We start from the raw sequence: 471,386 nt of genomic DNA, 5'->3' as shown, positions 1-471,386 counted from the left end.
TTGAGGCCCCAGTCCAGTCCACCATGGTTTCCACTCTGCTGGGCCACCTTGTGGCCAATATTAACTACTGCCTGCAGGGTCTACCTATCAGGGTTGATCCAGACCCATGCCTCCTGGCCTGCTAAACCCTGAAATCATTTCAGGCTCTCCTGGTGTCCCTGGAGTGATGAGAGTATCTGGAATTCTTCAAGAAATTCAGAAAAGGGGTGTGAAGAGTAGTAGTCAAGTTCACCTGTGGCCCCACCACATTTAGATCATTTTTTGCAGTCTTTTTTCTGTGCGTAGAGGAGGGGGTCATATATTCAGTGTCACAACTTTTTCCTTCAATAGTCTATAATGAAATTGTTCCACATAGATACTCCTGAGGGAAAAATGTGATCTTGGTTTTTTTGTTGAGTGTTTGGTGTCCTGTGCTGTAGTCTATTAAATCCTCTTTGCAGGATGTTGAAGGTGTTTTCAAACTTTGATCCATGATTCTTGTGCTGAATATGTGTGTGATTTCCTGGTTATTTCTTTAAATTGCTGGGTTATAGAATATGAATATTAACCTTTTTCAAAAATTTTTTATCTATAGGAAAAGTTGTGAAAATAATACAATAAATTCTCATGTATCGTTACCCCATATTCACCAGTTTTATGCCTGCTATGTATTGCTCCCTCCCTCTTTTAAGTAGGTTGCAGACATCACGACTCCTTACCCCTCAGTTTGTCGCCAAGTATATAACAAAGTCAGTGTGTAGTAAGGAATTTGGCCTGACCCAAAGGAAGCCCCGGCCTTTGTCCCCTTTGTATTTGTTTAGATACAGTATGCTGGTAAACTTGACAAATGAGATAGATAAATTTCTTGAAAGACACAAGTTACCAAAACAGACATGAAAAGAAATAGAAAGTTTGACTATCCCCGTATCTGTTTAAGAAATTGAATTACTGTTCTTCCCACACAGAAAATTCTAGGCTCAGATGTCTTCATTAGTGAATTCTATCAAACATTTTAGTATAAAATTATACCATCTTACGTAACATTTTAGAAAACAGGAAGAAACCCTATTAACAAAATATTAACAATTTGAATCCAGCAATGTATAAAAAGGAATTTTTATACAGTTGATTTTCAAATATACAAACCTTATTTGATGACAAAGTGAGGTTTTCTCAGGAATGCAAGGTAAGTATAATATTTGAAAATCAATTAGTATTATTTACCATAGTAACAAAATTGAAGGAAAAAACATTTAAAAAGTTCAGTAAAAGCATTTTGCAAGGTTCATCATAAAAGCTCTCAGCAAATGAATAGAAGGGAACTTTTTCAATGTAATAAAGGAAACTTATAGAATACCTACTGGTAACATCATATTTAAGGATATAATATTGAACACTCCCCCACCCCACCCCAAGACCTGCACCAAGATGAGGATGTATGCTTTTACTACTATTCATACTTGTATTTGAGGTTTTAGTTGGTGAAATAGATTGGAAAGGATGCGGTACAACTGTCTAGTCACAGATTAGCACATACAAAAAAAAAAAAATTCCTAAGGGCCAAAAAAAAAAAAAAAGCTGCTACTACTAATTTAAAAGGTTGCAGGAGATAAATCAACATTAAATCAATTGCGTATCAGGGCACCGGGGTGGTTCAGTCGGTTAAGTGTCTGACTCTTGATCTCAGCACAGTTCATCATCATTGAATAGTTTATGAGTTCAAGCCCCACATTGGGCTCTGCGTTGGTGGCACAGTGGACCATGCTTGGGATTCTCTCTCCTCTCTGCCCCTCCCCAGCTTGTGTGCTTGCTCTCTCTCAAATAAACTTAAAAATTTTTTTTTGAAAAAAATCATTAGGAGTAAATTTATTCATTTATTTTTAAGAAAGTTTTTTTTTTTTTTAATTGTTTAACGTTTATTACTTCTTAGAGACAGAGCATGAGTGGGTGAGGGGCAGAGAGAGAAAAAGGGAGACACAGAATAGGAAGCAGGCTCTAGGCTCTGAGCTGTCAGCACAGAGCCTGATTCAGGGCTTGAACTCGCAAACTGGTGACCTGAGCCGAAGTTGGACACTTAACCAACTGAACCACCCAGATGCCCAGGGGTAAATTTTTTTAAATATGAAAACCTGTACACTGAAAACTTCGAAACATTACTGCAAGAAATGTTTAAAAGACTTAAAGAATATATGTGTCACATCCAAGGATTGGAAGACAGTATATATATTTTTAAGTTTGTTTATTTTGAAAGAGGGAGAGAGAGAATCCCAAGTAGGCTCCATGCTGTCAGCTCAGAGCCCAACATGGGGCTCAATACCATGAACCAAAATCAAGAATCAAACACTTAATCAACTGAGCCATCCAGGAGCCCCTGGATGGGCTCTCTCATTTTGAGAGAGAGAGCACAGCCAGGGAGAAGCAGAGGGAAAGGTAAAGAAAGAATCCCAAGCATGGTCCATGCTGTCCTGTGGAGCCTAATGCTGGGCTCAAACTCACTAACCCAAGATCATCACCTGAGCTGAAACCAAGAGTTGGACACTTAACTGAGTCACCCAGGTGCCCCCAGTAAGACTGCTTTGTTTTGTTTTGTGTATTTTTGAGACAGAGAGTGTGTGAGCAGGGGAGGGTAGAGAGAGAGGGAGACACAGAATACAAAACAAAATCCTCAGGCTCCAGGCTCTGAGCTGTCAGCACAGAGCCCAACGCAGGGCTCAAACTCAATGGACCACAAGACCATGACCTGAGCTGAAGTCAGACACTTAGCCAACTGAGCCACCCAGATACCCCTCTAAGACAGTATTTTTAAGGTATCTGTTCTCCCCCATTGATTCTAAGCAATGCTTACCAAAATCCCAGCAGGCTTTTTGGGCAGATATTTATGAATTGATTTTGAAGTTTACATGGACATAGCAAAGAATCTTGAATAGCTAAAATAATTCTGGAAAAGAAGAACAAAGCTTTTCTCTCTGATAGCAAATCTTACATAAAACTATAGTAATCAAGATAGTGTGGTATTTGGCTAAGGATAGACCTAGATATCAATGGAGGAGAATAGAGAGTGTACAAGCAGATCCCCAGGTTGATTTCAAATGATTTGACAAAAATGCCATGGAAATTCAATGGGAGAAAAACTGTCTTTTCAATAATGGTTGAACAATTAGATATCTTTATGGGGGAAAAATTGAACCTCAAATCTTACCCCACAGTATATACAAAATTAACTCGGGGCGCCTGGGTGGCGCAGTTGGTTGGGCGTCCGACTTCAGCCAGGTCACGATCTCGCGGTCCGTGAGTTCGAGCCCCGCGTCAGGCTCTGGGCTGATGGCTCAGAGCCTGGAGCCTGTTTCCAATTCTGTGTCTCCCTCTCTCTCTGCCCCTCCCCCATTCATGCTCTGTCTCTCTCTGTCCCAAAAATAAATAAAAAACGTTGAAAAAAAAATTTAAAAAAAATTAACTCAAAAAAGATTTAACAAAAACTAAAAATATAAAACTTCTATGGGGCAACATAGAAGAAAATATTTTTGAAGTTTGGTAGACAAAACTTTCTTAGAGTGCAAAAGGCACTAACCATCAAAGAAAAAATGGACAAATCGAAGCTTTTCAAGTTTGAAAACGTCTTCTGTTTAAAAGATACACATAAAGAAAATAAAAAGCTACTGACTGGGAGGAAGTATTTGCAACACTTGAAGTCAGACAAAGTACTTATATATAAGAATACATAAGAAGAGCGCCTGGCTGGCTCAGTCAGTGGAGCCTATGACTCTTGATATCCAGGTTGTGAGTTCAAGACCCACACGGGGTGTACTGATTACCTAAAAATAGAATCTTAAAAAAAAAAAGACTACATAAGAAACTGTTAAAATCAGAAGATAAAATTCTGGTAAAAGAGTCAAATAGATTCTTCACTAAAGGAGATGTAGTCAATGGTCAATTTGTACATGAAAAGACACCCAACACCATTAGTCCTCAGGGAAATGCAAATTAATACTGATAGGCGAAGCAAAACTACAGAGAGAAGATCAGTGAGTGCCTGAAGGCTGTAATTAGGAGGTAAGATCAAAGGACATAAAACTTTTAAGAGAAATGGAAATGTTCTATATCAATAAAAAGCTGGAAGACCTATTTTTGAAACAACCAAAATGAGATACAATTCCATGCAGACTAAAAGAACTAAAATGAGAAATACTGACAATACCAAGTGAGGGCTTCTAGTGTGTTCGTTTCGTTGTTTGCTTTTGGTGTGTGTGTGTGTGTGTGTGTGTGTGTGTGTGTTTAGAGAGAGCACAAGTGGGAGAGAAGAGCAGAGGGAGAATCTTAAGCAGCCTCCATACTCAGTGCAGAGCCTGCCGTGGGCTCAATCCCACGACCCTGGAATCACGACCTAAGCCAAAATCAAGAGTCAGATGCTCAACCGACTGAGCCACCCAGATGCCCCTCTACTGCATATTTTTAAAAAGCAACAAAATATTTATTTTCCTGCTATGGAGTAGATGCACTTGTTCTTGTAGCAAAAGGTCTTATTTTGGAGAATATTTTGGAGCAGCTTTTGACAAATGTAAGGTATGGTGAGTTAGAGTTGATAATGGAAATATTTTATTAAAGTTAACATTAGAAACCAAGTGTTAATAGTTCCACTTGATGAAATGGCTGATAGGAAGAGATTTTAGGGACAACTTGAAATTCTGTAAGTAGTACTCAAAATGGTTTGTAAGGCAAGTGTGTTACAATTACTCTAAATACCCTATAGGAGATTATTAGCCAAAGAAATCCTGCTGTGAAGTCTTTTTTGTAAAGGGAATGATATGTTTCAATACTTAGAATAATCACTTTCAGTCTATTTTACAAGTTTAAAATTTTATTTTTTTTATCACAGAAGGCTATATCTGTATGTGCTAGAAGTCATTTAGCAAGTACTTAACAAATACTATTTATTTATTTTTAACGTTTATTTATTTTTGAGAAAGAGAAGGAGCAGAGGAGGGCAGAGAGGGAGATGGACAGAGAATCCGGAGCGAACTCCACACTGACAGCAGTGAACCTGATATGCGGCTTGATCTCATGAACCATGAGATCATGACCTGAGCTGAAGTCAGACGCTCAAACAATGGAGCCACCCAGGTGCCCCAAGGCTGTTAAAATCGAGCTTTCTGGGCTCAGACCTTGTTTGCAGCAACATGGCTAAACCCACCAAGAAGGTCAGAATTGTCCGTAAATACAGGACCCATTACGGTGCCTCCCTCAGGAAAATGGTGAAGAAGATGGAAAAAAGCCAGCACACCAAGTACATTTGCTTCTTCTGTAGCAAAACCAAGATGAAAAGGTGAGCTGTGGGGATCTGGCATTGTGGTTCCTGCATGAAAACCATAGCTGGTAGTTCCTGGACCTACATCGTCATTTCTGCCATCATCAGCTCTTTCCCTGGCTCTCAGTAGTGAACAAAATCTGTCTTCATCACTTTAAAGCCCGGCTTCATTTATCTTTGACAGCCTTATGGTATGGACTTCGATCTTCAGCCAATCATGGGAATCTAAATTCAGATACATTATTTCTATGCAGTTTATACACCAACTCAGTAGCATAACGATTGATGGTTGCCAGTCCTGAGAAAACGTAGGGCAGTTTGGCTAGTGGCCTAGGAAGTGTGTGGCTCAAGAATGCAATTTTATGCTCAGACTTAACTCCCTGGTATTATGACTCCCCATATCATTTGAGGACTCTCTTTGTTCTTGGATGATCATTCTTAAACGTATTTGACTATGAGTGACCATTCACAACACTAAAAATCATTCTTGAGATACCATATGCACATGGATTATTTGTTTTAAAAAGTTACAACTCATCTTTGAAATTTTAATAGGAAATAGAGATTTTAAAATCTAGTCTAAGATAAAATATGTGGGAGTTTCAAGACATACATACCATTGATTGAGGAAGATTCAGTAGACCAGAGGTTGGAAACTGGCCTGTCACCTGTTTTGTCAATGAAGTTTTGTGAACCACAGTCATGCCCGAGATTTACACTGATATTTATTTACATTATGCCCATTTATTTATGATGACTTTCAGGTTATGATGGCAGAGCCTAGCAGTTGTGACAGAAACCCTATGGTCTGCAGAGCCTAGATACCACGTGGCTTTTTACAGAAAAAGTTAGCCAGCCCCTGCGATAGACCAGTCATCATAGAGATGCCAGTTGCTAAGTGCCGTGTATACACGAGGTGCCAAATGTGTGTGTTCATCATCAGGTGGTCTTTCCTGTCGTATTCTTCTGGATTAAATGAGGTAGCACCACAGCATCAGGCACACAGGTATGTTTATTGAGCTTTATTGTTTATTGAGTTTACTATTCTCAGGTGTGGCACACTTATTTTTAAAGGCAAATTATGACAAAGTGAGAGGAATGACCAAAAAGTATAATATTTTAAAAGGAAATTTCAATTAAATGTTAGCAGTGCTAACATCTGTTAATTCAAAACATTACTATCTGTGGAAGATGTTTTGGGAAGCACTGCCCTAGGTCCTTGCTACTCAAAGTATGGGCGTCACCTGGGAACTTGCTAAAAATGTAAGGATCTTGGGCCCTACCCCAGAATACTTTTATTAACAATAATTAATAACTATTAGTCTGCATTTTAAAAAGAAGCCCAGGGGATGGGGTGCCTGGGTGACTCAGTCTGCTGAGCGTCCGACTTTCAGCTAAGGTCACGATCTCACCACTTGTGGGTTCGGGCCCCGCGTCGGGCTCTGTGCTGACAGCTCAGAGCCTGAAGCCTGTTTCGGGTTCTCTGTCTCCCTCACTCTCTGCCCCTCCCCCGCTTGCACTCTGTGACTCTCTCTCTTGAAAATAAATAAAAACATTAAAAAAATTTTTTTAAAACGAACAAGAAACCCAGGTGAGTCATCTGTACAATGAAGTTGGAGGAGAACTACCAGGTTTGTGTCATCCATGAAAACTCTCCCACTGAGGCGAAAAACACAAGGAAGACTTAATTTTCATAAAACTATTTTTTTAATATCCTATTTTGGTTTTTTTAGCTTTTTTATTGAATTGCGTAAAAATGGTATATAGCTCAATGAATTATCACAAAGTGAACACACCTAGGTAATGACAACGCAGGGCAAGAAATATATCATCCTTTCTTTCCCCTTTGCAGTCACTCTCTCTGTCTCTCTCTCTGTCTCTCTCTCTCTCTCTCTCTATTACCTAGAGTAGCAACCATTTTTGTCTTCTTATGGCCTAGATTAGTTTTGCCTCATTTGGGCTTAATGTAAACAAAAAAATTTTTAAATACGCGTCTGATTTTGTACAACATTGCATTGGTCACATTTACACATCTATTGTGTGTAGCCATAGTTTTTCCACTTTTGTTGTTATATAGTATTCCATCGTATGACTATATCATAATTTACTTACCCATTCTACTGAAGGACATTTAGGTTTCCAGTTTAGGGTTACTTATAAATAACAGTGCTATAAACATTTTTTTTGAGAGAGAGAGAGAAAGTGCACGCACATGCAAGCAAGCCAGCAGGGGAGGGGCAGAGAGAGAGGGGGAGAAAGAGAATCCCAAGCAGTCCACGCCCATCGTGGAGGCTGACCAGGGCTCATCCTGTGAGATCATGATCGGAGCTGAAATCACGAGTCGGACACTTAACAGACTGAGCCACCCAGGAGCCCCTGCTATAAACACTCTTCAACATGTCTTTGGGTACACAGGGGTGCATTTCTGTGGGTGTCTCTAGGAGTGAAATTGCTACGTTGTGTACGCATATTCGACGTTAAGAGACACTGCCAAACCATTTTCCAAAGTGGTTGCACCAATATACACTCTTACCAGCCGGGTGTGAGAGTTGCAGCTCTTTGCCATCGCTTGGTATCGTCAGTCTTTCCAATTTGGGCCATTGTGTTGGGTGTGGAAGGTGTGCCCACTGCGGCTTGAGTTTTTATTTCTTTGAATATTAATGAGGTTGAGTCTTTTCATATGTTTACTATTTCAAGAATCCCTTTTGTGAAGTCTCTTGCCAATTTATTATCACGTTGTCAGTCTTTTTCTTCGTGAGTTACAGGAGTTGTATATATTCTGGTTATGAGCTCTTTTGTCTGTTAGATGCCTTGCAAGTATGATTTCTTACCTGTGGCTTCCCTTTCACTCTTTTCATAGTATTTCTATTTCTAATTGTTTTCAGTCAGAGTCAGAACCACCAGTCAACCACTGCCAGGAGCAAACTGTTTAGGTTTATTTATTTATTTTTAGTAATCTCTACACCCGATGTAGGGCTTGAACTCAGGACCCCGAGATCAAGAGCCGCATGCTCTTCCAAATCAGCCAGCCAGATGGCTCAGAACTTGATCTTTTTAATAACTGAATTTTTTATCAGTAATGCATGTAGCATGATGAAGGCTGAGCTGCTATCCATGGGAATTAGTTTGAGAAGCTTTTTAAAAAGATAGCAAGCTGAAAAGGAAGATGATTCTGGTAATGTAAGATTGAAGCAAGAAGATGAAAGGGGGGGCGCCTGGGTGGCTTGATTTCAGCTTGGGTCATGATCTTGTGGTTTGTGAGTTCAAGCCCCAAGTCGGGCTCCACACTAACAGTGTGGATGGAGCCTGCTTGGGATTCTCTCTTTCTCTCCTTCTCTCTCTGCCCCTCCCTCATCCCAATCTCTCTCTCTCTGTCTCAAAAATAAGTAAACATTAAAAAAAAAAAAGAAAGGAAAAGCAGGGTCTGAGGGGGCAACTACGATATTCTAGGACTTTGTGTTCTTAGGGGAGTATTATCACTCACGGGAAGAAAAAAATGCTCATTTAAATTTTTATTTTATTTTATTTTAGAGAGAGAGGGAGAGCAAGCCAGCAAGTGTGAATGGGGGAGAGGGGCAAAGAGAGAGAAAAGAGAGAATCTCCACACTGAGTTTGGAGCCTGACATGGGGGCTTGATCCCACAACCCTGGGATCATGACCTGAGCTGAAATCAAGAGTCGGACCTCAACCAACTGAGCCACCCAGGTGCCCAAGGAAAAAAAATACTCATTTTAACAAGTTCTTGAGAGAATTAAATGAGAAAATATGTAAGAAAGTTTTCAGCAAATACCTAACATCAAAATCAGATTGAAACTACCAGGGACCAATCTGACTTTGTGTGTGTGCACATGTGTCTTTTCTCAGCACATTCAGCCTCTTACACAGAGTAACGCAGGAAGTAATTTAGACTTCTTATATTCTTGGCAACACTTGCCACTTTCCCCTCTGGAAGGTGGGAAAAGGTCTCCGGAAGAGTACAGAATAGATTACTCTTTTTCCTTTATGGAAATTTTATAGGAGGAATGTCCAGTATTTACCAATTTACAGCTTCTCTTCCTCCGTGGTTCTTAACTTTAGTTGCACATTAAAAGTACCTACATATCTTTTTCTTTTTTTTTTTTTTTTTAGATTTTACTTTTAGGTGATCTTTATACTCAACATGGGGCTTGAACTCATGACCCCAAGATCAAGAGTCACATGCTCTACCAACTGAGCCAGCCAGACACCCCACCTACATACCTTTAAGAAATACTGAAGGGGCACCTGGGTCCGACTCTTGATTTCAGCTCAGGTCATGATCCCAGGGTCATGGGCTCAAGCCCCATGACAGCCTCTGCGCTGAGCATGGAGCCTGCTTGAGATTTTCTCTTTCTTTCTCTCTTTCTCCCTCTCCTTCTGCCCTTCTCCCCCACTCAGACTAGTTAGCTCTCTCTCTCTCTCTCTAAAATTTAAAAAAAAAAAAAATTCTGAAGCCTGGTCCTTTCCCAGACCGGACTGAATTGGTCTGGGGAGGAGGCTGGTATTCTGATTGTTTATAAGCCCCACTGGTGATCCTGAAGTGCAGCAGGCTTGAGAACCATGGCTGACGTTGCAAAGATGGGTTTGTCCGCCAGATGGAGACAAAGCACTTCTCTGTGCAAAAGGCTCCACACATATAAAACCCATTCTCTGACTTCACACCTGTACCAGCTCCAATTTATGTAATGTACCAAGCAGGGCAAACATGTGGGAAGATAGGTAAAATTATCCATGGTACCGTTGCTTGCCAACCAAAGATATTCTTGCCACCACTGGGGAAAATTCCAGGAACCAATTTAAAAAATAACATGTGGCTAAAAATATATTCTATTCCCCCAATTACCTGAGCTAGCATCTAGAAATATTTTCTATCCTTTCTGAGTTCATTTTAATAAAATAGACCATATGAGCCGACACCAAGGCTGAAAATAAAAAAGGATAGGAATACAATAATAGAGTGGAAATTTTTGAAATATAACCACCCCCAAAATTACACAAATAGAAATTGACATCCGTATGAGTAAATTAGCTTAAGGTATGCTCACAGGATTTTAAGAAATATGTAGATATAATAATGTAACTTACATTTATTCCTAAGTCTGAAATACTTGATTGGCAAGTCTTGCTTTCATTTCTCCCATCTCTAAGCTCTATCATAGAAGCTTTAAAAGCTACAGGCTTGTTTGGTGTCCTCTTGTAGCTGCAGATGGTCAGTGAGATGTAGGTAAAAACCATTGAGGAGCGCTTCCCTTCCAGAATAAAACGACAAAGACATAATTCAAGAAATTTCTTTTCTCCCTTATTCCTCCTTGTTCCTGCCCCCATCTTCTTGGGGATACAAAACTTGTAGGTGAAACAATTATCACTGTCCGTGAGATGACAAGTATGAAGACAAAGCCAAGATAACTACAGAAGACAGGCAGGAGGAGCCTGGATCCTTCCTTGATGAACATTATCTGAGCCAAAATGCATAATTGAATGTATTACCTGACTATAGAATAAATGTTTTCAACAGAATGATGCTAGAAAGTCTAGGAAATCCCCCCTCCCCACTTGGCATAGCCTGAGATTTCTTCAGGGTACCACAAGGTCAAAGCACACAGAACCCTGCTGTGACTGAACACACAATCAACAGAATAGAAAAAAATAAACCAAAGAGTAACAGGCAACAGGTGTTTATATCAACATAGGCCTAAGTTGGTCTTAAGGATAGATGACTAACAACAGTATCTAGTTGGGAAAAGAACTGGGAAGGAGTAAGATTTCTACATTTGATTGAGCAGAATGACATTTTGCTATTTGATGGCCAGGATATTCAGGACAATTATTCTTCAGCCCAGAACGGGAGGATTTCATGGAGGAGAATTTCACAGAATTCAGGGGCTGTTTAGAGAACCCTCAGGCAAAATAGGGGGAAAGACATTATAGGCATATAATTTTGCCTTGGGAAGGTCATTAAGGCACAGGTGGGCCCTCCCTGGGGCACAACCTTGAAATGTGTCCCTGAGCTGTGTCATATGCCGGCTCTGTGAGCAGCCCAGGGGGCAGTGACAGTGTATGTCTAGAAGACAAAGGTAATTGACTAGGAAGGAGGAGGAAGTAAATCCCTTTAAATGTGTAACAGTCATGAGGGTTGGTCCCTGAGGCTCTTCTCACTTTCACACTTTATTACTTGCTAGAAACTCACATCTTTATATCCAAACCTATTCTGACCCCAAGATTCAAACTCATTTCCTGCTGCCTCTGATTATCCACACCAGGATCATTTCAGACTGGCCGTGTCCAGAAGGGAACTCATTCAATTGGTGTCTTTTTTCCTGTATGCTCCCATTCTCATTATATATAGATAGATAGATACTATCTATCTATCTATTTACCACTATTTAATTACTACTTACTGTGTGCTGACTCTGTGCCACCCCCACAGCCAGTGCTGGTGATGCCAGGGCCTGCAGACCTCATGTGGTTCTGCCCCTACATTTTCAGTCCAAGAGGTAGGCTGCTACTGAACAAGTAAGCACACAATATTGACATATTTCAATCTGTGATGACAAAGGAAGGCGCACAGGATGCAGTCTGAGATTAGGGGAACTTTATGTCTCTTTCGGCAAAAATTTCACTCACCTGGTCACCCAAGCTAGAAAACCAGGCTTCATTCTTACCCTTCCCTCTTACCATTCATACACAACCAACCACATCTCTCCTATTTGATCTTGTAAATATTTCTCAAACCCCAAACCTCTTTCCCTTCCTGATTACCCTCGGCAAGACTGTCTCTGTCTTCTGTATGGACCATGCACTGCTGATGCCAGACTTTGTACACTTTTCCCCTTGCCCTGCACTCCACCCCCATCCCTTCCCAGACTGCTCCAGACAGCGTTATCCAAAACCTGCATCTGACCGTGCTGCGTTTCTGCCTAAAGCTTTTCTAGAGGTTTCCTATTTTATGTCAAAAATCAACCTACTTTTTAAAAATTAATAGATTTTATTTTGGGGGGAGTAGTTTTAGGTTCATAGAAAAATTGGGCAGGAAGTACAGATTCCAGAATATTCCATTCTCCCCCATCCCACCCCCAACGTGATTTAGTTTATTATTAACTTCTCACATTAGTGTGGACATTTGTTATAACTGATGAATCAGTATTGATTCATTATTATTAATTAAAGTCCAAAGTTAACATTAAGGCTCACTCGTTTGTGTTGGATATCCTTTGTACAAAGAGTTTTTGTACAAACACGTGTCCATCATTACAGAACCAAACAGAACAGTTTCACTACCCTAAAAATCCCGTGTTCTACCTATTCATCTACCCCTCCCCCAGAACCTCTGTCAACCACTGATCATTTTCTATCTCTAAAGTTTTGCCTTTTCCAGAGTGTCATAGTTAGGATAACTATGTAGTCTTAGTCTACTACACAGTATGTAGTCTTCAGAATGGCTTCTTTCACCTAACAATATACATGTACGTTTCTTCCAAGTTTTTTTTTGGCTCAATTTCTTTTTGGTTCATTTCTTTTTATTGCTGAATAATACTCCATTATTGGATGTACCACAGTTTATCCATTCACCTGTTAAAGGACATCTTGGCTGCTTCTAACTTTGGGAAATTACGAGTAAGACTGCTGTAAACATGCATGTGCAGCTCTTTGTGTGGAATGAGTTTTCATCTGGGGAACTACCAAAGAGCATGACTGCAGAATCATACAGTAAAACTATGTTTAGCGTTGTAAGCAACTATCGATCTAGCTTCCAAAGTGGCCTTCCTCTTTCACTCTTCCCACCAGCAATAATAGAGCTCTCGTGGCTCTATTTTCAGGCCAGCATTTGGTGTTCTCAGTGTTTGGATTGTAGCCATCCTAATAGATGTATAGCAGTATCTCATTGTTTTAGTTTGCAGTTTCCTGATGACATTTGATGCTGAGCACATTTTGATCTGCTATTTGCCTTTTTTTGGTAAGGTATCTGCTCAAATGTTTTGTCCACTTTCTTTTCTATTTTTAATGTTTATTTTTGAGAGAGGGGACAGAGTGCAAGCCGGGGAGGAGCAGAGAGAGAGGGAGACACAGAATCTGAAGCAGGCTCCAGGCTCTGAGCTGTCAGCACAGAGCCCGATGTAGGGCTGGAAGCCATGAACTGTGAGATCATGAGCTGAGCCGAAGTCTGATGCTCAACTGACTGAGCCACCCAAGCGCCCCAAGGATTGCTTGTTTTCTTATTACTGAGTTTTAAGAGTGGTTTGTACATTTTGGTTATAAATCCTTTAGCAGATATGTGTTTTGCCAGATATTTGCCAGATATTATTACCAGATATTTTCTCCCTGCCTGTACGTCGTCATTTCATTCTCTTAATGGTTTCTTTCACAGAACAGACATTTTTAATTTTAATGCAGTCCAACTTATCAATTTTTTCTTTCATGAATCTTGCTTTGGGTTTTGTATCTAAAAAACTTATTGGGGTGCCTGGGTGGCTCAGTTGGTTGAGCGTCCAACTTTGGCTCAGGTCATGATCTCGCGGTCTGTGAGTTCAAGCCCCACATTGGGCTCTGTGCTGACAGCTCAGAGCCTGGAGCCTGCTTCAGATTCTGTGTCTCCCTCTCTCTCTGCCCCTCCCCTACTCATGCTCTGTCTCTCTGTCTGTCAAAAATAAATAAAACATTCAAAAAAATTAAAAATAAAATAAAAAATAAAAAACTTATTGCCAGCCAAGGTCACCTCAATTTTCTCTTATACTATCATCTAGAAATTTCTTTTTTTTTTCAACGTTTTTTTTTTTAATTTATTTTTTGGGACAGAGAGAGACAGAGCATGAATGGGGGAGGGGCAGAGAGAGAGGGAGACACAGAATCGGAAACTGGCTCCAGGCTCTGAGCCATCAGCCCAGAGCCCGACGCGGGGCTCGAACTCACGGACCGCGAGATCGTGACCTGGCTGAAGTCGGACGCTTAACCGACTGCGCCACCCAGGTGCCCCTAGAAATTTCTATATTTTACAGTTAGAAGTATGGTTCATTTTTAAATTTACTTATTTTTTAGTAATCTCACCAACATTGGGATCAAACTCATTACTCTGAGATAAAGAGCCACATGCTTTTTTGACTGAGCTAGCCAGGTGCCCAGTATGGTTCATTTTTAGCTAAATTTTGTCAAAAGTCTAAGGTTTGTGTCTAGATTCAGATTTTTTGGCATGTGAATGTTCAGTTGTTCCAGGACCATTTGTTGAAAAGACTATCCTTCTCCATTGTATTGCCTTTGCCCCTCTGTCAAATATTAGTTGACTATATTGGTGTGGCTCTGTTTCTGGGCTCTCTATTCTGCTGCATTCATCTATTTGTCTATTCTTTCACCAATACCACACTGTCTTGATTACTGTAGCTTTGTAACCTCTTGAAATCAGTAGTGTCAATCTTCCAACTTTATTCTTTAATATTGTTGGGGGGGTGCACCTTAGTGGCTCAGTCAGTTAAGCGCCTGACTTTGGCTCAGGTCATGATCTCAGAGTTCATGAGTTCGAGCCCCACGTCAGGCTCTGTGTTGACAGCTCAGGGCCTGGAGCCTGCTTCAGATTCTGTGTCTTTCTCTATGCTCCTTCTCGGCTCTCTCTCTCTCTCTCAAAAATAAATAAAATGTTAAAAAGAAATTTAAAAAAATTTTTTTGGATTCTGGATCTTTTACCTTTTTGTATAACCTTTAGAATCAGTTTGTTGTTATTCACAAAGTAACTTGTTAGGATTTTGATTGGGATTGTGATGGATCTATAGGTGAAATTGAGAAGAAGTGATATCTTAACAATATAAGTCTTCTTATCCATGAATATGGATTATCTTTCTGCTTATTTAGAACTTCTTTGATTTCTTTCATCAAAATGTACTGAACACTTCACCCAACAATAGCAGAATATACATTCATCTTAAGTACAAATAGAACGTTCTTCAGAATAGATCATATGATAGTTCACAGATCAAATACCAATAGATTTTAAAAGACTGACATCATACAGAGTATCTTTTCTGATCACAAGGGAATAAAACTAAAAATCACTAACAGAAGAAGAAAGTGGAAAACTCTCAAAGGTTGAGGAAGAAATCACACTGGGAAATTAGGAAATATTATGAGACAAATGAAAATACAATATACCAAAAATTACGAGATACACCACAACAATGCTAAGGGGGAAAATGATAGCTATAAATACACATATTTACAAAGAAGAAAGACTCAAATCAATCACCTAACTATACACCTTAAAAAATTAGAAAAAGAAGAGCAAATTAAGCCCAAAGATAACAGAAGGAAAGAAATAATAAAGATAAGAGAGGAGATAAATAAAATGAGAATAGAAAAACCATGGGGCGGGGGGTGGAGAGAAAGAAATGGAGAAAATTAACAAATCCAAAATTTGGTCCTTTAAAAAGATCAACAGAATTTGTGGGCATAGAGTTGTTCATAACATTCCTCTGTTATCCTTTTAATGTCTGTGGGGTCAGTAGCAATGGCCTCTTTTTCCTTTCTATTAGTAATTTGTGTCCTCTCTCTCTTTTTCTTGGAAAGGAGCCAGTAGCTTGGCTAGGTTTATTGATTTTACTGATCTTTTCAAAGAACCAGCTTTTGGTTTTCTTGATTTTCTCTATTAATTTCCTGTCTTCAATTTCATTGATTTCTGCTCCAATTTTGTTTCTGCTTCAATTTTTAAAAATTTATTTTCTTCCATTTACTTTGGATTTAATTTGCACTTCTTTTCTAGCTTATTAAGGTGGGACTTAGATGATAGATTTTAGATCTTTCTTCCTTTCTAATATATGCATTCAGTGCTATAAATGTCCCTCTAAGCACTGCTTTTGCTGCATCCCACAGATGTTAGTAAGTTGTATTTTAATTTTCATTGAGTTCAAAAAATTTTTTTAATTTCTTTTAAGACTTCTTTGACCCGTGTGTTGTTTACCCTTCTACTATTTAGGGATTTTCCAGCTAGCTCTCTGTTATTAGTTTCCAGTTTAATTCCATTGTGTTCTGAGAGCATGCTTTGTTTGATTTTTATTCTTTCAAATTTGTTAACATGTGTTTTATGCCCAAGAATATGGTCTATCTTGGTGACTGTTCCACATGAGCTTGAGAAAAATGTTATTCTTGCCCTGGTTGAAGTAGTCTATAAATGTCAATAGACCCCATTGATTGATGGTGCTGTTCAGTTCGTTCAACTATAGGCTTACTGCTTTTCTGCCTGCTGGATCTGTCCATTTCTGACAGAGGGGTGATGGAGTCTCCAACTTTAACAGTGGATTGGTTTATTTCTCCTTGCATCTCTACCAAATCTTGGCTCAGCTCTTTTGATGCTCTGTTGTTAGGTTCAACCACAGTAAAGGTTGTTATGTCTTCGTGGTGAATTGACCCCCTTTTCATTATGCAATGCCTCTCTTTATCCCTGGTAATTTTCCTTGCACTATCTCGGTCCCGGAAGCCTTGCACTTGGCCACTGCAAAGTCTGGCCGCGGAAGGCTCTTCATCCCTTTTCAAAGGAATGGATTGTCCCTCTTTGTCTGAGGTTGTTTTCGATGACCTGCTGTCATCCACAGAGGAACAGCCAGGAACCAGTCATGAAATGTCAAGTGTCAGTGTCAGAATTCCAGGCCTTAATCGCATCCACATCCACTCCCAAGAGGGGTCTTTCCCCTTGGCTTACACTCTCCACGTTCTGCAACCACCGCTTGCAGTTCGGCCCGGGGTCTTTTTACCTTCAGTGGGCAACTTGCAAATGAATTTTTCGTTGTGCAAGGTGTCTCCTGGCGCTTCAACGCCTTCTGCAACTCCGCCAAACTCCGCGGCCCCGAGTTCCCAGTCCGAGAGCTGAAGCTGCCGCCAAGAGGACATCTTCATCTGGGCGTGAGGCGGGCGGGCCTCGCGCCCCTAGCGGCGGTTAAGGATATTGATACGTTATGAAACCGCCACTGAGAAAGCCAGTCACCCTGTGGATGTCCACCAGAAACAATTCAATTATCGCAGAAGGACTGGATCTTATTTTGGGTACCTACCTGGCAATCTGTTTAACATTGGAGAAAGAGGTTGAATTTTTTTAATATACTCTTTACCAAAAAAGTGAGAATAACTAATTTCTAGCAATGAGGCTGCAAGTCCAGACTTGTGGGTGGCATTTTGACGTGATTTACTGAGGCACTGAGGTTTTAAGGTGCTGGGACGTGGGCTTAGACTTTGGAGCCAGACAGATGGGTTTGAATTCTGGTCAGACATTTATTATTTGTACTACCTTAATGCCAATTTCTTTATCTTTAAAGGATGGCTCAATTATGTCTATGCAAAGAGCAGATCAATCTTGGTGAATAATAGTGGACTATTATCAAATTAATCAGATGGCCACCCCAATTTAGCTGCTGCTTCAGATGTCTTTTCACTGTTGAAGCAAACTGACACATTATTTGGTGCCTGGTAATATCTAAGTTGGAAATAATTTACCTCCTGAATGTTTGCTTATATATATAAATAATACATGTCATTGTAAAGAATTCAAAACATAAATAGAATCAGAAAGAAGAAAGTAAAGGTAGCCTGAAAACTAGATCGTAAATTACCCACCAGTATTCGGGGAGCCTAGTGGACAAGAGGGCCAGGGGGTCTCACTGTCTGGTGTGCAGATGCTCACTTGTTGCTGTTTTCAGCTCAGCTTGCTGAGTGCATGGAAAGCCTTGGGCCCTGAAGTCCAGAGTTTCATTTGTTTGATGAACATCTCCAGAGAGTAAACCTCCAATCTTCTGCCAGTGGGGAGTGAATATAGGCCTCTAACCACTCTGTATTCATACTTCCAGGGACTCCCCTGATTTTTTGCCCACCTGTTCTCTCCCACCACCTCCACCCTACCCCCACCCCATCCAGGCTCCCTGGTGCCTCCAGTTCCGAGCTTGAGAGGGGTCGGCCGCTGCTGTCTTGGGCTTTGGTTTCCTCACGTTTGCTAAAAAGTCACTACTCCTACCTCTTGCTTCCAAAATGTTATTGCTGTTGTCTCCTTGCCACTTCTATTTACCCTTGTGGTTTGACCTTTTAATCTAAGTCATAGGCGGGAGTAGAGGTAAATGTTCATGTCCATTTTTTGATGATTAGAGGGAAGTGTTTCAAAATTCGTACGTTTTACTTCATTATTTAAGTGTAATCCAGTGCCCTAGATCCCTTAGAGCAGAGTAACCATTTTACTGTGTGTGTGTATTGAGGATAAGAAGGCATCAGTGCTAGACTTGGATGCTTAGCGGAACCTTAATTTTATACTATTGCTTAATGACAGTTTTAATCTCCCTTACTCCTTTCCCCTCATATTTTATACATAGTTAAGTTTTGAAATCTATTCTTTCACATATTGACATAAAATCTATATCAAAGTTTTTTTTCTTTCCAGAAACAAATAGAACCTGCTTTGCCTCGAATGTAAAATTTTTTCAACATACAGTAAGACCTCTTTGTTAAACATGTGTTTGTCCTACTTACATTAAGAAAAACTAAACCTTAGGGCTCAGTCAGTTAAGTGTCAGACTAACCAGCTCTTGGTTTTGGCTCAGGTCATGATCTCATGGTTCGTGAGTTCAAGCCCCACATCAGGCTCCATATTGGTGGCACAGGGCCTGCTTGGGATTCCCTCTCTCTCCTTTTCTCTGCCCCTCCCCTGCTTGCTCTTTGATCTCTCTCAAAATAAAAAAAGAAAAACTAAACCTTAAAAGCTAAGAAAAAAATTGTAAAGAAAATAAAATTTACCAAAGCTCTCACAGATGGAGAGTTATAAAAATAAATCTATAATCATTTCCATTTTTATTCCCCATTTCCTTCTGATAGAATGTAAAAGTGCTTATGTCCGTTTATGTCTGTAGTCCAAACAAATAGAACCAACCAATGTTAAGTGCCAATTTAATTCAAATATAGTTGTTTGTTTATTCCAGATTCTCTTAGGTACAAATAATAGAAATGTCCCTCAAACTAACTGGTATTTAAAAAGTAATTTGTGGGGCGCCTGGGTGGCGCAGTCGGTTAAGCGTCCGACTTCAGCCAGGTCACGATCTCGCGGTCCGTGAGTTCGAGCCCCGCGTCGGGCTCTGGGCTGATGGCTCGGAGCCTGGAGCCTGTTTCCGATTCTGTGTCTCCCTCTCTCTCTGCCCCTCCCCCGTTCATGCTCTGTGTCTCTCTGTCCGAAAAATAAATAAACGTTGAAAAAAAAAAATAAAAAAAAAAAAAAGTAATTTGTGGGGAGCCTGTGTGGCTCAGTTGGTTGAGCTGCCAATTTTGGCTCAGGTCATGATCTCACCACGGCTTGTGAGTTCAAGCCCCGCGTCAGGATCTGTGCTGACAGCTCAGAGCCTGGAGCCTCTTCAGATTCTGTGTCTTTCTCTCTCTCTCTCTCTCTCTCTCTGTCTCTCTCAGCCCCACCCCCACTCACACTCTGTCTCTCAAAAATAAATAAACATTAAAAAAATTTTTTTTTAAAAAAGGTAATTTGCTGGAATACCTGGGAATTCCAAGGGTTTACTCAGCTCTAGTAAGAGCTGGGTCAAGGGGGATGTCAAATGATATTGTCAGGATTTGAGTGTTTATTCTATCACAAATATGGTTTTATAAAATTTTTATATGCTTTTGACAATATTCAAACAAATATCTAAACAAGTGTTTTCATTTAAGGTGGTTCCCTCAGGAGAGTAATTTTTCTCTTGAATTTTCCTTCTGGTAGTGTGCATTAGAGCCACAGAAGGAAATCAGTCTGGTAATCTCCTAATCATAGGACATTTGCTGGGCCCCATCCAATACACTTTTTCTTATGGACAATTGTGTGTATATTGTTTTAAGGCTGCTTAGCATCCGCTGGCCCTTGTATGTCATTGTTGAAAATGACAAATGCTTCCTTCCCTAGGTTCCCTTGCAGCTACAGCATGGTCAGGTGACTTGCATTGACTTGGAAGCAGGAGCCAGGGACTCAAAGAGGTAGGGACTGGGAGCCTCCACTTGGACTGGGTTCCTAGGGCAGTCGTGGCCGTGGGGCCCGGGTGGGATGCAGGGTACAGTGCTGGGGGGGGTGGATGGTACAAGCTGTAGAGTCTTTGCCTCGCTGGTGGTGATAGGGATGTCCACACCTGATGAGTTGTGCCATGCGGTAGTGGGCATTGATTCGGTGTTTCGTAGAACCTGACTCTCTATGCACACCGGCGATTTGGTGATCCGTTCAGTATCATGGTCATAAACCCCTTTTCTGCCGAAATCAATCTGAGTTGGTTTCTGTTGCTTACAGCTGAGACCATGAACCGACGGGCCTCCTCTTCCTCTGTGATGTGTCTCCTTTAGCTCTATACTTCACAGTTTGCATCTTAGATGGCTTCTTTTGGCCTCTGCTACTTGGCCCTTCTGATATTAGCTAGAAGAGGGGGTCTGGGAGAAGAGATAGGAGAGGATGGAAGGCCATACTGGGCCTGGGAGGCAGAGGGCCCTGCAGGAGGCCCCTGGGACATCAAGCCCCGAGGGCTAATTCAGCAGGTACAAGCTGCCAGTCACAGGGCCATGTTCCTCTTCACCTTTGGTTCCATGACCCTGGTCCAATCCATCATCTCCACTCACCTGGATCATGGCAATATTTCCTGGTACTTCCCCACTTCTGCCCTGGTCCCCTAAACACTTTAGCAGACACAGGGATCGCACTGAAACATCAGTCAGCTTATGTCAATTCTCTGTGAAAACTCTAGTGTCTCCCGATTCCTCTCAGATTAAAAGTCTTACAGAGTCCCTTCCCCCACCCAAATATTCTTTTACTTTCTGTTCAATCCTCAGGAGAAACTAAGTGCTGGAGGGATGCTGGGTGGGGTGGGGCCCTGGCTGGGGTGCCCCAGGAGCCAGGCCATGCCCTCCTGGACCTGTTGGAGCATCGGGGAAGCTCCACAGAGCAGGAATAGGCAGGGTGGGGAAGGGGAGCCCTAGATCTGAGCCTTATTTCTCAAGGACAGAAACAGCCGAGAAATAACTTGAGGGATGCAGCAGCCACCAGCCGGCGGCCATAACCATCCATTCCGACACCAGGAGCGAGGCTAGCAGACCGGGGGCCTCGGTGGCCGCTGGCCTACGGCCTCTAGCGCACACAGTGGAGCCTTGCCTTTGCACCGGGAGGCCCCCCACTGTCCCGGCTGCTGGAGTCGCCGCCACACGCAGGGAGGGTGGCGACGGGGCCGCCCAGCTGGGCTCCCGCAGCCTCGTGAGCTCTCACTGGCGCCGTGTCTGTCCCCCCGCAGGGTCGGCTGCCCTCCGCGCAAGGCGGCGGAGACGACGCGGCGGAGGAGCAGTGCCCCCAGACTGCGGTGTGGCCGTCCCCTCCCGTCCCGGCGGCCGCCTCCCGAAGCGGCTCGGCTCGGGAGCCCCGCGGAGCTGTCACTTCCGTCACCTCCGTCCTGCACCTGCAGCGCTGGGAGCGCCGCGCGGTCGCCGGCGGGTCTTTCCCTCGGTGTCACCGGCTCCGCGACCGCGCCGGGAGCGAGGTGTCTTCCCTCTGTCTTTGCTTTCAGGTTCTTTTAGGTTCTAACCGGCCACCCTTGGACAAAGGTTCCTCCTAGAGATTTGAACTGAAACTTCCCAAAGATGCCCCCAGTGGCCCCCTGCGGGCAGCGGCCCTCTCGGGGAGAGGCCAGGGTCTCACTTAGGGCAGAGGCTCTGGGTCTAGCACCTGCTGGGCTGCCCAGCATGGGGCCTTCCCTATGGACACCGGGTCTCCACCATCCCTGCGACAGTGTGGGTAGAGGGGAGGCCACCAGGACCTGCTGGGGGGCCGTGCTGGACAGTGGCTCCTCGCGGGGACTCGGCAAGGGCGCAGCCCAGAGGCCTGCCTGGGCCTGGGGTTCCTGCAGGGGCCCTGAGGGATGGTGGCGGTGGCAGAAGCGGAAATCCTCCGCCCGGGACCCCGGCTGGCTTAGGTTGTCTTGGCCGTTCTGCATGGAGGCCTGGCCCAGGCCGCTCTCTCCCAAAGTGAGGAATTCCTGCTCTGATTCCTGTTGGTGGAGAGGTTGGTGACAGGGCAGGGGGGACAGGGTGGTCTTCCCCTCAGGCGGGTTGGCAGAGACCCCTGTGCGTCCCTCGGAGGCAGGGACAGGAGCCGCTGTTGGTTAGATCAGCTGAAGGCTCAGGCTTCAGGGCGGGAGGTCGCCCTCGGGTCTCTCACCCCCCAGGAGCAGGTAGGTGGCCATGGCCTCATCGCACTTCCGGCCTGTGAGTGAGTCCCGGGTCTCTCCTTCCGGGGGTAACCCACGGGCACCCCGAATTCAGCCACCCAGGTCCTTGTAGTCACAGAAGGGCTCCACCTGGGCCTTCAGGCCCTCAGATTCATGACCCACAGTAACCCACGGAGTCTTCCTAGTATCCCCCACCTGCCCCTCTTACTGGGTGGGAAAGGGCAACTTCTCCAGCAGATTTCCACCTTCCACGGGCTAGAATGGAAGGTGCTCTGTTCTGCTCAGCACCGGCTGGCATAGCTCCTTGGAGCTCTGTCCCTCAAGAGGCAGGAATGTGTTGACCCGTGTGTGTTGAAGGACTCCCTGGACGAGCGGGGGGCGGCACACGGGGGGCTGCCACAGAAGGCATCCGGCTTGTTGAAAAAGGTGAGCTTGTTGCTAAAGCCTTCAGCCTCTTCTCTCTCCTACTGCCGTGGGCCACCGGGTGCTCGAACACCTCTCCTCCACCAGTGCCGCTCCTCACGGGGCCGGCAGTTTCCGCAGCCCCGGTCTCTTTAAGTGTTTCGCCGTGTGGAGGTGATCTGCCCTTCACGATTCCTGCTTTGCGGGGTAGTCTCTGGAGGCTGGCGGAGTTCTGTGGAGTCTCAGCAGTGATGTTCACGGCCATCGTTTTCCCGGTCAGGACGTGCTGGGCCAGCCTCACCACAGCCCCGTTACCCTGGCCAATGGCTTGAGGACACCATTGTCTGAGTCTCTCCTCGGCAGAGGTGACTGAGAGGGGGCCCCGCAGCATGTTGGGCTTAATGCTGCACTTGGAGTCAAGGTGTCCTAAGGTCGGCTCACATTTGGAAAAGCTGGTGACAAGTTTGGTCCAGATCACCTCAAAAGAAAACCAGTTCGAAGTTCTCCTGAGGAACTAATCTTGGTAATGCAGTCAGAATACGATGACAGGCAAAAATAAAGAAAAGAAAATATCAACAAACTAAAAAAAAAAAAAAAAAAAAAAAAAAAATGAGTAAAAAGAATTTTAAAATAACAGTAAAAAGAAAAGGAAAAAAAGAATGGGGCAGGGGGGAGGAGCCCCCAACAACCAAAATAGACCAAAATGCCAAAGAGAAAAGAAACTAACTTTGGTCGAAGTCCTTGACGTCACTGAAAAAACAGCTTACTGAGCTGGTAGCAATAACCTAGGCCCAACTAGGGATTTATTTGGTTATTGGAATTCCAAAAACAATAGCTCCATATGAGATCATAGGAAGAAACAGACCTGTCAACAAGGTTGGGTGGGGATCATCCACGATGACCTCACTTTTTGGTCCCAAGTGAGACCTTTGACTCTTTTAAAATTATTGAGGACCCCAAAGAGCTTTGTTTATATGGGTTATGGCTATTGATATTTATCTTACTAGAAATTAAAACCTGTGGGATGTTCAGTGCCTTTTTATTTCTAGATTGAAAAGCTACTAATTTTGGCTTTTAAAGAGCTTACAATGTCTACATTTAAAATATTCAATCCCTTTTTCTTTAAATGATTTCAAAATGGTACCACAACTTAACTGGTGTCATGATCCTGTATAAAAATGTTCTGTTGGATAAGATACAATAAGGTATCTGTAATGCTGAGGGGAAGATAGCTGACATCGTGTATTTCTTTTATAGTTTTGCCCCATTTCTTGGGAGTAGATTCTCACCCAGGAGCTGGAAAACTCACCTTGTCAGTTTCAGTGTCTTTAACCTTAGAGGTTGCAGCTGTGAGCTGAGAAAGTACATCTTCTACTCTTTCTTTTCCAGGCAACAATACCCATACTCTGTATTGCTTTTATTCAGCATGGGATGGGGGATAGGGGCATCTGCATGGTGAACATGTCATTGCTTACCTTTGAGAAGGGAACTAAGATGCGTGATTTTTTTTTTAAATGTTTTATTGTAGCGTAATATACAGAAAAGTGCACACATCATCAGTGTGACACTTGGTACGTGTTCACAAATTGAACACATGTACTTAACTAGCATCCAGATCAGGAAACAGGACATTATCAGCTCTTCCCACTCTTCCATCCTCCTTTCCAACGACTTTCACAGTGGTAACCAACAATCTGTCCTCTACAGGCACAGATTAGTTTTGTTTGTTTTTGAGCTTTACATAAATGGAGTCACAGGATTTTTTGTGTCTGCTTCCTTTGCTCACTATTTTTGTGAGATTCATCTGTATGGATTACTTTGTTATTTTAAATGCTGTATAGTATGCTATACTATATGCCATTGTTTTTGCTGTTACTGAGCCCTTGGGTACTTCTCAGTTTTGGGATGTTAAGAATAGTGCTGTCCTGAACATTCTTGTTCCAGTCTTTGGTGAACATTTACATGGTTTTCCGTTGGATATATACCTAGAAATGGAATTGATTGCTTAAAAGGTATGCATGTTTTGAGTTTTAGTAGACACTGTGCCAACTTACTCAACCACCAGCAATATATGAGAGTTCTTACCTCTCTAATAACTAGTATTGTTTGTCTTCTAATTTTAACCTTTCTATGGGTGTGTGATAGCGTAGCATTGTGGTTTTAATTTGCATTTCCCCGATGATTAAGGAAGTAGAAAACCTTTCATATGCTTCTTGACCATTTCCTTTTCTGCAAAGTGCTTGTTCAAGGCTTCTGCCCATTTTTCTGTTGGGTTGCCTGCATTTTTCTTATTGGTGTATAAGTATTCTTATATAGTTTAGGCATAGATTCTTTGTTGGATATGGCCTTGTAAGTAGCTCCCTTCCTCCCCATTCATCCCTGTTACTCTCTGATGGCCATCTCCTGCTATTTTACCCATTGATCATCCTTTTCCAGCCATTGGCTTCTCATTCCTTGGGAACTTGCCCTGCCCCAGGCACACTCCCATCTCAGCTTTACACTAGTTCCCATCTCTGCCTGGAATATTCTTTCCCAGAGATTCACATAGGTCTCTTCCCCATCTTCTTCAAGTCTTTGCTCCACTGTCCCTTTCTTGTTGAAGCCTTCCCTGATCTACCTATTAGGTCTCACAATACTCTTCATACATCTATCTGCCACCCTTATCCATCACTTAAAAAAAAAAAAAAAACAGGGGCGCCTGGGTGGCGCAGTCGGTTAAGCATCCGACTTCAGCCAGGTCACGATCTCGCGGTCCGTGAGTTTGAGCCCCGCGTCAGGCTCTGGGCTGATGGCTCGGAGCCTGGAGCCTGTTTCCGATTCTGTGTCTCCCTCTCTCTCTGCCCCTCCCCCGTTCATGCTCTGTCTCTCTCTGTCCCAAAAATAAATAAACGTTGGAAAAAAAAAAAACCAAAAAAAAAAAAACAAAAAAACTTTGTACCAACAAAATTTTCAAACATGTATAAAATTAGAATAGTATAAAGACCTTTCCTCATGTATCTATTATCCAGATCAACAATTAGCATCATTTTGCAATCTTATTTCATCCATAACTATTTCAGTCTATATCTTTAACAGATAAGTACTTTTTTGAGGGAACACAATCATCACACCATTATCAAATCTAACAAAATTAATAGTATCATATAATGTTAAGCAACATTCAAATTTCCCAGTTGTCTCAGAAAGGTTATAATTGATATGTTTGAATAAAGGTCCACTCAGTCGGTTAAGCGGCTGACTTCGGCTCAGGTCATGATCTCGCGGTCCGTGAGTTCGAGCCCTGCGTCAGGCTCTGTGCTGACAGCTCAGAGCCTTGAGCCTGTTTCAGATTCTGTGTCTCTCTCTCTCTGACCCTCCCCCATTCATGTTCTCTGTCTCAAAAATAAATAAAGGTTAAAAAAATTTTTTGAATAAAGGTCCAAAGTACACACATGGCTTTAAATTGCTTCCATGGCAATATCACCGTCCAAAATGCTATATATTTTACATATTTTTTGCTTATTGCCTATCTCTCCCAAATGAACACCAACTCCAAGTGAGGAGGATTTGGGTTTTGTTCTTTGCTAATTCTTCAGCACCTAGTGGTCTTGAATAAATGTTTGTAGAATGAATGAACACAGTTGGCAACATGGACCTAACAGCCTAAAGAGTATGCGTGTTAATCTGTTGCTTTCCAGCTCTAAAACTTTGGACAACTTCGTGAGCTTCAATTTTCTTATCTGTAAAATGGGCCAAATGCTGACTCTGCAGAACTATTATGGCAATTAGACAAAGTATGTGTACAGTGCCTGGCATCCAGTATACTCTGTTATGTTCATTGTAACTGCCTTTTTAAGGCATAAGCAGATGAAAGTTGTGTATAAGGAATTTAAGGAATTAGGCCTTGCCCAAAGAGGTCTGGCTTTTGTCCCTGGTTCCTGGGAGGTAACCTGTAAACCCTTAGAATTTCCCAAGTGTCTGTTATTCATGGTAGGCCCCTTAGCTCATCCCTGATAGTTTATGCTAAGGTGTCTCATGGTAGGCTGCTTAGGCCATATGATATGAACCTGACCTCCAGGGAGTGGAGCAGGGCTAGAGACTGAGCTCGAATCTCATGGGCAGTTAGTCACTCATATAAGGCCCCAATAAAACCTATAGACACTGAAGCTTGGGTGAGCTTCTCTGGTTGAACACAATATCAATGTTAACACCAGGAGGGTAATGCATTCTGAGGACGATGGAAGCTTCACATTCAGAACCCTCTCAGACTCTATGTGTCTCTTCTTTTGGATGATTTTGATCTGTATCCTTTCCCTGAAATAAACTAACTACGAGTATAATAGCTTTCAATGAGTTCTGTGATTTCTTCTAGCAAATTGTTCAACCTGAGGGTGTTTTTGGAAACCTGAACTTGTAGTTGGTGTCAAGGCAAGCAGGACACCTAGGTTCTAGTCCAGGCCCACTAACTGGCTGTGTGAACTAGGACAAACCATTTGGCCCCAATGGCCTCAATTTGCTCAAATGTTAAATGAGGAGGATAAACCAAATGATCTCTTGGTTCCTTGTTAAATGAGGTTCTTTTCTTCTCAGTGAGTATATGTCTCTGTCTCTCACATGGAAACACACACACACACACACACACACACACACACCCCTGTGTGCAGAAGCTAGTCACTGTTGGGTGAAGGCAATAAAAGTCCCTCTTCCTGGAGCAGTTGAGTTGAGCTGACCTGATGAATTAATGAATTGACTTGATGAATTAATGAATTGACTCTTTCCTGTTCCTGGAGAGAGTCAGCTGTCTTTGCTTCCTGGGTTGACAAATGTATGCAGATGCTGGGACCACAGGGCCATTGTGACTAATGAAGTGCACTCTGCTTTCTTCACATGCCTCCTGAGGCCCTGCACAGAGATTTGCATCACACCAACCCTCCTGACCCCACCTCCTCATCTATCTCATCTTTTCCCTGCTAGTCTCCCGCTCCTCATCTTCCACATCTCACTTAATGCCTTGAGGGAAGAGGGGCACCTAGGGTTTCCCTGGGAACCCCAGCTACTCCAGAGCCAGGCTTTAAGTCTTGCGTATTATAACACCTGCTACCCATCCTTGAGTACTTGCTATTAGCCAGGCGGAGCCTTTTCATAATTCACGCATTTCATCTTTTTAGCCCCGAGGGAGAGAGATTATTATCCTCATTTTACAGATGAGGAACCTGAGGCCAAAGTGGTTCAACAAGTAGCCCAAACACACTCAAAGAAGTAAATGTGAATTCAAACCTGGTGGATCCCAAAGTCTTATTCATTCTGTTGTTCTTTGGGCCTCTTTGACAGTGGGGTGGCAGACTTGAAATTGGGGCTGGTATGGTATGGGAGGTTGATTCCCGTCCCAATTTTTTCACCTCTCTGTATCCACATCTTTGGTAGTATCCTTCCATAATGGCCTCACAAGTTGCTTCAGCCAACAGATGGTGGCAGAAATGCCAGGTATAAGCCTAGGTCTCCAGGGCCCTTACATACTTATGTTCTCTCTTTCTTGGGTCTCTCTTACCACCTACCAGAGAATAATGGAGCACATGAGGGGCAGCCCAGTCGTCTCAGGCTTGTGGGCCATCTAAACCAGCCTGCAGACCTGCCTAAACGCAGGAGAAAACTCAACCACAATCAGCAGATCTCACAGCTGATAACAGTTGCAGAAATGATCCCAGTCAAGACCATATGTACCACCCAAAGACCTGTAGACTTACTTGTGGGCAATCATAAATTCTTATTGTTTAAAGCCGTTGGGTTTGGGGTGATTGGTTATGTTGCAATAACTAATTGAAATATGAAGAAAACCTAGTTACAAAATTCAATTTTTTTAGAGCAGATAGAACTTCTAAAGTCCTTAGTTCCTCTGATTTCTTCTCTGGGCCCTTAACATTCCCCTTCCCTGTGTTTCTTTATACCATGTCTCCAACTCCAAAGTAACCCAGCCCCTGGCTGGCCATTGAGATGAATGTTCCAGTCTTTCTGTACCCTACTTGTTAGCCTGCATGTCCTTCCTGCTCCACAGTAGGTCACCCTCCTCTCAGAAGCCCACGGTATTTCCTTCTTTTTAAGGCTGGATAATAGTCCGCTGTATATATATACCACATTTTCTTTATTCATCTACCGATGGCCTCCATAACTTGGCTATTGTGAACAGTGCTGCAGTGAATGTGGGAGCACAGATACCTCTCTGAGATTTCACACACAGATGAACCTGTGGACATTATGCTACCTGAAATAAGCCAGTCACAGGACAAATCCTGAATGATTCCATTTATATGAGGTACCTAAAACATAGTCAAACTGATGGAAACAGAGAGTACAATGGTGGTTACCAGAGGCTGAGGGGAGGGGAGAATCAGAAGTTGTCATTCAACAGGTATAAAATTTCACTTATGCAAGATGAATTAGTTCTAGAGATATGCCATACAGCATAGTGCCTGTAGTCACCAATACTGTGTTATCCACTTAAAAACGTGTTAAGAGGGGCGCCTGGGTGGCTCAGTTGGTTGGGTGTCTGACTTAGGCTTGGGTCATGATCTCGCAGTTCATGAGTTCTAGCCGTGCGTCCAGGTCTGTGCTGATAGGTCAGAGCCTGGAGCCTGCTTTGGATTCTCTCTCTCTCTCTCAAAATAAATAAACATTAAAAAAGTTTTTTAATTAAAAAAATGTGCTAAGAAAGTAGATCTCCTCTTAATTGTCCTCGTCACAAAAACAAAACAATAAAACAAAAGGACACGAAGTGATTTCATGTCTTATTACTTTGATTATGGTGATGGTTCTGTGGATGTGTGCCTATGTCCAAACTCATCAAACTGTATATATTAAATATATGCAACTTTTTATATGCCAAATATACCTCAAGGGAGCTATTTAAAAAAAGAGAGAGAGAGAGATTGGGGCGCCTGGTGGCTCAGTCGGTTAAGCGTCTGACTTCTGCTCAGGTCATGATCTCACGGTTTGTGGGTTCGAGGCCCGCATCAGGCTCTGTGCTGACAGCTCGGAGCCTGGAGCCTGCTTCAGATTCTGTGTCTCCCTCGCTTTCTGCCCCTTCCTGGCTTGCGCTCTCTCTCTCTCTCAAGAATAAATAAACATTAAAAAAAAAAAAAAAAAAAAAAAAAGGAAGCAACAGCCCAGGAAACAGGTGAAGCCAGTTCTGTCAGCACGACCCTATGCTGTGGGCTTTCAATAAATTGGCCTGTTGGTTCATAGGAAACTGGTGAAGCTGTTTCTCTTCCTCTCATCTTTAGCGTCGGGGAGGCAAGGGTGGCTGCTGGAGAGGATACCAGAGTTCGAGGAGCAGAAGCCTAGGAAGCAAGGGAAACACCGTCTCCTTCTCGGCCTTCAAGCCTGGGCTTCGGTTCCACATCCTGCCTCTGGAGGCCCTGCTGGAAGTAAGTGCTGCTCTCAGGGCCCTGAAAGTAGCTGGTGGCCTAGGCCTCTGGATCAAATCCCACTTCCTCCCTGTACTTGTAATCCCTCCCATTCTTTCTGGGTCAAGGAACCTCCATTGCCTCAGATGTACCCAGGTACAGGTTCCAGAACTGCCAAACTGTCTTCTTCAGAGACCTTTGAGCTGAAGCAGAAAGTGACGACATCACATTTCAATAGGAGCCCTCTGGTTGTTGGTCTGCAAGGGAGGGAGGGCAAAGCAGGGAGGAGACCACTTAGGAGGTGGAAGATAATGGCGCCTTAGATTTGCCTTGGGCCAGGAAGGGGCCAGCAGTGCAGGGAGGTGTGGCTGGATGGTGGATATGTTTTGGGAGTAGAGCCAGCAGGATTTGCTGATGGATTAGCCCTGGGGAGTAACAGAAGGCTTCAAGATCTGGGGACTGAGCTGACTGGAAAGGCGGAGGTTAACAGAGGTGGAGGAACGGGAAGAGCAGGTTGGGAAGGGTTGGTGGGGAGATAAGGAGCTCCCACGGTTGGCCTGGGAATCCAGAAATCAAAGCCCTGCTACCAGTTCTGCCAGGCACGTGTCACAGCGCTTACTAATGACTTCTATGGACTAGGCCCTCTTATCGGCACTGGAAACACATCCTTCTGTTCTTGTTGCTGCGGCCCCAGAGGGCAGATTCAGCCCTTGCTTTTCAGATGAGAGGAAGTGGGCTCAAAGAGGTTAAGTGATCTGCTGCCTGGGGGGCACATAGCACAAGAGCCAGGGCTCACACCCAGTGCTTCTGACTCCAAAGCCCCTGCTCGGGAGCAGGTGCAAAACTGCAAAACCGCCTCCTGATTCCTACGTTCATGTGACTTGCTGGATCTAATTAAGGGGTCAGTGGGGTAGATCGCCGTGTCCTGACTCTGTAAATGTGCCTGGTGTGGACCTACGCCTCCCCGTCTGAATGAGGACGTTTAGTGCTGACACTTAGTGCTCCGGCTTTGGGAAATAGCTGTGGTGAAAAGCAGGACAAGGAAAATGCCAAGATGACCCACATTCTCAGCTTGAGAATATTGTGATGTATTATGAATGGGTCCTTCTGAAGTCTGGTTTGAACACCTAGTTAAATAATTCATTCTCTGATATGAGGCATTTTGAATGATAGGCTCTAATGGAATAACATTATTTCTTATGAATTGGAACGTTCCATTAAATATGATATTACATTCTTTTCTGCCACCTCTAGCTTTCTCCTTGGGTGGGGGGGGGGGTGGGAATAAAACAATCCTAGGTTTCTCTGGAAAGCAGAGGTTGCCAAGCCCCTCACAGGGGTTTTTTGGTCATTAATTAGCCAATCTTACTGGGAACAGGAGGAGGAACAGAATCTTGTTGCAGGATTTTCACTCCTATATTGAGACCCGACCGTCCGTAGGGAACATGTGTTCAAGATTCTGGTCTCTGGGCTGGGACAGACCTCTGTGTGAATCCTGGATCAATGGCTTACTAGCTAGGGAACCTGTTACAGGGACCTTGAGAAAACAGTTCCCTTGTGAGTTATTTAAAAGTGCATCGTTTACTTTCCAAATCTTGGTGGAATGCCTACATTTTCTGCTGCTTTTGCTTTATAACTCCATTCCATTGTGGCCGACAAACATACTTCCTGTGATTTCAATTCTTCCGTATTTACTGCGACTTGCCTTCTTTATCCTGTTGCTGTTACCCTGCAGGATGCTCTCACTGTGCTTGAGAAGAGTGTATATTCGGCTGTCACTGGGGATTCTGTAATTGTCCAATCAGGTTGGAATGTGTTGTATGCGTATCCTCACTGATGTCCTTTCCGGTTGTTCTATCTCTCATTTCAATTGTCAGCTTTTGTTTCCCCGCATGTTGTGAGTCTTTATTATTAGCTGTGTATACAATTATAATCATTTTATCTTCTTTTTTAAAAAAAAAATTTTTTTAACGTTTATTTATTTTTGAGACAGAGAGAGATAGAGCATGAGCAGGGGAGGGGCAGAGAGAGAGGGAGACACAGAATCTGAAGCAGGCTCCAGGCTCTGAGCTGTCAGCTCAGAGTCCGATGTGGGGCTCGAATCCATGGACCCTGAGATCATGACCTGGGCCAAAGTTGGATGCTTAACCGACTGAGCCACCCAGGTGCCCCAGATCTTGCTTTTTTAATCCAATCTGAGAATTCGTGTCTTTGTTTTTTCTTCAGTTTATTTATTATTTGAGAGAGAGAGAGAGAGAGAGCATGTGCAAGTGGAGGAGGGGCAGAGAGAGACAGGGGGAGAGAGAATCCCAAGCAGGCTCTACACTGGGAGCCTGATGTGGAACTCAGTCTCATGAACCATGAGATCATAACCCAAGCCAAAATCAAGAGTCAGATACTCCACCAACCAACTGAGCCACCCAGGCACCCAGAGAATTCCTGTCTTTTGATTGGGGTATTTAGTCTATTCATATTTAATGTAATTATTAATACAGTTGAATTTTTAATCAGCCACTTTACTATTTGTTTTTTTTTTTTTTGTATGTATGTATATGACTCAGAACATGCGGGGAAACAAAAGCTGACAATTGAAATGAGATATTTTATGTATTATGTATTTATTTTGTATATATTGCTCATTTTCTGACTTTTGTATTAAACGAATATTTTTAGTGTATCATTTTAATTCTTTTGTTGGCTCTTTCTGTTGAATTTTATTTTTACTTTTTTAAATGGTTATTTGTTTTTGGCGGGGGTGGGGAACACAAGTCGGGGAGGGGCAGAGAGAGAGGGAGAGACAGAATCTGAAGCAGGCTCCAGGCTCTGTGCTGACAGCTCAGACCCTGATGCGGGGCTCCAACTCACAAACCGTGAGAACATGACCTGAGCCAAAGTCGTATACTTAACCAACTGAGCCACCCAGCCTCCCTTAAAATATATTTCTTTGGATTATTTTCTCAGTGGTTGCTCTAGGACAGTGGTTCCCAACTAGGGGTGGTTTTCTCTTCCAACCTGGACATCTGGAAATATCTAGAGACATTTTTTTTTTTTTTTTTTTTTTGCCACAGCTGGGGGATAGGGGTATGCCACTAGCAGGAAGAGGTAAGAAATGCTGCTAAATATGCTGCAATGCAAAGGACAGCCTATCACCACAAAGAATTATCTGGGTCAAAATGTCAATAATGCGAACAGTTACAATACACATCTTAATGTATCACATCTGCTTACAATTAATACTGACTTAATTCTGGTAAAATATAGAAATTATATTCCTGTAAAGCTCCATTTCCTCCCCATCCTTTGTGTTATTATTGTCATTTAAAAAAAATTTTTTTAACATTTATTTTTGAGAGACAGAGAGAGGCAGGGGAGGGGCAGAGAGAGAGAGGGAAACACAGAATTCGAAGCAGGCTCCAGGCTCCAAGCTGTCAGCACAGAGCCTGAAGCGGGGCCCAAATTCACAAACCACGAGATCATGACCTGAGCCGAAGTCAGACGCTCAACTGATTGAGCCACCCAGGCGCCCCTTGTTATTGTCATTTTTAATACATCTATATATGTTATGAATCCAACAATACAGTATTTTTGTTTTTATTTTATTTATGCATTTTCAAAAATATTTATTTTTGAGAGAGAGAGTGAAAGGGAGAGAGAGAGAGAGAGCATGGGGGAGGGACAGAGAAGGAAGGGGGACAGAGGACGATGTGAAGCAGGCTCTGTGCTGACAGCTCAGAGCCTGATATAGGGCTTCAACTCACGAACTATGAGATCATGACCTTGAGCCAAAGTTGGATACTTAATCAGCTGAGCCCCTAGGCACCCCTATTTATGTATTTTTAATACAGCTTGTATTTCTTGAATAATTTTGAGGTATAACTTAGGTCCCACAAAGTTTACATGCTTAAAGTGTATCAGTCAATGGTTTTATTACCTAATTATATTTTATAAGAAATTAAGAGGAGAACAGAGAAGGATTTATATTGATATACTCTTTTAAATTTGTCCATATATTTAACATTTAGGGAGCTCTTCATTTCTTCCTGTGGATTCTACTTACTTACCCTGTGTGAATTCCTGTAAGCCTGAAGGATTTCTTTAGTATTTCTTTCTACTAGCAACCAATTCTCTCAGATTTTGTCTTTCTTTTGTCTTCATTTTTACAGACTAATTTTGCTGAATCCCTAATTATTTGTTGACTTCTTTTTTGTACTTTATGCCATTTCACTGCATTTTGGCCTTGCTTCTGATGATGTCAGTCATTAATTGTATTCTGGTTCCTCTGTACATAATGAGTCTTTTTTCTCTTGTTGCTTTCAATATTTTCTCTTTGTTTTGGCTTTGAGCAATTTGCCTATGATGTTTCTAGCTATGGATTTTTTTGTGTTTATTTTGGGGCTTATTGAGATTTTCATAAAATTTGGAACATTTTTGGCCATTATTTCTTCAAGTTTTTTAAAAAAATGTTTTTAATGTTTATTTTTGAGAGAGAAAGAGAGAGCACAAGTAAGGGAGGAGCAGAGAGAGAAGGAGACACAGAATCTGAAGCAGGCTCCAGGCTCTGAGCTGTCAGCACAGAGCCCAACGTGGGGCTCAAACCCACGGCCGTGAGATCATGACCTGAGCCAAAGTCAGACACTTAACCAACTGAGCCACCCAGAAGCCCCTCTTCAAGTAGTTTTTATGTATCTCTTTCCTCTCTCCCTGGGACTCTCATCACATATAAGCTGGTTTGTTTAGTGTTTCCACAGGACTTTGAGGCTCCATTCACATTTCTTCATTCTTCCCTGCCTCCCTCCATCTTTGTTCATCAGATTGGATATTTTTATTGATCTGGTTTTGTTCAGTGATTCTTCCTCCTGCCCTCTCAAATCTGCTATTGAACCTATCTGGTGAACCAAAAGTTTCATTTTGGCTATTTTACTTCTCAACTCTAAAATTTCCATTTGTGGGTGCCTGGGTGGCTCAGTCAGTTGAGCTTCTTTCTGACTTTGACTCAGGTCATGATCTCACAGTCTGTGAGTTCAAGCCCTGCATCAGGCTCTGTGCTGACAGCTCAGAGCCTGGAGCCTGCTTTAGATTCTGTGTTTCCCTCTCTTTCTGACCCTCCCCCATTCATGCTCTGTCTCTCTCTGTCTCAAAAATAAATAAACATTAAAAAAATAAAATAAAATAAAATAAAATAAAATTTCCATTTGTTGGGACACCTGGGTGGCTCAGTCGGTTCAGTGTCTGACTTCAGCTCAGGTCATGATTTTGCAGTTTGTGAGTTCGAGCTCCATGTCAGGATGTGTGCTGACAGCTTAATGCCTGGAGCCTGCTACAGATTTGGTGACTCCCTCTCTCTCTGCCCCTCCCCGGCTCATGCTCTGTCTCTGTCTCTCTCTTTTGTTTTTTTTTTTCAATATATGAAGTTTATTGTCAAATTGGTTTCCATACAATACCCAGTGCTCATCCCAAAAGGTGCCCTCCTCAATATCCATCACCCACCCCCCCCCTCCCTCCCACCCCCCATCAACCCTCTGTTTGTTCTCAGTTTTTTCTTTTTAATTTTTTTTTCAATGTTTATTTATTTTTGGGACAGAGAGAGACAGAGCATGAACGGAGGAGGGCCAGAGAGAGAGGGAGACACAGAATCGGAAACAGGCTCCAGGCTCCGAGCCATCAGCCCAGAGCCTGACGCGGGGCTCGAACTCACGGACCGTGAGATCGTGACCTGAGCTGAAGTCGGACGCTTAACTGACTGCGCCACCCAGGCGCCCCTGTTCTCAGTTTTTAAGAGTCTCTTATGCTTTGGCTCTCTCCCACTCTAACCTCCCTTTTTTTTTTTTTCCTTCCCCTCCCCCATGGGTTTCTGTTAAGTTTCTCAGGATCCACATAAGAGTGAGAACATATGGTATCTGTCTTTCTCTGTATGGCTTATTTCACTTAGCATCACACTCTCCAGCTCCATCCACATTGCTACAAAGGGCCATATTTCATTCTTTCTCATTGCCACGTAGTACTCCATTGTGTATATAAACCACAATTTCTTTATCCATTCATCTGTTGATGGACATTTAGGCTCTTTCCATAATTTGGCTATTGTTGAGAGTGCTGCTATAAACATTGGCGTACAAGTGCCCCTATGCATCAGCACTCCTGTATCCCTTGGGTAAATTCCTAGCAGTGCTATTGCTGGGTCATAAGGTAGGTCTATTTTTAATTTTCTGAGGAACCTCCACACTGTTTTCCAGAGTGGCTACACCAATCTGCATTCCCACCAACAGTGCAAGAGGGTTCCCGTTTCTCCACATCCTCTCCAGCATCTATAGTCTCCTGATTTGTTCATTTTGGCCACTCTGACTGGCGTGAGGTGATACCTGAGTGTGGTTTTGATGTGTATTTCCCTGATGAGGAGCGACGTTGAGCATCTTTTCATGTGCCTGTTGGCCATCCGGATGTCTTCTTTAGAGAAGTGTCTATTCATGTTTTCTGCCCATTTCTTCACTGGGTTATTTGTTTTTCGGGTGTGGAATTTGGTGAGCTCTTTATAGATTTTGGATACTAGCCCTTTGTCCGATATGTCATTTGCAAATATCTTTTCCCATTCCGTTGGTTGCCTTTTAGTTTTGTTGGTTGTTTCCTTTGCTGTGCAGAAGCTTTTTATCTTCATAAGGTCCCAGTAGTTCGTTTTTGCTTTTAATTCCCTTGCCTTTGGGGATGTGTCAAGTAAGAAATTGCTACGGCTGAGGTCAGAGAGGTCTTTTCCTGCTTTCTCCTCTTGGGTTTTGATGGTTTCCTGTCTCACATTCAGGTCCTTTATCCATTTTGAGTTTATTTTTGTGAATGGTGTGGGAAAGTGGTCTAGTTTCAATCTTCTGCATGTTGCTGTCCAGTTCTCCCAGCACCATTTGTTAAAGAGACTGTCTTTTTTCCATTGGATGTTCTTTCCTGCTTTGTCAAAGATTAGTTGACCATACGTTTGTGGGTCTAGTTCTGGGGTTTCTATTCTATTCCATTGGTCTATGTGTCTGTTTTTGTGCCACTCTGTCTCTCAAAAGATAAATAAATGTTAAAAATTTTTTTTTAATTTCCATTAGTTTTGCTTTAATCTAGTTGATATTTTTGATTGATATTCATTATTCACTGAATTATTGTCATTATATTTTCTTTTAATTCTTTAAATGGTTTCCTTTAATACTTTGAGTATATTCAAAATTGTTGCTTTGAACTCTTTATCTGCTAATATCAACATTTGGGCTTATTGAGAGTCAGTTTCTTTTTTTAATATTTATTTTTGAGAGAGACAGAGACTGCATGAGTGGGGGAGGGGCGTAGAGAGACATAGAATACCAAGCAGGCTCCATGCTGCCAGCACAGATCCTGATATGGGACTCAAACTCACAAAACTTTGAGATCATGACCTGAGCTGAAACTGAGAGTCAAATGCTTAACTGACTGAGCCATCCAGATGCTCCTCTTTTTTTTTTTTTAATGTTTATTGTTGAGAGAGACAGAGAGAGCATGAGCAAGTATACCCGACCCAGCGGAGCAGGGACTTGGACCCCTAGGTTAAGAGGCATAGCAGTTTTATAGGGGCCAGTGCCCAATGAGATTATTACACACACAGAAAGTTGCATAGTCCTGTCGGTCCACACGCAGGTGGCCAATTGAATTACAATTTACCCTATAGTAACTGTTTGAAGTAGCCTATCACTCTGGTCAGAATTAGCGCGCGAGTTTGGCGGGCAAAAGGCGGGGTTTACATTCTTTGGCGGTTAGGGGTTCCGTATTGACTAGGGTGGGGGAGTGTCTTAAGCAATAAGTAGGTCATGTGGGGGTTATACATGAGATGGTGGGTGTAGTACAAAATGGAGTTAGTCTTGCTCTGCTTGTCCAGGGGTAGGGGATTTTTGTTAAATTCCTTGAGTCCCACACTTCTATCTCCAAGATTTTAAAGCACAAAAAGATAGACTTTTACATTTTATATTGGTCTTAGTTATCCAAATGTTGCCTAATACTAAAGGTCACATTTCACTTGGTTTTAGTAGTAAAAGTCATTTCCTTTAATGCAGAATTGTTATACATTTAGCAGTTTTTAAAGACTTCGCGTAGCATGAACAGAAAATAGAGAGCGACCTAAAAAGTTTCAAATAGTCATAAATAAATAAACTTTGCTTCTTGCTTTTTCCACCCCCACCTTGGTCTGTATCTCTTCAGTTTCCATGGGAATAATTACATTGGCTTAAATTCTTTCGAGAGATTGGGACAATGAGTAAGAAGTGAGTGTCTTTAAAAGGGCATATCTGGCTCTACTAAGCTTTGGTGAAATGAATCCGGATTTTACAAGACAAATTGGTTTTGGTAGTGTAATGATATGTAATTTTTAAAAAGTTTTTTAATGTTTATTCATTTTTTGAGAGAGAGACAGAGACAGAGAGACAGAGACAGAGTGTGAGTGGGGGAGGGGCAGAGAGAGAGAGGGAGACACAGAATTGGAAGCAGGCTGCAGGCTCCAAGCTGTCAGCACACAGCCGGTGGTGGGACTGGAACTAGAGAACTGTGAGATTATGACCTAAGATGAAATCAGACACTTAACTAACTGAGCCACCCAGGCACCCCAGTTTAATGATATTTTAAAGATTATGCAGGGCGCCTGGGTGGCGCAGTCGGTTAAGCGTCCGACTTCAGCCAGGTCACGATCTCGCGGTCTGTGAGTTCGAGCCCTGCGTCAGGCTCTGGGCTGATGGCTCAGAGCCTGGAGCCTGTTTCCGATTCTGTGTCTCCCTCTCTCTCTGCCCCTCCCCCGTTCATGCTCTGTCTCTCTCTGTCCCAAAAATAAATAAACGTTGAAAAAAAAAATTTAAAAATAATGCATACATAATAATTTTTTAAATCTCAAACAATACCAAAAAAAAAAAAAAAAAAAAAAGAAAGAAAGAAAGAAAAAGGAGTCTTTTTTGAAAGAAAGAGTCTTTCTTTCAACCTTGACCCTCGACTATTGTGTTCCCAGTTCCCAATCCCAGGGGCAACAAAGATTACCAATTGTTTGCATTTTCCTTAGGAAGTATACCAGGTAGATTCAAGAATGTCAGTGAGTATATTCCTTTTTTATACAAAAGGTAATATTTTTTTTGAATTTTGAACATTTTTAAATTTTGAAATAATTTCAAGCTCAAAAATAAAATTGTAGGGGTGACTGGCTTAGTTGGTTGAGCGTCCAACTCTTGATTTTGGCACAGGTCATGATCCCAGGGTTGTGGGATGGGTTCTCTCTCTCTCTCTCTCTCCCTCTCCCTCTTCCCCCTTCCCCTGATCTTTCTCTCTCTCTCTCTCTCTCTCTCTCTCTCTCTCTCTCTCTCTCTCTCTCAAATAAAAATAAATAAATAAAATTGTAGGGGTGCCTGGCTGGCTTAGTTGGTGAAGTGTAAGACTCTTGATTTCCAGGTTGTGAGTTGGATCCCTACGTTGGATTTAGAGATATTTAAAAAAATAAAATAATAGATAAAAACAAAAAAATTATATAAGTAGTACAAGAATTCTTGCACATCCTTTCTACAGCTTACCCATAGGTTCACATCATTTGTAACCACAAAGCAATGATCAAAACCAGGAAATTAGAATTGATACAACACTATTAGTAATCTGACTTTATTCAAGTGTTTCTGATGATCTCTTGAATTATATTATTCTGGCCCAGGATCAAATTCAGGATTATACGTTGCATTTAGTATTCACGTGTCCTAATTTTCTCCAGTCTTGAAGAGTTTCTCAGACTTTTTTGTCTTTCGTGACGTTGACACTTTGAAAAGCACTGTCCAGTGATTCATAAGGTATCTTTCAATTATTATTATTATTATTTTTTTACATGTATTTATTTATTTATTTTTGAGACAGCACAAGCGGGGGATGGGCAGAGAGAGAAGGAGACACAGAATCCGAAGCAGGCTCCAGGCTCTGACCTGTCAGCACAAAGCCCAACGTGGGGCTTGAACCCACAAGCCATGAGATCATGACCTGAGCCAAAGTTGGATGCCCAACCGACTGACCCACCCAGGTGCCCCAGGTTATACATTTTTTTAAAAAGGATAACACAGAAGTTAATTTGTATCTTTCTCATTATATCAAATCAGAATGCCAAAACCTAATATTACTAATGATGTTAACTTTGAACTGTTAGATAAGTGGTATCCGCCATATTTCTCCACTGTAAACTTACTACTTTCCCCTTTGCAAGTAGTAAGTATCTTACGGAGAAATACTTTGAGATTATGTAAATATCATACATTTACCTACAAATTTTAGCATCCATTGATAATCCTTGCTTGCAACAATTATTACTATGGTATTTGCCAAGTGGTGATTTTCTATTTCAATCATCCCTTGAACTTTAAAAAAAAAAAATGTTTTATGTATTTTTGAGACAGCATGAGCAGGGGAGGAGAGAGAGGAGGACAGAGGATCTGAAGCAGACTGCACTGACAGCAGCGAGCCTGATGTGGGGCTCGAACTCAAAAACCACAAGATCATAATGTGAGCCGAAGGTGGATGCTCGACTGACTGAGCCACCCAGGCACCCCATCCCTTGTACATTTTTAAATTGGCATTCTATTATAAGGAAAATTTTTCCCTTTTCCTGCATTTTAAAGTTTATCCAACTACTTTGTTTTAAAGTTTATTTATTTATTTTGAGAGAAAGTGAGAAAGCACACAAGCAGGGGAGGGGCAGAGAAAGGGAGAGAGAATCCCAAGCAGGCTCTGCACTAATAGCGTGGTGCCTGACGTGGGATTCAAATTCACCAATCATGAGATCATGACCTGAACAGAAATCAAAAGTCTGATGCTTAACCGACTGAGCCACCCAAGCACCCCTATCCAACTACTTGTGTCACCAAGGACTTGTACTTATTTTACTGTGAGCAATAATCCATCACCATTATTACTCATTTCATTGCTCAAACTGTACCCAGACTTGGCCATTGTGAGCTCCTTCAGATCATCTCCTGACTCTCATTCTTTGTTCTCTTTTAAGTCCCGATAATTTTGAATAATAATTAGGATATTGTAAATTGACACTTGACAATCTCTAAAGCAATTTCACTATTCTGTCCTCTGATCCTTGTCCGATGAGGTTTATATTACTTTACCACAAGATAGAATTAACTGCTTGTGCCATCCAAACCGCATCAAGGACAGGTCTGCACCCAGCTACCCGCAACCACAGTCCACTGGACCAGGGATGGGTACTTGACTTAAACAGCTGTTTCAAAGACCAGCTAATATTTTATAACTTATTACATCCTTGCCCTGATGGGCACAAAATGATCAATCAAATATCCTCTTCTAAAGTTGATTTAAGAGACTGGAAGTGTTATGGTTAGTTGTCGGGCACTCAAACTGGAAGGTGAGGGGCTCAGAGAGAAAAGAATGGAGGAACACAGGCAGAAGCAGAAACCAGCCAAGAGACACATTCACACTGCCCCCAAGAGAGGCAAACAGAAAAAAAAATGTTCCCATGAAGCCCTGCTTGACCTCACTTCCTGTGCTTAGCTTCTATGTGATCTTTCTGTCTTCCCACTCAGTATCTGCACAAACACATTTTACCTGATGTGGCTTGGGTAAACTTTGATTTCATGTATCCAGAGATTGTGGACTAGAACAAACCCATTCTAAAGTGGAAAGCCAGGCCTTGAGGTATGAAGCACCTTGTTCTGAATTCCACAGCTGGTTGGCTACAGAACTAGAACCTGAGTCCCAGACTACTGCTCTGTTTTCAGCAAATCTCTAAAACAACTTTCAAGGGTGGTATTTTAGAACACTTTCAAAGTTCTGATTGTATTCCTCTAACCTACAAAAGAATGAAGAAACATGAAAGCATTTGGGCCCATGTTCTGGGAATTTTCCTCTGCTAAATCTCATCATAAATGTTCTTTACCCAAAAGATAACCATGGATCATATTAATTATCAAGGTTCAGAGAGAAAAAGTTGTTTTTGAAGATTTGATAGGTTCAAAATATTTCTTTTTTTCTTTTTTTTTTTTTAATTTTTTTTTCAACGTTTATTTATTTTGGGGACAGAGAGAGACAGAGCATGAACAGGGGAGGGGCAGAGAGAGAGGGAGACACAGAATCGGAAACAGGCTCCAGGCTCCGAGCCATCAGCCCAGAGCCTGACGCGGGGCTCGAACTCACGGACTGCAAGATCGTGACCTGGCTGAAGTCGGACGCTTAACCGACTGCGCCACCCAGGCGCCCCAGTTCAAAATATTTCTATGCTAGTGATTGGCAAGAGAAATGTTTTGATTTCTAGTATTGCCAAAGCTTGTCTCCCTAAGTAGGATCAAAGTCGATGGAATTTGCCCCCTGCCAACCAGCCCTGATGCTTGTGTGACAGAAATCTGGGTAGACAGGCTGCAGTGAGGTACATCTTAGAGTCCCAGGGCATGGCATGAGCCCCAATTCACCCTTCCCAACTTCCCCCACAGGATCAAGCAATATCACTAAAAAACAAAACAAAACAAAAAATAGACGCGAGCAGCAAGTCATGGTCCCAAACGGGCTCTGAACCCTTCACAATCATCTCATTCTTACTCCATAAGAAGTAAGAAAAAAAATTCAGATTATGAAAATCTCCTCAAAGTTGGGCTGGAGTAGGCCTAATAAATCAGACCTCCTTAAACCATGGTGGCAGGATAGGGAGATTTTAAGTAGACTGTCTGTTTTGCTCAGAACCCATTTCCCCAACAGCATTATTATAATAACTCCAGAGAGATTAAGCAGTTTGTCCAAGGGACCCAACTAATAAATGGGACTTCTAAAGCCTTAAACATGCTCTTAACAATTACACTGTATTTATTGTACCAGCACTAGCCAAAGCCCTACCAAAACAACCTTCCTTCATTTTAGGGAATAGGGATAAGTGATGTGATGACAGCACATTTGTTTCCAATCCTTTTCCTGTACGTACACATATTTTGTATTTTTATAGATATTATGGTACCTATGTATATGTAGCCTCCTTACTCAACACCATATCAGTGTTTTCTCATAGAAAAGCGTTTCAGACACTATTTCTTTCTTTTTTAAATTTTTAAATGTTTATTTTTGAGAGAGACAGAGTGTGAGCAGGGGAGGGGCAGGGAGAGAGGGAGACACAGAATCCAAAGCAGGCTCCAGGCTCCGAGCTGTCAGCACAAAGCCTGATGTGGGGCTTGAACTCACAGCTGTGAGATCATGACCTCAGCTGAAGTCAGATGCCCAACCGACTGAGCCACCCAGGTGCCTCATTTGTTTTTTTTTTAAGTTTTTTTTTTTAATGTTTGTTTATTTATTTATTTTGAGAGAGAGAGAGAGAGAGAGAGAGAGAGAGAGAGAGAGAGAGGTGCCAGCAGAGGAGGGGCAGAGAGATAGGGAGAGAGAATTCCAAGCAGATTCTGTGCTGCCAATGTAGAGCCCAACATGGGGCTCTATCCCACAAACCTCGAGATCATGACCTGAGCTGAAGTCAAGAGTCAGTCGCTCAACTGACTGAACCACCCAGGTGCCCCCAGACACTATTTCTAATGGCTGTATAATAACATCCCCCTAGAGGATGGTCCCTCTTTCTTGATTGTCAGTCTCTTTTGATGACTTAGAATATTTCTCTCTTAGCACTTGAATACTTTTTTTTACTGTTTTATTTTGAAATATATGGAAAAGTCCAATAACGCCATTGTATAGTTTAACAAACAATCAAAGATGAGCTCACTTATAACAATTTCCCAGGCCAAGAATCAGATAATAAGGCAGCCCCCAGAATCCACTGTGTCTCCCTCTCTACTCCAAACTTTCAGCTACAACATCTTAAAAGATGGGTATAATAATGATGTTCATGATCTAATTACTTTGCACCACATTAGAGGAGCAACCTTTGTCCAAAAAGGGACAAATTGTTTTCCTGGGCTTTGCATATAGCTCAGGGGCATCTGATCCCCCAGAATTTGTTAAAAATTGCACATCCCTTGACAGTCATTCAAACACCATAGCTTTTGTCTTAACACTTTCCGCTTAGACTCACTGGCTTTCAAGTCATTTCTAACGACCATCCTCAGATGCCTAGATCCACTTGTCCTGCAGTCTGATCTTGCATGCCTAAAAATAGCTTTCTTTTATGTTTTACCCTGACATTTCACATCTCCCTAGAGGTCTCTCATCTGGGCCCTTACTCCTTGTTTAATTACCTCTGTCCCAGAACCTCTGCTGGGCAATTCTACCTTCTCCCATAATGCAAACATTAACCCACTTCAACATCCACTAATTGGAATTTTTTTTCCTACCCTAGCCAGACAGGGTACTCTCAAAACCACATGGAAAAGGCACACACACTTTTGTCATGCTTCTCCACTCCTGTATGTACGTTCTACTTAGAGAAATGATGCTCTGGAATTATACCACTGGGGGTTATTGCATCCAGTCCTGAAGACCTTTTGATCTTTTAGTATTTTTTGTTATTGATCTAATATTCCTGGGAGTGTGACTATCATACACAGTCACCACCCTGCAGTACCATAGGAGGAAGCAAATTGAGCTCAGTGTGCTGCTGGAGGGGTCACACTGCCCAAGCTCCTCAGAGAGGACAAACATTGTAAGTGTCAGACAAAAAGCTGCAGTGAAGCCAACCATGGAAATAAAAATATCAGGGACAGAGTAAAAGTAACTATGTTTTTCAGATAGAAAATAAAAACAAAGAACATCTGTTAATACTTCGGTGACATTCAACGTAGGAACTTAGGACATTTCTCCTGGTATATTGATATTGGTCCTGCCTGGTCCCCTGGGCCCACCCATGCTTTTGAGTCTTCTTTGGTCAAGTGATCTTTAGGCCATGGTTGGATGAGGTTTCATCCTTGTTTACTCATTATTTGAAAACAGTGTCCAAATTAGAGTCATTCCTCCCTGGCAACCTCTTAGCTTCTTTCCATTGTTCTCACTCTGGCCCCAGCTCTTCTCCATATTGCCTCTTCTCTTGCTTGGTTCAAAATTTGGAGAAGAGATTTCTCAGGAGAGGATACATAAGAGTCACCAGAGTCCCAAGAAAGGTAGTCAGATTTGGTTGCAAGTGACATTAATCCGACCCAAACAGGTTTAAGCAACAAAGGTATTGTATTGGCTCTCCTATCTGAAAAGTCCAGGGGAATTTCTGACTTCAAACCCACTTGGCTCAGGGGCTCAAACAAGGTCATTTGTGCCTGGCCTCTCTCTATCTCTCAGGTCTGCCAGCCTCTAGGCTGGCTCCATTAAAATGAAGGGCCTTACCTCACACCTTCCAACTCTATCTGTGGCTCACGCTGAGGCACCTCATAGTCAGTAACTGAGGTTGGGAAGTTGATATAATTTAGATGTTCTAGACCTGGGCCAGCCTTGCCCAAACCTGAGAATGGAGAGGAATGACTCTTCTTTTGGTACATTTTACAAAGATCGGGGAATGGAAGCTAACACAAAAAAATCCAACAGATGCCTACTGCATAGGCTTAGCAATAAGCATACTCTAGGAAAGTGATTTCCAAGCTGTAATCCATGGGCCAACTATCAGATTCATCTGGGTTCTTGTTTTGGGTGTGTTTGTTGTTCCTTTGTTTTTAAGGCAGAAGCTGAGTCAGAATATCTGGGGATGGGGCAGTACCTTTATCAAGCTTCCCCCATTGACTTAGATTTGTAGCTAGGTTGTGAATTACTGCTGCAATTCATAAAGTTGCTTCAGGACCAAGGATAGCGGTCTACTTGCCCTACTCCCAACAGACCACCGTGAGTCTGTTATGCTCACCCAGGAGAGGCCTGGGGGGAAAAGGGGATAGGGTTCCAGGATAGGGGGAAAGTCTCCAAAGAGGGCCTCCTCTGTAAAAGCCACTTGCTAAGGCAATGCCAGATGAAGGGATGTAAAGCTGCTCATTCCGGAGCTCAAATCTTTTACTGTTCAGAGCCTTTGTGCTGCAAAGCCTGGTTCTTGCTATGTCCCTTGGCAACTGGATTCAAAGTCTTACAAAACTTTAATCTTCATCATCCCCCAATACAGCAATAAATCTATAGCTGCTCCTTTTGAAAGAGGCACCACTGAGAAAAGGAGAATGCAGCTGCTTGCTTAACAGTCCATCTTTATCCAAAAAGTTGTGTAAGAGTGGGGGAAAGGTTTTAACATTCATTAGTTTAAAAAGATCAAGGGTGGGGCACTTGGGTGGCTCAGTCGGTTGAGCATCTGACTTCAGCTCAGGTCATGATCTCGTGGTTTGTGGGTTTGAGCCCTGCATCAGGTTTTGTGCTGACAGTTGAGAGCCTGGAACCTGTTTCAGATTCTGTATCTCCCTCTCTCTCTGCCCCTCCCCTGCTCACGCTCTGTCTGTCTCCAAAATAAGTAAACATTAAAAAAAATTTTTTTTAATAAAAAAAATAAAAAGATCGAGGGTGTTCTAGCAGAGGCCTCTCTCAGATCTCTCAGATGTCAGAAGCCCCTAAGAAAGCAAAGCTAGAGTAAAAAACCCTGACCTACTGCTGCCAGGAACTGTCTGTTCACAGGTCCTGAGGATGGATAGGAGGTGGCACTTTGGTGGAGACCAGCTTGTGCTGGAATTCCAGGGATGCCTTTTATGGATCTCCTAGAGTCCATTCCTCACTCATCCTGCTCACTGTTAGAAGCACCCCAAGTTTCCTGTTGAGAAATTGCGTCTTCCCCAAGAGGAAGTTGATCAGAGATTGGATGTTTTTTAGGGGCTCTGCCCAGTGCTTCCCAAATTGTGGCATGCACAGATCTGGGCAATCTGTTGAAATGTAGATCCTGATGGAGAAGTCCAGGGTGGGGACTGAGATTCTGCATTTCTAATAAGCTCTCAAGTGATGCTGAAGCTGCTGGCTTATGTATACATTCTAAAGTGCTTGGCAGTCGGGTGATTCCAGATTCTGGAAATCAAATCTGAGTTGAGTGTTGAAAAGCTTGGCAGAGCTAAGGCCAGACCTTCCTGCTCTTAGACTTGGTTCCTGCCTCTGCCCCTTGTCACCCGCAGGATCCTGCCTGCTTCTGGTCCAGGCTGTCCAGCCACCCCTCCCACCCTGTTCCCAACATCCCTGCCTAAAAATTCCCTTCCCTTCAGTCAGCCAGCTTTGGTTTCTGAAGGATGCGAAACAGAAATCGCATATGATGTGGTTTCTGAGCCTCAGTTTCCAAGCTATAAAAGTTTCCCAAGTTATAAGCTTCCCAAGCTTCCTTATAGTTTTCCACACTGTAAAAGAGTCCCCAGTGAGAAGATATTCATAATACTAAAGTGACTAAGAAGCAGGCTAATCTCTATGAGGTCCTAAGTGGAGCCCCCCCCACTCCCACCCTGCAAGGAACCCTCACGGCTCTGCCTCCTCTTCAGGCTCTGCTTAGGGCCAAGAAACACATTAGGATAAAAGAACAAAGGAAGCTATTAAAACCTTCAGTTAAGAGATTGATTTTCCTTTTTTTTTTTTTAATTTTTTTTTCAACGTTTATTTATTTTTGGGACAGAGAGAGACAGAGCATGAATGGGGGAGGGGCAGAGAGAGAGGGAGACACAGAATCGGAAACAGGCTCCAGGCTCTGAGCCATCAGCCCAGAGCCCGACGCGGGGCTCGAACTCCCGGACCGCGAGATCGTGACCTGGCTGAAGTCGGACGCTTAACCGACTGCGCCACCCAGGCGCCCCAAGAGATTGATTTTTCTAATTGCCAGTTAATCTCTTTCCCGGTGGGCCTCAGAAGGCCTATTCACTCTTATTTAAAGCACAAATTGTTTGGATTTTCTCATGTAAATAGGTTAATTTAAAATTCTTCACCTGTGAGGGGTGCCTGGGTGGCTCAGTCGGTGGGGTGTCCAACCTTGGGTCATAATCTCCCGGGTTTGTGGGTTTGAGCCCCGTGTTGGGCTCTGTGCTGACAGCTCAGGACCTGGAGCCTGCTTCAGATTCTGTGTCTTCTTCTCTCTCTGCCCCTCCCCTGCTCATGCTCAGTTTCTATCTCTCAATAATGAATAAATGTTAAAAAAAAATTTTTTTAAATAAAATTCTTCACATGTGAAAAAGCACTTCCATTAACTGACATGTCAGGTAGAGGAAGTGTCTTTTTAAGTGGTAATGATATAAATTTTCTTAAATAATTACTATTTCTGAATTTACCCTGTTTTTGCTTTCTTGAAAAGTGATGATAATTACAATAGGATTATTTATTAATCTTATTGGTAATAAAAATTAGGAGCCAATACTTAATGAGTACTTAGGTGTGCCAAGTAATGAGCTAGCTGTGTTATCTATGTATCCCAGTCTCTCAGCATAGAGCCTGGCCTGGAGTTGGTCCTTAGCCAGGATGAAGGGTGAATGAGTGCCGTATAAAATCTAGCCACAATGTAGACTCTTAGACTTGTGTTCTAATCTTGATGCAACTGTTTACTAGTTTGTTGGCCTTGGCTGAGTTACTACACCTCACTCAGCCCCATTTTCTCACCTATAAAATGGGCATACTCATAATTATATTTAGTTCTCAGGATTTTATAAAGATTTACTAAGGTGACATAGGTGAAATGCTTACTGAAGTGCCTTGCACATGGCAATAAATGATAGGTATACAAATTGTATTTCTCCTTTAAATTTCCAGTTTTAAGATGAAGAATAAAAGACATTTCTTTCCCAACCCTTGTAAATCAATCCAGAACAAAACAAAACAAAACCAATGAAGAACAAAACCACAAAATGCATCTTTGATGAAATTGTAAATCCAACTACTCTGTATGAGTTCTGAGAACAGAAAGCAGATAATGGAGTGGTAACTGATTTAGCAGGGTAGAGGAAAGGTAAAAATACAAGAACTTGACTTGAAGAAGGGAAAACTAATGAGGGAGACCGAGAGACAACACCTCAGAAGACAGGGATGAAAATAAGGTCAACTTGAGACTTTACAAAAACCATTTAGACTAACACCACCTGTAGCAACCAGGCAAATCTCCCTCCTTCACTTTCACAGGATATTAGAGGTGTATTCTTTGGAGGAAATTAACCTGAGAAATTCAGGACTGAAGAACATTAAGCACATGGAAAGCAGCAATGAGTACAGTAGTAAGGGCTAGATGACAAATGGGAAGAGTAAAGGACAGACTGCTGTCACTGGTGAAGGAGAGCCCTAATCTCCCCTACCTGCTCCTGAGAACACCAGTAGCCTGGTGTGTTCAGGCCTGAGTAGATTGGAGGACTGTTTTGGAGAAACACTGAATGGCCTAAGATAAAAGATGTAGAATATTAGATTGGATTGTTGGTCCCAGTTCTTGACTCCTGTGTAAGAAAGTTCATCTCCTTGTTCATGTGGTCTCATGGAAAGTAGAGTGTACTGTCTCAGTCTTCACTTTGAGTTTGGCTGTGTGAATTGCTTGGCACTGTTAGCAGACATGAAATGACCAGAGACTCGAGAGAGGCTCGCATGGTTGGTTTGCTCTCTTGGTCCCCTGCTTTACCATGAGACAAATGCATACCATGGTCTGAGGAGGATGAGAGACATGGAGAGCAGACCTGACTACAACCCGAGGCTTGGAATCAAGCCCAGCACAACCCAGCCTGCAGTTGGAAGACACAAGAAATAAATGCTTGTGTTATATGCCATTGCAATTTTGTGGTTGTTTATAAGGGAAAGAAGCTGATCAATACAGACACTGACTTATGGAAGTCCTCCCCAAAAGCTGGATTCCTACCTTTTCACTACACAGGAAGGGGCACCAATTGACAAGCACCTCCCATCCCCACACTTCCAGTCAGCTTTTCAATGCACTAATTTTACACTTTACTTATCTATTTATTTATTTTAAAGTAAGCTCTATATCCAGTGTGGGGCTTGAACTCATGACCCCAAAATCAATAGTTGCATGCTGTATCTACGGAGCCAGAGAGGTGCCCCTAATGCATTAATTTTAAATATGAAAAGACAGCCAAGGATCACCACCCATTCAAGGAAGAGAACTCAGAGGAAACAAAGCAATGCAGAGAGCAGAAAAAATCATATTTTAATAGCTATAATTAATATACTTGGGGAGATAAATAAGATATTATATCCACAAGCCAAGGGCAAAGACAGGATGTTATTGCTATATGGAAAAAAAGATAGAAATTCCAGGGAATAATAATGAAAGAGTTCTTGGAAACTCAAAATAGGATAATCAAAATGAAAATTGCAGTAAAAATGTTGGAAGTCAAAGCCAAGTAACCCTTTGTTTTTAATTTTTTAGAAAATGTTTATTTTGAGAAGGGAGAGAGGGGCAGAGAGAGAAGGAGCAAGAATCCTGAGCAGGTTCTGCACTGTCAGTGTAGAGCCCAATGTGGGCTCAAACCCACAAACTGCGAGATTATGACTTCAGCTGACATCAAGAGTCAGATGCTTAACCAACTGACCCACCCAGGCACCCCAAAGCCAAGTAACTCTTGATAAATAGTTAGATCGGGAGAAGATAAGAAAATGAGAAGATTGATTCAGGAAATTCAATGTCTGACTAATAGGAATTGCAGAAAAAGTGATCAAACAAAGAGGAAAACATTATCAAGAAATGATTCAAGGGGTGCGGGAGGCTGAGTCAGTTAAATGACCAACTCTTGACTTCAGTTCAGGTCATGATCTTGCAGTCATGAGATCAGCCTCATGTGGGGCTCTGTGCTGGGCATGGAGCCTGCTTAAGATTCTCTCTCTCCCTCTCTGCCTCTGTCCCTCCCCTGCACAGGCTCTTGGAAGGAAGGAAGGGAGGGAGGGACGGAGGGAGGGAGAGTGAGAGGGAGGGAGGGAGGAAGAATGGAAGGGAGGGAGGGAGGAGAAAGAATGGAAGGAAGGATTCAAGATTGAAAAGGCCACCAGGTGTCGATCATATGGTCACAAAACTTCAGAATACCTCAGATAAAAAGACACTTTTCTAAAAGCATCTAGAGAAAACACAGGTCATGGTCAAAGGATCAGGATTTGATGGTATTGGCCTTTTCAACATCAGCATTAGAAGCAAAACACAATGAAGTAATACCTTAAATTTCTGCAGAAAAATGATTTCTGAGCCAGAATTCATTCAATCAGGTGTAAGAGCAAAAACATTTAAAAACATACAAAGTTTAAAAAATTTTCCTTTTACTAGATGTACTCTGCTTTAAAAAAAAAAAATACAAGACATAAAGAAATGAAGATATCACCAAATCAAGGAAATAGGAATCTAGTGCCAGGGCTGCCTAAATGGAGCTTTTGTGTGAACCATAAACAACTCTCCCTTCTGTAAGGATGAGTTAGAAAAAGGGTCCCCTGTAGCCAGTTGCAACTGCTAGGATGCACAGGTTGGTAAGCTAAGGATGAACTAAATTTCTACCTCATTGCCTCCTCAGCTGGGCACAAACTGAGGTAAATTTACCAACATGGAGAGTGAAATCCCAGGATTTCAGTTGTGGCAAGCTAAGATAACAGGCCTTCTAGTTTGGAGCAGGAAGACAAAAGACTCAAGGAGAAAAGTATCTAGGAAAAGAATGGAAATAATATATTTGGAAGAATGGAAAACATTACTGATAGGCATGTGGCAGGTAGTATAGAATTTGAGTAAAATTTTTAATAACTATATACAGGGTCAGGCAAAAAATAAAGTTTTTGCTTACCTCTCAAATAAAAGAGGCAATTATAAACTATAGGAAAAAAATAAAGGGATAACAGAAAAACCAAGGTATGATTCAGTAAATACATTTATGTAGTCATAATGTGATATAACTATATATTGAGGGGATGAAGAGAAGGGGAAAAGAAAGTGTTGGCTTTTTTGAGAGAGCTAATTCCTATACACCAGAGTGAGAAGTCAATAGATAATGGTTAAAAAAAAAAGATAAAACAAGAAATGGCTGTAGATTATTTAGAAATATGGGGGTGCCTGGGTGGCTCAGTTGGTTAAGTGTCTGACTTCAGCTCAGGTCATGATCTCACAGTTCATGAGTTTGAGCCCAGCATCGGGCTCTGTGCTGACATGAAACCTGAAGCCTGCTTTGGAGTGTCTCTCTTTCTCTGCCCCTCCCCAGCGCGCTCTCTCTCTCTCTCTCTCTCAAAAATAAACATTTTTTAAAAATTAAAGAAGAAATATGAGGCTCAGTCAGTTAAGCATCTGACTCTTGATCTCTCAGCTCAGGTCATGATCTCATGGTTCATGAGATCAAGCCGGCTTGGGATTCTCTCTCCCCCTCCCCCTCTCTCCCTCTCTTTTTCTCTCTCAAATAAATAAATAGATAAACATAAAAAATAAATAAATATAGAGGTTGATGCCAGGAGAAGTAGCTGAAAATGTTGAGGATCTACCTTGGGGGAATGAGACTTGGAGATTTGTTTTTTTTTTTTACAGATATAACCATGTGTTACTTTGATAAAAATAAAAACTAATTTTAAAATTGATTTTCAGGAGAAAAATTGATTTCCAGGTCCAGATGTGAAATAACTGCATGTGGTAAGCTATACCTGGAAGTATTTTTATCAAAGTGAGGACCTACAGTTGTCAGGCCAAACTCTGTGCACTTGCTCTCACCAGGACTTTAGGCAAACAACATATTTTTTAAAATTATTTTTAATGTTTATTTATTTTTGAAGGACAGAGGCAGAACCTGAACAGGGGAGGGGCAGAGAGAGAGGGAGACACAGAATCTGAAGAAAGCTCCAGGCTCTGGACTGTCAGCATGGAGCCCGATGCGGGGCTCAAACTCAGAAGCTGTAAGATCATGACCTGAGCCGAAGTCGGATGCCCAACCGACTGAGCCATCCAGGTGCCCCAGAAAAAAAACATGGCACCCCATGCTTTATACCTTCTACTTTTTGACAGCTCAGCACCTCCTGGGACTCTAGAGCACTCCTGTGGGCCACTGGGTGTCTAAATGTCCCTATTAACAATTCCACATGTATACAATATACATGTATCACTGGTCAGAGCCTAGTCCTACTTCTTTAATTAGTTTCTGGGCCTCAAGGAAGCCCATGAAATTCACTTTGACTCATAATCTAGTTGACTACTGGATTAAAAATCACCCTACAGAGTCCTCAGAAGAATCACAAAATATTTGTATTAGGTAAAAATGATAAATGTAGTATTATTGAGTAATGTATGAAGGAAGGAAAACTTTTTAAAAGATAAGTCAGTTTGTTAAGAACTCATTTTGAGGTTAAGATGGTAGATGTTTTTTAAAATTACAGTTAAAACCATTTGGGGGACCTAGAGGGAGTAGTTTGGAGTAGCTTTGAAAAGAAATGATCAAAGAGGGGTGATGAACTGATTAAACAGGGTTTGATCAGAAAGTTTATATTTTTGATTAATTACTATAAAAAGGAGAGAGAGGACCATTAATTCACAAATAATTACACACTGGTGTGAACAACCAACCAAATTAGGGCCAGGAGCTACTGGTGAAAGAAGAGGGTTTGGCAAAGTCTTCAAAGCCTCTTAGAAGTCTTTCAAATAGATAAATTAAATTAATGGCTATATTAACTAGAAGTTAGAGGTTCCTTGTAAATAGACCACAAGCTCCATGAGAGCAAAGGTCATGTCTTGTCTCATTCATTGCTGTAGCATACAGGAAAGCCACATCATTATTTGTGGAATAAACGAAATACAATATTTGCTCTAAATGCTATTTTTTTCTGGGTTAGTAATACAACTACAGGATTTTAATTGTATGTATATCAATGGATTCCTTTTTATATAGAAGTGAAGAAATAGGGTTATAATTTAACTGTCTAAATAATAAAAAAATTGGGGTTTCTTGATTATTCAGCCAAAGCAATCAAATCCTTGCCACTTATTAACCCTCTTTTGTAGCAGTCTGAGGACTGAGGTAGCACATTAGTTGTAACCTTAACAACCTTTGTTAAACATTATATCACTGTAATGATGTACTACCATATACCCACCAGCATGGCTAAAATTAAAGACTGTTGATTGAGGTCAGGATAGGGTTGCCTCTGAGTGGGGGATGTATTAACAGGGAAGAGAGCTTTTTTCTAGGGTGATAGAAATGTTCTGTATGGAATGGATATTGGTCACACAGAGGTTATACATGTATAAAAATCCACTGAGTTGTTAGCTTTAAAAGTTTGCATAATTTATTGTACATACTTATAACTTAAAAAATGGCCTCAAATTCAAAATCATAGATATGTGGTAGATTTCCCAAGGAATGATAGAACAGGCAGAGGGAGGTGAGTAGAGCATTTAATGTATTTAATTTCCATGTTCTCTGTTGCTAAATTGAGAGAATAAAAAGTGTAGAAACTAACAGAAGACAAGTTAGTCTTCTGTTAGTGTAGAAACTAACAGAAGACATCTGGAATTGGTTCATAAATGAGCCATCTAAGCAAAAAACAGTTGAAACTGTACCTCTTCGTCTCTGAAGACTTAAATACTTGTTCTCCTCTGTCCTGGAAGACCAACTAACCGAAAAAATTCCCTAAGAAGGAGGCGGTTTTCAGAATGCCCATTTATTGAGCTGCAGTGAGAAATGAAGTTCCCATATGGACAGACCTGCATACTTGTGGCCTTACAATCAGCACATTCTGGCCTAGTGATCAAGCTACAGGGAAAGACAAACAGATGATTTTATTAATTCACCATGGGTATCATCAAGGCCAGGCTGGGACATCCAAGATGTAGGTAGCATCTTCTTTAGGCTGGTCTCTGCAGGCCTCAGAGAGCTGTATGGTGCACATGTCATCAGAACAAGAAATGCTGGACAGCTCCAAGTGTATTAGCCTCAGGCTGAGGGGCCCTTCTTCACCACAGGGATGCCCTTAACAATGGAACCAGAAATACTTGAAGTCCACCCCTAAGACACCCCACATCAATGACTAATGGCTGTCACTCTGTGTCTCAGTTATTTATTGCTGGGGGGAAAAAGTCCTCTCTTATTTTGTCAGGAATTTTGTGTGTCAGGAATTGAGGGAAGGGCCCAGCCACATGTGTTGTCTCTGATCCACATGGCATTAGCTGGGACAGGTTGGGGCAGGCAGGGCTGGAAGATTGATTTCCAGAATGGCTTCGTAACTCACATGTCTGCCACCTGTGTGCCTCTTGTTCTCTCCCATCCCGTGTAGCATCTCTCCATTTAGCATCTCACCCTCTACAGATTCTCTACACAGGTTGGGATGAATTTGAGGTGTGTGTGTGTGTGTGTGTGTGTGTGTGTGTGTGTGTGTAATAGGAAATATTTAAGTTGGAAATTCAGTGAAGCAATTTGCAGTATGGGCTGGAGATATAAACTTGGGAATTATTATCATATTATAGGTGGCCAATCTTCTAATAGATGGTCAGGAGTTTGGATGTGTTTACTTAAATAGAGAAGCCCTAGGACTCTGCCCTGAGGCTCTTCAACACTTAGAGGCTGGAGAGATAAAGAAGATTCAACAAAGGAGACTGGAAATGAGCAGCCAATGAGGTGGGAGGAGAATCAGGAGTGTGGTACTCCAAAAGGCAAATGAAAAAAGTCTTTCAGGATGAAGCTATAACATTGTCAAATATTTCATGTAAATTAAGTAAGGTGAGGACTAGGAATTGAGCATTGGATTTAGCAATGAGGTAACTAATGACCTTGATTAGGATGGTTTTGGTGAAGTATGGGATGTGGGGTTTAGGTAAAATTGTGATTGAAGTGGGTCCAAGAAAGAAAGGGGCAAATGTCTATCAATGGATGAATGGATAAACAAAATGCAGTATATTCATACAATGGGATATTATTCAGCCATGAAAAGAAAGGAGTACTGAAACATGCTATGACATGGATGAACAATGAAAACAGGCTAAGTGACAGAAGCCAGACACAAAAGGTCACATATTATAAAATTCCATTTAAATGAAACTCAAAAATAGGCAATTCCAGATAGAAGGTAGATTAATGGTTTCCAGGGACCAGAGGAGGAGGAATTTAGAACTGACTATTAGGTACAGGTTTTTGGGGGGTGGATAATAGAAATGTTCTGGAATTAGTGGTAGTGTTTGCAGAACTTCAAGAAAATACTATATGCTTCAGTATAAACCACTGGGCTGTACACATTTAAGTGGCATATTTTGTGTTATAAAAATTGAATCTCAATTAAAAAATTCTAAGGGGTGCCTGGGTGGCTCAGTCGGTTGAGTGACCGACTTCGGCTCAGGTCATGATCTCACGGTTTGTGAGTTCGAGCCCTGCATCGGGCTCTGTGCTGACAGCTCAGAGCCTGGAGCCTGCTTCTGATTCTGTGTGTCCTTCTCTCTCTGTCCCTCCCCACCTTATGCTCATGCTCTGTCTCTCTGTCTCCTTAATAAACATTAAAAAAATTTTTTTCTAGCTTTAAGTACATACTTTTTATTTTTTTTTTCAATATATGAAATTTATTGTCAAATTGGTTTCCATACAACACCCAGTGCTCATCCCAAAAGGTGCCCTCCTCAAAACCCATCACCCACCTTCCCCTCCCTCCCACCCCCATCAACCCTCAGTTTGTTCTCAGTTTTTAAGAGTCTCTTATGCTTTGGCTCTCTCCCACTCTAACCTCTTTTTTTTTTTTTCCTTCCCCTCCCCCATGGGTTTCTGTTAAGTTTCTCAGGACCCACCTAAGAGTGAGAACATATGGTATCTGTCTTTCTCTGTATGGCTTATTTCACTTAGCATTACACTCTCCAGTTCCATCCACGTTGCTACAAAGGGCCATATTTCATTCTTTCTCATTGCCACGTAGTACTCCATTGCGTATATAAACCACAATTTCTTTATCCATTCATCCGTTGATGGACATTTAGGCTCTTTCCATAATTTGGCTATTGTTGAGAGTGCTGCTATAAACATTGGCGTACAAGTGCCCCTATGCATCAGCACTCCTGTATCCCTTGGGTAAATTCCTAGCAGTGCTATTGCTGGGTCATAAGGTAGGTCTATTTTTAATTTTCTGAGGAACCTCCACACTGTTTTCCAGAGTGGCTGCACCAATCTGCATTCTCACCAACAGTGCAAGAGGGTTCCCGTTTCTCCACATCCTCTCCAGCATCTATAGTCTCCTGATTTGTTCATTTTGGCCACTCTGACTGGCGTGGGGTGATATCTGAGTGTGGTTTTGATGTGTATTTCCCTGATGAGGAGCGACGTTGAGCATCTTTTCATGTGCCTGTTGGCCATCCGGATGTCTTCTTTAGAGAAGTGTCTATTCATGTTTTCTGCCCATTTCTTCACTGGGTTATTTGTTTTTCGGGTGTGGAATTTGGTGAGCTCTTTATAGATTTTGGATACTAGCCCTTTGTCCGATATGTCATTTGCAAATATCTTTTCCCATTCCGTTGGTTGCCTTTTAGTTTTGTTGGTTGTTTCCTTTGTTGTGCAGAAGCTTTTTATCTTCATAAGGTCCCAGTAGTTCGTTTTTGCTTTTAATTCCCTTGCCTTTGGGGATGTGTCAAGTAAGAAATTGCTATGGCTGAGGTCAGAGAGGTCTTTTCCTGCTTTCTCCTCTTGGGTTTTGATGGTTTCCTGTCTCACATTTAGGTCCTTTATCCATTTTGAGTTTATTTTTGTGAATGGTGTGGGAAAGTGGTCTAGTTTCAACCTTCTGCATGTTGCTGTCCAGTCCTCCCAGCACCATTTGTTAAAGAGACTGTCTTTTTTCCATTGGATGTTCTTTCCTGCTTTGTCAAAGATTAGTTGACCATACATTTGTGGGTCTAGTTCTGGGGTTTCTATTCTATTCCATTGGTCTATGTGTCTGTTTTTGTGCCAATACCATGCTGTCTTGATGATTACAGCTTTGTAGTAGAGGCTAAAGTCTGGGATTGTGATGCCTCCTGCTTTAGTCTTCTTCTTCAAAATCACTTTGGCTATTCGGGGCCTTTTGTGGTTCCATATGAATTTTAGGATTGCTTGTTCTAGTTTTGAGAAGAATGCTGGTGCAAGTTTATTGGGATTGCATTGAATGTGTAGATAGCTTTGGGTAGTATTGACATTTTGACAATATTTATTCTTCCAATCCATGAGCAGGGAATGTCTTTCCATTTCTTTATATCTTCTTCAATTACCTTCATAAGCTTTCTATAGTTTTCAGCATACAGATCTTTTACATCTTTGGTTAGATTTATTCCTCTTATTAATTTTAAGAGAATTGGGGACACCTGGGTGGCTCAGTCGGTTAGCGTCTGACTTTGGCTCAGGTCATGATCTCACAGTTCATGGGTTTGAGCCCCGTGTTGGACTCTGTGCTGACAGCTCAGAGCCTGGAGCCTACTTCTGATTCTGTCTCCCTCTCTCTCTGCCCCTCTCCTGCTCATGCTCTCTCTCTCTCTCTCAAAAATAAACATTTAAAAAAATTAAGAAAAAAAGAATTGGAGGGTAGAATCAGGGCAAAGTTTGAGTAGCTTTGCCATAAGAAGAGTAGAAAAATGACAGTGTCTAGAAGGGGAGTGGGTCATTTTTTTTTAAAGATGGAAATGTGTGTGTGTGTGTGTGTGTGTGTTTGTGTTTACACATGTGTCCATATGTGTTAATATTTCATTAAAAAGGGAAAATTTTCTTAGATGGCCTTGGATAGGAACACTGTTCAATAAAGAAGAGGAAAGGTAAATTAAACTATATATGGGTGAGTGTAGGTATAGTATAGAGTTATGTGTAGATATGTACTATATATGGATGAGTGTAGATGAATGTAGATATAGACGTCTGCAGTTGTGAAAGATTTGGAGGAGTTAATGGGTTTTCTTCTGACTGCTTCTAATTTCTCAGTGAAGCAGGAGGCAAGAAGAAAGATCATTAGTTGAGAATGAAGATGGTCAAGGAGGTGTTAGAGATTTTAAAGAGAGAGAAGAAAGTGTGAGGAGGTCATCTACTGGATGTGAGATGCTGAATAGACAGGCAATTATAAGATAGTCCCTGTTTCCTTACATCTTAACCCATACTTTTAGATAGCAAGAGTTTTGAATTGACTCATGTTGTGAATTTAAATGGGCTAATACGCATAAAGGATTTTGAATACCACTTGGCACTGAGCAGGTGTTCAATAATTCTTACTATTTGTTAATATGATAGGTGAAACATAGTATCTCATTATAATTTTAATTTGAATATTTACTTTTTATAAGTTTATTTACTTATTTTGAGAGAGACAGACTGTGAGTGGGGGAAGGGCAGAGAGAGAGAGGGAGAGAGGGAGAATCCCAAGCAGCCTCCACAAGATCAGTGCACAGAGCCCAATGCAGGGCTTGCACCCATGAAACCTCAGATCATGATCTGAGCCAAAATCAAGAGTTGGCCACTTAACCGACTGAGCCACCCAGATGCCCTTTAATTCGGATATTTCTTATGATTTAGTCTAAATGTATTTTTATATATTTCAGTGCCGCATTTTTTTGTAAACTAATTACATCCTCTGACTATTTTTAAATATTGGGTTATTAGTCTTTTGTTTATGGATTTAAAAGAGACTTTTATATGTAAAGGAAATTAATTTTGTATGAGTGATTTTTTCCCTTTTTGCATTTAACTTAATGTTACTTTATGCAGTTTTTAATGTAGCTTAGAATTTTTAATCTTTTAATTTTTATTTATTTTATTTATTATTGGTTTTTTTTTTGTTTTTTTTTTTTTTTTTTTTTTTTTTTTTTTCATTTTAGAGAGAGGGAAAGAGAGAGCAGGGGAGGGGCAGAGAGAGAGGGAGACAGATAATCCGAAGCAGGCTCTGCACTGTCAGCACAAAGCCCCGGGTGGGGCTTGAACTCACAAACCATGAGATCATGACTTGAGCCAAGATCAAGAGTCTGATACTTAACCAACTGAGACACCCAGCTGCCCCATTAATCTTTTATTTTTTAATTAATTAATTTATTTATTAAAAAAAATTTTTTTTTCAACGTTTATTTATTTTTGGGACAGAGACAGAGCATGAACGGGGGAGGGGCAGAGAGAGAGGGAGACACAGAATCGGAATCAGGCTCCAGGCTCCGAGCCATCAGCCCAGAGCCCGTCGCAGGGCTCGAACTCACGGACCGCGAGATCGTGACCTGGCTGAAGTCGGACGCTTAACCGACTGCGCCACCCAGGCGCCCCTAATTTATTTTTTTATTGAGTTTTAATTTTAATTCCAGTAGAGGTAACATACAATCTTTTTTTGTTTGTTTTTTGATGTTTTGTTTTGTTTTATTGAAGAATAAGTGACATACAATACTTTATTAGTTGCAGGTGTACAACATAGTGATTCAATTTTTATATATATTATGAAACGGTCACCACAATAATTCTAGTTACCATTCCCTATGCTGTACATTACATCCCCGTGTCTTATTTATTCTATAACTGTTCCTCTTAATCCCCTCACCTATTTCATCCATTCCTCTACCCCTCTGGCACCCATCAGTTTGATTTCTGTATCTATGACTCTGTTTCTGTTTGGTTCATTCATTTGCTCCATTTTTTGGATTCCACATAAAAGTGAAGTCATATGGTATCTGTCTTTCTCTGTCTGACTTTTTTTTTTTTTGTTTGTTTGTTTTTATATTTATTTTTGAGAGAGAAAGCACAAGTAGGGGAGGGACAGAGAGAGAGGGAGACACAGAATCTGAAACAAGCTGAGCCACTCAGGTGCCCCTGACTTATTTCACTAAGCATAAGCACTAAGTATACAGACCCTCTAGGTCTATACATGTTGTTGCAAATGGCAAGATTTCATTCTTTCTTATGCCTGAGTAATATTCCAGTGTGTGTATGTGTGTGTGTGTACAACATTTTCTTTGTCTATTTATTTATGGACACTTAGGTTGCTTCCATATCTTAGCTATTGTAAGTAATGCTGCAATGAAATAGGGTTGCATGTGTCTTTTCTAATTAGTGTTTTCATTTTCTTAGGATAAATAAAGTGGAATTGCTGGATTATATGGTAGTTCTATTTTTAATTAAAAAAATTTTTTTTAATATATGAAATTTATTGTCAAATTGGTTTCCCTATTTTTAATTTTTGAGGAACCTCCATACTGTTTTCCATAGTTGCTTCACCAATATACATTCCCAACAACAGTGCCTGAGGGCTCTCTTTTATTTACATCCTCATCAACACTTGTTATTTCTTGTCTTTTTAACAATCTCCTGGTAAGAATGCAATCATTCTCACCAAATCTGGTTTTGCTGAATTGTCTGTGAATATAGCTTATTTCTAAGTTTATTTTAATTTCAGTATAGTTAACATACAGTGTCATATCAGTTTCAGGTGTGCAGGACAGTGATTCAACGATTCCATACATTACTCAGTGTCAATTGTACTCTTAATCCCCTTCACCTATTTCACCCATCCCTCCACCAACCTTCTCTTTGGTAACCATCAGTTTGTTCTCCATAGCTAAGAGTCTGTTTCTTTGTTTGTCTCTTTTTTTCTTGGTTTGCTTGTTTTGTTTCTTAAATTTCACATATGAATGAAATCATATGGTATTTTTCTTTCTCTGATTGGCTTATTTCACTTAGCATTATACTCTCTAGCTCCATTCATATTGTTGCGTACGACAAGTTTTCATTCCTTTTTATGGCCAAATAATATTCCATTGTATATATATATACCACTTCTTCTTTATCCATTCGTCTAGCAGTGTATACTTAGGCTGCTTCCATAATTCAGCTATTGTAAATAATGCTGGTATAAACATAGGGGTGTGTATGTCTTTTTAAGTTAGCGTTTTCATATTCCTTGGGTAAATATTCAATAGTGGAATTACTGGATCATATGGTAATTCTGTTTTTAAATTTTTTGAGGAATCTCCATACTGTTTTTCACAGTGACTGTAGCACTTTGTATTCCCATCAACAGTGCATGAGTGTTCCTTTTTTCCCATGTGCTTGCCAAGACTTGTTGTCTTTTGTTTTTTATTTTATTATTTTTTAAAGTTTTTATTTAAATTCTAGTTAGCATACAGTACAATATTGGTTTCAGGTGTAGTGTTTTTTATTTTAGCCATTCTGATAGGTGTGATAGCTCATTGTGGTTTTGATTTGCATTTCCCTGCTGATGAGTGATGTTGGCACTTTTTCATGTACCTGTTAGTCATCTATCTGTATGTCATCTTTGGAGTAATGTGCTCATGTCTTCTGCTGATTTTTAAACTGGGTTATTTATTTTTTGGGGTTGAGTTGTGTAAGTTCTTCATAAATTTTGGATACTAATCCTTTATCGGATATATCATTTGCAAATATCTTCTCCCATTCAGTAAGTTGTCTTTTATTTTGTTGATTGTTTCCTTTGCTGTGCAAAGCTTTTTACTTTGATGTAGTTCCAATATTTTATTTTTGCTTTTGTTTCCCTTGCCTCAGAATACATATCTAGAAAAAACTTGCAAAAGTAGATGTCAGAGAATTACTGCCTATGTTCTCTTCTAGGATTTGTATGGTTTTGGGTCTTATATTTAGGTCTTTAATCCATTTTGAGTTTATTTTTGGGTACGGTGTAAGAAAGTGGTCCAGTTTCATTCTTTTGAATGTAGTGTCCTATTTTCCCAACACCATTTGTTGAAGAGACTGTCTTTTTCTCATTGCATATTCTTGTCTCCTTTGTCGAAGATTAACTGATCATATAATTGTGGGTTTATTTCTGGGGTCTCTATTCTGTTCTATTGATCTATGTGTCTATTTGTGTGCCAGTACCATACTGTTTTGAACAGCTTTGTAGTGTATCTTGAAATTTGGGATTGTGTATATCTAGTTTTGTCTTTTTCAAGATTGCTTTGGCTATTTGGGGTCTTTTGTGGTTCCATTCAAATTTTAGGATTATTTGTTCTAGTTCTGAGAAAAATGCTGTTAGTATTTTGATAGGGATCGCATTAAATATGTAGATTGCTTTGGGTTGTATAGACATTTTAATAATATTTGTTCTTCAATTCCATGAGCATGGAATATCTTTCCATTTGTTTGTGTCATCTTCAATTTCTTATATCAGTGTATTATAGTTTTCAGATTACAGGTCTTTAACCTCCTTGGATGAGATTATTACTAGGTATTTTATTATTTTTGGTACAATTGTAAATGGAACTGTTTTCTTAATTTCTCTTTCCATGACTTCATTATTAGTGTATAGAAATGTAATGGATTTCTGAGGCACCTGGGTGGCTCAGTCAATTAAGTGTCTGACCGTTGATCTCAGCTCAGGGTTGTGATCAAGCCCCTCAGTTCAAGCCCCATGTCAGGCTCTGTGCTGGGCATGAAGCCTACTTAAAAAAAATACAATGGATTTCTGTATATTGGTTTTTTTATCCTGTGACCTTCCTGAATCCATTTGTCAGTTCTAGTAGTTTTTTGGTGGAGTTTTTAGAGTTTTCTATCTATAGTATCATGTCATCTGCAAATTGTGAAAGTTTTACTTCTTCCTTAGCAATTTGGATGTTGTTTATTTCTTTTTCTTGTCTGATTGTTGTGGTTAGGACTTCCAGTATTATGTTGAATAAAAGTGTTGAGAAGACATCCTTGTCTTGTTCCTTATCTTAGGGGAAACTCTCAATTTTTCGCCAGTGTGAGTATGATGTTAACTGTGGGTTTTCATATATGGCCTTTATTATGTTGAGGTATGTTCTCTCTAAACCTACTTTGTTGAGGGTTTTAATCATGAATGGTATTTCTTGTCTTTTTGATAATAGCCATTTTCATGGGTGTGAAGTGATATTTCATTGTGATTTTGATTTCCATTTCCCTGAAGGTTAGTGATATTGAGCATCTTTCCATGTGCCTTCTGATTTCCTAAAAAAATTTTATGCTGTGATATTATTAAAAATACAATTTTGGGGATAGCTGGCAAGCTCAGTTGGTGAAGTGTACAATTCTTGATCTCAGAGTTGTGGGTTTGAGTCCCATGTTGGGTATAAAGATTACTTAAAAATCTTTTTGGGGGGCGCCTGGGTGGCTCAGTAGGTTAAGTGTCCGACTTCAACTCGGGTCACGATCTCATGGTCCATGAGTTCGAGCCCCACGTCGGGCTTTGGGCTGATGGCTTAGAGCCTGGAGCCTGCTTCAGATTCTGTGTCTCCCTCTCTCTCTGTCCCTCCCCCATTCATGCTCTGTCTCTCTCTGTCCCAAAAATAAATAAACGTTAATAAATTTAAAAAAAAATCTTTTTGGGGCACCGGGGTGGCCCAGTCGGTTGAGTGTCCAACTTCAGCTCAGGTTACCATGTAGCGTTTGTGGGTTTGAGCCCCACATCAGGCTCTTTCCTTGCTGACAGCTCAGAGTCTGGAGCCTGCTGTAGATTCTGTGTCTCTCTCTCTGACCTTTCCTGCTTGTGCTTTGTCTCTCAAAAAATAAAACGTTAAAAAAATGAAACCTTGGGGCGCCTGGGTGGCGCAGTCGGTTAAGCGTCCGACTTCAGCCAGGTCACGATCTCGCGGTCCGTGAGTTTGAGCCCCGCGTTCAGGCTCTGGGCTGATGGCTCAGAGCCTGGAGCCTGTTTCCGATTCTGTGTCTCCCTCTCTCTCTGCCCCTCCCCCGTTCATGCTCTGTCTCTCTCTGTCCCAAAAATAAATAAACGTTGAAAAAAAAGAATTAAAAAAAAATGAAATCTTAAAAAACAATTCTTGTATGTTTTCATGTAGTATGAAAAAATTTTACATTAGTATATTTTATTTAAGAACAGTTAGATTTACAGAAAAATTGAACATATGGTACAAAACAGTTCTACCCCACCCACCTAGTTTCCCTTATTATTATTATTATTTTTATTTTATTTTTATTTTTTTTTCAACGTTTATTTATTTTTGGGACAGAGAGAGACAGAGCATGAACGGGGGAGGGGCAGAGAGAGAGGGAGACACAGAATCGGAAACAGGCTCCAGGCTCTGAGCCATCAGCCCAGAGCCTGAACGCGGGGCTCAAACTCACGGACCGCGAGATCGTGACCTGGCTGAAGTCGGACGCTTAACCGACTGCGCCACCCAGGCGCCCCTAGTTTCCCTTATTATTAACAGCTTGCATTAGTTTGTTACATTTGTTACAGTGAATTAAGCAATAGTGATACATTATTGTTAACTAAATCTGTAATTTACATTAAGGTTCATTCTTTGTGTTATGCAATTCTACGGATTTGGAGGAATGTATAATATCATGTAGTTACTATTAACAGTGCATATAGAATATTTTCACTGCCTTAAAATACTTGTACTTCACCTGTTTGTTATCCTTACCTGCTACCTCCTGCTACAGCCCCTGGAAACAACTGATTTTTAAATTTTGTCTCCATAGTTTTGTCTTTTCCAGAATGCTGTGTAGTTGAAATCACACAGCTTTTCCAGACTAGTTTTTTACTTCGCAATGTGCATTTAGGGTTCCTCCGTGTCTTTTTTGTGGCTTTATAGCTCATTTCCCTCTCCTTGCTGGATAATAATCCACTGTATGCAGGTACCACAGATTATCCCTTCAACTCGAAGGATATCTTGGCTGTTTCCAGTGTCTGACAAATATGAATAAGCTGCTATAAACACTTGTACGCAGGTTTTTGTGTGGACATGTTTTCAATTCATGTGAGTAAATAGCCATGAGTGTGACTGTTGGATGACGTGAGAAAACGGTTGAGCTTTGTCACAAACTACCTAACCTCCAAAGTAACTATACCATTTTGCATTTCTACCAGAATAAGTGAGAGTTCCTCTTGTTCCACATTTTTACCAGCATTTGATAACTGTCAGTGTTTTGGATTTTAACCATCCTGAAGGTGTGTAGTGATATCTCATTGTTATTTTAATTTGTAATTCCCTGATATATATATATGCCATCTGTATGTTTTCTTTAGTGAGGGGTATGTTCAGATCTTTTGCCCAATTTTAATTGAGTTGTTCTCTTATCATTGAGCTTTAAGAGTTATTTGTGTTTTTTTGATACAAGTCCTTTATCAGATATGAGAAAAAATATTTTCTCCCATTTGCTGTATTTTAATGATTAAATTTTTCATGTTTAAATTTTTGTTCCATCTGGAGTTTATTTTGGTAAAGGGAATTTCCAGATGGCTACCAGTTGTTCCAAGACCATATCCTGATTAATCCGTCTTCATTTTTACTGATTTACATGCTACCTTTTTCATATACAAAATACCCATTTATATTTGGGTCTGTTTTAGGACTTCCGGTCTTTCCAGTGTTTTGTTCATTTATATGACAGAACCTAAGGTTTAAAGGTTCCCTTTTTCATATATTTGAGTATATGATGCTGGAACGTCAATACTACTCTCCTTTTTCAGAATTTTTCTCAAGACACTGTGTCTACGTCCCTTTCTTCCCATCTGTCAAGTTCATATTTATATTCCAGGATCCACCTTTAAGAAGCTCCACTTCCTTGCTATCTCTGTAACTCTTGTCATTACACTTTTTACTCTGTATTGGGATTTATGTTTTCCTTTCTGTCCTCTCTACTAGACTGTGAGTTCTATGAGGGTAGAAGAAATGTAACCCGGGGTAATTAACTTAAAAAACAATATCCAAAACAGGGTTACCTCAGTTGTCTCATTTGTAGTATAAGTTATGATATAAAAACAGTATATTTGGGTTGTTATGAAGATTAAATGAGTTAATACTCATATCTAGATCAGTGCCTGGCATATAGTAAGCAATAAATGTTGGATACTACAATAGTCATCAGTATTATTAATTCTTTATTTTTTAAAATTTATATCCAAGTTAGCATATAGTGCAACAATGATTTCAGGAGTGGATTCCTTAATGCATCTTACCCATTTAGCCCATCCCCCTCCCACAACCCCTCCAGTAATCCTCTGTTCTCCATATTTGAGAGTCTCTTATGTTTTGCCCACCTCCCTGTTTTTATATTATTTTTGCTTCCCTTCCCTTGTGTTCATTTGTTCTGTCTTAAAGTCCTCATCTGAATGAAGTCATATGATATTTGTCTTTCTCTGATTGACTAATTTCGCTTAACATAATACACTCTAGTTCCATCCACATACTTGCATATGGCAAGATTTCATTCATTTTGGTTGCTGAGTAATACTTCATTGTATATACATACCGCATCTTTATCCCTTCATTCATCAATGGACATTTGGGCTTTCCATACTTTGTTTACTGTTGATAGTGCTGCTATAAACATTGGGGTGCATGTGCCCCTTTGAAACAGCATACCTGTATCCTTTGGATAAATACCTAGTAGTGCAATTGCTGGGTCATTGGGTAGTTCTATTTTTAGTTATTTGAGGAAACTCCATACTGTTTTCCAGAGTGGCTGCACCAGTTTGCATTCCCACCAACAATGCAAAAGAGATCCTCTTTCTCTGCATCCTCACCAACATCTGTCATTGCCTGAGTTGTTAATGTTAGCCATTCTGACAGGTGTAAGGTGGTATCTCCTTGTGGTTTTGATTTGTATTTCCCTGACGATGACTGATGTTGAGCATTTTTTCATGTGTCTGTGAGCCATCTGGATGTCTTCTTTGGAGAAGTATCTATTCATGTCTTTTGCCCATTTCTTCACTGGATTATTTGTTTTTTGGGTGTTGAGTTTGATAAGCTCTTTATAGATTTTGGATACCAACCCTTTATCTGATATGTTGTTTGCAAATATCTTCTCCCATTCCATTGGTTGCCTTTTAGTTTTGCTGATTGTTTCCTTTGCTGTGCAGAAACTTTTTATTTTGATTAAGTCCCAATAGTTCATTTTTGCTTTTGTTTCCCTTGCCTCCAGAGACGTGTTGAGTAAGAAGTTGCTGTGGCCAAGGTCAAAGAGGTTTTTGCCTGTTTTCTCCTCGAGGATTTTGACGGCTTCCTGTCTTACATTTAGGTCTTCCATCCATTTTGAGTTTGTTTTTGGTGTATGGTATAAGAAAGTGATCCAGGTTCATTTTTCTGCATGTCACTCTCCAGTTTTCCCAGCACCACTTGCTGAAGAGACTCTCTTTATTCCACTGGGTATTCTTTCCTGCCTTGTCAAAGATTAGTTCGCCATACATTTGTGGGTCCATTTCTGGGTTCTCTATTCTGTTCCATTGATCTGAGTGTCTGTTTTTGTGCCATAGTATTATTAATTCTGAATTTCCTGTGCCTAGATACTAAGTTTTCACGAAATATTGACTCAACGAATGAACGAATACATAAATACAAGAAATGAGTAGTTAAGCCTTTAGGATATGTTAATTCCCTGCTTTAATAAGTTCTGTCCATTTTTATGGGCTGATAACTTTGAGTCAAAACACACTCATTGTGTACATTGCTGGACAAAACTAGTTGCAAAATGTTCTATCAAGAATTAATCTTATGGGATGCAAAATCAGTCCAATAAGCATTTATTGAATACCCAAGGAAGATCCACTTGAGGGAGATGTAAAATTACTTCTCAAAAAACAATCACATCAATCTTTAGAAAGAAGAAACTATTGTCATACAGCTCAAATATTATCTTCAAAGAGAAACAAAGTCCTATTTGATTTTCAGTACTGTCCTCAATGGCAAAATTTAATTCTTAATTACTTCAAACATAATGTAACGACAGGGGTGCCTGGGTAGCTCAGTCAGTTAAGTGCCCAACTTTGGCTCAGGTCATGATCTCAACATTTGTGACTTTGAGCCCTGCATTGGACAGTGCAGAGCCTGTTTGAGATTCTCTCCCTCCCTCCCTGCCCCTTCCCCTTATGTGCTTGCTCTCTCTCAAAATACATAAACTAAAAACAAAACAAAAAAACCCAATGTAGCTACATAGTTAGGAAAAAAAGTATAAAAGGTAACAGTAAAGACTCTCTCTCCACCTCAGCCTGAATCCTCTCAGTTCTCAAATCTTCTATAGACTCGTTTTCTCTCCCTCCCTCCCTGCCCCTTCCCCTTATGTGCTTGCTCTCTCTCAAAATACATAAACTAAAAACAAAACAAAAAAACCCAATGTAGCTACATAGTTAGGAAAAAAAGTATAAAAGGTAACAGTAAAGACTCTCTCTCCACCTCAGCCTGAATCCTCTCAGTTCTCAAATCTTCTATAGACTCGTTTTCTAATGTCCTTCCAAAGATTTTTTTAAAGGAATAAACAAATGTTTATATAATTTTCCCATCCCATTTCCTCCTAGTGGTAATATATTATAAGCACTGTTCTACATCTTTTAAAAAAATATATACATTAGAACTATCTTCATATCAGTAGGTAAACAACTTTCATTCTTTTTTATAGCTCTTTAGTATTCCATTATGGATGTTCCCTAATTTATTCAACTGATTCCATAATGACATTTGATTCCATTCTCGTTACTAAATATGCCACGAACAACAAATAACTTCATAGACATATTGCTGTACTTAAGTGCAAATATATCTTAAGATAAACTCCTGGAATTGGAACCACTGAGTCAATGAATACATATATTTGTAATCTTAACAGATACTAATTGCCTTCCATAACAATTTTTATACCCTAGCCAGAATATATGAAAATGGCTCATTTATCATCCTGGATGTTATGCTGTTAAATCACTTATGGACCTTTCTGTGAATCAAATATATTAAGATTGTTTCCTTGTGGTAGGGGTGGGGCAGAGTGTCAGAGACTGACTAGGAGGGGCACAAAGAGGGGTGTTGGTACATTGCCAACTTACTGTCTCAGTTGCAAATCCACCCTTCTTTGCCCAACTTTGTGGCTCTGAAACTGGATCCTGTAAACATTTTTCCTTTGGAACATTAGGCTTTTTCAACAGAAGGCACAGGAGTGACAGCACAAGGCTATTGTGTCAGGAAGACTCCTTCCTTCTAGATTCCAGCCTCCATTATGACCTTTTAAGCATTGGAGCTCAGCAGCCTGTACCTGTCTAGTTGCGTCCTCCGGCCTCTCCATCCCCACCAACTCAGCTTCTCCACACCAGTTCCCACCTGCCCTCTGGCAAGTTCCTCTGTCACCCCTTGAAACAACTGTGGTAGCCGCACCCTTTTCAAAGTGTCTGAATCTCAGCCTTTTAGGAAAAGAGACATTCTCTAATTTCTGGTTCCCTTATTTTCTACCCTCCTTCAGCTTAGAAGCAGTAGCTGTTTTGCCCCTGCTACTTTTCTTTAAAGTTGTCTTCATTTACTTCGTATCAGCTAACAGTTTCTTATATTACATTTTTCTTGTTCAAATAGCTGATGTGATTTGTCTGACTGTACCCTGGCTGATCATCTTGCAAAAATTCGACTTCTACTTAAAAATTGTGCACTTTTGCAGGTCTTATTTTTGGTATACAATTATCTGAATTGGTAAATACACAGATACATACAAATACACTGATAAATGTGTATTACTGAAGGATCATGAACATATTACCTCTTAGTTCCTGTTATAGATCGTTTCTTGCTAATTTTAAGCTAGAGACAGTCCATATTTAAGCAGGGCACATTTTCTAAGGGTTCAAAGTATTCCATAGTTGTCTTAGATTATACTCTTAAAAATTAAATATCTCAAAGTAGGCTTATTCTCCATTTTACCCCAGGACTTGAGAATGTCTGGAGCATAGAGGAATTCAACAAACACCTGGTTGAGTGTAGTATATATTGCAGACATACGGTAACCTTAGCAGGCTGTTATCAGGAAGAGGCTTAAATCCACACGGGGTTGACCAGAATGACAGCCTAACCTCTGCTGCCTGTCCAAAGCTTCTACAGACATTCAGTTGCAAACCCTCTCTCTCTTCCCTTTGCTCGGAATCTTTGTTCTAGGAAGGCAGCTAAACAAGACATTTTATCACTCTGCCATTTCTAATGGGTGTATGGGGTGGCAGGTCAGAGAAGAGGCAACCCTGAGATCCCAGGAGACCAAAGGAAGGTTATGGGCAAACCAACCTCTACTTAAATTGGCACAGATTGTTTCTCTGTATATCAAACTGCTGTAGAATGTTACTTAATTCTAATAACCAGGGATAGGTTTTATGATCTTAAAGTAACTTGCCACACAAATATCAGAATATGTATCTGGGACTGTCTGTCGTTTCTCTTTTGCTAGTCTCTCAGATGGGGGCAATGAAATAACCTAGGAAAAAAAATCTCCACGGATGGAAGGGCCTTTATTTGATGTACTCATTCTAGAAGATTCTAACCTTCAGAAACTTAAATTCTTAGTATCTCAGAGGAAGCAACTTTTTTAACGTATCCCCAGCCCACTTGAATACACTTTAAGATACCCTGCAGCATGAGACCACCCACAGTTCTTGTGTGGTTGCTTGTCTAATCATAGTGCAAGTGGCTGAGGGGGTATATATTTTAAAAATCAGAATGTAGTTGGAATTTGGGCTAGCTTACTTGCAAAATTAAGACAATTCCTCTTCAGTTTTTAAAAATTCAGATTATTTTTACTAAAAGTCTAACATCTTGGTAACTAGGATTAAAAAAACCAACTATATAGGTGCAGAATTAACATTTTTGGAGTTGTGCAACAGACAAAGTACACCTAGAGAACATAAAAATTCTTTATTTAACCTAATCCAGCCAGTATTGAGATAGTCTGCTATATTAAAAACAAGACGTTTAAAAAAATTACAGCACAGTTAGCAAGGCAGTGACTAATTAAGTCACTAAGTTTAATTTTATATTCTTCACAGTCATTTGATAATCATGTAATGAGGAACAATATTTTCGGCCACTTTGGAGATGTTAACTTCTGCAAAGAAGAGAATTCTACTAGTTGTCACTGAATTTTATAAAAGAGGTTTAAAACATTAAAGTTTATAGAAATAACACAGTAAAGCAATGTGAAATTAAACAGGAAAACACAAAATATATCCACCCATCCCAAAAGTCTGTAACATCCCGTTAATCTGTCCCCTAACACCATTCTCTTACCTCTCCTTTCCCTTTTCATAGAGCACGAACAGACTAACAATTAAGAAACAGCTACTGCTCTGTAGGGGCTATTTCGAGCCTAAAGTGCCTCTATTCCTTTAATTTCTCAGTTAATCCTAGAAATGGTCTTCTGAGATAGAAGTATTACTTGCATTTCAGAGATGAAGAAAACTGTAGCTGAGAGAAAGCCACTTGGCCAAGGTATACATCCAGTTATTAAAAGCAGAATCAGAATTGGAACCCAGGTCCATCTAACTTTAGTCAGCCCATGCTCTTCTATTGTTCATGGTGGTGCAAGCCACCTTTCTGAAGACTGGTACACAGAACTTTCTGAGCGAAGGTTTTTGGGATTTAAAAGTCTTCAATTCCAGGGCTAGAGGCCACTCTGGTCCCCAGGCACTTGCAATTCCCTCCCCATAGCTCTAGAAAACCCTCCCTGCTGCCCCCAAAGGTTAGAGTTGTTTCCTTGGCCCTCAAGAACCCTGATGCCAATAAACGCAAAAGCAGCTACTCCCCCCCCCACCCCATCTTCGGCATGAAAGTAGAACTGGGGAACAGTGTGCTTGTATAATTTTATTAAAGGTTGCCTAAAAGCTGTTCTATATAACAAAATTATGCAGGAAATATCTACTATGTCTTCTTATATTGAAAATTAAAGAAAAGCCAATATATTTTATAATTACAGCAATATAATCTAAGTTATTTTTATATATACTCATAGATTTTATATTTCCCCTTTACAACTGCAGCAGTGTTCTTAATAAGGCTCACTGTCAGTCAAATATTCCCTTCCTCCCAAAATAATTACAACTCTGAATGTTCAACAGCCATTCACATAAACTTTATAAGACAGGATTAAGACATTCATACTATAGAAAGGTACCAGTCTTAAATTACTAAAGTTAACATACATTATTGCAATCTAACATAGCTCAATCTATATTTGCTACACTCCTAAAGAGAAGTGGCCATGTATCAGTAAGGGAAACGTTTATTACTGTCATGCATTATATACTGTGAACAAGAAAATAAATAGGGTTTTTGGAACTATCTTTTAAAAATTTTAGTTAATGAAAATAACTGCAACACCATTCAGATTGAACAACATTAAAAGGGCCACTATTAAAAACGGCTTAAAATAAATAATTGCTTTTTAAAAAATGAACATAAAAACTAGTTAAACAGTGATTAAGGTGCTAGCCTCATCAACACGACAAGCAATTAAAATCTAAAAACATTAGTATTGGATTTAATAAATGGACTTAAGCCAAAAAACAATAACCTCAATATTTACTCAAGACTTCTTGTTTTCATAATGATCTTCTTGCTGACTGATATAAAAACAAAGAGCTCAAGTAAACCTCACCTTTGTTTACTCACTGCTGGTTTTCTATCTGTTGAAACTAGATGGTAAACTGCATAAAAGCAGAAACCAAATCTGTCTTGCTCACCACTGTATCCCACAGCACTTTGTACAATGCCTGGGCAAATAGGAGGTGATCAACAAATACCTGAATAACTGAATCAATGAAAGAGAAGAGTAAAATAACTTTATTGATTTTTTTTTTTTTGCAAACCGTTCTCTGTGCTCAAACTACTATAAACTGGCAGCTCTAATTTCTAGAAATATGGATTTAAAAACTGTACTCCAGTGATTGAAGGACCTGACGACTCTCTCCCTTTCTCTCTTACATGCACGCACGCGCGCGCGCACACACACACACACACACACACACACACACACACACGACTACATGAGTCAAAATTACATTATGAGCTATGAGATGTCGACATTATATAAATAAAATTTAATAGTGAAAAAGTGATTTGGAAGCCCTGTGAATTTTTACCCTACACATTTTGGAGGACGTCACATGGGTTAAGAAAAACACAACAAAATTGCATTTGTTCAGATAATCATTTGAATGTTTACATACATTTTTGGTTTGTTATTTTTTTATAACTAATTTACATTTCCTCATATTAACATATATTCCTGTTTAGCATGTAATCAAATTATGCCAGTGAGAAAAATCCTCATAGTACCTTCATTGAGTTGCTGATTCTAAGAAAACACTGAACATGAACATGTACAAAAGAGGCATTTGAATAAAACAGCATGTGCATTTTTAAATATTTGCACAGTTTGATCTTTACATTTCTGTCTGGAGAAAATATGAACAAAACCCAGGTCTACCATGCTAAGATAATGGTTCAGATGACTGCCATAAAAGAAGTACATACAAAACAATGAAAACAAATCACAACCTTAGGTTCGGTGATTACTGAGAGGATTTCCCCTGCCCTAAGTGCTTTATTCTATTTCTTAAAAATATGAGCAGCAGCTTATCATAAGTCTCCACTACTGTGCATTAATGATGGAATCAACAACACAACAGACTCATAAGGATGATAGGACTGCAGAACAACTAGAAGTCACAGTTTTATGCTTCTTCTTGCTCTGGATAATTTAGAATTTTGCGGTGTGCCTGACGTAAATATTGCTGTTGTTTGAAGTAAACCTTGAATGCTCCTTTTATGGCAACAAAAGCAATTCCACCCTAAAATAAAAATAAAAAGCTTTTTATAATGCAGATTTAGAGAAACATAATAACATAATTTTACTTAGATCAGAAAAGACATAGCCATTGCTGCTAATTCAGATGAACGCAAATGAGACAGTTCTCTTTTCTACTTAGGGGGTAAGACAGGCAGGATCACTACACCCAACAGAGATACCTTCACTGTTTTGTTTTGTTTTTTTTAATATTTATTTATTTTGAGAGCAAGAGAGAAAATCAAGCAGGCTCTGTGCTGCCAGTGCAGAGCCTGATGTGGGCTTGATCCTACGAACCGTGAGATCATGACCTGAGCCAAAATCAAGAGTCGGAGACGCTCAAATGACTGACCCACTCAGGTGCCCCCTTCCCTGTTCTCCTATTGAAGTAATCTTCTCTCCACTTAGCTTGACGTCCATTCTGATACAGCAGGGAGAAGGCTTGGGCACATGTGCAGGCTGCTATCAGAGAAGGGAAGTGGGAGGAATAACAATGATAGCAAACAATACAAGGGCATATTATGTGCTAGCATTTCAAATGAACTATTTAATCCACCACATAACCTTGATGTAGCTACCAATATGATCTTCATTTTACAGGCACAGAGAAGTGAAGAAATTTGATTTAGGTTTCTCAGCAAGGCGGTATCTGATAGGATATGAACCAGGCAGTCTGATCCTAGAGCTGAAGCTATTCACCAAAATCTTGTTGGCAAGGATGGGTGTGATAATTCATGCCTATTCTAGGAGAGACATCACCTGCAGCATAGTTCCGGAAGGCCAGAAGTAATGCAAAGGATCTTCCCCTCTTTCTTGCTATTGGATAACAGTGGGGATCAAATAGAACCTCAAGGCACAGAAGCCACAGAATGAGTATTTATGAAGTCCCACTGTTTTTTTTTTTAAACACAGTTCCTTCTCTTTTGTATAGTCACTTGGAAAAAAAAAAAAAAAGGTAGTATTAAAACCATCTTACCAAGATTGTCCTTTGTAAATTAGAGTTAACACTACTGAACATCAGTTTACCAACTATTGTTGCAATAGTAGGAAAGACAAGGGCTCCACACAAAATTCGGGTAGCAGAGACGTGATCTGCTAAAGGATTAGCCTCAGCTGGAATTCGAGGAACAGGACAACCAATCCCTGTTGGGGGGAAAAAAGAAATGGAGGTATTAGTCCTAATAAATCACAATAGCTAAAATATCTTCACATGTTAAGATTCTTCCACAAGGTTAATCTGGTGTGCTCATTATAACCACAATTCAGGGCCTTACCTGGAAATATACTGTTCAAAATTTGTAGTTTATTTGAGTATTTGCGCCATAGTCTAAGCACGTAGTCTTCCCAGCGAATCATCTTGCCTAATATCAGCATGACAGGAATAGTAGGAAGTCCAATTAAAAGGAATAAAGGATCAGCTCTTTCCATAACATCCAGACCTTCTTTATGGCCTACAACCTGTGAAACAAACAGCATTCACTAGAATCATTTCCTTATCTAATGAAAGGTTGCATGCTTGAGCTGAATTCATTTTAGAGGAAATGGTAAATTTTGAAATAAAAATATAAAAAGTTTTAAAAACAAGTCAGAAAGTTATCAGTCCTGATTTATTTATGTGTCTCTCATTCAAAGGAAAAAAAGCTCCTTCATATTATATTGGAATAAAAGCTTTAAAAAACAGTGGGGTGCCTGGGTGGCTCAGTCGGTTAAGCATCCAACTTCAGCTCAAGTCATGATCTTATGGTTTGAGGGTTTGAGCCCCATGTTGGGCTTCTTGCTGTCAATGTGGAGCCTGTTTTGGATGCTCTGCCTCCTCCCCTGCTCATACTCTCTCTCTCAAAAATAAATATTGAAAAAAAAAATGGTTGAGGGCACATGCACCCCAATGTTCATAGCAGCACTATCAACAATAGCCAAAGTATGGAAAGAGCCCAATGTCCATTGATGGATGAAGGGATAAATATGTGGTATATATATATACTAATGGAGTATTACTCGGCAATCATAAAGAATGAAATCTTGCCATTTGCAACTATGTGGATGGAACTAAAGGGTATTGAAAGACAAGTATCATATGACTTCACTCATGAGGACTTTAAGATACAGATGAACACAAGGGAGGGAGGGAGACAAAACATAAGAGACTCTTAAATATGGAGAACAAACAGAAGGTTACTGGAGGGGTTGTGGGAGGCAGGATGGGCTAAATGGGTAAGGGGCGTTAAGGAATCTACTCCTGAAATCATTGTTGCCCTGCTAATTTGGATGTAAATTTAAAAAAAGGTTGACCCACATTGATTACATTTCAATAGAGGGAAGGGGATTTCTGGTTATTTTATTCCTCTTATTTGATATGGTTAGACTGGGCTATAATTCTAGGTCCTGTTTGTCCTCCAGCAGAGCATCTGTTTTTCTGCTCTTCCTACTAGGGTAAGCATAACCAAGGGGCAGAACCAGCCTTTAGGAGATGGCCCAAAAGCTCACTTTTCTTTGGTTCTTTCACTCTGGTATAGAGAGTGATTTTTCTGGCTGGCTAAATGCTTGTTCTACAGACCAAACTCTGCTAAAATTCAATTCTAAGATCTACATTTGAGTGACTGCAGTTTTTGCTACAGGTTCCAGTCATTTTTCTAATCTAGGAACCCTAGGGTATCCTAACTCTAGGGTAATGAAGCTAAAACAATCCTTTCCCTCTCATCTGGGTCTTAGGGTTATTTCTCCACTGGTTTAGATCCCAGAGGGCAAGAAGGATATGATTATTTTTTAAAAATGTTTGTTTATTTTTGAGAGAGCGAGTGAGCATGAGGGAGGGGCAGAGAGAGAGAGAGAGGGAGAGAGAGAATCCCAAGCAAGCTCTGTGCTATTAGCTCAGAGCCCAGCTCAGGGTTTGAACCTATGAACCGTGAGATCATGACCTGAGCTGAAACCAAGAGTTGGTCACTCAATTACATGAGCCACCCAGGCACCCCAGGATATGATTCTTACTTGTGAATCTCCATACATTCCCCTCCCAGGAAAATTCTTTTTACTCCATCTTGGCCTTATACTTCTCTCAACATCTCCATTTTATTGGTGAGCTTCTTAGTTTTAACTGGAGAACTTCCCTGAAAATTCTCTTTCAAACGTCTCAAATGATCTTCCCTTTAGCCAAAGTCTCAATCGCTTCCAAATTAAACCTATTTCTCTGAAGGATTATTTTTGGCAGTTATGACAGAAGAGGACGATTTCAGAATCTTGGGCTTTTAGCCTACCCAGGTATCACAGTGAGGACAGCTTGCTAGGAAGACACTACTATAAAAACTCCAAATAGTTTTTCTGATCACACTTGAGGAGTAAGCCATGAAGAGAGGACTGGGAAGAAACTGTCTCTTTGAAAGCGAGGAGGTAAAAGGAAGGAAGGATAGGCAAGGAGGGAAGGAAAGAAGGCAGGGAAAACTAAAAGTGCCAGGTACACTCAGGAAACAAGCTCATGAAAAAGTAAATGGGATTTTTTTTTTTTTCAAAAACGAGATGCTCTTCATGTCAACTATCATAGCAAATTTTTTTACTACTACATAGCAAATTTTTCACTACTACAAGGACGTGTGAAATAAGGTCAAGCTGAGAATGGTAAGAACAAATTGAAATTCTAGACAACACATTCAATGCAGGTAAAAATATTTTATACGTACATGGAGAGCACCAAAATGGATGCTTTAAAATCTGAGCTAGGGATATAGTCCAGGTTTGTACTTCATTATCTAACCACAGTGTAATATTAAAGGGCAGGAGGCCAGCCTCTTCTCAGTGGCCAAAAACCAGGTATAGGTATCTAATATTCTTCTGTGTCTCCTTGTAGAAACTTGACACCTTGTATGTGAAGGATGACTGTTCTGAGTTGCCCTAAAGTGAAAGAGTCTGGTTCACAATACAGTTGATCCTTGAACAACATGAGTTTTGTATATAACTGGTCCACTTATATATAACTTTTCTTGATTTGTCCGTGCCCCTAATCCCCATGTTGTTCAAGGGTACACTGTATTTCATAAACCCTAATCCCATACTGGGGACAAATGTGGATTAGCCCAGAGACTGTGTATTTACCTATGCTTTTTGAGGAATATTTCATTTTTATATAATTTTCTTTTTCTTTTTTAATATTTATCTTGGAGAGAGAGAGAGCACAAGTGGGGGAGGTTCAGAAAGAGAGGTAGACACAGAATCTGAAGCAGGCTCCAGACTCTGAGCTGTCAGCACAGAGTCGGACAAGGGGCTTGAACCCACCAGCTGTGAGACCATGACCTGAGCCGAAGTCGGAGGCTAAACCAACTGAGCCACCCAGGTGCCCCTCATTCTATTATTTTCAGTTTAATGATCACATATAAAGTTACAACTAAATGTGATTTAAATATTCTCAAAGTGCTAGCAAATAAATTCAGAAATCTGAAAAATCCCTTTTGTGGGTTATGCTATTCTTTTTAAAATTTGGGGTTTAGAAATATAAAGCAGAGTGAATATTCAGGTAGAGACTACAGTAAGGCACAGTTTATTTCTCATGGGTAGCGGTAAAAACCTTACAACCAGGTATCTCAGAGTGAGGAAACAAAAAAGGAAATAGGGCAAACTGAGCAAAAGGCCCACTGCCCAATTTCTTATACCTAAAGTCGACAGAGATGCTTTATACTCAAGCTGGGCTCACCATGCACGCATACCTGCATGCATTCATTCAACTGAATACTGACTGTGTGCCAGAAATAGGCCTAGGTGTTGCGGATAAAATGGTGAGCTAAACAGATGTCTTTTGGAGAGGAGAGAGACAAATTAAACAAGCATGCAAATATAAATGCTAAAATGGAAACAATAGTATAACTATAGTATACCCCCTGCTACTATAATCAGACTCAAGGGCAGTAAATGAGGACTGAGTAAAGCAATGGGGCTGATTTAACTTTGGTCAAAACAAACCCAGCATACCTTGTGTATCATCAGGAACATTCTGGTTTTATGCTCCAAGATTTCAAAACAGGTTATTTTTAAGACTTCAATTTGGGGGTGAGATTCAGGAACTATAGAATGTCTTCTCTAAGAATTTGTTATCTGTGTATAAAATAAAGACCTAGGAATTGTAGGTTTAAAGAAAGGTTTGTTTCTCTGCTTGAGGCCTAAAAGCTAGTTCTTCATATCCAGGAGTTCACCAATGTTGAAAGGCTAAGAGTTTTAACCTGATCTTTTTTTTTTTTTTTTTAATTTTAGAGAGAAAGAAGAGTGCAAGTGGGGGGAAAGGGCAGAGGAAGAGAGAGACTTTAAAAAAATTTATTTATTTATTTATTTACAGAGAGAAAGAGACATGGGAAGGGCAGAGAGAGAGGGGGGCAGAAAGAAAGGGAGACAGAATCCCAAGCAGGCTCTGCACAGCTCAAACTCACAAACCATAAGTTCATGACCTGAGCTGAAACCAAGAGTCAGCTGCTTAACTGACTGAGCCACCCAGGTGTCTGAGAGAGAGACTCTTAAGCAGGGTCCATACTCAGTGCAGAGCCTAACAAGGGGCTCAATTCTATGGGATCATGACCTGAGCCAAAATCAAGAGTCAGATGCTCAACCGACTGAGCCACCCAGGCACCCCCTAATCTGATCTTTTAAATCACTTCCTTTTAGGACCCTACTTTTATTTTTTAAATTATTATTATTATTTTAAAATCTACCTTTTTTCCTAAGTTCATTCACTTATTTTGAGAGAGAGAGAGACAACAAGCATGGGGGAAGGGGCAGAGAGAGAAGGGAGAGAGAAAATTCTAAGCAGGCTCCTGCACTGTCAGTGCAGAGCCCGATGTGGGGCTCGATCCCACAAATTATGAGATCATGACCCAAGTAGAAACCAAGAGTCGGACGCTTATCTGACTGAAACACCCAAGTGCTCCTATGGCCCTACTTTTAAATGGGAGAATGAACAGTGATGAATTAAGAGGTTTTCTTAGTCAGACTTAAGGATAGTTAAGTGTAGTATATGAGTTAAGAACTGACAATGCTTATGGGGGTTATTTTTACACCAGAGGGAAAAATGGAACGAAAATGGACATGAAGGTGGTTGTTCCAGAGTAAAATGTTCCCACTGCCTGTGGAACAAAGTTTCACTTAAGGAGCCCTAGATTAGGGACAGGGGTCCTAATGCTTCTTCCTTACTGTGTGGTATTGGACACGTAAACTTGCCAAATTTGTAAGCTAGGAATAATTAATAGTATCTAGATCACACGATTGATGCAAGGTTTAAAAACATCAGTGCTGGAAGGTGTTTAGCCCAGTGCTGGGGGAAAAAGTTACCTATCACGTTGTCTTTTCAATAAAAAGATAAGCAGAAGGTCTCAAGTTCCTCACAACTAATTGGGATTGAACTTAAGACTGGCTCGTGGAGAAATAAATGGGAAAAGAATAGTGGTTTGATTCCTTAACCTAATATACTTGTACTTTAGAGTAGTCAGAGAACAAAAGGAAAAGAAAACTGTCAAGGGTTAAAAAGAAAACCCTAAATACTGCTGATGGTATAAGTGGGGCACATTCCCTAACAAATATGCTCAGAAAGGTAAAAGTCTTCCCAATACAATTAAATCATATGATACCTACCTACCTACCGTCTGTAATCTACTATAATCTCTCTCATTCAGGGCTTAAAAAATCTTTCCAAGTGCCACAGTGTATATGAAGATTATTTCTAAGTGGTAACACAAAATATATGTATCATCATAATTTGAGTCTTTTTCTTTACCATCACCATTAACCAACATGTTCATTTTTGTCTCCTTGCTTGTATCTCCTCTACAGATCCAAATTATTGCCTTCAAGAGTCAGCTCCAGACTTACTTTCTATGAAACTTCAAACGATCTTTCATTGTACTGAATTAAAATACTGTTTATGTAGTCTTCTGTACTCTTCATATTTGTTTACATAATGTTATAACTGTTCTCCAGTTGTTCACTTACGTACACCTTGTCTTAGAACTATAGTCCTTGGGCCTGGGAATCATTAACAAATTTCTTTTAAGATTGAGTGACGCTTGGAGTCCCTGGGTAGCTCAGTTGGTTAAGCGTCTATTGGTTTTGGCTCAGGTCATGATTGTACAGTTAGTGGCTTTGAGCCCCACATTGGGCTCCATGCTGGCAGTGTGGAGCCTGCTTTGGATTCTCTCCCTCTCTCTCAAATTAAAAAAAAAAAAGATTGAGTGAGCCTAAAATCTTTCCTCAAAAAGAGCCATCCTATTTCTTGTAGTCAATTAGGTATTAAGAGAAATCACTCAATCTCATGGGGCCTTAGTTTCCTCACCTGCAAAAAATATACATATACATCCGTATTGTACATTCAATAATGTATATATCTGCTCTAAGTTTTTGTGTCTTCGTCAGTACTAGTGAATTACCTAAACCTCCCTGAACTAATGATGTACTCATTAATCAAAACTGGAATTTTATTTTATTTAATTATTGCAGAGAATATAATCAAATAAACCTGCTACTACCTGACAGAACTAGTCATATAAAAAAAACCCCACGATATTTATGAAAGCCCTTTAAATTTTTTTTTTTTTTTTTTCAACGTTTATTTATTTTTGGGACAGAGAGAGACAGAGCATGAACGGGGGAGGGGCAGAGAGAGAGAGGGAGACACAGAATCGGCAACAGGCTCCAGGCTCTGAGCCATCAGCCCAGAGCCCGACGCGGGGCTCGAACTCCCGGACCGCGAGATCGTGACCTGGCTGAAGTCGGACGCTTAACCGACTGCGCCACCCAGGCGCCCCTGGAAGCCCTTTAAGTATTAGTCTCTGTGTATATGCTATAACAGGAATACCTAAGTGTAAGACAGTCTCTACTTTCAAGGAAATTACTTTTTAAAAAATATCTGAGAGAGAGAGCAAGAGAGAGTGTGAGTGGGTGCAAGCAGGGGAGGGAAGGAGAGTGGAGAGAGAGAATCCAGTGCAGAGCCCCACGTGGGGCTTGACCCCACAAACTGTGAGATCAAGACCTGAGCCAAAATCAAGAGTCGGACACTTAACCAACTGAGCCACCCAGCACCCCTCAAGGAAATTACCTTCTAATAGGAAAAGCAAAGGGCTGAATATAGGAAAAATTAAATAACTTCAGTAATCTATATCAATATCACTTGGTCAGCACAAGATCTGCTGCCATTTAAAGAATGACAGTGGCAGGAGTTGTCTGGTTAGTTTCAGGAGGGAAAAGCAGCTGAACTAAGCCTGAAAAGAGTTCAGATTTGGAGAGGTAGAGAATGGAATGGAGAGACAGGTATGAGGCAGGGAGGGTGGCAAAAGTCAAAGGACAGAGGTAAAAAACTAAACAGGAGCAAAAGGATAAGATGCAGGGGACAGCCAATAGGCCTCAAAGTAGAATGAAGTAAGACTATGAAGGATTTGGCATAACAAATCAGGTCAAGGAAATAGAATCTTTTTTAAGTCAGTGGTTCTTAATCTTTATCCATTACACTCATGACAAATGATGGTTTACTATTTGTAATTCATTCTAGTGACTACATCCAGATTTTGGGGGTATCCTCAACGCTTCATGAAGAAACCTTGCAATACTGTTTCACCACGACTAAACAACCAGAAAGGCTACTTACTGTGGACCTGGCATAGGCAAGTTATGTGCAATTTCTAGAATATTACATAGTGTGTAAACGATTACTGAGTTACTTATGAAACACTTACCCAATCTAACTGCTGCATTGGAAAAGTCCTACTTAAGACAGAGGAGACAGCTTGGAGTAGATGTTGAAGGGATTATTTTAGGAAGATTAATTTGGAAGGATGGACTGACAGAAGAGAATGAAATTAGAGAAACCAGTCAAAAGGCTCCTTTAGCCATACGGTATGATAGGGGAGTGACAACAAAGTCAGGTGTTATAAAGACTGTGGAAAAGGAAGCTACGGATATAAGATATCAAAATGGAAACTGCTTGGATTTGATCAGTGGACTGGAGATAGGGCTACGAAGCAGAAAGTTAAAGGTAATCCTAAGAATGTAGGATATAAACCGAGTAGATGGGAAAATGATAGTAGCAATCAGAGGTATAGAGAAATTATAATATTATAAAATGTAAATAAATTTAGGTTTCAAATTGAGGAAAAGACTAGTTTGATTTCAGAAATCCTGAGTGTGAAATCACAAGTGGTCACATAAGGAGAAGTGTCAAGCTGCAACGGCAGGACTGCTTTTGAGGATAGAATAGGGCAAAAGATGTAGATCTAACCATAAAAGGCACACAGCTGATAGCTGGAAATCATTAGGGAAAAAGTATAAAGAGAGGAATCAAGGGCCTGGGACTAAATCTTGAAATTTAAGTCTAATAATCTTCACCAACAGTTATTGATTGTAGCAAAAAACGGGAAGTAATTTCCAATCAACAACAGACTGGTTAGTAAATTGTTCTAATTCCATACGTAGAATGGTATGCAGATTTCTGCATACTTATAAAAAGATCTCCAAGATTCACTGTTTGTAAAAAAAACAAAAAACAAAAAACAAAACGGGTGTAGTTCTAATATGCTTCCTTTTAGGGGGGGAAAATGTATGTGTGTGGGAGAACAAATTTATTTTTTCTTGCACATGCACAAAGAAAGTCTAGAATATATTACATAACTAATATAAATGGCTACTTGGGGAAGTGAGGGGGAACCTGGGCAAATGGACAGGAGTAAGAAGATGACTTTTCACTATATAGTTTTTTTTTTATAAATTTTCTTATTTTTAAGCCTTGAGACTGTTATTACTTGTTCAAAATAATTTTTAAAACTCCTAACAGAAATCTAATAGATCTTCACATTAAAAGTATCACTGAATAGAGTAAAATACTGAACCTGCATCACTGTCACTGCTCCATAAGTCACAGCTGTCCAATAGATAGAGCCAACCATTATTCCCGCTGCAGCAAATGGACAAGCTTTTGAGATCAGTCTATCTGCAAGATCCAAGACGTAAACAACTGGACCTATAATAAAAGAAAGTAATATTTCAACACAAGACAGATATTTAAAAAATGACTTGTTCAATATTTTCCAGTGATCTAAAATGTTGTTATGAAGTTGGATGTTCTGATGCTTTAGAGGTAACTGTTATAAATGTGATGGGAACCTAGATTTGAATAAACTTAGAATTTCTCAGTTGTCTTGATGAATAGCTAAGTTCTGCTTCCTAAATTCTAGGAAATAGCTTCTTCAAATTTTTATCTTTATCAGTAAATCAAATAAAGCCTCAAACGCAGCTGCTTCTTATGAAAAAAATAGTTCTCTTACTTATTTTATTCACACTGGCTACTGCAGAATGAAATGGCCATTTCAGAACAGTTCCTGCCCATAATTATATTCTCTAGTACTTGGTAAAAATATCACTTCTTTGACTTCACTCATTACTTCCTTGGTGCAGTATGTGAAGATAACCAATGCTATTTTCTTGTAGTTTTAAGAAGTCAATCTATCTTACGTTGATGTTTCAATATGCAACATTTAGTTGAGTATTATTCTCTACAAACTTTTCCCCCCCAAGTTTTTATTTAAATTCTATTTAGTTAACATATAGTGTACTATTAGTTTCAGGAGAATTTAGTAATTCATCACTTACATGTAACGCCCATCTAACAAACTTCTTTTAATGATCACCATGCCAGTTTTTATGACATTCCAACAGCTGTATGTGCCAATTATACTTCTATTATTAAATGCTTACTGTGAAATTTGGCTACTACCTTTCTTTGTAAGTTATTCAGAATAGCTATATTTGGAGGTATTCTAGACTGCTTTTAAGCCCAATACAATTTAGCTCCAGAATTTTTCAGAATAGTGAAAGGGTCTCAGGACTGAATTAGAACAAGGCCTAAAGAACTGAGTATCTAAGTTTAATCAAAGAAATATAAAACCTTGATTTAGTAATCATCATATTTGTTGAATACCCTCCACATACAAACTATCACTTGAGACATTTTCTTAGAAATGTATAAGAATTATTACCTACCTTCTGAGGGGTTACAATCTATGAGGACGCTGTAGAATGTAAAAAATTATTTTTATTGTAGAAAGAAATTAACATAGCAATATGAGATAAATTAAACACGTATGAACAAGCATCGATCTATAGAGCCTTGATCAATACTTCCCCTGATCGCTAGAGCCAGTAACATTACTAGTCACTGTAAGAGAGACCCCATTGTGAAGTAGAAAGAACATTGGGAGCCACATTAAAGAACCTATGATTTCAATTTAGTGTATTTACTATCTCCTCCAACAACAGTTTGCACTTCTTAAGTCTACATGATACCAGCTGCTGTGCCCCAGGCATTACATGCATCATTATTCAATCTTATAATGTATAGTTTTATCCTTAAAATATACAAATTTGCTGGGTTAAGTTTAAAACTCCCTCAGAAGGCACAATAGAAGTCATTTTAGTGAGTCACCAAAGATCTGTCAAATGCTGGTACTAAAAGTTAAAGACCATAAAGTATATATAAAACCTCCACACTTCAACTTTCATATTCTCTACTGATAATCCTTTAATCAAAAATTGAAGCCACAAAAGAACAAGTCCAGACTCTCCACAGCACATGCAGCCACTACCAACATCACACCTATCTGATGTCAATCCCTCCACTGACATACCAGATCCCATCTCTTGCCAACTCAAAGCCACAGCTCCAGCAACTGTTTCCTACATCATTTCCTCTCTACTCTTTATTGGAATGTTTCCAATCAGACATATTGTTGTTTCTTCTATCTTAAAAAAACCCAAATTATTGTCTTGATCTTTCTTCCCCCACTGCTTGATCTTTGCTCCCTTTACAAAATTCCTCAAAAGACTCATCTGTTTTCACTCTCCTTCAATTCTCCTCTTGAATCCACTCCACCAAAATTGCTCATAATGGTCACTAACAACCTATGAACAGCTGAATGCAAAAGGGAGGACTATTTGGCCTAACAGAAGTATCTGACATGGATATTCCCTTCTTCTTCCTCATATATGGTTCTTCATTGTATTTCTAGGACATCATCATCTTTTGGTGTTCTTTCCATCACCAGTCATTAACTTTTCATTCTTCTTTCTTGGTTCCTCCTCCTCTTCTTGACCTCAGTGAAACCCACCCTGCCAATTTCTATCTCATGATACTCTCTATTTACTCTGCCTTATTTTTCTTTTTCCCAAAGCACTTACCACCTAACATACTCTAATTTACTCATTCTATTTCCACCTGTGAGAATAGGGGCTGGGAAACTATGGGCTAGGCCAAACCCAGCTGGCTGCTTTTGTAAATAAGGTTTTATATGGAACATGCCACATGCAAAAGCCTAAAATATTTACTGTCTGGTTTATAACAGAAAAAGTCTGCTGACTTTTGAACTAGAATATATGCTCCAAAGGGAAAAATAACACTTTTGTTTTGCTCATTGATGAATCCCAATTCCTATGATTCTAAATATTTGAATTCTCTACTAAGGTACTTATGTAAAACTACGCCATGAAAATCTTTCTGTACCAAGCCCAAGTTAACTATAGGGGTATTTTCTACTGAGTCAGAATCAAAATTGGTAAGGAAAGAAGGTATTTTGCATGCTTCCAATGTAACTCCTTCCTCCCTCTTCAACAGGGTACATCCATCAGTAGATAGGATGAAGCAATGTAATTCCTAACATGGTAGTCAATCACTATCACTTTTATCTATCATGAGCATGGACAATTTAGAGATGTTTGAATTGTCTTCCTTTAAAGATTTCAGAAGGTTCAATTTTCTTCCTGAATCCACGGGTGTGAATTCTTTTTGTACAAGCAAAAACAAACAAAAAATCCACTTACTTCTGGAAATTTTCTACTCATTCCTTGGGTCACATACAAAAGATGCGCCAGATTACATGAAGACACTGGCTGTGTTTCATAGTCCTTATTTCCAGTTTTTCTGAAATAATCTTGTCTAATCTTTTGTCTTTATTTTTCCTAAAACTCTCCATGCTCTTCCAGATAGATTAGTCCAAGAATAGTTTAATAAAGATAAATGCCTAATAGTAAACATACCAACAGAACAGTAAATTGCCATGCAGGGGAGGTATTTCTTAAAGATTATCTAGGCAAGCTATTTAGTGAATAAGAACAATTACTGAATTTCTCTGGATGACAGTCCCTGAGTCACTCTTCTTACTAGGAAGCTTACCATATGCTACTATCTCATAACTTGGGATCGAAAGAGAAGTTACTAGATTCTTCTTACTGTCAGATTATAGCACAGAGAGTAGTGGGAAGTGAGGAAAGGCAAGACTAGCCATTTACAACCTCAACTCTAATGAAGAGGAAGAGTAAATGCACATCACGTAAGTTAAATACCTAAGGGCATAAAAAGACTTCAATATTTTAAAAGGCATTTTGAATTTTTAATGTCTCAGTGGGCTTCACCACTTACTTTTCAATGTACTGTATTTACACAATGGATGGCAACTGAAGAAGCTCTGTATAAATGTAAGTTTTGAAAACCCAATAATTTAAAGGGCACTAGGGAAGCTCGCAATTAAGAGAGAATCTATTGCGAATTCTTTTGTACAATAAAGAAGCTTTTGTAAAGAAAATAACTACACCCTAGTATTCTGGATAAATTCAAATTTTCACATTTCAGATATGAATGACATCAAACAGCAAGCTGAGACCTAATGGAGAAACTCTTAAGTCCATGTCTACTGAAAAATAAGTAATCAGTTTTATCTGGAAGACACTGCAAAAGGAGATTTGTTGCACCGGTGATTTAAATTCAAATTTATGTATGCATGGTGTTAAAGGTACATCTTGGAAGATAAGAAATTAATGACTGAAGGGCAGAAAATATTTAGGGCTCAACATCTATGGGCACTGCTCACTGTAATACCCAGAATTCCCATGGCCTTTCTCTGGGACAGAAAAGTATCCTTAAAAAAAAACAAACAACCTCTGACCAATTCTTGAGAAATAATTTCTACATGTTGTCAGAATGCTATAAAGTTTCTAACACAGAACACAATTTAATGAGCAAAAATAGATGTTTCACAAGATAACCTTGTATAAATTCCTGAGAAGATAATAGCTTTGCTGAACTCCAAAGTTTCTGTTAAGTGGCCAATAGTTCATAAAAGAGATTTAATAAGACAGACTGTTTGCAAAAGGTATTCAAGTTTCCAGTTTTTTTGTTGTTGTTTTTGTGTTTTGCTCTGCATTGAACTAGTTTTGATCTAGACCCAACTTAAATGCCAACTTGCTAAGCCAAAACAACCTCACCTTCAGCTTCAGAACCATCCAGAACTGCAGATTTTGGAGGCCACCAAGAGTCCAACAATATAGTCCTAAACTTCTCTCCTTGCTCCAAGTCTTCTTTTTGTTGTGTTCTATTTCTGGAATGTCCTGTCCCTACTTTAAGTCTATATGAAACCCAACTTCCCAATGAAAACTAATCTAACCTGACAGAGGTTGACTAATTGCTCTACCCCACCCTGTCCATGTCCCATGAGGCTTCCTTTAATACTATCCCATAAAATGCACTTACCCCTTTGCTTGTACATAATGTTAGTACTTTATGTTCTTGTTCAATGTTTGTTCAGTTGTCTCAATATCCTTATGTCTGTCCATGTCAGCATCATCATAGATTGAAAACTCCCAGGGGGCAGGGGCCAAGTCTGTTTAACTCGTTTTGTACAGTGCCTAGGATAGAACCATGTACAGATAGGTGCTTAAAAAAAATGCTTTTGATGATGATTGGCATCACTCTCAGGGACTCTGTAGGCCACAGCTATCTCAGCACATGGTACTTGGCAGTACATTAGGGCACTTTGGCCTGTTGCATAGGATATTAAAATATAATGGCATAGGACCTAGCTGCAGCACTCTGTGGCAAGTATTTGACTCAATCCATTGTTAAAAAAGGTCCTTTAATAGGGGTGCCTGGCTGGCTCAGTGAGTGGAGCGTGCAACTCTTGATCTTGGGGTTGTGGGTTCAAGTCCCACGTTGGGTGTAAAGATAACTTAAAAATAAAATCTTAAAAAAAAAGTATATGGTCTCAAGTCAACAAATGTGGATTTTATTGAAGACATGAAGTAATACCACAACAACCATCTCAGAAGTTAAAAGTATATGGAACTCCTGATGGGACAGTAAAGAATTTTAACTCTTTCTCTAGCATTCATCACTGTTTTAAACACTAGACTTCAGAGGCCAGGTTGAAGAGCCTCAGAAAGCTTATGTAAATGTCATCTTTGATTGCTCTGCTGGTAGGGTGAGGTTTTACCAATTTTATGCAGGAATAAATATCCTACAAACTCAGGCTATCAATTATTTTGCTTAGTAACAAGAAGTTAGACATTAAATTGTAAACAGGTAAGAATATGTTGTTGGGCAATTTTTTAGACAACCAAACTAGTAATAATTGGCCCCAAGTCCTCAAAACAAAACAAAACAAAACAATGCTGAGGAATAAAAGATCCAGAGTCAAAGCAGATGAGTACCATTCCTGTGTGTGTGTGTGTGTGTGTGTGTGTGTGTGTGTGTGTATACATATATACATATAGCATAATACCATATATATATATACATATATATATATATGTAGCATAATACCATGAATAGTAACTAAAGATCATAGTAATTCTTAATTACATAGTCTATGCCAAAAGAAAGCTTAAATTTATCCTCATAAAAGAATAGCCCATAGAATTCATTCGTGGGCTATAAAGTCAACTACTAAGTACCTATTAAGCACCTACTGTACACATAGCATTCTACTTTGCATTAAAATAAATGTAAATGAAATTATACACCAGCCTCTGCCTCCAAGGAGCCTCCAATCTAGTTAAGGACAACCAATAAATACACATTAAACAACTGAAGAACTTCAAGGAAAATTTAGTATATGTACATTAGTATGCACAGACTTTACAGATACGTGAATGAAATTTCAAGTAAACATTATAGGGGGATGAGGATTCAGAGTTTTTCAATTGATATATACATGTGTATTTTACTAATTAACAGAAGTGAATCTTAGACTTAGAAGTCTATGATCTGAAAAGGGGCATTCTAAAAGACCTTCTAACTGGGGCAAAAGACTTTCTTCAACAGGTTTATATAGTTTTAAAAAGCTAGTATACCAGTAATATCAGGGTTAATTGACAGAAACCCTGACTAGGGTTCAAAGATGCTGACACCCTCATAGGAAGGAAGTTCCTGATGACAGACATGCTAAATGAAAATGAAATTTCAGGAAAATTAATCTTACAATAGATTATTTACAGTCAATAAACTAGAACAGAATCCGCCAAGATTTTGTATCCAAACCAAATACAAAGAAAAAGTAACAATCCAGAGAAACTTAATATAAAGAGACAGATGAATTAGGAAAAGATCAAGAAACATCAGAGAAAATGCAATGTGTTTTTTTTTTTGAGAGAACAATGACTAAGGTATTAAATTCTTTGAATTTCAAAATAAAATGTTGAAAAAGTTCTTTAAGGTGTGATAAAAAAAGCACCACCATCAATTATCATTAGTTAATACATAGAAACAGATGGCAATATTGATTATGCATATACTATGCCAAGAAATTACTAATGAGAAAATTTTTTAGAGAATAACAAAAGGTTATCATAAGATTCAGGTAACTATAACCCTGAGGAAAGTCAACCTGATATTACTATTTCATTTTCTTCTTCCCTTTATATGAGAAGCTCATATTAGGCTTCTTAGAGCCAACATAACAATGTGGTCATAAGAATTTGGTAGGGTCTATTGTGTGAATTTGTACAAATTGATATCCCTGGACCTCAATTTCTGTATCTGTTCAGTAAGGCTATTAACCTCAGAATTTATGTGAAAATCAAGATAATGCATTTGAAGTCTTAATATAGTGCTTAGTATTAACGTAGTAACAACCAATGTCAGCTATTAGTTCTTTCAAAAATGGCAAACTAAGTTAGACATGAGAACTTAGAGATAGGAGGTATAATCCAAGACAGATGTATGAGGAAAAATTTATGGCATAAGGTTCTAGTATAAAAATAAGACTCCTTCAGGAAATTCTCAAGTAAGAAATAAAGGATAGATGTGCTTCAAGGTCTGGGACAAGGTTGGGGGAGGACAATTCACAGAGCCAGGAAATCTGGGAATGAAGATGGAGATGGAGGATATAAGGCTTACAGAATTTAGATCTATAATGAGTATTTTTTTTTTTTAATGAACTCATCCATGGTTCAACCAACACTGGGACTTATATATTTTTAATTTTTTTAAATTAACTTTATTTACTTGTATATTTTGAAAGAGAGAGGAGAGAGAGAGAATACCAAGCAGGTTTTGCACTGCCAGTGCAGAGCCTGATGGCAGGCTTGAACTCAAAAACCATGAGATCGTGACCTGAGCCAGAGTTGGACACTTAACTGAGCCAACCATGTGCCCCAGTAATTACTTAAAAAACATTTTTTTAACGTTTATTCATTTTTGAGGAACAGAGAGAACATGAGTGGGGGAGAGGCAGAGAGAGGGAGACCCAGAATCCAAAGCAGGCTCCATGATCCGAGCTGTCAGCACAGAACCCAATGCGGGACTCGAACCCACGAGCTGTGAGATCATGACCTGAGCTGAAGTTGGACGCTTAACCGACCGAGCCACCCGGGCACACTAATTACTTAAAAAAAAAAAAAAAAAGATTCTATAATTATGTTTTGGACCTATAATTCAGCTATCTGTATTTATATGCAGTGTGCACCCAGAAAGTCTCACTCTGTTCAAGATGCTTCTTAAAAAAAAAAAAAAAAGAAAAAAAAAGATGCTTCTTAAAACTAATCTACTTTTAAATCTTCGGTAACAAGACGGGAAGTGATTTGCATCCAGTAAATGCAAAGAAATCCTATTTTGAAGGTATCCTAGTCATTTGCCTCATAAGAGGGTATATAAATGAGAGCCAAAGAAGACCTAATGAGTATAAAGTATAACTACAAACTATGAGAACAAGAAGTATTCAAAGACTGAATCACTATGGAATGGAATTTTTGTTTTTTTGGTTTTTTTTAATTTTTTTTTTCAACGTTTATTTATTTTTGGGACAGAGAGAGACAGAGCATGAACGGGGGAGGGGCAGAGAGAGAGGGAGACACAGAATTGGAAACAGGCTCCAGACTCCGAGCCATCAGCCCAGAGCCTGACGCGGGGCTCGAACTCCCAGACCGCGAGATCGTGACCTGGCTGAAGTCGGACGCTTAACCGACTGCGCCACCCAGGCGCCCCTGGAATTTTTGTTTTTAAATTCATTTTGATACAAAAGCAAAGTAACTTGGATACAAAAGCAAAGTAAAAATAAACACTTCTCTAATGACTAAGTGTAAACATTACTAAGAAACTTATTAATATGAAGTACCTGAATTCTTAAGTCTATAGACTGGTTTTCAAGTAGTAAAATAAGCCAACAATATATTTTATGAGAACATCTGGAAAAGTAACAGGTTGAATTCATGTGAATAATACAGGGCCACATGTGGTTATAGGAAAACGATGTCCCTATTAGAGAGTAACTGATAGCTTAGGAAATATTAGAAATTGAAATTACCCTAAAATTGAAGCCTCGAAAAAATTTAAAAACACTAATGCTTATTTTATAGCACCCTTTTGCAATCTATAGCATTCTTACTTGCTTTACAATGGTTCAGCCATCTTATAAAGACATATAAATTAAAACTATGAGATTATCTTTCCTTACCTAATAGATTGGCTAAAATTTTAGTTTGTCAACACATTCTATTGGCAAAGCAGTGAGCAAACAGTACACTACGGGTGAATATATAAGTGGTATTAATACCTACAGAGAGAAATTTGGCAATATCTAGCAAAAGTATACATCCAATTCACCCTTTGACTCAGCATTCCTTTCTCAGTTCATCTTTCCATAAATATTCCAAACTAATAAATGAAGAAATAAAGAATTGCAGTATCATTCTTCTGTATCACCTAAAAAAATAATAGATCTAGAGGCAATGAATGAAAAAATTACCAATCTTTGCTAAAACCAGTAGGTAGAAGCTGATAGGGAACCTAATCAGATGCATCAGGTTGATAATACCTGTATGCACCGATTATAGTTTTACCATAAAAAGGACTACACTTTTTTTTCAGATTTATTGAGATATTTTTGGCATACAACAAACTCAAGGCATACAATGTGATGATTTGATATACATATATATTAAAAAAAATTTTAATGTTTATTTTTTGAGAGATAGAGACAGAGTGTGAGGGAGGGGCAGAAAGAGACACACAGAATCCAAAGCAGACTCCAGGTTCTGAGCTGTTAGCATGGTGCCCAATGCGAGGCTCAAACCCATGGACTGTGAGATCATGGCCTGAGCCGAAGTCAGACACTTAACCGACTGAGCCACCCAGGTGCCCCTGATATACATATGTATTACCAAAATAAGGTTAATACCTCAATACTTTTTTTTTTAAATTTATTTTTGAGAGAGAGACAGAGTGAGGGGGAGGGGCAGAGAGAGAGTGAGGGAGACAAAGAATCCGAAGCAGGCTCCAGGCTCTAAGTTGTCAGCACAGAGCCCAATGGGGGGCTTGAACCCACCAACCGTGAGATCATGACCTGAGCCAAAGTCAGATGCTCAACCGACTGAGCCACCCGGGGAACCACTCATTCCTCTTAATTACCATTTTTGTGTTGGTAACATTAAGATCCACTCTCCTAACTGTAGTTAGTCATAGTCACCGTACTGTGTATTAGATCCCTGGAACCTACTCATCTACTAGATGAAATTTTGTACCCTTTGGCCAACATCTCCAAATATCCCTTATCCTTAGGCAATCACCATTCTACTATTTCTATGAATTTGGCTATTTTAAATTCTACAGGTAAGTGACAACATACAGTACTTGTCTTTGTAACTTATTTCATTTAGCATAATGCCTTAAAGATTTATCCATGCTGCTGCAAAAGGCAGGATCTCCTTTTTTTTTAAATTTTTTTTTTCAACGTTTATTTATTTTTGGGACAGAGAGAGACAGAGCATGAACGGGGGAGGGGCAGAGAGAGAGGGAGACACAGAATCTGAAACAGGCTCCAGGCTCTGAGCCATCAGCCCAGAGCCCGACGCGGGGCTCGAACTCCCGGACCGCGAGATCGTGACCTGGCTGAAGTCGGACGCTTAACCAACTGCGCCACCCAGGCGCCCCAAGGATCTCCTTTTTTAAACAGCTGAATATTTCATTGTATGTATGTGTGTGTATATATCTGACTTTTAAAAAATTCTTTCACCTTGTGATAGACACTTAGGTTGTTTCTTGGCTACTATGAACAAAGTTGTGGTGAACATGGGGGTGCAGGTATCTCTTTGAGACCCTGATTTCATTTCCTTCAGATATCTGTAGGGTTGTTGGATCAATGGTAGTTCCATTTTTGATTTTTTGAGGACTCCACATTGTTTTCCACAGTGGCCACACCAATTTACATTCCCACCAACAGTGCAATGCATAGGAGTTCTCTTTTCTCCATAGCATTTTTTTTTTTTTATAATAGCCATTTTAACAGTTGTGAACTAACATCTCATTGTGGTTCTGATTTACATTTCCCTGATGATCAGAGATGCTGAACATCTTTTCATGCATTGGTTGTATGTCATCTTTGGAAAAGTCTGTTCAAGTCTTTTACGCATTTTAAAATCAGACTGTTATTTTGCTATTGAATTGTATGGGTTCCTTATATACTTTGGATATTAACCCCATATCAGATAGATGATTTACAAATATTTTCTCCTATTCCATAGGCAATTGCCTTTTCATTTTGCTGATTATTTCTTTTGGAGTGCAGAATCTTTTCAGTTTGATACAATCCCACTTGTTTATTTTTGCTTTTGTTACTTGCACTTTTGGGACCATATCCAAAAATCATTACCAAGACCAATGTCAAGGAAGCTTCCCCCTAGGTTTTCTTCTAGAAGGTTTATAGTTTCACACTAAAGCCTTTACTTAAATACATTTTAAATTAATTTTTATGGTGGTATTAGTAAGATGGAGTCTAATTTCATTCTTTTGCATGTGAATATCAAGTTTTCCCAACACCATTTATTAAAGAGACTATTCTTTCTCCATTGAGTATTCTTGGCTCCTTTGTCAAATATTAGTTGAACATCGTTTACTTCTGGGGTCTCAATTCTGTTCCAAGAGGCCTATGTGTCTCTCTCTATGACAGTACCATATTGTTTTGATTACCACAGCTTCATAATAAAGTTTGAAATCAGGAAATGTGGCGCTTCCTTCTTTGTTCGACTCAGGATTGCTTTGGGCATTTGGGGTCTTTTGTGGTTCCATACAAATTTTAAGATTATTTTTTCTACTTCTGCAAAAAAGGCGACTGGGATTTTGGCAGGGATCTCTACTGAAATAATCATAATCGGGGGCGCCTGGGTGGCGCAGTTGGTTAAGCGTCCGACTTCAGCCAGGTCACGATCTCGTGGTCCGTGAGTTCGAGCCCCGCATCGGGCTCTGGGCTGATGGCTCGGAGCCTGGAGCCTGTTTCCGATTCTGTGTCTCCCTCTCTCTCTGCCCCTCCCCCGTTCATGCTCTGTCTCTCTCTGTCCCAAAAATAAATAAAAAATGTTGAAAAAAAAATAAAAAAAAAATCATAATCATGATTTTTATCTTTCATTCTATTAATGTGGTGATTCGCACCGATTTACAGATGCTGAACCATCTCAAGGATAAATCCCATTGGGCCATGGTGTTTGATCCTTTTAATGTGCTGTTGAATTTGGTTTGCTAGCATTTTGTTGAGAATTTCTGCATCTATATTCAGCAGAATACTGGCTTGTGGTTTTCCTTTCTTGTAAGCCTTATATGGCTTTGATATCAGGGCTCATAAAATGAATTTGGGAATTTCTCTCCTTTTCAATTTTTGGAACAGTTCAAGAAGGACTGGCATTGATTCTTCCTTACATGTTTGGTAGAATTCACCAGTGAAACAATTTGGCCCTGGGTTTTTTTGTTGGGAGGTTTATAATCTCCTTGCTGTTGACCTGTTCACATTTTCTATTTCTTCATGATTTGGTCTTGTTAGATGGTATGTTTCTAGGAATTTAACCTTTACTTCTAGGTTATCCAATTTGTTGGCTACAATTGTTCATAGAAGTCTGTCAGGATTCTTTGTATTCCTGACATGTCAGTTGTAATATGTCCTCTTTGAAAGACAACTACACATTATATGCCTCAGGTTGTGATGTAGTAAGAAGTACACAGGACTATGAAATATTCTTGCAAAAAAAAAATCGTATTTAACTTCACTGATGAGATCTAACCACCATTATAAGAAATGTAAGGGATACAGCAACATATTACCCAAGTATTCTTGCGCCATAATAATAAAATCCATAAAATGGGAAATTCTATGATGATAAATTATTTTTTTATTTAATGAAAAAATTACAAGGGAAAAGCTAAAATACTGGGGTTTACAAGTCACACTAGGCCTTAGGTCCATACAAAGCTGGAGAGCTGACTCTAAGGGTTATATGAACCATGAGTGAAAGGGTAAGCCAGAAAAATCCACATGACAACAAAGTGAGCCAACAAAGAAATCTATCTTATCTTCAAGAAGCAAAGTAGGGGTGCCCGGGTGGCTCGGTCAGTTGAGCGTCTGACTCTTGGTTTTACCTCAGGTCATGATCTCCTGGTTTGTGGGTTTGAGTCCCGCATCAGGCTCTGTGCTGACTGTATGGAGCCTGCTTGGGACTCTGTCTCTCTCTCTGCCCTTCTCCAGCTTGCTCACTCTCTCAAAAATAAATACATTAAAAATTCTTTTTGAAAAAAAAGTATGATGAGGACAGTTTCTTCTAAAAATCTGTAACCATAGTCAACTGGCATGCAGATTTCAGGTTAGAAATCTGTCTGTGCTAAGGGAGAAATCCCAAATGCAAATCCTTTCTGGAGTTCTTTCACCTTCAGGATATCCAGTCCACAAATATGAACACAAATGTGCACCTAATTCCCACACTCAAGAGAAATGAAGCATCATGAACAAGAGCCAGAAGAAAACAACAGTTTAGGTTACCAAAGACTTTAGATAATGGAATTATCAACCCAAACATAAAAAACTATAAAATAAAATACAAAGTAACTTATAAATGAAGAAAAAACATGCGACTATAAACAATCACCAGGTGCATTTAAAAAAAAACTAGAACTTACAGAAAACAAAACCCCTTGCAGATTATGAAGAGAGAATTTAAGAACTGGGTAACAGTTAAGAAGAAATTATAATGCTGCAGCACAGAGACCAAAAGACGAAAATCCATAAAAGAAAATAGAAATGTCTAACATAACTCTAATCAGAGTTCTAGAAGAATGGGCAGAAAAAAAGCACAGGGGTGCCTGGATGGCTTCGTCAATTAAACTTCCAACTTTGGCTTGGTCATGAGCTCATGGTTCGTGGGTTCTAACCCCACACTGGGCTCTGTGCTAACAGCTCAGAGCCTGGAGCCTGCTTCAGATTCTGTGTCTCCCTCCCTCTCTCTCTCTGCCCCTCCCCTGTTCATACTCTCTCTCAAAAATAAATAAAATATTAAAAAAAAAATTAAAAAAAAAGAGGGGCACCTGGGTGGCTCAGTCCATTAAGCATCTGACTTCTGCTCAGGTCATGATCTTGCGGTTTGAGTTTGAGCCATGTGTTGGGCTCTGTGCTGACAGCTCAAAGCCTGGAGCCTGCTTCAGATTCTGGGTCTCCTCTCTGTCCCTCCCCTGCTCATATTCTGTCTCTCTCTCAAAAAATGAATAAACATTTAAAAAAATTAAAAAAAAAGAAAAAAGCATAAATCCTAAAATTTAGTATTGCGGGGGGGGGCACCTGGGTGGCTCAGTCAGTTAAGGGTCAAACTCTTGGTTTTGGCTCAGGTCATGATCTCATGGTCTGTGAGTTCAAATGCTGCATCAGGCTCTGTGCTGTCAGCAAGGAGGCTGCTTGGCATTCTCGTTCTTTCCCTCTCTCTCTGCCCCTCCCCTGCTTGCTCTCTCAAAATAAATAAACTTAAAAAAAATTGCTACAGGGGAAAATACAGTATCAGAGGGAAAAACACTTCAATCCGGAAGATGGACAAGAAAAGGGAGAAGGGAAAAGTAGAACAAATGGAACACACAAAATGTAACAGTAAAAACCCAACTCTATCAGTATCACAAGAAGTGTAAAAACACAGAACTGAAAATAAAAGGATAAGGAAAGATAAACAGGCAAATACAACATCATCAAAAAAAAAAAGCTGATATATAGGAGGAAAAGAGTAACTTTACAGTGGAAAAACCTGACAAACACCATCTTAGCCAGATGACCAAGGTCAGTATCACCAGTGATAAGTAACGTTGATGGTATTTGTCTTTGCTATGATATGATGAAAATGGCACTTCCCCTCTGTGGTCTTGTTGCCTATAACGCATAACCTCAACAGACAATGGGAAAAACATCAAACAGATCTGAATTGGGGGACATTCTACAAAACATCTGACCATTACTTCTCAAATGTGTCAAGGTCACCAAAAACAAGGAAAAGTCTGAGAAACTGTTACAACCAAGAGAAGCCTACGGAGACATGACTAAATGTAATGTGGTATCCTGGAACAGAATGAAGATATTAGGTAAAATTAAGGAAATCTGAATAAAATATGGACTTTAAATTAATAACAATGTAGCAATATTGGTTAATTATAACGAATGTACCACAATAAGACGTTAATAATAGAGGAAACTGGATGTGGGATGTATGGGAACTCTACTATTTTTATAATTTTTCTATAAATCAGAAACTGTCCTAAAAGTTAATTTAAAAAAAAGATGGTGTAGCTATGTCTATTCTATATTATCATGTCTGTATTACACACAAGTGTAAGACAAAAAAAAGCATTATTGTAGATAAAATAGTCATTACTTAATGATAAAGTGTTGAACTCACAAGGATATTTTATTTCTAAACCTGAGGAGTAGGTGAACAAGTGATGGTTTATTAGTCTTTATTTCTCATATGTAGTTATGATATAATCTTTTTCAACAAAATATTTTATAATAAAAGAGAAAAAAATACCTGAGTGAACAGTCTGCTGAGCTTTGATCAATGTTAAGGCAGCAGATATAATTAGTTCTGTATATTGATAGCAGCATGCTGGCAAAGGCAATGGAAAAGCAGGCACACCAATACACTGTTGGGAAGATTAAATAGGTATAATCTCTACAAAAGCCAATTTGGTGATATCTATTAATGTTATAAATGCATGTACTCTCTGACCCAGCAATTCTACTCTAGTCATTTATTTTAGATATATTTGCATGTGTGCATAAAATTATTTCACAGTTGTTTATGACAGCACTGTTTGTAGTAGTAAAAGATTAGAAACAGCCTTTATGCCCATCAATGGGAGACTGTTTATATAAATAATCACACATCTGCAATGGAATATTATATAACTGTAAAGAAAGAAAAAGCTCTTTATACACTAATATAAAGTGGCATCTTCCATATATTGCTAAGAAAAAAAATACAGAACATAATGTATAGTGTATTTGTCTAGAATATTTTGACATATAATCTAATTGTGCTCAATATTGTGTTTGCCTCTTCATATTTACTCATCTTTCTCCACCCTGCTTTGCGCACAATTCGCCAAACTGCATCTTCCAGGCAACCTTGCCCTCTAGCTTCTGATGTGTCTGAACAGTAAGTGGAATGGCGAGAAAATCAGAGGGTGGTAAAAGTGCTTCCCTCACTCTAGGCAGTTTGTATTTCTTTCTCTAAGACCACAGATCCTGTTAAACAGCTTCTGCTAAAGCTCTTGTCAAGTTCTGTTAATAGCTTCCCTTCCCTGCACTTTCAGGCCTAGGAGTGGAAATAGTTTCACACAGTTGCTGATCCTTGGGTATTTTCCTATCTCTTGTTTATTCTTTTAACTCTATCCTAATATTTATAGCTTTTCAAGGGTGGGGTGAGGTGAGGGAGAGAGAAGAAGGAAAAAAAGAGAAACACTTGAGACTTCTAACAATGGTTGCCTCTGAGTAAGAAACTTACCAGCATTTTGGCTGGTGAACGTGGTAAAAAGACTTTCATTGCACACCCTACTCTTTTGAATTTGGTCCATGAGAATGTATTATCTAGAGGGAAAATATATAAAGTAAACTGAAACATTTAAAAGAGACAAAAGAAAATACTAAGAGATACTCTCGTTGGGGCATCTTTTCTTTCACACATTTGCTATCTTTTGCCGTGTCCAGCAGGGTAAATGTGGACACAAAGAAAAAAGAGAATAGATCTTTTGGTGCAAGCATCTAGCCATCATTTTGCTTCTTGGTCATGTTTCTCCTTCAATTCTAATAGCATCAAATCACTGAAAATAATAAAAATAATTTATTAGCAGTATCTCAAGTAAATTCAAATTCACACCATCCCTATTCCTTCTTACAGTACCTGAAACTACTTCTTATTCATATGTGACCTGGTAGCTGACTCACTGAGTGACAGTAACAAGAAATTCAGCAGTTTAAAATCTTGGCTCCTTCACTTACTTGCTAGAAGCCCACGGGATTCTATTAAATAAATTTGCTCAATTTGTTCTTACCTAACTGTGCAGAGAGCTTTTGAGAAGTTTAAATAAAAGAGCATAGGCAAAGTGACAACAAAGTGTCTGGCAAATAGTAGGAGCCTGTTAGCAAATGACAGCTATTGATATCACTATTATTATTATTATTATTATTAATAAAGTAACATTACAAAATAAATTTTATTTGGTAGGTTCTCTAAGAAAGGTTTCTCCCAGGAGTCATCCTTCATCATCCGTAGTGAATATCTTTCCCTAAGTTTTACACTTCACTTAATATTTGCTAACTACTTTTTGAGGGTGACTGTTATCTTCAACTCTATACAGAAGTTTGAATTAATGTTTACTTGAGAGTAACAATAAAGAAGAACAAAACTAATAAAAATTTAACTTGAGGAATCTAAGGGGGTGCCTGTCTGGCTCAGTTGGTAGAACATAATCTCAGGGTCCTGACTTCAAGCCCCATGTTGGGCATGGAGCCTTAGGGGAAAAAAAAAAAAAAAGTAATCTAAGTATATACCAATAATATATTAAGACATAAAATAGCAAAGGTGGCAACACTAACATCAGTTAAGATCAACTTTAAGACAAAAATTATTAGAAACAAAAAAGGAAATTTTATAACGGTAAAAAGGACAATCCATCAGTAAGACAGCACAATTTGGAACATACATACATCTAACAATAAAGCCTAAAATAAATAAAGCAAAACGGACAGAACTGGAGAAACAGACAATTCAACAATAGTCGGAGACTTCAATATCCCACTTTCTTTTAAAAGAAAAAAAAAATTTTTTTTAATCTTCATTTTTGAGAGACAGAGTGTGAGTGGGGGAGGGGCACAGAGAGAGGGAGACACAGAATCAGAAGCAGGTTCCAGGCTCTGAACTGTCAGCACAGAGCCCGATGCGGGGCTCGAATTATGAACTGTGAGATTATGACCTGAGCTGAAGTCAGACGCCCAACCGACTGAGCCACCCAGGAGCCCCAATATCCCACTTTCAATGAAGGATAGGTAAAAGATCAACAAGGAAATAGAGAATATTTGAAAATACTATGAACCAAACGAGATATTTACAGAACACTATACCTAATAACAGAATACTCATTCTTTTCAAGTGTACATGGAACATTTGCCAGAATAAATCATGTCAGGGCATAAAACAAACCTTAATGTATTTAAAAGGACAGAAATCAAAGTATGGTTTTGTATCAAAATAGAATAAAATTAGAAGTCAATAGCAGAAGGACACTGGCAAGTTTATAGGTATGTGAAACTTAAAACAACACACTCCTAAATAATCAGTGAGTCAAAGAAGAAAGCTAAGCAGTCCTTAGACGGAAATTTATAGCTGTAAATGACCACATTAAAAAAGAAGAAAGATCAAGAGAACGGGAAGACAAGCTACAGACGGAGAAAAAATATCTGAAGACATAACTTGATAAAGGACTTTTGTCCACAATATACAAACACTTAAAAATCAATAGAACAAAAGAATCTGATTTTAAAAAGATCAAAATATTTAACAGACACTTCACCAAAGATATAAGATTGTAAATAAGTACATGAATAGATGTTCTATGTATCATTAGGGAATTGCAAATTGAAACAATGAGATACCACTAAACATCTATTAGTATGGCTAACATCCTAAACATTGACAACACCAAATGCTGACAAGGATACAGAGCAACAGGAACTCATTGCTGGTAAAAATGCAAAATTTCAGCCACTCTGAAAGGCAGTTTGGGTTTCTTACAAAACTAAGCATATTCCTACCACATGATCCAGCAAACATGCTCCTTGGTATTTACCTAAATCGACTGAAAACCTGTGTCCACACAAAAACCTGTACATAGATGTCAACTGTTATTTATTTTTGAGAGACAGAGCACGGGTGGGAAGGGCAGAGAGAGGAAGACAGAGAATCCAAAGCAGGCTCTGGGCTGTCAGCACAAAGCCTGATACAGGGCTTGAACCCACAACCATGAGATCATAACCTCAGCTGAAGTCAGATGCTTAACCGACTGAGCCACCCACGTGCCCCTACTGTAGCTTTATTTTTAAATGCAAAACCTGGAAGAAAGCAAGATGTCCTTCAGTAGATGAATGGATAAATAAACTGTGTACATCCACACAATGGAATATAATTCAGTGCTAAAAAGAAATGAACTTGGGGCGCCTGGGTGGCGCAGTCGGTTAAGCGTCCGACTTCAGCCAGGTCACGATCTCGCGGTCCGTGAGTTCGAGCCCCGCGTCGGGCTCTGGGCTGATGGCTCAGAGCCTGGAGCCTGTTTCCGATTCTGTGTCTCCCTCTCTCTCTGCCCCTCCCCCGTTCATGCTCTGTCTCTCTCTGTCCCAAAAATAAATAAACGTTGAAAAAAAAAAAAATTAAAAAAAAAAAAAAAAAAAAAAAAAAAAAAAAAAGAAATGAACTATCATGCCATGAAAGACACGGAGACATTTTATATATATTACTAAGTGAAAGAAGCCAATCTAAAAACGCTAATCTAAATGCATCCCATATGATTACATTTATATGGCGTTCTGAAAAAGGTAAAAATATGGAGGTAGTACAAAGATCTGTGGTTCCCAGCGGATAGGAAGGAGGGAGAGATGAATATGTGGAGCACAGGGGATTTTCAGGGGAATAAAAATATTATGTATTATACTATGATGTTGGATATATGTCATTATACATTTGGAAGAATATACAACCATCAAGCAAATCCTAATGTAAACTATGGACTTTGGGTGATAATAAAGTGTCAATAATATAATGAAGTATCACCAACTGTGACAGATGTATCACTTTGGTGAAGGATGTTGATAATGGAGAAGGCTATGCATATGAAGAGGCAAGGAATATAAGGCTATCTCTGTACCTTCCTCTCAATTTTGCTGTGAACTTAAAACTGCTCTAAAAAATTAAGTCTACTAAAAAACCAAAAACTTAAACCAATAACCTAACTTACTTTAAGAAACTAGAAGAGAGGAGCACCTGGGTGGCTCAGTTGGTTAAGCATTCGACTTTGGCTCAGGTCATGATCTCATGGTTCCTAAGTTGAAGCCCTATGTCAGGCTTTGTGCTGAAAACTCAGAGCGTGGAGCCTGCTTCAGATTCTGTCTCTCTCTCTCTCTCTCTCTCTCTCTCCCTCTCTCTCTCTCTCTCTCTCTGCCTCTCCCCAGCTCACACTTTGTCTCTCAAAAATAAATAAACACTGGAAAAAAAATTTAAGAAACTAGGAAAGAAAAGCTAACTAAACCCAAACCAAACAGAAATAATAAAGACTAGTGTGGAAACACATGAGATAGAAAATGGAAAAATGGAGAAAAATCAATGAAGCCAAAATTTGGGTCTTTAAAAAGATCAACAAAACTGACAAACCTTTCACTAGACTGACCAAGAAAGAAGAAAAAGATTCAAATTACTAAAATCATGAACGAAAGAGGGGACATTGATATTAACCTTACAGAAATAAAAAGGATTATAAAAGAATACTACAGTCACATGCCAACAGATGAGATAATCTAGATGACATAAATTCCCAGAAAGACACAACTACTGAAACCGACTCGATAAAAAAATAGAAAATCTGAACAACACTTTGTAACAAGTGAAAAGATTGAACTAGTAATCCAAAAACTTCCTATAAAGAAAAGCCCAGGACTATATATGGCTTCACTGCCACCAAACATTTGAATTAATGACCAATCATTCACAAACTCTTCCCAAAAAAAGTAAGAGGAGGGATCACATCCCAACTCATTCTATGAGACCTGGATTATCCCAAAACCAAAACCAGTGAAAGCAATCACAAGAAAACCACAACAAATATCTATTACGACTACAGACAGAAAAATCCTTAACAAAATACTAGCAAACAAAATTTAGCAATATCTAAAATGTATTAGGGGTGCCTGGGTAGCTCAAACAGTTAAGCATCCAACTCTTGATTTTTGCTCAGGTCATGATCTCACAGTTTGTGAGACTGAGTCTCATGTCAGAGTCTGCTTGGGATTTTCTCTTTCCCTCTCTGTCTGCCCCTCCTCCACTTGCTTTCTCTTTCTCTCAAAATAAACTAAAAATAAATAAGGAAATAAAATGTATTCAACACCACAATCAAGAAGAATTTGGGAATTTGTCCACAAATGAAAAGTTGGTTTAACATATGAAAATCAATCACTGTATTATACCATAATAATAAAGGAAAAAGAACACACAATCATCTCAACAGACTCAGAAAAAGTATTTACCCTTGCATGGTAAAACCACTCCACAAATAAGGAAAAGAAGAAACATTCTCAATTTGATGAAAGCCAGATGAAAAGCTCAGAGATAACATACGTAAGAGCAAAAGACTGTTTTTCTCCTAAGATTAAAAACAAGACAAGGATGTCTGTCCTAAACGAAGTACTGGAGGTTGCAGCCAGAGCAATTAGGCAAGAGAATAAAATAAAAGCAAACAGACTGTAAAAGAAGAAGTACAACTCTTTCTATTCACAGATGACATGATCCTGTATAAAGAAAATGCAAAGCAATCCACTTAAAAATGATCAGAACCATTAAATGAGTTCAGCATAGTTTTACGACATGAGATTAAAATACAAAAATCTATTTTGATACATCTGAATAACCAATCTGAAAATAAAATAATTCAATATATATAATATAGCATCAGAAAGAGTGAAATACTTAGGAATAAATTTTATAAAACAAAAGACCTGCACACTGAAAACTATAAAAATGTTGTTGAAAGAAAGAAAAAGAATCTAATGTGAAAGTCTCTGGTACTCTCCTGGGAATCAAGAACTCTGCCTTTTGAACTCTTCTGTTTGGCTAAACAAGAATACTACCTGGTCTTAAACTTCATGGATATGCTTTAATAAAAGACAAACCTTTTTTCAGCTGGTATTCCCTTCATGTTTTAAAGTAATGTTTCTTAAATTTAACATGTACATAACTTATCTGATGATGTCATAAAAATGCAGATTTTGATTCAAACTGGGGATGGGTGGGAGGAGGGGCCGAGGTTCTTCATTCCTAACAGCTCTCAGATGATTCCAATATTGTTGGTTCTCAGACCACACTTCTAGCAGTTTTTAAGTAATTGCATACATGCAACCGGCCTAACTCACTAGGAGAAAGAAACAATAAGATGGGTGGCAAATCGTGAGAGGAATGAGTCTGATGGATCTTTTAAGGTTTTCATAACCAAACACAATATATTCCCTATCAGTAATTAACACACACTTGCCACCACCCCTCCATTGTGGCCACCACTGATGCCGCTAGCCAGCTAGATTGAGACTAAATCCATATAAAACTTATAAAACCTGTTATACAAAGATCATCCCACAGAACTTTAACTGTCACCTCTTCCTCTGCATTTTTTCTCTAGTATTCCTTTGTCTAGTCAGTGTCTCTCACGTGTTATTTGGAGACCAGGGTATAGTCCCAGGCGATTACTCTATCAACTGGTCTACAGACAATTTGATGAAAAAGTAAAAATTTTGATCACCAAACATTTCCCAAATTTGAAAAGATAAGGACTTTAAAGAAAATTCTTTTAAGTCTTTAACTGTTATGTTTCCAGGGTCACACATACTCTACAAGGATACTTAAGAGGAGACTGTTTTGGCTAACAAAGCTTCACATCATGAGAACTGTTCACATTGGTTAAACATGTATTTTGTTATTATTATGTGTTAAATCTCAAATTTAAGAAAAAGAATCAATGCCTCAAAGGTTCACTGAAGAGCAAAAGTGATAAAAATACATTTAACTCAGAATGTCATAAATGATAAATGATATACTATCAGAGTTTAAATAATGTGATCTTGGAATGGACTGTGGCCAGTGAATTAGAATTAGTTTGCACAGAAGACCTCCTTGTTCCCATTGTACTGTAACACATTATTAAACAGGGACTGAAACATTATAAAACAGGGACGAGAAGCGACTGAAGTATTCACAGAATTTTCAACCACTCCAGCCTGCGATCAAAGCCTGCATTATGAATTTTGTCACTGAAAACAAAGATAAAACTGTAGTCAAAGGAACTTCCAACTTACTTTAACAAAAACAGGCATAAATGGTTAGTGAAACACTAATCACGAATATGCTAAAAGAAAACAATCTGCTGGCAAAATTCTATCATCAGATGACACTACTGGACATTTATGTTTGGTACACAGTAAGGAAGAACAATTACTATTACAGATGTATATTCTTAAATATTTTGTTTTATGGCTGGAAGAAACCACTAGTGTTCAGAATATGAATCAACTCATGGCATATACACCATGTAAATCAAGAAATATATGCAACTTTTAACTGATTATCAGTGAAAACATGAAACAGAAGGGATTTTCTTTTAACCAACAATTATTTTTGAACCTTGACTTGAAAAGGTATACTGGGATCAGTATGGCACCTGAAAGCCAATTCACACATGGCTTCATTTATCGACAACAGCTGGCATTTGCCAGTGAGTTGCCTATTCTTGAGTTAGTGTTAAAAACTGCATGGCTAAATGCGTAAGGAGCACTAAGGAATCTACTCCTGAAATCACTGATGCACTATATGCTAACTAATTTGGATGTAAATTAAAAAAAAAATGTTACGAAAAAAATTGCATGGCAAACTATGAATATAATTCAAACTGCAGCCCTTGAGCAGGTATCTTTAGCATGTTATCTCATCAAGAGAAAAGAATGCTAATAAAAACTATTCAAATGAAGTATACAAACTTTTTTTCACGAAAATGATAGTCAGTAAATAATTTCTACGATTACCTGTGGTTTACTCAAGTGGCAGATTTCCATGGCCAACAGTAGAGTGAATAGTGTGAACTTGTCATTTGAGGGCAAAATTCTTAAGGTATATAAAGAGCAAATCATGATACAAATGCCTCAACCAAAAGAAGTCTGACCTTTCCAATATCTAGCCATTTTCTCTCCTTGTGGCAGAAAAAAATCAATGTCTTAGTATTAGGTATACCTAACAATCATATTCAATCATCACACTAGACCTAAAAACTTTTTAGAAATGAATACAACCAAAAGGAGAGATTTACCAGTGCCACCTTCCAAATATTCAGTGTCACTGCTGAGTGCCACTCATTTGTCAACTCAGTGCCTCACCTAACACTGTATGTAGTTTTCGATGAGGATTCCTGTAATAATTTTTGTATCCATCCAAATATAAATATCTAAAACACCTAACAGAATCATCCTATACTTCCTATTCCCAAAAACCTATAGTTGAAAAGTGAGATTAGTAGAATTAAAAAGTTGGAAAAAAAAGTTAAATATGAAAGCTTAACTTTTATTTTAGTGAGCTAGGTATCAGTATGGTGAAAGAATACAGCAGTAATTGCTTTTCCTGATGTTTAAATTACTTTAGAATACGCTTTAATATTATTAGTTGACTCTTAACACAGGTTTGACCTGCATGGCTCCACTTATAAGTGGATTTTTGGGGATAAATTCAGTGTACAGTACTATAAATGTATTTTCTATCATAATTTTCTTAACATTTGCTTTTCTCCAGCTTACTTTATTGTAAGAATACAGTATATAATACATATAACATATAAAATATATGTGAATTGGCTGTTTATGCTAGCAGCAAGGCTATGAGTAGATAAGTTTTAGGGAAATCAAACGCTGTAGGTGAATTTTTGACTGCACAGTGTTAGTACCCCTAATGACTGTGTTCAAGAGTCAACTGTATAATGGAGATGTGTGACTTACTCTTTTGTCTTTATTTAAAATCCATGGTATATTTGAAGACCCATCATGTGGTCCACAAATTCTAAATGTTTGAGAAACACTACTTTCTCTACTACTTTCCATTTATAAGAAGCTATTATTTCTTCCTATGAATTATGCTAGGGAAATTTTGTTTACCCTTATTATTAAACTTCTCACATTAGAAAAGCACTTCATTATCTGCATTTACATTGCCTATTTTTATTTTTTTTTAAAAGAGGGTCTTACTTCAGTATGTATAGCCTCTAGGAAAAACAAATCTAATAATTATTTCAATTTCTCCTTGAACCCTACTCCCCTTGAAAGTCATTCTTTCCATCTGACCTTCCCAGAACCTGAACTGCCTTCATATACCTATTATAGCCAAGGTGATATTAAAAATGTTTAATAACTGGTATAACCTAAACACCAGAGACACCATAATCATGTGGCTGTAATGGAATGTGGTAACTAAATATCAGCCTTACTTACAGCTTCCTTTAAATCATCTGCTCTACTTTTTTCAATGCTAGCCCTATTCTAAAAGATCTCTGGTTATTACTTCCCTGCCCAAGTTGCAGAAAGAAGAAAGTAGTTTTCATGAAGGATAACCACATAAATTGGAATCCAAAAATGAGATTAACACTGTCTATTAAGTCTTTAACTTCCCTTTTATTCCTTAATAGAAGAATTAAGGATAAGTATTATAAAGAACACATTGTTGTTTTCTTTCTCATACATCAATGGTCTCCAAAGAATAAGGCTCTTCTGGTCAGCTCTTTATTATAGTTTTGTTATTTGATTTTATCCACAGAGTCAGATGTCCCAGTTTTTTATCCACTCAACCAAAATAAAAACATTTAATACACAGACAAATGGGTGGATTTGAGGATATATTAAGGATAATGTAAACTATTAGCAAAACAAAAAAATAACATTTAGAGAGGAGATAACAGAAAGGGAATAGAGAAATTTACAAAAAAGCAAAGAGATGGGTCACTTTTAAATAAACCTGAGATCATAGAGTTAAAAAACAACATCACATATATCTTTGTTGTTTTTCATGATCTGCTTACCCAACTTTGGAAAAACTATTAAGTATTCAGCATTGCATTGAGGACATGCCACTCTGGCTGTACTGTTTCCTCTTTGTTTTTCATCTACCCAACGCTGTAGACAAGCCTGGTGAACCCATTTTGTAGATCCTCTGCACCTGCATGGTCTCACCCATTCAGCTGTTCTATCATCTTCATCAGTGGCAAAACACACCCAGCAACTTCTGTAAATTAAAGAGAAATAATGACGTTATCTTTAAGACCCCAGCCTCCCTTCCACCGCAGCACTCACTTAATGAGATAAGCCTACTATGTTATAATATAGAACCTCTACTTTACATTCAAATACCAAGGTGACAAAACAATCAATAGATTTCCAGTTGGAGTTTCTTCTTTTTGGTTTTTCCTTATATTCTTCTGCAGAATCTTGTTTTCTGAATTTTCCTTTTATGTAATTCCCTCCATCTTTCCAATAATTCTTCACCTTCTCTTATGAATCAGAGTGCAAAAAGACAACCCTCAAGCTGCTTTTGTTTTAGAAGACCCTAATAATTCTTTGGGTAAGCACAGAAATATGTGAAATTCAGTGTTTTCCCCACTTCAACAACACTAAACCTCTTCAACTTGGAAAACTAAAGGATTATACAAATAATTTCACTATGGTCTCATTCAATTTTCAACGGAGGGGAAAAATAATTTCTCTTTCTGGTAAAGAATGATTATGTGAAGAGGGAAAGATTATTAAGTCTTAAAAAAATAAAGGGGGAAGAGATAAAGACATCAGGATAAACTGTTTTAGGATAGTGATATAGTAAATTTGGCCCTACATGTTTCAAGTATGAATGACTTTCTTTTTTCTGTGGAGTTATATTTATTATATTTGAAATCTAGAAGTCTCAACTCTGAGATGTTTATATTAAAAATTCAATTGAGACGGTTAATTTTAAAACATATTCCAGGGGTGCCTGGGTGGCTTAGTAAGTTAAGCATCCAACTCTTGATTTCAGGTCAGGTCATGATCTTACAGGTCCCTGAGATTGAGCCCCACATCAGGCTCTATGCTGACAGCTTAGAGCCTCCTTGAAATTCTCTCCCCTTCTCTGCCCCTCCCCCACTCACAAGTGCTCTTTCTCTCAAAAATAAATGAAACTTTAAAAAAGTTAGAAAAAAATGTTTCCCATTTTGCTTTTCTTAGAGAGAGTGTGTGCACATGTGTGCAAGTGGGGGTGAGGTGCAGAGGGAGAGAATCCCAAGCAGGCTCCTTGCTCAGCAGGGAGCCTGATGTAGGGTTCTATGCCACAACTCTGGAATCATGACCTGAGCCAAAAATCAAGAGAAGGCTCAACTGACTGAGCCACCCAGGTGCCACCCACCCCCCATTTTGCTTTTAAGAATACCTGAAGTCTAGGGGCACCTGGGTGGCTCAGTCACTTGGGCATCCGACTCTTGATTTCGGCTTAGGTCAAGATCTCAAGGTTTGTGAGTTCAAGCCCTGGGATGGAGTGTGCTTGGGATTCTCTCTCAAATACACTTAAAAAAAGAGAAAGTACCTCATGAAGTCTAATTTTTTTCTTGTGGAATTAGGTTGCAATTCATTATTTTTTCTCCCAATTGACACAAGTTGGCACTGATTTTCATTACGGCAAATACAGTTTAACTCCATGAGACCATTCACTTCTCCCCACCCCCATTGAAGTGTGTACAATTAGAAACTGCTAACTGAAGCTTGTTATCTACTGTGCACTTAAAAAAATTTTTTTTAACATTTATTCATTTTTTTGAGAGAAACAGAGCGTGAATGGGGGAGGGGCAGAGAGAGAGGGAGACACAGAATCTGAAGCAGGCTCCAGGCTCCAAGCTGTCAGCACAGAGCCTGATGCGGGGCTAGAACTCACAAACCGCGAGATCATGACCTGAGCTAAAGTTGGCCGCCCAACTGACTGAGCCACCCGGGAGCCCCTCTACTGTGCACTTTAAAAAATGTTTTAATGTTTATTTTTGAAAGAGAATGAGAGAGTGCATGGGCACATGTGCACGCACAAGCAGGGGAGGGGCAGAGAGAGGAGCCAGAGAATCCGAAGCAGGCTCCAGGCTCCAGAGCTGCCAGCACAGAGCCTGACATGGAGGCTCAAACCTACCAACAGTTGAGATCATGAACTGAGCTGAAGTTGGACACTTAACCAACTGAGCCACCTAGGTGTCCATCTACTTTGCACTTTTCATTTAATTAAATAAATTGCTTCTGTGAGAACTAGCTTAACTATGCTCAATGGGAAAGACTAGTCAGGTACTGTAGATTCATGAGGTCTCCAGTCCTTGTAGAACAACATATATTTTAACTGGGTGCTCCAATTAAAAACTTCCAATTAGAACAGGTAAGAAAACTTCCTATTTTTTTTTTTTTTTAAGTAGGCTCCATGCCCACTGTGGGGCTTGAACTCATGACCCTTAGAACAAGAGTTGCATGCTCCACTGACTGAGCCAGCCAAGCACCCCAGAACAGGGGAAAAATACTTAATTCATAGCAACATCCAAAACTGTGACTTTATTCAGCTTTCAAATTCAATCAGGTTTCATACGACCTAGGTAAAAATGGGAGGTAGGCAGTGTTTGTTTAGCACCATGACCCACCTCAGTCAAGCTGTCTCAGCTCTCATACTACCTTATGGTTATCTAAAAGTGCCCCTTCCTCCTCTCCATCTTTTAAATTTTATTGTGGGAAAATATACATAAAATTTACAACTTTTAAGAGTATAGTTCAGTAGCATGACGTACATTCTTACTGTTGTACAACCATCATCACTATCCACAGTTTGACTGGGTATAACTATATAATTTACAAAGTTTTGCATACATTTCAAATGACAAGTATAAGCAAACAGACTTGGTTAACTGGGGTGTTAGAATATATGTGCCCCACAACTGAGGAAATTTTATATTTGTTTACCTCTGGGAAATGAGATATACAGTTGTGATAACAAACCAGGCATAATACCTAGAAACGTTCTAGGTTCTTCTAAGATTTTCATTTCAACAATGAGCAGCATATGTAGCTAAGTACATCTAGACCAGCATAATTAATCAGCATTAAGGTGAATTGAATAAACCCAATTTCAGTCACCAGGAAAAAAATAAAACGTAAAAATATATCTCCTCAGAACCTTAGTACCAGGCTGAACCAAACGAAATTGCCTACGTTCATCTGTTTTAGACCTACATAAATGGCAATCTCATATTTCAATTTAATGCAATTACTTGTATAACTATATTCCCCACAAATTCTCATCAGTGTAAGTTTATTTTTCTTAAACATTTTTTAAAGTTTATTTATTAAAAAAAATTTTTTTTAATGTTTATTTATTTTTGAGTGAGAAAGTGAGACAGAACGTGAGGGGGGAGGGCCAGAGAGAGGGAGACACAGAATTGGAAGCAGGCTCCACTCTGAGCTGTCAGCACAGAGCCCCACGTGGGGCTCGAACCAGGAACCATGACCTGAGCTGGAGTCGGTGGACACCCAACCGACTGAGCCACCAGGTGCCCCTTATTTATTTATTTTGAGAGAGAGAGAGAGGGAGAGCGTGCGCGCAAGAGTGAGCAAGCGCACAAGCAGGGGAGGGGCAGAGAGACAGAATCCCAAGCAGGCTCCGTGCTGTCAACGCAGAGTCTGACAGGGGGCTTGGCTCGATCTCGCCAACTGTGAAATCATAACCTGAGCTGAGATCAAGAGTGGGACATTCAACTGACTGAGCCACCCAGGTGCCCCTTTCCTAAAATTTTATTATGAAAAATTTCAAACTTTCAAAAAAAGCTGAAAAACTGTTCAGTGACTACCCTTTTTCTCAATATCTATATTCTATAATTCTTGTAATTTTGCTTTATATGTCCTTTACTCCATATTCATTTATCAATCTTTTATTTTTGATGTACTTCAATGTTGAGGCATCAGTATATTTCACTCCTAAACACTTTTACAGTTTTACTTTTTAGAAGGTACTCAACTGACATTTAAAGCAAGCACTTTCGGATGTTTTCTAATTTCACAACTATGGTAGATAAGGTAGTTGAACGGTGATTTACAGTGGAAACTCATTAGGAGTTAAACCTAATAAGAATTGTTAACACAAATAACCTTGTTTTGTTTGATTCATAGTGATAGTATACAGTTTACAAATTTGGGTTTTGAAGCTAAGCCTCATACCGATTAATTGAAATTATCTTACAGATGAGATATTAAAAGAAACCTTATTGACACCAATACGCTCAAAAAAGTGTGCCTGATTTTCAACATCTACCAACTTACCACATCCATTTTCTCTTTATTTCAACTGTTAGTGTTAATCTGATGATGGTCATTTGAGATCAAATAGGAAACTTCTGATAACACTAAATCACTTCATCTAAAAATTATAGTTTAGATACAGATAAATACGAAATGGCAATTTCTAATAATAGTAGAGACATTGCCAGCAACATTTACTGAGTATTCACTGGGTCCATGTGGCTGCACAAATAAAATAAATGGAAGATTGTATCTATTTGGAAAATCCTATAAACTAACTGGGGTCACATCCAACATAATAAGGTTCCAGAAATTACCATAGGTATACCTTAAGAAGAAATTGAAGGATCAATTTGGATAGATCAGAGAAGGCTTCAGGGAGGAGTGATAGTAGAAATTAGCAAAAGCAGGGACAAATGATTACAGAGATTCTTGAAACAAAGTTTCCTGGACCAGCAGTTTCAAGATCACTTGGGAACTTGCAAATTCTCTGGTTCTACCCCAGATCTACTTAATCTGAAACTGTGAAGAAGCGCCTTGAATTCTCTGAAGGTGATCCTGAGGTAAAGTTTGAGAACTGATGGTATAGAAAAATGGCAGGTAGGAGAAAAAAAAAAAAAAAAAAAAAAAAAAGGCAAAGAGATTGGTGAAAGCAAACCGTTATGAAGGAGACATTTACTAGATTTGCTTAAGTCAGAAATAAGTGCTTTTTTGGGGCGCCTGGGTGGCGCAGCCGGTTAAGCGTCCGACTTCAGCCAGGTCACGATCTCGCGGTCTGTGAGTTCGAGCCCCGTGTCAGGCTCTGGGCTGATGGCTCAGAGCCTGGAGCCTGTTTCCGATTCTGTGTCTCCCTCTCTCTCTGCCCCTCCCCCGTTCATGCTCTGTCTCTCTCTGTCCCAAAAATAAATAAAAACGTTGGAAAAAAAAAATTTAAAAAGAAATAAGTGCTTTTTTCATATAAATAACAGTATAGAACTATGTATGCTGACAGTGCTCTTGCAACCCTGGTGAATTCCTAAAAACCTGCCGGACTTTCTGCAAGAAGTGTTGCAAGCACCAACTCCATGAAGTGACACAGTACAAGGAAGGCAAAGATTCTCTTTATGACCAGGAAAAGCGGAGTTTATGACAGGAAGCAGAATGGCTATGGTGGGTAGCTTAAGCCGATTTTCCGGAAAAAGGCTAAAACTACAAAGAAGACTGTGCTGAGGCTTTAATGTGTTGAGCCCAACTGCAGATCTAAGAGAATGCTGGCTATTGAGAGGCAAGCATTTTGAACTGGGAGGAGATAAGAGAAAAGGGCCACATGTCACATGGTCCAGTTCTAAGCTTCATATTTTAAAATCTTGAGGTTATGTTCACTTCAAAAAAAAAAAAAAAAAGGTAACACTACAGAAAATGTTAATTTCTAAAGAATTTATTGATTTACAACCTTACTACATATAGGAGTTTATTCTATTTAATTTGGAAAGAACATCAGTCTGTGATATAAGGGCCAGATAGATGGGAATATATAACCATATAAAAATAAAAATGGTTACATGAATGTTTTTAGGCAAACAGCCTATATTATATAAGACAGAGTTACTAGTCTTCAGGGTTGGAAAAAAGGAGGGGAAGGAACAAAATATGAATGTGTAGGAATCCTTTTTTTCCTCATTAAAAAAAATTTTTTTTAATATTTATTTATTTTTGAGAGACACAGAGTGTGAGTGGGGGAGGGGGCAGAGAGAAAGGGAGACAGAATCCGGAACAGGTTCCAGGCTCTGAGCTATCAGCATAGAGCCGGACTCGGGGCTCGAACTCACAAACCGCGAGATCATGACCTAAGCCGAAGTCGGACGCTTAACCAACTGAGCCACCCAGGCGCCTCTTTCCTCATCTTTTAAAAACTTCTGATAGACTGACCAGGAACAACAGCTGAGAAGATCTTATAATTATGCTTTCCCTCTCTGATTCCCCATATCCTACTCCCTTTTTGGTGAAATCTATTTCAGCTATTTATTCTCTAATTCTCTGCCTTCTTATAGTGAGAAAAAGAGGGGACTGAAAATGACAGGTTTATTCTCAAGATTTTAGAATGAGAGAGTAGAAGAATGTACAGCACGATTTCTCCTCTTTTTAAGGAACAAACAATGTCCACCCTTCCCTCTAACATCAGTCCTGTATGTGGTTTAGGCAGTTAGTCCTCCCCTATCCCCAGCTCCAGGAAAAGTAATCCTTAGACTGGTTTAAGGGTGTATCCTAACTCCAAATTATAGTGATTGGAGGACTGGGCCCATGAAGCTGGTATTATCAGAGTGAATCTTAGAATTTTTGCTGGGAAAGCTGGTACACAGGTTTTCTCTTTTCTACAGAGCTTTAAGGCAGGAAGGTGTGAGGCTAAATGAAGGTGTAATGGTATTACTGCCAAGAGAACCACCATGTGCAGCCTAAAGAAACCAGAGGAAGCTGAAAGATGGAAACTGATGGCTTTGAGACATGGATCAAGCTGTGCTTAAAGCTAAATATACTCTTACACTGTTCACTTACATAAACCTATAGCTGTGTGTGTGGTTTTAAGTTTAACCAGTCTGGGGCAGATTTCCCAACAGGTGCAACTCAAACAATCTTGATGGTGTGAAAAATTAGATAGAAGAGATGGCCCCAGAACAATCATATGATATAAACTCCAAACAGCTTTTATAAATACACACAGTATTTTTTGTCAACAGCTTTGTTCCCTACTGTTCAGAACTTGAACAGATAAGTCTTAAATACACCTAATTTCTACTGCAAGTGCTTTGAATCTTGCAAGCTTTTCTATTTTTTACACTGGGCAAAATACGTTCTTGATTTTGCTACTGGATCAGGTCTTTTGAGATAAACACAGATAAAAAAGATAAAACCCAACATGTTCAAATTAAAAATTTTTACTGATAACACCATAATATTTACATTCAGGGTCAATATAACAATTCTACTTGAATTCAAGTTATTACAATTTTAATGTTATGATTTATGGGATACATTTTGAATATCCTAAAAGGTGAGAATAACTGGCTCTTTCCCATTTCAAAGGACAAAGCCAAAAACTTTTCAAAGTCCATACCCTAGAAAAGGTTGTAATTTCAGACCAAACCTTAAGTTTCTTTTTCTTTTTTTACTGTTTATTATTATTTTTTTTAATTTTTGAGACAGAGATAGAGCATGAACAGGGGAGGGGCAGAGAGAGAGGGAGACACAGTATCTGAAACAGGCTCCAGACTCTGAGCTGTCAGCACAGAGCCTGACGTGGGGCTCGAACCCACAAATTGTGAGATCATGACATGAACCAAAGTCGGACGCTTAACCGACTGAGCCACCCAGGCGCCCCTCTAAGTCTCTCTTTAAGTCATTCCCCATCCACCTTCAATCCTCCAATCTCTTAGAAAGTGGTATTCAATGTGATGCACAAACATCTTTTGAGAATTTACTAGAAATACAAATTCTCAGGCCACCCAAGACCAACAGAATCAGAAACTCTCGGGGAGGGACCTGATACTACATTTAAAAAAAATCATTCAAAAACATTTTAGGGGAGCCTAGGTGGCTCAGTTGGTTAAGTGTCCAACTCTTGATTTCAGCTCAGGTCATGATCATGGTTTGTGAGTTCACCCCTCCCCCACGCTCTGTGCTGGCAGTGTGGAGCCTGCTTGGGATTTTCTTTCTACCCCCCCAGCCCCTCCCCCACTAGAGCACTCACCCTCTCTCTCCAAATAAACTTACAAAATTTTTTTTAACTTAAAATTTTTATTGTGGTAAAATACATATAAAATGTATCATCTTAACTATTAAAAAAATTTTTTTAATGTTTGTTTTTGAGAGAGACAGAAAGCAAACGGGGGAGGGGCAGAGAGCGGGAGACACAGAATCAGAAACAGGCTCTTAGGCTCTGAGCTGTCAGCACAGAGGCTGACATGGGGCTTGAGTTCAAAGGACACAAGTTCATGACCTGAGCCGAAGTTGGACGTTTAAGCCACCCAGGCACCCATTTTTTTTTTTTTTTTTTTTTTTTTTGAGAGAGAGAGAGGTGGGGGGAGATGGATAGAGGGAGAGAGGGAATCTTAAGCAGGCTCCACGCTCAGCGCAGAGCCTGACACATGGGGCTCAATTCCGTGACCGGGAGATCATGACCTGGGCCGAAATTAAGAGTTGGACACTCAGCTGCCTGAGCTACCCAGGGACCCCCCATCCCCCATCTTAACCATTTTTAAGTGTGCAATTTAGTGGTATTAAATACATTCACAATGTTGTACAACCATCACCACCACTCATCTTGTAGCTCTTTTACCTTGTAAAACTGAAAGTCTGTACCTATTAAACAACTCCCCAATCCTCCTTTCCCTAGTCCCTGACAACCACCATTATAGTGTGTTCATGGTTTTGACTATTCTAAGTACCTCAAATAAGTGGAATCATCTAGTATTTGTCTTTGGCTTATTTCACTTAGCATAATGTCCTCCAAGTTCATCCATGTTGGAACACACTGCAAAATATCCTTCCTTTTCAAGGCTGAATAATATTCCATTGTATGTATATACCACATTTTGCTTATCTGTTCATTGTTCAATAGATACTTGGGTTGCTTCCATATTTAGCTACTGTGAATAACACCGCTATGAACATGGGTGTACAAATATTTGAGACCCTGCTTTCAATTCTCTGAGGTATATGCCCAGAAGTGGCACTGTTGGATCACACAGTATTCCATTTTTAATTTTCTGAGGAACTGCTGACATTGTAACAAGCCCTACAGGTGATCACAATACCTAAAGTTTGAGAATCTCTGCTATAGTCATTCCTCTGTATTCTTTTAAGCCTCAAATACTGTATTCACCATAACACAGAAATGAAATTTCATTTTACACCCAACATAAAAATTTTAAAATTATTTGGTTTTTAATTTAAACCACTTCTCAACCTTTTGGCTAAGATCAAGTGTGGTTTTTAATTTAAACAAGAAGTAAAATGCTCAAGATTTTTTTTTTCTCCTAAGGTAAAGAGCTAGCTAAATGTGGGGAAAAGACTATGCAACTTCAAGGTGTTCTATAACGGAGCAAAGAACTTGGGGTGTGGAGCCAGACTGTTCAAGTTCAAACCCCTGTCTACCACTTATTATAGGTGTAACAACAGAATCTCTTGTATTGTAAGGCAGGGGTTCTTAATCTGGGGTCCATGAAAATTTATCCCAGAAAATTTGGATGGGGAAAGAAATTACATCTTCACTTTTGCTAACCTCTAAATAAAATTTAATTTTCCTCCAATGATGAATGTAAGCAAACCATAATAATATTAACAGTACAGCAATTAGAAATTACAGTATATTGGCCAGAAGTTTTCATATTATGTTACAGCTACCTGTGCAGATCCCAAAATAACATTTACTCATTGCAAATTTGAATGTAGTTATCAGACCAACCAATACAGCTTGTATTTTAAGGTATTAAATAAAGCTCATATTACTGTATCAGATTTTTAACAGGTTGATTGGTTTCATTTATTTTCCTTGTTTGTTTATTTTTGAAAGAGAGAGAGGGCAAGTGAGGGAGGGGCAGAGAGAGAGTTGCAAGCAGGCTCCACACTGCCAGTGCAGAGCCTGACACAGGGCTTGGACTCACCCATGATAAAATCACGACCTGAGCTGAAATTAAAAGTTGGGTACTTAACGGACTGAACCACCCAGACGCCCCTCATTTCTGATACTATGTATTTTGTGTTCTTTTGTGTTCTTTCAAAACATTCTGAGCAGGAACCCAAAGGCTTAACCAGTCTGCCAAAGGAATGGTCAGCATTAAAAAGGTTTAATGTTAAGATCTCCTATTGTAAAAGATTAAACAAATGATCATGAAACTACATAAGCATGAACACTAAATGAACTAAATGAACACTAGTAATAATGGTACTGATAAAGACGGGAATGGTGTCTGGGGTGCTTGAGTGGCTCAGTTAGTTAAGCGTCTGACTCTTGGTTTTGGCTCAGGTCATGATCTCACGGTTCATGGGATCGAACCCCACAGTGGGCTCTGCACTGACAGCACGGAGCCTGCTTAGAATTCATTCTCTCTCTCTCTCTCTCTCTCTCTCTCTCTCTCTCTCTCTCTCCCCACCTCTCTCTACCCCTCCCCTGCTCCAGCTTGCTCTCTCTCAAAATAAATAAACTTAAAAAAGATGACAAAGATGGTGTCAACTTTACATCTATGGCTAGATGTTATGGATGCAATTTGTTACCTAAATTAGCACATAAGGGAATTCTGCTTGGCACCCTGGTATTCAGTGGAAAAAGTCCTGGATTCCTAATCACCACCCCTCCCCCCCCCCCCCGCCCCCACCACACACACGTTTTCAATAGGCCAATACCACTGCATAAGATATTCATTCAAATCCTCTCAATTCATTTTCTTCCACCGTTCTTTTCCTTCTACTATCTCTTTAAATGCCTCCTGCTTGCTCAGGTACACACTATTTACTTCTACACCTTCCCACCTGGCAAGTTGGGGCACATTACTTTACAAAGTAAAGGAAAATCTGGGAATTATCACAATTGGCTCAAAGGTTAAAGAACAAATCACTATTAACACAATATGAAGAAAAAAATGATGAATCTAAAGATTGTTATTCTTCAAAATAAATGTGTAGACTCAACAGTATTGGTAATATCACTAAATCTGTACCCTTTACATGCCACCCTTTACAAAAGATTATTTTATACTACATGATTTTAAAACTGTAACTTTTTTCCAGGTACAGATCCTAACAGTAAGCTTTATATACTGTTCAAGGAATACATGGTTAGTTTGTCTAAAACCTAAGATTATTCAAGATCTCCTCTTGAATCAGCTTGAGTACCTACTAAGTACATTCATTATTTGATGCCACAAGGACTACATTAAGTGCCAAGAAAAGATATTACAATGTGAGTAATAAGTTATATAGAAATGTGAGGATGACAGTACGACGCAGCTGAGTTGGTTTCATGAAAAGGACATAACTACGGATGAGAATTTAAGCTGGATTGGGAAATGAAAAGAGTAAGGGTATTCAAACTAAGAAAAATTGCATAAACAAGACAGAAATGAGCATATGATCATGGACAATAAGAACACCAACATAGTTGAAGTGGATTTTAAGGTAAACCTAGATATTATAAACCAGTTAGGAAAGGATGGATGACAAAGATAACCTTACATCATAGGGCTCATTTGTGACTCATCCACTGTTTATATGGTTATTTTTTAAAAGTACATGGAAAAAAGGGGAGGAAACTTTACCAATAAAAGTTTCTCAATAGCATATTTATTTACTAAATAAGTAAGTATGGTTATCTAATAAAACTGTCAGTAAAGTTTATCTTTACAGACTCAAATTGCAGGTGTATATCTTGGATTATTAGAAAGATCTGGGAAATCATAGGCTCCTGCCTTAGAGATCACTTTGATTAAAACTGGAGTGTAGCAGAATGGAATTCCAGGAGGTAGGAGAGAGAACGATGAAACAAGCTTTAAATTACTGCTGTTGTATTATATATGGTGCCTCAACAATGTATTTGCAGGACTGTTTTAAGTAAAGAGAACAAGCAGTCCTTAATTCAGAACATGCTTTAGAGACCCATACTCTGGTTAATGCAAGGAAGGCCTCATTTAACAATGGAAAAAACTGCACACTGTTTTGTCTCACGATTAAAAGTTTCACACACCATGTATTCTGGTACAGGAACTGTACCATCAAGAAGAATAAAAATCCCTTTATGTGTCTGTTCACATAAGTGGAATGGAAGTTAAAGTATCTGAATTCATCAAAAGATAAAACCACAATCACAACACATTACCAAAGGGTAAAACTGAAGGGAAATACACTCCAATCAAGCATATACATGCCATCCCCTTTGTCTCTGATATTCAGAAACTCTGCAAGAGTAATTATTTCCATCTTAAATAAACAAGGAAACAAAAGCCTAGAAAGGTTAAGTAATCTGCTCAACGCCTTACAGAGAGGCACGGATGCAACCTAGGCCTCAACTCCAAAATATTGGCTTTCTTCACTGCATCATGCTGCCATATGTATAGTGAATTCTGAGAAATGTTTCCACTTCTTATTTCATAGAAAATTATAGCCAGTACAAGAAATTGTTTCATTTTTTCTAAGGTACCTTTAAACAGCCATAAGGAGCTTTCACCAGAGATCTAAACTCCTCCCAGTCTATTTCACTGTGCCATATAAATATTATGTCTCATCAACTGATGTTGATACAACTGATATAACAGTTGTATCATGCAAAGGACTGCTGTATGTATGTATGTATGGCATGTAAAGGACTGCTACAGAGTCTAGAGAAGAGGGGAAAAATATTTCTGAGATGGTTAGAAAAGCTTTATAAATGAGGCAGAACCTAAAATGGGTGTTGAATGATGGGTAGAACTTTGAAAGACAAGATGCTAAAAAGAACATCTTGTGTTCAGAGGACAGTGAGCTAATCAGTTTGGCCTGGGCAGCAAACATGTATGTACTATTATTAGTTTTTTCTTCCTTTTTAAGTAGGCTTCATGCCCAGTGATGTCCCAATGCAGGGCTTCAATTCACGACCCTGAGATTGAGACCTAAGCTGAGATCCAGTTGGATGCTTAACCGACTGAGCCACCCAGGTGTCTGTACATACTCATTCTTAAAGAGAAGCAAAGGTTTAAAAAGGTAGTTGGTGCCAGCCATAAACTCAGTGTCTTAAACATAATAGGGAGCACAATACATATGATTATGAAGGGTCTTGAAGGCCAGGCCAAATAATTTGAACTTAAGCTTAATAAGCAATAAAATACAGGTGGTTGAGCAAATGAGTTGGTTCTTTAAATTGTGCTTCTGCTAAGATTATTCTAACCACTGATACGTCATAAAGGATGAAAAGAAAGACACAGATTCAATAATGTATCCAAGGTACCAGGCCTTTGTGGGTAAGAGGGATAGGGAATAGTTTCCATTCTCAGCGAACTTCCAGTTAAACATGCATGGTGGTGGTGGTATCAGGTGTGTGTGGAAGGCTCTAAGACATGGGATAGATGCGTTAACAAAATAACAATACAATGTGATTTTCTATAATAAATGCACAAAAGTTCTATGGAAACACAGGAAGGAGTAACTCACTCTGTCTGAAGGAGCTGTGCAATGCTTCAAGGTGATATTTGAGCTGAATTCTAAAGAAGGGTAAGAGTTAGCCAGGTGTTAAAAGGGAGGAAGTCATCTAAAACAAAAATAAGGAAATGACATATTCAGAGAACAATGTAGTGGAATGCAGAAGAGTATGATTAAGGTAGGTTGAGGCTGAATTACATTAATAGATCTAAACCCCTTCACTAGATCTTGAAAGTTTACATTTTATCCCATAGGTGATGTAGACTGGCAGGTTTTGAAGCATGGAAATGATGTGATTATAATTATGCCTTGGCCAATTCTGGTATCACACTAAGTCAAACTAGAAGAGAAAAAGTAGAGCCAGAGAAAGAAGAATCTACAATATCTGATGAGTGAATCTGGAGAGAAAGAAGCAAAAAGAAAAAAAGTGGTGGACTAGAAGGATGGGGTCTAATCAAAGAACAAAAATTGGGAAGAAAAGTAAAAGCCAGGGAAATATCAGTTTAGACACATTAAGGCGCTAGTAATAACATGTATATACAAATGGGAATGTCTATTGGCCAGCTAGGAAAGAGACACTAAAATGTGGGAAAGCGGTCAGGAATAAAGACGCTCATCTGGGAGTCATTCAAACAGAGGTGAAAGTGAGATAATAAGTGGGTACACTTCAGAGAAGAATGGTAAGTGTGGAGGCTTAAACCATACTTCTGTGATTGAAGGGAGAAAAGGTAATATATGAGGGGAAAATAAGCAAAAGATAGAAAAATAGTACAGTATAATAGAATATAATTTCAAGAAGTTAGAGGGTGGTGGTAATCAGTTTCAACTTTATTACATATATACCGAGGATACGAAGACCAAGTAAAAAAGGTATTAGATTTACTGATTAAGAAATTATTAGTGATCTTTAGTATACTTTTAGTAGAGCTAAGAAAGGGGAATGAAAGTCAAATTATAAGGAGAGCTAAAGAAGAGAAAATAAGGACCTAAATATCATAAACAGGGGAATGGATTAAGAAAAAAAGAATGTCAATCCAATGAATATTATATATATATTCTCTTTAATTGCTGAGTATCATAGAACTCAAAACTGTATTTAAAAAAGCAAATTGTAGACTGATACATTCAAATTTAGAAACAAAATCACGAATTATATATGGTATACCTGAAAACATTAAACAGGGGCATCTGGGTGGCTCATAGGTTAAGTGTCTGACTCTTGATTTCAGCTCAGGTCATGATCTCATGGTTCGTGAGTTGGAGCCCCATATCAGGCTCTGCTGACAGTGTGGAGTCTGCTTGGGATTCTTGCTCTCCTCTCTCTCTGCCCCTCCCCTGCTCTCTCTCTCAAAAAATAAAATAAACTAAAAAAAAATTTTTTTTAAAAAAAAATTTTTTTTTTCAACGTTTATTTATTTTTGGGACAGAGAGAGACAGAGCATGAACGGGGGAGGGGCAGAGAGAGAGGGAGACACAGAATCTGAAACAGGCTCCAGGCTCTGAGCCATCAGCCCAGAGCCCAACGCGGGGCTCGAACTCGCAGACCGCGAGATCGTGACCTGGCTGAAGTCGGACGCTTAACCGACTGCGCCACACAGGCGCCCCCAAAAAATTTTTTTAAATAAAAGCATTAAACAAAGGAGCCTGGAAAAATATAAACCCATTTATGAGAGTGAAATGGGGATGGAGAGAAGATATGGGACTGATGAGAATAGTCAAAGGAGATGTTTTCTGTAATCCTTCCACTTTTTACAGATGAAAGCAAACATAACTAATTGCTATGGTTTTTAATTCCAGGTATTGGTCTGTTAATTGTCAAAATGGGATAGAGATGTGACTGAAGAGATACCAACTGACACAGAAAATGAGAAATTGCTTTAATGCAAACTAAGAGATAATTATACAAATCTGAAAATAATATGGCATGTTCCTATCAGAATAGTCTACATCTTCTAAAGGGATGTACACTTCTGGTTGATAACGCTTTTAGAGTGAGGATTCTAATTCACTTTGTAACTGCAGGAGAGGGACAGGGAACAGATTATTCTCCCTGCTTTCCCTCCCATCTGACTGTTTTGGGACACCGGCTAAGTGCCTTGCCTACTCACCAGGTGCAAGTAAGTGATGTAATACAACATCAACAAACTCCTGAGTATTACTGTGAGATGGGGTATACATAAGTCAAGTTTTCAGAAGGATCACTCAGCAGGCCCAAGCTTCAAATACAAGATCCATTCCTGCAGTTTGTTACAATATTCTTTGTACTCTGTATACATTTAATCCTAATTTTGAGAAACATAAGAGAAATCAAGAAAACAGATGGTGACAGAGTAATGATATAAAGGGTTTGAGTTTATAAACTTTTCTATTTTTTAATGTTCATTTTTGAGAGAGAGAGAGAGAGACAGACAGACAGACAGTATCTGAAGCAGGCTCCAGGCTCTGAGCTATTAGCACAGAGCCCAATGTGGAACTCGAACTCATGAACCGCGAGATCATGACCTGAGCCGAAGTCAGATGCTTAACTGAGTCACCCCAAAGGCTCCCCAAAGGGTTTGAGTTTATAAATGCTTATAATTTCAAGGCAATGATTTGTGATCCTAAATCATTCATGATACTAGAAAACCACCCCCTTTCCACTACTCTCAAAAATTGTTTGCCCACAACAATTTATTTTTTTTAACGTTCTTGAAAATTTATTTTTGAGACAGAGAGAGAGTGGGCAGAGAATACCAAGAGGGCTGTGTGGACAGCAGAACCTGATGTGGGCTCCATCTCGCCAGTCATGAGATCATGACGTGAGAAGTCCGATGCTTAACCGACTGAGCCACCCAGGCACCCCTACCCACAGCAATTTAAAAGATTCAATAATAAATTTACACAGGACATGTGCTTATTGTTACCAAAATGAAAGGCAATCAAAATATCTATATGTGCTCTTTCCACCTACAAATACTGCAATAAAATTTATCAAGATAAATTGCTAAATTAAATTTATTCACAAAGGACAAAGCAGTTCAACTTCAGCTATTAATAAGTTGCCATTGGAGAGCCTGGCTGACTCAGTTGGTTAAGTGTCTGACTTTGGCTCAGGTCATGATCTCACGGTTTGTGAGTTCGAGCCACGCATCAGACTCTAGGCTGACAGCTCGGAGCCTAGAGCCTGCTTCCGATTCTGTGTCTCCTCTCTCTGCCCCTCCTCTACTTGTGCTCGGTCTCTATCAAAAATAAATAAATGTAAAAAAAAAAAAAAAAAGTTGCCATTAGTTAAAAAACCCTGAAAGACTAAGTAGTATAAACTGAATACACAATCCATGTTACAATGAAGCACAATCTTCATTTAATTTCACAGTTTATTGGAACAAACCTCACTAGAATTTAAGCTCCATATGAGCATTTTCGGTTATGTTCACTACCAAGGATCTAGAATGGTACCGGGTATATGTAGGCACTCAATATTTACTATATAAATTCAATAAATACAAATAATAATTCACTATCAAATACCTAACTTTTAACCTAGAGGCAAAAAAACAACTTATGCGTTGCACACATTTCCTTAGTCTTCTCAAGGATAAAATCTGCATCAGAAAAACAAACATATAGGCAGGTTTCGGAGCTAAATTCTGTCCCTCAAAAACTGCCACCCAAAAACCAATTAAATAGGTTGACATATTTTAATCTGTTGGGCCTGTCAGTATTCCTCAAATGAATCAATCATCTTTGTATTCAACTTGTATGCAGGGCCAGCCCACATTAAGATGACAAATATAAAGGAAAGGGGGGGGGGAATTGCCACAACTGTTGGTTATATGAGAATCTTAAGCACCTTCTGTGTGCCTAATACATAAAATAGCATTTTACTGTTTTATAAAGTGCTTACACGTGTTCTCATTTGATAAAACCCTGTGAGGTAGGATATTATTTTATAAATGAGGATGGATAGCCTCAGATTTAAGTGCAAAAATTCACATAGCTGGTAAATGGCAAAATGACAATTTCAAGATCACTGTCTCTAAAGCCCAAACTTTTCTTCAGGAATCTCTACTCTTACCATGAAACAATCCCTTAGGGTTTACAGCAGTGGTTTTCAACCACATCAGAAACAACTGGCAAGCTTTTAAAACTACAGATGCTCAGGCCCCATCTTTCAGAAATTTGTGATCTGACTGGTCTTGAAAAGAGCTAGGCATCCATCCATAGTTTAAAATGCTCTCCAGGTGATTCTAACGTGAAGCTTGGTTGCAAACTACTGAGATAATAAAAGTCTTCGTCATCTTAATCTACCTTGAGGTATGTCAAAAAGGTACAAAAGATGAAGATAAGCCAATATTATAGTCATCAGCTTCAATAAACGGAGTCAGAATTTCCAAGTTTCTGTTGAGAAGTTCTGAATGCCTTATGAGCACTCCTTGGCTTTTTACTTCTATGGAAATCTCTAAAGAGTGTATGAAAGCCAGGTCACTTTTGCACACAAAAATCTTTCTAAAAGTCACCTATGTAAGAGTGAAAGCACCAGACACTCAAAGGAAAAAAAAAAACAAAACTAAGTACAACATATCCCGCACCAGAATAGGGTCTCATTTGATTGGAACTGGCAGTGGACACAGGTGGTCTTCTCTGGGCATATGTTAGTAGTCCTACGCAATTTGCCAGTATGCTGAATTATAATGAAGGAAAAACCTGCTAACTTATCACACCCTGAGGCAACTGGGGAAAACGACACAAAAGTTCATGCATTTGTTCATAAAACAAATATTTACTGATGACCTACTGAGTACCAGGCTCTGTTCTAGAATTTAAGATAAATAATGAGAAAGTTTTTGCTTTCTAGGAGCTTATAAAACTACTTATATTAAAAAAGGGGTTAGTCAGTACAACCTGACAACCTGACCTGAATGCTGACCTTAAACAAAGCTGAATTAATCACTGGGTCACCCCTAACTGAATAAAGTCCACAATATGATTTTTATCAATTCTGGTGTCTCAAATTCTAAGCTCCAAAGGAAATGTCTGTTCTGTCACTCTGGGAGGAGATGTACTCTTGGGTGATTTTCGTTCTGGGTGTGGCTGATCCAAACAGCGTTTAACTGGGTATAATCTCAGTTAAGGGAGGCCTTTCATTTAACGTCTTATTGGTGGAACTTTACTCTGTACAAAGAACTGTACCACCTGCTTAACAAGGTGGCAAGTGGTCTGACAACTGTAAGCAACTGCAAACATTATGTATTAACCTGTAATATTCCCAGGAATTTAAGACCTGGCGAGGGAGAAAGGTGGATTGAGTCTCCAAAAACTCATGGAAGAACCCATGAACTAGAATTTGAACAGCAGAGGGCGGTGCAACCGACTTCGCAAAAAAGAGTTTTACTGTCTGGAGCCCCCAGGAATGGGCCACTGGCCCCAATAAAGGACGAAACTTTCTTAGTGAACTCAACGAATCATAAAATGTGCTAACTGTTCAGTGTTGTATTCATGTGGCTGTTTTCCACAACCTCTATTCTGGCCGTTAAAGCTCCCTTGCGGATACTCTTGCCCTTCCAGTTTGGGGGTGGGGATGGGATGGGGGAAAGGAGGAATAAAATCAGACTATCAGCCTTCTCAAAAGAATGCTTACTTACCCTTGGTTTTTGCAAAGAGTCTTAAAATCGTAGGGGATTATTCCCCTGAAAGATAGTCTGGTTGTTGTTGCCAGTGACATCGCTGGCAAACACGTTACAACATAGTTTTGGGGGGAGGGGAGGAGAGTAAGAAACAGAAAAAGAAACTAACGCCGTGGGTTAACCCAAACCCCTCTCACTTGAAAAGGGCGTTCCAACAAAACTCGACGCCACTCCCTAAGTTTCGCTTTAAGTCTACGCATCCGAGCCGCCCGCTCTGTCCTCCCCGAGCACGGACTCCAAACTTTCTGCCCCTCACACGGCCCCCCGGCCGTGGAACTCCTCCCGGCACGCCGGGCTCCGCTTACGGAGAGCCTCGAGGCCGGGCGCGGGCAGGACCAGCGCCAGACGAGGGTCTGCGGCTCGCTTTCTCCCCCAAAGCTGCCCGTACCTGTCTAGCATCTGCTGTAGGGCTTGGTCCGGCATCTTCGGCGGAGCCGGCGCACTCGGCCCTCCCCGGTGGACCTGGTCAGGGCCGGGCCCAGGGACAATAGCACTAAGAGGCGGCGGAGTAGGCCTCAGTCCGGCAGCAGCCGCGAACCCGCTGCCCAACCTCTCGGGGTGGCTCCGCGAGCCCGGAGGCGGCGGTGCGCGTCCTGCGGGCGTCCGGAGGAGGCGGTGGAGAGCGAGGAGGAGGAGCCTGGGGCGGGGAGGCGGCAATCGCGGCCCGGGTTCCTGCCCGTCGGCCCGGGGTTCCGGTCCATGGACCGCGGGCGCCGAGTTGCTGCTGGCGGAGGAGCTACCTCTGTGAGGTAAGAGTCACCGCCTCCGTGCGCGCCGGGGTCACGACGCAAGTCGGCCCAGAGCAGCCTGGGAGATGTAGTCCTCGGACCGTCCCCGCTGGAGGCTGCACAGCCCGCCCCGACCACCGCCGCCGCGCCCGCAGCCGCCCGGCCGGCGCCCTCCCGTTTCCTTCCTCCAGGGGGAAAAATGTCCTTCGGGCCGCTTTCCAGGAAGCAGCAGGATGTGCCTCTCCACTGTCAGTAGCAACAAGGTCAGCCCTCCCTGCCTGTTCTTTTCTCAGCTCTTGCCCTCAGGTGGGACCGAGCCAGGTGAGGGGAGGGGGCTGAAGGGCCATTTCTCTTCAGGGTCCCCAGCCCTGTTCGCGGCGTCGGGGCGGGCCGTGGAGGGGGTGGGGGTGGCAGAAGTGCCTTCGGAAGCCCTCGGCGCTGGGGCCAGGCTGTGCCGCGTCTGAGCTCGTTTTGGGGAGTTACACAACCCCCGCAAGGGGACGGATGCACTGGTGCGGGAGATTATTCCCAAGGGGGCGTGGGGGCCGCCTTAACCAGATGGTTCCCACCCGAGTTTCTCACTGTGTGTTTTGGGGGAGTGATGGGGGAGAAAAGATTATTCTCTCCCTCTCTAAGAGCCTTCTATAATGTGCTTGGTCTTTCAAGGGCTCGCCGACAGTCTCCAAATGGAACATGTTCGTGAATAAACAGCTCTTGCTTACTCAGCTGTGGGTTGTCAGGGGTGTTTGTTTCTCTCTGTGCTGCTGGTCACTGTTAACCATTTAGAGTCGCTTTGACACCTCCAAGCAGGTGGATGTGTGTGTGTTGGGGGGGGGGAGGGGGTGGGAATCGAAAGGGAAAAATCATCAATCACTCGATGGGTTATTCTCTGACGCTCTAGGGACAGCTTTGGCGGGAGGAAAGAGCTGTTGGCTAAAACGAATGCGTCTTTTGGACGACCTGTGGCGTTCTCCAGTGCTGTGATTGGTAGGACGTCTGGTAGTTTTCCCTTGATTATGCCTAATTTCTGCCGCAAGATGTTTGATTTGTCTTGCAAGATGTTTGATTTTTCTTTAAAGTTAAAGTGTGTTTTTTTACGCTCTTTTTAAATGTGGAATTTTACAATCAGCTCTTAATTCTGTTTCAAGTTTGCTTCCTGAATATATTTGAACTAGAGTGTACACTGCCAGAAAAAACAACAACAACAACAATAACAACAACAACAACATGTGAACAGAAGTTTATTTGGCCTCCAATTTCTGAAAGATGCTTTTATGAGAGGCTTTGACAATTTACATGACTATTTATAATTAACGATTCACCTTTTTCTCACGAAATGTGAAACAGGCCCCCGCTAGTGGAGGGAAATAAGAATTTAACTTACTCAGGGTTTTTGGTATTTTAAATTCCTATTTATTGCTCCTCCTACTGGGTAAGCCTTCCCTTACTGTGTATTTATCTCTTAAGTAGTTATGCACCGCAAGGAGATGGATATATATATCCTGCTCAAAAAATAGAATTTAATCCTAGCATATTGATTAAGTAGGCTAGCGCAAACTCCCATCTAGTTTTATGATTTACGCTAAAAGGAGTTCTCACCTCGTTTTGGAATTTATATTTGAACCCCCACTTACAAAGTAATACGATACAGTCTGTTCATAACAAAGCTGTGTGCAGATTAACATTATCTTTTAAAAGGGTTTTATATTAGAATTTTCATGAAAAGTCTGTTTCCTGGCTGTGTCAAAAATCCTTCAAAATAGAAAAAAATATAGATGTTACTCATCTTAAAAGTGATTAGCATGTGACCTAGTAATTCCACTCCTTGTTATTTATCCAAGAGAAATAAAAACACATGTCTAGACAAAACTTGTATGCAAATTTTCACAGCAGCATTTTCCCTAATAGCCAAAAAAGTGGAAACAACCTAAATATCCATCAACTGATGAAAGGATAAATCAGATGTGGTATATCTATGCAATAGAATGTTATTAGATGATAACAAGGAATGAAGTTCTGATTCTTGCAACATGGATGAACCTTGAAAACATAGGCTAAGTGACAGGAGCCAGTCACAAAAACCACATATTTATTGTATGATTCCATTTATATTAAATTTTAAAAATAAAAAAATTCATAGACAAAGTAGATTAGTGATTACCTAGGGCTGGCGCGGTGAGAGAGAAAAGGGGAGAGACTGTTAATGAGTACAAGGTTTCTTTTTGGGGTGAAGAAAATGTTCCAGAATTTGAATGGTGATAGTTACACAACATTGTGAATTATATCCCAGTTTAAAAAATAATATAAAACAAAATTAGATTCTAGTGATGATGGTAAGCTCTTTATACTAAAAAAATTGAATTGTACACAATATGGGTGAATTTTATGGTATGTAAGTTATATCTCAATAAAGCTGTTAAAAAAGTAATTAGCTCCATATAAAATGTTCATAAGGACAACTCATGATTCTTTACTATAGAATTTTAATTTTTAAATATATTTTAGTTAGTATGGGTAAAAATCATGATTGATAAAACTCATGAAATAAATTAATTCCTTGTATTTGAAATGGGTGACACGTATAGCCTAAATTTCAATTTGTCTGTCAACTTTGTTTTCCTCAGCTCTTGGATTTAAAAATAAGACTCAGAATAATTGGAATTACAATTTAGTCTCTGATCTTGAAGGAAAAAAGTCTTAATTACTTAGATCTGAGTCTCACCAGAGGGGGGGAAAAAGTTGAAATATACTGCATTTTATATAGGGTTAGAGGCTTGTGGTAAATGATATTCAGGCAAGAGAGTTATGGAATCCTAGAGAATATGGAATATATTAATAATTTTGTAATGGGTTTAGAATAAGCTGAGTGCAGAAGGGCTCTAAATATGTCCGGAAATTTAAAATAGTATATTACTTTAATGTTCTTCCATCACCCTTGTTTTGAACTGTCTGCCAAAAGGGGCTCTGGAGATATTACATGGAGAAATAGTATAAAATAAACAAGTGCCCTCCAAGGAGAGTTGTCATTTGCTAAATTTGGTAATAAACTGCAGGCTGAGTCCACATTGCAGGCCAAAGAGAGTTCTTCATTAATTCACTCTGCAGATGTTTACAGAGGACTTATGATGTGCCTAGGTACTCCAGTAGCCAATTAAACTACTGTTTTAAGAACATACAAACTCCCTAATGATGCTTATACTAAAAAAATAAAACAAGGTAATTACATATGAAATATTACATAATGATATGTGGCATCATATAATGAAGTACCAAATGAATAGCATGGAAATACGAAGTGATTTAGAGGTTTAGAGGCATCTGTTAGGGGCTGGTGTATTAAAGAGAACTTTACGAAATAAGGGAAATTTAGGCTCTACCTTGTAGCAGTAGGAAGAATTGTAGGTGAATAAGTGACTTGTAGGTGTATGTAGATGAGGAGGTGGAGAAGGGTCTTGGGTCTGGATAAGGATGAAAAGATGTAGAGAGAGGAGTTAACCTCTGTTATTGTAGGTCTCTGTTGAGTGAGAGTGAAAAATACACTGTTGGCTAAGTAGGGAATAGATAAAAAGGCCTTGAATCTATTCTTTCAACAAATATTTATTGAACGTGCACTATTTATGTGACAGGCACGAATAAGATAGGCACTGGGGATACAATAATGAGCAAAAGCAAGCATATTGCTTACCTTTGTAGAGTTTATAGTGAGAGAGAGAGAATCACATAATTTTTTTAAATTTGCAAATGTACATAGTGTTATGAGAGATTATAGCTAGGGAATTGACCTAGATAGGGAGGTCAGGAAAGTGTCTCTCAGGAAGTGTCCATTATGCTGAAACCTGAGGAAGAGCAAGAGTTAACTAGAGAAGAGGAGGAGGAATGAGCAATCCAGGCCAAAGAACAGCATGTGCAAATACCCAGGGTAGGAAAGGCCTGTGATGAATGGGGGGCCCTGAAACAAAAAGGGAACTTGGGGCAGAATGAGACCAAAAGGGTGAATCAAGTGATAGGAAATGAAGAACTTTGTAGACTAATTTGAGGAATTTTGCCCTTATCCTACAATCCTGCTGGGAGGAGTAGTTTAGACATAGGAAATCAACTCTATTCTTTAGGAGTAGAGAATGGGAAGTTAACTTATGGTTCTTAAGCCTGCTGTGAGTCAGAGACTCACCCTGGAAATTCTGATGTGCCTTGTCATTGTGCCCAATTAGCTGTTTTGTTTTGTTTTGTTTTTTAACAAGTTCTGTAAGTGATTATTAGACCACTGGTATCTGAGGAAATACTGCAGTGGGTGGAGAGCCTACGTTTAAGTCTTAGCATTGCCACTCAGAAACTCAGCAACTGTGGGCAGGTTATTGAATCTCTTTAAATCAAGTTTCCTCATCTCCAAGGGAAAGAGCTATAGCATTTACTTCATTGGATTGCTGGGAGGATTAACTGAGAAAATTCATTTAAATTGTTCAGTACGGTGCTGGGCACATGGTAAGAGCTCTATTGGTGTTAGCTCTTAATTATTACTAAAAGTTCTTGAATAAAGGTGAGAATGATTTAGGGGGATTAGTTTTGAAGTAGTATGCAGGATAAATTAGAAACAAAGACAAGTTAGATCTCAGTAACTTGGCCATGGTCTGGAACTATTTTCAAAAGTTTACTTTAGCACAGCTATTAGTTCTTGAAGATCCTTGGATAGGCTAAGTAGTTCTTAAGTAGATAATGTCTCTAAAGGACCTTTATGGGGGGACTTTGGTCCCCAGAGTACATCTTACTGGCTTAGAATCTATAGGATTACTTTGAATTGGCTTAATTCTGGACAGAGGCTTCACTGGCCCTTGTAGTGGACAGCCTAAAACCTATTTATCTTTATTTGCTGCTTAGAGAATAGGATCCTAACAGCTTATATCCACTCTAATGCAGTAGATATTAACAAAGAGTAAATAATTTTACATAATATCATCATGCACTAACTTGCCTTCTTCACTTCTTCATAAATATGGTGGAAGACCCATTACTTTTCATTATCTTTGCTTAAATTCCTCTTTGGGTTATGTGTCCCTGGGATATGCAATGGTGTGTCAAAAGTAGACAAAAATCACAGATAACTTGTCACATATTCCCTCTTGTATCCCTCTTGTGTCCCTGAAGTATCAGTTTTATGAGAAAATGTACATATAATGAATTTTCTTCCTTTTCAAACAAACATGGATGTCATAGAGCAGCAGTTCTCAAAATGTGGTCCAGCAGATCCCTAGGGCTACTTGAGGTCAAGATTATTTTCATAATAATACTAAAATATTATTTGCCCTTTCACTGCATTGGCATTTACTTTGATGGCACAAGTAATGATGGATGAAACCGCTTGTGCCTTAACACCATTAAAGGCATTGGTACTAACCTGTACTAATGGTTATATATTTTTCACCACCATGCACATGCAGTAAAAACAAACCAAAAGTTCACTTAAGAATGCTCTTGATTAAGCAGTAAAAAATATTTGATTAAATCGTGACCCTTACATACACACATCTTTAATATTCTGTGTGATGAAATGGGAAATGTGCACACATCTGCATCCAAATATGATAGTTGTCTCAGAGAAAGACAAATGATTGAGATGCAAACTGAACTGGCTACTTATGACAGACTATTTTTACCTGAAGGACTGACAATAAAGAATTTAAACTTTTGTGCTATAAAGAATACTGTTAAGAAAATGAAAAAAAAAAAAAGAAAATGAAAAGACATCCCACAGAGTGGGGAAAAATTTTGGAAATCATGTGTCTGAAAAGGGACTTGTATCTAGAGTACATGAGATTTATTACAATTTAATAGTAGAAAGGCAAATAGCCCAATTAAAAAATGAACAAAAGATCTGGATAGACATTTCTCCAAAGATATACAAATGGCCAGTAAACACATACAGAGATATTCACCAACCATTAGAGAGATACATTACCATTAACCAACATTAACCATTAGGGAGATACAGTTCAAAAAAAGGACAAATGTTGGTGAGAATGTGAAGAAATTGGAGTTCTAGTACACTGCCGTTGAGAAGGTAAAATGGTCCAACCACTTTGGAAAACACTCTGGCAATTCCTCAAAAGGTAAAACCTAGTTTCCATATGACCCAGCATTTCCACCCCCAGGTATATAACCAAGAGAAGTGAAAACATGCCTACATAAAATCTTGTACGTGAACGTTCATAACAGCATTATTCATAATAGACAAAAAGTGGAGCAGCCCAATGCCCATCAATTGAGGAATGGATAGATGAAATGTGGTGTGTCCATGCAATGGAATATTGTTCAACAATAAGAAGGAATGAAGTACTGATACATGCTACAACATGGATGAACCTTGAAAACATTACACTAAGTGAAATAGTTCCAAATAGCACATGTTCTAGGATTCCATTTCATGAAATGTTAAGAGATAGAAAATAGATTATTGGTTACCTAGGACTATGACAGATGGGGTCTTGGGTGTGGTGACATCTAAGGTGTGCAGGGGGGTTCTTTCTGAGGTGATGAAGGTGTTCTAAAATTGATTGTAGTGAGGATTGCAACTCTGAATACACTAAAAGCCACTGAATTGTATACTTTAATTGGATGAATTACATGTGTTTGAATTATATTTCCATAAAGCTGCTATTTAAAGTAACACCAGATCGGGGCCACCTGCTTGGCTCAGTTGGTAGAACATGCAACGCTTGATCTTGGGGTTGTGAATTCAAGTCCCATGTTGAGTGTAGAGATTACTTAAAAATAAAATCTTAAAAAAACATCAACAATGGCACTGGATACTAAATGTACTCTTGATCTTGGGGTTGTGAGTTCAAGTCCCATGTTGAGTGTAGAGATTTCTTAAAAATAAAATCTTAAAAAAAATAATAATGGCACTGGGTGTTATATGTAAGATGAGTCACTAAATTCTACTCCTGAAATCAATATTACACAGCGTGTGAACTTACTAGAATTTAAATAAAAACTTAAAAAAACAAAAACAAAAACAGAGTTTACTCATTTCTTACTATTTTTTTTTTAATGCTGTTTTTTAAAATGATTATTTTTGAGGACTAGAGAGCACAAATGTGCACATAGGGGAGGGGCAGAGAGAGAGGGAGAGAGAGAATCCCAAGCAGGCTCCATACTGTCAGGGCAGAGCCCTATGCAGAACTCGATCCTACAAACTGAGACCATGACCTAAGCTGAAATCAAGAGTCGGACCCTTAAGCAGCTGAGCCACCCAGATGCCCCTCCTTATTATTGGTTTTAAGAGCTCTTTATACATTCTGGACACAAGTCCTCTATGAGAGATGTGTTTTTATAAAGTTTATTCTTCCAACTCACATCTTTTTCACAGGAATATTTTTTGAAGAATAGGAATTTTTAATTTTGATGAAGAAAATTTATCATTTTTTTCTGAAATAGATCATGCTTATAGCAGCAGGATTAAGTATTTTTTAATTCAAATGTGAATATATTCTATAAAAGGGGAGTGTTCTTAGAACATTGAATTTGGTATCAAACAGATCTACTTAAATAGGAAGTAAATAGATACTCTGACCTTGAGTAAATTGTGAATGTCTGAGCTTGTTTCCTTGATATAAATCTTTGGTGTAATATCATGACTCCTGTATGGAGTTTCTGGCAGGATTATAGTAGAAAATAAATGAAAAGGAGGAAAGAGTGTTGAACAAAACTAACTAAATAAATAATTAAAAAAATTATGAAATGACACCAGATAAAGCCTTAAAATCCATTATTAGTTGGCTGATTTAATAACATATGACACACCCATATAACATAATAATATATAGCTGAGCTATTGGAACAAATGAGGTATTTCTATACAGGCCATAAGGAAAAGTTGCCAAAGATTTAGTAACCATCAGTTAGGATTTTTTTGTTGTTGTTCCACAGAAATCAACTACATAATTCAGCCTTTTAGGGGACATTTGCTAATGTGTAGAGACATTTTTGATTGTTACATAAGGGGATTTTACTAACATCTGATGGGACCAAGGATGCTGCTAAATGTACTGTAATGCACAGAACAGCTTCTCACAACAAAGAATTATGTAGCTCAAACTGTCAGTAGTGCTGGGGTGCCTGGCTGACTCAAGTCAGTGGAGCCTGCAACTGTTGATCTTGGTTTGTAAGTTCAAGCCCCATGTGGGGTGTAGGGTTTACTTAAAAAATAAAATCTTAAAAAAAAAAAAAGTGGTGCTGAGGCTGAGATATTCTGAACTAACTTAACTGAAGGGAAATTTGTTGAAAAGATATGAGTTACTTAAGGCAAGACCAGGCTAGGAACAGTGAAGTAAGAGCTACACCAGAGAATATTGGTAGCAAAACATTCCATGTTTAAATGGGTACAGCACTGGAATGAATAAACTACAACTGTTTTTATTCTGCTCACAGTTCAGAATCTAAGGAGGGAGGATCTAATCAATGTTCCTTGCCACTTGGCTAAGGGCAGGCAGTATACCGTGAGTGAATGAAGGCAATTCCTCAAAAGGAAGTACATTCATTAGCAAATACTTATTGACCATATGTTTATGTTTCAGGTTTTATTTAGGTGCTGTGGATAGAGTAGAGCAAAAGAAATGAAAAGATCCTTGTGGAGTTTATATTATTAAGAGGCTAAATCAGGGCAAATCTTTAAGTAATAAAGAAGGTAGAATAGTTGCCAAACATCAAAACCAATAAATACTACCTATATATTAAGTGAAAAAAGCAGGTATTATCCCACTTATTATTATTATTATTTTTTAATTTAGGATGTATATGTAAGATTTCTAGGGGCGCCTGGGTGGGGCAGTCGGTTAAGCGTCCAACTTCAGCCAGGTCACGATCTCACGGTCCGTGAGTCCGAGCCCCGCGTCAGGCTCTGGGCTGATGGCTCAGAGCCTGGAGCCTGTTTCCGATTCTGTGTCTCCCTCTCTCTCTGCTCCTCCTCCGTTCATGCTCTGTCTCGCTCTGTCCCAAAAATAAATAAACGTTGGAAAAAAAAATTAAAAAAAAAAAAAAAGAAAAAAAAAAGATTTCTAAAAGGATATATAGGAAATTGTTTTTTGTTTTTTTTAAATATTACCTCTGGATAGTGAGACTGAATATGGGGAGAAGAGTCTACTTTTCATTTATTACCTCATAATATTTTCCTTTTCACCATGAACATGTATTTTATAGTTAAGGTTTTATTTAATTAGATGAAAAAACAACAGAAGAAATCATTACAGGTGAAGGATGATTAAAAGCTTTTAAAAAATCACAATATTGTGGTGCTCTGCTTATTATGGAAAAGCAGAAAGGAAGAAAGAACATCTGACTGGAAAGTGTGGCCTGTAATCATTTAACAAATATTTATTGAACACCTAGCTGCCTTAAATCTTTTTTGGAAAAGGTGGAGTATAAATATCAAACATCAGCCATGTGTGAGGCACACTGTGAGGTGCTGTATCTGGAACAGGATTGAAATTTGAAAAAGATCTGACAACTGCCCTCACTGGTGCTTGTTGGCATCTACTTATTGACCACCAAATATGTGGCATGTGCTGGACCCTTTTTATACACATCATTTCAAATCCTAACAACAATCTTACCAGATAGGTATCTAGGTCTCCCATTTCACAGATGAGAACATTGAAAATTGGGAAGATGAAGAAGTCATAGCAAATAATGGCATAGCTGACATTTGAATCCCAGTATATCTGACTTTACTGGAGAACAGTGTGTGAGTATGTGAATAGTTAAATAACAAGTAAAAAGGAAAGTAAAAAAGCAATCACAGGACTACCCTTGGTTAATTTTTGAAGAATTTTACAGATAAGTATTCCAGGAGCTGAGAGAAGGAAAAAGAAGTTGCTCATATTTGGAGCAGTCTGGGCAGGTTTCCTAGTTGGAGGAGTGGTTTGAATTGGGTCTTGAAGGAGTATATAAATATGTGAAGAGAAAGGCAGCGTGTCAACTTTTACTGAATGCCTGCTCGAGGCTAGAAACATCTCATCTCAGCCCCATATCCCCATTTGAGAGATGAGGAAACAGAGGCCTCACCTTACCTCCACCCCCTGCCAGGGACAAGCAATTAATAGGCATTAATTTTTGGCAATCGGATAGGTGAAAAGAGAAATTTGTTGTTACAGCCAAACACCTCTATTTTATAGCTTCTGGCTTTTAGTCTTGGGTAAGATGAGTTAATGGTAGGAGAGAAAGTATACATAATAAACTAATAGACCAGGATATACCCTTTTGGGAGAATAGGTATTCAGCATAAGTAGGTTTCCTCTACTTAGGGAGTTTTAGGCCTTTATGAAGGTGTTCTATCTAATTTGAGCTTCTACAGCTGAAATCTCAACTTGGTAAGTCTTAGGAGGGTCATCCATTCAATCATTTATTCAACATTTCTTGAGCTCCAACTATGTACCAGACACTGTAGGAGATATTGGGGATACAAAGATATGAATAATACATGGTTACACTGTTTTTATTTTATTTATTTTTATTTATTTTTGAAAAAGAAAACAATGGGGGTGGGGAGAGGTACAGAGAATAGAGGGAGGCAGAGAATCCCAAGCAGGCTCTGTGCTGGCAGTGCAGAGCTCAAGGCAGGGCTTGAACCCATGAACCTAACCGTGAGATCATGACCTGAGCTGAAATCAAGAGGCGGATGCTCAACCAATTGAGCCACCCAGGTGCCCCTATTACACTATTCTTGTCATCAGGCTGCTTACAATTTAATGGAAGAGACATGTAGTCATATATACAATATATGGAAATGTGAATCCAGTATTTTTGAACATACTCTGAAAAACCTAGGAGTCCTCCTTGAGTCATTTTTCTCCTTTACCTCATCCTCCTATCCCTCAGTCAGTTACAAAATATGGTCCATTTATCTCCTAAATATTTCTCAAATACATTTATTTCCATTCTTTCCGCCTTCACCTCAGTCCTGTTGACTGTGTTCTCTTACCTTGTACTATTTAACAGCCTCAAATTGCCTCCCTGCATTCACTTTAACCCCTCTCCCCCTTCAACTGATTTGACAATTGGCCTTCCAGTCTGCTCTTTCTTCCTTTGACTCTCCAGTAGAGTGACTTTTTAAGAAATGTAGAACTAAAAAAAAAAAAAAAAAAAAAGGACTGATCATGTTATCTGCTTAAAATCTTTCTGTGGGTTGTTTAAATCCTGGTGAGAAGGAGCCAATGGAAAGCATAAATTTAAATTTAGCAATTTTGGAGAAAAGGGGAATAATCTATCAATTGTACCTTATAGAATCTAAGCTTCATGAGGGCAGGGACAGGGACCCTATCTGTTTTGTTCAATGTATTTTCAAAATTTTTATAAATGTTTATGTTTGAAAGAGAGAGACAGAGTGTGTGGGGGGGAGGGGCAGAGAGGGAGACAGAAAGTGAAGCAGGCTGCAGGCTCCAGGCTCCGAGCTGTCAGCACAGAGCCTGAAGCAGGGCTGGAACTCACAAGCCATGAGATCATGACCTGAGCCTAAGTGGGAAGCTTAACTGACTGAGCCACCCAGGCGCCCCTGTTTTGTTCAATATTATATCCCCAATGTCTGGCACAGAGCCTGGCCCATGGCATGTGGTCAGTAAATATTTATTCAAAAAAAGCAAGACACTTCTAAGGCTAGAATGAACCCTGTAATGTTTGGTTGGAATTGGAGGTATCAATACAAACTTATGATTTTATAGATATAAATAGATCTACACAGAGGTATGCATACATATACTTTCTAGCTCTATCTGCTGAGAGAACCTGAAGCAATGACACCCCAGAACCAGTGAATATATCTAGTGGTATCTCCAATAAAGGGAACCCAAGCTCTTTAGAGAAATTAGCTCTTTGCTAATTCTAAACTGGCTCAGGAAAAGTACATGAGCCTGGAAAATCTGCGGTGACAGAAAGTAGGGATGTGCTCAAAAAAAGATGGGAGCATGTCAAAAAGACCTAGGAATCAACTTGAAGGGATTCTAGTGGAATAGGGGACATTTTGAGTAACAAAATACTAATACTAATGAATCATAACTCATGGAATAAAATATGAATCCATGAGTCATTACTGATAAAAATAAATGACTAAATCAGGGGAGAAGGAAAAAGTCTTCCTTAGAGTAGCATTCCGGATAATGTAGAAGAGTTGATAAAGAGCACAGATTACCATTTGCAAACACCACAGAAATAATTGATACAGGCAAGAATCATTAATGGATGCTAAAATTACTGGGTGAAATTATGTTGGGAAACAGAATATTCACATAGAAAGTGTCTTCCCAAAGATATTTAAGTAAAAAGTGAATAATAGCTTTACAGTGGAGAAATCTGGCAGACCCTACTTTAACCAAGTGATCAAAGTTAACACGTGGGACAAATCCACATCCTGTTCCTTCTGAAATGATGCACTGAGCAGGACACAGTATCCCTTTTGTGGTATTATTGCCAAAAATGTATAGCCTGAATTTGGTCACGAGGAAACATTAGATAAATAGTAATTGAGATACATCCTACCTAATAACTGGCCGGTGCCATTCAACAGTGTCAGGGTCATGAAAGATAGAGGCTGAGGAACTATCCCATATTAAAGGAAACTAAGGAGACGTGACAAGTGAAAGCACCGTGTGATCCTGGATTGGATTCTTAGAAGGGACATTAGTGGGATGATTGGTAAAATAAGGTATGCAAATTATGTAATGAATCAATGTTATATCCTGATTTTGATAATTATACTGTAGCTATTTAAATTGTTAACATTTGGGGAATGTGGTTGAAAAGTATAGGGAAATTATTTTTTATAATATTTTTGCGATTCTGAAATTATCTCAAAATTAAAAGACGAAAAAGACCAAAATAAAATCCTACTTGTAATGGCTTTATATTGCCCTTGCTTACTTACCAGTTTCCCTTACTTACCTAAGCTCTAGAATGCTGGCTGGCTACTGGCTTTCTTCCCTAGTTCCTTGAGTACAATGTGCTGCCTCCTCTTCAAAGCCTAAAGGTAGGAGGAACCTTGGTATTCTTTTTGAATGGAACACACTTCTTTTGAACTCTTTAAGGCTCAGCTTGTTTACTTACACAATATATTTTTTTAATTTTGGAGAGGGAGAGAGAGGGCATGAGCTTGGGAGAGGGGCAGAGGGAGAGAGAGAGAGAATCTTATTCAGACTCCACACTTAGCGAGGAGCCCAAGGTGGGGCTTGATGTAGTGCTCAATCCCACAACCCTGGAATCATGACCTGAGCCGAAGTCAAGAGTTGGATGATCAACCGACTAAGCTACCCCTCAGCTTGCTTACTTTAGAAAACATTTTGACCCCCTAATCCATGTCCTGACATCATATGGTTTCATAACATCTAGTACTTTTTCATGGCATTTTTATCACAGCTTCTATGAAATTATTTATCATGATATTGACGAAAGCCTACTCACTGGTAATTAATGTTTATAAGAGACGGAGGGATTGTGTCTTCTTGCCCAAAGTTATTTACCTAAAGCCTTACAGTGACTATTTGAGGAATTAATACAAGTTATGAAGTGGAACATTCCCATATCCCCTGTAACAACTTGGATGAAATTGGACACAGGAGACATTTTAGGTTTGAGGAGATGAACATGGGGACCAGAATTGGTGGCAGTGACAGGAAAGGATAGAGGAGTCTTATCACAGAAGGAGCCATATGACTTGATAGAAGGAAGAGTAAAAACTGATGCAAATTTAATCACCAACTGCATAAAGGTACACAGTTGAAATGGCACTTGAGTCACTTTTCCAGCAGTATTTTTTAAAAGTATGTTCCTAAATACTTGAACATGAAGTCTGTTTATTTAAATTTTTTTTTCTATGTTTATTGAGGGGGGGGGCAGAGAGAAAGAGGGAGACACAGGCTCTGAAGCAGGCTCTGAGCTGTCAGCACAGTGCCTGAGATGGGGCTCAAGCTCACAGACCCTGAGATCCTGACCTAACCTGAAGTCAGACGCTCAACTGCTCAACCGACTGAGCCACCCAGTTGCCCCAAATTCTGTTTATTTTTAATAAAAATGTTGTGTGCCCATGGTAAAATACTATATTACATAATAAAAGTATTTTAGTGACATACTAAATTTTACTAGAGTATTTTAATTAAAATACAGTATACCCATGTTAAATTAATACTATGCACCATGACAAACATTAAACAGTAAACCAACTACATGAGAATACCTGAATGTCCCTCTGTAGTGGATGTTGTGATGCTACAACCGAGATTGTCTCTTCATAGGGAAGGTGCTTATCACATAGCTGATGGGAATATTGGCTCCTGGTGATGTGAAGCTTTGCTTTGTTTTGTTCTTACTGGGCATTGCTTTAGGATGCAGGGAACTGCCTCACTCTAGGTTATGCTCCTGGGAGCCCACAGCCAGTGATAAGATGCAAAGACTTAGCTTCCTTGCCTCATTTGAGGACAAGTCTGAGGGCTGTCTCAGCTCCAGAGCTCATCACAAGATGGACTGAGTACTCAGTTGTAACCACTTTGGGAGTCAGTGTATCTCTCTGACTCTTCCTGCCTTCCTTATTTCATTGCACATATATTTGTCAGTTGTGTCCTATCCTCAATGAATCATTTGCATGCAAAACTTGGTCTCAGAATCTGTCTCCAAGGAACTCAACCATTGACACTGTCTCATCTGGCTACCCCCTAAAGGTTGCCATCATTGGAACCTCTTTACGTATGTGTCTGGATCATTCCCCACCCCCGGTTTCTAAAAAAAAGTCTCGAGAAATATACAAAAAGAGTACCCAAAGTATAGGTACAGCTTGATGAATTTTCAAAATTTAGCAATATTTTTATTAGAGAAAGAACAAGGAAATGATTTTGGATAGTGTGAGAACCACTTACATTTACAACTTCCTCGTGATGGGAATTTTGAGAGAGAGGGGTGTGTTGCCAAGGGAAGTTGGAAGTTTCTCAGATTTTTAAAAGAGCAGTTATCTTTTGGTTGACTGCAGTGCACTCTGAAATGAGAGGAACATTCTAAGTCTACTTTATAATACATTTAGGTGAAAAGGGGAAAATAATGAATATGAGGAATCAGAGGAGAAACTGTGAATCATTTTACTAGGAAGAGAGTGGAAAAGATGATCTTCCTGAAAGTCAAATATCTATAAATCAAAAATGTCAAAATATTGCTAAAAATTTGAGTAACTAAGATTTTCCTATGAATCAAACTTAATACTATTTATAGCTCAACCTAAGCTCTTTATACAACTCTTTTGATTTTAAAGTAAAATTTCAAGAATCCATCCATGATTTTGTTCATCAGTGATAAACATAGCTTTCACTGAGGGTGTTAAGTTCACTTTCTATCTTTACCACCACCACCCTCTTTGCTTGCCTGGATGATACAATAGCTGGCCTCCTAATCAACTATTTCTTGGTTTCCACTCTTTTTTTTTTTAACTTTAAAAAAAATTTTTAATTTATTTTTGAGATAGAGACAGACAAAGCATGAACAGGGGAGGGTCAGAGAGAGAGAGGGAGACAGAATCGGAAGCAGGCTCCAGGCTCTGAGCTGTCAGCACAGAGCCCGACGCAGGGCTCGAACTCACGGACCGTGGGATCATGACCTGAGCCGAAGTCGGACGCTTAACCAACTGAGCCACCCAAGTGCCCCTTGGTTTCCACTCTTATCCCAAATGCAATCTGTTCTCTGCAGAGAACCACAGTGGTCTTTTTAAAAGCTTAAAGCAGATCATATTACTGCCTTACTTAAAACTGTCCAGGGATTTCCCATCAGACTTAGAAAAAAATCCAAAGTCTTAACTTAGTCTAAAAGACCCTACATGATCTGGCTCCTGCCTACCTTTCAGATCCCATCTTGTACCACTTTCCTCGTTGTTTACTTGCCCTCTAGCTACAGTAGATAGCTGTTCCTCTAAAACAGGTCAGAAAACTAAGGCAGGGGCCAAATTTTGCCAGAGGCCTATTTTTATACTGCCAGAGGACTAAGCATGATTTTTACATTTCTAAAGGATTGTAAAACAACTGTAACAACTGGAACAAAACCAGTTATATTCAGGAGAACTTCTGTGATTTACAAAGCCTAAAATATTGACCATGTGGCTCTTTCACAGAAAAAGTTTGGCAATCTCTGCTCTAGTCTTATTCCTCCTCCATCAGGATCTGTTCATTAGCTGTTCCCTTTCCATCCTATGCCACCAGTTCTTTGCCTGGATGGGTCCTTTTAAATTCAGGAGCAAGTTCAATTCATGGAGACCTTTAATGAGAGAATCAGATTCTCTCAATCACATCACCTTTTTCTTTCTTTCTTTTTTTTTTTTTTTTTAATATGGAACACTTCACGAATTTGTGTGTCATCCTTGCGCAGGGGCTATGCTAATCTTCTCTGTATCATTCCGTTTTTAGTATATGTGCTGCCAAAGCGAGCACACATCACCTTGTTTCTTTATAGCACTTACATTTATCTGATACTTTCTTATTTATTTTTATTTTTCCAACAACCATTCCTTCCTTCCCCTATGCAGGAAGATCTTTTCTTGTATACAACTTTTGAGCCTTCTTGATCTTGTATTTAGATGGAAGAGAGCAATTGTGAATGCTGGGAGCCTACTGCATAATAGGTGCTCAATAAATGTGTTGAATGGATGAATTTGCAAATTATTTCTGTAAGTGAAATTTAGGGCTTTTTTTTTTCTTTGTCCTCTCTTTTGTAGGGAGTACCTACAGTGCAAACAGCAACTAAGAGCCACTTTATTTTATTTATTTTTTATTTTTTTTAATTAATTTATTTTTTTAATGTTTTATTTATTTTTGAGACAGGAAGAGACAGCATGAACCGGGGAGGGTCAGAGAGAGGGAGACACAGAATCTGAAACCAGAGCCACTTTAAAATCGAGAGGCAGGGGCACCTGGCTGGCTAAGTGGGAAGAACATGCACCTCTTTGATCTTGGGTCATGAGTTTGAACCTCTCTACCATGTTGGGTATAGAGATTACTTAAATAAAGAAATAAACTTAATAAACGGAGAGACAAAACAATATCTTTCCCTTAAGAGATTAACTCTGTTCCTCCTCTGCTCTCCCTAGGAGAGGCCATTGCTGGAAGGGTGTGGGATGTTTCAAAGGGATGTCTCAAGGACTTCTTATTTAAAAAAGAAAAAGGGTGCCTAGGTGTCTCAGTCGGTTAAGCATCCAACTCTTGATTTCAGCTTAGGTCATGATCTCATGGTTTGTGGGATTGAACCCCACATTGGGTTTTGTGCTGACAGCACGGAGCCTGCTTGGGATTGTCCCTCTCTCTCGACCCCTCCCCTGCTCTCACTCTTTGGGCCCCTCCCCCACTCTCACTCTTTCTTTCTTTAAATGAATGAATGAATGAATGAATGAATGAAGTAGAACTTTTCTTCCTTTCATCTGTTTCTTTTAAGAGAGGAATTTTTCAGAATAACAAGACTAATTGAGGTCTCATTCTCTAAGATACTCTCAGGCTTTTGGGTGAAGATGGGCTTAACATTAAAGGAGATGGTTTAACACTAAGCTGAGGCAGGCCTGGGCTCAAAAGAAAAGCCAAGAATGCTCTAATAGGGCTTGTTCTAGGTGATCATATGGAGGAGAAGGATAACTCCAGGTGCTGGATTCTTCTGGAGTTTCTTTAAGATTGTCTGATCACATGTTTTCAGTTTTGGTTTGGAAAATACACAGTCACTAAAGGAAGAAGCAATGGGAGGCAGAAGCCTGATTGTAAAGGAGAAAAGGTGGGCACTATAAGCCCTCTGGGTGTGGCAAGAGGTAAGGGATAAGAGTTAAACTTTAGAGTTTGAGTTTTAGAATCAAAATAGACCTGGGCTTATTCACTGACTGGATATGTCACCTTGGGAAAATTATTTAGCATTTCTAAGCCCTGGTTTCCTTATCTGAAAAATGAGTATAATGATAGCTTCTGTCTTTTTAGAGTTATTATGAGGATTAACTGATAAGGCATATAAAATGCTTAGCTAGATGCCTACATAGACTAAGTGATCAGTTAGTATGAACATCATCATCATTATCATCACCAAATGATGAAGAAATTCTCTCAATCCACTAATTTTGAAACTAATAAAGAATAAAACCTGTATCCTGTAGCAATTTAAGGATATGTCTCACTGTACTCAGCTTCCATGGTAGAGAACACAGGATATAGAAAGAGGTGGGCTATGAAATGTCTGGATAACAAGATCAGTGTTGCTACAAGAAGCATGGGCTTAACATAGGTCATTTGACTCTCCATATTAAGTGGAAAGGAGACAAATCTGTACTTGAATGTAGATATTCCAGATAAACCTGTCTGCCTGTCAGTATTAGCTTTGGATTTCATACATTGACCTTTACTACTTTATAGTTTATTAAAAATGCCCTCATACACACTAATATAATTCTGACTTAGGTAGGGCAGCCATTGTTATTATCCCTATTTAATTCTAGAGGAAACAAAGACTAAGAAATTGAGAACATAGGTTTTAGAATCAGATTGTGTGGTTTGAATCCTGGCTTCTTCATTTCCCAATGGTATAACCTAGGGTAAGTTACTTGGACTTCTCAGAGTCTCAGTATCTTCACCTGTGAAATGGAGATAATGAAGGTACATAACCTCTTAGGGTTGTGTGCAGTTTCTCATCATGTAAACAAAGTACATGGCAAGGCAAATAGATGTGCCTAATATTTGTTTTTGTTATCTCCCAGGGCCAGGCACCTAACAAGTGGTAATTCTGGTATCTAAATTTAGATAATTGGATTTCATATCCAATGTCCTTTCCATACACGACCTCCCATAATATTAATAATGTTGATTCCCTGCCACTGTGATGATGTACAATCCATTAACATTAGGGCAGATGGTCCAATTTGTTTTTTCAGAAGTGATGGGAGATCCATCTATAGTATCCCTCTTGGTACAGTTGGCACACTTATCTGATTCTCAGTTTCCTCAGTGAGAGAACAGTTATGGCCTTAGGACAGGGCTACACCAAAAAGCTCTAGATTTTGGTTCAGCTGTTTGCAGCAAAGTGCTGAAGATACTAGTCTGACCACATGAGAAGTCAGCCTGTATTAACTGAACCAAAGGGAGACTTGTAGTGTAGTTGAAAAAGCATGCACCGGGGCGCCTGGGTGGCGCAGTCGGTTAAGCGTCCGACTTCAGCCAGGTCATGATCTCGCGGTTCGTGAGTTCGAGCCCCGCGTCAGGCTCTGGGCTGATGGCTCGGAGCCTGGGGCCTGTTTCAGATTCTGTGTCTCCCTCTCTCTCTGCCCCTCCCCCGTTCATGCTCTGTCTCTCTCTGTCCCAAAAATAAATAAACGTTGAAAAAAAAATTAAAAAAAAAAAAAAAAGAAAAAAAAAAGAAAAAGCATGCACCTAGTGAGTTGGAAGACTTGAATTCTAATCTTAGATCCACTACTTATTAACTATATCTTGAAACGTCTTTGAGCCTGAGTTTCCACATCTCTGTTTTGTATTTTTTCTAGCTTTATTTAGGTGTAATGGACATCTACATGTTTAAAGTGGGGATTCCAACAGTTATCCTTGGGGCTGTCACCTGGTCATACAGTCCCTTTATGGAAATTAGGAAAAGGTGCCTCTTCTTCCAAGCAGATGCAGCTTTACATTAAGGTTCATGAGCTGAGTGAGCAGAACATATACTAGATTTCATTCTCCACTAGCCTTCTGGTGCATTGCACAATGAGGGACCTCTGCTGTCTCTCCACTGCACAGGGCCGTTAACATCAAGTGAGATAATAAAGGTGAGGAAGCTTGGTAAAGTGTAATCCTGTCTGTCAATGTAAGGCAAATACTACTTGGTTTCAAATATTAGGACCCAAGGGTTACCTGGGTAGATATACTGAGCATTGCCCTTCCCTTTGTTTCGATGATCCCTCTGATCACTAACTTGTACAGCACCTATAAATTACTGGCTTTTAAAGCAGAGATTATGGCAAAGAAAGGCTTTCTACATCATTTTCAGGCCTAGACCGGTCTTGCTCTTGAGATCCCTGAAGACTAAAATCAGGTTTTTTTGATGATCCATTCTCTTGAAGACAGGCTGTTTTTAGAACACCCTAGAGTGGGACTGGGTCTTGCCCATGGGTGGAATTTGGAATCCTTTGGTTAGAGCTTATCTCTGGTTTTCAGGCAAAGGTCATTGTATAAAAGGCTTGTATCAATGGGAGAAAGAAAAGTTGCTGAGCCACAATTTGCCCTCTTTTCACAGCTTTGAAGCCCAAGCTGTGTTCTGGGCTCTGTGGATCAAATAGGACAAGAGGATCTGCTTTTATGAGTCACTAACAAAGAGACAGCTTTAGAGTCAGACAAACCTGAAATTAGGTACTAGATCTGACATTTACTAGTTTTACAACCTTGGGCAGGTAAATCACCTTTCTAAGTTTCCATTTGTCATCTGGAATTAGGGATAGTAACAGTATTTATCTCATGGTTTTTTTACGTGGATTAAATGAACTAATACGTGGAACGCACTTAGCATTTTGTCTAGCACACAGTATGTGTTCCATAAATGTTAGCTTTTATTACTGAGCTCCCTGCAAAATACCAGACTTTGCCATGCCTTCCCCCAAGAAGCCTAGGGTTCAAGTTGGGGATTAATATAATTATACCAGAAAAGATAAATAGAAATACAAAGCAACAAATGTGTGATACCATAGGAACTGATGTTAGGAACTGGTGTTTGAACGAGGCTGTGCAAAAAGGTGAGATTAAGATAAGTAGAAAGGATGAGGAGGGCATTCCATATGGGATCGGTAACAGGTAACAACAGCAAGCTTCAGGACACTGAGTAGACCAACTTGCCTGGAGAAGTGGGGATAATGCTATCTGAGAACATAGGTTGGGATTAGAAGAAGAGAATCCTAAATATAGGGTAAGTGTTTGACTCTTGTTCTATAGATAATGATGAGTGACATGACGAACCTTGTGCATGAAAATGTCTAGCAGGTGTCTGGAAAGCTCTTGGGAAAGTGCTCAGAGCCAAAGCTAAAACTTTGGGGATAGAAGTTGAAACTATGGAAGCCAGCTCCTTGAGAGGTGCCTGTTGATTACAATTTAATGAGGGTGGCTTTTGAAAAGCATTTAAAGTGAGATGGTGAATCTGTCAGATTTGAAGACAACTTAAAACATTAATGGGGGTAGGGTTTGCTTCTCTGAAGTCTTCTGAAAGAACATGTGGTCTGTCAGAAAAATTTCTTAAAATGGAAATTTGAAATATAAAATATAGTTATTATAGGGAGAGAAAAATGACCTGTATAAAACTTAACCGTATTTCCTGAAATGTTTTCAGAGGGTTCTTATGACTGAGTAACCATGACAAGAGTAGGAAAATGAATAAGCTCTAGTTGACTAGAGGGAGGGATGTTGTATCAAATCAGTTTATAAAGGGAGATGACATTGTGGTGAGGGGACTCAATTTGCAGTTCAGTAAAATCTAAAAATAGTGTGGGATACTTTTTTTTATTTTAATATAGTTGACACACAATGCTACATTAGTTTCAGGTGTACAACATAGTGATTGGACAAGTTTATACATGGCGCTGTGCTCACCACAAGTGTAGCCACCATCTGTCACCATACAGGCTACTACAGTACTATTAACCATATTCTTTATGCTGTGCCTTTTATTCTTTATTCCTGTGACTTTTACTTTATGCCTTTATTCATTCCATAACTGGAAGCTTGTACCTCCTACTCCTCTTCACCCATTTTGTGGGGCACATCTCTTAAGAGTACAAATTTAGTTATTCCATAAGTTCACAAATTTTTTCTTTAAGATTTTATTTTTAAGTAATCTCTACACCCAACACAGGGCTTGAGCTTACAACCCCAGGATCAAGAGTCACATGCTTTACTGACTGAGACAGTCAGGTGCCCCAAGTTCACAAATTTTTTTTAAAAAAAAAATTTTTTTTTTCAACGTTTATTTATTTTTGGGACAGAGAGAGACAGAGCATGAACGGGGGAGGGGCAGAGAGAGAGGGAGACACAGAATTGGAAACAGGCTCCAGGCTCTGAGCCATCAGCCCAGAGCCCGATGTGGGGCTCGAACTCACGGACCGTGAGATCGTGACCTGGCTGAAGTCGGACGCTTAACCGACGGCGCCACCCAGGCGCCCCCCAAGTTCACAAATTTTTGATGCATAAAACTTTTTATATAAAAATACGTAGGCCACTGTGCATTATTTAGACCTAAGATGAATACAGATACATAATATATATATGAATATTAAAATTTTTTTAATGTTTATTCATTTTTGAGAGAATGACAGAGTGCAACTGGGGAAGGGGCAGAGAGGGGGAGACACAGAATCTGAAGCAGGCTCCAGGCTCCGAGCTGTCAGCACAGAGCCCAACGCAGGGTTTGAACTCACGAACCATGAAATCATGATCTGAGCCAAAGTCAGATGCTCAACCAACTGAGCCACCCAGGCACCCCTTTAAATTGAGGTATAACTGACATAGAACATTATATTAGTTTCAGGTGTACAAAATAATCAGTATTTGTACATGTTGCAAAATGATCACGATAATAAGTTAACATCCATTACCACACATCATTATAATTTTTTTTCTTATGATGAAAACTTAAAAAGATTTTTTTAATGTTTATTTATTATTGAGAGACAGAGCATGAGCATGGGAGGGACAGAGAGAAGGGAAGACAGAATATAAAGCAGGCTCCAGGCTCTGAGCTGTCAGCACAGAGCCTGATGTGGGGCTTGAACTCACAAACTGCAAGATCATGACCTGAGCCAAAGTCAGATGCTCAACCGACTGAACCACTCAGGTGCCCCATCTTATGATGAAAACTTTTAAGGTCTACTCTCTTAGCAACTTTCAAATATGCAATGTAGTATTATTAACTATAGTCACCATGTTGTACATTACATCCTTAGGACTCATTTTGTAACTGGAAATTTGTACTTTTTTGTCCACCTTCATGAATATTCAGTTTTAAAATAAAATTAATTACAATTGAAGTCTAGAAACGTAGGAAATATAGATGAAGGCTGTTGATGTTTCTTTTTCTTTAATGGAATACATGTGCATACACATTGGCATGACATTTGAAATGGAATCTCCAGGTAATAATCATGGGCTCTAAGTATACAGACTTATATGTAATATTTCCTTATCACATGAAGGTATGATGACGAATGACAAAATATTGAATATACTGGGATGCTGAAAGAGAATTTTATTTGGCATATCAAAAGAATAGAAACTTCCACATTAGGTTATTATCAGAACAGTAACTATATTCTTTGTTATATACACTAATCATGCACTGTTTTCATATTAGAACTTAATTTCTGTAGGAACCATAAACTTCAACTTTTTAAAAATAATTTGTTAATATGTATCAAAAGCCTTAATGTTCTGCCTTTCAAACAAGTAATTTTTTCTTTAGAAATATGGCTTAATGTAACAATTTGAAAAATAGTGAAAATTTGTAAGCAAACTAAATGTCCTGTAATAGGAGAAAGAGTAAATTAATTCCACCAAATTTTAGTATGGAGTATCTTCATTAAATGTTATAATGTCATCAAACCTAGTGTTTTTGAAATACTTTTAATGGCAAGAGAATTTCTCTTCACCTAATGTTAAATAAGTGCTTTCAGCCTCTGTAGATTGAGCTAAAAGAACTTTGTTCTTTGATTTGGTCAACAAACTTTTATCTAATAAACTTTTATTTTATCTCTAAGTTTTAGGCCCAGTGCCTGGCTTACAAAGATGAATAGAGTCCTGATCTTGAATCTTTTCTAGGAAGGATAGATGTACAAATAAATAATTATACTAAAGCATGAAGAATATTTTAATAGAGGTATGTTTGTATTATGGAGGGATATAAAGGAGGGAATGGGCAATTCTCACATGGCAAGGGAAAGCCTCAAAGAGGTTTGAACTGGGTTCTTTTGGGTGAGTAAGAGTTGGTTATCAAGAGGTAGAAAGGTATTTCAGGCAGAAGGAATATGTGCAGAGGCATTATGGTAGAAGAGCTTGGTCCGTGCAGGGACCTGTAGTAGTTAGGTATGGCTGGGAAGAAGAGTAGAAGAGTTAAGTTTGTATTTTATCCTCTTGGCAGGGGGAAAGTAAAGAATTTTAGGAAGGGGCATACCATAATAAAATTGTATTTGAGTGATTAATTGGGCTTTAGTGTGGAGGCCACATTGGAAAGGGTACTAGATGAGAGACATTAGGGTAATACTGCCATAGTTCAGGTGTAGTGTTAAACTGGCTGCGAATGAAGAGGAGGGGATGTCAGGCAGAAATTTAGGAGGCCAAAGTAATAGGTTTTAGTGACCAATTGGACTTGTCCCTCAGTGAGTGAGAAGAGAAAGACAAAACCATGTCCAAATTACTACCTTCAGTGACTAGATGGTTCGTGGTCCCATTAAGTAGGAGAAAGATAAGTAAACCAGGAATAAAGGCAAAGGCGCGTGTGAGAAGAGGTGCTGCAGGATCCTGAGATAGAGAAGTTGTTAAATAGTTGTTTGGAACTTAGCAAAAAGATTTCATCTGAAAACCTGGATAGCAGTGAACTCCTGTTTCCCAGTTCATGAATATAACATTGTCCAGGGAGAGTGTAGAATTAGGAGAACCCTGAGGGAAGATCTATCTAGTATCCAAGAGACAGAAGAAACTTAAGAACTGAAGAACCAGGAAAGCAGTGTCTTCAAAGAAAACAGAACAGTCTGGAGTTAGTTTGCTACTGCTGTGTAACAAATTCCCTCAAGCTTAATGTCTTAACACAAGCTTATTTATGACTTACGGTTCTAGGGATCAGAAATCTGATGCAGCATGAATGGGTCCTCTGTTTAGGTTGTCAAATCTGCTTTCAAGCTCATTCTTGTTGGCAGAATTACAGTTACAGGACTAAGGTTCCTGTTGTCCTTCTGGCCTGGAATCTTGAAAGGCCATCTTAGAATTCGGCTTATAAGTGTTTTATGAAGGATGAATGCCAAATAAAATAAGAATTGAGCAGTGTCAATTGGTCATTGGTAAGTTTAGTAAGATCAGTAGCACGAGCACTTTTTAGCAGGATGGTAGGGGCAGAAGCCACATGCAGTTAAGTTTGGGAATCAACTGGAAATGAAAGCATAGCTGGGATATAGGGGCTTCTTTCAAACACCCTGTCGTGAATGGGATGGAGAATGTTGGGAATAATAAACTAATGAACTAGGTCTCAAGGAAACTAGAAGGAATAAGCTCTAGACTACAGGTGGAGTGATTAATTGTGGACCTGTAGGGGAACTCAGCTTCCTCTGAAATAGAAGGAAAGGAAGTATGGAGGGGACTACAGATAAGTTTGTGAAGGGGGTGGGGGGAGGGTCTTGGTGCGAAACAGCTGAGAAATTGAGGGCATTACTGTCTAATGGCCTCAGTTTTCTCTTACAAGTTCAATAAAAAAAAGCAGGTGAAGTTCTGGAATTGCTACTTTGTAGCTAGGAGGCCTTTCATAAAATTGTTGATGAATGCATGAACCAAAAGCTAATGGAGAGGCAAGAAACATAAAGAACTCCAGGTGCTCTCCAGATTGCCCACCAAACCACATCTGGCTCACCAGGCTCCCTTTTTGCTCCCTTTTCTCTTGTTATGTTCTCAAACTTAGTCTGAGCTAGAATTGCTTAATAGATCCTCACTCAGAGGATGTGGATTTCCTGCTTATAAATTGCCTTGGGCTTTAACAATCTTGAAATCTTTCTAGGTTACCTAGAGGATATCTAATTTACCATAGTTGACCAAAATTACTTTTCCCTCCTTAGGTTGCGAGGTATTTGAAGTCAAGGGACTTTGGATTTTTTCATCTTTGCGTGTAGCACCTGTAGGGACAGTCCTGGCATGTAGGGAGTCCCCCATTTATTTCTCTAGCTCCATGACCTAGACTTAAGGCTCCCCTTTTTATTTGGCCATATTGTGCTATTTTTTTCTCTTTAACTTAGAGAAGATAGTAAAACTTTACAAGTATATATGTAAATTTTAGAAATTTAATGGAAATATAACAAAAATACAGAAAAGTGCATATATTATAAATGTCCAGTTTTCTGAATTTTCAAAATAAATACACCTGTGTAACAGCATCCAGTTCAAGAAAACAGTATATCACCAGCATCTCTGCAGTCCTTTTTATGTCTTCTACCAATCATTATTTCTCTGCAGAGGTAACTACTATGGTGACTTCTAATCCATAAATTAGTTTTTAAAATTCTTTTTATTTATTTATTAAAAAATTTTTTTTTAATGTTTATTTATTTTTGAGAGAGAGCGCCGGTGCAAGTTGGGGAGGGGCAGAGAGAGACTGAGACTCAGAATCTGAAGCAGGCTCCAGGCTCTGAGGTGTCAGCACAGAGCCTGATGTGATACGGGGCTGGAACTCATATGAGTCATGAGATCATGACCTGAACCAAAGTCGGACACTCAACCAACTGAGCCACCCAGGTACCCCCATAAATTAGTTTTTTTTAGAACTTTATATAAATCAAATCATATGGTATGTACTTTGCCCTGTTAGGCTTCTTTCACTCAGCATTGTATGCATGCAGTTCATCTGTGTTCTATGGAATTAGAGTCTATTCATTATCTTTGCCTTATGATATTCCATTATATGAATCTATATATAGATTCACTTATCCATTTGATTGTGGATGGATATTTGGGTTGTCTCCAGGTATGGGTTATTTCTGATTGATGCTGCTTTGAACATGTCTTTTGGTGAACATAGGTTTGCATTTCTAATGGCTATATATCCAGAGGCAGAATTGCTAGGTTTTAAGGTATGTGAATGTTTGCTTTAGTAGATCCTGCTAAATAGTTTTACAATGTGGTTGTATAGCTATACTAAATTATACTTCTGCCAGCAGTGTTTGAGTTGCTCCCACATCTGTGCTAAGGTATGGCATTATCTGCCTTTTCCAATTTTAGCATTTCTGGTTTTATTTTGTATTTCTTTGATGATTAGTGAGGTAATCATGTACTTTTTTCATATACTTTCTTTGAACATTTGAATGTCTTTTGTTGAAGTCGCTTGTCTTTTTCTTTGAGATGTTTACTATTAATTTGTAAGGGTCCTTTATATATTCTAAGTCTTTTGTTGAAAAATATACATATTGCATATATTTCTCTCCTTCCAAGAGTTTTCACTCTAATTCTGTCCTTGGTAAACAGATGTTCTTAATTTAATTTGTTTAGTTTATTAAATTTTTCCTTTATGGTTATTGGTTTTGTGACCTGTTAAAATTGTTGCCTACTCCAACCTCATGAAAATATTCTCCTATGTTCTTTTAAAGGCTTTGTTGTTTACCTTTTACGTTTAGGCCTACAATCCATCTGGAAATGATTTTTGTGTATGGTGTGGCAAGGGTGAAAGTCTTTTTTTTTTTTTCCATATGGATATTCAGTTGACTCCAATATCCTTTATTGAAAAAAAACATCCTTTCAAACTGCAGTGTTACTGTTTTCATAAATCTGGTGACCATACATATGTGGATCTGTTTCTGGACTTTTTATTTTATTCCGTGTGTCTTTTGCTTATCCTTGTGCCAATAACCGTAGCCTAATTACTATAGCTTCATAATAAGTCTTGATATCTAGTAGTGTAAGTCCTCTAGGTATATTATTTTTGCCATCTAGATTGTTTTGGCATTCTTGGCCCTTTGGACATTATTGTAACTTTAATCCAACAAATATTTTTTAAAAATTTTAATGTTTTTATTTATTTTTGAGAGAGAGACCGAGCGTGAGCAGGGGAGGGGCAGACACACACACACACACACACACACACACACACACACACACACAGAATCCAAAGCAGGCTCCAGACTTTGAGCTGTCAGCGGGGCTGACAGAGCCTGATGTGGGGCTTGAATTCATGAACTGCAAGATCATGACCTGAGCCAAAGTTGGATGCTTAACGGAATGAACCACCCAGTCATCCCAATCTAACAAATATTTACTGAATATCTATTTACTATGTGCTAGGCACAGTGATAGATGTTGGGAATATAGCTGTCAATAGGATAAGCCTGGTTCTTTTGTTATAGTTGGGAAAGCCACTCACAGAGTGAGATGAAAAAATGGCCTAGGGGGGTGCCTGGCTGGCTCAGTTGGTTGAGCGTCCGACTTCGGCTCAGGTCATGATCTCGCAGTTCCTGAGTTTGAGCCCCGCATCGGGCTCTGTGCTGACAGCTCAGAGCCTGGAGCCTGCTTCAGATTCTGTGTCTCCCTCTCTCTCTGCCCCTCCCCTGCTCGCACTCTGTCTCTCTCAAAAATAAATAAAAAATTTAAAATATTTAAAAAAAGCTGGCCTAGGGTAGGGGCGCCTGGGTGACTCCATTGGTTAAGCGTCCTACTTTGGCTCAGGTCATCATTACACGGTTCATGGGTTCGAGCCCTGGGTTGAGCTCAGTGCTGACAGCTCAGAGCCTGGAGCCTGTTTCATATTCTGTCTGTCTGTCTGTCTGTCTGTCTCTCTCTCTCTCTCTCTCTCTGCCCCTCACCAACTGGCACTCTGTCTCTAAACATTAAAATAATTTAAAAAGAAAAAAAATGGCCTAGACCCTGAGAAACTCAGTATTTAAAGTCAGTTAACAAAGAAGATTGAGAGCTAGTGAGAGAGAGCACGGATATGCTAGAGGGCACATAACCCTACATGTGAGAAAACCAAGGACGGCATGAAGGAAGCAAAGGGAAGGTATATCCAGCAATTATGGTCAGTTATGTCAGTGTTACTGCAAGATCAAGCAAGATAAAGACTGACAAAACATCCACTGGATTTAGCTCTGAGTACTATTGAGAACTTAATGAAGCAGTTTCTGTGGAGAGGTGAGGTGTGTGTCTTTATTAGACTGTAAACTTTTAGATGGGAACAAAGTTTCCTGTTCAATTAGAGCTGAATGAATGTTATTTCATGATGATAATCAAATGATCTGCATGCTCCTCATGATGAAAAAGTAATTGCTGTTCTAAATGGAGAATAATTTAATACTTACTCAAATCTTGGTTGTTTTAGATAAGCAAAAACTATATTTCATCCATCCATCCATCCGTTCATTTATTTATTCATCCATTCATTCTGCAAACGTCTTTGGAGCAACCACCAATTACCCAGGACTCACATGTACTACATTGAGTACAGATGTGAGTAGTGTAGGAATGGAAGAAAGCTTAGAAAGATGTATTTGATCCATGTATATCTCAATGAGTTAACTCTGCAATCTCTCTTTTGACAGCCTTCCATGACCATTCAAAGCGATAAATGGTTAAGCATTGTGATCTGAAGACAAAATTTTAGACAGTGCTTTCTTTCTGGTTAAATAAAACACAGGATTTCAGTAGGGAAGGTCTTTTTTCTTGTTGGGGCTCCTTCTATAATTTATTATTTGTTTGGTATTTATTTACACTTTGGCATTTTTGTTTGAGTCCTTTTCTTTTTAGATTTGAATGCTTATTTTAGGAAAGGAAGAGCAGGAATTACTTCATTTTCAAATATAATACAATTACATTTTAGTGTGGGCAGTGCTAATTACTGATTGCCATTTATTGAGGGTCAGGGGCCAAAGTTTATTTTTCTTTATTGTGTGAATTATTATTAGACCTTCACTTGTGGTCAGGTGGATTAATAAATGCCCAAGTAAACCACTTTCAAGCACACCTGAATAACTTAAGAATTTCTATCAATAGGGGCACCTGAGTGGCTCAGTTGGTTAAGCATCCAACTTCGGCTCAGGTCATAATCTCATGGTTTGTGGGTTTGAGTCCACCATCGCGCTCTGCTCTGGCAGTGTGGAGCCTGCTTGGAATTCTCTTTCTCTCTCTCTCTCTCTCTCTCTCTCTCTCTCTCTGCCCCTCCCCCACTTGCACTCTCTCTAAATAAATAAACTTGAAAAAAATAATTACTACCTATAAAATCTTGACATTAATAATTTTAAAGTATTTTTTTAAAATAAGTCTTCATAACAATTTTATGAGGGAACTTTCTTTTACTTAATTGAAGTACTTGAAAACATAGAAGTTTGGTAGGTTAGGGAAGTCTTCAGGAATAAGATTAACCTTGAGTGATCCTGACAGACTCTGGAATGCAAATGATAAGTACAGCATGTTGGCATAAGTAAGGCTTTCTTTAGGAGAGTAGAGGAATAGAAAAAATGGGGAATATAAAATAAGTTCACGGTAGGAATAAGAAGGCCATTTAGTTCTTTTAAAAAGACTTTTCACAGGTTGATTCACAATAATTTTTTTCCTCTTAAATTGTTTTGTTTTTTTCCTTAGAAATAACTAGAAACAAAGACCACTAATGCTACAAATTGGTAGTCTCTGGTAATACTATAATTCTAATTGGTGAAGAAAGGAAATAGAGAATTAAGACAGTTTGAAATGATGCTTAATATTTTTAGTTCCAAGTTCAATCAGTATAGTCATCAACTGACATTTACTCTGAACCCCTTGGGTGAATGGCATTGAACCAAATCCCAAAGAAATAATATCTTCTGCCTACGTGAGCAAACTGGTAGTTGAACTATTGCTCTCAGAAGCTATGGATAATAAGAGTTGATGTTAATATGCTGTGAGATTCCAGCCTTGGAGTCATAAGGCTAAGATAGAAAAAATATACCCCCCCCCCAAAAAAAATCTCGATTTGAAAAATAGAAACTGTATTTACTTTTTGTTTTGAATAAAGAAGTCACTGCCCTATGCAATGAAACACTAAATTTCAAATTATTTTTTAAAATTTCACCAAATATTGTCTTAGCTTAAAAGAGTTGAATTTTATTTGATTGATCATTGTATGAATAATGCAAAGTAAACTTTCATTTTGACAAGTAAAATAACGAGGTGAGTTGATTCAGAGCATGTCAAGTAGAACCGTAAGTGATTTATGCCTTCATTGAAAACTCAAATACAAAGAAATCTTGGTGGATGTCAAAAATTTGTGACTGAAACCTATTTTTACCTGATCTCCATGGTTAATATCACATTTATAAAGGTATTTTCCATTCTATAATATTAAAATGTTTCTTTTTAAGGATGGTCAGATTTTAAGCATTTATCTTTTCCTAGTAGTCTCCCCTTCCCTTGCCCTCTCCATCCCAATCTCTTTTCTTCGGATAGGGTTCCTATTGCTGGCTACCCAGTCATCACCATGCTAATACCATTTAAGGTAGCTCTGATGGGTTCATTTATTTTGAGTCCTTCAATTCAGTTTCTCTTTTAACCTGGCTTCCTAAATCAAATTGACAAACCAATTTATTTTTCTCCCTTTTCATTTCAACAATTTGAGATTCAGATTGGTAGGAAAATATAACGTAATCCGAGCACAACCTCTTCCCCTTGGAATCAGTATTTTCGAGGCTTCCTCCTTTCCTTGGCGGAACGTGCTTAAGTCAGGCAGAGTACCTAGTGAAGGACTTCAGCCCCCACAGTTCCCTGTGCGCGCATGCCCTCTCCTCTTACAGTTGTCAAAGTGCTTTTGCCAGAGCGGTCACATAATCAACCTGAAAGAAGAAAATAAATACTGTACACTTTTTAATTTTATCGATCCTTAAAAACTGGACACTCAAAGGTAACTGCTACTAAGAATTTGTTACTTGAGATTGGGTGATTGCATGTGAAGGAAGATCTATTGTGTGTGTGGTGGGGGGAGGGGAAGGAGGTATCTATTTCTCGGACTTTGCTGTAAATAAGAAAAAAGAAAAAAAGAAACACACCCAAACAAACTATACGAGCAGTTGCCGAGAAACACTGTATGTTAACTTTGTAAATGTTATCTTAATCTATTGCTTTCCTTTTGTTTAAAAGCGTCTTATTTATTAAAGATGGGTCTTGACCTTGACAGAATGAATTTATGCAGAAAGTGAAATTTATATCTTTAAGGAGTGTTGCGACGAGAAATGGGTGTTCCTGGTATGTGGTATGATAAAAAAATTTTTAATTCAATAAATATATTAATTGTATATTATAAAATATTCTGAGTCCAGCTTACTTTTTTAGCTTTTTTGCTATATAGTACAGCATTAATTTTTCTATCAAGAGCATGTAGTTTAAACTGAAGGCATTACAGAAAGCATCAATACAAGCATCAGAAAAGCTGAATATTAAAATTATAATCAAATGCATATTTCAGCCATGATGATATGGCTATTGTAAAGACGATTCTAGCCCACTGGAAGCAACTCAGACCCCAGATTATAATGGTTTACTGCAGCACTGCTTAAACCAAGTCTGAAAATGTCTTTCTATGTCCATTTTCTTTGGCAGCGGTAGAACTTTGTGCTGTTGTGAATCCAAGCTTTGCTTGCCTCTTTGTGTGATATTTTACAATACAGATCAAAGCCATTGTTTTAGACCAAGGGACCTGAGAAACATAAAATCAATCTTAGGTAGGTTTTATTGGTAGTAGCTGACAATTTGTGAGGTATATTGGGCTGGGTTTTTATGGGGGGGGGGGTTGAAGGGGAGGAAAGAGTAGAGAGTAAGGTGGCTATGAAGCATTTCCTTCAGCCCACTATTTTTTGTCTGTGTATGAAACTTTAAAATGAATGAGTAACCATTTTAAAGATAGTTTTTTAAGAAAATAGAACTTTTAATTCCATTTCTTGATGTGAATCTTTTGCTTAATGGCTAACAGTGGTGGCATCTCCATTTTCCAATACATTTATTTTATAACATTTATCATGAGGATGTCCAAAGGCAGAGCTTCTGTGTATATCTGAATGTCCTTTCACAAGTGTTCTGAGAAAGATGCTTCCCAAGTATCTGAGTTAATTAAGTAACTGCATTATATATATTAATAACTTTGTTGCAATTATACTGAATCATCATCTAAAAATAATTGTATGTTTGGTCATTTGCTTCTTTAACATCTCTAAATATTTGTTTTCAGAGTCTCAGCACTTAATATTCATATATTTAAAACACTTAATATGTTCTAAAGGACAAACTAACTCAGTGATAACTATGTGTATGGAAATCTCCTGATTTTGAGTGATTACTATTTTCATCCTTGAATGGGAAAACAGGCTGTATGGCAGAGGTGAATATAGTCCTTCTATGAGAGATGGAAAATACCATACACTCCTTATATGGCTAAATGAAGCAGTGATGGCAATGCACTATAATTACAACGTATGAGAATTTGGGACTTTGTACTATGCTATTTTTAACGCTTTTGCTAGCATAATTCAGGGTCTTCAAACCATAATCTTTCATTGCTAATACCGGTGATAAGAGAATGGATTCTAAATTTGCCAAAGTCTTGTGACCAAGGCAGCATCAGGAGGATTCAAAAATGAAAATCTGGCAACCTCATAAGTATCTTGACTTTCTACTTAAATCTCAGGGGGATTTTTTTTAAAGCTCCGCCCCTACCCCATCTCACTGTCAGTCTGTCTCTATCTCTCTCTCTGTGACCTCAAACCCAACCAGAACATTTCTCCACTCTGCACAGAAATTCTCAGGCTCCTGTTGAGACCTGAACCACTGAGAAGCCAAGAAATTTCTTGTGTGACAGAATTGGAGACAAGAAGATTGGAGAATAAGCAGAAAAACTCCAATCCTTGGAGTAACACGAAGCAAACACAAACGTTTCAGTAGATTTTTTTTTTTTTTTTTTTTTACCTCTTTTAAAACGGTGGTTTTTTATGTCTCCTAACAAAATGGAGTAGCTGCAGCTACTGGGAGGCCGGAGAATGATTGTGCAGCTGAATCCTCCTCCTAACAAATGCCAAGGATTTCCTCCCTCGCGGTTCGCTGCTGCTAAATCAAACAATTATCAACGCAAGAAGCCAGTTTGCTAATCAAGAGGGATAAGACTGCTGTTTCTTTAAAGTGCGGAGCAGGGAAGGGGGAAGAAAGGGTCGTGTGCGGTGTCTTTTTAACCTTGCTGAAGGACGCAGCAGTATTTATTGACGTATGCAAATAACTGGGGGAGGGTGGTGCTTGGGAAAAAACAGGAACCAGAATCAGTTTCTCATTGCAGGGTGAACGCTCTGAGTTCCGGTGAAGGGAAAAGAGACGTGGCGAAATTGCTGTCTTTCTGTCTTATAAGCACATCTCTCACTAATACAGAAAAGGAACCAAGACATCAGAAAGGGTGAAGACGCTCTCACAGTATTTTTAGAGACCTTGCACGAGCCACCCCCCCCGCCCCCATTCCCAGCCCGACCTGTTCTTCTAAATGGGAGATTATGGATTTGCATTGCAATTGGCTAGTAGCGGTGGCACTGGATTTTCGCAAGTAAAACACCCGCCCGCTTTAGCGAGGGGCATTAACGATCACATTAACAATAACGCGTCTCTCTTTTTTCCCGTTTCAGCTGCGCAAACCATGCAGGATGATTTACTGATGGACAAAAGCAAAACCCAGCCCCAGCCCCAGCAGCAGCGGCAGCAGCAGCAGCAGCAGCAGCCCCAGCCCGACCCCAGCGCAGCCGAAGCCCCGTCCACGCCCCTCTCCTCAGAGACCCCCAAGCCGGAGGACAGTAGCGCAGTGCCGGCCCTCAGTCCCGCCGCGGCCCCGCCGGCCCCCAACGGTCCTGACAAGATGCAGATGGAATCGCCGCTCCTGCCGGGCTTGAGTTTCCACCAGCCCCCTCAGCAGCCGCCGCCGCCGCAGGAGCCCGCGGCGCCGGGCGCGTCGCTGTCGCCGTCCTTCGGCAGCACCTGGTCCACGGGCACCACGAACGCGGTGGAGGACAGCTTCTTCCAGGGGATCACCCCAGTCAACGGGACCATGCTCTTCCAGAACTTCCCGCACCACGTCAACCCAGTCTTCGGAGGCACTTTCTCTCCGCAGATCGGCCTGGCGCAGACCCAGCACCACCAGCAGCCGCCGCCGCCGGCGCCGCAGCCCGCGCAACCCGCGCAGCCCCCGCAGGCACAACCCCCGCAGCAGCGCCGCTCGCCCGCCAGCCCCAGCCAGGCGCCCTACACGCAGAGGAGTGCTGCCGCGGCGTACGGCCACCAGCCCATCATGACCAGCAAGCCGTCCTCGTCCTCGGCTGCAGTAGCCGCCGCGGCCGCAGCCGCCGCTTCGTCCGCCTCGTCCAGCTGGAACACGCACCAGAGTGTGAACGCCGCCTGGAGCGCGCCATCCAACCCGTGGGGCGGCCTGCCGGCTGGCCGGGACCCTCGCCGGGCGGTCGGCGTGGGCGTGGGCGTGGGTGTCGGGGTGCCCTCACCGCTCAACCCCATCTCGCCGCTCAAAAAGCCCTTCTCCAGCAATGTGATCGCGCCGCCCAAGTTCCCCCGCGCGGCCCCGCTCACCTCCAAGTCCTGGATGGAGGATAACGCTTTCCGGACGGATAATGGTAACAATCTGTTGCCATTTCAGGTAATGCTCCATTGCACCTGCACACACCTTCTACCCCGCTTCTTTGCCCCTTCTTCCCTGCCATTTAATCGTCCACTGATTTTTGTTCTTTAAAAGAAGGCATCGATGTCCAGCTCCCTTCTCCCCTTCCAAAGCCTCCATTTCACCGGGGCTGTTCTAGTTCCGGGGACAAGGGTGGGGGAACATTGTGACTGCTTGAGGAATCCTATTTAAGCGCCCTGATAAGATAGAAAAGGGCCTTTTTCTTTTGGTTTATTTTTTCCTTCACCGTGCGTGTGCCTCTTATTTTGACCTTATTTTACAAGTAAAGGTGCAAGGTGCTGGCATGGTCCCAGGATGAGTAGACTGAGATTCCTGTCATTTTAAGTAGCTACACATTTCAGGTTATGCAACCTGGGTTCAGAGTGCCGCCTGAAAGCCATCCACTCCTAAACTACCCTGGGCCTACTCTTAAAGAGGTTAACAGCCCTTGAGTGGTGCTATTTCAGACAGTTGCATATGCTCAATTAAACTAATGTGAACACATGTGTTTATGTCTCGCTAAGGTGCTGGCATCATTAATAGCAATCAGCATATTGCCCCTGCCGGGAAAATTATGAGTGTGAGATTCCAATAAACTCGCGAACTCCTCCAGGGACCCAGTTGGGGAGAATGGAAATTCTAGGGGTAACTCTTCCGATGTTACCTAGAAGAAAGACTTAGACATTGTTTTTCTAGAGCAAAGAGACAATAGGACGCGACCTTCAGAGCCATATTGCAATGGAGTCTATTTGCTAGCTAGCACTGAAATATTTAAAGCTGCAGTGTCCTTCAGTTGGGTTATTTAAGAAGACAATGCAGATCAATTACACCATTTGAAACTGGGCAGAGTGAAAGTCTTGCAACTTTAATGAAAAATGAGCCTTGTGTCTTGGTGTTAAATACCAGTGAAAAACCCAGGAAATGCCCCAGACAAAAAGGTTGAATGGAGTGTCCTTATTCTGTTCTTGTTTTCTAATCCAGCCCACGACCACATCAGTTAGTTGGCAGTGTCCTGAACATCTTGAGTTGGAAAAGGGGTGGTGAGGGTGAGTGTTCACTGGGAGCTTTTGTTCTCAGGCAAACATTTATCCTTCACTTACAAATTGATTTGGCTATAAGCTTCTAGGCTCAGTTAAAGAAAAGAAGAAAGGAAGGAGAGAGGAGGGCTTTGGACAAGACCCAATTTGGGTGGTCAAGGAAATGAAACAAATCCTTTGAGCATTGCTGAAAAATGGCAGAACCGACATTTGACAGAGGTAGAAAGCATCAGGTGCAATTGGAGCCTTCATTTTGTTCTTTACGTTTCAGATGTGATGTTTGGGGTGGCTCCCATCCATGAAGGAGGAGATAGGGTTATTGAGAAGCACATGATTCTCTAGGCCAGAGCAAGGATTTTTAACCTTGACAGTTCAAGGGGGTTCATGAAAGTTGTGTGTATGAGAGTTTTTCATGAGAGAGGATCTTGACAAATTTTCACCGGGGTCCTTTAGGCATGGAGGATTTTGATATTAAGGTGTATTTCTTTCCATTGTTCTAAAGTTTGTTTTAATAAAATGAAGAGACACTGCGAGATGGGATTAGTTTGGTAAAGAAAAGGAGGAATCTGCTTTCTGGAATTTCTCTATGTGCTTATTTTTGCGGTGAGGGGATAGAACAGGGAGGCTGCATTTGGTAGGAGAGCCCTTTTTCTAACAGTTCCTCTGTCACTCCCTATCCAAGTCCAGTCTTAGAAGTTAACCTGAAATATGATAGGAACATTGAGGGGTGAGAGCTGATGGTGTAGACATCATTTATCTTTTTCTAAGAGTTGAATATGAATACAACTAGCTTTTGATGATTGTCTCTGGAAATGAGGACTGGGGAGAGATTAAATCCATAAAATTTCCCTCAAACTCATGACACTACCCATGACAAGTAGTGTATGGATTGCCAGTCGTTTACAGGCTATGCTAATGAGAGCCAGACAGACTGGTTTGACTTTAGTTTGTCTTTTCATCCGTAGTGGTGCTGTTGAGTAGGCAAAGACGGCCACAAGATTTGACTTTATGTCTCACTTCTTTGTCTTACTTAAAATGGAGCTTCAGTATTTTGAAGCAATAGTAGAACCAAATTAGGAGTAACCTGGTTGTTCTTTGGTTTGGGGTTGGAATATTACAAGACTTGAGTTAAGTATATCACATATGTTTAAAAAACTAAAAACACCTTGAGTTTTGTGTTTAGAATTTTATGTCTGTGCATTTATTTAAATCATTTTCCTGTGAAAGGGAGAAAATATCTTTTTTTAAAAAATTTTTTTCAGTGTTTATTTTTGAGAGACAGAGAGTGAGTAGGGAAGGGGCAGAGAGAGAGGGAGACACATAATTCAAAGCAGGCTCCAGGCTCTGAGCTGTCAGCACAGAACCTGATGGGGCTTGAACCCATGAACCGTGAGATCATGACCTGGGCCAAAGTCGAATGCCCAGCCGACTGAGCCACCCAGGCGCCCCAAGGGAGAAAATATCTTAAGTAGTCCTAGAGACTTTATTTTACAGACTCTCAGCTAAAAGGGGCTTGCAACAGTGATCTACTGTAATGTATCTTAATATGTATTTTTGAAATCCATATCCCCTCAGTGCTGCTTCACCCTCTTTTGCCAACCAACACAATAGATTTTTTTTTTTTTTTTCCCGGAGCTTTCTTCTGTGGTTTATATTATAAAAGCAATAACTGTATTTGAATGTGGTTTTCCAAACTAGATGTTCCTTACCCCCTTCCCTCAATTCTAACAAAGTCGATTGGTTTCCCTGAGTTGGGGTGGCTTCTTCCTTTGGGTTTACTTGTATCTAAAAGCCATTTCATGGGGCGCCTGGGTGGCTCAGTCGGTTAAGCGTCCAACTTCAGCTCAGGTCATGATCTCGCGGTCCGCGAGTTCGAGCCCCACATCGGGCTCTGGGGTGATGGCTCAGAGCCTGGAGCCTGCTTCTGATTCTTTGTCTCCCTCTCTCTCTGCCCCTCCCCCGTTCATGCTGTGTCTCTCTCTGTCTCAAAAATAAATAAACATTAAAAAAAATTTTTTTAAAAGCCATTTCATTTCTGTAAATAAGGAAACTGAGGTCCTGAGCAGTATAGTGACATAGCTCTAGTCTAAAGGTTTGGCTAATTTTGTTGATGTGTGTCCTTAACTTCCCTGTAGCATTAGTGTTGTCAGGTAGAATTAATTTTAAGTCAGGTTCGCTTGGGGCTCCATTTAAAGGGACTTAGTTATGGAACTATCTAGTGAGGCTCTCTGTCTGGCTGATGCCTCTTGGCATCATGTACTTTCCGCTAACTGGCTCAGGAACAGTGAGGCACTCCACTGGGGGAATTCTAAATATGCATCATTCTGTATTTATATGAGACAGAGAAGGTTGGGTCTGTAAAAGGACTAAAGCAGAGATGTTTTCTATATGTAGTGAATGTGGATTTTTGTCCAGAGAAGTTTAGAAGGGACTTTTAAGAATACCTATTCTACCATTCTGTTTATTTTCCAGAGGAGGAAATTGAAATCCCAGTATGTGAAATTCCTTGCCCAAGTTTGGGTGGGTAGTTTGTATCAGAAGTAGGCTTTGGAGGCAGATTGCCTAGGTTTCAAAATCTTAACCCTGCCAGTCACTTGCCTTGTAATCTTGAGCAAATTATGCAGACATTTTGGCCCTCAATACCCTTATCTATAAAATGGGAATAATAATTCCTTGCTTCATATGAGTTCAAAAGAGCAACTGCATTAGCACAGTGCTTGGCTCATAGTAAAGTATCACATAAATGTTGGGCTACAGCTACTGTTACTGTAACGGTGACCAGGAGTTCTGCATGATCTTTTCATAGTATGGATTACTGATTTCTCATACAGAGCAATCTGAATAACTGTAAACTTCTATACAACATCGTTTGGTCTTTTTTTCTGTCTGAAGGTACCCTCTGGTTACTGTAACAATATGGTGACCCACCATTTACTTACAGGCCAGGCCCTGTGCTAAACAGTTTAGGTATAGTTTCTCATTAGAACTCCTTTGAGGTTCAGGACTGTTATAATCCTCATTATACTTGACAGAGAAATTGAGAGTTAGTACATTTACTTCATTTGCTCACAGTCACACAGCCAGTAACTCTCAGAGGTGGGATTTGAACCCAGGCAGTCTGCCTCCAGAGCCAGTCTCCACTCTTAATATCTTGGGTATGATAGCTCCAGGACATCAGTTAACAGTGCAGTGTAGAGGCAGGAGACTGGACTGAATCTGTACTTGACCTTATGTTATACCCTAGAAATAGTGCTTTTAAAAAATTTGTATTGATGGAAATGGAGGAAGAAAAATATGGTGTCATATATTTACTACCACTTTTTTGCAACAGTAGTCAGTATTTCCCTCTATTATTTATTTACTTAATTTATGTATTTTTGAATATTGTATTTTTTGGGGGAAAATTTTAAATCATATTTTGTTTTCTTTCTGCATCTCTGTTTTTATTCCTCTCCTCTTCCCTCCAAATTGAAAGACTTTTTGTTTTTTGACGTAAGTCTAACTAAATATAGTGTTAATTTTGCTAGTGGGTTATCTATAACAGAAGAAAAATTCCTTATGTGAATTAATGGGAATATAGATTATTTTTAAAAATAAATATGCTTATTTATAATTCTTAGGAAACATTAATATTTTTCAAGTCTATGCTCCTTTTTATTTCACAAGCCATCTTTTTAGGAAGTAATATAAATTGTCTAGTTTATGCTTGCTTTTGACTAAGGTTAGTATGACCTAGATTTAAAACTGGAGACTCTTCGGTTGATGGTTTCTTAAATACTGCTTTAATGCAAAACCACTTAAGGTCCACCCAACCCCACAAACTGTTTCAGAGCCTATTATGGCATGGTTACTGTGAATGCCAACAAAGCTACATTATCTATATTCTATTTAAAAGACAGGTTGGTTAGGAAATATTAGAAGGTTTTCTATGCTACTGAAAACATTAATCTGATAATATAAACAGTATACTTCAAAATTGCTTTTCAGTGTTGAAAAGTAGTTAGCTTTAAACTTTTTATGACCTTGCAGTGAGTTGATACAAAAGTATGCCTTCAGAAATGTAATGTTTTTAGATACTCTATAAGATACAATTTTCTGCTTAAATAGCTTTCTCCATTGTTTGGCCTATTTTGCTTTTTTCAAGGGCTATATAAGGTGTAATGCTTGTCCATTTGGAACTTGTCATTGCTCAGGTGGGTTTTGTAGTGTTTTGATCTGCAAGTGTCAGAAGATTATGGCTTTGTTTTTTACAATATGAAAAGTTTGATTAAGTCGTGTGGATTTTATTGAGGAGAGAAATGGAAAGGAGCATAGAGTAGTGGACAACCCATGAAGCTTGGAATGAGAAAGACACTGGTTGAAGCCACAGCTCTGTCATTGGTGATTGGGTCACATCATTTAGCCAATGATTCTTTTTTTTCTTTTTTAAAGTTTTTTTTTTTTCAACGTTTATTTATTTTTGGGACAGAGAGAGACAGAGCATGAACGGGGGAAGGGCAGAGAGAGAGGGAGACACAGAATCAGAAACAGGCTCCAGGCTCTGAGCCATCAGCCCAGAGCCCGACGCGGGGCTCGAACTCACAGACCGCAAGATCGTGACCTGGCTGAAGTCGGACACTCAACCGACTGCGCCACCCAGGCGCCCCAAGCCAATGATTCTTTTTACCAGTCAGCAAAAATGGAGAGAGAGCACCCATCTTCTGGGTTTGCTTTCAGAGAATGTGTACAAAGTTTTCAGAAAATTAGATACTGGTATGGCTCTTAGATGTCTGCCTAACTACCTCTAATTATAGTCAGTTAGAGTTTAATAGAGGAAATATTGTTGATAATCAGTAGTCCAGAGTTAAACAGTAGTTGATGGCATCTGGAAACGGAGAAGGGCTGGAAGGATGTGTCTGGCAGGGATGGAAGAGCAGTGAAAGGCTCTTTGTATATTATGGTGACTGCCTGACCTAGAAAGGCAGTAACTACCTGCTTTTGGTAACTACCTGCTTTTTGTAACTACCTGCTTCTGCTTATGGCTGACTCACCAATGCAAGCATAAGACTTTTTCTCGCTCTGTGAACATTTTAATTGGGGTTGGGAGAAATGCCTACACTTGTAATTTCCCAACTGCCAGCAATGTTGATTTTGGTAGTTTTGGAGCAATAAAGGCTCCAATTTGAAGCTCCTTATTACCGCTTTCCCGAAGACCTTGCCTGGCTCTCTGTAGGAGTCCATGTGATTGTCAGAGATAGAATTCAGTATACAGCCCCAAGTTTGGATCTTGGGAGTTGGGGAATATAACCACCACTGCAAAGGGGCTTTCCTGGAGAGATCATCATGCTTGCTGTAGTAGCCAGCCTAACAAGGGATTTCCTACAGCTGGTCCGTATTCCTTGTAAATGGCTTGTTCTGTGGGGGTTCTGTTATGTTTTTGTTCTATTACATTTAGTTTTCATATCCTTTAGTGTTCTTTACAGATGCTGAGCATGTAAATTTCTTAATATGAAACCATTTTACTTTTGCATTTTGACTTAATGTGAAATAGAAAGGTACTACTGAATGAAAATAATACAATAAATTAGTATCTTGGAATCCAGCCTACTTTTCTTTCCCCAGAAGCTTTAGTATATGATTCTCAGAAATAATAAATACATAATATGAATCCTTATTGGGATACTTCAGAGGAGAAAAACAGAAATGGGCACCAAACAGCCTTTATATCATTTTTAGGTGATCGTAGAATTAATACACATGGAGGGAAGGAAACATTGTGTACTGATTTTGTATGCATAAAACTGTTGTACAGCCAAATATCTTCATTTGTTAGGCATTCAAACTTATTTCAAAGTCAAGATGAAGTACAAGAGGAAAAAAAAAAATTCCCTTTCTTTAGTAACTCAGTGCAACTAACTAAATGGTCAGTGCCATCAAAGGACCAGTGTCTGGAAGTTCACAAGCACCTGACAGTAGCTACTGATTAAATGAATGAAAAAACATTTATTGTATTATTTTCTAATTTTTAAAAATTTATTTTTGAGAGAGAGAGCGTGAGCAGGGGGGAGGAACAAAGAGAGAGGGAGACACGGAATCAGAAGCAGGCTCCAGGCTCTGAGCTGTCAGTACAGAACCTGATGCAGGGCTTGAACCCACAAATCTTGAGATCATGACCTGAGCTGAAGTTGGACACTTAACCGACTGAGCCACCCAGGTGCCCCTGTTACTATTATTTTTAATGTTTATTTTTGAGAGAGAGTGAGAGAGACAGAGTGCAAGCATGGGAGGGGCAGAGAGAGACAGAGACAGAATCTGAAGCAGACTCCAAGCTCTGAGCTGTCAGCACAGAACCCAACATGGGGCTCGAACTCACAAGCCATAAGATCATACCTAAGCTGAAGTCAGACTCTTAAACGACGGAGCCACCCAGGCCCCCCAAATGAATGAATAAACATTTAAACACGAGGTGCTATAGTTTTGTTTTTCTACAATATAGTATACTTAACATTTTTGAGACAGATTTGCCCTTATACCATTTCTCTACAAGGTGGTAGGATATGTCCATAGGATATGGAAATAGGTTAATGTATATAATGTCACAAAGGACATTTTCAATTTATAAAAATAGAAAATATCATTTGTGTTCCCAGGTTTAAGGACATCCAATAGTTTCTGGGATATGACTCTCTTTGTAGGTTTGGTATGTCAAAAAGTAAGCAGAGTTCTTGTTTTGACATAAAAGGTTTTGGGAGCCAATGCATGAGAACACTAGCTTGCATCTTACAAGTTAAATTTTTCTTTACCTCCTCACTGTTAATCAACTCATTCTTCTAGAGTTAATTTATCCTGTCATGGTCATCTGTTTTTTTCCTTCTCAAATTGTTATTAATACTACAACTGACCAGAATGAGGGTCAGAATAATTTTGACAATAGCACTTAGACATATTAAGAAGAGAATTCTTTGGTCTAAGAGGTTGACACAGTAGGTTGCAGCAGGCCCATTCAGTCATTCATTCATTTGAGGAATGTGAGATTGGAAAGCAGAGAGGTAAAGGGCCAAAGACTATCTTTTTTTTTTTTTAATTTTTTAAACGTTTATTTATTTTTGAGAGAGAGAAAGAGAGAGATGGGGGAGGGGCAAAGAGAGAGGGAGACACAGAATCTGAAGCAGGCTGCAGGCTCTGAGCTGTCAGCACAGAGCCTGACGCGGGGCTCAAACGAATGAACTGTGAGACTGTGACCTGAGCCGAAGTCAGATGCTTAACCCACTAAGCCACCCAGGCGTCCCAAAAGACTGTCTATCTTAAATACATGGTAGGGTGTGGTAACTGATTAGGGCTTAAAATACCTCAGAGGAAACATTTTCATGATCTGACAGCTTAACCCCCTACTCAAAGTCCAGGAGACCTAGTTCTTAGGTTTCAGATACACAGCAATTTAAAAGGACAAGAAGTAAATGTGCCCAGCACCTCTCTTTTGCAATCTGCTGTGGAAAATTTCCTTTCCTCTTTTGGACTAGAGAAATATAACTGAGATATGCAGTGGATTAAAAATAGTGAAGACCAGTAATGTTTATGAGATTGGGGGAAAGGCTGAGATACAGTTTTTGGATATGAATCTGTTTTTATGTGTTTGCATTTGGTTTTGTGGGTAGACTAGTTACCTCTTGGCCACATTGTTATTGAAAGCAATTGTGATCAATAGAATCCTGAGTTCAGATAAGTAGTTAAGAAGGATAGCATAGGTCGTATTTTTGTTAACTACAAATCTATTACAGAACTCTTAGATCAAAGGGATGAGATTTACCTTGTTGAGTTTCTTTTGAGATCTTCACTCACAGTCATAATCCATGTACTCCAGCTTTTTGGTATTGTATTATATATATTATATATACACATGTATATATTATATACATGTTTAGTTTTTTTTTGAGAGAGAGAAAGAGAGAGCTTGCACACGTGTACAGGAAGGGGTAGAGAGAGAGGGAGAAAGAGAATAATCTTAAACTGGCTCCATGCCCAGCTCTGAGCATGGACCTGAACTGAAATTAGGAGTTAGATGCTTAACCTGCTGAGCCACCCAGGTGCCCCTTGGGTGTTGTATTGTTTTTGATGTCTCCTTCTCCAAGTAGATACAGCTTAAAAATACAGGGGACCCTGAATGTCAAGTACTGGCCTCACCCTTTTCATGGAAATTATCTTATTTAATCCTTTACTTAATCCTTACACATTTTTGTGAATTAGAAATTCAGAGAAGATTACCTGACTAGTAAGGTGATGGAGCAGGAGTGGAAACTTAGGTATTTTGACTCCATCCATGTCCAGTTCTTCCATTCTATCCCTGCTTGCCTCTTATCTTGTCACTTACCATCTTTCAATATGCCTTTGATGTTGCACTCTTTCCCCAGATCTTCCCTGATACTCCTCATCCCACGTTGCCTTTATAACACTTGTCACTCTCCAAAATGAGCCGGTTTATTTTGTTTTGTCTCTCCATACTAGAGTGTATCCTCCCACAAGGGCAAGGACCTTTCCACTGCAGTGTCCACAGGGGTTGTGACAGCCTGGGATATTTTAGGCACATGGTAAATATTTGTTGAATGTGTTAATGATTTACATTTTGAAATGATTGATTAGGCATTTATTGGTCATTTGCATGTAGCTGCATGTAGCTAGCAATGTAAAAGTAATTTTACTTTATAAACATTAAACTAGCCTCTATCAGAGATAAGGCACTAGGGATTAAAGCTGAACCAAATCCTGTCAGACAGCTCCCGGACAAACATGAATTAAAATATAGAAGGTAGGGATGCCTGGGTGGCTTAGTTGGTTGAGTGTCTTACTCTTGATTTGGCTCGGGTCATGATCCTGAGGTTGTGAGATTGAGCCCTCCATCAGGCTCTGCTGAGTGTGGAGCCTGCTTAAGATTCTCTCACTCTAGCCCTCTGCCCACCCACCCTGCTCGCTCACTCTTTCTCTAAAATGAAATGTGTGTGTGTATGTGTGTGTGTGTGTATATGTATATGTGTGTGTGTGTGTATGTATATATACAATATACATATATATGCACATGTATATATATATATATACGTACAGGTGTATATATATACACATATGTATATATGCATGGATGAGTTTATAACTGTGTGATATACACAACAAAGAGAGTCTATACTTGAATCAGAGGAGGGAATGATTAAACTTTTGTGTCTGTGTGTGTTGGTGTGTTGAGAAGGCTCCAGGAAAGTCTTAACAGTTTAAAATATTTTCAGTTTTTCTGATTTTGAAAGTAATCCATGCTCACCATTAAAACTGGAGGGAAAAAAATTGCTCATAATCCTATTATGATAAGTAATAGATAAGTACTCCTGTTTTAGTGTATTTCTGCCAGTTATCTCTTTTATGTATATGTAAAATGTATTTATGTGGTTGAGATGATTCTGTGTTAACAATTTATAGCCGTATTTTTTAGCTTTTCATATCATTAAATTTATAAACATTTTTTATTACCGCATAATATTCTAACACAGCAACACAGCAATCCATTAAAATTTAACAAGTCACTTTTTAAAAATGTTTGTTTATTTTGAAAGAGAGAGAGTGCATGTGCACACATGTGAGCAAGGGAGGGGCAGAGAGAGAGGGAGAGAGAGAGAAACCCAAGCAGGCTCTGTGCTGTCAGCACAGAGCCCAACTTGGGGCTCAGTCTCACAAATGTAAGATCAAGACCTGAGCCAAAATCTATAGTTGGACGTTTAACCAGCTGAGGCACCCAGGCACCCCAGTAAATCATTTTTATTTTTGGAGGATTTAGGTTGTTTTCAGTTTTTAACTATTAAACATAATGCCGTTATGAACATTTGGGGGCATTTTAAAGCTTTATTTAGAGCTGAATGGTCAGGGTTCCATAGGCACACCTAGGGGATAGGGTAGGGGTTGCAGCAAAGAAGATTTGCTTTAAGCAGAGGGAACAGCAGGTATACAGGAAAGAACAACACAGTATGCCGTGAGAGCAGATGGTGCTGGGCAGGGATGAGGCGAGTGAGAAACGAGGTTAGAGAAGCAGGTAGGGGCCAGATCACAAGGACATTCCAGCATTCATTACCTTCAACTTTGTCCGGTAGGGGGACTTTCAAGGATTTTTAAGCTGAGAAAGATAGCCATTTTAAGGCTGTTAGGTTGGTGAGTGAAGTGATCACATTTTTGTTTCAGAAAGATTATTCTGGGCTATAGATTGTCAGGGACCAAACACAGGGTAGCCAGTTAAAATGTAAGGATCTAGGGGCGCCTGGGTGGCGCAGTCGGTTAAGCGTCCGACTTCAGCCAGGTCACGATCTCGCGGTTCGTGAGTTCGAGCCCTGCGTCGGGCTCTGGGCTGATGGCTCAGAGCCTGGAGCCTGTTTCCGATTCTGTGTCTCCCTCTCTCTCTCTGCCCCTCCCCCGTTCATGCTCTGTCTCTTTCTGTCCCAAAAATAAATAAACGTTGAAAAAAAAAAGTTTTAAATAAAAAAAAAATGTAAGGATCTAAAGTGATTGAGAGGAAAAGACAGACTTGAGAAATAAAATTAGGAGGCCAACTGGAAGCACTGGTGATTGCTTGGATATGAGGAAGAGAGAAGGAGGAGTTTAGAATGACTCCCAGGTTTTAGTTCAGGCAGCTGGAGAAAATGATCTAGAGGTGAAAATGCTCAATAGTGGCAGATTAGAATTTTCATGACTCATAAGCCAGGTGGGTTTAGAGTAGAGGAACTTCAGAAGGGAAAGCTATGTGTTGGGAATATTTGAGCAAGTGATTTGACATCTCTTATCCACCCATGCTTTTGTGTGACTCTCAATGTGTGGGAAGGAAAACCTTATTAAGATAGATTACTTCATGGACTGCTTATTAGAACACTAAATCTGAGAGAAGAAATAACTACCATTCTAAGTCAAGTGCTTTTACTGATTCTAGCCTGATTTTTTGTTGTTGTTGTACCCTGAGAATTAGAGTATATGTTAGCTGATTAGTCATCTTGTTTATGCGTTACAGCCTGGCATTGCAAAGAACTACAAGGAATTGCTAACCAGTCAATCAAAGGGGAGGATCACAGGCAATAAGAGAAATGAAACCTGGAATCTGTTATTTTTATGTTGAATAAACTCTCTTGAGATGTAGTGGATATTATTAGACAGTCTGAAATATAATTAATAAGGTCTTAACAAAGTTGATATTAGACCATTTGGAATTTAGTTGGCTGTACTAATATGGGTGTAAACATGATAAAATGTTTAGAAGCTTAGGATCCATAGAGCCACAAGGAGATGTCCTTTGTGGGAGGGTAGAGGGTGGAGGGGAAAGGAAATGGGGCCAGGGTATAGGAACCACCAGAACTGTAACTTGTTTATTTATTTGTATTTCTAGGGAGAAAAGTGGGCTGTACCATTCATTAAATTTCCAAAGGGACCCATAACTCAAAAATAGTTAAGAATCATAGATTTAGAGTAAAAGCACTGCTACGTGGCACCCAATAAACCTTTATAAAATTTGAAGCCTTTGATGTCTCATAAAATTTTTCTCCCTTTTCATATATTCACAGAGAAATTCTGCCTAACTTTAAGAACTTTCTAAATAAAAGGGTCCCAAATCCTCTTTTATCTAGCTTTCTCTAGAGCATTCAAAATACTTTTCATCATAAAAATATTTTTTGGGGGGCACCTGGGTGGCTCACTTGGTTGGGCGTGGGCATCTGACTCTTGGTTGCAGCTCAGGTCATGATCTCAGGGTTGTGAGATGGAGCTCCACATAGGGCTCTGCACTGAGTGTGGAGCCTGCTTAGGATTTTGTCTCTCTTGGGACGCCTGGATGGCTTAGTTGGACGTTAAGCGTCCAACTTCCGCTCAGGTCATGATCTCACGGTTTGTGAGTCTGAGCCCTGCATCAGGCTCTCCACTCTCAGCACAGAGCCTGTTTGGGATCCTCTGTCTATCTTTCTCTCTACTCCTCCCCTGCTCACATCTTCTGTCTCTCTCTCAAAAAATATTTAAAAAAAAACAAAAAGATTTTCTTTCTCTCCCTCTGTCCCTTTTCTCCACTTGCTTGTGCTCATGTGCACACACACTCTCTGAAAAAAAAAAAAATAATAATTTTTTGGCATTCATTTCATTGGTTTACATATATTAAATTAAATCACAGAATTACAGTAATACAAACATTAAAAATGGAGACTCTCTCCCTCTCTCTCTGCCCCTCCCTCTCTCTCTCTCTCTCAAAATAAGTAAATAAATTAAAAAAAAAAAAAAAGGCTTAGGGACAAACCCACCACCTCTAGGTAAGCTTGCAGCTCATCTGACAGGACAGAAATTTCTGGGCTAATCTGTGACAGGTATTGAGTATACTGTGGATATTTTTTATAGGGAAGATGTAACTCATGGGTTAATCTGGAAAATCATTTAAACAAAGCTTCAACTATAGTAGATGCTTGTGTGTTTTAATAAATGGCTAGCAAGTTTTAATTCAAGAGAAGGACGTTGTTTCATTTTGGTATAGGAGGTACAATTTAGAAATACTGGCTTTCAGAAATTGCTTGTATACAGTTGACCTCCTCTCCTCAGAGGGATATTTGCACTCTCCCAGTCACTTCTTTGTCATTGCTATGACCTCAGAAGGCCCATTCCTATTACTGTAACTTAATGAAGAAAGTAGAGCTAGGGGAGGGGATAGAAGTTGAGGGCTTGTGTGGTAGAGGGACCATTGGCCTTGGTCTCAATGATAGACCTGCAGCTCATTGAAGAGAAGTGTATCAGACCTTGAGGTTTCACATAGAAATAGGGTGGCTGCTGATCCAGGGTTTTTTGTTTAGCTTTGTAACCAATTAACTGCTTATAAGCTAGTGTGGAAACCTATCCATCATCTATTTCCTGGTTCCTATTGGTACAGAGCATTTTAACAGAGCATTTTGGAATACAACTTAAGATGTGTGATATCAAGTCCTGGTAAGCGCAATTGACCAAACTTTTGCCAGTTCTCAACTTTTTCCAGCATCGTGTTCTGCATATACCTAAACTAAAAGACCCTGTTCTGTTTGTTTGTTTGGGGGCGGTAATTGCTGTTTTTTGATTGGTATCTTAAGTTAAAGCTTTGCCAGGCTCCTCATTGTCATCGTGCTCATTCAAAGGGTAAAAATTATCTGGAGAAAGAAAAAGACTTTATTACTTAAATCTATGTAATGGCAGTATCAAAATACTGAAACTGGTTAAAAAATAGTTGCTCCTTAAACTACAAAAACACAATCTAAATACTTTGAACCATTTTACAATGCTGATGAAACATTATTTTGCAATGTTTGTGAGATTAAACTTTGTATTGATTTTAAGCAGAATGAAGACAGATGAATTGTGTTAATGCTTCAGGCTACTGCAGAGTAAAACTTTGATGAATGGAAATTTTTAAATTCCGCTTCAAAGGCATTATGAATTTAGCATTTTAGAAGATTTGAGCCTGGGTGGGGAGTTAGATTTTATCGTAATTTGCCCTTGAATTCCTTAACATTCCAAAGACGTGAGCTCATTTGAAGGTAGCAAAATTATTTAGTTAACATTTTAGGGCTTACTGTGTACTTTCTACTTATTTGCCAAAGTAGATGATCCTATTTGACCCACCAACTTTGGTATGATCTAGCATATGAAATGTTATTCCATTGTAGCTATTTTAAAGTTGGTGAATCATGCAAGTATAGCACAAGATTTTCATTTTAAAATACAATGGGGTATTTGATATTCTAATTTAGGCCTAGATTCAGTTAAATGTGGAACACAGAGACTTAAGGAAAATTATAGCTTAATATCAAAAATGCAAGGCCTGAGTGAGGAGGAAAGAAAGAAAAATCTTTTGATAGTGAATATATTGCTTCACGCTGAGGGACATAATGGAGGGTTGAAGCAGACAGGGAAGTTGGAGTGACACATTCTGTTAGAGGGACATAAATAATAGAGAATGTATTGAATACTGAGACGTCAAAGGACATTGAAAGACATGAAGAAGATTTCAACGAAGAGGACAAAGCTAGGTAAAAGGATGCTTCAGCTTTTGTTACAACAATTAAATATTCAAAAAGGCAGCCATTTTATACTGTCCAGGAAGTTAAGCAATTGCTCATTTGATATTCTGGTTTTATGCAAGCAGGCCATAGGCAAGTAAGCTGACATCAGGGATTTATATTAAGAAGTTTCTTCTAGGAAATGTCATAAGCAAGTTCAAAACACAATCTTTTAATCTCCTGTGGCATGATCGTAATATTTATGATGCCTCTAAGACACTTCATGTTTGTTCTAAACCATCAAAGAAAGACTGTGTGTTCAGCATAATTTGCATTGTGTATATTATTAATGATCCAGTCTGATGACTTCTTATGGTACTCAGTTACTGTAAAAAGTCAACCTATGTAGAAAAGAAATGTGTAGATTTATGTTCCATAGAGACAGCTCTATGAACCATCATGCTGTGTAAAATTCTTATATATTCTTTTGTATATTTTTTATCTCTATTATAAATCCAAAGAAATTCACATGCATCATACGTGGCAATGTTGTTAACTGGAGTTTGAATTCAGTATTTAAAAAAATTTTTTTTTTCAACGTTTATTTATTTTTGGGACAGAGAGAGACAGAGCATGAACGGGGGAGGGGCAGAGAGAGAGGGAGACACAGAATCGGAAACAGGCTCCAGGCTCTGAGCCATCAGCCCAGAGCCTGACGCGGGGCTCGAACTCACGGACCGCGAGATCGTGACCTGGCTGAAGTCGGACGCTTAACCGACTGCGCCACCCAGGCGCCCCTGAATTCAGTATTTAAAAGGTACATACTGTGTTCTTGGACTAGTGTTAAGTTTAATGGATGACACAAATTATCTGAATCCTGTCCTGAGGAACTAACATACATGCAACAGAACATTATATGAAAGCAAGTAACAGATTGTGTGACGTGTCAGTTGCAGTGAACAGCCAAGGAGGGGCAAGAATTTGGCCTAGAATGGTTTAAAAAAAAAAAGTGATAAAATTAATAGTGAGGGTCCTTGTAGCTCCCATTTTGTAACATATAAAGGATTTAGCTAGAGAGAATGAGAATCCAGAGTAAGAAAAGAAAAATGAGTAACAAGTGGGGTTATTGAACAGAACTTCCTGACTTGAGTAGGAGACCTTTAGATCTTACTGGGAGATAAGAATGATTTAGATTTTTTTTAGGATTAAAAGAAAATACATTTTTATTTACTAGATTCTACTTGATTTTAATCGAGTGCCTTACACCACTTGGCCACGCTACCGCTGACTTTCTATTTGATTTTAAAAAACACTTAAGATGTCTTTGTACAGGGGTGCCTGGCTGGCTCAGTTGTTAAGTGACCGACTCTTGATTTCGGCTCAAGTCATGATCTCACGGTTTCGTGGCTTCGAGCCCCACATCGGGCTCTGCGCTGGCAAGCATGGAACCTGCTTGGAATTCTCTCTCTCCCCCTCTCTCTGCCCTCCCCCATTTGTGCTGTCTCTGTCTCTCTCAAAATAAATAAATAAACTTAAAAAAAAAAAAAAAGAGATGTCTTTGTACCTACTAGATTGCAAGAGAACGTAGATTAGAAGTAGCTGAGAAAGATGACATAAAGTAAGAGTAAGGATTCAAAGTGGAGTCCAGAATGAGACTAGTACTGATGATGCTTATCATGACAGTGCCAGTCTTGAATGTCTGGTTGAGGAATGTGGATTCTTCTGCTGACTGTGGGAACCCTGAAGAACTAAGATCAGGGCAGTGGGACAATAAAAATAGATATTTAGAAAGATCAGGCACATTGATTGGAGAAATGTGTGTGCCCGCCACAGTACAACCTGGGGTCAGGGAGGGTGGTGAGAAGGCATGATAGTTATCTTGGATTTAGCACAAATCTAGGAGGGTATAACTATGAGAAAACTTACAAAGGAAAATATGTCACGAGTGCTGACTGATGGATTAGAGGATGTGAAGGAGAACAAGATCATTTTGAGCTGTTATGTGTAAAACAGTATCTACTTTTAGGCTTTTTTTTTTTTTTTTTAATCTTTCTCTTTCCTTACATGGCTTTGCTCCAGCTAAAACTAGGTGACACTGTATTGCCCACAACGTTCCCCATAGAGGTCTCTATCCATTAAGAGGATTGCGGAAGAAGAAAAGAAAATAGTATTCCCCCTTCTCTCTTTTTGGGACTTCCAGAGCATCAAACTGCAGCCTTCTCTCTGAATTTTATCATTTGAATTTCAAGAAGGCAAAACTACGATTGCTTATTCTCATTCTTAAACTACTGATAAGAATATTTCCACTTCTTGACTCTCTGTCCCCACAGTAAATTGAGTGTTATGGCACTGAGGGGCTATTCAAATGAGAATGAGCAACAGGCATGCAATTAAAATTGGGGAAGTAGAACCGATAAAAGGTCAGGCTCTGGGAGTGAATGAGAGCATCTTTTTATGCTGCAGTATTCCCTATAACAACTTCGGCTCCACCTCTGTAGAATTCATAAAAGGGTCATCGTATCTTTTCAGCAATTTATGTTGACTTAACTGTGGATAGAACCCTTGCAGGTAGGCTGGAGAACGGTTTGTGCTTGTAATTTTTTTTTTACATTAAAACATATACCCACATCTCTCTTTAATATGTATGTATGTATACACACACATATACATGCACCCTTGCAGAGACTTGAGTTGGAGACATCTTGAATAGACTATGTAATCATGAATTAATGATGTAAAAGTCAAAATTTCTCGTTGATTTTGGAGTACTGTTTGTCATTGGTCATTCATTTTGTTTTACAGAGAGCATGCAGGAGCCAGGGAGAGGGGCAAAGGGAGAGAGAGAGAGAGAGAGAGAGAGAGAGAGATGAGAGAGGAGAGAGAGAGAATTTTAAGGAGCTTCCATGCTCAGTGTGGGGCCCAATCTCATGACCCTGGGATCATGACCTGAGCTGAAATCAAGAGTAGTATGCTCAACTGACTGAGCCACCCAGGTGCCCCTATCATTGGTTGTTCTTAATCATGTTCTGTTAAAACGAACTTAATTTGATTTAAGCATTCATTGGTGGTAGAGAGGCTTAAGAATACTGAAAATCAAAGTAAAGCAGCCAAAGTTGCAAAATTGATTGTGGATCATCATATTGATAAATCAAGCAAATGTGGTACTATTTAGATTCTGCCATGATGGTTTTTTTCATTAATATATGGTCCACAAGTTGGGAAAGATTTTTATTCTGATGTTGTATATTAGGTCACTGTAGGTTTTGGAGTGTATCTGATGTCTTTATTAAAAAAAAATCTTTGAATTTACTGATGTGGAGAGCACTGAGAAAGTTGAAAAAGTAAATGGTGAAAATAAGTTTGGGTGGGATGGATGACTATTTGGGGGTAAGCAGAATATGTGTTACTTTACATTAACATGTGTTCAATGGTGAAAAGTTGAAAATTGAGTCATATATATGATTTTCTGCTTAGTGATTTGGGGATAAATTTAGTTTTTCATAAATATGGCCTACTTAAGTAGTTGTAATTCTGGAGTTTAAATGTGACCACTGATAGGAATCAAAATGGCAGGGTGTAATTCACTCAACTGGGGAGAGTTGGTGGATTTCAGCTAATTGGCCACATTATAATCTGCTCTAGACTAGGGAGTTTACCTTGGCTATTGGATTTAAAATGGTGTTCCACTAAGTCCTGAGACTAAAAAGTAGTAGAGATGACCACATTTGCTTTGTGTCTCCTCTAAAATCCCACCCACTTTTACTCTACAGAGCCAGTCAGGAGTTGGGTACCAAATCATGAAAATAATGAGTTCTACAGCATCTGAAAATTTAGATCATGGTCCTAGCCCATTTATAAGACTCAGAAACAGCAGTGAAACTGATATACCTGTTTCTAACTTAAATGTTATGATCTTCTACTCTGGCATAGCAGGAACCATAGGGCCCATGTGATTTGCTTTTTCATTCTTCTGAAATAAGGTAGATTGTTACAAGTGTGTATTTTAATTTAGGTAATTTAAATCATTTAGAACAACTTACATACACTGTTGACCCTTGAACAATATGAGGGTTAAGGGCCCTGACCCCCTGCACAATCAAAAACCTACATAGAACTTTTTTTTTTTTTAATGTTTTTATTTATTTTTGAGACAGAGAGAGACGGAGCATGAGCAGAGAAGGGGCAGAGAGAGAGGGAGACACAGAATCTGAAGCAGGCGTCAGGCTCTGAGCTGTCAGCACAGAGCCCAACGCGGGGCTCGAACTCACACACTGTGAGAACATGACCTGAGCTGAAGTCGGACGCTCAACCAACTGAGCCACCCAGGCGCCCCTACATACAACTTTTTTAAAAAATTTATTTTTAACTAGTTTCTACACTCAACATGGGGCTAAAACTCACAACCCCAAGATCAAGAGTCAGCATGCTCTATCAACTGAGCCAGCCAGGTGCCCCACCCACATAAAACTTTTGACTCCCTTAAAGCTTAACTAATAGCCTACTGTTGACCAAAAGCCTTACTGATAACAAACAATTGGTTTAACACATATTTTCCATGTTATATGTTTTTTTATTTTTATTTTTTCCTGTTATATGTTTTATATAACTGTATTCTTACAATAAAGCAAGCTATAGAAAAACAAATGTTATTAAGAAAATCATAAGGAAAGAAAATACATTTACAGTACTATACTATATTTATTGAAAAAAATATAAGTGGACCCATGCAGTTCAAGCCTGTGCTGTTCAAGGGTCAGTCATAATTACTTTTTTCTGACGGTTCTTGTTCATTATGCATCCTCAATATAACTTACTGCATTTTACAAGGCTTGTTTATTAACTTTGCCAAAGCCCTATGCAAAGACCACCAGGAAACCTGTTGATCATACAAAGCTGGCATTCCTAAACTTGCTGAATAGGCTCTACGTTGACAGAAGATCAGGAGGGTCTTAGAAGGGGGGAAGGGGAATTAGGGTACTTAAATAGAGGCTAAGGTTAGTAATTGGGTGCTTTGGGGGCAGAAATTACTAAACAAAGTTTGGGCAGGGATTATTGGTTACATAGTAAACTGGTTTAGTTGCTGGGCTAGCCAGTGGTCTTAACTTTGGAATATAAGAATTCAAAGCTGAGTTTCTGTTAAATATGTAGCCCAATAAAAATAGACCACAAGGCACATACGATAATTTTAAAGTTTCTAGTAGCACAGTTAAGAAGTAAAAAGAAATAGGTGAAATTAATTTTAATAATATATTGTATTTAACCCACTTTATCCAGAATATCATTTCAACATGTGATCAATATAAAAATTATTAGTAAGATATTTTGCTTTATTTTTTCCATACTAAGTCTTCAAAATCCAGTGTGTATTTGATACCTACAACACATCTCAATTTGTTCTAGCAATATTTTAGTTGCTTAATAGCCACATGGAGGTAGTAGCTACTATATTGGACACTGAAGATATATAGACCTGTTTTAGAACAAATGGGTCTGAATGAGCTGATACTTAAAGCCATTTGATCTTAGATAATGTTCTGTGTCATGATTTGGCACAGTTTATCTGTACAGGAAGTCACAGTATAGTTTTATAATTTGTGGTTTCTGTTTCATTTTGCACTTTTATGCATAAATCTGAGGTTTTCCATTAGCATGCCATTATTAATAAAGCATGTTACACAAAGAGATACAATATGAATTTACAAGGAACATGTAAGAGTTTTCTTGTACACTTGATAGATTGTCTATTAGATTAAGTATTTGCTTCCAGTAGGCAGAATATTTCAACACATTTTTTAAAGCTATTGAGGTTTTCGAGCAACAAATATTGTTCAGAAATGGGTAGATATATATATTGTACTGCTGCTGTTTCTGTTGATTTTATGTGGTGCTTTCTTTACAGTTGAGAAAAACATTTTAAATATGTTCTCATTTTTATCACTAAAGATATTCCTAATTATTATCTTTGAGTTTTATGTTTACATGCTATTTTCTTTTTTAATTGTATTTTAGAGAGAGAGAGTGTGATTGGAGGAGAGGGGGTGGGGCAGAGAGAGAGAGAGAGAGAGAGAGAGAGAGAGAGAGAGAGAGAGAGAGAGAATCGCAAGCAGGATCCATGCTCAGTGTGGAGCCCGATGCAAGGCTCAATCCCAAAAGCCCGGGGATCATGACCTGAGCCGAAATCAAGAGTCAGACACTCAACTGACTGAGCCTATGTTTACATTTTAAATGAGATTGTTTTTATTTTTATTTATTTATTTATTTAATGTTTATAAATGAGATTGTTTTTATTTTTTTAATTTTTTTTTTAACGTTTATTTATTTATTTTTTTTAAATTTTTTTTTTTTCAACGTTTTTATTTATTTTTGGGACAGAGAGAGACACAGCATGAACGGGGGAGGGGCAGAGAGAGAGGGAGACACAGAATCGGAAACAGGCTCCAGGCTCTGAGCCATCAGCCCAGAGCCCGACGCGGGGCTCGAACTCACTGACCGTGAGATCGTGACCTGGCTGAAGTCAGACGCTTAACCGACTGCACCACCCAGGCGCCCCACGTTTATTTATTTTTGAGACAGAGAGAGACAGAGCATGAACGGGGGAGGGGCAGAGAGAGAGGGAGACACAGAATCGGAAGCAGGCTCCAGGCTCTGAGCCATCAGCCCAGAGCCCGATGCAGGGCTCAAACTCACGGACCGTGAGATCGTGACCTGAGCTGTGAGATCGTGACCTGAGCTGAAGTCGGACGCTTAACCGACTGAGCCACTCAGGCGCCCCAATGAGATTGTTTTTAAATAAGATAGATGAGTTGTCAACAAAATCATGAAATTTTTCAAGTGAAAAGCATTTTAAAAAGTACTGTATATCCACTGAAGCTTTGTTCATACCTTCAGTTTTTCAAGTGACTACAGATTGTTCAGTAATTTAAGTATTATTCCTTAAAGATGTGTGTGTGTGTGTGTGTGTGTGTGTGTGTGTGTGTGTGTGTCTGTGTCTATGTCTGTGTCTGTGTGTGATATTTTCCTTCCTTTCTTTTGGTCTTCAACAACTTTCCTATCTTATATTATTTCAAAATAATCACTGCGGATTTTTCATATGCCTTCTGTCTATTCAGTTCCACTTAGTTGGATGTAATTTATTTGCCGCTTGCTTTCCATAGTTTTCAGCCTATAAATTATGCCTGACTTTTACCTCAGTTCATCATTATTTCATGAAGACAGAATTGAAGTTCATTGTGGACTTGCATACCGTGGTATATGACCATCTTCACTTTCCTGTATGATGATGGAGAAAAATGGTACTCATTTGCTTATTTTATTTATTTCACACTTATTTGGTGCTTGCTTTATGCTATGTAGTGTACTAAATGCTTCACAGATATTGTAGTAACATCCATGTGAGGTAGGTATTACTGTTATCCGCGGTTTTATTGTTATTATTACTCACTTATGAGGATACTGATCCACAGGGAGGTTGAATAACTTGTCCAATTCTACTGAAATTTAAGTGCCTATGATGTGCTGTGATTTACTGTTTACCTAACTGCTGAGCACCAGAGCATTAGAATTCTGGCTGTCACTGGTCATCCCAGTGAAGAGACTATCTTGTATATACAGTTGTGCCAATAGTGAGTTCTGTCTGTGCTTTGCTTTTTATATTTTCATAGCTTTTCTCTCCTTTTTCCTTCCTCAAATTGTGCCTTGAAATTCCTCTTCAGTTTTGCTTTTAGAATATTGTATGTACCCTATAGTTTCGTTGAGTGAGGGTAATCATAACACTGCCTGTCAGCTTGCTTATTTTTTCCTCTGCTTCTAGAAGGCACAATATATTCCAGGGATGATAGAGTTCATGGAAAGAGTACTGTCTGTGTATTTATACTATAAAGCATTTATGTTTACATATAAAATTTTTTACACTGGTATCTCACTTCTTAGGTAGTAAATGTTTCCACAACATTTTGGGAATAAAAAAATTTTGTAAATTGAATCAGTTTCAGAACTTCCAAATAGCTATACCTTAAAAGGAGATCCTAGTTTAATTGCTTTTCAAAGGCAAATTATTGCTTTATGTTTTTCACTGAACTATTTCCCCAAAATAAGGTTTGACACACAAGTTTAAGTAAAACATTAGGGTTTTTTAAAGTTCTTTAGTAGGTCTGGAATTCAGCTTAATGAATAATAAGCCATAATATAAGAAGGTACGTTTCTTTTTCACTCTTTCTCCTGCCACACGCATCAGGATGAATAGAAAAATAATGGTTAGATAATAACAGAAATGAGAATTATTAATTAGGAATGATTCTCAACCTAGAAGCAGAAGAACACAATGATTTTAAGGCTTTGAATTGCCTGGGTTTAACTCCTGTCTCAGATACTTTCTACATGATATCTTTGTGCCTTCGTTTTCTCGTTTGTAAAATGGAATGACAATATTATTTACCTCCATAGGCTTTTGAGGAGGAAATGAGATAAAACATGTAAAGTGCTTGAAACAGTACCATATAGCCAATATTGATCAGTTCTGCTGTTATTTAATTCCAAGAGTCTTTGACAGCCCTGTTGTTGGTTTAATAGGAGGAAGGTTCTGGGATATGTTGGAGTGGTATAGGTCATGCTAAATAAGGCTCAAAAGAACACCTTAATGAGGTTCATATGAGCAAGAATGTGTGTGAAAATTCTTTATGAGATGTAAAGTAGTCTATAAATAAAAGGTAATAGGAAGAAATTAGATTATTTATAACCTTAGTATGCTGGAGAGTGAATGCTTGCAGATCTAGCTCAAAAATGATAATATTCCCCTCTAGACCCCCAGAGTTGAATACCAGGAAAAAGATTTAAGGCCACACACACCCAAAAGTCTTTAAAATAAAGTTGGGGGGCACCTGGGTCTCTTAGAGGGTTAAGCATCTGACTTTGGCTCGGATCATGATCTTGCAGTTCGTGTGTTTGAGCCCCACGTTGTCTGTGCTGACAGCTCGGAGTCTGGAGCCAGCTTCATATTCTGTGTCTTCCTCTCTCTTTGCCCTTCTCTCACTCACACTCTGTCTCTCTCTTTCTTAAAAATAAATAAATGTTAAAAACTTAAAAAAAGATAAAGTTGGACTCTGTGGTGGTGGAATATTATTCTGAAATTGTGCTTATTCACATGTAAGTTAACCTGATACTGTCCTGTAGAAAGGTTTTATTTAGTAAGCGACATCCTTAATGTCCATGTATTTACAAACAAATGTTACCTATTTGTAGCCTGTATATAACCTATATATCTTCTGGAGAATTTCTTCTTGGGTCCTTCCAAATTCCTTGAGAAGTTGGGCTCAGATGTCTGTGCAAGTCACTGTGCCTCTCCTTTTCAATCTCTCCATCATTTGTGCTCCCATAATTCCAAGCACATAGCTCTGTCATTGCATTTACCTCATTATATGGTAATTATTTGTAAACTAGACAGCTGGCTTCTTGTGGACAGAGACTATGCCTCTCTTAATTTTTTAATCTTTAATGTTTGGCACATTAAAGTTCCCAATAAATCTATGTGGAATAAGTGAAGAAAGAGTAAAAACAGCCCTCAACACCCACAGCAAAATTTTGTTAGCATTAACATTTGAAAGTAATAAAGAAAGCTGTTCTTCTAAAAAACATTCTGTGTTGTGGACATTTTGGAAATTCTGACTGAACTTCCCTTAATCTAAATTGTTGCATTTAAAAAAAATTTTTTTTTTCAACGTTTATTTATTTTTGGGACAGAGAGAGACAGAGCATGAGCGGGGGAAGGGCAGAGAGAGAGGGAGACACAGAATCGGAAACAGGCTCCAGGCTCTGAGCCATCAGCCCAGAGCCCGACGCGGGGCTCGAACTCACTGACCGCGAGATCGTGACCTGGCTGAAGTCGGACGCTTAACCGACTGCGCCACCCAGGCGCCCCTAAATTGTTGCATTTTGTGTTAAGATCTCTAAAGTACCTTAAAGTAGCATTGCTAGAATTATACAGACTTTATTTTAAAGTGAATTTTTTTAATCTTCTAAATACCAAATATTTTAATAAATGTAGATGCTTTTCATTTAGATGCTTTAGTATGTTCATCTTAAATGTGATAACATTTAAATTGAAGATTAGGTTAAGGATTTATAAATGTTCTTTTCTTCCTGGAATGCTTATATAACAAATAATTCGTGTGTAGTCTTCTTCAAGGGCACCTGATTTGTATGAAGGACTGAATTTAATAATTAGTTTCCTCATCTGTAAAATAGAGATTGTAATATCTACCTTTTAGCACAGTTGTAAAGATTAATTTTTAAAATAATTTTTTAAACTTTATTTATTTTGAGAGAGATAGGGAGACAGAATACCAAGCAGGCTCCGTGCACTGTCAGCACAGAGCCCAATGTGGGGCTCGAACCCATGAATCTTGAGATCATGACCTGAGCTGAAACCAAGAGTTGGACACTTAACTGACTGAGCCACCCAGGTGCCCCAAATAAAGTAATCTAAGTAAAGTACTCAGCACAGGTTTTGGCACATATTAATCATCCATTGTATGGTAGCTATGACAAATTATACGAGGCTTGTTATGAAAAGCAGTATACACATCCGTTTCTCCCTCCCTAGAGGCACATTGGTGGAGGCAGATTGATATTTTTAGAAACCAGCATTATCTTCTATCGGAGACGGATTGGGCATAAAGGAGGCTAAGGGCGTAAGCCTGCTCAAATTCAGAAATAATGAAGCTTTAAAAATGGTTAAGGCAGCTTGGGCTTTTGACCATACTATCCTATTATATTTGGTTACTTAATCTGTTTTTATTACTGTTCCTATCTGGAATCAGAATTGCATAGTAAACTTGAGATGTAGGTTTTTGTTTGTTTTCCCTCTCCTTCCATTAGAAGAAAAGGGTTCGAAAACGAGAAAAACTAATGTGCTTCTCCTCTTCTGGTCCCAGTTCATCAACTTGGAGTGAATTTTTTTGGTATTTACCAAGTTCCCTGCTTAAAAATAAACACACATGTACATTGGTGACCTCTCCAGTCGTGGCAGGGGAGTGACAGTAAAGAAGTCCATCACTCTTTTTTTTTTTAATTTATTTTTGAGACAGAGACAGACAGAGCATGAACAGGGGAGGGTCAGCAAGAGGGAGACACAGAATCTGAAACAGGCTCCACGCTCTGAGCTGTCAGCACAGAGCCCGATGCGGGGCTTGAACTCACAGACTGCGAGATCATGACCTGAGCCGAAGTCGGCCACTTAACCGACTGAGCCACCCAGGCGCCCCTAAAAGTCCATCACTCTTAATCTGTGTGTGCACTGGGCATGGCATCACCTTGGTTTCTGAAAGGGGGAAGATCCTTAGCTGCTAGATCAAATTGGCACAGTTGTTCCTTTATTGCTTTCATTGCCATAGGACTGTTTGCATAAAAGCAGCCGTGTTTTGCTGCTCAGGTTTCAAATACAGAGACCATAGAAGATAACAGGGACCACAGCAGAAGTTTCACATCGTGGCCCCTGTCAGATGCCAGTGAATCTGTAAATTTCTGCTGTGTAACTCCCCATTTATCCACTCAAGTCAAACGGCAATTGAAAAGAACAGCAGCAGGGTGGGCAGACTTTGGTATTTGTGGATTCAAATCAAAGGACCATTGAAATGAATGGGAGCAGGGCCTCCTTTGGTGTTTATAAATGTAGGTATCTTTTATGGCCTAATAATAGTTCTAGGTAGATACTGGAGCATATCCTTCTTAAAATGTGCCCTGGTTACAAATGGGATGAGCTGGGTCTCTGAAGACACAGCACATCATTCTAAGACTGGAATCTCTGAAATATAAAAAATTCAGAAACAGTGGGAGACATGAGAAGATGCTGTTTGTGGGTAATGTCATTAACTGCTTGTAGGTCTCTGCAGGAGCTTTAAAGACATCCTTAGAAGTGTAAATGACACACATTGTAACAATGGATGGCATTAGTTATTTGGCAATAGTTGCCTTTTGAGCTTTACTACTGTCTGGTTTAGGTTTTATTGCCTGAGTCCTGTTGTGGCTCCTGAATGGAACAGCTATAGTCAAAACTTTGCCTTCCTCCATTCATAGCTGAGGAAGGTTGTTATATCTTATGACCTATACTTAAAATAGATGATTTTCAGGTGGTATCATCGTTCTTATTAAAGCATTAGAAAAACTTAAAAAAAAGGTATTAAGATATAATTAACATACTATAAAGTTCATTGACCTTTTAAATTTTTATTTAAATAACATGGTTTTTAGTATATTTACAAAAATTATGTCACTAATCACTCTCTAATTCTAAAATGTTTTCATTGCCCCCAAAAGGGAAACCCCATAACCAATAGCAGTCAATTCCCTCGACTACCCCAGCCCTAGTCAATGACCACTCCACTTTCTGTCTCTATGGCTAATGTGCCTATTGTGGATATTTCATGTAATTGGAAATTATTCAACATGTGATCCTTTGTGACTGGCTTCTTTCCCTTATAGTGTTTTCAAGTCTTATCCATGTTACAGCACATATCAATACTTTGTTTCTTTTTATTGCTGAATAATATTTCATTATGTGGATGTAGCAAAATTTGTTTATCAGTTTACCAGTTGATGGGCATTTGGGTAGTTTCCAGTTTAGGGAAATTATGAATAAAGTTACTTTATAAAGTTGTTATATGGAATGCTACTTGGCAATGAGAAAGAATGAAATATGGCCTTTTGTAGCAATATGGATGGAACTGGAGAGTGTTATGCTAAGTGAAATAAGTCATACAGAGAAAGACAGATACCATATGTTTTCACTCTTATGTGGATCCTGAGAAACTTAACAGAAAACCATGGGGGAGGAGAAGGGGGAAAAACAAGTTAGGGAGAGAGCCAAACCATAAGAGACTCTTAAAAACTGAGAATAAACTGAGGGTTGATGGGGGGTGGGAAGGAGGGGAAAGTGGGTTATGGGGATTGAGGAGAGCACCTGTTGGGATGAGCACTGGGTGTTGTATGAAAACCAGTCTGACAATAAATTTCATATTAAAAAAAAGTAAAGTTATAAACATTTATATACAGTTTTTGTATGGACATGTGTTTTTATTTATCTTGGGCACATACTTAGGAGTAGGGTTGCTTGGTTGTATGATTTAGGGTAAGATTTAACTTTTTAAGTAACTACTAAATTGTTTTTCTCAAGTGGCTGTACCATTTTGCATTCCCACCAGTAATTTATGAGAGTTCTGGTGTTCTGTGTCCTAGTCAACATTTGGAATTGTCAGGGGTTTTCTTGGCTTTTTAGCCATTCTAATAGGTGTGCAGTTCTTTGTTAGTTTTAAATGAAAAAAAACAAAACAAAACATGTAATTTGAAACCTTCAGAAGGATGATTTAAGTGCAAAACAAGCATTTACTGTATGCCTGTGATGTGCCCTCTGCTAGGTGATGGGAATGTAAGATATGTCTCTGCTCCCATAGAATTTACAATTTGTTGATAGGCATGTAAAGAAGTAATAACAATACAGAGTTAGTGCTAATTACCTGGAGTTAAAATATTGGGGCAGAGAAGGAGAGTCTCAACTATACCGTGGAAAGGTGTTGACATTTATGATTAGTAAAAAGAAAACAATATGAGGAGCTACATGCACTTAAAAAAATTTTTTTTTTCATGTTTATTTATTCTGAGAGAGAGACAGAGCACGATCAGGGGAGGGGCAGAGAGAGAGGGAGACAGGAAGTCCCAAGCAGGGATCTGCGCTACCAGCTCAGAGCCTGATGTGGGGCTTGCACTCACCAACTGTGAGATCATGACCTGAGCTGAAACCAAGAGTCTGATTCTTTTTTTTTTTAATTTTTTTTTTCCAACGTTTTTTAATTTTATTTTTGGGACAGAGAGAGACAGAGCATGAACGAGGGAAGGGCAGAGAGAGAGGGAGACACAGAATCGGAAACAGGCTCCAGGCTCTGAGCCATCAGCCCAGAGCCTGACGCGGGGCTCGAACTCCCGGACCGCGAGATCGTGACCTGGCTGAAGTCGGAAGCTTAACCGACTGCGCCACCCAGGCGCCCCAAGAGTCTGATTCTTAACTGACTGAGCCACCCAAGTGCCCCAAGGAGCTACATGTACTTTTGCCTAATGTTCTAAGATAGGTTTTGGTTGCAAAAGTCAAACTCCCCCTACATTATCATGCCTTATAAACTAATGCCTAATAAACTGCTTGGGATGATATTCTGCTGACTCACAACCTAGTGATTTGGGGTAATACCAGCTAGTCATATATACACAGTCATCAAGGAAAGGGGCAACTTTAACTTTTGTAGTTCCTTGAAACCTGCTCTTTTGACCATTGTATTTATTTCTCTCCCTTTCTGTATCCTCCCTAGGTCTGCCTTTCTGCCTTTTACCCAACACACTGCTAACCTGTACATCTGCTCCTATTTTTTTTTAAGTGTGTATATACATAGCTCTGAACTGTTTACCATAGTCAGAGGTCATAGCAGTAGGCATTTGTACTTTTTGTCCAGTTTACCTCTTCACCATTTGTCCAGCTAGATCTGGCCTTCATATGTAAGTTACTTCAAGTGAATAAGGTGATCCCAAAGTCATGTTTTCCAGTGTCTGATAAACTGGGCTGCTTATCTGAATGTATGTGGCACACCAGTGAGAAGAGCTTTGAAGAAAGATTGGGGATGGCAGGGAGCTGGAAGAGGCTGGGTGAAAATTGCTGATTGTGCTTCAGGTTGTCATGCTCCTCTGGTTGTTGAGTGGAACTATCCTCTTGCTTTTTTTTAACTTGCCCCCCCCCCTTTTTTTTTAAAGAACCTTGGTTAGTTCTTGGTTAGTTTGCTGTTAACAACAAGGAAAAATATAACCTAATAGAAAAAGGTTAAACTGGAATTAGTCAACCTCAAGAAGAAAAAGATGAGGAAGTCATAATTTCTTTGTATACCCTCATTGTATCCCAGGCTATATTGAGGGGTCTGGAGAATTCTTATGTGGAAGACTGGATTTAACAATAATCTTAAAGAATATTAAAATTCATAGCAGGTGCTGATCAGTTATTTCTCTTCTGAGGATAAAGAAGGAGAAGGCTCAGCTTTGTAAGGACTTTAGGTTAGATACAAGGAGCATTGTTTACTTGCTATTGAGTGACAAGAAGAATCTATAGTCATGCTTTCCAGAGGGCTATTATTTTGCCTGTGGGGACTGAAAGACTTGGTACTCACTGAGAATGGGATAAAAATCTGCATTTGAAAAGTTATTGTTTTTCCCTTTCCCTCATATGAGTGACAGGTTTTCCTTTATTTGGGAAAGGTTTTAATCTTAGGGCAAATGTATGTCAAGCTGCTCAATAGTAAAAGTTCAATTTGATATAGGAACCTCATGTTTTTGATAGGTTCTGACAAATAATGGCAGTAATTAGTTTAGAACTATAAATTTCTAGACTTCTATTTTGTGATACCTAGAAGTTTTATATTACTGTTCATCTAATTGTTTGCTGCCCCTATGTAGTATTCATTATTAAATGTCCTGTCTATTCTTTATGATACTCTTAAGCAGATTCTATGCTTGAAATCACTGCATGTTGAACTTTTGGACGTATTGGCTCTTTGGTTTTTACTCAGGATTTATAAGTTCCATAGATTCTTATGTTTCATTGTTAGTATCTTTCCTAGAAACTGGAGGTCAGAAAACCATTTTGCCAAAGTAGACCAAGCATGGAAGGGATGCACTTAAAGGACCAGAACAGAAAATTTGAGAAAACTGAGCATTTACTTTGTAGGAAGGATGTGTATATGGTTGGGTTGGTGAGAGACAAGAATATATATATCCCATATATATATAAAAGAGGCCTACCTCAGAAGCACAATACTGGTCCAAGAAAGCAATTGTAGAACAGTAGGCATACTTCTATGTTTAGGGGAAGAAATAACATAAAACATTTTTCTATGGGTGTGTGTGTGTGTGTGTGTGTGTGTGTGTGTGTGTGTGTGTGTGTGAATATATTTTTAAACATCTCAAAGAATACATGCCAAATGTACATAGTCATCTGAAGAGTGCAAGAAGGCAGGATTGGAGACTAGCTTTTAATGTAATGGTCTTTTGTTTCTGTGTGTTCAGGAAGAATGTGTTTATGTGTTAGTTATGTGATTAAATACTCATTTAAAATAGGTAAAACATATTAATTACCATTAAACAGTGTTTATAGTGTAGATAGGGACCTGAGGTAGTTTCAAATAATATAAATTCATTAGAAAATAAGAGCAGTAGGATGGAAATTCAGAAATGGCTAATTTTGTGGGTTAATCCCTTATGTGTTGAATGTATTTAACTTTGAAATGTTTTATCCATACGTATGTTGAAACCATATGATAAATGTAAAAGCCTTCCTTCAGGAATGCCTCCTCTTGTTTTTCTATATTATTGCACGACCCCATTTATTCTTTCCTAGCCCATTCAAATATCTAACCACCTTTTGCTTTTTGATCCTGTCTGTGTCCCTTTTTTTGCTAGCCAAGTCCCCATTGTTCATGGAACACAAAGCAACTGATCAGTGGAGAAACATTGGAACATTACTGGCCTGGGCTTGAAAGTCATAGACCTGGGTTCACATCCTGATTTCTGTCCAGCTTTGTGACTTTGAGCAGTTATATAACCTTTGTGAACTTAGCTCTCTCCTCTGTGAGACGGAGATAATGCTGGCCCTATAGGGTTTTGCTGAAGATTAAGATCATGGCTCTAAAGCAGTTGGCCCAGTTCCTGGCACATAGTAGGCATAATGATTAATTTTATCATTTGGTTCCAGAGCTGCGTTTTTTCTCAGATGTTCTTGGGTCCTTGCAGCCTTCTACCTTGTATCTCTAGGAGAGGATATGTCTGGGGGATAAGCCAGAAAGGGTAGAAAAGGGTCCTAGATTTTTCTCTCAAGAAAAAGGCAGGTGAGTGGGATAGGACTGATAGAGGTGGGCCTGTGGCTCTGCTGGAGTGTAGATCAAGCTACTTCTTGAATTTAACTGTCCTTTGAACAAGAGTTAATTGACTAAGTGCAAATGAGGATTATATTAGGTTGCCTATGTAGCAGGGTGGTAGTCAAAGAGGCCTCTCTCTGATTGTGTTAGGATTAGGTTGAGGGGGGTATTTGTGAAAAGGATTAAAGGTTGAGGGAGTAGGAGGAAGTCAGGGAGGCAGTAGAGTGAGAGTCCTTAAGAGCACAGTCTAGATTTGAGTGGATTGGAACCTTGGCTCTGTTGCTTACTGCTCTGTAATATTGGGCCAGTTACTTAATCTCACCAAGATTTAATTGCTTAACTTACAAAAGGGAGGTAAAAGTTACCTACCTCATAGAGTTATGAGAGATTGCATGTAGCATGCTTAGGATAGTGGCAGGCACATATTAAGTACTTGATAGATTTACTAATATTAAGTCGAGTTGAGGGAAGAATAAAAGCAGGGCTAGTGAACTGTACAATGGGAGTGTGCTACCTCCATGTACAACTAACTGATAACATTTGCCATTGGTTATCTTCAAAGAAAAGGAGTCAATAATGGGATGCATCATTTATAAGTGTAATGTTCTAATACTTCCCGGTGTGTTTGCTTATTAAAAACAAATGAAAAAAAGATATTTTCCTTATTTTCCCGCTATAGGGAAACAAAGCTTATTAAAAATATTTTAAAGGTTAGTTGTCACTTGTAACTCTTGTTGAATGATAAATTATGGTCTACTTTTCTCTATGTGATTTCTGTTTGAATTTTGCTGCAAATTTTATAGCTTTTCTATCCTTTTTGTTCTGTTTCTTGTAGGCTTCCTGGTTAATCAGTTGTTTTTAGTAATGTTTACTTATAAAACAAAGAGGATGAATAGAATGCTGCAAATATAAATCAATGAGGCATAGATAAATAAATTTTAATGAGAAAATAAGTCTCAGCACTGAAGTTTGTTCACTTCAGTGAACAAAGCCTGTGCAAATTCTGTCCTGCATTTTGCATATCATGTTTTCATGTGTTGAGCACTAGAGAGCCTCTTGGTTTTTAAATATATGTCCCAGTACTCTAAGGTGGCATCCTAGAAGTCTCTTTGTGTTCTCCCTAATATTCCAGTAGCCACCACTATACAGATGCCTTGTTGTACATTGTCATTAGGTACTAAAAAAAACAAAACAAAACAAAACAAAACCAAAGGGAAAAATCATCATTATTTTATAGATGAAGATAACCAAGGCTTAGAAACTTGTTCAGAATGACATGGCAGCCCATGGCAGAGCCAGAATTAGAAAATCTGATGTCTGATTTCAGACCACCAATTGCTGTCCTAACCCATAATCCATTGGAAGACTGCAAAGCTAACCCTTGGCGAAGTGGCCAGGCTTGTTTATTTCCTGCTGCTATCCTTCCAGTCCCTCCCTCACTTTACTGTCCCATTTTACCGATCAGATGCAGGTGCAAGGGTGCACCTTAAAGAATCATCCAGTCCAGTGGCTCTCAAATATAGCCAGTGAAAAGAGTCTCCTAGGACGTTTATTTCTTTTCAAATTGTGATTAAGTTGGTTTTAGCTGGAGCCCAGGAACCTGCATTTTAACCCTTCTACGTGTGATTTTTGACAATCTGACAAGTTTGAGAACCATTTCAGAGGCATAGGTCCCCACCAAAACACCCTCCTCCAATTTTCCTGACAGATAGTCATCTAATATCCGATATTGTCTTCTGATGGGAATTCACTACCATCTTGCCAAGAAGGTCATTTCATTGGTAGTTAACTGCAATGCAGTGCTTCTATAGTTTTCATTTACTGTCCTGTATGGATTAGATCAAGTTCTTCTGACAGATGTAGGTATTGGCTTTGAGGTCAGATCTAGGCTGGAATCTTCTCTGAAGCTCACCTTCCTCATGTGTAAAATGTGTATGTTGTTATCTATCTTGACGGGTTATATCAAGAGTTAAATGAAAAAAATAAACTGTCCTGGCTGGAAAAATTCTTGAATGCCTTCAAACAGTCATTTTTAATAGTCCCTTCGTGTTATCAGCCTTTAAAAAAAATTTTTTTTAATGTTTATTTTATTTTATTTTTAATGTTTATTTATTTTTGAGACAGAGAGAGACAGAGCATGAGCAGGGAAGGGACAGAGAGAGAGGGAGACACAGAATCCAAAGCAGGCTCCAGGCTCTGAGCTGTCAGCACAGAGCCCGACGCGGGGCTCAAACTCACAAACTGTGAGATCATGACCTGAGCCGAAGTTGGATGCTTAACTGACTGAGCCACCCAGGAGCCCCTTTAATGTTTATTTTTGAGAGAGAGAGAGAGAGAGAGAGAGAGAGAGAGCGCGCGCGCGCAAGAGTGGGGGAAGGGCAGAGAGAGAGAGACACACACACAGAATCTGAAGCAGGTTCCAGGCTGTCAGCACAGAGCCCGATGTGGGGCTCAAACTCACGAACTGTGAGATCGTGACCTGAGCCAAAGTCGACCGTTTAACGGACTGAGCCACCCAGGTGCCCCGCTTATCAGCCTTTTTTGAAACAGCCCCATGTCTGCAGGACTCTAGTTAAAAGTTTCAGGACCCTGAAAATATGTTAGAAGGCTCCCGGACCTCCATTCCAGGATTGTCAGTGCCAGAAATAGGTTGTCATTTTGGCTTCTCATCAGCACACTTCTTTTTTTCACCTGTGGCTTTTTCTCTGGACAAAGAATATGGTACCTCTTATGGAGACAGATAAGCCTGCATTTCTGGAAATTCAGCTTTACTCCCTAAGTAATTGGAGTTTCCACTGATAACTTGAACCCAGAGGAAAACAAATGATCTGCAGAAAGACCTTAAAGGTAAAAGACAAGACCTTCTTGAATTATATAAAGAGCAAAATGGAGAGCCAAAGAAAATATTCCACGTCTCTTTCTTATCCAACAGTAGACAGTTGATGAGTGTTAAAAAGAAAAAAATGAGGTGAAGGTAGCAAGTGGGGGGGGGGCAGTGGCAGTAAACTAAGAAAAGTTGAGTGCTTGCCTTTCAGCAAACACAGTGTGAGAAAAATAAATATGTAAATTCAACCTAATCCTCCCAGGTAAGATCCCATTTTACCAATGAGAATACTGAAGACCGTTAAGGATAACTAAGACAAGCCTCATACCTGATCAGATGGCAGGTCTAGATTCAGAACACCTAGGACTTTACAGAATGTGATTTAAAAAAAAATTACAATACACACATTCATGTTCTTTAAGAAATAGATTTGACTTAGTGTCTGTTGTACTGTACACATTCTCCTGTCAAAACACCTGTAATTCTCTAATTTTAATGGGTTGTGTCTCTCTCTTTCTACTAGTTACTTGCACATAGGGACTAGGTTGCAGCATTCACCTCTGAGTCACCAGGGCCTAGTACAGGACTTGGCCCTTGACTTGTGCATTAAAGGATTGTAAAAATGGGGCGCCTGGGTGGCTCAGTTGGTTGAATCTCCGACTCTTGATTTCAGTTCAGGTCATGATCCCAGGGTCGTGGAATGGGGCCTTGTGTTGGGCTCTGCACTGAGCATGGGATATTCTCTCTCTCTCTCTCTCTCTCTCTCTCTCTCTCCCTCCCTCCCTCCCTCCCTCTCTCTCTCTCTCCCTCTCCCTCTCCCTCTCTCTCTCTCTCTCTCTCTCTCTCCTGCTTACGCATTCTCTCTCTAAAATAAAATGAGCAGGGTGGTTCCATTTGGGGGGAAAAAAAGGTTTGTAAAAATGGAATTTCTGTCTCTGGCATTTGAAAACATCTGTACCCTCCACCCCTACTCCTCATCTCTGAGTTAAAAAAAAATTTATATATATATAGTGTGTTATAAGAGATATTAGACATTCTCTAAGTTCAGTCTTCACATTTGTATAAAGGAAGGAATTTCAGGCACAGACTGGAGAGGTAGATCATGATGTACCCCAAAGTCCCCAGTTGATAGTAGTTATTCTAGTACTCTTGCCTCCTAGTTCTCAGTTCAGGGCTTTTCTTAGCGCCTGCATATATACATACCGCATTCATTTAATACCCCTCTGATTTTTCCTTTATGCTCAGTGCTGAGGAAATGCCACTTTCCTTTCTGCCTCCCTAAGTAGATAGATACACTGCTATGCTTTCCAGAAGCCAGAAGAAAAACAGCTTCTCAAGAGTTAACACTTAAGCTAGAAAATGGTCATTGAAGTTGAGGTTTTTACCTGACAGTCATTTATTCTGTTCATTGGAAACGATAAATGATCATGTGCATGCTGGATCAGCTGTTCAGGACCCTGAAAATAATCTGTCATTGCAATAGTTTGATTTGGTGTGGTTGTTGAAGTATGTGTTTGTTTTGCTTTTCTTAAAAGCCAGTTAAATCTATAATGTTAAGTTAGGCTATGAGTTGCACTTCCTTTTAGCTCAGACTACTAAAAAATAATTTGTACATGATGGTCTCCCATGGGCTTGATTGAATGATTTTTTTCTTCAGTTAGTGTTAGCTCTCTGTTTTCAAAATGTTTTTGACTCTAGTATCATGAAAACACTACCTAGAGTTAAAGTTTTTTTCAGGTGAGTGCATTTTAAAAGGTAATTTTAGTAGTACTTTGGACACATTTTAAATTTTAGAGAGTGTATCCAATGTATAGAACTTATCAGTAGTAATTATTAAAGATACCCAATAAAATTACATCAAAACTACAGCCACCTTTTGAATTTTCAGAAAAGCAATTCTGTTTGTAGACTAAAAGTTTTTAATTATGGACTTACTCTAGATAAAAAAAATTCTGTATTCATTTGAATAGAATGTCTATTTGACAGTGGAGGCTGAAGTGAAGGGCCGAGGGCAAAGCCAATTCACTGGGCTCTTTGTTTGGAATTTACTCTTTTAGTTCGTTTGAGAGAAAGTCTGAAGTAGCGGGACATATACATTAAAGAATATGGGGAAGAAAGAATGCAATTACAGAAACTTGTGTTAAACTTACACAGTGCTGAGGAATGCCAAATCATCATTCTTAATGAAAAGAATGTGTGTTATTAGATCTGGAACTTTTATTCATGTTATTAATCCATGGCAAGAAGCAAATGATGTAGTATTAATTTTATTTATTGTCTTGTTCTGTGTTTTTATTTTTAGGACCGGAGTAGGCCCTATGACACTTTTAACTTGCACTCGTTGGAGAACTCCTTAATGGATATGATAAGGACTGATCATGAGCCTCTGAAAGGTAAACACTACCCTCCCAGTGGCCCACCAATGAGTTTCGCTGATATAATGTGGAGGAATCATTTTGCAGGTTAGGAATATTCATATGTCCATTCCTTGCTTGGTGTTTTAAACAAAAATCAGCTTTTTAATAATTGTGATTTTTTTTTTTCCCGTTTGTTTTTGTTTGCTTCTGTAAAGCACTGTGGAATGTGTTTAAAGTTTTTTTGTTTTTTGTTTTGTTTGTTTTTTTAAGCTGGGTTCAGCTACCTACAATAATCAAGGTTGACTGCTTTAATCATAATGTCTGGCAGAAGCATGTGTTGGGTAGCATGAGACCAGAAGGCAAGTTTTCTGGACTTTGTGCATTTGGAATCCTTTAGCTGAACCTGGATAATTCATTTAAGTCAAAGTATACTGCAAGGAAATATGAAACTTAGTAAATCAGTCTCCAAAGACTGCTTCAGAAAACTTCATAGGAAAGAGTTCCATTTTGTTAAAATATAATCACTTTCCTAGTGTAGCAAGGATCATGACACAGACTTAAGAGCCAGCCAGTGATTCTTTGCACAGTCTTAAGACTAAAACAGAAGGAAAATGTCTTAAAGTGTGTAAATGTTTTGGGTTAAATATAAGGCAGAAAGTCCCAAGGTCAGCCATATTAGGACTTCCTATTTTTAGAGCCCCTGTAAATTCAGGTTAGCAGTTGATGTCACATTCATAATTACAGATAGTTCTTTTTATGTGCTATAGGGCTTTTTAGGGGCCCTGTGATATTTTAAAAAAATACTGTAATGGAAATTTCCTGTGGAAATATCCACTACACTTGGATTTAGAGCCAAAATATCTGAAAACTGGGAAGAGTTGGCTACAAGGATGCCCATCTTTTAAGAACCCTTATGTTCTCCGGAGCTGTGAAGAATTTGATCTCCTCTGGTTCTCTCCAGGCTTTTTTATATAGGGTGTGACTGACTATGGCCACCTGATCATCATTTCCTCAAGCCACCTCAGAAATCCATTTCATCATTTTCTTGTCATACTCATGATTTTCTGCTGCTTTCCTCAATTTCCAGTGAAAAGAAGGTAGTTAACAGGCTATGAAGAAAATAAAGCATTTTGAGAAAAGCTGTATTTTAAAAGCTGTATTCTACTTCAGAAGTAGAAAAAAAAAACCCTCTCATTTATTCATTGTTATATTTAGTCACTGTTACCACGTCTTTCCTCAGTTGAAAGATTAGGTATATGGTAATTTAAAGCCTGTTTCACTTAGAAGTGAGAATGGTGTTAAAAAAAAAAACCCTAATGATATTCACAGACTATTTTGTGTTTTTAGTTTCTTCTAAGGCTACATTTGTCTTCCTTCTCTACCATAAACAGCTATAAGCTTCTCCTAATTATTCTAAAATATTCAGCCCTTGTTCTTTATGCATACTTGTTTTATCTTGGTCTGAATTCTTCCAGCAATAAAAGATTATGAAAGGATCTTACAATATAGTCTGTAAAATAATTTTCCAGAATTTTGTGAATGTTGTTTACATCGGAGCTATCCTGCGCTGTTGAGAGCAGCACTGGCAAAGTGTAAGGAAGGTCCTTTGCTACAGGATAATGTATATTTATTCCAGTTTTGGTGGCCCCTTTAAAAAAAACTTTTTTTTTTTTTTTTTGACATTTGTTTATTTTGGAGAGAGACAGAGCATGAATGGGGGAGGAGCAGAGAGAGAGGGAGACACAGAATCCAAAGCAGGCTCCAGGCTCTGAGCTGTCAGCACAGAACCCGATGTGGGGCTCGAACTCACAAGCTGTGAGATCATGACCTGAGCTGAAGTCGGACGCCCAACTGACTGAGCCACCCAGGCGCCCCTTTTTTAATGCATATCCAGTTCCCTCTACATATATTTCTCTGCCACACTTGGAAATATGAGGTTTCATCTGTGAAAGTCTTCTGTATTGTACTTATAATATGTCCTAATAAGTTGGAAGGCTCATAATATGTACTTTTTTATAGCTTCAATATGCTTGCAACTTTTCTGTTCATTATACCACCCACCTTGATTTCCTGTGAATGGACTGCTTCCCATGGTCAATTACTTCACCATGTCATTGTCCTCTGGTTAGCGTGTTGAGGCTTCCTGCTTCCCTTTTCCAGCCGGGAGACTTTTAGACCTAATTTATGGCACCGTGTATTTGATTCTTATTACTTCTAATAACATAATTATGGTGCTGGCATTTTAAAGGAAAGATTTTAAATAATTTTTGACTTTAAAAATGGAGAAAATTATAATAAAAATGTAACTGAAAAAAGTAAACATTGTGATAGTGTATCCTTACTTTTCTGCATCCATATTTTTGGGTATTTTCTGTATCCCTATTTTTATCTGGTCTTTATAATTTATTAATAGGCCTTCACTTTGAACACTTAGGTTGTTTCCAGCTTTCTCTCCGTAATAGGTAATGCTGCCATGAATGAGTTCTTGCACCTAGTTTTTCTTTAAGGTAAATTCATAGAGAAGATCTCTGGGTCAAAAGATGTAAACATGTAGGTGAATGGAACTTTAAGAGAAAGGTAGTAGGCTAGGGGACTTACCATATGGCTTCTCTATGAGTCTGTCCAGAAACACTTCCCTCTATTCCATCCTGTTTTTCCTCCTACCTTTAATATATTCTTCTCCCACTTGAACGTGGGAACACTTTTTTGAGGGTCTCAAAAACTCAAGTTACAGAATCATATTTAGGTTTTTTTGTATGCTTGTTTTGGTTTATTTGCTGGAGCTCAGTTTTCTTCCAGGGGAAAAAAATACTTCCTTACTCATTATAGGAAATTCAGATAGTACATAAAAAGACAAAAAGGAAAGTGAAAAAATAATCTGAGACTTACTACCTAGAGATAGTAAAGATTATTATTTTTATTAACATTCTTCGAGGCATTTTATATTCTCTTTGTAGGAGATTAAATTTCAACTCAGCCTTTCTGACTTTGTAGTCATTCAGACCTGGATTTGAATCCTGGCTCTGCCTCTAGTTGGCTATTGATTTAGATAAATTAGTTAGCCTCTTCAAAGCCTTAGTTTCCTCATCATTGAAATAAAGTACCTACTTCATGGAGTGGCTATGAAGGTCAGATAAAAGTTCTTGACACTAGAAACTATGATTTTTTTTTTTGCTGGCAGTGGTAGTGGTGTGCCTACTGCCTAGCCTAGATAATGAATTAAACCTTATATTCCTACAATATTTACTTCCTTCTAGCTAGACTGCAGCTCTATGTTAAAAGCTTTTAAATACAAGTTGTCGAAATTTTGTATTTGCCATACACAGATAATTTGCCATAGTAATTATTGAAGGATAAACATTTTGTCATTATCAAAAACCACCTAAAAGAGAAAGAAAAATAATTCTCTTAAGTTGTGTTGGCTTTCCAAAATTGTGTATCTAAATAATGTGAGCAAAATATAATAAAACAGGATATCACATTCATGAAAAATAAAGTACTTCATGATGTATTTAAAGTGAACCTGATGAGGAGCACCTGGGTGGCAACAGTCGGTTAAGCATCCGACTTTGGCTCAGGTCATGATCTCATGGTTCATGAGTTCCAGCCCTGCGTTGGGCTCTGTGCTGACAGCTCAGAGCCTGGAGCCTGTTTTGGATTCTGTGTCTCCCTCTCTGTCTGCCCTTCCCCACTTGCGCACTCTCTCTCTCTCTCTCTCTCTCAAAAATAAATAGACATTAAAAAAAAATAAAGTGAACCTGATGAACTATATTCACAGTGATATTTCATCTTAGAAATGTATGCAATAAGAAATCCCCTTATTCAACTGTTCTGTTGATTTCGGTGGGGGAAAAGGGTTAGTGGGAGAAATGATAGCATGGGAAGTTCAGGAAGTAATAAGACTTGTGTTTTAGTAAAGAGCTTTAACAGCTTTTCAGTCACATTTATACTCCTAGGTCAGCCTTGAAGATGTTTGTAGGAAAATTTAAAAGGTCCCTACTTCTTCCCCCATGATAAGAATGTCAAGTAATGTAGAGGGAAAGTCAAATTGAGCTTTCTTCACAGCACCTGAGAAATATGTTTAGTAGTGTTGATCAGACCACAGCACTCTTCTTAAAATAAAAATTAGACAATTTTTTTTTTGGCTTCTTAAAGATCTCAAACAGTCCTTGGTTATAACAGAGTAACACTGTAATAATTACCTGTTGTCTCTTCCCATATTATATATGACTTTTCCTATTGTTCATTTTTTAAAAGTTTATTTTTATTTACTTGAGAGAGAGAGTGCAAGTGGGAAAGATGCAGAGAGAGAGGGAAGGAGAATCCCAAGTAGACTCCATGCTGCTGGCTCAGAGCCCAAAGCAGGGCTCAAACTCATGAAACTGTGAGACTGTGACCTGAGCTGACACCAGGAGTTGGACACTTAAGGAGGGGTGCCTGGGTGACTCAGTTGGACCTGAGCTGAAACCAGGGGTTGGGGGTAGTGTCTGATGAAACATTTCTAGTGCCTGATGAAACATTTCTATATATTTGAATTTTCTCTTTCCTCACTATTCATGGAACTGAAATTTGAAAAATGAAAAGAGCAGGTGTCAGTTGAGAAACTGATATTGAAGCGTTTGCTTTTCAAATGTATACTGAATCTGGGGGAAAAATAGCTATCTCCTGATAACAGTGCTTTAAAACATTTAAATTGACAGAAGCTTGGAAGAAAGAAATGCCACCCTTTTTGGTACTATGGAAGCATTTTTCTTTATTCATCACAATTTAAATTTAGTGTTGTACAGCCTTTCACAATGTTGGCCCCTTTTGTGGAATGTTGAGGTTCCCTTGTTTCAGAAAAAGTGCACCTTCATTACATTTAGTTTGTTCCAGAAATATGCTGTCTCTTTACTTACTTGCATTGGTGCTCCAGTTCTATTTTTGTGCTACCTCTGGCCCATATCAGTTTGTCTTGTATAAAAGTTAGCAGCGTCCAGAAATTGTTTGGGACATAGATTCTGAGTTAGCAAGAAGTGATTGTTCTGGTTCTATTCAAGAGGAGGACAGTAAATACAAGCTGAGTGATTTTTTTTTTTTTTTTTTTAGTACCTCCCATTAATTTACCCAGTGGTCCTTCTTATATAGCAGTGTAATCACCTGAGAGTTTTAAAAGAAAATTCTAGAAATTCTGATGTTAACTGTTTTATAGAGTAGAGCCTGAAATGAGTAAACATAGACACAAAGGAATGAATAACATGCCAAAAATTATCCACTACTGGTATGAAAAGAAACTAGGATTTGACCTCAGGTCTAAGCTCATGGCTTTTGTTTCTCAGTTCTTTGGAACATAGTTAGAATATTTTAGTGCCAAACTTTTATCATTTTTCCTTAAAAGGGCTTTAAAACACTATTTTATTGTATTCTTGCATAACATTATTGCATCTTGTGGATTCTTTTCCTGAAGGAATGTATCTTCAATTTTATAGAGAAAATTGGTGGAAAATACAACCCAGCGGAATATGCATTTTTCTTATAACCTTTTCTAGAACACAGCACTTACATTCTATTATGTAAAAGTCTCTGAAGGACTTGACTTTTTAGAGCAAACGGGGATGGTTAAAGAAAGATACAGTAGTTGTTCCTTATCTCATAACATATTGCAGAAGTAAAGAGGTGGCTTTCATAATTAATTGTGAAATTCATAAAAATTTCAATTTTTATTTGGGACATATAGAAGTATGGGTTGGTTGGACTCTGAAACTTTGAATAACAGTAGAGGTCATTTTTTATAACTAGCTTCTTAAATATGAATGTGACTTGAGCTTATGAGACTGTGGTTTTTACAGTCTAGATAAACCTGTGTAACCCTATTCTCCAGCCTCTCCCTCTATCCCCTCTTACCCCCATTTATCAGACCCTGTGCAGTGGGGAAAGTGGGACAGTCTCAGATTTCCACAGCATCATTTAACTCCGTAAAGCCAAGTATGCCTTTCAGTTTTCGAAACCTTATATTTTACACTATACTTAAAAGATAGCTGGCTGACAAGAACAATTTAAAAATAGCAGACCATGGACAGGTGACAAAATGTCACGCTGGCAGCACCAGACTGCATTAACAAAAATCACCAGATGTCACACACTTGATTCTATTTTCACAGCTGATTAAACAGCAGTATTTGTTGGATAAAAGGAAGAAAAAAATAAATGGCCTCATCTGAATTTGGAATCAGTTTTTCTTTTGCTGCTATATATTTTCTCTCTTCTTCAAAATCTCATAATAACTGTAAAATTTAGGATGCAAAATATATTAAGAAAAAAATAAAAAATAATTCTAATTTTAGAAAAGAACTTTTGCACATATATACCTCTTAAATTGGAAGACTATAAGTCAAAATGTTGGCAGAGCTTGTCTTTAATTGGTGATCTTAGTTTTTGCATTTTTCTGTATTATCTAATTTTTCACTGATGAAAATATATTGGATTTTATAATCTAAACATTAATTTTTGAAGAGGTAAAAAAAATAGCTTAAAGAAGCCATAAGTTGTTTTGCTACAAAGAATTTGCATTTAGTTGGGAAACAATTAGATTGTATTTAAATAATTGGTTCTGATGGGTCTGACATGACAGAGTTTCTTATAAAATCTTTTGTAGATGATATTGATCCAAAGATCCACTGAAGTCAAGGAGGCCAGCAGAATTAGGGAGGATACCAGGAAAGGCAAAAAGTTTTCTGCTTTTCAGCAAATACTGATGCCTTCATGTATAAAACATCACCTATGCCTTTTTTCTTTTTCTTTCTTTCTTTCTTTCTTTCTTTCTTTCTTTCTTTCTTTCTTTCTTTCTTTCTTCTACATCTTTAGAAAGATTGAATTGGAAGTAATCAGTGTGGGCTAGAGGATAATAATTGGAAAACTACTGAGCTTCCTTTTGGTTTCATCTTTTCAAGCTGAAGAGTCCTAAGATCTCATGGAAAGGGTCCAAAAAGGACCCAACTTCTGGAGAACTACAGAAAGAAGCACCCCTCTAAGCGTGGGAACACCAGTAGTTCCAGAAACATATAAAAACTATTATTTGATGTAGTGATTGTAAACCACATGCTTTTTTTTTTTTCTCTTTTACCATAGCGTAGGAAATAAAAGAAGTTGAATGAGAATCAAGTAAATTTGGGCTTGCTTGGTTTTCTTGATAACGCTTCATTATTCTAGGGAACACCTCTAGCTTTTTAGGAACCACACCCATGTCTGAATATTCCTTGGTCAGAGATTGAACAGATTTTCTCTATATGCCATTTCCTTATGTTTTGTTAGGCAGTGATTTTGAACTCTTGTTGGGTTTTCAGGCTTACTTTCCAGTGACTATTTACTGTTAAATTTGAGTATCATCTCAGAATACAATGAGTAAATCACATGTAGTTCTTATGGATATTAGTATTTGGGGGTAATGAATCCAAATCAGGTTTGATTATCTAAAAATAATGGAGAGAATATTGATGCAGCTAACTGAAACCGGAATGTAAACTCTCCCTGTTGAGTCAGTCTTCTTCTCATGACGAATTTTTGTATTCTAGGTTCTGATCAAGGTGGTGGTAGGAGATAGCACTTGTAGCCTCTGGGGTAGATTATAACTTTTAGACTCTAAAATGGCTTAGGAACTGGGAAAAAATAAGACACATAGAGTAGTTACATACATAGATACTATTAAATGTGTCTTTGAACAATGGGTAGTTTTTGAAACTACTAATACTTAGCTTCTAGTAAACGTGAAAAGATCTATGAAATCAATAAAAACATAAAGTAGGCAATTCTATTATTTAAAAAATGGTTGTGTACTAATAGGAAGATTTTTCTCTGGAAAACATTAAAATATATTCTAAAAACTAATTTTACTATAATATAAATGCTAACAAGAGCCTCCATAAAATTAGACATAGATGTAATATCTTCCTCCTAATAAAGTTTAAAATAATAAAAACTAAAAGTAATTTTTATTGAAAGTCTTATAATGCTTCATAGTAAAAATAGAATAGTCCCATGTTGATGATTTTTCTATTTTTAATTACTATCTCTCTCTCATATACACATACACAGACACACACCCATCAGTAGTAGCAACGTTACGCTTACAAGAGTTTTGTTTTTTCCCTGCCTTTTAATATGAAATGACCTTTCACAAATTACTGTGACCTGAGGGCTTTTAAGAGATCAGGGTGGCCTTGTCTAGGCAAAACATTAATTTGACTGAGAATTAATGATTCTTTTTATTTGAAGTAAATGCTCTGTTTTGTCCACTGTGATTCTTCTCTTTTGGGCCAGAAGAGCTACTGATGTTTGCTTCCAGTACCCCATAACAGAGATCAACACCAAATGATGACTGACCTTTTGCAATTATATATAATAACAGTGTATTAGTTGAAAAATCAATCACCATATCATCATATCTCCATATCTCCCGCTTTCTCTGACCACCCCCCCCTACTGTTGACGTTTTTTTTGGATAGTAGTAATGACATAAAATGGACATTTTTCTGAGAACTTCATGACAACCCTTCACATAATTGGACATGAAGGCCTTGCAGAACCAAGTTCATGTATGTTAGCTTTACACAAAAGCATGGTTTTAGAAACGATTTTGTTAAATCGTTTAGTAACGATTTTGTATTTGGTCAAATAAACAAACTTTATACATTTTTTTTCTATATCAGACTTTCTGTTTCTTTATTCTTTTAATACATCCACCTCCTTTTCCCAAATAATTCATGAAAAACATACCAACTGTTTTACATCTTTCACTTTTAACCCTGGAGGCTATTGAGTTAAAACATCTGATTCAGACTTACCATCTTCTAGACCAGGGGTTGGCAGACTTTGTAAAGGGACAGAGAGTAAGTATTTTAGGTCTGTGGTTCAGATGGTCTCTGTTGCATATTCTTTGTTTTTTAATTTTTTTTAATCCCTTTAAAATGTAAAAATGATTCTTAGCTCAGAGGTATAGAAAAACAGGCAGGTAGCCAGGGTGGGCAGAAGTTTGCAACCCTGTTACTGTAAGGATGAAGGTCTGGAGATGAGCGTTCTACCCGAGGTCATATAACTAGTTAGTAGTAGGGGAAGCATAAGAACCCTAGATTTTTAGGCCAGTCGTTGTTCCCCACTATCCCTGTTATATAAATTTTACCATCTTTCTTCGGGTTGCCATTCTGATAATTATGTTGCATTTTTGAGCCACTGTGAAACCTTTATCTTTTTATTCCCACTAAGCTTCAAGTTTATATACTTCTTTGAATTTATTATTTTGCTGCTTGAATTTGAAGGGCAGTATGAATGGTTGTTTAAATAAAATGCTTAATCCAGTTGGCATGTTTAAATTGGAATGCAAGAAATGCTGTAAAATTTCACACTGTTATAATGGAAGCTTCTTTTTTGTTTTTATTTATTTGTTATTGAGATTTTGGCTTCAAGATTTTTTTTCATTTGTATGTTTTATGATTTGATTTAAAAACCATTGTAACTGCTATGGCCTTTGATAGCATTGTTCTAGATTAATCTGTTATAGCTTTTTGTAATGTCCGTCTTTTACTATGTATTTGAAATGATTATATTAAGCATTCTTTTCTTTGTGCTTAAAATAAAATTATTTTATTTTTCAGGACGCATGGGAATAAATTTCCATCATCCAGGAACAGATAATATTATGGCACTTAACAGTAAGTCTTCATATGAAATGTTCTGTAAAATTAGCAGACAAGTTTGCAGCATGTAATTTCCACTTTCCTAATTGTTCATTACATTTCAACCTTCCACTTAGTCCAGGATAGACTGTTATTCTATACCTGTGGTTCTCAAAGTGTGATGCCTAGACCAGCAGCATCAACATCATTTAGGAACTTAAGAAAAATGCAAAATCTCAGGCCCTACTACAGACTTGCTGCATCAGAAACTTTAAGGATGGGGCCAAGAAATCTGTGTATTCACAAATTCTATAGGTGATTCTGATTTAGGCTACAGGTCAAGAACTGCTACTCTATACCAGGGGTTGATGAACTACAGCCTTATGAGCCAACTGTGGCCCACTGCCTGGTTTTATAAATAGTTTTATTGAAACACAGCTACACTTACTCATTTATGGATTATCTATAGCTGCTTTTGTGCCATAATGGCAGAGCCTAAAATGCCTGAACTATTTACTGTCTGGTTCTTTACAGAGAAGTTTGCTGGTCCCTGGTGCATACCATTGGGGTGGGGGAAGGAGGGAGGAGAGGAAGAAAGAAGGCAGGCAAAGGGAAAGAGGGAGTAGGGTAGAGAATGTGAGAGAATAGGTCAACTTATTTATACATAACTGAGAATTTTCTCATTTCGGTAGATAGCCAACAGGTGCTTCAAAACTGGACATCAGGAGTCTCCCATTAGTGGAATTTACATGGTATAGGTGGTCAGCTGCTTTGCAGGTTAGAAATGGTTTGTCAGTGTAATTGTTGGGTTGAGTTCTGGAGCATCAAAATCTAACCAGAAAGTCATTGTATTAGTTAATCCTGGATGAAAGGTCTGGCTGATATTAGTTCTCTTTTCCAGTGTCTGTGGACCAAGTAGCTTTGCAAAACAGTCTCTAAATAGAAATTGTCAGTTGTCAGAAGGACCATAAAAGCCATTGAATCCCTCAAGACTTAGGTTTTTTCCCCCCTATTAAGTGAGTGACATCAGATTATTCCTTGTCATCCTCCCAGATATACAAGCTGACTGTGGATACACATAGGACACATACTGGGTAAATCTAGGGTTATATACAATATTACCCCTTTCCTTCCTAAGATTGGAGTTGCTTAGGGCAGATTTTAGGTTACCTCTGAAATATGCATTCCACATTTCTTTTAGTTCTGACATGTAGCCTCCTTCCAGGGGCCACTGCTAAGAACCACTGGCATTGCTTGATGATCAGGTCCCAATCCACTGCATGCATATTTTGTTTTAAATAGCTAGTATCCACTCTTCTGGAGGGTCTTGGGAATAGTAAAAATTCTAGAACTACCCACCTTTCTTTTCTACTTTTTAAAAGAAAGGTCAATTTACCTTTAGATTATGGTACCTCTGTTTTTTTCCCTAGAAGTAGGTTCATTGGGGTGAGGATTAATAAACATGCTTAACTTGCTGAGCCTCAGCAATTTTGTGAAACTTTGTGAAAACACTTCAGTTAGGTGATGGGATCTAGAGTTGAATGTAAATGGAAAGAACAGCATGGTAGTGTGTCTGCCTGAAGGAATGAGTGTGTATTTTAGAAAAGACCTAATTTGCTATGGTGTGAGTCGTCTTCTGCAAGAGGAAGAGGATGTAATTTATGATTGTTCTGTGTACAAAATGAAGCTAAAAGACACTTTTCTTTTGAAAGATTTTAATTCTCTTTGATTTGATTTTCTTTAATTCACTGCTTTCAAATAAATTTTGTTTATGTTCTTTCCAGTATGTGCATGATGCTTAAATCCACCTTTTAACCTCTAAATTTCCTCATCTGTAGGAGAAGGGGACTGAATTAGGTTCTCTCTCTCTTTTTTTTAATGTTTTTAAATTTATTTTTGACAAAGAGAGAGACAGAGCGTGAGCAGGGGAGGGGCAGAGAGAGAGAGACGGGAGACACAGAATCTGTGGCAGGCTCCAGGCTCTGAGCTGTCAGCACAGAGCCCGAGGCAGGGCTCGAACTCATGAACCGTGCAAGATCATGACCTGAGCCGGAGTCGGCTGCTTAACCAATTGAGCCCTGAATTAGGTTCTCTTTAATGATTGTTTTCAGAATGAAGATTCAGTGAGTCTGTAATATTTTTTTTGTATTTATTTTTTAATTTTTTTAATGTTTATTTTTTGAGAGAAAGTGTGAGCAGGGGAGGAGGGGCAGAGAGAGAGGGAGACACAGAATCCGAAGTAGGCCCCAGGCTCTGGGCTGTCAGCGCAGAGTCAGACGCGGGGCTCGAACTCATGAACCATGAGATCGTGACCTGAGCTGAAGTTGGATGCTTAACCAACGGAGCCACCTGGGTGCCCCTAAAATTTTTTTTTTTTAATGTTTATTTATTTATTTTTTTATTTTTTATTTTATTTTATTTTTTTTAAATTTTTTTTTTTCAACGTTTATTTATTTTTGGGATAGAGAGAGACACAGCATGAACGGGGGAGGGGCAGAGAGAGAGGGAGACACAGAATCGGAAACAGGCTCCAGGCTCTGAGCCATCAGCCCAGAGCCCGATGCGGGGCTCGAACTCATGGACAGCGAGATCGTGACCTGGCTGAAGTCGGACTCTTAACCGACTGCGCCACCCAGGCGCCCCTAATGTTTATTTATTTATTTATTTTTTAAAATTTTTTTTCAACGTTTATTTATTTTTGGGACAGAGAGAGACAGAGCATGAACGGGGGAGGGGCAGAGAGAGAGGGAGACACAGAATCAGAAGCAGGCTCCAGGCTTTGAGCTGTCAGCACAGAGCCCGACGCGGGGCTCGAACTCACGGACCGTGAGATCGTGACCTGGCTGAAGTCGGACGCTTAACCGACTGCACCACCCAGGCGCCCCTAATGTTTATTTTTTTGAGATAGAGACAGAGTGTGAGCAGGGGAGGGGCAGAGAGAGAGGGAGACACAACTCAAAGCAGCCTCCAGGCTCTGCACTGTCAGCACAGAGCTCGATACAGGGCTTGAACTCACAAATTGTGAGATTGTGACCTGAGCCGAAGTCGGATGCTTAACTGACTGAGTGACTCAGGCGCCCCGTGTAATATTTTCTTAAAGTACCAAAAGGATCATTTTGCCAATACCTATATCAAATGTTGATGAGTTACGCATTATGGCAGATATCAGAGTGCATCTGTCTTCAAACGACTCTGGGTGCTGCCCTGTAAGATCCTCAAAGTAAACCATAAAAGCAACCAGAACTCGACATCTGCATTACTGTCAGTCCTCTTTCAAAGTGGACTCCAGCTATTCGGAACAAATAAAATATCATCCTTGGTAGGTAGATACTTGTGGGACCTACAGATTTTGACAGATTTGCTGTGATACAGCTTTTCTTCCCTTTTGTGTGGTTGAGCCTAGCTCATCTAGTGACATACATATATGACACATACACAAGCACAACTCCATATTGTCTTTCCTTTTATGCCTACCATTTGTCAGCCCAACAGATATTGTCCTGGGACTTGTCTGTCTCCCTTCCCCTCAGCTTTCATATAGGAATAATTGAAATCGCCGAAACTTTATTGGTGCTTTTTGAAAGGGACTGGGTTGAACTGTATTTTCAGACAAAAAGGGACTGGCTAAGAAAATTAAAGAGAATTGGATCAATGCTTAAATTAAAAAAAAAAAAAAGAAATGTCAGTCAGTTGTGGTTCCTTCTTTCCTACCCTTTTTTGCTTTACAAAATCTGTGCTTCCTGATTCTGTACATAATGCTGCCATTCATTGTAAGTCAAAAAACTTCCATCCTTATTTTATTTCCTTGACTTTACCAGACGCAAATTTCTTCTAAAGACATCATGTTCTAGGCTCTCTTGACTTGATGGGCATGAACAGGAGTCATGGTGAGCATTTCCACTTCTCAGTACCACTTCCCAGCTTTGAATGGGCCAGTTTCCCGTGTTGTGGTGTTCTTAGTGCATGCCTTCCAGTTATCCTTTCCTCTGAGAATTGCCACTGCTCGTGTCATCTAGAAGATAGAAAATCGGGGTGGAGGATAGGAAAGCAACTTTAGAAAACAGTGAACCTGTAGACATGTAGGGTCTGGAAGAATTAGCAAGATTTGTGTAAGCCAAAGAATCTACTGATTTTCCCTATTCAAGACCATGACTCTGGTAAGAATTAGCCGGCTAACCTTTGGGGAGGAAACTAAGGGACACATCTAAATTTTGGCTTTTTCCGAAAAATATTAGGTCCTCAAGTATTATAGAGTATGGGAGGGAAGGGAAGATTGGGGGAAGAAATTCTGACCTGTCAGTAAGACCTGCCACTTGTCTGGTATTTCCAAAATAAAATTAGTTCTGAAACAACATGTCCCTTCCACTTAAACTGGTAATATATTTTTTTCTGTGTAGTAATTCTTTCATTCTCTTCACCTTAACACCAAAAACACTAGAAGTTTGCATACTGTATTTTTATTTTTCCTGCTGGAGAAGGAAGGAGGCTAGTGCAAGTGCTTCCAGCTATATATGTAGTAGTTCTATCAGCCAGATTTTTTTTTTAAACAGTAACAGTAGCTTTTGTTTTGTTTTGTTAAATTCATAGGTATAGAGTTGAGCTTAGCAGTTGTGGGCTTGTATAGGGTTAATGTCTGACTTGATGATTTTTCTCTATTATGATGATCCTCGGAAAAGGATATTGGTGCTTTCATGATTAGTTAGGTGAATCAAAAAGTTATGGTCAACTTAATGTTCAAAACCAGAATGCCTGGTCTTGTAATTTACTCTAGTATATGTGCTGCCGAAGCGAGCACTGTAATTTACTCTAAAAAATAATCATCGCCAAGAGTATCCACTTTCTTTTTTGACTGGTCAGCTCTTCTTTTTCGAAGTAGAGAATGGGCTTGGAAAACCAGTTTAGTATCAGGAGAGTTGCTTGATGAGTATGAACTTAGAAACAGGAAGAAGTGTTGCTAAAGAGTAGGATCATTCAGCTTCAAGAAGGCATCCTCTAAGCAGCTGGAAGGCGTGTAAAACCGGAGGATGGAGCAGTAAAAGAGCATAGCCAGGAAAAGCATCGTCTAGAACCAGGCAGATCTGGTTCCATTTCTTACAAGCCATTCTTCCAGCCATATTCTTAACTCCTAGGCCTCTGGTTTCTTCACCTGGAAAATGGAGGTAATGGTCACTGAAGTGGCCATTGATAAATCTTGTAAAGCTTAGCATCATGCCTGACTAGGTGATAATGCTTTGGTGAGCTGCTATTGTGATTGCTCACATCAGCTTTATTGTTGCCTTTTAAAGTTTTTTTTTTTTCTTGCATGTTCCAAAACATGAGTTTCTATTATATTGGTTATATTTAGATACATGTTTTCCTGATTGGATTTAAGTCAGCAGACCTACAAGTCAAAGGACACAAAGTAAGAGCTTAGGTCTTGGAGGAGTCATGTGATAAGGATGGCAACTAGCTGAGCAGGTTTCTGAATCTAAGTCTCTCCTCGTTTAAAAACCTATTAAAGGACAGTTAGGATACTCTGACTACCTCATTGTTTTGTGAGATTTAGATGAGATTTGGTACATGTACAAATAAGGTGTTATTACTGCTGCACTTGGATAGTAGGAAGCAAAGTCTTATTCAGAGAAGGTATGCCAGAGAATGATTTTGTTTTTAGACAATAGTTTTGTGATGTAACAGTGTTTCAATTTTATTTAAATTAAAAAAGCTTCCATGGCATTTGTTTTCTAGTATCTTTCAGCTTGTTAACTAGTCTATTCCAAGATACAAGCCGTGAAGATTTAAAATTTTTATATCTTAAAAAACCACAAAGACATTCACCTGCTTGAGAAACTCCGAGGTCATCAATTGTTCAACGGCTTATATATAGCTGACACACCAGGAAACTTGCAGCTTTAGTTTATGCTGTCTTCCACTTTTTCCCTCTTATTAATGCCTTGAATCTGTTTTGGAAGATTTTGCTTATATTTCTGTTTGAACTCTGGGCTGCTAGACTAGCATTTGTTGAATTGAAAGAGGAAACGTGAAAGGGTTTCTCTATAAACTTTCAAGTTGGGCAGAGACTCCTGTGTGGTTGCAGGCTTCCTCTTCCTCCTCCCTTCTTTCTGTGCTGGGAGCCAGCTCCTTGGGGAAGGGCTCAGCTGAGAGGAAGTGGCAGAGGGCGAGCTGAACACATGACGCTTTTATGCCAAAATGGGAAGAGAGCCAGGTTTTCTAGAATTCCAAATGGAATTTTCCCAAGTTTGAAGAGCACATTGTATTCCTGTGTACTGTGAGTGGATATAAGTAAATAATTTTTTAACAGAGCAATAAAATGGTGCAGGAATTATTTTGAGATTCTCAGATTGAAGACATGGTCTCTGAGTATTTTGAACTTTCATTTTTTTTTTAAAGTTTTTTAAATGCTTATATTTTAGAGAGAGACAGAGACAGAGAGAGCAGGGGAGGGGCAGAGAGAGAGAGAGGGAGACACAGAACGTGAAGCAGGCTCCAGGCTCTGAGCTGTCAGCACAGAGCCCGACATGGAGCTTGAACTCCTGAACCATGAGATCATGACCTAAGCCAAAGTCAGACACTTAACCGACTGAGCCACCCAGGTGTCCCTGTATTTTGAACTTTTAGAAGACAAGATCTAGTGCTGTTGGCTTCCATCTGAACAGATTTAGAAGTAAAATCATTGTACAATTGTGGCATGAATATATTATAAAAAATGGCTAATTTAAAAATGAAAAATAGTAATTATAGAGATATGCAATATTCTATAACTTTTAAGTTTATAACTTTTAAGTTATAACTTCAACTCAAGTTTCAAACTATTTTGAGTGGATGCTGTTTATGAATGTGGTAGGGGACCTAAAGGCATTGCTGTTTTGTTTTGTTTTGTTTTTTTTAATTTTTTTTCAACGTTTTTTATTTATTTTTGGGACAGAGAGAGACAGAGCATGAACAGGGGAGGGGCAGAGAGAGAGGGAGACACAGAATCGGAAACAGGCTCCAGGCTCCGAGCCATCAGCCCAGAGCCTGACGCGGGGCTCGAACTCACGGACCGCGAGATCGTGACCTGGCTGAAGTCGGACGCTTAACCAACTGCGCCACCCAGGCGCCCCCGTTTTGTTTTGTTTTGACCTTCTCATTTTACAGAGGGGGCAGCTGAGGTTCCAGAGACTATGTGAATTGCGTAGGGTGACGTGAGGGAGTCAGGAGCAGAACCTTTTGCCTCCAGGTTGAGGGTAATAACTTTTGCTTTAAATACGTAACTATTAAGAGTGATTATATTATTTTTATACTAGTTTAGCACAAATACATTCTTGTCTTTGGGAAAATTGTTTTTCTAGTATTACTTGTCACCCTAATTTTGCTCTGAATACTAAATAAAGCCTCTTTTCCTGTCAAATAGAGTGATAAACCTGGTCTGCATGTCCTGACATTGAACATTGTAAGTAAGTGAAGCCTGAAATATTCTTGACTTATTAATTGGATTTTGGAAGAAGTTCCTTGTGTGTGTGAATATGTCTAAAGTGCTAGGAATTGGGTGCTTCCAACCCAGTAATAAAGATGTAGGAAACTGAAAAGTTACCTACTTTCCCCTGCAGACCTCCCTGTTTGCTTTCTCCACTTGTGTAGGCAGTAGAACCTGGACTTCCCATTTATAGGACTCATCACACTTATAATTGACTATTTAATGCTGGTTTTTCTCTTTAATATGTATGCTTCGAGAGAGCAGAGATTAGCTTTTATTCACAGCTGTTCACCAGCTTCAAGTACAATGCCTAACCTATTCAGTAGGTACTCAATATTGGAGACCAGCAGAGAGGGAAAGATAGCTCCAAGAAATTGTGAAAAGCATAGTGTAACAGCCTTAGAGAATATCCAGTCTACCATAGTTCCTTTATAAAAATTTGTTTTTAATACTTCCTTTTGGAAGATGGTAATAACATATTTGGATCTAGCAATTAACAGTTGATTAAGTGCTTTCGTAGACCTCTGTGCCTTTGTAATGCATTTATGGGTTGGCAGGGTATGGTCAAAACCTACTTTCCTGAACACCAGTTTTATCCCCTGATTCTTCTCTTATCCAAACAAAACATGGGTATGTGATGGGGTAGCATATGAAATTGACATGCAGTTTTTTTTTTAATTTTTTTTAACATTTATTTATTTTTGAGACAGAGAGAGAGAGAGCATGAACAGGGGAGGGTCAGAGAAAGAGGGAGACACAGAATCTGAAACAGGCTCTAGGCTCTGAGCTGTCAGTACAGAGCCCGACGCGGGGCTCGAACCCACGGACTGCGAGATCATGACCTGAGCCGAAGTCGGACACTTAACCAACTGAGCCACCCAGGCGCCCCTGACATGCAGCTTTTAAGATAAACCTGGAGACTTTAAGGGGTATCCTAAGATTTCAACAAGTTTTAAGAATGCTTCATTATTTGTTTCCCTCTGCTTTGGGGGAAGTTTGATAGAAAAGCTGAGAATCGTGTCATTCATTTCATCTTTAGCGCAGCCTTATTTAAAACATGGCAGGATCTTCCTTTTCTGAAGAAGGTAAAGGAACTTGCTGATGTCATATGGCCAACTAGTAGCCACCTATGGCTTGGACAGAGAGATTATTCCTTAATCTAACGTGACTTCTACTCTTGGATTTTTCCCAAAAAGATCACTCAGGTTTCATTTAGCTTCTTTAGTAAGAGTTAGCTAAATAATACTTTATTGATTGTGGAGAATGAATGTACTTGCAGAGGTGATCAGTTTTATTTTCAAAACATAGTCTCCCTTGTTAATGGAAGGAGTTTTAACTACTCTTTCACTCAGACCTTTAGTATGTGCAGATGAGTGTCTTAAATTTGAACAACGACTTGGTATGCACATGATCCCTAGGTAAAATTAAGGAGGTGAAACTTTGCCTTCTTTTCTTTGTTATCCTATGCACAGTATAGTGGGGATAATGCAGTGTTGGGAGGGCCAAACATCTGAATTTAAATCCTGGATCCATCACTTACTTGCTCTGTGACCTCGGACAAGTTACCTAATTTTTAAAATTAAAAATAATTTTTAAAAAATATTTATTCATTTTTGGGAGACAGGGAGATGGAGTGCAAGCAGGGGAGGGGCAGAGAGAGAGAGGGAGACATGAATCTGCAGCAGCTCCAGGCATGGAGCTATCAGCACAGAGCCCGACACAGGACTCGAACCCACGAAGTGCAGGATCATGACCTGGGCCAAAGTTGGACGCCTAACCGACCGAGCCACCCACGTGCCCCTGTTTTTTTAAATTTTAAATGGAGTTTTTAATCTCTTCTTTACAAACAGTAGGGTCAAGTGTGCAATGCTCCTGTTACCAAACCTGGCAATAAATACACACTTAACAAATGCTAGCCTCTGCTTCTTCCCTCTTCTACCTCTAGTTTCTCCTTTCTTCCCCTTTGGGTTAGCAGTAATTCTTAATTCCAGTTATACAATCAAAATGGGAAAAAAAATAGAAAATACCTGTGACCCAACATCAGAGACTGTAATTTAATTGATTTGGGATCAAGCTTGGCTGTGAGGTGTGGACAAGAGGTGGATGGAAAAGACCACAATTAGAATTTACCTCTTGGGAGATCCAGTGCTGCTACTCCGACTCCTTGCCGATGTCTCTGCATGAAGGCATCATGTAGCATAAGGACTGTGCTGTGCACTCCCTCCTATTCTTTCTTCCCTGTCGAAGCTTGGTCTGCCTTTATTGTGCTCTAAGATTTTCCCAAGTTCAGGTCAGAAGAAGAAGCTGTTTTGGGGAGGTCAGGGCAGGGGTGAGGGGAATGAGCAGCTCTCCATGTTGCGGGAGCTCTTCCCAAATTCTCAAGTCAGTTCCTTTCCATAACTTTCTTCCATGAAGGAACCCTCCTTCCCGCACGAGAAGAGCCTTATTGATAGGGAAGACACAAGGAACAGTGACCAAGGGGCTGGGCCTTTGGTTCTGCTTATGCTCCTGAGCACACTGGCACCCATTTTGTTTACCCTCTCTTCTCTCTGTATAGTTCCTACTTTATTTGGAGTTCAAAAATGTAGAATTAGCAAGTGTTGGCTGTCCTGAACAGTCTAGAAATTGAGTATTTATATGTTTGAAGAGACCTCATGAGACTTTGACATAGTGGTTCAGAAAAGATGGTTTGTTGAGAATATATGCCAAATATTTGGGTGCATACCTCTATAATAGGCCTGACCTGATCTGGACACATTGATCTGTGTAAAATATAATATACTCTGGCATGTGATTAGAATTCTCAGGACTTTTCTTGATATCTTCCCCTTTTTTGGGGGGGAGGGGCAGTTATTCTATCATTTAGTATCGTTCTACTGAAATATAAGTAAGGTGATAGTTACTCGCTGTGGAATGCTATTAGGCCACAGATGTGAAGGGCATAGACATCACCTGATGTGGGGAGATGTGCATGCACACTCTCTCCAAGTAGGGATAACAGAATAATGCAGAGATTCTTTAGGTTTGTTTCCAGAGAAATCTTGTCAGATACAACAGACTTAGATTGATTTTCTTTTGCTTTCATGAGGAGTTTAGGAAATGAATTTAGAAGTTCTGAAGTGATACTTTGATAACATACCATACACTGAGACTCCATAAGTAACCTATATGGTAAATGTACTTTGGAGACTAACCTAATACTGGGTGTGAATGGACACTGCAAGATGGTATAGAGAAGCCTTGAACTTACATTTTGGGCAAGATGGAAAAAATAATAGTGGATGGAAATGGACAGAGGAGTTCAGGGGTTCTTACGGGGCGGAATAGATGTCAAGACATGGATATCTAGATTCTTATGCAGACTAGATAAGTACTTATATTATATTGATACTATGGGAAAAGTGGACTGAATTGGTGTGACTAAGATGAGGATTTGAAACGTGGTTGGGGTCAGATGGTGAAGGGCCTTGTTTTCATGAGAAGCTTGCACAGACAAGTGTCTTCCTGGAAAATTACGTTTATCCAAAGGAGAATGTTCAAAATGATATGGATTATGAAAAACCATTTATTATGAAGAGTAATTAAATGTATTTTTGTTATAGAAAAGGGAAAACCAAAAGATAAAGCAACGACCCTCAAAACTGGGATTAGGCTGGGATCTATTGTTAAGGAAAATAGAGAGATACATATTAGAAGGAACTTTCTACCTTGTAAGAAGGGTCCTACCATAGAGTATAGATCTTTAGTTTTCTAATCTTGTTCTGTGGAACCCCAGCATCCAAGGAGCTACTTTAAAGGCCACTATGGGAGAAGGGTACATGACAGGTTGGGCTCTGGATCCCGGTGCTGCTCCGGGGAACAAAATATTTCATATCTGTTGGAGTTTGTTTTGGGGAGGAGAGAGAGTTCTGCTGGGAAAAAAACAAGACTGGAAGAGGCTGAAGTGAGTCTCCTTAGTCTCATTTTAAAGTATTCTAGCTGAACTAGGTCGAACACCTTTGTTTTGGTTACACAAGTAATTCCTGTTTTGTTTGGGAGATTGACTAAAAGTCTAGGGTTCCTATAAGATTTTTTAGGCAGTGAAGTAGAACATTGCAAAAACTCAATTGTTTAGGATGCAGGATACAGTTACATATGTTATTAATGACCATTAGATTTTTCTGACCAATCCATAAAAATGCCTATTAAAAATACTGATTTTAATTCATAAAGTAACAGCTTTAAATGTAATGACTACCAGAAAACAATAGTGCTGTGGTAGTAATAATGAAATAAAACAAAAAAATTGGGGTGAGAAGTTCCCTTTTTTATTAAACTTGGATTATGCTACTAACAGCAAATACTTTTAAAGGATGATGGGGGTGCCTGGGTGGCTCAGTTGGCTAAGCATCTGACTGTGGCCCAGGTCATGATCTCGCGGTTCGTGAGTTTGAGCCCGGCATCGAGCTCTGTGCTGACAGCTCAGAGCCTGGAGCGTGCTGCAGATTCTGTGTCTTCCTGTCTCTCTGCCCCTCACCTGCTCATGTTCTGTGTGTCTCTTTCTCTCTCAAAAATAAAGATTTTTTTAAAAATTTTAAAAATAAATAAAGGATGATGAAGTAGTAATTCTAAAGGGAATTGCCGAGTGCTTTCAAGGACTGAAATACTGGCTCTTCAGTCTTGATAGCTAAGATTACTTTACTAGGGCTGCATAGGCTGGATGGCTTGAACAGCAGAAATTTATTTCCTCACAGTATGGAGGCTGGAAGTCCAAGATCAAGATGTCAGCAGGGTTGGTTTCTTCTGAGGCCTGTCTCCTTGGCTGGCAGAGGGCTGGCTGCCTTCTTGCTGTGACCTTACATGGCCTTTTCTGTGTTTCTGGGCATGCCTGGTATCTCTTCGTCTTATAAGAACACCAGTCTTACTGGATTAGGGCCCTATCCTTATGACCTCATTTAACCTTAATTACCTCTTTAAAGATCCTGCCTTCAAATAAGTCACACTAGGGATTAGCACTTCAACCTATGTATTTTGAGGGTACACATTTCAGTCCATAACAACCGATGAATTGATAAATTGTGGTATTTCCATACTATGGAATGTTACTCAGCAATAAAGAGAAACAAAATATGAACACATGTAACAGCATGGATAAAGCTCAAGAACATTATTCTAAGTATAGGAAGTCAAACACATTGATTGTATTAATATGAAGTTGTAGAAAGGGCAAACAAAACAGTACAGAAAGCAGATTATGTTTGCCAAGGACCATGGTTTGGGGGATTGGGTCAACAGCAAAGGGGCACAAGAAAGTTTTTTAGGAAGATGAACTGTTCTGTAGGATAGAACTCAGTGGTGACACGACTATATATAATTATCAAAAGTGGCCAAACTGCTGTTATCAAACTGTCCAAATTTACAGGGAATTAGTTTTACTGAATGTAAATAATACCTCAACTTAAAGAATAAATGGTTTAGAACCAATGTGGACTGGATTCAGTCCCAACTTTGCATAGCTGAACAGCCTGGAGCCCGTCATCCTTTCTGGGCCTCCGTTTACCCATCTGAAAACGTATATTATGATAGCTGCTCATGTTACTTTTTAGGATTGCAAATTGAATAGAAAGATTCGTCTGAGAAAAATGGGTAAGAATCAAAATGAGAAGAGTAGGAGGAAGAGATTTTAAAACATCCAAATACTTTATGTGAATATAATAGTTGAAAATGTATCCCATCCTTTCAAGCATCGTTTTTACATGTAAGTTCATATTGTTTATGGAAAAATTGATCTCTTTTCAATTATAATTTGCCATATCTGAGAATCATTGGACTAAAACTGTCTTCCCTGTCGTTATAAAGACAAAGAGAAGGAGCATTTATGGAACAAACTCCATCACTCCTGCTCTTTGGGAATTAATCTAATTACAGAAGGGGGAGCATTTTTGTACCACCTTTGAGATCTTAACCCATCTTAGGTGGAGTTTTTTGCATGACTAATACTTAGATGGAAGCTGAAAGGGACCATTAGGTGTTTGAATAGAATTTAATTTTACATACTGAAATGGTATTCAAAACATAAGTTCATAAGGTGTTTTTAAGCAACTGATTTTATAACAAGGAAAGTAATTAACAATTTGTTCCTGCAGTTGACTTTTAACAGTCTTGGCAAATATTTCCAAGCCAGTTTTTTAAATGTTGTACTAAGGTCTTTATCTTGTTCATTTGTTTTACATCAGTATAGCATCCTAGGGACTGCTTAAGTTCCTGAAATGGTGCATGCTACTTTGATACACAATAGAACAGAGATCCTTCTCTCTCTGGCCCTCTTCCCTTTGTCTCTCTATCTCATTTTTGAGCCTCTGTGGTGGAATCTGTATATGATGTTACTTTGCTTAGAGAAACTTTAAATTTGGGTGAATCTATGTAGCTGAAGAATTAGTTTAGGTTTTAAATCAGATCATAACATGCCCTTGAGGAATCACTTGTATGACTGCAGCCATTTAAGACCCAAGTGTAGGTCAAGTCATAAGAGTAACAGGTAATTCATTTTACTTTATTGCCTCATATGCTTAATAAACCATAACATTAACATGAGAGTACCATTCACAATGTACTAGTCATTGATCATGTAAACTTATTTTTAGAGTAACTCTGTTATATCTCATTGTAAAGTACATGTACCTTTTTATATTTATTCTGATATATTAAAAATCTTTAATTTTTCAATTTTGAGTTATTCAAATTTATGACTTTTTAAAAAGATTTTTTTATTTTTAAGTAATCTCTACACGAAACATAGAGCCTGAACTCCCAACCCTGAGATCAAGAGTTGCATGCTCTACTACAACTCTTACAGCCAGGCACCCCCAGATTTATGACTTAAAGACTATAAAAATGTTAGCATTATGGACTTTCTGCATTAATCTTATAACCTTTTATCCCAGTGAATCAATTTAAAAATAAAATTTTTGTAATGTTTTCATTTTTATTAATAGAACTATAATATACATCCAAACAATGCACAAATCATAAATATATAACTTGATATACTATTACAAATTGAACGCACCCATATAACCAGTACCTGGATCAAGACCAAAACATTACCATCGCCCCAGAACCCCCCTCAGTCTGCCTTCTAGTTAATACCCTTAGCCAAGGGTAACACCTACCACAATTTCTAAAAATTAAATGTAATTTTTTGTGAGTTCTAAAAGTAATATATGTGAAACGGTGAAAAGAACTTTATCTGTAATGATGATGATGATGATTAAATAAGAATTAAAGTTCTTAGAGGCACTGCTTAGAATACATATCATGTCTTATATCTGGTATAAATCCATACTAGCATATAATGTACTATACAAATGGAATTAGTCATATTTACTCCCCCCCCCCTTTTTCTTTCTATGTGGGATCATTTTGTGCAGACTCATGATAAGTTTATTTTTCAGTATTCTTGTTTAAAAATCATATTTGTTCTCAAGAGAAGGCATTACTTTTGTGTTCCCAGATTTCTCTCCTTGGTGTTCATTTCATTACATCTCCTTTAGGGAAGAGTTTGACTCTAATTAGTCTATTTGCAAGTGGCCCTCGTATGAGCAAATCTTTAATCACCCAACAGAGGTGGCATACATTCTAAAGGCCATCAAGGCATTTGTTACTCCTTCCCTTGATTACACACACAGCCAACAACATATATTTGTTGAATACCAACTTGGTATAGAGCATTCTACCAGGTGCATTAGAGGATAGTAAAAGATATACAAGATAATGACCTTGGTCTCTAGGCATTTAACAGTATAGTGAGGTGGTTGCAGGTGTGGACTCTGGAGCCAGAGTGCTTAGATTCACCACTCACCACTTCCTAGCTGTAAGATTTTAGGCAAGATACTTAATTTTGTGTCCCATTTTCTTCATCTATAAGAAGAGGCTAATAAGAATTCTTATTTCATAAAGTTATGGGGTATATTAAATGACATTGATACGTGCAAAGCTTTTGAACTGTTCTGGAACATAGCAAGTACTAATTAAGTGTTAGCTGCTATAATAATAATCACCATAGGGATGATAGATAAAATTCTGAAATTAGGACCAGGTTTGCACATAATTAAATTACACAATGAATGATGAAAACAAATTGAAGCTTCTCACAAAACTGCTTTAAATTGGTTGCCTATCCCTTATGCTGTCTTGCCCCTGTATCAGTCACCAAGCTGACATGAACCAATTTACTGTCTTTTTGATAAGAAATGAAAAAAAAATCCATAAAAATCATGAACTGTTTAAAGAAGCTTTGATTAAAACTCCCAAGTATGCTTTTGCAAGCCTTACCCATCTCCTCAGCTCAGAATGCTCCTCCTCACCCCCGAGACTGACTGGATCTATTCACTTCATGTTCTCTATTACCTGAAAATTTGGCAGTTGAAGACTCAAGTGAACAGCATTCTCCTTATCCTTTAGGGGTGTTAAGGTCTGATGAGTCATTTGTACCTTGGTATTGTAATCAGATTCTTTTTCATTTGAGCATCTGGCCAAAAATCAGATATAATGAAAGAATGGGAATTTGTTGTTTGGGAGAGAAATGAGTAATTTTGAAATACAGAATGTTTTATTTCCTCTCTAAATAGAGGTTTGTGGTGGGGGTTTTGGGCAGTATGACATCATTGGGGATGGGAGAAGGGACAAAGAAATAGGTGTACAACATCAAAGCATACTTAATCTCGTAAGCATACAAAGTCCTCTTAATCTAATAGTGCTGTCTATTAGTATTAACTCATCCCTATTATTATAAATGAAGTAGGCTTTTGGGGGGCCAAACTAGGAAACTACCACTTACTGCATGGTAGTTATGTAAGGAGATGAATTTTACATGGGGAGATATTTATGCAAATATATTTATGCGGGGAGATGAATTCCAGGTTCCCAACAACGAAAAGGATAAAAATTCCTTAATTTTTACTTTTTTTGGAATGTGTTCCTTTTGTAAGTGATGTAAACAGTACTGCTGTGTAAATTCAGAAAAGGTTGTGTTTTTTTTAATTGAAGGTTATAGTGATGGGAGAAGTTAGGGAGAAAGTAGGGCTTGAACTGGAAAATTCTTTTTAATATTTATGTAATGGGAAAGTGAAGAGGCCAAATGTGTGTAGGCGAGGGTATGATGTCTGAAGAAAAGTGGGAACTAGCAGGCCAACTGGTATTTCAACTTTCTAGCTGAAAAGTCTGAATTCTTTTTCTAGGAGAGAAATCGTTTTCTTCAGTGCTACCGTATACTGCAAATGTAACCGCAAATTATCACTGTTTCTTGTTTTGATTTGTTTTAAGCTAATATTGTAACATGTTATTGACACTTTAAAAATGGATTAAATAGAGTTCTCATTTGTTTTATAGAACCTGAGTTTTCAAATTTGAAAAACTTTCTACTTTGAAAGTTATTTTAGATGACAGGATATCCTTGCAATATACATATACATATACATATACATATACATATACATATACATATACATATACATATACATATACATATACATATGAATGATACCATAGTCTAGCTCTAGTAAATGTTGTAATAATGCATTCTGTGGGCCTTGAGTTTTGAAAGGGAAGAAAATCTTCAAAGCATTTTATTTTTCAATATGCCCTGGGATGTACCCAGTACTGAATCCCTTTCTACTTTTTCAGTTCACTTCTTAGGTGAAAAAGATGTGGTTTTCCCCCCGTTTGTGATACTGTGTGGAAAGTAAATGGGGAGACCAAAGAGACTTCACTGAAATTTTCACACAGACACATCACATTCTGTAGAACCAGAGTTAATTGTGCATTAAATTTCTATATAGTTTTTAGGGGACTCTTTATGGGGTTTATATGTAGGTGTGTGTGTGTGTGTGTGTGTGTGTGTGTGTGTGTGTGTGTGTGTGTGTGTATGCGCATGTGTGAAGAAATTCAGTGTGACCACCATACACTACAGTTTTTAATTTAGAATGAATGTTTTCCTTTAAAGTGATGTCTGATGGTAATACAGCACAAATGAAGATTGATTAATCAGAAAAAAATTTAAAAGAACTCTGTCTATATCTGATACAGATAATGGACCACAGCATAAATCCCTATAAGACTATGTAACTTAAGCACCCATTGTATCTTTGTCAGTGGCTGCCATATCCAGGTGAATTTCTCTTTAAGATTATGTTTTAACTTGTGCTTCATAAAGGTTTTTCTTTTTTTTTTTTAATATATTATCTCTGCAGTCGAGTTGAACAGTATCTCCAGATTAATTCTGAAAATACTTAGAAAAGGTTTATGTGAATATTTTTTTATTTCTAAATTCACCATTTTGATAAAGATACCCATGGTTTTCTTCTGTGTTTACATGCAGCCAGGAGCTATGGGCGGAGACGAGGTAAATTTTTTAATGAGATCTTTTGCTTGCCAAATTGTGAGTAAATATGAGTGTGTGTGTGTTTATACCTGTGTGTGTGCAAAACAATAATTATTGTGTGGTATGATGTTCTAGCTTATTTTAGCAAAATAATTCTCATCACTTTCATTATAGTTGTTTTTTGTTGTTAGTTGGTAGTTTGTTCTTTTAATCCTAATATAGACATAGCAAAGACTATTTCTACCTGGAAATTTTTGTTACGTGATTTATTATGATCTTGAGAGAATAAAGGCCAAGCATAATTTTGTGTGTGTGTGTGTGTGTGTGTGTGTGTGTGTGTGTGTGTGTGTGTTTTATCCACTGTGTTCTTTTCATACTATTTAGAAAGCAAAAGTTAGGTTTTAGAGGGCAATTCTTGATCTTAGTAGATTTACTGGTGAATTCTTTAGTGTTAATCCAGAAGCAGATTTACCTTGAAGGTAGAGAAGCTTAAGTTGTAGGGACCCTCACTTTCAAGGGGACTCCCTCTTTACCTTATTTTTGTGTTCTTTTTCTTGAAGCAGACCCCCAACTTGTATAGGCTCTAAGCCCCATAAACTTGCATTGTCTCCTGATCCCACTCAAACAAAATAATACTGCTTTTATTTGTATAATGCCATTACCTTTCTACAGCATTTTTCTATCTGTAATTCATTCAAATAATTTTATTAAGTTGGTAGGGTAAGCCTAATGTAGTGTTTTGAAGGAGTATGAGATTTAGGGTCAAAGACCTAGTTTGTAATCACTGCTTTATTGCTTCTGTCTGGTATCTTCATCTGTAGATTATGAGGTAATAAAGCCAATCTTGTCCAACCTTAAGAGTGTTAGTGAAGTTATAGTGTAAAAAATGGGAGAGGAAAACCTATTTGTGTACACTAAAAGCATTCCACCAGTATAAGCTGCTTTGGGACTCACTTGCAGAATCTGGGAGAGATGAAGTGATTTACTTGCTATGTGGTCTCAAGTTAAAGTCAGAGCCAGATCTGGAACCTTTGTCTTTTGGTTGCTTATTGAGTGCTGTTTACCTTTCATCAGGATATCTCTGATGTTGTAATTGAGTTTTAAAAAGAAGTTAATAATATTACATTCATAGTATTTTATTATTGATTCCACAGTAAATATTTTTTGAGTAGATGGATATTGGCAGAACCTAATAAGTATTTGAACTACCATTGAAAACTTCTTTCATGATGGAATCGTATCATCAGTTTTGTTTTTAAATCGTGGTGAAGAAAAACATTTGTGTAGTTGATTATTTTTTAGCTGTAGAAATTACCATTTAATATTTTTAACCTTCTTGCTTATAAATTGAAAGCATAGATAATAGTATTACTAGAAATCATTCTGTACTATACATATAGTTTTTCATTTTGGTAGCAAATTGATCACTCTTGAGAAGGAATAAGGAAAGGACACTTTAAAAAAAATTTTTTTTAACGTTTATTTATTATTGAGAGACAGACAAAGAGCGTGAGCAGGGGAGGTGTAGAGAGAGGGGGAGACACAGAATCTGAAGCAGGCTCCAGGCTTTGAGCTGTCAGCACAGAACCCGACGCGGGGCTTGAACTCACAAACTGCGAGATCATGACCTGAGCCGAAGTTGGTCGCTTAACCAACTGAGCCACCCGGGCACCCCAGGAATGGACACTTTTGTACAGAAAACAGACACCATCTGGAGGGTAGACAGCAGGGACTAGCGTCTCCACTTCTTACGTACCGATCAGTTACCACATCTTGCCAGAGTTTTTCCTCTAGTGTCTCAGGCCTCATTTCTATTGTTTCTTTCTGAAACACCACTTTGTCCATGTCATGCTCCTCTTCCATCTAGGACCCCCATCATCTGGCTTCTCCCAGTTTCACCAGCCTCATTGTCTCAATTTTTTCCATCCCACCTTCCCCTATCAGTCTCCGTACTTTCCCACAGCCTGGCCATCGTAAGTACTATCCACCCTTCCTCTCATTTCCTTATCTAAAGCCTATCCTTACGAATTTAAGCCTTCTCTCTCCCAGGAAGCCTTGCCCAGTGCCTTGTAGGCAGCCTTTTCCTCTGCTTCTACTGTCTTACGTTCTTCTTGTCTTTTCTGTACATTCTGATTCTTCCACTGGAGAGAAGTTCTTTGAGGACAATTGTGTCTTATGCCTAGTACTGTGACCTACATATAATTAGCACTTATTAAATGTTTATGGATGAGGATTGTTTTTGAAGTAACACCCTACGTCTATGCAGACCAGAGTATAGCATCCTATTTTTAAACAAATTATTTTACTTTTACAAATTATAGTATATTAAATACCAGACATCAAGAATATTAAGATCACTTGTAATTTCTAAGGTCCTGAAAAAATTACTCTTCTATTCTTGTTACCTTCCCCATATCTATTTGTAAAGTTTGACTTAATTGTTTTCACAAACATGGTCGTATTTGCATCAAGTGTTACGCTAAACACTGCCTAGAATGACTTGGTCCCTGCTCGCCGTAAGTGTGTAGTTGGCTAGTTGTCAATGAAGAAGATAATGATGAGAGAGAGAGTGTGTGTGTGAAAGAGAGAGAGAATATTAAAAGACTGAATGTTGACTTTCTGTAATGAGAAAAGACCAGGTAGAGAATTTTTGTTCCATGCTTTTATCTAGTCTTTTATTTCCAAAGCTGAAAAAGAAGTCATCTTACTTAAATGTAGTGACATAGCCATGTGAGATGGGGCAGGTGTACCGCATATTTATTCTCATTTCCTAAAATATACTCATTTGGGCCACTGCTGCATAGTATAAATTTTAAAGTGGCAGATTTCCTCATACTCGTTTATTTGTGTGATCAGGGATTATATTAATTACTGATTTCTTTCCTCTAAAGTTTAGACTTTCCCACAAAAGCATAAAAAGTGAACTTGCTGGAATTTAAATAAAGATTTAAGAAAACTCATTGATGTATGGTACTTTATCTATGATTAAGATTTAGCTATAACTCATTCTATGCATTACATATACATGTTGGTAAATATTTTAGGAGTAGAAAGCAAAGGGAATTATTTGTGACGGTTTTGAGATCTCTCAGTAAGGATTAGGCCAGTGGAATCTTTCACCTCTCCTAATACACCTGGGAAAGTTTTCTGGAGTAGGTAGAATTTCAGGAACTATTTGGATAATGGAAGAGGAGTGGGAAGCAAGCGTTTCCAGGTATGTGATTCAACTTAAAAAAAAAAAAAAAAAAGCTTCAAGGTGAGATTGGCATGGCCAGATCCTTGGAGCCTATGTCTCTGAGTGTATGCATTGGGGGCCAGCTGGAGAGGAAAATTTGCAGTGAAATGGTCTGTGAGGCCCTGATGAATGGTTTTTGAAACAGAGGGTAAGACTCCTAGACACAGATATGTCCGGCTTTAGGAAGAGGGTTTCATGATCAAGTAACGAAAACAGGAGAGAACTTGGACATCAGCTGAAGGCTTAGATAGGAAAAAAGTCCTGGAGGGTAGACCTTGGCAAATCAAGCACTTCCAATAGTGTAGTTGAAACAGAGGTAGGGAGGCAGAATTAGATGTGTAAGAATAGGACTACTTGGCGATGAAAAAGAATGAAATCTTGCCATTTGCAACAGTGTGGATGGAACTGGAGTGTATTGTGTTAAGTGAAATAAGTCAGGCAGAGAAAGACAAATATCCTATGATTTCACTCATGTGAAATATATATATGTGGAATATAAGAAACACAACAGATGAGCATAGGGGAAGGAAAGGAAAAATAAGCTAAAAACACAGAGGGGGGCAAACCATAAGAGAATCTTATACAGAGAACAAACAGGGTGGCTGGACGGGAGATGTGTGGGGTGATGGACTAAGTGGGTGATGGGCATTAAGGAAGGCACTTGTTGGAATGAGCACTAGGTGTTATATGTAAGAGATGAATCACTGGGTTCTGCTCCTGAAACCAGTACTACACTGTATGTTAACTAACTTGAATTTAAATAAATAAGTTAAAAAAATTTTTTTTAATGTTTATTTATTTTTGAGAGAGAGACAGAGACAGAGCATGAGCAGGGGAGGGGCAGAGAGAGAGGGAGACACAGAATCTGAAGCAGGCTCCAGGCTCTGAGCTGTCAGCACAGAGCCCAACAAGGGCTTGAACTCACAAACTTTGAGATGATGACCTGATCATGACCAGTTGGACGCTTAACAGACTGAGCCACCCTGGTGCCCCTAAATGAATAAGTTTTTTTTTTTAATTAATGATTATATATAAAGTATTTAAATATCCAAGTGTATTTCCCATTATACCCATTTTTGTTTTATTTATTTATTTTTAAAAAAAAATTTTTTTTTCAACGTTTATTTATTTTTGGGACAGAGAGAGACAGAGCATGAATGGGGGAGGGGCAGAGAGAGAGGGAGACACAGAATCTGAAGCAGGCTCCAGGCTCTGAGCTGTCAGCACAGAGCCCAACAAGGGCTTGAACTCACAAACTTTGAGATGATGACCTGATCATGACCAGTTGGACGCTTAACAGACTGAGCCACCCTGGTGCCCCTAAATGAATAAGTTTTTTTTTTTAATTAATGATTATATATAAAGTATTTAAATATCCAAGTGTATTTCCCATTATACCCATTTTTGTTTTATTTATTTATTTTAAAAAAAAAATTTTTTTTTCAACGTTTATTTATTTTTGGGACAGAGAGAGACAGAGCATGAATGGGGGAGGGGCAGAGAGAGAGGGAGACACAGAATCTGAAGCAGGCTCCAGGCTCTGAGCTGTCAGCACAGAGCCCAACAAGGGCTTGAACTCACAAACTTTGAGATGATGACCTGATCATGACCAGTTGGACGCTTAACAGACTGAGCCACCCTGGTGCCCCTAAATGAATAAGTTTTTTTTTTTAATTAATGATTATATATAAAGTATTTAAATATCCAAGTGTATTTCCCATTATACCCATTTTTGTTTTATTTATTTATTTTTAAAAAAAAATTTTTTTTTCAACGTTTATTTATTTTTGGGACAGAGAGAGACAGAGCATGAATGGGGGAGGGGCAGAGAGAGAGGGAGACACAGAATCGGAAACAGGCTCCAGGCTCTGAGCCATCAGCCCAGAGCCCGACGCGGGGCTCGAATTCACGGACCGAGAGATCGTGACCTGGCTGAAGTCGGACGCTTAGCCGACTGCGCCACCCAGGCGCCCCCCATTTTTGTTTTAAAGATGTATTTCATTAGACAGATGTTGATTTATCTTCCCATATTCCCCTATAGAATCAAAATGATTCCAAATAATTTTAATATTTTTTTCTGGAGTATTCTGGCATTCTATAAGCTTTGATATATCTCTTCCTATACACTGCAGACCCTGTTAGAAACTAGACCAACAGGTAGTGTCATACAAGATATTTGACTACACATTTCACCCCTGTTTAAAATATATGTTACCTTTTTCATATGAGCTTTTAAGGTCTCTGGGAGACTTCTGTCCATAAGATGTCCATAAGACATGTTGGCTCTGCCAGTACTCTTGATGTTTAACAGAATTTCTTGAAAAGCAGCAAGGAAAATATAAAATATTCTTTTAAACAATGTAAATGAGCAAATACAAAGAATCATCAGTTACTTTACTAGTAGAGTTACTATTATAAAATGTACTTCTGTGTATATTTAATCCATAAAAATCTATTGACATGATATGAGGTATTAATCTTAGGTAATAACAGAGGTTCTAAAAATCCAATGAAACAAACTTGGGTTTCCAGTTGAAGTTGGGTCTTTTTGCCAAAAGTTTGTTGAAGGGAGGAGAGATCATCTCTGTCAGTGAGACCATGATACTGACATGGCATCCTGCTAATTCAAACATGGTTATGTGAGTTTTCTTGTCTAAAGGAATGGATGGTCCCTCAGTGAAACACGGATAGCTGAAGAAATTCCTGTTTATGGTTATAATATCTGAAACGTTACTGCTTATAGTAATAGGGAGATTTGAGCACAGGAAATGGTGAGGGGAATAAGATCACTGGTGTTTTGTTTTTGCAAGAAGTTGGTCTGGGAGGGTTTTAAACAATGACACAGGGGTTCTGAGCTGTCCACCTTAATTGCATTTGTGTGCTTGTGTGCTTACTTGGGGTTGGATGCAGTGCTAGACTCTAGGTGTGTTCTGTCTCCCTACAGAATGTTCATTCTAGTAGGAGAGGGACAATAAATAAGTGAAAGAAACATTTCCATACTCGATAATTGTGAAGAGTGCTAGGCAAGAAAAATGGGAACTTCCCTCTAACCTAGGATAGTTTTCTCTGAAAAGATGTTATTTAAACTGAAACCCAAAGGATGGGAAGACAGGTATCTTTAAAGGAAAATTTCTATTGTGGAAATTTTCAAACATACACAGAAATAGAACAGTTTATTGAACTCTGTACCCATCAGTTAGCTTCAATGATTATCAACATTTTTGCTAATCTTGTTTCATATATCCTCTCTTTTTTCCCCTCTTTCTTTAGAATGTTTTAAAGGAAATTCCAGAAATTTTAAGACAGCTATTTTAAGAGGCTTGTGGCAAAGTACTGATAAATACTACAACATTGTTAAACTTTGAAAACATACTAAGTGAAAGGAGGCAATTACAAAAGATCAAATATTGTAAGATTCCACTTTTATGAAATATCCTTTCTATTAATATAGAAAGTATCAATAGTAGACTACAGTAGTCTATAGTAGTAGACTAGTATTGCCTAGGCCTGAGAGAGTTCAGGGAAAATGAGGAGTGGCTGCTAATGGGTTAATTGGATGAATTGTATGGTAGGTGAATTATATCTTAATAAAGCTTTTATTTAAAAAGTGTGTGTGGGGCGGGGTGAGGCATGAAAGGGCTTTGTGTATTTGAGGAAGTAGAGACCAGAATGACTGAGCTTGGTAGGAGAGAGAGGAGGGTGTATTAAGATGAAGTTGGAGGAAGGAAGGAAATATGATCTTTCTGGGCTTTAGCTCCTGGTAAGGATTTTGAACTTGGTCCAAGTACAAGAGGAAATCTATGAATGTTTTAAAGCAGGGTCAAATGATCATATTTATGTTTTTAAAAGAGCACTCTGGCTATTATTTAGAGCAAAGTGAGAGAAGTGGGTTGTCTAGTTCAGAATGAAGGTAGTAGTCTAGGCAAGAGGTGATGGCGTTTTCGGATACAGTGATGGCGGTAGAGTTGGAAAGACGTGAACAAATGGAAGATATATTCTAGAGGATAGAATCAACCTTTTTTAATGGCATTAAATTGAAGAATTGAATGTGGGCAGTAAATAAGAAGGAAGACTCAAAACTGATGTGCAGGTTCTAGCTTGAGCAACCAGATGAATGCAATGCCATGCATTGAAATGGGACCAGGAGAGAACAGGATCAAAGTGGATGTTAAGAATTCATTTAAAAACATGTTAAGTTTGTGATGCCTAAGACATACCCACATGGTAATGCCAAGTAAGATGCACTTTAATACCTGTATGTTAGGGTATTGTGGAAGATGTTTATGTAATGCAAGGAATTCTGCTCCCAGAGATTTGAAAACCATTCATCTAGTTCAAATCTCTCATTATGTAAATGAGACTCAGATGTGTGAAATATTTTGTCCAAGATTACAAAGTAAAACTGGAACCTGACTATCTTGACTTTCAGGCAATTTTTTTTTCCTTAGGGGAGTCGTTCTTCATAATTCTTTAAAAAAAAAAACAAACAACTCCTGGACACATGGGTGGCTTAGTCATTTAAGTGTCCAACTTCAGCTCAGGTCATGATCTCGTGGTTTGTGAGTTTGAGCCCCGCGTCAGGCTCTGTGCTGACAGCTCAGAGCCTGGGGCCTGCTTGGGATTCTGTGTCTCCTTCTCTCTCTGCGCCCCCCCCCACCCCCCACCTCATGCATCACTCTCTCTCAAAAATAAATAAACATTAAAAAAAACCCAAACATACTCCTCAAGTGACTAATTTCTGAGCTCCTTGCAAAACTAAACAGGCTTACAATGGAAGTACTGGGCCACAAGTAGGGTGAAGCTGCTGGATTGACTACAGAGGCTTTGGTGGGAGCTGAGAGGTGAGGTTTGGGCAGCTTTGGGAACTATCATGGTCAGTGGGCTGTTGTTTTCCCATCGTAAGTTGCAGGAAAGGGAGCCTCCTAAGTAAGCAAGAGTTCTTCTCTCAGATAAGCCTTCATGCTTAACTAGTGCTTTGTGGGTTTCATATTTGGCACTTTTCTTACAAGGCTCTTTTAGCTTTAAGTTGTCTCTGTATTCAGAGATGATTTGTTCCGTTACTGAACAAAAAACTACATTCTGGTTATTAATTGAAAATAGATATCACAAAAGCAGAACCATTGGTGGAAGGAAAGCCAAATGGCCAAATTGCAGCTGTTGGGAAGTATTCTGCTTCTCTTGAAATATCCAATATGAATGTTTTACATGGAAGTATCAGATTCTTTTTTTTTTTTTAATGTTTATTCATTTTGAGAGAGAGAGAGACAGAGTGTGAACAGGGGAGGGGCAGAGAGAGAGAGGGAGAAACACAGAATCCAAAGCAGGCTCCGGGCTCCGAGCTGTCAGCACAGAGCCCGATGCGGGGCTTGAACTCATGAACCATGAGATCATGACTTGAGCCAAAGTTGGACACTTAACCAACTGAGCCACCCAAGTGCCCCTGGAAGTATCAGATTCTAAAGCAGATTTATATGCTAGGCACATAAAAGTATAATTTTGGGGAAGTAACATGGCTTACTTAAAATGTTTTGGTGGGGCGCCTGGGTGGCTCATTTGGTTAAGCCTCCAACTTCGGCTCAGTCATGATCTCACAGTTTGTGGGTTCAAGCCCCTCATCGTGCTCTGTGCTGACAGATCGAAGCCTGGAGCCTGCTTTGAGTTCTGTGTCTCCCTCCCTCTCTCTGCCCCTCCCCTGCTCACACTTGACCTCTCTCTCGCTCCCTCCCCCCTCCTCTCTCTCTCAAAAATAAACATCAAAAATAAAAATGAAAGAAATGTTTTGGTCTTGGGCAGTGTTTTTCATTAAAGAAAAATAATGTCAGAGAGATGCTAGTTAGTGAAGTAGGGCTTCTCATAGGACATGATTTGGGTGTAGCCTCTTAAAGTTTCAGTTTCTAATAACACGTATCTGGAAACTAAAATTTTATCAGTCTTCCCAGGGATGATTCGTCTTGGGGGGAATGGATTTATGCCAACCAAATGAATGCACAAATACTAATCGCATGAGGAACCCTGGACAAATCAGAATACCAATGTTTTAACTTAAGGAGATGAACGTAACAGAAATACAATTTTAGTGGCTGATTATTTGTCTACTAGCTTAAGAGTCACAGTGGTGCCTCTTCACGGTAGCAGAGTACTAAATTAATTAATAGAACAGTCCTTCAGGAACTTATAATTAGAGCATAGGGAAATAGATGGTTTTCAGGCTATGGAAACATCAAAGGAACAATTCTGTCCCACAGAGGAGTAATCCTACCAGTATGATAAAATCCTTTTAACTTCTTTTGGTCTACACTTGTGTCTTTTAAATGCTTCCTATGGACTGACGATTTGTTCCATCAGCACCGAGGCAGTAAGGTTGACTAGATACAGATTTTACATTCTGTTGCTGAGGATGTACTTTCTTTAACTTGACTGAATTTGGATGTTTCCCAAGGCTCCATATACTTGACACAATATCACTTTCAAGTGGATGCCTGCTACAGACAGTTAATCTCCATTTCACTCTTAAACTTGAGTGTAGGGATCACTGGGGAAATTTGTTAAAAGTGCAGATTTTCAAATTTGAACCCCATGCATTCAGATTAAGTAGATCTGGGGATTGGGCTCTGAGACCTATATTCTTAGTTCTTATCCACAGAGAAACATCACATACATGTGAATTCTTAGCAGTGTCATTTCCAAGGGCAACTTTAACACTAAAGTCTATGGTACTCTAACTACTACTAATAAGACAGAGGTTCGGTTTTAAAACCTTGGCAAGTTTCTTACGTACCCATAACCAATTTTTAAAATAGTCCAAATTTTTACAATTAACTCTTGATTTTATTTTCTTTGCCAGAATATTTTGGGAAGCTGTGGTTATGTTGGCCGTGCACAAAGAAAGGTGTCTTTTTTTCCAGAATGTCTTGAATATCTACTTTGTCTCCTTCGTCACTGCTCTTGTTCAAGATTTCCTCATCTCTCATCTGGACTGTCCCAGATTTCTTCAAACTCTTGTCCTATTCCCTCTTTTCTTTTTTTTTTTTTTTTCCCATCCCCTCTTTTCTTAGGTGCAAATTACTGGTGAGGGTGATGGGGGCTATTGTAGGATGTGGGGTAGAGGGAGTGACAGGGTCACAGGCATCTCAGAAAAGTCATTTTTGACAGGATGGAAGATGATTAGATGGCAATATCAGTCTCCGGGAAGTGATTGAAGTTAAAAAAAAAAAAAAAGGTAGTATTAGAATGAAATATTAAATTTGGAAAATGGGGAAATTTCCTATTACTTTTGTAATACAGAGTATAGAATATAATACTTGAACATATAGAAGCAATGGAAAGGGTCTTAATTTCCTAGGACATGGTTTCACCTCCTGCTATTGTCACACCTGTGTGTTGTATTCCAGCACACACTTGCAGTAGTGTGTGTTTGCACATACTGTCACCCTTTTCTGGATGCTGCCTCACTTTTAATATTTACTGAATCCCTTTTATGTGCCCTCATTAGGACAAGAAGATACAGTAAACGAGATTAAATTGTTCCCTGTCCTCATAGAGCTTACATTTTAATGGGATTGGGGAATGAGATACCAAATAAAAACCCACAGGATAGTATAATGGTAATTAGGAAAAGTGTTAGGAGAAGTGCAATGAATGGATAGAAAAGGGAACTAACCTAATCTAAAAGGTCAGAAAGGTTCTGCCTTGAGGAAGTGACTTTTCACCTGAGATTAAGGATTAAGTGGGAATTAACTAGAAAACTGGGGAGTTGGGAAGAGAGTATTTATTTGGGCAACAGGGAAACACCTTGTCCTTAGTGCCAGAGGCAAGGAGGAATGACCAGGAAATTCAAAGGAAGTCTTATGTGATGGGCGTTGGTGAACCAGAGGGAGAGAGGCAGCAACTGTGATACAGGAGATGACAGAGGCCTAAAAAATTGACACTGATGTTTTTGTACTTTATTCCACACCAGTGGAAGGTTTTAAGGATAAAGGTGAGTGCGGTTATATGTTCAGACTAATATTTGAAAATGGTGACTTTGGCTGTTTTGTGGAGAAAGCATTGTGGGGTTCAAGATAGACATCAGTAGACTAAACAGGGTGTGTTATAGACTCATTAAACTATTAGTTCAGGGCAGAGATGATAGTGATCTGGACCCCCAGGGCATTAGGACTGAAGATGGGAGAAGTGAATGGATTGATGAATTATTTCATAGCTTGAATTGATAGGATTTAGTGAGTGAGAGATTAGGTTTGGAGTATGAAAGGGAGATGTCAAGGAGGACTCCTAGATTTCTGGATTGAATTGGATGTGGAAAATAGTCATTTCTGTTGAGATTGCAGGGAATGCTAGAGGACCTAGTTTGGAGGGAAATACCAAAGCTGTTTTGAAAGTTCTTTCTCTATGGATTCTTGTTCTTTACCTTAGAAATTCCAAAGCCCACAAGATTCTGCTCAAGGTTGTCTTCCTATGAAATCACTTTAAAGGTCTCTCCCCATCCCATCTCCTGTAGGACAGTAAATTGTGCTCTTGGTAAATTCTTCCCTTAGTACTTAATTCTCTGTTTTATAATTATGCATTTGCCTGTCTCTCACCAGACTTCTTTGTCAAGAACTTTCAAATAACTATCTTATTTGGTGATTCTAGAATATGGATAAATATTTCTTTGGGTGTTTTCCACTGAACTATATATATTTGAATGTTTCCTTTATCTTAAGTCCATGTTGATTAAGTTATTTTACTGTGGTACTTTTCCCAACTGTTTGTATTCTAACGTGGATTGTGAATGTCTGGGAAGGGCATATGGTGTGCAGTATTTTCCAGTATTATTTATTTGTCTCCCCCCACCCCCACCCCCATCAGCCTTTGTTTTCTGAGCATTTAATGTTACTAGTGTTGAGGGTAAGAGGTAAGGATAGGAGTACTGTGTGGGAAATGCTGATTTGGGTATGTGCCTGTCACAGAGCAAGCATATAACTCTCTGAGTGTAGACTATGTGAAAAGCAAACCTAACAGTTGTGGGAGCACATCCCTGGATGTCTTTGAGAAGGTCATTTTGCCTGTAGTTCCTGCAAATCTATTTCTTTTACCCCCATTGATCAAAACAGACATCAAGCGATGAGAATTTACTGCCTATTGTTTGTTCCTGCCAGGCTAAGAAAGCTAGGTGACTGAGGTGACAAATTTTATTCTGTTTCTTTGTAGCTAATCTGGGAAGAGCTGAACAAAAAATTCTTAGGTCCTTTCATTTATTAACTCCCAACATCAAAATAGAGCCTTTCTTATACCACCTGGGTTGTTCATAAAATAAACAGAGTTATATTAGTAGCTATTTTTTTGTAAGAGAAATAAATGTCCAGTATTTTTGTAAGACTATTTATATTCTGTTTTAGAGAGTTGGCTGTAGTGACGCAGAATCTAGCTTTCAGGGAAATATAGACAGGATAGACTAAATGGGGAAGACACTGTTCTTTTTTTTGAAGAATGTATGAATTTATTTTAGAATTTTGAATTTATTCAAAAGTTCGAGAGCTCAAGAAGTTCATTTTTAGAGTGTAACCTAATGGAAAGTTTCACCAGGAACTCACTCAAACAGGAAATATATTTGTTTTTAAACTTAGATTTTATTTTGTAATATTGGGTGGCATCATTGTGTTACATTTATTAACAGACTAACTGCTGGTATCTTTCTTATAGTCGTGTGAAATGGGTAGATGCCTTTTCTGTATAAACTCTACTTGGCCATAGAGTTAACAATGAAAATAATTTTTTTGAGTGATATAAAATATTGCTTAGGTTAGTAGGGTGGAGATGTCGTAACCACATCTACATCTGTACTCCCACATCTTAATTTATGTGTTCTCATTTACGTGTTTCACCTGTTGTTTTTTTTTTAAATATACGAAATTTATTGTCAGATTGGTTTCCATACAACACCCAGTGCTCATCCCAACAGGTGCCCTCCTCAATACCCATCACCCACCCCCCATCAGCCCTCAGTGTGTTCTCAGTTTTTAAGAGTCTCTTATGCTTTGGCTCTCTCCCACTCTAATTTCTTTTTTTTTTTTTTTCCCCCTCCCCTCCCCCATGAGTTCCTGTTAAGTTTCTCAGGATCCACATAAGAGTGAACACATGTGGTATCTGTCTTTCTCTGTATGACTTATTTCACTTAGCCTAACACTCCCCAGTTCCATCCATGTTGCTACAAAAGGCCATATTTCATTCTTTCTCATTGCCACATAGTACTTCATTGTGTATATAAACCACAACTTCTTTATCCATTCATCAGTTGATGGACATTTAGGCTCTTTCCATAATTTGGCTATTGTTGAGAGTGCTGCTATAAACATTGGGGTACAAGTGCCTCTATGCGTCAGTACTCCTGTATCCCTTGGGTAAATTCCTAGCAGTGCTACTGCTGGGTCATAATTTTTTGAGGAAACTTCACACTGTTTTCCAGAGCGGTTTCACCTATTGTTAATGCAAATGCTTATTCCCAAATTGGATTAGCTTGAAATGACAGGGAAAATTCGATCATGTTTAGTCCTGCACTCAGAGAAGTTATCAGCCTTTGTTGTCAGTTTAATATTCCCTCTGCTGTCAGGGCCAGTCTGAACCTTTGAACAAATAAAAATATGTGAATAAAGACTACTTTTCCATTTATTTTAAGAAATGTCTGGGGAAAAGAAAAATAACTGCTGAATACTCTTAGCAGCAGTAATATGGACTGTTTTAAAAGGTAGTGATTTTTAGCAGCAAAAACAGCTCTAATTTTTTATTCTTCTTGCTATCAATCCAAGTATTTCCGTGCTATACATACCTTTACACAAAAATGGTGGTATTATCTAGACCCTGTAATCTGCAGTCGCTTATCCTATTGTACAAGTCACAGTTCAGGATACTTCTTTTATTTTTTGTATGATTCACTCTACACTTTGGCTCCTAATAAAGCATCTGTTGTCCAAGAAAATAATTTTAACTGTGGAAACTTCCACGTTTGTTTCAGGTCGGTCTTCTCTCTTTCCCTTTGAAGATGCCTTCCTGGATGACAGTCATGGCGATCAATCCTTGTCCTCTGGCTTAAGTTCTCCCACTCGCTGTCAAAATGGAGAACGAGTAGAACGTTACTCCAGAAAGGTGTTTGTTGGAGGCCTCCCTCCTGATATCGATGAAGGTATGACGCATTCATTAATGACTTTATCAAGGCCAGATTTGTTCTTCGTGTGATCTGACCCTGTCTCTCCTCTCCAAGCAGCTTTAGGACATTCATATTTTAGTGTTCAGAGGATGAAAATATATGATAGATGGGGAAGTAATAGATTGTGCACTTCAGGTCTGCTGTTCAAATGTGTGTATATATAGCAGTCTCCCAACAGTGTCTTGTTTCCTAGGCCTTCATTTGGGGATACGTTTTAAAATAATAATGAAAGTTAATATTTATGAAACTCTCCATAGGCCCATTATTGTGCTAAGCGCTTCACATTACATTATCTCATTTAATCCTTATAGCTATCCTATAAGGCATATCCTACCAACTCCATTTTATAGATAAGGAAAGAGGCTCAGAGAGAGACAGTTTGTCCAAGGTTGTGTAGCTAGTGGTGCACCTAGTGCTCAGAATTCTTCTGATTCCGGTGCTTTTGCTCATATTTATCACACCATCCCATCTCATATTTTAATATATCGATTAGTAAAAAGCACCCTTTGCCTTTAAAAGAATGAAGACTAATTAGAATTTTTCTTAATATTTTTGAGATACCGTCAATCCAAAAGTGAGTTTTCACTTATGCTCGAAGCCAGTCAGCACATAGTAGGTTGTCAGTAGATATTTGTTGAATGGACAAATGAAATGTAATTGTGACAGAATTAGCCTAAGGGAAAAAACAACTCTAGTTCTGGTAGGTTTTGGATCTGCTATAAAAATATTATTAAAACAATTGCTTTGTCAGTATTGTTGTAGCTATGGCATTCCTCTAATTTATCATGATTTTCTTTTTCACGGTGATAAAGGAATAGTCTCTAAAAGTAATTTTATTTTAGGGGCACTCTGGGAGGCTCAGTTGGTTGAGCGTCTCGGGTCATGATCTTATGGTTCGTGGGATCCAGCCCCATGTGAGGCTAGTCTACCACTTGTGTGCATGTGCATGTACTCTCTCTCACTCTCTCAAAATAAATAAACTTTTAAAAAATATTTTTAAAAAGTAAAAATAATTTTATTTTAGACTTCTTTCTTTAAGGTTGTACAGAGCTGGAGACTCATTTTCCTCCAAATTATTTTTATACTGGTGTTAATCTCATCTATCAATTGGATTTTTTTAAAGACAAAGTTTAGATCATGGCTGAGAGAGTGGCAACTTAAATCTGAGTGTGGGCTAAGTTATAACCTTCTGCTTTGAGTCAGAAGTCAGAAGGAAAAGGTAAATTTATTGAGCTATAACGCTGGAAACATTTTCTTCATAGGTTGTGTCATAGGTAAGTATGAGAGAAATAGATCATTGGTTTTAACTTTTTATCATCAAATAGAATTACCTACTTTTTGCCCCTATTCCTCACCAAAAGAATTGTATCTATTTCTTTTTTTTTTTTTTAAGTTTATTTATTTTGAGAGAGAGAGAGAATCAGTGGGAGAGAAGCTGAGAGAAGGGTACAGAACATCCGAAGCAGGCTCTGTGCTGACAGCAGAGAGCCTGATGCAGGGCTCTAACTCACGAACTGTGAGATTATGACCTGAGCTGGAGTCAGATGCTTAACTGACTAAGCCACCCAGGTGCCCCAAAGAATTGTATCTATTTCTAAAATAATCTCAGAGATTCATAACCTTAGATTACTAATAATCATAACCTAAGATTAATAATGTTAGATCTTTTAGAGTTTATTTTGCATAAGGGAAAGCACATTTTAAATATTTTGTAATCTTTTGCTTTTGCCTTTTTTCTAAATACAGAACATTCCTATTTTTAGAGTCTTTTTTTTTTTTTTTTTTACTTGACTGAGAGGTCACCTTAGTTAATGACATATTTTTTTTCTTCCAAACTCTTTATATCAAATTTACTGGCAGTGAAGAGCAATGAATTATAGTTAGAAACACATTTTGCATGGTTGAAAGTGAATAACCAAATGTACCCAGCAGACAATTGTATTTCACTTAGTAGGTTTGACTTCTGTAAAAATGCTTTAGAAATAGCTCTCAAAACGTTTTTTAAATAAAAAGACATGCTTTATGCTATTCTGTTTGCAATATTTTTTTTTTCTCTTATGCTAAGATTCCTTTTTTGTTTTATAGATGAGATCACTGCCAGCTTTCGCAGGTTTGGACCTCTCGTTGTAGACTGGCCTCACAAAGCTGAAAGCAAGTCGTATTTTCCTCCTAAAGGTAATGCACTTAAAATGTCTCCACTGCCTGCCTGTTGGAGAGCTAGCATGACAGTTCAATAAAATTATGACAGCCTTTTAATTCTTGAAATAGCAGTTGGATTTTTTCCCCTAATTAAGAAAATGTTTTATTGTTGATCATCTTTTTGTGTCTTACTGTTTCCACTTGGAGACTGTTCCCCCCAGGAACACACTCATTGTTTTAGGGCATCTATTTATTATATCAACGGTGAGATTTTGTGAGTCTTGTGTGAGTGAACCTTGTGCTAAGTTTTCATTATTTGAGAGGAAAAAATCTAGGATTTTGAGCAATGTCAGTGAGTGGAGAGGGAAAGATTATTTAGAGTCAAATATTATTTGTATCCCAGTGTCCTCTGGTTTTATAGGTCTTATAAAACCCAAACTTTGAAAACCTAGTGGCTGAAATATGACGTTTTATGAAATTACCTTTATTCATATCTGTCTTCAAAAAAAATTTTTTTTTAATGTTTATTAATTTTTGAGAGACAGAGATAGAGTGCAAGCAGGGGAGGGGCAGAAGGAAAGGGAGACACAGAATCAGAAACACGCTTAAGGCTCCAGGCTATCAGCACAGAGCCTGATGCGGGGCTCAAACTCCAAGCCCTAAGATCTTGACCTGAGCTGAAGTCAGACACTTAACCGACTGAGCCATCCAAGCACCCCTATTCATGTCTGTATTTTAAGTGACTTAGTGTGTTGAGGGGTGGAAGGCAAACTAGCAAAGAATTCTTCACATGAACTCTTCCCTTATTTTTGGTAGACTTTTTTGATAATTTACGAAGACCTGAAAATATATTACTTTGTTCATAGTCTGTAATTTCTGCAGAATTCAGGGAGCTTTTCTAGTGATATTAGCTCTGGGTAAACTCCTAGAATTACATAGAATAGTTTTTGGGGTTAAAAAAGGAAGTTTTCTTCATCTGTAGCTATATTTCAAAGATGTGTTTCATCTCCAAAGAATTGTTTTTTTGATAAGTATTATTGTGTAACATTATTCCTTCAAGAAGATGGAGTCAAAATACTTATCTTTCCTGTGCTTTGTCCAGGAATGAAATTATAGCTTAACCTGGGAAAGGTCGGTGGCTTCTTCTTATGTCTGGTTTATTAGGTTTCTTTGCCACCTATATTTCTCCTCATTCTCTCAACAACCTGTGAAAATAATTACTCACTAAATATAAGGCTGTTTACTTTTAACATTTCCTTTTTAATTCTCTTCAAGAATTTTTAAAGTTAAAAAAATAAGTTTCATATTAAGCAGAAAAGATAAAAATCGCCAGCTGATTATTCCATTGAAGGAATGTATTCACCACCTTGTGGTACATGTATAGCACTGTGTAAAAACACATGTTTAAAACATGTTTCTAAGAGTGCTAATAATTCCTTGAATCAGAGTAGTGTTATTTCAGTGAATGAATGAGTTCACCACACTGTGCCGTAGGTAATATGCTCTGTAAAGTCACATGTATTAAAAAATATTCCTAAGAGTACCAGTTGCATTTGAGCATTAAGACAGTGTCATCTCACTGAAAGAATGTGTTCACTACACTGTGGTACATGTAGCACACTATCTAAAATTGCATGTGTAAAAGATATTTCTAACAGTGCTAGTTGAAAAAAAATCATCATGCTGAGAAGGTATAAAAACACCTCTAGTATCAAAGATGTCAGGTGATCTGATCATCATGAAAAATGAAGATAGGGGCGCCTGGGTGGCTCAATCGGTTAAGCGTCCGACTTCGGCTCAGGTCATGATCTCACAGTTCATAAGTTCAAGTGCCACACGGGGCTCTCCACTCTTAGCATGGAGCCCATTTCGGATTCTCTGTGTCCCTCTCTCTTTGCCCTTCCCCTGCTCTCTCTTTCTCTCTCAAATATAAACAAAAATGAAGATAAACCCGTATAGTCATGTCCAAAGAAAATTATCCAAATCTATATCTATCAGACATAATCACTATATACATTTTATTAAATATCCTTCTGTTGTCTCTTTATGAACATAAACATTTATATGAAATTTTGCAATTACATAAATGGGATCACACTGTGCATGCTGTTTAATAACCTGCATTTTCCCCTCAGCAATGTCAACATCTTTCTGTAAGAGACCTACATTATCTTACTGACTGTATTTGATTTAATCCATCCTGTTAATGGACACTTAAGTTGCTTCTAACTGTTTTGTCTCAGGGATCACACTTCAGTGAATATCCTTATGCCTTCATCTTTTTGCCTTTATCATTACCTCTTAGGGTGAATTTCCAGAAGTGAAGTACATATTTTTTTATACAGATTGCAAAGCTGCCCTTAAGGAAAGTCATATATGGGGGTGCCTGGGTGGCTCATTTGGTTGTGTCCGAGTTTGGCTCAGGTCATGATCTCACAGCTTGTGAGTTTGAGTCCCATATTGGGCTGTGTGCTGACAGCTTAGAGCCTGGAGCCTGCTTTGGATTCTGTGTCTTCCTCTCTCTCTGCCCCTCCTCTGTTCTCACACACACACACACACACACACACTCTCTCTCTCTCTCTCTCTCTCTCTCTCTCTCTCTCTCTAAATAAGTGTTAAAAAGTTAAAAAAAAAAAGAAGAAAAAAAGAAAAATCATATACGTTTATGTTCCCATCAATATTATCTGATTTGTAAAACTCAGTTTTATTGAATCAGAGGAAATGACTCTTTTTCAATCTTTGCCTATCTGATGGTTAAGATAACATCCCCCCCCCCCCCCCCCCCCCGTTTTGGGCATTCTTTTCTCTTTACTGGTCTTTGAATTTGTTTTACTTTTTTTGATTGACTTCTCATTTCTGTCTGGACTTTATATTGGAGTAAGGCACAGGAAGCGATCCAGTTGTATTTTTCCTGGTAGCATGCCAATCATCTCAATAGTCATTTATTGACTAATACATTTTTTTTCTCATTGATTTGGAGCATTAGAAATAAGTGTTGATTGAAACATTATCTCTCTCTCTCTTTTTTTTTTTTTAAGTTTTTCATTTTGAGAGAGAGAGAAAGTATGAGCTGGGGAAGGGCAGAGAGAGAATCCCAAGCAGGCTCCATGCTGTCAGCTCAGAGCCCAACATGAAGCTTGAACTCCCCGACTGTGAGATCATGACCTGAGCTGAAATCAAGAGCCAGACACTTAACCAGCTGAGCTACCCAGATACTCCTTGGAAGGTTATCTCTTCTCTTTTTCAGTGGAATGCATTAAGTTTTTCTGGAATCACTCTGTCCAGTGTGATAGTCACTAGCCACATGTAGCTAATGAGGGCTTGAAATAGGACTAATTTGAATTGAGACATGCTATAAGTGTAAAATATACACTGGATTTTGAAGACTTAGTTTTATAAAAAAAAAAAAGTAAAAGATCTCATTAGCAATTTTGTTTTCATGTTAGAATAAGTTTTTGATATATTGGATTAAATAAAAAATATTAAAGTAAACTTCACCAGTTTCTTTTTACCTTTTAAATGTAGATATTAGAAATTTTTGTTTTCTATTTTAAAGTTTATTTTGAGAGAGAGAGAGAGAGAGAGAGAGTGTGTGTGTGTGTGTGTGTGTGTGTGTGTGTGTGTGTGTGTGAGAGAGAGAGAGAGAGAGAGAGAGAGGGAGGAGGAGGAAGGGCCGAGAGAAAGGAAGAGAGAGAATCCCAAGCAAGCTCTGTGCTAACAGCCCAACTCTGAGCTTGAACCCATGAACTGTGAGCTCATGACCTGAACTGAAATCAGGAGTCAGACATTTAACTGATTGAGCCACCCAGGAGACCCTAGAAAAAAATTTTTTTAATTAATTAATTTATTAATTACACCCAAGTTAGCATATAGTGCAACAATGATTTCATGAGTAGATTCCTTAATACCTCTTACCCATTTAGCCCATCTCCCCTCCAGCAACCCTGTTTGTTCTCTGTATTTAAGAGTCTCTTATGTTTTTTCTCTCTCCCTGTTTTTATATTATTTTTGCTTCCCTTCCTTTATGTTCATCTGTTTTGTATCTTAAATTCCTTATATGTGTGAAGTCATATGATATTATTTGTTTTTCTCTGGCTAATTTCGCTTAGCATAATACCCTCTAGTTCCATCCACGTAGTTGCAAATGGCAAGATTTCATTCTTTTTGAGTGCTGAGCAATACTCTATTGTATATATATACCACATCTTCTTTATCCATTCATCCATTGATGGACATTTGAGCTCTTTCCATACTTTAGCTTTTGTCGACAGCACTGCTATAAACATTGGGGTGCATGTGCCCCTTTGAAACAGCATGCCTGTATCCCTTGGATAAATACCTAGTAGTGCAATTGCTGGGTCATAGGGTGGTTCTATTTTTAACTTTTTGAGGAACCTCATACTATTTTCCAGAGTGGCTGCACCAGCTTGCATTCCCACCAGCAGTGCAAAAGAGATCCTCTTTCTCCGCATCCTCGGCAACATCTGTTGGTGCCTGAGTTTTTAATTTTAGTCATTCTGACTGGTGTGAGGTGATATCTCATTGTAGTTTTGATTTGTATTTCCCTGATGATGACTGATGTTGAGCATTTTTTCATGTGTCTGTGAGCCATCTGGATGTCTTCTTCGGAGAAGTGTCTATTCATGTCTTTTGTCCATTTCTTCACTGGATTGTTTTTTTGGGTGTTGAGTTTGATAAGTTCTTTATAGATTTTGGATACTAACCCTTTATCTGATATGTTGTTTGCAAATACCTTCTCCCATTCTGTCGGTTGCCTTTTAGTTTTGCTGATTGTTTCCTTTGCTGTGCAGAAGAAGCTTTTTATTTTGATGAGGTCCCAGTAGTTCATTTTTGCTTTTATTTCCCTTGCCTTTGGAGACATGTTGAGTAAGAAATTGCTGGGGCCGAGGTCAAAGAGGTTTTTGCTTGCTTTCTCCTCTAGCATTTTGATGTCTTCCTGTCTTACATTTAGGTCTTTAATCCATTTTGAGTTTCTTTTTGTGTATGGTGTAAGAAAGTGGTCCAGGTCCATTTTTCTGTATGTCGCTGTCCAGTTTTCCCAGCAGAATTTGCTGAAGAGACCGTCTTTATTCCATTGGATATTCTTTCTTGCTTTGTCAAAGCCATGTGTTGGCCATATGTTTGTGGGTGCCCCTAGAAAATTTTAAATACATATGCGACTCATATTTCTATTGGAAATCACCTCCCTAAAACAAGGATCAGTAAACTACCTGTTTTTATATGGCCTGTAAGCTAAAGATGGTTTTTATGTTTTTAAGGGTTATAAAAACACACATGCAAGAATATGTAGCAGAGACCATATGTGGCCCTCAGATCCCTTTGAAGAAAGTTTGTTGACTCCTGCTCTAAAATAGTCTAGGGAGCTACTCATTTCGCTTCTGAGACATCCAGTGACAAAGGAGGCAGCCTATATATTTTAAAGGAAGTCTGTATAGATATTAAATTTTGCTTTTCAGTTGAGTCAAATGCTTCCATGAAATCTTTACCTACTGGTTAATTGTGTGCCATAAAGTAAAATATAGTAAGTCATTATTGTACCATTTGTCTCTTGGTACTTAAAGGACTATGAGTTTCTCTTTAAGTCTTCTCTTTTTGAAAGATAAATATTTTCATTTCTCTCAGTAATACCGTATGTCTAGTGGTTTCTGTATCACCATTTTTCTCATCTGCCTTTTGTATATGTGTCGTGTTTACAATATCCTACTTAAATTTGTTATGGAGAATTGAAGAGAGAACATTTGGGTTGGTCTGGGCAGTACAAAGTTTAGTAGCTCTATTAATTCCATGGTTTTTGATGCTATTCCTGTATAATAGCATATTAATAAAGAACTATGGAACATTAGATCTGGTGCCTTTATTCTACACCAGAGGTTGAGTGTTGAGATAGGCTGGTGACATCTAGGGGTCTCCCAATTCTGATCTGCAAGCTTGCGTCGCAGATTGCCTTTCATGTGATTAGGGGTTAGGAAGACAAATAATTAGTATACTGTTGGCTCCTGTTGTGTTTTGCTTTCAGCTAAAATCTGAAGGTTGACCTGTTTTGAGAGGACCTAAAGAAATTTGATGTTATTCCAAGATTGAAGTAACTTTGAGAATCCATGTCCGTTACTTTGAATGTTGGGAACATCTAAGGAGTTCACCCCTACTATTCTTTTTTTTTTTTCTAATGTTTATTTATTTATTTTGAGAGACAGTACTAGTGGGGGTGGGACAGAGAGAATCTCAAGCAGGTTCTGCACTGTCAGAACAGATCCTGATGTGGGGCTTGATCCCATGGACTGTGAGATCATGACCTGAGCTGAAATCAAGAGTCAGAAGCTTAACCGACTGAGCCACCCAGGTGCCCTTCACCCCAACTGTTCTGTGCCTTCTTAATAATGCCCCTTGTGCTATTTCTCCTTTTCCTTAAATTCCTTAGGTTTTAATTCAGATCCATGCCTTTTTGTTAATGCCCTTCATGCTGAGTGTACTTTTGTTTAGGTTGCCCTAGGTTGGCCATTACGTACAGTTTGTTTGGCTATACATTTTGGTTTATGTGTAAGTAGAAAGTAAAACATAAACCATCTATTGAACCCTTCAACCTTTCTCTCAGAATGTATATGCCTAATGAAATACATATTCATTCATCTGGCAGGTTTACCTGTAGAGATATGGAGTAGGGTTTGTAAAACCATAACCATTTCAGTGGACTGTGGAGAGCTTAAAATCCATGTAGAGAAACAGTGTCCAGGCACATCAGTTGTCCTCTTAAGTATTGTCTGGCCAACACAGTAGGAGGTAATGGAGTCTGGGGCTCTCTCCAGCACACAGACCACCAAGGTATTTGATCAGCCATTTGAGGATATGCAAAGTCCTGTGGATCACTTTGTGTGTAGGCCACAGCAGATAATTCCTTGTTGTTCTCTAGAGCACCACTGAGAACATGAAATGTGGAGGAAGGTATGGAAGTCAGAATATGTGTTTTCATATTTGGTCTCAGACCTTATAACTTGTAGTCCTGTGGGGAAAATAAGAAATTAGTCAACTAATTACAAAAATAAACACAATTATAAACTGTAATAGTTCTGTAAAGGAAAAATAAAGAGTACAGTGACTCTAAAAAGTGGGCCTCAATTTAGAGGAGGGATGTAGAGAAAGCTTCTCTGAGAAGATGACAGCTAAACAGATCTGAAAATTGAGTACTTACTTAGTCACAAAGTTAGGGAAGCCGTTTCCCGAGTGGAAGAGTACCATATGGGAAAGACTGAGTATGAAAGGGCTTTAGTACCTTTGAATAAACGAAGTGTGGTTGGAGTGTTAAAAAAGAGAAAATGATGTAAAAGAAAGAGCCTCAAAACAGAAGGACTTATTTTTCTTCCCTAAATTGACTTCATCCCCACAGAGAGCGGACACGAAGGCATTTGTGTGGTGTTTGTCTTTGGGGTGGAGGAAGAATGGAATTGAAATATCAGTTTAAAGTACTTTCAAATAGCTATTGGTAAAATGGAAGTAAAATCTTGCTTTGTGTTTTCTACATTTAGTTCTTGATGATGAAAAGAAATCAACGCTAGTCAAATTATTGAGGAAAAGTTTTCTGAGATCATCTTTGCATACTTTTTAGGTCTGCATTAGCAAAGTTGAAATTGTGAAGTCTGGAAAGAGAGGTTCTTCCATATCTTAGGGCATGAACCAAATCCCACATTCATACAGAATTGTAATAAATGACATTTATGTTTATAATAGCTTGGCTACAGGTAATTTGAAGACAGTTATTGAAAAAGAATGGCAAAAGAACAGAATAAATGCAAACAGAGGGCTTAGGTCCTGATGCACATGATTATGCAGCATTGGGAATATCAATCCATCAAATATTTGTTGCTTGTCAATCTGCGGAAGAGTCTATATTTGGCCTTATGGGGGATCTAGAGAAGATTGCAGTTTCCTGGAGGAAACATGGAAACAACGGATATGAAATATTAAGTCATGGTAAAGAACATGGATTCTAGAACTAGATTTGTGGGACTCCTCTACATATTAGTTGTACAACCCATAGGCATGCTGTTTAACCTTTCTGTGCCTTAGTTTCGTCACTTGGTAAAAGGGGGATAATGATAGTACCTATTTCAGAAGGTCATGATGGGGATTAAAATGAGTACGTAAGTCCATGTGGAGTGACTAAAGCATTCTCTGCATACAGTAGATATTATGAATGATACTGTAATTTTTTTTAAATACAGATCAATGTATGGTTAATGACAAGTGAGCAAAAAATACTCTCTGCATCCAGAAGAGAAGCAGATTGCTGTGGGCTGTACAAGACCTTGATCTTCAAAACTAGGCAGGAAAAGAATAGGCAGGAATTGCAGGGGGCTGGAATTATGGTGATTAGGATGGCAAACCTTTACTAAGGGCTTGCTATGAGCAAGGCATTGGGTTACAATTTTCTAAATTATATTTAATCTTCCCAACTGCACAAGGTAGGCACCTTAGTGTTCCCATTTTATATAGAAGAAACAGATTTAGAAGAGGGCAGTTTGTCCATGGTCATGCGTTAAGTGACAACAGGTTAGCCTCAGAGCCCAGCGCTCTTAAATATTGCACTCTACTATTCTCATTTGGGAATAAGGACAGCCCAGAGGTAGGCAGCAGGCTTAATTAAGGCAGGATTATGTGGTAGCTTGACTGCCAAGCTTAGGACTTAGACTGAGTAACCAGTGATGAAGAATACAGGCTCTGGAGCAAGCTGCCTGCGTTGGATTCCTGTTCGCCTACTTGCCATATATGTGTCTGGGCTGGTTATTTTCCTAATTCTCTATTTTTAAAAAAAACCCTACAAAATGGAAATAATAATAGTATCTAATTCTGTTTTGAGGATTAAATAAGAAAATGCACGTAGAATACTTTCATCTTACCCAGATATTGAAGTCTTTTTTTTTTTTTAAAACAAGGGAGAGGTTGGGATATTTTTCTTCGGTTTTAGTGTTTAGCCAGGGTCAGAAAAACTATTTAGGAATTTCCTGTAATCTAGCTTATAAGAAGTAATAAGGACCACAAAGACCCAAGATATTAGCATGGAGGTATTACTGGATTGGTGGCAGTAAGAGACCGGTGGGAGTGATCAGGATGGTGGCAAACTTGATGTTAGGGTTGTGTTAAAATTTCTTCCACTGAATGGGGGCGTTATAGTTCTCTTGAATGTAGGGGAGTCAATTGAGAGAAAACTAGTTTGGTGTGGTGATGATTTGACTAAAGACACATAGAGTTTGGTATGTCCTCACATCTGATCTGAGAGGAAATTACTAGTGGGCAGTGAGATTGCAGTTACATAGTTTGGGGAAAGAGACTGGCACTGGGGCACACATCTCTTGAGAGTCATATTTTTGGAGAGGAGGGAGAAGATGAAAAACAGATAATAGGTAAATGTTGTTAGGAACCAGAAGGAAGAAGAGAACACATCAGGAGAGACCTGGGTGAATGAAGTACTAGGAGTATGTCTGTGGCCATGGAGGCGAAGGAAAGAAGCTTCAAGAAAGAACATCAGCATCATTAGCTATTGCAGGGTTACTAAGAAGACCTCCATGGAATAGAAATAAGCGTGGGCCTCTTGTCAAGTACATGATCATAGGAATTTCTATTGTTATCTTAATTCTAGGTCTTAGTATACATTATAATGAAGTAGGAAAACCACAGCAAAGCAATCTAGTTTGTACTGAACAAGTGTTACCTTTATAAGTAAGAATAATCCTGCTTCCCCAACAGAACCAACTGCCATCATTTTTTGTTTCCTTCCAGTCTCTCTCTATTCATACATATCCTTTTTTGTGGGTGTGTGGGGGGGTGTAATTGTAGCAAAGATACAGTTTTCTATCCTCCTTCTTCCCTGCTATGTTACTACATAATTTTCATATTTTTCAAGAGTCTGCCTTACCTATTGTTATACCATAATTTACTTGCTTATTGGTCATTTAGGCTATTATAAATAATGCTTCTGTTAATATGTCCTTGTATGTGGCTTTTTCTTTCATAGTGTTTTCTTTAGGATAGATTTGCCGAAGCTTAACTGGAGTTAAAGAAATGAAAATCTTAATGACTCCAGATTCCATATCACATGGCTTCCCAAAGCAAATTTCCCTATGTAGTTTATACTAATTTGGACATCTGCAGCCCCACTTTTGCTTACTTCTAAGTTAGATAGATGGTACATTACAGTTGTGGACTTACCTTTTGCCTATATGTTTGGAATATAATGGACTCCTGCAGAAGCCAGAAACCACATTGGTATGAATCTTCTTTCTATTGGAAGCATTTAAACCTTTCCTCTCAGGTCTCATCTGTTGAATCTTGGTCATTATCTATGGTTCTCTCCCTTACTCACTCTGACTACACTGACTTCTTTGCTGTTCCTTGAGGCCCACTCAGGTCCCTCAGGGCTTTAGTACTTTCTTCTGTCTGAAACTGTCTTTTCCCAGATTTCTGAATGGGCTATTGACCTCTTCCCTTAGACAGACTTCTACTCAAATGTCACCTTAACAGAAATATCTTTCCTGATTTCCTTATCTAAAATAGAAGTCTTTTTATATTCTATCTTCTATCTTCTTGCTCTCTTTCCCTCTTAGCTTCATTTTATTTATTTTTTACTTCATTTTATTTTTCTTCAAAGTGCTTATCATGACCTAGAAAACTTATGTGTTTTTCTGTCTGTTTTCTGGATCAGAATGTAATTTTTATGAGAGTAAGGTGTTTTTATGTTTTGTTCACTGCTCTATGCCCAGTACCTTGCATACCTGCCTCAGTAGCTGGCCCTTAGATATTTGTTAAATGAATGAATTTTATCTTTGCAAATGATGAGTTCACTCCTAGAGTACTAGAGCAGAAGTCTATCATCTTTTAGAGCTGGGAAGTTCCCTAAAGATCATTTTAATACAATCTTCATTTTAAAATGAGATTCGAAGAGGTGAGGTGTCTTTTCCTAAGAGCGCACAGCTGTTATCAGACAGACTTGGACCTAGCAGACCAGTAATTCATGCTGTTTTATCTGGTGAATTATAAAGGAAATAGTTTTTATTTGTTTGACTAGTATGTATCATGTGTGGGAAAGGAACATTGGTTTAAACTTGGACTTTATAAATTCTAAGATTTAAACATAGTTGATAAAGTATGCTGTTATTTACAAGACTGGATTTTATATAAAAATTAGCAACGTAAGTTGTATGACCCATGAAATAGTTTCACAGCTATTTAAAAATGAAAGTGCTTCTTGGCTTTTTCGTGAATTCTTCTGTTCTGTTGGTCACACTCACATAATGGTATTTCCAAGATCTGGTTTAGGCTGATGCTGTAGCTGGAAGCATGGGATTACATCCCGTATAGCTTAACCATGGGAGTCTGCCTCTTGGGTGATGCGACACCATTACTGCACATAGGTGCACTGCTTTGTAATTGAGTTCTTTGACTACAAAGGTCAGAGGTTCTCTTGTACTACGTCAAATTAGGGATGTGGTGAAAGCTGCAGAATAGAAGCTGTGCTAGAACCAGATATCATGGAAGTGTCATTCTAGGGAGTCAAACAGTGGGAGCTATTAATTCTTCGTTGTTCATATTCTGCCATTATCATGACTCAGCTTTTCTCTGCATGTGTGCTCGTCTCAGATTGTACTTCCAGTGGGAAAACTGTTTTTATATTTCTAGTAGAATTCCAGAAAGAGAGAATCTGATTGGCCCAGTTCATTTTTTAACACCTAGGTGTGAGATAGGCCATCCTAAAGACACTGGCCATAGAGTCCTTGACTGCTTAATAAAGAAACCGCTTAGTTCTGCCTCTGTGAACGTGACTGCTAGGAAGATAAGTTGGGCATGAAAAGATTTTATGATGATAAAAGGCTCTTCCTGGGAGAATAGCCCATGTCCAAAGTTGCTGTCACTAGAGCCACAAAAAATTGTCTGCCCACCCTGAGCCTTCTACCCTTCGTTTTATACTACTAAGCAGCTGCTCTTGATAACACTAGTAGTCTCACCTCTTGCAGTGGGACTGGGGCCAGGGAGAAGAGCTGGCATCTCCTGGGCAGTGAGTACAGCTGCAGTACCACTGTTTACAGAGACTTCTGGGACAAAGGTGAGGACAGCAGCCAGCTGCAGATGTTGGACAGGAGATTAGCCACGTGGCTCTAAAACTGTGTTCACAAGTTGGTGATGCTGGCAGTGGAGTGCAGGAGGCTGTCCCAGCCCAGCTGGGCAGCCAGTTTCAGTTCTGGCAGTCCAGGAACACAGGATTCAGGTGCACAGCAGGGTGAAGGGGAACAGTAACAGGCATGCAGATTTATGCAAGAATGACACATACCTTTCAATCTGCTGATTCCCGCCCACCTTGAATAAAGTGTGTACTTCTGAGTGGCTCTTTTTTCTGGTGATCATCATGTATTTCTTCTGCACTGGCCAGGCTGGCTTGACCTAGGGACCAGGTCATGCAGTAATGGAAGGGTATACAATACCAGCGTGGTTTGTGAACCTGGCACAAGCCAGGCCACATGGGTTTCAGATTAGCTTTTCTGCAGCCAGCTAAAGAGAGATACTGTTTGAAGAACAGGAAAGAAGACTCTACTTTAAATGGACAAAAATAAATCATTGTGAAGCTGTATAGGCTGGATTCATGGCATCTATTTCTTTTTCCTTCAGTTTATCTGAATCTGGCTTTGCAAAGGAAAGTTTTCAAACTTCACATTTTTTTCCCTTGTAGTATAACTTGAATGGAAATAAGTCAGTGTTGTTTTAGGCCCGTATTCCAAGTTTTTCCATCTTCTGAGTTATATAAACTGATCCAAGTTAGGAAACGAAAGGGTTTTAGCCTGCACTTAACCTTTTGCAGTTTGTAAGCTTTTGAGTAATACTTTGCTTTTTTTTTTTTTAAGCAGATCCTAGCTTATAATACTCATACTCTTTAGTGAATTCCGTATTTTAATATTTAATTGATTGAATTTCATTCTCAGGAAGGATTTTCTTATAAAATCGTGGAAACTGTACTGCAGGGCAGCAAGAGTGGGCTTTTTGTTTTGTTTTGTCCTGTTTAGACAAGGGGCAGTATCCTATTATTGCTTTTAAAATCTTAGCCCACCCTCAGTTTAAACTGTTTTATTAAACACCTATCTCTTTTGCATTGTATTGAAGGTGAATAGTAAGAGTCTTTGATTTCAAAGCAGTTATAGTTTGAAGGACTGTACAGAAAAGAGTAGGCAGGGGAACCTGGGTGGCTCAGCCGGTAAAACATTGACTTCGGCTCAGGTCATGATCTCATGACTCATGAGTTCGAGCCCTGCATCAGGCTCTGTGCTGACAACTCAGAGCCTAGAGCCTGCTTCAGATTCTCTATCTCCCTTTCTCTGCCCCTCCCCCGCTGCGTAAGGAGACAAAGCCTGAGCAGCCATATAAATAACAGAACCATCTTGTGCTCTGTCACAAACAGTATCTGTTGTGCCAAGTCCAGGCAGAGGTGCTATGAAAGGGGCGGGGCGCACGGGGAGATGCTTGTTGAGCTCAGAGAAGCCAAAAACACCCCTGATGAGAACCTTGTTTGGAAGAGAGTAGCTCTCAGGGACTGAAATGGAAGGCACGAAGTTGACAGGCTGAGGCTGAGTGAATGTTTTAGCAAAGGCTGTAGATTGGGACAGAACTTGTTGACAGGAATTGGATGAGCAAGCGAGACCAAGAGAGGATAGGTTAGTTGAAAAGGTTTGGAGGGGCGCCTGGGTGGCTCATTGGTTAAGCGTCAGACTTCGGCTCAGGTAATGATTTCATGGTTCCTGGGTTCAAGCTCCACGTCTGGCTCGAGATCTGTGCTGACAGCTCAGCCTGGAGCCTGCTTCAGATTCTTTGTCTCCCCTCTCTCTGCCCCTCCCCCACTCGCGCTCTGTCTCTCAAGAAAATGAATAAACGTTAAAAAAATTAATTTAAAAAAAAAAGAAGAAAAGGTTTGGAATGGGAAACTGAGAGCATCTGGTAAAAAAATTTGAAAGCTGAGAACAAAGACTTGGGTTGTCTTTTAAAATAAAACGGAAGCTTTACTCAAGTCTTCCGTCTTGAGAAGGAGAAATGGTGGCAAAGAGAAAACCTATTGGCAGCAGCATCAGGAACTCACCAGAGGATTATTAAGGTACACGGAGGAGGGGAAATTAGATTGTCAAAGTTCAAGCCCTCTGCAAGTAGGGTTGGGCCAAAGCTTCATCTATAGGGAAGTGCCTAGACTAAAAGTTGTCTGATGCTGAATGAGGGAGAGTAACAAGCAGTGGGTCAAGAGCTGGGGGTTTGTGGACTCAGATGTGGGCCGCAATTACTGGCTATATGACACTGAGCTAGTTATTTAATCTCTGAGCCTCAGTTTACTCATCTGAATGATACTCATTGGGTTATTAAATGGATTATGTGAAGTCTACATACACACCGACACAGTACTTAGGCTTAATAGGTGTTAAATAATATTAGTGTCCTTCCCCCAGATAAAAATGTAATGCTCAGTAATAATAAAACCACCTGACTAGTTTGACCAGTTTCCTCCCACATCCCCAGTCTGGTCTCTGTTTTCATGGTCAGGTGCTTGTTAGAACTGACTGTGACTAGAATTGACAGACCGGCAGACTTCACAAGGACCTCTTTATGTAGGAAATGTGAGGTTATGTAAACAGAGCAGGTTTTAAGCCCAAATGCCCCAGGTCACTGCCCTGGACTGCAGGACTTTACTAAGAACATAGGAAGTAGATTGCCAATTTTCAACTCTTAGGTGGTTCTACCCATCAAACTTGTTTTCTTGTTCATTCCCACCTGCCCCTATCCCTGCCTGCCAAGCCAGAAATCCACAAAGAAACATTTACTAGTGCAATAGAAAACACAAAACAGGCTAGAACCAAAATGTTTGAGCTTCAGCCTTGTATAGTAAATATAGTCAAAGAAATATGTTTAGTTCTGAATCCACGGGAAATGTTCAGGAATCCAAGGACTTGGGCAGTATCTGCAGAGTCATGTCTACATCTTTTTTTTTTCAATGTCTTTTTTTTTTAAATTGATTTCTGAGAGAGAGAGAGAGAGAGAGAGAGAGAAAGAGAAAGAGAACACGAACTAGTGGGGGAGGGGCAGAGAGAGAGGGAGACAGAGAATCTGAAGCAGACTCCAGGCTCTGAGCTGTCAGCACAGAGCCTGAGTCCAATTCAGGGCTTGAACCCAGAAACTGTGAGATCATGACCTGAGCCAAAGTCGGACACTCAACAGACTGAGCCACCCAGGCGCCCTTCTACATCTTAACTTAGGCTAATTCCTTCCCTTGGAATGTCCTCCATTTTTTCAACTATGTCATACCATCAAGATCTGCTACCACCTACAGAAAGACTTCCCTGATTTCTCTATCCAGGTCTTCTTCACTGAAAGATATGTCTTCTTTCTATGAAGTCCGACTTCTACAAATACTTAAAAAAATACTTCTTAGAATCCTTAATGCATTGTTCCTAGATTAGAGTTCTCTATGTATTTATTCTTCATGACTTTCTTGTACTAGCTTATAAATTCCTTGAGAACAAAGTCTTGCTTATGTCTGCATTCCTCTGAAGTGCCTAGAGCACATAGTAAGTGTTCAGTAAATTTTGGAATTCAGATGTTTTCATCCAAGAGGGAAAATGAATAGGGAATCCAGTTCAGAGACCTACAGTGTTCTCCAGGCAGCAGGCTGGGAGTTGGTGAGGTGCTTCAGCTCTTCCCACCCAGTGCCCTCAATCCTGTACTCTAATTAATGACCTCTAGTCTCTGTTTTCCAAATGAGCCAACCTTTGACCTTGTGTGCCTTGGCCTGCACTGTCCTGAACTTGGAATGCTCTTATTTCCAGGAAGACTAATTATCCTCCAGTTCATATGTGGCCTTTGTTCTATGGCTTTCCCTGATGTTTGGACACCTCTGCTCCATTTGTCTTTCATCAGTGTTCTGTAGGACAGACACACCCCCAACATAATACATTTCATGGTGTTCCTTAGTCATTTATTTATAGGTTGGAATTTTCTAGGACAGGGTTCTTCCTTGGCTTGTCTTTGTAGCTTCCTTGCCTAGCTTCATGCCTTATACCTCATAAATATTTTTGGTTCTATTGAATTGAATCCAAAGACAAAGACGCCTGAGGCAAACCAGGTAAGTCTTCTGACCTGATTGCCAAGGTTAGTAAGAATGTTTAGAACAGACTTCTGTGGCAAAAAGTGTCTGAACTCAGGCAGCTGTGGCTGGAGAGGTGCCCTTCAGGCCTGTCTAGGAAGGTCACAAGAAATCAGGGAGCCTGGATTCTGTGCAAGGAGAGATCTCTTTCTCATTCTGTGTGTGTGTGTGTGTGTGTGTGTGTGTGTGTGTGTGTGTGTGCGCGCGCGCGCGCGCGTGTGTGTGTCTGTTCAGACCATGGATCTTTCCTTCTGGGACTGATCTCACTTAATCAGAAACTGACTGTCCCTTGGTCAGCTGTTTTATGAATGTAGCAGTGGTTTGGGGCACTGCCCTACAAGCTGAAATTGTTTTTCCATTGCAGTTGATACTTGAAACATATAAATCACTAAGAGCGTTAGTTGATTTTAAGAACTGTTGGGTCTTTAAAAACACCCAAACAGCTCTTTAGAGAATGGGAGACTATATTACTGTCTTCCCCAGAAAGACCTGGTGATTTTTAACTTTTTCCCTACAAATTTTTATGTTAAAAAATTTCAAGCCTACAAAAAAGCTGTAAACCGTAGGAATAATGCAACAAACACCTATATAGGCTTCCTCTAGATTCACCAGTTGTCAGCATTTTGCCACATTTGCTTTCTCTTTTTTTCTCTTTCTGTGTGTATAGTTTTCAGTTATAGACATCAAGACCTCTCACTCCTAAGTGCTTCTGCATGTGTCTCCTGTAACAAGAAATATCCAGATTGTTCTAGTAATGTCCTTTAGAGCTGTTTTTTTTTATCTAAGATTCAAACATTTAGTCTTAACATCCAAATACAGTCTTACATTTAGTTGTCATATCTTCCTACTGTCCTTTAATTTAGATAGTTCCCTAAGCTTTTTATCTTCTGTATCATTTGATGGGTCAGTGTCAGATGTTTTATAGAATGTCACTTAATTTGGAATTAATCTGATTGTTTCCTCATAATGAGATTCAAGTAAAACACTGTCAGCAGGAAGAGTATGTAGATGATGTGCTGCACTAAGAAGGACATAGTACAGGAGTACATGTTAAGTCAGTTTGCCCTATTGTTGGTGATGTTAAGTTTGATCACTTGGTTAAGATGTTGTCTGCCAGATTCTTTTCTTTTCTTTTCTTTTCTTTTCTTTTCTTTTCTTTTCTTTTTTCTTTGAGAGAGAGAGAGAGAGAGAGAGAGAGAGAGAGAGAGAGAGAGAGAATCTCAAGCAGGCTCTACACTCAATGCAAGCCCCAGCACAGGGCTCGATCCCATGTCCCTGGGATCATGACTTGAGCCAACATCAAGAGTTGGACACTCAACTCTCAGCCACCCAGACACTCCAGGATTCCTCCATTTTAAAAGTGCCTTTCCGGGGCGCCTGGGTGGCTCAGTCAGTTGGGCGTCCGACTTCAGCTCAGGTCACGATCTCACGGTCCGTGAGTTCGAGCCCCGTGTCGGGCTCTGGGCTGATGGCTCAGAGCCTGGAGCCTGCTTCCGATTCTGTGTCTCCCTCTCTCTCTGCCCCTCCCCCGTTCATGCTCTGTCTCTCTCTGTCCCAAAAATAAATAAACGTTAAAAAAAAAAATGAAAAAAAATAAAAGTGCCTTTCCCTCCCTTTGCAAATACTGAATAATCTGTAAAATGATACTTTAAGAGTATGTTGAATATCTTGTATCCCTTCCCAAATTCACTCAGTGGTTTTAGAATCCACTGATGATTCTTGCTTAAGTCAATTATTACTGGGACGATGATATTCATTTTGTTAAAATCTTACTTAATTTAGTGAGATCTGCTCTTTAACTCCCTCAAGTACCTTCATTCTAAATACACAACCTAAAAATACATTGAAAGCCAATAAGCATCTTTATTAAATATGACAATTTGACCTAAATAAAACTAAATCTAAGCTTCTGATGATTTTGAAGTTCATCATTTCAGTTCTTCTTAATATAGTTTTGTGGGCTTTATTTAGAGCAAATATATATGCATAGACCTTATATTTTAGGACTGAAGCACAGGTGACCACTTTCTGCTACTTTCTACCATTTCTGTGAAATGATCACTGTACTAAAGGTAACAATAAATATATAATAACTAGGCCAGTCCCTATTTGCTAATGATATTGAAACTTTTGCCTCATCATTTTTAGGTGAGACAGTATAATAGATAAAGATGGACAATGAAAAAAATGGATAAAAAAATATAATGGATTAAGAACGAGGACTCCAAAAGCTGATGTAGGTTTTAATTCCAAATTTAATCTCTAGGTTTTAATCTCTGAGGTATCCCTTAACCTCTTGGAGCTTCAGTTTCCTTGTCTGTAAAATGATAATAATAACACCTGTATTTACCTCATAGAATAACTGTGAGGATGAAAAGAGCTGACAGATGTAAAGTGTTTATTATTAGCAAAGTGCCTGGCGCACTGTAAGCACTTAGTAACTGGTGTTTGTGGTGGTGAAGTTGGTGGTGATTGTTATGGGGATCAAGTATAAAAAATTATAACATGAAAAATTATGTATTTAAGAGCTCAGAAAGCATTGTTTTTGACAGGTAGCCAAGAACATTTTGGAGGTTGTTATACTTAGTGTGTTCTCAGGTATTAAAAGAAAAATAATCTTTTAATTAAATTTACCCTGCAAAAACCTGGCCAAATAAAATGGAATAATCCCAATTGAGTCCCCCCCTCCCCCTACAACCCCATACCTGCCTGTTCCTCTTTACCCTGGAGTAGTGTGGTCAGTCCAGGCCTGTCCAAAAATCTCTCACTGTTGTACCCTTCCTCCCTCAACCTATTTGGCACCAATGGGAAAGGGAAAGCAAGCAATTTCCTGCCATCCATTCTGCCCAACCCAGAGTCATGATGCTGATAGTGCTAAGAATTCCTATTGCTTCCCTTGGAGCCCATAATTCCATCCACAGACTGGCTCTGAGTTGAGGACCTCCCATAGCTCACAACATCTCTGAAGCCCCGCCACACTCCTCAGGTATGTGGCAAGCAAGACCGCCATTTCTGAAACTTGAGTTTTATGATCCTGTTATCTCTTACTGGCTCAGAGGGCAAGGGAGAACAGGAGAGCTAATAATTTTTTTCCAAGCTTTTATATATATATATATATATATACCTTTCATACTAATAGAAGAACTTGCCAACAGTGACAGTTTGAGGAGCTTGATTTGTAGGCATAATAGGCTTTTATTTAAATTTTTTTTAATGTTTATTATGAGAGAGAAAGAGTGTGAGTGGAGGAGGGGCAGAGCGAGAAGGACATGCAGAACCTGAAGCAGGCTCCAGGCTCTGAGCTGTCAGTACAGAGCCTGACATGGGGCTCAAACCCACCGACCGTGAGATCGTGACCTGAGCCAAAGTCAGATACTTAACCAACTGAGCCACCCGGGTGCCCCAGATAATCTGTCTTTTATTTAAAGAATGTATTAGATGGGGCGCCTGGGTGGCGCAGTCGGTTAAGCGTCCGACTTCAGCCAGGTCACGATCTCGCGGTCCCGGAGTTCGAGCCCCGCGTCGGGCTCTGGGCTGATGGCTCAGAGCCTGGAGCCTGTTTCCGATGCTGTGTCTCCCTCTCTCTCTGCCCCTCCCCCGCTCATGCTCTGTCTCTCTCTGTCCCAAAAATAAATAAACGTTGAAAAAAAAAATTTAAGAATGTATTAGAATCAGCAAATAATATCACATCTGATAATTCTGTCTCCTGGTGGAGATGGCTAGTGATATATGAAAGCAAAATATTCAGTCACTTTTATCATTTGTTTATGGTAATGTTCAGCCTGTTATTCAAATAGCTTTAAAGTTTTTCTTTAGTATCTAGATTACTGCACTTTATTCACCAAACACTTGGAAATGCCCAGTGGAAACTGCATATCATTAATTTGAACTCTAATTTTTATAACGAGATTGTATGCAAAACTCAGTTTTACATATCACACAAATAACTGAAAATGCAGAAAAAGAAATATTGACACTTGCACAATACCTGGTTTACAAAGTACCTTTATGTGTGTTATTTCATAACCTACAACATCTCTGTAGGATAATGAGGACAAAGACTTATTTTTTTTTTTTCACTTTACAGAGAAAACAGCCAAGACTCAGAAAGTTTAAGTTGATTTTCAAGTTCATGGTTCCATCACTTGCTAGGTTACTTTGAACAACTTGCTTAATCACTCTGTGCAATTTCTTTAACTGTAAAACAACTAAAAGTAATGCCTACCTTATAGGATGTGTGTGATGATGAAAGAACGCACTCAGAATAGTGCCTGGTGCATAACAGATGCTCAATAAATGCTAGCTATTATTACACACAGCTGGTAAATGTTAGGACTTAGATCTAAATCCAGACCTTCTGACTCCTAGTCCAGAACTCTTTTCATAGTACCATGTGGAATTTGACTTTTCGCAAATAATTGATTTAATTTTCATCTCACATTGACCTTGTTATTCTAGAAGGAATCTTTTTCTACTTTGTTTGCTTTGACCTTAAACTTCTGAAGATCAAAAGGGAAATATGTTTGAAGGATTCTTCATTCCTGATTTGTTTTTAATACTCTTGATTTCTGTTGTCATCTGGGTTTGGTTGACCTTGAGGTGTCAGAAGGTGTTTTTAGTAGGTGAAGGTACTGTTCATGAGTGATTTGGGATGTCTCTGGTGAATTTTGTTTTGGTTAGAAAGCCCAAGGTAGGAAGTAGGGTTGAAGGAAATTGTTGAACTTGAGTCACACCGCTTTGTAATGCTAAGAGAGTATTGTCATTACTGCCAGTGGCAGCTTGCTGGTGAGGGAGTAGAGATGATTTATTATAAAAGCTGACTTGCTATAAAAGTTATCCTGAAGAAGTTGGTTAAATGTTATGGGCCACTGTTTGGGAAAGGAAAAGAAGCTGTTTGTAGATATTTTTCTCAGTAATAATATTTGTGGTAGGCTTTTACTTGCAACTCCTCATTGTTTATACTCTAATGCTAATGGTGACATTTATGGCTGTGAGAGAGGCATGACTGAAGATCTGCCCACTTTTGTGGTAGCTACTCAGCTGCTATGGGGAGACACTCCCTCTCCTCTGATGCCCAAGTTGAGATCCGTGCAGGATTTGATGTGGAAAATTTCAGAGGGTGTACAGTGATGTGCCAGAAAAATGCGGTCAGCCTGGTGGCCTTCTGGTGGCAAGGAGCTGGAGAACGCCTCAGCTCAGTGAGCATGCCCCATCCCCAGGCCTTTTTGATATGCCTGTGCATAATGTACACAGATGGGGCCCTCTCCAAGAACAAGATAGCCTGTGTGCCTCTTAGGACCTTTGTGGACCATCTGTACCAGGATTTCACATGGTGAGCCAGGAGGTTTGAGAGGACATGCTGAGACCTCCTCTTTATGATTTGCATTTTTTAACCCACTCATCTCTAATATTCACTCTGGCAAGTGGAATTAATGTTCTCACATTAAATGAAAACACTGAATTTTTAATAGATTCCTTGGGGCTTGGTGATAGTTTGATACTGTTTCCAACAGAGAAAAGATATGAAGAAATGATATTTTTTTCTAGTTTGCAGTTAGGTTTTATTTTTCTTGCCTAGCCACCTGCTGAATCCTCTGACCCATCTAGCCTGGGAGCAGAGCCCAGAAAACAGCTCTGGGTCCTATCACTTAGGCAGCTTCCCTGTTGTATCTACATACCCACTCCCATGGGCTTGGTGCTGTCCCCTGTGTGCTGGCTTCAGCCAGTTGCATTGGCCACTCTTGGTGTGCCAGGTAGTGGTTGATCTGTTTCCTTCTGTGTTTGCTTAGATGGTAGTGATTGACCTTTTTGTGCTGTATTCGCTTGGATACTTTGTATAGTTTCCCAAAGAATTGGGAAAAAAGATTTTTAAAAAGTACCCATTATTCATTATCTGTTGCTACTGTCATTATGTGCTGCCCGGGACTCCCAAGAGCTTTGCTTCTAGGCCAGTTGATTAACATCTTTGTTTGATGTGTGAGAATCTTCTGAATTTGGAAGTTCTTATCCTTCTCTACCATTTACACCTTTCTGGCACCAGAGTAGAACCATATTGGTGATGGTTTTTTTGTTTTGTTTTGGTTTGTTTTTTTTGTTTTTTTTGTTTTGTTTTGTTCTGGTTTTTTTTTTTTTTTTTTTTGAGATCAGCAGCAGGGCTGGGAGTGGAGGTGACAGCTGAGAGACTTAGCAAAGCTAGAGGGGTTGCAGAGAGGCCAAATAGTTGGATACTCAAGCTTAGACTAGCTCATGATGGGCCTTTGCTCAGCTGCCATTCATGAATGCCAGCATGGCAGCAGATGCTAGAATTGGTCCCTTGAACGTCTGTTGATCTCTTTGAAGTCTTTGCTGATTCTCTCAAGTCAGAGTCCTTGCTCCTCTGGGCTACCATGGCACTTTTTGTTCCCACGTATCTCCTTCAGCTTTGTAGCAAATAGTTAATTGTCTAAATGTCTGTTTCTTCTACCACATAAGTCTCTTGACAGTAGGAACCTACTCTCTTCCATCTCACTTTTCTCATAAGCCATAGATTGTATCCTACTTGTAATAGTTGCTCAGTAAATCTTACTGAATCAAAGTGAACAAACTGGCTGTCTCTGTGGAAGTTCTGCAGCTAGTATCCATGTTTATTGTATACTCTGTCATGAGATAGGAGTGTATCCTTGGAGAAAAAAAGCATCATCATCAGAAATAACATGTAAATATACATGTAAATATAACACCTAAGTAACCCTACGTTTTATTGGGCCTTTTGGGGGAGGCAGCTTTTGTTGGGCTATAATTCACACCCATATAGTTCCCCCATTTAACTTGTAAAATTCAGTGGTTTTCCGTATGTTCACAGAGTTATGCCACCATCACCACAATCAATCTTAGAAAATATTCATCATCCCCAAAAGAAACCCTGTACCTATTCCCTCTAGTCCTTTAGTCCTAGACAACCATTAATCTATTTTTTGTCTCCATAGATTTGCCTATTCTGGACATTTTATATAAATGGAATCATATGATATTTGTGCCTACCTTTTCACTTGGCATAATATTTTCAAGGTACCTCCATGTTGTAGCATGTGTCAAACCTAAAGCTTGATGGAAGTTAGAGGGCAGGTGATGCTTGTTTTTTGACTAGTGGTTGTGGCTCAGGCCAGTGATGAGTCTGCCTGCTCTCAAGAGGACCAGATCTATAGGTATACTATGCAGATATTGTGGGTTCAGTTTCAGACCACCACAATGAAGCAAATATTTCAATAAAGTGAATGAAATGAATTTTTTAGTATCTCAGTGCATATAAAAGTTATGTTTATACCGTAGTCTGTTAAGTGTGCAATAGCATTGTGTCTAAAAATCTGCATACCTTAATTAAAAATGACTATTGCTAAAAAAAAAAAAATGCTAACCATCATCTGAGCTTTCTGTGAATTGTAATTTTTTTTTGGTGGAGAATCTTGACTCAGTGTTCATGGCTTCTGACAGACCAGGGTGGTGGTTGCTAAAGGTTGGTATGGCTTTGGAAATTTCTTAAAATAAGACAACTTTGTCACACCAAAACAAATTATTTCTCTGTGGGACACAATACTGTTTGATAGCATTTTACCCACAGTAAAGCTTCTTTCAAAATTGGGGTCAGTGCTCTCAAACTCTGCCTCTGCTTTTATCAGCTAAGTTTATGTAATATTCTAAATCTTTTGTTATCATTTCCACAATCTTCACAGCATTTTTACCAGAAATAGATTCCATCTCAAGAAACCATTTTTTTGTTGTTGTTGTTCACCCATGAGAAACAACTCCTCATCTGTTAAGGTTGTATCATGAGATTACAGCCATTTAGTTACATCTTCTGGCTTCACTTCTAGTTCTCTTGCTATTTCTACCACGTCTGCAGTTACTTCCTCCATTGAAGTCCTCAGCCTCTCAAAGTCATCCATAAGGGTTGGGCTCAACTTCTTCCAAACTTCTGTCATGGTGATATTTTGACCTCTTCCCATGGATCATGAATATTCTTAATCACATCTAGAATGGTGGATCCTTTCCAGAAGGTTTTCAGTTTGCTTTGCCCAGATCCATCAGAGGAATCGCTGGCAGCTACAGCCTTATGAAATGTATTTCTTAAATAATAAGACTTGGAGCACACCTGGCTGACTCATTTGGCGACGCATGTAACTCTTGATCTTGGGGTTGAGTTTGAGCCCCACATTGGGTGTAGAGATTACTAAAAAAAAACAAAAACAAAAACAAAAATAAAAAAATAAACAAAAACAAACAAAAAAGGAACAAACTTAAAAAAATAATAATAAGACTTGAAAGTTGGGGGTGCCTGGGTGGCTCAGTTGGTTGAATGTCCCACTTCGGCTCAGGTCATGATCTCAAGGTTCACGAATTCGAGCCCCACATTGGGCTCTGGGCTGACTGCTCAGAGCCTGGAGCCTGCTTTGGATGCTGTGTGTCTCCCTCTCTCTGCCCCTCCCCTGCTCACACTCTGTCTCTCTCTCAAAAATAAACAAACATTAAAAAAAAAAAAAAAGACTTGAAAGTTGAAATGGCTTCTTGATCCATGGGCTGCAGAATGGACATTGTGTTAGCAGGCATGAAAACAATATTCATTTCATTTTACATTTCCATCAGCGCTCTTAGGTGACCAAGTGCATTGTCAATGGGCAGTAACATTTTGAAGGGAATCTGTTTTTCTGAGCAGTAGGTCAACAGTGGGCCTAACATTTCAATAAGCTATATTGTAAACAGATGTGCTGTGAACTAGGCTTTATTGTTCCTGTATTATAGAGCACAGGCAGAGTAGATCTAGCATGATTCTTAAGGCCTGTAGGATTTTCAGAATGGTCAATGAGTATTGACTTCAACTTAAAGTCACCAACTGCATTAACCCCTAACAAGAGAGTGAGTCTGTCCTTTGAAGCTTTGAAGCTTGGCATTGAAGCTTTGCTATGAAAGTCCTAGATTGCATCTTCTTCCAATAGAAGACTGTTTCATCTACATTGAAAAACCTGTTTTTTAGTGTAGCCCCCTTCGTGAATTAACCTTAGCTAGATCTTCTGGATAACTTCTGCAGCTTCTACATCAGCACTTGCTGTTTTACGTTGCACTTTTATGTTATGGAGACAGCTTCTTTCTTTAAACCTCATGAACCAACCCCTGCTAGCTTCCACCTTTTCTCCTGCAGCTTCCTCACCTCTCTCAGTCTTCATGGAATTGTAGAGAGTTAAGGCCTTGCTCTGGATGGGGCTTTGGTTGAAGGGAAAGTTGTGGCTGCTCTGATCTTCCATCCAAACCACTAGAACTTTCTTCATATCAACCATAAAGCTGTTTTGCTCTTATCATTCATGTGTTCACTGGAGTAGCACTTGTAATTTCCTTCAATAACTTTTCCTTTGCACTGCAACTTGGCTAACTGGCTCAAGAGCCTAACCTGTGGCCCCTCTCATCTTTCAACATGTCTTCTGCACTGTGCTGAATCATTTCTAGTTGCTGATTTAAAGTAAGAGACGTGCAACCCTTCCTTTCACTTCGAGGCAACTATAGGTTTATTAGTTGGCCTGATTTCAGGGGATTGAAATTATGTTTGTGTCTCAGGGAACAGGGAAGCCCAAGGAAAGGGAGAGATACAGTGGAATGGCTGGTCAGTGGAGCAGTCAGAATATACACAGTATTAAAGTTCTCCGTCTTCTATGGTCCCAGTTGATGGCACCCCAAAACAATCATGATAATAAATCAAAGATCCCTGATCACAGATCACCATGACCAATATAATAATGATGATGAAAAAGTTTGAAATATTGTGAGAATTACCAAAATGTGACACAGTGACACAAAGTAAGCACATGCTTTTGGGAGAATGGCTTCCATAGACTTAATTGACTTAGGGTTGCCACAGGCCTTTAATTTGTAAAACAAACAAACAAAAAACTCAGTATCTGCAGAGCACAATAAAGTAAAGCTCAATAAAATTAGGTATGCTTGTATTTCATGGAAATTCCATAGAGGAGTTCTGAACTTGCTTCTCTGAGCAATTATAAGAATTGAGACCGCGTCAGTGAGTACCTAATCCAATGCCCGGCATATGAGGGTCTCAATGACTTTTACTTCCCTGTGTCCCATTTCAGATTCTTGGATTCTAGTAAGAATCTGCCAAAGTGAAACAACAGATAAATTTTTATTTAGTACTTTCTTTGAGTTTAATTTACTGATTTTTCCCTCTATCCTTTTGTTTTTGTCCTCCCAAGGCTATGCCTTTCTGCTGTTCCAGGAGGAGAGTTCAGTGCAAGCGTTGATAGATGCCTGCCTGGAAGAAGACGGGAAACTGTACCTGTGTGTGTCAAGCCCCACCATCAAGGATAAGCCAGTAAGTAATATGTAGCCAGCTGTTGCTTTTCCAGAGCACATATGCATTTGGAATAGCTGAGCACCTCCTTTTTGTAATGGGAATGCTGGTAACTAGGATTCTCTTACCCGGGGTGACCTTGCTATGCAATAGAGCTGGACTATTGTTGATGAGAAGCTAATAACAAATTACTCAGTATTTCATTTTATACCTTTGGGACTGCGTGTAAACAAATGTGTCCTTGTCTTTCCCTTTACAGCTCTTTTAAGCTAATTCCTATTCAGTAACTCTGAATTGAAGTAAACAATGCTCTAAGCGGTTTTGGCAACTGGTTTCTGTCATTTTTCAGATCAAGGACAGGAGCAATTTATTATTTTTTTTTAAAAAGATCATAATTGGCAATGTTTTGTGAGTGGTACCTACAACTGGCTTACCTAGAGCTTACACTCTAAAATGGATATCTTCAAACAGGGTGGGAGAGGGAGAGGGCAAGGACAGAGAACATGAACCCCAGACCATAAACAAATGTACACTTATACAGAGTTCATGGTTAAGAGGTTGTGGTTTCTGAGCCAAAGCATGTGAGTAAGTCATTGGGTAAGAGATGAAGACTGCTTACTTTCTCCTGACAGGGGTTATCAGTGAAGAAGGGGCAAGGCTGTATTCAGAACAACAAAAAAAGAAATTGGTTAGCATGGCAGATAGAGGATTGAGGGAATTCGGAAGGGGATGAGTGTGTGTCAAGAGCTGGTGCTAGGAGTGGGAAATAGAGTAAAAATTGTGATATGGACCAAGGGACCGAGGCAGGAATCTCTCCCAGGGCTTGCAGCGTCCCCTGTTAGACTTACACCAAATGTGGGGCTTGCTTGGCAGTTAAGTTTATTCTCAGAAATGTGCATGGGGAAAGAGTTGGGGTCAGAAGTAGAAGTCTTCTAAAAATTTTTTTTTTATGTTTTATCTTTTATATTTGAGAGAGAGACAGAGAGACAGCAAGCAGGGGAGGGGCAGAGACAGAGAATCTGAAGCAGGCTCCAGGCTCTAAGCTGTTAGCACAGAGCCCGCCCGACGCCGGGCTCAAACTCACAAACCGTGAGATCATGACCTGAGCCAAAGTCGGACGCTTAACCAACTGAGCCACCCAGGTGCCCCCAGAAGTAGAAGTCTTGACTCTAGCATTTAAATTATCTGCTTGGTTCAGAATAAGTCACCTAATCCTTGCAGGATCTTAGTTTCCTCATCTATAAAATGGCAGGAATAATGGTTTCTCTCTGCGATGTTGAGCAGCTCAGATAAGAGGAAAATGAATGTGAAAGCACTTGGTACTTGTGCAGATGTAACTGGATGATGCTGTTAGAGCCGTATGGTGCTATAGTCAGGAGAGCAACATTAGAGCTTATTACAGGGTAACATCTACTGAAAAGAATGGTGGCATCTAGAGCAGGGTTTATAGTTGGCTGCAGAAGAATGGCGCTGGGACTTGTCCACCTATAAGGGGGAGACTGCAGCATGGAAAGCAGAGGAGTTACAAAGAATGGAGATATTGGGTTATAGAATAATCGATGCAGAAGAAGAAGCAAGGATTTTAGCAAGCGTGACAGTGCCACCATGTATTTCACATTCTGGGGCCATTACCAAATTTTTATAGCAGTTAGCAGACTTGGATAGAGTAGCTATGCAGTTGGGGAAAAAGAGTAGGGAACCTTTGCTAACTTCGGTCTTAATTTAAGCTGAGGAAAGGCTGTGTACACTGTGGCTAGAATAGGAGAGTGTAGTGTTTCCTCTGAATACATAATGAGAAAGCTGGAGTAACATTTCTATATCTCTTTGGAATAGTGTGAGATTAGAAAGACCGATCCCAACTTGGCAGAGTCAGATGTCTGAAAGGTAAATGGTTAACCTCCAGAGAGCCTCTGCCACCATAAGAGAGGATTAGAAATAGATTTATACATTTAAAAAAAAAAAAAAAAGAAAGCAGAGTGATAGAGATCCACATGAAGATAGTTACGCCCAAAGTAGACTAAGAAGCTGTTGAATTGAGGGGAGGAGACCAGAGACGAGCAGATGAGCTTGTGTACCTTGGAAGTATCATGTCACTTGCTCTGTGGGAAAAGGAGGCTAATACACCTTCTCAGGGCATGCCTTCACCAGGACTGGACATCTCTTGAGAAGGGAATGAGCAGTGGTGGTTGCAGATGGAGGTGGTATGTTGATTGTTTTCCCTCCAAATACATTTATTACCCTGAGCATGAAGGACTTTTGAAAAATAATTAGTGTAACTATCTGTTTTGGAAATGTTTATGGGGAAACTAACTTTCACTGTTTGTGTTTCTGCAAATTTCTGCCTTATTGCAGTTTTCATTTTCTGAACTCAAGTGAAACAGTTTTATTGGAGCTTGGTGAATTCTGAATGGTGGCTGCTGATTACGTATTTCTTTAACCCAGGCATACTCAGAATTTCCAGCATAAACAATTTGAATAAAACTCAGGATGGGAAACAGAAAAGTCCCCAAATACCTATAATTCTAATGAACTGGATCCCATTTTGGGTTCCAGCTCTTTTGGCTCCATTTTTGAAACCTTCTCTTTGTTGGCTTTAGCTCCACATCTATCACTCCCAGCCTCATTTGGCCACACTTCCCCACCCAGGTTTCAGTACATTCCACCTCGTTTTGGATGCTCCCACAGAAAGTGAGAGCTGGGTTGAACTATTGGGAGTAAATGAGGACCTTGGCAATAACTCAAGGTAAAGTCAACCTTTGGAACTCATTCACCAAACCTTCTGAGCTATGGCTTTTTCTACTTCTTGGCTTGGCTACTTTTCAGGATCCTAGTGCCCTCATTCTGTTATTTAGTTCTCTCTGATCCTCTCTGGAGTTCTCCTTGGAAATACACAATGTTCCAGAATGACCTCACAGATTTTCTATCCATTGACGTTCTCCCTTATTCTGTTCCCCCAGATCAAACCCCCTTTCCCTTTGTGTGGATTAGGTTAATCAGATTGTTTTCCTAATACAGAGCCTGATAGCAAGGTTCCCTCTCACCTTTCTAAGATTGTGTTTGTTTTTTAACTCAACAAATCCCAAATCAGTGGATTCTAGATAGTATTAGGAGGTATTTTTGGTCAGTGATTACCTTTCATTAAATAACTCTACTTAGACTACCCTATGTATGTATAGGTCTGATACTTAAAGATGACAGAAGACACTATTTATAGCTTGATTAATTGACTTCTCAGTTCCAAAGAGTGGGTAGACAAATGGGCAACAGCAGGAACTATTGCAAAGCTCCTAGATGTGTGATTTTGACCTCTCCTCCAGCAAAAGGAATTCCGTAGCGCAGATGTTCCAGGCATCCCAGAAGATAGCTGTGTTCTTGTCCAGGCTTCTAGTGAAGTGGACAGACATTGTGACAGTGGTCCCTTTTGTCAAGGTGACTCCACTTTTTGAATGTATAAATACACTGAACCTGAAGGTACAAAACAGCAAACTGATAGAGCAGGAAACCTGTTAGAGTCTAACAGAGATAGGGACTAAAAATCAGTAACCTTGAAGAAGAGGTGTGGAAGGAGATTTTTATGACTCTTACCTTCTAAAACACTTTGGCCAGAGATGTGGGATAGTAAACACCTTGAAAGGAGTATTATAGAAGTTTCCTGCTTCTTCCTCCTTACAATTTATAACATAATCACAATTTATAAATATCCTGAAATATGACAGATTGATTTTCTATACAGTTGGCCCTTGAGCAGTGGGGTAGGGGTGTTAGGGGTGCTGACACCCCACATAGTTGAAAAATCCACATATAACCTTTGGCTCCCCATAAATATTATTAACTACCAAAATCCTACTATTAACCAGAAACCTTAACAATAACATATACGGCTGATTAAACCTATTGTATATATATTATAAGCCATATTCTTAGAATAAAGTAAGCTAGAGAAAAGATAATGTTATTAAGAAAATCATGAGGAGAAAAATGTAGTATACTGTATTAATAAAAAAAATCTACATATAAGTGGACTTGCGTGCTTCACACCTGTATTGTTCAAGGGTCAACTGTATATTTAAAACTGTCTTAGCAAACCAAAGTGTGCTTGTGTAAGGTCACTTGTGGAGCCTGTTGCTCAAGTAACATGGTCATCCACTCAAAATTTGAAGAACAAAAATTGGGAAAAAAAATGTTGGGAGCAAAGAAGCTGGAAACCAGTTGGATGCTGGCTCAGTTTTTTAATTTTTATTCTGTCCAATCTGTCTATAATTCTGTCTTTCCTATTCCCCTTTATGTATCAATAGGATCTCCAGCACTTTGAATCACTCCTCTTTAGTACAAAGACAGTCCAGATCCCTTTGCCTGGGACTTAAGACTTTCCCAGTCTGATTTCAAGTTTTTTTCCAACCTTTCTTTTTTCTGCTTTCCTTCTGAACCCCTTTTCCAGTCAACTGAAATATTTCTGCTCCCATTTCAGTTTCTGATTGCTACACTTATTTTTTTTAATTTTTTATTTTTGCTACACTGATTTTAAGACCCTTTCAAATGCCGTCTCTTTCCCGAAGCCTTCTCTGATCACTATACCACCTGTAGTGACTCACACCTACTATTATAGCTATCTTCAGCCCACATTCAGCCATATTTTTAAAAAATAATGTGCTGGTCTGCCTTTATACCATGTTTAAGGGACTCCTATGGGCAAGGCATTAGAGCTGGTTACTATGAATCAGACATAAAATCCTGTGTTCAGAAAGTTAATAGTATAATGGGTAGATAAAACAAGTATATAAATAAATACACAAACCTATAGAGCCTGACACATAACAGGTTTTCAAATATTTGTCAAATTTAGGAAAAATATCAAATACAATGAAGATAAGATTAAGTGCTTTGGAGAGTTTATATATACCTGGAGTGATAAAAGAAAGCTTCTTGGATGAAGTGTCATTTAAACTGGGCCTTGAAAGATGAAAAGGGTTTGGAGATTGGCCAGGGGAGAGGTGGAGGTGTGGAAGTGTGGGAAATAGACATTTCAGAGAAAGGCAACAGCATAAACACAGAAAAGAGAAACCGCAGATTGAGTGGAGAACATATAGGTTGGTTAGATGGAGCACAAATGTGTGAAAGGGAGTAGAGGGGAATTAAATTGGGAAAATTAAGTAGGGGCTAAGTTACAGGGCACCTTGATTGATGGCCTCAGCCTTTGGATTTGTGGTATATTTACTTAAACTGTTTCATTCTCCACCTACCACCTCCTAAGACAATAACTATAATTTTATCTTGGCTCAGTCAAATCAGATTCACTATATCCCTCCTCAGAAACCTTCAGCATTTCTGATCTTTATTTTATTTTATTTTTTGTTCCTTTTGGTCTAAATTTGTGGTTTGGGCACCTTCTATCATAGTAATTTCTCCAAAGGAGGAATTTCTTCTCTAAAATGAGAGAAATACCTCCTATTTATAATAAATCCTTCCTCCTCTCCCCAGTCTCTGAATTTGCAATTGAGTCCAGAGTTTCTTAGTGCTTGAATCTTTGGAAGCTATAATCCCTTTCTAGAGAGGTCTAAAAGATGCTGTAGTTCTGATCTACTGAAATGGTTTCTAGTGTGTAAAATAGCCAGTACCATCCTCCAAGGGACCATATCTAGTGTTTTCCAAAGTGTGTTATGAATTACACTTGTCCCATCAGACACTGGTCTCTTGAGAAGATCATTGACAAAAGGTTTGCTCGTAGCAATGCTAAGTGTCATTTGTTCATAACTTACTTTGTGCACTTTATATCCATTTGTTCCTTTGATTAGAGGTCCCATAGCCTAAAACATTTGGGTAAAATTGATATATTAAGGTTCTGAGAAGTCTTGCAGTAAATAAATTTGTATAATATTTTTTAAGCCACCATTTGATATACCTGTTTTGGGATTATACCTGTGAAGATTTTGGTAGAATTAGTATTCCATGAAGTTCATTCAAAGAATAGGCTTCTTCCCAGGAAAAACTTAGGTAAGTGGAACTTTTATGTGAACGTTACTGTCAAGAGTTATAGTGATCAGCATGCCAGTAACAACATCCTTGTCCTTGTACCATGGAGCTGCAAACACACATTTATGTAGACATTGGACAAAATTGTCTGGCTGCAGAGCACAATTGCTTGAGACTATGAACCTGGAAGTTAAAATAGCTGAAAATATGGTGCCAATTTCATTACTAAATCATTTTCTTCAGCTTTTCTAAATGCTAGTTTTATTTGCAGGTTTAAGAAGAATCTATCAGTCATTTCTTAACGCATTGAAAATGAGTAGAATGAATTTAGAAAAGAGAAGTTAACCATTCACAAATCAAAATGTATTTTCCTGAGAGTTCAGACGACTCTCAGGAAGCATGACTGGTGGCCAGTAACCTGGAGGACAAGGAGTCTTGCAGGCAACAGGACATCATTGCATTGGAAAGAGTGTGTGTGTGTGTGTGTGTGTGTGTGTGTATACACATACACACACATACACATACTTTGGGTCAGATAAACCTGGTTTTCAGTTCTCAGTTCACTCTTTTAGTCTTAGTTTCCTTATCTCTAGAGTAGGTATAATGTTTGTAGCATAATAGTTATAGTGAGTTCAAGTGTGACAGTGTGTTAAAATGCCTAGCATAGTTGGGAATGCAAGCTGGTACAGCCACTCTGGAAAACAGTATGGAGGTTGCTCAAAAAACTAAAAATAGAACTACCCTATGACCCAGCAATTGCACTAGTAGGCATTTATCCACGGGATACAGGTGTGCTGTTTCAAAGGGACACATGCACCCCAATGTTTATAGCAGCACTATCAACAATAGCCAAAGTATGGAAAGAGCCCAGATGTCCATCGATGGATGAATGGATAAACAAGATGTGGTATATCTATACAGTGGAGTATTACTCGGCAATCAAAAAGAATGAAATCTTGCCATTTGCATCTGCGTGGATGGAACTGGAGGGTATTATGCTAAGTGAAATTAGTCAGAGAAAGACAAGTATTATACGACTTCACTCATATGAGGACTTTAAGAGACAAAACAAATGAACATAAGGGAAGGGAAACAAAAATAATATAAAAACAGAGAGAGGGACAAAACATAAGAGATTCATAAATACAGAGAACAAACTGAGGGTTACTGGAGGGGTTGTGGGAGGAGGGATGGGCTAAATGGGTAAGGGGCAGTAAGGAATCTACTCCTGAAATCATTGGTGCACTATATGCTAACTAATTTGGATGTAAATTAAAAAAAAAAATGCCTAGCATAGTGGTGTAGTGTATGTGCTCAAAAGTGCTAGTTTCTTCTTTCCTTCAAAAGGAAATCCTCTATCATGCTTGTGTTTTCTAAGTGATGTAGGAACAGCAGCAGCAACAATGAGCACTAGGTAATTCTGATCAATGAGTAGGTCCCAGTGGGGGTGGGAGGGGGGGACATCAGAAATTGTGCTGATTAGGCCAAGCCCTGAGGCACTCACTGATGACCAGATACACTCCATTTCCATTATCCCTGGAAGGAGGCTTTCAGTAATCTGAGAGCTATAGAAGGGCAGATTCTGGACATCTTGTAGCATCAGCATCTGCCCCTCAGGAAAACCTTTGTTAATTCACCAGAACACTGATGACCACAGAGCACTAACTAAGGGTTGGGCACTTTGCCAGGCAATTGGGACCCACACAGAGATATGGTCTCAGCCTTAGAGGACCCTAGCTCTCCACCCTAGAGCCCAGTGGAAGGAAATAGACATGTAAATACCAAGTGAAATAAGGAGGCAAAGTATGATAAAAGGATTATGAGGAGTAGTTGTGGGGTGGGGCTCAAAGGCAAAGTGGTCAGATGTTCCTGAGGGAGTCAGGAAGGCCTTTAGAGAGAAGATATTCCCTTAAATCTTCTGGTTATAAGTATGGTTATTAATCATTGCATTTAATTGATAATGGCTTTATAAGTCCAGCATAGAGCAAGGCTGTACATCACCATTTTCAGGGCACAGTTTATGCATGGTCTGCTTTTTCTACTGGATGCTCTTATGAAACAGTATGCAGAGTGTTACATGAATTGTTCAAAAATAGCTGAAGGGCTGTAAGCCTGTGTGCATCAGGTAGGTTCTGCAGCTTACTGAAGATGGCAAGGGTTTCCTTTCAGTACCTGAACTGTTTCCTCCCCCTGACGGTAGACCTGGAGCATTCTGGAAGGGCATGAGAAAATTTCCTAGGGTTACTTTTGGCACCCACTGTAGGAAGAATCCTGCCTATTTTGATGAAGCTCTCTGGGGCCTGCGATCTATTTGTATCTCAGGAATGGGAGGAATAGTCTGAGTGTGAGAGTTATAGTTTTTTGTTTGGAGGCCCAGTGGAGTTCTGACTGTAGGCCCAAGAGCAGCCCAGGGTTCAGAAGTCTTATCAAGAGCAATGAAACCATTAGCTATTAGGTTCCTTTCTGGCCACTTCCCCCAGAGGATACAAGGAGGGTATCTCCCCGTCTCCATCGGATGGAGAGCAGCACTTGAGAATAATAGGTAGCATCTAAACTCCTGGAAATTGGCTGACCTGCTTGTTAGGGAGCCGTATGGTAAAAATTAGGTTGAAATGAGATGCCAAATATGAATGTTCTTTGAAGGATCCAAACCACAATTATTGCTGTTGTGGCTATTAGTTTTGGTAGTTAATAATAATAAAAACAACCCCTTATAACATGGAAGAGATAAAGATGCCTCACAAACCACAAACTAGTTTGTTTGTGATACTGTGGGGCACTCCAGTCATTCTGTGAGGTCTGTGATGCTTAAAATAGAATTGCTGACAACTGGGGTGGGCCTGAGTTCATTACCAGCCGAACTGTTGCAGCTGTATGTCAGCGGCCTGGAGTTCAGCTGACTCATCCTGGCTGTCAGAAGAGCGGTGATACTGCTGCTTGCTGGGGAGAGTGGTCCTGATGGTTCTGCAGTATTGCTTTTGTGGTTCATGTAGGGTGAAAGGATTGTAGGACTAGGGAGAGAAAAATGGAGGCCTTCTCCTGAAGAGCTTGAGTAGGAGTTTGAAGGGTATTGAAATGAGAAAGAGGAGATGAGGGTGAGGAGGCTAGGCCATGTGCTTTATGGGAAATTTATGGGAAAGAAAACAGCAGGAAGGGGTTGATCAGGTAGTTTCTGGAGCTGGCCAGCAGATTGCACTGTTGACTCTGAACAGTTTGGTTGCTTTGCAGAGCTGCCTTGAGATGAATAGATGAAAAGGAAGGCACTGTGCAGTAGGATGATCATGTGTTGGATGTTTGTAACCAGGAGATGACCAGACAAGACAAAATATAGAGTGAGATGTTCAAAATGAGCTCAACATACTATTATTTATTGGTAGGTAAATGTGTAAATTCTAAGTACTGGTATAAACTGAGAGAATTCTAGAGCCATAGGGTGGCTTGGTCATGTCTGGAAACTTAAAGCCCTAAGGTTTATGTTAAAAACTGTTTTATTAAAGCTAAGTGTTTTCTCTTACCCTGTTATTAAAGATATAATAAAAATGCATTTTATATTGAATGTTAACTTAGGGGCTTTTGCAAATTTTCAATGAATTTGCTTTTTACACTTGATCTTAGCCAAAAGGCCGAGAAGCGATTGAATTTGCTTTTTAGAAAATGTTATAGCTCCTTGTCAGAAATGAATGACCCATATTCGACCCATACTTTATTTCTTTTTTTTTTCCTAGCACGTGGCCTGATCTTATCCCTATTAATGAAACTTCAGTTTTTACATAGAACTATAATTATTTTATTCCTCATTGATATAAAAATAGAGAAACAACTCTTTTGTGCAGTTCAGTCTGAAAACTTTCAGTTCTTTGAATAGCTATTCATTATTTATATTTACTGTATTCTTAACTATTTAAAGTTAACTTCTACAAGAGCAACCCTTTTAGAGCAATAGCAGGAAATAAGTGAGAAAAGGCCTTGATTAGAGTGAAGTTTCTACAGTATTTTGTTCAGTTGGTTCAACCTTGTTATGCCATATTTTGATACATACTAAAAGTAAGATATAATTGGGCAGTATTATCCAAAGTGTGTTTATTAATAGGTGTTGTGAAAAAATTGGTTCCATGAAAATAATTTAGGAAATGCTGGGTTAAAACAACATTTGATCAGATTTCTTTCCTGTAGAACCTCTTAGAGCTTTTGGTTAATGTACACCAATGGGTGCCCTGAAACTCCAAGAAGGAAGAGATAGTATATAACTTTTCCTAGGCAGGGCTTGTCTGGCAGAGCCACCTTACAGACTGACAGTTCACAGAACATACACTGGGAAACCTTGAAACGGAAAATGAGTGCGTTCAGTACTATTTTACGTTTCTTGAAGAGTTACTATATGGCATAAATTGATATATTTATAGCATCACCTTTATCTTTAGTTTTTGCCTTTTCCTTAAAAAGATTTGCCTTTGGAGATAAGCAATTACACAATAAGATTATTAATTCTTTTTTTTTAATTTTTTTTTAACGTTTATTTATTTTTGAGACAGAGAGCATGAACGGGGGGGGGGGGCAGAGAGAGAGGGAGACACAGAATCGGAAGCGATTATTAATTCTTAAGAATTAAAAAACAAATAATTCAGCCAAAGAGTAGTTTCACAGTCCTCACTGAGCTTCTGTAGGAATACATGCTTAAAAAAGAAACTAAGGAAAGATCAACCATTTTAGTATTTTCTCCCACTTTGAGAGCTGTGTGGTAAGTAAACCTTTCTAGTCTGAGATCATAGTCTGGGGCCCACAGGATAGATCTGGGCTGCAGTTAGTTTTTTTGTTTTGTTTTCTTTTTAAAAATTTTTTTAATGTTTTATTTATTTTTGAGACAGAGAGAGACAGAGCGTGAGCAGGGGATGGGCAGAGAGACAGTGAGACACAGAATCCAAAGCAGGCTCCGAAGCAGGCTCTGAGCTGTCAGCACAGAGCCTGACGCGGGGCCCAAACCCACGTACCGTGAAATCATGACCTGAGCTGAAGTCAGATGCTTAACCGACTGAGCCACCCTGGTGCCCCTGCAGTTAGTTTTGTTTAGCCTGTCCCAGTGATTTTAACATTTGAATTCATTCTCAACATTTTAAAATCTTGAAGTTTCATGTGAAAATCTGAATTTCTAGCTAAACTTGAAAAATGGAAAAGTCTTACAACACATTCACAAATGATAACTACTTCTCTGCTTCCTTTAAAAGGAATGGTTTACTCTAGTGTGTCATTGCCTGCTTACCAACTGCTGTCCTGGGGACTGGCAAATTTATGCTATACGTCCATCCCTACAGACGTTTGGTTTTGTGTAACTCCTGCTATAAGGACATGGCATGGCTGAAGGGCTAATGGGTGGTGCCTCTTTCTAGAGTGATCTTTGTAAGCAAATGTGGTCTCCAGGAAAGAGTGTTGGAATTAGTGTCGGGCTCATTTAAGGGAATTTTCACCATGTCTGATAAAGCCCCTGTACTTGTCCTCAGGACATTGAGGCTCTTAGTGCCCAGAGTATAGCCTATTTGACAACATACTAAAAGAGTTGTTTCACACACACACACACACACACACACACACAGTGATCCCTATATATGTAATGGTTGTTTTACTGAGAGAAATTTATGATGAATTAGAACAGAGTTGTAATTTCATCCATTCTCAAAAATAATTATTAAAGAAGCAAAGATAATCAAAAAGAAGTTATCTTATTTGTATTTCACCCCTTTGTATAAAATATTGGAGTCACCTTAAAAAGTATGGTATTCAAAAAGTAGAGAAATATCTCTGTATATAAATCAGGACCAGAAAATGTATTCGAAGAGTAAGAAAGATAAAATATGAATATCAGGCCCTGAGGGCTGAGAATTAACTTAGAAGGTGGAGAACATGCCTTGTGTGAGAGTGGGCTTATATTTCAGAGATAATCCAGGGTGAATGGAACTTGCCAGTGCAAAACAGTACCTCAGTATTACTTTTTGCTTAGTGTGTAGAATGTGCTGATGTTGAGCACTCTCAACAATAGCCAAATTATGGAAAGAGCCTAAATGTCCATCAACTGATGAATGGATAAAGAAGTTGTGGTTTATATACACAATGGAGTACTACGTGGCAATGAGAAAGAATGAAATATGGCCCTTTGTAGCAACATGGATGGAACTGGAGAGTGTTATGCTAAGTGAAATAAGCTATACAGAGAAAGACAGATACCATATGTTTTCGCTCTTATGTGGATCCTGAGAAACTTAACAGAAACCCATGGGAGAGGGGAAGGAAAAAAAAAAAAAAGAAGTTAGAGTGGGAGAGAGCCAAAGCATAAGAGACTCTTAAAAACTGAGAACAGGGGCGCCTGGGTGGCGCAGTCGGTTAAGCGTCCGACTTCAGCCAGGTCACGATCTTGCGGTCCGTGAGTTCGAGCCCCGCGTCGGGCTCTGGGCTGATGGCTCGGAGCCTGGAGCCTGTTTCCGATTCTGTGTCTCCCTCTTTCTCTGCCCCTCCCCCGTTCATGCTCTGTCTCTCTCTGTCCCAATAAATAAAAAACAAAAAAAAAAAAAAAAAAAAAACCTGAGGGTTGATGGGGAGTGGGGGGGGGGGTGGGTGATGGGTATTGAGGAAGGCACCTTTTGGGATGAGCACTGGGTGTTGTATGGAAACCAATTTGACAATAAACTTCATATATTGAAAAAAAAAAAAAGAATGTGCTGATGTTGGCCTATGTTGACATTTCTCTGATTCTGTATGGGTGGGAGCTCTGAGGAGCTGTTTTCTGGTGGCAGCTGGGAAAAGCAGGTTTTGTGAATACGATTTAATCATTACTGTCCTCGAGTCTTCTTCCTGTACTTTTACCTAATCTATAATACAAGAATAGGCTAAGGGAATGGGTTATGTGTGATGTACTGAGATGAGGGTGCGGCGGGAGAGGAGGCAGTAATGACGGCTCTCAGCAGGAAGGTTTGAGATCTTCTGCAGAGTTCTTTTCAGCAGCAGTAACGTACAGCTATTAGAGAAGGCTGCATTTTCTGTACTTCTGATTAAATGAAACCAGAACACCATGGATACTACAAGGGAATTGTTTTCATTTGTGAAACAAAGTGACCCACAATTAAATTCAGTTATCATAGAGTGATTGGAGTTGCCTTACCAGGTCCTGAAGCTGCCCTCAATTTATCAGGGATGAAACTGGAAGAAGAGAAGACTGTGCAGAAAAAGATATGTCTTCCTTTTTTGTTATTGGTGATATTAGGATCTTTGTTTTTATAATGTAAATAAATTATGTTTTTAATTAAAAATTAATAATGAGTCCTCATGAAGGGATTTAAAAGGGGTGCTTTATGGTATTTGTGAATCTCCCTTTGTGGTAAATGTCAAGGGAACGGTAATTCAGTCACACAGACCAGCAAATGTTATGAGGAAAAACTAGATTTTTCTTTTTCACATGATAAAGGTGGGACAAATGCTTCAATGTTAACAGAATTGCAAACAGGTCCCTATTTTCAGGGTCTAGGGAAGAAATGGAGATTTTACTGCTTCTGGATAACTGATGAAGGCAACAAGGTCGTAAAAAGCAAAAAGTTAGGTGGGGGTGAATTTTGTAGCAGTCATAAGGAATGTATGGACTGTTTCTAACTGAGCAGTGCCAGTTTTGGAGTTGACTCAAGGTGTTTTGAAAGCGTAATTGACAGGTTTACTACCTTTCAAATGAGAGTACTTCTAGATATGTAAGTCAGGCCACATAAGAAATCATCTTATGCGTTTTTTTGCATTAAGTGTTGACAGTTAAGCAATGGGGAAGATGAAGAATTGTGTTGATACTAAGGAAATGAAAATTCAGCTGTTTAGTTTCCTATCCTAATCTGTGAGGGTAAAGAAGAGGTGTGTTCCATAATGACAGACCCAGTTCTCTGCTTCTACAGACCTAGACCATTTCCCAGAGCACCTGGCTGGCTGAGTGGCTCCTTGATTCTCAGGCAGTGCCAACGCTCACCTTTTGATGTGGGAGGGTTTTTTTGGTTTTTTGTTTGTTTGTTTGTTTGTTTGTTTGTTTTAAGCTCTTCTTCGGTGATTGAGTTAGGGATTGAAACAAATATGTTTTAAGGTTAAGATTCTGATGAAATACTTTATTTTTTGTAGGCAGGAAGTCAGAGTACCAGTGAAGAGATATTACCAAATAGAAAGAAGTATGTTCATAAAGATTTCTTTTTCTACTCTTTGAAAAGTTACTTCAGTTTCTAAAGGCTCACCTTTATTTACCCAAACTTGTTTAAGAAAATCAGATAAATCAAAAATAGGTAACACTGTGTGCTTCAGTATTTGATACTGCTGTTAATTCCATGCTAACTTGATGGGTTAAACCACATTTCTTCTGTTTGGGTTAAACCACATTTCTGAAGGATAAATGTTTCAAGCTTAGGGGTTGATAAGAATTTAAAAGCCAGACATATAGATAATTTTTAGAAAATATTCCTAATGTTCCTGTTCCCTTTCTTTAGGTGAGCTCTTAAAAAGCTAAGTGCTAAACTGTGACAGGTTGTAAACAGTCTATCATGTGTTAAAATGGATCTGATTTAGAACGCAGAGTCTGTCCCTGAAAGACTGCCTTTTCTCAAAACCACAGGTCGTTTCTGAAGGTTTATGTCTAGAGTGTTGAGTATAGTATCTGTAAGTAGATTCCCCAAGAGTTGTGTTGAAAGGCACTTAATGCAGATTACATAAATTAATAACTGGATTTTGTTTGGGTTATGTTTGTTGTAAAATGCACAAATCAGTGGGTTTGTCTTTAGTCACCTTATTCTCATTTGGGGTTGATGGAAATGAAGTAAGGACCAAGTAAACGACTTTTTTTCAGGTGCAAATTCGACCATGGAACCTAAGTGACAGTGACTTTGTAATGGATGGTTCTCAGCCTTTGGACCCCAGAAAAACTATCTTTGTTGGGGGAGTTCCACGACCCCTTCGAGCTGGTGAGTGGAAATAGTAACACCACAACAACAAAACCACCAACAACAAAATCCCCAATATGTATGTAGTCTTCAATATTTTCTAGGTTTCCGATCGACTATACACAGTCTCCAAAAGAAGTTTCACTGAGCTGACTGACTCTTTCAGGATTAAACATTTTCTCCCCAGATGGTTTATTTTCTTATGGTACAAGAGTGAATTTCATTAAACTGTTATTTTGACAGGATGAATTCTATTTAGTGCTGTCATATTCAACCACATATTTTTAAAATAATAACAATACATTTGTCAGTATGCGTTCTTATGCGAGTCAGCATTGTTATGTGTGACAGAAAAAGCAGTGACCCCATCAGAAATCTGTCCACCACAGCTGTGTACCCCTCAGTGACAAGCCAGACTGCTGCTTTGCTAGAAATTGTGTCCCTGGGAATCGAACTGGGAATCTTCCTAAGTGAAACAGGTTCCTATTTTTTCTTACGCACTTTGAAAAATGAGTTATGTATTTGAGCGTTTTTATTATGACTTTTTAAAAGCTTCCCTGTTTTTTTCTTTTTTAAGTTCTTTTCCAATGATGAAATAATTGTGCCTGCTGAAATCAGATAGATCATAATTGACTGGGGCATTTGAAGTGATGCTGAGCTAATGAGTTCAATATTTAAGTCCAAAGACAGATCTAATCAGTTGGGGATCAGTGTTCTACCAGTAAAATACAATAAAATTATTTGTTAGAAAGGAGTTTTTAAAGTGCCTAAAATAATTTGCTTTTCAAAAATGAGATGACAAGATAACGTTACCATTGCCATAGCAGTTGCAAAAGTGCAGTGTGGTCTCTGTTATTTGGAAGCAAGCAGACATAGCTCTACCTGAAAAAAAAAAGAAGAAGAAGAAGAAAAAGAGAAAAAGCAGTGACCATTAAAATCAAGTTGTGAAAAAAGAATTATAAAATGTACCTACAGCTATTTGTCTCTGACTTTGATAACTTCTTAATTCTAAATGTCAACATTTCTAACACATTTATTCAAATCTCAACTTCAGTCTGCTCCTCAAAGCTTTCTGTAGACCCATATAAAGACATATCCATAATTCCATTTTGAAAGACATTAAAACACATTAATTATGACTGTGAAGGTTGTAACTTTACAGTTTTTCAGAAAGCCAAATATCTTTAGGTCTTGTTCTCACTCTAGTGGAAAAGTGTGCCGCGGGTAAGAAAGCAAAGCGGCAGAGATGTCTCGCCTTGATCCACTGTTAGAGGATAAAGTCCAGGAAGCGCTAACTGGGATGTGGACAGCATTATGAGATGAGGGCAAATGCAGCTCTTTGTTTCTAAACTTCTTGTGCTTTAAAAAAAAAAAAAAAATGTGGGTGGGGGCATGGAATATTCCTGTCTTTTTCTAACTGGTGTTATGTTTGGGAGTGGAAAGGGAGAAGAATCCCCTTTGACAGTCTTTTACTTGTATAGGTGTTCTTAAAGAATAGATATTCATTGCTAGCGTTCTAGTTATTCTTTTTTTGCAGCTAACTACAAGCACAAATTAGTTTTAATATTCTAGCCCCTCTCCTTTTGTAGATGGGGATCTGAAAAAATAAATTCTGAAAGAAAAAGTCCCACGTTTATAAAAATAACAGAACTGGCTTTAACCTTTTATGTCTGTTTTTAAGTCACAGACACAATAGTGTATAAGCTAAATTCCTTTTTTTATTATTCACCATTTTCATTATTATTCACAAGATGCTGCAAGTCCTAGGACTAGATAAGAATTATATTTAGTTGTTTAGTCAGAAATGGGATTTTATGTTCCCTGCCCTACGTGCTGTAAGTCTTGAGGTACTCTTTCTTTTTTGAGCTAAGCTAAATTTTTTGTTGTAAAATTAGTTTTTTTTTGCAGTCTTGTGGATAATGTCTGCATTCACTTGATCTAATGAAAATGTTCCCCTATGTCAACACCTCCCATAAGAGTAGCTAGTTTCTAGATGGCTAAGCAATCTGTATTAGCATCTTAGAATTTTACTGTCTATCTAAGACTTTGAGATTGGAATCTATGTAATCTAAACAAAAAGAATTAACATCTGCAGCTTTTATCCACATGCATAGAATTGGGTTTCTTTGAAACACACTGAGCTTTGTGGACTGGTGTGTGCCTTGGAATAGAGGACTATTTTTAAAGGAATTCATTTTGACTTTGCTAGGCAGTCTTGAGTTGAATACAATGCAGTTCACTTGAACAATAAACATTTATTGAGCATCCACGTGTTACTGGCACAGAGCAAGTATGTGTCATGCCAAACTGAATGAACATCCCACTGTCGTGTTAAATAGGTCATCGTCTACAGAGAGTCAAAGATTTCAGAAAAGAAGAAAACAAGAAATGTATTAATAGAAGTATCCAGAAGTAATTGGATACTAAATTGTGCTTTTTAACACACTGGATCTCAAATTTGTTTTTTAAGTATTTTAGGACATTTATTATTACTTCTAAGGGAGTATTGTGGTCATAGAATTCTGAAAAGTCTTAAAGCTATCTCAGGCACTATATACAAGGTGATCCTGGACTAGACATAGTTGATAGTATTCAACACATGAGATTTTTAGGTATCCAGATTGATTTTCACCTTACCTGGGGCCAAAAATTGTCCTTTAACATGTTATAATGAATAAAATGTAATAACAACAGTTATTCCTTTGAATTTTGTGAGGCTTTTTCTCTTTGATATCTTACCATTGTAAGACAGGGACTATTATTCCTAATAAGTTATTCTAAATAAAGTCCTTATCCTACCAAACAGAAACACACAAACCCTCCTAAAGAATTAAGGCAACCTGTTTTAAGCAGTATTGCCCTGGCTGAGTATCAGTAGATCCTTCCAGTCTTTTTGATAAGCCTTCCTTTTTAAATTTCATGTTGGGAGGGGAAAAAAATCATAGGTCTAGAAAATTTAACCCTGAAAATGGGAAAATATCCATGGAAAATCTAGATGAGTTTACCCAGTTAGATTGCTTGATTGGTGGTTGCTCTAGGTTAAATAATACACATTCCTACTCTCTTTGTCCCTCCCTTCCATCCCTCTTGTCAGTGACAGTGGCAAGCCAAAGACGGTTTGCCTTAAGTCTCTTGGTGTTTCTCAGGTCTTGTTCTCCTTCCGCTCCCCACCACTTCCCACCCCCATCCTTGGAAAGGCTATAGGTAGACTCGCCATGCCGTCATGTGGCTACGGTCTGCATATTCTTCAGAGTCAGTGCCAGGAAAGGGGTGGTCTGTCTGGTTCTCTACCTGCTTCCACCTGAAAGTACAAGAGCATGTTACCAGTCTTCATTCAAGTAATGTGAACAGCACATCTTCCTGAATCTCAACACAGAAATAGCCCTGTTGTATATCCCTGTGGTATTAGGACCTATTTTCCTCTGAGAGGAAATAAGTGCCAGGCTTGGGGATTATGAATAGGCCATCAGAAAAAGGTGGAGGATGAAGCTTCTGGTCCCTGTACACACCCCCAGTTTAGAAACATGAGTTTATGACCCCAGATTCTTGGCTTAGATATCTAATATGAAGATTGCCTCGGTGATCAAGCTTTGGGACCCATCCCCTTCTAACTTTAATAAGGCTTGGAACACCCTCAGACTTCCTCTGTCATTAGGGACATGTGAGCTGATCTTCCACATCATGACTTCCTTCTGACAGTTTATCTGATCAGGTCCTGCAGAACAGATCAATCTTGAGAGATTGCTCACGTGAGTCCCTGGAGCCTGCCAATTACTCATCATCTTTGGGTCTCCTGTCTTTCCTATTGTTCTGATAATTCTTTCCTGTCTTTTTCTCCTCTACTAATATTCTGTAATGGACCCTGAAGTTCCCTTCTCCATCTCCCCCCACCCCGCCCCCACCCCCACCCCACCACCTGTACTGTGAGGATGACTTTTCTGGGAGGAAAACAAAACAATACAAAAAAATTGAGGTAAATACTCAGTGACATATGACATACATTTAGCGAGCATCCTGAATTTTTCTAAGAGCACTTATTTTAGACATTCTGTACAAACATTCTGGTAGTTCACATGTATTAGGAATCACATCCTGATTTGTGATTTAGGAAATAGTATTGGAACCATATCCTTTTTTGTTGTTATTGTTCTGTGAAGTGGTAAAGCCAGGTTTCTCAGTGGGAACAAGTCCCAAGTTCAGTATGAGTTGTCCCAGATAAACTCCAGATTTGGCACACTGACTTGATTAATTGGATTGCCTTTAGGGTTGAGGATTTTCTAATGCTAGTCGTTCTCCCCCTCAAACCCTTACCCACAGCTGGTGTCAAACGTTGCCATATCATTGGCAGGTTGAATAACATTAGCGTACAGCCAAAGTAAGACTGGGAGGAACTGGTGCTTCTGGAGCAGAAACCAGGCCAAGTTAATATTAAGCAAAGATTTATGAGTAGAGAGAAAAACACCCCCTGGGCAAAACTAAACATTAGAGCACCACTCTGTGCTCAGCAGTGTGTTCAGAGCTCTCATGTATGTTTAATCGTCATGATAACGTTGTAAGTGGTGGACTTTTCATTTTAGAGATAAGGAAGCAGAGTTCAAAGGGGGGTGATTGGCCAAGGCCACAGTAAGTAGAAATGCCACAATTTAAACTCAGATCTCCAGACTTCCAAGTTTGGAGCTCTTTGTACAGAAGGAAGCTGCTTTATCAGGAAGCTGAGATCTGAGATGTTGTCTCAGTAACAGTATTAACAGTCAACTGGATACCAGTCTGATTTAATCAAGTTTGGTGCTCATTCCCTCTGACTTAGTTGGTTGTTCATACACTTATTTGAAAATATTCTTAGTGGAAGTTTATGAGCATATTTTCACCATTTAAAATGTGTGAACTGCCTTGCTAACCAATTCGGCTATGGTAGAAAACCTAGACAGTCCAGCTTCTAGTTGAATCTTGCTTTCTTTCAGAAGTCCAGATCTCTTTGTCATCCCGAGGTGCCTTATGCCTCTTTCCTGTTTGCTTTGTACTTATTTCCACAAAGAAGAAATGTGGCTTCTAGATTCACAGTTTAGAATCTGGAAAGATGAATGTGTTGATATTTCCCTGGGGGATTCTCATTCCCGCTCTACCGCATTTGGTTCTCATAGTATCTCAGACTCAGACATTGCCTATGGCTGGCTTTGAAATCTAGTTAAATGATAGGAACAGGACCCTGGTGTGGGGTAGGATGAGGGAGTCATCATGATTTTCTCTCTGGTGAGCTAAAGTCCCTTTCAGATCTCTGTGAAGATTCAGAAGCAAATCCAAAGAACAGGGGTGCCTGGGTGGCTCAGTCAGTTAAGCGTCTTACTTCGGCTCAGGTCATGATCTCACGGTTTGTGAGTTCGAGCCCCACATCAGGTTCTGTGCTCACAGCTCAGAGCCTGGAGCCTGCTTTGGATTCTGTCTGTCTGTCTGTCTGTCTGTCTCTCTCTCTCTCTCTCTCTGCCCCTCCCCTGCTCACACTCTGTCTGTCTCTCTCTCTCACAAATAAACATTAAAAAAAAAAAATCCAAGGAACCATAAGTGGGGTTTAGATTCAATTTCAGAGGCATAGTCTCCACAACCCAGAGGAATTCTTAGATTTCTGTATGGTACACACAACTGCAATATTCTTGTTTCCCTCTCCGGCTGTGACATAGTGAAGTTCATCTCAAGAGCCAATCTATAGATCAGAGTCATAGTAGTTTTGTTGTTACCATTCCTGAGATGACTTGAATTGTCAGGAGCACAAAGTGTCTCATCGAAAGTACAAAATGCCATTGGATATGGCTACCAGACCTGCTGATTCCCCACCCCTGTGGTGACCAGACAGATCCTGTGAATACTGTTTGGATAGGAAGGGAAAAATAAAAAGTCATCTGAAGATTCCTGCCTTCCACATGGACTCTGGATGCCTGCTGTCACTTCCATCTGTCTGAATTCCAACCTCCACCTCTATTCCCTGCTCTGGTAGCCTCATCTTCCTCAGGTCAAATGTTAGGAATGTGCCTGGGAGCTGCACTGTCTGCCTTCTGCAGAGGATGGTTTAGAATGAGGATTCGTTGTCATGGGCTTAGTAGAGTTGGCTGCATTTTTCCAATAAGACACATCCTTGATCAAAACTACATTTCATGAGCAGGGTTGAGATCACAAGATATAGATAACCCCATGAAGGTTTTAGTTGACTTCTGCCAGATCCTGCTTTTCTTCTGTTTTTCTCTCTTCTTCCTAAGTAGTCAGAGTGGTAGTCCTCCTCATGGCTCAGCTTCACCCACATCAGAAGGGAATTTATATTAACTTTCCTGTATTAACTGGTGATACTCCTTTTAAAGAATCATTTAATACCTAGTCTCTTGGGGTGCCTGGGTGGCTCAGTCAGTTAAGCCCTTGACTCTTGATTTCGGCTCAGGTCATGATCTTGCAGTCATGGGATTGAGCCCCATGTCATGCTTTGCACTAACAGTGCAGAGCCTGCTTAAGATTCTCTCTCTCCCTCTCTCTCTGTCCCTCCCTTTTCCTTGCTTGCTTGTGCACATGTGCATGTGCTTCCTCTCTCTCTCTCTCAAAATAAACATTTATAAATAAACAAACAAATAAATAAATAAAAGCTAGTCTCTAAACATAGTTTTAAATTTTGACGTCTGTAGGTGAATTTTATGTTTTATATAAAAAAATGTTTTAGATTAGAAATTTATAGGACTTAAGAAAGTCTTGTTCTGTGTTTCTGTTAGTCACCTGTGTAGTGGATGAATTAAATTGGTCTCTCTCTTTTTTATAATGCTGTTTTTACCAAGCATGGCTACTTTTCTCAATAATTAGAAACTCTGTTTAGTACTTAAATGACACCAATCTGGTGTTAGAACCCAGCATGAGTTTAGCCTGCAGCAAGTGTGCTTGTAGTGAAGAGTAGCTGACTGAGTAAAGGATTAAATATAAACAGCAGTTGTTTGACTGTTATTTACTTTTCTTCAAGGGTGATCACAGTATTAGACCTTCTGTAGTTAAAACAGAGATTAGGGTAGAAAGAGGGATGGGAAATCTTCAAACTCTTTCCCAAAACAACTCTTTAGTCACCTTGATTTCTTGTAGCTTCTCAACAAGTTGTCCTTCACTTGAGTGAGATTTCATTGCCTTAAACGTCTGCCAATTTTGGTGGCCAAGAAAATGAGTGTATAAAAGTGTACAAGTAGAAAGGATTTATTTATAATTAGCTTTCATAAAAGAATGAGTGAGGGTTTTTGCTTTACATCAAAAGTACTTGACTGCCAGCAATATCAGTCACGACCTAATCTTTGGCATGTGAAGATGATTTTCCAGCAGCTAGATTCACCAAGTAATAAAATGTTCGTGCTGTGGAACCACCTTCTCTGATGTCCGAGGATCCCTAAAATTCCTTTGGAGACCACTGCGCTGTAAAAGAGCCTATGGGTATAGTAACTCTTCTCCTTAGCTGGGGCTTCAAGCTTTCAGGCAGTATACCTTCTCTCTAAATGAGTGCTTTCATGAGTCCTTTCTAAGGGTGGAAGACAAGTGGCATTCAGTTCCTTGCGGACATTCTTCTCCTGGCTGTTCACCAGGCTGAGGGAGTGCTTGCTCTCTTATTCCATTCCAGGGGAAGCTAGGTCTTTGGAAAATTAGCGTTTAATTTCCACTTCCTGAGGTTGCTTATTTTATTAAGCCCCTTGACCAATAAGGGAAATTGATTCATGACTGCACTTAATTATTTCTACCTCAGTGTCTTAGTCTCTGTTCCTGAAGTAACATTAGCCATGTGAGGAGGTCCTCAAGCCATCAGAGGTTTTTGGGCTGAAGTGTGAGGACTTACTGAACTCTGATATTCAGGGTATGTGCGTGATTCTTCTTGCATTGCTTGAATGAATGTGATTCCTGGATCCTGCCCCACGACTGCAATCACAGTCTACTTGGGCTCTAATCAGCATGTTCTTTGGTTGATATGACTCAGTAATTCTGATCATAATGGGATAATTGGGATAGCTTTTGGTTCTGTCTTTAATAGCACTTATTCTTGGGCTTAGTGATTGCCTGCTTATTTGCTCACCTTCTGAAAATTCCAAAATCTGTTGGTTGCAGATCATTCTTCTTAAGAACGGTACTTAGAAAACAATCACCAGCATTATGGAGAGAAATCTTGAAAAAGTTCAGTAGAAAGACAGCCTTTCTGTCATGGCAGCATACCTTTTCTTACCAGTTCAGCGGTCTCATACTTCAGGAACCAGTAGTGCCTGGCTTTCCCTCTGTAGAAGTCTGGTGGGGTTCTTACGCTATTCGACTCTCCAGCCCTTGTAGCTGCTACAGAGTTCCTCCTGTACCTCAGGGGGTTGTGTTGCTTTCCTTCCCCCCAAACACTGATTCCTGTAGAAGTCTGTTATGTGATGTGATGGTCTTTGCGCACTGGCTATGACCCAGGCCATCATCCACCTACCCTGTCTTCTCCTTTCTAAATACCGTATCTAGGCGTTTGAGGAAAGTGGGTTCTTGGGTCGTTCCCCAGGGGTAGGGATAAGTCTTTTGGACTTAAATCATATGAGTAGCCTGAAAGGAATGTTCATACGTGGAGGAAGTGCCATCCAGTATCAAGTAAACAGTTACCTTCAGGAAATTTGGATCCAGGTAAGTAACTGCTACATGTCTCTCCTTGACATGATGAGGATAATTTTAGAATATCAGACCTTTGGAATGGTCCAATTTTCAAATGCCTTCTGTATAGGTGTTTTGTAAATATACCAATATAAAGGTATATTTAGAAGAAATGTGGCAAGGAGTGCAGACCAGACTCTGGATTCATAGCAGAGTACAGGAAGGGTATGTTTTTACTGCCTTTAAGGCAGCTTAGTGTTTCCTGATACATTGTAAGTGCTCAATAAATGTTCATTGTTGCTATTATAATTATTACTATTATTATTATTTACAATTCAGTGTGAGAGGCTAGTGTGGAGATTTCTCAATTGGGATAGAATATACTAAAAAAATATTTAATTGTAGAGATTTACCTTAAGGTTATAAATATATTGCCTTTAATTAAAGAGAGGAGTTAATTCTTTCTATAGCTTAATCTTAATATAGCAGTGTGACTTTAGTAATTGCTTTTAGTCTTAGAGATCAGTAAATAGGGCTGTTTAGAATTAACTTGGTAGGGCATCATTTGAAATGCTTTGCCTACCCAGGGCCCATTCCAGTGGACTAAACAGAAAGTGGAACAGGAGGATTACTGATAGATGATTCCTTTTATACTTTTGCTGAAGTTCCGATTATGTAAATTTGTGTGTGTGTGTGTTGTGTGAATCCGTAATTTTTTTTTTCATTTTATTTGTAAATATGAGGATCTCTCCTGCCTGAGTTTGTTAAGACTGATGTGGACACTCTTCATGATACTTAACATGGGTTTTCCTTTTATTAATTATACTGCATGACCCTTAAACAGTTCCTCCTTCTCCTGGGCAAAAGTGCCTTCTAAACATTCATACCAAATTGTGTTTATTTTCTTGCAGTTGAATTGGCAATGATCATGGACCGTTTGTATGGTGGTGTCTGCTATGCTGGCATCGATACGGACCCAGAGCTGAAGTACCCCAAAGGTGCTGGCCGCGTGGCGTTCTCCAATCAGCAGAGTTACATTGCAGCCATCAGCGCTCGCTTTGTGCAGCTCCAACACAATGACATTGACAAACGGGTAAGCAACTGCTTAGGCTATAATTGCTAGGGGGAAGAAATGCAGTTTGTTTTCTGGGCCCCTGGGGAGAAAAGCACCTTGTGATCAAAAGTGAGCAACTCTGCCCTCCGTGGTATGAGTCCACGAGTCCCTCCCTCTAGACTGCCTGAAAAAGAGAGTACCCATGAAATTTAGGGCGTTAATGAACCTTCTGCCTCACCCATCCCCAGGGTGATGTTACGCTTATGAAAATAACCCTGCAGAATTTAGCATACCAAACTGGTACTGTTCAAAAGATGATGCCAACGGTGCGTTAACAAAGGTTGCGAGCTAGTGCTCTCAAATAAGTTTGGACTAACGTTTAATGTTAATGTTCAGGAGTGTACATAAAATTTTGAAATTCTGGTTTCTCTTAAAATTGCAAGATCACACATGATAGCAATCATTGGAACAAAATAGCTGCTACCCCTTCCAGTCCCCTCTCCAACTCTCTGTAGTCCTGCTCGTATGGTATATGCATATGCATTACCTGCCCTTTTGCACCATGGTGTTACCTGCCTGGCCATTAGGCAGGTACCTCTGATGTAACCTCTGATTTGCTACCTCTGGTGTAAAGAGGGGACATGCAATAGAGTTGTAGGGGGTTGGTGTGCTCAGTTGGTTTTGTGGACAGACGTAGGTTTAAATCCCTTAGATCCCAGCTCTGCCACTCTTTGGAGGTTTGGGGGAATAGAAGGTAGCAGGAGATCATCTGACACCTGTATTAATGAAGGAATAGAGCAAGTAGACTAGTTCAAGTCTTGAACACCTCCCTGTGCAATTGTACTGTGGCTGTTAACAGCTTCCAGCAAAGGATGTTCTTGGGGCATACGTTGGACTGGAATAAATTAAAGTAGTATAAATATATCCTACTATGAAGTTCCACCTGTACTCTCTATGGTCAACTTTTGACTAATTTTGTGTAGCAAACTTAAATTTCTTGGAAGGTGGAAGTTTCAGTTGGTGATGGATTTTTAAATATTCAGCAAGTTATATTTTTATTAAGACGTTTACCTGATCAAATTAGAAAAGCCAGTGCCTAAGATAATTAGTTGCTACATTACTGGGCTCCTGAAAAGTAAGTAGTGGTGGTTTGTTTGTTTTTGTAATTAAACTGAATAAAAGAACTCTTTTTTCAGAATTTTGAAATTCTTTGAATTAATGGAGACTCCTAGTGTGATAAAGATCCAACTCCATTCCTAGCTTTCAGGCACCCACAGCGTTCTGAGCTTCCCGTTTTATAGCAGTAATCCCCCTCAGACTGTCAGCTCCACGAAGATAGGCTGTCGGTGTCTGTCTGTCTCTCTGCTCCATTTCCGGTGCTTACCCATTGCTTGATGTACAGCTACGGTAGTAGGTGCTCGATAAACCTTTGTTAAATTGACGAATGGCTATACTTGGAGGATTTTCTTAAGTACTGCTGCTGGTGCCAGTGAACCTGCTTGTGCCTGTACTTTTGTGAGTCTGAAAACACCAGATTCTATTACATTTAGACTGCTATTGCACCTGTCACTGGTGACCCCAGGCAATAAACTTAACCTGAAGAGCCTTAGATTCTCATCTGTATGCTTTTCCCCCTGTGAAGCCAGAACTAGTGACTAGACAGGAGGTAGGTACTAGAAAAGATAAAGAAGCCTCCATTTCCCAGGGTGCCTGGGTGGCTCAGTTGGTTAAGTATCTGACTTCGGCTCAGGTCATGATCTTACAACTCGTGAGTCTGAGCCTTGCGTCGGCCTCTGTGCTGACAGCTCAGAGCCTGGAGCCTGCTTCAAATTCTGTGTCTCCTCTCTCTCTCTCTCTCTCTCTCTCTCTCTCTCTCTCTCCCCCCCCTCCCCCCCCCCCCGCTCATGCCCTGTCTCTCTCTCTCAAAAATAATAAATATTAAAATAAAAATTAGAAAAGAAGCCTCCATTCCCAATGCTTCTATCTTCCCTTTGCCCCCAGGCTAACCTCTAACCTACTCCTTACCAGAGGGAAGTACACTTGCCCCCGGAAACATGGCAATCTCCGAGCCTCTTTTAAAATCACAGTAAATTCAGATACTGTTTGTTCTATTGACAGCCCCTTCCCCTTCTTCTGCTATTCTTCTGCTATACTCAGCCCTTTAGCACATCTTCCCACAAGACATAGAACCAGGCTAAAAGAGAAGTGGCTTTGCTTTTGTGAGCATGATGATGGGCCATGCTTATGAGAATACATCAAACTCCCGAGGACTTGAGAAAGCCATTGACTATTTTCTTCCCACTGCATTTGAGTTATCTGTACCTTCCATATCGTAAAGTAGTCCTTGATAACCATTTAGAGTAGCAGTTAATTGTAATGGGAAGAGTGTGGAGTTTGGAGCTAGAATAGATTTCAATACTTTTAAATTTCTGCTGCACTAGTCACTGATGACTCCAAGTAAGTTACTTAGTGCCAGGAGCCTTGGGCCCTCATCTGTAACTCCCTCCTGGGGATGGTCTGAAGACTAAATGGGATTTGAGGATTGAACATCAGCCAGAGCTGTATGACATTTGGATAGATATTTAGTAACTAGCACTTGATGGTTAACAGTATTCATCTTGCTACAAATGCACTCAATACTGATGTTGTTAAAAGCACGTAGCTTGAATTTTATCAGTTGCTCTGCTGAAGATGTAACGAAAAGATCACTGGTTAGTGTAAAGAGCACTGGCTGGGTTTATGTCTGGTCTCGTTCCCAGGGGGCTATGTGGTTGTGGCCACATTACTTAAATGCTGAGCTTTGGTGTGAGAAGCCCAGAAGAGAGAGTGGACAGAAAGCAATATATACAATGTAACACATCATACATATGTACGGTGGGACTGCTGCTGTGGTCATAAGAATGCCACCTCCATCCACATCCTGTCAGTTCCTTCAGTGCCGCGGGATGAGAGTCATCTAAGTGAGAAAATTGCAAGTCATTCAAAGTGGCCCAGTCCCTCTTCTCTGGCTCCTGGCTCCTGGCTCCCTCTTCACGCCCTTTGTTTGCTTTGACCAATATGGAGACCATTTTCTTTATCTTAGAGACGTAAGCCAGCTTCCGTGCTGAGATAGGTTCCTTTTTCACTGTTCTGTGAACATTCCACTCCCTTCCCCCAAATTGTTACTCTGTCCTCTTGTTTCCTTCTTACTTTGAACGTAGCCAACAATACCTTATTTTTTTTTTGACTCTGGCATTTTGAGCCTCTGTTAACTGCACCCTTCTTAGATGCTTTTTAAAGTTCATCCCTAGTTTGATTTTTCTTTATCTTTCTCTTAAAGCTTAAGTTTGAGCTTTCCAGAGATCTCCCATTATATATAACTACATCGGTATTTCCTTAGGTAATGCTCTTCTTATTTCTCAGTGGCTCTGTTCTTCATTGTCTGCAGAAAATTTATTAGGCACAACCTTCTTTCCTGAATAACCCCTGTAGGTTTTTGGCAATAGCTAAGGTTTTGAAATTTGCTGTCCTAAAAGTCAGGAGAATGTATCTTCCTGTGCCCATAATCCCTTTTCCTTGATATTGCAAATTCCAAAATGCTATAGCCTTATTCTCCTTCTTTCTTACATTAGCCTAGAGTTGCCTTTAAACCAAGACTTGACTATCTTAAATAGCATCAACCTTAATTACCTTTCTGGTCACAGGAACTTCATTTGCTGTTGGTATCATTATGAATGCAGATATAATGCCATCAGCGAATTAAAAAAAAAATCAACCTATAGATAACATTTTTTAATGTTTATTTACTTATTTACTTTTTAATTTTTTAAACGTTTATTTATTTTTGAGACAGAGAGACAGAGCATGAATGGGGGAGGGGCAGAGAGAGAGGGAGACACAGAATCAGAAGCAGGCCCCAGGCTCTGAGCCATCAGCCCAGAGCCCAATGCGGGGCTCGACCTCACAGACCGCGAGATCGTGACCTGAGGCGAAGTCAGACGCTCAACCCATTGAACCACCCAGGTGCCCCAATGTTTATTTATTTTGAGAGAGGGGGAGAACAAGCAGGGGAGGGACAGAGAGAGGGGAGGAGAGGGAATCCCAAGCAGGCTCCATGCTGTCAGCGCAGAGCCCGACATAGGGCTCAATCTCATGAATCGTGAGATCACAACCTGAGCTGAAATCAAGAGTCAGACGCTTAACCGTCTGAGCCACCAAAGTGCCCCTATAGATAGCATTTTAAGGACCGCTTGCTTGCTGTTTGCAGGCTCTAACCCCTTCATTTTTGGGCCCGTGTGGAGAGTGGGAGAGGGCCGCCTGCAGAGCAGCAGTGCCAGCAACTTGGAAAGTTCTGGGACTGAGGTGTGCTCGCAGGTTGCACCTTCCCTAGGTAAACTGTGGGAGGCACACGAAGAAGAATTTGGTGTATTTCCTTTACCTCTTTTGTATCCAGCCAACTTTTCTCAAAAAAGACCTCTCTTTTGAGAATTTAACCATTTATGTATCTATTGTTGTTGTTGTTATTGCTGCACTTTGGCTAAGTTTTTAGATGGAGTGGCTCATGGGGAAAATACAACCTTTATAGATTTGATTTCTTCTCACAGTCTTAGTGACCTTTTGGCTTGCTTATCGTAAAATAAAATATGTCAGTATGCAACATCTGTGGGATCTGTCAGTCCTGTACTTTGGCACTTTTCTCCCTCTCCCGTCGTTTCTCTCACCCAGAATGCCCTCCCTTTTTAAGGAAGAGGTGGCGGTTTGGGGTTTCGTTTTGGTAGCAGCTTTACGTAGATATAATTCACATGCCATACAAATCACCAATTTAAATTGTACAGTGAGAGGGGCGCCTGGGTGGCGCAGTCGGTTAAGCGTCCGACTTTAGCCAGGTCACGATCTCGCGGTCCGTGAGTTCGAGCCCCGCGTCAGGCTCTGGGCTGATGGCTCGGAGCCTGGAGCCTGTTTCCGATTCTGTGTCTCCCTCTCTCTCTGCCCCTCCCCCATTCATGCTCTGTCTCTCTCTGTTCAAAAATAAATAAACGTTGAAAAAAAATTTTTTTTTAAATAAATAAATTGTACAGTGAGGTGCACCTGGGTGGCTTAGTCAGTTGAGCCTCTGACTTCAGCTCTGGTCGCGCCCTTGCGGTTTATGGGTTGGAGCCCCACTTCAGGCTGTGCACTGGTGATGCGGAGCCTGCTTGGGATTTTCTCTCTCTCCCACTCTCTCTCTCTGCCTTTTCCCTGCTTGCGTGCTCTCTCTCTCTCTCAAAACTGAAAAAAAAAGACTTTTTAAAATAAAGTGTATAGTTAAATAATTTGTAGCATGTTTACATAGTTGTGCAGCCATCACCACAGTAAGATTTAGAACACAGGAAGAGGTATTGAACCAAACAGCCTTCAAGCCCGCAGTACGAGGATCAATTGCACAGTAACCCCCAGTGGGGAAGGGAGCAGAGACACTGTATGTATCCTATTTATTTATTATATGGAGGGGATCCTCCTTATTTAGCCTGTACTCTGTGAAGTCACAGGAACGAGATAGCCCGGCTGTTGAGGCAAACTTGTGACCCAGGCTGCAGCTATAATCAGAGTCCTCCAAGAATATGTGACTTACTGAGTTGGCTGGTAAATCTGCGTTTCAACAAACTTCTTGCCATGGTATGGCTGGCAGTGGGAGGACTCAGAGAGGTGGAAGGGTCTGCTAATGGTGCTCCCTTACAGAGCTGCCAGGATCTTGACTGCAGCCTGTGCCCAGAGGTCTGAATGGGAATGCTTAGCACACGGGTGGCACTCAGTGAGTGTGTAGGATAAATCAGGATGATATATGGGAGAACAAGGACTGGAAGCGACCATGGAAGGCTGTCAAGGGTACTGGATGAGTCACTCTCATCTCTCACCTGGACATCTAGGGGAGCTTCCCCACTGTCTCCCCACTTTGCGTAGCCAGTCTTCAGTTCATTCTTTACATAAAAACCAGAGTGATTATTTGTTTACTTACTGTATATATATATATTTTTTAAATAGGCTCCACATCCAACGTGGGGCTCGAACTCATGACCCTGAGATCAAGACTCTCATGTTCTACTGACTGAGCCAACAGCCTCTTTTAAACTCGTAGTGTGAATCATGTCTTCCCTTCCTTTAAACCCCTTGGTTATGTTCTATTGCCATTGGTATAAAGGTCAAAATCCTTAATTCCTATTGCCTACATGACCCTTCATGCACTACATACTTCTTTTGCCTTAGCGCTCTCTTCCTTGTCTTGAGCCAGTCAAGGCCTTTTTCTCTCTTTTTTAAGGTCATTTATACATACTTTTTTTTTCTCCCTGCCTAATACCCACTTTTCCTTCGGGTCTCAGCTGAATTGTAATATTTTTAGGAATCTTTTCTTCAGTGGAGCTTACATCTCTTTGTAAGCTCATTGTTTGATCATTGTCATGATACCGTCTACCATTCCTTTGTGGCCTTAAATACCTCTGTGATGAAATATTGTTTCATTTAATGTCCTTCTATCCTATTAAACTGTACAACTCATGAGGGCAATGACTGTGTGTCTTTCATGTTAGCTACTTAATACTTGACACATAGTGGACACACATTAATTAATTGTTTTTAGATGAATGAATAAGTTGTTGAATGAATGTCACCTGAGAGGTAGCCCAGGTAGGAAGTCCTTAGACAGCAACCTTTGGCATATCCAGCTACCCACAAAAGGGCACTTTTGCATGGCTTTCTTTTCCTACTTCATTAAGAACACTCACTTGTATAATAAATTTATATTTTGACATTAAAGCTGGACTTAACCTTAGACGTGATGTGGTCCAACCCCTTTACTTTGCAACAAAGGAGAATCTAAGAGAGGCTTGGAGACTCTCAACATACCTGTCCGTTAAGGGCAGAGGTGCCTCTGCTCATGGGGGTCCCTCCCTGAACCTTGCTGCCCACCCAGGGTCTAATGTCTCTTCATACCCATTTCTTCCATGAAGTCCTTTTTCCACAGACCTTAGACTCGGAACCCCTCAGTTAGATCACAGGTCCTTTTGTGGGTTTTATATATGTTTCAATAGTTCATGTAACTTCCCAGGTGAACATATTTTACACAGAACAGGGCGCATCTGGAGTTCATCATCAAGATTTTCTAATATATCTGTAAGCCATTTTTAAAACATTTTTAGATGTTTACTTTACTTTTGAGACAGAGAAAGAGAGAAAGTGCACACGCGTGAGCAGGGAAGGGGCAGAGAGAGAAGGAGACACAGAATCTGAAGCAGGCTCCAGGCTCTGAGCTGTCAGCACAGAGCCTGATGCGGGGCTCGAACTTGTGGACTGTGAGATCATGACCTGAGCTGAAGTTGGACGCTTTTTAATTTGGCAAAATGAGCTGGAAAATGTTCTGTGCCTTTTTGCAGTTCTTTTGCTTTTGCTTTTCACTTTTATATTGTCTTCATATGATACCTTTTTCAAGTGAACAGGAACCAGGGCAGCTGCACTGGATTAATAGCATTTGGTGGAGATGTTTGGCATTTTAAATGTCATCATGACCCTTACTATGGGAACATTATTATTATAAATGACACAAGGGGTGAGGAAAATCTAAATGGGCATTAAGGAGGGCACTTTTCAGAATGAGCACTGGGTGCCATATGTAAGAGATGAATTGCTGGGTTCTACTCCTACAGCCAAGATAACGCTGTATATTAACTAACTTGAATTTAAATTTTTAAAAAGGAAAAAATAAAATATACAAATAGATACAAAAAATAAAAATAATTTTAAATGACACAAATATAATTTTATGCCTTAGTTTTTACTTCTAATGAAACATTGTTAGTATCTTGAAATAAATCCTTTAAAGGTTAGGGGTCCCTGGGTGGCTCAATTAAGTGTCCAACTCTTAATTTCGGCTCAGGTCGTGTTCTCACAGTTCGTGGGTTCAGGCCCCATGTCAGGCTCTTTGCTGACAGTATGGAACCTGCTTGGGATTGTCTCTTTCTCCCTCTCTCTCTGCCCCTCCCCCACTTGTGCACTTGCTCTCTCTCTTTCCTCTCTCTCTCTCTCAAATAAATAAACATTAAAAAATTTTTTTAATTTTAAATGTAAACCTTTAAAGTTTACATTATGCATATGCTATGGATAATATTCACCAGTTATCAGCCAGTTGGTAATTTGTCCCTGTGTTGACAATATTAAAGTTATGTGATGCCCAGCACAGCAGTTCTTGATGTCTCTGCCTTGGCACACACAGGCATGTGATGCCCTCTCCCGGGTAACAGGTCCCCTGGAGCACTAATAGAGTGGGGCATTTATGGTGTACGACCATCAGCACCTTAGAGGGGTAAACCCCATGCCCAGCCCTGTCCTTGCCACCCAGAGAACCATGGCGATAGTAAAAAAGTGCTGTGGCTTGGCAATTGTAAGGTCAGAGTCTATACTCCTAGCTCCTCTCCCAGTCACCACGTGACTTTGGGCAATTTACCACCTTGTAGAAGCTTGATTTTATTGATTTTATTTTCCAGTGGTAGTAAGAACACCAGCCTGTCTTACAGTTTATCATGCAGTTAAACAGTGTCAGGTGAAAGAAGCACTTTGGAAAGTTATTTGGTGGCACTGATGTTGATTTGTATCATTACTGAGCCTGGCCTATTCAAATTGTGTGGCTGCCTAATCATACGTCCAAGGCTAATTCTTGACTCTGTCTCTCTTTTATTTTTTTATTTTTAAAGCACCTACTTAGTTCCACTAAGAATCTTTAATATAGAGACAGTGAAATAGTTGAAGTTGACACTAAAAAAAAAAAAATTAGCTGCCAATCTGCCAACACGTTGGTTGGATATTAGTCAAGACACACATAGAGTCTCTTAAGTCCCTTTTATAGATGTAAACATCTAAATGCATTTTCCATGTAAAGGATTTAAGGTTTTTTTTTTTTCTTCAGTCCAGAAAGAAGTGGGTTTTTTTTTTTAACCAGTATCTTTTCTCTGATAATGAAAAGATTTCGAACCTGAAGTTGAGTAGAAGGTTAGGATTAAATTTTGCTTATAATCCACGAACAGTGCTTCTGTGAAAAACTGGAACAGTTTAAAGTATTTAAGTACAATAAGGGCAGAAGAGGGCACCTGTACTCATTCTGTCTGTTTTAATGGTATTTTTAGAAGTCACGCCAGATGAACACTTAAGATATGAAAGCTCTGGGAAATCCAGTTTTCCTTATAACTCAAGGCTAGGTCACTCACATATGAAATGTTTTTGTAGTGTGAAAAAATGAGATCATTAAAAAATAGGTAATCCTTCTAATATGGCCGTTTCTCTATCCTTCTATCTACTCTGTGTGGTCCTGAGAAAGTTTATAAGGATAAAATCAGTTGAATCTCCTTTAGCCTAACAAAAGCATATTTGATCGATATGAACAATTTCTTTTTAAAAATCTGATGGTCTTGGGGCGCCTGGGTGGCCCAGTTGGTTAAGCATCCGATTCCAGCTCAGGTCATGATCTCGCAGTTTGTGAGTTCAAGCCCTACATCAGGCTCTGTGCTGACGGCTCAGAGCCTGGAGCCTGCTTTGGATTCTGTGTCTTCCTCTCTTTCTGTCCCTCCCCAACTCGTGCTCTGTCTCTCTTTCTCTCTCTCTCAAAAATAAATAAACATTAAAGAAAATTGTTTTTAAAAATCTGGTGGTCTCTCCCCAACTATTATTTACCACAACTCAGTCATTTGTCTTCTAGAAATTTGCAAGTTAGATGTTTATAACTTGAAATGCATCATGCAGTAGACATAGGTTAAAGTCTGCCAACTCAACCCACAGAGGCCTTCTTACTAATAGAAAAGATACTAGGCTAGAATCAGCCAATCTGGAATTTAGTCCTCACTATGCCACTTACTGTATAACTTGAAGGAAGGATGTGTGTGTGTGTGTGTGTGTGTGTGTGTGTGTGTTTGTGTGTGTGTGTGTGTTTTCATGAAAACAATTTTAAAAACTTAAAGCACCCTGTCAGTATTTAGTGGTACTGAGAACACACTGATATACACGAAACCATGAATAATATGTGAACTCTTCTGGAAGATACTCATTAGACAATCTAACTGAAATTTCACATGATAAAATGGGTTAAATATTTCAGGCGAGACAGGGGTAACACTGGTTGGTTATCTTAGTTTTTGAAACAGAAGGAGCTCTCTGTAGGCAGGTCTGGCCTGCCTAGGAATCTGTCCCTAAAATAAGTTCCCCTAAACCACCATTCCCTATATTCTCTGTGAAACATGAGTCCCTTTTGATTTTAATATCTATTTTACTATATATATATATATATATATATATATTTTTTTTTTTTTTTTCCCGAGTCAAATGTGTTTGGAAATGCTTTCTAGAAGAAAGTTAAATAGGTTGGTATATTCTAGGACTTCTTAGAATCTTGTATATATATACCAGTTGTTGTGAAGATTCCAGGAAACAATATGTAGTTTTTCACAAATTTTTCGATCATGGAACTCTTCTAAAATGTACCATCTCTTGGGAATAACGTTCTAGGGAACCCAGTTGAGAAAACACTGTGTTTTCAGCTTCTTTTCTTCTTTGTCCTCAAATTTAGAAGTTGAATAAGTAGGGATTGTTTTTCTCTTTCTTAATCCCTTTTTCCCAAGTGTGTCCTACCCACCATATATTTTCTTTCTTATTGTGGTGAAAAAGCATGTAAGATCTCCCCTCTTACCAGTTTTTAAGTGCACAATAACAGTATTGTTAACTATAAGCACAGTGTTGTACAGTCGATCTCTAGAATTTTTTCATCTTGCCTACTGAAAGCTGATACCCTTTGAACAACCCCCTACTTTCCACTGTTCCCAGCCCCTGGCAACCACCATTCTACTTCCCGCTTTCTAGGAGTTTGACTACTTTAGATCTGTCATATAAATTGACATGTCCAGTATTTTCTTGGTAAGCATCTTTGCCATAGGTAGTTTTGTCACAAGCGTTTTCACCACATAACCAATTGGCCTTAAGGCAATTTTTCCCTAAAAGGTGAAAAAAATAACTGGTTGGCAGTTTGGGTTGACAGTTTGGTTTATTTCTCCATTGACGCAGTACTCCTATTTTTTTTATTGTATAAATCTTAGCCCTCCGAAATGTCTACACAGTGACACAGTTTTGAACTCAGATTTCCCATTGACCTTTGGAATGTCTATCAGTAAACATGTGAGTCTGCCCAGAACTAAGAACGGTGTAGAAGGCTTTCACAAAGCAATACAAAGTTCACTTATAAATATGCATCCCATTTTTTGGAAACTTACAGCCTCTCTTAATGAAGGAAAAAATTTCAGTGAAAAAAATGTGATGCCAAATGAGATGAATCAATAAGAAAAAAAAAAAGTTTAATACTCTGAACAAAAGACTTGAAGTCAAGCGCTTAGGTACAATCCACAAAATAAAATCAGTTATTTATGCAGTATTGCTGTGTATTTACACTATAGGTTTGATTGTATTCAGATACTTTGTATTTCATAATAGTCATTCTTTTTTTTTTTTTTTTTTTTTTGAGACAGAGCATGAGCAGGGGAGGGGCAGAAAGAGAGGGAGACACAGAATCCAAAGCAGACTCCAGGCTCTGAGCTGTCAGCACAAAGCCTGACGCAGGGCTTGAACTCATGGACTGTGAGATTATGACCTAAGTCGAAGTTGGACGCTCAACCAACTGAGCCATCCAGGCGCCCCTCACAATAGTCATTCTAATTTTATTACCATTTTCATGTTTCATGATGTCCTTTTTAGATGGATGCTCTTTTGTTTTTTCATGATTTTATTTTTTACAATAAAATTGCCTAGTAGCCAATTAGTTACACAACAAAAATGTTTTAACAAAAATGCTTGGGGCAAAGATGCTTATGGTGGAACTACCTAGAAACATAAATAGATTCATGCAATATTCACCCTTCTGTGATTGACTTACTTCCCTCAGCATAATGGCCTTAGGGTTCATCCATGTTGTTGCATGTGTCAGGATTTCATTCTTTTTTAAGACAGAATAATATCCCATTGTATGTGTATAGCACAATTTCTTTATCCATGTCTGTGGAAATTTAGGTTGTTGCTTCCACATCTTGGAAAAGAAGAATAAGGCTGCAGTGAACGTGGGCCTGATTTCAGTTCTTTTCAATAAATACACAGAGGTAGGATTGCTGGGCATGTATTTTCCATCTCCAGAGAGTTGGGGTGGGGACAGGGAAGAACAACTGTGTATCCGTGGTGGTAAGTGGGACACTGGGTGTTTGATGATCGCCTTTTGTAGTTACAGTTCTTCGTCTTTTTGATGACTTGAGACTATCTATTGTATTTCTCTCACGTACCAGTCTCTATATAAGAACGGTGATCAGTAGTTTTGAAATCAATCCACCATTGATAAATAATGTTCCCTTGATGATTTTGTTTTAGTTTAATGCTGAGGACCAGAGACTGACTTTTGGTTAGCTAATTGGAAGCTTTCTGATACTTTTATTTATTTATTTATTTATTTTTATTTTTTTTTTTTTTTTAATTTTTTTTTTCAACGTTTATTTATTTTTGGGACAGAGAGAGACAGAGCATGAACGGGCGAGGGGCAGAGAGAGAGGGAGACACAGAATCGGAAACAGGCTCTAGGCTCTGAGCCATCAGCCCAGAGCCCGACGCGGGGCTCGAACTCACGGACTGCGAGATCGTGACCTGGCTGAAGTCGGACGCTCAACCGACTGCACCACCCAGGCGCCCCTCTGATACTTTTATTTAAGGAACATTGGGGTTTTTTGGGGTTTTTTTAAGTTTATTTATTTTTAAGAGAGAGAGAGAGCATGAGCTGGGGAGGCACAGAGACAGAGGGAGAAACAGAATCTGAAGCAGGCTCCAGGCTCTGAACTGTCAGCACAGAGCCCGACATGGGGCTCAAACTCAGTGACCGTGAGATCATGACCTGAGCCGAGGTCAGATGCTTAACCCACTGAGCCACCCAGGCGCTCCTATTTAAGGAACATTATGAGAGCTCAGCCATAGTGCATAATATTTGCTTGGAATAGCATCCTTTTAGAATAACTATTTTTGATTTAATGAGATGTTACCCATCGCACCTTTCTTTGCAAGCACTTCAAGTACCTCACGTATTTAATCTTTTTTTCTCTCTTCCCTAGAAACATGTTGGGCCTGAATTTTAGCCACAGACTATCAAAGGATTTATATTTTTAGCCTGCATGAAGATGAATATGACCCAGTAACCATACTAACAGAAATGCTGATGACACCACACTTTGTCCTCAGCCACAGCTGGAATAGATAACGATGACTCAATAGCAAAAGAAGTACAGGTTCTGATGACCTGTTCCCAGACTATTTATGCTCCAAGCCTTAGTCTGGGACTCCTACAGCCTGGCCTTTACTTTGCTGCTCCTATTGGCCCCTGCTGGAGCTGGCTTGAAAACTTCCCAGCTGTAGCTATAGCTGTGTTTCATTTGACCCTTTGAGAGGAAGCAACGCCCAGAAGTGAGTTCAAATATCGTCTGAACTAATCCTTCCTGGGCTTATTTCGAAGCTCTGGGAATCGCAGAGCCTTTGACTAGAAATAGTTTTTTAATGGAGTTCGGGTCATCCAAAGAAAGATACTCTTCTCTGAACAGCATGGAACCTTTTTGTCTTGACTCTCCTTCCTAGTCTTGACCCCTGATCTCTCCTGTCCTGATCTCTCTTTTTATATCCTTTCTCTTGGAATTGGGATAATTTTTTTATTTTTATTTTTTAACATTTATTCATTTTTGAGTGACAGAACAGAGGAGTGTGAGCGGGGGAGGGGCAGAGAGAGAGGGAGACAGAATCCAAAGCAGGCTCTAGGCTCTGAGCTGTCAGCACAGAGCCCAATGCAGGGCCCAAACTCACTGACCACAAGATCATGACCTGAACCGAAGTCACACACTCAACCGACTGAGCCACCCCAGCACCCCTGGGATAATTTTTAATATGAAAACTCTTTAGAGTGATTAAATGTGTTCTTTCCTGCTCATATTTGAGCACAGAGGCTGTTTAGGAGCATACTCATGGGAAAAAGACCATCGCCATTTTTCTAAGAAGTTATCTCAGTAGGACATTCAAGTTCTTTAACCCCAGAAGTCAGAGAATATCAGTCAACTAGCAGTTTCTTAGGGGAAACTGAGGCCTGCAAGACGGTGAAATAGCCAATTAACAGATGGAGCCAGGGCACTCTGCACTTCCACATTTGTTCTGGGGTGGTGGTGACACCGTGGCAGTTATGCGTTTCGCAGATCTTTAATGATTTTCTTACCCTTTGTTCCACCATTAGAACATGGTTTGGGGCTGATTTATATCCTCACCTCCAGCCCCATTCCCAAACAGCATGGAAGAGAACGAGACTTGGGGGTCAGTCTATGGATTGTGTGGGAACCTGTCAGGTGGCCCTTCTTTGTTTCATGAAGATGTCACCTTAAGGCCAGACAGAGCCCTCTTAGATCTCTGTGCACTCTGTAAACATGGCAAAGGTGGCAACATAAGCATTCTCGGAACTATGGAAAAAGCACAAGGACGATTTTAAAACCTTTCTTCTCCTCACACTTGAGAATATGAAAAGTAGTAAGTCCCATCCTCTGAAAGGTAAAAAGAAAGTTCAAACCGCTTCACGTATGTTTTTGTTTAATCTACCCCAGATTGCTTCTAAAATTAATAACTGTGAATATTTGCTATATCTGGAAGGTTGTGGATGACTTTGTTGCTAAGGAAAAGCCATTTTCACATTGCTGCTTTAATTTCCTAGGCATCTGTCATCTGCTTTCTAAACAGCAGGATTCCAGCTCATAGTCAGTTGGAAAACGAAAAATTTATGTCCAAACAATCTTAGTATTGCCTGCTGGTAGAGGACCTGCTTTAGCAGCTGTAAAGACACTATGTTTAGTGGGAATGTTAATGAGGTTACTATGGTTTTTAGGCATGGATAGATGTACTCTGTGACACATGCCAAGGACATTAGGAGCACATAGTATTTAAAAGCGTTAGTACACCGAATAAAATGGTTTTTCCAGGAAGCATGTTGCTCCAGATAAGAAATGGCCTACCTCACTTCTGAGCAAGCCTTTACAGATGTCCCTGTTAAGTTACACCTCTTTCTCCAGTTTGTCCACTGTGACTCCATTATCTAAAATCTTGCTTCTACTCAACTTCCAGCCCTCTGTAAGCGTGTCTCACCTGCCTTGGGGTGGCTGCGTATCTGACAGACTTAATTTGACTGTCCCTGTCACCACCGGACAGACTATGGCAGGGGCCGTTCTTTAGCTGTTCTTAATAGGACATTTAGCACATCATTCAAACCAAGCTTAACTTTGACTTCTGTCCCCCTTCTCATTACTACAACATTTCGGGTCCAAGGAGAGGGAATTTTGGATCTGTAAATCATTTCTTTTCTCCCTAGGTATGTCCTCTCTGCCACCAAGAGCTATTTTGTCATTGCTTTATTTATATTGGGAGGTCATTTTGTTGACTGATATCAAAAAAGCTGCAGACAGAAATATTTTCTCTAGCTTGTTAGATACAAAACAATGTCAACATTGAGAACAGTGTGTTCAAGTATGGCTTTCTCTTTGCCTATATCATTCTAAATATATTATTTCCCTTATCCATCTTATAGCCACTTATCCAGGTTCCACGTCAGTCCTTCTTATCCTTATTGGTTATCACAGTTCATGAATAAGTGCACATATTCATCAGAATCCGTGGGCATGGTCATCTCCATTAGATGCGTGGAATTCAGGTATCTCCTTGTAGGAAGTTTTCATCTCCTATACCTGTAAATCCCTTTGAAGCAGAGGGTCTATTTCATGATATGACTGGTTCTGCATAGAACTGTAGTATTTGGACTTTAATAATGGAGTGTAGATCAGTAATATCCCCGTAGATTAGTGTCTCCACGTGTTACAGCTTATTGATACTCCGGATGATTTAGGCGATTAATAGAGAAACACATTTTCAATTTAGTAGCTACATATCTGTTATTGGGAAGAATAGGATTAATGTGGATAGTCAAGTAAAACATCGTGTAATAGTAAATAGCATTCAGGTAAGGCGAAAGTTACAAATGCTTTGGGAATGCCTTTAAGAAACTCTCAGATCATAAATTATATTAGGGAAGAACTGCATCTTATTCTTCATTGTATTTCAGTTTTTAATATGATGGCTTACAAAAACCAGGCATTCCGTATGAGTGAATCCACTTGAGACAAAAATCACTCTTTGGCGTAGGAATACCTACCAATGTCCTTCACACATCTACTTCTCTCTGTTGATTTAAATTGTCAGGGATACTGCTTGACTTTTGCCCTTTCAGATGGTGTGGTAGCCAACATGAACATCTGTGTTTGTGAATCATTTTGAGTCATTGTGTATGTCTTATCTTCTGGGCAAGCCTCTACTCTTTGGATCAACACCTTCATGCAGGTGCTAAAACTGGCTTTACAGTGAGATCATGATGTGAGCTGAAGTCAGATGCTTAACTGATGGAGCCACTGAGGTGCCCTGTGTTGGGCTCTGCGCTGACTGACATTTCAGAGCCCAGAGCCTGCTTTGGATTCTGTCTCCCATCTCCCTCTGCCCCTCCCCCTGCCTCATATATAAATAAACATTTAAAAAATATTTAAATAAATAAACATTTAAAAATTTTAAAGCTTTGATTTAAAAAAATTGGAAGTTGCAAATTTATAAAGGGTCATCAAGCATTATTAGAAGTGATTGCAGACTGACAAGTTTTAAATTTTATTTTTTAATCTTCACTTTTGAGAGACAGAGCATGAGCAGGGGAGGGGCAGAGAGAGAGGGGAGACACAGAATCCGAAGCAAGCTCCAGGCTCCAAGCTGTCAGCACAGAGCCCGACACGGGGCTCGAACCCACGAACCATGAAATCATGAACTGAGCCGAAGTCGGACGCTCAACCGACTGAGCCATCCAGGCGCCCCCAGACTGACAAGTTTTAAAGGGGACAACAGAAAAAAGTGAAAACTGCCCCCTGCGTTGATTTACCTGGCACTGCTCTAAAAGACATTCATAATGCCCCATGCTTCAGATGGGGCAGAATAAATAGTACATTTTAGGAAGACTTCCATGAAAAAAACCCTCAAAATTCAAGATGTTTGAGCACTGAAAAGGAAAAATGCTCTCTGGAAAAGTAACTTATGAGGAATCCATTATTCTCTAAGGAAGCTGATTAAATAAGGCATACTGTGTACCTCTGGCCAGGAGCCATGACTGTGGAGTTTCAGGACTTATCTGCCTGGGTATTGTGTTGACTACATCCATCAGAACTCCTTAGTTGTTAAGGAACATTGTTGCCGAGCTCAGCTGGACGCCTGAATAGACAGAAGGTGCAGTTTTATTCATATTACATTTTCAGATATCAGCACAAACCTATTACTTGACCTTACATTTGTTTGTTCGTGTTTTTACACTTGCAGTGAGTGTTTGTATCCATCATTCCACTTGATCTTAACATCCCTATATTGTGGAAATCCTTTTAAATCAACAGGTAGAGCATTAATTCAGTCTTGCTCATGGCTACATTATATTTTATGGGGTAGATGTACCACATTTTATTCATTCTTCTATAGGTGGACACTTTTTTTTCTACTTTTTTTTTTTTTTTTTTTTTTTACCATCATGGACAGTTCTGCAATAAATATTCTTTATATGTATCCTCTCATCTGGGGTTATATTTCCAAGCATTGGGATAATAGCATTAACAACAACCAGCAATGGAATTATTGGGCCAAAGAGTGTATATAGTTTTAATTTTAACAATTTGCTAGTTTGCTTTTTAAAAACATTGTACCGCGGCACCTGGTTGGCTCAGTTAGTTAGGCGTCGGACTCTTTTTTTTTTTTTTAATTTTTTTTTTTAACGTTTATTTATTTTTGAGACAGAGAGAGACAGAGCATGAATGGGGGAGGGTCAGAGAGAGGGAGACACAGAATCTGAAGCAGGCTCCAGGCTGAAGCAGGCTGTCAGCACAGAGCCTGATGCGGGGCTCGAACTCACGGACTGCGCGAGATCATGACCTGAGCCGAAGTCGGCCGCTTAACCGATTGAGCCACCCAGGCTCCCCTTAGGTGTCGGACTCTTGATCTCAGGGTCATGAGGTTGAGCCCCACATTGTGTGGAGCCTGTTTGAGATTCTCTCTCTCTCTTGCTTTCTCTCTCTCTCTCTCTTTCTCTCTCTCTCTCTTTCTCTCTCTCTCTCTAAAATTTAAATTAAACTAAATTAAAATGTACCAATTCAGGGGCACCTTGCTGGCTCAGTCACTGGAGTGTGCAACTCTTGATCTCAGGGTTTTGAGTTCGAGCCCCACACTGGAAGTACAGATTACTTAAAAATAAAATGTTAAAAAAAATTTTTTTAATAAAAAAAAAATGGGCACCTGGGTGGCTCAGTCGGTTGAGCGTCTGACTTCAGCTCAGGTCATGATCTCACAGTTTGTGAGTTCAGGCCCCAGGCCGGACTCTGCTGACAGCTCAGAGCCTGGAGCCTGCTTCAGGTTCTGTGTCTCTCTCTCCCACTGCCCCTCCCCTCCTCACACTGTCTCTCTCTCAAAAATAAATAAACATTAAAAAAAAATTTTTTAAGGGAGCACCTGGGTGGCTCAGTTGGTTAAGCGCCCAACTCTTGACTTCATCTCACACCATGATTTCACTGTTGTGACATTGAGCCCCACGTCAGGCTCCAAGGTGTGGAGTCTGCTTGGGATTCTCTTCCTCCCTCTCTCTCTGCCCCTTGCACATTCCCTCTCTCTCCCTCTCTCTCTCAAAATAAATAAACATTTTTTTTTAATGTTGTGCCAATTCACATTTCTATCCACAAGTGATAAGTAGTAATCACCTCTTTTAGGTGTTTGCTGATCTGATGAGAATAAAGCCATAATTAATTTTCTTTTTCCTGACTACTAATGTGAATATTTTTTAATGTGGATTGCTGCAAATTCTTATGTGAATTACTGTCTACCCATTTTCCACTGTGTTGTAGGTCTTTTTCTTACCAGTTTTTAAGAGTTCTTTGTATGGTATGAATTACAGTCTGCAGGTTTTTTTCCAAATCCATCATTTGCCTATTGACTTTTTTTACGGTATCGTTTGCCACTTAAACATGTTTTATTTTTACATAAAAATAAAGCTTGAGGGGCGCCTGGGTGGCGCAGTCAGTTAAGCGTCCGACTTCAGCCAGGTCGCGATCTCGCGGTCCGGGAGTTCGAGCCCCGCGTCAGGCTCTGGGCTGATGGCTCAGAGCCTGGAGCCTGTTTCCGATTCTGTGTCTCCCTCTCTCTCTGCCCCTCCCCCATTCATGCTCTGTCTCTCTCTGTCTCCAAAAAAATAAACGTTGGAAAAAAAAATTAAAAAAAAAAAATTTAAAAAAAAAATAAAGCTTGAAACTTATAGGTTTCTAGTTCTTATCTACAGGGTCTGACTTACCTATAATTTGTACATATAGACCTAGTTAGTTTGGGTGTTTTTTAAGACTATTTTCTTTTTTTTACATTTTATATAGGTCTTACGTCTTTATGGTTTGGTTCATTCTGAGTAATTGATCACTTTTGTTACACTTGTGAATAGAGTATTTTGTCCATTTTTATTGCTAGAATGCATTAGGCTACTAATTTTCTTATAAGTCTTCTTGACACAGAAACAATACCTTGACTAGATATAGAATTTGAGGAACATGGCTTTTTCTCTCAGACTAATAAATAGTAATCCTTGGTGTTCTGACTTCCAGTGTTACCAGTGAGAAGTCTGATGCCAGCCTGTTTTCTTTCCATCCTTAGTAGCAGAAATAACTAGCTCTTTTCACTTCAAAGCATGTTAACATTTTTCTCTTTAACTTTGTTATTTTTTTTTTAATTTATTTTAAGTTTATTTATTTTGAGAGAGAAAGAGCACAAGTAGGGCAGGGGCAGAGAGAGAGGGAGAGAGAGAGAATGAATGAATCCATCCATCCATCCCAAGCAGGCTCCTCACCACCAGTGCAGAGCCTGATGTGGGGCTTGAACTCCACAGGAACTGCAAGATCATGACCTGAGCCGAAGTTGGACGCTTAACTGGCTGAGCCACCCAGGCGCCCCCTCTGTTTACCTTTAGAATTCTAAAATTTTAGCTACAAAGTTTAGCAGGATCTGCCTGGTGGTATATATTTTTTTCTCATCAGTCCAGACCGAACCTGGTGGTATTTTTGATATGCAGTTTCAGGGCTCTTGTCAGCTTCTTACTTTTCCCTTTATTATTCCTTCTTCTGGAACTTTTGTTATTCGTCTGTTAGGTTCTCCTGAATCTATTCTAAAATTTCTCATCTTTGCTTTTACTATTTGAAATCATTTTTTTCTCAGAGCTTTGAAATATGCCTACCACTTGACCTTCTAGGCCACTAAACTGGACCTCAGCAGTGATTATCCTGTCTTCAGGTCAGCTTATAACTTAGTCAAAAAATTATGGTTTATTTTTTTTAATATGAAATTTATTGTCAAATTGGTTGGAGAGCGTTATGCTAAGTGAAATAAGTCACACAGAGAAGGACAGATACCATGTTTTCACTCCTGTGGATCCTGAAAAAATTACGGGTTAGATGTTTTAACTTCTTCATCGTAAAAAAGTTTGAATACGTACGAAAGTACAGAGGATGTTTTAACGAACCCCATCATCCATTTACAGTTGTACAACACATGCAGTGTTCCTATCATCCAGTTTCAAAAGTCATTAACTTTTGGCCAATCTTGTTTCATCTACATCTCTACCCACTTTCTCATCCTCACCCCAGGGTATTTTGAAGTAGATCCCAGGTCATATAATTTCATCCTGAAATAATTCAGTTAAATAATTCAGTATGTATCTTTAGGAAAGGAGTTCTTTAAAACACAAAATTGGGAGTACAAGGTTTCCTTTTGGGGTGATGACAGTGTTTTGGAGCTAGATGGAGGCAGTAGTTACCTAACACTGTGACTGTATTAAATGCCCATGGATTGTTCACTTGAAAATGGTTAATTTTTGATGACTTTAACCTCAGTTTAAGAAAATTAAGCTCTTAAAAAAAAAAAAACAGGAGGGGAAAACCCATATAACTACAATACCATTTTTACACCTAGGGTGTCTCCTTTATGCTAGATTTTAATCTCCGTGTGTGCTCTTTTTATATTTGTATGTATTATAAATGGCTTTCGTCCTTCTCCTCCAGCGGCTCTCTTCTGCTGAGCGTGAATGCTATTTGTTGAGACCAGTTCTCTCCCTGACCGAGGCTTATTGGGGATCACATCTGGTTGCTGGAACACGCTGGGTATAGGTATCTCTAGGGTGGTAGAAGCAAAGTGGTCCCAAGCTCATGGACCGAAGGTGGAAAAGCAGGATCCTTCCAGTTCCCTGAATGCCCTGCCTTCACCGGTAGGCCTCGAGCTTCAGGGAAGAGGGGATTTATTCCACCGGTTTGACTCCCTCTTGGCATTCAGATGTAGGGAGATCAGGCCAGATTAGATATACTCTTACAAGCTAATAGCTCCATTCCCCCAGAGGTCCACAATCTTTGTAGACCACCTTCTTCCTTCCACCTCCTTCCACCTCCTTCTAGGATAGTGGGCCTGCCAGTATCTTGTCTTGCTCCAGAACTCTGTCCTCAAGTTGTTTGAAGCTCAGGAGAGATGCTGACCAAGGCAGGACTATAGATAGGAAATGCCAGAGGAGCAATATGGAGTGTTAAATTCAAAGGAGGAAGGAGCTGGGGCACCTGGGTGGCTCAGTTGGCTAAACGTCTGACTTTGGCTCATGTTATGATCTCCTGGTTTGTGAGTTCGAGCCCCCTGTTGGGCTCTGTGCTGACAGCTCAGAGCCTGGAGCCTGCTTCAGATTCTGTGTCCACTCTCTGCCCCTCCTCTCTGCCCCTCCTCCATGCTCTTTCTCTCCCTCTCTCAAAAATAAATATTAAAAAAAAAATTTTTTTAAAGGAAGAAGGAGTAGCTCCCTGTGGGACTGAAATAGTTAAGGAAGGCTGGGCTTGTAATTGATTTTTGACAAGGTTGCCAGTACCATTCACGGGTAAAGAAAAGTCTCTTCAACAAATGGTGCTGGGGCAACTAGATGTCCACATGCAAAAGAATGAAGTTGGACCCTGGCGTCACACTAAATACAGAATTTACTAAAAATCAACCTAAATACAGAAGCTGAAACCATAAAAAGGTAAATTGAACTTCATCAAAATTAAAAACTTTTGTGCATCAAAGGACCTTGTCAAGAAAGAAAAACAGCTTACAAAATAGAAAATATTTGCAAATCATATATCTGATAAAAGTCTCGTATCTAGTATATATAAAGAACTCTTATAACTCAACAACAAAAAGAGTACAATTTAAAAATAGGCAGAGGATTGTTCACTTCAAGAAAGACAGTAGCCTTTTATAATACATACAAATATGAAAAGAGCAATTAAGGAAATTCAAGTCTAGCACAAAGAGACTTTTTGATAACATTTTTTAATAAAAAAATTTTTTTAAGTTTATTTATTTAAAGAGACAGAGCCAGGGACGGGCAGAGAGAGGGAGAGACAGCATCCCAAGCAGGCTCCACGCTGCCATCGTCCAGCCCAGGGCGGGGCTCCAACTCACAAAGCATGAGACTGTGACCTGAGCCAAAATCCAGAGTCAGATGCTTAACCAACTGAGACACCCAGGCGCCCTGCAGTGGAGAATTCGAATGACTTGGGACCAGGAGAGGAACATTGTGGAAGTAGATTCATTGAAATATCAGCAGGTTCATAGTAGAATTGAGCCAGGACAGGCCTGGAGCTCTGTGGCCAGTGTAGAGGCTGTCAGTATGAGGTGGGACGGCCAGGAATAGTGTGGAGGCAGCAGGACTGAGACTCAGGTGTCATGCTTGGGGTATGCCACGCCTGTTCTGTGTGCTTTGTGTTATTTAACTCATTTAATCTTCATAGGAACCCTATCAAGTGTGCATTCTTCTCCCCCAGTGTATAGATGAGGAAACGGGCTCAGAGTGGCCTCACGTAAGAGAAACTTGCACAGCTACTACTATGGCCTAGATCCAAACCCAGGCAGGCGAACCCAGAGCTACCACAGTTTTAATTATGATGCAGAGATCAAGGCAAGAGATTTTTCAGAAGCTCCTTCACTAACTTGTCAGGTTGAGGAGGGGGAAACTGGAGGGAGGGAACTAGAGTCAGAGTGAGGACATTTCCCCCTGAGTAACCGGGAGCCGATACAGGTCTTCTCAGGTGGATCTTCCAAGAAGGAGTGGCTGGCTGGCTGGCCGACCGGCCTGTGCACTGGAGCCCAAGGCTAGAGGAGGCCAGGAGACGACTCTCCAAAGGGGAGGAGAGCCAGGAAAAGTAGAGTGTCCAATTCTAGGTCAGCCCTCTTTGCCGCCTGCCCCATGCTGTCCACCCTGCTGCCCCTCTCCCGCACCTGCCTTGTGTCCTGCTAGAAACTCCTGGCTACACCCAGAAGCATCTTGAGTCACCAGGCAGTTAGCCCCCGTCACAAAGCCATAGGTCCTTGCCTCTGTAGCCACAGCCGTGGCTCTTCCCCACAGTGGCCCGGAGGGCTGTGTGGGAAGGGGCTGATCACGGACTTGCCACCTTCATGCTGATTTCTAACATTTGAGATAAAAACCTGAATGATGTCCCTTGTCTGAGATCCTAGGAAGGGGACCTGGGGAAAACTCCAGTAACTTTGTTCTCCCTTGCTTCTGGTTTCCACATACCCAGCATTGCTTCGTTGAAATTATAAAACACGCCCTAAGGGGCTGTGATGAAAAGCTCTTCTCTATTGAAGCTTCCAGTTTTAGGGGGAAATTAAGGCAATAAAGTCCAAAAAAGTGTAAAGTCTAATTATTGTAGCTAATATTTCACTGGCCCCCTCCGCTTTCCCCTCCGGTCTGCTGTATACGGTATTGGGATGTTAGACTTTGGGAAGCCTTGTCAGTAAAACACTGAGGCCCAGAGCCTGACTGTAGTATCACAGCTCAGCCTGCCCTGGGAGCCAGTGTGACTCTTCCCCCCCAGCCTGGCTGCCACCAAACCAGTCCCCAACTCTGTGCCCTGCCTTCGAGGGCCTATGCGCTTTGTCCCAGCTGCTTCCTTTCCCTGACCTGCTCTCTCTCGTCCCACGTGGCCAGGTGCTGCCTGGCCCTCAGGATTCAGCTCGTGTGCTTTTACATACACGACCTCTCTTATTTTTTAAAATTTATTTTTATTCTTTTTTAAATGTTTATTTTTGAGAGAGACAGAGTGCGAGCAGGGGAAGGGCAGAGAGAGAGGGAGGCAGAATCTGAAGCAGGCTCCAGGCTCCGAGCTGTCAGCACAGAGCCCAACGAGGGGCTCAAACCCACGAGCTGTGAGATCATGAGCTGAGCTGAAGTCGGACACTTAACCGACTGAGCCACCCGGGCACCCCTATATACTACCTCTCTTAATCCTCACCAGTACCCTGGGAGGCAGATGCTGTACCCATTTTGCAGACACACAAATGTGTGTGTGTGTGTGTCTGGGTATAAAGTGTGCCCACTTCACAGATACACGGATAGAGCACACAAAAGCACAGAGACAGGTTAAGAATTCGCCTGTGATCACACAAGCTGTAAATCGAGCTACTGAGTTCAGAGTACTGATTTGCACTCTGGTTCACCCCTTTGACTGACACACGTCATTAAGCTGTATCGTAAAGTCTCAAAGAAAGAAACATGAGGAAGCTTTGCTAAACAGTTTTTCCTGTCTTTCCTCTTTGGGTCCAGGTGGAAGTGAAGCCATATGTGCTGGATGATCAGATGTGTGATGAGTGCCAGGGCACGCGCTGTGGTGGGAAGTTTGCCCCGTTCTTCTGTGCCAACGTCACCTGTCTGCAGTATTACTGCGAATACTGCTGGGCGAGCATACACTCCCGCGCCGGGCGGGAGTTCCACAAACCGCTGGTGAAGGAGGGAGGCGACCGCCCTCGGCACGTCCCGTTCCGCTGGAGCTGAGCCCAGGGCAGACCCAGCCACAAGTACTGGAGTAGATAACAAGGAGGGAAAAGAGAGGGCACTGCCTCAGGGCTTACAGTGTTCTGGAAATCTGTGCATTCGTTCTCGATTTTTAAAGAAGAAATGGGTCTTTTTATTATTACTATTATTTACAGTCATATTACTGAACTCAGTGTCCAGTATAATGCAGAATTGCAGAGTGTATAACGGTACTGATTTGCACTTTGATTCACACCTTTGTCTGCTTGGTACCTTAATTTCTCACCCCTGATTTGTCACTCGTAGACTGCCATTCTCATCAGCAGCCATCAGGTTGATGTCTGTGATTTTTTTTTTTTTTTTTTTTGCTGTTGTACGTTGTTGTTGTTGTTGTTGTTGTTGTTGTGTTGTTGTTGTTGTTGTTGTTCCAATTGTTTTTGAACTGGAGCATGCACTTATTTTCAGAAACTTAGAGAGTCGCCCCTAGGAGAAGACTTACCAAAGGCAATACTCGTGAGTAGGTGGCAGATGTAGCAAAAACTTCACAACAATTCAGCAATCATTAGTTGGGGTCATTTAGAGTAAGGGTAACCCTTCATGAAAATAGGCCTTTAGTTTTCTATTTTGACATGTAAGGATACCTCATAAGCTGAATCTTTATTTTTCCTTCATGTTTGATTTTGTTTTGCTGAGGATTTTGGTTAGATCTTTTAGTGTTATGTAAATTTATGCTGCAATAGCTTTTGCTGCTATTAAGATGGTATTATTAATACCATAATACTCTCTTCAGGCTAAGGTATCAATTTAAAAAAACCCAACAACACACTTCTGTGATTTAGGGATAGAATCAGCTGCCGACAGGAGATCAGAATAGACTACAGAAAGCTTCAACGGAAGGTCACTATTTCTGACTGCATGTTTACTTAATCAGGTTGCTGCATGCAATAAATTTTATATCCAATGTCTAGTATAAAACCTTCCCACAATGCACAAATTAAGAATCTATATAAGCTATAAAATACTGATTTTTTTAAAAGTTTTTTTTCACTCAAAGAATTGGTAATTGACTGGAGGAAGGCATGCCTCAATAAATGGAATGCTTCTGAACTAGGAAGAGCCCATAACAGAATGACCTATATTACAACCAATATAAAACCTAGGTGTAGGATATCTTAAAGCAAATTTGTGGACGGTAGATGAAGTACTTTGCGGTGCTCTGTTATATATTGTGCAATTTATTTTATATAGTAAAGTGATTATGTCTAACTGTGATCAAACTTAACTGTTTAAAGCCTCTGTGTCAGACATTAACGAACTTGACAGTTCATAACTGGTATATTATTAACTAACACATGAGCTCTTAGTTACAACCTCCTAGTGCTTGCACCATTTTACATAGCTTCAGACCTTGTCCAGAAAACCAAAGAGCTCATCTTAGCTTACAAACACTAGGAATATATACAGTATATAGAGATAAGTTGTCAGATTGACAAGCTAGGCACATTTTAAGAAAGTTGCGTGATGGCGATGCTAAAGAAATGTCTATCCACAATAAGACGGCCTGGGCAGGGCTGGTTGTCTGGGTGAGAAAGTAACTACTTAATTCCCTGGATTTATCCTGTAAAGCTTGAATAGAACTAAGGCCTGCTAGTACTACCGTGGACATTTTTTTAGCCTTCACTCTTGGGCTGCAGATAGTAATATATAAACACACACAATGATTGTGAGACTATGTAAAATCTTTCTTCTTTTTTCTTTTTTCTTTTCTTTTTTTTTTTTTTTAATCTTCTTCCTATGTTTTAGAGTTCTGGGGACAATCTGACTGGATATGACACTGCAGAATAGATTTAAGTCGCTGTGTTTTTATGTGCTGTGATGTCCTTGTCCTGTCTCTTAAGTTAATATGGCTTGTTTTTGTTTTGTTTTGTTTCTCCAGTGTTTAGTTGCAATTACCAGCTTTCAAGCTATAGTTTGTTTTCAAAAAGGAAAAACAAAATAGTTTTTTACTGGATTAAAAATGCTTATTAGAATTCTCCCCTTTTGAAGTTACCTCTGGGCTTTTTGGTAATAATTGCTTTTTTCCAGCCCAGCTGTGGTTTTCTGTTTGTTTTGTTGTTTTTTTTTTTCTATGTTTGTGGTTTTTTTCATCTGTACAAGAAATTTTGTTATGCACTACTACTTTTTGTATTCTAGACAGTTTTCAAAAGTTGGCTGAAGATTTTTTTGTTTGTTTGTTTTTAAGGAAAAAGGCATGCTTTCTGACTGACATGATCTTTTGCAATACCTCAATTTTGAAATATAGGAAAGAAAATGATATTTTCTAAGTAAGTTTATTCAGAAAAATATATATTAATTTAATTCTGCAAGAAAAATGATTTAACAGATGGTAACTTTATTTTTTTCATGCTTATTTGTGTTTTTTGAAAATGAAGAAGTTAGAGCTTTATAACTATAATATTAAAGATCATATCTAACCTACAGAAATCTACCTAATTATGTGAAAGAAGCAAAACTTTTTGAAGAAGCACCCCTCTTTCATGTACTAAAACAACACTGAGATTTAAAAAAAAAAAAAAAAAAGCTGGAAGCTTGTACAGCGGGAAGCTGACGGGAAGGTGAGAACCATGGTCACCAAGAATAGGTTACAAAGAATAAACTCCCTTTGGTGCTGAAAGTTTGTGGATAGATGGTGGAAACTACTTTCCCTTCATTTGTATATTTATAATCAAGCGTTGATTGTGCACGACTGACCAGGATTGTGAAAGAGTTCTTCTGTTTGTATTTTTTTAAAGAGAACTTTTTTAGTTTATTAAATTATAACATGTTCCCTTTTGTTTTGTAAATAAATGTGCCCCCCAAGTTGTTAATGTTATATTAAAAGAGAGGGTCCTTCAAAAAAAATTATTTTTTAAAACACAGAGGTGTTCTGACCTGCAACTTGACTGGGAAGCCCCTGGGTATCACAGGTCCTGTTGTGGCCTTTCCTTGACGTGACACTTGAACTAGTCGATTTTTTGAAGGCTATAACCTAACCTCGACTATTTGTTGTTATGTGCAATACTGTTTGTACTGTTTGTATAAAAAATAGAAAAAAAAAAGAAAAGAAAAAAGGCATAAATCTTTATTGCAGATTTATTTTCATTGCAAACTTTAGACATTGTGATTCACTGAAATCATTTTTCTACTGTCAAATATGTACCTTTTCTTCATGCTGGTATTTTTTCAATAGTAATGTAGCCTTTGTACTGAGACAAATTTTCATTGTTATTTTTAGAAAGATTTTTTGCTAAGAAAAAAATTAAACATATTTACATATTTTTCATTTTATTTCGTATTTTCTTTAAGGAGTGCTTTCTCAATCATTAATAGAGTTGTTTCTGGGAGGGACTTTCATATCTGGTCAATGTCATAATATTATTTTGTATTTTTACTTGGAATAAATTAATTTTATGATGCTAATTCTTTAAAAGTTTATTTTTTTCATTTTCAGTTATTTTTGAAGCTAAAACCTTTGTAATATTGTTACTAAAGTGTCTAGTTTTTTGAAATGCAAAGCTTTATGTATTAACTTGCTGATGTGGTTTACAATAGTGTGACAACGATGAACATGGTTGGTTATGTAAAGTGATTGGAAAATGTAATGGATAATTGGGTAATAAAATGACAGAATGAGCAGAACATGTGAGATTTTGACAAGCCTTTTCCTTTATTCCAGTGGTTTAGTGTAAGACTAGGGATGTCACAGTACAGTTCTCTAGGGATGTCACAGTGGATTTATACAACACCAGGTGCAGTCAGATCTGGGGCCCTGATAATGGAGTCACCCCCACCGAAACACCACCAGGTTGAAAACCCGGCTAGGTCAACAGAATGATTCATTGTTTTTCCCCTCTAACTCTTCATTGTGTCCTGTGTGCGTGCGTGCGTGCGTGTGTGTGTATGAGAGAGAGAGAGAGATCGGCCACCAACTGCTGTCCCTGTGTGAGACGGTGCCTTCTGCCCAGGCATTTACAGTGGTGACGACTGAAGGGGGAAGGAAGCCGCAGAGAGGGCGCCACCTTCTGTGTAGTTAGACTTGGATGGCGGGGTCTTCCCTGACCTCCCTCCCTGGCCGGTGCCGGCAGCGTGCTGAGGAGGCACACTCGGACGTCACCACTGTCTATGGCCGGTCTCAGACTTCGTCTTCCTCCACCACCCCACCTGCCCCCTGTGATGGTGCCCCTTGTTTGTCCCTTACCATGGCAACATCCGGCCACTCCGAGCATGATCTCTCTGCCCTCCTGCTTCTTTTCCGCCACCCACCTCACCTTGAAGCTGTGCTGCTGAGGCAGCGTGTCATTGTCACGGCACCTAAAATTAAAACACGCCAAAAAAGTTCTACAACTGCAAAACTGGTGTTGCGTAAACAGAACATTCAATGACTTGCTCTAGACGGATGGTGTGTTTCTACTAGTCCTTGATGGCCTCTTCGGGCTCTGTTGCCAAGGAGGCGAGGTTATCAAGAACTTGGAGAAACGTGTGTCCAGAGTTGGCTCTTGGGTATGCTCTATGTATTCAGTTTTGTAAATAATATATAGATTAGATCAAGTTGTGATGTTAAATTTTAACTCAAATTGGGTACTACTGGTCGGAATTTTACATTAACTACAAATAAGTGATTAGGAACAGAAGAAAATTGGAAAATTCTTGCTTAGTGGTATAAAGATTATGCTTAGATTTCTGCCTATTTCTTGTGTTTTATAGCTTGTTAGTGAGGCATGGGCTAATGCAGAGTGTACTGCATTTATGCAATTAGCAAATAACTGCTAGTTTTCATTTTATCTATTATATTAGCAACAAAATGGCATTTAACTGGGTAAAGCTCCTACCTAAATATTGAGTATTGTGACATCTCTACTTGCAAGGTTTGAATGAAAGATTAGTCACAGATTAGTGAAAAAAAAAGTATCTTTTTGTTAAAACTGGCTTATTTGTATGGATTGTTGCCTTTTCACCGGTTTGTATGGTATGTCAGCTAACATTTTCTGTTGTTGTTTTTTTTTTATAATAACCAAACTTCTCTATCTCAGCTGCAATAGTGTTCCATTTTACCACAGAGTATTTTATAATTAATGCTGTTGACTTTATACCCCAAAATGGGTCAAGAAGTGGATATGTGATTTGGGGACGTTTAAATTTGTATGATGGAATTAATGGCAACAAGTAGAAAACTCGGGTGCTAATACAGGATAACTTCTGCTCTTTTTCTTTTCTGGATATAGTTCTGTTGGGGTATAAAGTATTAGGTATTTGTATTTTTGCTGTCAAAACAATGGACATAACTTTTAGAGTGTTCACAGCTAAGATCTCTGTATTTGTTTTTCAACTAACAACTAATTTTAAATGTATTGTATCTTTTATTACCTGTTCTCTTAGATTGTTTTTGCTAGTAACCCTTACTCAGCTTCCGCCTTTGGGGCTTGGACTAATATTGCTTGTATGGAACTGCAGTACTGTGACTACACACGGAGCTCAATGCAGCTATTGCTTACAACTGCTTAAACTTTGTAGTTTGGACTTCATTTTTTTCTGTAATAACAACTTATTAAATATAGTTGTATGAAGTACTGACGCTTGTCATCCTTTGCATTTGCTAAGGAATAGCCTGGAGTATATGGATTGCATCTGGGAACATTTGCGCATTCGAACGTGCTTGATTGGCCTTGGGGGGGGGGGGCGGTGCTGGGGGACGAATTACAGCAGATTAATGCAAAATTCGCCTTTTCTCTGACCCACTTTTTTTTTTTTTAAGCACATTTGAAACAGGAAGGTATTTGTTAACACAATGCACGTGTATTTAAGGCAAGGTTTTTAGAGTGGCGGTTGGGTTTTTATGCCAGCACTTGAAATCAATTTTCCGCAAAATCAGAATCAAGAAAAGGCAATAAAAACGTAAGTACGCCCCTTCTGTCTTAATTTTTACACTAGACTCTCTCTGATCATTTCAGAAAGTGGGTCTTTAAAATCCCGTATCTTCTTTGGACGCGCTAGAAGCTCTCTCGTAGGCACTAAATTTAATCTTTTTAGAAAATGGATCACAAGTGGCTGCACGAAAGAATCCCTCGGAGAGCTTTTAGAAACTGCGGGTGCAGGCGTCGTCCCACCCCCGAGATTGGTTTCACTGGTCTGGGGTGGGGTCTGGCGCGGTGTTTTTAAGCTCCCCGGGTGTCCGCCACGACCCAGGGCCGTACGGGGGCGCCCGGAGGCGCCGGTGGGACTTGCGGCGGCGCAGCGCTCGGGCCCCTAGGGGATCCCAGCAGCGGCTCGGAGCCGGCACGCCGAGCCACCCCGACGGGAGCGCTCAGGGCCGCACGGGGCGCTCGGCTCCCGGAAGGGGCGGGGGGCCGCTGGGGGCGTCCGCAGGCTACCTCCGTCCCCGCTGGGACCGCGGCTTCGGGGCGCCCGGTCGCGCACACGCCCTGCGAGTAAGCTAAACCGAGCCGGTGCGCGGTTGCCCCCGGCGCCCGGAGGGGCGGCTCGGGTTGCCGGGCCCCGCGTGCGCCGCCAGCAGAGCGCCCCAGAGCCCGGCACCGACTTGGGAGGCCGGAGTCGGAGCTTGGCCGTCTGGCCGCACTTGATCTTTGGACCTCAGGATCCCTCTTGCAGCCCCCTCCAAAACAGGCAGAATAATATTAGGTTTCAGGTCCCTTTTATATTTGATTTCCTAAAAATATATCCTCCGACACTACCAAATGGAACACGACTTTCAGACTCCTGGGCTGACTCGGACCCCACCTTCGTCCCCTGGCAAAAAAGGTTCTGCTGTCCTGACTCTTGGGAGTGGAGGGGGGAGAAGGGAAGGGAATGGCGCCTTTGTGAGCGGGAGCCTATTACTTCTAGGGGTAGAAATCGGGAGCCCCCTCCCCTCGCGCCTGTTTGACGGTCGCCGGAAGCAGCCTCCTGGCTCGATAGTAACCCCGCTGAGCACGTGTGCGGGACGGGCCCTGGCCGCCAAAAGCTGGGGGACTCCTCATCCGCAAACACAGATGAGCACTCAGCTTTAAAATTGACTAGAGTGGCTTTGCACCTGACCCTTGGCACAGCCCTGGGTCACTTGGGCACTCTCAAATTGGAAGACTTAAAAATTCTATTTTAACTGGAACAGCTGTGCTAAAATAGGTTAATGATCCCGAAAGCAGGTGAGGGGAGTCCGGTTGATGGGTCCCACCTGCTATTCACCGGGCTGTTGAGAAGAAAACCGTTTCCTCTACCCGTTTAGGTTCAGTGATGAGGAGCCTTGGAATTCACTGACGAGAGGCAGATTAACAGGAGAGAGGACAGCTTATTCGTATGATGTGGGTTACGGTATTCAATACATTTAGACTACTCCCAGGTGTATGAATTAGGGGTGGGGTTTCTAACCTAACTTAATGGAAGAAAGGGAGGGGGAGAAAAGCGCTTCAAATGGTGGCTTTAGGAAAGAGCGGGTTTGCAGGAGAAGAAATGAGGAAGTTTGTGATGAGGTGTGTTGATGCAGGTGTGAGCGCTTCCCGCCTTCTTTCCCACCAGCGAAACCTTCCTCGGAGAGGCCGGTGAGGGCAGCCTCGCTCTCCGGAGTTGGGGCCTTTAGTCAGGTAAGGGAAGCTCTGACAGAGCTGCGTTTTCTTCTTTTGAATCTCACATGCCTTCAGTTTGAAATCCTCTTCAGATCAACTCTGGGGGACCCACGGGGTCCCCACAGAGAGACAGCTGGAATGAAGCCACTAGAACAGATAACTGGAAGTCACCCTGACTCTGTCCGGTACCCGGTGTTGCGGACCGTGGGATGAAATCCTGAGTTGGGCGTTGTTTGGATTTAGGTAAAGAGGGCTTGGCCGGAACCGCGTGTGCGCTCACCGCGTTTCATTCTGGCCCCGCAAGGGGCAGCCCAGGTCTCCTTTTCTTCTTTGTCGTCACCGGTCAAATCTTTAAGGCCGTTCGAACTGTCATTTCGCTTCTACGTGGAATCTACAACACAAAGCAAAACAAAACCCAGACTCACAGATACGAGAACAGATTGGTGGTTGCCAAACAGAAGAGGGGACGGGGAGAGGGGAACGAAATGGGTGAAGGAGATCAAAAGTACAGACCTCCAGCTACAAAATAAGTCATAAGGATGTCACACACACCATGGGGAATATAGTCAGTAATGTTGGATTGACCTCGTAAGATGAGGAGGGTAACTAACTAATATGATGACCATTGCACGCCTGAAACTAATGTGCCGTGTCAATAGTATCCCTCAGTAATGAGGGGCACCTGGGTGGCTCAGTCGGTTGAGCGTCCGACTCTTGATTTTGGTTCAGATCATGATCCAAGGGTCATGGGATCAAGCCCAGAGTCCAGCTCCATGCTAACAGTGCAAAGCCTGCTTCAGACTCTCTCTCTCTCTTTTTCCCTTTCTGTCCTTCCTCCCACACATGCGCGCTCTCTCTCTCTTAACAATTCAGCTGAAACTTTTTTTTTTTTTTAAGTATATTGGAAACATTCCAACTTCTCACCTTCAGTGCAGGCCTAAACCAATGAGACTCTTCGTAAATCGAAGAAAAACTCCCAAGGCAGTTTGGATCCCTAAGGTGAGGAGTCATTTTGGGTGCTAGGCCTCCCCTTTCAAACACTACAGCCCTTTTGCTCAGTTTCATCACTTATGGAAACCAAAACACAGGGGTGCCTGGGTGACTCAGTCACTTGGGTGTCTGACTTAAGCTCCAGTCATGATCTTGAAGTTCGTGGGTTCAAGCCCCATGTGCTAACAGCTGTGCTAACAGCTCAGACCCTGGAATCTGCTTCGGATTCTGTGTCTCCCTCTTTTTCTGCCCCTCCCCTGCTCACGCTCTCTGTCTCTCAAAAATAAATGAACATTGAAAATATTTTCAAAAAAAAAAAAAAAACCACCACAGTTTGGGGGGCCTGGGTGGCTCAGTTGAACGTCCAACTTCAGCTCAGGTCATGATCTCACGATTTATGAGTTCGAGCCCCACTGTCAGCACAGAGCCCACTTGGGATCTTCTGTCCCCTCTCTCGCTGCCCCTCCCCTGCTCATGCTGTCTCAAAAATAATAAACATTAAAAAAAACACTACCAGGGGTGCCTGGGTGGCTCAGTCGGCTGAGCGTCAGACTTCGACTCAGGTCATGATCTCACAGTTCGTGAGTTTGAGTCCTGCATCGGGCTCTGTGCTGACAGCTCAGAGCCTGGATCCTGCTTCAGATCTGTGTCTCCCTCTCTCTCTGCCCCTTACCCACTCGCATTCTGTCTCTGTCTCTCTCAAAAGTAAATAAACATTAAAAAAAAAAAAAACAGTACCGTTCCAATCAATACCCATACAAATGAATAAGAATGAAAATACTACATGTTAGGGAGGCTCTAGATAAGCCCTGGTAGGAATGTAAAGTGGTACAGCCATTTGAGAAAACTGTTTTACAAGAGCTAAATGTGTGTATAACCTATGACTCAGGTTTTTCACTCCTATGCCCAACAGAAATATGTAGCATGTTCTCAAAAGACAGGTACAGGAATGATCCTAGCATTGCTCACATAGCCCCAAACTGGAAGCTGTCCACATGGCCTGCAACATTAGAATGGATGATTGCATCATATCCACAAGTGGAATGCTCTAGAGCAATAGGAGGATGAAGATCTTTAAGTTTGTACAGCATCACAGAAGGATCTCACAAACCGAATGTTGATCAAAATAAGCCAGACACAAAAAGTATATAACAGAGGACTCCCATTTATATAAATGGGCACAGGAGTTACTGAAAGGGGGCACGAAGGCAGCTTTTGGGGTGTTGGTGACTTTTAGTTTGTGAGAACTCATTGACCTCTGCACTGCCAATCTGTGCATTTTTCTGTTCAACGGTGCATTTTTTTAAAAACAGCTCTGCGAAAGGTAAAACTGATGTTTGGGCAGCTTGGAATTCTTTACAGGCAACCTCCGTAGAATCCACTATTCAGACTCCCGAATAATCAGATTAGATTTCCAGTGGTCTTTGCCAGCAGTTGCCCCTCTGGACTGGCCTGCTTTCCCAGTCCCCCAGACCTCAATTTCCCTGTTCCCAATCATCCTCTTCCCACCTCCAGGCTCCTTTCTGCCCTTCTTTAAGCCTACCAACATCCGGGAGGGGATTGACTTCTTTAAAAATTTTATTTAGTCAATTTGCAGGAAGAGGTAGAGAAATAAAGTTAAAAAAAACTCCACCCACCGATCTCTGCAGCTGACGGCTGAGCATCACACATTGAAAGCCAGTTACTGTCTCGGTGCCTGTGTTGCGTGACTTCTACAAAGTCTTGTTTGGGGCGTCTGGGTGGCTCAGTCAGTTAAGCTTCCGACCTGAGCTCAGGTCATGATCTCATGGCTGGTGACTTCTAGCGCCACGTCGGGCTCAGTGCTGACAGCTCAAAGCCAGAGTCTGCTTCTGATTCTGTGTCTCCCTCTCTCTCTGCCTCTCCCCACTCTCAAAAATAATAAATAAACGTTTAAAAATTAAAAACAAAAAGGAGTAATCAGAGGAATGCACAGGCAAGGAGACAAAGCCTAAGCAGCCATATAAATAACAGAACCATCTTGTGCTCTGTCACAAACAGTATCTGTTGTGCCAAGTCCAGGCAGAGGTGCTATGAAAGGGGCGGGGCGCACGGGGAGATGCTTGTTGAGCTCAGAGAAGCCAAAAACACCCCTGATGAGAACCTTGTTTGGAAGAGAGTAGCTCTCAGGGACTGAAATGGAAGGCACGAAGTTGACAGGCTGAGGCTGAGTGAATGTTTTAGCAAAGGCTGTAGATTGGGACAGAACTTGTTGACAGGAATTGGATGAGCAAGCGAGACCAAGAGAGGATAGGTTAGTTGAAAAGGTTTGGAGGGGCGCCTGGGTGGCTCCATTGGTTAAGCATCGAACTTGGGCTCAGGTCATGATCTCACAGTTCCTGGGTTCAAACCCCACATTGGGCTCGGTGCTGACAGCTCAGAGCCTGGATCCTGCTTCAGATTCTGTGTCTCCCTCTCTCTCTGTCCCTCCCTGCCCTCAAAAATAAATATTAAAAAAAAAAAAAAGGCTTGGGGCGCACCTGGGTGACTCAGTTGGTTATGTGTCCCCAGTCTTGATTTTGGCTCAGGTCATGATCTCACGGTTCATAAGTTCAAGCCCCAAATCGGGCTCTGGGCTTACAGTGCAGAGCCGGCTTGGGATTCTCTCTCTCCTGGTCTCTCTGCCCCTTCCCTGCTCATGGCCTGCCTGTCTCTTTCTCTCTCGCTCTCAAAATAAATAAACTTAAAAAAAAAAAAAGTCTTGTTTAACATTCAAGATCTGTTGGCCCTACTTCCAAATAGTCTAATTTTTTTAAGTTGGGTTGATATTTTTTTAACATTAAAACTTCATTTTGTTTTTTTTTTTAATATGGTATTTATTGTCAAATTGGTTTCCATACAACACCCAGTACTCATCCCAACAGGTGCCCTCCTCAGTGCCCATCGCCCACTTTCCCCTCCCCCCAACCCCCCATCAACCCTCAGTTTATTCTTAGTTTTTAAGAGTCTCTTATGGTTTGGCTCCCTCCCTCTCTAACTTTTTTTTTTCCTTCCCCTCCCCCATGGTCTTCTGTTAAGTTTCTCAGGATCCACATAAGAGTGAAAACATATGGTATCTTTCTCTGTATGGCTTATTTCACTTAGCATCACACTCTCCAGTTCCATCCACGTTGCTACAAAAGGCCATATTTCATTCTTTCTCATTGCCATGTAGTATTCCATTGTGTATATAAACCACAATTTCTTTAAACAAATTTTTTTAATGTTTATTTATTTTTGAGACAGAGTGTGAACGGGGGAGGGGCAGAGAGAGAGGGAGACACAGAATCTGAAGCAGGCTCCAGGCTCTGAGCTGTCAGCACAGAGCCCGACATGGGGCTCGAACCCACGAACTGTGAGATCATGACCTGAGCTGAAGTCAGACGCTTAACTGACTGAGCCACCCAGGCACCCCTAAACCACAGTTTCTTTATCCATTCATCAATTGATGGACATTTAGGCTCTTTCCATAATTTGGCTATTGTTGAAAGTGCTGCTGTAAACATTGGGGTACAAGTGCCCCTATGCATCAGCACTTCTGTATCCCTTGGGTCAGTTCCTAGGAGTGCTATTGCTGGGTCATAGGGTAGATCTATTTTTAATTTTTTGAGTAACCTCCACGCTGTTTTCCAGAGTAGCTGCACCAGTTTGCATTCCCACCAACAGTGCAAAAGGGTTCCTGTTTCTTCACATCCTCTCCAGCATCTATAGTAAAACTTCATTTTGAAATACCTATAGATTCAGATACTGTTGTAAGAAATGACCGAGACCCCATGTATTCTTTACCCAGTTTTCTCTTAACATCTTGCAAAACTAGATTAAATATTACAACCAGAATATTGACATTGATGCAAAGAGCATTTCCATTACCACAAGGAATAACACTCATGTTGCACCCACTTTTCTCCCATTCCCACCTCCCCCCCCTTAATCCAAGCAATGACTCACCTGTTCTCCAGTTCTAGGACTTTCTCATTTCAAGAATGGTATATAGATGGGAGCATACAATTTATAACCTGGTTGGCTTTTTTCAATCAGCATAATTCTCTAGAGATTCATCTTGGTTGTTGTATCAGTAGTTGTTTCCTTTTGATTGCCAGGTGCTATTCCATGGTATGGATGTACAGACATTGTTTCACCATTTGTCGAAGAACATCTGGATTGTCTCTAGCTTGGGGCCATTACAAATGAAGCTGCTATATGAACATTCATGTCCAGGTTTTTGTGTGAATATGTCTTCAGTTTCCCTGGGATAAACGCCCAAGTGTGCAATTGCAAGGTCATATGGTAGTATCATGTTTAGTTTTTAAAGGGACTACCAAATTGTTTTCTAGAGTGGGTGTACCTTTTTACATACGAACCGAAATGTGTAAGTGATCCAATTTGTCTCCCCTCCAGCATTTGGTTTTGTCACTCCTTTCTAGACTGGCCATTCTGTTGGGTGTGCAGTAACACCTCATTGTGCTTTTAATGTGCATTTCCCTGATGGCCAGGAATGTTGGACATCTCTTCATGTGCATTTGGATCTTTGCCATCTCTACATCCTCTTCAGTGAAATGTCTCTGTTTTTGCCCATTTTCTAATTGGATTTTTTTGGTGTTGTTTTTTTTTTTTTTTGTCATGTGCCTATTTTTTAAATTCATTTTATAGAGCCATTTTAAGTTCACAGAAAACTGAACAAATAAGACAGAGTTCCCATGGACCCCATTCACACCCCCTCCCAAGTTTCCTCTATTAAAATCTTGCATTAGTGTCATACGTGTGTTGTAAGTGATCAATTTTGACAAATTAATTGAAGTCCATAGTTTACATTAGGGTTCGTTCTTTGTATTGTACATTTCTGTGGCTTTTGATGAATGCATCTTGTCATGTATCCATCATTATAGCATCATCCAGAATAGTTTAACTGTCCTAAATATCCCTTGTGTTCCAGCTATTCATCCCTGCCCCACCCCCACCCCCACCCCCGGCAACAACTGATCTTTATACCATCTCTGTAGTGTGAGCCTTTTGCAAAATGTCATATAGTTGGAATCACATAGTATGTAGCCTTTTCAGACTGGCTGATTTCACTAAGCTGTATGCGTTTAAGATTTTTCCCAAGTCTTTTCACGGCTTTGAGCTCATTACTTTTTTAGTGCTAAATAATTATCCATTGTCTAGATGGACCACAGTTTACTCACCAACTGAAGGACATCTTGATTGCTTCTTGTTTTTGGCAACTATGAATAATGCTGCTATAAACATCTATGTGCAGCTTTTTTGGTGAACATAAGTCTTCAACTCATCTGGGTAAACACCTATGAGCATGATTGCTGGATCATAGGATAAGACTATGTTTAGCTTCGTAAGAGGATGCCAAACTGTCTTTCAGAGTGGTGGTATCATTTTGCATTCCTACCAGCAATGAATGAGGCTTCCTGTTCCTTCACAATCTTGTCAGCATTTGGTGTCTTTGGTATTTGGGATTTGCTATTCTAATAGGTGTGTAGTGGCATCTGATTGTTTTAATTTGCAATCCCCTAATGATGTATGATGTTGAACATCTTTTAATATGCTTATTTGTTATCTGTATTATCTTTGGGAGAAGTATGCTCAGATCTTTGCCCATATTTTACATTGGGTTCATTGTTTTCTTACTGTTGAGTTTTAAGAGTTCTTTGTATATTTTGGATACAGGTCTTCTGTGCATTTTGCAGATATCTTCTCCCAGTCTGTGGCTTGTCTTCTCCTTCTTTTAACAGTGTCTTTTGTTTTGGTGCCTGGCTGGTTCAGTCGGTTAAGTGTCTGACACAATCTTGGGTCAGGACCTGATCTCACAGTTTATGAGATGGAGCCCCACGTTGTGTTCTGTGCTGACAGCCAGATCCTGCTTGGGATTCTCTCTCTCTCTCCCTCTCTCTCTGCTCCTCAAAATAAACATTAAAAAAAACAAAACAAAACCAGTGTCTTTTGCAGGGCAGAAGTTTTTAAGTTTAATGAAGTTCAACTTAATCATTTCCTTCTCTCATGGACCATGCTATTCATGTTGTATCTAAAAACTCCCCACCAAACCTAAGGTCATCTAGATTTTCTTCTTTGTTATCTCAGAAGTATTATAGGTTGGCATTTAACATTTAGGTCTAAGATGTATTTTGAGTTAATTTTTGTAAAAGGTGTAAAGTATCTGTCTAGATTCACTTCTTTTGCATGTGGATGTCCAATTGCAGCATTATTTTTTGAGAAAACTGTCTTCTCTCCATGGTATGGTCTTTGTTCCTTTGTTAAAGATCAGTTGACTGTATTTGTGAGAGTCTCTTTCTGAGCTTTATATTTTGCTGTGTTGATTTGTCTGTTCTTTTGCCAGTACCACCCCATCTTGTTTTTTTTTTTAATGTTTCTTTACTTTGAGAAAGAGTGCATGTGTGAGAGAGTGCACACAAGCAGGGGAGGGGCAGAGAGAGAAGGAGAGAGAATCCCAAGCAGGTTCCACACTAACGGCACAGAGCTTGATGTTGGGTTCGAACTCACGAATGGTGAGATATGACCTGAGCCGAAACCAAGAGTTGGACACTGAACCGACTGAGCCACCCAGGTGTCCCAAGTACCACCCTGTCTTGATTACTGTAGCTTTTTATTGTCATAAAGTCAGGTAGTATCAATCCCACAATTTTGTTCTTTTTTAGTATTGTTAGCTATTTTAAGTTTTTTTTCTTTCATATAGAAACTTTAGAATTGGTTTGTTAATATCTACAAAATAACTTGCTGGGATTGGGATTGCATTGACTCTATAGGTCAGATTGGGAAGAACTGACATCTTAACAATACTGAGTCTTTTATCATGAATATATGACATATCTGTTTATTATTTCATTAGAATTTTATAGTTTTCCTCATGTAGATTTTGCACATATTTTTTAGATTTATAACTAAGCATTTCATTTTGGAGGTGCTAATACTGGTAGATACAAGAGCAATGAACTTTTTAGCCTTATATCCTGCAACCTTGCTATAATCACTTCCAAGAGGGTTTGTCGATTCCTTGTCTACAAACAACCCTATATCATCCACAAATGAAGAGTTTGTCTTCCTTCCGATCTGTATATCTTCTATGTCCTTTTCTTAGTGTATTAGTAGACCTCCAGTATAATACTGAATAGGAGTGAATGGTGAGAGGAAAGACATGCTTGCCTTATTTTTTTTTAATTTAATTTATTTATTATTAAATATAATTTATTGCCAAACTGGTTTCCATACAGCCCCCAGTGCTCATCCCAACAGGTGCCCTCCCTAATGCCTATCACCCACTTTCCCCCCTCCCCCACCCTCCTTATTTCTAAGCTTAGAAAACATCTAGATCATTGGCATTAAGTATGATATTAGCTGGAGGTTTTTGGTAGTTGTTCTTTATCAGGTTGAAGTTCCTGTCTAGTCCTGGTTTGCTAGTTTTTATAATGAATGGGGGTTTTATCTAATGCTTTCCTACATCTGTTGGTCATATGATTTTTCTTCTTTGGCCTGTTGATGTAATGGATTCTATTAATTGATTTTTAAAAATTTATTTATTTAAATTCAAGCTAGTTAACATACAGTGTAGTATTGGTTTCAGGAGCAGAACCCAGTGATTCATCACTTACATATAACACCCAGTGCTCATCCCAACAAGTGCCCTCCTTAATGCCCATCACCCATTTAGCCCATCCACCTACTCACCTCCCTCCAGCAGCCCTCAGTTCTCTTTATTTGAGAGTCTCTTATGGTTGGCCTCCCTCTCTGTTTTTATCTTATTTTTCCTTCCCTTCCTCTATGTTCAATTGTTTTGTTTCTTAAATTCCACATATGAATGAAATCATGTATTTGTGTTTCTCTGACTTACTTCACTTAGCATAATACACTCTAGTTTCATCCACATTGTTGCAAATGGCAAGATTTTATTCTTTTTGATTGCCAAGTAATATTCCATTGTATTTATATATTCCACACCTTCTTTATCCATTCATCATACCATTGATGGACATTTGGGCTCTTTCCATAATTTCGCTATTGTTGATAGTGCTGCTATAAACATTGGGGTGAATCAGCATTTTTGTGTATTAATTGATTTTTGAACGTTTTCTCAGCATCTATTGAGAGGATCATATGGTTCTTGTCCTTTCTTTTACTGATGTGATGAATCACACTGATTGTTTTGCAGATATTGAACCAGCCCTGCATCCCAGGTATAAATCCCGCTTGGTCGTGGTGAATAATTTTTTTAATGTATTGTTGGATCCAGTTGGGTAATATCTTGTTGAGGATTTTTGGACCCATGTTCATCAGGGAGATTGGTCTATAGTTCTCTTTTTTAGTGGGGTCTCTGGTTTTGGAATCAAGGTAATGGTGGCTTCATAGAAAGAGTTTGGAAGTTTTCCTTCCATTTCTATTCTTTGGAACAGCTTCAAGAGAATAGGTGTTAACTCTTCCTTAAATGTTTGGTAGAATTCTCCTGGAAAGCCATCTGGCCCCGCACTCTTGTTTTTTGGGAGATTTTTGATTACCAATTCGATTTCTTTACTGGTTATGGGTTGAGTTTTGAATGTTGAATCAGCCCTTTATGCCTGCAATAAAGCCCACCCACTTGGTCATAGTGTATAATTCTATATATACATTGTTAGATTTGATTTGCTAATATTTTGAGGATTTTTGCATCTGCATTTTGCATCTATGAGAGATATTGGTCTGTAGTTTTGTTTTTTTATAATATCTTTATCTGATTTGTCATGAGCATAATGCTCTCCTCACAGAATGAGTTGGAATGTGTTCACTCTACTTTTATTTTCATTGTAGAAAATTGGTATCATTTTTTTTCTTTCAATGTTTGGTAGAATTCATCAGTGAAACCATCTGAGTCTGGTGCTTGCTGTTTTGGAAAGTTACTGATTGAGTCAATTTCTTTAATATATTTGAATCTATTTAGAGTATCTTTCTCTTTGAGTTTTGGTGGATTATACCTTTCAAAGAATTTATCTGTTTCATGTAAATTATCAAATCTGTGGGGATAGAATTGTTTATAATCCTTTATTATCATTTTGATGTCCATGGGCTCAGTAGTGGTAGCCTCTACTGCCTCTCAGTATTTTTTTTTTCTTTCGTTTCTTTCCTTTTTTCTAGCTAGACAGAGGTTTATCAATTTTATTGATCTTTTCAAAGAACCAACATTTTTGGCTTCATTGACTTTTTTCTCATTTTCCTGTTTTCAGTGTCACTGATTTTTGCTCGAATTTTTATTTTTCTGTTTGTGCTAGTCTTATATTACTCTTCTGTCTATAGTTTACTGAAGGGGAAGCTTAGGTTTTGATTTTAAATCTTTCTTCATTTATAATGTACACATTCAATGCTATTAAGTTCCCTCTATGTGCTGCTTTCATTGCATCCAACAAATTGATGTTGTATTTTCATTTAATTCAAAATATGATTTTAATTTTTCTTGAGATTTTTTTCTTTGACCGCTGTTATTTAAAAATGTGTTGTTCAGGAGTGCCTGGCTGGCTCAGTCAAGTGGAGCATGTCACCACAGAGCCTGACACGGGGTTTGGTCTCATGAACTGTCAGATTATGAACTGAGCCGAAATCAGGAAAGAGTTGGTTGGATGCTTAGCCAACTGAGCCACCTGGGCAACTCTGAATTTCCTTCCTTTTTAAAGGTAATATTTCATTGTTGGTCTGTACCACATTTTGTTATCCATTCATCCATTGATGTACTTTGGTTGCTTCTGTCTCTTGGGTTTTGTGAATTATGCTGCTATGAAAATGGGTTTGGCAAATATCTCTTCAAGATCCTGCTTTCAATTCTGTTGGATACTCAGAAATAGAACTCCCAGATCATATTGTAATTATATGTCTAATTTTTTTTGAGGAAACACCATACTGTTTTCCATGGTGGTGATACCATTTTATATTCCCACCAGCAGTGCACAAGGGTTCCAATTTCTTCACATTCTTCCCAACACTTGTTATTTTGTTTGTTTTGATAGTAGCCATCCTAGTTGGTATGAAGTGATTCCATGCCTTTATTTTTAATCTGTATCTTTATATTTAAAGTGGGTTGTGAAAACAAAGAAACAAACAATAAAGTGGGTTTCTTGTAGATAACATGTAGTTGGGTCTTATTTTTTAAATCTATTCTCTGGGGCGCCTGGGTGGCTCAGTCGGTTAAGCCTCCGACTTCAGCTCAGGTCACGATCTCATGGTCCGTGAGTTCGAGCCCCGCATCGGGCTCTGGGCTGATGGCTCAGAGCCTGGAGCCTGCTTCCGATTCTGTGTCTCCCTCTCTCTCTCTGCCCCTCCCCCGTTCATGCTCTGTCTCTGTCTGTCTCAAAAATAAATAAACGTTTAAAAAAAAATTTTTTTTTTTTTTTAAATCTATTCTCTCAGTCTCTGCCTTGGTGTATTTAGATAATTTATACTTAAAGTGATTATTGGTACAGTTGGATTAATATCTACCACATTTTAGCTGTTTTTTATTCACTGTTTTCATTTTTTGTTTCTTTAAAAATTTCCCAAACTCCTTTTCTACCTTCTCTGGATTCTTCTGAGCAAGTTATAAATTCCACTTTCTTTCAGTCTGACTTATTTTACAAAATTTTTACTGGTGGCCCTAAGTTATGCAATTTACATTCACACTACTCTAAGTCCACTTTGAAATAACACTGTACTGTGCTTCCCGAGTAGTGCCATATACCTTATAAGAGAGTATTTACAATCCCTTCCTCTTGTCCCTTATTACATGGCTGTCACTCATGTTACTTATGTTCTCTGTAGTTAAAAGTCTGTTTCTTGGTTTGCCTCTCTTTTTTTTTCCTCCTTTCGTTGTTTCTTTTATTCCACATATGAGTGATATCATATGGTATTTGTCTTTCTCTGACTGACTTATTTCACTTAACATTATAGTCTCTAGGTCCATCCGTGTCATTGCAGATGGCAATATTTCATTTTTTATGGCTGAATATTTCATTGTGTGTATACACATCACATCTTCTTTATCCATTCATCTGTTGAGGGACACTTGGGCTCCTTCCATACTTAGGCTATTGTAAATAATGCTGCAATAAGCATAGGGGTGCATGTGTCCCTTTGACTTAGCTTTTGTATTGTTACTATTATTTTGAAAAGTTTTCTATTAGATCAATTAAGCACACAAAAAGTTAAAGGTGTTATTTTACCTTTATTTATTCCTTCTCGTGTTCTTCCTTTCTTTACAGAGATTTAAATTTTTGTCTGAGAACTAGTTTTTATCTTTGTTTCTCCTTCACTTTTTATTTTAATGTTTATTTTTGAGAGAGAGAGAAAGAGCACAAGCTGGGGAGGGGCAGAGAGAGGGAGACAGAAGATCCGAAGCAGGCTCTGTCAGCACAGAGCCCGATGCAGAGCTCAGACACATCAACAGTGAGATGATGACCTGAGCTGGTCAGACACCAAATCAACTGAGCCACCTAGGTGTCCCTATTTCTCCTTCACTTAAAAAAATTTTTTTTTAATGTTTACTCAATTTTTGAGAGACAGAGACAGAGCACAAGTGGGGGAGGAGCACAGAGAGAGAGAGAGAGAGACAGAGACAGAGACAGAGACAGAGAGACAGAATCTGAAGCAGTCTCCAGGCTCTGAGCTGTCAGCACAGAGCCTGACACAGGGCTCGAACCCACGAACTGCAAAATCATGACCTGAGCAAGTTGGCCATTTAACCGACTGAGCCACCCCAGTGCCCCTCTCCTTCACTTTTAAAGGTTAATTTTGCTTGTTACAGAATTGTAGGTTGGTGGGGTTTATTTACTTTCACCACTTTACATATTTCACTCCACCTGTTTCTTGCTTGCATGGTGTGTGAAGAAAAGTCTGATGAATTTTTATCATTTTCCTGTATAAGTAAGGAGTTTTCCCACTTGGACTTGTTTCAAAAATTTTTGCCTTTGGCTTTCTGCAGTTTAAATATGATAGGCTTAGGTATAAATTTTTTTGGTATTTGTTCTGCTTGCTGTTCTCTGAGCTTTCTGGATCTGTTGTTTGCTTCCTGGCATCAATTTTAAAGCATTCTCAGTCATTATTACTTAAAATATTTCTTTTGCTTTCTCTCTCTTCTTCTGACATGGCATTATGCATATGGTACACTGTTTGTAATTGTCCTTTGATTCTTGAGTGTTGCTTTTTTTTCTCTTTGCATTTCTGTTTGTGAAGTTTCTATGGACATATCTTCGTTTACTGACTCAGTGTCAAGTCTGTTGATGAGCCCATCAAAGGTATTTTCATTTCTGCTAGTGCTTTGAGTTTTAGCATTTCCTTTTAATTCTTGTTTTAGTTTCTTGGTTTTGTATTATTCATCTATTCTTGTATGTTTTTCACTTGTTCCATTAAAGCTGGTGGCACGTTAATCATAGTCCTTTTAAATTTCTGATGATTCCAGAATCTTCATCATATGAGTTTGGTAGTGTTGTTTGCTTTGTCTCTTCATGTTGTGTCTTTCTTGCCTTAGCATGTTTTGTAATTTTTTTTTTTGTTAAAAGTTGGACATGATGTATTGTTGGTGGGCCTTTAGTGTAAGATTTTGTTTAGGCTGAGTTAGGTTCTAATGTTTGCTGTAGTGTGGATGTTGGGGCCTTCAATTTCCTCTAGTGTCTTTTTGTTTTTCCTCTTTGGATTTCCCTAGAAACTCTTTTTTTGTTCAACAGATAATTATTGAGATATAATTCATATACCATACAGTTCACCCTTGTTTAAGTGTATAATTCACTATTTTTTTTTATATATTCAGATGAATGCAACCATCACTACAGCCAGTTTTAGAACATTTTCATCACCTCAAATTACCTATCACCCACCTATACCACCCTCCTAACCTTAAGTAATCATTAGTTTTCTATCTCTACAGATTTCATATGAATAGAATCATATAATATGTGGTCTTCTGTGATGTCTTTGATGCAGCATAATGCTTTCAAGGTTCATGCATGTTGTAGCATGAATCAGTACTCCATTAGTTTTTGTGGCCAAATAGTCCATTATATGGATATGCCACATTTTGTTTTCTGTTTATCAGTTAACGCATGTTTGGGTTGTTTGTATTGTTTGCCTATTATGAATAATGTTGCTATAAACATTTGTATACAGGTTTTTATGTGAACGTGTTTTTATTACACTTGTGTAAATTCTGGAGAATGGGATTGGTGGGTCATCTGATAAGTGTACGCTTAACTTTATAAGAAACTGCCAAACTGTATTACAAAGTGGCTGTACCATTTTGCATGCCAAACAGCAGTTTACAAGAGTTCCAGCTGCTCTGCCTCTGTCAACAGTTTGAATTGTCAGTTTTAAAAATTTTGACCTATTCTCATAGGTGTGTAATGGTGGTGACACATACCACTACACTACTGGAAAAGGTGCCGCCTGTCTTTTCAGGTGCTTATTGCCTTCCATAGATCTTCTTTGGTGATGTTCTGTTCCAATCTTTGCTTGTTTTTAAATTGGATTGTTTAGGGGTGCCTGGCTGGCTTAGTTGTTAGAGCCTGTGACTCTTGATTTTGGGGTAATGAGTTCAAGCCCTAAGTTAGGTGCAGGGATTACTTAAAAAAAACAAAAACAGGGGCGCCTGGGTGGCTCAGTCGGTTAAGCGTTTGACTCTTGGTTTCAGCTCAGGTCATGATCTCCCAGTTTCGTGAGTTCGAGCCCTCCACGATGGGCTCTGTGCTGGCAGCATGAAGCCTCCTTGAAATTCTCTCCCTCTCTCTCTCTGCCCCACCGCCACTCATGCTCAAGACAAACAAAAATAAATAAATAAAAACAAAAACTTGGGTTGCTTACTGAGTTTGGGGAGCTCATTATATATTCTTGATACATTCAAGATATAAGCCTTTTATAGGGTGTGATTTGGAAATATTTTCTCTTTGCCTTTTCTTTCTAAAGTGTTTTTCAAATAGTGGAAGTTCTTGATTTTTTAAAAAAGTGTAATTTACAATTTTTTCTTCAATGAGTCATGTTTTTGGTATCATATCTATAAAATCTGTTGCCCAATGCAACATCAGAGAAATTTTCTGATGTTTCCTCTTAAGAATTATAGTTTTTGGTTTATCCATGTACATGATTAATTTTGAATTAAATTTTTCATAAGATATAAGGTATGTATGGGGTTGTTGGGTCTTCTTTTTTTAAGCATAGGGATATCCACTTTTTGAAAAGATGGATCTTTCTCCATTGAATTGCCTTGGCACATTTGTAGAAAATCAATTGACTGTATAAAGTGTGAGTATATTTCTAGGCAATCAATTCTGTTCCACTGACCTATCTTTAATGCCAATACTACACTCTCTTGATTACTACACATTTATAATAAGCTTTAAAATCTGGCAATGTTTAAGTGTTCAACTGTTCTTTTTATAGTTTTTTATTACTCTGGTTCTTTTGCCTTTCCATAGAATTTTAAAATCTGTTTATTGATTTCTACAAAATATCCTGCAAATATCTACAAAATATCCTCAACAATATTGAGTTTTCAATCCACGTAAATGGTGTATCTCTCCAGTGTTCAAGGTCTTTTTGTTTTTTTTATCAGCATTTTGTAGTTTTCAGCACACAGATTATTTTTTTTACAAATTTTTTAAGACATCTATTTTATGGGTTTTGGTGCTATTATATAAAATCTGTTTACAATTTTTAATTTTATATGGCTAGCACATAAATTTTTGTATATTGACCTTGTATCCTGTGAACTTGGTAAAGTCTTTTACTTCTAGTAGTTTTTGTTTGTTTTTTTAGATTCTCTGGAATTTTATTAATAGATGATGATTGTAAATAGTTTTAGTTTCTAATCTGTATGCTTTCCTTTTATGGCCTCATTGCACTAGTATATCTTTGATCTATCTTTATGCCACTCTCGTGGAGGAAGTAGATACAATGTGTGATTTCTTGAAACTGGCCAGGACTTGCATTATGGTTCAGCATATGGTCAGTTTGGTAAATGTTCCTCATAAGCTTCCAAACAATGTATTCTGCCATTGTTGGGTAGATACCTTTCTGTATGTGTCAATCAAGTCACATTTGTTAATTGTATTAAATCTGCTTGCTCTACTGAAGGAGGGTGTTAAAATCCTACTGTGACCTTGGAGTTGTCCATATTTTTTTTAGTTTTGTCTGTTTTTGCATTATGGATTTTGAGGTTATCAGTTTGGAGTTCTAACAGGTTAGCTGAATCTCATCATTATGAGCTACTCCTTTATTGCAAATAATATCATTTGCTTTGAAGGCTACCTTTTTTTTAACAAAAAAATTTTTTATTTATTTTGAGTGAGACAGCACAAGCAAGGGGGTGGGAGAGAGAGAGAGAGGGAAAGAGAGAGAATCTGAAGCAGACTCTTTGCCATCAGTGCAGGGCCTGATGTGGGGCTCAAACTCATTAACTGTGAGATCATGACCTGAGCCAAAATCAGTTGGTGGATTAACTGACTGAGCCACCCTGGTGCCCCACAAAGGCTATGTTTTCTGAAATTAATGTAGCTATACTGGCTGCTGACTTTGGTATCTTCCCTCCTCAATGGTCTTTGAGCTTCTCCCATTGTGTATGGTACAGAGTAGAAAATAACAAATGATGTGCAGATGACTGCCATTTTTCTATTTTAAAATAAAGTTTATTTTGAGAGCAAAAGAGAATCCCAAGCAGGCTCCATGCCATCAACCCAGAGCCTGACGCAGGCCTCAAACTCATGAACAGTGAGATCATGACCCAACTGAGCCACACAGGCACCTCAAATTTTCTGTTTTTCAAATGTGAGATAACCATATAGGTGATTTGTATTTCCCCAGTGTTTAATTTTTGCCTGTTTTGAGTCTTTATATAAATGGATTCAAACTACACATTTTATCACTCTCTTGGAGACTTATCCATGTTTCCTTACACATTGATTTTTCAGTGCTGTATAGTATTTCATTATATAAATAACCTCCTCATACCTTCAAATATTATCTTCCAAATTTGTTTCTAGTCTTGACCTTTCTTTTGAGCTCTAGACTTCTATAATTACCTGCTTACTCAACATCTCTTTGATACATAATAAATCTCAAATTTAATGATCAAAAGACAATTCTTGATTTCCTACTCTTGTTCTCTCCCAAATTTCCTCCCTTTTTAGTCTTCTAGATCTTCCCATTACATTACATCACTGCTGTGCAAGAACCAAATCGAGATGGAAACAAATTGGGTTTTATGTTGAGGTACAGGCAGAAGGACAGATTTACTGGACTGGGGTAAAAGATGGTGGGATACAACTAGAGAAAGAGATGGGTAGGGGCCAGAACCTATAAGGCTGGTAGACTGTGATAAGGAGTTCACAGTCTGAGTGGTCAAGAAGCTGCTGGAGAATTTGGCAAGCTGGGAAGACTAGTTAAAATACAGTCATTCAAGAGTCAAAATGATGGGAACCACAGGAGTAGTAGTAGAGAAAGGTGAACAGATTTGGAATATATCTTAGAGCTAGAAATGGTAAAACTTGCTGATGGATTAGATGCATCAATCCATTAGTGCAAGAAACAGACATAGGTCAAAGGTGACTTGTTTCTCATAATGTCCCTTTCCTTCTAGACCTATTAAGTGTGTATTAGATGCTTTCATTCCATCTCCCAGGATGCTTTTTCATATTTTCTATTCATTTCAGTATCGCATTGTATGTGATTTTGTAAGATCAATCTCCCAGTTCAGTCTCTCTCCAGTTGTGTCATATCTGCTTTGAAAACTATCAAAAAAATTTTTAAAGATTTGATTTTGGGGTTCCTGGGTGGCTCAGTTAAGTGTTCAGCTCAGGTCATGATCTTACAGTTCATGAGTCTGAGCCCTGCATCAGGCTCTGTGCTGACACCTTGGAGCCTGAACCCTGCTTTGGATTCTGTGTCTCCCTCTCTGCCCCGCTCATGCTCTCTCTCAAAAATAAACACTAAAAACAAAACATTAAGTAATCTCTGCACCCAACGTGGGGTTCGAATTCTCAACCCTGAAGTCAAGAGTCATATGTGCTTCCGACTGAGCCATCCAGGTGCCGCAATAACTATTTTTCATTTATTGGATCTTTTTCAAATTTGCCCTTTTCATATTAATCATATTACTTTATGGTTAAGATTAGTCGGTTTTTTTTTTTTTTTTTTTTTTTTTTTTGGAGAGCCAGAGCATGAGCTGGGAAGGGTCAAAGAGAGAGGGAGACACAGAACATGAAGCAAGCTCTAGGCTCCAAGCTGTCAGCACAGAGCCCGACATGGGGCTTGAACCCACGGACCACGAGATCATGACCTGAGCTGAAGTCAGACACCTAACCAACTGAGCCACCCAGGTGCCCCAAGATTAGTCTCAAAAAAAAAAAATTGGGGGTGGGGGAGCACCTGGGTGGCCAGTCATTTAAGCATTCGACTTCGGCTCAGGTCATGGTCTCATGGTTCCTGAGTTTGAGCCCCATGTTGGGCTCTATACTATCAGCACAGAGGCCGCTTTGGATCCTGTGTCCCCTCTCTGCTCCTCTCTCGTGCATGGAATGATTAAAATTTTTTTTCAGGCTTATTTTTTTGAAAGCATGAGTGGGGAAGGGGCAGACAGACGGAGAGACAGAGAATCCAAAGCAGGCTCCACACTGCCAGCAGAGCCCATCGTGGAGCTCGAACCTACAAACCATGAGATTATGAGCCAAAGTTGGATGCTCAACAAAGTGAGCCACTTAGGTGCCCATATATTTTAATTGGCCTTAATTGAAATTGTTTCCAGAATTTTACATTTCTTAACTTTAGATATGCCACATAGCAGTAATTCTCAAACTTTTCAGTCTGAGGATCTCATTACATTTTTTTTTTTAATATTTTAAAAAATCTGCATTTTTGAGAGACAGTATGAGTGGGGGGAGGGAGAGAGAGAGGGAGGGAGGGAGGCACAGAATCTGAAGCAGGCTCCAGGCTCTGAGCTGTACCAGCAACCCTCAGTTTATTCTCTGTATTTAAGAGTCTCTTCTGTTTGTCCCCCTCCTTGTTTTTATTATTTTTGCTTCCCTTCCCTTATGTTCATCTGTTTTGTATCTTAAATTCCTCATATGTGTGAAGTCATATGACATTTGTCTTTCTCTGGCTAATTTCACTTAGCATAATACCCTCTAGTTCCATCCACGGAGTTGCGAATGGCAATGTGTATACATACACACACACCACATCTTGTTTATCCATTCATCCATCAGAGGACATTTGGGCTCTTTCCATACTCTGGCTATTGTTGATAGTGCTGCTATAAACATGGGGGTGCATGTGCCCCTTCGAAACAGCATACGTGTATCCCTTGGATAAACGCCTAGTACAATTGCTGGGTTGTAGGGTAGTTGTATTTTTAGTTTTTTGAGGAACCTGCATACAGTTTTCCAGAGTGGCTGTACCAGCTTGCATTCCCACCAACAATGCAAAAGAGATCCTCTTTCTCCACATCCTCTCCAGCATCTGTTGTTGCCGGAGTTGTTAATGTTAGTCATTCTGACTGGTGTGAGGTGGCATCTTATTGTGGTTTTAATTTCTATAGGAAGTCTTTCTTGAAGTAGGAGGCAATTTTTGTCATCTTAGAGATGAGGACTAACACTGATTTGTGTGAATAGCAAACATTTTGTATTAACTGGCAGAACTCAACTTTTTGCTTTATAGATTGACACAGAGTGCTTGGGCACTTGATAATAGATGTTCCTGCAATCAATTTCACTTTAGATTACACCAATGCCAGTGTGTATTCTAGGAAATTGAGGTCTATCCTTAATTAGGACATATACAATTAGGATTAAATATCTGTAACCGATATGTAATGGAACAGTAGCTGCTTTTCTATAATTTCTATTACACTCTTATAGTTACACCACTTTTGCCTCTAAGTGGTTGTGTTCTCAAACAGCTTCACTTGTTAGAATATTTTATAAAACTTTATATATATATATATATATATATATATATATATATATGTGTGTGTGTGTGGTGTTATTAGAAGTGTTTACTTTTGAATAAGCTTATATGACAATCCAGAAGGAATAAGGCTATACTTTACTGGTTCATTCAGTCTCAACATCAGAGACTTTCACTCTTGTTACATTATAGGCTCTTGTTGAAAGACTAGGATAATTTTTGGAGAAATTTTTGTGGATACGTAAACAAAAATTATATCCAGAACCCCAAATTTTAATGTTTCTTTAGTGCTAAAAATGTAAGCTTTTCATAAAGGAAAAACTGATGACTGATAATTATCGAAAATTTCAAGTTAAAAATAGAAAAGGGAACTAGTACAATGGCTATCCATGAACCCATTACTCAGCTTAAAATATTATCAACATTCTTTTATGCTTTTGTTCCCACATGCACACTTTTTAAAAAATGTTAACTACCACATCCTTATAACTCCACAAAATTAACAGCTGTAAAAATCTTTAATCACTCACTACTCAGTTCAGTTTTCCCTATGTATCCATTACTCTTCAGCTATACTACTGTGACTGTAAATGGATCACTTGATTGAAAACACTTATTACCTGTTTGTGTTTTTATTTGGAAAGCTGGAATGTATGATTTAATTTTAATTCAAATGGTTATTTTTTTAATGTTATAGTCACACTAAGTCTTCCTCTGACCTCCGACCCTTCTTTTTCCACCGAGAGACAATCATTTATCATTTTCCTGCCTGGGCTTCTAGAAACATTTTACTCTTGGGGTACCTGGGTGGCTTAGTCGGTTAATCATCTGACTCTTGATCTTGGCTTGGGTCATGATCTCACGGTTCCTGAGATGGAGCCCTGCATTGGGCTCTGCACTGACAGCGTGGAGCCTCCTTGGGATCCTCTCTCTCTCTCTGCCCCTCTTCCACTCACACCTTGCTCTCTCAAATAAACTTAAAAAAACTCTGAGATGAAAATGACCAAAACAAAACAAAATATAATTCTAACTTCAAACTGGAAAAAGACCTTTAACTTTTATGGTGTGCCCCTTCCTGTCTATATATTGCTGCCTATGTAGTCTTAGAAAACATCAGTTACTATGAGCTATGTTAAATAGCTGGCTTATGGAAACAGCAAATAATAATAAAAATTAAACTCAGGTAGACTTGTTCAAGCTACCCAGTGCTAGGTACAATGGATGTTCTAGATAAGAGTTTCCTCTTGCTCTTCTACAACCTGAATTTAAATCCTAAACAATGGAGAAATAACCATTTAGTAAGGAAAGTGTTGAGCTTTTTAAAACTTTTATATGTGAACTAGTAATTTCTTTTTCTTCTTCTAGTGATATTTCCTACAAATAACACACAGTGCATATATTTTACAGTTTCAATCTTATTTTTTATTCTCCATGGAATGCTAGATTTAATGTTATAGTATGGTTGTCAAAGCTACTGAAATGTGACAAATGTCCATGTCTAAATGCTGCAGAACAGTATAACTTTAATGATTTTAAACAAAAAAGTTGTTATTTTACAGCTGAGGTCTGATGGTTTATAAACCGATGCCTATGTGTATGGCCAGCCACAAACCTTGGGGATGTTTATTACCTGTACATGTATATACAAATATATCCCATACATATATATGCACACAGGCATGTATTAATTTATGTGTGAAATTTATAAAATTATATACATACACATACATGCATATCTATACACATATACCCACCCTCACCATTGAGGCTCACTTTTCTAACACTAATCAGCTTCATGCCCAATTATTATTGCTGCCCATTATATCTACATGATTTTAGTGCCAATACCAAGCACCTTGTAGGATGCAGGATAGGTACATCTGTGCATATAGATATGTGTATTTATGTATGTTTGTGTATATAAAGGATTTATTTCTCCCTTTTATGCTTCAGTCATGCATTACTACAATAAACAGTCTTTTCACCATAGGTTTGGAATTCTAAACAGTGTAAAATCTACTTCTGGAAAACTGTATATGTTCATAGTTACAAAAAATATATTATATATATATATGATTGAAACCTATTGAGTACATATGTTCTCTGAATCGGGCTATATCCTAGCCATTAGATAAATTAAAAAACACCCTCTTAATAGGATGTTATGATAGCCTTAAATAGACCATTACCTGTATTTAGAATAGTTGATATATTTTAAAAGTTGACAAAATGATGTTAAAGATTTGAAAAACACTATGCATCTGCATTAAATATATAAAGGTTTCCACCAAGGGCCAGGTTCAATTCATTGTCTAAGATTTTCATGTTCCAAGAGTGACCAATATTGTAGTCATTATTCTTAAAATTATGGCTCATTAAGGCTTTTATACAAAAAAAAAGCCCTGTTTTTAATCATTTATAAAAACAAGTTCTATTTAAAAGAAAAAATGTACATGAACACTAAAGTACTCATGGATATTATCCTGCACAAAGGGACTATGTAAAGACAGGAGGCTCGTTCCCAGTAAGAACACCTCATGGTAGCACATGTAAACCTGGTTTGGTTCCTCTGCTCTGCAGCTATTCAGCACGTAAAATTTAAACCATTTCACATTAACATTTAAATTTAATACAGTGCAAATATTTGAGAATAACTTGTTCCCCCCAGTGAAACAAGAACCAGCGTTATGCTGAATATTCTTCAGATCTATTTACACATTGAGCTAAAAGTTCACCATAAACTTTGAAATTTGCTGAATATCAGCAGAAATGTAACTGAACTAGCAGCAATTGCATTTACAATATTTGATAGTTACTTGAGAGAATGCATAAAATTTTCCAGGCTGTACTCTGAATCATATTGCTCTTGATCCCAAAGATCACTCAGGTTTTCAAGGACTGATTTCATACTTGCTTTTCCAGAAGTAGAGGTGTCGGCCTTTTCTGCTTTGCCATCCTTAAAAAAAATTGGCAGAAAGATAAAGTGAAAGATTATTAACTTCAGAAATATAGTTCCTAACATTGCACTCATTCATTAGAATTAAACACCTCAAGCAATGTGCAAGTTCATGATCTCCTAACAATTTTATTTTAAGCTTTTTATTTAGGAAGAATTTCAAGATTATAGAAGAATTATAAGAACATTCCAAAGACCTCATTAATTGTATATGTATATATTAAATATATAAATTATCAGCATTTAAGTTGTGGATATTATGCCTTTTTATCCCTAGATAGGATTTAGCCTGTATTCTTTTTTTTTTTTTTTTTAATGTTTATTTATTTTTGAGAGAGAGAGGGAGACACAGAATCTGAAGCTGGCTCCGGACTCTGAGCTGTCAGCATAGAGCCTGACGTGGGGCTCAAACTCAAGAACTGCAAGATCATGACCTGAGCCAAAGTCAGATACTTAACCAACTGAGCCACCCAGGTGCCCCAAAATCAACCTGTATTTTTAAGAATAAGGATGTTCTCTGACATAACCAAAGTATAATGATCAAATTAAGGGAACTTAACACCTATGTGATATAGTCCATGTTCAAATTTTGCCAAATGTCACAATAGGATCCTTTATGGTAATAGCTTTTGCTTCCCTAGAACATCCGCTAAGCACAGTTCTGCTCGCTGAAAGTCACCCATAAGAATATTCTTTCAAACAGAATAAAAACTATTTGAAAATAGCAATCCAGGGGCACCCGGGGGACTCAGTCGGTTAACTGTCTGACTTGGGCTCAGGTCGTAATCTCACTGTTGGTGAGTTCAAGCCCTGCATTGATAGCGCAGAGACTGCTTTGGATCCTCTGTCTCCCTTTCTCTCTGACCCTCTCCAACTCTCTCAAAAATAAGCAAACGTTAAAAAAAAATAGCAATCTAGGTTTCTTTGAGCCTTCTCTTTTCTAGGTTATACATATCTTGTTCAGCCTTACTTATATGACATGACCGAAGAACCTGCCTCCATCTGGCTATCTCTTGAGGACTTAATTAATTACTGTTTAAAATGTAGCACCTAGCACCAGACATAATATTCTAAATGTGAGCTGTAATGGAACTACTTTCTTTCATATTTGAACATTACAATTCTGTTATTAAAGCTAGTTTGATTATATAAGGCCACTTCTCACCATAATTTATACTGTGTGTACATTTGACTTCCTGAACCTATGCAGGACTTTAAATCCAATCCTATTAAGTTCTACATTATTAGACTGAATAATACTTCTGGCTGCTGCATCCTTTGATTATGGATTGTTATCCAATGTATTAGTTCCATCATCCACAGTAACAATAATGGCTATCTATGATTTTTGAGAATCTCTACTAGGTACCCTTTCTAAGTGCTTACATATACCATTTCATTTTCCCTTCACAACCATGCAGTGATACAGACATTTTTATCCTCCCAAGAGCAAAGATGTCTCTGAGACAGGGAAGAAGTTAATTTGCCTAAGGTCACTAGTTAATCGGAGGCAGGGCAAAAAACACAGACCCAGGTCTAGCTGACTCCAGTGATAGTTGTCTTTTAGCAGGAAAGGGCTAAAAAAAATCTTGAGGCAAAACACTAAAGATGGCCATCAGGAAGTCCAAACTTCAAACATCCCTTAGTATCCTGAAGAATTTTGTCTGGACATCAAAAATCCCCTCAAAGGGTTGCCTACTTAATACTAAAGTGAATGCCTTTTGCCACTCACTCTAATACATTCACCAGGCAGTCCCAGAAGTTTGTGAACACCTTAAAGATAAAGCAAATTGTATAAGTTTGTATAAGTTCTTTACCTTATCAAGAGTAAACAGATCAAGAAGTTGATCTGTCCCCATACTCTGCAAACTAGAATTCTCCTGGCTAATCACAGTATTCGCGATGTTCATCTTAAATTTTTGCAAACCCATTATTTTCTCTTCCAACGTTCCTCTGGTTATCAATCGGTATACGTTAACCACACGTTTCTGAATGAAAAAAGAAGTTAAGCAGCTGCAGCACAAATAAACTGATAAACTTTGAGGTTCACCAAGTCAGGGGGCTTGCATACCTTAACTAAGTACTTGTATCTAATTAGGGTTGGGTTTTCTTTCTTTACCTGGCTTAATGAGCTTCAAATCTTATCATTTTGCAGAGAATATTAGGAATGGACAGTATCCAAGGTTTCCTCAGCACAAGTACCTTATTTAATGCATGAGGAAGTGGTGGCACAGTATTAGGTGACTTGCCTAAGGTCACAACACTCAGCGTCAGAGAAGGAACTTAAACCAAGGCTCCCTGTCTTTTTTGGGATGGGTTATTTTTCCCAGTGCAGAAGTGAACACTGGTCAGTGATGACTTTTTACCTGCCCAATGCGATGGGCCCGGTCCATGGCTTGTAGATCACGCATAGGATTCCAGTCGTGCTCCACAAATACTACCGTGTCAGCGCCAGTTAAGTTAAGCCCTAGGCCACCAACATGAGTTGTAAGTAAAAGAACATCTATGGATGGATCATTGTTAAACCTAAAAGTATAGATATTAAAAAATAAAATTAATACATTTCTAATGTTTCTATAACAAACTGGACTGTTAAATAACAATTAAATAGCACAAATGAGAACACTGCTTTAAAAATCTATGATAAAGGTGCACCTGCCTGGCTCAGTTGGCAGAGCATGCAACTCTTGATCTCAGGGTTTTGAGTTCAAACCCCACACTGGGCATAAAGCTTACTTAAAAATATATGATGTGGACATTTTTTTAAAATATACATAACACCTTCAACAGTAGAAAGAATATATTCTAGAACATTTCAGATATTTCACAAACAGAAATAAGTCTGGGTTGTGTTTTAGGATGCCAGATAAAGAGTAAATTGCAAAAATGTAATTAAACACTAATGAAGACAAAACCCAACTATGAACCTTTAACATGTGGAGACAGAAGAGAAGAATTGGGGAAAAGGCTAGATCAGTCAGGAAAATTAGAGAATGAGGTGCTTGCTACAATTGTGTTTTGACATCTAATAGCTTCTAGAAACATTATTACCTAACATTATTGCCAAGCTACCACTTATTACATTCTCACTATGAATCAAAAGGTGGGGCTTTAGACTTTATATACATTATGGTATTTGTTTAAAAAGCTGTATAAAGATATTATTACTGTCCTTATTTTTGATAAATAGGACCAACAGAACATGTCTAGAGTCAGGAGTCAAAGCTGGGTCTGCCTACCTCCAAAGCCCCTTTGTAGGTTTCTAATACTACTGTGCCTAACAATCTCTCAAGGATGCTCACGAAAAAATGCTCACTCTTAGAAGTCATCAGGTCTGGGACAGAACCTAGGAATCTGCATTAAAAAACCCAACCCCTCAGGTTTCTAAAGCACAGAATGCAAACCACACCTGAACACCACACTGGAGATGACTGAGTGTCTCAGGTGGCTAAGCGTCTGACTCCTGATCTCAGCTCAGGTCTTGATCTCAGGGTTGTTGAGTTTGAACCCCGTGTTGGGCTCCACGCTGGATGTGGAGCCTACTTAAAAAAATAAAAGAAATACCACACTCACCAATTCGGCTTCCTACCTGGGCCAGCTTCCAACTTGTTCTCGGCAGAGACACACACAGGGATCAGTCAGAGATCTTAGCTAAGCCATCTGTTTGCTTCTTCCTACCCTAACTCCCAAAAAAAGGTGAGGGGGGAAAGTAGTTGTCTCTACTTTTTGTTGATGCCTTAAATTTCTTCCAAGCCCTTCATAGTGCCTCCCTAACACTGTCACACTTTTTTTTTAAAAACTAAAACTATTCAATTATATTTTTGGAGTTCTAAATTTTAAAAATGATTTAGTTGGGCTGAATTATACAGTAACAAAACACATGTGCAGATATTTAGCCAAACAATGTTTCATGAGGCAAACTTCTCTATCAGTGATAACTGACTGTAGCTTGATTTCTAAGAGTTTTAGAAGCCACTTACCGTGAAACAATGGAATGCCTCTGACCAGGAGGTATGCTGCCATCTAATCTCAGATAAGTGACAGAGGGTAAGTGAGGTTTGAGAAGATCATGTTCTACTATATCAAGCATGCTTTTAAGCTGACAGAAGATCAGTATCCTGTGCTGGGCCACAACAGACTCTGTGCCACTCTCTGAAGTGCTGCCATTTCCCAAACCACAGTCCAACAGCAACTTGAAAAAAAGAATCAGTTGTTATACAGTTGTTTAATAAAGTATAATCAATCTCACTGTGACAAATACTTCCCCTTATGCTAAGAAAAGGTTAAACTTATCTGTCACCTGGAAAGCACATTAGCACTCTGAGCTGTAATCTGTCATCCTGAAGACTCTGGAACTAGTTTTGAGGTGCTCAGGCTTAGAATCTCCTGGTTACCTCTTCAGGAGATTCTCTAACAGGTCCTTCTCCCCCTTCCTGAGTTACTTGAGGCTCACTAGAGTCTCAATAAATGTTTACTGAAAAAGATGATCCTTAAGCAAAACAGTTCATGAAAAGTTATAAAAGAACAGAGTATAAAGAAAACAATGCAGCTAAATCTGGCCGAAATCAAAATTACAAAAAAGAAAGAATTATCAACCAAGATCTTTAACAGCAAGAACCATGCTGCTATAGATCTTTTGTACTTCCTGCCTACTTAAATTGTTCAGTGCCTGGCACATAGCAGCTACAATAAATAAATGTGCCTGGGTGGCTCAGCCGGTTAAGCATCTGACTCGGGAATATGGCTCAGGTCTTGATCTCACTGTTTGTGAGTCTGAGCCCTGCATTGGTCTCTGTGCTGGCAGCTTTGGATTCTCTCTCCCTGCCCCTCCCCCACTCGTGTGTACTCTCTTAAAATAAACTTAAAAAAATAAACTTAAAAAATAAACTTAATAAACTTAAAAAAAAACTCAAAAATAAACTTAAAAAAAAAAGAAAAAGAACTAAATGAACAAAATCCAAGAGAACAATGTTTGTATCTGTTTGTGAAACTAAAATGCCTAGTATTAATCTTCATCCCTAAGGACCTTAAGATAGTGAATTCTGCCCAAAATGTAAGACCTCAACACAGGATGCTTTCTCCTTTCTACTAATGAAGGTTACTTAGAAAACCAAAAGCTCAAACGGGAAAGATAACCAAAATCCAAGCAAACTCCCAAGTTCCAGGTAAAACTCTCAGAATATTATGCAGAAAAAAAGTTGTAACATAACAGACTGGAAAAGCTTTTCTTAGAAAGCCCAGCTTGCAAGGTCTGTCCTTGGCTGACAGAAGTCTTGAAACTTGGGTTTTGAGAGTCTGCCCATTGTTTTCTACCTGATAAGGGTGGCTACTGTGCTTAAACTGTTATGCAAACAATAGGATTATGCTGAGACCTGCTTTCTTTCTGGGAGTCTAGAATTTTGGTACATACTAGGCAGAGGGAGTCTACAGGATCAGACCCAATAAAAGCTTTGGGCGTTGAGTTTCTAATGAGCTTAACTGGTACGCAACACTTCCTATGTACCGTCATCATTGTTTTAAGTGTTGTCATAATTTGATCCTAGGGGAAGAACAAATGTTCTTTCTCTTCTACCTTTGCAGCCCTTAAATTGTAAATTTTAATTAGACTGCCCTAAGCTTTTCCTCCCTCCTTGATAGAGAGTATACATATGGTATACTACCAAGGAATTCCTCTAGATGGAATAAAGAAATCTGATAAATGTAATTACCTCTATCTCTTGCCCCTAAGTCCGTAATCAGATTACTATTTAAGCTAAGTTGATTTTTAAAAATCGGAGGTGTTTTAGGAGAGTATAACTAGGTGGTGCCCAGTATAAAGAAATGTGATATCATCAGTGGAACATTCTATATAGTTTCTATAAAAGAGGAGTTCTGAAGAGAATTTATCAGAATGTCTGTGTCACACACATTCAATTATCTTTAGTCCCTTAGGCAGCAACATCAAACCTAACAACCAGTCACTTTAAGAACGTCCACCTAAGACTTTGTCTCCAAGTCCACACTTACCATACAATCTTCCTAGTATCTTCTTCCAGGTAGCTATCCTACTGGATGTATGGATATATCATTTGGCATAAATATTCTTGTCTGGCAGCAGAAATGGCATTCTGGCTTTCCCAATAATCTCTTATAACCTGAGTTTGCCCTGAGAAGACTGATGAACTCCAAGTATTCTGACAATCTAGTCTGCAGCCTTGAAGAGTTGATTACTATTCTCTAGAAAATGGTTACCAGAGCCACTTGATATGGGTATCTGAGAGGCCAGCTGCCCCCCACAGAGCAATTTAATTTTATCTTGCCCTAACTTCAGCACAGGCTAAATTATGTGAGGAATAGCTTGAAAACCCTGGGGTAAAACAGTTTCTGGATTCTTTTTTGATCTTCCACTTATAGTGCCCAGAACTCTAAATGATACTCAAAATTTGGTGTGACTGGTATAAAACACAGTGAATCTATGATGCCCTCATTTTGGCCATTATTCCACTGTTATTAATCCAACCCAAGATCATACAAGATTTATTTACCGGCAACTAATTCATACAGTAGGTTTACAGTGAACCTACCATCAAACTCAACTTTATTCTGTGAAATGTTCGCCAATTAATGTTTTTATTTATTATTTTTGCATGTGCGTGTGCGAGCAGGGAAGGGGCAGAGAGAGAGGGAGACAGAGGATCCTGGGGCTTGAACTCACAAACCGTGAGACCATGTCCTGAGCCACAGTCAGATACTGAACTGGCTGAGCCACCCAGGCGCCCCTGTATCTAAGTCTTTTTTAAATTTTTTTTTTTCAACGTTTATTTATTTTTGGGACAGAGAGAGACAGAGCATGAACGGGGAAGGGGCAGAGAGAGAGGGAGACACAGAATTGGAAACAGGCTCCAGGCTCTGAGCCATCAGCCCAGAGCCTGACGCGGGGCTCAAACTCACGGACCGCGAGATCGTGACCTGGCTGAAGTCGGACACTTAACCGACTGCGCCACCCAGGCGCCCCTGTATCTAAGTCTTTTAAAATTGACTTTGCTGATCTCCGTTAAATTTCACCTACAGTTTGAGTTCATCATTTCAGTATCCTGAAATTTAAAAATTCTGGCATTATTAGATAATTCTGGGACTAGTACTCGCTGATACACAGGTTTCTGTATTTCTAGTGCCAGATTTTTAAAAAGCAAATAAGACTTCTCCCCTAATTCAGAGAACAGACATATTTTAGATGAAAGCAAGCTTGTTTTCTCTCCCCTAAGATAGAACTTTTGTTCCGAATGGCTGAAAAGAACTGAGAAAATGGAAAAGATGGATTCTACAAAAGTCTTAGAAGTATGACCAGAAACAATCTGGGCCTAAATTGTACAGTTCCTAAGCATCTTAATTCCAGACACTTCAACTTCAGAGTGACAATAAGCTTCTAAAATGAGAGATCAGTTTAAGTAATAACTGCAGAGAAAAATGTGCAAAAAGATAAACTAAAAATAATTTAAAGCCTATAATATAACTAAAGTGTGGATGAAATGCAAATGATTTTGGAAATCTAATTAGCTGATTCCTTGACTAAGTATATCTTATAACTTTATCAGCTATGTTAAGAAAATCATGAACATTTTATGTACAAAATTAGTTTGGCCAAATAAGAAAATGATTCCATTTACAGACAATGTAAAAGCAATACTCATTCTATCATTTTATGATAAAAATCCAGTGTTTTACATTTAGTGATATAAAGATACATACCTGGATGTCATATATGTCATTATATAACATTTTCTATACTAACCCATGTGAAACCTAGTATCTTCATTTATTAGTTATTCTTCATGAAATTTAGGCCAGAATAACTACAGAAAGCAAAAACAATGACTAAAGTCCCCATTTTACAGTAAGCTCTTAATTTTTTTTTTTAGTAAGCTCTTAATTTTTAAGACTAGTTAGAACTAAATGGTGTTAGTTTTAACATTTGGTGCTTGCAATTGTTTCTTTTAAAAACCAATTATTTCTGATATATTTATTTCTGAAATCTTAGAATTTTCAAAAATTCTGTTTTTGAAAGCTACACTAAGACAGCGACATGAAGAAAATGGCAGAGTAGGCAGCTCCCCAAAAAACTCAGAGATACACATTGACAAATATTATAATCAAACTATTGAAAGAGAATCTGAAAAGCAGCAAGAAAAAAAGTGAATTCATCATGTAAAGGGGATCCTCTATAAGATCAACATTGGATTTCTCATCAGAAACCATGGAACACATTACTAAAGAAAGTCAAATAACAATCTACAGAATGGGGGAAAATATTTGCAAAATTATGTATCTGATAAGGGCTTAATACCTAGAATATAAAAGAACTCTTAAGGGCACCTGGGTGGCTCAGTCAGTTGAGTGTCCAACTCTTGATTTTGGCCCAGGTCATGACCTCGTGGTTCATGAGATTGAGCCCCACGTGGGGCTTCATGCTGATAGCATGGAGCCTGCTTATTAGAGTTCTCTCCCTTTCTCTCTGTCCCTACTCTGCTCATGCATGCTCTCTCAAAATAATTAAATAAACTTAAAAAAAAAAAAGAAAAGAAAAAAAGTCGTCTTAAAATTCAACCAAAAGACAATTTAAAAATGATCCAAAGTTTGGGGTGCCTGGGTGGCGCAGTCGGTTAAGCGTCCGACTTCAGCCAGGTCACGATCTCACGGTCCGTGAGTTCGAGCCCCGCGTCAGGCTCTGGGCTGATGGCTCGGAGCCTGGAGCCTGTTTCCGATTCTGTGTCTCCCTCTCTCTCTGCCCCTCCCCCGTTCATGCTCTGTCTCTCTGTGTCCCAAAAATAAATAAAAAACGTTGAAAAAAAAAAAATGATCCAAAGTTAAACGGCATTTTCAACAATGAGCTAGCATTTCATACCTACTGGGATGGCTGCAATAAAAAAAATAGTAATTGGAATCATGGCACATTGCTGATGGAAATGTAAATGGAACAGCCATTGTGGAAAACATTCTGGCAGTTCCTGAAAAAGTTAAACACTGAATTGGTAGATGATCCAGCAATTCCACTCCTAGGTTTAGTTCATCCAAAAGAACTAAAAAGAGGGGCTTAAACTGACACTTACAAGCCAACGTTCGCTGCAGTATTATTCACAATAGCCAAAAAGGTGGAAACAACCATTGTTCATCAACACATGACAAGATTTAGGACGCCTGGGTGGCTCAGTTGGTTAAGTGTCCAACTCTTGATCTGGGTTCAGGTCATGATTTCACAGTTCATGATTTCAAGCCCCACACTGGACTCTGCCACTTGGGATTGTTTCTCTTTCTCTCCATCCCTCCCCCACTTGTGTTCTCTCTCTCAAAACAAACTAAAAAAAGAAAAAAAAAAAGACTAAACAAATGTGGTATATACATAATAATAATAATAATAATGGAATGTTATTCAGCTATAAAAATGAAGTACTAATACATGGTACAACACAAATGAACCTTGAAAACCAATTGAGGGGTGCCTGGGTGGCTCAGTTAGCTAAGCGTCTAACTCTTGATTTCTGCTCAGGTCATGATCTCATGGTTTATGAGAATGAGCCCTGCATCAGGCTCTACGTTGATAGTGTGGATCTTGTTTGGGATTCTCTACTTCTCTCTCTGCCTCTCCCCTGTTCATGCACGTACAGGCACGCACTCTCTCAAAAAAAATAAACTAAAAAAAGAAAACCAAGTGAAATAAGCCAGTCACAAAAGTACAAATATTGTATGATTCCACTTACATTAAATATTTAGAACAGGTAAATTCATACAGATATAAAGTGGACTAGAGGTTACCAGGGGTTAGAAGAAAGTAATGGTATATATTATACTATACATATTTACCACAGTTTCTAAAAAAGCTGTACCAAAAATTGAACCAAATTAAAAAATAAAAGAAATGGCATACACATCAGTACTATTTTGGAAAAGTATATTTATACAGTGTTACAGATCAAGAATGTGTAACACACATCGAACATTCATGAAACCTACTTACTTGTTTCAAAGCTGAGAGTTTAGGGGCATGTTGAATATCATGAAGAGAAGAATTCTGAATTGCCAGTTTTTCAGTAGTACTCTTGAACTCTGGATGTTGAGGTGTCAAGACTAATGCTGGATGGTTGCACAGTTTACGTAAGTACTGTAATGCCTTTAAGGGGGGAAAAAGTATATGCAAGTCCATACATACCACAAATGTCTACATCTTAGTAACTTTTCCTATTTCTACTCTATCCATAGAAAATGCCCTTTGTCCTCTTCTTGCTCCTCCTACTCATTCTTCATGAATCAGTTCAATGTCTCATCTGTGATGCCTTCATCTGTGCTTCTTGTGTGAAGTGTATGAGAGCATTTATTGCATCAATTGTACAGTTTGTGTCTCTCTCCCTCACTAGACAATGAACTTCTCATGGCAGAAAGACCTCTTTCCTGCCCAAAGTGGGATAATGCTTACAGATGCTTCTGGAATAAGGCAACATTTCCTAAAGATTTCCTAAGGGTTTCTCAAACTTCAGTGGGTATAAAAATTTCTTGAGGACCTTATAAATCTGCATATCTCTCCCCTACACAGTATTCTAATTCAGCAAGTCAGGGAGAGGAGAAGGCAGAGCAAGGTGGTTATTTCAAGTGGGTGTGTTTAAGAATCAGAACCCTATAGGGTCCTTCTTTCTTTTCTCTAATTTTGCCACATTCTTTCTCTCTTGCCTTTTACTTGGCTTATGATTTGGGTTTTGAATTTTGTATTGGAAAGCTCTAGGGGCACTGGGTGGCTCAGTCACTTGAGTGCCCGACTTCGGCTCAGGTCATGATCTTACAGTTCGTGAGTTCGAGCCCTGCATTGGGCTCTGTGCTGACAGCTCAGAGCCTGGAGCCTGCTTTGGATTCTGTGTCTCCCTCTCTCTGCCCCTCCCCTGCTCGCTCGCTCTCGCTCTCTCTCTCTCTCAAAAATAAATAAACAAGGCTCAAGAAACGGCTGGACACGATAATAGAAACTGGGAGAGGTATAAGCCCTTTACCCCTCTTCTGTCTTAAAAATGTTACATTATTTAATTTATTGGTGGCAAGGGAAGTGGGGGGGGGGGGTTCTATTGTGGAATATTTCAAAAGGGACAGAAAGCCTAAGCTGACACTTTATCTTTTTAATTTGCAATTCCCTTGAGCACATGCGGCAGCACCTGTCTCATGACTTCTGTACTTTTGGTATCCTCTGTCTGGAATTGCTTCCCCTCCACGTATCTGCATGCTCAATCCTCCTTCAGATCTCTGCTTAGGTGTCACCTTCTCAGTGAGGCTGCCCCTGATCTCTCTACTAGAAACCAATCTACCCAACTCTTATACTGCATAACCCCATACTCTAGGGAAGGAGTCTGTTTTTTCCACTGCTTTTTCCACCCCTGAGCTTACAAAAGTTATTGCCCTATAGCAGGCATTCCAATATTTTTTTTTAATGTAAAGCAAAATATTCTCTAAAACTCTTTACTGGCAATATACAAAAAATATTACATTTTGTATATTTTAGTATTAAATTACTTATTAATTATAACTATGGAAATAAATTAGTACTCTTCTCTATTTTCAAGAATGTATACACAATACTGAAAAAAATTTAAATAAACCCACATTTCAGTATTCCATGTAAAAATTGCTGCACTGAAGAACATGATTCTTGAAGAATTAAAAAAGAGATTATAATCTATACCTGGAATACATGGCCTGTGGCTTTAAGCTTTGGTTTCTCAGTTTCTTCAGAGAGTGCAGCTGAAGAAACTGTTTCATCAACGTCACACTTAGCACGAGACTTAGCAAAATCCTCATAGAGCTGAACCTGTAAAATTGCCCCCGCAGAAGAAGTATATTTATTTTCAACTGTTCAAAAACATAGCTAGCAAATGACAGTAAGAGCAATAATTTAAACCAGCCCTCATTAAAGAAATTATAATACCTATGCTTCACTAATGATTACAAATTATCCACTGCATCTTGGTAAATTCCTTTAAAATTACATTTAGAAAACAAGTGTAGCACATTAAGCTTGGATGCTAAAATATTAAAAACTAGTCAAATAGTCTTAGACTCAATTTTTCCACTCTGTTGAGGAAGATAAATACATTACCAATAAAAGAGAACCTGAATCCTTACAAGTAAATGAGAAAATCTTCTCTAAGTGAAGTTTTGTGGTACCCTATAGGTACATTCCAAGAGACCAAGTTTTAAAAAATACTTCTGCTGAAGTGCCTGGTTGGCTCAGTCAGTAGAGCATGCAACTCTTGATCTCAGGGTCATGAGTTCAAGCCCCAAATTGGGTATATAGATTACTTATGTAAATAAAACTTAAAAAAAAAAAAAGTACAGAGAAGTAAAAGAATACTACTGCTACCTAAAAGGAGAACTCCTAAAAGTTAAAACATTACCTAAGGGTCCTGGTTCCTGCCTTGTGCATGCTAAAACAATATGAAAGAAAAGAAAATCTAGAGTGCTAAAGAATAGAAGTCAGAATATAAAAACCTGTGGATGCTAAGTAAAGCCAAATGTCACTTCCCTCCCAGCTCCTCCTTCAGGCCACTTAAATGTTTTATACCACTGGCATATACCATGGATTTTCTTTTTTAAAGATTTCATTTTAATCTGTATACCCAACATGGGGTGTGAACTCACAACCCTGAGATCAAGAGTTGCATGCTCTACTGATTGAGCCAACCACGCACCCCTACCATGGATTTTTTTTTTCATATGGCACCTTTTCTTTATTGTATTTACTTCAAAAAGTCTTCAGCTCATTGCTCCTAAAATATTCCTTTCAAAAATACTAGTCCAATTTTTATACATGAGAAATGGAGGCCCAGATATATGACATAGATAATATAAGTGATCACACAGCTCTCGGCATTTAGATTAGTGTGCTAAGCTCTAAACTCAAGTTATAGAGGGAGGAGAAGAAAGAAGTTTCTGGGTGTACCTGTTTATCTTTTATTCATTTTACCATACTAAATCAAAATACTGAAATGGATTGATGCATACTAACCCAGAACGTAAGGTTAAAAGAAAATTCTGATTATATAGGCCATGTCTCCCTAATACAAGGAATGGTTTCCCCTTACAAAATACTATATAAGGAAAGGCATACAATAAATTCCTTTGATAATAGTCTCTGTACAAAATTAGATCTGTGCAAAAGCTCAGTCTTATTTCAAAAATTTACTCGCAATGCAGTTAATACTTTTAGAGGGATGAGGTCCCACTTCCCAGGTTTGAAACTCAGTCCTGATATATATTAGCTATATAATCTTGAGCAACTTACTTAATTTTTCTGAACTTTCCTTTCTTTGTTTGAAAAAATGGGGACTGACAATACCTATAATGCTGTTGTGAAGATATGACATTACAGGCAGATTTCTGGCCCTTATAAACACTGGCTCATTTCATCATCAGATTAACCTTGCAACTTTTCCGATTAATTTGACATATAAGAAAGCAACTATGATACTTGCTTTTGTTTTAATGCCATATTCAAATGCACTTATCCAAATGTATATCCACACGTCCAAAGAGATTCATTCAGGTCCTAGCTCTCTCTCTTTGAAACAGAATAGTCCTAAAGTCTATCAAAGTAGAAGCTAGATTGGAGTGATAAAAGCCAAAGTCTAATCCCCTTTTTCAATATTTTTGTGGCTTATTCAAAGCACTCTCCTAATAAACATACCACCAACAACCACAATCACTGGATTTCTAACCTGGAGAGGACTAAGAGTACAATAGTAGTCTTGAATAATTTTGGGTGGAAGATCCTGCAAAACATCTTCTTTCATTCTTCTCAAAAGAAACGGCAGGACTTGGCGGTGGAGTGCATCCATTGCAAGAACACCTGTTAAAGAGTAAGAGAAAACAGCTTCAAAAAAGATAGGAATAAGTTATATTCACTTGTATAGTATATAATTATATAGTTTTCATACCTGCTTCTTGTTCTCGACTAGAGCTTCGAGCATCCCTACTTGCTAATATAGGTTTACCATATCGAGCAGCAAACTGGCGTTCAGTCCCCAAAAATCCTGGCATGAGGAAATCAAATAATGACCACAGCTCCAAAACGTTATTCTGAATATAAAAAAGGAACACTAGTTAATCTTTTGTACTGGGATGATTTCCTTACACTTGGAATATTAATGAAAGCCCATTATGAGGACATACATGAGGGGTAATCAACTACATTTTTATACATATGGTCTGTGTTTTAATTTGAGAAAATTCATATCAGTATCCCTGAAGGAAATATTCTATCCTATCTGGAGAGAATTTTGAAGTCTCCTCCACCAGAATAAGCCTTGGTCCATAGTGTGTAAATCCTACTGGTGGCATCTATCGAGCAATAAATAGAAAAGCAGAAAGATGAATATGCTTCTGATTCTTTTACCTTTGACACTAAACCTAACATCAAGATTTAAAGAATTTGGCCAACATCACCATTTCTTTTTTTATTTAAAAAAATTATTTTTTGGGGCGCCTGGGTGGTGCAGTCGGTTAAGCGTCCGACTTCAGCCAGGTCACGATCTTGCAGTCCGTGAGTTCGAGCCCCGCGTCAGGCTCTGGGCTGATGGCTCAGAGCCTGGAGCCTGTTTCCAATTCTGTGTCTCCCTCTCTCTCTGCCCCACCCCCGTTCATGCTCTGTCTCTCTCTGTCCCAAAAATAAATAAACGTTGAAAAAAAAAATTTTTTTTAAATTATTTTTTAAATGCTTATTTATTTTTGAGAGAGAGAGAGAGAGAGAGAGTGAGAGTGGGGGAGGGGCAGAGAGAGAGGGAGACACAGAATCCGAATCAGGCTCCAGGCTCCGAGCTGTCAGCACAGAGCCCGACGCGGGGCTCGAACTCACAAACCATGAGATCATGACCTAAGCCAAAGTCGGACGCTTAACCAACTGAGCCACCCAGGTGCCCCCAACATCACCGTTTCTTAAGGAAACCTAGAAGAGTTTGGTTATAGGTCAAATCTATCCAGTATTCAAAGTAATAAGGAACAGGCAAAGGTTCTTTCCAATTCTACTATTGAAGTTTCATTTGTAAAAAAAAGAAATCAGCACTTTTTCATTTTGGATGCATTCTCAATATGTTTGGATCCTAAGGTACCAACCCACCACCTTACCCACTTCCAGAAGAAGCCCTCTTCACCCTGCTCAGGCTATGATTCATTATGGTGGGCTGCCCTGCCATATGGATACCCTTCTAATCCCACTTAGGCTCTGCCTCCTAACTCCAGGCTACCATGGGTCTTCAGTGCAGAAACCCTTATAGCTTCAGAGCTAAAATGTTCAGGATGGGAGGGCAGAAAGAAAGAGGGCCTTTAAGGAAACAAAAAACCCAAACTTGGTGTGAAAGTAATATTGTGAACAATTAAGTGTTCACTTAATGATCAAAACCCTAATACTTCTATCAGTCCATTAACAAAAATAAATTTAAAAGAAAAGTAACAAAGATGTAAGCTAAGAACTGTTGATTTTTTTTAGTGTCAGAAGGAATCTTAGAGGTCACTTGGTGTTCACCATTCCACTAACTGGAGAATGATGAAGGGTATTTTCCCACCAGAGTTGGCTATCCAAGTTAGGTGTGAACATTTGCAGCCAGTTCCCCTGGAAGATAACAGAATCTCTCAAAAGTATCAGAAGACTTCTATAAATTTACCCATCTCTTTCCTTTTCCAATACAACCTTCTACAATCTTTTCCAATTTTCTCTTAACTCCAGGTATTCACACCTCTACTATATGATGATTCCCCTATGAATCAGCTCTAAGTTTTCAACATTAAATCAGACTGTGGTGTAATACCACAGAAGTAGAATGGCCAGTGTGGAATAAAGTCTGACTAGTTTCCCATATTTTGGACACAAGACTTCTATTTACATACCCTAAAATCACATTTTACTATTTTAATTCTAGTATAGTTAACATGCGGTGTTGTATTAGTATCAGTTGTACAATATAGTGATTCAGAAATTCCATACACCATCCAGTGCTCTTCATATTGCTTTTAAAACCTGGTTTGCTGGGGCGCCTGGGTGGCTCAGTCGGTTGGGCGGCCGACTTCGGCTCAGGTCACGATCTCGCGGTCCGTGAGTTCGAGCCCCGCGTCGGGCTCTGGGCTGATGGCTCAGAGCCTGGAGCCTACTTCCAATTCTGTGTCTCCCTCTCTCTGCCCCTCCCCCGTTCATGCTCTGTCTCTCTCTGTCTCAAAAATACATAAAATGTTAAAAAAAAAAACAAACAAAAACCTGGTTTGCTCAGATGCTATTACATATCAAATGAGCCATTATGAACCAAATGAACTACTGGAATTTACTCCTATAAATGGAAGGAGGGAAGGGAAGGGAAGGGAGGGGAGGGGAGGGGAGGGGAGGGGAGGGGAGGGGAGGGGAGGGGAGGGAGGAAATAAGGAAGAGAGGAAGGAAGGAAGGAAGGAAGGAAAGGAGGGAGGGAGCAGGCAGGCGGAAAAACGTGTCTTTAATTCACTGCCAAATGTCAAACCTTCTTTCCACATGGCAAACAGTGGGGGAGAACAGTAAATAATTACCTGGATTGGTGTTCCAGAAAGAATAATCCTATAATTAGCAGTCAGTTGTTTTACAGCTTTTGACAATTTTGTTTTTCCATTTTTGATGACATGGCCTTCATCAAGAATACAGTAGTTAAATTTAATATTTCTAAGGGAGAATAAACAAAAAAATTTAGCACCTTTTAATATATTGCAGGAACTATATAAAGTCTTTCAGACAGGAAAATATTAACACTCTTCGTAAATTTTTCTAAAGAAAAAAATTTTAATTCTTACCTAAAGAAATCTATGTCATTCCTCACAACATCATATGAAGCCACTATCAGATTGTGCCTTTTTACTTGATGCTGTAACCTGCATTTAAAAATAAGTAAGATTGGGAAATGAGGAACCTGCAAAGTCTGTAATAGAGTTTCAAAGAGGGAAACTACAGCTACCGTCTTACAAGGTGTTTTCAATGTGCCTACTAAGCCCAGCATTCTTTTCTGCTTATTCTACATCCATGACCCTGATACCTGAAGACCGTTCTTCTTTTGATTTGGCCTTGTTAGCCTAACTCAGTCCGATTAGAAAAGAGATGGGTACCTGATTCAAAATGTAGTGGACACTGTAACTTTATGTGCTCACACCTCTTCCTTGAAGGCACTATTTTGTGCTGGGGGGTGAGGGGAAGCCATCAATCACATGTCCCCATAATCACCAAAGAGATGAAACACTGAATCAGGTTGGGCCATTCACAATATTTTACCCCCTGACCATAAAGACTGGTTTGGGAGCATGACCCAAAGCAGTTAGTCATTTCTAGTATTGATATATTCGTGATGGGAGAGGGAAGATCTCTGTTCACGACAGTTGCCAAGTTAGGTGAATGTGGGCCTCAGACTGTTTATCGTCATCTTATTCATTGAATGCACAGACCAACAAAACAAGTTATGTATCAAGAGGAAGAGCAAATGAGAGCAATTTAGATGTACCTGAAACAAGAATTCACCCTGAAATTCTCAAAGTTAGTGAATAAACGGACTTCCTGTTTGCTTAAGTTTGTAAATGAATAAATTCTAACTAAAGACACTATAGTAAATTCTTTATAAGAGTGTAAGCTGTTGCCTATTTAATTAGCTGAGTGACCTTAGACCCAGGCCCCATGTTTTATTAGACTTCTATCTGCCAACAGAGAACAAAATTAATAACCATACCTCATGTGGTGACTGTGAGAATACGCAATACACAATATTACATAAATGTAAAACTACTAAGAATAATGCCTGGCTAATAAATGCTGAATATGTGTTAGCTATTATAAATACAGAGGGGTGGCAAATTTATGGACTAATCAGCAACCTATGACTATCCATGCTTTAAAAGATGAACTGAAGGACTAGAGTTAAGATGGTGCAAAAGTAGGGGGCCCTAAGCTTGCCTTGTCCCTCAAACACAGCTAGATAACTATCAAATCATTCTGAACACCCAAGAAATTGATCCTACGGCAGAGAGAACAAATTGCACATCTACAGGTAGAAAAATGGCCATATCATGGAAGGTAGGAGCTATAGAGAATTGATCTGGGGGAGAAAAGAGCAGCAGGTGCTACAGAGGGGAGGGAGCCCTGAACACTGGAAAAGGAGAGAAAGAGAGGATGCAATAGTGCAGAGAGGATTGCACGAAAAAATTCTTTCCCCACATCACTGACTGGGAAAAGGAGAGGGGCTGACTACTTTTAGAAGTCCCCACCATCGCTGGGGTCGTGGCCTTAGCAGTGCTCTGGTGGGGAGGGAGGGTGGAGGCCTGGGAGCGGGCAGTGTAGTCTGAGGATGCTCTGGGTCACACAGGGAGAAACAGTTGCCCTTCCTGAAGTGCATTTGAGAATGATGGCACAGCCTCTTAGGGTACAAGAACTGGCTGTGCCAATGTGCTGCCCTAGCATAGCTATTCACTAGCATAGAAATAGAGACACCTGCTGAAGGCAGCAAACCTTGGTGCCAGCTTTTTGCTGTGCTTTATCATACACTACAAACCACTGTGCAGTCATGCAACTGCTTTACTGAGGCAAACCACTGGCCACAGCATGGTGAGACCCTTCCCCAGAGGATTGGTGCAGGTCTCTAAAATTTGGAGTTTTGAAACTCAGCCACACATCTGAGATAAATAGAACACAGGAGTACTGTGCCACTGACAGGCAGACAGCATGGACACAGAGTGAAGGCAGGGATCTGACAGAAGTTGGGGACATAAGAGGGGTGGTGATTGTTTGCTCTTTTGTGAGGGCTTCCTGAAGAATGGCAGGCACGAACTCCCTGCTGTGAAGACAAGAGCGCAGGATGACGCCACTTCACCCCTGCCCATCAGCATGACCCACTTCAGTGAGCTATACAGCACTCCCCAACAGAGACTGCTTACACCAAGTACTGCCCCCCTGCACCCTGCAGGTGCATCTCCATTTGGGCAAGGTGCCTCAGAATCAGCGCAGCAGGTCCCTCACCCAGAAGACCAGCACAAACCTCTCACACACACCAACTCTACTGATCACAGAATGCTGCAAAGCCTCAGTTCTAGGGGAAAGAGGTACAGTTCTTTTAACAGGGAGACCAAAACACACCTAGTTAAAACTTGCCACACAGTGGACAAGGTCCAAACATCCCTCCACTGCAGGCAAAGAGAAACTCTGTAAAGAACTGACTTGAGGAAAGTAGGAGCCAAAATACAACAGTAGACTGCATACTCTGAAACACCTCCTGAAGCACCAGGCCCAAAACACTATAGGATCTTTTCTTAACATTCCCATTACTCTCAGGAGGAGGCTATAGCAGGCTTTCCTAACAATCACACACACACACATACACAAAAACAGTAACCTAGACAAGATGACAAGACTGAGGAATTAACACCAAAAGAAAGAAGAGATAGAACAGGGAATTAATCAAAAGAGATATAGGTAAAATGCCTGAACCAGAATTTAAAATAACAACATTAAGGATACTAGTTGGGCTTGAGAAAATCATAGAAGATACTAGATAATTCCTTAACGCAGAGATAAAAGAACAAAAAGCTAGTCAGGCTGAAAATAAAAATGCTATAACTGAGGGACACCTGGGTGGCTCAGTCGGTTGAGCGTCCGACTTCAGTTCAGGTCATAATCTCATGGTTCGTGGTTTCGAACCCCATGTTGGGCTCTGTACTCACAGCTCAGAGTCTGGAGCCTACTTTGCATTCTGTGTTTCCCTCCCTGTGACCCTCCCCTGCTCGTGCTCTGTCTCCCTCTCTCTCAAGAATAAACAAACATTTTATTTATTTATTTGTTAATGTTTATTTATTTTTGAGACAGAGAGAGACAGAGCATGAACGGGGGAGAGGCAGAGAGAGAGGGAGACACAGAATTGGAAGCAGGCTCCAGGCTCTGAGCCATCAGCCCAGAGCCCAACGTGGGGCTCGAACTCACAGACCGTGAGATTGTGACCTGAGGCGAAGTCAGAGGCTTAATCGACTGAGCCACCCAGGCGCCCCTAAACATTTTTAAAAAATAAGAAAGAAAAAAAAAGCTAGAACTAAGATGCAAAACAGACTGGCTGCAATGACAACAAGGACAGATGAAGCAAGGGAATGAATCAGTAATATAAAAGAAAACATTATGGAAAATAATGAAGCTGAAAAGAAGAGGAAAAGAAAAATATTGGGTCATGGATGTAGAATTCAGGCAATGCCTTAAGGCAAAATAATATTCCTATCACAGGAGTCCCAGAAGAAGAGAGGGGAAAAGAGAGAAGGTTTATCTGAACAAATTATAACTGAAAACTTCCCTTATCTGGGGAAGGACACAGACATCACAATTCAAGAGGTACAACAATTCAACAAAAGCAGGACCATAATAAAAAATATCATAGTCAAATTCACAAAATACACAGAAAAGGAAAGAATCCTGAAAGCAACAAGGGGGAAAAAAGCCATTAACCTACAAGGGAAGACAGATTAGGTTCACAGCAGATCTCTTCTGTCAGGCCAGAAGGAATGTGGCTTGATATACTCAACATGCTAAATAGGAAAAATATGCAGCTAGGAACACTATCCAGCAAGGCTTTCATTCATAAAAGAGAGAGCTTCAAACACAAAAATTAGAGTTCATGACCACTAAACTAGCCCTGCAAGAAGTATCAAACGGGACTCTTTGAGTGGGAGACGGAAAGCAACAAAGATTAGAAAGGAACAGAGAACATCACCAGAAACACCAACTTTATAGGTAACACAATGGCACTAAATTCTTATCTACCAATAATCACTCTGAATGTAAATGGACTAGAGGAGAGGGAAGAAGATGGTGGCATAGGAGGATGCTGGGCTCACCGCGCGTCCTGCTGATCACTTAGATTCCACCTACACCTGCCTAAATAACCCAGAAAACCGCCAGAGGATTAGCAGAACGGAGTCTCCGGAGCCAAGTGCAGACGAGAGGCCCACGGAAGAGGGTAGGAAGGGCGGCGAGGCGGTGTGCGCTCCACGGACTGGCGGGAGGGAGCCGGGGCGGAGGGGCGGCTTGCCGGCCAAGCAGAGCCCCGAGTCTGGCTTGCAAAAGCGGAGGGGCCGGCCGGCCGGAGTGTGTTCCGACAGCAAGCGCGACTTAGCGTCTGGGAGGTCATAAGTTAACAGCTCTGCTCTGAAAGCGGGAAGGCTGGAGGACAAAGGGAGGGAGAGTTGCTGAGCCCCCCCCCCTCCATCCCACGACAGAGCTCAGCTTGGTGGGGAACAAAGGCGGTCGCCAGCGCCATCTTCCTCGCCCATCCCCCAGCCAAAATCCCAAAGGGAACCAGTTCCTGCCAGGGAACTTGCTCACTCCACGCAAACACCCAACTCTGTGCTTCTGCGGAGCCAAACCTCCGGCAGCGGATCTGACTCCCTCCGGCTGCCACAGGGCCCCTCCTGAAGTGGATCACCTAAGGAGAAGCGAGCTAAGCCTGCCCCTCCTGCCCCCGTGCACCTTGCCTACCCACCCCAGCTAATACGCCAGATCCCCAGCACCACAAGCCTGGCAGTGTGCAAGTAGCCCAGACGGGCCACGCCACCCCACAGTGAATCCCGCCCCTAGGAGAGGGGAAGAGAAGGCACACACCAGTCTGTCTGTGGCCCCAGCAGTGGGCTGGGAGCAGACATCAGGTCTGACTGTGTTATACACCACAGCACAGGGGAAGTGCCCTGCAGGTCCTCACCACGCCAGGGACTATCCAAAATGACCAAGCGGAAGAATTCCCCTCAGAAGAATCTCCAGGAAATAACAACAGCTAATGAGCTGATCAAAAAGGATTTAAATAATATAACAGAAAGTGAATTTAGAATAATAGTCATAAAATTAATCGCTGGGCTTGAAAACAGTATAGACGACAGCAGAGAATCTCTTGCTATAGAGATCAAGGGACTAAGGAACAGTCACGAGGAGCTGAAAAGCGCTTTAAACGAAATGCAAAACAAAATGGAAACGACGACAGCTCGGATTGAAGAGGCAGAGGAGAGAATAGGTGAACTAGAAGATAAAGTTATGGAAAAAGAGGAAGCTGAGAGAAAGAGAGATTAAAAAATCCAGGAGTATGAGGGGAAAATTAGAGAACTAAGTGATACACTAAAAAGAAATAATATACGCATAATTGGTATCCCAGAGGAGGAAGAGAGAGGGAAAGGTGCTGAAGGGGTACTTGAAGAAATTGTAGCTGAGAACTTCCCTGAACTGGGGAAGGAAAAAGGCATTGAAATCCAAGAGGCACAGAGAACTCCCTTCAGACGTAACTTGAATCGATCTTCTGCACGACATATCACAGTGAAACTGGCAAAATACAAGGATAAAGAGAAAATTCTGAAAGCAGCAAGGGATAAACGTGCCCTCACATATAAAGGGAGACCTATAAGACTCGTGACTGATCTCTCTTTTGAAACTTGGCAGGCCAGAAAGAATTGGCACGATATTTTCAGTGTGCTAAACTGAATGTAAATGGACTAAATGCTCCAATCAAAAGGCACAGGGTATCAAAATGTATATATAAAAAAAACCCATAATCCATCTATATGCTCTCTGGAAGAGACTCATTTTAGGCCTAAAGACACGTGCAGACTGAAAGTGAGGGGATGGAGGATCATCTATCATGCTAATGGAAGTCAAAAGAAAGCCAGAGTAGCCACACTTATATCAGACAAATAGATTTTAGTATATGTGCTGCCGAAGCGAGCACAGACAAATAGATTTTAAAACAAAGATTGTAACAAGACATAAAGAAAGGCACTATATCAGAATTAAGGAGTCTATGCATCAAGAATATCTAACAATTATGAATATTTATGCTCCCAGCTTGGAGGTACCCAATCAGTTGTAACAAACATAAACTCACTGATAATACAATTATAGTAGGGAATTTTAACACCCCACTTACAGCAATGGACAGATCATCCAAGCAGAAAATCAACAAGGAAATAATGGCTTTGAATGACTCACTGGACCAGATGGACTTAACAAATATATTCAGAACGTTTCATCCTAAAGCAAAATACACATTCTTCTTGAATGAACATGGAACAGTCTCCAGAACAGATCACATACTGCATCACAAATCAATCCTCAACAAGTACAAAAAAATCGAGATCACAGCATGCATATTTTCAGACCACAGCATTATGGAACTTGAAATCAACCACAAGAAAAAACTTGCAAAGCCCTCAAATACATGGAGGTTAAAGAACATCCTACTAAAGAATGAATGGGTTAAATAAGAAATTAGAGAAAAAATTAAAAAATACATGGAAGCAAATGAAAATGAAAACATGACGGTCCAAAACCTTTGGGATGCAGTGAAGGCAATTCGAACAGGGAAGTATACTGTAATACAAGCTCACCTCAAGAAATAAAAAATGTCACAAATATACAACCTAACCTTACACCTAAAGGAGCTAGAAAAGGAATAGCAAATAAAGCCTAAAGCCACCAGAATGAACAACAGAGAAACAAACAAAATCTGGGGTGTCTGGGTGGCTCAGTCAGTTGAGCATCCAACTTCAGTCAGGTCATGATCTCGCACTTTGTGGAATTGAGCCCCACGTCAGGTTCTGTGCTTGACAGCTTGGAGCCTGGAGCCTGCTTCAGATTCTATGTCTCCTTCTCTCTCTGTCCTTCCCCTGTTCCTGCTCTTTCAAAAGTAAATAAACATTAAAAAAAAAAAAAAAAAAAAAAAAGACCAAGAGAACAGATCAGTGAAACTAAGAGCTGGTTCTTTGAAAAAATTAATAAAATTGATAACCCCCTAGCCAGACTTATCAGAAAGAAAAAAGGACTCAAAATCACAAATGAAACAAGAGAGATCACTACCACCACCACAGAAATACAAACAATTATAAGAGAATATTATGAAAAATTACATGCCAACAAACTGGGCAATCTGGAAAATAGACAAATTCCTAGAAATTCACACACACTACCAAAACCAAAACAGGAAGAAACAGAAAATTAGACCAGACCCATAACCAGCAAAGAAACTGAATCAGCCATCAAAAATCTCCCAACAAGAGAGCCCAACAAGAGAGCCCAACAAGAGAGCCTGGGTGGCTTGATCGTTAAGCATCCAACTTTTCATCTCATCTCAGGTTGTGTTCTCATGGCTTATGAGATCACTTGCATCAGCCTCTGAACTGAGTGTGGAATCTGCTTGGGATTCTCTTTCTCCTTCTCTCCCTGTCCCTCCCTAGCTGGCACTGCCTTTCTCTCTCTCTCTCTTTCTCAAAAAATAAAGAAGCTTAAAAAAAAAAATCTCCCAACAAACAAGAGTTCTGGGCCAGACGGCTTCCCAGGGGAATTCTAGCAGACATTTAAAGAAGAGTTGGGGCGCCTGGGTGGCTCAGTTGGTTAAATGTCCAACTTCGGCTTTCACGGTTCATGGGTTCAAGCTCACGTCAGCCTCTGTGCTGACAGCTCAGAGCCTGGAGCCTGCTTTGGATTCTGTATCTCCCTCTTTCTCTGTGACCCTCCCCTGCTCACACCCTAACTCCCTCTCTCACAAAAATAAACATAAATTAAAAAAAAAAAAAAAAACCAAATAAATAAGAGTTAATACCTATTCTTCTCAAACTATTCAAAAGAATAGAAATGGAAGGAAAACTTGCAAACTCATTCTACAAGGCCAGCATTACCTTGATTCCAAAACCAGACAAAGACTCCACTAAGAGAAGAATTACAAGCCAATATTGCTGATGAGCATGGATGCAAAAATTCTCAAGATACTAGCATATCAAATCCAACAGCACATTAAAAGAATTATTCACCATGATCAAGTGAGATTTATTCCTGGGCTGCAGGGCTAGTTCAATATTTGCAAATCAATCAGCATGATACACATTAATAAAAGAAAGGATAAGAACCATGTGATCCTGTCAAAAGATGCAGAAAAGGCATCTGACAAAATACTGCATCCATTCTTGATAAAGCCCTCAACAAAGCAGGGATAGACAGAACATGTCTCAACATTATAAAGGCCATACACGAAAGACCCACAGCTAATACGACCCTCAGTGATACGGTCAGGAACAAGTCAGGGATTTCCACTCTCATTACTATTTAACGTAGTACTGAAGTCTTAGCCTCAGCAATCAGAGACAAAAAGAAAAGGCATCCATCCAAATCAGCAAAGAAAAAGTCAAACTTTCACTATTTGCAGACGACATCATGATACTTTACATATAAAACCCAAAAGACTTCACCAAAAAATTGCTAGAATACATGAATTCAGCAGTCACAGGATGTAAAATCAATACATAGAAATCTGTTGCATTTCTATACAGCAATAATGAAGGAGCAGAAAAAGAAACCAAGGAACCAACCCCATTTACAATTGCACCAAAAACTGTAACATACCTAGGAATAAACCTAACTAAAGAGGTAAAAGATCTGTACTCTGAAAACTATAGAACGCTTGAAATTGAAGAGGACACAAAGAAATGGAAAAGCATTCCATGCTCATGGATTGGAAGAACAAACATGTTAAAATGTCTATACTAGGGGCGCCTGGGTGGTGCAGTCGGTTAAGCATCCGACTTCAGCCAGGTCACGATCTCGCGGTCTGTGAGTTCGAGCCCCGCGTCGGGCTCTGGGCTGATGGCTCAGAGCCTGGAGCCTGCTTCCAATTCTGTGTCTCCCTCTCTCTCTGCCCCTCCCCCGTTCATGCTCTGTCTCTCTCTGTCCCAAAAATAAATAAATGTTTAAAAAAAAATTTTTTTAAAAAATTAAAAAAATAAAATGTCTATACTGTCCAAAGCAATCTACACATTTAATGCAATCCCTATCAAAATACCAACAGCATTCTTTGCAGAACTATCATCACAAACAATCATCAAGTTGGTTATGGAACCACAGAAGACCCCAAACAGCCAAAGCAATCTTAAAAAAGAAAAGCAAAGCTGGAGGCAACACAATTCCGGAATTTGAGGCTACATTACAAAGCTGTAGTCATCAAGACAGTATGGTACTGGCATAAACATAAGCATACAGATCAATGGAATAGAACAGGAAACCCAGAAATGGGCCCACAACTATATGGTCAACTAATCTTTAGCTAAAGAGGAAAGAACATCCAACGGAAAAAGTCTCTTCGACAAATGGGTGTTGGGAAAACTGGACAGCAACATGCAGAAGAATGAAACTGGACCACCTGCTTACACCACACACAAAAATAAATTCAAAATGAATGCCAGACCTAAATGTGAGTCAGGAAACCACCAAAATCCTACAGGAGTAAAACACACAGCAACCTCTTTGACCTCGCCAGAGCAGCTTCTTACTAGAGCCATCACCAAAGGCAAGGGAAACAAAAGCAAACATGAACTACTAGGGCTTCATCAAGATAAGAAGCTTCTGCACAGCAAAAGAAACTATCAACAAAACTAAAAGGCAGCCTACAGAATAGGCGAAGATATTTGCGAATGACATATCTGATAAAGGGTTAGTATCCAAGATCTGTACATAACTTATCAAACTCAATACCCAAAAAACAATCCAGTTAAGAAATGGGCAGAAGATATGAATATACATTTTTTCAAAGAAGATACGGATGGCTAACAGACACATGAAAACTGCTCAACATCACTCATCATGAGGGAAATACAAAGCAGAACTAGGATGAGATACCACCTCACACCTGTCAGAACAGCTAAAACTAACAACACAGGAAACAACAGATGTTGGCAAGGATGTGGAGAAAGGGCAACTCTCTTACACTGCTGGTGAGAATGCAAACTGGTGCAGCCACTCTGGAAAAGAGTACACACACAGGTTGTTCAAAAAGCTAAAAATAGAACTTCCCTATTACCTGGCAATTGCACTATTAGGTATTTACCCAAAGAATACAAAAATACATATTCGAAAGGGTACATGGACCCCAGTGTTTACAGCAGCGTTATCAACAACAGCCAAATGATGGGGAGAGCCCAAGTATCCATCAATTGATGAATGGATAAAGAAGATGTGGTGTATACATACAATGGAATATTACTGAGCCATCAAAAAGAATGAAATCTTGCCGTTTTCAATGACATGGATGTAGCTAGAATGTATTATGCTAAGCAAAATAAGTCAGAGAAAAATACATGATTTCATTCACATGTGGAATTTAAGAAACAAACAAATGAACACACGGGAAGGGGGAACAAAAAAAAGAGAGGGAAGCAAACCATAAGAGACTCTTAAAGATTGAAAACGGAGTTGCTGGAGGGATGTGGGTGGGGGATGTGCTAAATGGGTGATGGATATTAAGGAAGGCACTTGTTATGACAGCACTGGGTGTTATATGTAACTGATAAATCACTAAATTCCGCTCCTGAAGCCAATATTACACTGTTAAGTAACTAGAATGTAAATAAAAATTTGCACACACACAAAAAGGTAAACTGAGATCAATGGAAATTCGGCTCTTCAAAATTTGTATTAGGGGGGCGCCTGGGTGGCTCAGTCGGTTAAGCGTCCAACTTTGGCTCAGGTCAGATCTCATGGTTCATGAGTTTGAGACCCACGTCAGGCTCTGTGCTGACAGCTCATGGCTGGAGCCTGCTTCAGATTCTGTGTCTCCCTCTCTCTCTCTGCCCCTCCTCCAATTGTGCTCTCTCTGTCAAAAATAAACATTTTTTAAAAAATTGTATTTAGGAACATAAGGGATGTACCAGTTTAAGAGAGAAAGGGTAAAGCTAATTGAACTCTAACATTGCTATGGTCTCAGGACAGTCAGAGCAGCCCTTATGGAGCAAAAGCATTTTGGGGATGAGGGAGCTCTTAGAGAAAGAGATGCTGTGATTACAAGGCTCCCAAGAAGGGCATAGAGAATGGCTTTGGTTCCTAGGTCCAATACTTAGAAAATCCAATTGACTGTTAACAATGGCTAAAGTCTCTAAACTCTGAAGTATCTCACTGATTTTATCTTTATAACATACACTCATCTTTCTTAAATAAGTTGAGGTTCTGACAACCAAAAAGACTAACTAGAAGTCATTTTTAATAAATTGTATTCTTCTAAAGTGATTCTCAAAACAGAAGATTAAATATTTTTGTTGTAGAGTTCTTACCTTATTCTTTCAGTAGGAGGTCCAGTATAGTGTAATGGATTGAGATATTCTTTGGAGCAAAATTTACCTACTTCATCCACCCAGTGACCTGTTAATGTTGGCGGACAAACCACCAAGGAAGGAAGTGGCATACATTCTGCCAATTTTGATCTTGCATATTCTTGGGCCCTTTACAACAAAACAACACAATAAATTAATCAGTGTTTGTTTGTTTGTTTGGTTTTTACATTTCTCAGCATCTAAAACCCCTTTTCCAAAAAAATAACATTTTAAATTACCGGTGACAGTGATCTCCTGCTAGAATGCAGATGGACTGTAAAGTTTTTCCTAAACCCATGTCATCACACAGAATTCCATGAAGTTTATACTTATTAAGAAATGCTAACCAGTTCACACCATCCTGAAAGGTTAGGAGAGAGAGGAAAATTATAAATGTGAACAGATCATAAAAATTTTTTTCTTATAAAACACATTTGCACAGACCAAAAATCCATGTTTTTATAGGCAAAGGAGTAATAAACGGGTAAAAGACACTAAACACAAGAGTTTACTAAATAAAATTTTAAAAACTCTTCAGGGTACATTGAAAGGAATAGTCACTATTCATTATATAAGCATAAAACTTTACCTGCTGATATTTTCTGAGTTCAGCATTAATTGGTACTGGTATTTTGTAATTTTCTAATTTTTTCCCATCTAATAACTGCTCCAAGAAGTGTCGTTCCTTGGCTTTCAATTGGATTAGTTCTTCTGACATATTTGGAGGGTCTGGAATGCCTGCCTGAAGTGATTTTTTAAAGTGTATTAAAACTATTTACCACAGTTAATTTGTTCATACTCAGATTATGAAATAACTGCAAGTCTTATCAAAATGTAAATACAGAGAAAAATAATTCAGAAATAGTAATAGTTAAAATAATAGTAATAAGTAATAATAAATAATTTTAAAGACTGGACAACAAATAGAGTTTAAATCTGACAAGTATTAAAAGTGTTACCAGACTACTAAATAAGCACATGAGGTATTTTAAACAATACACCTACAACTTATGTTCCCCACACCAGGCATTACTTGATAAAGAGGCAAACAAGATTGTATAACTTATTTTAAATAAAAGGCTGTTACAGGAGCTTCTCAATTTCAGTGTTATGATGCCTTAGGGTGTCAGTTCTCAAAATGTAGTCTGCAGACCTGTCAGGATACCCAAGATTTTTTCAAAGGATCGCTGAGGTCAAAACCATTTCATAATAAAGGAAAGACATTGTTTGCTTTTTTCACTTGGCTGACATTTGCACTGAGGCTCCAAAAGTAATGGTGGGCAAAACTGCTTATGCCTCAAAAAGAATCAAGGCAACATCACTAAATGTACCAGTAGTCACTGTGTTACAGCCATGTATCAGCATTTTTTTAAAAGCCAATTTCAGTTAAGAATGTCCTTATTAAAGCAGTAGGGGCACCTGGGTAGTGTGTCACGTGAATGTCCAACTTTGGCTCAAGGTCATGATCTCATAGTTTGTGAGTTCAAGCCCCCATCAGCCTCATGGCTGTCAGTGCAGAGACCACTTCAGATCCTCTGTCCTCCTCATTCTGCCCCTACCCGCTTGAGTTTTTCCTTTCTCCCAAAATTAAACATTAAAAAAACAATGTCCTTAAAGTAGTAAAAATAACTTTATTAGACCTTAACCCTTGAATGCACATCTTTTTAACATTCTGTGCAAAAAACAAATGCGAACTACACATAAAGCACTTTTGTTGTATATCAGAATATAATTATGTTGAGAAAAAAGCACTTATGAGATTGTTTACATTGTGACCTGAGTGAGCCATTTTTCACAGAACAACATTTTACTTGAATGGACTGACAAACTGTTATTCTGACTTGGCTGTCTGGCCGACATTTTCTTAAATATAAATTTGTCACTTCAAAGAAAACAACTGACATAAACTTGTTGCCAATGATAAAATTCAATCTTCCAAGAGAAATAGCACTGTGAGCTTGAGCTTAAGTATAAGCTTTCCAATACTTAAGAAGAATTTTCTGTTAGTGATCTAACGAATCTGATTTTTTGCTAATTTATGACAAAATATTATCAACCTTTAAAAGATTTACATAACTCATTGAATCAGTATTTTCCAAGTGACCAATGCTGATGTTAAAAAACATGTATGGGTATTAGTTCTATTCATAAGTGTAAGATAAACCAATAAATCTGAATGTAGAGAGATTTTATACTCAGTGATAGGATTTTTAGATTCCACACTGCACATAAATGTAATAACCTTTCTCTTTTTGAGTTTTGGTATGTTATCAGATAAAAGAATGTCCACAATTATTTAAAAAGCTGTCAAAATACTGCTTACTTTTCCAACTACCTATCTCTATGAGGCTTGACTTTCTTCATATACCTCAGCCCAAGAAACATATTGCAAGAGCCTGAATGCCTAAGTAAATATAACAATCCAGCTATCTACTATTAGACCAGGCATAAAAGAGATGTGCAAACATGCCAAACAATGTCACTTTTCTCACTAGCTTATTTTTTAGAAAAAAAAGTTATTTTTCATTTAAAGATGTTATTTATGGCAACATCTAATGGGTTTATTAAATGAAATAATGAATCTTTTTTACATTTCTTAGTTTTAATTTCTATTACAGAAAATATGATAGAAGCTCTAGGGTTTTCAAGTTTTAAGAATATAATGAGGAGCACCTGGGTGGCTCAGTCAGTTAAGCATCTGACTTCAGCTCAGGTCATGATCTTGCGGTTTGTGAATTCAAGCCCCACATCAGGCTCTGTGCTGACAGCTGAGAGCCTGGAGCCTGCTTTGGATTTTGTGTCTCCCTCTGTCTCTGTTCCTCCCCCACTAGCACTCACTCTCTCTCTCCCCCCTTTCAAAAATAAAGATTATAAAAATATATTTTAAAAATTTCATATTAAAAAATTAAAAAAGCTAAAAATATATACAAATTTTTTTAAATAAAAAAAAATATATATATATTAAAAAAAAAAAGAATGTAATGAGACACTCAGACCAAAAAGCTTGAGAACTACTGCCATATGGCATATCTTAAGTTAAGAAATGTAAAATTCTGGAAACAGAGTATCAATTAAGGTCAATTAAAATATAGGGGTGCCTAGGTGGCTCAACTGAGCAGCCGACTTTGGCTTAGGTCACAATCTCATAATTCGTGAGTTCAATCCCTATGTTGGGCTTGCTGCTATCAGTGTGGAGCTTGCTTTGGATCCTCTGTCCCTTTCTCTCTCTGCCCCTCCCCCGCTCATGCTCTCTTTGTCTCAAAAATAAACATTTAAAAAAAGGTCATTTAAAATATATATTCCACATCACATGAGAAATATATCGGAGGAATGAGGTATGCACACTGAGTCTTAAAAATGACTACCTATTATATTTTCAGAAAGTTTAGCAATTAACAACTGTATCTAATAAAACAGAATCTAACACTTTAAAACATCTAATAGTATAATGATGGTCATCAAAATGAGGCCTCTCATTTTGTAAGCACAAATGCTTTACAAAATTGTCAAACATCTATCTTCATGGAATTTTTAATGACAACCAGCCATAAGGCCATATAAGTAGATACATTTCCTGACAATGAAACTCTAAGCTGGGAAGTCATAAATATTATTCAGTGCCAGGAACTCTTCCTATGTATATATTCCTCATTCCAATTCCTATAAAATCACCAACAGTTACTAACAGTGCAAGGAATTAGAGCTTCTGTCAAAATTACTTGAATCCTTCTCAGTATATATTTCAGAAAAGTACATGTTCTTCCTGTGAAGATGTAATAGAGGAAATCAAGACAGTGCAGAACAGGAATATACTTGCATGATATTCTTGTTACTATTGCTACATCTTCAAACTCAGTAATCTTTTCTTTTGTAGCATCCATTCTCCCATTAATCCCAACCAGTGTGTTTTTATTTGTAATTGTATTTTTCATCTCAAGAAGTTCAATTTGGTTTGTTCTTCCTTCTTCCACTTTACTCACTATATTTATGCTTTCCTCTACCTTCTTGAACATATAGAATGTATTTTAATATCCTTATCTACTAATTCTATTATCTGGGCCATTTCAGGGTCTGTTTCTACTGACTGACTTTTCTGCTGGTTATTGGATATATTTTCATACCTGGCCATTTTTTGGTGGGTGCTAAACATCATTTATGTTGTTGGGTGCTGAATTTCTTGGTGTTTTGGGTTTTTTTTTAAATATTTTTGTTTATTTTTGAGAGAGCATGCACACACAAGTGGGGGAGGGACAGAGGATTCAAAACAGACTCTGTGCATGATGCAGGGTTCGAACTCACAAACCGCAAGATCATGACCTGAGCTGAAGTCCAAAACTCAATCAACTGAGCCACCCAGGTACCCCTTCTTTGGTTTTAGTATTTTAGAGTTATTTTCTGGGATGTGGTTTAAAGCTACTTGAAATCAATTTGATCCTCCTTTTAGGGCTTATTTTTAAGCTTTGTTAAGGTAGATCCAAATCAGCCTTCTGTCAAGGGCTAGTTTGATCTCACTACTTGGGCAATATACTTCTAAGAATTGTGCTTAATGCTCTAAATGGGAGGAAGTCTTCTGATTCAGTTTTGTGGAAACACAAATTATTCCTGACCATGTGTGAGCTCTGGGAATTGTTCCACCTACTCCTTTCAATCATTTTTTCTCCCAGTCTCAAACATACATTCTCACACATATGCCCAGATGAATACTCAGCCCTGGCGTGGACATCTGGAGCTTCTTCTCTGCAACTACTTCTTGGGTCCTTGCAAATTCTAGCAATCTTGTCCTACCTACACTCTGAACTCTTGACTATTCAAATTGGTGAAACTGTGAGGTTCTGTTTAGGTTTCACTTCCCTGTCCGATGGCCTGGAAACTTACTTTAGGCAGTAAGCTAGGGCACTTCATTTGTTTCTTTTCTCTCATGATTTCTATCCTGTGTTGCCTGCTCTTCAGTATCGAAAACCACTGTTTGATTCATTTTGTCTAGTCTTCTACTTATGGTGGGAGGATATATCTGGTCCTGTTTTATTTTTAAAAGGCTTTACTTTTAAGTAATCTCTACATTCAAGATGGAGCTTGAATTTACAACCCTGAGATCAAGAGTCATATGCTGTACCAACTGAGCCAGCCAGGCACCCCTGACTCCTGTTTTTCTATCATGGTGAGAGTATAATACAGATCACATCAAAGAGAGTTTGACTAATCTTTTCTCAACCTCTAATGGTCAGAGTCTCTTTTCTTTGCCAATCTGATTATCAAATATTGTTAGTATCCCCTTAAAAACAATTGACTATCTCCTCACAGTGGATTGGGCTGTGTTTTGGGTCACTTCCATTCTAATCCATAAACAGCTATTAAACTGATTTCCTAACAGCTATTAAATTGCTTTTAGCTGTTAGATTAATGTTCCTAAAACATTTGTTCATCATCTACTCCTTTGCTCAAAGAACACATGGTGGTTTCCTATCACTCACTGATTCCAAAGTGGAAAAGGGCCAAGGGGACTAACAATTTAGTTTACAAATAAGATGATGCAAGGTCCAAGAATTAAAAAATATGAGTCAGACCTAGGAAGCAAAAATGGAAACTATTCTGGAAATGACTTGTGTCTTTCAATATAATAGTGTAGTATTTCATTTTATTGGCCATGGTACTTATTTTAATACTTTTTATTGTGGAATAAACTATTCATATAGACAAATATATAAATAAATGTACAGTTTTATAAATAAACAACTTTATAACCATTACCAGATCAATAAAAATAGCCCTGCCATAATCCTAGAAGACCCCATATGTTCCCTCCCAGTGATAACCAACTCTCCTTTCCCTTTACTAAAGGGAAATCTAAAATCTAAAATCACTTTACTAACTTTCATGGCAACCTCTTTCTTTTCTTCATACCATTACCACCTAAGTATGCATCCCATGTACTTTTACTTATTTTTGAACTTCATAAAAATGGAATCTTATGTTAAAGATTAGTACTGTTGTGCCTTTACTTTGTTCATTCTTTTGCAGTATCATCATCACCATCACCATCCAGTTAACATATCTACTCCACTGATGATGAACATTTGAGTGGTCTTAGACTACTATAAATAATACTATGATAAATATTCTTAAAGCTATGTCTTGGTACATGTGTATGAATTTCTCTAGGCTATATATCTGGGATGAATTTGCTGGTTATTGGATGGGAATCTTCAACTTCAGCAGATATAGCCAAACTTTTTTCACAGAGGTTACCCAACTTATGCTCATACTTCGCTGGAGGAACACAAAATGGTACAGTTACTCTGGAAAAACAGTCTGGCAATTTCTTAAGAATTTCAATATCATATGACCCTAGTAATCCCATTTTTAGATATCTGCTCAAAAAAACTAAAACATATAGGTGCACCTGGGTGGCTCGGTCAGTTAAGCATCTGAATCTTGATTTTGGCTCAGGTCATGATCTCATGGTTAGTGAGACGGAGCCCAGGGCCTGCTTCGGATTCTCTCTCTCCCTCTCTCTCTACCCCTCCTCCACTCACATGTGTGCATGCTCTCTCTCACTCTGTCAAAATAAATAAATAAACATTTAAAATGGGCGCCTGGGTGTCTGAGCTGGTTAAGCACCCAACTCTTGACCTCAGCTCAGGTCATGATCTCATATGAGATCAAGCCCCGCGTCAAGCTTTGCACTGACAGTACAGAGCCTGCTTGGAATTCTCTTTCTCCCTGTCCTGCCCCCAACTTAAGTACTTTGTCTCTCTCTCTCAAAATAAATAACAAAACATTTAAAATAATTTATAAAAATAAACAAAAGTATATACCCACACAACGACTTGCAAGTGCATGTTCAGTTAACTTGACTTGTAATAGTCAAAAGATGGAGGCACCTGGGTGGCTCAGTTGGTTAAGTGTCCGACTTTGGCTCAGATCATGATCTCGTGGTTCGTGGGTCCAAGCCCTGCATGGGACTCTGTGCTAATGGCTCAGAGCCTGGAACTTGCTTTGGATTCTGTGTCTCCCTCTCTCTCTGCCCCTCCCTGTTCTCTCTCTCTCTCTCTCTCAAAATAAATAAACATTAAAAAATTTTTAAAAAAAGTCAAAAGATGGTTAATAATCCAAAAGTCCATCAACTGCCATCAACTGGTGAACAGATAAACAAAGCATGGTATATCCATACAACGGAATACTATTTGACCATAAAACAGAAGTAGTGATACATACTACAACATGGATGAACTATGTATCTACTTATTCCCTCAATTATAAAAATCCCATCAAGGGACGCCTGGGTGGCGCAGTCGGTTAAGCGTCCGACTTCAGCCAGGTCACGATCTCGCGGTCCGTGAGTTCGAGCCCCGCGTCAGGCTCTGGGCTGATGGCTCAGAGCCTGGAGCCTGTTTCCATTTCTGTGTCTCCCTCTCTCTCTGCCCCTCGCCCGTTCATGCTGTGTGTCTCTCTGTCCCAAAAATAAATAAACGTTGAAAAAAAAAATTTTTTTTTAAATAAAAAATAAAAAAAATAAAAATCCCATCAAAATGTTTTAAGCAGCTTGGCAACAAGGTCTTGCCCCTTCCCTTCTTTCAAGTCACTTCTTTTTCCTGCCTTGGCTATATATATTATTTCCAGCCTAGGAGTATACTCCAAAATTCTCCAACCGACCTTCTAATCTGCTTTCTCCACACCCCCACAGAGACTTCACTTGCTTTTTAAGCTTTCAGTTATCATCTCTCAATTTACCTTTCATGTAAACTTCAGCACAGAATCTTTACCTAGCTGTTACCAGGGATACTTAGGAACAATTCTATTTCTAGAATTGCATCAATGAGTAAACATTCTTTTAGAAACCACAGTTTTACTTAAAACCCTGTGTTAAAAAAATACCCATTAAGGTAAAAAACTTTTAATGCTTGTAATGTGAACATACTCCAGAGGTCTGTTTTTAACCTGACACTGTTTTAAGAGAGTTACAATTATTACAAATGAAAATATAGAAAACATGAAGTCCATAAACTGAGTATCTTCAACTTACCTCAAGTGGCATGAGTCTAATTAGTGTTGCAAAGCACTGTGTAGCCATGAATCTTACACTGTCTGTCTGATCACTCATTCTTCCCAACACAGGCACAACTAAAAGGACAATATACGGAACAATACCAACATCCAGCTGTTCCATTACACCTGAATAAGTTATTAAGGAAATTTTCAAGCTGTTCTGAGGTAATTATTTTCAAGTTGATACACCAAGACTGTAACTTGTAACATGCTTCCTCACTTTCTCATCTATATCATGAGGGAATAGACTCCCTCAAGATCCCTGATTCAATTATAACAGCATTTGTACACTGTTCTTTTGTAAACATCATTTAACCTTCTCTTAGGACTATAAAATTGTTTATCATCTGAGAAATGCTAGAGGTTCCAATCAGGTTTTTCTCATAGAAAAATTCTTTCAAGTTTCTAAAATTCCAACACCAAAATAAAGTGAGTTACATTGCCAGCAAGGTAGCACAATTCAATGTCACTCAAAGATTAATTCCAAATTTCCCACCAGGATCTTGACAATCATAACTGGACATAGCAGGGCCCAGTAAGTTCAGTCCTCCTGCAATCTTCAGCATTTCTGAACCAGAGTTTCTATTGATTTGATCTCCATCCATCTTTCTTGCTCTTAGAAATATCTTTCAGATACTTCGAGTTAAAGAACATCAATGGATGCTGTACCAATAGCAAAAAGCTTGCTTATATATTTCTAGTTATTTAGTCATTTTCCACCCACATAATGAACTTTGAAAACATATTTATAATATACAGACTACATACACAGTACCTAATTAGTATTAATAAGACACTAATTATAAACCAATAGATCGGTTACTAGAAATATGTTTCATAAGTATATACAATTATTTTTGCCTATTAAAAAGATCTCTTAAAATAGTAACTCTTCAAACATTCTGTGTGAAAATTTTCATAATAAAATGTAAATATATTTGTAATGTATTTATAATATAAAGATACTTTCATATGAAATGTAACAAAGCAGTTTTCTTTTGGGAACACCACAGGTTATTTATGAACATACTTTAATAAGTCAATTTTATTTCAGTCATCCTTAAATAAAATGAATATAATTTCTAACATTTGTCAAATTAAAAAAGGATACATGCAAGTGCTTCAATTGCACCCTCTTGTTTGATATTGTCATCAATTGCCCCCAGCCATGGAAGAACCTTCTCCAAAAAAATATTCATGGTTTCCATGGTAGCTATTTTGCTCATAACGCCTACACAACGAGCAGCCATGTGCCTCACTGCAGTGCTGGGGTATTGAAGGCACATATAAAGATGAGGCAAATGCTGTACCAACTAAAAACAAAAAGTTTAAGACAATCAGAATATTCATTAGGGGGTGTTTAAAATATACCTATAATAGCCCATACTCAGAGGTTCTCAATATTCTAAATGGCTCTAAATCCAAGAGTATCTCCAATTACCTCAAACATTATTGTCAAAACATCTTCAATAAAAAATTAATCTAAATCTAAATTAATATATTAAAACTCTTCTTAAAAGACAGGTGCAGGGGGCGTCTGGGTGGCTCAGTCAGGTGAGCGTCTGACTCCACCTCAGGTCATGATCTCACGGTTCATGAGTTCGAACCCCACATGGGGCTCTCTGCTGTCAGCATGGAGCCTGCTTCAGATCCTATCTCCCTCCCTCTCTCTCTGTCCCTCTCCCACTCCCACTCTCTCTCTTTCTCAAAAATAAACATTAAAAAAAAAAAAAAAAAAAGATTCTCTTTCTCTCTCCCTCTGCCTCTCTCCCCCGCTCGCACTTGCTCTCCCTCTCTCTAAAAAAAGAAAAGGTGCAGAACTTCACTCTTCATTTTCTTCCCTTAAGGCAGCAGGGTTCACATCAAAAGGCACTAAGATTCTCCCCTTGGGAGGGGAAATGATACCACACATCACCAGTCCCCTCCCAATTTGGTAGCTCTGGCTTAGGTTTAAGTACTTACTTTTTTGTTTGTTTGTTTTAAGTAAGCTTCGTGCCCAATATGGGGCTTGAACTCATGACCCTGAGATCAAGAGTCACATGCTCTACCAACTGAGCTAGCCTGGCACCCCTAAATACGTACTTCCTATTCACTGAGTTGAGTGATCCTGAACTCGTTCTAGGCACCATCCTTTGGTAAGTACTTTCCACTTTAACTTCCTGGCTTACCACAGGCATTATGATCACAGTAGCATGACATATCTCATTAATGAAAGCCTACTGTATGGAACACCAGGATTTATGTTGATTAAGAGCCAGGTACAGGCTCAACAGACTAGCTGTAAGGTTGTAAGCTGTAAGCTGTAAGGACTGTTAAGCTGATCACAGAAGGGTGAGAGCATACAGATTCTGCCCTTCTCTACTAATGATAAATCAACAAAATTTAACATGAAAAAGACAGAAGTTCATTACTATACAAATAGAAAAGATTCGTTCTTCTCTCTCTCCTAGATTCTCCCTTTTCTGTTAACATGAATAAAGAACAGGAGATAGCGCACTTAACAATGCTATATACTGCAGAGCTTCCCACTGCAGTTACATGGGAAGAATACGGTTTTCTTCTATGGAAAAAAGATACTTAATTCTCTATTCTATTTTTCTCCTGCCACAATTTTTTTTTGTAAGAAATATTCATTTTAATATACAATAGTCTACAAACCAGTGTTCTTTCTTTGCCACTGACTAGCTTTATCTCAGGCAGGTAACTTCCTTCTACCTTTATACTTAGAAAGAATTTTTATCACCTGTTAATTAGAGTTATATTATTAACGTGGCATAAATTAATAGGGCCATAACTTCCTTTCTGTTTACACCTGGCTTCTGTGTCATCAGAGCCCTATTTCCACTGCTCTATATTCAAAGCTCCCAAAGTGGGTTTTCTTTAACGTCTGTGCACCCAGCTCTGACTCGAAGCCCTTAAGAAATGTGCTGTCCTCTTATGTGGATCCTGAGAAACTTAACAGAAACCCATGGGGGAGGAGAAGGAAAAAAAAGAAAAAAAAAGAGGTTTGAGTGGGAGAGAGAGCCAAAGCATAAGAGACTGTTAAAAACTGAGAACAAACTGAGGGTTGATGGGGGGTGGGAGGGAGGGAAGGGTGGGTGATGGGCATTGAAGAGGGAATCTTTTGGGATAAGCACTGGGTGTTGTATGGAAACTAATTTGACAATAAATTTCATATAAAAAAAAAAAGAAATGTGCTGTCAATAAAGAAGGAATCTAGTTATAACACATAAAAGAAAATGCAATTACTAGGGATGACATCAAAGTTACATTTTTTAAGCCTTAAGACTTTTTAATAAAACCATTTGTTTTATTAGAAAAAAACTACACTTGCAGTAGTTAGTTACCAAGGGATGAAGCTCAGAATCCATTGATGCTGCTGCGGTTTCAAAAACTTGCAGAGAATTCACCAATTCTTGGGCAGGACCATCTCCCTTTTCCAAGAGGGACTTTCCATCTATTAAAATATATTGATTTAAGTGTGTATCACCTTGCAAATAATTTTACAAAGTCCAACTCAGAAAAACGTACACACCAAAATTATTTATGTTGATTGTATTCCTCAATGGTCCAACCATAGCATCCCAGAGATGTGGCAACTTCACTGCCATTTCACCACCAAAATGCTTCACTATAGTTGTCAAGGCAAATTCAGCTCCTCTCCGCTGAACCAGGTAAGGCTTCTGGGCCTAATATGAAATGTTAGTTGAAAAGAGAATTTTGGAAAAAACTATAATGCATTTGAAATTCTATTAAGAGAATTTAACCAATTAAGCAACTAAACATATTTATCATTATAAACATATTTATCACTATAAACACCTTTCAACAATTAAATTTACATGAACATAAAACCCCAAACTAGAGTTTTATATCCAAAGTAAAATAATTCTTTGGAGCTGGAAATAAAGAATATGTGCTGTTTCTAGAGATAGTCCTAAGTGACATGTTCTTTAGTTCTTCTCCCTTCCCAAAGAAACTTAGCAGTTAGAAGATAAGGAGAGAAGATGATCTGTCCTTATATTCATATTCACTTAAGGGATCCTTTAAGAGCATCTGTTTTATCTAATCACAAGATTAGTTGCCTCTTACTCAGCAATAATTTCAATATAATACCAAAAAAAAAAAAAAAACCCCTGCCTCCCCAAAAGAGGCATATATTTTTATAATTATTTTTAACTAAAGGAAGAACTATGCAAGCCATAGATATAAATATCAAAGTCACAGTAAATTTTTTATTAAAATTATGTAATGAATAGAATAGGTGAAAAATCACTGATAGAAGATTTTAAAACAAATACAGGTAATAAGATTTTAATTTAAAAAGGAAACTTAAAATAGGTCTATATGTTACAGAAATATATTAAACACATGTCTTTTAGCCTTGATAATTTATTGCTGAACTCAGGTAAGTTTCTAGGTCATGCAACCTAAAGAGCTACCTAGAACATTCATTTCACTGTTAATAATGGAACTGCAAAAAAAAAAAAAAAAAAAAAAAAGTCAAGCAGGCAATAATTATTTGACACTTATAAATTAAGTATCAACAGAAATTTGTAAAGAAGCTTGCAGTTTTTCTGGATCATGTTGTGAAACTACTATGAAAGATTATTAATTCCAGTTCTTTCACTTTGAAAAATATAAAAATACAATACTGGAGGTTCATATGACAATTTAGCTCTCAATCTGTAAGATATCTGTTTAAAAATCAGAGTGGTCGAAAACAAAACACCTATTTACCTCATCAAGTTCAACAAGGATGTTTCCACTACTTCCTGCAGGAAGATCAGCTATTTGAGCTTTTACTGCTTTGGGGGTAGGACCTCGCCTACTTGTGATAGCAAAAGCAGCTTTCTGATGCCTGTAGAGTGTAATTATACCTCGGTGCTTGGTGACCGTATGGTGCATCCCATCTTTTTCAGAGTTGGATCCTAAAAGGAAAAAGTTAAATAACTTTTTAAGGATAATATAGGTGACCAAATGCTTCCTGCTCCAAAAGAGATACAACATATTTTTAAAACTATGTCTTTTAAGCCTCAATTTCTAAAAGCCAATGACATTTTCTTTAGACAATGAAATGGTAGCAGAACAGTCAATAATTTGTAACATTAATTGTTTTGATATTTGCATGAGACTATACTTAATACAAAGTTGTAGAATCATGTTAACAAGAAATAGAACACACAAGAATGATTTGGGGCCTTCAGTTAAAGTATATTAATTTTTAAAAAATCAACGACTGCTTCTAGGCATAAAAAGAAAATTAAAAACACTGCAAGAAATGTCTGTTCTAAAAGAAATGTCCATAGTCACCATAAATTCAGAGACATCGACCACTGCAAAATATTACTGACTCAAATAGCATAAGGGGGTGACAGGAGTGGGGCTGGGGAAAGACTGTCACCCTATTATAGTTTTAAGATGTTAATATTCAAAATGCAACTTTCCTCTTCCAGTTTGTTCACATATTTTTCAATACATATACCATACTAAAGTTGTAAATTTATTACATTTTGAATAACTTGCTTTTCCAAAATCCTACTAACAAAAATAAATAAGTAAATCATATTGGACTAAGGCATGGAAAGAAACATTGGTCCTTGATACTAGCCTACAGAAAGCAATTCTTATTTTCCAGATGAAATCAGAATGGCTACACATTATTTACTAAAGGTAACAGAGTTCACTTATCTTACAAAGCATGCATTAAAATAGAGAAACAAGAGTTTTATAGAAGAATTTGCATTCAACATTTGATACAATTACGTTTCTAGCCTCATTAATAGTAAAATCCTATAAAGATGTTCTTGAAAGAGAGGTTAAGGGTTAACACCTGTCTCACAGATTTCAGTCATCTTATATGAAATATCAGGGTTTTTTTTAGGTCTTTTATGAATACCTTATTTGAGTTTAGAGGAATATATATATATATTTTTTATATATATTATATATTTATATTACCAATATATACAAAATGGGAAAAAGCTCTCACATAAACTGGATTTGTGCTTAAATGATACCTACAAGTCAATGAAAACAGATGTAAATGGTTAATTCCCTATCCCAAATGAAGGTTCAGACATATACCTTTAGAATTGTCTTGGCCACTCTGTGTTGGTACTGGACATGTGACACAAGGAGTTAGATATGGGTCCACACAAAGTGAGCTACAGAGGTTTTTAATAATTTTTGAATTGGGGCAGGGTGTCCTTGTTGTGCACTGCTGAAGGAGTTTTGCTATGCACTGAGCTGCATAGTTTTGCACTAGTGTATTCTCTTCTTTTTTAATTGTTTCCATTAATGGTTTTATGATAGGATTTAACTTCTCCGGAAGCTGCTGCAAACTCACAACTGCACACGCAGCAAAAGTATGCACTCTCAATTGCAACACTTGCCACTCCTGGTTGGTCTCTGTAACTGTCATTTGGACCTGCTGTCGTTTACTATCTAACTGCTGTAACACTTGAGGATTTAAATCGAAAGATGATGTGACTTCATTAAAAACAGTAGTGACCTATTAGAAAAAGAGAAATTAAAAATCATTAATGACATCAACCCCAAATACTCTGTAAACCAAAGGGCAACAGCAAGCTGTTTCAATTTTAAGTTTCACAAAATTTAGTATTGCTGGTATTCAGTAAACTAAAAAAAATGTCCAAACCTCCCAACTTTAAACTTGATTAATTTAACATTAGCACTGTATTCTCTAGGACAGTCTCCATGTAACACTATTACAATACCATTGACTATACTGCTTATGCTACACTGTAAACCTGAAACTAACGGATCATTGTGTGTCAGCTATGGACACACAAAGTCTACTGAGATCAACAAAATTACCTATCCTTTACACATATCTGATAAGTCTAGGAGAACATTACACAGAAGGCCAACACAGTAGTTTGGTGAAATGAGAAAACTATCAACAAATATAAACTAACCTAATTAACAAATATCAAAACTCACAAATGTCCTTTCAGGGAAAAACTCTTCTCAACTTAAAAACTTTGGGGGCAGCTACTGATAATTGGCTAAGTATTGCTAACTGGATTATTTTCATTCTTTCTTTGACCTCCCTTCCAGTAAAAATGCCCAAGTAGGAGGGGGCAAAAAAGGGAAAGAAATTGGTACAATATTCACGAATATTTTACTTACCAGGAGCTGCCTAAAGCTATAACCCTGTGACATCAGACTACTTTACAAGCCACATTAAAAGACTGCTCAATACATCTTTAACAACTCTGAGATATAACTCACATACAAAAGACCCATCTGAAGTGTACAATTAAAAAGAAATAAAGTGTACAATTAAAATGATTTTTATTTTGTTAGAGTTGTACAACCATCACAATTTTAGAACATTTTCATCATACCCAAAATAAAATTCATACCTGTTAACAATCATTCTTCATTGCCTTCCAGCCCTATGCAACCATTTATCTATTTTCTATCTTTATATGTGTGCCTATTCTAGATATTTCATATGAATGGACTAATCCAGTACATAATCTTTTGTGACTGGTTTCTTTCATTTAGCACAATGCTTTCAAGATTCATCAGTACTGTAGTAATGAATGTAGTATTCTTTCCTGTTTCTTGCCAATTAATATCCTGCACTATATGGAAATATACCACATTGTATTTATCCATTCATTAGTTGATGGATATCTGGGTTGTTTCTACCCATTAGCTATTATGAAGTTATTTCATGAAGGTTAATGTACAAATTTTTGTGGGGACATGTTTTCTTTTTTTTTAATGTTTATTTGAGAGAGAGCGAGCGAGAGCGTGAACGCACGAGCAGGGAAGGGGTGGGGGCAGGGGAACAGAGGATCCGAAGCGGGCTACACTGACAACAGAGAGCCCTACACACAGGGAGCCCTACATGGGGTTCAAACTCATGAACTGTGAGATCATGACTTGAGCTGAAGTCAGATGCTCAACCGACTGAGCCATAGAGGAGCCCCATGTGGGGCCATGTTTTTAAAATTACCATCTAAAGACTGTGTGAGGGCTTGCATAACAAAAATAGTCTTCTTGTTTGACAGGTAACTGTAATCACAGAGAGGCCCTATAAATAGGTCCAGTCTAAAGACTATTGGTCAGAGAAGCCTCCTCCATCAGGAGAACCTAATTTTTCAGACTTAGAAATGATCAATTCTGGGACTCCTAGGTGGCTCAGTCAGTTAAGTGTCTGACTCTTGATTTCAGCTCAAGTCATGATCTCATGGTTTGTGAGTTCAAACCCCACGTTGGGCTCTATGCTGACAGTGCAGAGCCTGCTTGGGATTCTCGCTCTCCCTCTCTCTCTCTCTGCCCCTCCCCTGCTCGCTCACTCTCTCTCAAAATAAATAAATAAACTTTAAAAGAGAAAGAAATTATCAATTCTAGTATGGGCAAGACTGATAATGCTGGCCTCTTATAAAAAACAAAACAGGCACACAAGATTTTATCATTATAAAATATGAAATTTTTTAAATTGAGCTCTATCTGCTTGACCTTGTCAGTTTCCTCACTACACAGAAACACAATCACATACCATTTCTAGCTTATACTTTCCACTTTGTATTATCTGTTTTATTTATTCAACTTCTGCATAAGATTTATTGGAAACAGGACCTCACTGCTAAAAGTTTGAAAACACTGTCCTAAATGTAATATGCTTTTGTCAATTTTTAGTGATTCTAAGCAGCTAAGGAAAAGCTTTCCAATCAGCCCAAGTTCATTGATTCATTCACTCAGTACTCAAGTGTTTATTGAGAAATACTAAAAGATGAGTAAGACCTAATGTCTTCATAACCTCAAAACAATGTAGAGACTAATATGGGAGATAGACATATAAGTAAATAAGAAAACATAACATATAACTGAGGTAAGCGCAGGCTGCCGTGAGACACACTGGATGCTTAACTCTTCTCAGGTGATAAGTGGAGGCTTGTCCCACCGAAGTTAACACTTGTGATGTTTTTAAAGAATGGGGTAAGTCAGGAGTTGTAGGGTCATCTTGGCAAACAGACTGAGGTGAGGATGGTAAGTGAGGCATTGTCCAGGGACCTAAAAACAGCTAATCATGGCCTGAGTACAAGGTATAAATGGAAGAATGTCAACAGATGAATTCTGGATAAGCATAGAGGGTGGAGGGTAGGGAATTCCTGACAAAAGAAACGGGAGCTCAGACTCAGAAGGGAGAATGAGTGAGGCACAGAAAGTGAGTGAGCATATAGTATACTTCTGCAAGAAAGCTAACTACACTTAAGTGGAGGAAGTTTGAGAAATAGTAAGCGATGAGGAATTTATTTTTAATTATTTTTTTTATGAAATGTATTGTCAAATTGGTTTCCATACAACACCCAGTGCTAAGAGACGAGGAATTTAAAGGTGTGAAAAGAAAAACAAAAAAGCTAAAAATAAAGGAAAACAAAAATAATGTTTTTAAGCAGGGGAGGGATGCCTTCAGAGTGGCACTAAAGGACTTTACAAGTCTAGCACAACATGCAGGATGAAATGGACCAGAGACCACCTAGAGCCTCAGAGATGAGTCAGGACCTAGTCATGAAGTACTATGGCCCTTGACTGGGTTGTTGCAATGAAAACAGGGAAAAGATGAACATATGAGGCTTTTTGGAAGAAAATGGTGACAAGATTTGCAACTGTGGATTTAAAAAGGAATTTTACTGTTAAAAAAATTCCAGTTTTTGGGGCGCCTGGGTGGCTCAGTCAGTTGAGCTCTGACTTCGGCTCAGGTCATGATCTCACGGTTTGTGAGTTCAAGCCCCGCGTTGGGCTCTGTGCTAACAGCTCAGAGCCTGGAGCCTGCTTCTGATTCTGTGTCTCCCTCTCTCTCTGTCCCTCCCCCACTCATGCTCTGTCTCTCTCTGTCTCAGAAATAAACATTACAAAAAAAATTTTTTTTAAATTCCAGTTTTGGTTATGTTAAGCTGAAGTGACAGTGAGACATCCAACTAAAAATGCCTAAAAGAACAACATCAAGAGATCAAGAGAAGATAGCAAAGCACATGGGTAAGAACTAACTTGTGAGAATGATAAGAGATAAAAATCTTAGGGAAACGCTCATATTCGGAAAGTAAGAGAAAAAACAGGATTCAGTGAAAAATTTAAAAAGCAGTGGCTCTTAGCCAAGGCTAAGACTAACCTTTTAAAATTGCCCTTCTCCCAAAAAATATAAATAAAAAAATAAAATTGCCCTTCCTGGGTGGGGAGATGGATGAAATAGGTGATGGGGATTTTGAGAAAAACACCTGTCATGATGAGCACTGGGTGTTGTATGGAATTGTTGAACCACTATATTTTACAACTGAAATTAATGTAACACTGTATGTTAACTAACTGGAATTAAAATAAAAACTTAAGCAATCCCTATCAAAATAACACCAGCACTCTTCACAGCTAGAACAAACAATCCTAAAATTTGTATGAAACCAGAAAAGACCCCAAGTAGCCATAGCCATCTTGAAAAAGAAAACCAGAGCTGGAGGCATCACAAACCCGGACTTCAAGCTGAATTACAAAGCTGTAATCATTAAGACAATACAGTGGCTTAAGACATCAAGACAATACAGTGACAGTAGGCACAAAAACAGACACTCCGATCAATGGAACAGAATAGAGAACCCAGAAATGGACCCACAAACGTATGGCCAACTAATCTTTGACAAAGCAGGAAAGAATATCCAAGGGAATAAAGACAGTCTCTTCAGCAAATGGTGCTGGGAAAACTGGACAGCAACACACAGAAAAATGAACCTGGACCACTCTCTTACACCATACACAAAAAGAAACTCAAAATGGATGAAAGACCTAAACACAAGACAGGAAGCCATCAAAATCCTAGAGGAGAAAGCAGGCAAAATCCTCTATGATGTCAGCCGTAGCAACTTCTTACTCAACACGTCTCCGGAGGCAAGGGAAACAAAAGCAAAAATGAACTTCTGGGACCTCATCAAGATAAAAAGCTTCTGCACAGCAAAGGAAACAATCAGCAAAACTAAAAGGCAACTGACTGAATGGGAGAAGATATTTGCAAATGACATATCAGATGAAGGGTTGGTATCCAAAATCTATAAAGAACTTATCAAACTCAACATGCAAAAGACAAAGAATCCAGTGAAGAAATGGGCAAAAGACATAAATAGACACTTCTCCAAAGAAGACATCCAGATGGCAAACCAACACATGAAAACATGCTCAATATTACTCATCATCAGGGAAATACAAATCAAAACCACAATGAGATACTACCTCACACCAGCCAGAATGGCTAACATTAACAACTCAGGCAACAAAAGATGTTGGGGAGGATGCAGAGAAAGAGGATCTCTTTTGCACTGCTGATGGGAATACAAACTGGTACAGCCACTCTGGAAAACAGTATGGAGGTTCCTCAAAAAATTAAAAATAGAACTACCCTATAATCCAGCAATTGCATTACTAGGTACTTATCCAAGGGATACAGGTGTGCTGTTTCGAAGGGACACATGCACCCCAATGTTTATAGCAGCGCTATCAACAACAGCCAAAGTATGAAAAGAGCCCAAATGTCCATCAGTGGATGAATGGATAAAGAAGATGCGGTGTGTATGTGTGTATATGTACACACACACACATACACACACAGTGGAGTATTACTTGGCAATCAAAAAGAATGAAATCTTGCCATTTGCAACTATGTGGATGGAACTACAGGGTATTATGCTAAGCAAAATTAGTAAGAGAAAGATATCGTATGACTTCACTCATATGAAGAATTTAAGATACGAAACAGATGAACATAAGAGAAGGGAAGCAAAAATATAAAAACAGGGAGGGGGACAAAACATAAGAGACTCTTAAATACAGAGAACAAACAGGGTTGATGGCGAAGGGATGGGCTAAATGGGTAAGGGGCATTAGGGAATCTACTCCTGAAATCATTGTTGCACTACATGCTAACTTGGATGTAAATTAAATCATTTCATTAATTAAAACATTTAAAAAATAATAAATAAAATAATTTTTTAAAAAATGGGCAGAGGTTCTGAACAGATATTTTTTCAGAAGGCATACAGATAGCCAATAGTACACGAAAAGATGCTCATTATCACGAGGGAAATGCAAATAAAACCACAATGAGATATCATTTCATGCCTACCAAATGACAATTATCATTGTCAATAACAAGTGTTGGCAAGGATGTGGAAAAAGGGAACCCTTGTGCACTGTTAGTGGGGATGTAAATTGGTGCAACCACTATGGAAAACAGTATGAAGTTCCTCAAAAAATGAAAAATAGAACTACCAGATTATCCAGCACTTCCACTTCTGGATATTTATCTGAAGAAAATGAAACAGTAATTTGAAAAGACACATGAACACTTATGTTCACTATAGCATCATTCACAATAGCCAAGATACACAAACAACCTAAGTGTCCATGGATGGATGAATGGATAAAGATGCAGTATGTATCTACAATGGGACACTACTTTGCCATAAAAGAGAATGAAATTTCCCAACTGCAACAACATGGATGGACCTTTAGGGCATTATGCTAAGTGAAATACATCAGAGAAAGACAAATACCTTATGATTTCACCTACTGTGGAATCTGAAAAACAAAGGAACAAACAAAACTAATAGAGAGCAGACTGGTAGTTGCCAGAGGGGAAAGGGATAAGGAGGAGGTGGAATGGGTAAAAGAGGTCAAGAAGTACAAACTCCCAGTTCTATAATAAATAAGTTATGGAAATGTAATGTACAGCATGATGACTACAGTCAGTAATATTGAACTGCATATTTGGAAGTTGCTAAGATAGTAAACCTTAAAAGTTTCCATCATAATGGGGCGCCTGCGTAGCTCAGTAGGTTGAGCACCTGACTTCGGCTCAGGTTACGATCTCACAGTCCGTGAGTTCAAGCCCCGCATCGGGCACTGTGCTGACAGCTCAGAGCCTGGAGCCTGCTTCGGATTCTGTGTCTCCCTCTCTATCTACCCTTCCAATCCCTCCCTCCCTCCCTCTCTCTCTCTCTCTCTCTCTCTCTCTCTCTTTCTTAAAAATAAATAAACATTAAAATTTTTTTTTTTAAGTTTTCAGCATAAGAAAAAAAAGTTGTCAGAAATAGTAGGGAGGGAAGAAGGGAAGCAGAGGCAAAATGGATAAAGAACTACAACAATCAGAAAAACAACTTTATAAAATAACAATTCAGGGAAAAAATAACAATTTTAGCCTTCTCTCACAGGTGAAAACAAATTCCAGTATATAATTTTTTCTAATTAGAAAAGAGGATAAGAAATGAAGACTGCTGTTTCACAGGAATCAACACAAATGCCTCAGTTCCTGATCCTATAACTCAAAAAGGAAAAACTCATTTACACCACCTAACTTTAAGAACTTAGTAAGTGCAAAGTTACAAAAATCAAGACATTGGTGATGGCATGAGAGACAAAACGACTGAACAGAATACAGATATAGATCTACACCTATACTTGAACAAATTTTTGACACAGGTGCCAGAGAATTCCAATTGGGACTGGGAACAGAAAATCTTTCCAATAAAAGATGCTTGAAAAACTGGTTATCTTTGGGGCACCTGGGTGGCTGTTGGTTAAGTAGTGCTGGCAGTGCAGAGCCTGCTTGGGATTCTCTCTCTCCATCTCTCTCTGCCCCTCCCCCACTCAGGCTATCTCTCAAAATAAATTTTTAAAAATGTTTCAAATGGTTCTTTTTGAAAAACAAACAGAATTCAATTTGTACTTCATAGTAAACATAAACATTAATTCAATATGGATGATAAATCTAAATACAAAAGCTAAAACTGCAAAACTTTAGAAGAAAATATATGTAACTATCTTCACAAATTAGAGATAAGAAAAGGTACTTTAGGTCACAGAACACAATAACCATAAAAGAAAACAACTATTAAACTAGACTTCATCAAAATTAAAAATATCTGCTCATCTAAAGACAATTAAGAAAAAGAAAAGGCAAGCCACACACTGGGAGAAAATATGCAGGAAGCATCTATCTAACAAAGGATTGGTATTTCAGGATATATATAAAAACTTCTACAACTCAGTAATAAAAAGACAACCTATAGGCAAATGATTTCTACAGACATTTCAGACAGGAAGGTCTTCAAATGGCCACTAAGACATAAAAAAGTGTTGAATATATTAGCCATCAAGGAAACACAAAGTAAAAACCACAATGACACTATCATACAACGACCAGAATGGCTTCAGTGAAAAGGAGCAACCACACCAAATGTTGATGGTGATGTGGAACAACCAGAACTCACACATATTGCTGGTAAGAAGATAAAATGATATAGCCGCTTTGGGAAAAGGTCTGCAATTTTTTATAAAAGTAAATAAACAACCACCCTAAAATCCAGCAATTCTACTCACATATATTTACCCACGAAAAATGAAAATATATGTCTACAAAGACACTTGTACAAGAATGTTTATAACAGCTATTTCATAATAGCCAAAACCTTGGAATAGCCCAAGTGTTCATTAACAGGAGAAGGGCTTAACTGTGGTGTATTTATACAGTGGAATAAAACTAAATAATAAAAAATGAATTATTGATATATATAACAACATAGATGAATTTTAAAAAATCATGCTGGAAAAAAACCCTTAAAACCAAACAGCACAGAGTTTATGATTCCAATTATACAAATTTCTAGAATTGGCAAAAGTAACCTATGATGGAGGAAAAATCAGAACGATGGTTACTTGAGGGCAGGGACAGGCAGGGATTGACTACAAAGTGGTGACAGTACTGTCTGTATCTTGATAGGGATTTGGTTTTCATAGGTATCGTCATCTGTTAAAATTCATCAAATAGTTTAAGATTTGTGGACTTCATAGTATTTTACCTCACAAAAGAGCAAAAACCATAAATACTGAATTTTAATGATACAGGTACATATATAGATATATCAGTTTACTGATATCTGTAACTAATTTATAAATGCATCAAAAAAGACAGACTGATGAGTAGACAGTGCAAATATATGTGATAAAGCAAATTTAGTAAAATGTTAACTCTGCAATCTAGCTGGGGAGTATATGAATGTTCATTGTGTAATTCTCTTACCTTCTCTCTCTTTCTTGTTTTAAGTTTTCGTTATTTAAGTTATCTGTCCACCGAACATGAGGGCTGAACTCATGACTCAGGAGTCACATGCTGCTCCAACTGACCCAGCCCGGTGCCCCTCCCTTACTTTTATGTTTAAATATTTTCATTATAAGTTGAGAGAGGGCTTGAGAAATACTCAGGAACTTATACAGAAGCAGTTTATTCTATACTCTGCCAGTATTAAGCAAAACTGAGAAATGACCAAAAAAATGGAACAGGTTTTTCTAATAAAGGTACATTGGTTTGTTAGAACCTGAGATTTAAAGAAAATTCCTTCCCCCTCCTCTAATTTAAAAAAAAAAAAAAAAAAAAAAGAAGGGGCGCCTGGGTGGCTCAGTCGGTTGAGTGGCCGACTTCGGATCAGGTCATGATCTCATGGTTTGTGAGTTCAAGCCCCGCGTTGGGCTCTGTGCTGACAGCTTAGAGCCTGGAGCCTGCTTTGGATTCTGTATCTCCTTCTCCCTCCCCCACTTGTGCTCTGTCTCTGTCTCTCAAAAATAAATAAATGTAAAAAAAATTTTAAAAAAAGTCAATGCAATGAAAACTTTTCTGAGGGGCAGGAGTGACAGGCTATCAAGCCATGGATAGACTCAACAAATTAGTGTTTTTGTGGTAAATATCACATGACAAATTTCTAATCTTTATTTCATGCTCTATCTAAAATTAAGAAAGTTACTTCTTTACTCACCAAGTCATTAGCTTGATCTATTGTAAAAACATTGTTGTTTACTCTACTACCAACTTCAATATGTGCATCAGTTAATGATGAAATAAGCTGTTTACATTCATTCTGCATTCGTGTGAATGGAACGGCAATTTCATCATAATATAAATGTTCTGAAAGGATATCAAGTAAACGTGGCTGCACAGCTAGGGTAACAGCTTTACACTCCTAAAATATAACAGACAAGAAATATTCAGGACAAATATATAAACATAATTCTAGAGATGCATACATTTTCACTTGCAAACTACAAAGTTCTAAATTCCTATTCATCTTGAATCTATGTTCTGTTACCTCCCAGAACATCGTTAGTTGCAGAGAAAAGGTATCACACCCAAACTACTATAATTTTAATATGAATCACTATAGAACATGCACATGGAACTATTATAATTCCTTTAAATTTTGCATCTAATTACTCCTACTTTACTCTGAATTTATACCAAGTTTTTATATATATAGCACGGGCTTATAAATATAACTGTAAAAAGAAATCAGTCAGAAAAGAACACTTAGCATGCACTAAAAATGTTATTTAAAAACTCATTATTAGATTTCTTAACAGTTGAACCCATTGCTTCACATGCCATACTGTAGAAATGGATATATATAATTTAAAAGCTACTTACCTGCCCCCAAATTTAACTAACCCTTCCCACTCTCTCTGGTTGTTGCCTGCCCCAACCAGAGGGGGAATGGCCTCAGTGGTGAGCCATGAGGGGTTCTGTGGGATCTGGGTGGTCAGCCTGGGCTTCACAGAGTAAGTCCAGAGAAGCTCTGTGAGGGTCCAGAAACCGAACTGTCAACACTTGCTGCTGAGTCTGAGAGGCACAAAAACACAGCATCACTGCCTCTCCAGCACACCGAGTCCTGCCTAAAAACAGATGAGCCTTGCTTCTTTCCAGAGGCAAAGCTGGGGTCTCAGATGCAACAGAGCATGGCTCAATTACTTTTAGACATAGCTTTGACAAACTGCTAAGAGGCAGTAACAAGAAACTCTCACAGCAAGTGCAGACAGTTAAATTTCCAGAATTCCAGTTAATGGAATAAACAAAGCCAGCAGGAAGTTTCTTTGATTTACAGAAGTCAGTCTTACACAAAATCACATATCTTATTAGAAGTTAAAGGTTAAAAGGGCTGCAAGAGAATGGCTTACTTGGAAACATGAAGACTTTAGTTTAAAGATGGAGGTTTTATTCTTCCTGTGACCAAAAATTCTGCCCTTGCTACTACTCATACAAATCAATCTCAAAGCCTCTTATCTTTTGTAGTGTTCAGATATTAAGGAATGAATGACCAACAGTTTCTGGACTGCTTCCACACATACACATGACTGTTTTGGACGGACATTTCTTAACAGATTGTAGTATCATGAGCAAACATTAAGTATGGTCATAGCTAGTAGTCTCAGGTACGAAACTGGGGGTTCTAAGAAAAAAGTCTAAGGTTAAAAGCAACTGGAAGAGAAATAATGTTTCACTACAATTTAGAATACTTTTCTAGAACTGTCGGATTTTTATACAGAGAAAATTTTGTTCTGTTTATAAAATATAATGAAAATAATCTTAACAGCTAATGGAAATTGGTTTACTTAGCTTGGCTTCATTACTTTTGGGGAAAAAATCTTACCTTTTGTAAAGCAGCCCATTCACAGATTACCAATGCAACACTAATTCTCTGCAAGGCAGATTTGGAGTTCAAATAGAAGAGTAGTAACTGGCCAAGGGATTCAGCTGGCTTAATTTCTTGGGTTACCATATTTACACCCGGATCACAAATACAGCAACAAAGTGCTCCTAACAACCTAGGAGGGAGAAAAAAGAAGTTACTATAGAACTTACTTGAAGTAAAGTTTCCCCTATTGAAGCTATAACTTTTCACAACAAAGATATAACTCCTCTTTCATCTTCATAAAAAGATATAAATCTTATTTAAAACTTCAAAAAAAAAGAAAAACGTTTAATTACACTTTTTCTTACTCTGTAACTAGTGTGATGGAGGAAGTATTGACAAACACATCAGAAGAATATTTTGGTTCTTTTAAAAGCCTTCTCAATTTTTGTATACTCACTTGGCTGCCATCATTCTGGCCCGCATAACCACAAAATCCCTAGTGGAGGGATCTTCCATGATGGTCTCTGCACCTGCAATGTACTCCTGAAGGACTTCTTTAGTTTGGCTTTGGCCTTGGCGTACCTTACCACATGTTTTTTCCTAGAAAGAAAGGTGGGGGGAGGAGGGGAAACTATAATTAAAGATTAATCATTAAAATTTAATAGGCAACTCTCCTCTATATGCAAAAATACTCTCATTTGTTATCCCAGTAAAATACATTTCTTTTCCCAAAATTTTAATGGATAAAAATTACTATGCATTTTGTCAAGGTCCTCATAAAACAGTAATTTGTCCTTACATTAAATTAATTAAATTACGCTTAAGATAAAGCAATACAAATTTCTTACATAGTTTACTATATTAATATTTAGACCTAAATATACAAATACATTATGTCCCTTTACACTCACCTTGGCTCTGGCTTTTACTTCTAGCAACATATTTAAGTCAATAGGTAAATGAGAAGGCTGCATCATCAAGCAAAGCCAAGCACCCATCCAGGGACAAGCAGCTGCTACCACATAATGAACTGAAGCTTTGCTCAACAGTTCCATCCAAACCTACAAAGTGAAAGAGAAACATGAAAAGTGAAATTTTTCTAGTATGGGGTAATAAAATCTAATACTTATTTTTAGGGATACTGAGTTAAAAAAAAAAAGGGGGGTTGGAAATAGCACAGAGATCAATTTTAAAAGTCAACAGAAAAGCTTATTTTTAAATGCTGCTTTTTGATAGTTTTGTATACTAAAAAACACCAAAGAAAGTTTTAAGGAGAGGAACACAAGAGTTTTCTTCAGTATTTTGCAAAAATCATTTAAAATGTAAGATACCCATAACAATAAGGGTTGTCAAAATCTCAGCTGTTGAAATCCTTTGCATGTATCATAAAGCTCAATACTAATGCAGTCCTACATTCAACATACACTCTTCAACATCTAACAGTTCCTCATAGATGTCCTCTGCTAAAGTTAGAGGTGGTAATGTCCTAGCATAAATTAAGAACAATGTAAGTCTTGATTCATGATCTTACTTAATAAGGTACCTTTCTTGATACGTAAGATTAAATGTAATTAAAAGCCTGTAGAAATACCACCACTGTTAATTCAAGGCTGTTAACAATGAGCCACCTCAGAGGCAATAATTCCAGACTCAATTAACAGATTTGAAAGGTCAAACAGTACCATTTCCCTTTATAAACAGTTAAATATATCAAATGGCTCATCTTAAAAGATCCCAATACACCTTTCAAATAAGGGGGGAAAGTACAAATCTAAACTAAAACGATCAGACTCTGTGTATTACCAATGATTTCCAAAAGATACTTCACAGGATCAATAAGCATACTTATAAACAGCAAAATAAGTGATAAAGAAAAGTCTTTCCTTCATTTTACTTTCTGTACTGAGGCTATCAGAAAGTGCTTAAAACACTTGCCTAGTAGATTTAACTATTATATTCCATAAGAAGACTATTTTCTTGTCATATCTTGCCTGGCCTGAGGATACCCATGTCAGACTTCTGAGCTATAGAACTGTGAAGTAATACATTTATGTTGTTTTAAGCCACTAATTTGTGGTCATTTGATATGGCAGTAATAGAAAACTTAACAGTAAGCAATCTCTGACTTTTCAAATGTTTTGATTTCTAATTTCTTAAAATTCCTGACCAACAACAGTATAGCGATTGTGAAAAATTTTTTAAATCTACCAAATCACTGGGGAAAAGAGTACAGATATATTCACTGTGTACCTTGTGAATGAGGTCCAGAATTTCCTGGCTGCTTTCTAATACACAAAACTGAAAAATGTGTCGCAGCATATCAGGCAGAATAGGTATAAGCCAAGATGAAGAGTTCTGAAAACAAAAACAGCAAATCTATAGTATACAATTCTTGGGTGTTAGCTTATTTAAAGAGTTATAAGTCAAATAATACAACTGTTACATGGCTTTATCAAAAAGGTTCAACTGGGTGATAAATTTTTACAAGATTTTGGAGCAAGAGAATCCTATTTCTTATTCCAAAGATTTAGAGAAATTAAATACCATCAGAGGAACTAGTATTTTAAAAATGCAGATTCTGTAGCAGCACAGCATAAAGTCTGCTTAGTAGAAAATATAAGATAAGGCTGGGAAAATATTTGGAGGCCGAATTCACTTCACCTGACAAGTGTGCAACCATCTCCTTTTCAATATGGTTGCAAAACATAATATGGTTTTAGCTCACTATTAGTATGATCTTAAAAAAATCACAAGGTATGACTTAGCCCATCCAGGGCCAATCTGTCTATTGCAGATCTGAAAGCTGGCTGACCTATTTTCATTAATTTTGCACCTGTCTTCTAGCAGGCAATGATTTAGGCAGGAAATCTAATGCTGTTACTTTGTATTTACAGGTCTCTTTAATTAGATTGGTGGGGGAACGGGGTGCAATGAGGAGCTCATTATTATTTTCACTCCTTTAGAGATTATCCTCCTCAGAATTCCTCTCCCGCAACTTTTTTTTTAAGTAGTTAATGGACCTGTAGTATGCTACTAACTAGGACTCGACTAATCAAAAATTTCCCCCCTAATCTTAGGGAAAGTCTGCAAAGTTTGATGACCATTTAGCATTAATCCAGTACAGTGTAAACTAATATACAGAAAAATTCTTGCCACAGTCTGTTTACTTCACCAAGTTTAAATTAACTATAACCTGGAACACTATTACTAAAGTTATATGTGAATTCAAGCTTAAGAATGGCTTTTGAAAAAAATGTTTTGGTCTGTGTTAAATAATTAACATAACAATTATTAGCACTTTATGTTAGTGTTACATGTAGTCCCCAACATTTTTGTAGTGAGCATCAGACAGAGGGGAGTGCATCTGTGGGCATTACTGAGAAAAATAAATAGTGGTTATTTAGTGTGACACAGATGGGGTAGTTTCTTCCCAGTTGCTTTATTCAGATTGATGTTCCCTGCTATGTACTCCTTCCTAGAACTCAGAATAAAGAGAACTGATGACACACAGAAATCAGATTATAATACAGTTCACTGTATCTGAAAATCAAGGTGAGACTTCTAGCCATCTATACTCCCTCACACTCTATCCTCCAGCCAATTTCCTTTCACCTCCTCTTTACTGCCATCATGTTCTCTCCAGCTTCCAGAGTTTCACCTGCTGCTCCTTCCTTTTACTCTGCTCTTCACTGGTTAAATTCTACTCATCCTTCAGATCTCAGCTTAGACTTCACTTTTAGCAGGACCTTCCCTGACCTTCACTCACCTCACTAGCTAGGATCCAGCAGCAGCATCTACTTCCTCTACCAGACACTCACCTCATTATGTTATTAGAGCTTATCTAGTTGTCTGGGAGTTTCTCCTGTCTTGTTTAGTTTCCTATTTTAAGCTCTATAAAAGGGTAGAGACCTGTCTCTTTCTGGTCAGTATCTAAAGAATTGTAAACACATATTAGGCACTAAAATATTTGTTGAATAAATCCATATTGCTTAGAGGAAATGGTCCAATGTCACAGACAGTAATGTGTGAAATTTCCCACAAATTAATAGTTGGTAATAAATCCCTAACTGGCAAAACTGACAGGGTAAGATCTTGCCATTTTTCTTTTGCTACACCCCTTCTGTCTTCCCACAAGCATACCCACAAAATGAGTAGATGTGGAAAAAAAGCAACAATCTGATCACCACCACCAGGAACACCTGATTTGATTTCCTGCCTGGAGGCAAATTCATCATCATTTATATCCATATCAAATGATTTGGGGTTGCAGGGAAGGAGATTTGAAAAGAAGTTACAACAAAGTGATGAATCACACTGAGTTCTTCCACAAATTTGGTCTGAAATCCTATTTTGGCCCACCACAAGAGAAACACATACACAAACGTGCGCATGCGTGCCGAACTCTTACACAATTTATAATGCTCTATTCTATTCATTTGTCCAATCAATATTTATTGAAAGTCAGCTAAATATTTAACCTCTGCTCTTGCTTTTTAACATCTTTGTAATATCTGGCCCATACCTAATTATGCAAATATTCTCTAATGCCAATCTTATTTAAGTGTACTCTTTTGGTCTTCTACATATGCCTATGTGAAATTTCTTATATCCTGAATCCCCACATTCCAACTCAATTTCATATATACCTTCATGCTAAATATAAGCTTCTTGCTAAAGTTTGCCTTTCAAACAAGTCAATGCTGTATGTAACTGAGATTTTGGAATGACTCATAAAGTGGCTGTGATGCAAGTGGAATGGAAAAGTTGACCCAGTCAGCAGAACAAAAGATTAATGTCTGGCATATTTTTCTAGATTGATGAGTCAAGTTCCAGCTATAACTCTTAGTGGTTACAACACTAGTTACTCTAGATATTCCAGTAAAGTAGTTCACTGAGAGACATAGAGATCCATAGACAGCACTCTTGTATGTACACACACAGTCATAAGCTAATGAGACAAAACATAAAGGAAAATCACATGGTAAATTCCTTCACTTTCATTGCCAAACTACTGGTTTAACAAAAAAAGTTACACTTTGATGTTAAGTCCTTACCAAATGAAACTAGTTTGGTATGCTTAAAAGTTATTCTTTCATGCTCCCTAAGAAGCCAGGCTTGCCAATACTTCCAAATGTTAACATCACAAACGGTATGGTATGTCACAGAGAAGTCTAATGGTAATAAGATTTCATAAATAACTGTATTAACTGTCGTTTTATTTAAGGATATTTTAGAGATGTGTATGCCTGCATACACAGTCATAATGGGATAAACCTTAAGATTAAGGGCATCTTGGGGCGCCTGGGTGGCTCAGTCGGTTGAGCGGCCGACTTCAGCTCAGGTCATGATCTCGCGGTCCGTGAGTTCGAGCCCCACGTCAGGCTCTGTGCTGACAGCTCAGAGCCTGGAACCTGTTTCAGATTCTGTGTTTCCCTCTCTCTGACCCTCCCCCGTTCATGCTCTGTCTCTCTCTGTCTCAAAAATAAATAAAATTCTTTAAAAAAAAAAAAAAAAAGATTAAGGGCATCTTTGTCATAAAGTCTTCTGGTTTCATAAAGTAAAACATAACAAAAAATTACTAAAGATAATCAGAATCCTTTCAAGGAAATAGAGGCATCAGTCTTTAAGAGGTACAGTGCAGATTTAGCCTCAACACTGCAGTTATTGAGAGGAATGGATTGAGAAGTTAGAAAATGAAACCAGTTTCAGCAATAGAGTTACCAGCAATTTAAAGAAGAGTTCATGTTTTCACTTTGTACTTAAGATGACTTAATATACAAAAGTGAGAAAGCAATTCAATAGGCACTTAAATCCATTTTGTCTCCATGTAAAATTTATAATTTTTTTTTTTACATTTTTATTTATTTTTGAGAGAGAGAGAGAGACAGAGCACAAGTTGAATTGAAGTTGAAGTTGAATTGAAGTTTCTCTTCAAGATGAGCAGGCTTTTCACCAAATGAGTAGTTTGAGAAGTTGGTTCACTTTACAAAAAAAAAAACTTCGGATTTCAAAACTGCAAATAAGAGATCATGAACTTGTATTATAAGACAGTTTGCAGGTAGCTATGAAGCAGTCAACAGCAACCAAGGGGTAATGCTGTAGAGAAGAATACAACAACAGATACAACCATCGGACATAGTTTACTCTGATATTTTCTCAGCAAATAATGTTGCTGAGATCATAAAAGTAATAATAACCATTAAGTTTTCACTGCATCGTGATGTTAGGTAATAACAACAAAAAAATCACAGTGAGTTATAGAAGCTGGAATTGTTTTGTGGCACTAGAGAACTGCCCTATTCCCTGAAGGAAAGATACAGAAAGAAAGGGAGATAATATTTTAGAAGGACAGTGTATATGTGGGGGGGAGGGGACAAGTGATGAGCCATGTGCCAAAATACTCTCATGAAAGGAATCAAAGGCATCCAAATTGGTGAGCAAGAAGTAAAACTGTCAGTATTTGCAGATGACACGATACTATATATAGAGAACCCTAAAGACTTCACCAAAATCCTACTAGAAATGACAGATGAATTCAGTAAGCTTGCAGGGTATAATATACAGAAATCTGCTGCATTTCTCTGCACCAATAATGAAGCAACAGAAAGAGAAGAAAATAATCCCATTTACAACTGTACCAAAAATAATAACTAGGAATACAGTTAACCAAGGAAGTGAGAGACCTGTACCCTGAAAAATAAAACTGATGAAAAAACTGAAGATAACACAAATGGAAAGATATTCCATGCTCAACAAATATTGCTAAAATGCCCATAACACCCACACCAATCTCCAGATTTAATACAATCCCTAAAAAAATACCAACAGGGATAGGGGATGGGGGAGAGGGGAAAGTAGGTGATGGGCAATGAGGAGGGCACTTGTTGGGATGAGCACTGGGTGTTGTATGGAAGCCAATTTGACAATAAATTATGTTTAAAAAAGAAAGAAAACTGAGATAAAAAAAAAAAAATACCAACAGGGAGTGCCTGGGTGGCTCAGTCAGTTAAGCACCTGACTCGATTTTGGCTCAGGTCATGATCTCACAGTTCATGAGATCAAGTCCTATGCCAAGTCTGCACTGTCAACACTGTCAGAATAAATAAATGTCAACATAAATATTTAAAAAAATATACCAACAGCATTTTTCACAGAACTAGAACAAACATTCCAGAACTAGAACATTCCTAAAATTTGTATGGAGCCACAAAAGACCCTAAATGGCCAAAGTAATTTTGAAAACAGAACAAAACTGGAGGTATCACATTCCTAGATTTCAAGTTATACTACAAAGCTGTAGTAATCAAAACAGTATGGTGCTGGAACACAGACACATATATCAATGAAACAGAATAGAGAGCCAGAAATAAACCCATGATTATATATTATATGGTCAATTGATTGTTGATAAAGGAGGCAAAAATATGCAATGAGAAAAAGTCTCTTCAACAAATGCTGTTGGGAAAACTGGACAGCTACATGCAAAAGAATGAAACTGGACTACCACCTTCTTACACCATACACAAAAATAAAACTCAAAATGGATTAAGGACCTAAATGTGAGCCTAAAACCATAAAAATCTTAGAAGAGAGCACAGGCAGTAATTTCTCTGACACTGGCCATAGGAACATTTTTTTTTTTTTTTAGATAGGTCTCCTCAGGCAAGGGAAACAAAAGCAAAAAATAAACTAAAAGCTTTTGCACAGCAAAGGAAACAATCAACAAAACCAGAAGGCAACCTTCAGAATGGGAGCAGATATTTACAAATGACATACCTGATAAAGGGTTAGTATCCAAAATATATAAAGAATTTCTAAAACTCAACACCAAAAAAAAAAAAAAAAAAAATACAATTGAAAAATGGGCAGAAGACATGAATGGACATTTCTCCAAAGAAGACATACACATGGCCAACACACACATGAAAAGATGCTGAATATCACTCATCATCAGGGAAATGTAAATCAAAGCTACAGTGAAATATCACACTTGGCAGAATGGGGGGGGGGGGGGGGGGGGGTCACAGAAGGAATGACTGGTCGTGTGTCTGTGAGGGTGCAAACTTCCTGTTCTGTAGACCAGAGCCACCATTTTCATCATTAGGCCACCAACACTGATCAACCCCAGTGAGCCAAACAGTGCCACCAAGTGGAGAATGAAGCCATTACACCAAGCTCCACCTCCCTGAGCCCTCCAGGCACCTCTACTCTAAGGCATGTGGGCCAGAGAATCAGAGTAGCAGGTCCTTCTCCCAGAAGATCAGCACAAATCCCTTCCGCTATCTTAGTCAATTGACCATAGACTGCTGCAAAGTTCCACCTGAAGGGCAAAGGAGATCTAGCTTCATTTGGGTTTTTTGTTTGTTCATTTTTGTTGTTGTTGTTGCTTCTGTTTTGGTTTTGCTATTTTTGTTTTCTTGGATACAGAAGGAGCAAAGTTTATTTTATTTTACTACTTAAAAAATGTTTTCTCTCTTCTTTTTTTCTATCAAGCTTCTCTTAATAAGCAGACCAAAACACACCTAGGATCTAACTTCTTTTATTTGATTTTTTTAATTCTTTAATTTTTATTTCATTCTAATATTACTTTTTTCTTCCTCCAAAATGACAAGACAGAGAAATTCACCTCAAAAGAAAGAACGGGAAGAAATGATGGCCAGGGATTTAACTAATGCAGATATGAATAAGATGTCTGAACTAGAATTTAAAGCAACAATTATAAAGATACTAGCTGGGCTTGAAAAAAGCATAGAAGACACCAGAGAATCCCTTTCTACAAAGATAAAAGAACTAAAATCTAGTAAGGTCAAAATTTAAAATGCTATACATGAGAGGCAATTCCAAATGTAGGCCATAAAAACGAAGATGGACAAGCCAGAAGAGCAAATTACCAGTACAGAAGATAAACAATGAAGCTGAAAGAAGAGGGAAACAAAGGTCAGGGATCATGAAGGCAGAATTAGGGAACTCAGTGATTTATTAAAACATAACATTCGGGGGCGACTGAGGGGCTCAGCTGGTTAAGTGTCAGGCTCTTGATTTCAGCTCAGGTCATGATCTCACAGTTCATGGGATCGAGCCCCACGTCAGGCTCTGTGCTAACAACAAGGAGCCTGCTTGGGATTCTCTCTCACCTTCTCTCTCTGGCCTTCCCTGGCTTGTGTGCTCTCTCTCTCTCAAAACAAATAAACATTTAAAAAAGTAGTAACATTCATATTATATGAATCCAGAAGACGAAGGGAGAGAAAAAGGGGCAGAAGGTTTATGTGAGCAAATTATAGCTGAAAACTTCCCTAATCTGGGGAAGGGAACAGACATCAAAATCCAAGCAGCACAGAGAGCTCCATTAAATTCAACAAAAGCCAGGCATCACCAATATACCATAGTGAAATTCACAAAATACACAAAGAAAGAATCCTGAAAGCAGCAAGGGGAAAAAAGTCATTAACCTAACACTGAGAGACAAATCAGGTTTGCAGGAGACCTGTCCACAGAAGCTTGGCAGGACAGAAAGAAGAGGCAAGATAAATTCAACGTGCTGAATGGGAAAAATATGGAACCAAGAATACTCTATGCAGCAGGGTTGTCATTCAAAATAGAGTAAGAGAGGGGCGCCTGGGTGGCCGACTTCAGCTCAGGTCATGATCTCACCGTCCGTGAGTTCAAGCCCCATGTCGGGCTCCGTGCTGACAGTTGGAGCCTGGAGCCCGCTTCAGATTCTGTTTCCCTCTCTCTCTGCCCCCCTCGCCCCCGCTCATACTCTGTCTCTCTCTGTCTCAAAAATAAATAAAAATACTAAAAAAAAAAAAAAAAAAAAAATAGAGTAAGAGATAGAGTTTCTCAGACAAAAACTAAAGGAGTTTGTGACCACTAAACCAGCCCTGCAAGAAATTTCAAGGGGAATTCTTTGAGTTGGGAGAGGAGGGGAGGGAAACTAAAAGCAACAAAGACTTAAAAGTACCAGAGCATCACCAGAAACACCAACTCTACAGGTAACACAATGGCCCTATTTCATATCTTTTAATAATCACTCTGAATGTAAATGGATGAAATACTCTAGTACAGGGTATTAGAACAGATTTAAAAACAAGGTCCATCTATATGCTGCCTACAAGAGACTCATTTTAGACCTAAAGACAACTGCAGACTGAAAGTGAGGGGATGGAGGACCATCTATCATGCTAATGGACATCAATGAAAGCTGAAGTAGCCATACTAATACAAGACAATCTAGATTTTAAAACAAAAGCTATAACAAGAGATAAAGAACAGTATTATATCATAATTAAGGGGTCTATCCATCAAAAATATCTAACAATTGTAAATATTCATGCCAACTTGGAAGCACCCAAATATATAAATCAATTAATAACATAAAGAAACTCACTGATAATAATACAATTATGGTAGGGGGCTTTAACATCCCACTTACAGCAATGGACAGATCATCTAAGCAGAAAATCGACAAGGAAACAATGGCTTTGAACACACTGGACCAGATGGAATTTATTTCACCCTAAAACAGAATACACATTCTTCTTGAGTACACACAGAACATTCTCCAGAAGAGATCACATACTGGATCACAAATCAACCCTCAACAAGTACACAAAGATCGGGATCATAGCATGCATATTTTCAAATCACAGTGTTATGAAACTTAAAGTGTACCACAAGAAAAAAATTTGGAAAGCCCTTAAATACATGAAGGTTACAGAACATCCTACTAAAGAATGAACAGATTAACCAGGAAATCAAAGAAGAAATTTAAAAAATACATGGAAGCACATGAAAATGAAAACATGACAGTCCAAAATCTTTGGGATGCAGCAAAGCCAGTTATAACAAGGAAGTATATTACAATTCAGGCCTATCTTGAGAAGCAAGAAAGGTCCCTCCACAACTTAATCTTACACCTAAAGGAGCTAGAAAAGAGACAGCATATAAAGTCTAAACCAGCAGAAGAAGGGAAATAATAAAGATTAGAGCAGAAATAATTGATAAACAAAAATAGAACAGATCAACAAAACTAAGAGCTGGTTCTTCGAAAAAATTAACAAAATTGATAAATTCTTAGCGAAACTTACCAAAAAGAAAAGAGAAAGGATCCAAATAAAATCACTAATGAAAGAGGAGAGATCACAACCACCAACAGAGAAATATAAACAATTATAACAAAATATTATCAAAATTACATGCCAACAAACAGGGCAATGTGGAAGAAATGGACAAATTCGTAGAAACTGACAAACTACCAAAACTGAAACAGGAAGAAATAGAAAATTTGCACAGACCCATAACCAGCAAAGAAACTGAATAAAAATCTCCCAACTAATAAGAGTCCTGTGCCAGATGGCTTCCCAAGGGAATTCTACCAAACATTTATAGAAGAGTTAATAAATATTCTTCTCAAACTGTTCCAAAAAAAAATAGAAAGAAAACTCCCAAACTCATCCTATTGATAAGGGTTTAGTATCCAAAATCTATAAAGAACTTATCGGGGTGCCTGAGCAGCTCAGTCAGTTAAGCATCCAACTTCGACTCAGGTCATGATCTCACAGTTCCTGGGTTCGGGCCTGGCATCAGGCTCTGTGCTGACAGCTCAGAGCCTGAAGCCTGCTTCAGATTCTGTGTCTCCCTCTCTCTCTGCTCCTCCCCTGCTTGTACTCTCTCTCTCAAAAATAAACAAACATTAAAAAAAAAAAAAAAAAAGACCTTATCAAACATCTAAAAAACAAATAACCCAGTTAAGAAACTGGCAGAAACATGAATAGACACTTTTACACAGAAGACATCCACATGCCTAACAGACACATGAAAAGATTTGCTCAACACCACTCATCATCTGGGAAATGCAAATCAGAACCACAATGAGGTACCACCTCACACTTTGTCAGAATGGATAAAATAAACAACACAAGAAACAACAGGTATTGAAGAGGATGCGGAGAAACCCTCTTGCACTGTTGATGGTTATGCAAAATGGTGCGGCAACTTTGGAGAACAGTATAGAGGTTCTTCAACAAACTAAAAATACACTACCCTACGATCCAGCAATTGCACCGTTAGGTATTTACCCAAAAAACACAAAAATACAGATTCAAAGGGGTACATTCACCCCAATGTTTATAGCAGCATTATCAACAAGGCCAAACTATGGAGAGAGTCCAAATGTCCATCAACTAATGAATGGATAAAGAAGATGTGGTTGGGGCACCTGGATGGCTCAGTCAGTTCAGCATCCGACTCTTGGTTTTGGCTCAGGTCATGATCTCACAGTGGTTCGTGAGTTCAAGCCCCACATCGGGCTGTGTGTGGAGCCTGCTTGGGATTCTCTCCCCCTCTCTCTCTGCCCCCTGCCCCTGCTCTTGCATGCGCGTTCTCTCTCTCTCAAAATAAACTTAAAAAAAAATTTATTTATGCACATGGAATGTCCTCCAGAATAGATCACATACTGGGACACAAATCAGTCCTCAAGTACAAAAAGACTGAGATCATACCATGCATATTTTTAGACCACAATATGGTGAAACTCTAAATCAATCACAAGAAAAAATTTGGAAAGGTAAACAAATACTTGGAGACTAAAGAACATCTTACTAAAGAATGAATGGGCCAACCAAGAAGTTAAAGAGGAAATTAAAAAGTACATGGAAGCCAATGAAAATGATCATACCACATCCCAAAACCTCAGGGACACAGCAAAGGCGGTTGTAAGAGGGAAGTATATAGCAATCCAGGCCTTCCTAAAGAAGGAAGAAAGGTCTCAGATACATAACCAAATTTACACCTTAAAGAGCTGGAAAAAGAACAGTAAATAAAACCCAAAACCAGCAGAAGACAGGAAATAAAGATTAGAGCAGAAATCAATGCTACCAAAACCAAAAAAACAGAACAAATCAATGAAACCAGAAGCTGGTTCTTTGAAAGAATTAATAAAATTGATAAACCACTAGCCAGTCTGATCAAAAAGAAAAAGGAAAGGACCCAAATAAATAAAATCAAGAATGAAAGAGCAGAGTTCACAACCAAGACAGCAGAAATAAAAACAATAATAAGAGAATATTATGAGCAATTATACACCAATAAAATGGGCAATCTGGAAGAAACGGACAAATTCCTAGAAACATATAAACTACCACAACTGAAACAGGAAGAAATAGAAAATTTGAACAGACCCATAACCAGTAAAGAAATCGAATTACTAATAAAAAAAACACCTCCCCAAAAACAAGAGTCCAGGGCCAGATGGGTTTCCAGGGGAATTTTACCAAACATTTAAGGAGCGTTAACACCTATTCTCTTGAAGCTGTTCCAAAAAATAGAAATGGAAGGAAAACTTCCAAACTCTATGAAGCTAGCATTACCTTGATTCTACAATCAGACAGAGACCCCACTAAAAAGCACTAGTGACCAATTTCCCTGATGAATATGGATGCAAAACCCTCAACTAGGTATTAGCCAACTGGATCCAACAATACATTAAAAAAAATTATTCACCACGACCAAGTGGGATTTATACCTGGGATGCAGGGCTGGTTCAACATCTGCAAATCAATGTGATTCATCACATCAATAAAACAAAGGACAAGAACCACACGATCCTCTCATTAGATGCAGAGAAAGCATTTGACAAAATACAGCATCCTTTCTTCATAAAAACCCTCAAGAAAGTAGGGGTAGAAGGATCATACCTCAAGATCATAAAAGCCATATACGAAAAACCCAATGCTAATATCCTCAGTGGGGAAAAACTGAGATTTCCCCCTAAGGTCAGGAACAAGACAAGGATGTCCACTCTCGCCACTGTTATTCAACACAGTATTGGAAGTCTTAGCCTCAGCAATCAGACAACACAAAGAAATAAAAGGCATCCAAATCAGCCAGGAGGAGGTCAAACTTTCACTCTTCGCAGATGACATGATACTCTATGGAAAACCCAAAAGATTCCACCAAAAAACTGCTAGAACTGATCCATGAATTCAGCAAAGTTGCAGGATGTAAAATCAATGCACAGAAATCAGTTGTATTCCTACACACTAATAATGAAGCAACAGAAAGAGAAACCAAGGAATCAATCCCATTTACAATTGCACCAAAACCCATAAAATACCTAGGAATAAATCTAACCAAAGAGGTGAAAAATCTATACACTGAAAACTATAGCTTATGAAAGAAAATAAAGAAGAGACAAAAAAATGGGAAAATATTTCATGGTCCTGGATAAGAAGAACAAATATTGTTAAAAATGTCAATACTACCCAAAGCAATATACATATTCATTGCAATACCCATCAAAATAACGCCAGCATTCTTCACAGAGCTAGAACAAACTATTCTAAAATTTGCATGAAACCAGAAAAGAACTCAAATAGCCAAAACAATCTTGAAAAAGAGAACCAAAGCTGGAGGCATCACAAACCCGGACTTCAAGCTGAATTACAAAGCTGTAATCATCAAGACAGTATGGTACTGACACAAGAACACTCAGATCAATGGAACAGAATAGAGAACCCAGAAATGGACCCACAAACGTATGGCCAACTAATCTTTGACAAAGCAGGAAAGAATATCCAAGGGAATAAAGACAGTCTCTTCAGCAAATGGTGCTGGGAAAACTGGACAGCAACACACAGAAAAATGAACCTGGACCACTCTCTTACACCATACACAAAAAGAAACTCAAAATGGATGAAAGACCTAAACACAAGACAGGAAGCCATCAAAATCCTAGAGGAGAAAGCAGGCAAAATCCTCTATGATGTCAGCCGTAGCAACTTCTTACTCAACACGTCTCCGGAGGCAAGGGAAACAAAAGCAAAAATGAACTTCTGGGACCTCATCAAGATAAAAAGCTTCTGCACAGCAAAGGAAACAATCAGCAAAACTAAAAGGCAACTGACTGAATGGGAGAAGATATTTGCAAATGACCTTATCAGATAAAGGGTTAGGATCCAAAATCTGTAAGAACTTATCAAACTCAACATGCAAAAGACAAAGAATCCAGTGAAGAAATGGGCAAAAGACATAAATAGACACTTCTCCAAAGAAGACATCCAGATGGCAAACCAACACATGAAAACATGCTCAATATTACTCATCATCAGGGAAATACAAATCAAAACCACAATGAGATACTACCTCACACCAGCCAGAATGGCTAACATTAACAACTCAGGCAACAAAAGATGTTGGGGAGGATGCAGAGAAAGAGGATCTCTTTTGCACTGCTGATGGGAATGCAAACTGGTACAGCCACTCTGGAAAACAGTATGGAGGTTCCTCAAAAAATTAAAAATAGAACTACCCTACAATCCAGCAACTGCACTACTAGGCATTTATCCAAGGGATACGGGTGTGCTGTTTCGAAGGGGCACATGCACCCCAATGTTTATAGCAGTGATATCAACAACAGCCAAAGTATGGAAAGAGCCCAAATGTCCATCAGCAGATGAATGGATAAAGAAGATGTGGTGTGTGTGTGTGTATATATATATGTGTGTGTGTGTGTGTGTGTGTGTGTGTGTGTGTGTGTATGCGTGCGTGTGTGTGTGTGTGTATGCGTGCGTGTGTGTGTGTGTGTGTGTGTATATATATATCCTCGAGAAAGCAGACACACACACACACACACACACACACACACACACAGTGGAGTATTACTCTGCAATCAAGAATGAAATATTCCCATTTGCAACTACGTGGATGGAACTAGAGGGTATTATGCTAAGCAAAATTAGTCAGAGAAAGATATCGTATGACTTCACTCATATGAGGAATTTAAGATACAAAACAGATGAACATAAGAGAAGGGAAGCAAAAATATAAAAACAGGGAGTGGGACAAAACATAAGAGACTCTTAAATATAGAGAACAAACAGAGGGTTACTGGAGGGGTTGTGGGAGATGGGATGGGCTAAGTGGGTAAGGGGCATTAAGGAATCTATTCCTGAAATCACTGTTGCACTATATGCTAAGTAACTTGGATGTAAATTAAAAAAATAAATTAAAAAATTAAAAAAATTTATTTAAAGATGTGTTATATACATATACTTTACAATAGAATATTACTCAGCCAACAAAAAGAATGAAACCTTGCCATTTGCAACAACATGAATAAGCTAGAATACATTATGCTAAGTGAAATAAGTCAATCAGAGAAAGACAAATACCATATGATTTCACTCATATGTCAAATTTAAGAAACGTAACAGAGGAACAATGGGGGGCACAGAGAAGAGAGGAAAACAAACTACAAGGGACTCTTAATGACAGAGAACAAACCATGGTTTGACAGAGGGAGATGGTGGGAGATGGGCTAGATGCGTGACGGGTACTAAGGAAGGCAGTTATGATGAGCACTGGGTGTTGTATGTAAGTGATGAATCACTGAATTCTACTCCTGAAATCAAAATTGCAATGTATTTTAACTAAAATTTACATTTAAAAATGCAAAAATACATACATACATACATACGTAAATAAATAAGGGAGGATTAGGGGTCTTTTGTTTTTTGTAGGGTTTTTTGGGGAAGACTAGTTTTTAGCCCTATCACCCAAATCCTCCTGGTCCTTCAGCACTTAGTCTAACCTTCAGTGCTGCTTCCTGACATCTCTCATTTTCTGCTCTTCCATTATTTAACTCTTTTATTAAACTTATCATGGAAGGGGCAGCTGGGCGGCTCAGTCAGTTAAGCTTCTGACTTTGGCTCAGGTCCTGATCTCATGGTTCATGGGTTCAAGCCCCACATCAGGATCTCTGCTGTCAGCATAGAGCCCGCTTCAGATCCTCTGTCCCCCTTTCTCTACCCCTCCCCTGCTCACATTTTCTCTCTCAAAAATAAATAAATGTTTAAGAAAAAAACTTATCATGTAAGAGTCTTGTCACAATCACGCTGTAAATTTTTACAAGGTAAAAATAAGAATGATGTTGGATTTTTAAAAAATTTCTCTGAATAACCTGCATAGAATTTTATACAAATTTATTTAACAAATATTGGAGACCTCTGCATAAGTGGTGGCTGACATACTACAAATCACAAATAAAGAACAGTAAGAGTTCTAGTATATGATCAAGAGTCATCATCATCAATTTTTTACATATGCTAGGGCCAAAGTTTCATTTAGAAGCCAGTAAAAGCAAATTCAAAAGACAAAAATTGTTCAGTCCTAGATAAGAAAATCAACACCGCACGCAGAACATAGAGATGTTTTCACAACCATGTAATTTTAATAACCAATATCAACAATCATTTAGGGGATAAAAAATAGAGAAGAGAATTTAGAACAACCTTGGTATCTTACCTAAACTGTAAAAATTTTGAAATATAAGAGGAAACACCACATTATAAGACTAACAAGAGAAGTCAGATTGAGATTGACAGATTAGAGAAAAAAAAATAGGAAAGAACAATTGAGAAAGAACAGTTCAGTCACTGACAACAGCGCCTCTCATGTATCACAATATTCCCACACTATACCATGGTAAGCACCATATAAAAACTAATAACCAACAAACAATATTGGTGGGCTGATTGATCAAAAAATACTACCTTATGTTTAATACAGCTGAAGATCATGATCAGGTGTGTCAATCATTTTAATGTTAACTATTTTTGGTTAAAAAGTATGTTTCAGTTATTTAGAAAATCCATTTATATATAATACTATAAATAAATTACTAAAATTCCTAACTTAAGTAAATATATTACCAAATAATTAAAAACCACTGAAGTTAAAAAGAGGCTGCAAGTAGTTTAATCGCCTTAATAAAAAACAGAAAGACTTAAAAGAACAATGTTGGATGTGTATCCAAAATACACAAAGAAATCTTAAAATTCAAGAGTAAGAAAACTCAATCCAAAAAAAAAAAAAGGAAAAAACGTGAAGAGACATTTCAGCAAAGAAGAGATACAGATGGCAAATAAGCACATGAAAACATGCTCAACATCACATATCACTGGAAAATTGCAATTTTAAGTAAGATTCCGCTACACATTTATTAGAAGGGCTAAAATCTACAACACGGACAATATCCAGTATTGGTGAGGATGTGCAGCAACAAGAACTCTCATTCACTGCTGATGGAAATACAAAATGGTATAGCCGCTTTGAAAGACACTTTCTTATAAAATTAAACATCTCCTTATGCTCTTTGGTGTTTACCTAAGCACAATGTAAATTTGTGCCCATACGAAAACCTGCACATGAATGTTTACAACTTTATTCATAATTGTCCAAAACAGGAAGCAACCAAGATATCCTCAATAAGTGAGTAAATCAACTGTGGTATGCCCATACAATGGAACATTATTCAGTGATAAAAAGGAATGATCCATCGAGTCACAAAAAGACATAAAGAAACCTAATTTCACATTGCTAAGTGAAAGAAGCCAATCTGAAAAGGCTACATATTGCATGACTCTCAACTATTTGACATTCTGGAAAAGGTAAAACTATGGAGACTTAAAAAAGGTAAGTGACTGTTAAGAATCCAGAAGGAGGAAAAGAGGGGTACTTAAGTGGAGCACAGGCATTTTTTTTTAAGGCAGTGAAACTAGTTTATTTGATACTGTAATGGTAGATACATACCACTGTGCATTTGCCAAAACCCATACAAAACAGTATGAAGAGTGAACCCTAATATAAACTATGGACTTTACTTAATAATAATGGATGAATATTGGTTACCAAGCATAAGAAATGTACTACACTAATGCAAGATGTTAACTATAGGGAAAAGTGTGGGTGGGGGAATATGGAGGCATATACGAACTACATACTTTTCACTCAATATTTTGGTCAACCTAAAACTGCTCTTAAAAGTAAATCTGTTAGAAAAACAATAACATGAAATAAGGAAATCTGTTAACTTTAAGAGGATTAACCAAAGCAAATTTAACCTTACACCAAAAACATTTAGACAAAAACCACAAAACAAAAATGAAGTGAAAATTCAAAACAACCCATGCCAGTGTGTCTTATCAGCCCATGCCTCATCAAATGAGGATTATAAAACACACCTGATGATAGACCTCAGAAGATTCTGATTAGATCAAATAAAAAAATACAGCAAACAAAATTTATAGACACTGATTCAAAGAAGTACAATACAATCCCATGCTGCAGATTAAAGCAAGTCTACATGGAATATTTCTAGTTCACGAAGAAATGTGTGGTTAGTGAACATAAGAGAGACATTTACCCATCCTAGAATCTACCGTCTTAAAAAAACAAAACAAACACAAAAACCCACTGCTTTTTAAAGATCCCTGGCTCAAACTGTAGTGCCAACAAATAACAGCATGTCCTAAGAATGGATTATGATACTTCCCTATGTTCTAGTATTTCGTTTGACCTATAGTTACTTTAAAAATAGAAATGTCAAGTCTTTAAAAGGCAGGGCAAAGATTCCTTAGGTCAGCACAGACTCCATTCACATACTGATATTACCTGAATGATCTCTCTAGGCACTTCATGTTGTGACTTCTGATGTTTACTATCCTTGGAAATACCATGTGCTTAAGATTAATTCTTAAGCGAGGCAAGTGCCTAGTAATTTCATCATCACTCTTTAGAAGTCATACTGTAGAGCTCCAAATGTAGCCTCCTAACCTGGGATATGTTCTGCCAACTACCTATCTGACAACCACATGAAGCAAGCTAAGACTGAATAATAGATCTCTGAGACAAAGAGATTATTCGATTGATCTTTCACTCAACAAATATTTGCTGAAGGCCTCCTATGTGTTAAGCACTAGTCCAAGTGCTGGGAATATGACCTAGAACAAAATATTAAAATATTTCTGCCCTCATGGTGATTATATTTTTATATGTCTACATGGTCACCATACCATTTCTACTAGGCCCAGCATCCTCCTGATCTTTGGATATGTAGCAAAGGTAACCAGACTGATTGAGTTTATAAAATTATTCTATGTAATTTCAGCATCACTACACATAGTTATTAGTTCTTACCTGGTCCTGTGTTGATAATAACGTAAATAGAGTTTCCAATGCTGCTCTTCGAACTGATGATATAGTGTGATGCAAAAAAGGCCAGACACGTGGAACTAGAACTGTGAGTGACTGCTGAATACTAATAAACAAGACACAAATTAGGCTTACTCATTTTCAGTTGAAATTCTATTGATTCATTTTCTAAATATGTCCCTGTAGACCTCATACCTTTTTTGATGAATAAATTCTAAAAAGGTAGTATTTTCATATGAACGTTCATTTAACATCCTCATTCAAAACTGTTATTATAGCACCAGAATACCCAGAGCAAATGCAGTCATAAATATCAACATTAAGTTCTATGGTACTAATGCCACAAATTACCTTTGTCAAAGTAGAACTTTCCAATATAGCTGCCCTTTTTTCAATCTGTTCTTAGGAAAATGGAACATGTGTCTTAACTGGTAGGCTACACAAAATCAAGATTAATTTTTTCTTCTTTCCCATGGCTAACCCCAATCAGTAACCATTAGATGCACATAACTTATATTCCCCATTGGGGTCATCTCTGCCACATTATCAAATGAGCAAGAGGTGGCATGGTAATAGCTTCGAAATCTGTCATCCTGATTTAGCATTACTAAAGTTAGGAAAACTCAGATTATCTTCCTTCTCACAATTAGAATTTAAATGGAAAAGCAAGCAAAGCCACTTCTAGGCTAACAACTTGGACCATAGAATTCCTGTCATATCCATGAGTCATTTATAAAAACTACCTTGAATTAGGAAATGATTTAGAAATAGCATTTGAAATATATAACTCTAGAAAAAGGCATGAATAAAAAAGAATATGGCAGGTGTTAACTATATGTTCTTTTGTGGTTACCCTCAGGTCTATATTTTAGCATTATTTTCATCACTTGCAGGTTTGTATGAACATCTCTTCTCACATTTATTTACATGTTTAGTAAATTTACTTACAAAATTATTAAACACATGAACAGAGACAAAAAAACAGACTCAAACTATGTAAAAGTATTATAATAAGGTCTTGTTAATAGAGTAACTTTTAACTGTTCATGCTCCAAATGACATGCTGCATTTCTTCTTACATAGCTGGAAAGTATCTGCCAAATATCATAATATGTGAAGCAAATTTCCTAACAGGGCAATTTTGAAAAATAAATACATACAAGCTACATTATTTCACACATTATTGTATTTCATACATTATTTCTGAATTAACAGAATTTTTACTACTTCTTTCATTTCCTTACATTATCTAGCTTTCCTGACACTACTCAAAGTTTTTTTTTGTTTGTTTGTTTTTTTAAGTCCTAAACCCTTTATTTAGGACAGTGGTTAACACAGGCTCACAATCCAAACCCACATCACCCTGTTTTTAAATAAAGGTTTACTGGAACACAGCCATATTCATTCCTTATGCGTTGTCTATGGCTACTATTGAGCTACAATGGCAAAGTTGAGTAGTTTTGACAATGACCATATAACCCACAAAACCAAAAATACCACTATCTGGGCTTTCACAGAAAAAGTTTACCAACTTCTGATTTAGGGTAATTAAAAACTCTTGCATTCTGCAGCTTGAGAAGGGCTTTCACACAGATGAACACATTTAATCCCTATAGCTTTCACTACTAATTGAAATACCTGAATATTAGGAAATCCCATAAATGCACTACCAATTTTTCTCTTCGTTTGCTTTTACAGGCATTTATTTTGCAATTCCAACTTGTAGGTTGTCCTACTGCCCTAAATTCACCCTGAAGTACTCTCAGCAGGGCCAGTATTACTTGAAACATTCTGAACATGTTTTTAATCCACCTATGATTTTCATTAGAAATAGATTTACAGAGCCAGAAATCATTTATAATCATGAGCATATGCACATTCACTAAACATCCTCTCTAGGCTAAGAACAGTAATTAATTTTCTCATCTGTGATTTTTAAAGTTGCATGTGAATTTTTTCTTCTGTATCTCCAAAGAAACTATTAATAGAAATAGTATTATTCAGGAGGCAATCTAACAGGTAGGGAATACATTAATTAGCTGAACTTTATTTCAAGTATCAGGACAGGAAAATAGGTGACACTTTTTGATTTATGTTTTTGGCTTCACTCAACCTCTGTCTTTGGACATTATACTGCATTATTATGTATTATTCCCTTCCTGATAATTACTGAAATCAAGACCAAGAGTTGAAATGAACATTACAAAGAAAAAGTTCACTGAGGAGCAGATTTTGGAAAATGTAATGCTGATGTTCAATGATAATTCTATTAGCTAAATGTCTCTAAAGCTAATGTTCTGTATTCGGACTGGATATGAAAATAATATGCAATGATTAAATTCTTGAAGTTAACTATCACAGGATGAACAAAATGAAGAATTATATAACCAAAGTACCCCAAGGATAAACATGACCTTTTTAAGCTCCTGCCCCAACTATGCTGGTGGCTAGAGAGTAAAGAAAAGGCCAATTTGAAAATAGTAGTCTTTGGCATTGCCAACTCACTTTAAGTGCTGTACTTAAAAATGCCAAACTATTTTATTTTTAGGATTATCTGGAAATGTACGTAAACATTTTTTGCTTTACTAACTACAAATAATTACCTGCATTGTTGGACCTGAGGATAAGTTAATAAGGATGAAAGAAGAGTCATAATACTATTTGTTGAAGCAGTAAGATCATCTAGTTCCAGAAGAGCATCCCATAGTGTATTTATAATGAATGGTACCTACAGGATCAGTTTTTAAGAAAACAGTTATTTTACACAATATACTCACAAGTCATGCAAAATTGTAGTCACTACTGATTCAAAAACATATACAATCCCCATGCCCTTGGATAGTGTCAGTTTTGAGCAAAATTAAAGAGGAGACATTATTTGCCTTTAGTAATTCTCTACCCCTCTTTAAATGCCACTCAACTCTACTTTGGCACTTCCCTTCATACCCAGGCTTAGAACGGGAGGGAGAATTCAGGAAATAAGATAGCCAATACTCTTATTTTATGTAAAAATCTAAAATTGGAAAACAATATAGTATACATACACCAGACATGACCTTCTCTGTAAACTAAAATACTTAAAACGACACTAGTCATCATGAAAAGATAAATTTAGTTTTTGAGTTTTTAAATAAATACTGCTTGCTGCACTTCCAAATGCTGTATACATGTTATGGTTTTGATAATAAAAAAGAAAGACCTTAAAAAAGGCATTTCAAAAAATGAGACCAGATTAAAACAACTTAAAGCCAAAACCAAAATCAAAACAAACACAAATCCCATATGTCTAAAAACCAGGAGTAAAAGAAAGAAATGGTTGCTTTCTTCTCAAGTAAGTTCCTTATATACTCTGTACACAAAGGGGAAGTAGATTAATAGACAAAATTCACTATTCCAAGAATAATATATAATTAAGATTGTATATGTCAGAGGACTATCTGTTATATGAAAAATGGGAGGACAGGATGTCTGGCTGGCTGAGCATGTGACTCTCAATCTTGAGGTTCTAAGTTCAAGCTCCACATTGAATGCAGAGATTACTTAAAAATAAAATCTTCAGTATGGAAACCAATTTGACAATAAATTTCATATTAAAAAAATAAATACGTAAATAAATAAAATCTTTTAAAAAATTGGAGAATGAAGGAGAAAAAAATACTGACTGTTTTTCCTAATACTCTATACCCAAGTGTAAACAAGCTCTATAGAAGAAAATGCAAAAATATTTAATTTACCTTCTGTGTCTGAAGGTCAACAAGGCTTTCTACCACAGGTACTAATGATGCTGCAGCAACAGCTCTGACATCATCATCAAAGTCCTGAAGTCCTTCAATTATTCTAGTTAAAACTTTAGGCAATAAAGTATTAATTACATCCTGTAAAACAGTACATCAAAACAGATTAATTTTCTGTAATGCAATTATTGTGCTTAAAATTTGTTTTATTAAATTTACCATACGAAAGCACAAGTCCCAATCTTTTTTTAAGTTTACGTATTTATTTAAGTAATCTCTATACCCAACGTGGGGCTCAAACTCATGACCCCAGGATCAAGAGTCACATGTTCTTCAACTGAACCAGCCCCGTGCCCCAAAAATCCCAACCTTTAGGGGCACCTGGGTGGTTCAGTCAGTTAAGCATCTGACTTCGGCTCAGGTCATGATCTCGCGGTTCTTGAGTTTGAGCCCCGCATCGGGCTCCATGCTGACAGCTCAGAAGTTCGAGCCTGCTTCAGATTCTGTGTCTCCCTTACTCTCTGCCCCTTCCCCGCTCACACTCACTCTCTCTTGCTCTCTTTCTCTCTCAAAAATAAATAAAACATTTTTTTTAAAAGTCCCAATCTTTATTAAAAAAGAATCACATAAACAAAAAAGAAAAACAACAACAGAAGTCTATTTGTAACTAATCCCATTTGAAAAACCACAACAGTATCAAGTATCTATTAAATGTGACTTAAACCATCAGATGTTTTCGAGGTAAAACTATGAACTCCCTGCGTGAATACATACAGATACATACCGCTATGCTGGACCCTCAATTTCTATTTCTTATTCAACACTAATGACAACCAAAAGGGGTGTGAGAGAAAAGGGCAGGAAAAGCTCTCCTTACTTCCTGCTCTCCATACTTCAATCTATTCTCCTTTCAACCTCCCTAAATAGAGCCAGCCCCCAGAGTCTATTTCTGGGATCATACACAAGGAATCACCCTGAGAATCGGTCTTCCTATGAAACAGGAACAAGTATTCAAACCTAATGAACCATCTTTTGATTTGTACTGAAATTCTTACAGTACCACCTATCTCTAAGCTACTACCTCAAGAAGGCAAATCTTGAAATGCTGGCTCATCTGTAACACTAAGAATCTAAGGTCATTTCATACAATAAAAATAAGAGGGAAAAAACCTCTCCCATACATGCTTCAAAACCTGAAGTGTTTACCTGACGAACTGCCAAAGCATACTTTATTCCTAGCAGACCACCATGTCTAACTTCCCATTGTTCTTGAGTAAGTAATTTAAGAAGCACATCCACAGTCTTATGAACTCCTGTTTCATTCATGTGTTTTAACACCACACCTAATGTCTGAGCACAAGTTTCACGAACTGGTGCCACAACCTATGAATAAGAAAGGAAGAAAACTCATTTACAAAAAAACATATTTTGTTGAATTTGAAATTTGATCGGACAAAGCCTCCCTTAGGTGATACTTACTTCATCAGAAACAAAGTCTCCAAATCTGTCTAATGCAAAAACACAAAGGAGTCTAATAACTAAGTCTTCCAACCACTCTTGATGCTGCTGAATCATCTGTTAAAACAATCATTTTTAATTACCAAAATCATACTTTGTATTGGGGGTTGGGGACACATTAAGTCCAAAATCAAAACTAAAATATTGGTACAGACGGGTTTTGCTGTAGGAACAACAACCAAAATACAGAAAAGTTCCAATTACTACCTTTAATATTAACCACATCGTGTTTATTGATTAATTAGGTTCAAATATACTACACCAAGATCTTTAAGATTCATGAATTCTATTATGTTACTTGCACTCTAAGAGAAATTAAGAAACTACTAAAGGTTGCTCTAATTTCAATTATATCTGTCATGTATCTATTATCTATCCTATTACCTGTGTCTCATGCTACACCAGTCACATTGCTCAATGACCTCTAAACTATCTTCTTACACCTGCTACTCTACTTTCCAATTTTTTGTATCTTGCTCTTATATATTTTTCCACTCAGTGTTTCTGAACAAATCTTTCCCATGAACTCATTCTTTCTGTTAATAAACAGACTTCCTCCTAACCTTTAAACATTTTTCCTCATATTTACCTTTCTATATTTATTTATTTCTCATTTCTATGTCATGGCACAACTCTGTAACTTCCCTGTCTTGAGAAAAGAAGCAAACTACTAAAATCTGTTGATAACTGATCCTTTACTACACTTACCTCTTCTAAAGTGCTATCTCCCATTTTACCACCACTTTTTCCATGAGCTTTAAGGATTTCCCGAAGTCCAGTGCCTGCACCATGCCGAACCTAAAAACAAACAAGACGCAAATGTCAAAGGTTAAATGCTTAAGAAACTGAGTTTAACTTTTCTTCAATATGAAAAAGGGATTCTAGATTTTTAAGAAATCAGAATAAACTAAAGTGGCACTTCAAAAACACGTGTTCTTCTGCTATCCAAGAAAAATTACATGCATTAGTTTCACAATTTTGGTTATGTTGAATTTTTTTAAAATCAAGCTAGGAAAATAACTACCCTAACATCCTTCTGAGATATTAATCTATTTGGCTATGATTTCCCTACCTTTTACCTGCAGTTAGCATTATCCCCAGCAAAAGTGAGGAAAGAATCATGTTGTTCCCTATAGCTCCAACATCAATATTTTAGAAATATATATATTAAAACTAAGTTCCAAAGATACCAGTATAAATGTGAAAGGAAGACAATTCAACTGTCTCATGACTAATGCTTCACTGTCACCCTACAGCATTCTGAAGCATCATCTGGAAGGGAGGAAACAGACCACTGGCACCTCACCCACCCACTTACTTATTCAAGACCCAATTTAAGTTAACACTTGAATAACTTTAAACAGATGTACATCAAGGAGCAGAAAGACCACTAAAAGGTATTCCACAGCAGTGGTTTTAAATTACCCAGAAGCCAACCGAAGTAGGACAGAATGCTTTGAGACCACCAACCCTCAACTTCAATCAGAGGAACCTCACTTTCATCTCTTTTAACATGCTGGGAGATGATCAAGATTTTCTCTGAAGAAATATTTCTGAGACTAAAAAGCTGGTTTGGAAACTATTACTCTTAATCAAATTGTCCTCTTAAAAAGGAAGTTTTTACTATTTGGTAGAGATACGCAAGTCTTTATACCACAGCTAAAAAAATGAAAAGAAACTAATAGTTCTCTAAAGATATATGATCAAAAAGGGTATGAAAGGTGAAAATCAGTCTAAAGTTTTCCACTTAGAAGGTGAGTGATATGAAGTGCCCAGATCAGTGGGAATAGGGACCCTAAAAAAAAAATGATGTTTCACATGGTTCCCTTCATTAGCAAAAAAAAAAAAAAAAAAAAAAATAGAGCTGAGAGAAGCTGTAATGAAGAAATCTTACCTCCCAGGAAGGATTAAAAAGGTCATTGCAAAGTTCTTCACAAAAGCTTTCTAAAGGCCATTCATTTGTCTGAATAAGAAAAACAGAATTACTACTAATTCAAAAGGTCTGTTTTATGCTAACCATTTAAGTAACTTAATAAAAGTGTATTTATTTGTAGGTCTAGTAAAAACATGCTTTAAAAATTATAATAATTAAAATTTTTACTAATGAAGTAAAGATACAATAAAATTTCTCTCAATGGATAGATTATTACCTACTGACACATCAGTATAAAAAAATTATAAACAATTTCAAAAGACACTTTAGGGTATTTCAATAGTACCTCTTCAAGTAAGGAAGAACTGTCTGGAATATTATCAATCAAAACTTTGGAATCATTTGTAGACTGATTAATAACAACATTTGCTATTTTTCGTCTCTTTTCTTCTGGTTCCCCATCAGTGCTATCATTGCTAAAAAATAAAAGTCACCATTTTAAAAAGTGAATAAAGAATAATGTGAACCACAGTGAATGTAAAAGAATACATCATATGAGCACTTGTTTTGCCACATTCATGGTTTACTTAAAACTTCGTATATCAAATAAGTAAGATCAACCATGTAAAAAGTTCTGAGCAGAATATATTCCCCTACTCTCACTAATGAATGTAAAATAGGTTCATGAATTCTTGCTTTCAAACTCAATCACAAATTTAACAGTCTTTCTTTCTTCCTCTCTTCAACCAGCTCTTCTCCTTTTCATTTTAAACTCCCTTGGCCTAACAACCTAAATCTGGCCCAGCTTAACTTTTCTAGGCTTTTCTACCCTAGAGGAAACTAATACACTGAGTAACACACTGTAGTCCTACTAGCTCTTTAAAAAAAAGAGATAAATGACCAATGAAAAATGTGTCCAGAAAATCTGAAGAAATGTTACTTTATGACTAGAAAAAAAATATTGAGGCTAGCGTAATAATAAAACATAACAAATGAGAAGACAAAACCACTTTATTCAGTATTAACAGAAAGGACAATCAGCACAGTTGAGGTACATACAGCACTATTTTCTAAAATATCCCCCGTATCTTAATAATGTGACTTATTTGGCCAACCATTTTTTCTAAAGGTGATGAAAGAGGGGCACCTAGGTGGCTCAGTTGGTTAAGTGTCCAATTCTTGGTTTCAGCTCAGGTCATGATCTTGTGGTTCATGAGTCTGAGCCCCACATCAGGCTCTTAGGCTTTTCGCTGATAGTGCGGAGCCTGCTTGGGATTCTCTCTCCCCCTCTCTCTGCCTCTCCCCCACTTGTGCTATCTCTTAAAACAGACTTATATAAACAAACAAACAAACAAACAAATAAATGTGATGAAAGAAATCTAACCTTCCTCAGTCTCATTCTCTATTACTCTTCCCCTAATTCTCTCCAATCTAGAAACACTGGTTGGCCACCTTACTCTCCTTGAACTTGTTAAGCATTTTTCTCCTTCCAGACATTTGCCCTTATGTTCCCTCTATTTGGAATGTCTTTTCCAAATATTCATAGGACTCGTATCCTCACTCCTTTCAGATCTTTCAAGAAAAGTCACTTCTGTGAATCCCTCCCTGACTATCCTTATCTAAAATTTCAAATTTTCTCCCCACAACACATTTCACATGTTCCTTCCTTGTTTTATCTTTTTCCTACTTAACTCTTATCATTAACATGATATATGCATATATACATATATGTGTGTGTATACATACATATATATATTTACTTATCTTTTAATTTTTTTTAATGTTTATTTATTTTTGCGAGAAAGAGACAGAGCGTAAGATGGGGAGGGGTAGAGAAAGAGGGAGACACAGAATCTGAAGTAGGCTCCAGGCTCTGACCTGTCAGCACAGAGCCTGATGTGGGGCTTGAAATCACGAACCACGAGATCATGACCTGAGCCAAAGTGAAACTCAACCAACTAAGACACCCAGGTGCTCCTACCTTCTTTTTTTTTTTAACGTTTATTTATTTTGAGAAAGAGGGAGAGAGAGAGAGAGACAGAGTGTGAGCAGGGGGTGAGGTAGAGAGAGAAGGAGATACAGAATCTGAAGCAGGCTCAGGCTCTGAGCTATCAGCACAGAGCCCGATGTGGGGCTCCAACTCATGAACTGTGAAATCATGACCTGAGCTGAAGTCAGATGCTTAACCAACTGAGCCACCCAGGCACTCCTACTTATCCTCTTTAAAAAAAAAAAAAAAAAGATTTTATGTTTAAGTAATCTCTACACCCAACATGGAGCTTGAACTTATAACCCTAAGATCAAGAGTTGCATGCTCTACCAACTGAGCCAGCCAGATGCCTCTACTTATTTATCTTCTCCCTTATTCATTTCTTCCTCCAGAATGTAAGCTCCGTGAAGGCAGAATTATCTATTTTATTCACCAATGCATCGTAAAGGCTTAGAACAGTATCTAGCACTCAGAAGGTATTCAGTAAATATTTGTGTAATGAATGAAAAATAAAGTCTACTATTTCTATATTCAAATATTTGGGTAAAAGTGCTTATACAAATAAAGCCAACAGAAATCTATTAGGTTACTATATACAATTCTAATAAGTTGTTTACTTAAAAAACCCTGTAGTTTAATGAAGTTCAATTAAAATTTCATACTGAACAACTTAACAAGTAAAAATTTATACCGAGTAGATGTTTATTATTTACTCCCTGTGCACCTAGTTTTTAAATAAATACTATAAAACACTTACATTTTAGCTTTATATTTATAAACGGAAAAAACAAAAGGTCCTGTCATCTGCAAAAAAAACTTTGTAAGTTTTCATGTGTTTAATTACTCAAACATTTCTAGAACACCATAAAAGATTCTGATTTAACAGAGCTGAATGGGGCATTTTAATGAATGCCCCATTCAGCTCTGTTAAATGAAAATGAAAATCTGCATTTTAACACACCCCTCAAAGTGCTTCTGAACAAGGTTGTTTTGAACCACTCTTTTAGAAATGCTGTTCCAGACCATACACAGATACCACTTTTATTAATTCATTAAAAAAATGTGGACAGTGATTTTATCCAGAGTTCTTTCCTACAAGATTAAGTAAATAAACTTGGATTACTACCTCCTATTTGGTCTAGCCACCAGGCTAAAAGACAGATGATGTAACACTGTGACAGTTCTATACTAATCAATATTCTTAACTTGTGGCCCTTTGGGGCGCCTGGGTGGCTCAGCTGGTTAAGCGTCCGACTTCGGCTCAAGTCATGATCTCGCAGTTCGTGGGTTCGAGCCCCATGTCAGGCTCTGTGCTGACAGGTCAGAACTTGGAGCCTGCTTCGGATTCTGTGTCTTCCTCTCTCTGCCCCTTCTCCCCTTACACTGTCTCTCTCTCTCTCTCTCTCTCTCTCAAACATAAACATTAAAACAAAAACAAAAACAAACTTGTGGCCCTTAGACCACCTCTCTGACTTCACTCGGTCCTACCCTCACCTCCGTCTACTCATCCTAGATATACTGCCTTTCTTTCTGTTTCTTGAATAGTCTATGATTAAGGCATTTACATTTGTTCCCTCTGCCTGGAATGCACTTCCCTCAGAAGATCTTCAGCCCCCAATCAAAGGTCATAATTGGTAAGGAAAAATAAATCTGCATATGTGGCTTATTCTGGGGAAGCTGTCCTAGTCCCTAGTAATAATAAATAATCTCTGACAATTGAGCAAAACAATCCAAATGGTACTCCACAGCTAAAGACAATGTCAGCAAATGTTTTTAAAAAACAGGCAGACACAAATTTAATCTATAAAGCATCACTGTTTTAAATGAATAAGCACAAAATAAAAAATTACTACCTCTTTTCATTAGTTTCCACTGCATCTCTGGATCTCTGTTTTGCAAATAACTTGGCCATTCTTTTAGCTTTGTTCTTTTGTCTACTGCTCATTCCTGCTCGAAATTCTGAGTCAATCAATTCAGCTGCCTGGAGAGTCTAAAAGAATAAAAGAATGCTGAGTTTGAACTTTTGAAGTTAAAATAAATACCCACAGCCTCAGAACAGTACTAAGTCTATAAATTTCACTATATCCAAACTGACCACAGTTTGACAGCTTCATGCTATTCTGTTATATGGTTATTACCACAATTTCACTCTTTTATTCCTTATTTCCTATTCTTCCAATTCTCAGCAGATGTTTGTATGTTTCTTAACTTTTTTTGTCACCGATGTAGCACAAATGTATGATCATAACCCACAGATAGGGTTTTGAAAAGGTGATACTTCAAAATGACCACAGTAATAAAGATGTGGTGGTACACAGATACAGTGGAATATTACTCAGCCATAAAAAAGAACAAAATCTTGCGATTTGCAACAACTGGATAGATCTAGAGTATAACACTATGCAAAATAAGTCAGAGAAAGACAATCACCATGATTTCACTCATATGTGGACTTTAAGAAACAAAACAAAAAAAAGAAAAAGAAAAACCAAAAAACAGATTCTTAATCATAGAGAACAAATTGATGGTACCAGAGGGGAGGTGGGTGGAGGAATGGGTGAAACAGGTGAAAAAGATTAAGAGTACACTTACCTTAACTCCAAGTAACATAGAATTATTGAATCAATACATTGTACACCCAAAACTAATAACACTGTATATTAATTATATTGGATTTAAAATAAAAACAAAACAAACAAAAAAACTGTAATACCACCCTAAAGTTGTAGGAATAAAGACTATTAATTAATATTAATAAATAATTAATATTAATTTCAATATCACCTATTGAAAAAAAATTATAGGCATAAGTGATCCAGCATCCTATAGTCAGCTTAACTCATATTGCTCCTTTTCTCTTAAGCCATCACTATCTACTGTTTTTGCTATCTTTTCCATTCATGGGAGACATTATAAAGGTTGTGAGACAGAAATGCTTTCAGCTCAAGCCTAAAAATCCTTTCTGCCCTTAACTGATTTAAGATTCAACTAAAATTCACTTTGACCACTAATCTGGGTCACTGGTATGGATACCCCGCTATGGTCTTAGTCCAGAGACCAATGGCGCATATACAAGCAATGATAAACCTATGGCAACAAGTAACATTAAGCACCTCCTCCCAAAGGTCCATGACATATAACGCCAACCCAACTTGGATCTCACAAACCTCAAAGTCTCTGCTGCCCATCCTACATACAACTATTCTGTCCATACCCTATCTTCTCTAATATACTTGGCTCATCTTTTTTCTTATACCATACACAATAACCACACTATAATCACATTACTACATTTTTGTTCTCCTTTATTCTATTTTTATTTTTTATTTACACCTCATGCTTCTCTTTGCACCTCATTTCTTTCTGTTTCTTTTATAGTTGTCATATTTTCTGCCTCTTTATACTCTTCTTTTTTCCTCAGGAATGTTCTTTTTTTTTTTTTGTCTGCAAAAGTTATTCATCAACACATACTCCATTAACCCTAAAGAAAGGTTCGAAAATTCTGATGGTTTAGAGAACCAGTATAAAGGAAAAGGCCAAAAGAAAAACAAGATAAGGGTTTCATGACTGCAAAGCAGGAATTCTTAATAAGGACCAGGAAACTCTAAAAAGATACTGCAGTGGCAAAAGGAAAGAATACCAACCCCCTTGAATGTTAGTATTTCAGTTGCATGTGAATTTTTCTTAGGAGAGAGCCACAGCTTTTTTACTGGAGCTTAAGCAGTTTGGGACGTTAAAAAAGCAGCAGCAGCTTGCGAGCATCCAATGGGAATTTGAAGAATGGAGAAAAGGGAGAAATACAGAGCAAAATTATGGTACATCCATAGAACAAAAGAGAATGAAGCTATCAAAAAAATACATGATCTGTATATACTGATATATTCAGCTACATGAAATGGGAAAAGATAAATATGGCTTAAAATACAAATACTTGTGTCTGCATGTACAAGTAGTTCATGAAGGGTTGCCTGTGGGGCATGGGGACATGCATGTCCATCAATTATTAAAAACTTTTTACTTCATATTGTATACCTTTTTTCATTGTTTGAAAATTTTCTTATCATATCTGTTGCTTTGCCAAATAGAATAATAAATCACTGCTCTAAAGATTTCTAATATCATACTAGCCCTTACTATCCTCTACTCTCTCAAACATTTACTCTTTTTTTTTTTTTTTCCACTGAAGAACAAAGGAAAAAGCAATTGGTGCAACTGGGATCTCTCAATAGCAGTGGCTCCAAAAGGCCCACCACAGCTTTTATCTAACAGTCAATCCAGAGTTTATAAGGTAGGCTGAACTTCTGTCTCTTTAGGATCTGTTACCAGAAATCCAATTTATGAAGACACTAAATACTAAATTATGGTGGAACAAGCCGCAATGAGCAACAGCATTTTTTTTTCATTGCAATAACATGGCAAGATGAAGCAAAACGCTTGTATTACTTGCAGTCAAATAACCAAAGATTTTACCTACAGGTTGTTTGTTTACAAGGGCTGTTGAAGTTGGAGTATAATCCAGATCTTCATCATTGAAGAGTTCTTCAGTACTCATTCCAATGGCTTCTCCCATATTAAGACCAAGTTTCTTTTGTAATAGTTTCCGTTGGCGTGCTATCCTCTCTTTAGGATCCACTTCACCTTTAAACAGAAAAGAAATACATTTCCTCCAAATCAGGTAAGAAGTTTTCTAATCAGTGAAGATCAAACTTGATTAAAAGTAAAAAAATTTTAACTATTAAAACACCCCTCTCAGGAGGTGGCTCAGTCAAAGTCCAACTCTTAATTTCGGCTCAGGTAACGATCTCACGGTTCATGGGACCGAGCCCCACGTCAGGATCTGTGCTGACAGCACCGAGTCTGCTTGGGATGCTCTCCCTACCTCTCTCTGCCCCTCCCCTGCTAACACATGCACTTTCTCTCAAAATAAATAAACATTTAAAAACAAACAAAAACCACCCCTCCTGACAATAAAACAAATCATACTCACAATCTGAACATGTCATAAACTCTGTTATCTGACTATGATTGAAAAATAGTGTTCTAGGGGCACCTGGGTGGCTCAGTCGGTGAAGTATCCAACTTCAGCTCACGTCATGATCTCACAGCTCGTGAATTCGAGCCCTGCGTCAGGTCTGTGCTGACAGATGAGAGCCTCGAACCTGTTTCAGATTCTCTTTCTGTCTCTCTCTGCCCCTCCCCATTCACGTACTATCTCTCTCAAATATAAATAAACATTAAAAAGAAAAATAGTGTTCTCGCTAACAAAACATTCTAGGAATTTTCACTGAGATCCCACCATTGCCCCACTATCAATTATCAAGTATATATAAAAGGAGATTCATGCTTATGGAAATAAACCAATCTTATTTACTTATTCATTCATCCATTCTCCACACCCATCATGGAGCTTGAACTCACGACCTTGAGATCAAGAGTTGCATACTTGGGGCACCTGGATGGCTCAATTGGTTAAGTGCCTGACTCTTGATTTTAGCTTAGGTCATGATCTCATGGCTTGTGAGTTCCAGTCCTGCACTGGGCTCTGCGCTGGCAGTGCAGAACCTGCTTGGAATTCTGTCTCTCTCTCTCTCTCTCTCTCTCTCTGCCCCTTCTCCCCTGCTCATGTTCTTCCTCTAACATTAAAAAAAAAAAAAGAGCCTCCAGTCTTTCTAGTTTGAGGAACTAGAGGAAAAAGAGTTAAAGTTCACTATAGCCACTGAAAGGTAAAGAAAACCCAAAAAAGAGAGAGCCAGAGAGAAGACCCAAATTCTGTGAAACCTCAGCCAAAACTCTAGCTTAATTATAAACTATGTGAGCACATGGCAGACTCCAAACAGTCCAGCTAAAGCTAAAAAGTGAAGTGAGATTTGAGCTGTTGCCCATCTCAGAGGAATTGCAATTTGAGTTTCACATAATTAAATGCCTGCTAAAACAAGCAAAAAAAGAAAGAATCAAACCCAAATCTTTTTTCGAAGAATATAACGGAATCCAGCCTAAACAATATATATAGCATTTATCACGTGAGGGGCAGAATTCAAAATTAAGCAACATACAAAGAATCAAAAAATGTATCCCACTCTCAAAAAAAAATTAAGGAAGACCAACTCTGAGATGACCCAGATGTTAGAATTAGAACACATGATTTTTAAACAGCGAGTTTAATAATGGTTAATAAGGAAGATACTGTCACAATGAGAATATAGAATACCTCAATAAAGAAACAAACCATAGGGGCACCTGGGTGGCTCATTCGGTTAAGTGTCACACTCTTTTTTTTTTTTAAGTTTTTTTTTCTTAATGTTTCTTTTTAAGAGAGAGATAGACAGAGTGTGTGAGCAGGGGAGGGGCAGAGAGAGAGGGAGACACAGAATCCAGAGCAGGCTCCAGGCTCCAAACCATCAGCACAGAGCCCAACGCGGGGCTCAAACTCACAGACCGCCAAAGTCGGACACCTTGAACGACTGAGTCACCCAGGTGCCCCAGCATCTGACTCTTGGCTTTGGCTCAGGTCATGATCTCGTGCTTTGTGGGTTTGAGTCCTACATACGACTCCAAGTTGACCATAGGGAGCCTGCTTGGGATTCTCTCTCCCTCTCTGCCCCTCCCCTGCTCATGCTCACTCTCAAAATAAAAAAAAAAAAAAAATTAAAGTTAAAAAAAAAAAGAAAGAAAGAAACAGAAACTATAAAAAAGAAGCTGAAAGAACCATATACTTGTAAAGGGTGAATTATATGATGTGCAAAATATGCCAATAAAGGCATTTAAAAAAAAAAGAAAAGTAGATCTGGACTGAACTATACAGAATCTGAAATTTTAAAAATCAGAGTGGGCCTAACATCTGAATGGAAATATCAGACAAAGCATAAGTGAATTTAAAGATGAGAGGAATAAAAGTACCCAATCTGAAGAACAGGGAGGGGGGAAAAAAGACCTAAAGAAATAAAACCTGAAAATGAGGTTAAAAAAACAATTCTACTTACAATATCATTAAAAGCAAAACTTAAAACTTATACTCTGAAAACTACAAAAATCCTGGTGAAAGAAATTAAAGATCTAAGTAAATGAAAAAACATTCCATGTTCATGGATCATAACACAATTACTATCGTTAAGACTGTAATACTTCCCAAACTGATACAGAGTCACAATTCCTATCAAAATGCCAGCTGACTTTTCTGGAGACACCGAAAAACTGATCCCAAAATTCATATGGAACCAGAAACATCCATAACAATCCTGAAAAAGAAAACAAAACAAAACAAACTGGAGGTTCAAGCTTCTTGATTTTAATACTTATCACAAAGCCAAAGTAACCAGGACAATGAGATACTGGCATAAAGATAGACATCAGTGGAACAGAACTGAGAGTCCAGGAATAAAACTATAGTTCTATGGCCAATTGGTTTTCAACAATGGTGCCAACATCATTAAGTTCTGTTCAAAAAAGGTGTTGACACAACAGGTTAACTACATGCAAAATAATGAAGTTAAACCCTTAACCTCACAACACCACAAAAATTAACTCAAAATGGGTCAAATACATGATAATATAAGAGCTAAAGCTTCAAAACTCTTAGAAAAAACACAGGAGTAAATAACCTTAGATTTGGCAATAGCTTCTTAGACATGACATCAAAAATTTGAAAAAGAAAAGAAAAAGATAAGATGCACTTCATCAAAATTATTAACTTTTGTGCTTCAAAGACTATCATCTAGAAAGTAAAAAGAGAACTCGGAATGGGAGGATATGTTTGTAAGTCACCAATAGGAGATTTGTACTTAGAATATATAAAGAACTCTTACAACTCAATAATAAAAGACAAGTATCTCATTTAAAAAATAGGCAAAGGATATGAATAGACAGTTCAAAGAAGATACACAAACGGTCAATAAACACATGAAAAGATGTTCAATGTCATGAATCATCAGGAACATGCAAGTCAAAACTATAAGATATCACTTCACATTCACTAACTAGTATGGTTATAATCAGTCAGTTAAGAACAAGTGTTGGCAAGGACACGGAGAAATCAAAATCCTCATATACTGCTGATGGAATGTAAAGTGGTAGAGCAAGTTTAGAAAACAGTCTGGCATTTCCTCATATGGTAAAACATAGTTTCCACATGATCAAGCAATTTCACTCTTGGGTAGCCATACAGGAGAAAGGAAAACACGTCCATACAAAAACTTTTACAGTAAACCCCCGGATTGCGAGTAACTTGTTCTGTGAGTATTCTGCAAGACAAACATTTCTAATAAATTTTAACTTGATAAATGAGCAATGTCTTGCAATGCTAGTAGTACATGACACTGAACATCACATGATCACAAATGAGCCAAAGGCGTTCTCTGTTCTCTCTCTCTCTCTCTCTCTCTCTCTCTCTCTCTCTCTCTGCAGGATTGTGGGTGACGGCCTCCCACGCTTGGATGCTCAGTCTCAGGCTGTGGTGTTTGGCAGAAATCAGCGGGTGCAAGCCCTATGTCAGGCTCTGTGCTGACAGTTCAGGGCCTGGAGCCTGCTTGGGATTCTGTATCTCCCTCTCTCTCTGCCCCTCCCCCACTCATGCTCTGTCTCTCTCTAAAAATAAACATTGAAAAAAAAAATAAAAAAGAAATAAAGAAGAGAGTAGCTTAACACCACATCACAATGCCTATGTCATTCACCTTACTTCATCTCATCAAACAGGCATTTTATCATCTCATATCATCACAAGAAGGTGAAGTACAATACAGTAAGATATTTCAAGAGAAATTTCTATAACTTTTATTAAAGTATATTGTTATAATACTTCTATTATTAGATATTGTTGTCAACCTCTTACTATGCCTAATTCATAAACTAAACTTTATCATAGCTTTGTATGTAGAAGAAAAAATGGTATATATAGAGTTTGGTAATATCTACGTTTTCAGGCATCCACTGGAGTCTTGGAATGTATCCTTTATGGATAAGACTACTGTATAAAGTTTCAATTTTGAAACACAGAGTTCTGAAGATCTGCACAACAGTGTAAATGTACTTAATATTATTGAATTATACATTTAAAAATAGTTAAGATGTAAATTTTGTTATCTACAGTCTACCACAATTAAAAAACTGACACATCCTATAACAGGAATAAAAACTATAGAGGGAATCAAAATGAAGTACTTATACTACAAAATGGATAAACCTTGGAAACATTCTGCTAAGAAGCCAGTTGCAAAAGACCATATTTTAGATGATTCCATTGATAAGAACTGTCCAGGATAGGCAAATCTAGAGAGACAGCAAGATGCTTAGGGCCCAGAAAGGGAGGGAAGAAAGACGGGTGTAGGAGGTTGATAGCCAAAGGATACAGGGTTTCTTCTTGAGATAAGGAAAATACTCTAAAACTGACTGCACATATCTATGAATATACTAAACACCACTGAACTGGATACTTTAAAAATGAGTGAATTGTATGGTATGTGAATTATATCTCAACAAAGCTATTTTTTTAAAAATTTAAGTCTGCTCTACCTGGAGAGAAAAACACTAGGTATCCAAAAGCGAAGACTGCTGGATCACAAGTCCATGATACACAGAAGTCCAAAATCAGTCTTCTCATTTCAGGCAAAGTCCTACTGCGGAAAGTAACCCACATAACCGCAAAGGAAAATCAGACTAGCACCTATACAAATCATGTATGTGTCCTTCATATATGAGGAAACAAACAGATGAGATATTTAAAGAAAATCTAATTAGAGGATTTTAAATGAGCACTGTTGAGCATACTGTGACTTATCATCATTAAAATCCAAGTTCCCCCAAAACTGGGGTTTCCAATCCTGGTTACATATCAGAGTCACCTGTGTAGTTTTTTCTTTTAAATACAAAGACCTAGAGCTCTCCACAGACCTATTAAATCAGAATGTCTAAGGTAAGACCAAACACGTATTTTTTTAAGTGACAGGGGGGACACTGACTTTTACCCCTGGATAAGGACCAATGATCTCTGATATGATGACAATAGTAAAATTAGTAAGCTTACTGTTGAGAGAGAACTTTTTTCAAATTGGAAAGTTTTTGAAATGACTTCTACCTCCTACATTAGAAAAACTATGCTTTTCTGGAACTTAACCAAATTCTCCTTTTAATTCTCTCCAAAAATAATTAAACTACAATTGACCCTTGAATAACACACAAGGGTTAGGGACACCAATCCCCCAAGCAGTTAAAAATCTGTGTAACTTCTGAGTCCCCAAAAACTTAACTACTAATAGTCTCCTGTTGATCAGAAACCTCACCAATAACATAAACAATCGATGAACATGTACTTATATATTATACACTACATATTCTTACAATAAGCTAGAGAAAAGAAAAGTGTTATTAAGAAAATCATAAGGAGGGGTGCATGGGTGGCTCAGTAGATTGGGCCTCTGACTTTGGCTCAGGTCATGATCTAGCCATTCCACAGTTTGAGCCCTGCGTCATGCTCCTGAGAGCTGGAAGCCCAGAATCTGTTTCAGATTCTGTGTCCCCCTCTCTCCCTCGGCCCCTCCCCAATTCATGCTCGCTCGCTCTCTCTCTCAAAAATAAAAATAATAAAACCTGAAAAAAAATTAAAAATTAAAAGTCATAAGGAAAACATAATTACAGTACTGTACTATATTTATCAAAGAAAAAAACACATATAAGTGGACCCACACATTTCAAAAACCTATGTTGTTCTGAGGTCAACCAAAGATCTTTCAACAGAAACCATACTGGGGTGCCTTGTGACTCAGTTGAGGGTCTGACTCTTGACTTTGGCTCAGGTCATGATCTCGCGGTCTGTGGGATTGAGCCCCCAAATCCCTGCTTGGGATTCTCTCTCTCCTCTCTGCCCCTTTCCTGCTCCTTCTCTCAAAATAAATAAATTTTAAAAAATAAAAAAAAGGAAGAAAGAAACCATATTAAGAGTTAATAGGTATTTGTATTTTTTTTTTTAATGTTTATTTATTTTTGAGAGACAGAGCAGGGGAGGAGCAGAGAGAGAGGGAGACACAGAATCTTAAGCAGGCTCCAGGCTCTGAGGTGTCAGCACAGAGCCTGATGTGGGGCTCAAACTCAAGGACCACGAGATCATGACCTGAGCTGAAGTCGGACGCTTAACCGACTGAGCCACCCAGGCGCCCTGTTTGCCTTTTTTTTTTTTTTTAAGAGGAACAAGTGAAGATCACTTCATTAACTTAGCTAGACAGATATGCTTTGAGTAATAACTAATTTTATTAGCAACAGAAACTGTTCTCTTTTGGTCTTAGGCAAAAGAGCAACTTATTTACTTACAGAAATCCATCAAAAACATCAAGGTTTTTTCCACTCAAAGCATGAATCCTGAATGGCCAAAACATTATTTTATATCCAGATGGATTCTGTAAGTTTAAAGATAATGGGACAAGTACCAACCCAACATTTATTTTTCATTTTTAGTGTTTGCTTTGGTCACCAGCATGAGTAGATCCAATTATTTAAAATTTAAAACACATGATAAAAAAGAAAACTGTCATACAGTCTCCCAAATGTCCCGAATTGTGAAAACAGTATCACAATCTGTACTAATCCAGGCTTTTAAAATCTACTCAACTGGGAAAACCTGGGTGGCTCAGTCAGTTTTAACCATCTTGAGTTCGGCTCTGGTCATGATCTCACGGTTCATGAATGTGAGCCCCATGTTGCGGTCTGCGCTGACAGCACGGGGCCTGCTAGAGACTCTCTCTCTCTTCTTCCCTCTCTCCTCCTCTCAAAATAAATAAACTTGAAAGAAAAAAATCTATTCAACTGAGGCTCTTGGGTCACACTTTATAATTTCACTAATACATAATAAAATGCCTGTTCAAATACTAGTATGTATATATTAACAATGCACAGATATAGTACAAAGTCACTTAAAAGAAAATATTCATATGGTACATTAGGTCCAAATATTTTTGGTTATCTTCTCCACCCACAGGGCCTCCACCTCCCCAACTGCAAACTTCAGTCAATTTACATTTTGTAACATCTATGTTGATTTTGCATGGCTGATATTATAGCATGCCAAGTAATAAATTAGTCTGTACACACACATTTCAGATTTTCTTCTATCGGACTACTACATACCTGATTTTTCATCTTGTACTTCAAATTCTGCACCAGCAGATCCCAAAAGTGATGCCCCATGCTGTAACAATCTACATATATCAAATCTGTCAAAATTCAAGCGATCTGTAGCAGGTGAATCTTCCATAGCACTTTCTGAAGTAGATTCTAAATGAGGTTGAAAAATATTTAATTTGATTATAAAGTCAAAGTATAGAATGAAAGAAAACAGCATCATGTGGGGTGGTTGGGTAACATTTTAAGACAACTAAAAGGGAGAATTAAGTAGAAAAGCTACTGTGGATTTACTTACGATCAGCTCTTATTTACAAATAAACTATTTAGTTGGAGCCCCCCCACTTCTACAAACTATCAAAATGCCAGTGGGTGTAGGTATAGCTGTTTTTGACTACAAAAGCACATTATATGAAGAAATGTATCCCATATTGAAAAACTTATGCTAAATGCCATACTGTCTCCATTTACTGTTTAACAGTTTGAAAATACCAACGTAATAGCCTGAGTTCATTATAGTGCAAAATTGGAAGACAAACATATTCACATACTATATTCATATATAATAAGCTAATAAGCATCATTCCTCCCTATACCTGAGGAATATCTATGACACAAAGCAAACTATTCATTCAATAGGTCTCCTCATAATATGAGCAAATTATAATCTCCTGGTAAATTGCGAAAATCATACATCCATCTGAGGCCTAAAAGTATCCGTAAAATGTTTTGTATTCCTCCCAAAAAAGGTTATGCCATGATGAATTTGAAAATCTATTGTAACTGTTCACTGACTTAATAATTTACCTAGCAGGTATTTGCATATAATTCATCTATTAAACAAAGCATAATTGCTTTAAATTTTCCAGTGATGATAAGCAACCTTACCATAAATTTTAATGCCGGTGTAACTAATTTATTATTTTATAAAAAGAATCTGAGTTCTAATATCTCTATATACCAAAATAAGCATGGAAATAAGCTGAAAAAGAGGAAGCTCTTTTCTAGAACAAGTTATAACTTCTGGTCATGTATTTCATTTGATGAGGGAAGACAAATTAATATAATCATTCAAAATAACAGGTGCTAGGGGCGCCTGGGTGGCGCAGTCGGTTAAGCGTCCGACTTCAGCCAGGTCACGATCTCGCGGTCCGTGAGTTCGAGCCCCGTGTCGGACTCTGGGCTGATGGCTCAGAACCTGGAGCTTGTTTCCGATTCTGTGTCTCCCTCTCTCTCTAACCCTCCCCCATTCATGCTCTGTCTCTCTCTGTCTCAAAAATAAATAAATGTTAAAAAAAAAAAAATTTCAAAATAACAGGTGCTAGATAATTAAAGCAAAAATTTTAGACAAGCTAAAATGTATAATAAAAGTGAAGTTATCAAAGTGACTTGAAAATTAAAACAGGTTGCACCATATTCTCAATTAAAATGTACACCTTCACAATTTTTTTTTTATGAAATTTATTGTCAAATTGGTTTCCATACCACCCAGTGCTCATCCCAACAGATGCCCTCGTCAATACCCATCACCCACCCTCCATTCCCTCCCACCCCCATCAACCCTCAGATTGTTCTGTTTTTTAAGAGTCTCTTATGGTTTGGCTCCCTCCCTCTCTAACCCTTTTTTTTTTCCTTCCCCACCGCCACGGTCTTCTGGTAAGTTTCTCAGGATCCACATAAGAGTGAAAACATATGGTATCTGTCTCTGTATGATTTATTTCACTTAGCATCACACTCTCCAGTTCCATCCATGTTGCTACAAAGGGCCATATTTCATTCTTCTCATTGCCAAGTAGTATTCCATTGTATATATAAACCACATCTTCTTTATCCATTTGTCAGTTGATGGACATTGAGGCTCTTTCCATAATTTGGCTATTGTTAAAAGTGGTTCTATAAACATTGGGGTACAAGTGCCCCTATGCATCAGTACTCCTGTATCCCTTGGGTAATTCCTAGCAGTGCTATTGCTGGGTCATAGGGTAGATCTATTTTTAATTTTTTGAGGAACCTCCACACTGTTTTCAGAGTGTCTGCACCAGTTTGTATTCCCACCAACAGTGCAAGAGGGTTCCCGTTTCTCCACATCCTCTCCAGCATCTATAGTCTCCTGATTTGTTCATTTTGGCCACTCTGACTGGCGTGAGGCGATATCTGAGTGTGGTTTTGATATATATTTTTCTGATGAGGAGCGACGTTGAGCATCTTTTCATGTGCCTGTTGGCCATCCGGATGTCTTCTTTAGAGAAGTGTCTATTCATGTTTTCTGCCCATTTCTTCACTGGATTATTTGTTTTTCGGGTGTGGAGTTTGGTGAGTTCTTTATAGATTTTGGATACTAGCCTTTTGTCCAATATGTCATTTGCAAATATCTTTTCCCATTCCGTTGGTTGCCTTTTAGTTTTGTTGATTGTTTCCTTTGAAGTGCAGAAGCTTTTTATCTTCATGAGGTCTCAACAGTTCATTTTTGCTTTTAATTCCCTTGCCTGTGGAGATGTGTCAAGTAACAAATTTCTGTGGCTGAGGTCAGAGAGGTCTTTTCCTGCTTTCTCCTCTAGGGTCTTGATGGTTTCCTGTCTCACATTCAGGTCCTTTATCCATTTTGAGTTTATTTTTGTGAATGGTGTAAGAAAGTGGTCTAGTTTCAATCTTCTGCATGTTGCTGTCCAGTTCTCCCAGCACCATTTGTTAAAGAGACGGTATTTTTTCCATTGGATGTTCTTTCCTGCTTTGTCAAAGATTAGTTGGCCATACTTTTGTGGGTCCAATTCTGGAGTCTCTATTCTATTCCATTGATCTATGTGTCTATTTTTGTGCCAAATTTTTATTTTTTTATTTATTTATTTTTTTTTTTAATTTTTTTTTTTTCAACGTTTATTTATTTTTGGGACAGAGAGAGACAGAGCATGAACCGGGGAGGGTCAGAGAGAGAGGGAGACACAGAATCGGAAACAGGCTCCAGGCTCTGAGCCATCAGCCCAGAGCCCGACGCGGGGCTCGAACTCACGGACCGCGAGATCGTGACCTGGCTAAAGTCGGACGCTTAACCGACTGCGCCACCCAGGTGCCCCTGTGCCAAATTTTTAAAAGCATACATTCATTTTTAACTATCATTGCAGGCAGTCAGAAAAATAATTTCCACTACAAGATATCTAAAGGACACATAATTAAAGACCCCTCCAAATATCCATATATAACTGTGCTTAAATTTAAAAAATAATTACACTAGTCTCCCAGTAACAAGAGAAAACACTTTCAAATATTTACACTGCACTGATTTAGTTTCCTTTTTTTTTTTTAAGGACATAAATTCCCTGAGGGAAGCAATAATCTCCATAAATCAAGCATAGAATTAATAATTTAAAAAATATATATGAAAATATAATTTATCTAATATCTTAAAGCATGGTGAAAATCACCTTATTCAGTGTCATTTCCTGACAAAGCTGTACCTGAAAATTAAGGCTTTAAATTAAAACTGTAATTTTTAAAATAGAAAATGTATAGTATAATTAATTCTACAGTTAGATTTTTATTGCAAACTACTTTTACCACTTAAAAGCACCTTGTCGGGTTCTTGGTATTGGATTCCACTCAGGTACATTTTTCACTATAGCTTCAACAGCCTGTCCTGCTGCAATGCGGGTATCCCAATTTGTACTCCTTAAATATATCAACACCTTAAAAAATTAAAAGATACAATAGTTACTCCAAAAAATATTGTTTGTTCAAGGTAGTCAGAATAGAGAAATACAAATTTACTTGTTGTTAATTTATAGTTTAGTACTTGGGCTTTATATATAAATTATAGATATATATGTGAATACATATAAATACATACACCTTGGAATTACTGTTTACAAGATTCTATCATTCACGGGAAATATCACTACACCTTAAAAAAGGGAAACAGGAAACTTTTATTTAAAAAATACTTAAGTGTTGGGGCACCTGGGTGGCTCAGTCGGTTAAGCATCCGACTTCAGCTCAAAGTCATGATCTTGCAGTTTGTGAGTGCGAGCCCCGCACTGGGCTCTGGGCTGGAAGCTCAGAGCCGGCTTCGGATTCTGTGTCTCCCTCCCTCTCTGCCCCTCCCCCGCTCACACTCCGTGTCTCTCTCAAAAATAAATAAACATTAAAAAAAATAAATACTTAAGTGCATTTAAAAAATAACCTAGCTTTTAACATACTAAAAAGTACAATGTGTATTTTCATGACGTCCCATTACTTATTGCAAAGAGTTAAAAAACTAGTATAAAGAATAAGGGCACCTGGGTAGCTCAGTCAATTAAGCATCTGACTCGATTTCAGCTCAGGTCATGATCTCACTGTTTGTAGGATGGAGCCCCATGTCAGGCTCTGCTCTGACAGAGCCTCCTTGAGATTCTCTCCCTCTCTCTCTGACCCTCCCCTGCTCATGCTCTCTGCCTCTCTCTCACAATAAACATTTTTTAAAAACTAGCAGAAAGAATAAATGAGTTAAGCAAGATTGGAAGTTATAAAATCAATATACAAAAATTAATTGTGGGATGCCAGCGTAGCTCAGTCAGTTGAGCTTCCAACGTTTGATTTTGGCTCCTCAGGTCATGATCTCATACAGGTCACAATGTCACACTTCCTAGATCAAGCCCAGGGTCTGGGGTGTCTGGCTCTGGGGTGACAGCTCCAAGCCTGCTTGGGATTCTCTAGCTCCTTATCTTTCTGCCCCTCCCCCACTAGCGAGGGCATACACTCTGTCTCTCAAAGTAAATAAACATTAAAAAAATGAATTGCATTGCAATACACTTTCAATAAACAACTTGAAAATAAAAATTTTTAAATCACATTGTGTTTTTTTTTAATTTTTTTTTTAAAGTTTATTTATTTTTGAGACAGAGAGAAACAGAACATGAATGAGGGAGGGTCAGAGAGAGAGAGGGAGACACAGGGAGGGTCAGAGAGAGAGAATCTGAAACAGGCTCCAGGCTCTGAGCTGTCAGCACAGAGCCCAACGCGGGGCTTGAACTCACGAACTGCGAGATCATGACCTGAGCCGAAGTCAGACGCTTAACTGACTGAGCCACCCAGACGCCCCTGTTTTTTTTTTTTTTTTAAAGAGAGAGTCTACCCACACGAACTGGGGAGGGGCAGAGGGAGAGAGAAACTTAAGCAGGCTTCATACTGAGCACAGAGCCCTGTTGGGGCTGTAGAGATCCCACAACCGTGAGATCATGCATGACCTGAGCCAAAATCAACAGTTGGACACTCAACTGACTGAGCCACCCAGGCCCCTAAAAATCTCATTAATAATAGCATCAAAAAGTATAAAATACTTAAAAATAAACTTAATCCTTAGATCAGTTTTCTAGGTGTGCAGGATGGTTTAGTGTTGGTCTGGCTCTGTTTCATGGACACGAGACACACAAAAAACTTCCATGCTGTTCCACCATCTTGGCTCCCTCCTTAAAAATAAACTTAAAATGCAAGACTCATATACCGAACATTACCAAAAAATTCAAAATAGCATCAAAAGAAATCAAATAAAATCTAAATACGGTAAACAGAAAGACACCTCATGTTCATGGATATAAAGATTTAATACTGTTGGGGCGCATGGGTGGCTCAGCTGGTTAAGCATCTGGCTCTTGATTTCAGTTCAGGTCATGATCTCATGGTTCATGAGTTCGAGCCCCACATCAAGGTTGACAACGCAGAGCCTGCTTGGGATTCTCTTCCTCTTTCTCTGCCCCCACCTGGCTCATGAACACACATGCTCTCTCAAAATAAATAAACTTTAAAACAAAGAAAAAGATTTAATATTGTTAAGATAGTAATACTCCTGAAATTGATCTACTTATTCAACAAAATTCCTATCAAAATCCCAGCTGATATTTTTGCAGAAATGGGCAAGTTGATCCTAAAATTTATATGGAAATGCAAGGGACCCAGAATCACCAAAACAATCTTGAAAAAGAATAATAAAGTTGGTATATTCACACTTCTTGATCTCAAAACTTGCTACAAAGTGGTAGTAATCAAGACAGTGTGGTACTGGCAAAAGGACAGGTATACAGATCAATGGAAAAGAACTGAGAGTCTAAAAATAAAATTGTGTCTATGGTCAACTGACTTTTAAGAAGAATGCCAAGACAATACAATGGAGAAAGAAGAGTTTTTTCCACAAATGGTGCTGGGGCAATAAAATGATGACTGAACACCTACCTTATCCCATACACAAAAATTAACTCAAAATGAGCCATAAATCTAAAAATAACAGCTAAAACTATACAATTCTTAGAAGAAAATACAGAGGTAAACCTTTGGGACCTTGGATCAGGCAAGATTTCTTAGACTGATCCCCAAAGCACAGAGATATGGAAAAAAAAAGGATAAATATGACTTCATCAATATTAATAACTTTTGTACTTCAAAGGATACACTTAAGAAAGTGAAAACACACACAAAAAAAAAAAAAAGAAAAGAAAAGAAAAGAAAGAAAGAAAGAGAAAAGACAACCACAGATTGGAAGAACATATTTGCAAATCAAATACCTGGTAAGGAGCTTCTATCCAAAATATATAAGGAACTCTTACAACTCAATATTAAAAGAACAAATATCCCACTTAAAAATGGGCAAAGAATCTAGACAGTTCAGTCAGTTTATGGTCAATAAACACATAAAACAACATCACTGTCACCAGGAAAATGCAAGTCAAAACTATAATGACATATCATTTCACACTCACTAGTATGGAAATAATCAAAGTCAGTTAATAACAAGCACTGACCAGGATATAGAAAAATTAGATCTCTCAAAAACTGCTGTTAGGAATGTAAAACTATGGAGCCAGTTTGAAAAAGTCTGGCAGGTCCCCAGAAAGTTAAACGTAGTTACTATATGATCCAGCAATTCTATTTGCAGGTATATACCCAAGAGAAATGAAAACATACACCCACACAAAACTTGTATGTGAATTTTCACAGTAGCATTATTCATCAAAGGCCAAAAAATGGAAACAACCCAAATGTCCATCAACTGATGGACAGATAAATAAGATGTGATAGATCCATATAATATATTCATATCATATCCATACAATGGAATATTATTTGACAATAAAAATGGGGAAAAAAGGAATGAAGTAATGAGACACACTTCAATATGAAAGAATCTTAAAAATATTATTTTAAATGAAAGAAACCAGTCATGTTTATATAAAATATTCAGAATAGGCAAATCTATAGGCAGAAAGCAGATTAGGTTGCCTAGGGATGGGTATGGGAGGAGTACTAGAGAATGACTGCTAATGGGCATGAGGTTTCTTTCGGGGGAAATAAAAATATTTTAAAATTAGATTGTGGTGATGATTGCACATATCTAAAATCATTGAGAGGGAACCTGGCTGGCTCAGTCAGTGGATCTTGTAGGTCTTGGAGTTGTAAGTTCGACCCCTACACTGAGTATAAAGATTACTTAAAAATAAAATTTTTTTTTTTAACGTTTATTTTATTTTTGAGACAGAGAGAGACACAGCGTGAACGGGGGAGGGGCGGAGAGAGAGGGAGACACAGAATCGGAAGCAGGCTCCAGGCTCTGAGCCATCAGCCCAGAGCCCAACGCGGGCTCGAACTCGCGGACCGCGAGATCGTGACCTGAGCCGAAGTTGGACGCCTAACCGACCAAGCCACCCAGGCGCCCCAAAAATAAAATCTTAAAAAAAGGTAAAATAATTGAATTGTGCACTTTACATGGGCAAATTGTATGGTATGTACATTATATTTCAATAAGTTTAAAAAACAAAACCAAAAGGCAACAGGAAAACAATGAAGGGAGAAAAAAGAGGATAGGAGGTGAGAAGGTACTAAAGACAAACTTTGCCTCTTTTGGAATTATTTGATGACAGCCAGCAAGCCGGGACCTAAGTTAAGAAGACCAGAACTCACCTGGAAGGCTGGAAACCTTTTCTCAGTTCAGCACAAACTAGTTTTGCTCACTGTTTCCAGTTTCAGCTCATTCAGTCCTCAATCTCTTCCCTTGGGAAGAGAAGAAATGGGTATACCTCTCTATCCCCCTACCTTACACATGAGCATAATGCATCTAATATGCAGTCTTCTCCAGGGACACCTGGATGGCTCAGTCAGTTAAGCGTCTGACTCTTGATTTCAGCCCAGATCATGATCTTGTGGTTTGTAAGATTGAGCCCTACATTGGGCTCTGTGATGATGGTGCAGAGCCTGCTTGGGATTCTCTCTTTCCCTCTCTCTGCCCCTCCCCTGCTTGCATACACACTCTCTCGCAAAATAAACAAACATTTTAGAAATTAAAAAAACAAAACAAAACATGCATCCTTCTCCATTCTGAGAACATGGAGCCTGTGGATGTCAAACCACTGTCTCTTCGTCTACATACTGTTTAGAAAGTACTGATAATATCTAACTGGGAAATATACTGGAAAAGACAGTCACTGTCAGCCCTCATGATAGGAACTATACAGTACAGATTTGTACATTCACAACAGCTTAGAACTCCTACTCATATGAATCAAAGAGAGACAGATGAGAATGAAAGGAGGGGGTAATACCAGCAGGAAGAGAGTTATCTTGGGATTTCTAATGTCTGGGCTATTATATTGCTCTCCCACCCTCCTCCCTACCCAAGCTCCCCAACACACAAAGCGCTCCTGTTTTTATTCTGCATGCCAGAGAATTATTAAGCACATGGAATGTATTGCTTACTATCATACAGGCACACTTCTACAAGTCAACAGAGTTCAATAAATACACAGCCATTGCTTAGGAAGAATATGGGCTAGGATTATGAAAACATTGATCCATCAAAACAGAAAGCCTCCACTTTCAAAACAGGTGATAACGAAAAATGTAATGACAGAGGCTCCTGGATGGCTCAGTCGGTTAAACAACTGACTTCCGCTCAGGTCATGATCTCACAGTTTGCGAGTTCAAACCCGGCGTCGGGCTCTGTGCTATTGGTTCAGAGCCTGGAGCCTGCTTCAAATTGTGTCTCTTTCTCTCTCTGCCCCTCCCCTGCTCACACTCTTGTCTCTGTCTCCCAAAAAATGAATAAATGTTAAAAAAAATTTTTTTTTAATGTAATGACAACTTGCTTCTCATATATTTCAATCATTTCCCATGAGTACTCAATCATCTGAAGACCAACAACTATAATTACTAGCTGTTAAAAACAGGTTAGACCACTAATGAACTAGATTAACAACTTAGCTCATTACCAAACTGGGTCAGATTAAAATTTGTGCCACAGGCAAAAGGTTCTATGTTGTCAAATCCCTTACACAATTAAACCTGATACAAAAAAAAAAGCTAAAATATTTTAAATCTTGTGACAAAAAGATGAAATTTAAAAAAATATTTGGAGACACAGTAAGATATTTAATGGACTCTGAAGACCATAACTGTGACTAAAATAAGACAATTTCTGGGGCACCTGGGTGGCTCAGTCGGTTAAGCATCCGACTTTGGCTCAGGTCATGATCTCACAGTTTGTGAGTTCAAGCCCCGAGATGGGCTCTGTGCTGACAGCTTGGAGCCTGGAGCTGCTTCGGATTCTGTGTCTCCCTCTCTCTCTGCTCCTCCCCTGTGCCTACTCTGGGTCTCTCTCTCTGTCTCTCAAAAATAAACATTAAAATTTTAAATAAATTAGTAAAGAAATAAAAATAAGACAATTTCTATCATTATATTCCTACCCACAGATAAACTTCTACAATAGCATTATACTAAATGGAAAAAAAAAAGGGGGGGTTCTTACTTTAGATAAAAGATTATTTAGTTCATGGGGATGAAGCTTTACCACTTCTCCAAGTTGCTGTGCAGCAGCTTTTCTTGTAACTGGAGTAGTGCCAGTATCCAGTAAGATAAAAAGACGGTCAAGCCTAAAATAACAAAAATATAATGATTATTCTGAAACATGTTTCCTCATAGGTGTAAGCTTGAGTCAACAAATGTATTGAGCATTTATGAAAGAAGACCTATTCTAGGGTTGCAGGAGAAATCTCTACACTCAAGGAACTTGCAATTGGGGGTAGGGTGAGAAGGAAGGCAAGTACACAAATAATTAGAATACAGTGTACAATAACACATATTCCAGAAAAGAAATGCAAAGTGCTTTGAGGAGTGGGAACAGAGGAAGTAAATACTATATATCCCCAACTGTGTAATATTGAAAAGGCTTCATAAAAGAAATAGTATATGGCATGGACTTTCATAGGTCAGCCATGAAGGTCTGGGTTCAAGAAAGAGATGGGACTAGAGCTCTATTTTAGGAAGATTAATCTGGCAGCAGTGTGAAGCATGAAATGTAATGGAAGAAAACTTTTAGAGAATTTTAGTCTAAAAGTGCAGACCTAAACTACCATCATGACTAGAAGCCTAGAAAGAAGTTGGGAGAGACACTGCAGAGGCAAAACACAGTGTAATAAGAAATGTCAAGGAAATGAAAGATTTCTCAGACTCTGGATCTTAGAAAATGAAGAGGTCACTTAAAAAAATGGGAACTAGTAGAGGAAATATTGTGGGAAATGATGACAAGCTTACTAGTGGCGGGGACAGGATAGCTACAAGAAACCAAAAAAGATAGTTGGAATAGAGATGTGAAGTTCAGGAAAAATTGAGACTGCAGGTATATAGGTATATGAAGTCATGTGTGTAGAAGTGACAAATGTGGCAATAAATAAAATCTCTGAGGAAAGAGTTTCCAAAGGCATACAGCATACTGGCACAAATTCTAGAGTCACAACATCACAGTTCAAACTCCAGTTCTACCATTTAATCAATGACTAAAGCTTGGAATATCACAATGCCTTATACCTGGAACAGGTGAGGAGAAGTGGAACACTATGTTCTTTTGGTTTGGGGATACAGGAAAATCCTAAGGTTTTAGAAAGGAGAAAGGCCAAGTCACAAGTAATTACCACCACCTGTCCACCTATCATATATAGGTCTAGCTTTCCTATCACACTACTAATCAGGCTCAGTAATGCAAAGTGAATGCCAGAAGTAATGAAAAGAGCCTCATACTTCATATAGGGAATAAATGGGTACTTTAAAAAACACAGAGGATGGTAAAGTTATATCAACTGCCTAATCCTACACAAAGGGAAATTTAAAGAATACATTTTCAAATTTTATCTAATGAGAAAGAGAAAGCAAGTAAGGTCCCAAAGCTAACCATGAGCATTAAGCATCAATAAACTACAGTGAAGCTTGTATTTTACTTCTGGGATTACAGGTATTTTTCTTTCACAAAGAGCTAAAAAATTACACAACAAAGCTCTAAACGTCTTTTGTAAGATAAACCTATAAGGGCCAAATGAAATGGGCTGGATTGTTCTTTTCTTTTCTCTGGTAGTATTTATCAAACTAGCCAGTCAATAATAAGCACAGAATCATTATAACTAGTAAGAAATAGAACTAAAATCTTTTTCAGTCAAGAACAGTAAGGGTACTTTGAAAAGTTTTCAACTGCTTCAGAACAAAACACTAAGAGGTACGGTTCAAATTTATAGTTAAGGGTATATAGAAAGGACAAATTTCAAGAAAAATATGTGAGGTAATAAAAAAGCCAGTGACAACAAAGAAAAACAGAAACACAACACAGTTTTTGCTTCCGATACAATGAATGGCACACAGAGTGATTATAAAGAAACTGATTTTTGTAAGACACACAAAAATTAACTTACTTTATATATACACCATGTATGGACACAATCCACCTGCTGAAACAATTATTCTCCTTATTAATTCAAGGCTGTCTAAATACTTGCCTTTACCCATTTATTCATCAGGTTTTGCTACAGATTTGGTGAACAGTGACTCAGAAATAGTGGGACAAAAGAATAGGAGAAAAAAAATTTTTGACAACTGGTGTTATTTAAAAAATTCTATGACTGTCAGACCCAAATCCCTTCTCCATAAAATGATCTTCCCCCCATCCCATACATAACGCTCAGAATGCCCCTTGAGTTATTTTCATTTTTAAATCAAGTTGTGATATTAATGTTCATGAGAATCATCTCTGAGCCTCCACAATAAATACTTGCATGTTGCCATTACCATATGATTTTGTCAATGAAATTTGCAAAAAGAGATTTCAAACATCTATGAACAACTTTCTGTAATTATCAAGACAAAAATTCATTTTAAATATTCTATATTAAGGAGTATCTGGCTAGCTTAGTTGGTAGGGCATACGACTCTTGATCTCAGAGTTGTGAGTTCAAGCCTCACGTTAGGCATGGAACCTACTTAAAAAAAAAATCTTTGTATATTATATGGTAGGCAAAATTATCAAAAATTAAATAAGTTTTATTACAAAGAATGATTAGTCTTAGGTCAAATTTATGCTACTCTAAGTGGACTTATATTTGTATATGCTGCATGTCTTTTTTGTAACAATACTGGGCTCTCTTATATGTATACGGTTCATGTAGATTCAAGACTTTCCTGTAGAAAACTGTGGTAAAATGGAAAACAAACTAGACTGAAAGTTAGGAGACCTTTAGAAGTCTTACTGCTGTCACACGTTGGAGGATTCAGGGAAATTTACTTCATTTAACCTCTTATTTTGGAGGGTAAAACTAGATAATTTAGGCATATTTCAGTTTCACATCACTGTGGGGTTTTTTTTTTCCCTTTTTTCTTATGTAATGTAATATTTGTCATATCTCTGACTTATTTGATGTGAAGTTCCTTAGACCTCACCTCTGGAAAGATTTCAACTACTTCATTAATTCTTTTTCCAGGATGGAGATTCTGCTTTTTATGACCAAAAGCAAAGCCGGCTGCAAAATGAACACTGTAAGGAAGTGACACTACCCTGTTTATAAAGTTAAAAGAAAATGGACAGATTGCAACATTTTCCCCCATCATTTCCACCTTCTCCAAGAGGCCATTACCATTCCTCATTCCTTAAAAAAGGAATGCACTACTTCACTGAGTAGATCTCTAAGCTTTGTAACAGATCTCAAGTTCTCTCCTCACTACCTCTAAAGATTGCTCGTTACCCTCATCCTATTTCAAATGGAAAGACAGTCCTCACTTCTTTTTAAGGTTTAGATACTGTCCCACTGTTTCCTTGATATCATCCTCTTCTAGCTTCATTCAATCATCCTTTCTCTAATACCTTAAATCACTGCCTTATTAATCTATTCCCTTCTACCTTTAAATATGCGAAAGTGTGTCTCTAAAGAGAAAATAAATGGCTTGCTCCTCATCTCCTAGTTTACTTTTTCTTTTTTCCTGCCAAGCATCACAAACAAGTGTTTAAAATCACTTCTTTTAGGGACACCTGGGTGGCTCAGTCGGTTAAGCGTCCAGCTCTTGATTTTGGCTCAGGTCATGATCTCGCTTCAGGCTCTGCACTGACAGCATGGAACCTGCTTAGGATTCTCTCTCTGCCTCTCCCCTGCTTGCACGTGCTCTTTCTCATGCACTCGAAATAAGTAAATAAAACATTTTAAGAAATCATTTCTTTCCTCACTATACACAATTTCATCCTTATCAGTCAAGTTTCTGTTCTTCTCTTCTACTAAAATAGCACACCTGATGGGTCACCAATAAACTTGTAAGCTCTAAATCCAATTTTTTAAAGCCCAATTTTCTTGACCTTTCTATAACATCTGATATCAGTAAGTACCCCATTTTTAAGACATTTTTCTTCCTGACTTTTCACAACATTATATTACCTTGTTTCCATCTGAATTCTCCATTTTTCCCCTGGTTTCCCTCTTATTGCTGTCCCATATTCAATCCTTGGCTCCTTACCCCACCAGTTTCTCCCTTAGGAAACTAGGTTATTTGTTTAAACTGTAACAAGGTACAAATAATCCCCAAAACTAGTCTATCTAGGAGCTCTAGTGCCACACTTCCAACTGCCTGGTAAGCATAACCCCCTCGTAACATGATCTTATTGCTAGATTTATAGTACTCTTAAAGTACTCTTTGATCAAATTACTACCTTACCCTAGAACTGTCAATGGCTCACCCTTACCTATCAGACAGTAATCAAAATCAAAAAAAGTATCTCCCAAACATGGGCCTTTTTGGTTTCCACAATTTCATCTATATCATTTCTTCCACTTGGAATGTCTTTTTTTGGTTCAGTTCTTGAGCTAGCTACAACCCATCAAGACTTAAAATCCTTTACCCTTTTGAAACGATGTCAGACTACTGTATTACAGAGGTGAACTCCTGTAATCTACACAAATTCTCATCTTGAGTAGCCATTTTGGTATTTATTATGTTTTGTTTTATGGCACCTCTTACATTAATTTGTCACATGATGTCTTATGCTCGTTAGGCTTCACCTCCTTCAGTGATTCTTTTTGTCTCCCACAATACTTTGCATAGTGTCTCTGCAAAGTCTTTGTTTAGTATTCAAATATTTGCTTAGTTGGTATTTACTAAAATTAAAATTATAAAGAAAAGTACACATTTCTTAGGGCCAAGTTTAGGCACCATTTTTAAGCAAAAAAAATTTGTGTGCTAAAAAAAAGGGGGGGGGGGAGGTGGTGCTATATTAGAATTTTTTTTGCTTCCTTTGAGAAATACCCTTGATCTGTAATACCTATACTATATGAAAACAAGTTGTAAAAATAACAACTGATGCTAAGGCAATGCTTCAGTAAGTGGTAAGATCAGCACAGCAGTACTTCAGCATTCTGAACATCAAGGCAGTTATGCCTGCTCCAAATAGCAAGCTGAAAGAGACCATGAAATGGGTACTGTATTCCTTCAATAATCTCCATACTTTCTAAACTTTCCTTTAGTCCCCTCTACCCAGCTTCACTGGAACCACACTCCTGCCCAAAGACCTTCAACTCCTCTCTAACTAATGCTGATCCCCTCTCACATCCATATAGTTCCTCCTGCCTCTCCTCTCTGCAAAGCCTTTTATCCCAATGCCATGTCATGTAACCTCTGCTCTTCCATCAGCCAACTGTCCAGGGGGTAGTAGATCAGCTCACTCTCTCGTTTAATCCAGGCCTATTTATTCTCACATCTTCCACCTTGGTAGTAGCAAAGCTTGCCTCCCTGAATAGAGGAATGGGGATAAAAGAATGCTTCCTTGGGTTTTGTTTGTTTGTGGAGTTCTCCCTTCCTCTATCCAAAACAGCAGAATAAACACCACACAAAAGGAAGAACAAAGGGGTGAGCAGACCAGGATCTGACAAGAGAGCAGTATGATCTGTTACCCTGGGGTAGCCAGCTATGAGCAAGCAGGGTAAGCATCAGGGTCAGGACTCAATGGAAAAGGCTGGTATAGTGAACTGGTGCGGGAAGGAGAAGGGGCATGAGCCAGGGTCAGTACCATGTTGGAGGGCAGATAGGGCCCTTGGTGAGGGAGAGATGTGATGGAAGCTAAGTGGTCAGAAGAGAAAGGAAGTTAAAAGAAGGGCTAATTGAGGAAACACAGTACTTACACCAATACTTTTTGAGAGAGAGGGAGCGTGCAAGTGGGCAAGCAGGGGGCGGGGGGCAGGGAGAGGAGGAAGGAGGGAGAGAGAGAGAGAGAGAGAAGCAGGGCTTGTGTTCACCAGATTCGGGACTCAAACTCACAAACTGTGAGATCATGATCTAAGCAGAAGTGGATGCTTAACCGACTGAGCCACCCAGGAGCCCCACAATATTTCTTATGGCTAAACCTTCTCTTGCAGAATAGCTAGTAGGGGGGAAAAATGCCATTCTTCATTCTTTGAAGGACAGACAGATGGAGCAGAAAGAGGTAATAGATGTCAAGCTGTATGAAAGGTACCAAAGACTGAAAAAATAAATAAAACATAAGGCAATTATATTTGACAATACCTACTGGTTATGAATTTACTGATAAGAAATCTGGCCCATTTTCAATTTGGACTTTAATTCAGAGAGAATTATACAAGACATGATTCATGTTTTGTTTACCAACCTGTGACTACAGGCAAGTGCTCTAAAGGCTGCCTAGAAAAAAGAAAGAGTACATGGAAGTTTGTAAAGGTTATTCAGGCAGGTGCAACCTAACCCCTCTTCTCTTCAGCTGTTGCATAATGAAGTAAAGATATAAAAAGATATGGAAGAAAATCATAGACATTTTGAACTATATCCTAGGTTACTACTTCATCGCTCATTTATTAAATGAGTATATGTTGGGGCGCCTGGGTGGCTCAGTCGATTAAGCAGCCAACTTTAGCTCAGGTCATGATCTCACAGTCTGTGAGTTCAAACCCTGCGTTGGGCTCTGTGCTGAAAGCTCAGAGCCTGGAGCCTGCTTGCGACTCTGTGTCTCCCTCTCTCTCTGTCCCTCCCCTGCTTGCTCTCTGTCTCTGTCTCTCTCTCAAAAATAATAAACATTTAAAAAAATTATTTTAACAAATAAAAAAATAAAGAAGTATATGTTGTGTTCCCAACTCCTTGGTCATTTGAAGATTAAAGGGGGGAAGAAAAGGTACGGGCGCCTGGCTGGCTCAGTCAGTTGAGCATGCAACTCTTTTTTTTCCCCCCCCAATTCTGGAGGCTTTATTAAATGATTATTTCTTCAGTATGTCAGTTTTTTTGTTTATTTAGGGGCATGACATTGAGCCCAACTCAATCTTTTTTAACACTGTTTTTTTTACTACTGTTGTTGTTTAATTTAAATCCAAGTTAGTTAACATATAGTGTAATAATGATTTCAGGATTTCAGGATTAGAATTTAGTGATTCATCACTTACATATAACACCCAGTAGAGCATGCAACTCTTGATCTCGGCATTGTGAGTTGGAGCCCCAAGTTGGGGGTAGAGATTACTTAAAAAAAAAAAAAAAAAAAAGGCAGGGGGTATAAAAATAACTTCTTCAATCTACTTCCAACCTCAATATTCTCAGAATTTAAATTAAGCATCTTTGAAAAATAGTATAAGGTCAACTAGGAGAATACCTCACCTTAACTAAGAGAATGATCAGTCAAGTCTGTCCAGTTTGTTACACATTTTCACATTTAACAAAAGTCCAGTAAAATTTAAAACAAACTGTTCGAATTTTTTACTTTTCTGTGTGACTTAGGAAATAAGAAAGTAAATACCTGATATGAACACTGTATTATAAAGTCTCACATATTATTATTAAACAAGAAAGTTATGGTCAAAAGAAACAACTTCCAAGAAATTCTCTAGACTGCTGTTTTTAAATGTATACCTTCTAGATCATAACGTGGGTAATCTGAAACTATGTTAATGGCATATTCTTTAAACAAGAAAGATTAGTTAAGACCACAGACAAAACTGAGAATCAATATGAAGATATGAAACCAAACCAAACCCAGGTGGAAGGCCAGGTGCATGCTAGAATAAATTGCATTCCCCCACTACCACAGTAGAACATGAATTTCTTAAAATGGGGATTCCATTTTTGTTCTGTTGTATTTCTAACACCTAGAACATAGAAAGCATTCCACAAATACTCATTAAATGAATGCTGAAAAAGTATAATCAAACTGAGTTATTTTCTCCAGGACATTTTTTTCTAACCTCCATTCTTGATCCATCCATCAAGCTACAGTCTTTTGCATTACTTTATCTTAAAGATAACATCTAGGTTCAATAAAACTATTCTAGACCCAGCAATGGCACTACTAGGTATTTATCCAAGGGAGACAGGTGTGCTGTTTCAAAGGGACACATGCACCCCAATGTTTATAGCAGCACTATCAACAATAGCCAAAGTATGGAATAAGCCCAAATGTCCATCAATGGATGAATGGATAAAGAAAAAGTGGTATACACACACACACACACACACACACACACACACACACACACACACACACACATATACTGGAGTATTACTCAGCAATCAAAAAGAATGCAATCTTGCCATTTGCAACTACGTGGATGGAACTGGAGGGTATTATGCTAAGTGAAATTAGTCAGAGAAAAACAAAAATCATATGACTTCACTCATATGAGGACATCAAGAGACAAAACAGATGAACATAAGGGAAGGGAAATAAAAATAATACAAAAAACAGGGAGGGGGACAAAACATAAGAGACTCATAAATATGGAAAACAAACTGAGGGTTACTGGAAGCGTTGTGGGAGGGGGGATGGGCTAAATGGGTAAGGGGCACTAAGGAATCTACTCCTGAAATCATTGTTGCACTATATGCTAATTTGGATGTAAATTTTAATAATAATTTAAAAATAAATGTATTTGTACCAAAAACAAAAACAAAAATAAAAATTCCAAGATCCACAATTCCAATGGAGAAAAAAAAAAGATAACATCTAGGTTCTTCAGAAGGAATATGTTATTTTTTAAGTTCATACAAAATTGTGCACTTTAATGGCTAAAACGGTGAATTTTATGTTACGTGTATTTTATCACAATTTAACAACAACAAAACCCTTTGAGGAACAAACCAAAGGAAACTATACAGACTGAAATGTAAAAGCTTCTATATACCTCTTCTCCCTCTCCTGGCTTTTTTGTCCCTAACTTTTTTTAAGTATGAAATATTTGACATATTGTAATTTACACTAGTTCCTTCTGTCAATCTTATAATGAATTGAAATTAGCAGTAATGGAGGAAAAGGACTAGCAAACACAAGAAACCTGTGCTGTCCTAGAGATCATGAGTATCATTTTAGCATCTTCTCTGTCAGTAGGAAGGATCCACTGGAACTTCCCCCACATTAAGAAACTTCCTTTTATTTGGCAGAACAGGACTGTTGAAACAATGTTTCTCCGAAGTATCAGCAGTACAGAGAGAATTAACAAAACTGAGCAAAGTTCTGATCAAATGTAGTAATTTGTTTCTTCCATAAGAGGGTATGATCCCTTTTTTCCAGAAACTTCTCTGAACAGTGCATCATTTTCAAATGCAAAAATATGGCACAGACTTCAGATACAAATAATGCAGAGTCTAATAATGCAGGCAAATCATAATTACTGTCTAGACCTTTTAGACATGACCTTTATAGTTTAGATCAATGAGGAAAAATTCTCTAAATTGCATTTTTTTAATTTATATGATCAAGGGAAAAATATGTTCATATTAGCTAGTCAAAGTACAAGGGTCAGTTCAACCAACAGTGGCATAAACTGGCAAAGGTATGATAAACAACCTTAAAAAAAAAATCCTGTAGTAACTTGTGGAAGGTAACATTAACACCCACGGGTTCACCACCTTCTGTAATGAACATAAGTCTTAATTTCTCTAAGGTTGCCTTTACTGTTGATGGCCCAACCAAGTGATAAATGTTACTGGGAGAAAGGTTCACAAGGCAAAACAGCAGCATTCAAAGATTTAACAATTATTATTTCAGCTGTTGGCAAGCAACACTGAAAGCTGTAATGTATATTAATGTCTTTTTGCTGAGGTTGGTTTTGTGGGAGCAAGTAGCTCATGAATGAGCTTAGCTGACTTTCCAGCATTCACATCTTAAGGGCAACATTGTTCTCAACTCCTACATTAAGAGTCTAAAGGAAGGGATGCCTGACTGGCTCAGTCAGAAGAGCATGCAACTCTTGACCTTGGGGTGTCAGGGTCATGAGTTCAAGCCCCACAATGGTGTAGAGATTACTTAGTAAAAACGTTTAAGAAAAGAGTCTAAAGGAGTCGTACATTTTTCAGTAATACTTCTCTGCATTTTACAGAGAACTTCAAATACTACAATTGTATTTGCATTTTTAGAGTATCAAAGCTTGTTTGTAAGACTTACCTCTCCCACAAATTAATAGTTGGCCATGTATTTGATAATTTTGCCACATTCTTACAATTCAATGTACAGTAAAACAAGGCCTTTATAAAACTGTAAGTAGGGTCTAAAAAATTTAATCACAAAGTACAAGGTTGTATTATATCGAATTTGCATTATACAAGACCACACTATCATAGAATTGCACTATATTATAAACTTTTCTGATAACATCATGTTTTTAAAATTATAATCCTGGCTGATATTCAAAGCTATGGTGAAAGTTTGTCCTCCTGGGGAAAAACTATAGCTAAACTACAAGGACTCACTGAAAAACACTGGAAATATTCTACTATATACATAAACTATGGTAAAATCATGACAGCTATTAAAACAAGAAACAAAATCACTCATTCATTTAAAAAAAAAAAAAAGTGTATAGGACACTAAGAGCCAGGCACTCTGCTGGGAATAGAAAGATCAGACATAGTTCCTTCTCTCCAGAGTGCATGTAAATCCAAGCAGGGAGAATAATTAAACAATTACAAAATATGATATTATGACTGACAGAAGTACATATTGGTGCAAGTAACTCAGATGAAGTAAGACTAGAAAAAGCTTCCCTAAGTACATATAAGCTTAGACCCAAAAACCAAGGTTAGACTTGGGGTGGGGGGTAGGAAAGAAATGCTCCAGAAAGAAAGAATGGGAGGTGAGAACACAGATTCAAAATGAAAGGGAAAGAAGAAGAGACAGAGCAAGAGAGGGAGAGAGAGAGAGATGCAAGAGATACAGAGAACCTGATATAAGGTGATGAAGCTAAAAAGGTGAAGCAGGAACCAGATCACAAAGAATCTATTTTGTACTCATGCTAAGGCAAAAGAAAACAACTAAAAGGTTTTAAGCAGAAAAATGACAGTAAAATTTGCATATTAGCAATAATATAGCTGAAGTGAAGAATAAATTAGAGGGGCGCCTGGGTGGCTCTGTCGGTTAAGCGTCAACTTCGGTTCAGGTCATGATCTCACGGTTCATGAAATCAAGCCCTACATCGGCTCTGCGCTGACAGCTTGGAGGCTGCTTGGGATTCACTCTCTCTCCCCCTTTCAAAAATAAATTTAAAAACTTAAAAAAAAAGTTACAAAAAAAAAATTAGAGATGCCATGGGAGGCAGGAAGACAACTGGCTGCTGTTGCAGGTGTCTTGGATTAGAGATGATGGTGGTACGGAGCAGGATTGTTGTAACTGGTATGGAAAGAAAGAAGACTGGCCAGAGAAAGATTGGAAAGATAGATTAACAGGATTGGATTTGGTGACTGGTTGGATGGGGGGAGGAAGAGAGAGGGAGAAATCGTTTATTATTCCCAGATTCCTGAACCTGGCAATTAGAGGGAATGATGGTACCAGCTAATCATTTCCCTTCTGCTGGAAATATTTACAAGGTCCTAAAAATATTACAGTGCAAAAAAATGTTTTAGATATGATTCTGGCAAATATGACTTTTACCTCTTGAGCTATCTTCCACCTATTCTGCATAAAATATCAAAATAAGTCTGTATTCTACAAGCACACACCAACAGGGGAAAAAGGAAATTTAATTAGTAAAGAAACATGCTTAGTGTACAAAGAAGGCCAGCTTGAAATTAAAGTTTGCTATTCAAAGTGAATCTGCAAATTAAAAAGGCAAGGACTGATGGTATCCCAAAACACAGTGTCTCAAAAGTTTCTTCCTTGAATGATCATATTACCAAAATAAACACAGGAATAGCTTTTTCATACAACTAGGACAGGCTTTTTTCTCAAAATTTTTAAAAGTAGAATTTAACAGAATTTTGGCAAAGAATCTACATTAAAAAAGAGCACCACTCTTTGAAATCCAGTATCAAGAACAAAAGACAGCAGCTTTCAAAACCCATTCATTCAGAAATTTAGGTGCCCTAAACTTCTGTAAATAGATTAGCATAGGCCAAGCAGATTAGTCTCTTTTTAAATACTTTCGTTTTGTCTCGACAAAACTACATCCAATACTGTGAAAACGTGGTCTGCTCTAAGAGAAATTTCAAGAGCTACTCATTCTCTTAAACATTGTATCACCTGTTAAACAAATCTCTTATTAAGTGGATGTATCTATGTATTTATAATGTATATATTTACATGAGAGGTAACAAATTAGAAGATACACCTTCCAGTACTTGCAAAAATTTTTAATGCCATTCTATTCTTTCAAGGCAATTTTATATATCCCAAAATAAGAATATCCTCACATTGAATGGATTCAATTAATCTATGAAATAAAAATTAGATGCTCCATTCTACAGGTACCTAGCAACCCCCTTAAATCAACTCCCAGGGACTTCTCCCACACGCGATCTCATCAGTTATCTAGGGAGTCTGTGAGGGGTGGGTTATTCTCTTCACTTGCAAAACAGACAGAGCTTGAGTGTCTATGGTGTCAAGGAAGGTGTCCAATTAACTGTACAAAAATGAATGAAAACTATTTGTTTTCTGAACTATCCTTGCTTCCTTTAGCCTAAGTGGTAGAAAGACCCAGTTCTCACGAAAACTTACTTTATCAACTCTAGTGAACGTGGTGATTCCTGACTGCTACCACAGGGACTATCCCCCTACTTACACTTCCAAAATCAAACCTCTAACAAAGTTTTCCCACCATCCTATCAGACTTTCCTCCCATAGCCTTATGTCTTATTGGTTGGTCTGCAGGTTTCCTAGTCTTTCCTGTTGATAGGCAACATTATTTTAAAATAATTTAAGATCTGTGATAACTTTCACGCCTTAGTTAAGAAAGACGGTGCTAACAGAATAACTTGCCAAAGATTCCTGACGACTGAATGTTTGTTGAACAAAAGAATTATACCGTAAGAAAAAAAGTCCTCATAAAGAACATATCCCTAAAGCCACAAATAATTTCTAACATAATTAGAAGTTCATTTAGACAACAGTAATTCCACGCTCCCAGACCTCGACAGTTATTACCAAGTTTTCCCATGAAATGGAGGTTAGGGATCTGCCTTAGAACACTAAGAGAGGTAACAGGCTCTAGAACTGAAAGAAGGAAGAGAAACCAGAGAAGAGAAGCATGGTGAGGAAAGAGAAACACTAGCTCTAACGTGGCACGGGGTCTATTCAACAAGAAAAAGACATTTTGAACCGATTTACGAGGAGTAACTCGAGCCCAAACCCTCGCAGACGCTGGGGCGAACTCCGAAGTCTGTGGAAGAAGGCGCCCGAGCCCAGTGACAATGGGAACCGACCCTATCTAGGAGTGGGGGCACCGAGAGGGGACCGTGCCTCGCCTGGGCCACCTTCCCGTCCGCTCGTCAGGAGCGAGACCCACCTGGAGACCGCCATGGCCGGGCGCCGGCGGTTCGGAGCTCCCCGCGAGCTACGCGCCGCGCCGCCGAGGCGCTAGTTTCCAGAGAGCGGAGCGGCGCAGGCCCAGGCCGCGGTCAGAGGGGAGCGGCCGGTGCGGCGCGGGGTGTCCCGCCGCGGGCCCTGGAGCATCTGCCCCGCCGCCTGCCCGAACTCGTCCCTGCCGCGGCCGGGGAGCAAGGGTCTGAGGCGGCGGCGGAGGCGGCAGTCCTCCGACCCGCACGACTTCAAACCGGGGGCCCCCAGCCCCGCTCTTTGCTGACGCAGGCGTCGGCACGCCGGACTGAGCGTCAGCGCGCCGGAAGTGACGTCAGCTCACCGCCAGGGCCTTTGCTACGGAGGGTGAGGCCGAGGAGTGCGAGCAGTTTTTGCTTGGCGGCATGCGCCTGGGTGAAAACGTTTGTGGTCATCTGTTTGTCATTAGCGACGCAGGAAAGATAAATAAGGGTCCCCTTATTTCCTAGAAGGGAAAAAAGGCGATTTAGCCAAGGTTCTGGAAGTTCAAAAACTTGGTTTCTAATTCCTTTACTGCCCTCACCCTCATCCCACCAGATTGCTAGAGAACGCAGGATCCGAAAGACCTTGGGCATGATGCTCTGCTCCAGGTGGCGATGCCAGTGGGAGGGGTGA

At 38.8% G+C, this 471,386-nt stretch overlaps 3 protein-coding genes, 1 non-coding gene and 1 pseudogene across 12 annotated transcripts; 2 read left to right on the top strand and 3 right to left on the bottom strand.

The window, feature by feature from the left end:
- Positions 1-71,714: 71,714 nt before the first annotated feature.
- MARCHF5 (membrane associated ring-CH-type finger 5) lies at positions 71,715-129,797 on the bottom strand. The gene is made up of 6 exons (XM_047825355.1): positions 129,442-129,797; positions 109,992-110,194; positions 84,409-84,539; positions 75,841-76,024; positions 75,543-75,709; positions 71,715-74,570 (listed from the first exon to the last, which is right to left on the bottom strand). Exons 1-6 carry the CDS (start codon positions 129,474-129,476, stop codon positions 74,454-74,456), a joined length of 837 nt encoding a protein of 278 aa, XP_047681311.1. The 5' UTR covers positions 129,477-129,797; the 3' UTR covers positions 71,715-74,453.
- On the top strand, positions 114,016-115,599 carry LOC125148163 (60S ribosomal protein L36a-like; annotated as a pseudogene).
- Positions 129,798-129,867: 70 nt separating the features above from the next.
- Positions 129,868-326,062, top strand: CPEB3 (cytoplasmic polyadenylation element binding protein 3). 8 transcript variants are annotated; one of them, XM_047825973.1, is made up of 13 exons: positions 129,868-130,044; positions 130,683-130,768; positions 163,799-163,912; positions 164,136-165,151; positions 202,264-202,354; positions 211,945-212,001; positions 229,779-229,802; positions 244,007-244,174; positions 246,284-246,373; positions 272,747-272,865; positions 287,666-287,780; positions 297,284-297,465; positions 322,178-326,062. In XM_047825973.1, the coding sequence occupies exons 4-13, from the start codon at positions 164,147-164,149 to the stop codon at positions 322,403-322,405; spliced, it is 2,079 nt and encodes a 692-aa protein (XP_047681929.1). In that variant the 5' UTR covers positions 129,868-130,044; positions 130,683-130,768; positions 163,799-163,912; positions 164,136-164,146; the 3' UTR covers positions 322,406-326,062. The 8 variants fall into 8 exon arrangements, with proteins under 8 accessions (XP_047681929.1, XP_047681924.1, XP_047681927.1 ...); XM_047825968.1 differs by having other exon boundaries at positions 202,264-202,423; XM_047825971.1 differs by lacking the exon at positions 130,683-130,768 and having other exon boundaries at positions 202,264-202,423.
- On the bottom strand, positions 146,111-146,217 carry LOC125148485 (U6 spliceosomal RNA). The gene has a single exon (XR_007145568.1). It is a non-coding gene; the product is annotated as a U6 spliceosomal RNA (small nuclear RNA).
- Positions 326,063-351,268: 25,206 nt separating the features above from the next.
- On the bottom strand, positions 351,269-471,041 carry BTAF1 (B-TFIID TATA-box binding protein associated factor 1). Of its 2 annotated transcripts, XM_047825206.1 has the most exons (38): positions 470,722-471,041; positions 457,464-457,587; positions 451,266-451,380; positions 447,707-447,853; positions 440,073-440,236; positions 437,452-437,588; positions 433,955-434,084; positions 433,630-433,698; positions 432,444-432,533; positions 431,697-431,792; positions 431,424-431,600; positions 430,218-430,358; positions 429,087-429,211; positions 426,469-426,589; positions 408,745-408,849; positions 407,406-407,555; positions 406,952-407,094; positions 406,510-406,684; positions 404,845-405,048; positions 395,099-395,525; positions 393,752-393,942; positions 392,547-392,700; positions 392,359-392,468; positions 390,123-390,324; positions 388,989-389,137; positions 381,555-381,707; positions 381,205-381,326; positions 380,927-381,094; positions 369,635-369,712; positions 369,377-369,506; positions 366,769-366,910; positions 366,550-366,680; positions 364,518-364,643; positions 362,817-362,969; positions 356,806-357,017; positions 355,192-355,351; positions 354,643-354,813; positions 351,269-352,825 (listed from the first exon to the last, which is right to left on the bottom strand). In XM_047825206.1, exons 1-38 carry the CDS (start codon positions 470,733-470,735, stop codon positions 352,682-352,684), a joined length of 5,550 nt encoding a protein of 1,849 aa, XP_047681162.1. In that variant the 5' UTR covers positions 470,736-471,041; the 3' UTR covers positions 351,269-352,681. The 2 variants fall into 2 exon arrangements, with proteins under 2 accessions (XP_047681162.1, XP_047681163.1); XM_047825207.1 differs by lacking the exons at positions 451,266-451,380; positions 470,722-471,041 and having other exon boundaries at positions 457,464-457,556.
- Between the last annotated feature and the right edge of the window lie 345 nt (positions 471,042-471,386).

The sequence above is a fragment of the Prionailurus viverrinus genome, chromosome D2 (assembly GCF_022837055.1).
Source record: "Prionailurus viverrinus isolate Anna chromosome D2, UM_Priviv_1.0, whole genome shotgun sequence".
Taxonomy (NCBI): Eukaryota; Metazoa; Chordata; class Mammalia; order Carnivora; family Felidae; genus Prionailurus; species Prionailurus viverrinus.
Note: the sequence above shows the minus strand (reverse complement) of the source record. Positions and strands in the feature narration are given on the sequence as shown.

Coding starts and splice junctions, on each gene's coding strand:
- MARCHF5 (XM_047825355.1), bottom strand. CDS start 129,476: ATGCCGGACCAAGCCCTACAGCAGATGCTAGACAG. Junction 75,710..75,840: donor TTTGAACAGTATATTTCCAG/GTAAGGCCCTGA, acceptor TCCCCCCAACAG/GGATTGGTTGTCCTGTTCCT. Junction 74,571..75,542: donor ATTTACAAAGGACAATCTTG/GTAAGATGGTTT, acceptor TTTTTATTTTAG/GGTGGAATTGCTTTTGTTGC.
- BTAF1 (XM_047825206.1), bottom strand. Junction 395,526..404,844: donor TAGATCAAGCTAATGACTTG/GTGAGTAAAGAA, acceptor TTTTTCTAATAG/GTCACTACTGTTTTTAATGA. Junction 392,701..393,751: donor TCCTTGTTGAACTTGATGAG/GTAAATAGGTGT, acceptor ATTTCATATTAG/GCCCAGAAGCCTTACCTGGT.
- CPEB3 (XM_047825969.1), top strand. CDS start 164,147: ATGCAGGATGATTTACTGATGGACAAAAGCAAAACCCAGCCCCAGCCC. Junction 246,374..272,746: donor GTCGTATTTTCCTCCTAAAG/GTAATGCACTTA, acceptor TGTCCTCCCAAG/GCTATGCCTTTCTGCTGTTC. Junction 272,866..287,665: donor CCACCATCAAGGATAAGCCA/GTAAGTAATATG, acceptor ACTTTTTTTCAG/GTGCAAATTCGACCATGGAA.